The sequence below is a fragment of the Lissotriton helveticus genome, chromosome 2_1 (genome assembly GCF_964261635.1).
Source record: "Lissotriton helveticus chromosome 2_1, aLisHel1.1, whole genome shotgun sequence".
NCBI lineage: Eukaryota > Metazoa > Chordata > Amphibia > Caudata > Salamandridae > Lissotriton > Lissotriton helveticus.
In genome coordinates, this window is record NC_136059.1 from 1,371,367,754 (window position 1) to 1,371,944,469 (window position 576,716).

General features: G+C 46.4%; 1 protein-coding gene across 1 annotated transcript; it reads right to left on the reverse strand.

Annotated features, from left to right (window-relative positions):
• Positions 1-25,467: 25,467 nt before the first annotated feature.
• On the reverse strand, positions 25,468-316,395 carry DCAF10 (DDB1 and CUL4 associated factor 10). Its single transcript, XM_078676309.1, has 7 exons — positions 315,763-316,395; positions 238,912-239,025; positions 187,776-187,973; positions 124,152-124,354; positions 97,287-97,397; positions 63,834-63,979; positions 25,468-26,042 (listed from the first exon to the last, which is right to left on the reverse strand). The coding sequence occupies exons 1-7, from the start codon at positions 316,182-316,184 to the stop codon at positions 25,674-25,676; spliced, it is 1,563 nt and encodes a 520-aa protein (XP_078532435.1). The 5' UTR covers positions 316,185-316,395; the 3' UTR covers positions 25,468-25,673.
• Between the last annotated feature and the right edge of the window lie 260,321 nt (positions 316,396-576,716).

Sequence of the window (576,716 nt, forward strand, 5' to 3'; positions counted from 1 at the left end):
ATCACTGAGGACACATGGGTAGATTTTCTCTTTAAACACTTCAATGACGAAGGCCAATGCAAAAACCAACAAAGCCCAAAATTCTGTCAAGCAAACCTGATGGCTCCAAAGCCTCTAGTCGAAGAGTCTAACTTCCCAGGCTCAATCGCCCAGTTAAAGGGTCGAATTGCGAAAGGTCGGAAGGAGGGAGCTCCAGGTCCAAATGGAATTCCTCCCATCCTCTATAAGCAAGATCCAACTTACTGGGCTGAACAATTGCTCCCCCTTTTTGTGGAAACCTGGAGGACCGAACAACTCCCATCCTCCTGGAGGGGTTCAATAATTGCCCCAATCTACAAAAAGGGCAACAAGAACGAGGCAAAGAATTATAGGCTCATAGCCCTTATAGATATAGACGCTAAATACTTCTCGGGGCTTCTCTTGGAAGAACTAACAGCATGGGCGTCACGCAAAAACCTGATCCCCATCAATCAGACTGGCTTTCAAAAAAATCTGGGCACTACGACAAATATCTTAGCCCTTTCCTTGTTGACAGATGCTACTATCAAACAGAAAAAGCCACTATATGTGTGTTACATCGACTTTTCAGCTGCATTTGACAGCGTTGACAGAGGAAAACTATGGGCAAAACTCTCAAGGTGGGGAGTGGACTACAAATTGCTGAAACTACTGATGTTGCTACATACAGATACATGGATCCAAGTAAAACTGGGGGCCGGCAACTGTCTGTCCAAAGAAATTCCAACTACTAAAGGGCTGAAACAGGGGTGCGTTCTCGCACCGACCCTGTTCAACCTTTTTATGTCCGACCTCTCCAAAGATCTGGATAACTGCAACCACCATGCCCCAAAGCTAGGGAGTTTTACGCTGTCCAACCTGCTATATGCAGACGAACTGATACTAATCAGTCAAACACCAGTAGGCTTGCAACACCTCATCAACACCACAAGCAAATTTGCCGGAAAGAACGGGCTATGTGTAAACACGGAAAGGTGATGGTACTAAAGCAAAAATCAAAAAAGCAAGTATTCCAATGGTCTCTTCAGGACAACAAAATGGAAATAGTTCAAGAATACAAGTATTTGGGCATAATTTTTGATTCAAATGGCTCCTTCAAGCGACAAGAAACAGCAATAAGGAACAGAGGGATTTCACTGGCCATTGCATTAAAAAGCATCAAAAACAAAATAACGGGCCCAAACTTAACCCCCTTGCTAGACTTATTTTGTGTCAAATTGCTGCCGTCAATAACATATGGTAGTGAATGTATGAGAGGGAAGGACGAGATTATCTTAGACAATGTGGTCAGCAAAACATTGCGAATACTATTCACGCTCCCTCCATACACCTCCCCAGCACAGTTAAGGCTCGAGTTTGGCCTACAGAAGCAGCAAATTGCACGTAAAGGCACTTACGTAAAATGCTGGTACAAAGTAAAGAACGCTGAGATAGACTCCCTGAATGCTCATCTCTGGAAAGAGATGGAAACAAACAAGGACTCCCCCGCAATGGTGTACCTCCAAGCAGCCATTAACTCCCTTGTGCTAAAAGATCTTTGGGTCTCGAGTTGCACACACAATTGCTTCAAGCGCCTTGTCAACAAATCTGTTAAAACAATCTCGTTGGAAGAGGACAAAGCAGCACTAACCAAGAGGTCCCATGGGTGGTTTGTAATTCAAGGCTACATTAGCGCCTCACCACAGCCATATCTCAGCACCGGCTTTTCAAGGAAAGCGAAGGAAGACTGTTTACGGTTGAGGATGGGGGTAATACCATCCAAAGTACATCTCCCCCCTTGGAAGCGATTGGACTGTAACCCCAAGTGTAGGCTCTGTGATAACGCAAAGGAGGACTTCCTGCACCTGCTGTGTAGCTGTAAAGCTCTAGATAGTGCCCGAAAAAACCTACTAACACAGCTTTGGAATCAAAGACGTGTGCGCACTTGCAGACAAGCTCTGCTGATGAGCTTCAAGGGAGAAGATATTCAATTAGCCAGCAGGCTAGTGCGCTTTATGAAAATAGCCAACATGGCCCTAAATCCAGAGGCCACTAACTAAACTTGAACTATTGTGACTTGTTTTCGCATTCTAAGACCATTTTCTTCAGATAACTAAAGTCACTACTGATTGCAAAGGACCTTTTCTATTAATGGACAGCATTGTATTAGCTGCATGGCTTCTTTTCTTTTCTTTTGCTTTTCTCTTTTCTTATTTTTTTTTAATTTTTCCAAAAGTGTTTTTAATTGCTTGCAAAATCATTATATTTATACTACTGCTTCCTTCTTGTTTTACTGAGAAATTGCAAAGATTTTAATTAATCATGCAATAAAGATTATTATTACAACAGCAATGTCCACCTGCAATTATTAATATCAGCAATTTCTGAGAGCAGGTGAATGTTTGGTGTGCTGCAGTGCGGTAAATTTGAAGCACTAGCTGCCTTATTCAAAATGACACACTCATGCATTGGAGATGCCCTTGCAAGAAATGTAGCTGATACAGAAAATCGTTTGTATTGCTTAATGCTGGTATCAGAAATGTTGTTACGATATGGTGTTATGTATTGAGTATAGAATGAGTATATGTGTCTGGGATATAAGATGTAAAGAGCCACTGTGTTTAATATGCGGTAAAGAAATAGATCGAACCAAGGCTCCCCCCACTGCTGAAAGAGACCTTGTGCCACGTCAGAGTTTAGACGCCATTGGTGATCCATCATGCACCGGCGGCTGAGTTCGTCCGCCCTGGCGTTCAGAGAACCTGCCAGGTGTTGAACCACCATGGAAATGCCCTGATGTTTCAGCCATGTCCAGAAGCGCAGAGCCTCCTGACATAGGGTCCACGACCCCACCCCACCCTGCTTGTTGCAGTACAACAAGGCGGTGGACAGAGGGAAGAAATGCCTTCAGTGCAAGCCGGATCGCCCGAAGCTCCAGAATGTTGATGTGGCCGCCCCATCCCAGAAGGGACGCGTCCGTCACAACTGCCATTGACCCAAACGCGGTTCGTGATCCACCACTCGAATTGTCCTGCAGCGCCCTCTGAGACCTGGACGTGATCGAACAGATTGCCGTGATGCTGTGCCCACTGGAACTTCAGGTCCCACTGCAAAGCCATCTGGCATGATCCACTAGCAGGATGCAAGAGGCAATCAGGCCTAGGAGCTAGAGGGTCATCCTGACCGAAACTTGGGATAGAGGGTGAAAGATCAGAGTCATAGCCTGAATATACCGGACTCACTGCTCGGGAGGATAAACCCGAAACTGCGCCGAGTCTAGAACTGCTCCGATGAAGAGGAGTTTTTGAGAGGGAATCCGGTGCGACTTCGGCACGTTGATGGAGAACCCCAGCAAATGCAGGTCAGCTGTAGTCTGGAGGTGGGAGATGACCGCCTGGGGAAGACTGGAACCCCTGATCTGCGCAGATGAGCTGCAACCGCCGCCATCACTTTTGTGAACACCCAAAGGGGCACTGGTAAGGCCGAAAAGCTGCTCAGTAAACTGAAAGTGCTCGTGGCCTACCATGAACCGCAGGTAACGCCGGTGGGCCGGTAGGACTGGGATGTGGACATATGCATCCTGCAAGTCCAACGCTACCATCCAGTCTCCAGGGTCGAGTTCAGACAAGACCTGAGCTAGCGTCAACATCTTGAACTTCAACTTCCGGAGGAAGCGGTTGACGTTCCTGAGGCCCAAGATAGGATGCAGGCCCTTGTCCTTTTTGGGGACCAGAAAGTAGTGGGAACAACCACGGCCTACTTCTGGCCCAGGAACGCGCTCGATGGCCCCCTTGGCCAAGAGGGCCGACACTTTCTGCTGCAGAAGCGCAAGATGGTGCCCCGACATGCGGTGGTACGGAGGTGTCATGGCTGGAGGGATAGTCTCGAAGGGGAGGGAGTAGCCCCTTCGGACTATTTGCAGCACCCACCTGTCCGAGGTGATGTTGCGCCAGTGGGGGAGATGATGGCAAATTCTGCCGCCCACTGGTGTTTGATGGGCCTGAAATTTCAGACTAGGAAGGCTATGAAGTGGATGCTGCGGGGGTGGAGGTGGACTGACCCACCCGCTGGTCTCCAGAATCGCCTTGGCTGTTCCCACATCCGCGCTGAGGTTGTTGCTGCACAATGAATGAAATGAATGAAAATGCATTTATACAGCGCGATTGCTGCCCTGGGGCGTCCAAGCGCTAGGGAACCAGAGGAGGGTATAGTGAGGCTGACAGAGACTAGGAGGAGGGGAAGGGGGCTGAAAGATTACGGGGATATGAACAGATGGGTTTTAAGTTGCTTGCGGAAGGAGGCAAGGTTGGGGTTAGATCTTAGGGGAAGGGAGTTCCAGATTTTTGAGGCGTTGAAGGTGAACATTCTTCCGCCTGCTCTAGACCTTTTAATTCTGGGGACTGTTGCCATAAAAGCCTGACTAGAGCGTAGTTCTCTGCCTGGGTGGTATTGGCTAACTAGGCTGCGCATGATTTTTGGGCCCGCGTCCCAAAAGGCCTGATGAGCAATACACATTGCTTTGAAGATGACTCTTTTACGTACTGGTAACCAGTGGAGGCTAGTCAGTGCCTCGCTAACTGGGGTTCTTCGTGGAATTTGCAGTAGGGTACGGGCCGCACAGTTCTGCACCAGTTGCAATCTATTCAATGTGTACTCTGGGGCTCCCAGATAAAGGACGTTATTAGAGTCCAGGCGTGATTGTATTATGCCCTGAATAGCTGTTTGTTTAGCCTCCATTGGCAGCAAGGGGAGAGCCTGTAGCTCTGAAAGGAACGTGGTGGGGCACCCCTTCCGTGGCCACGAAAGGAGCGAAAAGCAGAAGGCGGAGGAGGCAGAGTGGCCGATAGGCCTAAGGACTTGACCGTAGCCAGTGAGTCCTTAGAGTGCTCCAACACACTATCTGCTTTATTGCCAAAAAGGAAAATGCCATCAAAGGGCATGTCCATCGGAGTGTTCTGGACATCCCCCAAGAAGCCAGTCGTTCTCAACTAGGCATGGGGCCGAAGCGCCACCGTTGTGGAAATCTCCCTGCCCTGCGAGTCGGCGTATCAAGCCCACAACGGATGGTGAACTTCGCTCTGTCGCTATGTCTCTCCCAGCTGCTATAGCTTGGGAGAGAATTGTCCAGGCATCCTCCGGACAGATGGGGAGCACCTGCGTAACCATGTCCCACACAGAGTGGGAATAACGGCCCAAGAGGCATGCTGTGTTCACCAACCGCAGCCCTAAGCTGTAGCGGAAGAGAATGCGCTCTAGGAAGCAGAGGCTTGGACAACCAAGCTCTCAGGAATGGGGTGTTGGGAGAGAAAGAGGGGGTCACCCGGAGCCAGGCAATGGCGTCGGGCCACGTTCCTGTCCACAGGAGCCCCTGTGTTGTGCCTGGGCCAAGTGCCCAAAAGAACGTCCGAAAGTGCATCATTGAAAGGCAGCGAGGGCTCCGAAGAGGTTGCCGCCGGCTGAAGCACTTCTGTCAGGTGGTTAGTCCTGACGGCCACTGTAGGGAGTTCGAGGTGGAGGGCCTCAGCCGTCCTATGCAACCCCACTGCATAACTTGCTCCCTCCTCCGTAGCCACGGAAGGAGACCGCATGCCAAGGTCATGTGAGTTGTCTAGGCCACTGGCATCCCCCAAATCCTCTGCCCAGTCCGGATCATAATCACACTGTTGTGTGAGAGGGTCCTCAGACCCCTCCCAGTCCTCCCCTTCCTCTGAAGTCTGTGAAACAGGCTGAAAATAAGGAGGACAGACATGGGGGTAAAATAACCCCATCGCAGTCGGAATCTGCATCGAGGGACGCCGTTCCAGCGCCGTGTCCGGTTCGGGGCTGAAACCGGGGTCGACGTCAGAGTTAGCACCGGACGACGTCGGAGGTGGTCCTGGGTGTGGGATCGACACCGGTGGAGGTGTTATGAGGTCAACAGGCGTCCCCTGGATCCGAGCCCGGATTCAAGGGAGTCCTGCGGTGCCGGGGCCAAAGCCGGCGGCGAAGGACAGGCTGGACCACCATTAGGGCCCGCGGGGCCAGACAACCCAAAGAGTCGGGCCATGGCAGCAAGAAACTCTTGCACCTGAGCAGGTGTCACCGACGGACCCGGGAAAGATGGTTAGGCCAACGGCGATGTCACAGGCTCCGCCGGAGCCGCGGGGTTGGCACCACCCTCAGCCACATGGCGAAGTCGAAGAGCGATGACGCTTCTTCGACTTCTTCTTGGAATGCTTCGACTTACCTGACCCAGAGTGCGAAGACTTGAATCCAGACGAACGATGGTGACGGCTCAGCGACCGGTCCCTCGACTTGAGGGGAGAATGACTCAACAACCTATATGAAAGCCTTCATGACATGAATTTTAAAGAGAGAATAATTAGGTGAATGATTGATAGAGGTGAATGCTAGTCCGCAAACCTGTAAGTGAAGCAGGTAGCAGACAATGTCCTGCACTTTGACTGTTAAAGGGTTAATTTGTTTTAAATGACAGTAGAACACAAACCTCTTCCACTTGGCCACATAGCGGGCACAGGTAGGTCTGTGTGCTTCCTTAAGAATGCTTATGCATTCAGGTAGAAGATGGCCGACTGGTAGGAGCTCAAGGGAAGAGCTCCAAGCGCTGGGGATCACCTTTGGGTCTTTATCCCCGTTTAGCGACGGTACCCACCTGAACGGAACATCCACAACAGAGTAACTGGAGTAACTACATGATTCAATATACGGACTGCATCACCTACGATCCGCGGATTATAGCCTTCTGTTCGGAGCTAGCCCTCTCTGCACGCAAACCTCCCCCATGGCTCCCTCCACAAGCTGGTGCTGTGTTGCCCCCACCGATTACCACCAGAAGCCTGAACGGGATGTCGTGCCCACGGACTATGCCAGAGTGAAGAAGAATCCCTGGAGTCACTGGAGCAACGATCGCCCGCTTCACCTACCTATCTGGATGGTCGCCTCTACTCAGAACAAGCTTTGCCTTCACGCAAACCTCCCCCACAGCTCTCTGCACAAGCTAGGGATGTGCTGACTCCACCGATCGTCGCCAGCATTGGAATGGGACGTTCACGAACTGTGCCCGAGTGTTAAGGGCAAGGCTCAGCACATAGATACTCTCACCTCGCTTCTCCAACCTGCCCCAGTGGTTAGGGGCGCGCTGCGAGACCGAGGAGTGTACTGCGACGGCTGTTCGATGCAGCGTGCTGTGCGGGTTTATTAATGCTCCGGGCCTGGCTCTACTGACGTCGCAGGGCAGCGTTTGGCGCACAGACCGCCCCACCCTGCCCTCAATGGACAGGTCCGCTCCGCATCGTCCCCCCGGGGAGGACAGGAAGCTGCAACCCTGAGGTCTCCCCTGAAGGGACTGTCACGGAAGAAAGGCAGCATACTCGGCGAGAAAGAGCGCACTCGCACGTCCCCCTCGTCAGGCTCGCCACCGATGAGGTTCCTCGGGGAGCGGATACCGTGCTCGACTCAATATTGTGCCTGGCAACAATGAGAGCTTGGCTGCGGATGCAACGGACCCCCGCTGGGCTGCACATGGAGGTCATCAACTATACAAGTAAGCCTCAGAGCGCAGATTAACCGCATCGCTGCTAGAGCGATTCTGCTGCTGTGCTGGACAGCAATAAAAACGGGTGTGGTCATGACGAGCTCAGCTCGTCATGAGCAGAGGAGCACTGTACTGCATGACAAGCTGAGCTCGTCATGAGCATGGAAGGGGATAGAGCCACTTTCCCAATTGCCCCACAAAAAATCCACCAGTGCCTCCTGCTGTACCGCATAACTCCGCACTGGTTAATCCGGCTTAGCATCGCCCCACCAGCAACTACAGTCTTCATTGGCATCAGCAACAGCAGTATTAAGATCACTATTACCGGATTCAGTGGCACACTAGTAAGTTCACTTTCGATCACTCTAGTTTTTTTTTTATAAATGGAAATGACTGATTTCTTCCTTCTGACCTCTGCCCAAAATGGCCGAGCCATAAAATATTCAAACAACAGCTCACCCCTAGCCTCTGGTCAATTCCAGCTCCCTCTTGGTCTCCCAAAACATAACAACAGAACTTGGACCCATCATTGAAAAAGACATAGGACTACACTGCCACTACTTCTCCCTTATCATAACAACAGAAATAGGACCGGTCATTGAAACAGTCATAGGACAGCTCGGTCACTACCTCCTCCTCTCTAAGCTGTCGGCCATCTTGGACTAGTCTCCGACTATTCTTAGACTGACCTCTCGGCAGGCAATCTCAGAACAATCTCTTCAACTCTTACTTCCCCACTTAGCCTCGCTCTTCCCTCCCTATAGCATCGGCCCTCTCTAACCAGCACTGACTAGCCCTAGGACAGCCCCTCCGCAGACATCCCATTCACACTCTCTCCAGCTCAAATGTCTCTCAAATCACAACAACAGAATTAGGACTTATCATTAAAACAGACATAGGACCACACTGCCACTACCTTTTTCCTACCTAAGCTGTCGGCCATCCAGGACTAGTCTCCGACTATTCTTAGACTCACCTCTCGGCAGGCAAGCTCGGAACACTCTCTTCAACTGATATTCCCCCCTCTTAGCCCCCCTCCTCCCTCCCTGTAGTATCGGCCCTCTCCAACCAGTATTGACTAGTCGTAGGATAACCACTCCTAACATCCCAGTCACACTCCCCTCCAGCTGCTCCCTCACCTCCACAGCTCTACACACACAGCACTTTCACCTACGCCACGCCTCCCACCATGGAACTCTCAGGAACCCACACATACACAATCAGCTACATCCCCAAGCTCTAAAAAAAAAATCTGCCAAAACCTTCAAACACAACTTTCTGAAATCCCACCCAGAAACCCCTTTTGCAGATCCCTATTTTTCACCCCGTATTGGACACATGACCACTGACATCATCTTCTACACTAAACGCAGAGCACAATGGAGGAAAGCCTTCCTTGCCTTACTCTCGGTCTCCTCTACGAGGAAGTCCGCACATGGGCTTATGATGTCTATTACCCCATCACAATTCTTCCAAGCGACAGCAACCATCACTATTTACAATAATGGCACTATTCTCACCCAGTCCACAGATCGTAACCTTAATCTATTTGATACTTTATTTCCCACCATTAAAGATAAGGTTGCCAATTAACTGACCCCTCCCAACCTACCCCCACTCCCAACACCCAATACATTGCTTCTCCCACTCCTAGTCCCCCTCCTCTTCGCACACATCCCCCTACTCAGCTCCCTACCCGCCCACCCCCAACACCCCTAACTCCTGGTTTCAGAGTCATGCGTACCCCTCAAGGCCTCTACCCCACCCTACAACATACATCTCCGCTCCCCACATAGCCCCCCTCTATCATCGCCCCCCTCCTCTCACATCCAGCCCCTTCTCCTCTATCACCACCCCCACGCCTCCTACAACTATCACACCTTCATCCTGCCACATCCCCAACCCACTACCTCCCACACCCAGCTCACCTCCTCTCACACCACCAACGCACCCCCTCTCTTACCTGGCACTCCCTCCCGCTTCACCACCCCTCCGCCTCTCTCACCTAAGCCCCCCTCCTCTGCTCACATCAACAAACTCCCTCCTTCCACACCTTGCCCCCCTTCACCACCACCCCACCCTCCCATCCCACCCCAAGCTCCCCCTCCTCCTATACCACCCCAAGTCCCCCTTCCTCCTTTACCACCCTCACCTACCGCTTCACTCCCCCCTCTCCCCATCACGACAGTCACCCGTGTACCCACCAGGGAAACCCCCACCCCAACGTCCTCCACACCTAACTACACGTCCTCAACGTCTAATTCCTACCCAACATGCTATCCACCCCCACCCATACCCTTTCCACGCACCCGTCGTGCCGATTCAACTCTCCTCAACCTACCCCTGGCTCTCCGACTACCCCCACCACTACTGTTCCCAACTTCACTCTCGACAAGATCATGTCCACCCTTCACCAAATCAAAGACGAGCTTCAAACTTTCAAGGCACTGTTCTTAAGTCAACTTAGGCTACCCTCCCCACCTAGTACAGTGCTATCCTGCAAGCACCCCACCCATCCCACACTCTTACTCAAACTCAACCCTCCCTATTGGACCTCTAGCCCTGCTCCTAATTCTTCCAACCACCCTCTCCGTTGCACCAATCCACTGACACGATATGACATACGGGCCCTACTACATTACTTCAAACCTGCGCCCACTACCCACATTGCCACCCCCCATCTTCCCATCCCCACTATCCATTCCAACCCTCACAGCCCCCCCTCAAAATAGTTCACCACTCACCTTCCCATCCCTACCATCCTTTCCAACCCTCACAGGCCCCCCACTCAAAATATCAGAGGCACCGTTTCTAACAATTTGAAATCAGTCACCCTCACTCTGGACCCCCTCAGCCCACGGCTCAAATGCACACTACTTAACTGCAGATCGTCCCCCAGACACGCATCTAACATAGCCGACCTCATTATTGCACACGACCTAGACCTTACCATACTCACCGAAACCTGGTTAACAGTATCCTCATCCCCTCTCATCGACATTCTAGTTCCCCCTAACTATCACATCATCAGACTACACAGGACCGGCAAGATAGGAGGTGGAATAGCATGTATTTATCGCAGTAGCCTCTCAGTAACCAGAGCCATCTCCCCTACATTCTCCTCCTGTGAACACATCTGCCTCGACGTCAATAGCGAGGGCAATCCAGTATGCTCTCTACACATTATCTACCACCCACCAGGTGACAACCTCGCCTTCACCGAACACCTCATGGACATGATCACAACTAACTCGGGTCGACAAAACACACAAATATTCCTTGGTGACTTCAACCTTCATTGGAATGATCACAACAACTCGGTGGTTAACAGTCTCAAAAACGTCCTCAACACCTTAGACCTCACCCAAATCTGCAACAGCCCCACTCACGACAAAGGCTCTATCCTTGACCTCATTATTTCCAAAGGTGACACCACCCAACTAGACTCAATTCAACCATGTGACTGGTTTGACTACCACATTATCACATTCTTCATCAATGAACTGGTGAAACTTCACCCAGCCCAAGGTTTGGAAAAGAGACTTGAGGAATCTCAATCCCACCTCCTCACCATCCCCCAGCTACAACCTACTCATACCCCCCATTGGCAATGACGACGTACAGGTGCTTACCGATCACTACCTCAACTCAATGACTACGATAATCAACGAAGTTGCCCCCTTCAGCTAAAAAGAGTCTCCTCCAAAAGCTCAAAGCCATGGTATGACGGTATGCTTAACAAGGATAGACGAGACATGACTCGCAGAACGCAACTGGAGATTCACCCCATCAGCTATGCACCTCAATACTCTAAAGAAAAAAAGAAATGCTTACTTCAGGAAAATCAAACGAACGAAAGCGGACTTCTTTAGCTATCAACTAGACCAAGCAAAAAAACGACCAAAAAAGCTATTTGAACGAATCAAAACCCAATCCAAAGATGAACCACAGCGGGTGCATACCACAACTAGCACGCTACCATCCTGTGAAGAATTCTCTACCTTCTTCAACCTAAAAACAGCCAACATTAAGAAGCCCTCCAACCACCTCTCGGATCCTCTACCTGCAAACGCCGTAAAGGACTTTAACCCGTGGCTTCTCCCGCTCTGGACCAAAATCATTAATAGTTCTCTTCAACAAGGATCTATCCCAGACTCCCTCAAAGTGGGACAAGTATCACCCATACTAGAGAAACCCACAGCAGACCCTAGTGACCTCAATAACTATCGCCCCCATCTCTAATATCCCTACCTTAGATAAATTGCTAGAAAAATGTGTTCACCTCCAACTGACAAAACACATCAATCACTTTGATCTCCTTAACCAACATCAATCCGGCTTCCGTGCAGGCCACAGCACAGAATCAGCCATGACCCACATAATTGATGACGCACTCCAAATTCTAGACCAAAACGGCATCTGCCTCCTCATCCTACTTGACCTCTCATCCGCATTCGATACGGTCAAACACGAGAACCTACTCGACCTGTTGAATACCAGAATCGGCATCTCTGGGACAGAATTTAAATGGTTCACCTCCTTCCTTCATAACCGGACACAGAAATTCAAAACTAATAACACCATGTCTACACTTGTTCCAGTTACACTTGGCGTCCCGCAAGGTTCCTCCCTATCACCGACCCTGTTCAACCTAGTCATGGAGCCACTCACCGCACTCCTTCATGCCTCCAATGAGCAATTCCACATGAATGTGGATGATACCCAACTCTACCTCAAACTACAATCCCTGAATACCTCAAACTTCTCAACTCAACACTAAAGGACACACAAACATGGCTGGCAGAGAACCATCTCAAACCTAATGCTCTAAAAACAGAATTCCTCCTAATAGCACCCCCCTCCAAAATCCCCATCGCCCAGGATTGGCTGAAACACCTCACTGCATTCAACGTCCAACCTATCATTGTAGACTCAGCGAAATCCTTAGGTATCACCCTCGACTCCAATCTTAAAATGCAACGACATATCAGCAATGTAACCAAGGGAGCTAATTTCCAAATCAATACCTTGAGAAAGCTGAAACCCTTAATTCCCAGCCAACGACTTTAGAACTGCAGTTCAAGCGCTGGTTATCTCTCGGTTTGACTATGGAAGTACCGCCCTCTGCGGCCTCCCGCTATCAAAACCGCACCTTTAAGAGCCTCCATCAATGCTGCAGCAAGGCTCATAACTGGATCAAAAAAAACCTCACACATTTCTCCAGATTTAAAATCTCTGAATTGGCTACTGCCCGAAGCCAGAATACACTTGAAAATCGCATGTATTACTCACAAGGCCTTACATCACAGCTCACCCAGCTACATTGCTCAGAAACTGACAATCTCAGGGGGCTCAAGAGCCACAAGAAGCACAGAAACTCTCCTTTTGAAACCACAAAGATTCCACAAGAAAAAAAACTTACAAGCGTTCTTTCTCAGGGATGGCCCCCAGGATCTGGAATGCCCTCCCACCAGAAACGAGACTCATCTCATCCACTGCATCCTTCAAAAAAGAAGTCAAATCTATCCTCATGGCTCAATTCACTTGATCATAAACTTTGCAATTACTGCTTGCCTGTTTGATTCCCCTTTGTGTTACAGTGCCTCAATCGACCACACAATCACACTCTACTACCTTGCATTGTGCGCTCCTTTGCACAAATGACCTTCTTGCGTTCTCCATTCATATGTATGTACAATTTGCCTATTAAGTTTTTCTTTACTGTGTCTCCTCTCATATGTATGTAAAGCGCTCTGATATCTGTAAGGATCTTGTTCGCGCTATACATTTAATTTTTCGATCTTTATTTCGATCAACTTTAGATCATAAAAGATATACAAAACATATTCATTTTAAAATAACAAGAACATCCAAACATGATAATTACGATTATGCCGACTCTTGCTCCAATTTTAAAAAGCGATTACGGATGTACCACATTGCAGTTAAAAATGTTGCCACCCCAAATACAATAATAGGTGAAAGGTCCGTTTTTAATATCCTGTAAGCTGGGAGGTAACGAGTAAAACCCAGTTGTTTAAGAAGGGGGACGAGCCAGTTTTTCCTCGGTCTTCGATAGGCCTTACAGAAAAATATAATGTGAAGATCGTTCTCCAGATGGTACTTACATGACGGGCAGTGCTCTCTCGATGCGGACTGGGCCCAATGTTTTGTAAAAGCCCTAGTAGGGAGTGTGCCATAGCGCCATTGTAAAAAGATTTTCCTTGTAAGGACTGGGAAGATGTCATCTAATACACGCTCGAGTGAGTACACTTCTTTAAACTTAAAAAACAATTCTGACAGAGACCCCTCCCTCAATTTTCCCATTGTAGCGAGAAGATTCATCTCACGAAAGTCTCTCACTAAGAGTTTACGTGGGATCCTAGTACATGAATTAACAGGGTCTAGCCATAGTTCTGGTCTACCTAATTTCTCACATGTTGATTTAATGTACTTTAACCATGGAATTTGTTTTGATTTAGGTAGACAAATAATCTCTTGGAGCTCGCTCCTATAGCTCATAAGTTCTGGCGTGCTCCAGATACGGCACCATAAGGTGATTGGTCTTAGTCCCAGTTCCTCATCAATGGGCCTCAAGACTAAATCAAGTCTCAACGGGATGAGGGGAGTGCTGACAGGTAAAGCCGCCATCTGCCTAATAAAATTGTTTTCAATAATTTGTAGTTTGTGATTAGGACAATGACCCCACAGTTCACCTCCATATAAAACTGCCCCCCTGGCCTGCATTTTATAAATTTCAAGGGCGGCGCTAAAAGGTTTGTAGGTCGATCTTTTTATCCTGGAAATACCTCCAGTTAATTGGACCAATTTCATATGGGCCTTTGCCCGATGCGAGTCCCACGTCATGTCCTGATTAATTGTTACCCCCAGGTATTCAAATGTAAAAACCCTCTCTAATCTTGTTGAGCCAATAGTGGGATTGGGACGTGTTAAAGGGGGGGGGGGGGGGGACGGGGGGGGTGGGGGGTGTTGAGAATCATAAATTTGGTTTTTAACGCGTTGATCTCAAGCCCCCGCTCCACACAGAACGCTGAAAACCCGTCCAGGACTCTTTGTATTCCCATTGGGGATTTGGACAGGAGCAGGGTGTCGTCCGCAAACATAATAGCAGGCACCCTGCTGCCGTTCAACTTGGGAGCATCGATGTCATTGATCCTGGTCAAGTGATCTATTACCCCGTTGACAAAGAGGCAGAACAGGGTCGGTGCGAGCACACAGCCCTGTCTCACCCCCCTGTCAACGGAGAACCTGTCGGAAAGTGCCCCTTTTCTACCACACCTGACTCGTGCAAAGGTTTCCTGGTGCAATCTTATCAGGATGGACAAAATATCCCCGGGAATACCCAACTCGGACAGTACAATCCAGAGTCTGTCTCTGGGTACTAGATCGAAGGCGGCACGCAAGTCCACAAATACTGTGTACATGCTGCCGCTCTCGAGTACCGCTATCTTCCAATAAAGGAGATTCTGACGGAATATCTGATCCATAGTGGAGACTCCTTTTCTAAATCCCGCCTGGTAAGGACTGAGAATGGAATTTTCTTCCATCCAGTTTTCGAGGCGATCCAGAACCAGCCTGCCAAATAGCTTCTGGGAGACATCTATGAGGCTAATAGGCCTGTAGTTGGCTGGGAGCAGAGGGTATCCCTTCTTAAATATGGGAACAATCTCTGCGCCCAGCCAAGTACTAGGAACCTCCATGCCCGCCATGACAGCATTAAATATCACGGCCAAGTATGGTGCCCATACATCGGGCTCATGCTTGAATAGGTCGCCCGGCATACCATCCAGACCGGGCGCTTTGCCTGTTGCCAGGCCAATGATGGCTGCTCGGACTTCGGTCTCTGTAAAGGGTTCGCCCTTAATTACTGCGTCAATGGTAGGTAAGGTGTCGTCAATAGCGTCATCGAGGGCCTTGTATAATGAGTGAAAGTGATCCTGCCATGTCTTAGCCGAGATGTTGGGCTCAATTGCCGAAGCCAACTCCTCGGACCCCGTATTAACACACCAAAATTTACGGGAATCCCTAATGGATAGTGTTCTTACAAGTTTTTCCCACTTTTCGTGCTCCCATTCACTTTTGGCATTAGTAGTCAGATACTTATAATCCCTTCTAAGTGCCTGAACAACCTGCCTATCTGAACCATCCTTAATGGATGTCAGAAGGTCCCGTTTTGCCTTCCGGCAAGCCTGGTTGTACCAGTTAGGACGAACATAATGCCGGCTCTTTGCTGTGGTAAAGAGAACCTCTGCCACAGACTCAATGAGGCTCTCATGTGCCCTCCCTAACTCCTTATTTGTTTCCCGGGGTACGGGGGATTCCATTATCATGGACACTTTTTCAAGGGTCGGTATGAGCCGGGAGTAAAGTTCCCCAATCTTCTCTGAATTGGAGGCCAGCTTCTCCCACCTCACTCGCCGTCTGTTGTTGGTCAGTGTCAGCCCTAGGGCAGCCTCGTCTACTTTACCCCCTCTGTCCTCCAAGTCACGGACCGCATATACTAGTTCAAGGGCGTTGTGATCACTATCTTCCCGTAATATTACATGGAAGCCCATGATATTCGGCCACATGGAGAGGTGAACCATAATGTAGTCCAGTCTGGACTCCCTACCCTCTCTATGATAGGTGCATTTTGAAGGTATATCTGAGCCTACGCGTCCGTTGCATGCCCGAATGCCCCACCTCAAGGTAAAGGCCATAATTTGAAGTGCTAATGGTGTCCAAGCTCTAGGAGGAGGGGCTACCGAAGGAGGAATCAGCCAAATCGCATCCTCCTCCTGGGATAGTCCATCCAGTAGGCCTGGAAGGGGCTCAAATTGACTATTGAAGTCCCCACCCACCAAAAATGGTATACCCTGTGGGATGTTATTTAGAAAAACCGAGAGTTGGTCAATGGTATCAGACTCAGTTGCAATGTTCACTGGTCTAGAGTAAATGTTTATCACAATCAGCCTACTCTCATTTGGCCACTCCAACATAACCCCAAGGATGTCACTGGAAACTGAGGGAATAAGAGATGCCCTGCATCCCAGGTCAACCGCCACCCAGGTCGCAAGGCCTCCCGAGGGACGACCCTTCCCTCCCCATTTAGCTGGAGTCGAGAAAACAGCGAAGCCTGTTCGAGGTACTACTTCTCTGGACCACGTTTCCTGGAATAGGCATATATCCTTTGCCTCAACGAATAAACTCCAGTCAGGGCAGTTCAATTTATTCCCTAAACCAGCGACATTCCAGGACAGTAAGTTAAGAGAGGATGGTCTAGAGTGCGAAGTAGTTGTGTTGGATGCCAGCATAGCCCTACTGATCACCTGTGAAGACACACTAGAGAATTCATCCCAAGCCTCAGTTCTAGAATCTTCTAGGTTTGGAGGAAGGCCTGCACTATTTAAGAAGATTCCCGTGATCTTATTATCTCCCTCGTCCCTGGCATTTGTCTCCAGTGAAGTAACAGAGCTTGGAGTCGGAAGGTAGCTGTACCCTTCGGTGTGAACACCCTTACAGTCACCCATCTCCCCTCTCTTGCCCTGGTTGAGTCAGTCCACCATATCCAGGCTGCTATATCTGTTAGCTGACAAAAAATGGTCAGGTTGATCCTGCCAGAGTTTTCTGGGATAGTAAAAATCAGTTCTAGCTTTATCAACCCAACCTCTCCCCCTCCTCTGGACGGTAAGCCAACCCTCTTCCTCACATTGGTTGTGCACTGGTGGATAGAAGAAGGAAAGGGGTAGTGATTGAATTACTGTTCCCTGATCACAGGATCGCCAACCACAAATATAAGCGACTGTCCTGGGGTCTCTAAAGTTGACTATGACACAATCACCTTCAATCGATTTATTTGTGCGGCCCAACCATGAAATTCTCCTAGCCGTGAGGACCGCACTAGTGGTGCCGTCGGGTAGGGGTCTATTCATGGAGAGCCAACTGATGACCTTGTTCCTGAGAGCCACTGCCGACTCATTTGAATCCGGCCTTAGCTCAGGGACACCGGCCAAGATGACTGTGTAAGGGCAGGACTCTGGCGGCAGGTTCACGGGTCTATTTATTTTTGGAGCAGCGCAAGCGTCCTGTTTAGCCGCAGACCCCATCGTCGAGCAATTAGGCCTTGGTTTACCGTCATGCCCTTGAGCAGGGGCAGTTTGTGCTGGCAACGATAGAGTATGCGGAACATGATCGGCCGCTGAAGTAATGGCAATGTTTACTAAAGAGGTTGGTGTTGGTGTTTTATCTGTTGCTGTTACTAAGTCCTTAGCAGGGGGCTTAGATATAGCCTTCTTACCTCTGGGCTCGGCCCCACCTTTCGCTATAGTGGTGATTAACTTGAGTGGAGAAGTGTGGCTCACTGGTTAGAGGAGGCAGACCTGGAAGCAGAGGTCAGCCCGGGACCAGGGTTCAATTCCCGGCTCGGCTGGGTCTTGAGTCCTAAAAATGTCCGTGGACTCGACCATTCTCGCTCCGGTGCCTACTCAATTCACGGATTCACACTCTGCGACTCTGGGCAATAGCTTGCTTAATCTCCACAACGGCCCCTCGCGGCGGGATGCCTGGCTTTCACCTTGCGGATACCCTGCCGGGGTTATCTCACAGGGGAATACCAGGACGGGTTCCCTAAGCAAGCGCTTAGAAACCGCTTGGTGATTTGCGCTATATAAATTCCTGTACATTTACATTTACATTAACTTATTAGCCTCTGCAAGATGTAAGGATGTTTGTTCTATGGAGGCTAACCTGCATTCAATCCTTGTTAGACGTGTGACTAAAGGGCTTATATGTGTTTTAAGAAGTGCTTCCATCCTCGCTAGAAGCAAATCCTGGGCTCCTAGATTTTCTAACAGGGGCGGGATTGCCACAGTTTGTGTCAATGGTAATGGTGAAACAGTGATAGGAGACAGAAGTGTATCTGTGGGAGTGAGCCCCTTTTTGCTTTGGCCTGATTTGCGTCTCTCTGCAACTTCATTGGGTTTGGGGATTTTCGCTTTACGTCCTCTGCTATTCTGTGCCCCTCTTTTCCTTTTCTGTATTGCACCTTCACTTTCCCCCTGTGTGAGGCAGTCTGTGGTATCAGTAATAACATCTGTATTCGCTGTGATGTTAATGGGAGAGGGAGAGGGCGAGGGCAGTGGTAATTGGGTATGTGGTAACGGTAGGGTTAAGAGGCTAAGGTCATCCGTTATACTTGTATCGTTGTCGGTATTAAGCGTAATTGAATTACTTAAATTGGGTAGGGCTGACATCCCACTCATCACATTTTCCCCAGTCTCTGAAACGGCATGATTCAACCTATTCTCCGGGGTCCTTGCGAGCGCTAAGGGTCCTATAGAAGATCTCCGAATCCAGTCGATTTCCTGTGAAATACGTCTTTCTAGAAGAGTAATTTCATCAATCAAAAGGGATCCTGCTTTGACAAAATAATTGTCTATAGTACCTTTTGCTGCTCCTGCAGCTAGCGTGCTCTTGCTCTGGGTTTCTCTGGTCGCCATGATTCGCTATCCCAACGGGGCAAAGGAACCAGGAACGTTATCCAAATGGAAATGGTGTGGCCCAGTCCCGGTCTCAACCGTTCTCGAACGGCCTCAAACGGCCCGGGCTTAGCACGGGCGCGACGCGCGAGGCGCGTAGGTAGTTGTTTATACAGTGGGAAGAGTGGAGGGGAGGCGGGAAGAGTCCCAGGTGCGCTGGATCTCCTTCGCGCACTAGCACCTGGGACTCGCAGTCCCGCTCCCTCGGTTCACAACAGGCAGCAGCCCAGCCTCCGCAGAATAATGTCACCAGGGCAGGGTCTCTCAGGTACTGAAATCGCCCAACAGTCCACAGAACTCCCAGCAACGGCTACGAGCGGCGCCCGCGGAGCAGGGGCCGCGAGCCGTGAAGTACTGCCGGGGAGGAGGGGGGCGGGAAGAGTCCCAGGTGCGCTGGATCTCCTTCGCGCACTAGCACCTGGGACTCGCAGTCCCGCTCCCTCGGTTCACAACAGGCAGCAGCCCAGCCTCCTCAGAATAATGTCACCAGGGCAGGGTCTCTCAGGTACTGAAATCGCCCAACAGTCCACAGAACTCCCAGCAACGGCTACGAGCGGCGCCCCAAAGCTATACAAAACTCTGAAAATAAATAAATAAATGTGTCCATGGTTATTCATGAGAAGGTCCGACCTCTAGGGAAGCCTCTCATATGGAACCAGTAAGAGTTCGAGCAGACTCATGAACCAAAGCTGGCTGGCCCATGTGGGAGCCACCAGGATAAGAGAGAGACGTCTGCCGAAGCCTCGGGTGGGAGTGATGGAAAAGTATAGGCAAAGATCCCTGGCCAACTCATCCATAATGTATTGCGGGCATGGGAACCTGGGGTGAAGTTTGGGGATTTGGAGTTTTCTGCTGTGGGACAGAGGTCTATTTCTGGGAAGCCCATCGCCAGAAGTACTGGAAGACTTGCGGCTGGAGTTCCCACTTGTGGACTTGTTGCCGCACTCTGCTGTGGAGGTCAGCAAAGTTGTTCTTCATTCCCAGAAAGTACTACACAAGCAGTTGGATTTTGTGGTAGAAAGCCCAGCACAAAATGCTCTGGGCTAGCTGCAAGAGCTGGGGTCATGCCCCGTTTTTTAAGGTAATACATGGCTGTCATATTGTTCATCTGGACAAGATCAACATTGCTCGTCGGGTGAGGTACAAAGCCCTTCAAAGCTAAGTGAATGGCTAGGAACTCCAGGTAGTTGATATGGCGGCCCTAGTGTTGTTCTCCTATTGGTCTTGGACAGTCAGCTCCTGTAAGTGCATGCCCCATGCCATAAGGGAGGGGTGTGTTTGAACGGTCCTCATGGGAACTGGGTCGAGCAAAGGCCACCTCTGCAACAGGTTATTGGTGTTCCCTCACTGCAGAGAGAGAGAGAAGTGCAGCACCCTATCAACACTAGATCGTCCAAATGACCCTCCGCTTAAGATCATTGTTCGCTAGGCATTCCTGCAACAGATGCATGTGTACTCTGGCATAGGGTATCATAGCAATGCAGGAGGCCACCATGCCAGGGAGGCGCATGATATCCTGACTTACCTGGCAATCTGGTTGGAATAGGGATCTGCGCTTGAAAGGACTAGTTCCTGGCTAGGTTTGGATATGCCATCTCAACCTCAGAGTTGAAGACTACCCCTGGGTAGGTTTGGATCTGGAGGGTTGGAGGTGGGATTTAGTGGTGTTGATAGTAAACCCTAACTCGTGTACATTTATCATAATTTGTGTGTTTGCGGCATTGCTGGTGGGTGGCCATCTTGATCAACTCGTCGCCCAGGTATGGTGTACGCACTGTCTACGCAGATAAGCGGCCACCACCGCAAGGCACCTGGTGAACACCAGGAGTGCAGTGGTGACCCCAAAAGGGAGCAGTTTGACCTAGTTATGCTTTTCACTGACCACAAACCTGCAATATCAGCGCTGCACCGGGTGCACTGGTATGTGGGTGTAGGCGTCCTTCAAGTTGAAACGGTCATGATGTCAACTTGTTGCAGAAGCGGGATGACATCTTGAAAATTAACCATATGGAAGTGCTCTGAGAGTATCTATTTCTTGAGGGGCCTGAGGTTCTGAATGGGTCTGAGGGAACTGTCCTTTTTGTAAATTAGAAAGTACAGAGAGTATACTCCTGTGCCCTGGTGATGATGGGAGGGCAGGTTCAATAGAACCTTTGAGAAGGAGAGTTTGGACATCTTCCCTGAGAAGCCTTTGGTGTACCAGGGAGAGTCTTTGCCTGCCAGGAGGAATGGTAAGAAGCATTGAGGTGAGCGCCAGGCAATAACCATGCTGGATAATGTCCAACACTCACTAGTCTGGGGGGACATTCCGCCATGTGGCAAAAAAACATTGAAGTAACCCCCTGTCAGGTGTTGTGTAATTGGGGGAAGGAGATGCAAGTCAGGGTTTGGTGGTGGTGGGAGCTTCTCTGGGGGAAGCCATCTTTACCTCTGCCTTTTGAAGTTTTGCCGCTGTAGGATCCCCTGAAGTATCCTCTAGGAGAAGGCTGCCTTGCCTGTTGAGGCTGACAGGGCGTGGCGGCGTCGGGGAAGGTGGTCTTTGGGCCTCCACAGTGGGGCGCGCGATGGAAGGATCGGCGAGACTCAGGTGTTTAAAGTGCACCCATAGCCTTTGCTGTGTACGTGTCTTTAAAAAAAATAAAAAATCTGGTGTCTGGCCCACCTGAGGACCGAATAGATGTTGACCATCAAACATGTTAAGCAGGTTCTCATGGACCTCATGCTTGAAGCTGGAGATTCAGAGCCAGGCGTGCCTGTGCAGAAGGATACTGGAGTTAACCCCTCTGGAGGCAGTGTCGGCAGCAACTAATGCGCAGCAGAGAATGGTGTGAATAGTATGCTTTACCTCAGAGATAATCTCATAACCCCTTTTCCTGTGGTCCTCTGGGGGATGTTGGAGGAGCTCCACCAGCTCATTCCAGTGGGGGCACTCGTATATGGAGAGAAGACCAATGGAATTAGCAATACGCCAATGGTTGGTCGATTGCATGGCCACCGTTTTTCCTGCAGCATCTATGTGTGCTCTCTTTATCTGGTGGCGAGGCATCACTAGTAGCCTGAGAGTTGGCCCTCTTCTGGGTGGTAGTGACAACCAAGGAGTCGGGTGGGAGCTGGCCAAGATTGTAAATGGGATCAGTAGGAGAGGCCTTGTATTTTTTGTCCACTTAGGTGTAATGACCCTTGCGTGGATGGGGAATTAAAAAATGTTGGGGGTAAGACGCAGCATGCCCTTGAGCGCGGGGAGGTATTGATGCGGTGGGTGGAGCAGAGCGTTTCATAGAGAAAATCCTCTTCTAGAGGTTCCGTTTGGAAATCTATCTTCTGGAAGGCAGCCCTACCAATAAGTTTGTGGTAGGACACAGAGTTGTCCAGAACGGGTAGCAGGGTACTAGTTGGGATCTGTGTCCCCTTATAGGTGTGCATCAAAGGACTCCCAGGGGTCGCTTGCAGAGGAGTGTCAAAGGGGTTGGCCTCATTGCCTCACTGTGATAGAATGAGGTAATCTTTGAGGTGGAAATGAAAGAAGGTCCCCTGGGAAGCAGGTCAAGAAGGTGAGCACTGTGGAGCTGGCTGAGGTGGTGGGTGTGTGCAAGGAAACAGGCTACTCGCCGTGTCTGCTTTCTTGCACTGCTTGGGTGATCCTGACATATCTGTCTGGGACTTCATTGAAGGGCAGCTGGAGTTTGGATGGTTGAGCAGCAGGCCCCAGGGGGAAGGCCAGGATCTGGCCAGTGTGGGGATGAAGGACCAAGTGTCCCTGTTGAGCATCGATCTTCTCTTGGAGTTTATGGAGAATTGGTTCAATGCCGCCCGAGCAAAAGTCTGGTCGATGCCATGGGTTTCGGCTCAGAGGGCAGTTTCAATTTAGGTACCAAAGCTGTCGACCCCAATGGACGGGAAGGTGCCGAGGCAAGAGCGGTCAGTGGCAAAGCAGGCGTCCTCGATGGTTTCTGCAGTCCTGAGCTTTGAGCTGAGCATTACATCCGAAGCTGGTGTTTGGTGCCTACCATAGCCTGAAGGCTGTGGGGGACCGGCAACCTGTCTCTGGTGCACCAGAGTGGCCAGATGACCTTTAGAATGGGGCCACTGAACTTGTGAGTGGTGTAACGGGGGAGCGGGGTACTGTATTCACAGCTTGCTGAGCTGGTGCAAGATCCTGGATCTAGAGATCGGAGTAGTTGGGGAAGAAAGCTTCCTCGTCTGCAGCCAATGGCTGTGCATGGTGCTCTCCTTCAAAGTCCTCAATGTCATATAGGCATCAGGTGGCGGTTATGCTCCTACAGGACATTTCAGGATGACAGGCTCGTCGGTCGCAGTGGGTCTTCTTGGAGCAGAAGGAACAACAGGGTTCAATACTCAGGAGAGACACAAATTACAAACCTGATGAAGGTCAGTCCGAGGGTAAATTTGCATGGCCGAAAGGATAGTAGTGGAATGGCGTCCGTTCCATCACGGTTGAGGAATGGTGGAGAGCCGTGATCGGGAGACAGGTAGTAGGCCCAATGGGCATGGCCCACAAGGAGGCGCAGTCAACCCAAACACCACTCGCGTGAAGCTGTGAACATCAACCCGAGATGGACAAGGAAGACGTTATCGATAATAATAGGGACAGAGGGAAGGAACCAGTGTAGACTGAAAAGAGCACAGCAACTGTATTGAACTGCAGCACATGTCCGACCCAGATAGCATAAAGAAAATCTAACAATGGTGTCTACTACCATTTGCATTACCAGCAAGAGGTGGAGTCACGGTAACTCGTGACTCGAAAGACTTCTTCAAAGAAAAACTATTCGCACACATCTGGGCCCAACACTGAATGACAAGAGTATGCACATCATGTGTGTCTACAGCCACACATGCCTTGAACATACTGTTTATAGGTCTGTCTTGCCAGCAAAGCTCTCTACAAGCCTTTTTTACCAATTATTTAAAACCTACATAGAATGCATTTTGCTTCCACCCTATATTATCGTTCATCTCATGTACTGGCTATTTTTGTAACCTTCAAACTTCCAGGAAGCGCTGCCTTTGAATTTATCGGGACTATTTTACAAAGTAAACTCAATCATGATGCTGTTTGTAACATTCAGGGCTTTATCTCTTATATGCATTCTATACACACTTCAATTCCTATAAGGTTCTTTTTTCACACTTCTATTAAAATCGGTAGTGCTGGCTTTAATGTGAAACATATGAAAACAGCATTCGAAATGTTATGTGTTTAATTGTGTTGCCATGTTACTGCCAGGCTTTGCTATTGCTCCTTACAACCGCAGTTGACAGTGAAATGTTTTTAAGAAAGCACAAAAGGGCTTCAAAGGTTGCTGCACTGTGTGGTTACTGAACATTCTGCAGGTCTATGCCCTGCTTTAGAGCACTCACTCATCCAAAAATTAACAAGTCACCAATCGGGCAGGAGATTCCTGTCCTAACATAGGTTTATACACCACTGGTGCCTCACGTTTTCCTGGCTGGAACTCCAATCACCACAACCAAAAACCGGCTATATGAATCTCCTTGAACACTGATGGACGACACCCAAATGATAACTGTGCAAATGCCTTCAGCCTTACACAACTTATGTTGTTCATTTCCTGTCAATTTAGCTTTACAAAGTTGGAATTTTGTATTATCCCAATTCGGTGCCACTCCATTTGCACAGCGTCACAAGGTGAGAAAAAAGTTAAAGCATATGTGCCCTATAAGCCAGAAGAGTATGAAATATACAGGATGTTGCAGCATTCCACTAACAGTTCTGAATGAAACAGGCTATCATCCACCAACAACCAGAGAAAAAAGGGCCATCGAGAAATTATTTCTATAAGGTTAGGAGTACAAAAATACTTACTCTCAACACGATATAGCCATGACAAATATAGTTTCTATTTATTTTATGAATAATAAATAATTTAAACTGAATGGAAAACCACTCAATTAAAGTACATGGACAGCATGTACAAAGAGATCCAAGAACAGACCATACAACCATTCTTCCCACTGAAACAAAACAGAGGGCATTGGTATAGTTTTATGTTTGTCATTTCAGAAGACTAACAGCTTCTTAAGTGTATGAACATGTCCAGGTTGAATTCCTCCTTTTCAAAAAAGCAAGCTGAATTACCTGTAAAATATCCCAAACAATAGCAAGAATATGCAGAGTTCCTATCTGGTATTGAGTGCTTCGATTGCAGCATCTGAATCCAAGTTGCCTGCTATATAATTGGCCACCACGAAGGTGGTCTTAAGTAAATAAAAGACAAAAACAAGACCTTGTGCATTTTTTCTCTTGAGGGAATGATAGCGAGTAGAACAGATTTACAGGATACAAAGGATTGTACGTCCGGAAACAAAATTCAATAAAACCCAATCTGTATTATTTAAGAGTCCATAGTGCCGGACTGAGTTTATAAGTTCATATTTATTTTATGAAAGACTGGAATACGAAGACTGGCATTTTCATGAATGACAGGTAAAAGCATATTGTCCAACCGTTTTAGTTCTTAAAGTCTGAACACTTTTTTTCCTTTCAAAGAATGAACTCCAAAACCAACTGAAGGATTCATAAACAATTTGCCTGGACAAAAAAATCCTTTTTAGCAGTGTGCCTAAAATTTTGGTTGGTATAAAGAAACACGTCCACTAAGGCACCCCGAGGCGATCTGACAGTGTGTGGGCGAAAACTTGGTTGTGAGAACCACATCACTGTGTGAATAGAGGGAGCGGATCTCTTTCAACGGGCTGGATTCTTTTGGCAAACAGTCAACCAGTTCACAACATTTCGAGTCAAAACCCAACAAGCGGATCCCATAGCCATGTGGAGATGAAATCATGCGTCCGTCAGGGCTGAAACAAAGTTCTTTAATGTAGCCCCGTCCCACGTTGGCTTCCTCAATATAGTGAGTCAGTCGTAATGAACAGCGAGGTGAAACTGGACGGACGGGCGCACCTTCCTGGAATTCATACACACAGGTCCACTGGAAAGGGAAACAAATGGAACAGAGTTAGAGTAATGGGCTACAAAGCAAACAATGTAATACACCTACGGTAAAGGCTGTTATACTCTTTATATAAAATGTTTTGAGGTCGAAAGAGAACCCCCCCTCACCCCCATTCTAGGTACGTATTTTAGAGACTATACTTTTATAAATAGGCTAGAAAGTGGCATGTCCAAAAGAGTAAAAACCATGGAATTGAATATGCGGTCCTATAATAAGATACATTTTCCACTTAAGAAATGATTGAAAAAGAAAGAATAAATTGAGAGAGGGGTTGAGAGCAATATATCATATCACGCATTAAAACACATTACAAAGAGGTTTTTCGCAACAAGTTCTAGAACTTTTATTCAGACCAAGATTCACAAACGACACATAGGTGCCAGCAGTTTCTGTTGAGCATGTTTCTTGATTGGATGAGGTGTTTGAAATACAAAAGCAATGCCCTGTGGAAAGAATGGCCATGAACCGGATATAGCTTGCGTGAAAACACTGAAGCAGTGCAAAGTACAGGTATTTGAAGACTGCTTTTTACCCAAGGCTATGGTAATAGTTATCACATTACTAACACTAAAAGGCCTTGAAAAGAACACTGCAAAACTTATATTCACATTCAGATATAATAAAATAGTACCAAAAACGTACAAGAACGGAGGTTGTTGCCAGGTACTAAAAGAAAACCTTATATCCTTCCTCATCACTTTTTGGGGAATATAAAGACCAAAGAGGTTTTAATAAAGGATGTAGATGGTATCTATGTTTCCTCATGAGAAGAAGTCAACAATAACTTCAAAGTATGGGAACTTCACTGTGAACTGAGTGAGTACTATATAGTGCTGTGGACAAACCATCTACTGAGGCACTCCTGAACCTTCCATAATCAGTTAAAATACTTTGTTTGGCTGCACTTGACCCCTATTGCTAATCGGAGCAAAAAAGGTTACCAATGGCTTGGAGCTAGACAGAAGGCATACATGGAGTCGAGTGTAAATTCACTGCAAGGCTTTTTGAGCCTTGGGTGAGATATGCAGAGAAAAATGAAGCAGCAGAGCGGTTTATGCGCAGTGGAGACAGCTTTTCAACCTCGTACGTTCTGTGCAATGCCAGATCCCATCAACATGCCATGGTGGCCACTAATTAGGGACTGGTGACAAGGCAAAAGAGAAGTAAGCAGCATAGTGGCACGAGAGGGGACCGGATCATGACTGTGGAAGAAAGTTACTCAATGAAGGTGCACCTCTGGAAAAGGTAGGACAAGAGCTCCTACCACAGTGGCTGCTACACCCATTTTCCATCCCCCAAAAAAGAAGTCAATACTGTGCAGCACCCCACAGCAGTGCTTCCCCAGGGTAGCTGAACATGCAGCATGATGCTTGCAGCATCATGTAGTTTGCCAGAGGACCCATAGCTTTTATCTTAGTGCTTCATGCAGATGATTTTGGTTTTAACTGAGAGCATATGGAGCCTTTTCGGATTCTGTACTTCCAGCACCTATGCTCTCAATACTTATTCCCTAGGCGTATGGCCAGGCAGAAAAAAATGAAGGCAACTGGATCCAATGCTCGCACCAGGGACCTCTGCTGCAGTGGAATAAAATCCCTTAAAGGAAACCACAAACTTCCAGCTTTAGTCACAACGGAATTAACAGCAAGCTATATCCGGTAGGTCAAGTGTCCGGTAACAAGACAAGACTAATGTCTTAATTTCTCCTGTGTTGCTTCTCCCCACAATCAACTTGTCCTAAACATTGGTGACTGCTGCTTTCTTCTGAGCAGGCTGAACGTCTATGCAAAGTCAGACAGACTCCCTTAAATATTACAGGAATCCAGTTCCTAATCCTTTGCCTAGTTAGGAATCCAAGGCTCAGCCACCCACAGCCAAGAAGAAATAAAACAGTGTAATACACAATGTGGGCCTACTTGCAACCTTAAAGAAAATTAGGTGCGCTGGGTGGAGCAATGTAAAATCTGAAAAGTGAGCTAACTGGGCCTGAGGGAGTTTGCCAAACATATAGAGCTGACATTCTAAAAGTTTCCAAACAGTGCTACTTCAATAATTATGGAATATTTCAAAAAGCTATCACAGTATTATTAAAACAAACGTGAGATTTTGTTGGTTGGAAAATTATTTAAACATACAACATGTGCAATATAGTAACTAGTAAAGAGTTAAGTCTAGTAAAGCGTTAAGTCAAGCACCAGTGACTGTACAACTAGGTGCGTTATGGAAGCATGCAGATTTGGTCAAAAAATATACTAACATTTTTAAAGTCACTGCATGGGACAGTAGTAGGTTTTGAGAACGTTGGGAAGTGTGCTTTTATCCAAGTCTAAATCTATGGCTAACATAAGGGATTTATTTGGGCTAGGCTTTGTAAAGAAAATGGTGCTTTATGTTGCACACCCATTTTAATATACACAAACTGAAAACTGTTTAGGTAGGGTCTAGTTTGTCCCTCATGAATGAAGAGATGCTATAGTCAGTGGATAAAGGGGTCCTAAACTTTATTTCATAAGTTCCATACTGCTTCCTAAAAAAAACTGAACAAATACTCCTGGCCTCAATTTTTGGACACAGAAGGAGGAGGAGGAGGTATGCCCACTTTGTAATGTGATTGGAGATGTAACTAGGCAACGTAAGGGGCGGGTGAGGGGGGGGGGGGGAGGCGGGTATGGGATCAAGGAAATCGCCTATCTGAAAGAATGTATCAAGGTGATCAATTTGACGGTGAGCCACGCTAGTGTCTCGCCCCATTCCTTGGGGAGAGCCGTGGTTGTCCCCGTTGCCAGGGAAGACATGCAAGGAAGGGGTATTGGCTTCGCTGGTGAAACAACTACTAGAAGAAAGGAGAGGTGCATACTCGCTTCATCACACACCTGCTCCTTCTAACTCACGTGGCCATGACGAAGTCAGGGAAGGAAGCACAGTGCTGCAAAGTGCTAGAATTATGCTTCCCCAGTGTGTCCAAACATTCTCAATGTGTGTCAACAGAGAGCACACTGTCCTGGTTAGGAGCGTTATGCCACCAGGAGCAGGCCGCAGCACAGGGTGTGCACTGAAGCACTGGGTTGTTACTGTGTCAAGGTCACTCACACTGGAGAGGAATGCAAATACAAGGGAAGGTGTGGGTGGAGCTAGCCTAATAGACCCCATGCAGCAGTAAAAGTACTACCACCAGTGTGGGCTGCGACCCATGCAACACATGCTGACTCTAGGATACACTTACATTGGTGGTTGAAAAAGAGCACCAATGGCTAGTCAAGGCCTACTGCCAACTGTTCAATATCTTTGAGGTACTAAGGCACCAGAATTTTTAGAGGGTGGGGCAGGTAACCTTGGGGATAACAGAGATGGTCTGCCTGTGATAAAAAAGGCGGAGAAGTGGTAGGTGCCAGGGAGAAGCTGCAGGCAGCTAGAAGCTGGGTGTTGGATGGCCTGGCATTTGCCACAATGATGCCAAAGATACGGAGTTGGAAAATAGCAGGATTAAGAAATAAAATGGATTACCCCTTATGGAATGATTTAATTTACCAAGGGATTATAATGTTATTGGGCTTCAAGAAACATGGGAAGTTGACAATATTTTCTGGCCGGATGGTTATGTAACATATGTTGAGTCCGCTAGGCCCTCTATAGCGGGCAGATCCAAAGGTGGTCTTTTCACCAGGATATCATTAAAGGTTGCAGGAAGCTATCGTAAATTGGATCTCGGTTTATCGAACTGTCTAGCAGTTGAAATTGTTCCCACCAGTGCAACTAGGATTTTAATTGTGAACTTTTATAACTCATTTGATAGATCCAATGCTATAGAGCATCTATCTAGTCTTAAATTGTTTCTCGAATCATACTAGGAGAAACAGGTCACACTTTACTCAATAGTAATTTTAGGTGATTATAATATTGATTTATGTAAAAAAAAATTGCCAGGTTACAGATAGTTTAGGTCCGGGGGAATATATGGATACCCATTTTGAACATGCGCAACAAGGTGAATTTCTTGATGACATTCTGGCAGAGTTTGGTCTCCTTTAACCAATTGAAGGGAGTGGCGAGGATGTTGTACCCTCTTTTAAAAGGTAGGGGAATTAACTCAACTATTGACAATATTTTTATTGGTTCCTCCTTGGAAACTTACGTTAAAGATTTTACTGCTATATGGTCACAGTTCAGTGACCACAATCCGTTGCATTTGATTTTGGTTGGAGGCATTGGGCTTAATTTTGAGTCTGACAGATGTGTCCCTAATCTACCTATCAAATCCAAAGATCAAGGTAGTAGACTTAAATGGTGCAAGGTGATCCTGGATGAGTTTTGTAATGAGCTAGAAGTTAAAGTGGGATTGGAGTTAGAGCTCTGCCGCGATCCTAGGTTTCTGGATAGCAAGATTCTCGTGGCCTATGCCAAAATATGTAATCAAGTGGCTGGAGCTTTAATGTCCACCTGTAAGGAATACCCTAATAGAGGTGAGAGATGGTTTGACCACGTGTGCTCTACTGCTTACCAAGAGTTGATGGTTGCTCTGAAACAAACACCACATGATAAACTCCTTATAGCCAACCTTAAAACTATAAACTAGCAGAATATACACGTAAAAAAGAAATTAAAGAGAAAGCATGGATTGACTTACTTTCCACAGACGGAATTAAAAATAGTGGTAAGTTCTGGCATGTTGTCAAGCTGTTCTTTTCAAATAATAATAGTGGCTTGTTGGGCTGCAACATCCCAGAAGTGGAGTGGCTTAACCACTTTAAACATATTTATGGGGACCAAGGGGATAAGGTGCCCCAAAGCACAACTTATGTCGTGGAGAACTACACCCTACTGTTTTTTTGTTGTTGGTTTTTTTTGCAGAGTTTTATATAGCGCGAACTAGACCAGAACTGAATCAGGTATCAGAGCGCTTTACATAGCACCAGTTACGTTACATGAGGACACGCATTCATTTTAGGCACGGGGAGATTAAGTGATTTGCCCAGAATCACAGGAGGTTTTTGGCGTCGTTACCGGGACTCGAACCCAGATCCGAGGTCGAGCGCCCTAGTCGTTAGGCCAACCCCTCTCCCCTCTGTTTACTGCTAGGGAAGTAGCTGCGGCTATTGACCAGATGTCAAGTAATAAAGCACCTGGTCTGGATGGTGTCCCGGTGGATATTTTTAAAACTAATGTTCTTGTATGGTCTTATATCCTTGCAAATGTTTTTTCCGCGGCATGTAAGTTTGGCCTACCACAATCTTGGTCTCGGTCAATTATAGTCCAGATTTTTAAAAAGGGAAATAGAGGAGACCCTCGATGTTATAGGCCTATCTCATTGATAAGACTCTGCTGTGAAAGTTTTAGGTAGAGTTGTCCTTGGGAAACTCACGGATTGGTTAAATGATTGTAATATCCTCTCTAACCTACAGTATGGGTTCAGGAAAGGGAGAGGAACCATAGACCAGTGTTTAAATTTATCTTTACTGGCCGGGAAATATATGATCGCAAAGAAAAAGGTTCACTTTATCTAGCCTTTATGGACCTTTCTTCTGCTTTCGATAGAGTAAATAGATCAAAACTCTGGAAGTTGTTAAACTCGGTTTAGATAAGAATATTTTACATTTTCTGGCTGATTTACATAAAGACCTATCCGCCACAGTTAGATTCGATCAAAAAGGTCATCTTACTAGCAGCACCCGTAATGTTAAAGGTGTGAGACAGGGATGCATTCTATCACCACTCCTATTCACTTTATATATCAATAATTTGTAGACTGTGCTATTAGGAGCAAGCAAGGACAGACCTCGTGTGGGAGAGCGGTTAATCCCGGTTCTCCTATACGCGGATGATGCTGCCTTGATAGCTAGAACTGCAACTGGCCTCCAGCATCTTTTAAGTTCCTTTGCCGATTTTATGAAATCACTAGACCTGGATGTTAATTTTTCTAAGTCGCACACAATGATTTTAGGGCGTAAACCAAGGAAATTAAAGACTCTTATTTGTGAAAACAATATATCACATCATAGGTTAATTCGTTCACTTATTTAGGGGTTTTATTTGATGAAAAGGGGATTGTGGATTCCACAAATGAAAGCTTAAAGAAATGTTATGGCCAGATCCACCTTAGCTGTTCTTGACTTTGCCCGCAGATTGGGGGCAAAGACTATGCAAGCAATGTTAAACATCCATAGGGCCAAATGTATCACCATAGCTTGTTCTGGGATCGGACATTTGGGGATACAGGGATTCGAGGGACATTCAAATAGTTGAAAATAAATTTCTTAGAAACGTATCTGTCCCACAGTCTCCATCCTCTTTTATAATCCATCAAGAAACTGGGTTAGGCTTTGAATCTGACCTAATCAGCATGGCACCCTTATTAAAGTGGATAGGCATCTGGACGAATTCAGAACTAGGGATGAATAGGGAAATTATTTGTGATTGTTTAGCACTTGATTACGCAAGTAGTATTCCTTGGCTGAGCCACGTAAAAAAGCTCAGAACTAATTTAGGAAGGCCAGAAATGTTTAATTTCCCAGAAAACTTTATTAAAGTAGATTTGTTCTGGGCTAAAAATATGTTTTTGCAGGTTGCACAGATGGATAGGGAGGCCAGTGAGATTAAAAAACTGTTGGTGCGGATACATAAATTATTTTCCACCTCAAGTACCATGGAACCCTATTTAAATCTAGTTACAAACCACCATCACTGCTTACTTTTAGTACGATTTAGACTCAATCAATTACATTTACTGCTGGCCGAACCGAAGGGATGGAAAAAGATTGAGGATCTGGGTGTTTGTTCATGTGATAGTTTTTCGACCCAGGACTTAATGCATTTTACCTTATTTTGTAAACACTTTATCCATATTCGGAGGCGGTTTATTTTACCTATTTTAAGGGGCAAAGGTTTTTTGCAGGCTAGACCCGCTTTTATGTATTTGCAGATGCTGAAGAATATGGTGGACATTTTTAACATTGCTAGTTTTTTAACTGCAGCGGTCAGAATAAAGAAAAAAAGGATTACTATGAATTAGATCATTTTTAACCTGGAGATATTTTTAACTTTTTTACCATGATGTGTTTTGTATATGATCACACCCTTTTTTTTCCTCTGTATCTTGTTGATGTTGTGTAATTGTAACATTTTATGTATTTTTGTAGTATGATTTTATGGTTTTAATTAACCGAATGAACTGAATTTGACTGACTGACTGACAAAGCCACCCGGAAGGAGGCGAGAGACGAAGACCAAGCCATAGGTCCTCGCAGAACAGGGAGGAAGGGCGGGCCGTGAAGGAATCTGCGGCTAGAATCGTCTCTACCATATTCACCGTTACCGAAGATAAGTAACTTGTACATCTGATAGAGACTACTAGCCGCAGATTCCTAAACTTAGAATAGATAACCTAGCCATACACAGAGAGGAGGATGGTCTGCGAGAGAACCACACTAGCTTGGAAAAAACACAGGGCCCCAACAGGGGATGTGTCATGGGGACAGGAAGGACGGCCCATCCCCCGCCAAACAGAAGTAAGCAAGAACAAGAAGAAGGGAAAGCCAGGCTACCATAAGCCTACCCGAGTTACAAAGGACATCCCCCAGAAAACCCGGAGGGACAGATGGCACCCAAAGAGTACCAAAGGCAGAAAGAACCACTTCAAATTCCAATAAGGAGAGGTGGAAATGGAGGCACAGCCCGCCTCAGGAGAACATACACACAGTGAAGGGGACAGCTGAACATGCATCAGCCCCAAGGCAGGGGACAAGGCAGGAACAGCCCCACAGCCGAGAAGCGCATACGTGAAAAGAAAGACACAGTTGCGCAAAGCTCCTTGGGAGCAAGGGACAGAAGCACACGGGTACACACCAAGGCCCACGGAGGTGGACCATAACGACCAGGCTTGCGCAGCAGGCAGCTAGTAATCCCTATGTAGTAGTGTGCCCAGAACAGCAACCCCCGGGAAGCGAGAAATCTGCAGAACAGACCCAAAGTTGTCAACCAGAACACAGGAGAACACCAGGAATATCCTAGCCCCCCGGAACACAAGGCAGAGGACCAGGCCGAAACGTCGGATAATAAGGTGGAAACACCACGACACAACGCCGTAGACGGCATGACAAAAGTCGGTCGGCGATCCAGAGGCGGAAGAGGAAAGGCAAGACGCACAGAAGCTAACATCCCCCAGGATCAAAGGACAAAATGCACAACAGGCAAGTCCTGTAGAAGAAGGATAAAAACACCATCAGGAACTGAGCAGGACAGAACCTGAAGGAGCGCAAACTGCACTAAGGCGGAAGAAAAAGTATGCACCAAACGGTATACAGTGACACCAGGAAACGCGAGGAACCCGAGAAGGAATCCACACCCACCCAGTGTAGGACAGGGCTATACAAAGCCAACAAGTACCCCACCTAGGGTATGACATCCCAAAACAAAACAAGGGAACACATCTTAAGGAAACTTGCAGCAGAGGACTAGATCATAAAAGACCTGTGGGTATCACCACAGGCAGCTTACCAATCAGCCAAAAAAGACACAGATGGTCCAACCTGAGGACCTATACGGCTGCACTAACAGACAAAAAACACACCACAAAAGCTGAAGGGCTGTACCAGCAGCCAAAACTACAGAGGGGCCAACTGAAGGACCCTGAAGGCATTCCAAGCCACACAGACGGGCCAACCAAACTACTAGGCCCAAAAAGAAAGGTGGGATAAACGCCTCCCATAAGACACCTGAGTACTGACAAGCCGAAGCTTACGGAGGGGGAGGAGGACGGAGCCCCGCAAGGAGTCGTTGAATAGCTGAGTCCGCGTGGGTGTTAAATAAAAGAATCCCATCAAAAGGCAGGTCAACAAGACGCTCCCGAATATTCTCCTGAAAGACGCTATCCCGCAACCAAGCATGGCGGCGGAGGGCCACAGAACTCGCCATAGTGCGGTCGAGAGAATCAGAGACATCCAAGGCCGAACGGAAAATAAATGCAGCCAACTCCCGACCATCCGGCACATGGTGCCGCAATCAGCGCGTACTCCTTCCTGGGAGGGGAGAAACAGAAGGGACTCCGCGGAATCCCATAGGGCGGAAAGTAGCTCTGACCAACACACACGTGTGTTGAGCACGCGCAGAGCAGCGTTAGTGGAAGCGAAAATGTTACACCCCAAGGAGTCTAACCACTGGGCCTCCCGTGACGGAGGGAGCAACACTGAAGGTAAGGAAGGAAAAGCAGTCTGCAGGACAGTGCCCTGGGCAGATGGGTGGGAAAAAAGACAGACTGGACCGTGTGGAGCAGGACGGTGGAGAAGCGGCTGAGGCACCGGATCCCCCGTAGCAGGATGCCCCAGGCCCCCAAAAGAGTTGTGGAGCGAAGCTTCAAATGGAAGCGGCTCCCCTCCACCAGAGCCCTGGTGGAGAACCTCCAACAAGTGGTCCGTTGGGAGTGGAGCACCCGGGTTGCCCATTTGCAAAATGCCGGTGGCCGTGGAAATAGCCCAGACAAAGGCTACACTCGCCTCCGTAGGGTGTCGTGGGGGAGAGAGCAACTCTTCTGTGGGCAAAGGCTGCAAACTAAGCCCGCCCATCCCCGTGCCCTGCTGGTCAGCCACTGAAGGATGGAAGACCCATGGACGAGTGAGGGGTTTCCGGAGAAGGCGGAGAAGCCTGTGGGTCAACCAACTGCAAGGTGCGGAAGAGCGAGTCTGGGGGCTGTGGACGCAGAGACTGCATAGAACCCGCCCTGGAAGCCACCGGGGAAAAGGCAACGATGCGGTGTCCAGTCTCCGGTGAAGAGGAGACAAGGAGACTACAATCCTCCAGAGAGGAAGGGACATCGGGAGAAGAGTCGACGATCTAACGTCGGCACAGCGCCGAGGAGTCTAGCACGGGCACTGGTGTGTCCTTGATCGGCACCGAAACGTCCACCAGCGGTGCTGAGCCGACCTCCGCCACCACGTGCCTCATAGGAGAAAGGGGCATGGTCGGAGCCGAAGCTGCCAATGAACGGCGCCAGCTCGACCTCCGACGAGGCAGCCGCCCGCACAGAGGACCAAGAGGGACTCGGGGAGGTGCCCCGGGTCCCGGCCTCCACCCGCGGCACCGCCAGGGTGGGGGAGGAAAGCCTTTGGCGCCAGAAAGGCGTTGGCGCAGCCTCCGGTAAGACAGCCGCCTGCCCAGAAGACCGAGGGGGACCCAGGGACGAGCCGCGAGTCCCGGCAACCTCCTGCGACACCACAGGGAACCCCGCGTGGTTTTGAGGCAAGGGCGATGTGGGTCGAAGGGGGGGAACCCCGTAGGGACGCACCTCGACGACACCACCTCTCCAAAACCTGAATTTGAACTCGTCTGGGGCAAATTCGCTGGCGAGTCCGCGGAATGCCCAGCGCATGGCGAGGGATCCTCGGACATCTCAGGAAGAGGAGGGGGCCCAAAGAAGCCTGCAGAGCCGTAGCATAGGCCTTTATTTGGGACCTTGTCACCCCAATGCCAGGTAATGGCGGATAGGGTGGCGATGGGAGAGGGCACACGTCCAGAGAGGAATCGGCGTCCGCCACAGAACGAGGACAAGGCCTCTGTGACAAGCTGCAAGACTTACCGGCGGGCGAGCGACGCCCGTGGCGCCTCGGTGAAGGACGATGCCGCAGCCGGAATCGGCGGCTTCTGGACCCTTCCGAGGTAGGGGATGGACGCGGTGACGAGAGCGATCTGGAAAAGCGGTCAGAAAGCAATTTCATCCGGCTCCCGACCCCCCCCCCCCCACGACTTCGGCTTAAGACGCTGACAAGCTGCGCAGTCCGTAGAATCATGGTGCTCGCCCAAACACCACATACAGATAGGGTGAGGGTCCGTTGCCGAAATCTGACGTGTACAAGAAGCACATGTCTTGAAACCTGAAGGCCCTGCACACTGTTCCCAATGCAAAGGCGGTAAAAGATGCTGAAAACAGTTCAAGGGAACTCATTCCGCATTGTACGCGGAAAAGAAGGAAACGGACATCAGCACGCCGGGTGGGACTTGTGACCTCGCTGACGATATGTCAGCGGAAGTCAGGGAGGAGTCGCGTGGTGCCGCCCCGCCGCGCAGAGATGCTGTGGCAAAAAAAAATCCGGATCTAGTCTCACGCCTGGGGATAATTCTACGTTAAGGAATCTGTGGCTAGTAGTCTCTATCAGATGTGGTTGTTAATGGTAGGAAAGCAGTACCTCAAGACTGCAATACATTTACAGAACTGTAATCAATTCTTTACCGGACTAACATTCTTTAAAGTGTGTACTACGATTATTTTTATTGCACTATTGGAAATTCTGCTTCACTTAAACTATTTGCATGACAGCAATGTTGAAATTAGACAGCATTATTATGTCTCTGTGGGACTGCAGTGCCTTCCGTGGGACAGTAACACTAATCTGCAGGACTGAGTTTGTGAAGGCATGGAGATATGAGTGGTCAACTCCTGTGATCGGTTTTACCACAAGCTTTAATTACTGCAGTTTGCGCCCTCACTGCTTCCTTAGGTATAAAAAAAACAACAAGGCTATTAGCCTTCCGAGTACAACTTCTAAATAATTATGTATTTTAGACACATATTTTTCTTTATTTCAATACTTGCATAATATTATGTGGACCTACCGACATAAGCAACGGTGTACTTTACATGTAAAAGGATACATCGGTATTGGCGTAAACATTATAACCGGAAAGAGAAAGAAATTGTTAGAAAGTGCCATCTTTCTTGCATGGGTATGCCCCCACTTTTTTTCTGATTGCTGAGTTGCTTTGACTGAGTGTTCCCTGGGTTCCTGCCAACCACTTACCCAGGGCCTGTGTTCCTTCCCTAAAACTGCGTTGAAACTAAAACCCAATTGGCATCTCTGGCCACCTGTCAGCCCCTAGTAAATGGTACCCTAGGTACCCAGGGCATGGTGACCAGGGAAGACCCCTGAGGGCTGCAGCAGTTATTGTGCCACCCTCAGGGGCCCTGTACCTTGACACCCGCCCACTGCCTTTGCAGGCTGAGTGTCTAAGTACAGACCCAAACAAAGAGTCGACATGGCACACATCCCTGTGTGCCATACCCACAGAACCCACTGCCCTGGCATACTTCGGTCACCCCTCTAAGCTGGGTGCCCTATGCAAGAGGTGTGGGCACCGGTGCATGAGCCCTGTGCCCCTACAGCACCGAGGGCCATTCCTGGGCACTGTAAGTGCAGTGATGCCATTAAGAGTATATGGTGCTGGGAGGTCGTCATCACTAACTCCTCAGCACCATAATGGCTACACTGAAGACTGACAAGTTTGGTACCGAACTTCTCAGCACATTAAACCCGCACTGATGCCAGTGTGGTATTTAATGTAAAACGCACCAGAGGGCATCTTAGAGATGCCCCCTGAAAACCTACCCTATAATCCACATCTAGGCTAAATGGTTGCCGAGGCTGCCACACAGCAGACATGTTGCTGGACCCCCTGGGTAGGAGAGCCCCATCCCTCCTGGGCCTGCAACAATGCACATCCTGGGCGAGGTGCTAGGTCTCCTCCCCCAGGATGGGCAGGGGGAAGCTTCCCCAGACCGTTTGCTGTACCCAGCAACCAGCCCCCCACCAGTCCTGACCCCCACTCTGGCGGGAAGACTGGCGGGAAAAACTGTGTCAGGAAGGGGGGGGGGGGTGCCAGCCTGTGCCAACCCCACCCCTCAGGTGGAGGAGGCGAGGTGAAGCACGACCCCAGGCCCCAGCCATCTTGAAAATGGGGAGCCCTGCCCAATCAAAGCTAGGTTCCTGCCCCCCTCCCACAGGAGAGGAGCAGGTTAGGGGGTGTACCCACCCCAGGACAGGAACCTAATGGTCCCTGTCCTTGCCCTACATGTAACGCCCCTAAATTCAGTATTTAGGAGCTCCCTGAACCTTCCTTCCTCGGATCCCCAAAGAAAACAGAATAAAGAAGATCAAGAGGAAGAAGACCCGCTGTGCAGCTGCTAACAGGATGACAACAACTGACTTGGCCCCAGCCCTACCGGCCTGTCGATCCTGGAATCTGCTCCTGCCTAACCTCCCGGCGATTCCTGCGGACAGCAACCTTGGGACACCCAGAGGACCTGCCTGCCTGGACCCTCCTAAAGACTGGGACTCCCATTAGCAGAGGCTCTGCTGCAACAAACCACCTGGTGCCAGCCAGGAAGCTCCAGAACAGCCCACTCTGCACCCATCGAGCCCGGGCCGTGCCGAACCAAACGAAGACCACAAGGGCATCCCCCCGGCGACTGGTACCCGAAGTCCAGTGCCCAAAGACCCTCCTCGACGAACCAGAGTACGCCTGTAGACTCAGAACCAGGGGCCACCCCAACCGCGACCAGCCGAGGGTAAGCTTTTCCAACACCCAAAGACACCTCTGCACCCCGCTCCCGACAGCCCCCCTGTGCCTCCCAAGTGCTGGTCGCCCCTGGAGAGTCTCCGTCCCCGAGCCTGCAGCCTTTGTCCCCTTTTGACCTTTCCCATTCGATAACATTGAGCGCCCGACGGCTCAAAAGCACCCTGCACCCAGTCGCCCGAGTACCGCTGGCTGTGCCACCTTTGTCCTATCCTACTTCCCCCTTTGCCCTGTGCAAGTGACCAGGAGCCCAGTTCCTACAGCCGCGTGGCCTGCTAGTCAGCAGCCACCAACCAGAGGCCCCCTTTGCCTCATTAGATACCATTGGGCCTAACTACCTCTGCACCCGGCCGCCCCTGTGCCGCTGGGGATGAACTAACTGTACTTACCTGACACTGGGGGACCCCCGAGTCTATGCCCAGAACCCTGACTTCACCAGCCAAGTACTCACCTGGAAGCCGATAACTCACGTACCTGTTATTGGATAACATTGACTGGTTTGACTCGAAAAATCTTCTAAGTGTGAAGTTTTAGAAACTAAAAATATTCATATAAAATCACCCGAATTCCGAAGTACGCACCTGTGATCAGGGGAGAAGCCAGTACTGTACCTTGTAGTCCAGTACTGAACCGCAAAAGTAATCCTTACAGGGGTTACTAGTAATCTACATTTTCTCCATGGGAATCCATTGTCTGCTTTTCTATGAAATTTCTTCTGTCTACTTTTGAAAACTCGAAATATTCTTTAAAAATCATTCGAAATACTGAAACGCAATTACTTACCTGTTTTAAGTTGAGACCCCAGTACTGGACACAGGAGCCTGGTACTGGATTACACAAGTAACGAGATCATACTTTACAAGCAACCTGAATTTCCTCCCATTGGATAACATTACCAGATTTTCATTGAAAAGTTTCTAAGTGTGAACTTTTAAAACAGCTTTATATTACTGAAAAATCACTACTGTACCTAAAACGATTTTACTAGATTGGTTTCAGCTTAGACCCCAGGACTGAATTAGGATCCAGTCCTTGAACTACCAAAGTAATCTACTGTACTTATATGATGAAAACCCATTGAGCTCAATGCTATAGTGTGTTTAGAATTGTGTTGCCTACTGCAACCCCTGCACCTATTGTGTTCACAAAGTTTATTGCCCCCTTGTTAAGTAATTACATGAGTACTCATTTCGAGAAAAGTATATTTTTAAGCCTGTTGGTTCTAAAAATATAACAACTACATCTTTTGATATAAAAACAATTGGCCTGGAGTTCAGTCCTTGAGTGTGTGAAATCCTTTGCTGACTGAATGTGTACAACAAATGCTTTACACTGCCCTCTGGTACTGCCTTACTGCTCGACCAAGCTACCACTTAGGAGAGTAAGGTCAGCCCTGACTTTAACTTCTGTTATACCTCTGGGGCTTGTGGACTCTATACCCACTGTACCTTATTCTGGTCCAGTATATATAGAGCCACTTTCTCACAGAAATATTCTAGGATCTTCAGGAGGAGTTTTCAGGTGAAACTTTAAAGCTTTACAAAACGCTAGAAAATTCCAATTGAGAAACTTTTGTGGGAGAAGATTCCACCTACAAGACACTTGGCAAGACAATGCCTCGCAGTGAGTTTTGATTGTTATGCCTGGCGTTAACCAAAACCTTTTTATTTTACAAAATTAGGTCTACAGAATATAGTTACAAAGGCTTTCAGCCAGCCCCTTCATCTTCTGGTCGCTTGTTGTGTCGTTCACATTTTTAGGTTTCGCCTAGCGCAGCGCGCATGCGCTCCTCTAGGAGAGGGACACTTGGTATCACTTCAGACTTTCAAGAAACTTCTCTGTGTGGGTCTGCCTCCTCCCACACATCCCATTGGCCTTTGTGTGTGCCTTTCAATAATGAAAGCAAGCAAATGGCCAAAGACGGGTGCATGTCCCGCCTTTCTTCAAAACTTGGCCTAGGGGTCTCGGGAGCGAGCAGCTGCACTTTGTGCCAGCTGCATTCCTCTCTGATCCTTATCTTGTCTTGGCTCATGTTACAAAGCACGGTCGCTTTCACTGTTGCGCTTGTTTTTTTAATAATTGCTGTTCTGTTCAGTAATGCTTGCGTCGTGGAGGGTCAGCATGGACAGACAGCTGTGTAGGAACATGGTCAAAACCACAGGCAAGACAACTGACCCAGTTAATGCACCTGTCGAGTGGTTCAGAGTGCATCCGGGACACCATACATTTGAATTCTATCGGGTGCAGTCAGTCATTCACCCTTCCAATGTCTTTTGTTTGAAAGTGTATTCAATGTCCACTGTAGTAACACGTGGGGGCTCATTTTAGTATTGACCCTAGTGGCGAGCACTGGTAATTATACACGAGACACAAATACACAACAGCTCGGACTCACACCTATAGCTTTAGAAAGATCAGAAAATAACACGCAGCAGGACTCAGCACCATTCCAGCGCTCAGGTTCAGGATTGTTTAGTAATAAGGGTGGCCTCACGAGACCTGTGAGGGTGAAGACTGGTTAAATTTGGTTTATTTCGGGTACTGTAGAAAAACACGCACACAAGGCAAAGGCAAGGTTCTGAAATATGTGACCTGCTCAAGATCACATGTGCTGGCTGTCAATTCACAGGTGGGAAAAACACGAGTATGCACGTTTCTGTCCACAACCTGCAGCCAGTTTATTGCCTCATATACACTAGGACAATTTTCTAACTTTTTTTGTGGAATCAGGCTGTAATGTGTCCCGATTCATTTTGCAGAGCCACACCCCTAAAAATAACTATTCATTCATCTATTCATGCAGGTGCTCCATCTGCACAGGACGAGGGCTCCGTGCAGACTTATTTTACGGTGACCAGAGCAAAATAAATAAAATACAAATTACAGCCGGGAAACTGGCACCTCTAAAGATACCACCCTCAGGGGACACTGATGAAAGTCTACAAAACTGCAAGGGCTTCTGGGAAGAGTGCTAAGCCAGAAATCTGCTCCATTAGGCTGGCTGCAGTCTAGCTGAAACTGACTCATGTCAGGCGCGAGGGACCTATCCAGCCACATTGCACTGTGGTACTTGAAGTCCCGCATTTACACATGAATTGTGGGTAACCTATATAAATACCACTTACGTTGCTGCATGAATCACAGATGCAACACAGCGTCCTAGGTAAGCCATTTCACAGCAGGAAACCATCTTTATTTTTCCACAGCCTAGTTCCCGGCATGACACAGTGATTTGTTTGGGAAGCATGCAATGAAATTATTTTGCAACACTAATTAGGTTATCGATTTTTTGCTTCCCACAGGCTTTCTTATATTGATGACGGGAACATCTAAACTATAAAAACCAGAATGGAAAGTCCAAGCAGGATTTATGAGGGAGTCTCAGACACAGGAAGCTTTGACGGCCAGATTTGTCGGTCCTGCGGCATGTTTTATCTATATTTTCTTCTACAGCGACATTCACACAACTTGGTATTAAGTAAATATGATGCAAGTTTAGTTTACAACTATTTCTGCCACAAATTCAAGAAAAAATAGCATGTTTCGGAGCTGTGAAAAATGAGTGCAAAACAGCCTGTTTTTGTTTTCTTTTTGCCCGATCTATGGCATTTTTCAGAAGACCCACACTCCTTATTAATGTTATGTTAGGTAAGGTGGGCTTCTGCAGAGGTGTGTTGCTAGTCCACCCCCAACTTTGTCTTTAGTCCTTTCAGGGTGAGGTCTGGTGGCTTTGTGGGCCAATCCACTGTAGGGGACCTCATGGTCACAGGTTCAAATCCCGGCGGGTCTACTCAGGCTTACATCCTTCTGCGGTAGATAAAACGAATACCATTGAGTTCGGTAACAATAAACATCTATTATTGTGTTATCCCTCTGGCTCTCAACTTCTAGCAGCGCTGCAAAGCCAGTTTCTCACACTGTCACTGGAATGCTAAATAGGACTTTAAATGTCTCCAGCATATGTCCTGCCCTCCTTTTATCTACTTTGTAGATGTTGAAATTGGTGTGCTTGTCTTTGTGCTGCCAGTGGTTACATCCCTAGTGCAAAATTGGCACCTGCAGACCCCAGTGATGCGTTCTTGTGAAGATATCTCCCCCCCCCTCCCCCTAAGAAAGCTCACAGCTTAAACACATTAGCAAAGCCAATAGCTCTGGCTAAAAACGTATAAGGTCCCAAAGGCGTGACATATTGGCTATGCCAATGCTTGTTCTTCTGGCCACTACAGCACAGGGCAGCAGACTAGACCACTTCTGCCACTGGCTAACATCACTGTGAGAAACAGCATTCTGTTCTTTCACACAATGCTCAGTCGAACACAAAGTAGTTACCTTTAGTGCCAGGGGTTCCTAAGGCAAGGTGTGCTTTTTGAAACAAAGTATTTCTCCAATTCTTTTTACATTGGAGATGGCTTGGTAGTTCCCCCAACAAAGTTTTACAAAAACCATGACAAAACGAGCATTGAAAAAGCCTAAAGTTAACGCTGGACCTACTGGCTATCCCAAAGCTGGCTTTCTTTGGTCACTGTGAATACCAGTAAAGGGGCTGGACGGGCCTCTAGTGTCTCTGGGGAGTTTTGTTTCTCAAGTGTGTGGGTAGTGCCACCTGCTGTATAATTTGCACATTTCAACCAAACCTGTTTCTAGCTGAAATATATTGCTAAAATTGCATATAAAAGGAAAACGATTGCTCCGACAACTTTGAAGAAGTTCATGGTTTTCCTTTCTTCACCGTTTAGAAGATGAGCCATGCGTTAAAAAGAAAAGGGTTTTGTATGGGTAGTGTTTGTATCCCAGAATGTTGGACTGGGTTTAGGGATTTTGTCTGCAGCAGGAAACTAAAACCATACATGTTTAAATGCAATATTAACTAGGTGGAAATAATAAATCTTTGGTCATGAAAATGTTTAGGCTCGCTAGACAAGCAAATTTAGGTCTACAATAGGCTACTCCAACGAGCACTGGGGACTCTCCAGATATGTTTGAGTAGCTCTCCGGTGTATGGCGCAGACAACTAAATTAGGTTTTGCTTGACATAATTAATATATTTATTCCAAAAATAAAAGGTATGTATTCAAGATGAAAATGTGTTTATTTTCAGAGCTCCCAGGATGTTTCAAGAAAAATTTGCGAATTTACAAAATATTTGAAAGCTGATATTGGAGTGATAAATCACGATATGTTATGTTAAATGAATTTATAAAGCATGTCGTGGGGCTAGCTCAAACAGCAATTAACAGAACAAGGGATAAGACAATGCTGGGTCTAGTTGTTGAATAGCCATGTTTTAGAGCCTTCCAAAATGTGATCAGGTCAGGGGAGGAACGGATGTGGAAGGGAAACTGATTCCTAGCATTGGCAAGGCTGGTGGTGAAGCTTCTACCACCCCAATTGGTTGGCTTATATTTGGGAACTACCAGTCTTGGTTCATGTGATGTGGTGTTGGGGAGATTTTATTTACAAGAATTACTTTGGTTCGCGAGCATTGCCGCTATGGCTGTTAAGTATTTCCTATTAAGGGGCGTGGCTAAGCGCGCTGCTAAGATGGCTTATTGTGACTGAATATCCGCAACTGGTCAGCGCAGAATGCTGCTCGCAGACACATTTAAGGAAGTCAAATACTTTTTCAGGCAGCGGAACATTGAGAGGATCCGTTGGTGTGCCTGGTAACTGGGTTGTCTGTGCATGCACCACGTTTTCCGACGCTTGTCTGCAGTCTCTGCGAGCTGCAAAATGGCAGTGATGGCAGGTCCACACTAATACTGAAGCGGAACAACTTGATACAGCCACGTTACTGTAACAGGGTACCTCTACTGCTGCAGTGGAGCTGTGACGAGTTTCGCCTGGGGAATCATGATCGACATTCCACAATGAGTGCCCTTATTTCAGCTTTGTGCTTCTTGGTACCTGCGTGCCCCTAGCTTCCTGACCTTGGCAGTGCGGCATCACTATCAACAAAATGGCGGCCATGTGATTCTGTCTTTGTTCCTGCCCCCCCTGCAACCGCCCTGGTGCCTTCACTTTGGCTCATACTCCTCCTTTAGATACTGCGACCTGCTGGTGTTCTTCCTGTGTGGTGCAATTTCTAAGCTCATTTGCTGCTCTGCTGTAGAGGCCAGAAATCTTTCATATATCTGCTCCTGTCAGATGCCTAATACAACACCAGCATGATCGCCGAGGCCTAGGTTGGGCCTAGAGAAGCTGAGCTACACAAGGGGCATACAAGGGATATTGAGTGGAAATCATCTTAATTTAGACACTCCAAGACTTGCGTTGTCTCTTGCTACACTTTCTACTTGTGACACAAGGAGGCTGTTTCTGTTTCAAGCAGTCTGAATTTGAAGTATATGGTCTCTGTGGTTCCTTTTTTTCCCTACCTGAGACACAAGCTGTATAAGTATGTCGTTATCTTTACCAGTCTACAGTTAGGGCATGTGGCTCCAATGAACTCAAGGTGGTACTAGTGTAGTATCATTGAAGTTCAGTGAAGCAGGGGAGCTCTAGTGGCTTACGATTTACACTTTATACTTCGTCATACAGCTGTTTCACTTTCTACTTGTGACACAAGGAGGCTGTATGGGGTGCATTCAAAGCAGCTGCCCGGGGTCAGATCATTGCATTTTCCAGCAATAAGGCAAATGACCGCAAGCTAAAAATATCCGCCCTCCAGAGTGCTGCCGAGAGGGAATATGCTCTAAAACTTAATCAACAGCCGAATCAATGGGAACAGGCAAAAGCACGATTAAGGGATTTTTTCACTCTAGAGGAGATATATAGCTCAAAGGCCTTCCAGCAAAGGGTCTACGAAGATAGTCAACTAATGGGGAAGCTTTTGGCTAATTCCATCAGAAAGAAACAAGAATCATCCATTATTTTAAAAATTCGTGATCCTCGAGGTGGAGTAGAAACACAGAGTGAAAGAGTCGCCAAAACATTCCTGGATCATTATGAGAGAATCTACTCCACGGAATATCAGGTGGAGGAATCTATGATTCAGGAATATTTTGATAACCTAGAAATTCCCAAAATCTCAGATTATCGAAGTAATCAAATTGGGTGTGAAATAAGCTCCATCGAAATTCAAGACAGCATAAAGGTAACATCGGGAGCAAAGGCTTCGGACAGGATGGGTTCCCGATCGAATTTTACAAGGTTTTTATTAAGGCACTTGAAGAACCTCTGAAAAATGTATTTAATCACATTAGATTAGGTGGAAAGGTTCCTCTAGAATTCAAAGAATCCACAATTATTAGTTTTGCCAAAAAGGATAAAAATACAGAGGACGTGAATTCTTATAGACCGATCAGCTTATTCAACTCTGACTATAAGATACTTATGAAAATCTGGGTGCAAAGATTTGTGTTTGCGGCTCAGGAGGTAATCCATCAAGATCAGACGGGTTTTATTGCGGGTCGGTATATGGCAGCTAATACAGAATTTCTGATACAGGCTTTTGGTTATTTTAATATTAATTCGATTTCTGCATGTATTTTAATGATTGATGCAGAAAAGGCATTCGATCTAGTTAATTGGTCAGCGCTTTTTTTTTTCTCTGGGCCATTTTGGATTCCCTGCTTCAATTATTCGAATGTTACATAATATCTATGATGGGGCATCAGCCCAGGTAATTATTAATGCTAAGCAAGCTGGGAAGATTAAAATAAATCGGCGAACTAGGCAAGGTTGCCCTTTGTCCCCCTTGCTTTTTACTTTCTTTATCGAACCCTTAGTTACAAGAATAAGGAACAATGTTGCTATTGTACCCCCCATCGTCGGGATGTCTAAGTTAAAATTGGTCGCTGACGATATTATCCTCTATCTGGCTCCCGAAAAAGAAAATATCACATGTCTAATGAGGGAGCTCAAGGACTATGAAAAGATCGGGGGTATAAGAATAACGAAAAAAAATCGGAAGTTCTTGTATTACACTCTAGTATAGATTTTCTTCCGATTTATCTTCAGCCTCAAGCAGTAAAAAGGGATCCGATTAGATACTTAGGTATAATATTTGTGACCAGAGAATATGAAGAACTTTTTGCCTTGAATTATATTAAACGAAGAACAAAATAAGGAATCTGCTAGATCAATGGTGTTTACTTCCTTTGTCATTGATTGGTAGAGTGTCATTAGTTAAAATGACGGTATTGCCTTTGCTTATATTTCTGTTTAGCAATATCCCAATTAAAGTCAATATTGTTTTTTTTAATGAACTTGAATCCATGTTGAGAGGATTTATCTGGAACAAAAAGGCTTCAAGAGTCAAGCTTCCGGTGGTCCAACTTTCTGTTGATCAAGGTGGCCTGACTCTTCCTCATTTCAAGTCATATTATGGAGCAGCCTTTTTTGAAATTGTGGCAGGATTATGAAGGACAAGACAGACAAGAGATAATTTCTTTCTTGAAATAATGCTACAGGAAGCAGGTTCTCAAATCCCAATCTTCTTAAAAACTGCAAAACTCCCTAAGAAATCAAGATATAAGACGTTGAAAGTATACACAGCAAGATTACAGCTCCTTTTTAAAAAACATGGCTCTGATGGCTCTATTTATTTGAGCTTGTCAGAATGTGCCAAAATGGGCCTCAAGATAGCCTTGAATCATCTGAAAAATTGGGAACTTTCCGGGTTTTGTGAATTAAGACATCTATTTGTACAAAATAAGGTAATTAGCTGGCATGAGGTGTTAGATCGAACGAATTCCAGGCGGCTTATGTTTTTTGAGTATTTGCAGATGGTCTATTTTATTAGAAAAGAGATAGGTGGCCTGTTTGTTTCTCCCACTGCCGCAATATCAGCTCTGTACGGAGATAAAAATAAAGGCATATGATTTTGGTATAAAAAGCTGTAGCTTTCTAGATCATCTCCGGTAATTGATAGACACCTAGAGAAAATAACAGTCTTGACACAGTGTGTTTTTACAGACAAGGATTGGGAGGTATTGTGCAATCACGCTGGCTGGCGTATTATACCCCAGAGGCCCTGGAGAGAATGTTCCCTGAAGCTGAGAATAAGTGTTTTAGATGTAAAGCTATGGGGCAGGGAGGATGGTGTCATATTCTTTTCTTGCCCAAAGCTGGAATCTTTTTGGAAGGGGATATTCGCAGATTTGGAGCTGGCAACTGGGAAAGTATTTTTACCGGAAGCAGAGGTGGCCCTGTTCGGCATATGTAAAGAAAGGTGCAGGTTTAACAAAACTGAAGAAGTATTTATTTTTATTTCTTGTGTAGTTGCACGGTCTTTGATTCTGCAAAACTGGAAATCCGTGGTGGTTCCATCGCAGTTAAAATGGCTTAATAAAATGAGAAGAACATGCAATTTTGAAAGAGCTTATGCAGGCAGGGTGGGGGCCATTGCAAGATTTGAAAGAAACTGGAAATATTTTGAGATTCTGGAATTGTTGAAGGGAGGATGATGAGGAAGGAGAAGAGAATGTGAATATTTGCACTTTTTTTGTAATATTGCTGCTTCATGATAGCTGGTTTTGCACTATATTGCACTAGCACTTTAAAATTGCACTTTATTGGATCATAAGTCTTCTTGCAGTTGCACTTTATTGCAGATTTTGCACTTTTGCAGTGGTATTGTGTACCTAAAATTGCGGTTTTTGCACAAGGACCATTGTATGTTTATACAATGGTTTCTTTCCTTTTTTAATCCTCTTTTTTCTCCAGTTTGTCTCTTGTAAATTGTCTGAAAAATTGTCTAACTTAAAAATTTGATGTGAACAATGTCTTTTTATTTTTATTTCTGTACCAATGTCTTCCTACTGCCTAGTTCAATAAAAAAATTATATAAAAAAAAAAAAAAGAGGCTGTTGCTGTTTCAAGCAGTCTGAATTTCAAGTATATGGTCTCTGTGGTTCCTTTTTTTCCCCTACCTGAGACACAAGCTGTATAAGGAATATGCTACTTACCAGTATGCATCTGTTCTTGGCATAGAGGGCTGCAGAGTGGTACATTTATGAATAGATCGCCATCTGGTGTTGGGCTCGGATGATTGCACTTGTTTTTCTTCTGGAGAAGTCTTTGTCGTCATAGATGACTCCTCCTGTAGGTGTTAGTGCGCATGGGCATCGGCTCCATCCTTAGATTGTTTTGCCATAGTAGGGTTAGATGGAGTAGTGTAGCAGAATACATAAAGATATGCCCATGTAAGTGTATCTAAATAAGAATGTTGGGACAGACACAGGTTTCCGGGGAGGCAGGGAGGGCATGTACCACCCTGCAGCCCTCTATGCCAAGAACAGATGCATACTAGAAAGTAGCATATTCTGTTCGAGGCATATGGGCTGCAGATGGTACATTTATGAATAGATTATACAGCAGTTACCTCCCTAGCGGTGGTCACCCGTGTCTGTCGCAACTGTTTGAAATAGAGTTTTTAATACAGCTTGGCCCACTCTGGCTTGTTGTGTTGCCTGCACATCAACACAGTAGTGCTTTGTAAAGGTATGTGGTGTAGACCAAGTTGCTGCTCTACATATGTCATCTAGGGGAATGTTTCCTAAGAATGCCATAGATGCTCCTAGCTTACGTGTAGAATGAGCTCTAGGAGGAACAGTTAATGTTCTCTTTGCTTTTATGTAACATATTTGTATACATCTTACAATCCATCTAGCGATGCCTGCTTTAGAGATAGGATTGCCCTTATGTGTTGGGGAAAATGCTACAAATAGTCGTTTAGTTTTTCTGAAATTTTGTGTCCTTTCTATGTAGTACAAAATGGCCCTTTTGACATCTAGTGTATGTAGGGCCCTTTCTGCTACCGTCTGTGGCTTTGGGAAAAAGACTGGTAGTTCCACCGGTTGATTGATGTGAAATGCTGAAATTACTTTAGGCAAGAACTTTGGGTTTGTTCTAAGAACCACTTTATTCTGATGTAATTGTAGGAATGGTTCTTGTATTGTCAGTGCCTGTAATTCACTTACTCTCCTGAGTGAGGTAATGGCTATAAGAAAGGCCACCTTCCATGTAAGGAATTGTATTTCACACCTATGCATAGGTTCGAAAGGTGGTCCCATTAGTCTGGTGAGTACTACGTTGAGGTTCCAGACCGGGGAAGGTGGTAATCTTGGTGGAATGACTCTTTTAAGGCCTTCCATGAAGGTTTTTATCGCTGGCACTCTAAACAGGGATATGTGCTGCCTGTTTTGTAGGTACGCTGCTATAGCTGCTAGATGTACTCTGATAGATGTATACGCGAGATTACATTGCTGTAAGTGTAGTAAGTAGCAAATAATCTCCTTTGTTGATACGTCCAGAGGGTTGATATTATTAGTGGTACAGTATATAGCAAACCTCTTCCACTTAGATGCGTAGCATGCTTTGGTGGTGGGACGTCGCGCTTGCTTAATTATCTCCATGCAATTTGGGGGTAGATCGAAGTACCCAAATTCTAGGATTTCAGGAACCAGATCGCTAGGTTCAGTTGTGTGGGATCTGGGTGCATTATTTCTCCATGGTTCTGTGTAAGGTGCATGGGTAGAATTCTTAGCTTTTGGTGTGGCACTTGTGAGAGTTGCAAGAGCGTGGTGAACCACGGTTGTCGTGCCCACGTGGGTGCTACTAGTATCATGGTCATTGAGTGTTGTTGCAGCTTTCTGACCACTAATGGGATTAGTGGGAGAGGGGGAAAAGCGTATGCAAATTTGTTGGACCAATTTATCCAAAACGCATTGCCCTGCGACAGGTGGGGTGGGTACCTGGACGCGAAGCTTTGGCATTTTGCGTTCTGATGAGTGGCAAAGAGGTCTATCTCTGGTTGTCCCCATCTTTGGAAGAATGGTTGCAGTATTTGTTGGTGCAGTTCCCATTCGTGTATTTGTTCCGACTGTCTGCTTAAGATGTCTGCTATCTGGTTTTGAACTCCTGGTAGGTGTTCTGCTAACAGATAGATGTTTTGAGGAATGGCCCATCTCCAAATTTCCTGCGCTAGTCTGGAGAGTTGGAGAGAGTGCGTCCCCCCCCGTTTTTGAATATAATACATTGCTGTCATGTTGTCTGTTCTGATCAGGACTGCTTTGTTGGTAACATGCATTTGAAAGGCTTTCAATGCTAGAAACACAGCTAGTAGTTCTAGATGAATAATGTGCAGCCTTCTTTCCTGCACACTCCATCTTCCTTGTACTGTATATTTTTCCATATGCGCTCCCCATCCCGTGAGCGATGCGTCCGCTGTTATTGTCACCTGTGGAATTGGTTCTAGGAACGATCGCCCCTTGGCAATGTTTGTTGTGTTCCACCACTTCAGAGAGCGGTGTGTGCGGTCGTCTACCAACACCAGATCTGTAATCTGTCCTTGAGCCTGATTCCACTGTGTCGCTAAACATTCTTGTAGCGGACGCATTTGTAGTTTGGCATATGGTATTAGCAGTATGCAGGATGACATCATCCCTAATAGCTGCATGAACACTCTTGCTGTTAGTGAGTGTTGTGGCTGAAATTTTTGAATGATTGTAAGCATTGTCTGGATCCTGACTGGATTGGGGTATACTTTGGCTTTTTCTGTGCCTATAGTAGCCCCTAAATATTGTTGAACCTTGCTTGGTTGCAGGTGTGACTTTGTGTAGTTCACAGTGAACCCTAGTTGGTGCAGCATGTGAATTGTCTTCTGTGTGTTCTGAAGACATTCTTCTTGTGACTTGGCCTTTATTAGCCAGTCGTCCAAGTATGGGAAGACATGTATTTGTTGTCTTCTTAGGTGGGCTGCAACCACTGCTAGGCATTTTGTGAACACCCTTGGTGCCGTCGTGACACCAAACGGAAGGACTTTGAACTGATAATGTTGTCCTTCTACCACAAACCGTAGATATTTCCTGTGGGCTTTGTGAATCGGGATATGAAAGTAAGCGTCTTTTAGATCTAGTGTAGAAAGAAAGTCCCCTTTCTTCAGTAAAGGAAGTACTTGTTGGAGCGTGACCATGTGGAAATGTTCTGAATTTATGTATGCGTTGAGAGGTCTTAGGTCTAGTGTTGGCCTTAGAGACCCATCCTTTTTGGGAATTAGGAAGTATAGGGAGTATACTCCTGTTCCTTGTTGTTGCTTTGGAACCTTCTCTATGGCATGCTTTTGTAGCAGAGACAGTACTTCTTGTTTTAACAGTGTTAAGTGATCTTGTTTCATTGGACGCTGTTTGGGGGGGATGTTTGGTGGGGTAGATGTGAGTACCAGGCAATAACCATGTTGGATAATTTGTCTCACCCACCTGTCTGATGTGATGTTTTCCCAGACAGGTAGGAACTGTGATAGGCGTCCCCCGACCGGTGTTATATGGTCTGGGGGAAGCTGTATGAAGTCACTGCTTTGGGGTTGGAGAGTTGCGGTTGTTGTTGTTTCCACGACCTCTACCCTTGCTGTTGTTACCTCTGTAACTATCTCTAGAATTACCTCTGGGTGATGTCGGTGTAAAAGAGGTTTGTTGCTGGCTTGTACCTGTATTTTTGGATCCTCCTCTATAGGTGGACCTACGAAAGGAACCTCTTTGGGTCGGCTGTTGCAATGCTCCCATTGATTTAGCCGTTTCCGTATCCTTTTTCATCTTTTCTAAGGCCTCATCTGTCCCAGTGCCGAAAAGTGTTTTCTCATCAAAAGGTTGGTTCAGTAATGAAGTTTGCACCTCTTGTTTGAACCCTGAAACCCTGAGCCATGCATGTCTCCTTAGCATGATGCTTGTGTTTATGGATCTTGCTGCAGTGTCTGCCGCGTCTAGGGCGCACTTGATTGAAGTGTTAGTAATTAACTTCCCTTCCTGTATGAGTTGATCTGCCCTCTTTTAATGTTCTTTAGGGAGATGTGTGATGAGTTTTTCTAACTCGTCATAATGCGCTCTGTCATACCTTGCAAGTAGTGCCTGTGTATTAGCTATGCGCCAGCTGTTTGCCGCTTGAGATGCTACTCTCTTGCCAGAGGCATCTATTAGCTTAGACTCTTTGCCATGAGGTGGAGCTTCTCCTGTAGATAAAGAGTTTGCTCTCTTACGAGCGTTTGTGACCACTAGTGAGTCTAGAGGAATTTGTCCCTTGATGAATATTGGGTCTTTTGGAGATGCCCTATATTTCTTATCAATTCTTGGGTTCAATACCCTAGCCCTCACCGGGTCTTTGAATATCTCTGATGTGTGATTGAGAAGGCCCTTAAGCATTGGTAGTGTTCCTGATGTTCTTTGTGCAGCAGGTAGTGTTTCTAATAGGAAATCCTCTATTTGAGGTTCTGCATGTAGTTCTACCTTGTGGTATTTTGCTGCTATATTAATGAGTTGCGCAAAACCAGTATTATCACCAGGAGGTGAGGGTTTTGACGGATACAATTCAGGGCCGTTATCGTTATCTGACCCTACATTGTACTGTTCCCATGGGTCTGCCTCCTCTGGGATTGTGTCTTCATCATCCCCTGGATATTCTCCCTCCCCTGTGTCACTTTCTACATCTGTTGTAGGTGTAGATGGTCGTGTGGTAGGAATAGTTGGCCTATTGTGAGGAATAGGAGAAGAGGGTGTGTCTCTAGGATGTGGAGAAGGGGGAGGAGTTGTATTTGTCCCCATTGTTCTCTTCTTCGGAGGAGTTTTGTCGTCCGATTGTTCACTTTTCTCTTTTTGGGTAGTTCTGTGACTACCTTGCCAGTTTGTGGATCAATAAACAGTCTTTTGTTTAGGATCGGTTTTATATTCCTGTGTCGGTACCGCAGTTTTCGGGTCCGAAAGGTGTTTTTTCTTTTGACTGTCCATTTGTATTTTCGGCACCGAGATTTTATTCGGATCCGATGTCTTCGGTGTCGAGGGTATCTTCGGTGTCGAGGTTGTTTTCGACGTCGAAGCGTGTTTCGGTGTCGACATGGACTGTTTCGACTTCGAGCTTTCCTTGATATGGAGCTTCGGTGTCGATGTCGGGGTGGGTCGTTTATCGGAACCACCATGATGGGAGACCAAGTGTTTCGGTTTCGGTTTCGTTGCCGGGCCCGAAGGCGGGGCGTCGGAAACTTTTTTCGGTTGTCTGACCGGGCTCGAGGGCGGGGTCGACACCGTGCGGGGTCTGTTGTTTGGTAAAGGGACGTCGTCACTCACGGTTTGTTGGACGTCGATTTCCTCGACGTCGGACTCGTCCGCTTCTGACCCCGCCTCGTCGCCCTCTTCTTCCTCTTCTGGGTGCTGGTCCTCGAACAGCTCCGGGATTGCTTGTGACTGCATTCTCGATACCTCGTGTCTTCGGGCTCGACTGTTTCTAATCGTCGATTTTGAGGAAAATGCTGCACAGGCCTCACAGTCCCTGGATTCGTGTTCAGGGGACAAGCAGAGGTTGCACACCTCGTGTAGGTCCTTGTGTGGGACCTTAGCACCACACGTTGGACATTTTTTGAATGGAGTCCTTTCCATGGACTCCGGGCTGGACTACGTCGAGCTGGTCTTCTCGTAGTCGTCGTTCTTCGAAACGCGTCGAGATGGAAGTGTAGTCGCGTTCGATAACAATACCGTCGAATTGGAAAGGTTTACGCGCCAAATTTAACTTTCTTTATCGAAGTCGATCCGGAGCGCTTCGATCCTCATCCGAACCCGATGGCGGAAAAAAACAATCTAAGGATGGAGCCGATGCCCATGCGCACTAACACCTACAGGAGGAGTCATCTATGACGACAAAGACTTCTCCAGAAGAAAAACAAGTGCAATCATCCGAGCCCAACACCAGATGGCGATCTATTCATAAATGTACCATCTGCAGCCCATATGCCTCGAACGTATGTCGTTATCGTTACCAGTCTACAGTTAAGGCATGTGGCTCCAATGAACTCAAGGTGGTACTAGTGTAGTATCATTGAAGTTCAGTAAAGCAGGGGAGGTCTAGTGGCTTACGATTTACACTTTATACTTCGTCATACAGCTGCTTCTTAATTTGTTCCCTCGCTACTTACCTACAACCCTTACCAAACACATGGCAGAAGGCGTGACTGGAAGCATGTCTGGAAGCATGAAGGACAAGGACTCTAAATCGTCCCTGAAACGCTCAAAACAACTCCACTGATCCCAGAGTCCCCGATCAAAGGTTGCCCAAATTCTGCGTCCACCATAGAAGCCATGCTGCCTAAACTCAACACCGTACATGACATTGCCCAGAGTACCAAAACAAATACTGATCTTCTCCAACTGGAGGTAGCGAGCATCCGCAAGGACTTCAAAGTCATGTCAATAAGATGGTCCAATGCTGAGAACAGAATAAGCTCAGTGAAAGATTTTACAAACTCCCACGCTAAGCAGATCCAAGATTTTGAATAATCCATCTCATCTTTACAGGGAGATCTCACAGAACAGGAGGTTCATAATCGGAGAAGTAATCACTGTATTTTTGGTTTACCGAAAGGTATTGAATCTTCTGCGCCATCTGTTGCTGATTTTTTTATTTCTTGGATTCCCGATGCCCTTCAGTTGTCTTTTAAAAAGGACTTTGAAAGAACCCATAAGGTTCCAACGTTCAAGCCTAAAAACATGACAAACCACAGACCTTTTATTTCACCCCCTGCGCCATCAACACATGGAGCAAATCTTAGCTCACATGAGGAAGATAAGGTCGTTACAGTGTCGTGATCACAAAATCTCAATTTCGCAGGACTATGCCAGAGATCTTGTTATTTGTCACAAAGGTTTCTTAAATCTTCAGAAGAGACTGTTGGACTTCGGTATTCCTTTGTCTTTTTTAGGACTCTCGAATTTTCGGATAACCTTCAGAGGCCAGTAAAAAAATCTTTGTAGAGCCTATGAACTTGGCAAGTTTCCTGGACAACCAATCCGATTCGCACATGGACTCTGATGCTCTACCTGGTACTTCTTCACCTCATTATATAGCCTGATATCCTGCACACACTTTTGCTTTGGTTCCTGTCCTACAGAGTATATCCTTTTTAATTATTCTTGGTGTTGTTCCTTGTGTTATCCCCCCTAAGGTATTGGGGTATATGCGCAATTCTCCTCAGTTGTGTATTTTTGTGTCTATTCTTGCCTTAGGTGTGTTCTCTTTTAAGCTCCCACCCTCAGTTACCCTTACATATGTATACACACATTTTTGATGTGCTCATTCTCGTGGCTGGGTAATTAACTGCTATCTTCCTCTGTTCGTGGGTACCAGTCTCTTAGTGGCCACTTCTCTTGTGGTTGTTTTTACAACTTCATTTAGGAGACATCTTGTTTATTAGTATTACTATTATTTATTTAGACAGTACTCACTGATGCTATACATTGACATTAGATACTGTCATCTGCATAATTTAGTTCCTTTCACCCGTACAATTACTTCTGTTTCACTTTGTATCAGGTCATGGTTCATATTTGTCTAGACCTGCTAGGATTCAGATATTGCTCTAAACATTTCATTTGATAACTAACATGTTTTTACGCTCGTTTTTGCCTGCTGCCGCTTTCGCACCCGTTGGTGTCACATGCTAATGTAACGTGTGGTTTCCTTCTAAATATCTGTTTTTCTTTATGCATTTGCTGCTCTTTATTTCCCGCAGCCTGTGTAACTCTTCCCGGCATTTTTTTCTGCACTGACTGTCAGCCATTGCGGTTTGCTGTTCATGTCTTTTTTTCCCTTGCACTTACAGACATTCGCTGGTGGAAGGGGGTCACATCACATCTCTGACTTGGTTCAGTGAAGGCGGGACTTCTTTTGTTTGCTCTTTCCTTGCACCCCCTTCCCTTTTCCCTTTCCCACTGGGATACCTGCTTCACCTCTGCTGTACTTCTTTGCTCAGTTCCAGGCTGAGCCCCTCACAAACCATTTTATATCTGTCATTCAGATATTGCCCAACGGCCCCCCTAGAACTTATCACCTTAAACACCAAAGGGCTAAATCACCCTGTGAAAAGGGCCAAAATCTTGGACTATTGTAAATATCTGAAAGGGGATGTAGTTCTTCAGGAGCCTAAAGATTGGTTTCAAAGAGGCACTGCTCATGAGGAAGGGATGGGTTGTGGATGTTACATGCTCTGAAACTACGGCTCCTCACTCTTATTTCTAAACAGTCAGGTCTGTCTATAGTCGCAGCTGAATGTGACACCAATGGGAGATGGCTTCTTACTAGACGGACCAGTGGTTCCCAAGACCTATATGATATGAATATTTATGTACGCAACACAGATGACCCTGAGTTTTGGCGTACAATAAATAAAAAACTGACATCCCTCAACGGTCTAAAATAATGGTAGGAGAGGATTTTAATCTTCCCCTCGATCATATCTTAAACCGACACTCTGCTTTCAAATGCAAAGTTCCCAGGGCACACAAGCAATTACTTAACCTTTGTACTTCCCATCAGTTACTAGATGCTTGGAGATTACACAATCTGCAGGACAGCGATTTTACGTTCTTCTCCTCATTCTAGTTTTCCCCGTATTGACTACCTTCTTGTGGATGCCTCTCATTAGGGATATGTCTGAAACACCGATTCACCCAATAGTTGTCTCCCACCATGCTGCTATCTTATTATCGATTCTTAGCCTAACCGACAAATAATCCACATTTGTAAAGCGCACAATCACCCGTAAGGGTCTCTAGGCGCTGGGGGCCGTCGGGAAGATTAAGCAAGCTATTGCCCAGAGTCGCATGGTGCTGGGCTAACCTGCCGCCGGAGCCGGGGATCGAACCCTGATCCCCAGATTCCAGCGTCAGTCGCCCTGGCCGCGGCGCCACACCTCTCCCACGACAAAGGTGGGGGGTCGCATTTGGCGCTGGAATAGCGAGATATTGGACAACGAGTCCAAAAGAAACAGCAATATTACAAGCACACTTCAATCCCTTGGGGATGAAATCCAACGGAAGGAGGATCTATACAGACATTCCAATGAGAAGACCCTCCTGCATGATATTAAACTAAAATACTCTTTAATTCCATTGTTAGTAAGAGAGCCTACCTTTGCGTTCTTGCTCAAAAATACTGACATCTTTTACTTTGTAATAGAGCTGGTAAACTATTAGTAGCTACGCTTAAATCTACCAATCTCAACACCCAAATTTCCCATATTACAGACAAGAACGGCTCAAAAAAACTCCTCAATCATGATATGATTGTTATTCGAGACTTCTACGAGACATTGTACACCCTCCCCAATTATCGTGTGATAAATTAACATGTTTTGAGTTTCTTCGCCCTCTTTCCTTGTCTGATGCTGAAAAGTTACACTTGAATAAACCAATAGAATCTTAAGAAATTGTTAAAGCCATTAAGGCCATGCAGTCGGGCAAAGCTCCGGGTCCGAATGGCTTTCCAATAATCTTCTATAAGTGTTGTACACATTTTTTATCAGCCACCTTAAAAACGTCTTTGATCAATATGTCCTATTGGGCATTGTCTCGGGTTCAGCCGCCGAGGCAACCATAGTGGTCATTCCGAAGGAGGGCAAGGATCACTCTGATCCCCAAAAAATCCATCAGATTTCTTTTTTAAACCTGGAAGCCAAAATCGATGTGAAAATCTTAGCCACTAGATTGGAAACTTACATCTCTACACTTATTCATAACTCACAAACTGATTTTGTCAAAGGCCGTTTTGCTAGGGACAATATCTGTACTTTGTCATATTTTAGCAAAAGCTCGATCATCAGCACTTCCTTCGGCTGCAATTGCTTTTGACATGGAAAAGGTATTTGATAACGATTATTGGCCTTTTCTGCAAGCAGTATTGTAATCTCAAACTTTGGGCTCTTCCTTTACTAACATGGTCTTGGCTTTGTCTGCGAATCCCAAACCAAATATTAGAATCCATGGCTCTACTTCCTCTTACCTCCTTCAAGGTAAAAGACAAGTGCCCCTTGTCCCCCCTGCTTTTCTCACTCACTATCGAGTCTTTACTTAGATTACTTAACTCAGACTGCAAAATCAAGGGTTTTCGATTTGGACAACATGTATTTAAAACCTCTGCAGAGGATATCTTTATTTTCTCCGAGGATGTAGAATTGGCAATCCCCTCGATATTTAACATTATCCAAGACTTTTCAGCAGTTTCTGGGTATACTCTGAATACGGACAAAACCATAGTATTCCCTTTAAATCCTTGGTGCCTATCTTCTCATCTGGTTATCTCAGGCCTGAAGTGGCAGTCTTATCGCCTTAAAAATGTGGGTATTTGGTTTTGTAGCGATCTTGAGGATACAGTTTCTTTCAATGATTCGCTTACACAATTGCCAAGGTTAAAGATCTTCTTAACAATTGGTCTCCAATATATATCTCTTGGTGGGGTATCCTTCAATCACTTAAAATGATGATTACTCTGATAGTCCATTTTTATTCTTCTATGCTGCCCATAAAGCTTTTCGCCAGCTTCTTCCAAGAACTTGACAAACTCACCTCAAAGTTACTTTGAAATGACAAACAAGCAAGTATCTCAAATTTCTTAGGAAACCTGCTGCATTAGGTGGAAGTAACCTCCGAAATTGGAACCTTTATCAAACGGCCTTCCTAGCATCTCAAGGGGCTGTTTGGTTTTCTCCAGACTCACTCAACTCTCCCCCATGGTTACGTATTGAACGCAATCTTTGTTACCCCTATAGCTTGTCGTCTCATCTCGATGTCACAAATTGTTGAGTCACACTCCCATTGTATTGTTTCTGATACTGCAAGGGATAAGTGGGAGAGATGGAAAAGCTTAGGAAAATAGCCTTGACCATTGTCCATGAACTGTGGGTGTGGGTATCTAGAAGCAGAGTTTTCTATGGTGATGAAGAGATTCACTAATTTGGTTCCCCACTGCTGGAGGTATTGGAAAAGAACTGGTGGTGGAGTTCCCACTTGTGGACTACTTGATGTGTCCTGCTTAGCAGATCTGCAAAGTCATTGTCCAGCTCTGGTAGGTGTTCGCTAGAAAATGGATCTTGTTGCAGACTGCCCAGTGCCTAATCTCTTGTAGTACAGATTACTGGGGAGATGTAATACCCCCGTTTCTGTATGTAATACATGGCTGTTATGGGTCTATCTTCATGAGGACCATATTGCTGTAAACAAGCTTGTAGATAGCCTCGAGGGTGAGGCTGATGTGCAGACGCTGGTGGTTTGAGGTCCAAGTACCTTGCACAGTCATGTTGCCGAAATGTGTGCCCCAAACTGTGAGCAATATGACCATGGTAATATTCAACTGCATGAGAGGGTTTAAGAATGATCTGCAGAACAACAGGTTTTCACTGCTCCACTACTACAGAGGGTGCCGAGTGCTGGCCTTTATCAACACTAGATACAGCTTGCGACCACTGCCTTGTGAGGCACTGTTGGAGCAGGCGCATGTGCAATCTGGTATTCGGCACAATTTGTATACAGGAAACTATCACTATCATCACCAAGAGGATCATTACAGTTCTCACAGTTAGCAAACGTGTGAAGTGAAAAAGAGACAGCAGTTGGAATGCCTTCACTATGCTGGTTGGGTTATGCCTTCCTTATAACACATTTACCATTGAGCCCAGGAAGAGCTGGGTATGCTGTGGGTAGGATGCGGGCATTTCTTTACATTTACTGTGAACCCAATTTTATTGTGAAGTATTGGAGCAGTCTGATTATGTATAAGGCAATGCTGTCATCTGCTGCTCTTTATCAGCCGTGTAACTGCAACAAATGATGGACGGAATGCTGAATGAATGAAACATCTCCCCCAATCAAGAGATCTGGGTTAAATCCATTGTTCTTTTGCCCACTACACCACTCCAGTTTGGACCCAGCCATATGCAAATCAGTCTTGACCCTGTGCCTCAGGGGAACACTCCAGACCGAACTGACAAGACAGGTCCTCCCTGGACTGGAAACAAGCATCCTGGGACTGGTTTCGGGGTACATCACCCTTCATCAGCCAGGCTAGCTTGAATCCAGTGGCAGGTGTCACAGTGCATTGAAGGTGAGCTCCTCCTCAAAACTGAGCCGCTGCTTCTTTGAAATCATGGGCAGTGAGATCAATGGAATCCCTGGGTAAGGTTTAGCAGAAATCTTCCCCGTTTCTGGATTAATGAAATGCCGGTTTTGTCTGGCATCAAATTCTTCTGCTAGTCTCTGCAGGATGGGACTGTTGGATTCCTTCCATCTCAGTGTCAACTTAGTGTTTGGTCTCTGATGATTTTGGATCCATGGGGGAGGTTAGGTGCCCTTTGGAAGTTAGGGGTTTCAAAGGCAAAGTTGAGATGGTGGCGGAGGCCTTCTTTCTGACCTTTTAGCAGCCTGACGCAAAACTCCTGCAAGAAAGGTGCTCTGGCTTGGCACTTGAGCAAGTGGGGTTTTGTACTCTGGCTCTGTGCTGCCATGGTACTCATGTCGCCATGTCTTCTTGGTGCAGTTCTCTGCTAGTTTGATGCCGAAGGTGTCCTATCCTGATCATCTTCCTTGGAGGCGCTCGAGGGCGACGCCTCTTGGCGGAGCGTTGGTTGGGCTGCTAGGATCTCAGAGGGACCGGTCTCTTCCTTCTCAATGTCAAGAGGGACCTTCTCCCCCAAAAATGTAGGGTATCACAGAGTAGGACGGCTGCATTTTCAAGTACACCCAAAACCTCTTCCTTCGATATCAGAGACTCTTTTTACACCGAAAGGTGAGGCAGAACACACAGGTAATCTTGTTATGACTGTGGAGAGGTAGCAAATGCTTTACAGGTCACCCAGGAATAGTTTGTGTTGCAGTCTGGACAAAATTGGAAAGGTGTACATTCCATTAACCCCTTCCTGTCTGTAATCTCTGAGGCGAGGAGGACTTGACTGAGTAACAGACTAGGGTATCGAAACTGTCGGCCAAAGTAAAGAGGAGCTCTTGTTGGGAGGAACATCAAATATAGGTCAAGTGTTAAGTAACTATTAGTCAAGTTGTTTGTCTCGAGAAGTGGAACAGTTAGGCCCGAAAAGACAGAAGGAACATATTGATCTCGGAGACACTGATGAGCACAAACGAACTAGATGGTGGAAAAAACACTCTGAGGTGTAGTCGGCACCCATGAGTAATGTGGACTATGGGGGGGAAATCGCAGCACATCTTGTGATCCGAAACTTCTTTGAAAATAAACACAAGTTGTAATATCTGAGCCAAACACTAGAAGGCAGGAGTATGCAGAGCATGTGTATCTACAGTCTCCCACATTTTTTTCTTTTCACGAATACCAAGTGCCAAACTATAAAACATGAAAAACATTTAAAAAAAGACTGAAGGTATGGGGGTAATGGAGGAACATGGGAGAGGAAAGCCCAGAGAGGGCAGGGGAAGAAACACAAGGGGGAGAGAAAGCAACACTGAGTATGGGGTGAGGAGGGGAAAAATACAAGGAAGACTGCTGGAGAAGAAATGTACTTGCGGAGTACTGAAGTAAAAAACTGTGTGTCATCTGTCACAAGAGATGGCTGAAAAACACATGTAGCTGTGAAGTGCCTAAACAAAAAGAAAAAACAATACATACATGAAAGAGTGGCTGAAGGACATGTAAAGGGAGTTCAGGGAGGGCTTGGCAATTAGGGCTGGACTGCTCCTATTAAAACAGGGTCAAGAATGGTTTGCATATAACTGGGTCACAACTAAGGTGACGTGTGCAAAATAACATTGGATTGTGATGAGGCACAGAGTGATTACAAGTGGTTGAGATTATTTCAAGCATTCCATCCATTACCGTTTTGGATACTTTCCATCTCACCCTAAGTGGGACAGGTATGCCTAGACGTTGGTACCATGCACACTGTCACTCGAACCAAGTTGTACCTGGCTGATGAGCCCTTAACTAGGACGAAACCAGTCCTACATTGCTTGTGTTTCGGTTTAGGCAGACCCTGTCTTGGCAGTTCAGGCTGGACTTTTCTATCGGAGCAGTGTCAAGACTGATTTGCATATAGTTGAGTCCAAACTGAGGTGGCATGGTGTGCACAAAAAAAGATGGACTGGGATGTGGCACGAGTGATTACCAGTGGCTGAGATTAATTCAAGCATTCCATCATCATTGTTTTATATACTTATTTTGGAAACAAGTAAGAAGATATACTTCAGGAGAGCGACAAACCAGATGAACAAGGCACACAATCGAAAAAGAAGCAAGTGAATGAGTAACAAAAAAGGCAACCAATGGGTAGGATTTAAGCCTCAAGTGAGATTTTCGTACACTGACAACAGGTCTATTGCAACGAGACCGCTAGCGCTGTCTGGTAAAGATCACATTAAAAAGTAATAGGATGGCTGAGGTAGATGTTAGGTGAACTGTACGTTTCTGGATAGAGCGGAAAGGGTTTGCGAAAGGAAAAAAAAATCTATCCTAATACAGTAAACAGAGGATGTCCTAGAGTTAACAAGGCAAGAATCTCCCAGAAGCAGAAATGGTAAAGATGTACAGCTACTTAATCAGATTACAGATATATTAATAAAACATGCATTTACGAATTTGCATACATACTTTTTAAGCACATTATTTTAGCCTACAAGAGGTATTTTTAACTTTCAAAACTGCCTTCTTTAGTGTTACCTCTTGGTCATCTGTGTTACTTGAACATCGAAGAAGCGTGGCCCATCCTTTAGGATGAAGTTGTAATGAAGTGATGCAATTCCCACGATCCCTCTCGCCAGGAACCTCAGGTGTCAAAACCTCAAGACTATTGCGTGGTGATGCGCCTAAGGGGAGGAGTGGATTTATTTGGATGCAATATTTTCAGAGCTAATTCCCTATATTTCAAATGACTTAGACTAGAAAATGTGATGTAGTCTCAAATTACTTAAGCAGATGAATCAAGCATCTATACATACAAGAGCATGAAACTATTTTAATAGAGATGACATTTGTAACTGGTACAGGGTAAGGTACAAGTAAATACAGCTTCCTCGTTTCACAACTTTTATATATTGAAATGTTTTATTGAACAAGATCAAAAGTGCGATTCTCATACTCCAGTTAAAGGAATATGTTACTTACCTTGTAAGCATCTGTTCATGGCATGTAGTGCTGTAGATTAACATGCTTTGCATACTCCTGGCATCTAGTATTGGGTATGGATGTGTTCAAGTTGTGTTTCATCGAAGAAGTGTTTCAAATCACGAGGTAGCGTGACTCCTCCTCTTGGTGATTATGCGTATGAGCATCGACTCCCCTGTTAGATTGTTTTCCCACAGGCGGGTGAGAATGGAGTGTGAAGTAAGTGTCAGTAAAGAGCTGTCCATACGTAGTAAAATGCAGCAGCCACAGATGTCCAGGAAGGATGGTGGGCTCATGCGAATCTATAGCACTACCTGCCACGAACAGATGCTTACAGGCTAAGTAACATTCTGTTCAAGGCATGTGTGGCTGTAATACACCTGCTTTGCCTAGACTGTAAAGCGGTCCTCATCAGAAGCGATGGCTAACCTGTGGGTGTTGCAATTTGGAAAAGTATACGTAGCACTGCTTGTCAGCGTGCAAAAAACAGCCACAGAATAATGTTTTGTTTACGTGTGTGGTGTAGACCATGTAGCTGCTTCGCATATGTCAGCTATTGGAATGTTACCTAGGAAAACCATGGATGCTCCTTCCTTGAGAGTCCAGTGTGCTCTAAAAGGTGTAGGTAGAGTTCTTTTGATTTTAGCATAACATGTTTGAATTCACTTAAGTATACATCTGGAAATACTAGATTTGAATATAGACTTTCTTTTATGAGGTAGTGAAAAAGCAAAATATAGTTTAGTTCAATGTAGAACATAAATGCTTTTTTGACATCTAATTTGTGGAGAGACCTCTCCGCAACTAAGTCTGGTTGAAGGATATAAAACAGCAACTCGATTGATTGAAGTGAAAGTGAGAGACAACTTTTGGGAGGAATTTAGGGCTGCTACGGAGAACCATCCTGCCTGTGTGGAGCTGGAAGAAAGGTTCTTCCAAGGTTAATGCTTGAAGCTCCTGACACGTCTACGTGAAGCATTAGCAGTTACAAATTACACACTCAAGAGAGAAACAGAAGGGGGCAGGTATGCGAAGGCTCAATTGAAAGTCCGATGATTCGTGTAAGAACAATGTTAAGATACCATGAGAGTGCAGGTGGAACCTGCGGTGGAATTACTCTCTTAAGCCCCTCCATGAAGGCTTTAATGACTGGTATGTTGAATCAAGACATGTGTTGACTATTTTGTAAATAGACAGCTAACGTGAGATTTAACCTTATGGAGGTGAATGTTAGCCCAGAGTTGTTAATGAAGCAGGTAAACAATGTTCTGTGTAGTGGAATTGAAGGAATCAATTAGTTTTGAATGACAATAACAAACAAGCCTCTTCCACTCAGTCACGTAGCATGCTCGGGTGGTAGGCCTATGGGTTTCCCTAAGCTTGGTCATACATTTATGGGTAGATTCAGGTAACTGAATTCTATGATATCCGGAGCCAGATCGCCAGGTTGAGAACCTTGGGATCTCGGTGCCTGATTTCTCCATGGTTCCGAGTGAGAAGGTCCGGCCTATTAAGGAGCATCTCATGGGGAAACTACAAAGAGGTCTGGTAATGTTATGAACTAGGGCTGACGGAACCATGTGGGAGCCACTAGTATTAGTGTGAGAGATGTTTGCTTGAGATTCCGAAACAGAAATGGAAGAAGAGGGAGAGGAGGAAAAGTGTAGGCAAAAATACCTGACCAACTCATCCATAGTGTGTCGCCCTTCGATAGTGGGTGTTGGAACTTGGATGCGCAGTTTGGGTATTTGGAGCTGTCACTCATTGTGAACAGAACTATTTGAGAGAACCCCCATTCGTGAAAGTTTGGGAGGAGGAATTGGGTGTGGGGTTCCCACTTGTGGAGTTGCTGCTGCATCCTGCAGAGAGGTCTGCAAAATTGGTGTCTCTGTTCCCGGAAGGTTTTCCGCTAACACAGTGATCCTCGAAGTACGGCCTGGGGGCCGCATGCGGCCCTCCTGACCTTTACATGTGACCCCTGTTCAAGAGCAGCACTGGGTTGCTGTTTTCTCGACTCAGCAGAGGCATAGAGAAAAAAGTTAAATAAACCGACAAGCCTTTATTTAGAGGTTAATTGAAGTTAAATAAAGCAAGTAACTAGGTTATTCTGCACTGCCTAACTTTAGAAACACTTATTTAATATTACAGCAAAAGTGTAAAAATGTAATAAAGTCTCTACAAAATTCAAAAAGTGTTTTTCATTAACATGAAGAACCGTTTCAACTGTACATCACATTATATCAGTACATTGAGAAGTATTTTTTTAAAGCAACAGTTTTCAAAAATGAATCTAACAAACAGTCATTCTTCCCCCAACGCTGACAATGTCAATATTGAACTAAGATGCAAGTCAGTTAAGTGCACTCTTTGGGCTGGGGTCCCATATACACGGAAAAAAAATGTGTTTAATAAATCAAACACAGGAGAAGGTTTTGTACAATGTACATCCAGAAGGCATGTATTTCGATGTCCTTTTTTTTATGATAAAAAAGAAAATGGTGGGAAAGTGAAATTAAAAAATTGCCTAGGATCATAGTTTGGTGAAGTGGGGAAGCCAGGATTAATACCAGGCGTTCTCGTTTCACATTGTACAATTGTGCGGCTGGATGTATATGAATAGGACACTGCACCCCGCACACTTTTACTCCGCGTGGCATTACCCCGCAAAATCTTTTACAACGCAATCCATTACAACACATTTCCCATTACAACGCATTTTAATATTCTAACTCCACAGGGGAGTTACTTTGGAGAATGCGTTGTAATAGTTTGCAGTGTAAAGCCCTGCGCTGTAAAAAGTGCGGGAGTAATGGTATGCAGAGTAATGCATGCAGGGTAAGGAAAATGCTACTTACCAGTATGCATCTGTTCTTGGCATGTAGAGCTGCAGAGTTACACACTATGCATAGATGGCCACCTAGTGTTGGGCCCGGATGTTTGCAGTTTGTTTGGTTGTAGAAAAGTCTTTGGAAGTCACGGGATAGGAGACTCCTCCTTTGGATGATACTGCGCATAGGCATCGGCTCCATCCCCAGATTGTTTTTCGCCATTAGGGAAGTGATGGAGCTGTACAAGAAGTAGTGATGTCCATGTGATTTGTATCTAATTAAGATAATACTGGAACAGATAAAGGTAGCCGGGGAGGAGGGTAGGCGTGTGTAACTCTGCAGCTCTACATGCCAAGAACAGATGCATACATTTTCCGTTTGAGGCATATAAGCTGCAGATTACAGACTATACATTGATTGTATAGCAGTACCCACACCTAGCAGCGACCACCCGTATCTGTTGCAGTTTGAAACAGTGTTTTTAGTACAGCCTGGCCCACAGTGGCTTGTTGTTTAGTTTGCACATCTACACAGTAATGCTTTGTGAATGTGTGCGGTGTAAGCCATGTAGCAGCTCTGCATGTATCATCTAAGGGAATGTTCCCTAATAATGCCATTGAAGCCCCTATCTTTCTTGTTGAGTGGGCTTTTGGAGGAATTGTTAAAGTACGTTTGGCTTTTTGGTAACATATTTGTATGCATTTAACAATCGATCTGGCGATCCCCGATTTTGATATGGGGTTGCCTTTATGTGGCGGTGAAAAAGACAAAAAAAGTTGTTTCGTTTTACGAAAAGTTTGTGTCCTTTCGATATAGTACAGTAGTGCTCTTTTGACATCTAAGGTGTATAGAGCTCTTTCTGCGACTGTTTGAGGCTGCAAGAAAAATACAGGCAGCTCAACCGATTGATTTAGATGGAATGGTGAAATTACTTTAGGAAGGAATTTACGTTTTACTCAAGTGTATTAATTCGGAACGATGCAATGTAATGGATATATTTGTTTCTTTTCTCTTTCTGTACATTATGTATATTGCTTTCTGTTTCTGTGTTCACTTCTAGTTGACAAAATAAAAAATAAGTTAAAAAAAAAAGGGAAGGAAGGAATTTAGAATTAGTACGAAGAACTACTTTGTTATGATGCATTTGCAAAAAAGATTCTTGAATGGTAAATGCCTGTAGTTCCCTAACCCTTCTGAGAGAAGTAATTGCTACTAGGAAAGCTACTTTCCAGGTTAGAAATTGCAATTCACATTTACGTAATGGACCGAGGGAGGACCCTTTAGCCTTGTAAGAACAATGTTCAAGTTCCCCACTGGTGCCGGTGGCGTTCTGGGAGGAATTATTCCTTTGAGTCCTTCGATGAAAGCTTTTATAGCTGGTACTCTAAAAAGATATAGATATTGTCTATTTTGTAAGAATGCTGCAATGGCAGCAAGGTGTAGTCTGATAGACGTACAGGCTAATTAACACTTTTGAAGGTGTAATAGATATCCTATGATGTGTTGAATAGACACATCTAAGGGATTGATTTGATTGTTTTGGCAGTATATGACAAAGCGTTTCCACTTAGCAGCATAACATGCTCTAGTAGTGGGATGTCTAGCTTCTTTAATGATGTTCATGCATTCTGGAGGAAGGTTGAGGTAACCAAACTCTAAGACCTCAGGAGCCAGATCGCTAGGTTGAGCTGAGCTGGTCCAGGGTGTCTGATCTCTCCATTGTTCTGTGTTAATAGTTGAGGAGATAGGTTTAGTTTTTGGTGTGGTACTACAGACATCTGCAACAGTGTGGTGTACCACAGTTGTCTGGCCCAAGTTGGAGCCACTAGAATGAGCGTCAGGGAATGTTGTTGTAGTTTGCGTACCACTAACGGAAGTAGTGGGAGAGGAATAAAAGCGTATGCAAATAGTTTTGAACAGTTCATCCATATCGCTTTGCCTTTGGACAATGGGTGTGGTTATCTGGCGGCAAAGCTTGGGCATTTTGCGTTTTCGTGGGTGGCAAAGAGGCCTATCTGAGGTTGTCCCCAAGAACTTGGGGATGAAGTTCCCACTCGTGGATCTGCTGTGTTTGTCGACTTAGCAGATCTGCAATAGTGTTTTGTACTCCTGGGACGTGTTGAGCTAAGAGGAAGATCTTTAGCGGTATAGCCCATCTCCATATCTGCTGTGCTAACAGAGGGCTGCAGAGAGTGTGTCCCTCCTTGTTTATTTATGTAGTACTTAGCGGTCATATTGTCCGTGCGGACTAAGACAGCTTTGCCTGACACTTGCGTTTGAAATGCTTTTGGAGCTAGAAACACAGCTAGAAACTTCCAGTGGTTGATGTGGAGTAGCTTTTGTTGCGGTGTCCACCTGCCTTGCATGGTGTGATGCAGTAGATTCGCTCCCCAGCCGGAGAGCGATGCGTCCGCTAGAAACGGTCGCCCTTTGGAAAGGTGTTTGGTGATCCACAATTGCAGAGAACAATGAGTCAGACCGTCTACCAACACTAGGTCTGTCAGTTGACCTTGAGCCTGGTTCTATTGGCGTGCTAGGCACTCTTGAAGTGGACGCATTTGCTGTCTTGCGTGAGGTACTACAAATATGCAAGATGCCATCATCCCTATGAGCTGCATGAACCCTCGAGCTGGTAGCGAGTGTTGCAGTTTGAATTTTGTTAGGAGAGTTTGTACACTTGTTATCCTGGCTGGAGAGGGATAAGCTAGTGTTAGTTGGGTGTTTATCGTAGCGCCGAGATACTGTTGTATGTACGAGGGTTGCAGATGCGATTCGGTGTGATTTAAGTCGTGGAGCAGTTTAATAGTAGCGTGAGTGTGTTGCACACACTGGCTGTATGAGCTGTCTTATGAGCCAGTCGTCCAAGTATGGGAAGACATGAATGTGTTGTCTTCTTAAGTGTGCTGCTACTACTGCTAGGCATTTGGTTAACAGCTTTGGTGCTGTTGTGACTCCGAATGGTAGCACTTTGAACTGGTAGTGCTGCCCGTCTAGCACAAATCTGAGATATTTTCTGTGCGCTGTGTGGATGGGAATATGGAAGTAGGCATCCTTGAGATCTAGAGTGACAAAGAAGTCGTCTAGTACCAGCAATGGAAGGACTTGTTGGAGTGTGACCATATGAAAATTATCCGACTGTATGTAAATGTTTAGAGGTCTGAGGTCTAGGATGGGAGATCCGTCCTTCTTTGGTATTAGGAAATATAGGGAGTATACTCCTTTGTTTTTCTGATGCTCTGAAACTATTTCTATTGCATTTTTCTGCAGGAGGGATATTACCTCCTGTCTGAGCAATGTTAAATGTTCCTGTGACATTGGACGCTGCTTGGGTGGTATGTTTGGGTGGGTAGATGTTAGTTCCAGACAATAACCTGATTGAATTATTTGGAGCACCTCTGCCTTTGTTATTGTTACCCCTGTAACCACCCCTTTGGTAACCTTTACTGTAAGTGGACTGTGTAGGGGCTTTGTACGAGGTAGAAGCTGTGTCTGAAGTATATCCCCTGGTGGCACCTCGATAGGATGAGCGACGAAATGAACGTCTGGGAGTCTGCGACTGCAGGGCTCCCATAGTTTTGGCAGTGTCTGTATCCTTTTTCATTTTCTCTAGTGATACATCTACGTTGGGTCCAAATAGGTGTTGCTCATCAAAGGGTTGATTAAGAATGGCACTTTGTACCTCTGGTTTGAACCCTGATATACGTAGCCAGGCGTGTCTGCGTAGTAAAACGCTGGTGTTAACTGCCCTAGAGGCAGTATCTGCTGCATCGAGGGCACACCGAATAGAGGTGTCTGTGATGTTTTCCCCTCTTGGATAAGCTTGTTTGCTCTATCCTTGTACCTGTCAGGGAGGTGCCTCATTAATGACGCTCATCATAATGTGCCCTGTCATATCTGAATAATAATGCCTGTGTATTGGCGATACCCCACGTTTGCTGCTTGAGACGCTGTTCTTTTTCCTGATGCGTCAAGTAGCTTAGACTCCTTATCTGGTGGTGCAGCCTCACCTGATGTTTGTGAGTTTGCTCTCTTGCGTGCATTGGAAACTACAAGTGAGTCTAGTGGTACTGGACCTTTAATATATGCTGGGTCTGAGGGGGCAGCTTTATATTTTTTTCTCTATACGAGGGTTAATGACTCTAGTTCTGACTGGGTCCTTGAAGACTTCAGGAGCATGCTTGATCACTCCTTTAAGCATCGGTAAAATGGATGAGGACCTTTGTGCGTTATCAAACGTATCCATTAGGAAGTCTTCCTCAACAGGGTCTGTATGTAGGTCTACCCCATGATATTGTGCAGCCCTGTGAATTAATTCATTAAACCCTGTAGTGGCTTCTGGTGGGGAAGGCCTTGAGGGGTATATGTCATCCTGAGGGACATTTGGGACGGTATAATCATCCCACGGGTCGGGGGATCCTGTAGGCGTGGCTGGATCAGGTATGTTACCCCCATATCGTCAGAGCTATCATCCCTGCCTGGTATGAAAGAGGATGCTGGGGAACGCTGTGGTATGGGAGGCTGTGGTAATGGTACAGGTGAAAGAGAAGGGGAAGGCAGTCTTAAGGGAGCTTCTTCTTTGAATGCGGAGCTGGAGTGTTCAGTGGTCGCTTTTTTGAAGCCAAAATGAAGTGTCCAGTAATTGGATCCTTAGCTAGAGTCATTTGAGCAGGGTCTGGATAAGGTAAATCCTCCACAGGAGGTCGATCTTTTGGTGCGGAGGAAGGTTTCGGCACCGAAGAGGCTTGTTTTGGTTTCTTGACAATGTCTTTTACCGGGGAAGCAGGGGTCTTTTTCGGCTCAGAGGATTTTTTCGGTTCCGGTATGGTTTTTGGATCCGACGGTTTCTTCGGATCCGATGGCTCTTTCGGTGCCAATTGTTTTTTGGAATCCGAAGCGGGTTTGCTTGGTTCCGACCTGGGTTTCGGTGCCGAAGGAGTATGTTTCGGTGCCGATGGTTTGGATGTAGGCGTAGTCGGTGCCGTTGTTTTTTTCGGTGCCGGTAGATGTGCGCCGGCACCGTATGAAGGCGTACTCGAGTCAGAGTCGCCTGAAGGCTTAATTGGCTTTTTAGCCGGGCCCGAAGGTGGGGCAGTAGAAGCAGAGTGTCGGTGTGCACCCGAGGGCGAGGGTGTGATCGGGGCCTTCTTTGGGTGTGTCGAGGAAGGGTCGGGGTCGACGGTCTTACTTAAGACCCGCTACGCTGGAGTGATGTCCTCGACATCGGAATCTTCTGCCTCGGAGTTGCTGTCAACATCATGTTGTTCTAGAACGTTGACGCCTTCCTCGAAGATGTCGTCCGGAATCAGAGTTGAAGATCTTTGAGCCATTGTTCTCCTAGCTCTTCGGTCCCGGATAGTCTTTTAGGAGCAGAAAGAGGCACAAGCTGAACAGTCCTTCGCCTCATGCTCCGGAGAGAGGCAGAGGTTGCACACTTCATGAAGGTCGGTGTGGGGAAACTTTGACCCACATTGAGGACACTTTTTAAATGGCGTCCTTTCCATGAGCTGGAGTCAAGGCCTAGCTAGGCCCGAAGGCAGTGGACGACGACCGGAATCCAGATCCTCGATGTTGAAGAGTAGCATCGACTGGAAAGCATTCGGAACTAAGTTTTGTAAGTTGGTGAGGATTGCGCGCCAAAGGAAATCGGTTTCAACACGGAGCGCTGGAAACACATCCGAGCCCGGTGGCGGAAAAAAACAATCTGGGGATGGAACTGATGCCCATGCGCAGTATCATCCAAAGGAGGAGTCACCTATCCGTGACTTCCAAAGACTCTTTTACAACAAAACTAACTGCAAACATCCAGGCCCAACACTAGGTGGCCATCTATGCATAGCGTGTAATCTGCAGCTCATATGCCTCGAGCAGGATGTTTCCCGATGTTCCCGACACTTCCCCAGCACCCCCCATACAGGCACCACCTGCCCCGACGCTACTGGCATCAATGAGGCCCTCAGTCACATCACAGACAATCCTTTTGGCCCCTTATAAAATATTAGTGAGTACCCGTGCGCTAATATAGGAATATTGTGATGTACAGCCCATCTCCAAATGGTCTGAAATAGGTGAGCTACTTGTGGAGAACATCTCCCCCCACTGTTTTTGTAGATAATACATGGCTGTCATATTGTCCGGCTGAACTAGGACAACCTCGCCAATCAAGTGAGGTAGAAATGCCTTCAATGCTAGGTGAACAGCTTGAAGCTCTAGGTTGTTGATATGAAAACCCAAGTGTTCAGTGTCCCGGAGACCCTGTACTGTGCAACTCATTCTGTGAGTGAGGCATCCATTGTGACAGTGATGTGAGGAACAGGGTGGAAGAATGGCCACCCTTGTAATTGGTTGTTGGTGTTCCATCACTGAAGTGTGATGAGTGCAATGGTCTATCATCACTAGGTCTTCTAAAAGACCGTATGATTGAGACCATTGTTGAGAGCTAGGAATTCCTGTAACGGACGCATGCAAAGTTGTGTATGAGGTACTATGGCAAAGTAGGAGGCCGCCTTACCTCAGAGATGCAAACACTTTCTCACTGCGAGTTGGAATTGAGGTATTAACGCTTGAAAATTCTGGATTCTTGCAGTATTGGGATAGATCGTCTAATCCTACTTATGTGTTTAGAATAGCATAGCCCCTAAATATAGCTGAACATCCAGGTTTAAGGTGAGAATTGGTGATATTGATGGTGAACCGTAAGCGATGGAGCAGATCTATTGTAATCCAAGTGTGTTGTTGACATTGCTGATGAGTGTTGGCTTTAATAAGCCAACTGTCCAGGTACGGAAATACCTGGCGTTTTTGTCAGCGTAGATGGGCTGCTACTACCACTAGGTATTTGGTGAATACCTGAGGTGCAGTAGTCACCCCAAAAGGGAGGACTTTGAACTGATAATATTTGCCGCCCACCACAAACAGGAGATATTTGTGAAGTGCTGGTTGTGTGGTATGTGAAAATAGGCAGGTCTATTGTAGCCATAGAGTTGCCTTGTTGGAGAAGTGGGATCACGTCTTGTAAGGTGACCATATGGAAGTTCTCTAACAAACAAGTTACTTACCTTCAGTAACAATGTATCCGTAAGAGACATATGTAGTTATAGAATCGTTACCTTAGAATTACCCCCAGACATCAGACTAGATAAGGAGAATTTTTTACTTAGCAGTACCCCTGTGCGTTGGTAGGTGGCGTAGGTCGACTCCGCGTCCGTTGTCGGCATCATGGCCGCTGGGATGACATTGCGGTGTGTACCTAGACACCGCCCCTGCGCGCAGACGTCAGTTCTGACACGACTTTCCAAGCCAGAAGCGCAGAGCCATGCAAGACACTGACCACTGGTGCACAAAACTAGGGCCCTAGAAAGGAGTCCCGACCCCTAGAAGTCAGTTCGCAGAACGGGTAGGAAGGGTGGGACGGTAAGTAATCTATAACTACAGATGTCTCTTACAGATATAACGTTACGAAAGGTAAGTAACTTGTTCATCTGAAAAAGACTGTAGTTATAGATTCCTTACCTTAGAATAGATACCCCAGCAATGCCAACCCCAGAGGTGGGTCTGCAAACTAAGTTCAGACCAGGAAGTCCTGGAGAACAAAACGGCCAAAAAAGCCGTCTCTCCGGACTTAGCTATACAGGCAGTAATACTTGGTGAAAGTGTGCAAGGATGCCCACGTGGCTACCTGACAGATGTCAAGTAAGGGAACTCGACATCCCAAAGCAGTACTAGCTGCCGTCGCTCTGGTAGGGTGGGCGCACAGTCCTACTGCAGGTTCCTTTTTAGCCACAGAATATAGCACAGGGCTCGACAAATCTTAAAAATCGTACTTGCCCTGCAAGTCTAGTGACTAGAATTTTCTGCTCGACCCAACATCAATGCACTCGACCCTCAAATTGGTTGATTACAAATTTTCTTCAAAACATTTGCAGCACAGTTGATCTATGACCAGTAAGACATGATCTAATTTTTTAGCCTCATTAATATTCTCACTGCAATGTTTTGAAAGTTACTAGCACGGCCTTGGATGAACATTCTCAGCAGTACTCGGGTACACCACTGAACCTTAAACATATTAGAGCGCTGCCTCAGATAAACACTCTTAGCAGTACTCGGGTACACTACTGTACATTACACATACTAGAGCGTGGCCCTGGATGTATACTCTAGGCAGAACTCAGGTTCACCGCTGTACCTTAAACATACTAGAGTACGGCTCCGGTGGCTCAGCATCCTGTGATTCTCTGCAAATCACTTAATCGCCCTGTGCCTAACAAAAATAAGTGTGTCCTTTTGTAACGTAACTGGTGCTTATGTAAAGCACTCCAATACCTTCAGGTCGAGTAAGCACTATATAAATCTGCAAAAAAACAAACAAACCTCTTAGCAGTACTCTGGTACTCCGCTGTACCTTAAACATATTACAGTACAGCCCCGGATAAACACTCTTCCCAGTACTCAGTACACTGCTGTACCTTAAACATACTAGAGCACAGCCTAGGAAAGGGCAGATCGCACCATGGCTTGGGACAGAAGTAACTGTATGACTGGAACGTTTTCACGGGGTCTTGCATTTATATTTTATGTCCCAGCTATCAGACCAGGCATGCTGTGTAAGCACAAGTAGGGCCACATAAACAATACTGCCCTGCTTGCTCGTTGACATGATATCGTCATTTTCAATCACTCTCCTTTCCAGGTCGCTGACGTGGGGACCTGTCTGTCAAGCGACGGTGAAGCCTTTCAGTGCGATTTCACACCATAGATTGTGATTATAACCTGACCATACATCTGTTTCACTTCCTGGTGGGCTCCACGGCCTGGCCTTTCAACTTAAAGAAGTTGGCGCCAGACAGGTCCTCCTTGTGAACGGCTGTACTTCATATAAAGTTAATTGCAAATCATACAGGGAAATAAAAAGATACGCGTTTAACGTGATTGGTTGTACAATTTGGAGTGGACATATATTTTCGTTCTTGTCCACTTTTCTCCAGCCTCCTTATATTTATACCACTTATCTTTGCCAACCCACCCATTCACTCCTTCCTTACTATAGATCGTATTATGCAGCTAAATATTTTTGTACTTAAAATAACAAAGGTAATCGTGGGGCGCTGTTTACCCTCAGCATCCCGACGGTGCAGCCCGACTGCACCCCCCTTGTAGAGCTGGGTAATCCAACTTCTAAGCTGTGAGAAAACACAACATTTCCTGCCCTGACATCTGGCGCCTTGATGGGCACCGCAGGCAGCTTGTTGGCACTTCGCGAGCTACCATTGGACGAGGCACGAGCAGTGAGTGCCCTCTGGCCGCCCTCTATTAGATTTCATGAATGCTTTGCAGTTTTGAAATCTCAAACCTTTCTCATGCGCCTCATCTAGCTGTGGTTCTCTGAGCACTATAAATCGCACACGTCAATTATAATTATGTCAAATGCCTAATTTCCAGTCAACTAGGTTTATTTACGTTACTGGTAAATTTGTGCTTTTCCAGGATAGAAGACTTGAAGTCTGAAACAATAACAAGCATGACAATAGCCCCCGCTGTGCGTCAATCCCCTTCAAAGCCAATCTCCCCAACAATCGGAACAAGAGCGCCTGGTGTTCCCATCCAAGCGCACTTACCGTAGGGTCCCCACAGAGAGATCGAGCCGTCCTCGGCAGGTGCAGGCTTACATCACAGGCAGAGCTCCACTCGCAGGGCTCCCAGGATCATGGTTAAACACCCAAGGTGCAGGAGGAGAACTTCTGCTTCGCTAGGGCACCAGTGTCGTTCATGGCGTGCCTCCGGTCAAGTGAATTGGGTACAGGGGTTGGCAAAGGCAGTTTACACGCTTCTCAGGCAGTATATCCTGCTGCGGCTTATTGTAATCAGCCACTGAGAAGCGTGTAAACTTTACTGTGTGGAGATTAGCTACCATCTGATTGGCTGATTGCAACTAGGCCTCAGCAGACCGAGCCCGCGTTGCAATCAGCCAATCAACACCTTTGCTTTTCCCGCATATTGTCACATCAGTTCCTGAATATTTCACCCAGCTGCCCTCAGCCTTCTACCGGCACTGCGCTTTAGCACAGCGACAAAGCTCACTCGCCAGGGCGGTCAAGTAGGCCTGAAAACTGTCTGGCCCTGAAAGAAATTGACTCATTTGCGTGCGAGTGAGTAAATTTTTCGAGCCCTGAAGCAGATCTTAATGAATAGGACAGCCCATCGAGAGATGGTAGATTAGTGCACAGCCCGACCTTTCTTAGCTCCCACAAAACCCACCAAGAGTTGATCGTCCATCAGGAAATCTTTTGTATGGTCAAGGTAGAAAGACTGTGCACGAAAGGCTGAAATCTTTCCCTTAGATATGGGGCCCGATCCCATGGAAAGCCTTGAAAACCAGGACTAAGGCTTTGAAATAAATAATTTTTTGCACTGGAAGCCAGTGACGTGAGGACAAAAGACAAGGTATGTGTTCTGGGCCTAGTTAAGAAGATGGCCCTGGCTGCCATATTCTTAATGATATGCAGACAACCCAGTAGATACTCAGGAAGTCCTAGATACAAAGAATTGACGTAATCCAGTCTCGATATCACTAAGGCCTGGACAACTGTTTTACGGTGAGAGACTGGTAAAAGTGGGAGGAAGTTTTACAGCATTTTCAATGTCCCAAAACATGTACCTGCCACTGATTGGACTTGCACCTTCATGGAGAGTTCAGAATCCAATTTGACCCCCAGATTTTTCACAGTAGTGACCTCAGACAATGGTGGGGGACATGTCTTGTGGCCACCAAGAGTGCCAGGCTTCATGTGATCTCGGATCTATCAGAGTTGCATTTTAATTGATTACAGTTAAACCACAAAAAGATCTCAAAGCGGCAGTTCTTTATACAGGTCCCATCAAAATCAGAGCCCTTCTCACACGTGAACAATTGAGTGTCATCTGCTTATGACACTATTATAGCGCCATGCTTCTCGCCGAGAAGGGCAAGAGGGGCCATGTACAAATTAAACAGCGTGGGACTGAGAATCGATCCATGTGGGACCCCCGCATTCAAGGACGGGATTTCTGCCGAAAAAGGTGGTGCCCAGACTGTTTAGGAGCGGTTACTGAGAAAGGATGTCAACCATTTCAATACCGAGCCTCCAAACCCGCCCTTCTCAAGTCGTTGCAAAAGTGCGGGGTGTATCGAAGGCCGCGGAAAGGTCAAGTAGCACCAGAACCGCGCTCCCACCTCTAACGTGGCTTTAATCGTCTCAGCAACCTCTAGCAAGGCAGTTTCAGTGCTGAAGTTGGCTCTAAAGCCCGATTGACTGGGGTGAAGGAGATTATTGGTCTCTACAAAGTTTGTGATGACTTTGTTCACATATTTCTCCAGTACTTTTGGAGAAAAAGGGCAGTAGGGAGATAGGCCTATAATTACTGATCACCTCAGGGTCTGCCATAGATTTTTTTTAAAAGAGGGAGGATTTTGGCGCTTTTCCAAATTTGAGGCAGAAGGCCCGCCCGCAATATGGTGTTTAAAATTGAATTGACAGCGGATTAATCACTTCTGCTATGGGTGACAAAACTTTAGCCGGACAAGGGTCTGAGGGTGAACCAGACTTGAGATTTTCATAAAAGAAAGATTGATTGAGACTGATATTCAGAATATGCAGAAGACGGGCCTCCCTACTATGGATGGCCAACTACCTCCACCTCTGAGGGTTGGGCCTTAAAGGAGTCCTGAATACCTAGAATTTTTTCGTGGAAGAGGCTGGCCACCCGCTTGGTCCAGTCGCTAGTGGGGATGAAAGGGCGGCTAATAGATGAAGGAGACGAGAAGCTTTTTCCAATAGTGAAAAGTTCTTGATTTTTGTTAGCTGCCTGTACTATTTGGGAGGCAAGGAAACGCTTTTTTCTCCTCTCGAACTTTTTTATAATGTTCCTTTAGAGCTCGATTATGAATGGCTTTAACTGAAGGACTATAATGCCTTCGCCATACTTGTTCCAGATGTTTACACACACTTTTGCTCGTTTTTAGAGTAGGCGTAAACCAGGGAGCTGAGACTCTGGTCAACTTTGCTTCTTTCATAGTAGAGGGGGCAAGTTCCTGCGCCTGCTGATTTAGCCAATCCTCTTGGGAAAGTACATCCTGCTCGTGCTGGCCACTGAGGTCGATAGGGCATTGGTGCAGAGCACTTTGATTTGCCTCCAGTGAAATCAGGTGAAAAGGTCTAAAACTACTACTGGAAAGAGATTTTCCAGTAGGGCACAATTTATCCAGTTTGTTCCTTATATTGAAGTTTATTAAATAATGGTCCGACCATGTTAAGGCAAGGGGAGCCTCAGTTTCAATCTTCATGGAGAAGAAGACCTGGTCTAAGGTGTGCCCTTTATCGTGCGTGGGTAAATTAAGATACATGGCTAGGTTAAAATTTTTATAGTATCTGGATCTCGAACATTATCAATGTGGATATTAAAATTGCCCAGAACCAGGCATTGGCAATGATTGGCAGCAATAAAAGCAGACACCTGGCCAATAGACTCTAGGAACGGTCCTGCCGGGCGGTAAATCAGGGCCCCCGCAATTGACTGATGTGCCGAGACAGTTAAAAGGAAACCCAAACTCTCCGCACCTTCATCTTTGGAAGGGTGCGGAGGCGGGAAGAAGGTGGGAAATGTGATGGTCTGGCCTATGTGGAAGGAAGTAACCACCATGGGCCGAAAAGAAGGCCTAGTACGGGGACTACTTTGTCTGATGGATAGCAAGAAAGGGAGATTTGGAAGAAAAAGCCTGAAGCTCGCTCACCCTGAGAGCAAAGGTGATGGCAAGCAAGAAAGCAGTCTTCAAAGTAAGGAGATGAAGAGGACAATTATGTAGTGCTCAAAGGGAGCACACATAAGATAAGTGAGCACAAGGTTCAAGTACCACTGGGGCTTTGGAGAAGGAGGAAATAGAGGAGTAATGCCCTCCAGAAATCTGTTAACTTTTGGGAACTTGAAAGGATAAGTCTGGTCAGGAAGGCGAAGAAAGGCAGAAAGATAGCCCTTAAGAGTGCCCAGAGCAGAGCCCTGCTGGGCCAAAGAAAGAATGAAGAGGAGAACCTCTGAAAGAGGGGCGGAAAGGGGATCCACAGCCTTTGCTATGCACCATGCCACAAATTTGTTCCATTTACAGGCGTATACCGTTTTGGTGGAGGGAAACCTGGCTGCCAAGATAACGTTACAGACTTCGAGAGGAAAGTCGAAAGCTGTCAACTGTCGCCACTCAAACTCCACGCAGGGGTGGAGGACCGTCCGCTGTTGCTGCAACAGAAGATCCTCATGAAGAGGTAGTGTGATCAGAGGAGCGATGGCCATGCTCAAAAGCTCAGGGTACGAGACTCTTCGCCCCTGGTCCGGAGCCACAATAATTACCTGGGCCCGGTCGTGCATGATTTTCTTCAGCCCTCTGGGTAGAAGTGGTACAGGCGGAAAGGCGTACTGGAGGCTGAAATTCCACTCGTGATGAAAGGCGTCGACGAGCGAGTGCTGCCTTGGAAACTCCAACATGCAGAACTGCTGACATTGCGCATTCTCTTCAGTGGGGAATAGATCTAACCAAGGATCTCCCCACTGCTGAAAGAGACCTTGCACCACCTCCGAGTGAAGATGCCATTCGCGATCCTTCATGCACCAGCGGCTGAGTTCGTCCGCCCTGGTGTTCAGGAAACCTGCCAGGTGTTGAACCACCAGGGATATACTCTGATGCTTCAGCTATGTCCAGAGGCGAAGGGCCTCTTGACATAGGGTCCACGACCCCACCCCGCCCTGTTTGTTGCAGTACCACATGGCGGTGGTCTTGTCTGTGAACACCTGCACTACTATTCCTTCGACAGAAGAAGGGGATGCCTTCAGTGGTAGACAAAACACCCGGAGCTCCAGAAGATTGATGTGGAGCCCGGACTCTGCCAGAGACCAGAGCCATCTGATCACCGCCTCTCCCATATGGCCGCCCCATTCCAGGAGTGACGCATCTGTCACCACTGTAACTCTGGTTGGGGAAGGGAGAGTGATCTGCCGTTGACCCAATCCTGGTTCATGAGCCACCACTGCAACTGATTTGAAGTCCCCTCTGAGATCTGGACATCATCGGAAAGATTCCCCTGATGCTGCGCTCACTGGAACTTCAGGTCCCACTGTAGAGCCCGCATATGCCATCTGGCGTGATCCACTAGCAGGATGCAGGAGGCCATGAGGCCCAGCAGCCTCAGGGTCATTCTCACCGAAATCCACTGCTCTCGAGGATAGACCAGAAACTGTGCAGTGTTCAGAACCGCTCCGATGAAAAGGAGCTTCTGAGAGGGGTTCAGGTGTGACTTCGGCACATTGACTGTGAACCCCAGCGGATGCAAGAGGTCCGCCGTAGTCTGGAGGTGGGAGACGAAAGCCTGGGGCGAACTCAGCTTCAACAGCCAGTCGTCGAGATAGGGGAAGACTGGAACCCCTGATCTGCGCAGATGAGCTGCGAACACCGCCATCACTTTCGTGAACACCCAAGGGTCGTTGGTATGGCCAAAGGGGAGCACGGTAAACTGGAGGAAATGCTCATGGCCTACCGTGAACCGTAAGTAACGCCAGTCGGCAGGCAAGACGGGGATGTGAAAGTGAGCATCCTGCAAGTCCAACGCCACCATCCAGTCTCCAGAGTCGAGGGCAGACAAGACCCGAGCCAAGGTTAGCATTTTGAACTTCTCCTTCTGGAGGAAGCGGTTGATGTCACTGAGGTCTAAGATAGGACGCAGGCCTTTGTCCTTCTTGGGTACCAGGAAGTAGTGGGAGTAGCAACCACAACCTACTTCTGGCACTGGGACGTGTTCCAAGAGGGCGTAACTTCCTGGTTCGAGAAGGGCCAAATGATCGGAGAAGTGTGGCTCAGGGGATAGAGGCAGCAGACCCGGAAGCGGAGATCGGTCCTGGACCAGGGTTCAATTCCCGCCTCGGCGGGTCTTGGGCTAAAAATTCCACGGACTCGATAATTCTCGCCCCGGTGCCTCCTCGACTCACGGGTTCACACTCTGCGACTCTGGGCAATAGCTTGCTTAATCTCCACAACGGCCCCTCGCGGCGGGATGCCTGACTTTCACCTTGTGGATACCCTGCTATCTCACAGGGGAATACCAGGAAGGGTTCCCTAAGCAAGCGCCGGGAAACCCACTGCGGGTAGCTGTGCGCTATATAAGCTCAACTACATTTACATTTACATTTACATCCTCCGACATGCAATGGAATGGAGGGACGAGAAGTCTCGAAGGGGAGGGAGTAGCCCCTTCGGACTATCTTCAAAACCAACCTGTCTGGCGTGGTTATGTGCCAGTGGGGGAGGTGATGGCGAATCCTGCCGCCCACTGGCAACTGGTGGTCCTGAAAGGTCGGACTAGGAGGGTTTGGAGGCTGCTGCATGGGGAGGGTGGGGGGATTGGGCATTGATAGACTGGCACCCAGACCCACAACACTGGGTTCTACATCCCTGGCTGGGCCGCTCGCGTAGGCCTCTGGGTGGAACGTGGTGGGGCACCCATTCCGTAGCCACGAAAGGCAGACTGCATTGGGCGAGAAGATACTGTGAGGCCCAAGGATCTGGCCTTAGCCCTAGAGTCCTTGAAAAGCTTGAGCACGTTGTCCGCCTTGTCACCAAACAGGCGACGGCCATCAAAGGGCATGTCCAAAAGGGTAGATTGGCTCAGGGCTACCGATGTGGAAACCGTTCTACCCCTCAGCAACAGCTCAGGTGAGCACGGCCGGGGCCTCCTCCGGGCACTGTGGCAGCACTTGGGCAACTGTGTCCCACACCGTGTGTGCGTAAAGGCCCAAGAGACATTCAATGTTCACCGACCGCAGTCCTAAGCTGGCAGAAGAAAACATCTTCCCAAGATGGTCCAGCTTCTTGGATTCCCTATCTTGGGGAGCTGCAGGGCATGCGCTACCTTTTGAGGATGAGGCCTGGACCACCATAAACTCGGGGCAGGGTGTTGAGAGGAAAAGTGGATCGCCCAGTGCGGGCAGTGGTGTCGGGCAATCATCCTGTCAACAGGAGCCCCTGTGCTGGGCTTGGACCAAGTGCCGAGGAGGATGTCAGTGAAGGCCTCATTGAAAGGCAGCAGGGGCTCAGAAGAGGCTGCTGCCAGCTGAAGCACCTCAGTCAAAAGGTTAGTCCTGACTGCCACCATAGGAAGCTCATGGTCCAAGGCCTCAGCTGCCCTACGCAACACCACAGCGCAGGAGGCTCCCTCCTCCATAGCCACGGTAGGGGGAGAAAGTAGACCAAGGTCTGGAGAGGTATTCAGACCAAAGGCTTCACCCAACTCCTCTCTCCAGTCCAGCTGGTCTGCTAGAGGGTCAACAGACCCCTCACAGTCCTCCTAACCTTCCTCTGGCTGCCAGTCAGGGAAGAAAGGAACCCCAGGAATGAACAGTGATACAAAAGTACCAGTCAGCGCTAGTACCGGTGTCAATCGGCACAGGTCCAGCTCCATGTCCAAGTCAGGGGTGAGGCTGGGGTCGACGCCGGCCGGGGGCACAGCCGGTGTCGGGGGAATAGTCACTGGAGTCACTGGAAGGTACCGTGAGGTCGAACGGCACCGCTCCAGATCCGGGCCTGGATCCTCTGGACCCTCCGGTGCCAGAGTTGAAGCAGCTATCCTCGAAGGACCAGGGCTCCAGGCTGAGTCCGTGGGTCCCGAAGGCGCACCAGCGGAGTCAGGCTTCCCAAAGATGCCTTGAAGCTCTTCATATAAAGCTCAAAGCTGGGCAGGGGAAGCTCAGGCTCCCAGAAAAGGAGGGAAGCACGGATTCATTTCAGAAACGGGCTCCGAAGGTGGAGCCGGAGCGACGACGCTCCGGGTCCCTCGTCGCGCCGGCCGACGGACAGGGAGAAGGCATAGAGCGACGCAGCTTTGACTTACCCAATGACGAAAACTTGGATGACGAGTGGTGATGGCTCCACGACCGGTCAAGAGACTTTCCTCTCGACCGGGACCTCGAGTGGCAGAAAGCCGACTGCCGGGCCTCCAGAAGCTTTCGGGACCGCTCCTGCAAAGACTCGGAGCACGACTTTGGGTCGTGGTTGCGCTCCAGGCACCAGAGGCACACTAGGTGCAGATCCGTGACAGACATCAGCTTGTGAAAGGAGTCAAGGCTTGAAGCCGGACCAACAGGACATCCCTCATGCACCAGGAGTCAAAAGTCTCCAAAAAGATGTTGACAAAAGTCGAAAATGGGCTACTCAAAAAGTGACTTAGGGCAGGCTCTCTCCTGATCTGCGCTGGCTGGCGCGGAAAAATAAAGAACTGACATCAGCACACAGGGGCTGAGTCCAAGTACACACTGTGACATCATCCCGGTGACCACTACACGATTGACGCAGAGTCGTCCGACACCACCTACTGGCGCGCAGGGGTACTGCTAAGAAAAAATGTCTCCGGATCCAGTCTGAAGCCTGGGTGTAATTCTAAGGTGAGGAATCTATAACTACAGTCTCTTTCAGATAGGTTGTACACGTTTAGAGGCCAGAGGGCTAGAATGCTAGAATTAGTCAAAAAGACCCACCCTTTTTGGGTATTAGAAAGTATAGACAGTATACCCCTGAACCCTGATGTAGAGGGATGTGCTCCAAAGCTCCTTTGAAAAGAACAGCTTGGGTTGGGCTTCCTGTTTTAGCAATGTTCGGTGTTCCAGTGACAGCCTGTGAGTGCAAGTTGGAATATTGAGAGGTGTGGTACTGAACTCCAGACAATAGCCTTGTTGGATAATGTCCAATACCCAAGGTCTGATATAAAAGTTTGCTATATGGGTAGGAAATCTTGTAAGCAACCTCCGCCAGGTGGTATATGGTCGGTGGGGTAGGAAAGGAAGTCACTGCTTGGCGGTAGGTGTGCTCCACCTGGGGAAGCACCCTTACCTCGGCTTTCGGCATTTTTACCCCTTTAGGAGCTTCAGAAATAACCTTTCAGGGAGGTATGTTGACCTTGATTACGGTGGTAGGAGGTGGAGGTATCGGAAGAGGCTGCCTTGGAACCTCCACAATATCTGGTGCAGTGAAAGGAGCCACAGGGAGTAGATGGTTGGAGGGCCCTCGTTGCTATTGCTGTCTTTTTCTATGAATCTATTTTCTAGTGTTTGGGGACCAAAAAATTGTTCCTTAGCAAATGGCATAGGAGCCACAGGGAGTAGGTGTAACTAGGAAGGGCTCAACCATGTTCCAGGGAACACTTCAAAATATGTTTTTTTTTTAACCCGGTGTCTATTGCAATTTAAAAATTCCTAATAAACATCCACGTATCCCTTTAATAGTGTGCGTCCACGGTATAAATAAAAACAGATGTTTGATATCTGTGGGGTACATTGATCCTACACCCTTTCTTGTATATATGCGTTTCAGCCTCTACTCTTCAGCCACAAAGGGTCTAAAGGGTCTCATGCTTTCGTCAGAACTAGAAAAAAGAGCCCTGGAAATAAAGTGTTGGTGTACAATTCACCCTCCATCATCCCTTCCCTATTGACTCTGGACACACAACATACAATGTAAAACATGCAATGGGTTTACTCACCCTTAATTTTTCGCACAACTAAATTTTCCTTATTATGGGAACCCCTGGGCAACATGAGAAGAGGGGGACATGCTCCTGTAGTCACACCAGGGGGACATGCTCCTGTAGTCACACCGTCATGGGCAGACAAGAAGAGACCAGGGTGCAATTGGGTGCCTAAAGGTGACATGGCACCCATAATGACTGTGTAGCTATAGAGTATGGAGATTTAATTCTGCCTAACCCAAACAGCCAATTATAAATGAAGTTGTAAATGTGCGGTCCCCAATTGATAAGACACCACTAAAGTTCAGGAATCAATAAAGGAATAAGACAATCTATCCAAAAGAAACAAGTTACGCAAAATGTATAATTGAGAATGGCAAAGATCGCATTAAAGAGACCTGTGGAAGTCTTTGCGAAACACGCATTACCTCCAATTTTGTTTTTGTAAAGTGAAAAACCAAATGAACTGTAACATCTCTTCGATCCTACTTGCCCTCTCAGCAGGGTTCAACACCATATCCCACCACACCCTTATCAAGAGGCTTCATCACATTAGAATCCAAGGAGACGCCCTCAAATGGATTGCCTCCTTCCTTACTGGAAGAACCCAGAGAACCTGCTTACCACCGTTCACCACGGAACCCAAGATCATCATCTGAGGCGTCCCTCAATCCCACTCTGTTCAACATCTACAAGACCCCCTTGGCCATCGTCGTCAGAACCCATGGACTAAGAATCAGATCCTATGCGGACGACACAAGGGTCTTCCTCTCAATCAGAAGACCCCTCAATCACAAGGGCTAACGTATAGTTTTTTGCCGGTCTGTGTAGTTTTGCAGCTTGAAGACTTTCTGGAGTCACTATGCTGTGCATTATTCTGCCATCTCGTGGTTGGGTCCGGAATTTTAGTCTTTTTTCTCTCTTTTTTTTTTTCCGGGGCCCAGATGGGCGTCGACATACCACCATTTGGTGTCCTTCGTGACGTAGACGTGCTTTCTCCGGAAGCTCCCACCCTTGGTCGCCATCTTCGGATTCTTTTTATTGTCTTATGTTAATCTTGTTTTCCTCTTATTTTCTAAAGTCCTGTTCATCCTTAATCCCTTTCCTCCTGTTTAATCTTTTTGGCGGAAGAGGGTGGGGTTCGCTATTGAATCCAGAAAGACTTCAAGCTGCAAAAACTACACCGACAGGTAAGAAACTAAACGTTTTGCAGCCTGAATCTTTGTGGTTTCACTATGCTGTGCATAAACTTTGTATCGGTTTGTCCTTATTGTGGTGGCTGGGTGCAAGATGAGCACTGGTTACTGAATATATGTAATAAATAAAATAAAGATTATTTTTAGCCAATGTCCAAATAGAAGAGGATGTTGCATTCTTCCATCTTGCAGAGATGTTCCCTTTAGAGCTAAATATACGTTCAATTGACATAACTAACGTTTTCCAGATTCCTAAAGTTATACATGACCAGGACTCAGCTAATGTTAGTCATTAAAATGGTAGCAGTCTCAGTATTAAGTACACAACATAACTCCCCTATTCTCCATTAAGGGCGAATAATGCAAATGATAAACGCCCAAACCAAGCAGGGCAAAGAGTGCTCATTTTCTGAATGAATATCTTTGCTATTTTACAGATATATTTGACATTTATGGCTAAGAGGATCCTTCGGTAATGAAATCACATCTCTGAACAAGCTAACAGAGTCTAGAGACAGTTTTATACAGTGGGCAAGGCGGAGTGAGGAACTCTCACTAATCCAACAGGAATTAAGTGTTTTTAAAAAGATGCGAGTTAGTTCACACCTCTGTGCCATAAAGAACCACAACAGTAATAACCCTCCTCGCAGAGACAGTGGAACAACATTTATCAGCCAGACCGATGTATCGCAGTAATGCTGAAGATTACAGGCAAGTAAGGGAGGGGCAGGAGGGACTGAAAAAATCAGTAGGGGCCTTAAAGTAGTTCGGGTGAAATGCTTAGACCACAGTCAGAGACAAAGCAGTCCAATCCTCCATCACAATACAAGTTATTTTTAATGTGATTAATTTCGACAGAGTGATGCTGATTTTTATAAATGAAAATGTACCGAAGCCAAAGTTCCTTTCTGGCTTTACAGGGAAGGCCTTCCACAGGAGCAGGCTAGAGCACCTTCGGGGCTTCTCTGCGCAGGTTTTGTGAGGGGATGCAGCGAGTACAAGGGACGCACTCGCCAGAGAGCCCTTTTCTCCCGCTCTGCTTTTCATACTCTGGGTCTATCAAGATGAAAGTCTGACGGTGGAAGCCCGGAGCAGTTTTAGCTCGGCGTTTGGTGCGTGCTGAATGTTTCCCGAGTCCGCCTCCATTTACCTTCCTCTGACATGGATAACACAGCGAGTTAAACACTAACGTGCCAGACGTCCTGGCTGCTTAAGCATCAGGGCTCCAACCCCCAGGGACAGAAGTGGCAGAGACCCCGATGACTGAGTCTTTCAGCCGCTTGTTTCGTCTCCCGCTATACATCCGGGATCTCTTGATATCTCAGAAACACAACTCTACAAAGTGAATTTGACAAATAACTGCAGGTTGTTCAATAAAATAAAAATGCATTTAAAACACCAATCTTGCATCTCAAAAGGTGGACTGAGTCTGAAAGGCTGAGGAAGGTGTCTGAGACTGTCTTTTTTGTGGGTTTAATTCCTGCCTAATGAAACTTGAGCGTGCAGCCTTTTTCCCTGCCACCCACTTCTTTATTAACAACCAAGCCTCGTTAAGTAAATGGTCGTTTGAAAGACCTGTGAATTACTTAGGTGGGGCCGCAGTAAGACGGACGACAGACCACAGCAGCTCCTCTCCCACCACGTGAGCCAGGCAGGGGGCCTGGTGTTGCTCTGGCCCTTGGGCCATTCACACCTCGGCTCCCCATGTGCAGACGCAGTGTTTTCTCCTGCCAACTCAGCGCCAGGCCACTAGAGGCCAATGGTTTATAATACTTTGGCTAAATCAAGTGGACAAGTGGCGCAACAACTTTGAAAATCAGTGACACTCGGTTTAAACCGAGTCAGCTAATTTTCAACTCGGTAGTGTATTGTCGTGTACAATCTGTTTTAACCAAATTCCGGACAGCCTATATATAACTAAGCAGCCATTGGGGGCGCTAGGTGGCGCACGACCAAGATGGCCGCATGCCTGTCAGGCTCAGGACACTTGGCTCATTAATCTGAATTTTATCCTGGATTAAAAGGACTCAGCACGATCACACAGTATGGGAATGGCCTCCTGAAAATGACCGCTACCTGATGCTACAAAATCAGCCGCCCGGCACAGCTCCACGCTGAAGAAACCCGCTGCGGTCGGAGGCGGCACTCTACAGTGACCCGCGGGCAGCTGTGCTGCCTGGAGGGGGACCGGGAATTCAGACGTGGCGCCTAGATCGCGTGGCCTGCGATGCTGCCTTATCCCTTCCCCCTTCTATGATCAGAAGCCTCTTGCCGCGGATGACTGCCGTCAACACCAGAGAATCCAGCTGCCATCGCGGAACCCACATCTTTGACCCACACCATTCATCACGGTGAGGCAGCCCACACTTGCTCCCCAGAGCGGCAGCCCTCTCCATCACCTCGGCGCTCATCCCAGCCACCCCCCAGATCCTCCGCGGGGTACTGCGGCTCCCCCAGCACACCTACTGTGGCCTCCCCGAGAACACGGATCCCGGCTATTAAATCGGCGGAGGTGGGTCCTGTGATCGTGCTGCAGAGCGCTCCACCTCTGCCAATCACCCAAAATGAACCGCTGGAGCTATTGTCTGCAAGGAGACACCGGCACTCTTGCACTGCTCCACGGGAGGAACCCACGATTCTGCCATGCAGCTACCATCAAGGTGAGGCGGCCCGCATTTGCTTCTCTGCGCTACACCTTCCCCCCACCGCTTATCACAGTGGTCTCCCCGGCATCTCCGTGACTTCTCCGTGGTCACGGATCCAGGCCATTGGCCGGTGGGGGTGAGCCTTTTGTTCGTGCTGCAGAGTGCTCCACCGGCAGCCAATACTATAGGACGAGCCGCCTGGCGCCGTAGTCTGCGGGGAAACACGGACGCTCCTGCGCTGCTCTGCGGGGGGGCTGCCTTCTTCTCACTGACGCGGCCACGTGAAACAGGCCTGCACCACCACCCTCCCCCAATAACAGGCCTGCGCCGCCACCAGGGACACAATATTCTGCGCCCTGCTCCTGGGGCCCCGGAGGAAGGGGTGCGGACCAAGCCCTACACAGGAGACTGCCTCTGCATAGCTACTGAGACACTGACCCCTCCAAACTGTACCTCCACTAGCCCGTTACGCTCGAGGCCCACTGCCCTCCTCGCCTGCTGGTAGTCACTACCTCCGGACACACAAGATTGATACCCGAGCTCTACCTGTGAGAGACCGGCGGGCCTCCTCTCCTGCATCGTCATACCCTGGCAGACCCTGCGGCGGGGGTGCACGGCTATCTTCCTCTGGACCGACTCACATCTTCCGAGACATCCTCATCATGGGGAAACCCGAGGGCCGCCAAACCAAACCTCCCTTTGACGCCAAGAGAGCTGTCACCCGCTCTACTACTGAAGAGGCGGACCCCCTGGCAACCACACCTTCCTCTATCTCCACACCGGCTCTGGACGATGAAGTCAAATGCCTCCTGCTGGTAATGCAACGTAGTTTGACTGACCTCTCCACCAAAAGAGACTCTGTAAGCACTTGCATGGACTACATAGTCCTGAAAGAGGAGAAACATGATGAGCGGCTTAAGGAGGCAGAAAGGCGTATTTTAGACACAGAGGATACCACCTCGCAGGTAACCCAACAGATGGCCCAAATGGAAAAGATCCTGAAAGTAATCTCCGCAAAAAACGGGGATTTGGAAGCTAGTAGCCGGCGTAACATCCGCGTTACCGGAATCCCTGAGAGCGCGAATACTGGCAGGATGGAGGACTTTCTTTAACGACTCTTACGTACCACCTTTGGAGCAGACCGCTTCTCCTCTCAATTCATTGTGGAACGGGCACATCGATCCCTCTGCCCTCGTCCGGTCCCCGGGGCCGCCCCACGGCCGATAATTGCATGCCTCTTAAATTACAGGGACTGGGATGCAGCTAGAGAACATCCAAACCTGCAGTATGAGGGCGCCCATTTTTCAATCTACCCTGATTTCACAATGGCGGTGCAGGAGGCCCGGCGCAAACTTCTCCCGGATAAGCAGAAACTCCGCAAGTTCCATATCGAATACGCTCTCCTATACCCCACTCGTCTGACAGTCACCTACCGAGATAAACATCACTTCTTCACAAATGAACAGGTGGACGACTTCCTTTAACTGTTAAAAAGAGCACTCCGACGCGGGACTCCCCAGACCGTCTCTCCCAATCACCATCATTGAGCGCTGACTGAGCTCACTCCACCCTAGTCACAGAAGTTCCATCTAGCGTGAGTAAATTGACTTTGTTGGAGTTTCGCCCTCACTCCCCCCTGTTTGCTACAGTCCCAACTTCCTGGATGGAAGCTCTGAGTGCGCTGCACAACTGTATGCATTGTCACCATGGACTGCTCATGCTGAGCTGGAACACTTTCTGCCTTACGCTCAGTCCACAGATAAGAGATGATGCTGCATGCATGTTAGTTGAATAGTTTTTTTAGTTATATACTATTGCCTTCCCATATTTTCATTTTGGTATGATTAATCTCAGCTGATGTTGTCCTTACATATGTACTGTCCCTTTGTTGCTAGAGGTTGTTTGATCTAAGCAATGTGTGTGCCAAGTACCCTCCCCCCATGTCTAACTACAACGGGGAAGGCTTTCGTCGCCCACTGGCACACCCCCATATGGGATATCCCCCTATCTCACTCTCTTGGATACGGACTCTTCCCTTTTTGCGCTGTTGCAATGTGTTTTCTGTTTTAGGTGCAGGTATTACTGCCGGCACATTTGGGGTTCCGCTGTGGGTGGGGGGAGGAGGGGGGGTTTATGCTATTTGTTTATATTGTTTTTCAACTCGCTGGAATGGCGCAGACATTGTACCACGAAACACAAGGCGCTATGTATTGTACAGACCACTCCCTATCCTTCATAACGTAGTTTACCACGCCATAGCACGCTGAACCCTTACATCTTAATCTAAACTCCTGGAACGTTAGAGGCCTTCATGACCCTACGAAATGCAGGCAAATCCTTTCATATTTGGACAGACATCATGTACATATAGCGGTGCTACAGGAAACCCAGCTTGACCCTTCCCGCTCCCCTACATTTGCTAGTCATTGGGCTATGACACGTTCTTCTCCTCTTACTCCACATACTCCAGGTGGGTGGAAATCCTGGTTAAAAGGAACTCACCCTTCTTCCTTGAAGGCATACAGCAGGATCACACGGGGCGCAGCTGTATACTGTCAGGCAAACTAGGAACTCAGTCGGTAGTGATCGTGTGTAGCTACGGCCCCAACACGGATGATCCAGATTTTTACACTACATTATGGGGGAGCATTCTGCAAATAGGAGCAACACATCCTCTGAGGTGGGGATTTTAACACTGCTTTTGACCCACCGATGGACAGAACTAACCCCCTCCACATACACTACACCAAGAGGCAAACAACCATACAGGGCATACTTAAGACCCATGAGCTCACTGATGACTGGCACCATGTACATCCCAGTGACAGGGAGGGTACCCATTACACTGCTCTACATGCCTCCTGGGCTCAGCTGGATTATTGGGTGGTCTCCCGGGGTGCTGTTTCCTGGGTCAAACAGGCCACTCATCTCGCCAGAACCTATTCTGATCACTCACCAGTGCTCATAACAATCGCCACTCCAGACCTGTGATCCTCCCCCTGTCTATTGAGGCTTGCTCCGGAGACCCTGCTAGACGCGGTGTTCAGAGCGGAGATCGGGGACGAAATCTCCGCCATTTTCCAGACCAATATAGACTCCGAGGCACACTTTAGCTGAAAATATTATGTTGCACGTAAATATGGCGAAGGTGAACACCCAGGCAGCTAGTGCAATCAATCCGACGCCCTAGATTCACCAATTATGTCCTCGAGATTACAGACTCGGACAGAGTACGGCACAGAGATAGCTAAGACATACTGTGCACCTTTACTGATTTCTATGCAGCCCTTTACAACACCTACAGAGACGAATCCCCTGACTTTGCCCCCTTCTTGCAGTATATTACTCTTGGCTGGCTAGATGATACACAACGAGAGTTCCTCGCGGCTCCTTCTGAAAATGATTAAATACATGAAGCAATAATGCAAATGCAGTCCGTCAAGGCCCCAGGCTCCCTGTGGATTTTTATTAAGCATATAATTGCCCAATTACTCCCTGTTCTTAAACTGGTCTTTAACAAAGCTCAGGAGTTCAGCTGCCTACCCCCCTCTATGAGGTTGGCACTGATATCGTCCCTCCTTAAACCGGGTAAAGCCTCAGATCTTTGCGACTCATACAGACCTCTAGCCTTAATTAATGCCGCCACAAACATTCTCGCGAAAATACTAGCTTACCGCCTCAGTCTCCTAATGGATTAACTGGTGCTCCCCGATCAGGCTGGATTCATCCCAGGTCGGGCGACTACACATAAGCTTTGCACGCTCTTCTCCACTCTGCACGGTAGACTCAAAGATACCCCTGGCCGCTATATTCCTCGATGCTACAAAAGCGTTAAACTTGGTGGAATGGGACTACTTTTTGTCATCTTGCAAAACATGGGCTTTCAACGGGGATTTATATCTTGGATCCCCCTGCTTTACACTGACCCCATAGCCAAAGTCCTCATTAATGGCCACTCCTCCTCCCCCATCCCGATTTCCCGCAGAACCCAGCAGGGATGCCGGCTGTCGCCGCTGCTGTTTGCCTTGGCGGTTGAACCTCTTGCCGCTAAGGTCAGACAGTATCACCAAGACAAGGCGCTCCGCTGCCCTCCGGCATATTTTGATTTCTCTGTATGCAGACAAAATCACGCTCTATGTCAGAGAGCCCCAAATAAACCGTAATCCGCTGCTTTGGGAATTTGTGAGATTCGGGGGCCTATCTGGGATCCATATAAACTGGTCCAAATCTCAACTCTTTCCCCTTACTTCCTCAGCCACGATATTCGTCCCGGACTTCCCCGATTGAGTGGTGCCCTGATGAGGTTAAATACCTTGGCATCTGGATCTCCACGAACCACGACGAATTGGCGCAACTTAATTGTGGCCACGCCCTGGATGGGATAAAGGACAGCATCACGCGCTGGATCGCCCTCCCGCTGTCCATTGCAGGTCGCATTTCGTTCATAAAAATGGTCATTCTACCTAAACTTCTTTACTTTTTCATGAACATACCCTATAACCCAGACAGGACCTTTTTCACGATGCTCCGGACAGAACTCATCCGACTCATTTGGGGCGGCTAACAGCCCAGAGTTCAGTGGGACGTTCTCACCCATCCCTACTCACAAGGGGGATTTGACATACCGAATTTCGAACTTTTTACACCTGTGCGCAGGCTGATTATGCACACGTCTGGTTCCCCCCCGATATATATGCCTCCAGTGGCTACAAAGCATTGGCTCTCGGACCCCATACCTTTTAAACGGCGCTATATTCACTGCCATCACTGCACGTGAGGAGGCTCCGTCCCCGATCACCAGTACAGTTAGGGCATGGCAACATATTGCTACAAGAACCCAGGCTCCCATGTTGTACTCACATTTGCTCCCACTATCATATCACCCGAAAATGCCAGTCCTTCAGGAGAGAGTTTTTCAGAAAACTCTAGCCAAACATGGAATTAAGAATTGGGGAGACCTCTACCTCCAAGCGAAATTCCGTACCTCACAGCAACTCTTCTCCGCAAAGCCCCCCTCCCCTATGTACATCTTTTTATACATCCGGTTGCGTCAGGGACTTAAGAAACATCCCCTTCCTTTTCCCCGGGAACCTCCGGGGAGGTTGCAGCGTTTCGCCTGGTATTGGCCAGGGCGCAGCACCCCATCTAGTCTCTTCCCTTTACCATTTGCTGTCTACCACCCTGCGCCCCTTACAGAACACTTCCAGGGATAAATGGTCTGCTGAGCTGGAACTAGCTATTACTGAGGAGCAGTGGACCTATTGCTGCAAGCAAACGGAGCAGAGCACGTCCAGTGTCCGCCTCCGGATTCTTCATTACAAGTACTTACACCGCACATATTACACGCCAGCAAAACCTCATCGCTTTAAGCTACGGGATGATGATAGATGTTGGGCTAAGGGGGCTGACTTCCTTCATTTGGCTTGGGGCTGCACTCCGGTGCAGGAATATTGGCTCCTAGTACTTGAAGCCTTGGAACAGATGACATTGCTACACCTCCCACACACTCCCCTCTTCGCTCTTCTTGGATACACCGAAACTATAGCAGTGACACACAGAAAATTTGTTTCATTCAGCCTCCTCCTCGCCAAACGGCGTGTTGCATACCGTGGGGTCGGGGACGGGCAGCTACATTTAAGGAATGGATCCGGGACATGGTGTTTTGGCAGGAACAAATGTACGCCCTTGCTGAACTGATCCCCCTAACCTCCCGTCCTCGGGACAACTGGGGTCCCCCTCACAACATATCTGCTTACGCATCCTATTGCCAATCCAGATAATACACAGACTGATACCGTGCCACCCACTTGAGACCCTCATACCCATAATAAGATGTTCCAAGACCCAATTATCTTTCCCTCGCCCCCTTTTCTCATGAACTCGCCTTACAACTGAATCCTGCTATTATGTATATTACATGACCTCCATTGTTATTATTGCCTCTAATGTTTATATGCATAGATTATTTGCCCACTGTGCTTTATTGGCCTTCAGACCTATTTCGCCAATTCATTATACTTGTTCCATCTGTACATTTGTAACTGTGCCCTGTCTGTATTCATGTCTGCCGACTTTGTATTTTTTGAACATGTATAAATAAATTATAATTTTTAAAAAAATTAAAAACGAAGCAGCCGTCACTTTCTGGTTAAAACTCTGAATCCCAAAACCGGGCTTGCTATGTGCTTCTCTCCTGAGCTGCCAGCAATATATTCCTTGTACTCATTGTTAACACATCCATTTTCCTGCAACTGTTTGAACCTTGTCTTATTTGCTGCTTTGCCTGAAGGCCTATTTGTTACTGTACACGTTGCACATTCACGAGTCATTGATTCTCATGCCCTGCCTTACAGCTTCTCTGGTCATGTTCCTTGCTCTTTGATGGTGCAAATCCTCTGCCCCCATACTGTTCTCTGATGTGTAGCTACCTTTGATAGAGCATTAATGTGCAGGTTTCTTGTCCATGCTCTTTTGCTCCTGCACATATTGCAGATTCCTTATCCTGTGTTTGTGTTCCAGTCCAATCTGCATATGCCAGCCCTATTTTGTTTTTATTGCCGATTCCTTTCAATGTATTCTAAATTTACTTGTTCCATTTGCTCTCAATCCTGGCTCCATTTATTTATCTGCCTTTTCAGTGTCTACCTTGCTTTTGCAGTTAAGTTGGTCTGTCCACTCTTGCTACATTTTGTAAGGCTTTCCTTATCCCATGGTTGTTTGAATCCAGCCCTACCTTCCCTGAAACTATTTCTAAATTATTACTTTTTTACTGCATTCAGTTCTGCCTTTACTGAGCCCGGTTTCTGTATTCTTGTTGGTTGCTCTACTGTCCTCTCATGCTTGTATTCAAATTCTTAGTCTATACTAACAGAGGTTGACTGTGCATGAGGCACCAAGCGCCTTAACTTACTGAGACTCACTTAGTAGTCTTCTTCCATAATGGGTGCTGGGTGTATCCCAATAGAGTTCATTGCCTTATTGTGATCTTTTTATTTACAGACAGCTAATTTCCCACAGAACTTATAAACATTAGTTTATTGTAGTTTGTCTATTTTTCTTTAACTTTGTACTCTACTATTGTTGATGCTCTGGTTCTTTTCATAAGGCACTGTAACGTACACATGTTTCCTAGAGCATTTTCTTTCAGATCAGTCTGGTGGCTGAGGGGGCTAATGCATCCACTTCAGGGATCTGTGATATAAAAAGTGTTATTTGTTAAGGGAGCTTTCACCCTTGGGTTTCTTGGCACTGAAACAATAGATGTTTAACGTTGCTCAACTCAATGGTATTCATTTTATGAACCTTAGAAAAATAAAAGGGCGAGTGGACCTGCTGAGAATCGAACCTGAAACCATCAGGTCAAACACAGATTCCTGGAGTGGATGTATTAATCCACTTAGCCACCAGACTCTGCTAAACATATTGTTACAGGACTGACTTCTGGCAGGTTCACTCAGGCTTTGATTCATAAGAGGTTGGTAAAAGGAGTACCACTGAGTTGGGTATCATCTGTTATGTCAATAGTGTTAAAAGACAGCCTTCTAGGTGAATGAGTGTGTGACACATACACAAGCTGTTATATTGGTTATTTCTTTGAGTTCAGTTATAAAGCTCTGCAAACTCGTAATGTTCGAGTTGTTTACCACCATTAAATGTTCCGAGTACGTTGTTCATAATACATTTGGTACTAACATTGGTGATAATTTTCTGGCATAATTTAATTGATTGTTTCAATTGTACTAAAAATTTGGAGAGTCACAGCTTTAAACCTTGTTTCACTCTTCTCCTCACTTTCCACCCAAACACATACCTTCACGTATGGAGGAACGAGATCCACTTTTCTCAGAAAATGGACCTGGATCAGCTTGATTACAAGGAGAGGCAGAAGACCGCGACCCAGAGGATCCAGAAGATGTCATGTCTGTAGTAGAAGAAAAATAAATGTTGAATTCTGGCAAATTCAAGCAGAGAGAAGAGTGAAAGACAGATTTAACCCAAAAAAATGGTCTGCCTGAGCAGTCAGTAAAGGGGTGTTTCGAGTGCATGATGAATTACAGCTATCGTTCATGAAGCCGGACACCTGATCTTTAAACTCAACTACCATTTTGGAGCAATCAGTAATTGCATTTAAGCCCCTATTCTATATGGATTAGTTACTTACCTGTAATCCTAGTTCTCTTCCAGGGGTATCCTCATCAAAGTCATAAGCATTAGAATATTCCCGCCCATGCGCGGGACCACGGAAACACTATATTATTATTGCAGCCTAATAAACACTAGAGCTAAAGCATGCTGTAAAAAATTTCCACCATACATGAAAAATATGCATTAGAAACAGGAGAAACAACAAAATTTGTTTAGAAACTGTTTTAATGCTCAGAAAACAGTAGAAATTCTCAGAAATAACTGAAAGCATGGGAAGCTCCCAGGCTGCATTGCAAACACAGTCTAAAAAGACTGAAAAGCTAACCTGTAGCTGCATAGCAATAAACTGACACCGTGCCTTTAAGGCACTCCTGACCCCCAGCTACCCATCATGCCTCAGGGGTGACAGTTAGGTCAGTTGTTCTTTGCGGAGACTGAAACAACCATGGAGACAAAGAAGTTAACAATATCTCCAAATTAAAATAGTCCTTTGTCCGGGGAGGCGGGAGGGTTGCTTATGACTTTGATGAGGATACCCCTGGATTACAGCTAAGTAACTATTCCTTCTCTTCCAGGGGATACTCATCAATAGTCAATAGTCATAAGCATTAGAATAGCGAGCCTCACCTCATCCCCCTGCGGGCAAAGGAGAATACAGAAAAACATGATAAGTAAGCTCAGTAAAAAACAAGATAGGATAGAGCAAAAAACTATCCAGATTCCTCAAGGAGGCTTGGCCTACTTGAGCATCAGCTCTGGAATCAGATTCTAGGCAGTAGTGCCTCGTAAAGGTATGAACTGATTTCCAGGTCGCAGCCTTGCAAACAATCAGGAGGCAGATTCAAATGCCCGTATTGTAGGACCTCAGGAGCCATGCGGTCAAGTTCAGGGAGGGAAGGTTGGGATGGAGAATCCTCCCGCCCATCTTGGTCAGCAGGTCCGGCCTGCAGAGTAACCTCCTGTGTGGAAGTACCGACAGATGAAGAAGGTCCGGGTACCACCACTGCCGTGGCCAGTCTGGAGCTATCAGGATCATGGTCATGCTGGATCGGATTAGCGTGGTCACCACCTTCGGGATCAGGGGCAGAGGAGGAAAGGCGTAGGCAAATGTCCCTGACCAGTCCATCAAAAGCGCATGCCCTCTTGTCCCTGGACGATGGAATCTGGACGCGTAGGTGTGGCATTTTGTGTTTTCGTCGTCTGCGAATAAGTCTATTTCCGGACGACCCCAACGATGGAAAAGGTTTGCCACCACCTCGTCGTGTAGCACCCAGTCTGGCTGATCTTCGAAGTGCCTGCTGAGTGCGTCTGCCTCGACATTTAGCTCTCCTGGAAGGTGCACTGCCACCACCGAGAGTTTCCGGGCGAGAAGCCAGTGCCAGATCGCCTGTGACTCCAGGGAGAGGGGACCTGACAGAGTTCCACCCTGTTTGTTCGGGTAGAACATGGTCGTCGTGTTGTCGGTCTGGACCAGGACTGAATCGGACTCGATTGCAGGCAGGAAAGCTTTCAGAGCCAGATGGACCGCTCGTAGCTCCAGCATATTGATGTGGTAGGACTGCTCCTTTGCCGACCACCTTCCTTGTATCTGAAGGCACCCCATGTGTGCCCCCCAGCCTTGCAGACACGTCCGTCACCACCGGCTGCACAGGAAGTGGCTGGTGAAAAGGAACTGAATATTGTGGAGAAGCACACCTTATATACAGTTTTTCTATTCTAATTTAAGCTTAGAGGCGGTCTAGTTGTTGTGCACAGTGAACCCATGAACTCTAGGATCTGATTGGTTAAAAGCCTTAGTTCACGCAACGTAAAGATGGCGGCATTGTTTGAGGCCACAAACTTTCTGCAGTTGCACGAGTGGAGACGGTAGAGGAGTTCAAACTTATTGAAATTAAGGTACGTGCCGAGCTTAACGGTTTCGGTGATCTGCATAACGGGAGAATAGGCGCACTCAGTTTAGTTATGTTTTTCTTCGTTTCTTATAGAACTGATTAAGCACCACAGCATTCGTCAAGGGTGAGTCCTGTGGCCGTTCATTATCTTGTAAGCATCTTTTTGGTTTGATTGTTTATATTTGCAGTAGGTTCACAGAAACCCTTTGCATTTTAGCATAACGGACAGTGTCACGCTACGTGGAGGGTAAGCGTTGTTGACATTCACTATAATCACGTGGGAAGAGGTGAAGGTTTTAATTTTCATGCACGAAACAGCTGGTCCTCGATCTGCCGGTTCTAAAACTTATGTTTTATTTGTTTAGATCTCAGGCCCCGGAGGAAGAGCCGTGTCTGGCTCGAAATGCATCGGGCATCCACATATAAATGTGACCAACAATGTGTTATGTTTGCTTATCATTTTTATTCTGCTGTAAAGTAAAGTCCACATTTGTAAAGCGCACAATCACCCGTAAGGGTCTCTAGGCGCTGGGGGGCCGTCGGGAAGATTAAGCGAGCTATTGCCCAGAGTCACATGGTGCTGGGCTAACCTGCCTCCGGAGCCGGGGATCGAACCGTGGTCCCCAGATTCCAGCGTCAGTCGCCCTGGCCGCGGCGCCACACCTCTCCCACTGCTGTCAGATGTGTAAATATTTGAATTGATTTGGAACATTGTTTTCGAATGTTTTTGAATTGAACTAAATGTTTTGTAATTTTGCTTAACTAAGTGAAACACCAAGTGAAAATTAAAAACTAAAAAAGTTTGCAACAGTGCACAGTGGTCGGGTGTGATTTCACTCGAGATAGGTATGGTGAAAAGGAACTCCCACCATCAGATTCCGCTGCTGACTCCACCATGAGAGGGAGGATCTCGCCGCCTGGGAGAGAGATATTCGATCTTCCCAGCGACCTGCTGATTGATCCCACTGGTCCTCCAGATTTTGTTGCAAAGGAGGCATCCTCAGCCTGGCGTTGGGAATGAGAAAAATGCAGGACGCCATGGATCCCAGCAGGGAAGCTACCTGCCGGACTGTCGGAATCCGCACTTGGAGCAGAAGCCTGCATCTCTGTCGCATTGAGGACAGTCTCTCCTCCAAAGGATACGCTCTTCCCACACTTGTGTCCAGAACGGAGCCGAGGTAGTGGATGCTCTGAGTGGGATGCTGCACTGACTTCTCCCTGTTGACGTGAAGGCAGAGGCCGTGCAGCTGTTGCAGACAGGCCTGAAAGTCGTGTCTCACCTGCCTCGGGGATGGACCTTTCAGCAGCCCGTCGTCTAGGTATGGATAGACGAAGATACCTTTTTTGTGAAGAAAAGCTGCCACCACCGCCATGCATTTGGTGAAGACTCTCGGTGCTGACTTGAGCCCAAAGGGCAGGACCTTGTATTGATAATGCTTGTGGCCGACCACAAACCGTAGGTACTTGCGATGACGTCTTGCAATGGAAATGTGGACGTACGCATCTTGGAGGTCCACCGAACACATCCAATCTCCTACTTGTAGATGTGGACATATTTGGTGTAGGGCCAACATGCAAAACTACTCCTTGACTATGCACTTGTTCAGAAGTCGAAGGTCCAGGATTGGTCGAAACTTGTCCTCCTGATCTTTTTTGGGGACAAGAAAATATCGGACGTAAACTCCTCTTCCTCTTCTATCGCTTGCTTTTGAAGAAGAGTTTTCACCTCTTTTCGAAGCAGCTGTAACTGATGAGGTCGAGACTTCTTCGGCGGAATGTCCTTTGGACGCGCACGGAAAGGTAGCGCGTATCCATTGTGTAGTATACTCAGCACCCAGCGATCTCGTGATGCTGACCCACTCTGCCAGATGTTGTGAAGCACTTCCTCCCACTAGAGTGGGCAATGGTGGCAGAGGAAGACACTGTTCATGACTTTCCTCCTCCCACCGTGGTAGAGGCTTGTTGTTGGTGACCACCTCTACCTCTGTTGGACTTTCCTCCTCGAAACTGGGTTTTCCCCTGGTTCTTGTTCTGGGCCCATTGAGGGGTTTGAACCCTCTGTTGAGGCCCCTTGCGATGGTTGGATTTGTAGCAGCGATTAAATTCCTTCTTTTTCTCCAACCCGACCGCCTTGACAGGGTCCAACTCGGTTTTCATCCTCGTCATCTCTTCATCTGTGTGTGTGCCGAAGAGAGAAGAGCCAGAGAACGGAAGGTTCAAGATCCTCTGCTGAGCATCTGGTTTAAGACCTGTCAATCTTAACCAGGATGACCTCCTGGCGCATACTCCATGCGCGTAAGAGTGCGCTGATAGCACCGCACCATCCGCCGCTGTGCTTATCGTTTGGTTAGCCACCAAAGAACCCTCCGCAACTATTTTGTCAAAATCCTTTTGGTCTTCCTTTGGGAGCTTGGTTTTAAAACGCTCCAAAGAGTCCCAGAGAGCTCTGTCATAACGGCCAAGCAACGCAGCCCGCTAGAGAGCTTAAGGGATGCAGCAGCAGAAGTGCGGGACCTGCAACCCCACGAGTCCTGAGATCTGCTCTCTTTGTCCGGTGGAACAGACGAAGTAGCTGACACAGCATGTGTCATTTTTGCTGCTGCCACTATGACTAAGTCTGCAGGAGGGTCTGTCCTGACAAAGACCGGATCCGAGGTAGCCGGCTTATACTTCAAGAGGCGAGCCGGCACTGCTTTAATAGATGCTGGAGTTAAGAAAGTGTCCATGACCGGATCAAGGATCCCCGGAACCAAAGGAAGCAATGGCCGAGATGCAGTCTTCTGATGGAGACTCTCGAAAATTACTGTTGTCGTGACTTGTGGGACAGACATCTCTATATTGAGCTTCTGCGCTCCCCTCTGCAGAACCTCATGGTATGTGTTAATGTCATCAATGGGCGAGACCCTGGAAATCGGGCTGTCCGATAGAGTGGGAGAGTAATCTCTCTTAGAGGATCGGGTACAGGAAGTCGAGGAAGTAGATGGTGCTCTCCTACTCCGCCGATGTGCACTGCGTCTTCTTTCCCGCGATCTGACTGCGCGAACTTCACGTCTTGGAGAACGCGATCTAACGTGCCTTCTCTCAGGAGATCTCTCGTGCCTGCGCCTGGGAGAACTCCCTCTGTCCGCTTCGTCCACCAGTCTCTGGAGAGGTGATCCATAAACCGAACTGGCATACTCCTGCATGCGCCTCGTTGCTCCAGTGTCCTGCCAGTGACTTAAGGTCAGCCGCCATCTTGGGGACAACTGAACAGCAGTCGGGCCTCCTTTAGCCTTGAAGGAGACTCGCGGACATGGGCAGCAGCTTCCTGAGAGGCAGACTTTGAAGAAGCCCTCCTGGAAGAATGAGAGGACGAATGGTGCGAGGCTGACTCCGTCACCAGGACCACCGATCCATCCCTAGACCTCATCGAGGCTTGTCTCGACGTCGAGCGTGCTCACGACGTCGAACCTGTACGCACTCCAGACATCGTTCTAGGTTCGTGTCGTCTGCTCGACGGCGAACGCCGCCTCGACAGCGACCGGCGTCGATGAGAAACCGGTGAGTGCTGTCTCAACGTCGAACGGCGATGATAAGCTGACGACGGAGGCGGTCTCTCGACGTCGAGCGCCGCCTGGACGACGGCGGTGCTGCGTCCAATCTCGACGTCGAAGGTCTGCGAGACGGCAGCGGAGGGTTCTTCTCTCCCTCGACACCGAACGTCGTCGAGACAACGCCGGGGACCCTTGTCTCAACGCCGATCGTCGCCGAGTTGACGGCAGCGGAGGGGTTCTCGCTCTCAACGTCGATCGCTGATGGGACTGTAATGATAGAAGTGAGCCTGCCCTCGACGCCGAACGTCCTGCCGACGTCGGGTCTTCGCTCCTCGTCATCGAGATGACGATGGCGGAGGGGTTTTAGTCCACGACGCTGATCGTCGCCGGGTTGACGTCGGCGGAGGGTCCCTGGTCCTAGACGCCGATCGTCGCCGGGTTGACGACGGCGGAGGGCCTCTGGTCCTAGACGCCGATCGTCGCCGGGTTGACGACGGCGGAGGGTCTCTGGTCCTAGACGCCGATCGTCGCCAGGTTGACGACGGCGGAGGGGTCTTGTCCGTCAACGCCGATCGTCGCAGAGTTGACGACTGTGGAAGATCCAGAATCTTCAACGTCCACGACGTACCTTTTCTCAACGGCGAGCCCGCTGTCGAGGGTCTTTTCTTCGATAAATGTCCCACCTCAAGATCTTTTTTCAGCACCGAGCCCGACACGGAGGTAGAAGGGCGCGAGGACTTATCCGTAAGGCGTTCTAGGCCTCTTGGAGCCCTTCTTTACCGGAGAACTTCCTCTAGATGGTTTACCTGCCAGGCCATACAAGCAAATTCTCGCCCTGTCCTTTGAAGTTCTACTGGACAGGGTCTGGCAGAGAGAGCAGGTCTTGGGATCATGATCCTCAGGTAAACAAAGAATACAGACGTCATGTGAGTCTGTTTTGGCCTTTTTACCACAAGAAGGGCAAGAGTCAAAAAGAGATGGCATTTTAGGTGTAAAAAATGCCTAAACCTGTCAAAAATAGACAGCTTCTTACTTCTACGGATGAAAAACGTCGAAGTAAGGAATAAAAGTTGTGAAAAATGAAGAGATTTTCTGACAGAAATCAGAAAAGAGTGGAGCTGTGTTGCCAAGATCCTTCCAGAAGGAGCCGGAAAGAACAACTGACCCAACTGTCACCCCTGAGGCATGATGGGTAGCTGGGGGTCAGGAGTGCCTTAAAGGCACGGTGTCAGTTTATTACTATGCAGCTACAGGTTAGCTTTTCAGTCTTTTTAGACTGTGTGTTTGCAATCCATCCTGGGAGCTTCCCATGCTTTCAGTGATTTTTGAGAATTTCTACTGTTTTCTGAGCATTAAAACAGTTTCTAAACACATTTTGTTGTTGTTTCTCCTGCTTCTAATGCATATTTTTCAAGTATGGTGGAAATTCTTTACAGAATGCTTCAGCTCTAGTGTTTATTAGGCTGCAATTGCTTAAGATATATATATATATATATATTCCAACAAACCCCTTTCTCACGTAGAAAAGAAAGAAATCCGGGCCACTTCGAGTTTGCAAAGCGTACTTTTAATTTACAAACGGCTTGTCTCGACGCGTTTCGCAGGTAAACCTGCTTTCTCACGAGAGCGAGCAAACTGACTGACATGCATTATATAGTCACATGGTATTACCGTCATACCAAAGGTAATAGACAACAGACTTCATGGTTTACATTCGGGCTATGGTAAAAAAATATAGAAATGTCATTCTTGCGTGCACATACATAAAGGCCACACTGAAAATGTAAAGTAACATCAAGTGAAGTTCATCTCATGGAACAAGTGCTCTAAATTCGAGATTGCGCTGCCTGCGCGTAGTCAATAGTCTAAAGTTAAGGTAAACAAGAGACACTATGCATTGAGTGGCCTATTGCGCTAAGGAGTTTGGCATCACTCTCCCCCCACGTGGGGGTACAATACACAACAAACTGTTCAAATAAACGCGGTGATCCCGCTGTACTTCGAGACGACATCGAAGGTCGTGTAACGCCCATGTGGGCTAGTGTTCAACTATTCTCTGCAGTACAGCCCCAGTGGGCAAAGCAGAATGTATAAAAGGCCACATGTCTAATAAGCAATAGGTTCAGGTAATCACGGACATTGTAGTTTCATGTCTTGCCATTCATTCAATCGTGCAGTAACTCATAAGTTCCGACCAAATTCCCATATTGTATTACCACCACGTTCTGTAAAAGTGAAAACAGAAAAATAAGTTTGTGACTGAAGTACGTGCATATAACACTACGTTTGTAAAAACAGAGTTAAAAAACGACATTAGTGCAGTATATCAACATTCTGGTTTCATGGCTAGCCCAAATGCACGGATAATTCCTCGTGTAAGTTGTGGCCCCCTGGCTGCATGGTCCTGTATTTTATTATGAATCTGGATTCCAGGCTTCTCATCTCTTTGATTCTATCCCCTCCTCTTTCCCTATTGGGAACAGTTTACAAGACACAGAATGCGAGTAAATTAGCATTCCCCTTGTGGTGCGTAGCAAAATGCCTGGCAATGGGATATTGTTTATCCCCATGATTGATTGCCCGCATGTGCTCAAGGACTCTTTTTTTGGCAGGATGTTTAGTGCTACCTATATAATATAGGTGGCACGGACATTTCAAAGCATATATCACCTGGTCGGTTTAGCAGGTGACATGTTTAGTGATCTTGAATTTATCTGTATCTTTGGACAGCTGAACTTCCTTAAGGTTTTTACTGTTGCGACAGGCTTTACATCTGCCACAAATGTAAAATCCTTGCACTGGGTTTCTCGGACTGCTTTTATCTGGTAGTAATGTAGGACACAGAAGATCTTTAAGAGATTTAGGTTTCCTAAATGTTATCTGTGGAAATTCATCCAATTCTGGTGCTAAATCCTTGTCTAGTTTCAGCACATTCCAGAATTTATTTAAGGCTTTCCTTACTTCTCTGGTTTGAGGATGGTAGTCTGTAAGGAATCTACTTGTCATGTTAGATTCCAGTTTGCTCTCTGTTTCTCTGGGTTTCAATAGGCTCTCCCTTTCTCTGGTATTTACTTTCTCTAAGGCCTTATTTATACACCTGGAACTGTAACCTCTCTGTTTGAACCGTTCTGTCATAACTAGGGTCTCTCTTGTGTAATCAGCCATACTAGAGCAGTTCCGTTTTTCTCTCAAGAATTCACCCAAAGGAATAGAGTTAATCAGGTTGGCTGGGTGACAACTCTGGGCATGTAGTAGGCGGTTACCTGCCATGTCCTTTCTAAATAGGATTGTTGTCAAAATGTTATTCTTGATTTCCACTTTAAGGTCTAAAAAGTCGATGGTAGAGGGGCTAATGTGACTAGTAAAGGAGAGATTATAGTCATTGCTATTCAGACTCGCAACAAAGTCAGTCGCTTCTTCCTGACTACCGCTCCATATGACAAAAATATCGTCAATATAGCGGAGCCAACGGACCACCTTGCTGCGATATGTTTCAGATTGGTAAACTACTAGCTCCTCCCACCTACCTAGGTAGAGACCGGCAAAGCTTGGGGCAAAACAAGTAACCATCGCAGTCCCCAACAGTTGGTGGTATATACTGCCATCGAAGAGAAAGTAATTATTGGTGAGACATGTTGGCCATCTCCACGATCATTTCAGTGTGGAGTAAGTAAGAAACAGAGCGTGATGGTAGAAAGTAGCTACATGCATCCAGCCCCAATTGGTGCGGGATGCATGTGTACAGACCACAGACATCCAGGGTCATGAGCTGCCAGGTAGGGTCCCAGGTGATGTCGCTGACTTTTTGCAAAAAATCACTCGAGTCCCTGAGGTACGCAGGCAGTTGTTGTACCAGGGGCTGCAGGAAGAAATCCACATATCTAGAGGAGTTCTCCCAGCAGCTACCTCTGGAAGAGACAATAGGTCTCCCAGGGGGTTTGGTCAAGCTTTTGTGCACCTTGGGCAAAAGGTAGAGGGCAGGTATTTTAGGGTATCTGTTGAATAGAAAGGTAAATTCTTCCCGACTAATAAGGCCTCTTTCTTTCCAATCGTTCAATTGTTCTGTATATGTAGTAAGGCTCTTGTTGTAACTCCCTCTATTGCTTATCTCATACTTAGTCTCATCTCTAAGCTGGGACAATCCTTCGTTAATGTACATACTCCGAGGCAACACTACCATATTCCCCCCTTTGTCAGACTTTTTTATCACAATACTCCTATCATTGCTAAGTGTCTTAATGGCTTCAGACTGTATGTTGTTAAGGTTATATTTCACAGCCCTGCTTTGTTTGGACAGTTTATCAAATTCTTTAACCATTGCTCTTTCGAAAATATCAATCGATTCGTTGACAATCTGTGGAAGGAATACAGAAAGCCGTATTCCTTCCAAAGATTGTCAACGAATCGATTGATATTTTCGAAAGAGCAATGGTTAAAGAGTTTGATAAACTGTCCAAACAAAGCAGGGCTGTGAAATATAACCTTAACAACATACAGTCTGAAGCCATTAAGACACTTAGCAATGATAGGAGTATTGTGATAAAAAAGGCTGACAAAGGGGGGAATATGGTAGTGTTGCCTCGGAGTATGTACATTAACGAAGGATTGTCCCAGCTTAGAGATGAGACTAAGTATGAGATAAGCAATAGAGGGAGTTACAACAAGAGCATTACTACATATACAGAACAATTGAACGATTGGAAAGAAAGAGGCCTTATTAGTCGGGAAGAATTTACCTTTCTATTCAACAGATACCCTAAAATACCTGCCCTCTACCTTTTGCCCAAGGTGCACAAAAGCTTGACCAAACCCCCTGGGAGACCTATTGTCTCTTCCAGAGGTAGCTGCTGGGAGAACTTCTCTAGATATGTGGATTTCTTCCTGCAGCCCCTGGTACAACAACTGCCTGCGTACCTCAGGGACTCGAGTGATTTTTTGCAAAAAGTCAGCGACATCACCTGGGACCCTACCCGGCAGCTCATGACCCTGGATGTCTGTGGTCTGTACACATGCATCCCGCACCAATTGGGGATGGATGCATGTAGCTACTTTCTACAATCACGCTCTGTTTCTTACTTACTCCACACTGAAATGATTGTGGAGATGGCCAACATGTGTCTCACCAATAATTACTTTCTCTTCGATGGCAGTATATACCACCAACTGTTGGGGACCGCGATGGGTACTTGTTTTGCCCCAAGCTTTGCCGGCCTCTACCTAGGTAGGTGGGAGGAGCTAGTAGTTTACCAATCTGAAACATATCGCAGCAAGGTGGTCCGTTGGCTCCGCTATATTGACGATATTTTTGTCATATGGAGCGGTAGTCAGGAAGAAGCGACTGACTTTGTTGCGAGTCTGAATAGCAATGACTATAATCTCTCCTTTACTAGTCACATTAGCCCCTCTACCATCGACTTTTTAGACCTTAAAGTGGAAATCAAGAATAACATTTTGACAACCATCCTATTTAGAAAGGACACGGCAGGCAACAGCCTACTACATGCCCAGAGTTGTCACCCAGCCAACCTGATTAACTCTATTCCTTTGGGTGAATTCTTGAGAGCAAAACGGAACTGCTCTAGTATGGCTGATTACACAAGAGAGACCCTAGTTATGACGGAACGGTTCAAACAGAGAGGTTACAGTTCCAGGTGTATAAGTAAGGCCTTAGAGAAAGTAAATACCAGAGAAAGGGAGAGCCTATTGAAACCCAGAGAAACAGAAAGCAAACTGGAATCTAACATGACAAGTAGATTCATTACAGACTACCATCCTCAAACCAGAGAAGTAAGGAAAGCCTTAAATACATTCTGGAATGTGCTGAAACTAGACAAGGATTTAGCACCAGAATTGGCTGAATTTCCACAGATAACATTTAGGAGACCTAAATCTCTTAAAGATCTTCTGTGTCCTACATTACTACCAGATAAAAGCAGTCAGAGAAACCCAGTGCAAGGATTTTACATTTGTGGCAGATGTAAAGCCTGTCGCAACAGTAAAAACCTTAAGGAAGTTCAGCTGTCCAAAGATACAGATAAATTCAAGATCACTAAACATGTCACCTGCTAAACCGACCAGGTGATATATGCTTTGAAATGTCCGTGCCACCTATATTATATAGGTAGCACTAAACATCCTGCCAAAAAAAGAGTCCTTGAGCACATGCGGGCAATCAATCATGGGGATAAACAATATCCCATTGCCAGGCATTTTGCTACGCACCACAAGGGGAATGCTAATTTACTCGCATTCTGTGTCTTGTAAACTGTTCCCAATAGGGAAAGAGGAGGGGATAGAATCAAAGAGATGAGAAGACTGGAATCCAGATTCATAATAAAATACAGGACCATGCAGCCAGGGGGCCACAACTTACACGAGGAATTATCCGTGCATTTGGGCTAGCCATGAAACCAGAATGTTGATATACTGCACTAATGTCGTTTTTTAACTCTGTTTTTACAAACGTAGTGTTATATGCACGTACTTCAGTCACAAACTTATTTTTCTGTTTTCACTTTTACAGAACGTGGTGGTAATACAATATGGGAATTTGGTCGGAACTTATGAGTTACTGCACGATTGAATGAATGGCAAGACATGAAACTACAATGTCCGTGATTACCTGAACCTATTGCTTATTAGACATGTGGCCTTTTATACATTCTGCTTTGCCCACTGGGGCTGTACTGCAGAGAATAGTTGAACACTAGCCCACATGGGCGTTACACGACCTTCGATGTCGTCTCGAAGTACAGCGGGATCACCGCGTTTATTTGAACAGTTTGTTGTGTATTGTACCCCCACGTGGGGGGAGAGTGATGCCAAACTCCTTAGCGCAATAGGCCACTCAATGCATAGTGTCTCTTGTTTACCTTAACTTTAGACTATTGACTACGCGCAGGCAGCGCAATCTCGAATTTAGAGCACTTGTTCCATGAGATGAACTTCACGTGATGTTACTTTACATTTTCAGTGTGGCCTTTATGTATGTGCACGCAAGAATGACATTTCTATATTTTTTGGACCATAGCCCGAATCTAAACCATGAAGTCTGTTGTTTATTACCTTTGGTATGACGCTAATACCATGTGACTATATAATGCATGTCAGTCAGTTTGCTCGCTCTCGTGAGAAAGCAGGTTTACCTGCGAAACGCGTCGAGACAAGCCATTTGTAAATTAAAAGTATGCTTTGCAAACTCGAAGTGGCCCGGATTTCTTTCTTTTCTAAGTGAGAAAGTGGTTTGTTGGAACATTTGGGAGTCGCTACCCCGTCCGAGGCCCGCCACTGAAAGCGGCAGGGATCCGAAGCGAACTTGTTTCTTGGATGGATATATATATATATATATGTATATATGTGGGGCACATATAATATAGTGTTTCCGGGGTTCCGCGCATGGGCAGGAATATTCTAATGCTTATGACTATTGATGAGGATCCCCTGGAAGAGAACCAATGACGCCACCCATATTAGCAATACGCCATACGTTTTCTATTGGGTGCTGTTGGCTCTCATCAATAACCTAAGTATATTCAAAGTCCTCTTCAATGACACTAGAATGGAGGCTCCGAGACATTACCCTTCTTAAAAGGAGATATGAATGTCAGCAGCCCTACATGCCAAGAACAGATGCATACTGGTAAGTAGCATATTCCGTTCGAGGCATGTGGGCTGCTGAATTCATATCTGTGCATAGAATGTACAGCAGTCTCTCCCTTAGCGGTGGCTACCTGTGCCAGCTGCAGCAGTCTGAAAAGAGTTTTTAGAACAGCCTGTCCTACAGCTGCTTGCTGTTTGGAATGTACATCTACACAATAGTGTTTTGTGAAAGTATGTATGGTAGACCATGTGGCTGCTCTACATATTTCCTCTAGAGGAATGTTTCCTAGGAAAGCCATGGATGCCCCCAGTTTGCGTGTAGAATGCGCTCTTGGGGGAACTGTTAAAGTGCGTTTTGCTTTTAGATAACATATTTGGATGCACTTAACTATCCATCTGGCTAACCCAGATTTTGAAATGGGGTTGCCTTTGTGTTGTGGTGAGAAGGAAACAAACAACTGTTTAGTCTTTCGAAAATCCTCAGTTCTATCAATGTAGTATAGAAGTGCTCTCTTGACATCTAGTGTGTGTAGAGCCCTTTCAGGTACTGACTGTGGATTTGTAAAGAACACTGGCAGTTCTATTGTTTGATTGATATGAAAATGGGATACCACTGTGGGCATGAACTTAGGGTTTGTTCTAAGAACTACCCTATTTGCATGTATTTGGATGAATGGCTCTTGAATAGTTAGGGCTTGTAGCTCACTAACTCTTCTAAGTGAAGTAATTGCTACTAGAAATGCCACCTTCCATGTTAAACATTGTAATTCACATGAAAGCAATGGTTCAAATGGTGGTCCCATTAGTCTGTTTAAAACAATGTTTAGTTTCCAGACAGGTGAAGGTGGGTGTTTGGGGGGATTATTCTCTTGAGTCCCTCCATGAATGCCTTAATAGCAGGTACTCTGAATAGCGAAAGATGCTGTCTGTTCTGAAGATAAGCTGCAATGGCAGCTAAGTGTATTCTTATAGATGAGTAAGCTAGATTGCAACGATGTAGGTGCAAAAGATAGCAAATTATATTTTGCGTTGAAGCATCTAGTGGGTTTATGTCATTGTTATTGCAGTAAATGACAAAACGCTTCCACTTTGCAGCGTAACAAGCTATGGTTGTAGGTTTTCTTGCCTCCTTGATAATGTTCATACAGTCAGGAGGTAAGTTTAGGTACTCAAACTCTAAGACTTCAGGAGCCAGATTGCAAGGTTCAGTTGCTGCGGATCTGGGTGCTGTATGTCTTCATGGCTCTGAGTGAGTAGAGTGGGTGTTAGCCGCAGTCTTTGATGAGGCACCACGGAAAGTTCTAGGAACGTTGTGTACCAGGGTTGCCTCGCCCATGTTGGAGCAACCAGGATTAGTGTCAGTGAATGCTGCCGTAGTTTGCGTGCCACTAGCGGTATTAACGGTGCTGGGGGAAAAGCGTACGCAAATCTGCCTGACCAGTTCATCCATATCGCATTGCCCTGCGACTGCGGATGTGGAAACCTGGCGGCAAAGTACTGGAATTTTGCGTTTTCCCTTGTGGCGAACATGTCTATCTCTGGTTGTCCCCACTGTTGGAAGTATGGTTGGAGCACTGTGGGATGAATCTCCCACTCGTGCAGCTGTTGGCTGTGTCTGCTGAGCAGATCCGCTACTTGGTTGTCCTTGCCTGGGAGGTGTTTCGCCATGAGAAAAATGTTTCTTTGGATGGCCCACTTCCACATGCTTTGTGCTAGATGTGATATCTGTGGAGAGTGTGTTCCTCCCTGTTTCTGTATGTAGTACATTGCTGTCATGTTGTCCGTCCGGATCAACACAGCTTTGTTGCATAAATGTACTTTGAACGCTTTCATTGACAGAAAAATTTCCATAATTTCTAGCAAGTTGATGTGCATTTTCTTTTGTTGTGCTGTCCACAGGCCCTGCACTGTGTACTGAAGGACATGGGCTCCCCATCCTATCAGAGATGCGTCCGTCGTCAACACTATTTGTGGTACAGGCTCTTGGAACGGTCGTCTCTTGCAAAGGTTTTGTGGATTCCACCAATGCAGAGAGTTGTATGCACGACTGGTCACCAACACTAGGTCTTTCAATTGTCCTTGAGCCTGGTTCCACTGCCGTGCTAAGCACTCTTGTAGCGGACGCATGTGTAGTCTGGCATGAGGGACTATGAAGATGCACGAAGCCATCATGCCTAATAGTTGCATAAACACTCGGGCAGAGAGCGAGTGTTGGGGCTTGAACTTTTGGATTAGTAGCTGCATACTGTTTATTCTTGCAGCGTTTGGGTATGCTTTTGCTGTCAGAGTATTTATTGTTGCTCCCAGGTACTGCTGTACATGGGATGGCTGAAGGTGAGATTTTTGGTAGTTCAACGTGAAGCCTAGGCTGTGCAGTAGGTGAATCGTTTTTGACATGTGGCTGGCACACTGCTGGGCTGACTTTGCTTGTATTAGCCAGTCGTCCAGGTACGGATAGACGTGAATATGTTGTCTTCTCAGATGTGCAGCCACTGTCGCTAGGCATTTTGTGAACACTCTTGGAGCTGTTACACCAAATGGAAGGACTTTGAATTGGTAATGTTGATTTAGTAGCGTGAACCTGAGATACTTCCTGTGAGCAGGATGTATCGGAATGTGGAAATATGTCTCTTTGAGGTCCAAGGTTGCGAGGAAGTCTCCTTGCTGCAACAGTGGTAACACTTGTTGTAGAGTGAGCATATGAAAATGCTCCGATAAGATGTAATGATTTAGGGGCCTGAGGTCCAATATTGGTCTGAGAGACCCGTCCTTTTTGGGGATGAGGAAGTATAGTGAATATACCCCTGTACCTTGATGTTCTAATGGTACTAGTTCTACGGCCCCTTTTTGCAGCATGCTGATGACTTCTTGCTGCAATAAGTTGAGGTGTTCTACAGACATAGGACGGTGTTTTGGAGGTATGTTGGGTGGTGTGGAGGTTAGTTCTAGGCAATAGCCATCTCGGATAATTTGCCTTACCCACTTGTCTGTAGTGATGTTTTGCCAGACTGGTAGGAATTGTTGTAATCGTCCCCCGACCGGTGTTATATGGTCTGGGGGTAGCACTAAGGAGTCACTGTTTTGTATTGGTAGAGGATCTGGTGGTGGTGTTCCCTCGTCCTCTGCCTTTGATGTTATTGCAGCGGTATCCACCTCTATTGTTTTTATTATAGGTGGTTTGTGTGTTTCCCTTGTAGTTTGTGGTCTGCTGTGATGAGTTGCCTCTTGCAGCCCCCCGGTAATTTGAGCGACAAAAGGAGCCTCTATGTTGTTGTGACTGAAGGGCTCCCATAGAGGGGCGCTAGAGGGCGCACAAGCGGAATGGCTGCTTAGACAAGCGGCTCCCGCTCCTCGGACGTTTATCCTTCATCTATCCTCTACCACAGGCTGCCCACATACACCATTTTTAGATCTGCTGCGGGTACCTGGGAGGAACACTCGAACCAAGACTGGAGTCGCTGCGCCGTCCAGAGCCGGAGTTATCATCATTTTTCTGCCCGCCGGAGATTGCTCTGGTCGCGGCGGACGAGGAAGACCGGCTGCGGTGGAGTACGTGACGCCGGGGATCGCCACGAGGGGGTGGGCCGCAAACTTGGACGGCCGCCCGGAGATGAAGCGGCTGTTGCGCGACTGCCTGAGACGGAGGTGAGAGACCGCTGTGCCCTTCGGTAATTGGGTCCCCCCCCTGCTGCTGCTGACCCACTCGTCAGGCGAGCCGGCTCCAGGACCCGGAGGCGCGCTGGGTCACAGGTCGGCCTTCTGCACGCCCAGAGAGACCCGACGGTGAGAGACTGTGGTGAGAGGAGCCCGGGCCGGAGGGCGATTGCGGCGCTGTGAACCCCCCGCCGTGGGAGAGCTCGCTCTGCACGGCTGGCTCTGCCTCTGGGACACCTGGATCTTGTACCGGGTGCTGGGTAACACTCTACCTTTCCCATTACGGACATACTGAGGTCCATTGGGCACGCGGTGGTGTCCCTCAGACTGCCAGCTCTTGAGTTTCCCCTGCGGGTGTGCTGGGGGGCCGGCATCACCAAGAGTGCCTAACTTGTGCTGAACTTTGCCTCCCTCTGGGGCCCGATACTCGAGATCCTCCGGCTCGCTGCTGGATTGCGGGGCTGCCCCTACGACCTACCATCCCCAGAGAGAGACGCTGGAGCGCCACTGCTGGCTGCGCATTGCCACCTTTCATCGCCGAAGCACCTGGGGGGAGCATGAACGGGGCTGAGCGCCTGCACCTCTCCCACTAGACAACTGCAGACTCACCGCGGGGCCCCCCTGCCTGAAGACGGCTACATTACGCCTCACCTGTGCTGCCATTACATACGCACCGCCTTTGCCCCCGCTCGCTGGACTACTGGACCTAGAGTGCTGACACGACACGCGGTAAGCTGGTGCTACGACCCGCTGCCACCATGGTGCGGCCAGAAAATCGCCAAACGAAGCTCAGTTTTGATGGCGCCAAAAAGGGCGCAAAATCACTCCCAACGGATCCTGGGCCCAGCGCCGCGGCCCCGAAGGCCATCGAGTCCCCTGCTAAGGACATTGACATGCACAGCCTGTTTCAAGAGATGCGGCAGGGGTTTGCCACTGTTGTCGAGAAGGTCGACGGCGTCACTGCTCGATTGGACGCCCTGGTTCATAAGGTAGACCGCCATGAGGAGAGGCTGACGGCTGCGGAGCAACGCATTTCTGACAACTCGGACGCCGCCTCGACTCATACAACGCAACTGGCTAGGATGGACAACCTGCTCCGGGTAATAGCGGCTAAAAACGAGGACTTGGAAGCACGCAGCCGCCGGAACATACGCGTCGTCAATGTACCAGAGTCCACGGATACGGGTAGGATGGAGCTGTATATCGAGAAACTGCTCAAAGGCTCGATCGGAGAGAACGCCTTCTCTCCCCAATTCATCGTGGAAAGAGCACACCGTTCCTTAGCGCCGGTACCCAAGCCCGGATTGCCACCGAGGCCGATTATTGCCAAACTATTGAACTATCGAGACCGTGACACTGCGCAGAGGGCAGCTCGAACCCAACGGACTTTACAATATAATGGCGTCACTTTCTCCATTTACCCGGATTTCACGCCACTGGTGCAGGAGGAAAGGCGTAAATTTCTCCCGGTGAAGAAAAAGCTTCGGGACGCCCAAATCGATTATGCACTCCTCTACCCGGCAAAACTGCGGATAACACACCAAGGCACGCAACGTTTTTTCACCAATCCACAGAAAGCAGAGGATTTTTTTAAATCACTCCGAAGAGCGCGCAGGGAAGATCGCGACGCCGCAGAGGAACGAGAGGACGGACGCATTTCTCCTGCGCCGAGCGGTCACTGACTGCTAACGTCAACTGCATAGACTGCATCTCCTGCATCGTTTGAATTCTCGCTGCCACTCAGAGTGCGGACGCTGGGCTGACTGCACGTCATGGACCTACGCAGACTCAACGCTCCTGTGGTAACGTACCCGAGGACCACTCTCCTCGCCATAGTCTCCATCGAGGGCGGTACAGAACTGGAGCTATGGGCGGAGAAGTGGCTGTGCGAACTCTATGTTATACCCCTACAGGGCATTCCCCTTAAGACTGCTTATGTTTTTGTTGTTGTTACGGAAGTTGGGGAGGGGGGAGGGATGCTGGGTGGGGTACAATGGCTTCTGGCATGATTGGGATGCTGGGGTGGGAGGGGGGGGTTGTTCTATGAAGAGGCAAAGACTACCAATATTGTTGCAATTATTGCTGGGGGTGTTGGCGGGTGGGCGAGAGGAGGGATGTTGGGAGAGGGACAATGGCTATTGGCGTGGTTGGGATGCCGGAATGGGAAGGGGGTTGGGATGCTGGATGAAGAGGCAGTTATCGCTCGGACTACATTTGCAGAATATACACTGGAGCGTGCGCCTGTGTGAATGGGATGGGTCAGGCCTGGACTCGCTGCCCAAGTTGACATTGCTGCTGGTATTGTTGATTTGTCTATGGCTCCTCTAAATGCAAACGCAAAATTAACATGTCTATCATGGAATATCCGGGGCTTGAATAATGCTCAAAAATGTCGTAATGTCATTGCCTACCTGGATAGACATCATGTTCAGGTTGCCATGCTGCAGGAAACCCATCTGCCGCCACGAGATAGGACCACCTTTGCAAGCAGATGGGCTGGGGACCGCATTTTTTCCTCATACTCAAATTATGCGAGGGGAGTTGCTATCCTCATAGCACGTACTGTACCGTTTCAGAAATTTGGGGAGCTGGTTGATGGTGAGGGGCGCTATGCCTTACTGTGGGGTAGAATTGGCCGAGACACATACACGTTTGTGGTGGGGTACGCACCGAATGTGGACACACCTGCTTTTTTCACCACACTGTGGGGCAAGATACTAGCTGCAGGCTCGCGTCATATTATTTGGGGTGGTGATTTCAACCTGGCATTGTTTCCTCCATTGGACAGGGCAGACGAGGTTTGCTCCTATAAACCCAGAGCGCGTGAGGCGGTGGAGGGTATGATCGAGGAGGGGGAGTTGATGGATGCCTGGAGACATTTACATCCATGTAGGAAGGAGGGCACACACTTTACCTCGCACACGGGAACGTGGGCGCGACTGGACTATTTCCTGATCACCAAGGGGTTAGCCACTGAATTGGAAGGGGTGGAACATCTGCCGAGGACATACTCTGATCACAGTCCCATTTTGCTTAGATTTCACACCCCTGGGTGGAATGGCCAGCGGCCCCATTGGAGATTATGCCCTGACATATTGCTGGATACTCTGTTTCGCGCTGAGCTGGGGGAGGAGATAGCCGCCTTTTTCCCCCAGAAATAAGGACTCTGTAGACTCGGTGGAACACATCTGGGAGGCCTTCAAAGTAACCGTCAGGGGTTATTGCATCTCCAAAAGCTATGGGGTTTTGCGCGACATCCTCCGTACCCTTACCAAACTTGAAAAGGAGCTGAAAGCTCTGGAGGTCCGCATGGTAGAAGACACTAGTCTCGACTTATATGCGGCTTTCAGGGAAACATTATCAAAGTATGAGGAGGAGGCTGCCAGGGAATCTAAGTTCCGTGGGAAACATTGGATAGCCCGTAGATATTGTGAGGGAGATCGTCCTGGGAGGGTCCTTGCCACACTTACACGAACTCCACGAGATCGCAATGCCATCTTCGAACTTGCGGACGCCAACGGCGATGTAATCAGAAATGCGGACGAGGTTCTCAGTGCATTCACAACACACTACCGCTCGCTTTACACTACCAGCGCAGGGTTGGACACTTCCTATTCTGACTATTTAGCAGACGTCGCGTTGTGTTGGCTCAGTGATGGGGATAGGGCATTCCTGGGGGCACCTTTCGAACTCTATGAGATCCGAGATGCCATCATGTCCCTCCAGAATGGTAAAGCACCGGGCCTCGAAGGCATTCCCGCCGAGTTCTACAAGACTTACGTCGATATAATGGCGCCTGTCCTTCGCGAGGTTTATATAGAATCATTCAGCGATGGCGTCCTTCCGTGCTCCATGCGGGAGGTGGTAATCACGTCTCTCCTGAAGCCTGGCAAGGACCCATCATCCTGCAATTCTTACCGACCACTTTCTCTCCTCAACTGTGATGTTAAAATACTGGCTAAGGTTCTGGCTACTAGACTATCAACTACTGATGACTCGCATCTTACTACCCGACCAATCGGGATTTGTCGCAGGCCGTTCCACTTCGCATAACCTCCGTACCCTTTTTTCTCTCCTCCGCACTGTTCATCTAGACATACCGATCGCGGCCGTCTTTCTAGATGCTACCAAAGCTTTCGATTCCGTCGAATGGCCATACTTATTTGCCGTTCTGACTGCTATGGGATTCCCGCCCCTGTATATATCATGGGTCCGTCTACTTTATACTGGTCAACTCTCGACTCTCACAACCAATTGATATTACTAGAGGCACGCGTCAGGGCTGTCCACTCTCACCCTTATTGTTGGCTATAGCTGTGGAGCCTCTCGCCTGTCGCATACGTCAGTTACACCGCGACGGGGCGATTCAGTGCCTACAGAGGCAAATAGACGTGTCCCTTTATGCGGACGATATCACATTATATGTTAAACACCCCGAAACACACCTCAATCCCTTACTCAGGGAGTTTCTAGTGTTTGGTGGCCAATCGGGAGTGCATATTAATTGGTCTAAATCGCAAATTTTTCCCTTAACGGATGCGATGGATGACGTCCCCCTTGACTATCCGTTGGAGTGGTGCCGGGCGGATCTCCGATACTTGGGGGTTCGCGTCTCCCGTGATAGGGAGGAGACTCTACGATCCAATTATGGGGTTGCAGTTACCAAACTGACTGCATCTGTGGACAGATGGCTCACCTTACCGCTTTCCATGGCTGGGAGAGCATCCCTCATCAAAATGGTTATCCTCCCCAAATTTCTTTATTTCTTTCTTAACATTCCTTACTTCCCAGGCACTTTTTTCTTTCGGACCCTGAAAGGTGAGCTACGCAGACTGTTTTGGGGCAGCAAGAACCCGCGGCTCAGGTGGTCTACGCTCACCCTCCCCTATGACAAAGGCGGTTTTGATGTCACCGACTTCGAGGAGTACTATTTATGCGCACAGGCGCAATTCGCCTACCACTGGATGGCTCCCACGCCATTCATGCCCCATATAGCGGTGGAAGACTGGATCGTACACCCCATACCGTTGAATGGTCTGCTCCACTGTCCAGAAGCATCCATCACCACTCCAAATACCTCGGTATCATGCACTATGGATGCATGGCGCCGTATCGCTAAGAGATTGGCCTGCCTCCTGCCATATTCACCGAAGCTGCCACTTGCCTATCACCCTGACCTCACCTTACTGAGGGAACAGGGATTCCGCAACCTATGTGTGAAGGTTCATGTCTCGAACTGGGTTGATTTGTTCTCAAATGGCAAGTTCAAATCAGCTGAACTTTTCTTTGCGGCGCACAATTATACCCCTCTAGAGCTTTTCTACTACATCCGTTTACGTGCGGGGATGAGAGATGTTCTTTCTAATTTCCCCGATGAACCGGAAACACTACCCCCACTACATTTCCTGTTATGCTCTCAGGACGGGACTCACCTGGTCTCTGGACTTTACCGTCAACTCAGGACCACGGCCTTGAGGCTGGAATCCAATGCTCGGGCACGCTGGGCCTCTGAACTTGCAATAGACATCACTGATGACCAATGGCTCTATTGCTGTGCGCTCACCTCCCGTATATCTGCCAGTAGCAGATTGAAAATTATACATTACAAATACCTACAGCGACTGTACTATACGCCGGTGCGAAAACATAGATTTGGCTTAGCAGATAACGATCGATGTCTGCGATGCCGAGCAGAACACGCGGACTTTTTACACTTGGCGTGGGAGTGCCCCCAAGTAGCACAATATTGGCAACAGGTGACGGCTGCTCTTGCGGAAATGACGAATGCAGCTGTACCCGTTGACCCCTTGGTGACGCTCCTTGGATATACTCAACTGATTCCTAGCTCTTCCCGGAGATTTGTAGACACTGCGCTCCTATTGGCTAAGAGATGCGTGGCTTGTCGATGGGGTCGGGGTAGGGCACCTAAATTCAAGAACTGGTTAGAGGACTTGACCTACTGTCAGGACCAACATACTACATTTGCAGAATTGCTACCCATCTCCAGTCGACCCAGGGACATATGGGGCCCGCTAGTGTCCTATCTGCTAGCACACACTGATGATGCGGACACGTCGGAGGGCGGCCCGGATGTTCTCTAAGGATCTTCCTTGCGTACCTGACAGGGGCAATTAGTTCTGATCCTATCCCCACATACAGATGTGTCCTGCACCCATCACAACATATTGTTTCAGAGGCGCAGGGCTAGTGTCCTTACATCCTTCTTCCGCACGATGCCTGCTGTTGGGGTCCCCCCCATTCGGAGATTGCTATTTCCCTCACCTGGATGGACCTAACTACTGTCCTTCGCACCTGCCGCATACACATTCCTTATCCTTACCTCGCCACAATGCACAACACCACACATGCAGAGGTCAGTGAACATGCGGGCTCCCTAATGGTTAAACGGGGCTGCGAATGCGGCGACTTGCATGACCATCCCTACCTCAGCTGCCTTACCGACCAGACACCTCTTTTTTTCTTTTCTTTTTTTCTGAAGAAGAATGAATTGCCTCTTGGTTTTTGAAGTTGGGGAGTTCTGTTTGATGTTATGATACTATATGTAAATCTCGAAAACACTGTTCTGCTGCTGCTCTTCCTTCAGGTGCTCCACAACACCAAAGGTGTACAATCTGCCACCGGGCCTCCGGGATGCCGGTTAAAAGGCTGTGTTATGATGGTTGCGCCATGCTGCCGGCCTCCGGGTTGTGGACACGCAAAGCTGTGTACTTCTTTTCAAATGATGCAATAAAGCAGTGTTGAACTAAAAAAAAAAAAAAAGGGCTCCCATAGACTTAGCCGTCTCAGTGTCTTTTTTCATTTTGTCCAGTATTGTATCTACTCCTGGGCCAAATTAGTAGTCAGGATTAACTGGCTGGTTTAACAAAGTGGACTGGACTTCGTTTTTATAACCAGAAATGTGTAGCCACGCATGTCTCCTGATCATAACACTGGTGTTAATAGACCTGGCAGCTGTATCTGCTACATCTAAGGCACATTTAATGGAGGCGTTGGTGATTAGCTTTCCCTCTTGTACTAATTGTTCAGCCTGTTCTTTGTAAGCGTCAGGTAAATGCTGTAGGAGTGTTTCTAAGGTATCATAGTGTGCCCTGTCATACCTAGCTAACAGGGCTTGCGTGTTAGATATTCTCCATATGTTAGCCGCCTGTGCGGCTACCCTTTTCCCTGATGCCTCAAAGATCTTGGATTCTTTGTCGGGAGGTGAAGCTTCCCCAGTTGTTTGAGAGTTTGCACGTTTACGTGCATTCACCACCACTAAAGAATCTAAAGGAAGTTGTCCCTTAATATATGTAGGGTCTAGTGGCACTGGCCTGTATTACCTTTCAATTCTTGGGTTAATGACCCTTGCCCTAGTGGTATCCTTAAATATGTCTCCTGCATGTTTAAGTACCCCTTTTAACATAGGTAGTGTCTTAACAGTTCTTTCTGATGTGGCAACAGTGTCAAAGAGGAAATCCTCCTCCACAGGGTATGCATGCATGTCCACATTGTGATGGCTTGCTGCTCTTTCAATGAATGAATTAAAAGCAGCTATGTCCTCTGTAGGAGAAGGCCTAGCAGGGTATGCAGGTGTATCAGGAATGGGTTGAGAGTCACCGGGATGTACTGGGTCAGCCCATGGTTGAGTGTGACTGTCCTGGTCAGTGTCTACTGGGTAGCTGTATTCCTGATCATATTCCTCATCCACCTCTTCATCTGAGTGTGTGGGTGTATATGAGTATGGGTTAGGCCTAGTTGGCTGAATAGGCTCAAACAGAATAGGTGATGTAGAACAGTCCCTTTTCCTTTTGAGTGGTATAGTGTAAGTCTCTTTCTCAGTCTCTGGTCTGATCTTCCTTTTATAGAGAGTGAGTTTCCCAGAGTTCGGGTCAATGTAAAGTTTTGATTGTTCAACTGATTCAGGGTCTGGATGTAAGACTTCCTGTTCAGCAGTTTTGTGTGTTTTTGCCAATGTCCTTTGCTTGGTTTGTTTCGGTTCGATGCCGCTTTTTGGGTCGACCGCTTTTGTTTTCGAAGAAGGTGGGAGGCCAAACTTAATCGGTCCGATGTTTTTGTGTGGTACTACAGTTTGTTTCGGTAGTGCCTGTTTTTTCGAAGCCGAAGTTTTTTCGACAGTCTTTTTCGTTTCGATTATGGCCTTGTGTCCTTGTGTCGATTTCGGAACCGGTGGCTTCGGATCGACGCCCTTTGATGTTTGTTCGATGCTCTTTTTCGGCTCGATTTTCTTCGCCTCAATCGTTTTCTTTTGCAGAACAATTGATTTGTCGCCTTTTTGTTTAGGGGTAGACAACCTTCTTTGGATCGAGTCCCTTTTTTGTGTTGTCGGCCGTCGACGCCGATGTTTTTGGTTCGATGCCCTTTTGTTTTGGAGTAGATGTAGGGGCGTTGGTTTTCGGCTCGACGACCCTTGTGTTCGACGCCGATGGTTCGACATAGTTTCGCCCGAAGACCGTATTGTCGACGAGTTTCTTCGGTCTCGACTCCGATGGATCGACGTAGTGTGGTCCGAAGACCGTGTAGTCGATCAGTTTCGGTTTCGTTTTGTGTTCCACCACTTTTGGTTTCGATATCACCAATTTCGGAGTTCGTTGATCCGATTGCTCTTTAGCAATATTCTTAGCCGGGCTGTATTGAGGGGCTATAGAATGTCTTTCGAGGTCTTGGCTAAGGCCTTGACCTGACCTGAGCCCGTGGAACCATGGAGGTAAACGTATCGGCCGCTGTAGTCACGGTTGGGCCCGTTTTATCACTGGAGTCGTCCTCTACGGCTCCAATCCCTTGTTCGTCGTCCCCTACCTCGACGATGTCTTCTTCCTCGTCAATGTAGTAGTCAGAGTAATGCTCCGATTCTTGATCCAACTGTTGTTCGTATTCTTCGGCCTCGATAAGATCTTCTTCGTCGCCGAAGATATTTTCTGGCTCTGGCGCTTGTCTCTGCATGGTTAGTCTAGCGGCCCGTCGAGTTCGAAGTGTCTTTTTTTAACGAAATTGGGCACAGGCTAGGCAGTCGGCCTCATTATGTTCTGGAGATAAACACTTGTTACATACAGAGTGTTTATCGATATGTGGGTATTTGGAGTTACAAAGAGGGCATCTTTTGAATGGGCTCCGTTCCATCGACGACTGGTGCGTGGCGCCGAGAAGGCCCGCTGCCCGATTCGACGTCCCAAGTTGGATAAAGTTTGTAAAGAAGCTGTTGGCACCGATTCAAGACAATACCGACGATACCGAAGGCCTTTTGGCCTCTAGAAAGTGTAGTTTCGATTCCGAACTTCGAGTAAAGGAAAGTACATCCGAACCCAATGGCGGAAAAAAAACAATCTGAGGATGGAGAGGATGCCCATGCGCACTGTAGTCCAGGTAAGGAGCCACCTATCTCGTGATACTTCGAAGGCTCTTCCAGGACAACAACGTGCAATCATCCGGACCCAACACTAGGCGGCGATCTATGCACAGATATGAATTCAGCAGCCCACATGCCTCGAGCATAAGCATACTCTTGATATCAGACTATGGCACTGCAGTAAATCCTTCCAAGGAAAGGCAGACTAGCTCGAACACAATTCAAAGAGAAATGTTTCTACATTTCTACATCCAACTTAAAAAGAAAGGTAATCACTGTTAGGTTATCGTCTCCTTACTTACAGTGCTCTAAAATGAGTCTTTTTACACTTCACAAATGCAAGTTTGTGATGCACTTTACAAACGACAAAAGTTTTTTTACCAAAAATGAAAAAATACATATCCATTTAAAGACTTTACTCAGAATAGTTTTCAGAGCTCTAACTACACATAGCAATGCTGATATTAGTTTTCAGCAGGGATGCATACCTGCACTGAAGATCGTTCTCCTTGCACGCAGAATGGGGTAGCTGCCCACCTCCAGCGACTTGGTAAGATCGAGATCATGTAAAATCAGGAGATACCCAGACGAGGTGGAGATCAGCATTTTTGAGCAGTCAGGTGTTAGTCTCATCCGCATGAGGAACCGCGTGTGAAAGAATTTCTTGTGCGGGCATCCATCTTCAGTGCATCTGCAGAAAATTAAATTAAACAGAAGATCATTCTATTAGATCAGCCACTTTGTCACATTAAAAAATTCAGTATCAAATAGACACGAGTTGAAGGAAGGTCCGCTACTCTGTTCTTGTTTAATGTTTGTACTTTGAAGTATGCTTTTAATACCAAACAGGCTAATAATTTACATGCAATTCTCAAGAAGAATCCATACGAAAATACTACTCAGACTGACACGGGATCGAAGTACTAATCAGAGTGCAAGAACAAAGACAGTGCTGGAGACTAAACAGAACCAACAGTATTGCAAAAAGTAGCATAATGTGCAGATGTGGAGTCTCGCAGCCCTACCAAATGGTAGAGAAGGTTTTTTATGCAGTGTTCATGTTTCCGTTCCTAAGTAATGGGACCTAATTCAGTGAGTTCTGAATGCTGAGAGAGCTCCACTGGGATACAGGCTTGTGAGGTGAAGGTCAAATCAGACAACTGCAACAGATAAAGAAGGGAAAATAGGCAGGGAGTAAGGAAGCAGGAAACATGCAGAAAGGTAGAAGACTAGCACAAACGATTGGCAGATGAGGAAGAATTTTATGAGACTTTACTGCCTTCAGAAGATGGTTTTAAAGGAGGGAATAAAAAGGGATGAGCTTAGACAGCAAAATGACCTTCCAACAACATAGCCCCATGCTGGCTTTAGGACAGAGAGGGGGGCTGGGTGGCGCTAGAGAGCCCGGCAGCAAAATGGCCACCATCTGGCAAGGCTCTGCAGGCGGGACAAGAAATCCGTCATTAATGTGACATCTACGGGGCGTGGATAGCACGGGTAGCATGGCGGACCTGCTGTGAGACTGCCCGCCACTAATCCCCATTTATCAGGCATATTTCTCCTTCTTCCATGCATCCGTCACGGTATGCACTTGCGTGGGGCAGGGTGAGCCCCCCTGCATTTGGAAAAGCGATTATTTAGCTGTTTGTTCTGCCATACGAGAACTGGGAGCGGGTGGCGAGTGGTGAACTTCAGCGAGGTGCAGCCCTAGCTCCACGGAGTCGCTGCGCTGCAGCTCGTCTGCCACAAATGTGTGTAGGAGTGGAGGATCTCACCGATTATCCGTCTCCGAGGTGGATTGCAGCTGATGTCGACGTAGCAGTGCTGACCTGCGGGGACTGGAACTTGTGACGTAGTTGCTGGAGGCCCGACTGGAGCTCCGGAAGCGGTTGGTGCCTGGGCCTGCTGCAGTTGTAGGGGACGGGTAGCCTGCTCCGAAAGGGCTACTGAAGAAGAGATGCCCTCGCCTGCCCTGCCTGTCTCCCGGGGGTGCCGGAGTGGCTGTGCTTGCTGAGCCACTTGGTATGGGCCCTGCTGGTTTGCGCCCCGTGGTCTGCTCTTGCTCCGGGCAGGCTGCGGCTGCTATCACAGTAATTGCGGCTGTGCAGGGACCGGTGCTTGGAGTGGAATCCCAGCTGAGCTTGGCCCTGGGACTGTGGGGCTGCCGGGCTGTACTCGGCTACCCTGCACCTGAGTTTGGTGGAGTCCTCCCTCCCTGGGAGAGTGGAGGGGCTGTTAAGTTGCACTGTGATGGGCGGTTGAAGGGGAAAATCACAGCGAGCGACACCATTTATGGCAAAGTGGTGGTGGCGCCATAAGAGGGGCCTGCTCCGGGCGTGGTGTAGACTGGAGTCAGCTAGATCCTGCATTGCCAGCTCACTGGGAGTACATGCAGAACTGCACAATCTGGGAGACAGGGGCGGAGACCTCCATTGTTAGATGGTGCTACGGGCTGGTGGTGTGGCCACACTGGTCCAGTAGTAGCTCCTTAAGGAATCTTTGAAAGGGTTGCTCAGGTGGTGTGGGGGATCTGGCAGCGTCACAGGCAGAGCAACTGGTGCTGGCTTGTCTCGCACTGGGCTGCGAATGTAGTGGCTCAAACCATAAAGAGAACACATACACAGGCCTGCGGACCCCGGGGTCCCGCGGATGGATAAACAGAGCTGTGTTTCGAGACTAAAAGGGTGTACACAGAAACCCCTATGAGGAGTACATCCAGATGAGCCAGGGAGGCAGGTAACCAGCCAGAGCAGCGGTAGGAGAAGAGGGTCTCTACTAGTAACAATTTGCAGGTTCCAGTCTGTTAGAACCCGGGGTCTCTGGTTGGCAGAGGTAAGTACCTTAGACCAAGTAGGGACCCTAGCTTCCAGTCAGGGCGACGGAGTAACCCTCTGAGATAACCCCTGCTCACCCTCTAGGTAGCATGGCGCGAGCAGTCTAGGCTAAACAGAGGCAATGTGGATAACATTTGCACTTAACACAACAATAATCCCCAATCCACCACAAACTGAGACCACACAGGTAAGTATATTTTATAAAAATATATAACTATCTATTTCAGCAAGTAAATCAAGCATGTGCACGATAATCACTTTGTTATAAAAAGGTTGCACTTCTTTCTTAACGGTTGCACTTAATCTTTAGGATGGTTCTCGTAAATAGGAAGTTCTTAGTATCAAAACCAGTCTCAAGTCTCTCGAATCAGGGGTCCAAAAATATTGCCCCGGATTTCTATTCCTTCTGCTCTAAAAACGAGCAAGGTAACCAATGCCAGCGTTGAAATCTTACTTGTGGCTTTTAAGCGCTGCACGCGCGCTGCCTCGCGAGGCCCGGGGGCTCTTCTCTTTCCCCCCGGTTCCCCCTCGCTCCTCCGTGTGCCCCTTGGCGCCCTGCGACTACCAGCACTCACTCTCCTCCGGGCCCGGCCGGTCCCTCCTGCTCCCCCGCCGGCTCTCGATCATTCAACGAGCGGCAGGGAGCGGGCCAGGCCCTCCAGGCTGGGACTGCAGGCCGGGGCGGAAGACACTCGGGGAAATCCCTCGGCGAGGGCAGGTCTCTTCTTCCCGGGTCCGGCGGTGATCGCGCATCGCTTCCCTGGGTCCCTAGGACGGGGACCAATCCGGTCGCGGCGTCTGGGCGAGCCTCTGGTGCACCCGGGAGTCAGCCAATGACAGAGCGGCTCCCGGGACAGTCAGGCAATGACGCTCCGCTCCTTCGGCCAATCACGGCCCACCACAACGGATGACGCTGCGCCGCACGGGCCAATCCCGTCGCGGCGTTAGTGAGGGGGCTCGGCTCCCTCCACCAATGGGAGCGCGGCTCCTTCGTTTCTTTGGCGCTTCAGCTCCTGGACCTCGGAGCAAGTTACGGGGGGGGGTTTCCTGGCCCCGGGCTGCGGTGGTGATTTGGCGGCAAAGGGTTTTCAAGGGCGCTGGTCACGACTAGACCCCCCTCTCGACCTCGCCACCACCTCGGAGCGGATTCCACGAGGGGAGGCTCCCCAAGCCTCCGACCCTCACGGGTAATGTGCCGATGAGCACACCGATCCCCTCCTCACGCTCCGCAGTCAGGCACCACGCGTCCCGGGTCACAACAGCACGATTTTGCAGCTGTTGTCTGGGACAGTTGTAGGAACCATTAGCCCTGGGTTCCCAACAGGAGGCCAGCTCTTCTCAGGCCCTTGGAGATTCAGTTGTAGACACAGCACACAGCAGAGTCTTGGCAGTTTCAAGTAGGCAGGGTCAAAGCACAAGTCCCTTTCTCCTCCTTAGCTTCCAGTTGGACAGTAGAACAGGTCAGCCCTTAGAGCACACAGCAAGGCAGTCTTCCTTTAGTTCTCTAGCTGTCCTCCTTCCAGCAAAGGTTCCTTCTTGCTTGCAGAATTTCAGAATCTAATCTTCTGTAGTCAGGGGTCCTTTCCTTATACCCCTCAATGTCTTTGAAGTCCTTTGAAGTCTTTGTGCATGGAGGCCCTGGGTCCAGTCTAAACCAGTTCTGGGGGTTGCGGAGCACTGAGATGTCTCTGGTTTTCTTCTTCCTGTCAGCTTCAGGGCCAGAGGTGTCAGTTGACCACCAGGAGGGAGCTAGCATGGGGGAGGTGGCCGGCACAGCCCAGTACTTATCAGGCATTCATCCTCCCACCTCCCAGGCAGGCAGATGTGCCCTTTCATCCCCGGGCTGGCTCCGACCCTCTCCTCTGGGGCTGTGCAGCCCCCCCTGTCACATCCAGACCAGGCAGGCATTCCACAAACCCAGGCACACAGAAAGGTTTAGACAAGAGAACAGCCACTTTCTAAAAGTGCTATTCTTCAACACAGGATTTAAAAACACCCTTCACTAAAAGATGTGTCATTAAATTCTGAGTTCAGGGATATCTTTCACTTATGTCCCATCTTGTTCCTATGGAAAGATAGGCTGGTATCACATGGGCCCAGCCTCCTCCATGTTACTCTATGGAGCAAGATAGCCTTACAGCAGTGAGCACACAAAATGGCTGCAGCCCACTACCAGAGCATATCACCTGCACTAGTACATGCTCTACCTTATCCATACACTGCACCCTGCCCAGGGGGGTACCTAGGGCCTTCCATAGGGGTGGCTGATGTGCACAGACAGGGAAGGGTTAGGCCCAGCCAGTGGAGACACTGGCCAGGGGGACAGGGCAGTCCACTGATTGCACACAGGCCCTGCGCTGGCAGGCCCGAGTCCATTTTAAAGCTATTCATGTGGGTGGCGCAATCTGCGCTGCAGGCCCACTAGTAGCATCTGTCATCACCAGCCCTGGCACACACAGTGCACTTTACTAGGGACTTCGTGGTGATACAAATATGCCAATCAGGTATATTCAATCAATATCACAATTTACAGAGGGAGCACTTACACTCTGGCACTGATCAGCAGTGGCAGAGTGTCCAAAGCATCTAAATCAGCAAAAACGAAATCCAGCACAGCATCAAAACACATGAGTCAGAGGCAAAAAGATGGGGGAAGAACCACGCCAAAAGGTGTCAGGTCTAACACAGTCCATCAAGGAGGGGGTATGTCAAAGAGCCAGTTTTGATGTTTCTTGCGAAGATGGAGATCGATGTTATCTGTCTGAAGTGTACAGCCGTTTGAGCTAACTAAACGGTGCAAGGCGCTTGGGTGCGGGGATGGGACTTGGTTGATGTCTGGAGACATCAAAACCCTGTGGGGAGAATATATTCTTTTTTCAGCGCCCCATGCTTTACATGTGCGCCTGGACAGTTTTCTATGTTCACCCTCTTTACTCCCATATGGGAAGGGCTCGGACTACTGGGATCGTACGCATTCCAACCATAATCCGCAATTTGTCACACTGGATTGGGAGGGTGGATCACCTGCCATCCCTACATGGGGATTGCAACTAGCAATGTTATAAGATCCCTTCTTTCTGGAATATATCGGTGAGGCCATTGATGATTATTTTACTCTAAATGCGGGGTCTGCCTGTCCACCATGATTGAGTGGGATGCCATGAAGTCTACTATGCGTGGAACTGGGGGCGGCCTTATTAAGCAGATAGACTCAGAGCTTTTAACACTTGAAAAGCAGTGAATGACATTAGAATTCCAGGTAGTGACAGACACACCGGATCCGGCCCGGCTCTTGGAAATGCGTAGGAAGCATGTGGAGCTTCTTGAACGCCAACGGTGTCTCAATTTCGCTGCACATTCGTCGTTCGTGCATGCCAAGGCCGACAGATCTGGGCCTTTACTGGCTTGGCTGATCAAACAGGATAAAGCCACAGGGCACATCACTGCACTTTGGAAGCCGGAAGGCAACATTAAATACACACAGCACGAAATACATGGTGTACTATACTAGTCGGTCTCTGCCGCATCTGAAGCGACAAGCTCCTTTCTGGATGGTCTTCCATTTCCTACCCTCACTGCTGAACAACGCACGGAGCTGGAGACCCCAATTTCATTAGAGGAAGTGTAGGTTAAAATGCGTGCTCTTCCGACTGGTAGGGTTCCTGGACCAGATGGCTTCCCCCACGTGTTTTATAAAGCATTTGCAGACTTGTTGGGTCCTCACCTCTTAAATGTATATACCGAAGCTTTGGAGGGCGCCCCTCTCCCTGACAGAAGCAACATTGATCACACTCCCGAAACCGGACAGGGACTCCACACTGACAAGCACATACTGACCTTTGGCACTTCTGAATGGGGACTATAAGATTTTGGCAGGGGTCTTGGCAGGCCGGTTGGCGCTCCTCACCCCACATCTGGTTCATCCAGATCAAAATGGTTTTGTTCCAACCTGTAATACCACCATAAACATTTGCAGGCTTTTCAGAGTGATGCGTAGTATGACAGCGAAGTGGCCTGCAGCGGGCTGTAAGGTTTTGGACCTGGAGAAAGCCTTTGACACTGTGGAGTGGCCTTACATGTTTGAGGTATTGCGACGCAGCGGGCTGTAAGGTTTTGGACCTGGAGAAAGCCTTTGACACTGTGGAGTGGCCTTACATGTTTGAGGTATTGCGACGCTTCGGATTTGGGCCATATTTCCTTAGTCTTGTCTAATTATTGTACAGAGCTCCTTCAGTACGCGTCCGTCTTGGAACTTTGTTCCAAGAACACATACTGATAGGATGAGGGACCAGACAGGGGTGCCCCCTTTCTCAATTGATTTTTTCCCTGGTCATGGAGCCTTTAGCTATGGCGTTATTCAGTACAGCTGCACAATGGGGTGTACCGCTGGGCGAAGAGATACATGCTGTGTGTTTATGCAGACGATATCCTGCATATCGTGCATATCAGTATGACTGGGATCCCCCAGTCATACTGAATATACTCAGGCAATTTGTTGTGGTTTCGGGATTGGGTGTGAATTCGGGAAAATCCTGCTTGTTCCCCTTCTCATGCGGATGACCCTTAATTGGTTGTAGATGGCGCACTGCTGGCCTGGCAGCCAATCATGTTCCAATACTTGGGAATTCGGATTTAGCACACCGCCCGGGACCTTCTGGAACGGAACCTTACTAGGACAAGGACAGCTCTACACTCTCAGATAGACTTTAGGAAGACACTCCACCTTTCGGTTGCAGGTCGGGTGACACTGATTAAAATGGTAATGCTGCTCAGACTATTGTACTACTTTATCAACCTCCAGTTATATCTGCCAGCGTCTTTTTTTTTTAAAAACAGATTTTATTTATCTGAACGCACATATGCTGCATAGCTCCGACAACCGGAGGCTGCTGCAAACATCAGAGGAGCAACAATATCATCCGCAGACTTTTACTAGGAACACAAACCCCCCCTCCTCCAGCCCCTCCCCCGTTGCGCTGCCGCCAGTACCTATATACAATAAAATACCTGTAACAAAAACATGCCGAGTCCATCTAGACACTCCACGGAAGTGCCAAAGATCCAGTCGTCAAGGTGACGGGAGGGTCCAAGTCCAGTCCTCGGTAATCTGCCCACCTCTTCCAGATTTTGAAATGTTTACGAGGGCACCCCCTGGCCATAAATATCGGCTGCTCCAGTCCCATACAATAGGCGCACCGGAGACAGTCGGGGGAACCAACCATGCCCGCCCTCCACAAACGCTGATGGGTAAAGTAGATGCGCAAACCCCCCCCCCCCCCTTTCGAGGACCGGTTTCTGGAATTACAGCCGTCTTCAGCCCGGCTTGCTTGAATCCAGTGGTTCAGATGCTCCGTCCATTACCACCCCCTTTTGTACCACCATCTTAAAGATGGCTGACCTGCCATAGATAGACAAGGGCATGCGGGACCAAACCCTCATATCCTCACGCGTGCGATCCCAGACCGGGGTGAGGTTACGATCTCGGGAGACAACCGCCTCCTCCGATAGGTACACCGCCAAATATTTCACCCCGTCTGATGCTAACTGAAGGCCCGACGCCCACGCTCCCACCTGCCGCTGTCCACCGAGTATCCACAACGTTGATTTACCCGGGTTCATATAAAGGCCTGAGGTTTCGCCAAAGATCTGCAAAATGCACAACAAACGCGGCCAGAGCGATCCAAATCAGTGAGGAAAAATAACACATCATCCGCGTATAACGCTATTTTGACCCACAGACCACCAAAAGCCCTGAAGTTGGGCATCTATGCGCACCCACGCCGCGAGGGGCTCCATGGCAAGCGCGAATAAGTAAGGGGAGAGGGGACAGCCCTGACGCGTCCCTCGCCGAACCGAGAAAGAGCGGGAGACCACGCGCCCCACACGCACCGAAGCCGTAAGATCAGTGTATAGCACCTGTATGTAAGCCAGGAAGCGCAGGCCAAGATTGAGGCGTTGCAATAAGGCGAACAGATATGTCCAGCTCAGGGAGTCAAACGCGCGGTCCATGTCTGCCAAAAAAAGGGCTGCCTGTTCCCCCAAACTCCTCCAGGCCGAGATCGCGACATGGGTGCGCCGAATATTACGGCGAGTAGCCCTCTGAGGCATAAAGCCTGCCTGGTCTGGGTGGACCAGATCCGCAATGTGGGGCTTGAGCCTGTTGGCCAAAGCCTTAGCCTGAACCTTGGCCTCCGTATTAAGCAGCCAGATCGGGCGGTAGGAAGCGTGACTCCCCGGAGGTCTACCGGGTTTCGAGAAGACCACCACCTCCGTGTGTCGCCAATCCGGAGGGAGCACACCCAATTCACACGCCTCCTCCACAACCGGGCAGAGGCGCGGACCCAGCTGCACGTAGAACCGCCGGGAAAAACTCACAGGGAAAGCCGTTGGGACCTGGCGCCTTATCGGGATTCAGCTCACCCAAGGCCGTGCCTAATGCGTTGTAGGACGGAGGCCTATCAAGGAGTTCCCGCACCTCGTCCGAGACCACGCGCGGGGGTAAATCATCAATAAATTGCTGAACCATATCAGCCGCCAAGCACTCCTGAGGCACATATAGCGCCTCGTAATACGCGGCAAAGCTCTCAGCTATTGCAGGGTGCTCAAGTAGGAGCATTCCCCCGGGATCTAGGATTTGAGGCAGTGGCTGGGCATGGAAAGTGCCCTGGCAAAGGCGGTGTAGCATCTTGCACGATTTATTCCCCCGCTGGTACACTCGACTACGGGTGGCCAGCCAGGCCTGCCGCGCCTCTTCCATAAAAACTGCGGTATACTGTTGTTGGGCTAAGACTAACTATCGCCTGACGGGCCCACCTCCCAACTCCCGACTCCTACGCTCCAAGGCCTCCAACGTCGCCTCACGCTGCACTAAGTCTCGCCGCCACTCCTTGCGGGCCGCTGCACACCAGGAGATAGACACCCCGCAGGGTGGGTTTTAACGCCTCCCATAGAGTAGTCGGAGAGTCGTTGGAGCCCACATTGGAGGTCAAATAATGATCTAATTCCTTGGTCATGTGCTCCCTGTAATCGTCTTTCAGTAGGTGCCACCCCAACATGCGCCATCGGAACGGCTGTCTAGCCAGGCCTACGCTAAAGGGGTGAGCTACCGGTGAATGGTCAGACAGGGCCCTCTGCAGAATTTCCACCAAAAGAAATCTATGGGCCAACCCCCTTGGAACGAATATGTAGTCCAGTCTGGAAAAGGAGTCATGTACCATGGAGAAGTAGGTGTAGTCCCTACGTAAACCATGTTTGTACCTCCAGACATCCGTCCAGTCCAGGCCTGTAACCAACGTACGCAGTTTGGTAGTGGGTCCTCCCCACCCCCCCTCCCTCACCAGTCACCCTACTCCGCCACCTATCCCTACCCAAATCCATGACATCGTTCCAGTCCCCCCCTATGATAGAGAAAGTGTTGGGCATGGCACCCCAAAGGGACATGAGCTTCTCAACCAACGGCCACTGTAGCGGCAGTGGGGCATACACACAGCCAAGGGTCACTATCACCCCCTATCCTGCCCTGTACAAAAACATACCTGCCCTGTGTGTCTATCCAAAGTTTATCATGTACATAGGATACCCTACGGTGTAGGAGAATGGCAACCCACCTAGATCCCTTGTGAAACCCGAGTGATAGACTTGGGTAAACCCAAACCGTTGGAGACAAAGTGCCTTCGTGCCAAGTAAATGAGTCTCCTGAAGGAGCAGGGCATCCACCCCAGCCCTCTTAGCATATTGGAAGACAGCCCCTCGTTTCACCTTGGCCAGCACCCCGCACATTCCAGCTCAGTATACGCAGAGATCCCAGGCCTACCCGCCCTCCCCATTCAGCCGTGGACATAGGACAATATTACAGTGTAGGCTACCGGTGTCGCGGCGGCTCAGCATGCATAGACCATGGCAAACAAATAGCAGCGAAACATGCGCAAACATTCCCCCATCCCCGAACCCAAACACCAAACCACCCCACCACCCCCCACCCCGTACCTTCTAAACATGGAAGCACCTGTCGCGGCCGAATCGCAGTCTAGTCCCCAACGGGGGAACCAGAACCACCCCCTCCAATGGATCCCCAAGTGACCACCCAGAACAACGGAACTCACTCCCCCCCTCCCACACCCGCCGGGGCAGGCTCCCAGCCCCAGAAAACTGTGCACCTGAGCGTCTATGAGCACCATACATACAGTTCTAGACGAAAGTCCCAGACTTCATGCAACTTCAGATTGCTGCTCCAGTGCCGGGTCCCCACGCAGTGGTTCCGAGCCAGAGCGCGAGCCGCGTCCAGATTTCGACCTCCTGCGATGGCGCTACTGACTCCTGAGACCCCCACGGGCCACACCGCTCGAGGAGGAATCGGATTCTCCACCGTGGGCCACGTTGACTCGAATTTTCACCGTCTCATCCGTCCATTGAAATACCTCCTCCAGGAAGTCAAAGAACAGCGTGCGGAACTTATAGAAAACTCGCAGCCGCGCCGGGTAGAGCAAGGCATACTGGAGCTTGAGGCCACGGAGGCGGGCCTTGGCTGCGAGGAAAGACTGACGCTGCTGCTGCACCAACCGCGTATAGTCCGGGAAGACAAGGATGGTCGCATTGTCATTGGTGAGGGAGGCCGCCAATCTCGCCTGCCGCAGAATGGTGTCTGTCAGAGTAGTTCAGGAATTTGGCGATGATCGGCCGCGGGCGTGTCCCTGTCGGGGGCTTCTGCATAAGAGCCCGATGGGCCCGCTCCACCACAAAGCAGCGAGACAGCGTGTCCGAGGGAAGCCAGCCCTACAGCGTCGTGTTTTTTTTGGCCACTAGAGTGCATGATGGGAGACCTCAAATGGAATAATACGCGTTGCAGAGTGGCTTTATTTAAGCTGTACCTGCTGGTCGCATGCGGAGCATTGGCCTTGCTCATCTTTGAAGACTATTACCTGGCATCCCAGATTCAGTGGATTGCGCAATGGGTATGCAAACAAATGATGGATGGAATGCTCAATAAATCATACATTCACCCCCAGTCAAGAGATCTGGGTAAAATTCATCGTTCTTTTTCTCACCATACCACCCTAGTTTAGACCCAGCGAAATCTGTAGCAGAATTACATCTCACGGATACGGCGGAAGGCACCCTTCCATATACATTGGAGAAGATTTTCCATTTTTCACCCATGCACCAAATCGCATATTCCCCCCCACCCCCCTGGTGCAAGTAGCCCAGAAATATTTCCACTGAGCCCAACGTCTTACGAAGCATGTCATACCCGATGCGCCTAAGCTTCCATTACTAGGGATGCTGAGAAGGGGGGTAGGGTTTGTGTAGTGGATCTTACGGGTTGGTGGGATGCAGACATATGCACATTAGGAGAACTCTATGGGGGGGGGGCATTGCAGCCCTTTTCTTTCCCCGATTGATGAAGAGGGTATTCAGCCTGGGCAGTTCCTTAGACACGCCGCTTGGATGGCGACACTGAGGTAATATTGTGCAAGAACTCCTGACGCATCTTCTAATACAATACGTACACGTGATGGGCACAGGGCGACATCTTACAAAATGGTTTGTAGAACCAATCTGTGAACACACCTTGACTGACAATACCACTGTGCGGTAAATGGGAGGCAGACTTGGCAAGACCGCACACACCTAAGGAATGGAACATGCTGTTGGAGGGCCCAAAAAATACCCAGAATGCAAGGTTTAAATTAATTAAATTCTATATATAGGGCGTACTTAACCCCAGACAAGCTTAACAGATACTTTAATAGAATGGACGCTTGAGGCCCACGTTGTACATTAGTAAATGCCGACCTCCTGCGTATGCTCTTGTGTCCCCGACTGAGAGAATATTGGCAGGATGTGATTCCGCTACTACACATAAGCACTGACAGGGAGCTACTGCATACTTGGGAGGCTTGTACTGTGGGGATATTTCCCAGAGATAAGAAAAACCGAGTTCTCCTGTAGTTTTGCAGCTTGTAGAATTTTCTGGATTCACTATGCTGTGCATTATTCCGCCATCAAGTGGTTGGGTCCGGAATCGTAGTATTTCTTCTCTTTTTTTTGTTGTTGTTGGTGGGCACCAACATATTACCATTTGGTGCCTTTCTATGACATCGACGGGCTTCCACCGAAAGCTCCCACCTTTGGTAGCCGTCTTCGGATTCTTTCTTTTTTTTCCTCTCTCTCTCTCCTCCTTATAGTTCTCTTCCTTGGTGGAGGAGTGTGGGTTCGCTAATGAATCCAGAAAGTTCTTCAAGCTGCAAAACTACACCAACAGGTAAGAAACTATTCGTTTTGCATCGTGAATCTTTTTTAGATTCATTATGCTGTGCATAGACTTTGTAGCGGTTTGCTAATCTTGTGGTGGCTGGGTGGAAGATTAACTTTGGTTTGTAAATAGATGCTGTAAGACCTTTAGTCCTACTTGTGCTTCTTTGTTCATTTGAATGTCCACACAGTAATGTTTGGTGAATGTGTGTACTGAAGACCATGTTGCAGCCATGCAGGTGTCTTGAATTGGAGTGTTAGCAAGAAAAGCAATAGTTGCTCCTTTCTTTGTTGTTGAGTGTGCCTGTGGTGCCCCTTGTAAAGTTTGTCCCGCTTGCTTGTGGCACAATTGTATGGCTTGTGCTAGCCATCTTGCGATTGTGCTTTTGGTTACTGCTCTTCCAAGAAATCCTTTTGCAAAGGATACAAATAACTGTTTTGTTTTTCTGTATTCTTTAGATCTTTCAACAGAATACACGACTGCTCTTCTTGCGTAAAGTGTGTGCAAAGCCCTTTTTCGCTTTATTCTTTGGAGTTTGAAAGAAACTTGGTATCCGTATGCTTTGATTTATGTGGAATCTTGATACCACCTCAGGGATGAATTGCGGATCTAGCCTCATGACAATGCTGTTACCATGTATCTGGAAGTAGGGTTCCTGTAGTGTTAGTGCCTGTAGTTCGCTAACTCTACTTAGGGATGTTATCGCTACTAAAAATGCCGTTTTTATTGTGAGTATTTTTTTTTTTGCAATGGTTCTGCAGTTTTTATTTTTTTTAAACAATTTTTATTCTTTTCTTTGTTGGTAGCCATGCACGTTGACAAACAACACTACAAACCTTCAGCCATAATTCCAACACACCATTATACATAGTCAGGTTTAATAATGACATTAATATGAGAAGCAATTCGTCTTGTGACTCGTTATAGTTCGCAATATCAATAACCCAGTCCCTTTATCACTCCTCTTCGTCATCTGAGACGGCGTCTTCTTCTTCAGGCAGCATGTCACACAGTTCTCCCCTATATACATTCCACTTAGACCATACTTAATTCCACTTTCGAGGGCAGGCCCTTGCTACATACACTGCCCTTTCGGTTAACATTAGTAAGTCCATATTTCTGCTCCATTGCGCCAGCTTAGGTAGGTCCGCTGCGCCCCATTTTTGCGCAATGTCCCGCTTCGCCACCACAAGGGCCAGTGTAGTCCAGATCAACCCATACCTTGATAAGTCATGTGGATCCCAGATATTTAAAAGACACTTACGCGGTTCCGGTGTTAACGAAACCCCTAGTGCTTGCGAAATTGTGCGTAGTACCTGGTGCCAGTAGGCCGCTACGAATGGGTATTCCCACAGGGTATGAAAAAAGGTACCTTCTGCACCGCAGTTTCTGAGACAATATGGATGTGGTGCTCTCTAAAGTTTATGTAAGGTGGTCCTCGTGTAATATATCCTATGTAGGATTTTTAATTTTATTTTTTGTATAAATCTAGCGGAGATGCCCACTTCCCTTGGGGACGCTAGTGCTTCATTCCATTCCGAGTCGTCTATGGCACCCATCTCTCGCGCAATTTCAGCGTGGGGTCTGTGAGGTTGTTTATTAGCTTTTATAAGTGAGGGAGGTTGCGCTATGTTGCATATAGTCAGTGAGTAGTCTGTCCTCTAATGGGGAGGACTCCGGAATGTCAGTCTCTGCTGTACGTACTTGCAGCAGGGCGTGCCTGATCTGAATGTATCGGTATGTTTCTGTCGGACCCAGTGCATATTGGTGTTGGAGTGGAGTGAAGGGGATTACCGCCCCTTTCTCCCATAAATCTCCCACCGTCGATATCCCTATGTTGTCCCATTGAGTAAACCCTTTACTCTTTCTTAGTTGTCCTAGTGCTTTGGTGTTCCAGAGTGGGGTAAGTTTAGTGATTATGTCCTTCCAACCCAACCTTGCTTGCGCGCTGTGCCATATCCTTATCGTGTGCTTCGCTGGGTTTAATAGTCCTGTCACTTGGCTTCTATTGTATAGCGTTAAAAGCATGCTGTCGGTGCGCAGTTGGGCCCAGTCAGCCCTATAAGCTGGGTCATCCCGGGGTGCGTCGATCCACTGGTTAATTATTTTGAGTTGGGCAGCCCAGTAATATAATTGCAGGTTTGGCAGTGCAATTCCTCCTTCGTACCAGCTTCTATTCAGCTTGGCATGGGCAATACGTGCAGGTCGGCCACACCATAGCAGGTTAGTCACTAACGCCGTTACTTGTTGAAAGTATCGCGGTGTGACCGGGTAGGGTGAGTTTTCTAGGGCATAGAGGAATCTTGGAAGGGCCATCATTTTGTAAAGTGCCGCTCTGCCAAGAAGCGTGAGTGGCAATTGCGCCCAGTGTTTTACATCGGTTCGAAGCCGGTCTAGTGGTGGTTTTAGGTTCCTGTCATAGAAGTCCATCTGATTGTCAGCAGGGGAGGGGAATTCATATCGCCCGACGCCCGAGACATGTTGATTTCTGTCAGGGGCAAGAAGATTTAATGTCTATTTTGTCCGACGGGCAACTAGACATTAAATCAAAGTAAACTGCGATTTCCCTGCTCGGCCCCGCCCCCACAGCTATCATCTCTAGGAGGGGCCGGTAGTGTTCTGTCAGACGCAGCTTTTCTTCCACTACTGGTTGTAGCTTCTGTACGCACGCATCTCTTGTGTATTAGGAGTGCGCACAAGAACAATGGTCTGCCTATGGTTGCTCCACAAGTCTCTGTCATATGATTTACTAATGCCATAGCATGCGTGATGGCACGGGATGCCGAATACAGAACGTAAAATGTATTTGCCTTGTTGGTAGGATTCTAAAAACACGTTTTTGTGTTTTCCTAGCTGCTAATGTCTGCGTGGCTAGTGCTGAAACGTGGACACTTTTGCTATGCAAGCACACGAAGTAGGGGAAAGAGGCGGTAGGAGAATGAAACCGGGATGAGCAAGGAGAGGGGTCTTTAAGAGCGTGGTGTCTGCATTTTTTTGTTTGTTTAGTAATTGCCCAATTATACAAGAATGAACTCCATATCAAAGTTATTTTAACTTGTTTTAGGTTAAAATAAGAACGCAATATAAAATGGGCTGAGGCACGGTAAATACTTTCTTCCATCTGTTTGGTTGTCCGTTTTCTCTCTTTCCTTTGGTGCAGTTGTCCAAACAAATCAAAAGTGTGGTGAATATTGCTCGTGCAGGAGAGTAAGTTTGTATTCAAAATATTTAACTACTGGTGCGCCCTGAAGCAGTCCTGCGTGGGTAGCGCTGGAGAGGCCTATTTCATCTGGCATGCGGGGTCCCGTTTGGCTCAGATTCTCTCCTGTTCTGGCCATGGCGGCACTGCAAGGGTTGGAACAGTCTGTTGAGGCTGTGCTAAAGAGGGCAGTGGAGTTGGATGGTGCTTTAAGATCCAAGAGACCCTGATTGGCCGCCATGACGGGATAGATCTTGTCATTTAGGTGCTGAAAGGTGATCTTGTGTTTGGGAGAGACGCTGCCACATTTTCAGTGTGCTTAGGCATTACAATTTCATATTTTCAGGGTATTTAAATTTGACTTTGTGTTATTTTATGTGTGAAATTTAAGAATTATCCTGCCCCGACCCTTAACATGGCAAAGTATTTTTTTAAGATTTAAGAGTTATGCTTTTGGCTCTTTTAGCGACACACTTAGCCCAGCATTTTGAAGGCCTTTTATTTGAGGTTGTGCTCTTAGCTGACGATTTTTTATTGCGTATGTGTGACAGTTCCGTGGATTCAGTGTACATTCTACTGTCAAATGTTGGACACCTCGAGTGACATTTTATTGTGAGTACCGAATAATGAAGATGTGAAGAAATGCATATCAGAAACTACCCCTTTTGAGCAATGAGAACTGCCTCATAACCCCTGAATTGGACAATCAACATATTTCCGAGTCATGTAGCTTTCCCAACAGTAATACTGTCTCCATTTTTCCCAATGCTCTGTGGACAATGAACCACAAAGCAAGCAGTGAGACCTTTCCCTAAAATCCTACCAAATTAGGTGGAATTTTCTTCCTACGTTTACCCTGGACCCAGATTTTGTTTGATCTTTGATATAAATAAATATTTGGCGCCATGTCCATGATGAGAATGGGCTGTGGAAAGAGTTGTGAATACTCCCAAATGCATTATTTCGTGGGTGTGCATAAACTTCCCAGGGCATACCGACCCTGAAATACCCTCCTGAAACACCCTCTTATCTCACCTCAGAAAACATTTATTCACAAGAAAAGGTAGGTGTAAGTGAATCTTTTTACAAGTGCACATTTACACTTTGAGCCTAACAACCTGAAAAGCTGTTCTATTTGCTAACCAAAGTTGAAATACGCAATGGCAAACTATAGATCCTAAACAGCCAGAGACTAGGGGTGTCCAACATGTTCCAAGGAGGGCCAAACCCATACTAGATTTTCAGATTACATAAAATAAACATATACCAATTTAATCTCATTGGAACTAATTTGAATAGCCAGTTGTCATTTTGTAAGTCTGGCCATGGATTCGGACCTGCCCTCGTGGACCTATGCTGGACATCATTGCCACCTAATCCAAAACTTCCTTGGAACCCTTCCCCTTCTGCAACATACATTTGTATTTCTCATACATTTGTAGAATGTCCTTCATTAGAACAGAAAACGAGTGGCTTCTTTCAGCCTTTTCTGGAAATCCATGGATATGTTTGCGGGCAGTATCTCTGCTCCAGTCAGGGCTAAGTTAAGCACGTGTTATGCAAACCTTTCCTGTTAGGCACTGCCTATCAATAGGAAGTGTTTGGGTTTATCTATAAGAGGTGTGCTTACGTCTGCACTGGGGTATGTCTCTAGGGGTGTGGTCCTGCATGGGGTTGTGTGTCTGTCCATTAAGTGATATAAGTATGAGTGTATGCATCTGCAGTGTAGCTATGTGTCTGCGCAATGGCGTTGTTTGAGTGTGCAGTGGGTGTCTGTCTGTCCCAGGTGTGCGTGTCATTGCAGTTGGGTTGTGTGTATGTGCAGTGAGTATGTCAGTATGGCAAGATGAAAGGGGGAGAACTAATTAGGCTGGAAGGAGGCCAGACGTTTTGTGACAGACAGCACCTCCCCAACTGCACAGCATTTCTCATCCATTTATTTTTTACTGCAACACTGAGGTACTCCACCTTAATTATGAATAAGTATATCGTGCTACCAGAATATTATATATAAAATTTTGAGCGTCAAAACTTGGAGAAGGTAATTGGTAAGCAAAGATTTACTATTCCTAACTCCAGACTCTATATTTTGGTTCTCAATATTTTAACAGCATGATGTTTCTGCAGTAGATATTTCCACATACAACCAACATGGGTGGATGTGCAAATATGCTGCAGCTTGTGATTTGGACCAGTATATCGAAGCTTCCATACCTGAAGTCAGTTATTCAAGATCCTTCCAAGATAATATTGAGGAAGCTTTTCACAACTTCAAAGAATGTCTTGGAGCAGTCACAACTTGGATGGATGCAAATTGTTTAAAACACAATTCTGACAAATCAAAAGATTTGGTTTTGACCAAAATGGCCCCTGCCACCTTCTATCTGGTGGTGGCCTGCCAACCACCTGTCCTAATCATACCACGTCTGCTAGAAATGTGTGCATCATCCTTGACTCCACCCTCTCTTTTATGTCTCAAATTAAACCTATTTCGTCTGCCTGCCTTATGAAGATGAAAATTATAAAGAAGTTTCTTGATCTGGTTTCTGAAGAGACAAGGAAAACAGTTAGTTCACTCTTTAATTTTGTTCCATCTGGACTACTTTAACAGTCTCAACCTTGGTCTTCCTGCATATTTGATACACCAACTTCAGCTAATTCAAAATGCAGTGGCACGACTAATCAGGAGAGTGCTGAGGTGCCATAACAACTCTCCATATTTGAGACATCTGCACTGTCTTCCAGTGGTATAGCGTATCAACTTCAAAACTCTTACATTGGCTTCCAGCACTTATCATGGTGAGGCCCCATGTTCTCTCCTGAATAGACTGTCTTTGTATACTCAAAAGAGGGCACTTAGATCCAACAATAGTCAACTCCTGCGGATTCCAAAATTTCTGAAGTCTCATTGTGGAGGTAACCCCTTTACTGTACGCACTGCAAAAGTGTTGACATTCTTCCTTTTCAGTTACGGTTAATTGACTGTCAGCCTTCAAAAGGCAACTTAAAACTTGGCTATTTGACTCAGTTAAATTTTTTATTACTTTGGCCTTCCTTTACTGTCTGCTAGATCGCTGGGACACTACCTTCATACCAGCTGTGGGTTTTAACAAATGTCATTTGATTGGTTTATTGAAAATCATTTATTGTTTTGTTTCAGTACTTAAGGAGAATATCGCTTTTCTCAGCAATAAAGTCAAGTTTTCCATCAACATTTTTGCAAATCATTGATATCACTGGTCAGTTTTATTAAAACAAAAATCCATTAATGGCTCTTTGTCATCCCACATTATTGATTTGGGAACAGATGGGACAAGTAGATTGTCTTACAGGACATGTAGATTTAAGTTGCATTTTGTCCCATGGACAAGTAGATTATTAAAAAATTTCCACACCCCTGTTGTCAGTGATATATATGCCAAGGTATTTGAAGGAGGTAGTGACTATCTCGAGCGAGTAGTCCCTGTCGAGTGTGGGCGCCGGTCTCTTGAGAACATATAGGACTGATTTCGACCAGTTTAGTGTGTATCCCGACGTCACCCCATATTCGTCGCATAGCGACAGCAGTGCCGGCACACTTCTTTCTGGGTCCGTCAGATATACCAACATATCGTCGGCATATAGCGACACACTGTCTTCCCATCCGTCCTTCCAGCTAATACCTTTCAGAACTGCTGTACTTCTAATCAGTGCCGCCAGCGGCTCCAGCACCAGGGCGAATAGCAGGGGTGAAAGGGGGCATCCCTGTCGGGTTTCCCGCGCCAGTTGGATTGTGCGTGAAATATGACCATTCGCCACCACGTGGGCGACTGGGTTGGCATATAGGAAGCGTACCCAGGCTATGAATTTGGGGCCAAAGCCCATGCGGGTCACGACTGCGAATAGGTGTCCCCATTCCACCATATCGAAAGCCATTCTCCCGTCAAGTGAGAGGATGACGGCCCGCTCAGGTAGTAACGGAGCTCGTGCTAGCACTCCGTGTAAGCGTCGGAGGTTATGGGCAGTACTCTTATATGGCATAAAACCTGATTTGTCAGTGTGGATCAGTAGTGGGAGATGGGTCATTAATCTAGTGGCTAGCAGTTTTGCAAGAATCTTCGCCTCTGCATTGATCAGCGAGATGGGGCGGTATGATGTGCAATCGGTCGGTAGTTCATTAGGCTTAGGTATTGCCACTATCGTCGCCGTTCGCTGATCTTGTGGTAGCTCCGCTTTCGTGAGGCTCTCTGTGTACATAGCCAGCAGCAGTGGGCTACGTGTATCGGACATAAGTTTATACCATTCGATGGGGATCCCATTGGGGCCCATGGCCTTTGCAGATTGTATTGCCCTTATGGCTAGTTGCATTTCATCTACAGTGAGGTCTGCTTCTAATTCTTGGACTGCCTCTTGTGGAAGCGTCCTGGTTTCAATCTGATTAAGGGAGTCTAAAGCTGCGGCCTCTGTGACGACGCGGTTAGGTGTGTCTACCCTTTCAAAGTGGTCTGCCAGTACATTGACTATCTCTTCAGGGTGTGTCTGAGGGTGTCCCTCAGCCGTGTGTAATTGTTGTATGGCTCTATTGCTTCCCCCTCGCCTCTCCAGCCAGGCCAACATATTGCTGGCTTTATCCCCAACATCATATATTTTGTGGGCCGTGGCTGAGATATTATCAAGTACTTGTAAACGGATATGATCTTTATGCCGCTGTTGGTGTATTTGCAGGATATGTGCCGAGTCCGTCGTGGGGTCTGCCATGTGGGCTATATTTGCTGGGTGTAATGCTAATTCTAGCTCTGAGAGTTCCTGCCGCTGCGCCCTTTTGTGCCCTGTGATGGAAGTTATTGCTTGTCCTCGAAGGACGGTGTTATACGCCTCCCAGATTATCGAGGGAGAAGACACTGACCTGTCATTTTCAGCAAAGTAGAGTTTGGTCGCCTTCTTAAGAGCTGTTCTGATTTTGGGAATTTTCAGGAAATTAGGGTAAATAGGGTATATTCTCCTCCTGGTCTTCTCCTGGCTGGAGAGAGTCAGCACTAGTGGCGAGTGGTCTGAGATGCCCCTAGGGAGTATATCTACGATGTCAACTGCGTGCATTCCATTTCCCAACAACAGAAAGTAATCTATACGGGACAGACTGTAGTGCACCGTCAAATGATAGGTATATTGTGTCTCTGTGGGGTGTTTGTGTTGCCATATATCTGTCAGACCCAGTGCCGTTAAGAAACCCTGAAAGCCTGTGGGGTTTGAGGCATGCGTACAGAGTCAGCTATTGAGTTAAAGTCTCCTCCAATAATAATGTCTCCCTCCGGAAGGTCCAGTAGGAACTCTCCCAAAGCCGGTAAGGCCACTGTTTGAAGTGCTGGCGGGATATAGACTGATACCACAGTTAAGGGTCGGCCCTCCCATTGCCGACGGACTGCCGCGAAGAGTCCCTGATCATCTATTTTATGCTGTGAGAGGATGAATGTGGAGTTTTTTTTTTTTTTTTTAATAGGACACCTGTTCCCCTGGAGCCCGATGTGAATTCTGAATGTGCCACCATTTTGTAGCCCCAGCGGTCTTGCCCTCCCTGTGAGATGCGTTTCTTGTAGTAAGACTAGTGCCGGGCTTTGTCGCTTGACAGCCTGCATGACCAGTCCCCTTTTGATTTTCTCTCCTAATCCCTGGACATTCCATGTCAGTATTTTGAGGGGCGGAACCGTGGAACCGTGGATCGCTGCATCAAGCCATCATTGGCTGAGACGTGCGAGGTCTGTGACATAATGGTATGGGTTCGAGTGCGACCAGTTCTTTCTTCCCCAATAGTACAGTATTTGTGTTGTCTCGTAGTGTGACGTGTGGCGCCGTGTTGCCATGTCGTGCTACAGCGTGTGAATTACAAACAATAACAATTAAACTCCCCCCCTCCACCCCCCTCCCTGCTCAACGGACTTACAACCGCCCGCCTCCCCAACTTCGCAGAGTGCATATCCCAACCCCGAACCATGTATTTGCTTGTGGGGGGTAAGGAGTCTCCTGATGGTGGGTGCCCCATCAGCCCTCCTTAGCCTCACCCAGGCGGAGTCCTAGGTCAACGCGCCCTAAATAGCAGATGTCATGTTTCCCAGCCCTGTGAGGTAGTCTATTATGATTCCGGTTGATGGTCGTCCTGGTCTAGCCCCGTCGCCGACAGGTCTGTCACACTATTGCTTCTTGACATTTGCGTTTCCTGTAGGTGTTCATGCCGTTGGTGTATTTGACTCTTGTTGTTGCAGCGGGGTGCTCTCCCCGGCCGCCAGCCCTCCAGCCAGTCCTGTGCAGTTTCAGGTGTGTCGAAGAACCATGTTTTATTATTGTCGACTACTCAATCTTGCCGGGAACAGCATCGAGTAGGGCAGTTCTTTCAGTCTCAGCGCCTTTTTGACTTCTGTAAAAGTCTTACGACGGCAGGCCACTTCCGCCGTGTAGTCCGGGAAAAAAGCTAGTATTGAGTTTTTGATTTTAATCGGCGCAGAGGTCCTTGCTGCTTGCAGTATGGCATCTCTATCTCTGAAGTTGAATAGTCTAGCCACCACTGGTCGGGGTGCTGCACCCGGTTTAGGCACTCCGCCAGGCACTCTATGCGCTCTTTCCACAGAGAAAAAGTTGGACAGGCCTTTGGGTTGCAGCTTAGTTTTGATCAAGTCTTCAACATATAGGTCCATTGCTCGCTTACCTTCGGATTCCGGCACCCCTAAAATTCGTACGTTATTGCGCCTTGAGCGCCCTTACTGATCGTCCAGTTTGTCTTGCAGTTGTTTAATGATTGTTTGCATTCGTTCCATTGCTACTTGCAAATCTGAGGTATCCTGAACCAGAGACTTCGTGACCACTTCCACCTGTGCTACCCGTTCTGTCATCTTGTGAAAGTCTGCCCGTAGTAGACCCACCTCAGCGGATATGGAGCCCACCGTTGTTTGCACACTGGACAAGGTCTTCATGATATCTTCTAGTGTCACTTTTTTGGTTCCGTCTCACTCTGCGCCTTTGCCTGTGGAGTTGCGCCCCTCTTGGTGCGGCGGGTTGTTCTTATCGTAAGCGTACTTATCCAGTTTGACCTGCGCCGCAGTGTTTCTAGGACCTCTGTTCGACAAGACAGGCGGCGCAGTGAGGCCTCCGGGCGCGGACGATGTCGCAATTGTGCATGTATAGTAATATCCGCTATCTGTCACAGCCGCTGTGCTGAGATGGGTTCCGATATGGCTCTGAGTGTGGCGTGGGATCGTAGCTGTGTCGTCGCTGAAAGGATATCTGTGTCAGCGGTTACAAGTATTGTTGTGATGGCAGGAGTTACTCATGCACCATCTCTCCCGTCGCTGGATCTGTGCGGCCCAGTGCAGTGGAGGTGGTTGGTAGGGCCACGTGTAGTGGGTAATCACACAGTCGCTCTGCGTGTGTGCAGTCAGATGCTCTCAGGCCTCGTTCCCCCAACTGCCTTTCGTGCAGTCCCCACCAACTGCAGCTGTAACCGGTGTGTCCCTCGCGCCGTGGCGGCGGGGGGGGGGGCGCAGATGTGGAGCAGCAAAGGTGGTGCCGGGAATGGACCCGCTCCCGATCAAGGTCGGTGATCAACGCCTTCCGGTTGTCGTCACCGCTCTGCCCTCACTTCCGCCCAGGCATGCGACAACTGTAGACCGGTGCTGCCGATGCATGGCCAGGCCGCGCCGGACTCTGTACTGCTCCGACCGTTCAGGGCGTCGGAAACGTTCCGGGATTGCACCGGACGGTGCTGCTCAGGTTCCACTCCTGGATTCAGCCTACAGAGGCTGTTCTGTGATGGATATGTGGCACGGATCAGTGGATGGGGCCGCTTTCACCACGGAGCTCCTCTCTCACACAGCCACCATGTTTGGCTGCTAGCCACGCCCCCCCCTATTGTGAGCATTTTGAGTGTTGCTTTGTGTAGTGGTTTGAAAGGTGCTTTCATCTTTTGTGCTAGAACTATGTTCAGATTCCATGTTGGTGCTGGAACCATGTTTGGTGGTGGAATTCTTATTGCTCCTTCTAGGAACCGTTTGACCACATCTGAGGTGAAGAAACTCTTCCCTATTTCCCTGGTTGTATATGCTACAATTTCTGCTAAGTGTACTTTTGGTGATATAAAACATAATGTACTGTGTAGTAAATGTGTCAGGTATTTTAGCACTGTTCTTTCTTTAGTAATCTTCCTTGAAAGATGCCTTTTAAGACACCACTGTGTATATCTTTTCCATTTTGCTGCATAACATTTTCTTGTTGTTGTTTTCCTAGCTTCTCTTTGGACTGCCATTGTAGTTTCTGGTACTTTGAGATGTGCAAATTCTTAGTCTTCAGGAGCCATGCCGATAGGCCTAAGCTTTCTAGTTCTGGATGAAGCACTTTCCTGTTTTGCATCGTTAGCAAATCTTTTCTCTTTGGTAGTTTGTGCATTGTTCCTTTTGAAATTTCCATTAGTTCCGAGAACCAAGTATGTCTGGCCCACTGTGGTGCGATCAGAATCATTGTCATTTTCCTGATTCTGCATTTGCTGATCACTTTTTTCAGTAATGGTATTGGGGAAAAGCATACGCAAATATCCGTGACCAGTCTACCAGTCTATCCATAGCGCATTCCCTAGGGCAGTGGTTCCCAAACTGTGTGCCTTGGCTCCCTGGGGAGCCTCAAACCTAGCCAGGGGAGCCGCGCACCAAGCACTTTAATGCATTTAATGTTGAAGGGTCTGTTGGCTTCAGTTAAACTAATTAGACTTAAACACAAGATGCAGATGACGTGTAAGTGACATGCCTAAAGCTGTAAAGGTAGTCCTTAATTGATGGCATGTCGAGAGAGATGACCTCCATATTTCACTGGATCCTAACGTTCCAACACTCCCAAAGTAAGCGGATGATGCCCGATTTATTTTGTTAGAATCATTAATAGTTTGGGTTTTTTCCAAATGCATTTTTCACCAATGCAAGTTATCAGGAAAGTACAGTTGTCCTGTCTATTAAACACACTAAGTATTATTTAGTATTGACATTTGTACTTGAACCATAGGTACTTACAGTACACATTTCTTTCAGTACACACACACACACACACACATTTCCGGACAGGCCTGCTCTCTCCTTGAGCACAGGGAAGTAAAACACCATATGCGGCATAATGCCAACATTTGGAAGCAAGAAAGAGGGATGTTTAAAAAAAAAAATCATAATCAGAGGAATTTATTTGGCTTGCATTGCTTTGGAGGCAATTTTAGAGAGGAGACAGTAAAAATAAAGCTGAATGTGGTTTAAAAAATCATGATTCACCCTGCTGAGGCAGAAACACTTTGGCAATGGGACCTACATACATAGGGGTGCTATCTAGCACTGTAAGTGGGATAAAAAAGTGTGAGTGTACTCTAAAAAAGGCATGGGCAAAGAAGTGCAACTAGGAATATTTTATTAGTAATACGAAACACCCTGCGTATGATTATAATAGCTTCCTCAGCTTCATCCCAATTATTGTCAGGGAGAAAAATGCAAGCACTCCCGAGGCCGGGCTTACAACCCCCCCCAACCCTAAAAAAAAGTAACAGTGGGGAGCCACGGGCAATCACCAATCGGTCAAGGGAGCCACAGGTCAAAAAAGTTTGGGAACCACCGCCCTAGTTGCAAGGTCGCCTAGATGCTACTTTTTTTTTTTGCATTGTGGGGTGTTGCAAATAGGTCTATTTGTGGTGTCGCCCATTTTTTGAAAATGCTTTGCACTTATTCAGTTCCCACAGCATCCTGTGGTGCCCACAATCCCCTTGCTTTGAGATTGTTCATGTGTGCTCCCCATCCTATTAGGAATGCATCTGTTGTTATGGTTACTGTTGGAGTTGGTGGTGTGAAAAGTCTCCCTTGTGCTATGTTGGTCTTGTTTCACCATGCCATCTCTTGATAAAGTCTGTTTGTAACAACCACTAGATCCTCCAAACTCCCAGTAGCCTGTGACCATTGTGTTTGGAGCCATTCTTGAAATGGTCTCATGTACAGACGAATGTTGGGAACTAAATGAATGCATGAGGCCATCATTACTAGTAATTTCCCCACTGTCCTCACTGTCAGAGGATGCCCCCTCTGGTATAGAGGAGTCTCCTTTATTAGGGTTGATCTCCTTTTCTCGCTCGGGAAAGCTTTCCCTAACACACTGTTTATCTCTGCGCCTAAGAACACCTTTATGAGTTCTGGTTCTATTGATAACTTTTCCGAATGTATTAAGAAACCCAGCTGATCTAGTGTCTCTATCACTTGTATATGCTGTTTGCATAGGCTGTAAGAGTTAGCTCTTACCAACCAGCCTTCTAAGTCGGGGTAAACATGAATTCCTCGCCTTCTGAGATGTGCCGCTACTGCTGCCAGGCACTTTGTCAACACTCTTGGAGCAGATTTTAGACCGAAAGCAAGTACTTTGCATTGGCAGAGTGGTTTGTTCACGACAAATCTTAACATTCCTTTGTGTTTTTTGTTCATTGGGATGTGCAGATACGCATCCTTCAAGTCTATTGCCGACATGTAATCTCCATTTTGCAATTGAGGTAACACCTCTTGCACTGTATTTATTTTGAATATTTAGGTCTTTATAAACTTGTTTAGAAACCTTGGGTCTAATATTGGTCGTAATGTTCTGTGCACTTTTGGAATTAGGAAGTATGTTGAATATACACCGTTGCTTTTTTCTCTGTGTGGTACGTGCTGTATTGCATGTTTTCCCTGAAGTTCCCGCACCTCTTTGACTAGGTGAGATAATTCTTCTTTCGAATGTGTCCTTTGCTTTGGCCTCCTGTTTGGAGTCTGTTTTGTTAGCTCTATACAGTAACTGTACTGTATTATGTATAAAATCCATTTGTCTGCGGTTATTTCTCTCCATTTTTGCTGGAAAAATCTTAGTTTGCCTCCTACTGGGGTGATATTTTGGAAGAACTGTAACCTGGTTTGCTCTTGTTTTTGTACATGCCTCTTTTTTGTGTGTACTCCCACTGTTGTTGTTTGTGAGTACTTCTTTGTGAGCACAGTCACTTCGTAGAGGTCTGTTGTCCACCTCTTTGTGGCTGACCTCTGCCACGGGGACACATTGACAAACCTGCCTTGCTGTTTGGTTCGCCCGTGGATTCTTGCATCTCCACCAACGACTCGCGGAACCCGCTGCGCGGGTCCCGCTTCGTAGAGGGGCGCTCTCCTTCGTGGGCTGTTAGCTGCTGCTGGGGTAAGACAGGGGCTGAGGGCTGCGAGCAAGAGGGCTGGGACTACATTTCCCAGGAGTCCCAGTAACCCCGCCCGTTCCACCTGGGCTGCTCTCCCTCCCCGCCCCCAACGACCGGGTGATTTAATACCGGCTTGGACTGCACTTCGTGGGACACATTGACAAACCTGCCTTGCTGTTTGGTTCGTCCGTGGATTCTTGCATCTCCACCAACGACTCGCGGAACCCGCTGCGCGGGTCCCGCTTCGTAGAGGGGCGCTCTCCTTCGTGGGCTGTTAGCTGCTGCTGGGGTAAGACAGGGGCTGAGGGCTGCGAGCAAGAGGGCTGGGACTACATTTCCCAGGAGTCCCAGTAACCCCGCCCGTTCCACCTGGGCTGCTCTCCCTCCCCGCCCCCAACGACCGGGTGATTTAATACCGGCTTGGACTGCACTTCGTGGGACACATTGACAAACCTGCCTTGCTGTTTGGTTCGCCCGTGGATTCTTGCATCTCCACCAACGACTCGCGGAACCCGCTGCGCGGGTCCCGCTTCGTAGAGGGGCGATCTCCTTCGTGGGCTGTTAGCTGCTGCTGGGGTAAGACAGGGGCTGAGGGCTGCGAGCAAGAGGGCTGGGACTACATTTCCCAGGAGTCCCAGTAACCCCGCCCGTTCCACCTGGGCTGCTCTCCCTCCCCGCCCCCAACGACCGGGTGATCATCGTAATAGCTATATTTTAACGTGTGAATACCGCTGCGCGGGAGCGCGCGGGAGTTCGCCGGGAGAAGCCCGGGACAAGGGCGGGACCGTCTGTGGCCGTCCGGGGCCAGCAGGGGCCGGGACGGGCCACTTCCCTAACATCGCATTCCAAAGGTGAGCTCCTTATCCGTTTACCAGATCGGGTGTTTGTGCGGCTGTCGGCATGAATATTGACGTTGTAACCCAGGGTGTCGATACCTCCGCCTCCCTTATCACATCCTTTGAGACTTTGATCGACTCAGCCTTTAATGAGATAGTGGAGACCGAGAGGAGGTTCTCCATGGGTCCCTCCACCATTAACACTAAATCGAGTGCCACAAACAGCATAAATGGGAATACACATGTAACCCCTGCAGTTACTGTGGTTAAGCCATCCTATCCCTCTGTAAATGTGCCTATCGTCTCGGATGACGAAAATACTGTCACTTATATTGCTTCAGACTCTCCCTCTTTAACTTCAGTTGTGGCTATCTCAAACACGGTATTGATATCAACACCTCCTGCTATTTCAATGTCTGATGTCATACCTATTACCACCATCGCTTCCCAGGTTGACGTTATCACCCTGGATAGCCCGGAACATAGCAACAAACAGGGAGGGGGGAAACGTAAAAGAGGTACTGTTAAGCAAGGTGCAAATAAAAGGAAACAACCTTTAACTTATAAGAATCAGCCCACCCCACAAAGTCTGTGGAATAAACAAAAAACTACGGGGGCTTCAACTGTTGTTATCACGGAGGATAAAGATTTATCAGATATGGATGGATTTGCTGCAGCTTCCATCGTTCGCTCAAGTGGGAATTTTAACACTGTATGGACCCAAACCACATTAATGGGGGATAATTGTAACCTCTCAAAGTAAAGTAAAGTAAAGTCCACATTTGTAAAGCGCACAATCACCCGTAAGGGTCTCTAGGCGCTGGGGGGCCGTCGGGAAGATTAAGCGAGCTATTGCCCAGAGTCACATGGTGCTGGGCTGACCTGCCGCCGGAGCCGGGGATCGAACCGTGGTCCCCAGATTCCAGCGTCAGTCGCCCTGGCCGCGGCGCCACACCTCTTCCACCGCAAGACAAAATGTGAATCTCATTGAAACTATAGTGGACACTGTTTTTAATCGGTTAGAAAAACAAATGATCGGCCAGTTTAATAATGTTTTTAAAAGACTTGACAGATTGGACAACCTGGTCAAAAACGGAGAAACAAAAAGGAAGGGGTCTGTCATCTTGGATCAAATTAGAGCCGACCGTCTCTTAAAAGAATTGGAATCTGTAAATAACACACTGTCACTGAAAAAGCAGGAAATTACCGCCATTTTGGGTGGGGCTATGAGTGATCCTGGGACTTCAATTCCACCTATTGTCCTACCTCCTACTCAACCACAACCAATTAATGGAGGGTCACAACGGAGTAAGTCTAATCTACCCACTGTATCAACTAAACCTACCCCCACACCTGCTCCAAGAAAAAATATTACTTCTACTACCAGTAACAATAATAATGGTCCAATTCAAACTACAATAGCATCTATACCTGCGGTTGCTAATAATAATGAGGGTAAAAGCCGACAAGGACTAAGCAAATCGTTTAAACACCAAGGGCCGGCTTTACATCTGCCTCCGGATGCATGCCCTTTTGTTCTGGTCCTTGCAGGTATACCGCCATTGAGGGAAGATCAGGGGGAATCATGGGTGCAATTGCGTAACAAATGCATAGACTGGCTGACCAAGCATAAGGGCGTAGGATATGACATATCCAGAGAGATTCTATCGGTACGCAGGGTGTCGTGGGTCGGGCCCTTGACCAAAGACAAGGAAGGCGACTGCATAGTCCTTAATTTTCAAAACCCAGGGACTGTGAGAAACCTCCTTAATAGGCATAGTAACTGTTCTGCCATTTCTACTGTTGTTACTATGCTACCTTTGAGTCACTTTTACAGACAAATGATAATACAACCGCGGCCCCCCCCCATGCAACCTCAATTTTATCCAAGACAGTTTCAAGCACCGCCTATGTTTTGCCAGCAACCGCCCATGCAATTCCAAACTGCTCCATTTCAATTTAAGATGTTTAACAGATATGCACCCTTGTCGGACCTGGATATGCAAGATTGACCCTCTTCGACTAATCTTGCTGTATTACCTTCGACACCTCACTTAGAACCCCAGGCTGCTCCCCAAGTCTTGACGCTAGCTATGTCACGAACTGTTCCAAGTAAAAAACCTCAGACTCAGGAACAATCGTCCACGGTCCCTGAATTATCTCTTGTCAGTTGGAACATAGCTGGCTTGAAATCCAAGCTGAAAATTGGGGAATGGTTAAATTGGGTTGATTGCAACTGTGATATACTGATGTTACAAGAAACTTGGTGTTTAACGGACCCAATAAAGGAGGGATTTCGCTGTTATAACTTAAAGGCTTCACCTTCTCATATGGGTCGGCCTAGTGGGGGCTTATCCATTTGGTCCAAAATAAAATCCGGGGTGCAAACTAAACTGATCCCCACACCGGCCAATTGTTTTATGGCTATGATGTACACTAACAGAGTGAAATTGTGTATTATTAATTTTTATAATAACCATTTTTTTACTCGTTCCAATGTTAATTTTATTTTGTTGTTTGCATTTATCGATGATATTATGGAAGGTCATAAGTATGGGCCCTTTGATGGCATTTGTATCGGAGGGGACTTCAATGCCCATATGTATCGCGGGAGGCCGCCCTGTAAAAACGGGGAAGAGCTGAAAAACTTCTTAGCATCCCGCGACCTAGTAAACTCAATAGAAATAGCAGGTTCTATTGAAAATAGCCCAACAACACCTACCTTCATAGGTCATGGTTGTGCTTCCACGATAGACTACATTTTTACTTGCCCCAAATTAAGTGATATAACTTTAAAAGCGGAAGTTATCTGTTCCACTTATAGCGACCATTATCCGCTTAGAATATATTTACATATTCCACAAAATTTGAAGGTTGCAGGGAAGCTAGAGTCTGGTCCACATAATTTGGTATTGTCCACTGACAGATTAAGATTAATTTGGAAAGGGGTGGACAATAAAGATATTCTCGCAAGAGTAATCAAAAAACACCCTGAGATTGTAGAGATATGTCTGTCACATACGAGTTCTGGTAGAAATGTGGTTGATGCCTTTGGCAACCTATGTGGGGCCATTAAAAAAGAATCCTCCAAACCATTTAGGCAGAACACAGCACATGGTCCCCGTTGGTTTGATCTGTCATGCTCTAAGGCCAATAGGGACCTGAGGGCTGCTTTGAAAACTAACCCTAGGGACATGGTAACTGTGAGAGAACTAAGATCAAAATACAAAACTGCCCTATACATTAGATCTGAGGCTTTAGTGATCAATTATTGGGAATCTCTCACGCGCACTGCCAAATTAAAGGATACCACAGGTTTCTGGAGAGAGGTCAAGTCCTTAAGATCTTTTGGCTCCAACATTAACCCAATAAATTGTAACATAACTGGTGAGGCGTGGGTAGAACATTTTTCCCAAATTTACGCTACATCTGTAACTCCATCGGATATTGTCTCACTACCCAATAATACCGAACCTCTGACCTTCACATTAATGGAGGTCGAGGATGCTATAATAGATAGCGCTAGCAATAAAGCCCCTGGCCCTGACGGTCTTTCTATTGACCAAATTAAATCAGAAATTAATTTCTGGGCCCCCCTGTTATGTAACTTATTTAATAATTTGTGTGATAGATCAATCCCCGAATCCTGGGCGAACAGTGTCATCGTTCCGATATTTAAAAAAGGTGACAGGTCGGATCCCGCCTGTTACCGCCCGATCTCACTGATTGACAATACGCTAAAGGTTCTGGGAAGGGTGATTTTTAAACGGATAAGGAACTGGGCAGAGGAAAATAATGTTCTCCATTGTAGTCAATTGGGCTTTAGAAGCCAATTAGGCACTGTCGAACAATGCCTACATTTAAACTTAATTATGGCCAAATATATCATTGTTAAAAAATCCCCTCTTTATTTAGGCTTTATGGATTTGAGTTCCGCGTTTGATTTTGTTAATCGTTCTAGGTTGTGGTCACTTTTGCTCGATTATGGTTTGGATGACTCACTGGTGTATTTTCTTTCTGACCTGCATCGGGACTTAAAAGCCAGAGTACGAATTAATAATGATGGTGATCTGTCCAATGATGTTTTTATTAGCAGAGGAGTTAGACAGGGCTGCGTACTCGCCCCACTGCTTTTTATTTTATACATTAATGGATTGAGTAGCACTTTATGTAGGATTTGTAAGGATGTCCCAATTATAAATGGCTCCCCCATTACTACCTTACTTTATGCGGACGACGCAGTACTAATGGGGCGTACCCCGAATGCTTTACGCATTTTGATCTCTGGGTTTGTAACCTTTATGTCAGATCTTGGTTTAAATACCAATATTAAAAAATCTTTCATCATGAATTGCGGTCCAAAAAAGTACAATATTACTTCAATTAAATCTGGTAATAATATTCTACAATGTACAAATAGTTTCCCTTATTTAGGGCTGTTGTTCTCCAATTCAGGCTCATGGCAGCCACATGCTGCGCATGCTAGGAATAAAATTAGCAAGTCAATTAATTCAATTTTGTCTCTCCGACAACCCAAATTGGCTGATGTCGTTACACCCCTGCTTAACATTTACCGCACTCAATGCCAGCCAACGGGGACTTACGGTGCAGAAGTGTGGGGTTACTGTAACAGTAAGGCTCTCCAGTTGGAGGAAAACAGATTCTGTAGAAGGGTGTTGGGGGGAGTCCTCAGCGCCCCTACATTTATTTGTCATAATGAACTGGGGCTGCCTTATATTGCTGATTTTATTAGATCTAGGCCTGCTCTTTTTTGGATTAAATTATGGTTAAATCCAGCAGCATCCCTAACGCGCAGTATAATATCCGACTGCTTGTTAAGTGATAGATCACAGTATATTCCCTGGTTAACTGCAGTTAAGAATAGTTTGGAAAGTGTGGGGCATGGTTCTTTATTTAGCTCCCCTAGTTCTATTGTACCTGCCCACAAGAATAACATTAAACAGGCATTGCTTGTCCTCTATAAAGAGGAACGCATGAGTTCAGAATCTATCAAACCTGCTGTTATCAGATATCTGAGCATTATAGACCCAGGCGGTGATAGCCTGGTTAATTTTTACAGATACTTATCACTACCTTTGGGAAAGTGGAACCGGAGTCTCCTGTTTAGGTTTCGGGATGGAAGCATAGTTAATTTGCTTAGCTTCCCCCTTGGCTATAACATTGGACTCGAAGAGCGGGATTGCCCATGTCCTCATGGTGGAAAACAAAGTCTGTTGCATTATCTTTTTTTCTGTGGCTATTACAAACTGTATACTTGCAAATATTTAATTCCGATTCTTCGCAAATATAACATCAGAGATCATAATCTGGCATTAAAATTTTTTCAAATGTTACATTTTGATGATGTTATACATACTTTAAGCTGTTTTATAAAAGCTTGTGTGAGATCGAGGGCAAGTATGGAACATGGATAATGGACAATAGTTTTATGTAATCTGGCGCATTTTTTGCATTTTATTCTATGCATTTTATTAATTCACTGGAAATTGAACATAGACTTAATTGCATATGTGTTTTGCTATAAATGATTGTTTTTAGAAGTTTGTGATTAAGTACCCCAGTGACTAATGTTTTCCCTATTATGTACTTGCACTTTATATTGGTACTTCGCACTTTATGACATATATGCTGCTTAAAATCTGTATTTTATAACAATTTTTTAAATATATGTCTTAACTTGTTTTAATCGTATTCATTCTGTATTTACTTTTATGGATGTATTCAAAATCCGAATAAAGATCATTTGAATTGGATGCTCTTCCTTGGTATTGCCAACTTTGTTGCTGTCCCTGTTGAGTTCCCTGGTTTCCTACTTGTTATGTTTGTTGGTAACCTTGATGTGAGGTAGCAGGTTGGTGTGTACCTCTGCCCGCTGGCCTCCTAGATGGTGTCCCTCCTATGCATGCCTCTGAACTGTAGAGCCCCCATGGATCTTGCAGTATTGTCCTTTTTTAGTTGATTTAGCTTTTCATCAACACACATTTCCAAACAATTGTTCCCCATTGAATGGTGAGTTAATGATGTTGATTCTAAGCCAAGCGTTCCTTCTTTCTGTGATGCCAATCATCATTTGCCTGCTAGATGTCTCAGCAGCATCGAGGGCTGACTTTAAACATGTATTTGCAATGTTTTTATCCTCTTCTACCAGGTGGCTAGCTTTTTTGGGAATTGTTCAGGTAGATTTTGTAACAGTTCTCCTACCGCCTCCCAATGTTGGTAAGCATGTCTGCTCAACAATGCATTTGAATTAGCTATGCGCCATTGATTAGCTGCGCTTCTTTCCACCTTTCTTCCTACTAGGTCCATCATTTTGCTTTCCTTGTCTGGAGGTGGTCCCGCTGTAGTTAGTACATTTGCTCTTTTCCTTGCTGTTGAGGCAATGAGTCAGCTGGCACTGATCCCCTGATGTATATAGGGTCTTTAGAGGAGTGTTTATACTTCTTTTCTGCCCTTGGTGTTATAGCCTTGCATGTAGCAGGCTCTTTGAATGCCTCTTTCTCCATGTCCAATACACTTGGCAGCATTGGTAGAATTTAATTTCTAGATTGTGTAGGCATAAATGTCTCTAATAAAAATCATTGTGGTTATTCTTCCTCTAGCCAAACCCCATACAGCTTTTCCAACCACTTGAATGTACATGCCAATGTCATCTGGTGGCGATGGCCTCGAAGGATATGATTCTACAGCCTCCTCAGGTGATTCGGCATCGAGATCTTGCCATTGGAGGACTTGATTCTCCAAGATAGCCGATTCTGCATACGTTTGTTCGTCTTCCTCTACGTCTTCCCTGGAGAATTATGAATCCTCCTCTTCTTCTTCGATCGGTTTGGAGGTTTTCGGTGGAACTTGTTCTTCGAAAACCTGTTCGCCTTCTGTATACTTTGTTTTCGGCTGTATCTTGAATTGCTTCAAGCTTTCATCACAGTCTTTCTTCCGTTGAAGGATATTAGCCATTTCTGCTTCCAGCCTCTTTCTCTTTTTCTCAATCTCAGCCGCGTGCGTTTCGGCGTTGAGATTTTCGGCTTTCCGCTTTTTAGCTGTCTATGCCGATCAGATTGTCGATGCTTGTTTGGGCCTCTCTTTTTTCGACGCCAAGGAGTCCTTTTCTAGACTGTCTTTCGGCGTCTTTGTTCTTTCAAGGACTTTTGCCGTTCCGGAGTCCTTTTCCAAGGATCCTACGGTCTGTTTTTGTTTGGATGTAGCTGCGGTCGCCAAATGCTTCGACGAGGATTCCTTTGGAGGTCTAGAGTCTGTTGTTCGAGACTCTTCTGTTTTTTTAAAGGTCGACGACTCTCTTACCTCCTTCGAAGTCTTCTTCTCGACTTCCACGACCTAAACATCTGTCCTAGTCGCCTTCTGGTCCTTCGGGATGTTATCTTCCTCCTTACTGGAGAAACCCAGGTCTTGCAGCGATGGTGGTGGTCCTTGGCCCTGCATGTTGTAGTGGCTTGTCGCTGCCTTTCTCTCTCTCAACGTCTTTGAGGTGAAGACAGAGCAGGTGTTAGTAGGCGCTCTGATGGTCCAGTGGCAGGCACAGGTTGCAGACCGGGTGCTGATCCTTTTGAGCGTATTTGTGGTGGAAGTTCTTACAAACCTTGAACGGAGTCTTGTCCATTACTGCACACAGGGAGCCCCCCTCCGATCGCCACATTCTCCGATCGACGCCGAAAACGTATTTTTCCTCCTTTCGTTGAACTTTGGTCGTCTTTGATTGAAAGTTGAAAGTGTAAGACACCGTCCTACCGATTTTCTTTTGTTTTTCTTTGATTCTTCTCTCTAATCTCGGGAGCTCCTCTGTATCAATCCAGAACCAATGGCGGAAAAAATTAATCTGAAGATGGCTACCAAAGGCGGGAGCTTCCGGAGGAAGCCTGTTGACGTCACAGAAAGGCAACAAATGGTACTACGTCGACACCCACCAACAACAAAAAAAGAAATACTACAATTCCGGACCCACGGAATAATGCACAGCATAGTAATTCCAGAAAAGATTCACGCTGCTAAACTTCCCACTTCCTAGATCTGGGGCTGTCTGTGGCCAAGAGGCTTGTCACACAGCGATGGAAGGCTGTAGACCCCCACACCACCAATTAAAGCTTGGACACACAATCAGTGTTGAATTGGGCCAAAGCAGAAGCGGTTTCCCTATTAAAAGAGGATACATTTGGGTTGCGTAAAAATCCCATTTCGTCCGCTTGGAGTACAATTTTGACGGCACTCCACGTGGCAATAGCTCCGGAGGCCCTCTCGGACAATCCGGATGATGTGTGAATGCAGGATGCGTACATACTGTAATATGCCGGTCTATTGGAATACTCAGAAATATTTGCCACTAAGTATTGATTACTGGTCTATAGAGCTGTAGTTTACAACTCATATGGGTCCATTGTGATCTGCCATGTAGACATACTTATGGTAGTTTCGAATGTTTATTATATTGATGTGTAGCTCTCGCCCTCCCTCCCTCCTTTTATTTTCCTTCTCTTTCTTTGTATTGGTGTATTGTTCTTCAACTGACGGTTATTTTATACAATAGTATGATCGACAACCCTGGCCACCCATAGTCATTGAGAGAAATGTAAGTGGAATGCAATTGTTTACAGCACAGGATATGTAATTCTGTTATTTCCTCAATATGTGAAAGGCATTAATGAAGATGATCTAGCCTCCCTATATTGGGCTTAATTTATTGCATGTTACTTTTATGGCCATTTTGGCCGATGTATGTTTATTTTTAAATTTATTGGCTGTATATGACCTAATTTGTTGTAAATGCACACTGGTTACGGCCATGTGGCAAGCGATTGATATATTTACATTACAAATAAGATCGAACAAAAAAAATGTATCAGACATCTACTGCCGACATCAACACCAGAAATGCAGCAAGGAAGGAGTGGGGGTAGATCCAAGACACATGGAGACCCGAACGGCGACTGCTGAGCCACTTTCTGGCGGGGAGCGGCCTGGAGGTACAGAGGAGTTAGAGCGGCCCGCCCAAAGCCGGGGCTGCAACGGCACTAATAACCAGCCTTGGAGTCAGCAGAGTGCTCATGCTGTGGGGGAGCCTCGACGTGAGCCTCATGGAAGAACTGAGCGCTGGGACCTCAGCACTGTGCTGAGGCCTGGGGAGAGGCAGTGCCGGGAAGAGAAGGAGTGTGAGCGGCTGGGCCCTGCTGTGGGCAGTGAGATATGGGACAGCCAGCCAGGTCGACCGCTGACCGCCACGGACAGCAGAGTGAGGTAAAAAAGCTGCAGGAGACTGCTGCATGAAGGGCGCCGCAGCCCCCGGGCGGTACAGAATGACCAAGAGAATTGAGGGCCCGTGAAGGCACTCGGCCGCCCAGAGACGACACAGCTGATGTGAGCAGAGGCGCACGGTGAGGAGAACTGGCTGCCGCATGGGAAACGGCCATTACAACGAAGCCTTTACAACAAAATCGTTAACCACGCATGCAGTACAACGCATGCGTGGTTAACACGAAAGCCTTTACCACGCATACCTTTACTACGAGGTTTGTAGTAAAGGTATATGTGGTAAAGGTAAAAAGAAAAAAAAGGGGGGCTTGGGGGGGCCTCCCCCCCAAAAAAGAAACTCACCAGAAGTCACGTTGGGTATCAGCGTCGTTTAAGAGAAAACGAAAAATAAACTTCCGCTTTCTCTTAACGACGTATGACGTCACCACGCTAGTAATTGTGGTAAATGTAATGCGTGGTAAACGAATTCCGTTGTAACGCATGCGTGGTAAAGGCATGCGTTGCAACGGAATTCGTTGTAACGTCATATATTCCTGCCTCATATGGGGGCTGGCGGGACCGCCGTGATTGAAGAGGGAAGCTCGTCCCGGCTGCTGGCGCTTTGGGGACGGGGTACCGAGACCGCCGCTGGCAGCGGTGAAGTTCTGCCCTATTAGTTACTTACACCCATAAATTAAACGAGACCCCCCCCCCAAAAAAAACGCAAAGTGGCAACCGGGGAGCAAATCGGTTCCAAGAACAGTGCACGCACTAGGGTCCGAGTAGGCCCACAATAGAGAACCTGTGAGGACTGACCCCTGCTAAGTTGGGTGACGGTTGGCCCCCCCGCCGTGGATACGTGAGGAGGCCTTGCGAACTGTACCAATTGTACTACACCAGAAGCCGAGAAGGACCCAAACTTGGTAACTGGACAGCTTCCTGGGCCGAGACTACCGGGAGGCTGTTTGGCGGACTCACCAGCGCTCTACACCCATTGGCGGGGCTGACATCACCTGTTCCCATGGGGGTTGGTAACCACTGCATGGGGAAAGCTGACACCAGATGGGCGAAACTAATTTTCAAGCAATGCAATATCATCCTATCCCGATTTCACCCTAGCGGTGCAGGCAGCCAGAAGGGAATTCTTGCCAGTCAAACACTCTTTACAGACACTGACTGTTAAATATTCCCTACTATACCTGGCAAAAATTGCACATATTCCACGCTGGGAAAAAGGCATACTTCACAGACACGAAGAGTGCAGCCCAAGTAGGTAAGAGACCTTTGTCTTTCGAAGCAGATGCCAAGGCCTTGACAGAGATGCCGAGGAAGGGGGCCGTGTCAGTGACAATGACAGACTAAGAATAGTATCACAGGCCCTGGGGGCGCAGCTGCTACCAGCCTCTCTACTATAACAGGAGGCAACTTGCAGAATAGAGACCTCCCCCCCTCATCTTCTCTACTCATTAGGTAAACATGTCAATGCCGCTCTACTGGCAAAGAGGTGCTCTCACGTCTTTGCAGGAACTAGTCCAGCCACCCGGCTACCACCGGCTGAGACACGCCGGGCACTCTGCGACCCTCCTCGGTGATGATTCCCAATTTCCACCAGACTATTATCTTGGTGGGTATGGAGGGGCATTGGGAGATACTATTCAGCCCGATTGGGGGGCTGGAGTGGGAGGACGTTATTGAGGTTGTATTTTGCACGCGTTATCTATCTTTTTCTTCCCTTGCTTCATTCCCCGCCGGATGACGCTCCACCCGCTACTCTGCATGAATGAATGTCCAGATGCATGTACGAATGGGATGACGAGATTAACATGTATCACATGGATTGTCCGGGGTTTGAACAATAAGCTTAAGGCGAAAATAGTTGCTGCATACTTAGACCGTCACGGGACAGACAAATGCTTCCTGCAGGAAAGTCACCTCATAGAACACACGTGCAAACGCCTGCTGACGGGTTGGATAGGGGAAAGGCATGTTGCATGTTATTCAAACTATGCACGAGGGTTGCCCATACTTATAAGGTAGGGGCTACACTGGCGAACGCAGAAGGCAATTTGCGATCTGCAAGGAAGATACAGAATGATTGCGGGCTTACTAGGGGGGCACCCAACCAAACTGATCTCAATATACGGCCCAATACCGATGACCCAGATTACTTCGCCGAGGTTTGGAGACTGGCAGACTCCATTGGTCCGGGCGCGATAATATGGGGGGGAAGACTACAATGTAGTGCTTAACCCGGACAAGGACAGATCGGCAGATTCCCGCTGGCTCCACCCTAGAGCGGCAGCACAACTGCAGTCCATCATGGCCGATAACAGTCTAGAGGACACCTGGTGATGCAGGAACCCAGGCGGGGAGCCCTCAGCAGACCCTCTTGGTTGCGGATTGATTATGGTTGACCTCCAGAGATGCTACAGCCTCGGTTGTTGAAGTGTCTCATCAGCCCCGGACTCTTATCACTCCTCAAGCTGATCACCCGATGAGGGCATTCGGCTGGTGTCTCCAGCCCGGAGCCCTGCGCGACCAGATGTTAAGGGAAATCATCAGACGGGCAATAACAGAGTATTTTGCACTTAACAAGGGCATCGTCAACTCACCTTCGAACCTATGGGAAGCGTTCAAAACCATCATACGAGGAGACTGCATCGCCAAGCAGGCTGGCGTACTGCGCTCGATTCGGGGGAGAACTCAAGCAAGTGGAAAGTGAAAAACAAGCTTTGGAACTCTACTTTTTTTTATACCAAAAGGGTGGTCTCACGGAGTCAAATCAGGGGAAAATAAGCAAGTGTGAGGAGGCAGCCACCCTTAAACCCACTTCCTCAGACGGGAGACTAGAGCCTGAAAGTATGGCGAGGGAGACTGGGCGGGTAGGACTCTGTCAGGACTCCTCAGAAAGCTGTGGGCTAGCGACTACATCAGAGTTACGTACCTCCGGAGACGCACTTGGTGGTGGGACGCCCTCCCCTGAAGTAGGGGAATTTTTTGATTCTATACAATTGCTACGGCTGGAGGGCGGACATAGAGCCTACCTGGATGAGCCGTTCACGGAGTAGGAAGTGGTCAGAATCATTCAGGCTCTGCCAGGCAACAAGACTCTGGTCCTCCACAGTCTATCAGCTGCCTTCTACAAGGAATATGCAACGCTGTTAGCCCTACACCTCATAAATATGTATGAGGAATCTCTGGAAGGTAGGTCGCTCCTCCAGTCGCTGCGGGAGGCCCTCAATCACAATCTTGAAACTAGATAAAGACCATTAGATATGTGACTCATACAGGCCGCTATCCATGATCATCCTTGACAATAAGAAACTTGCCAAGTTCATAGGAGCTCGGCTTCTTCCACTGCTGTCTCCGGTACTGCGGCCAGAACAATGCGGCTTCATTCCGGGCAGGTCTACCATGCACAGGACTACCGCACACAATTTGGCACGCTCTTCCCCACAATGCAGGAGGTGGACCCACATTGCAACCTGCTGCTCCCCCTTCCACTTAACGCCAACATCAGGTAAAGATTACGTTACAACATGATCTCACGGGCAACAGCCCAGAGCCTCCAGGGAAACCCTCACACTACCCTTTGAGCAGGGTGGCTTTGCCGCGCCAGACTTTGACCTATGCTACTGATGCGCACATGTGCAATTTGGATTCCACTGGGTGTACCCAAAACAGTTCATGGCACACACTGCACCTGAACATGATCAGGAAACACCATACCCGTTACACACGGTCCTAAACAGGGGCACAATCTAAGCCTTGCACAGAGATAGACACAGTGGGATGTGTGGTGTGGGCATGGCAAGAGCTGCCCCGCAGAACGTAGCTGGAGGCACTGTTCGCACCCTCTGTCCCTCTGCCCAGACATCCAGCGCTGCCCTTCCTAATGGAAGCGGGCTCCTGTGCACAGTTACTGAAGCTTAATGCAATGAGTGACGCGTTCCTGGTAGGGACCTTCATAGAACTCCCTCAGGTGCGGAGGGTGAAGAGCCGACGTTCCTAGAAAAAATGACCCACTACCAACAGCGAGTGGCACTGCACACGTACTTGGCTCCCATCCCAGCTGCGCCACCCACCTTCCATGTGCTTGAGCGTTTTTTAAAAGACCATTTCCCAAGCAAGATGATTACAAGATTATACACGACATGCAGCCCACAGCGCCCGTCTGCACTCCTAGGGCCAATAGGGAGTGAGAATCCTCGTTAGGTACATCAATCACGCCGGAACATAGGACCTTCTGCTGCACACAGGCAAGAGCCCGGTCCTCAAATTACTGGCTCCGCCTCATACACTTTAAATTCTTATATACTGTATAGATCACTTGAATGGCTCTACAGAATCGGTCTGATCGATGAGGTGTGCACCAGATCACCAGACGCAACCTTCCTGCACCTTGTCTGGGAACGTCCTAGCCTCCACCGATATTAGGCAACTGTTTGAGGCTATTGATGCAATATGTGAACTAAGAATAGATCGCTCCCCTTGACCACGCCACTCTGATACATGCAACCCCTGCCGGCGGGCTGTAGAAAATTGGCAGCCATGTTCCTGTTGCTTGCTAAAAGACGCCGGGCCCCGCATCGAGAGGAGTTGCCGAGCGTTCTGCCAGGAACAGCGGTCAGCTTATTGCGACCTTATGCCCACCAATACCCGACCTAAACCATATGGGAACCATTACTCGCATATTTGCGATTACGTGCAGTGGATGCGGTACCCTCGTATCCCTATTCCCGTGGGTGACAAAGCATAGGATGGAGCGTATAGCCCAGACATGTCTTTGACCGCGCATTCACGCTCATCTAACACCTCCCGAGAAGGCCAGTCCCCCCCTCTCCTAATAGCGCTCTCCTTCTCCCCCTCCCACCCTGTTCCTCCCTATTCGTTCTCCAGGTTGTAGTCTGTTTATGGTTGTCTAGGACACATCTGATATTTTGCACACTGCCATATACTTGTACTGTGATCTCTTAACAAAAGACAGACTAATCAACACTGCCTATCTTTAAATGTAATCCTGGGCCGCCACTTTTAGGTGCCTAGCAAAATCTCAGTGAGCAGGTTTGCTTGTTCATCCAGATGCATTCATGGAAACGTTTAATTAACAGAATTAAAAATAAAACAGTGTACAGGAAAGGGAGCTTTGAACATCACCCTCCGCTCCAAATAATAGTAATCATGGGGACTATAAAGCACATATAATGTGACCTGACCTTATATTGTAAAAATCGCCTAGCACTTGCGCAGAGATTGGACAGTGAAGTCAGTGAAAATAGTGTCACAAACGTCAATACACAATCCAACAAGCTTTGGCAAAGCCAATAGGTCTCATCTATCTGAGAGCTATTGGCTTTGCCAAGGTCTTGTAGCCATTTTGTACAACAGCGTGGCTAAAAGGTGGTGGAGAGTGGCGTAGAGTAAAGAGACGTAGAGCAGCATCGTTTGGTGTGTTGTAGAGTGGCATAGTGTAGTACAGTTGAGGGTGTAAGTAACTAAAGTGTCAGAGACAGCAGACAGGGTAAAAGAAGCATAAATAAGACACCATCTGCAGGTGTTAACAGTAGGAAAGGACGTAGCACATCCAGAAATAATACTGAAACGCTTATAAAAAAAGCAATAGTGTGTTGCAAAAAGATAAGGAATAACATAGATGAGGTAGAACACATACTTGGTCCATGCTCCAAGGAGGAGCTAGCACAAGAAAGAAAGGGAAGCCTACAGGTGCTAAGCAATGGAAAGATTGCAAACAGTGACAATAAAAACTAATGGCATGCTGTTGGCAGGTTTTAAGCCCACTGAATAGTAAACAATATGTCTCGCAGCACAGAGCAAGCGCTGTGTAGGTGAGACCTGAAAACTAGATCCCATGTAAAGGGAGAAGGCAAAAGACACATATTCTGGCCACAATGTAGACATGTGTGATTAACTGAGATGCTAGACTGGTCAGTTTTATGTGTAAGACAAGTTAAATGGCAAACTGATTGTTTAAATTGAGGTTCTTTCGGTGCCACAGCCTGGCTGGCTCCTGTAAAACATTCACTGTCCCCCCATCTTTAAACTACTCTTGCCAGCCGACATCAAAGGCTCTGTATATTTGGGAGAATTTCACAACTTATTCAAGCTACTTAAGTAAATTCTAGGAGGCTTTTCCAATGATTAATGGATTCTAAATTCCTATTCTGCTCACTAATTAGCCAAGTCGAAGTGAACTTTTGAGGAAGCAAACCATAACAGAGTAATGTTATTCAATTGAGAACCCTAGTATGAGCCTTTCCCTGGCAAACAAATAAAACAAGCATTGGCAAAGCCAATAGGTCTCACCTATGGGAGATCTATTGCCTATGCAAAGGTTGTTTTAGACATTTATACGGCAGCGTGACCTCTGCAGGTCCTCACACAGAAGATAATGGGTTAAAATGGGGTTGGGGAACTGTTTACATTCTATAGCAGCAGACACGAGGGAAGCAGGCTTTTCAAAAATGCATCAAAACAGCTTCTCATGATGTATGTAATTATACTTGTATAAAAATACGAGGGCTGAATTGGTGACATTGAAGTTGTGATCTCTCTTGTGTTCCACTGTTCTTTGTGTTTGATGCTAGTCCTTCTATTCAGTTTTAATTAATCTTCTGTGAAACACTAAGGAGGATTTCCTGCAAGGAGCACTCAAAGTCGATGGCATTGGTTAGGGAACGAATGCTTTGAATGCAGGGATGACTGCGTGAAATGAAGGTCTCAGGTTCAAGTCGAAGGAGCTGCCTAAGCATCTCGTCCTATCAGTGGGTTACGTAACAAGTTTTAAATCAAGGTGGCGTACTGTACTCCAAAAAGAATCCCCTTTCAACTGTCCTCCACAGTAAGCAGCAGGTGATGGGTCCTTGTTTAGTTTCAATACTACACTTGCAGCCCACATTTGCAAGTAGCACATAGAAAGGCAGAGTACATCCCACCAGTTTTAATAGTTACTGTTAGACGGACCGGGAGGGTCGGCCGAGGATAAGGGGAGAGGTCTCCGGGGAGAACCGTCTCCCGTGAATCGTACAGACAAGTAACTTCCCCCCCACAGACGGACACCACACAAGGATAAAGTTCAACGATACTTTATAGGCAATTCTTCAAGTACGGTAGAATGGTACAAGGAGGTCTGGACTCAGGGGTCCCCTCTATTCTGGTCTCTGTTTGGGAAAAGGGTAGCGGGACAGTCTTGTTACCAAAAAGATGGAAATAGCTCTCAATCCTCGAGCTCGGTGGTGTAGATGAACGGGCCGCGGCGGAGCCAGCAGGTCCCGAGAGGGATGAAGGAAGACGACGGTCCGCGGCAGAGCCAGCAGGTCCCGATGAAGGTGGTGGTTACAAACGGTCCGCGGCCACGCCAGCAGGTCCCGACGACGATGAAGGATAGGGTGGTTCCCAAAGCCGCGGCAGCGCCAGCAGGCAAGACGAGGGTGCACAAGACAGAGCTACGGCAGCGCCAGTAGTCCGTCAAGGATGAGTTCTTCTTTGCGTCTCTCGACTCCAAGATACAACTCCCGTCCTGCTCTGGAGCTGCCCCAGTTATAGGGCTGGAGTGCTTTGATGTCCGGACCCTCGCACTTGGAGGTCGGGAGGTCCGGGATGTGGGGGTCCAGACACCCAGCAGGGGGGTGGAGCCAGCGCCCGGGGAGGCGATGGGCGAGCGGCACTTGGCGGGGGAGAGCCATCGACACCTCTTGCTCCCATTGACTGACCAAGTAGCCCGCTCACCTCCTGGGTGGATGTTGGTGCCGGAATGTCTGAGGCCTGGCCAGGCCCAGGGTTGAGGTCGATCGGGGGGCCAGGCGGCCTCGTGGTGGAGTGTCCAAGATGGCGCCCAGGATGGGCGCGCAGGCCGGTAGTGGGTCGGCCTACGCGGTCAACAGGTTCGAGTGTAGGGGTCCCTGCGGGGACGGTGGACGTGCAATGGTGGTGTGTGGTACTTGCGTGGCTGGGCTCGGGCCTGGTTGGGCCGGGGGAGAGCGGCCCTTCATGTGGCCTGTCCAACATGCGTCCCCCCCAGCTGAAGGCGGGGAGAGTTACCCATCCTCTTGGGGACTCTTCTCGTCGAGGCGGAAGAACCGGGACAGGCCATCTGCGTTGGCGTGATCTGGCCCAGGCCGGTGTTCAACTGTGAAGTCCATCCCTTGTAGGGAGATGGACCAGCGTAGTAACTTCGGGTTTTCCCCCCGCATCTGCATCAGCCACTGCAGGGGTCGGTGGTCGGTCTGTACCCGAAAGTGTGTGCCAAAGAGGTAGGGCCGGAGCTTCTTGAGGGCCCATACCACCGCGAAGGCCTCCCTCTCTATGGTGCTCCAGCGTTGTTCCCGTGGTAGGAGTCGCCGGCTGATGAAGGCCACCGGTTGATCACGGCCTTCGGTGTTCACTTGAGACAGGACTGCCCCAATGCCATGGTCGGAGGCATCCGTCTGGACGATGAACTCCCGGCTGTAGTCGGGGGCCTGGAGCACAGGGGCGGAGCACATGGCGGCTTTCAATTGTTCAAATGCAGCTTGACACTCTGGGGTCCAGTTGACTTTCTGGGGCTGATTTTTTGACGTGAGTTCTGTGAGGGGCCTCACGATAGTACCATAGTCTTTCACGAACCTTCGGTAATAGCCCGTGAGGCCCAGGAAGGCTCGTACCTCGGTCTGGGTGATGGGGGGCTGCCAGGACTGGATGGCGGCAATTTTTAGCTGCAGAGGGGCCACCAGGCCGCTTCCCACCTGGTGCCCGAGGTAGGTTACAGACCCTTGCCCAATTTGACACTTGCTGGCCTTGATCGTGAGGCCAGCTCGCTGAAGGGCTTGCAGCACTGCTCGGAGGTGGTGGAGGTGCTCGGACCAATGGTTGCTGTATACAGCGATGTCGTCTAGGTAGGCGGCGCTGAATCCTTCGAGCCCCGCCAGGACCTGATTGACGAGCCGTTGGAATGTTGCTGGGGCATTCTTCATGCCGAAGGGCATGACTGTGAAATGGTAATGGCCATCCGGAGTGGAAAAGGCAGAACGTTCTTGTGCCCGGGGGGTGAGGCCGATTTGCCAGTAGCCTGCCGTCAGGTCGAAGATACTGAGGTAGCGGGCAGCTCCCATGCGGTCGATTAGTTCATCTGCCCGGGGGATGGGATGTGCGTCTGTCCTGGTGACCGCATTCAAGCCCCGGTAGTCGACGCAGAACCGGAGTTCTGGTGTGGTGCCGGGGGCAGCTGCTTTGGGGACCAGTACTACAGGGCTGGCCCAGGGGCTGTCTGAGGGCTCGATGACCCCGAGCGTGAGCATTTTGGCTACTTCTTCCTGGATGCAGGCCCGTACCCGATCTGGCACGCGGTAGGCCCGGTGGCGGATAGGGGGGCTGTCCCCCGTGTCCACATCGTGCGTACACCAGGAAGTGACACCTGGGGTGAGGGAGAACAGGCTGGCGAATTGTGACAGGAGAACTCGGCACTCCTGGCGTTGCTCTCGGGTGAGGGCCTCTGAGAGTCGGACCCCATCTACGGAGCCGTCTTTCTCCCGAGTTCGTAGAAGGTCAGGGAGGGGCTCGGAGTCCTCTTCAGCCCCATTGTCTGTGGCCATCAGGAGGCTGAGTTCTGTCCGTACAAAGTGCGGTTTCAGTCTGTTAGCGTGGAGGACCCGGAGGGGGTTCCGGGAAGATTCCAAGTCGATGAGATAGGTAGCCGGACCCTTGCGCTCGACCACTTTGAAGGGCCCTGTCCACTTGTCTTGTAGGGCGCAGGGTTCGGTGGGGGACATCACCCATACCTGTTGCCCAGGTTCAAATTCGATGGAGGAGGCATTCCGGTCATACCACCTTTTCATGTCCTCTTGACTGGCCTCTAGGTTGGCTTTTGCTAGTTCTCGGAATCGCCGGGTCTGGTTGCGGAGGGTTAGGAGGTAGCGGAAAACATCTGGTGGGTTCTTTAGAGGGGGCATCTCCCAGCCTTCCTTGACTAGGCTGAGCGGTCCCCGCACGGGGTGTCCATATAGCAGTTCAAATGGGCTGAAGCCCAGGGACTTCTGGGGAACCTCTCGATAGGCGAAGAGGAGGCACGGCAGCAGCACATCCCACTGGCGACGGAGGGGCTCTTCCAACCCCCCGATCATCCCTTTGAGCGTGCGGTTGAACCGCTCAACGAGTCCGTTTCCTTGAGGGTGATAGGGGGTCGTGAACCGGTAGGTAACCCCGCACTGTTGCCAGAGAGACTTCATATATTTCGAAATAAAGTTCGTGCCTCTGTCACTGACGACCTCCCGGGGGAAGCCCACCCGGGAGAAGATCCCCATCAGAGCCCGGCCGACTACCGGGGCTGTCACAGTCCGCAGGGGAACAGCCTCCGGGTAGCGGGTGGCGTGGTCCACTAGCACCAGGATGAATCGATGGCCTTGTTTTGTGCGCGGGTCCAGGGGCCCTACGATATCGATTCCGACCCTCTCGAACGGGGTGGTGACCACGGGAAAAGGTTGCAGGGGGGCTTTCAGTTTGCGGCCGCTCTTTCCACTGGCTTGGCACGTGGGGCAAGATCGGCAATGCTGGTGTACATTGTCCCTCATTTTGGGCCAGAAGAAGTGGGTCACCAGGCGGCTATAGGTTTTGTCTTGACCCAGGTGTCCTGCCAGGGGGACATCGTGGGCCAGGTTTAGCAGAAAGTCTCTAAAACGGAGGGGTACCACTAGGACTCGGCTGGCCCCCAGCTCCGCGATTCTTTGCTCACTGTACAGCAGATCATTGTCCCAGTAGACCCAGTGAGTTCCGGAGGTATCCCCTGCGCTTTGGGCTAGCGCTTGCTGGCGGAGTCCCTCGAGGGAGGGACAGGTCTTTTGTTCTTGGCGAAATTGTTCTTGCGTGGGCCCCCCCTCTTGAGGCCACTGGTCGGGGTTAGCGAGGTCTGGAGGTTGAGCTGGTTCGGGGGGGACGTCACGGTCGGTGGTTTCGGCGGGGGCGACCGGAGGCGGTGGCGCCGGCCATTCGGGTTCCTCTGGGCGGGGGTTGGCACGGGCGGTCATGGACCGGGTGGTGACGCACGCCCAGTCCGGGACGCCCAACATCCCCAGGTGCTCTTTTCGTTCGACTGCTGCCCATGGAGAGCTTTCCAGGTCATTACCCAGGAGGCAGTCTACGGGGGCATCATCTCGGACCGTCACCTTCAACATGCCGGAGACCCCTCCCCATTCGAAGGGGACGCAGGCCATCCGACACAGACTTTCTGAGTTATCGGCTGAACGTACCGGGCAGAGAATGTTTGGTAAGTATTGTTCGGGGGTCACCAGGTGACAGCGGACGGCTGTTACACTGGCCCCAGTGTCACGAAGGGCTTCAGCCCGGCGTCCATTGATGCCCACCCATTGGCTGTACTTCTGGGTATTAGCGGGTAGGGGACCCGCGGGACCATGTCTCTCCCCCCTAGGCAGGCGAGAGCCATGGCGGCTGGCTCCCATTCTTGGTGTTCCTGTTCATATTCTTCTTGTTCCTCTGAGATCTGTTCCTCCCCCAGAGCAGCAGCGGCTACTTGGCGGGGTCTTGGGCTCTGGTACTGGGGGCAGTTTGGGTCGTTTGCATAGTGTCCGACTCGTTGGCATCGATGGCAGGTACCATTGGCTCGATATCCCGGTCGCGCTGGGGTGCTGCCCCGGTTGGCCGGGGGGGTGGTGCTGGTAGTGGGGGTGACCGGAGCGTTGCTTCTTCCGCGTCCTTGGCCTCCTCCTCCTCGGGGACGGTGCTGACCATTGTTGTTCCGGTTCTGTTCGTAGGACCCATTTCGACCCACTCTGGTGATCTCCCACCGGTCAGCTTCGGCTGCGAGCTGCCGGGGATCCGTTAACTTGCTGTCGAGGAGGTGCTGGCGAAGTTCAATGAAGCAATTGTTCGACAGATGCTCCCATACCATAAGATTGAACAGTTGTTCGTAGGTTGTGACCTTGCTTCCTTTGATCCAGCCCTCGAAGGCTCGGCTAAAGTAATTGACATAGTCCACCCAAGTTGTACCCGGGATGCGGGTGCAGTCTCGGAACCTCTGACGGTACATCTCGGGTGTGAGGCCATAGCGGGTGAGGAGTGCAGCTTTCATATGGTCATAGGAGGTCATCTGGTGGTCCGGGAGTTGCAGCAGGGCGTCGCGGCCCTCATTGAGGAATCTCCCCCACAGACCGGCCCCCCAATCGCTTCTATCGATCCGGTGTGCAGTCATAGCGATTTCATAGGCCTTAAACCATTGCTGGATGTCGTCCTCTCGGAAGTATTCTCGAACGACATCCTTGGGGATGTGTACCTTCTTCTCTGTTGCCCCTGGAGTGTGGGGTTGCTCGGACACCCCTGCTTCTTTATTCTGTTTGCGTAGGTCGATTTCAGCTAGTTTCCGCTCATGTTCATATGCCAGTTTCTTTTCCTCGAGCTCCCTTTGTCTCTGTTTCTCCTCTCTTTCTTCTCGGAGACGCAGGTGCTCTAAGTTGATTTTCTGTTCGGCCAACTTCAGTTCAACGTCCATTTTGAGCCGGGCCATTTCCAGCTCGTGTAGTCGGGTTCTTTCTCGTTCCTGGATCTCGTCTGGCGAGAGACCCGTTCTTCGCTCTTCAGGGGCCATGGGGGTTTGTGCTGCGATGTTTTGATCGGGGGTTCCGGCAGCCCCGGTTTCTGCCCAAGATTCTAGGGCCTGCTTAAAGTCATCTTTGGTATTTAGTCCGGTGGTAGCGATACCTAATTCGATACAGAACTGTTTAAGTTCACGATGGCTGTACTCATCCAATTTCTCCATCTGGAATTTCTCCGTTGATCCGCTGTCTTTAGTTGACATCGTGATTCGCCGTGGGGTGAGCTACTCTCTGTACGGTTTATGCGGTGATTCGGATCGCGCCGCTGGCCACCAATGTTAGACGGACCGGGAGGGTCGGCCGAGGATAAGGGGAGAGGTCTCCGGGGAGAACCGTCTCCCGTGAATCGTACAGACAAGTAACTTCCCCCCCACAGACGGACACCACACAAGGATAAAGTTCAACGATACTTTATAGGCAATTCTTCAAGTACGGTAGAATGGTACAAGGAGGTCTGGACTCAGGGGTCCCCTCTATTCTGGTCTCTGTTTGGGAAAAGGGTAGCGGGACAGTCTTGTTACCAAAAAGATGGAAATAGCTCTCAATCCTCGAGCTCGGTGGTGTAGATGAACGGGCCGCGGCGGAGCCAGCAGGTCCCGAGAGGGATGAAGGAAGACGACGGTCCGCGGCAGAGCCAGCAGGTCCCGATGAAGGTGGTGGTTACAAACGGTCCGCGGCCACGCCAGCAGGTCCCGACGACGATGAAGGATAGGGTGGTTCCCAAAGCCGCGGCAGCGCCAGCAGGCAAGACGAGGGTGCACAAGACAGAGCTACGGCAGCGCCAGTAGTCCGTCAAGGATGAGTTCTTCTTTGCGTCTCTCGACTCCAAGATACAACTCCCGTCCTGCTCTGGAGCTGCCCCAGTTATAGGGCTGGAGTGCTTTGATGTCCGGACCCTCGCACTTGGAGGTCGGGAGGTCCGGGATGTGGGGGTCCAGACACCCAGCAGGGGGGTGGAGCCAGCGCCCGGGGAGGCGATGGGCGAGCGGCACTTGGCGGGGGAGAGCCATCGACACCTCTTGCTCCCATTGACTGACCAAGTAGCCCGCTCACCTCCTGGGTGGATGTTGGTGCCGGAATGTCTGAGGCCTGGCCAGGCCCAGGGTTGAGGTCGATCGGGGGGCCAGGCGGCCTCGTGGTGGAGTGTCCAAGATGGCGCCCAGGATGGGCGCGCAGGCCGGTAGTGGGTCGGCCTACGCGGTCAACAGGTTCGAGTGTAGGGGTCCCTGCGGGGACGGTGGACGTGCAATGGTGGTGTGTGGTACTTGCGTGGCTGGGCTCGGGCCTGGTTGGGCCGGGGGAGAGCGGCCCTTCATGTGGCCTGTCCAACAGTTACAATGTTCAGAAGGCAAGGGTATAAATATACCACCGGTGTATGGAATTATTGAGGTCCGTTATTATACGGAACACATTCCGCAGTATTGATTTTTCGGCGTATTGTTTTTTCGACGCCATGCCAGAAGGGCATCCCCGACCTCGCCCCCCTGACCTGGTCTCTACAGCTATTTTGTGAACATCTCTCCTCTACATGCTCTGCTTCACCTCCCACCCCCAGCTAAAAACTCCTGTCTTCAAAAAGAGAACACTAAGACCTCCGTCTTTCATAACAAATAGACCCTTCATTATGTTTTTTTAAACATAATATTGCATGGAATCAATAAAAAAAAAACAGTTGCGTGTGCAGCGCACTGAGTGGATCTGCACCAGTCCGAGGTGTAGCACCCATAGAGCATGAACTACAAGGTGGTGTAGAGAAGCATGACTCTGGAACTAAGGATCTGTTCCACGTGTACCTTCCCCTCCTCGTTAAAGTGAGGTTAACACTATGAAAGACAATTCATAATCCCTGGGTTTGCACGATTCAAATAATTAAACATAGATCCATGAATAAACAAGTCCTAAATATAATGTGCTGAAGGGTTTCTATTCTTTAGCATCAACTTTAACCAAATCAAACCTGCCTTTTTTTATCTGCAGCTTTTGCACAGCGATAGTGTTTTACAGGTTAAAGAATTTCTAAAATTAACCGTCAAATTAAGGAATTGCTTAGATCACTTATGTTGTACTTACCTTCTGCACTTTACCATGTATCTGGATCAATTAATTGGCAATGGGCTATGTGTAATATGATTTTTTTTTGTGTGCGACTATGAATTATTGTAATAGTATGAATAATGTTTTTAATGATATTGCATATGTGTGTGCTTTTATGGTGTGAAATATAACCGAATAAAGTCTCTATTGAATATTGAATTGAAACATAGATCCATAAATAAACAAGTCCTAAACATAATGTGCTGAAGGGTTTCTATTCTTTAGCATCAACTGAAGCTTTTTGCCTCCTGTCTCGTGCCTACCAAAATGGCACTTTTGCCAACCAGTGGGATATCAATCGCTTGCCACTTAACTGCATGGCAGAGAACTGCAAAAACAACTGCCCAGAAATATTTAAAAAAAAAAAAAAAAAAAAAAAGAATCGATCTTGGGTGGCATAACATGCTCTATTCACTCAAATTCAAATTTGAAATGTGAAAATTACAGAAATTGCAATTACAAATGTTAAGTTTTGAGCTGAATTTTGCAAAACTCTTAATTCATGTTTTGCCGGAGGGATTTTAGGTGAACTCCAGACTCTGGAGACTAGGACAAGATAAGAGGAGACGGAATTAACGTTAATAGAATATACATAGTTTAATCATTGACTTCAGCAGCGGTGCGTCCATTGGGGCGTGGGGCGTAGCCCCACCAGCCACCATGGACCCGCATCGCGGCCGCCGGCCAATCTTCTAGCATTGCAACAGATCAGCCGCCGCCGGGAATTGCACAGGGGGGGTGGCCTGCTGCAGCTTGAGTGACAGTCCACACTCAGGCTGCAGCAGACCGTCCGCTGGGGAACTTACAGTGCGCATGCTTGGGAAAGTTGGCAACTTTCTCAAGCATGCGCACTGTAAGTTCCCCAGCGGGACCCAGGGGTGCTTGTTTGCTGCCACAGCCCGGGTTTCCAAAGGGCGACAGGGCGAGCAGCAAATGTGCCTCCCTAGCCAATCCTGGCGCTGCTCCAGCGCCAGGACTGGCTGAGGACAGAGGGCGGGGTTTCCGCTCCAGTGAAGGCGCCAAGGTCCCAGAACTTAGAAGATGCAGGCGGCGCTGATCGGCGGTCAGGTAAGTTTTCCCTTCTTTATTCTAATTCCCCGGTCCCCCCTCCCACCCTCCGCAATTGGAGGAGAGGCAAAGACAAGAGCTGCGGTGCCAGGGACCGACCATGATTCCACGCGGGCTCATGTTTGCAGGAGGCTGGGAGGGAGGCGCATTGCTGGAGCTCGCAGTATGGCTTGATTTGATGAAGAAAGAGCTGTGGCTTCCCATCTTTAAACCTCGGGCTGTCTCTTCTCCGGGTTTAAAGGCGGGGAACTCCAGTCACGTCGGCCGGTGCAAGAGGCGCCTTATTTTATTTAAGAGCGATGATGCAAGATGTAGGCTGCTTCCAGCATCCCTCGCTCAAGTGAAACGCAGAGGGGGCACTTGTCTGTTGAAGTCAGACTCCAGAGATCAGGGCAGTGAAATGAACTACCCTGGCTTTCTTTGCACGCTCTCGGTGTCACTGCGGCGGGCGCAGGAGAATATCAGGGGTGCGGGAAGGACATGTCTGGGCTGTGAATGGAGGGCACACGGGAGACCGAGCCTCTTCTGCCATTTAAAGCATACAAGGCCCAGGGAAGGGGCGACCTCGGTCCTGAATTTCTACACTCACCGTCCTGAATTTGCACCTATGCCAGTTAGTCACCCTAGTTACAGGGGCAATCCAACTCCAGCAAACAAAGCGCATATAAACTATTGCAAGAATGGCAATCTATTTAAAATACCAGTTTGTGTACACTGCAGACAATGATATGTCATCCAAACAGCAAGGAGTACACTGCTATCGTGCTTTTAAAGCAGCCTGCATCGCTGGCTTTTCACTGCAATATTGCGGTAAACTTTATCGCAGGACCCCTTTCGGTGCAATCAACACACCATATTACAGTAGATTCTCGTCTCGTAAATACAATTTTAAAAAACACAACTACAAAAAAAATCCCACGTGTTCCCTGCCGACCACATACTACAATATTCTCTCTAAAACCTTGGTGAAGTAGCCCGAGTCCTTTCCTTTATCCACCGACTCAGTTTACATATGCTACGCTGACAACTATTTACTTGCAAAGCTTAAAGGTCTCTCGCCAAATACCAAAATACTGCCTTTTCTGCGTTGTTGGTAAAGGGAGCGGTGGAGTGTATTGCCTCACATCTGTCTTGCAGACACCATGTCATTGGACAATGTACTTTGTGACAAAAGGCAGAAGCCAGGGTTTCGCGTTGTATTATGCTGTTTAATCTTCAGACTCCGACAAAAACAACAGCATAAAGCTCGAGCCCATGTTTCCCAAACTCAGTTTAGCAGTTTGCAATCTGCGCCTACAGGATGATTCCAAACAATTCTACATCTTTCTTACGTGTAAAGTAACGCACAAGCACTAGAAAAAGATCGATGTGCTTGTCTCCATGCAAACTAGGATGAACTTATGGCGGACTCATATACCTGCATTTATGTTTGTCTGTTGTATAATTCCATCATTTCATAACAGATGTTAATTTGTAAATGTTGCTGAAATAGTCTGCATGCAAGGCTCATTTTATAAAATATTGTGGACGGGCAATTAACTGTTGTAAAATATTGCAGAGGCTGCGTGCTCTAAGTTGCTCAAGCCTCTAGCATTAAGTTACAATGAAGAATAACTACTTTGCAAGGGCAAAGGAGGCATCAATGTCCAGTTAGCCACGTGTGCTACTACATGTATACATATTTTCACTGTATGGAGCTATAGTCTGTACATAAATATGTATACATGTAGCACACGACACAATGTGAAACGGAGACTCAAGAAAAAGCACTAAGTGTTGTTCGAGTCTTAGCCTCGCTCTCTGTTGATTAAGATAATTTAAAGGCTTACTGACAAAATGTGTTTGAGCTGGCAGCATCTTTATTTCACATTTTTCATAACAATTTGGAAGGAATGTAGACGTCACTGGAATTCAATTGTAATCTCTCGAAGCTCGAACAATGTTTCTTCAGTGCCTGGACTGTGTGTATGTGACAGGACTGCACCATCTTCTGCGCATGATAAAAGAGCTCTGCATATGGCACGCGAACAGCATAAATATTGAAGGCTGCAGTCTGGGAAAGCTAGATTTCATTGTATGAAAGCTTGTGAAGGTGTTTGGCATTTGTCCAAACCGGTGAACCCTTGATTGTCACGACCCAATACTCTGTAAATTGCTGGTTTTATTGTTGGGAAGTCAAATTCTGAGCTGGATGTGTTCCTCCCTGGTGATTGCAGCCTGCTGAAGTGTATAGAGTGAAAATAAAGGGAAAGGCGAAAGCTGGTCTGAAGTGACGTTCACATTCGGAGTAATTAAGTTGCTTTTTATGAGCTTTTAAGCCTTTTAATTGCTAATTGGTGATCTGACAGTCAAAGTGTTTATTTACAGCTGCCAAGACTTCAGATTGCTTACTTGTGACAGTTCCAGAGTTTCGGTGTACTTATGTCCACTTGTACAAGTGGCTCACTCCAGAAACTGTTGAATGTTTTTAATGCAGTAAGGTATGGGGCAGGTCTGATCTACCAAGTCAGACCCAGACCAGTCCCCACAGTTGCTCCGGATTAAGGGACATTGTTATGTCATCTCAGGCGCGATGTAAAGACTCCCAGTGAGCTGAGGACTCTTTTGGCTCAAGAACCAACTAGCTGGAGACCCTTGTGGTTGTTTAAAGATTTAAAATCAGCCTGTAACTTAGTCTTGAGCTGGGTGGGTGACCTCGATTACAAAGTGGCTGTGCCAGATGTCCCATTATGACTCCTTTTGCCTGTCTCCCCTTCAGGCGCACAGGGCATAAAACTGGGGGGTGCTCAACCCTGCCAAAAGACTGAGAGGTGACCCTAAGAGCACAGCTGCCATCCTATCAGGGGTGGGATGCTTTGGTGTGCTGGTCTGGTTTTCTGGGTGCATTGGCTCAAGTTTTTTCCCATGTAATTGATTGGGTGTCTTGGTAAGTTGCTTTTATGTGAATGTCTGACTTATGACTGCACATTCCTTTCAGTTTACTTTTTGAGTCACTGTCTAGTTTGCTGGAAGTATTGCTTTCATTTTTCTTTCATTAAACTGTTTGACTTGCTTGGTGCTTTTATGTTGGTGCCTGCATGCTGAGGTGTACTCTTCTTCAGTTTAAATGTATGTGACTGGCCTGTTGACTAGCACCCTGCTTTCAAAGTGAAGGTTCACAGGTTCACACTTGCTTTAGTTTACTTTTGTATGGTTGACTGCATGCACTGTTTTGCTGGATGCATTGCTTTAAGTTACTACTTGATGCTTTGCTTTCAGTTTGCTTTCAAGTAATTGCCTCTCATTTTCCCAATGCTTTGTGAAGGCTGTTTCCCAACTGCTGTGCAACTTCTTCTACTCTTAGAGCTGAGATTTTCATGAAAGTCCTATAGTCTGAATTCAGCACCTGAGCGTAATAGGACGTAATGTATGAAGCTCTGTGGTTATACTGAATAAGCTGCTACCTATGTTATGCCATCTATTAATGTAATAACTGCACTTTCACAATTGCTTTATTAACCTTCCTGCTTTCTCAAATTTGCTTGAAAATGCACGATTTTTCTTCTTTTTTTCCAAACTTTTCTTGGGGGGGGGGGTAATCCCCCCAAGCCCCCCTTTTGGGGTTCGGGCTCGCTCGCTCGCTATGGTGCTGTATGCACATCACTTTGCCCCCCACCACTTTGAAATGTCACCCACCGCCCCTGATTGACTTGTGCATCATTCGTACAGTACTTCACCATGATTTGATCATCTGCCTGTACATCCAGCACTGCAGCGGGTGCATTAAACCACTGAGATGTTTTTTTACAGATTGACCACTGCACTAACAAGTGCTCTCGTCAGAAAGCGCTTACACCAGCCCATTTCTCCTGCTAGCGCTGCCTAAAACAGAACCAACTACTACCCATGAAAGTGGGGAGAGCATGTGGCATAATGGTCAGAGCTGCAGACTTCAGGGCAGGATAACCAGGTTTGAGTCTCAGTGTGGGCTCAATATCCTGTGATTCAGGACAAATCACTTAATATCCCCGTAAATGAATGTGTCCTTAACTGGAGTCCTACCCGCCCAGGCTCATGAAATGCGAGTGTCAATGTTGATGTGCCAATGCTGAGCACCGAAAACCACAGGCTCAAATAAAGCACTGTGTTAGTGGGTTTCAGTCCTGCACCGACCGGATACACGCACTAAACCACTGTACTAGTTTCCCAGCTAGAAACAATGAACAGTGCTGTAAAGAGAATGAGCTTTGAGTTTTTAAACATGCATTGATAAAGCCAATAGGTATCAGTTACACGAGAGCTATTGGCTTTGCCAATGCCTTTTAGCCATGTTGTAGAGCAGCATGGCTAAAATTCAAGTTATCAAAAAACTGCTATGATGCAGTCAGCACTGACGCTGCGTTATAGCATTTTTTATTTCCCGGTGTTAGGGCGGGGGAGGCGAAATCTATGGGCAAGCAGGAGTGGAGGAGTGGGGGGGTCTAGGTGTGTTGGCCATCAACATGGAGAAGTGATGGGTGAAAGGGGAAAACAGCAACATGTACAAAAAAATAGTCAACATGGAGAAGTGATGGGTGAAAGGGGAAAACAGCAACATGTACAAAAAAATAGTATGTCATTCAAATAATACTTCAATCAAAGCGCAATCAGTGAACCAACAGCAATTAAATGTAATTAGGGTCTCTGGTTTTAAGTTTAAACCTATAATAACTGCTAAAACCCCACCGAAAGGAAACTAGCCATCACCAGTGTAAACATATAAACACTGAAAAAACACCTTTGCAACAACAATGTAAGTGTCATTCAAAAAAAGGAAAAGATGAGCGAAAGAGTGATTTTTATTTCTGCCTGAAGGGGCCAATGCAATGTAACTTTGTAATACAAGGTAGCATCAAGAATGACTGATAACATTGTTCTGATTGAGTTTTGTTGTTTAAGGATGTCTTTATTGAACATACCAAAACTTTTTCCTACCTGGGGGTGCTTCTTGATGGCTCGGGCTCGTGGAGACCTGCAATTAAGGGCAGGACCCTACTGTTTAAACGCTCAATTGTGGCCCTAATGAACTTTGCCAAAAAATTAGGAAAAAGACCACCAGAGATTCTCTTAAAAATATATATAGCCAAACGCAGAAGTATAGCACTTTACGGGGCGGGTATCTGGGGCTTTCAAAATGTAGCGTCTATTCAAATTGCAGAAAATTGTTTTTTAAGATATCTTTTAGAGCTCCCTCAGGGCACTTCAGTTTTTAATTGTCATGCAGAATTAGGTATGGAGTTCATTTCAGATCTAATAAAATTACAACCAATCTTACTCTGGCAGAGAGTATGGTCTGCAGACGCGTTGGTCCTTAACCGGGAAATCATCAAGGACGCAATGGCTTTGGACAAATCAAGACATATTCCATGGTTAGAGTATGTCAGAAAAACGTTAACTGATCTGCATAGACCTGAACTCTACAATAACCCTGAACTAACCTGCATGATATCAAGAAAGGAATTACATTTTTTTATGTATGAACCACTTTGAACTGCTTAGATCATCGGGCGAAATAACTAAAATATCAGTGATACAACACCAAATGACCATGGCCTGTTATGCGATCCAACCCTATTTACGTCACTGCATAAAGGGTTTTGATCGATTTATTCTGACCAGGTTCAGATTCGAAATATTCCATCGCCTGGTAACATTTCCAGCTAAAAATGACTGGTCGAGGAATCTAGAGCTTTGCCCGTGTGATAACCTATCATTACAATCCACATTCCACGTGGTTTTATTTTGTAACTACTATGAGCATGAACGTAGAAGGTAGATCAAGCAGTATCTAAAGCAGGGTTTCTGGCGGCTATGCCGGCCAGCATACTTATTTTTACAGCAAATGGAAAATGAAAATTGTATTACGATTATGTCGGGTTTTTTAAAAAGTATCCTGAGGAAACGGAATTTTATAACTTGTTAGGTGCACTAAGGAAAGGTTTCAGCCTGTAAATTGTAAGAATTTAATCCTATTTTAATGTCTTTTGTGATACCTGTATGAAATGATTTATTCGTAATTGTTGCTTTTATGATTTTATGTTTCTGCTAAAATTCTGATTCGGATTCTGGTTTAAGGATGTCACTAAAACATGGTCTCTTCTTCCTTCTGCTTTTTGCAGTTTGTGGTCTTTGGTCTAAAGATGCAGTGTTTAGAATCATGGGTCTTATTTAGTTATTTTATAACTATAGAGAATCGGGAAATAAAATCCTATTTGATATTTTGGCTACATTTGATTTCACTGATAGGTAAAAGGGCTGGTTTCATAAGAATCTTTCCTAATATGTGCCATCACATTTACCCACAGACAAAGAAGGGGTGAAATCCCTTGATACATCAGCTCCTTTTCTAGTGAGTCAGTATTGATTGTAAGTGAATTGCCAAACGCCCCAGGCTTTAAACATTCATCTGAGATAGTGATGAAAACATGACACCAGACGTTTGGTAAACATGAAACGCAGGGTCACTTGGAATGAAGCTGAAAAAAAAAAAGTTCCTACCACGCTCAATAAAGATTGATGTGACATTGTTTGTATTTGCAGTAATTCAGCTACGTAGATGAAAAAGATGTATGATGGGCTGTCAAAATCGATACCCGAGAAGAAGTACTTGCCTGTAAGAGATCCTCGTCACTTGCTAGATGATATGCTGAAAGCATCTTTACAATCTTCAGAGTTAATGAAGAATGCTATTGACTTTGTATTCCATTCTGATGCAGTAAAATATATTTGGACCTCGTATACCCTGTGTACACGCATATCTAGACACATGCACTATCAGTGCAGAAAGCAAACCATAATTAAAATTAAATAAAAAAATTCCTTAAACACCGGAAAAACACTTTCTGTTTTTAATGGCGCGAAAATGTGTAACCAGTTTTTTTTAAGGTATCGAAAAAACTGAAAAAAACCCACCAGAATTTACCAAAAATAGAAACTGAAAACAGGACAGCCTAAATGTATGCTTGGTTCCTGCACGACAGAAAGGAAAGGAACTGATGCATGGCCTCTGCAGGCCCTTTAGAATGCAGTAAAGCAGAGTGAGAGACTCCAGCAAATGGGTAAGTAAAGGATGGGTTGCCAGCCCTATATTGTATACAACAGAGTCTCGCTAGAGAGAACGCATATTCATGCACTGTTAGAGGCTTGGCCCTAAAAAGAAACAATGCTAAACTATTTCCAACAACTGTTGAAGTTGCTAGTTTTGAACACTCCATTCATGTGGAGGCCAGACATCGACCAGCCCTAAACCACGTCAAGTAGGTTGTACGGCATAAACAATTAAATTTCCGCTCTGCTGGTTTAAAATTGATTTGCACAGAAACTATGATTGGACTTTCTCTATCGGACAAGGAACTTAACATCCAAGGAATTGCAAAATTAAAGTACTCATGAAGAGAAAACAAGCAATATGAAAGATGGAAATAAAAAGTAACTCATTCTTTTCAGAGTGAAGAATAGGAAAACGTGGCAGAATTCAAAGACATAAGTGCCCCAAATTCGCTGGCACAAAACACGTCACAAGGACAGCAGTGAAAAAGAGCCAACAAAAAAAAGCAGTGACATGCCTCTGAAAACAAACATCTTTGCCCTCACCTGGCTCATCTGAATCCCCCATAGCTTAGCTCCAGCAGGCTACTGCCAAGTTGTTTGTAGGGATGAGGAGGGTGTATTGATTGATGTGTGGTGGCAGGGGGTGAGAGGTATGTGGGAGAATAAGAAAGGGAGCTGATAGGGTGTTTAAAACACCAATCATGGTACTTTAAAAACGATTAGGAGCGCTTTAAACTCAATCACTGGAGCCAATATAGAGGTCATTGCTGTTTACAGGACCCCAATGCAGAGTGGTTCATGAAGACTGGCACCCTGTGCTCAGCTCGCCCATTCCAAACTCTGGCCCTTTGGACAGGTTTCAAGGTGGTTCCTTGTATTTTAAGGAAGAAAGCACCGGGCCCCCAAGAAGAGGAGGGGCGCAGCAGAAACATACTTATTATCCAAGCTCCACATTTTAAGGGTCCTATGCTCCATGCTGCAACAATTATTTACAAATTTTATAACAACTACCATATTTATTATTGACGAGGCTGCTATTGACGAGGCTGGTGCCTTTGGTGCTAATAGCACCAAAGGCACCAGATTCCGGATCTGCTATGTACTCACTTTCCTTGCAGAGTGCATGTAAAAATTAGAAACAGGACCTTATTTTATGATGGGCATGCTTCAGTTTGTTGACTTCGACCACTCAAAAACTTCTGACATGTCTATCAGACCTAAAAATGGTATTGCAATATGATGTAGAGATGCCGGACTTTGCCAAGGTTTTGCATCCTAGTGTAGCAGTTCTCTTCTGCTCTACAACTTCTCTGTGGATTGAAATATAATTTTCAAGTCAGATTATTAATTTGATTCAAAGTAGAATAAGGCCTCGAATTCCAGAGGCCTGCTATGTACACAGGCCCAGGCTTTGGCATGGGTGAATGGGCGACTAGCAAGGGCACCCTGCACAATGTGGTGTCACCGTCTTGTCAAGTAAATGTGCAAAGTTTTGGCAGTGGTGTCTCTATCCTGTCAGAAATCAATGTATAAACCAGATACTTTGTGCAAAAGTGCCCCTATGCATAGGACCACCCCTTCCTCAGACAGTGACCCAGCGAAACTAAATTTGGCATCCCTTCTGATCCTCCTCTCCCATCCATTACCCACTGGATCCCCCCCATTGGTGTTGAGGATGGTGGGAGGGGGAGGGGGGAGGGTTGGGCTCACAGATCTTGTCCAGCAAAATATCTTGGAGCAGTGACCGGCTTGTGAAGACACATTTGGCCCTTGATCTCGGACCTGAATCCCCTATTCAGTTGCTAAACTGGAACAGAGTCCATGGGAGGGGACAAGGGTGAAGGAAAGGGGAGTGGAGATAAAAGGCATCAGAGGGAGGGTAAGGGATGTAAAGAAAACACTATTTTATAGACAGCCAGGCACAGGTAATGAACAGAACCGGCATCCTGAAAGAAAGCATTATACAATGAAGCTTGCAAGGTCAGCTATGGGTGCGCCCCTCTAAATCTAGGCGCCCTGGGCAAAGGCCCAGCTTGTTGTTGCCATAGGCCCTGCTAGTGACAAAGCACATCTTAAAATTTGTCTCCGGACATCTACACCTGCTCATTCAAAAACACTTACCATCCTAATTTGCTAGGGAGGGTAACATCTGCTCAGACCTGTGAATGTAGCCCAGTCACTTAAGGAGTCTGTTGCATATCTCTCTTACTGTTTACAGAGCCAGCCAGTGCTACGCCATTTGCTCTGCATTTCCGGAAAGTGATGAGATCCGCTCAGCTGATATGAAGCTGAAGCAGTGACACATCCACAGCACCATAAAGAAGGCACTCTAGGAAATGCCTCAGTCTTGTTAGTTGTGGAAGAGAAGCTGCCTGCATTTTCTTTATAGCAAATTTGATTGAGCTTATATAATTGCCATAATATGGCAGCAAATGCAGTGAAAAGGGAGTGAAACAAAAAAGGAAAAAAAAAGCGAGCAGTGAAATTAAGACAATGTACGAGTATCACAGTGTTTATATGGACAGTCTCTGGTGCATTCTCTAAGGCACAAGTATATAATAATATTCCCACCACCTCCCTTAGATCTTGTGGGGACATCCCCTCGCGGTGTGTGTGGGTTCCTCCAACTACGCACACCTGTCCATCACCTTTCTCCATTCAGCCTGTGAGGGGACATAGACCGCTCATTAGTTTTATGCATGGTGCGTTCACCCACGGGGCCCACCCACGTCCTCAATGATCCCTGTAGAGCGAAAAAGGGGGAGCAGTCGACTGGCCAGTCAATGATTTGGAAAAGTGTCAAAAAGATCCTATCCGAATGCTGGGAAATACCAGGGAACTTCCAGACAATGTTAAGGAGTCCACAGTCTTTAATGGTGCACCTGGGACATGTATTAAAAAGCGCACCCAGATGTGACTACAGACCAGGTAATGCCCCCCTAGTCTCAGGAGAGCAGCTGCCTTTTTTACATACTTTGGCATGTGGGAGCCCCGTCTCCACATCAGAGACAGTTCAGGAAAGGGAGAGCGAGAGAGGAGAAAAGACAGACTGGGACAGAAAATTCTTCTTGCGTTCAACGTCGGGTTGAACAAAAGCAGCCTGCAGACACTGGCTGTTCTGCTGGAAGGATGACAGCCTGGCATTTAACGAACAGCGCGGGGACTGGCACAGAGATACACAGCCGTACACCCTTTTAATCTCTTATTTAAATCTACCCGCGGTCAGTGGGGACTCGAATAGCCAGTGAAAGTACGATAAGGTTGAATAGTTTACACAGCATAAAATAAAAATCCAGATTTCTGGGTAGAAAGTCATATTTTGTATGAAAGTGTTTGCCTTCATAGGCAAGGAGGGAGACATGGTGAGGGGTGAACAAGCTGGCTCCGTGGAGCCGACGTGGGGGGGAGGGGGGACTGAAAGCACGTGCTGCTAGCCTCCGGGGAAAGGAGATGTGCACGTCCGTACGCGTGCACATCTGTCCGCGCGTGCCACCTCCTGTCTCCTTTGCAGCACCAAAGCGGCAGCAATAGAGTCACGCTAGCAAAGCAGTGCATGCGCTGCGTTCGTGAGCGAGACCTAAAAACAGCAATAAAAGAAAAAAACTTGCTTTATAATCAATGAATGCACATTACGGATCATGTTTGTTGCATGTTCCAATGATAAATACATAAAAAGGAAAAGGATTCTTCATGAACAAACACAAACTCCTTCCTACCTGTTAGTATCCCAGATAATTACGTTTCCATCAAATCCTGATGTTACCAACAGCCTTGTATTTGTATCATATTCAATATTTTTCACCCAGCTTGTGTGGCCATGCAAAGTACACACTTTTGTGTTTAATTTCCGCAGATCCCAAAGTGCAATCGTAGTGTCATCAGAACAGGTTGCAAACAGTCTGTTGTCAAGAAACCTAAAAAATTTACAATTTCAAAATTAATGTACAGGCAAAATAGAGCATACATAAACATGAAGAACACATTCTCTGATCAGAATTCCTCCTAAAGTTAGAAGATCAACTACTGTGACACTGCAAGCTGATTCAAATTATCAAACATTTGGCTTGGAATATTACTAGAAAGTATTTTTTTTTTCAGAATTCAGATAAAAGTTACTTTTTTTATACTCTAAAACCAAGTATCCAACAGTGACAGCTGCAATAAAAAATCAAGATACAACCAAAGATCGTACTAAAAGAATATGCTAACGTCAGCACTGGTCGGCAGGTGGAAGTGGGACAACTTTACTCCCTTTATGTTGTTATCAGCTGGGTTATAGATCTAGGTCATTGTAGCTAAACCTGTACATATTTAACTTAAGGATCACAGGCACAAGATGAGATTTTAATTTTAAGTTTCTCAGTAAACCTTCAAAGAAGTGTCCATGCCAAATATTCATTTTAAAATACAATATACATACCCCACATAATATTAGAGTGTGTAGGCTTTTGAACAATCCCTAAAGCCACTGGTTGGTGGCATTTTTAGGTCTGGGTTTTAGCAGTGCAAATCGCAAATAAGGAGGCTGTAGGAATCGCAATTTATTTTGCAATTTCTACATGAATCCCGATTTGCAAGTCCTTAATAGCGATTCCTTAATAATCACTATTGAGGACTCGCAAATCAGGACATTGATGAATCTGGGGGTTAGAGAGGTACACATATGCACGGGATCACTACCAGGTGGGGACGCATGAGACTTGCCACGACTAGTTGAGCACCAAGTACCGGGAACACTGCTACTGCTGCAAACATCCCACACTGAGTCACCATCTTTATTATAAAATAATTCATTAGGCCCCTTCAAAAGAATAAAGTGCCACACCATGCTAGATAACACAATAAAAAAAGCCTTTTTATCCTAGCATTGTTGCCCAGCGAACGGCACATTGATAACACTGGGTCGTCCAGCAACTAGCCCTGACCAGGGAACGCTACCGGTTTTGCAGGCCACCATGCTTGCTGTCAAAAGTGCAGACTTATTGATATCTATTCTGCACTCCCTTAAGTGTCGCCAAAGGGCTCTGCATATCCGATCTACATTTTCTCACCCAATAGTTCCCTTCTGATCATTATTGAGAGTCCCGTGGCAGAGATGTTTTAAGGCATGGGCAAACTAGGCTCTGGCCTAGGGCACCCACCTTTCTAGGGGCCCCATCATTAAGCTTTGAGGACATCGGCATAACGTAACAAGCAATTGCAATGCAATAGGTTTCGGATTTGCAAGAGTTTAAGCTATTAGCATTGTAAAGGACAATGCCTTTTATTTATGTTTTAAAACAAAAAAAATAAACAATGCCAATTTCTCAAACTCATGTAAATGCAAGACCTATTGCTTTGCAAAAGCTTGTTATTACAGCTAGCACTCATATTTGGAATTCCACCTTATTTATCATGTTATCATATGCAAATTTTCTGTTAACACCCATGTTTTCCGAATAGCCCGCGGACCAAGAAGCCTTGCAAAAGGCATGCAGCACTGTACAAATAGGAGATTTACTTGAATATATTTAAGATAAAAGGCAAAGATCAAGGAAGGACTTGCCCATGTAGAGATCTCAGCATTTCGATGTGTTCCAGTGGCTTCAACAAAGAGGGGAACTGGTCTAACTTTACGTCACATTGGAAAGTAGTATTGTGCAGCAGTCCTCTCACGACATTTAGAATGGGCAATAGGTCTCGCCTATGCAAGAGCTATTGGCTTTGCCAATTTGTTTTAGCCATATTGTACACCAGTGTGGCTGCTGTTCAGCACGGCTAAATGTTAGTGGCATTGAGGAGGGTGGCGTGCAGAGGCATAGAATGGAACGATAAAGAGTGGAGTAGAGTGACATGGAGTGCCATGTATAGGAGTGGCAGAATGGAGTCACATACAGTGGTGTAGCATAGAGTGGACTGGTGTAGAGTGCATGGGCGTAGAGTCTTGTATAGTGGCATAGAGTAAATCAGCATAGAATTGCATAGGCAGAGTGCAGTTGTGAAGAGTGCAGCAGGCAGTAAAGTGCCTCAGAGTGCATTGGCATAGAATGCAGTAGTGTTAAGTAGGGTGATGTTGAGTAGTGCAGAGTAGAGTGCAGTGGCATCGAGTAGAGTGGTGCAGAGTGCAGTAGAGTAGATGGTTTCAGAGTGGAGTAGTGCAGTGACAGAGTGCAATGGCGTAAATAGGTGTAGAGTGCAGTGGTGCAGAGCAGATTAGAGTGGTGTATAGTGTATTGGCATTGAGTGCAAAGGCGTAAAGTGGAGTTCTGCAGAGTAGAGTGCATTGGCATAGTGTATTGGCATTAAGTGCAGTGTTGCTGAGTGGAGTTGTGCCGAGTAGAGTGCAGTGGCCTAGATTGGAGTAGTGTAGAGTGCAGTGGCGAAGAATGCAGTGGTGTAGGGTAGAGTGCATTGGCATAGAGTAGAGTGGTGCAGAGTAGAGACACTTGGACTGGAGCGGTGCGGAGTAGAGTGCAATAGCGTGGACTGGTGTGGAGTAGAGAGATGCAGCATGGTGTTGCGTAGAGTCGAGTATGCATGGTATTGTAGCACACTGTCATTACAGACAACACATTTTAAACTGAAATGGCGATTACATTTGCACAGACATACAGTTTTACTAATAAAACTGTACAGCACAGACAATAATGTGTAGAAATGGCATCACAGTATATTGATTTGTTTTGATCATATTAAAGTATGTTTCTAACACACTGCAGAATTAACAAAAAATGTGCTTCATTTGTGCTTTCCATAGTCTGATATATTCTGAAATATTTAAATATTTGCAGTTAATTTAAATGTTGTTGTATGGTAGAAAGAACCATTCCTACCCCCAGTATCCAGCAAGATTGTCACAAAAATGCTCTTACTTCAGAGAAAGAAAAGTAAACACCAAACTCCCTCAGAAGACAGAGCCTGGAATTTGACCTCTGTCTTTCAATGCACTGCAAATTTGACCAGATCAGAACAAGATTTACAGGCCCGTTTACAGAAGGGAGCACTTGTGGAAGAATACAAGGAGAGGTAGTATGAAAAGGCCTTACTCCTTGGTAGAGACCACCTCACAGCCTAAAACAAATACAGCTAGCAACAGAAACCAGAAAATGTGAGTTACAAACCACAAAGCCAATGGTAAGCAATGTGTGGAATGCATTCCCAGGGAAGCTTTCCCCAAGATATCTTTAACAAACCAGATTGACCATAAAAAAGAATGGGAGTGCAGGGAATGATTTATGCCATTGGCTTACATGTGCAAAACAACATATATTTGTTTGCAACTCACAAAAATAAATTGTGTACAGTTAAATATACTGAAGAATTTGCCCAATAATATATATCTTTGTGCACAACCCAGGGTGCATTTATTTTTGCACTATGCATTAGGGGGTGTTTACTAATGTGAAACTGTATAAATACATATAAACAATCACAAACAGACAAAAAGATTATTTAGAAACAAATTAACATATAATCACAAAAAAACATACATATTATGAGGTCATTACTTGCCTGTCCCAACCACAATTTTTGAAAATATAAGTGGTGTTTATGAATGCACTTCAAAAGTCCATAATCCACCTGTAGGTAGCAAGGGAAAGGAAAAAGTAGAGTCTCTTTGCAACAAATTACACACTTCCCCCAACGTGAACATTTCTGAAAGTTCATCCTTTGCTGGCTCCTACAAAGAAATAGGTTGTTGCATTTCAGCCTCTATAGAATTGCAGGCCTCATCGGGACTGGCGGTTGACAAGTGACCAAATGCTAAAAAACCAAATATACTGCATCAAACAATTACTATCATCCTCTCTCACACTCCAACTTAACCGCATGCGCGCTGCGGCTATTTTCGCGCTGCACGGCTTTTTGCAAAAAGCTGCGTTACATGACGAGCTTAGCTCGTCATCAGCGTGCGAGCGGCGCAACTGATGCGCCGAAGTGGTTAAAAGAAGACAAACGTAAGAAGCGTGAAGCTATTAGTTTCTTAAAGGAATCGGTGCCATCTTCAAGCACTAAAGTAGCACCTTACACCATGCGCCAACAAGTTTAATACACATTCATAGTGCTGCACACTGCATTATTGTACTGTTTAGTGCACATCTGTGTTTTCTGATCAATTACAACTGGTCCTCGCAAGGATATATATTCCTTGTCACATGCTACACAGGTAATAAGTACCATCTTTATGCACTCCAGAAACACCTTGCATCTTGTCAACAGATCTCGCATAAAGCCATAGGTTTGCACATTACAATATACTGTTTTAGTGCACACCCGTGTCTCCGGTAAATGACAACTGTCCCACAAAGGGTTACATGCCACATAAAAACAAGTACATTTAATAAATTGGGAGTATAAAAAGGGCAGAAGTCTTCTCTTCCTACCATTTTTGTTACTCATTTAACATTTCAAATAGGTGCAATCAATCTCCTTCTGTATGTGGTGCTTGCCCAGTAACCTACAACAAGCATTGGCATAGCCAATAGGTCTCGCCTTTGGGACCTTATGTGTTTAGCCAGAACTTTTGGCTATGTTTTTTTAAAAAACATTTTTATTGGCATTTCTAGTTTACAATAACAAAATGTGTTAGGATACATTCACTTGGATTGCATGTTTCGCATCTCACATCGTGGTACAGTGCTATCCATAAATTAGCTTGTTCGATAGATATCTTGTCGACATTAGGATCTGAGGCTAAGTGGTTGCCATTTAGAACCAGGGTACAAAAACTGGGGAAACGTTCATGGAATTTCTGGGTACAAACATCAGATGAGGTGTCAGGGCGTTATGTATCTCACTAATCGGTACATCTGTGTGCTATTAGAGATGAGCGGGGAAAAACGGTCGGTCCAGCTCCAACATCTGGCTGTCTAGTGTGGCCTGATGCGTGGTGTCACTAACAATCAACATTACGAGTGCGCTGCTGGGAGAGTTCTGGTATGTGCATTTGCGATCTGAACTTGTGATTGTGGGTCCTTCGGTGTATGCTTGCCGCCATCTGGGTCATCAACGGGTGGTGACTGCTTGAAGCGGTGCAGTAATAGGGCCCACTCCATTGAGATGGGGTGCTTGCGTATCCCTTTCACCTCCTCCTCTCGTAATGTTTCTTCCTCTGCCACAGCCCACTTGTGTATTGCTCCCACCCATGCCGCGAGCAGAGGGCCTGTGGGGGATCGCCAGTGCAAGCCTATACTCCGTTTAGCTAGTAAAACGGCCAGTGAGACAAATCTAATGTGCACTTTGTGTTGTTTCTGTTTCCGGAAAATACCTAGTGCCCTGGCTTCCCATGTGTTCAAGTGTGTGAGCCCTGTGAGAACGCCAAGTGAGTCGTGAACATTTTGCCAATATGATCGTATTGTGGGGCAGCTCCAGAGAAAGAAAAGTAAACACCAAGCTCCCTCAGAAGACGGAGCCTGGAATTTGACCTCTGTCTTTGAATGCACTGCAAATATGACAAGATCAGAACAAGATTTACAGGCCCGTTTACAGAAAAGGAGCACTTCTGGAAGAATACAAGGAGAGGTAGTATGAAAAGGCCTTACTCCTTGGTAGAGACCACCTCACAGCCTAAAACAAATACAGCTAGCAACAGAAACCAGAAAATGTGAGTTACAAACCACAAAGCCAATGGTAAGCAATGGGTGGAATGCATTCCCAGGGAAGCTTTCCCCAAGATATCTTTAACAAACCAGATTGACCATAAAAAAGAATGGGAGTGCAGGGAATGATTTATGCCATTGGCTTACATGTGCAAAACAACATATATTTGTTTGCAACTCACAAAAATAAATTGTGTAAAGTTAAATATACTGAAGTATTTGCCCAATAATATATATCTTTGTGCACAACCCAGGGTGCATATATTTTTGCATTATGCATTAGGGGGTGTTTACTAATGTGAAACTGTAAAAATACAAATAATCAATCACAAACAGACAAAAAGAATGTGGTGTGTAATTTTGTGGCACTGAGTGGTACTTGGAGTGTATGTTGCATTGAGTGCAGTGTAATTATGTAGCATATAAGTATGTAGCACTGTGGTATTATGTGGAGTGTATTAATGTTGCATTGAGTAGATTGTAATTATGTAGCATGTAATTGTGTGGCACGGAGTGGTATTGTGTGGAGCGTATGTTGCATTCAGTAGAGTAATTATGTGGCGTGTAATTATGTAATACTAAGTGCTATTATTTGGAGTGTATATTGCATTGAGTGCAGTGTAATTATGTAGCATATAATTAGGTGGCACTGAGGGGTATTGTGTGGAGTGAATGTTGCGGTCAGTAGAGTGTAATTATGTGGTGTGTAATTATGTGGCACTGAGTTGTATTTGGAGTGATTGTTGCATTGAGTTATGTGCAAATTCTTTACACACTGCCTCTAAGACAAGCCTCACGGCTCGTACCAAGCTACCAGGGGTGAGTAGGGGTTATTTTAGGAGTGTAACTCTCTTATCCTGACTAGAGTGGTGGTTTCTGCCCGACTTTGGCACATGCCCTAGCCGACCCCAAAAATCCCATTTCTAACAAAAAAAATATTTGCCCCATTTCTAACAAAAAAATATTTGCATGCATTAAGTGCTGTACATCATTGATTTTGCTTGTGATACGGGTGCCGCTCGTAGCTGTTTGAAGAACTCGTGACTTTGCTTCTCTTTCCCTGCTTGCCGTGCCCTGAAGCAAAAGGGTGAAATTATCTTCCTGGAAGTGAGTGAGGCTGTTTCAACAGGGGCCGGGACTGCGAGACCCAGGGTTCCGCGCAGGATCACCGAAGCGCACCTGGAGTCTCTTCCCGTCCCCTGCTCCTCCTATAAAGACACACCCCTGACGCTAAGCGGGACGCGTGCGGGACGCCGGACGAAGTCCGGACAAAGGGCGGACAGTCTTAGACAGTCCGAGACAGGCTGAGACTGGACTGGGCACGTTATACTGTCCATATCGATAACGAGTCACCTGGCTGCAGTAAGACATTGTGTTTTTGGATATACATAAATTGTAACTCACTACTATAGCACTTTTGATATATATTGTTAAACCTACTTGCACGATAAAACCCAAGCGTTGCTACTAATATTACTGAGGATGCCAAAAAAGACTCCAGTCGTTGCGGCAAATACCATGGATAATTATATGGTACATGTAGTATCTAAGATTAACAATGAAAGGAGACAGTCACTAGGTTTAAGTCAATCCCCCAATCTTTCCCCCCCCCGAGCCCACCTCCAAACTCTCCATGGGTAGATATACCATCTCAGGATGTGGGAAATGAAGTCCCAGATATAGAGACATATGATAGTGGGACTCTTAACCACAGTGTACTTAGAGAATCCGACCAAGATTCAACCCACGAGAATGATACTGAGTCCCAGATAGAACATACACCTGCACAGGAGGGTACACAGATGAACACTGTAGATGAAGACCCTCCTGTTCACGTACCGGTTACACGTGCGTTTAGAAAATGTAGAAAACCACAAATACATCGCGGTGGGTCTCATCCAGGGAGAAAGAGGGTTGCATCGCCACCGAAAATCAGGGATAAAAATAGGGGGCAAGGAGATGAAACAGGGAAACAATATATGGACGAAGAGTTTTTAACTAAGATAGCTGACATGATCGACTATAAGTTTAAGGCACTCATTAAACCAATAGTGGCTAAATTAGACAAGCTCTCTGCTGATGTAAAGAAACTAGGTGCGGTCCAGTTAAAGACAGCGGAAGAGGTGACAAACATATCAACTTCAGTCACAAATTTAACTAATGGCACTAAAGAGTTTATTGCAAGAGGAATAGAGGGAGGTGCAAATGAATCACATACCAACCCCATCGGACAGGCACCAGCAATAGAGTATAATCAATCAATGATAAGAGAAGATCAGTCTCCAAAACCATCTGTATCGACCACAATAAGTACAGAAAAAGATTCACTACAATTCTTAGAAGATGCGTCACCTCTTGTGTTGGTACTGGCAAATGTCCCCCCTTTGGCTAATGACCAATTAGAATCCCCCACAGCATTGACAAGTAAGGCCCTGCATTGGCTGTCTGGTAATATGCAGATGGCACCTTCGGGGAAACAACAGCTAGCAGGAGACCTTAAGTCATCCAGAAGGGTACCTTGGATAGGGAAAAATCCAAAAAAGTTTAAAGGTGACTGTATAGTTCTAAACTTTGCAAACTCAGCTGTATTACCAAATATTCTATCAAACATTCTCCCTCCTCAGCGCAGGAGAGGTACCATTGTTCCACTCACCCTAGAATTTTTTGGTAAAAAACAGCGAAGTATGATTTACCCAAAGATAACCCATAACTATACCAGGCCAGTGTGGACTGGAAGAATAAATGGCTGGGGCTCAGGTACACCAGATAATAATTGGGGGCAAACTTTAGATAGATGGGAAGGACCTCAACAGATACACCGACAAGAACATCAATACCCTATCCATTTCAACAACCAGTATAACATCCCCATTTCCAACAGGTTTGATGCCCTCTATGGTCAGGGAGGGTTGGAAGGGGTGGAATGACTATTCGATATACCCTTTTTTCCTAGCCATAGTGATCGTATACAACAAGATGTAGGACTAGGTAATGAGGACCATATATCTGCGTCGTATGGATCAAATACTGAGATGATAGTTCCATCGGCCCAGATAAGTGGACCCAAAAGCTTATTAAATGTACAAAACCTAATTCCTATCCAAGCTGACATAATACATAATTCTGTGGAAGCACAGGCAGGCAGTTGTATAGGCACAATGTTCCCTATTCCAGCTGTAGAGGAAATTGTAGATAAAACTCTGTGTTCTTCATTAACATGTAATGAAAGTTTAATATCTTGGAATATAGCCAGACTCTTTAATAAATCAAGTGATATTGGTTGGCTGTCTCTTGTCAAGGAACATGCAATAATATGTCTCCAAGAAACATGGTTGCTGGATAAAAATGTACATATTGAGGGCTATCAAAGCTTCTTCACTCCTGCAGAACCCTCAGTTAGTGGAAGAGCAAAAGGGAGGCTGGCAATATACGTCAACCTGGCTCTTAAATGTCTTAAAGTTGAACATCACACAGGAAACAGAAATATTCAGGTTTTAGAGTTAAAGAGGGGAAAAACTAAGCTCACACTGATTAACTTTTATAATGCAGTGAATCAGACTGGCGATTGTAATATACAGACTATGTGAATTCTTAAGGGATAATGCTGGACATTTGCCCCGCCAAATACTAATTGCAGGCGATTTTAATACACATCCATGTGGGAATCCTGGAGAGACCGCTATTGGCCAACTGGGTTGTAATAGTCTGGAAGGTTTCCACTTTGATCATTCGCGGCGTGGAACAGAACTTAACACGCTAATGAATGAAAACAACTTAATCACAGCAATGTCTACAGTGGCGGATCAAACTCTTTTTCCTACTCCCACATTTAAAGGCCATGCAACAGGATCATACATAGACCACATTCTACTGTCTGTTGACCTCGCTAATGTTGTTCTGGACTTCTGCATTCAAATGAGCATTTATAGCGATCATAACCCTATATGTATTAAAATGGGTGGGAACATCTTTGAACAACGAAAAACATGTGTGGATCGTGGATCCATAAAATGTATAAATGGAAAGCGTCGCTAAAAATGGTCACTGGTGAACTGTGAAAACCTGTATGCTTCTATTAATAACGTATGTAGTCCTGAACTCTCAGTATGTATATCATCTGCATCAGTACCGCAACAAATCCTAGAATCCTTTGAGGATATTGCCTTAAAAGTAGGGTCATTGTTAACGGTGTCAGTCAAAGGGAATGCAAATAGTAACCCAAAGTGGTTTGATAAAGTTTGCTCCAAGGCTAGTCGTGAGCTTAAGATAGCATTGAAAACAAAACCTAGAGATCCGGCGCTTATCAAGGTCCTGCGTGCTAGGTATAAAAAGACCCTCGATAATCGCAGGAGAGAGGTTAAGAAAAGTGTCTGGGAGTCTTTGCTAGATCCTGAAACATTGAGAAATAGCTCTAAGTTTTGGGATATTATAAATAAACCTTTATTTGATCACCCAAGAAATCCTACTGTGGGTACAAATATCCCAGAGGAAGAGTGGGTTAATCATTTTAGCTCTATTTTTAAAAATAATGAGCTGCAGGCTGAAAACATTCCGGTTAAATTTAAAGAAAACCTGTTGCTCTTCTCAATAAACGAGGTTGTAAAGGGAATTAAAGGGCTGACAAGCAACAAGGCCCCAGGACCGGATGGTCTTCCACCGGACCTTTTTAAATCCTGTACATCACTATGGGCACCAGTTCTTACAGCCGTAATTAATGCGACTGTGGCTTGTGGTTGCCCTAAGTCATGGGGGGTATCTACCATCGTGCCCGTGTTCAAAAAAGGAGACCGTAATAGCACCCTCTGCTATAGACCAATATCTTTAATCAACTCTGTTGCTAAAGTAGTGGGGGGAGTAATTTTAAATAGACTGGTCACATGGTCAGACGAAAATAATGTAATATCCCCAATCCAATACGGATTTAGACCCGGCCATTCTACGATTACCCAATGCTTAAATTTATACCTAATTATAGGGAAGTACACCAAGGCCCGACAAGGAACAATTCACATGGCGTTCATGGATCTTTCTTCGGCTTTCGACTGTGTGAGCCGTAGAAAGCTCTGGGACGCCATGGCGAAAATGGGCGTGGAGCAGAATTTAATTAACCTGTTAGAAGATTTGCACTCTGATACGAGAGCAAACGTTAGGTATACACAAGATTTGAAAGTGACAAAAGACTTTGGAGTGTACCGGGGAGTCCGACAAGGATGCATTCTGGCTCCATTCCTTTTTAATCTATATATAAACGAATTGGAGGAGCACCTTTTAAGTACAAATGCAGACTATCCTTATATTGGACGAAAGGGACTGCCGGTTCTGCTATATGCGGATGACGCAGTCCTTTTATCCAGAACTGCTAATGGTCTTCAAATTTTACTAAACTCTTTTTTCACCTTTATGAACTCCAGAGATTGGAGTATAAACAACTCTAAATCCTTCGTAATGAAGGTTGGCCAGGGCAATAAAAAGCCAAATCGTTTAAACGTTAATGGAGTACCAATTCCTGTAACAAGTACATTTTCCTATCTAGGAGTCCTGTTTGATCATCAATTAAACTGGGGACCTGTAATACAAAAAAAAAGGGAGAGGTAATCAGGACAAATGCGGCAATACTGGATTTCTCAAGAAAAATGGGCAATAGCCCAGTTGCTGCATTACTCCAACTTTACCAGGCCAAGAGTGTTACTATCGCATGTTATGGCAGTGAGATATGGGGATACGCCCCACTAGGAGCCCTAGAGATAGTTGAAAACAATTTCCTCAAGCAGCTACTAAGAGTTCCTAGGGGAACAGCAAATTTTCCTGTACATGAAGAGCTGGGCATCTAATTTCTATGCGATAAATTGGCAGTAAACCCTCTAGTATGCTGGCTAAACTGCTGGTTAAATGATGACATACCTCTCACTCAGCTCATACTGAGAGAAGCGTTAACATGGGAAAATAGGCTGAAGGTTCCCTGGATAAAGTATCTGAGTAACTGCTTTAATGTTATAGGGCGACCCGAACTCTTCTTAACACCAAACTCCATTACGAAACTGGATGTTATTTATGTGAAGAAGGCTTTTATTTCTTCCAGACTCATAGCCAGGGAGTCTGGTGAAATGAGGAAAAGTAGTGTACGAAATTATGCGCTAATAAAAACAACTTTGCTTACGGAACCGTACCTATTATGGCCAATGTCAAGTTATGACCGTTTTTTGTTGACAAGGTTCCGGCTGGATTTATTTCATCTACTTTTGGCTGTGCCCAAGGGATCTCACCGTGGACAAGTGTTGCCGGATTGCGGCTGCAACGAAAAGTCTCCGCAAGACCTGGCACACTTTTTATTTTTTTGTCCCTTTTATAATATACCAAGGAGGCTATATTTAAAACCTTGCCTTAAAAAACTGAATTTTTTGCAATTCAGACCGGCACTTTATTATCTCCAGCTGCTAAGTTGTGACTGTACCCTGTTTGTATGTAGTTTTTTTAAACTGGCAATTACATTTAGGAAAAGTATGGAAGGATAGTAGTACCGATAATCGAAAGGATAGTCTTTTTATGCTCTTAGAATATTTCTACTTAAGAAACCGAACGTTTTAACATGCCTGTAACTTTCTTTGTTATGTCATTTTAACTACTTCATATGTAATTATGTGCTAATATGTGTATTGTGTGTAATGCTTTTATGGTTGTTATTTTAAACAACCGAATAAAGTTCCCTTGACTTGACTTGACTTGTGATAACTTAATAAAAAATCCTTTCTGGAGAAGAAAAACAAAGTTTTGCTGTAGCAGGTTCTTTAAGCCAGCAATTTGAACCTGAGCTATTTAACAACAATTTCAACATGTAGCACGCACTTTTTTGCAGTACAAGGTGCATTAACGACAGCGGATTATATACAGATCTTTGCAGTAAATGTGTTAACACACTGTGCTATCCTACATGGACTGTAGCTACTGGAGTACCCTGTTTGGCTACGTTGCTGGGTTGGGGGGGGGGGGACACTGAGCTATCACATGGGTTCTGTCCATCACATCCTCCTCCGCTCTTGGTACCCAAGGAGGACTGCCACATAGCACACGTAATCTTGCTCAGTACTGGCAAAAAGATGTAAAGCCATAACTTGGATGTCACATGTGGCCCGACAAAATGTTAACTGATTCAAGAACTCGGAATGGGAGTATGGCGGATTAAGACCTCAGAAAGCCGAAAGAAAGGATGAGGGGGTCTGAATATCTGGGACAAGGCCCTGAACTCACTATACTAGCCTACAGACTACAGACAGGTTCCCACCATGATTATGCATATTGGCCACAACAATGCTATTAATGTATGAAGGACGGAAGGATAGGATAGTAGAATACCCAGCGCTAAAGGCCACTATGGATGACGTATACATGATTCACTATTCATGATGATTCATATGAAAGGTTTAGTCGATGCTATTAAAAGAGGATAACGTCTCTGTATCAAGTTCTTGCGGGTTTGTTACCATTACTGTTTGCTCTTTGTTAAAGAGGAAACAGCTACCTCAATTTTTATCTATCTCCGTCACTGCTATGAAGGAAGTGTTGAAATACAGAGCTCCTCGGGTTCGTTTCAGAGACTCAAAGCTTTTTATCGTTTTGGCGCAAAATAGTTTTTAGACTGAATTATAGTGCATTCATTGGTAACGTTGATTTGGATATCTAATTAGCCACCCCCCCTGATAACATGTGTCAAAAAATACATTTGACATTTGGCTTTGGCCACAAAAAGTAATACAGGGAGGAATTATGAGTAATCTAATCGTTTTTTAGGTCCTACCTATGCAGCGTGCATGCGCTGCTTAGGAGGAGACCTTTAGTAATCGCTTCAGTTTTTGGCCCAAAAACGTTAAAGTGTTGCATTGATTTCAATGGCAACGCATGCACGTTTGGCGATTCCCTTGCGGGAGCGAGCTTTGAAACCATCTGTTTGTAATTAACAGAGGGTTCCTGCTCGCTCCGGTAAGGGAAACAGGCGCAGGCCCCCTCCTCTCTCCCCCCCCCTGCTGCCTCCTCCTCTTTCAGCGCGAGGCGCGCACGCTTGTTCTGCCTGGTTCTCTACTTCTTTTCTACCTGCCCCCACCTCTCTCCTTTCAGCTCCCTACCGTAGTGCCTACTCCTCTATATTTATCATTAACATATATCCACCTCTGCTGTTTCTTCCCCTGCTCCCTTAGCTATATGCCTCCTGCCCCACCCGCTCATCCAGCCTTTTTTCCTGGCTCTCCGTTGCCTGTTTACCTTCCCTATGCTGGCTGCTTCCCTATATAGCTGCTTGCATCTCTTTTCCTTGTCTGCTGCTGTAGCCCTGAGTTGTCTGCCCCTCCAGCTCCGCGTTAGGTGTTACGCCACCTCCGTGCAGCCTGCGTTACCCCAGCTCTCAGCTGCCTGCTCCCCGTTCTTCCAGCTTCTATTGTTGCTGGGCTGCCTTCCTCCCCTGCTCTACCCTTCTCCTGCTCCTGGCTCGCAGAGGGGGATGGAATGACACTGGATGGGGCTGGGCCAGCCAGGCGAAGCTCCACCCGCTGCTTCTCACCTCCCAGCCGCCCAGCTCCAGTGTCCCATCCCAGCGTGCATTGCGGAGAAAAGAGTGCGCGCCGCCTTTCCCTTATTCTTGCTGCTCCTCTTCCTCCTACCGTGGGGCGCTCTGGGCTCCAGCTCCCGTCTCGCCGTCTCTTCCCTAAATTCCCGAGCTACGCGTAGGGATGTCGCCTCATTGTTTTTCGTAGGCCGTGAATTTTTGTGTTGTGCCACCTCACACTGGGCCCTTGTATCCCAGTCACTGCGAATAACGGGAGGGGGCGAGTTCCAGCCAGTGCCACCCCCCATCCGAGCTGACCTCTGTAATAGCTGTAAGCGTTATGCCACCCCTACAGTCGTCCCAGATTTTTTAGCCATTACTCGCTGCATGCTGGAACTTGTAGTCCAAACTGGTTGATGGGTAACGCATGAAGACAACTTGAGGCAAGCTGTGTATGTTATATAGTTAATGCTTTTAGTTTTGGAGCAGAGTTAATGGATAGGGGGAAAAAAAAAATCACTGGAGCTCGAGTTAAGTTCTAAATAGTTATTTAAGTTTCACAGCAACAATCCATATGCACAAAAGTCTCATCCGCAACCGTTAACCGCCCACAGGCTCAAGTTAGAACGTTCTAACGTGTGTGGCACCTCCAGGGAAATGAGAAGGGAAAGACAGATACAACTCATCTCCCTCCATCCAACAAATAAGCATTGTCATAGCCAATAGGTCTCGCCTTTGGGACCTTATAAGTGTTTAGTTATCCAGCACAATATCCTTGGTGCAACAACATCAAGTGTTGCATGGCTAAACACTTATAAGGTCCCGAAGGCGAGACCTATTGGCTATGCCAATGCTTGTTGTTTACGTACTCTGCTCTGCTACATGTGTCATTTGCATTAAAGCTGTGCTGTTAACTTATGCGCAAATATTTCTTGTGTTTCTTTTTTTTGTTGCTATAAATGTTCTATTTATCTAAAATACGAAAGAAGTGTAAACAAGAAATGAATGAAAATGTGGGTTTCATATCAATACAGGAAGGCTTGGAAAAGTGGGCCATTAATCCAATCAATCAAGATGTTTTAATACACCGATGTTATGCTACACCCATATGTACACAGCAAATGCCCTTGTACTATAGCGTCCCACAACTGTGGACAACGAGGGTCGAGTCAACCTACGAGGATATTTTGAAGGGACTGTGTTCAATTTGGTTTAGAAACTGGACAGCGAGCTATTGGTGTACAATTTTGGAGTCAGATTGATGGGTGTATTTGGAGAGCTTTACCAGTTGATTAAGAATGTTTTAGGTTGGCAGCATGCTTACAGGAAAGAGATGACGTGTGTAGGCACCTACCACACTCACTCTACAATCCGTTTATTAATGAATGTGACACTAACATACCCAATGTATTTGCCGTACCAGTAGCAGCAGTGAGTCTTTTCAAGTGAATGTACAGAGCAAAAGTACTTTTATGACTCACACCGAGATAATGTTACTGGGATTCCTGCACTTCCCTGTTGTGCTCTTCGTCACCTTGCTGCTGTGCTGCCCGGAGATCCCGGGGTAAACCTCGCGCCTCAGCCAATCCTTTGCCATCCTCGCGGACTGCCGGGGCACTACATCCCCCCAGAAGGCAGTGCGGTCTCGCGAGAAGAGCCGCGAGAGGACCAGCGCCACCACTTAAAAACAGCAGGGAGCCCCCACGGCACAGGACGCGCGCGGGCTTGCCCGGGCCAAGGACGGGCCCGTCCTGCACCCATCAGAAGCCGGAAGAGGCTGGGCCAGGCTCACCCTTTTGGTTTCGTTCCGGAGAATACTGCGATACGGCCAAGAGCAGTTAGTAAGACTTTTTATTGTTCGTGCTATTCGCCCTGTCGTATTGAGAACTATACACCCTTGAGATTGACTTTGAATCTGGACTGTGTGTTATTTAGTTGCATACATTTATACACCCTTTTGTGGATCTGGTTGCTAGCTTAAGGGTGGGCGGGCCAATAATAACTTTAAGCCGAGATAGTGTGTTTTTTTTGGAAATGGGTAAAAGAAAAATGATTAGCCCCAATCGAAGTGCAGGGAAAAAAACTCCAGCAGATTCTCAACAATCTCTATTGAGTTTCCTCACCGGAGCCATGGGGGCACTAAATAAGCAGATTTTAACAGTAAAAGAATCCCTTGAGGCAAGTACCTCACAGTCTATTACAGAATTAGATCAACTAGACAATGGGGGTCTATTGAAACAACCCACAGTTCCAAAAAGTGTAACTAAAGGCTGTATCCAATACGGCTTAGAGGAGATCTCAATAAGCGACTCCGACTCACTAACGCAACCACCCCAGAAAAAACATAAGAACCCTGCACCAGTAGAGAGTGTAGATGCAGGTAAAATGACTTCTAAGAGGGGGAAAAACACTGTAGAAGCCATTGCTCAAATAACTCCGAAGCAGCGCAACCAAGTAAATAAAAGGACCAGGCTGCGGAGGGGTCCATGTCAGAATATAATCGAGACTCGCAGTAAACCTGAACCGCTTAGTGGAGATATTAAGAATCTAACTACTTTAGTGGAAAGGCTGGACCTCTATCTCGGAGTCAACCTAGACCAAATAAAGGGCAGACTGACCCTATTGAAGATTTTATTTCTAGTAATAGGACTCAGGGAACAAGGGTAATACTATACAGATCAGACAACCAAGAACCTCGGAAAGGGGATGCCTCAAAACTAAGGACAAGGACCCCTCTGTGATGCCTGTGTCATCTTTAAAAGCTATTGTAAACCACCCAGCAAGGACTCTTTCTCCTCAGACTAAGACACACAACCTACCAGATAATAGTGCTACTGGTGACAGGAATAATGATGGAGATAGGGAAATAGGTCATTTTTCTCGTCCACCTCCTCGCCAGAATTCCCACTATCCAATATCAACCCCTATAGACCAAAACTGGGATAATCCCGGAACAGATCCACTTCTACACCTTCCACCAGATGCAATACCATAGGTAAATGTCCTGGCAAACGCACCAAAAAAGGGCCTCTCAGAAGTCGAATTCTGGGAATCGCTCAGAAACAAATCACTCCACTGGCTTGGCCAGAGGACTGGTCTAACTGAACATCTGTTTCATGAGTTTAAGATGGTGAGAAGGGTTCAGGGGGTAGGAAATTCTGGGAAATCACTACCGGGAGACTGTATAGTTCTTACATTCAGATCTCCCATGCTGGTCAAGAAAATTCTCTGGGGGAGGGGAAGAAATGTTATGATACCGGGTGGAATCAACATACTCACGCTTGGTTTCTTCTATACCCCAACTAGTAGGTATCAAACTAGAAACGTTCTCCCAATTCAAGCACCTTTTTGTGAATTTCCAACTTCTAATAGATTCAACCCGCTTTTGGGCCAGGAAGCAATAGATTGACTGAATAATTCTAATCCCAGTTGCTCAGGGCCATGGGTAGTTTTATCCCGTCCATACAAACATCATAATGACTGCCCATCTACCATTAGTCCATCCTCGTGTGCAGAGAATCCCATTAGTAAATCCCACACTTATAGTTTAACTCACCAGCTCATACGAACAAATATAGGTTTAGCATCACAGGGGGACAATTTCTCAAAAGGAAAGGGGGCCAATAAAACGTCCTCAAGGTAAGGGCCCGTCAAGCGAAGCCACGTGAGCTCAAAACATTCTGGGCAACTCACATTTAAGATAGTTTTTTGGAACATTGCGGGTTTGCACTCTAAAATGGTCAATGACATCTGGCTTGGATTTGTTGGAAATTTTAACGTTCTTTGCCCGCAAGAGACATGAGCTAAATCAGTTATACATATTTAAGGCTACAAAACTTACTTCTCCCAAGCAATTCACTCAAACTCTGGGAGAGCTAGGGGGGGCCTGACAATATTCATCTCAAATCTCCATTCAAGCTGGAATCAAACTACCAAATAGTAATTCTAGATCTTAAACGTGATATCTACGTATTGGTGAATTTGTACAATAATCTAGGTCAGGCTGAATTAATATCAACTCTAAAGGACATCTCGAGTTCATTGCAGCAACTAAAAAACAAATATACTAAAAATGTCCTAATAACATGGGGGGGGCGATTTTAACCTTACCCTACGTAAGCATAACAACAACTTAACCCCTTGGACGCTCAAGACGAGCTCAGCTCGTCATGGAGTGCCCATTGACTTCAATGGAAATTACATTGAAAGTCTAGGCACAGGCTTAGCATCCAAGTGGTTAAATTGCGGCCTTCAGGACGAGATTAACTCCTTAATTCACTTTCCCCACACTCCAACAGGGGATTGTTTAAATGAAATGCTATTTGTCCTAGAGTTAGGTTTGGCCAATGAATTAGTGGTCCCTCCAGTTCCACTTACTTATACCTTTAATGCAAGGGGAGCACACAGTATTATAGATTTTATCTTTATTGCCAGAAATGTCGCGTCCCGCATTCTGGATTTTATAACTCACAAAAATGCCACTAGCGACCATTATCCAAATAGCATAACAGTATCCTTCCCGCATAAGCCAGACAAGCGAAACCTGGAGAGATTATACGGGCAAAGAACACTAATCCTGGATAGCCAAAATGGGTACTCCCTCAAGTGGGATAAAATTGAGCCCGCTGTGATTACTACAGAGGTTGTGAATAATTTATTAAGATCAATTAACAAGTGTCTAGAAATTGCCACTCCTTATATGGAGATTTTAGATAGTTTCTTGGTCATAACTAGTGCAGTAAAAGCAGCGCTGTCCAGGAACGTAAAGGATAGAAAGGGAAAAACTAAAGGATGGTTTAATAAAACTTGCACAAAAGCCTATTCAAACTTAAAAGCTGCCCTTCATAAGACAGAACGAGATAAGCAAGAAGTTGCCCATTTCAGAAGGGAATACAACCAGGCTATTAAAGCAAGAAAAAGTGAATTAAAAAACAAACTATGGGAACAACTACATAAAAGTTGTATCACGAGGGACAACATTGCCTTCTGGAAAACCATCAAGTCTCCCTTTCTTACAGAAGCTAGAGATAACTCCAAAATAGACATAGCAATTGATGAGGCTGCATAGGTTCAACACTTTGCACAGATATTTGGCTCGTCGCCACAGGATCAAGTTGCTCATAACGATAAGTATAAGATAAGCTCAAATCCTGGGAATTCTGTTTTCCCCATAGCACTTGAAATTACCCATTTAAGAAGTTGAGCTAGCTCTGTTAGCGAGTAAAGGGGGAAAGGCGCCCGGTCCCGACGGGGTCCCAGTTGATTTATTTAAATATAACTTGGAACTGTGGACCCCAATACTGACCAGAGTCCTTGAAGCCTCTTGTGCTGTGGGGCTTATAGAATCCTGGTCGGATTCAATTACAGTCCCGATTTTTAAAAAGGGAGATCGTCAGTGCTCATCCTGCTACCGGCCAATATCCTTGCTAGATTCGTTGGGCAAAGTAGCAGGCTGTATTATTCTTGAGCGTCAGTGGGCAGAAGATAACAAGAAGCTTTCAGACCTCCAATTCGGGTTTAGAGAAGGACTAGGCACCACGGAGCAAGCTCTCAATTTGACACTAATGATGGGTAAATATGCCAACACAAAGGGTGAGAACCTGTACTTGGTTTACGTCGACCTAACAGCAGCCTTTGACTGCGTGAGTCACTCTAATTTGTGGTCCATATTACTGGACATGCGGGTAGACATCATCTTGGTCAATTTTCTACGGGAATTGTATTCCAACGCAACGGCCAGGGTGAGTTACGGGCTATCGGTAGAATTAACGGCGTCATTCGGGGTGGAGAGGGGGGTAAGGCAGGGCTGTGTCCTGGCGCCCTTTCTGTTCACGCTCTACACAAATGGTTTGGAGCATGCAATGTTGGAGGGATGCCAGGACCTACCCCTCATAGAAAAACATCCAATACCGGCCCTACTCTACGCCGATGACGCTGTGATCATTGCCCGAATCCCCTCTAGGACTCCAGTGTGCTATCAAGAGGTACCATAGTTTTATGGGCAACTTAAACCTTAGAACTAATATAAAAAAGACCTTCGTAATGTCCATTGGCCCTGGAAACAAGAAAACCATGGGCATTTTTATTGAAAATAAGAAACTTGAGACCACAAAGACATACCCCGTTCTAGGTATTTTAATGGATAATAAATGCTCGTGGAGGCAAGCAATCGAGGTGAGGAAATAGCTTTTTATGAGGGCAACAAGTGCACAAGCGAATTTTGCACAAAGGTTAGGGAAAAGACCACCCACTGAACTGATTAAAATTTATCAGGCAAAATGTAGAAGTGTTGCAATCTATGGTGCAGGGGTGTGGGGATACGGTAAAGTGGATGTACTTCAAAAAGTAGAGAACAGGGGGCGTGGCTAGCGGCCAACATGGCGACAGCTTAGAGTGAGAGCTCCTGAAGGCACTGCGGCCTAATTACTAATCCGACGCACTTATCCGCTACACCACCCACCCGAAGCGGCAGTGATCGGGTCCGGGATCGGAGCGGCACCACCGGGTCAAATTCTGGCTGAAACCGGGGACCGGAACCCGCCGAACCACGCACTGGCGCGTTGGGGCCTGTAACTAAGAAGGAAGCAACGGCCTCGAATGCTCCGCCAGCCCCGGCGGAAGTGAGACCGGGCCGGCCTGAAGAGGGAGGCACTTCCCGGCGCTCCACTGGGAGCGCTCAACCGCCCAAAACGTACACCGGAGCAGCGAAGGCGCCCTATGAGAAGCGGCCGACGACGATATTCCCCACTACGCCTGCCGGTGTCTGTGTGCGGCGGCGAGTAAGGAAGAAGCGGACTCGGAGACGGAGGAGAGGCGGAGCGGCCACGGAGTACTGAGAGACGGTGAGCCCCCCCCCCCCCCCCCCCTGAGAGTACGCGATCAACCCGAGCCATCCGGGGCTCAAGTCTGGCAGCCACGACAGGAGAAACACACCCCACTTACCCCCCGGGACAGCGCGTCTGAGCGCACCAGCGAGAGGCCGACTGCGAGGAAGGAGAGTGCCCCCGGGGGACAGAGGAAAACAGCATCACAACGCATACAAACGCGGAAGTAACCGGTAGCACCCGACAACATGGAACAATAGTGGCTGTCCTGACCCACTCATAGTAACACGATCACAACAGCCAAAGTACGAGACACCCTGCCAAGACCTCGACCACACCATTAATAACACCACCATAAGGGGCACGTTGAGGGACCTGATTGCAACCGATAAGGTACTATACCTGGCAACGTGGCGACCGACTGGACCCTAACCGAGAGACCTAACGTGAGTCCATCCTGCCTAAGATGCAACCAACGACTGACAGCGACATAGTGCCTTGACCACTAGAAGTAGAGGATTGAAGCGCCGCAGTCATTACGACCGCTACAGCAGCCTTCCAGACGGCGACAGCGCACGGGTACGCAAGTACTAGCCGGAGGCATCCTGCGCTAGGGTCGGTGAGACGATAGTGTGGGGGTGAGAGGGACATCTGCCCAGGCAAGCATAATATCAGGGTGTACACCCACCAACAGTCCCCTGACCTACGCGCCGGGGACAGAAATAATCGTCCACCGCAGTCCACGGTACAGCGAGGGACAGCCCCAGTCTCCACAAGTCGCGACGCCATGGCGGGCAAAGGTGCCAGGAGTGGGGCCACACAGGCCAAACTGGATAAATTTGAATACAGCCAACACGGACAATCACAAAACAATGGACGCAACTCCACGGGTGCTACCCCGGCAACGGAAGGGACCACAAAAATAACGCTTGAGGACATTATGAAAACCCTTACTGAAGTCAAAACAACAGTGGGCTCCATCTTCTCTGAAGTCACGCTACTACGTGCGGACTTCCAAAAAATGACTGAAAGAATATCCCAAGTGGAGGTGGTCACAAAATCTCTGGTGGAAGACACGTCCGAACTACAAATAGCCATGGAACGCATGGAAAAAGTCACCAAACTCCTGCAGGATAAGTTGGACGACCAAGAAGGGTGTTCTCGAAGGAATAATGTGCGCATCCTTGGCCTTCCGGAAACGGAGGGGAAGGGGGCTATGGACCTCTATGTCGAAGACCTCATCAAGACCAAACTGCAACCCAAAGGACTATCCCACTTCTTTTCAGTGGAAAGAGCACACAGGGTTCCGGGCGGAGTGCCTAAGCAAGGAGCAACACCGAGGCCTGTGCTGGCAAGACTCTTCAATTTTAGAGACAGGGATGCAATCCTACAAGCAGCGAGGGTCTCCCCACCTGTTAAGATTCAGAACGCAACCTTATCCTTCTTCCCGGATTACACGGCAGAGGTGGCCAGACGCCGCAAATCATTCGCGGAGGTAAAAAAAACACTACGTGACAGGGAGTTGCCATACTCCATGCTATTTCCCGCCAAACTGCGGATAGTAGCTGACGGAAAGGCGTGGTTCTTCGACACACCAGAAGCGGCCAACGACTGGCTAGAGGGTTGGAGGCAGGTGGGGCAACGTCACCATCCACGCAAGGATCGGACTAATCACCGCAACGGCACGCAAATGGACAGCCAGGCCAACCATCCGTCTCGTCAAGATGGCACGGCGGCAACGGAGTCCGTCTCGACACAAGATCCGCTGGACTCTGGACGAACAGCACAGATCTGAAGATTGACTACATATGAGAAGACCTGAGGGTGCCGCAATGGACCTTGGACTTGGGGCAGCTGAGTAAGGTGGGCGCAGTTAGTGCCTGCAGGGGACTCACCAACCCCACAATCAAGTAAGATAGTTGGGGAAGGACTAAAGCACTCTGCGATGTTGGGGAAACGGGCGGGATTTTGTCCGTGGAGCAGGGGAGCAGGGAGGGGGGATGGGGATACAGTTTTATTGTTCACGTTTTTGTTTAGGGTCATCACTCACTTCACACGTAAAAAAAAATTAAAAAATAAAAATAAAAAAGTAAAGAACAGTTTTCTGAGATTTCTCCTTGCTGTTCCACGAAGTTCCTCAACTTATGGTTGCCATCTGGAACTTGGTTTGCCGTGCGTCATTGATACAGTTAAGTTACAACCAATCCTTTTATGACACAGTCTTTGGTCATCCACTAAAACTACTTTTAATCAAGAACTTATCCAGGATTGTCTTTCTCTTGAAAATGGCAAGAAGATCAGATGGCTCAATTATATCAAAAATGTTTTGACCAACCTGGGACTTGCTCGATACTACCATTCCCCCACAACAATCTCAGAGATATCTCAAAAAGGCCTTAAAAACTCCATTTAATTCATCTGGAACAACTGCGGTTGGCCACCGAGGTACATAAATCTTCAGTTCAACACATGTTAACCATCCAAACTACACTGACTATCCAGCCATATCTTACATTTAATTTAAGTAGCTATGAAAGGTTTCTCCTAACACGATTTAGGTTGGACATATTTCATCGCCTATTGACCTTTCCAAAAGTAAATGATTGGTCAAAACAATTACTACCTTGTCCATGCGATTAAGTTTCTACGCAAACAATTCATTTGGTCCTATTTTGCAAATCTTACAAAAGAGCCTAGGAAGCGATGGCTGATTACGATTTTAAAAATAAGGGGCCTTTGTAGATGTCGTCCAGCCTATCTCGTCCTGCAATTTTTGGAAGAACCAAGTGTTGCGAAAACCATTATACAATTCTTGAAGTTTTGTGTAAGGCATAGGTCTAACTTAGAGTAGACTATGAATTGCATAGATCAAATAAGAACAAGGCCATCTCTTACTAGTAGGCATCCACAGGTAACCTTAGATTGTCTATTTATATTCGATTTTGCACTCTAGCACTTTAATCGCCGGTTTGTTTGCCAACGTTTTAATATTTGAATTTTAAATGATGGATTTTAATTACTAATTTTATCTAATGTGTTTGAATGTACTTTTATGGTTCTTCTAAATCATGAAAACCGAATAAAGGACTTTTTGATTTGATTTTAATTTGACTCACACCGAATGCTCTTTCTGCTGCAAGATGACCCTTATATTGCATCCTTTTTAAATGTTACATATTTGTAAAACTATAGAGCAAAACGCTCTGTTACAATGAACATAGGTGCTGTAGTCTGATCGGATCCCAGCCATGGAGCATAAGTGAGCGTTTGCCCAAGGATATAGCAAAAGAAAATTGTTTTATCTAAATTAATAGTACTTCATACATTGTCTCCCAAGAACAGTCAAAGATTGAACTATAAACACAAAAACACCTAGCCATTGGCGCTGTGATGTATTCAGATTACCATACTGAAATGACAATATAAAAGCTCTGCATTTTATTCAGATACAAATATCCTTAATTAACTATTTAAATCAAAAGATGCACCAAATCACGATATGAATTAATTACAATATATGGTACATAAAGCAAAGATTACCTATTGTTTGCAGGTCTGCAGCGAAAGTGAAAGCGCCGTGTTTGCAGCAAAAGTGCACGAGGGCCAGCACGAGCGCCATCTGTTTCCAATTAACGAGAACAGGAGACGCGGGCGCGATATTTGGAAACAGATGACACTGATGCTCGCTCCCGAGCAACCTAGGCCAGGGAACAAACAAGGCGGGACATGCACCCGCCTTGGACCAATTGCGTGCTATCTTTTTTAAAAAGACGCATGCACAGGCCACTTACGGGTTAATTAAAAAAAAGCACAATCGTGTGTTCAAAGTTCAAAAGCCCTTACTAAATGCCTTGCAGAGCAGCATAAGCACGCTAGCACCGGCGAGACCAAAAAACAAAAGTACAATTTGAAGCCTAAAATATTTTATATGCTCACCTTTCACCCATGCCTGTGTCTCTATGTGTCCTGTTCTTACCCGTAACGTTTCTCATGTCGCCAGGGCACACTGGATCAAAACACCTGGTTTTGGGGGTGTGGCTTGGGAGGATATGCTTTTCCTGCTCTCGGACTCAGAGGCCCATTTGAACCGCCATCGACTGCTCAAGGACATCGAGCTGACATCCTATAGCCCTTGCAACTCCTGGTAGCCTTGTCTCCTTAATAACCATAAGCTCAACAAGAGGGCATAGCCTGGGGGGGACGCAGCCTTGCTGATCGCAGTCGGGGATTGATATGATGTGCTAGAGGCAGCCTCCTTAGACGAAGCAACTGTTGGCTGAGCGAGGCAGACTTCTTCACGCTCAACATTTCTGTGTAGCTGGCACATTGCATGGGACTATTGCCACACTTTAAGGGGTGTGGGTTTGCTCTGGACTCCACCTTGGTTGATTCGGTAAGGGGCCCTCTTGTGAACCGGAGTGGCGCCTTGAACTGGGGTGGACCATGTCTTGAACAGATCTGACACGCCGCAGACCTCTCTGAGGGGGAGTGCAAGAAGCGGCCTCTTCTGCCTATCAATCACTGGCCTTGGGACAGCGGGAACTGCATTGGAGGTCACTAGTGGAGCCATGTACGCTGCACAACACTCTTCAGCGCAGACATTGATAGTAACGGTCCTCTCAGCTGAAGCCTGAACCGGGGTACTTGGTTGCACACGTCACCCCACTATGCCACGATCTAAAGCAGCAAAAGACAATGCGTGATGTCTATCTGGAGTAAGACCTCACAAGTAGACAAGGCGGTACCGGAGAGATGTCTCCGAAATAGGAGAAAGAGTAGACTATCTCAAGTGGACAGTCAATACTAGGTCGGAAGATCAGGAGAATCTATGGCGGCGGGTAACAACCTTGGAAGAGCAGAATATCGACTTACAAACCAAGCAGGAAGATTTAGAAAATAGAAGCTGCCGCAACAACATCTGCATTCAGGGGGTGCCTAAGGTTGTGAAGGGCAGCGATATCATGTCCTTCACAGTGGAACTTCTGCAGGCGATCTGTGGGGATGATAATGCTTGTCTGCCGGCTCTCAATAGGGCCCATCAGGTGAACACCGCCAATGGTTCCTGATATCCTGACCAGGGTACACTTTTTCACAGAGAAAGAAGTGATTATGAGTGCACCTATTTGCTCTTCTCTTCCAATGGGAAGGCAAGCGCCACTAACTACGGTCCCTAATGGAGGTGAAAAACCTGCTAGGACTCCCAGATTACTCTCAGAAAGGGGGTACCTCTCCGTCTCGGTACCCCCCATGGCAGGATTTCAAGCCCAAATGGACCACGGTTCCACCGCGACGGCCTGCCAAACAGCAAGCAGAGACATCCTCACAAGAAACCAAGTGCGACATTATTCAACAACTCCATAGCCTTAGCGGGGGTACCTCCCCTGCTTGCTCAACTGCAGGTTCCCTTTAAACACAAATACCACCCAGCACGGACCTGCGGTCAACGTGAATTAACTGATATTGCCTGCCTCTTTTCCTCTCCTACTACAAGCGGGGATGGGCCTCAGGCCCAGGAGGGCCCTAGCATTTCCTGAACTCCTGCATTTCAGTGCTTCCTTGATGACCGCCCCCCATCGACTTTCTCTTCGGGAGGGTGACTTCTCTAGCGGGTTTGGAGCACTTAGGTGCCAACCTCCGCAAGATGAAGAAGTTACTGTTGGATCCTGTTGTCCTACTTTGACATTTTTTTCTTACAGGGTGCATCTGCTTGGCAGCGGGACTGGTGGAGGGTGGGGCCCTGCTTCCTGACTGCTAGCCATCTCACCCCAAGCGATCCTGTTGCGCCCTTGGTTGTACCTCAGTTACTGCCATCTCTGGGGGGAAGCCGGGTGGAGTGGTGTCCCCCCTCAGTGTGCATGTGGTGCCGCTATACTCCTCTGCTACCTTACACATTGAATATTTTATGCACACACCCCAACTCTACACCTACTCTGGCAAACTTTAAGCTGATATCTCTGAATGTGCTGGGATTGAACTCCCCCAAACAAACGTAAACCAATCTGGCGCTATGTACTGCAACATGATCCGGATGTCCTCCAGCTCCAGGAGTCCCACTTGACAGAGGCTGACCGCCATCGTTTTATACATTCGAAATACCCTACACAACACTGGGCCTACAAGACTACCAAAATGCTGGAAGTGGATATCATTTGCAAGGGAAGTTTTTATACCGCTTTGGTTAGAGATGTCCGCGATAAGGAGGGTCATTATTTGCTGCTGCACATTCTCTGGGGACAGCGCAAACTAAACAATACTTAATCTATACGCCTCAAATACTTTGCAGAATGCCTATATTAGGCGTATGCAGCAAGAGAGTTTATAGGTGGTGGATGGTGACATCATAGTATGAGGGGACTTTAACTTAGTGTGGTACCCCACCCTAGACCAGGGCGGAACTACCTTCCAGAAAACAGAGGCCTTTCATGCCTATTATTAACAGTTGTATTTCCAGGAAGATCACTTCCCCATGCTGCTTCACCCCTAATTAGCATAGAGTGAGTATGATCCCTTACACCTGCGACATGCTGCCCCTTAGATGTACCGATTACTGCGGTCTGGGTCCTTCCTTTGGGTAAAACGCCCGGGCCTGACAGACTCCCTGTCCTCTTCTATCGGCTCTTTCTGCCCCACTTTCAGGACCATCTACTGTGACTCTTCAATGCCTTAACACATGACATAGCACTTATACCTACAACGGCAGCTGCCGAAATACCTCTCACACTCAAAGTGGGTAAGGACCCAGCCCTGTGCTCCTCTTATCGCCCCATAGCCCTACTCAATCCGGATTCTAAACTCTTTACCAAAATATTAGCTGCTCGATTGGAACCATACCTACTTAGCCTCATTAGCCTGGATCACGTGGGCTCCATTCGCCATCGGCAGGGGGTGGACAATGTTTGCAGCACTGCGCACTTGGTGGAAAATTCGCATTGATTCCATATCCCGGCATGCCTTCTATAAATTGATGGGGAGAAGGCCTTTGACAGGGTAAACTGGACTTACCTCCAGGTAGTGCTGAATAAAAAGGGGTTGGAACAGGGCTTAATCTCCAAGATAATGGCCTCTTACGTGTCGCCAGTAGCCTGCGTTAACAGGCAAACCACGAGACCTACACTTCTTCATCGGGGTATGCGACAGGGGTGCCCGCTATCACCTCTACTTTTCACCCTGTCGGTTAAACCTCCTGCTATCAAAATTCACGATACGAACACTGTAGAAGGTATACCTTTTGATGGCCAAACACATAAAAAGCTTGTTTGCGGATGATCTCCTCCTCACACAACTGGAGATATCTCTGCCCAGTGTTGTGGAGTGCTTGCAGGCCTTCGAAGCGGTCTCTGTCTTTAACGATTAATATGACCAAGTCATCCGTGCTTAATCTAACTATACCGGACTGACATGTAATTACCTTTCCCCTTCCAATGGTCTTTAGATCCCATCAACTACTTAGGCCTTAATATCACCCTCACACTTACCTCCAGGCCTCGAGCCAAGTGGCTGACCCTACGTTGCTCCATCCTGGCAAATTTTTAGAGGTGGAAACCACTTCATATCTCCTGGCTGGGGCGTATAAACGTCATAAAAATGAATGTAACTCCATGGATCCTTTACTTATTTCAGACATTGGCAACGTCGATCCCAAAGGGCGATATCCTACGTCTACAAAGGGACATTAGCACCTTTATATGGAATGGGAAACAACCCTGAGTAGTCCATTCATTGCTGATTTTGCCGTGAGATAGGGGTGGCCTAGCATACCCCAATCTTCTAGTGTATTAGGCGGCCTACCTGCCGTATGTTTCTGAAAGTGTCATGCAGGAAAGCGAGAAGAACTGGTTCCACATGAACTGAGCAGTAGCGTGTAGGTGTCTGGGGAACTTTCTTGGCTGCCCAAGCATGTCCGACCGTGCAGTGCATATGTTGCCACACGTACCAGGATGGTATTGGATTTGTGACAGGGCAGCCCTGAAGAGACTGACTACTTTCCCTTCCCCTCATACCCCCAGTGCCTGCAACCCAGCCTTTCCCCCAGGACTATCGCCTCATTCCTTTTACAGCTGGAACGAGGGGATTGACGGATGCTCAAGGACCTCTTTACTGGAGGTGTCTTGAAGTCATTTGAAAAATGTAGGGCAGAATTCAAACTCCCAGCCACCACGCGACTCCAGTATCATCATTGAGCGCTACACCCCTCGGTCTGCCCGGCGACTACCCCGCCCCCAAACCTTATTTGAGGAGCTATTATGAACCCGTGATGGTACGTGAGGACTAATATCCAACATGTACCAGGTGCTGCAACATTTCATCCCAATTCGCACCCATACATATCAATCCACTTGGCATACAGGAGGAAATAACACCTAAACAGTGGAAGGCACCATAGCGGGACATACTCAGAACCTATCGCACTCTCTCTTCCTGAGACCGCATTTAAATTGATGTGCCAATGATATACACCAGCCCGCCTGTCTACCATTTATTTTGATGTTTCCCCCCTATGTTGGCACTGCGGAGAGGGTGAGGGAAACTTTTGTCACATTTGGTGGTCCAGTAGAGCGATTGCTACATACTGGAAGGAGATACTAGGCCATATTAAAGACATCGAAGGCTATCCTCTGCCCCTCTCATATCCTGTAATTATCCTGGGTATTCGAACCTCCACCCTAGCCGCAATGGAGCATGCAGACTTGACGCTCATCAGTTACCTACTCTTGGCAGCGCGACAACTCATAGGACTTGTGTGGAGGCAGGCAGCCCCTCCCTTCGTTACACAATGGTTCACAGGAGTGTGGCATCTCTTGGAAATGGAGCGGATATCTCATAACACTGAAAAAAAGTTCTGTGGAAGCCTCAAATCCCCTATCTTATGCGCATTGAGTTTACCTGCTGTAGCCCCCAAAACTTTGGACACTTCAGCTCTTTGATTGAGGGTAACTTTAATGCCTTCCCCCCACTGTAGGGAACTCCGCAAGATCAATGGTGCCCTCTTCCTCCACCTGCTGAAGGGTACTGGTGCCCTCGCATTATCCCACCCTTTAACAGCTCAAGACCTGTACTTGTTATGTCAGTTTTTTGTTTTTAAGTTCTTTTACAGTTCTATTTTGAACTTAACGTACCATACCACAAGAGGTCACCAGAAGATTCCTATGTATTTGCTATAGCAATACTACTATGTGTCTTTCATTTAGACCATAAACATTGCTGTTTCAAGGTTTACCCAAACCTCCCTCTTGTCTGCAAATCCTCTTGTTGACAAGGTCATGTACAGGTCTTAAAACCACCTAGTTTGCCCTGCAAGTGTGGCACATAAAGTTAGCGCATTAGAGTAAATAGAGCTATAAATAGTCCATTTAGGAAGCAAGCGTACTTTACAATATGTACTCACTCGCACATTGGGGCTCAGTGCATGCATCTTGCTCCGTGTTGCTAAACAGGCACAAATGGCTCACGACAACTAAACCACACTTCCGTCGGCCTAACAGGTGCCACCATTGCATCTGCCTTTTAAAAGCCAACTGCAGGTCTGTAGGATCTGATACAAGTAATAGCAATGAGGCAGGCAAGCGGCAGCCATCTTAAAATGAATGTTGATGCGTGGCTTATGTGGTGCATTCAAATAATGCTCTTTTGAGCAAGAACTTATAGGTTATACCTGAGACGCAGTGTACTTAAGAATTAAAAATCAAAGGATCATTAAATAATAGAAAACAATGGTGTATTGAAAGCCCGACTTGATAGGCTTGAGCCCTTTTGCATCATGGGAGCAAGTTCTTCATATGCCTGCCATCTTTTAATGCTCCAATTTGGTTTGTGCTGTTTTTGTAGTGTATGAAATCCCTTTTCAAAGTATTATTAGCAGCAACAATCTACACCTAAATGCTAATATGTGGCTTTTGTTATAAAAACACACCGTACTATTTTATTCAGAAGCTTGTCCCGAATCTTCTGTAACCCAGTGTAACCACTATTACGCGTTTTTCATGATGTAGTAGCAAAAAGAATTGTGACTGGAATTTGAAACAAGAAATTTATGTACCGATATGTATAGATCTATATGTAGACTCGCAGGTGTATAAATGACAAAACCGAACCCGATATACCATGGCATGGCGGTCTATAGAAATGTTTGCACTCGACTACAAGATGGCTGGGAATGACACAAAGGTACAAGATTGCAGAATGTCATTCAAGAGCAGCTTAGTGCTTTTATGGCTATAAAATAACCACCCATATTTCATCAGCATCATTTAAATATATTGATGCAGTTTTAAAATTCTCTATTAATCGTGCTTCCTTTATATTCGGAACAGTAGGGGTGTGTTCTTGTCTTTTGCCTTGTTGTGCTACAAATATCACTGACCATTCCAACTCATTTTCTGTATGATTCAATGATGTGTAATGTTGCACCAATAGAGCCCTGGCGGGAAGGGCATCTGATTCTGCAACTGTGTTGAAAAATGCGAGATTTCACCAGTTGGATGGTTTGCCCAATGTGAGCTTTTTTTGCATGGGATAGTTAGACAATATACAACGTTTTTGGAATTGCAATTAGAGAATGTAGATTGTGTAACTTTTATGCCATTCAGTGTTAAACTTTTTGAGTGAACTTGCAAGGCATATAACGTTGACATCTAAAATGTCAGGTAATGGGAGGGAGCCCTAACAACTGAGGCAGATCATCGGGTATTGCTCTGACTAACCAATCTTTCAGGTTTTTCCCCCTTTTAAATTAAACTAAGGGTTTAGAGATCCCAAATTGTAACAATATTCTCCAAATACTAAGGATGATGTTCTTCACCTTATTGGCCTTGGGGTTAAATGTCAGGACGCACGTTAGAGGACGTGTCATTCATTTATCTTGGTATTAACAGGCTCACTCACGGAGTAAACCATGCCCTTTTCATGGCAGTTTTGACAAGAGCCTTAGGATAACCTCTGTCAATCAAATTCTTACTCAGAATGTCTGCATTTGTGAAGTAGGGTCTTTCAGGGTGCAATTTCTCTGAACACGGAGAAATTGTCTATTGGCCAATTTTCCTTACGTGATCTGGGGTGGCCACTTGTAAACTGTAGCAATGTGTTGTGGTTTGTTGGTTTGGTGCACAGATTAACAATTAATTTTCCTTTACTGTTTAACACTTTGACATCCCAAAAAATGTATTGTTATCTTGCCTTGCATAATTGTGAATTTGAGGTCTTCTGCACAATTATTTAACCATTCATGCAAATCCTGTAAAGATTCTAATTTGCCATCCCCCATCATGAACACATCATCGATGCGGCCATACCAGCAAGAAATTGTCTTTCTTTGAGGATATATGGATCTTTGGGAAATCAATCCCTTCACTCAAGCAAACAGGTGCACCACCTCTGGGGCAAAGCTGCACCCCATGGCAACGCCTTTTACTAGCAGAAACAGTTCATCTTTGAAGGTGAATACATTATTCTTCAAACATTTAGTTGCCATTTCTGTCAAAAATTCTGTGAGTACTTGTTGTGTCCTAGAATTAAGGACCTCTGTTATGACTGCCAATGCATAATCACGTGAGACGTCCGTATAAAGAGAATCAATGTCAAATGTGGTAAGAATTTGTGTGTTGCTATTAAATTCTTAAACTTCGATTTTATTAATGAAGCTCATCAAGTCTCTTATATAAGCCAGAGTCAAAACTACTAAAGGTTTGAGAAACAAAATCCACATATTGGGCTAGAGGTTTTAACAACATCAGACTTTTGTTTTCTTTTGTGAATATATATACATTACAGGTATGCAGGGATCTTTCTGATCATTCTTTGGTGCATATCCACCTTTCCTGAAGGGCTTGTTGAGTTATTTGGCTTATTTTGTGACTAAGACCTTTAATATGGGCAGTAGCAAGCTTGCAACAGTGTCTTATGTCCTCTAATTGTCCAACTACTTCTTTGTCATATTTTTCTGTGTTCAGAATTACCATTTCTCCTCCCTTGTCTGATTTAATTATACATTTTGGATACGTTGACTGTTGTTTCAAACATTCTCTTCCCTTGACTTTATTAGAACACACTGATCATTCAACGCTCCCATCTGATTTAAAATGACATTTTCAAAAGCAATAACTTGAGAAGGCATATCTGCAGTAGACGGACAGAATGTTGATTAGCTTCTAAATCCTGTCAGATTGTGTTCAGTTTGTCTTTCAGGATCCCCAAAATGTATTTTCAGGCGGACCTTGCGCAAGAATCCAAGTACTTTTTTTGGTATCTATTGGGACATGTACAGCTAAAGGTACAAATGATAACCCCTTACTCAGTACTTGTGTTTCAAGGAACGATAGTTGGCGATCAGACAAGTTATACATGGACACTTCCATTTGAGTACTACTGTTATCTGATGTTATACCATTAGTACACTCCTTCTGGTTCTTGTTTCTTCATTCCCATGTGCTCGACTTCTTCCTCCTCCCCTGCCTTGCGTGTTGTCTCTCGCCAAAAAAGACTGATTATTTGGATGAGGAAAATTCGAACCTGGAGCATCTACTGAACTATGACTAGAATCAGACTGTCGGAGAGGGTAATAAAGCTTGTACTGGATCTGCCTGGGTATTGCTGGTTGGTCTGATCGTTATTCTTATAGTAATCCTTTTTGAGGTAAGGGTACTTTTTTTCGTTACTGACATTTTGTATGTCTCTACCCACTTTTGTGGTTTTCTGGTTTCTGATAAAAGTTGTAAACTCTCAAATAACTTATTCCACCTCGTCCAGTATCGTTTACTGTCTGCTATAGTTGAATCCTCAACGATTTTTTTTTCCCCAAGAGCCTCAATTTTCTTAAGCTCCTCTTCGCTAACCTTAAACCTGTTTCAATAGATAAAGCTAGCCAATCATGTGAACATTTTATTTCTACACCGCTGAATAGGAATAGGTCATGTTTATCTTGCTATAAATCACAGGAACATTTTTGATAGGAAGCCCTAATGGGATTAAAAAAAAATTCAGGTGCTCCAAAAGTACCTGTGCATTTAGTTGTGTACGTATATGCTTTTTTTAAAGTTGTTTGAGCCTCTCAATTTTGTGTAGGTTAGAAGAGGGTACTGCTGCCCTATCTCAACAAAGTAAAGAATGGTGCTCTAGTAATTTGCTTATTTGATCAAGAGTATAACTGGCCATATACAGTTCTGACAACTTCCTAAAGACCACACAAAGGTTGAACAAAGATATATGGTTATTATTTGCGGACCTAAGCAATACCAAACCAAATCCAAAAACAAGATAACCCACACACCTGACGATGTGCAAGGAAACTGTTCAAAAACAAGGGGGTGCCCTTCTATCTACTGCTGCTCCTGGGCTGCGCTGTCTGATAAGCTTCGACCTAAAAATGCACAAAAGTGTTACGATACATCCAGAAAGGTGTACGTTACAACTGTATAGCAATCATCTAAAGACATTGTTTTAGCAAAGTAGTCCTAGATATCGTTTTTTGTTTTGAACCAATTTGTATTGACTTTTGTTTCAACACCACATAAGCAAGTTACAAGCATACGGATCTGTGCAACATATCCACATTTAGTAATCCAACCATGATCTCTACTCATATATGACAATATATCTAGTCCGACAGGATTAACTGGTCCAATATACAAACAAGTAAGCAACAGTAACTTTAGGTCATAGCATGTGCATTTTCAAACATTTAAAAGCAATACATTGAGTAATCCACCTGCCTGTACTAATACTCCTGCACATTGGGATAGTGCTATGTACGTGCTGGATGACGTCACCCGATGCTGTACTCTCAGAATCGGTTAGTTCAGGTGCAAGACGCTTGCGAGTTCTACACCCGAACACTAGGGAATTCTCCTACTAAACAGAGTTATATGCATTACACACCAGAACGGATCTGGTTTCCTCCACGCGAGAGGCACTTACTAGGGTGTCACATGCAGGGTACCTCTAAAGCACCCTCTTAGATCACTGTCGCTTACAGTTACAACTGACCTGGGAGAGAAAAAAAAACAAGATCCCAAAGGGTCATATGCCCTTGGAGGCGTTCCGTGATTCTACGCTCTGTTCCGCTCTCTCAAAGAACATCACTTCCTGTTTGCGAGATAATACCAGGGTTAAATAGGTCGCAACCATATGATTAAAGTGGTCTACAGCTCTAAGTCAGTCCTTTGTAAAGAACTTAACATCTTCGAGACAGATATTCGCCGATATGAAAAAGTGTCCCCACAGACCAATCGGTTGCAGCCCCACTGGCTCAGGCCAGCTTAACGTACAAAAGCCACACTAGAAAAGTTGAAGCCCTTGATCATAGAGAACACCTGGCTAGGCGGCATGCCATGGGCGACAAGGCTGGTAAATTGCTATTGTGGGTCCTACGCTCAGATTCACCTAGGAACCCAATCACGGTTATTCTGGATTGGACAGGGCATATTATTAACACGCAGGATGGGATTAATACTGCTTTTTATTATTATTATGCATACTTGTATAAAGCGCCACAGAGAGAGGATCTAACTGCAACACTGTCCTTCATAGAGGGTGTTGCCCTCCCCCATATTCAACCTTCGCAACGGGAGCTGGAATCTCCCATGACTGAATCAGAGATAGCAGACGCCATTAGGCAGATGGCGCGGGGCAAGAATCCTGGTACGGATGGTTACAGCTCACATTTGGTCCCCTGATTGGATACAGGGGCTACAGGCGTTTCGTGATGTTCTCAGATTCCTCAGGCTCCAACAGCGCTGGGAGCGAGGATAAGCAACCAGGAACCAGCTCTGGTTACAAACATCAGGACAACTGGTACCAGCCACCTCAAGGGCCAGTCTTTTTAGAAGACGCCCAATGGAGACCACTCAGAGGGAGAGGGTACATTTGGAACCAAGGGTCACAGATGGGCCAGCAACAACGAGGGCAGAATTGGGAAGGAGGCAGACCCAGGGTCAGAAACAGGTTTGATTCCCCCCCGGAGAACCATAGGGAAATTCCGACCAGACGGCATGTGTACCGATGGTGAACAGATTACAGGGCCCAATCATCAACATGTCTACCTATGAGCTTACAGAGGATGAACAAAAGGTTCTAAGCAAAGGACTGTCCTTTGTACCAACCTCCCACCTGAATCAGTTCAACATAAAGACTGAACTACATAGTTTTTTCCGGAAAGTCAGACTGAGATACTAGTTCAAACACTCCCAGCCATCACCACCAACATCCCACACAAGCCATCAACATTCATGCCACCTACAGACTTGATGTCCCATAAAATACTCACCTATGAGAGCGTTGTCCTCAGGGATGTACTGAAGATATGTTCTAAGAAACAGTATGTCAAACTTAACATCACTAAAGAGGAGTGGGAGGCATTGAGTTCCCTAAAGCGAAATAAGTTGATTGTGATTGAGCCAGCTGACAAAGGCGGAGCCAATGTAGTCCAGAGCACAACAAGACGGAATTCTATACACAATTGAGGGATGGTGTGAGCTACACATGCTTGAACACGGATCCTACTAAGGTAAAAAGCAAACTGATTTTGAAGATCACGGAGGAAGGAACAAACTGGGTTTCTTGTCTGACCTAGAGTTAAATTATTTGAACCAGAAGTAACCACGCTTACCCACAATTTATACCCTGCCTAAGGCTCATAAAAACATGGAACACCCACCGGGACGCCCCATATTCTCAGGGTGTGGTTCATTGCTGGAGCCACTATGTAAGTTTGTGGATTTTTTCCTAAAACCATTGGCAGAGTCGACCAGATCATATCCACTGGACATGGTCATTAATTTGGTTTACAATATGCCTTTTAACCCCACAGGTCAATTATTGGTCACTGTGGACATTGTCTCTCTATACACCAGCATTCCACAACTGCCAGCCCTTAAAGTAATAGGCAGTGCACTGGACAAGAAATCTTTACCTGCCCTGATCCCGATGGAATTCATCATTAGGTTTCGCCTCGCCGAAAGCTGCGCAAGCAGACTTTCACGCAAGGCGAAAACTTTTGAGAAGAGTATGTGGCTTGGTCACCGCCTCTCACTTCCATTGGCTAGCTCCATAAATGGAGGCTAGCCATTGGAAGTGAGATCTGTCCGTCACGGTCCGAGGCGATTCGTGGCCGTTCCGGCGATCTTTTTCTCATCCTGCCCCTTTTCGCACGTCATGCGGCTGTGGACGTGTGTATTTTTTTTTTTTCAGCATGTTTTGGCCATTTTGGACGTGTCTTTGGAAGGGGTGGGCTGCGCACGGAGGCTGCTGGCCGATGTGAAACCCTAGGACATTGTGATGTGCGAGCCCGAATCTCATGGTGAACCGTAAAAGAATATTTTTTCTAAGAAATAGAGTGGGGTTCTGACTGTGTTATGAGTGTGTGTGTGTTGGGGGGAGGAGGGTTGATTTATATTCGTGGTGGCGCGGGGGAGTCGGAGACGAGTCCCGCACGGGCGGCTCCCGCTGCCTCCCGCAGACTCGTCCATCAGCTGCGCGAGGAGAGAGGCTGCCAGCCCCGCTCCCTCCCGGTGCCGTCCGCCCTCCGCCCTGCCCAGCCGGACTACGGTGACCGCAGCACAACTCCAGGCGCCCCCCCATGTCTGCCCCGAAGCAGCCCAGCCGAGCCATGGACCTGAAGGAGGGCGACATGGTGGAGAGGGGCAACTCTGCCAGTGGGGAGGTGGTGCAGGTGCGCGAGAAGAAGGGGCCCTGCGGGCGGCCATCCCCTACATGCCGTTCCCCGTGGCGGTCGTCTGCCTCTTCCTCAACACCTTTGTGCCGGGACTGGGGACGTTTGTGTCTGCATTCACCATACTCTGTGGCGCCCGGACGGATCTCCCGGACAGACATGTGCTGTGTGTTCTGGTTGAACATCGCCGCCGCCCTCATCCAGTGCCTAACGGCCATCGTCATGGTGGGCTGGATCATGAGTATATTTTGGGGAATGGACATGGTCATCCTTGCCATTTCGCAAGGATACAAGGAGCAAGGGATCTCCCAGCAATTATAATAATGGTGTCTTCGAGGAGGGAGACACACAGCAGCTCATTGCGCAGTGGCCATATTGGATGAGGGAATTTTTTGTGCATCTCTTTTTTACAAGTGGACAGAATATAGAGGGGGGAGGAGCAGATGGCGAGCTGTGTCATCCACGATAGAGACGTTCTACATTTCCAGATGAAAGAGAATGTATCAGGATCGAAGGGCCAAAGAAGTCTCGCTCTTCTACAGTGACTGAAGATGACACGATGCACGCCTGGCAGTGCCACCTTGTCCTTGATTTATTCGTATCCCCCCTGTTTCGTCGCAGCTGAGATTTAAGGCTTGTTTAATTCAGGAGGGGCCTGTCCTTTGCTGGCCCGCGTGTGTTTGAAGCGCACGGCATTAGCATTTAAAGACGGCAGTGCACTCGGCAGCGTTTCCCTCAATTAACCCTTCCCTGAAGCCTGGGGCTAATCGCTTTACAATGACAAATATAAATCAACACGGTCTTTTATCAGAGAAGTGCGTAGGGAGCACGGCTACGTCACAGATCCCATCCCAAAAAAGGCAATCCGAGATTACCATGGTTCCACCGCAGTGTCCTTCCCCACGAGGTGAATGAGAGTAGGTGTGCGCCTCAGAGCTGTGTGTGTGTGAGTGTGTATGCTCGATGCGTGTACGCGGTATCTCCTACCTGTAAGGTGGCGTCTGCGGGTGAGAGAAAATTAAGAGTAATAAAAGTGCTCCTCCGTGGGTATATTTAAGTGCGCGCGAATGCACATCTGTGTGTGAGCGGTAGCTCCTTCCCCGTAAGGTGTGCGTATTTGCACGTGTAAGGAAGTTGCCAACAATGGATGCCTTTTCTCGTGAGGGTAGTGAGGGTAATGAGGGTAGGCATGCATGAGTAGTTGAGCAGTCTGTAACATTTCTTACATGATGTGCTTTTTATTCACAATTTTTGGAAAAGCCAAAAAACGTATGTATTCTATAACGAACGCATGCTTCATATTTGTATATTTTTTAGTATCACAGTCTAATTAGAGACATAGGAGTGGCATATGTAGGGCTGGTCCCTACATGGTCCTGAAGAAATGCTAGGGGTAGCATGAAATATGTCGACCATTCACTGAACCAATCCCCATTATAGGTTGGTTATTAGTGATATCACCCCATTTTTAATATACCTGACTAGGAGCAAAATAAAATATATTGAGGCCCACTAATCACAGTATTCTTAATTCACCCACACCCACTCCACCACCCTTGCACAACACATAGTCTCTCACATTAAAGTGCTCCTGCGTAGTCCGTGAGTCGTAGCACGTCCCTTTTCGTAGAGAACTGGGAGGGCCCCAATGATGAAGCATGTCACTGTGGGGAAACCCCGGTGAGTGAGGGGACACTAGAAAGAATTTTTTCTTTCTTGGTAGGTACCACTGACCACACAGGTCAGTTACCACAACATGAGCTAGGTCTATGAACCCAGTAACTTGGATTCTTGGTTGTATACATTTCTTACATCTACATGAGAATGTGTTTGGGTGTATATGAGAGCAGTTAGAGCCCTTCAGTGTGAGGTGTGTGCGTGCGTGTGTGTGAGCAGTGTATGTACTTCCTAATGAGAGTTGTGTGTCATTGTGAGAGTGAAATGTGAGCATCTGGTTTTAGTACTTGAAGTTTTGTGCATGTTTGAGTGAAAGAGAGACCACCTTGTATTCATTCTAGTGAGATGTGTGTGTGGTGTGTGCGTGCAGTTTGTGTACTTCCTAATCAGAGTTGTGTGTCTTCGTATATGAGAGTGAAATGTGAGCAGTTGGTAGTACTTAAAGTGGTATGTGTGCCTGTGTGAAAGAGAGACCAGCCTGTATTCTTTCTAGCAACATGTGATTTTCGGACTGTGTGGGCGTGTGCATGAGCAGTTTGTTTACTTCCTAATGAGGGCTGTGTGCCTGTGTCTGTATCTGTGTGGGAGTGACATGTGAGCAGTTCTGTTAGTACTTGTGAGGTGTATGTGTTCTTGTACATTTGTGTATCGTCAGTCTTCGCCCTTCACAGTGAGCTTTGCTTGCGTGTTTGTGTGCAAGATTGAGGATTTACGCATAACACAACACTGCACCTGCAAGGCGCCCTGTGAGTGAAGGGGTGGGGGCCATGGCGCGGGGGTGGGGGCGTTCTGGGGAGGGAAGCAGACAGATTGTCTCAGTCGCAGATATTTCGCTCAGACCAGTGTATTTCTCTCTGCAGAAGTGACATGGATTTAATTTCACGGTTGGACAAGTACGAAGGGGCTGCGTGGGAGGACGATCGAGATGGGGGGGGCAGTGTGCGTGGGTGGATCGGCCTCTCCTCAGGAGAGCTGTGTAGGGGAATCGCGCAGTGCGGCGGGCGAGACAACGCCAACTTCCAGAACTCACTCCACCACACTTTCCTCTCAACTTTTTGCTTGCGTTGGGGCTCTGTGCGCGTTGGGGCTCTGTGCGCGTTGGGGCTCTGTGCGCGTTGGGGCTCTGTCTGTGTGGCTAGCTTTTTTTTGTAGGTGGCTCTATGTGTGGGTGGCTTTGTGTGTGTGTGGGTGGCTGTGTGTGTGTGTGTGTGTGTGTGTGTGTGTGTGTGTGTGTGTGTGGCTCTCTGTGTATGCGTGTGGGTGCAAATGCAATAGGTCTCGCATTTGCGAGAGATTAATCTATTGGCATTGTAAATGACAATGCCATTTATTTATCAGTTTTTAAAACCAACACATAAAAAAATTGTCATTTACAATGCCGATAGCTCTAACTTTTACAAAGGCGAAACCATTGCATTGTAAATGCTTGTTAAACTTTTATAAGTAGCTATGATGAGGAACTTCTTCTACTTCCAGGGCGAATACTACCTACAAACTAAGGGTGTCGCCATGGGTGCCAAGCTTCACTGCGGACCTAGTGATCATGTATATGGACAATTTTGAGGATACATTAGTTTACAATCGAAATAATCCCTACATGGACCACATAACCCTGTGGAAACGTTACATAGATGACGTTTTGCTCATCTGGACTGGGAGTCGTACAGATTTGCAGACATTCCTTCAGTGGCTCAATGAAAGATCAAGTGACATCAAGTTCACAATACACTGGGACTCCAAGACCATTGATTTTCTGGACATCACAATCAAGTCTGAGAATAATTCACTGTACACCACTCTTTTCAGAAAACCAACAGAGAGGAACACCCGACTTCAATATAGCAGCTATCACCCCAGAGGTCTGCAAGACAACCTGCCTTTTAGCCAATTCCTCAGAATCTGTCGAAATTGTTCACACAAAGAAGACTACTTTACAGAATCAGATGGCCTTCTGAAACGACTTGTGGAGCGGGGATACCCAAGAAGATTGTTGAAACGAGCCAGAAAAAGAGCATGGTTCAACCCAAGGAAGACACTCCCGACACCCAAGCCACGTGCTATTGATCCCATGAACAGGTTAATATGTGTCACCACATACTGCATCCGCAACAATGAAATCAAATGGATTATAAACAACCATTGGAAGTTAGTCTCTGATGACTTAGAATTAACAGATCCTCCGACACATTCGTTCAAGAAGGGCAAGAGCATACGGAATCATGTGGTCCGTTTGCTCCTGAAAACTCCGCCACAGCTTCTGTGGCATTTACCTGAAATTGTGGGCCACCTTAAATTCGGCCACTGCAAGGCATGTAGGTCACTATTGAGACCAGGCAGATTAACTATAAGCAGCGCACAGTGGATTTTAAAAAAAAACACCAATTGCAACACTGCTGACTTAATTTATGTCATCATTCGCCCATGCAATCAGATGTACATAGGGCAGGCATGCCAAAAAGTGAAGGCTTGCATCCTACAACATTGTAGTAGGGTCAGATGTGGGACTGTGGGGGCATCACTTGTGGAACATTTATAAACACTAGGCCACAAACCAGAAAGCATTAAATGGGTGGTCCTTGAGAAAGTTACACTTGGCATCAGGGGTGGTGATATTAACTCAGGCTTTAACATTCGCAAATGTAAATTGATGCATTCCATGAACACTGTTCGTGATGGTTTAAATGAATTGGATGCCACCAATTCACAGTTATCTTGTTTAAACAATGAATGAACGGTTTTATTATAATATATGTATATGGTTATATGTATCTGAATTTCCAACTTTTTTACAAACTTGCTGCATATGTTAATATACGTCTGACAGGACACGGGTTCTCACTTACTACCAACCTGTCACTACCATTCATAGGAATCTTCAATGTTATACCCTACACGGTCCTTCTGCTTAATTATAAAAATTATGTTTAACTTTGACTTAATTACTGAGACATTGTTGTACCATTAGTCACCTAGTTGATTTATGTACCCATCGAGAATTGTATATCTGTTTTCAAAATGGTGATTTACAACTTCTGATTAAGCACGCACTTTGCAGTGTTTCAATATGCATTGCCTTTTCCCAAGAAGGCACTGACCCGGACAGGTCTGGCACGTTGCGCCCTTACCTTTATTAACTCCAACAACACATGCCGAACCAGCAGTTAAATGGCCCTTATTTTATCGTGTTGTTCCATCAAGAATAGTAGCATTGAATTCATTGTCTGGGCATACCCTGCCAACTTAGGGCGAACAAAGCAAACACAAGGAGATGATGGACGGAGTGCTGAAACTTTTCAAACACTCACCTCCAGTCACAGATCTGGGTTTAATTCATCATCATTCTTTAGCTCACTTTGCCACCCCAGTTCAGACACAGCTATATGCTAATCAGTCTGACCCTGTGCCTCATGGGAACAGTCTAGCCCAAACTGCCAAGCCACATCTTCCCTGGACCGGAAACAAGCATCCTGGAACCAGTTTCGGGCTAACAGCCCTCTTCAGTCAGGCTAGCTTGAGTCCAGTGGCAAAGTGAGCAAGGGACCCACATCTGGGCATACCCTGCCAACTTAGGGCGAACGAAGCAAACACAAGGAGATGATGAAGGGAGTGCTGAAACTTTTCAAACATTTGTCACCACGAGTGGGACAGGTATGCCCAGACGTGGGTCCAGTGCTCTCCATGCCACTGGAGTCAAGCTATCCTGGCTGATGAGGGCTGAAAGCCTGAAACCGGTCCTAAGATGCTTGTTTCCAGTCCAGGGAGGACCTGGCCTGGCTGTTCGGGCTGGACTGATCCCATTGGGCTCAGGGTCAAGACTGATTTGCGTATGGCTGGGTCCAAACTGGAATGGCATGGTGAGCAAAAAAACGATGGATTTAGGCCCAGATCTCTGTACTGGGGTGAATGTATGACATTGTTCTGCATTCTGTCCATCAATTGTTCTTTTTGCATTCGTCACCCCGAGTGGGAAGGATATACCCAGACGTGGGTCCTGTGCTCTCCATGCCACTGGAGTCAAGCTATCCTGGCTGATCAGGGCTGAAAGCCTGAAACCGGTCCTAGGATGCTTGTTTCCAGTCCATGGAGAACCTGACCTGGCAGTTCGGGCTGGAATGTTCCCATTGGGCGCAGGGTCAAGACTGATTTGCATATGGCTGGATCCACACTGGAATTGCATGGTGAGCAATAAAACTATGGATTTAGGTCTAGATCTTTGTCCTGGGGTGAATGTATGACATTGTTCTGCATTCTGTCCATCAATTGTTCTTAACCCCTTCCATGCTCATGACGAGCTCAGCTCGTCATGCAGTGCACTGCTCGTGTGCTGATGACGAGCTGAGCTTGTCATGAACAATGGGAAATCTGGAGTAACAGCGCTCAGGGGGAATTGCCTTAGCTCCAATGTGGTTAAAATAACCCATACCCAACAAGGGGGTTGAAACATCGGCGGTCTTTCTTGTTTTGTCACGTACAGACAACAGAAACTGATTTCCTGTGTCACGAGGATACTATGTTTCTTGCATAATTTGTCTTCATGTGGCTGGATAGGTCTATCAGTCTGTGATGTACATATTGGACATCACCTTTCCTTTTCTACAATCTTCACAAGCTCACGCGCTTTTTGAGCACCTTCTTTCCATTCTTGGAAAACCTTTTGTTTTATAGAAATGTACAGATAATTGTGCTGTCATCTAAATATGAATACAAGCATATTTTGAATATATATAAATCGTATTGATTTATCAAGGTGATAATTTGATTTAATGGTAAAACAAATTTCCAGTGTGACCATTATTTTTGTACTGTATCTTACACGGGTCCGGTGGATGTTCGGGTTCCCCCATTGTTCTGTAACCCCCCCACGTACTAGCACGGAGTCATATGCTATGGGAGAGCTGCCCCCTTCCCTTCAGGAAGCAGTGCTGGTGGTTTTGTCCAAACAGGACAGGGACCCATTACTTTTGGGGGATCGCCCACTATCACTTCTAAATTCAGACTATAAAATACTCAGAAGGGTGCTGGCCAATAGATTGACCTCAGTAGTGCAAAGCGTTGTGCATCACGATCAGAACAGGTTCGAACCTGGTAGGAACACTTTGCTAAATCTGCGTGGATTACTTATGTTAATGGATTGGGCGCGCAAGACTGGTAACCATCCTTGGGTCGCCTCTCTTGACCTAGAAAAGGCTTTTGATACCCTGGGATGTTGCTATCTGAGGTTGGTGCTCACTAAGTCTGGGATCGTGCCCAAATTCCTCAAATGGATTTCAATACAGTATAGCTCACTGGTGGCACAGGTGAAAACAGATTCCACCATTTCTGACCCCTACACCACAGAACGAGGAACCTGACAAGGCAGCCCTCTTTCCCAAATTTTCTTTGCACTGGCGATGGCTCCACTTGCATGCACGCTCAGGCAGCAGGCTGAGAGTTTGGGGATAAGAGCAAATATCCACTGGTACATAATATTCATGTATGCAGATGATGCACTGGTACATCTGTGGAACGATACTCCCAGATCTTATGGCATTACTAAACCGATTTGGTCTCGCATCAGGCTTAAAGGTAAACTGGGACAAGTCCCATTTATTTCCGATTACACTGCAATCTTCCGACCAAAGTATGACACTCCCAGTTACATCGTTTACATGGTCCTGTGACTTCTTTAAGTATCTGGGAGTCCCAGTAGATCACTCCCCAAAAGACTTATTAGATGGCAATTTGGGCAGGGCAGTGGCCAGGGCCAGGTCCTCTATCATTCTGGACCCAGCTAGCGCTTTCCCATATGGGCCGCATAGCCATTTAGAAGATGCTGGTGTTACCCAGATTGCTCTATTTTTTTTGCTCTACCCATTCGAATCCCCCAAACGTTTTTTCAAGACCTTAGGATGTTCCTGGCTACCCTAATATGGGGTACCGGTAGAAAGTGGGTCTCTCTCACAATGTTATACGCTACCATAGCAGAGGGAGCCCTGGAGCCCCGCACTACGATTACTATGCGGCCGCGCAATTGCAATGACCAATGCACTGGTTGGCTGGACATAACGTAACTGAATAGGGATACTGGCCAGTTAGTGCAACAGTAGGGAAAGTGTTGGATAGTGTAGGGGGTAAAAATGACTATTCCAACTCCAGTGAGTGCAACAGTAGGGAAAATGTTGAATAGTGTGGGGGAAAAATTACTATTCCCACTCCAGCGAGTGCAAAAGTAGGAAAAGTGTTGAATAATGTAGGGGTAAAAATTACTATTCCCATCCACCCCAAAACCCATACCCACTCTAAAACTTAATCTCCATTACTTACCTTACAATGCGTTGTAGTGGCATGCGTTGTAGTGGCATGCGGTGTAAAGGAAGTTGCGATGTAACAGCTGCGTTGTGAAAGCAGTGCGATGTAATAACTGCGTTGTAATGGATGTTTCCCTCCTTAAGGTTGCTGCATCCACCCATCATCTCCACCCCCATACATAAATACTGACAGCATTTAACATCCTGTAGGGGGCACCGTTTAACTCTTATTATGGTGTATGTTGTAAGCAATGTTTTTTATTTATTTAAATTTGGGCTCAAACGGAGAATTCTTGCTTTAATGTCTTTACGCAGCTACACAGCTTGTGTGGCACCACATAAGGTATAAGTTTCGCACACCAAGAAAGTCCTGTTACAGGTTACGTAAAGATGGCACTGAGAAATGCGTATTATGTTGGTAATGTACATTGCCACATTGTATATGTCCATCATTTATTGTATGGTTGTTCAATCAATAATAAATAAATATTAAAGCATAAATAAAAGGTCAGGCAGTCTGTTTGCACACAAATGGGTCATGGGTGCTCGATCAGGAAAGGAGAATGGGCAAAAAATGGAAGTCACACAAGGATTGGTATTAAAGGGAAGAACAAGTTTGTGACAGGAGCGCATAAGTCCCATGTGATGCTTGAAGAGCACATTCAGAACAATAGGTTTTCTTTTCCTTCTGGGAGAAGATGTGGCTTTAAGTTTCAGGTCTCTGCGCACAGTCAACGCCCTGCGATTCTGGGCGAACTCACCAAAGCTCCCTGTGCCTAACAAAACAAGTAACATGGCGGGAGGGTGAGGGACAGGAGCAGCAGGCACAAGGTCGAGTGGAAGGGTCATGCTACGACATGGGAGAAGGTGGGAGGGATAAATGCTGCATTAAAATGCAAGCAGCTAAGGGCGTCTAAGCTGAACACAAAAACAGTAACCCGAGTAGGAAACCAAGAAAAAAAAATGGTCTTTCAAACGAACAGATAAACAACCAAAGAGTAAAGATACAGTACTTGGTCCCTGCTACATGGGAGGAAATGAAAGACAAAAAGGAGGATGAAAAGGAAGGATTCACCACTAGCAAGCAATCATTTTGTAAGGACAATCCAAGTAAAGAATTCAAAAGCAATGTATGGGATGTAAGCCCACAAATTGTATACCACAGGTCTCAGATGCTCGATCTAAAAAAAAGGGCAAAAAAGAAGAAGAAAAAAAGGAACATCAAAAAACCATTACAACTGAACTCTCTCAAAGCTTTCTATCACCAGATGCGCTCAAAGCTACCATGTTTCCCATACAACTACACCAAGGCAATGCCCTCTGGTTGACACTGCCGTTCTCTACCATTGGTAACGTAATAGGAAGCTAAACATTAACACTCAGAAGGATTCATTAACATCGGAGAGCTGTTTCCCTGCAAGCAGTTGTTCGAGCCAGAGAGAGAGAGGCAGTGCTAACAGCCTGGCCAAGGCTTCAGCATGTTGTAAAGATGCCCTCACTGCAATAATTTGCAGATGGCATCTAAGGGAGGAAGCTAATCGCTCAAAAAACTGCTGTGTTTACAGTTGGATGCCGGGGGGGGGCAGGGGGGGGGGTGCTTCAACTAAAAGAAATAAGTACCTCTGAAAATGCAAACGATGGAAGAGCACAAGTACTTCAGCCATGCTTCAGGGGAGGGGGACAATGGGGAAGCGAAGCCAGCACTAGTGGACTAAAGAGAAGCAAGGATATAAGAGTGATGAAGCCAACCAACGGCAAGCAATGGGCAGGCTCGAAGTCCACTGTGAGAACAACATGTCTTGCAAGTGATGCCTAAAATGGCCCACTCCCTTCGTTAGGACCTAAATCCGAAGATGCAATGGCATTGCCAATGCTTACTTACAGTATTGTACAACATACCGTGTATGGGTAGACTCTCCTTCAAGCTGTGGCATTTTTGTGGAAGGTTACTTTGCTCTAACATTATTTTTCCTCAGTGTTGTACTAACTTCTCCCCTGCCCCAATCAAAGCTCACGTACCAAAATTAATTTTTAAAAAAAGATTCAGTTTGCTGTATGTATTCATGTAGTAACTAAAGAGAAGAACTTTACCAGTTTCAAAAACATTTGTGATACACTAAAATGCTAAAATTATAAAATAATGTGAATAATAAGCTAAAAAATAACATAATCATTAACTTTATGTAAGTTGTCATCTTGTCTCATCTAGAAATAATGTAATTTCAATCAAACCAAACCATGCAACAATTTTCTCCTTTGCCATACTTACGATTGCCAGCCAGTGTGCTTTTTTATTTTTTTAGAAAATTAGGTTATAATTAACACCATTCAGAATAGTTTTATGTTTTTATTCCAACATCCCACAACAGTTCCTGTACTACTGTGCCTACTTCCAATACTTTCAAGTTTCGCCCCTTTAATATGTGCGACCCCAAGCAATACGTTTTGGTATTTGATCACCCCTTTTCCAAACCGTCTTTGTTTGGGACATTTCCAAATAGTGTTGAGGGAATTTCATGCCTGTCCACAAACTAATGTACAGTTCAGTATTAAGTTTACCCATTTTCTTAAAGTCTTGTAAAAGTGTGGTACACCCCATGCAAAGTTTTAACCAGCACCGATCTCAAGGCCACTCTGATAGCCACTTCCCATTGGTACAGCAGGACATCACTTCAATCTGTCTCATCTGTTCTTTCAGGACCGCCCAGAGAGATTTCAGAACCGTCACAGTGTTTTAGTACATTACTTATCAGGATTTTTTTTCTTTCCTGAGGAGTGCCGCCAATAAGACCAAGTTAAGGAGGGTACCATCCTCAATCGGAAAATTCTTAGGAATACAAGCTTGCAATAAATGTCTAAATAGCAAATATCGAAAAATCCCGACAGCAAATAGTCCTCCTGCATTTATCTGAAGGACTGCAGTTGTCTGAACCCTGTACACTTTTCAAGGGGAAGAGTCCCATTGTGCAATACAATTTAAACCTTTTTAGCTTCTCTAAAGAGGGGTAAATTCAACCGAAGTACCCTACTAATTAAATTTCTTTGCAGCTAGCCTTCATGCCCTCATCGTTGATGCAGACTGATTTGGTAAACTTCTATGCCTTGAACTATCATACAGGGCCACTTTGTAACCTTAGATTCCCACAGCGTATCTATCAACTCCAACTGATGGAATGCTCTCATCATTGTTCCTGTTGCAAAATCGACTATGATGAACCTGCTCTAATGGGCTGGACATATCGTTTATGGAGAGAAAGCACATGAGGGACAGTTTGGCACACGTCTTTCTGTCACAAACTTCAACCATTCAAGGATTCAATGGAAGAAACATTTGAAGTCAGCCAGCTAGAAGAGTAAACGTTTCCTCGCCCTGCTGTCCAGTCTTTAGCCTATTACAGAGAATAATGAAGAAAGACTAGCTATTCAATCATCGCTGCATTTAGTACAATATGACCTTACAAAAATCCAGAGTCCTATTTTCTGGCCTGCCTTGAAAGTGAAGAAGTGGATTAGGTGTAGCAACTAACAAAACCAGGTCTTTAGATCAGTCCATGCCACACAAAAGAAAGAAAAAAGTAAGGTATGGAAACCTCAATAAGCTCTTTAGTTTGCCTCCCTGATGCCTTATATCAACGGTTCTGTGAAAACTCAGCCGTATAATATTAGCCACTTTTAATTCCGTACTTCCAAGAGGGAATTCTAGCAAAATTTGTTTCAGTATTATTACAAACAAAACTGCAATGCAAAAAGTAAGTTGGGCCTTGCAAATGGTGCTGCTGGCACGTTAATAAGGAAAGGTAACTTCTCTACAATCCAGCTCATTAGGTTTCAAATGGATCAAAGGTGTTTTTAGTGCCATATTTGCCAACGACATTCTTTGCGAACCCTAATACCACCCTGCCAGCATTGATGGAAGAATTAAACACTTTCTCTCAGGCGTCAGGCTTTAAAATCAACTTCAACAAGTCTTGGGCATGGAGGTTGCCTATCCTCAAAACCGTCTAGAGGACCCTGTTGGGGGCGGCAGCTTCCAATGGAAACTGAAGGCCATTACGTACTTGGGGAATCATTTGCCTTCTAAGTCAAAAGATATATTCTCCTCTAACATACCCCCTCTTCTTACAACCCTCTTCAAGGATTTATATTGGTGAGGGAAACAAGAGATTTCACGGTTTGGGAGACTCAATAGCCTGAGAGTGAACTTTATGCCTCTCTTGTTCTATGTTTCTCAGACTCTTCCACTGACCCGTTCCCCGCCTCCATGTAGACAAATTCGTGCAAAGATGTTGGATTTTGGATCTTTTTGGATCTTCAAAATGTGAGCGGTAAAGGCATATCGTGGCTCCAACGATCCCTCTTACAGTTGACTCTCCCCTAAAACAAAATATGCCATTATATCACAATGGGAAAGGGAATTAGCTACAGAGATCCCAGACTATACTTGGGGGCTATCTGACAATACACTGCCAAATCGATATGTATCTGCTACAAAGAAAACACATACAAACTATTGACTCAATGGTATCTTACACCAGTTTGATTGGCCAAGATGGTTGGGGGTTCGGCCCTGTGTTGGAAGTGGTGTACGGAGAGAAGCAAAAATGTAATACTCTTGATGATCTTGCCCGGTGAGTGAGGCACTCTGGGTTGAGATTCAGAGTACATTGCAAACCATCACTAACATTCACCTTCCATTGAAACCACTCACAATTCTATTGGGAGACCCGGGGTTGATAGGATCTTTCCCACGACAACCCCGCAGGGCCGTCTCATTTCTAATCTGCTTCTCGTAGCCCACCTGTGCATGGCACAGATGTTTGGGCAGCCACTACCTCCTTCACTAAACTTACGGTGGGGGAAGGCTTGGTCCATATATGCTATGGAGGAATTGACCACTATTCTTTGAGATCGAGTGACCATGTTCAATGCTACTTGGTGTTCTTTCACAACCCACGTGATGCATCTACATAGGACAGGGGATCTACTTGTGACAATATCCAAGACATTGCATGCATCTGATTCATATTATGTCCTCATCCACATCTGAGGAAGATTTCGTTGAAATGTAATTTTCAAGTAATGTCTGGGGGGGCGATCTGTGGTTTTGGTTCTTTTTTCCCCCTTGAATATGGATTTATGATATTGGCAAATCTGTCGTTTCTGCACGTGATCCTTTACTCATCATGAAATCGTACGGTGTGTCACGTTTGTTTCTTTAAAACAGCAAAATATCATTTTTACAAAACGTTTTTCCACAGTGTAGAGGAACATAGTTGAATTAAACTACTCTTACCTGATGTTGTTTACACAGTCTTCATGGGCTTCAGAAAGAGTTTTAATGTGCTTTGAAGATAAGGGATCAAAAAGCAGTACTTCGGTCTGTTCACAGGCAACTGTCAGCACAGATCTAATAGATGCACAAGAGACGAGAAAGAAACATGTAACATTTCTACTGAAAAAAATCAATGCACATAAGAGACTCTCATATTGGCCTGTTTATATTCATAACTAAATGAATCCCCACAATTCATGCCACACAATTCACATAATTTCAAGATATGGTAATTCACCCCTTATTTTGTAAATACTTCAAAACAATATTTTCTGAAAATGATAATTCTACATCTTATTTGGAAAGCTCACGAGTCACGTTAGTGTTTGAAGGTGAAATACATTTTTTATATTAATGCAATTTCAAGTCAATGCAATTTAGTTTTAACAAATTTCGCAAAAATGTGTTGTTTTTTTTGTTGGGCCTAGTCTTCTTCATTCAAGCAATGTCATTTACCGATCGAGATTAGTTTGAACGTTTCTTTAAATAAGTTTCATTCATACTCTCGCTCATGTAACAATATGTTCACATAATCCTAAAATTATGTTAACTTGCACTGCAATCAAACAGGTAAAACAAATCAACATTTTTGGAAACAAAACAGACTCCTACATAGTCAGCTGATGCCTTGTGTGCCTCTGAAATGCTGGCCGGAATGTGCAGTTCATGAATTACCTTTCCTCTGAAAAAATAGATACCATTGTATAGTTTGATCTCCAAGAGATCGGACCTAAAACCTCTCGGCTCACGATTCCGAATCGAACGCAAGACTCGTATCTGTAGGGTATTCAGCTAGATTCTCATTGATAAAGGACCTTCTCGTATACCTTCACACCGAAGGAGCTTCGATGAGCCATACAACTGAGGAACACTAGTAAACACCCAAACATAATAAAAATGATTATACCAGCACTTGTAAAGTGCACAGCTTCCTCAGGCGAGGTGTACCAGCGCGGAGGGCCGTCGGTAAGAATAAGCAAGCGATTGCCCAGAGGTAGAAGGTGCTGGGTTAACCTGCTGCCGGCGATCGAACCATGAGCCCCAGTGTTCCGGAGTCAGCCGCCCTGGCCGCTGCACCACACCTCTTCCACATCTGAGAGGCTAGGAAAAAGACCATGTCAAACGACACATGGCAGACATTTCCATATATGAAGGAACACTTGATAAGAGCAGCACATACCAGTGTGATAATTAAAGGTACAGCCATTTTGTTTTACCCATTCAGGCAAAATCTATTAAGTCCCTGTGTGGAAAATGGACACTACTCTCTTGTCTATTCAGCACCTTTCCTGCCTCGAAGGGGGGCATTTGCAAGCCTGCATTGCATTCTGCTAAGAAACCTGAGAATAACTTATGCTTTCCACGCAGTTTCATGCTGAAGTATACAAAAAAGCGGCAGCTGGAATTCTTGAAATAATCTCAGCCACCGGTAATTATTTGGGACCAGATCACAGTCCATTGTTATTTTGCAAAAAATATACCCCAGTTTGGACCAGGGCATATGCAACGCAATCTTGACCCATCTCCAACAAATCAAGGTGTATCCCACCCATTCGGACCACCATCACAAAGCCAAATTATAATGGAAACCTATAGTGCCAGGAGTCAACAATATCACAATTATGGCTCCTCGGGTGCGAGGGTCTTTTTTAAAGCTACTCAGGTGAGAGTACCCCATGCAGGGCACTTCCTCAGTGAGTTGCACTGTGTACTGCCTCTTAGACACACTGGTAATTGTCCATTAGCTGCAAGCAATGTTCCCTCTAATTTTTTTCTTCTGTGTAGGGACGTGTAAGGTCTTTCTGCAATGCAGCCAAGGCTATGTACTCCAAAAAAATCAACCATGCATGCAATAGTTACCTAGGGTTCCAGTTTAGGCAAAAAAGGAAGGAGCTCACATGTTTGAATGCGCCAGATACAATCCTTTAGAAGATCCAACATGAAAGGATAGAGCAACAGGTGCAGTGACACCAGGGCCTAGAGACCCGAGGAGCCACTGACGGCTGATTATTTCTGCATTTCACCATTGAAACAGCGACCAAGAGACCTAGTCTCTTCCTTGCACCAGCGTCCATGCCATACTGGCTACGTCACTGGAATTGTGAATCAGTGCAAATTCCTCAGGCAGCGACAAAATTAACAATAATGCTAACAATCTGAGAAATTTAACTGTTGCCTCAATGTAAGTTTGAAAAAAAAGAGCTGGTTTGAAAAAAGCAAATTGCATGCCCAGTCTCTCCTGTGCTTCTTAAGGAATGTGGAAATTATGCAGATCGAATAGATATCCATTTAGTGGCTCTTAGGAAAAAGTGAAACCAGAAAACTTGGGACTAATACCGGCTTTCTCTCTCAACTAAACTGTGTGACCTTAGGCGAATATTTTATTTCAGCAATCTTCTATCTTTTTCCATTATTGCATATGAAAGTACCTTTGAATGTGTGAGTTTAGAATATGAGGCATACAAACTTATTGGGTTTCACTTATTAGACTATAATGTTGCTTTATCTATCAGAACGTTGGCCACATACAGTGTGCTCATTACAATGTAATTGCCTCTTAGTTCAAACATTTTTGCCTTGGCCAGTGCAGGAATGGTTCTAAATTCATATTTTAAAAAAATCTCACTTTTAATATGTACCTCTAGGTGTAGCAATTACATCCACAAAGGTTTTGCATGTTAGTTAAAAGAGCTTTTTTGAATTTTACCAGACTCTCATAAGTAGGTAATGTTTGTTGCATGATTTACATGATGTGCATTCCAACACTCAGCTTAGAAAACATGCCACGACAACCGAGCCTATGCACGGATGCAGACACAGTAAGCAGGTTGATCTATCTTTTTTTATTATCACCCCCAGGAGTGGAACGGGTGGCCCAAGAACAGCGGGCACCATCCCTGCAGGAGCACCAACCGGCCAATGCCCAGATAACCGACTTTAAACAAAACATCGCCAACCCTTAGGAAGAGACGTAGAACATTCTCTGAGGCGATGACGAGCGTCATGCCCTTGAATGTTGAACAACGAAAATTAGTGCAGGGCCATAAAAAATACATTCTTCAAAGGTGTACCACTACCTCCAAAACAAATGCAGCAAGTGATATGTGCGGGAACTCTCTGCATCCCGACACACTGCCCTTGAACGAAAAGTTAACTTCTACTCCTCCACATCTCTTGCTGTAAGTGACATTTTTTCTGCGTCGCTTGCTTTTAAAAGCAGCAGTTGCAAATAGTTCCTCTTGTGATGTGTGTGGTTTCTCTCACAATGTGTGAAGTGTGCAGGCTTTCGAATAGTTACTGCATGCTCAGTGAAGTTGGGCTGCAAGTGTGTAACCTAGGGTTCCCACCCTACCTAGCCCGCTATCTCACATATCTATATAAGCATCCTCTCGTGTCAAAATACAGTTGCATCTTCAATAAAAACAGACCAACACCTTTTCTTGTGGGAAAACTGTTGCAGGTTAATTCGCATTCTGTTATGCATATATACACAGGTAGGGTTAGCTTACGGGTGTTCATTGGAGTGCAGCGCCGTTAAGGACTAACTGCTGATACCCCTCCTGAAACAATCTCCACCGGGCATTAAGCTGCCATCTCATTATTTCCGGTGCTGTATATTACATATTGGGGCTGCGGCCCAATGCTTTATGTGTTTGCTGCACCTGTGCCACCACAGAGCGATGTAAGACCAACCCCAGCTGTCACGATACCAATTGTCCCTTCCTGGATGAAGAGGTCGCAGTTGTGTTCTTCTCATGGCCCCTTGTGGCCTGAGGACCTCATTTTTTTGTGGCCTCATCGCCCTCTGATAGGGTATTAATTTCCTTTTTACGCAGGCTCTAGTTCTACCCACACGTGAGGTACCATTTTTATCAGAAGATGTGTGGGAGCATAGAATAGTAGATAATTTGTTATTACTAACTGGATTTCGCTGCATTTGCACCTTCCAAATGTAAGCCAAAGTGTAAGAAAGAAGGAATTTGAAAAATACCCTCACAATTATATGCTGGGTCAGGTACCCACAAATTCAGAGATGTACAAAAAAACACTTCCCAAACTCCATTTCTTGTGCCCATTTGAAAAATATTTAGGTTTCCTCAATACACATTTTTCACTCTACATATTTCACCATATGAACTGGTCTATACTCGGTACACAATGAAATACCATTTACGGCGCAGCTCAGTTGTTGTCTCTGGGTACCTTGGGTTCTTAGAGAACCTACAAACCTCACATTTCCCCACATCCAGAAGGATCTAGCGGATGAAATGGTATATTGCTTTTGTAACACAAAGTAACAGATGAAAATGCTGTCACAAATGGTCCTTTTTTTCCTACTTATTTTCGATATTTCTTTGTATCAACAATTTGTTTCTTTGGGAAAACCTTATAGGATCTACACATATGACCCTATGCTGAATTCGTCATTTTGTCTATTTATCAGAAATCTATGCTGGGAAGATAGAGACTTTAGCACAGCAAACTGATCATCGATTCAATTTTCAGGGGGAGTTGGGACAGACTTCTCTCTGGAGCACTTAATCATTATTTTTTTCCCAAAGTGTAGCTATATTTTACCTATTTTCTAGGTTCCCTACAGGACAATAGAGAAACCCTGGGTACCATTAGAATCCCCAGGCTGGTTTAACAAAAGGACACAAATTGGGTGTGGATAACTTATGTGGACAAAAAGTTATAAAAGGTTATGGCCAAACTACCCCAGTTAGCCAAAAAAAGGGCTCAGCCCTGAGGCGGAAAGGCCCAACAGTTAATGTGCTAAAGACATATAGACTTTGCTAACGCTAACAACGCATGCATTTACAAAATGGCGCAGCCACGTAAACCTGCCTATTTGTTTCTTCAATTTACCTATCCGGGATGAATCCGCAGATTGAAACAAGCATTTGCAATTCAATAGGTCTCGCAATAACGAGAGTTTGAGCTATAGGCACTGTAAATGACAACGCCTTTTTTTATGATTTGGTTTTTAAAACATAAATAAAAGGCATTGCCATTTACAATGCCAATAGCTTAAACTCGCGTAAATGCAAGACCTATTGCATGATGAAGTGCCTGTGTGTGTGTGTGAACAGTGCTTGTGTGTGCACAGTGTCTGTGTGCAGTGCTGGTGTGTATATGCATTGCTTCCTTGTGTTTACTGGCAGTGTGTGTGCCCAGTGCCTGTGTGTGCGCGCAGTGCCGGTGTGTGCGCGCAGTGCCGGTGTGTGCGCGCAGTGCCGGTGTGTGCGCGCAGTGCCGGTGTGTGCGCGCAGTGCCGGTGTGTGCGCGCAGTGCCGGTGTGTGCGCGCAGTGCCGGTGTGTGCGCGCAGTGCCGGTGTGTGCGCGCAGTGCCGGTGTGTGCGCGCAGTGCCGGTGTGTGCGCGCAGTGCCGGTGTGTGCGTGCAGTGCCGGTGTGTGCGCGCAGTGACGGTGTGTGCGCGCAGTGACGGTGTGTGTGCGCAGTGCCGGTGTGTGTGCGCAGTGCCGGTGTGTGTGCGCAGTGCCGGTGTGTGCGCACAGTGGCTGTGTGTGTGCGCACAGTGGCTGTGTGTGTGCGCACAGTGGCTGTGTGTGTGCGCACAGTGGCTGTGTGTGTGCGCACAGTGGCTGTGTGTGTGCGCACAGTGGCTGTGTGTGTGCGAACAGTGGCTGTGTGTGCGAACAGTGGCTGTGTGTGCGAACAGTTGCTGTGTGTGCGAACAGTTGCTGTGTGTGCGAACAGTTGCTGTGTGTGCGAACAGTTGCTGTGTGTGCGAACAGTGGCTGTGTGTGCGAACAGTGGCTGTGTGTGTGTGTGTGTGGGAACATTGCTTGTGTGTGTGCAGTGCCGGTGTGTGTGCGCAGTGCCTGTGTCTGTGAACAATGCCTGTGTGCGCGCAGTGCCGTTGTGTGCGCGCAGTGCCGTTGTGTGCGCGCAGTGCCGTTGTGTGCGCGCAGTGCCGTTGTGTGCGCGCAGTGCCGTTGTGTGTGCGCAGTGCCGTTGTGTGTATGCAGTGCCTGTGTGTGCGCAGTGCACTGTGTGCACTGCACTGTGTGCACTGTGAGTGAGGGCTGTGTGCAAGTGTTTCCCCGCAAGAATGTAACTCGCTGCAAACTCTTAGAAAATAACGTTCCCTTGCATGTCAAAACACAGAAATATCATCGCGCAATAGAACATGTTGCTGGAGGCTGGTCATTCACTGTTACCCAACTTTCACTGGGGGAAGCAGCTGGAATGGTAAAACTAGGGTGACCAACCGTCCGTAAATTTCACGGACAGTCCGTAATTTCGGCCGTCTGTCCGTTGTCCGTGAAGACTTCTTTAACGGACGCCGTTGGTCCGTAATTTTAACAGCTGTTACGTGACAGCGAATCGTGTGCCTTTCTAATGCCAGCCGTTTGTTGTGGAGGCCAAACAAAGCTATTTAGGATTGGCTTAAAGCCATCAGCCAATCCTAGAGCTCGCAGGTACATTGCAGGAGTGCTCTCATTAGCCCTGATTCAGGGCCAATGACAACAGCTTTAGGGTACCTAGCCCCCGTACTTCTGAAACGAGCAGAGCAGGTTTTAAGCCTTTCCCTTTTTTAAATTTTTCGTGACCCTTACTCGACCCCTGACCTGTAGACGCAGTAAATCGTGTTCAGGCCTCAAGGCGCATTTATCTAGATTGGAAGCTGGGGAACTGAATTGTTAATGTCAGAATCCGAGCCGAATGCATTTTTGGAGGTTTCCTGCAGTTCTGGCTATTCTTCAAGAGATCCTCATGGCACGAGGCTTTAAACAGATTAAACAACACATAAAATATGGTCTCTATGCGGTGGTGTAACATGAGAGCACTGGGCCCCAGTGCAAGCAATGATAATGTCACCCCGCGGTCTGTCTGCACTGTAAAAGGCATCAGTAATTGATGTGCAATGGACCCGGTATCGATGCTCTTTCTCCACCATCGATAGCTACTGCCCTGTATCATTGTCATCTTAATATTTTTCGGTGCCCTGTGCATGACATGTTTAGGGGCCACCTGTTCGGAACATTTGTGAATTTTATTAACCATTTTCTGAAAACTGAAGATTACCCAAAGCACAAAAATATTAAACTATGTTAAAGTTTGAAAAACTGAATCATGCAGAAACAGCTGATAATCCTTAAAACTACACAGGAGAGGGGGGTACGTTGAGATAAATAGACATAAATAATATATAAATAGATCTTCCTGGGGGAGGGGCAAGGGGGGGCTTTATAGCTTTGGTCCATGTAAGTTGCACACTTTGCCCTTGCCTTAAAACGTCTCTTTTCTGCATTTGTTTGCAAATGCAAACTTATTTTAAACAATGGGGCGTAGATTTCGTGTAACCGTGTACTACAAAAACAGGACAAAAACGTTATACGTGGTTGCTGCAAAGACTCTCTAATAACTGTCAAACCCTAAACTATGTGTATTAGTGGCGCCCAGGAGGACAATCTTTGTTGGTGCCCCTTCAATGACCTTCTTTATGTATTCCCTGACTACCACCCACCATGGTGCCCCTCATCTCTCCTTAGCCCCTCTCTCACATGTATTTAATTTATAGCTAGTCGTCATGTATATACACTATACAACGAATGGCCAACAGAAGGCCGAGCCGCGCTTAGGCACCAAGGCTTGGGATATTTCCCTGCTTTACAAGGTCTTCGGAAGCACTACTATGGCGGTTGCGTTGCTACTACCTCACTGCATACATAGAGAAGTCTGCTGTGCAACTGGCACCCATACCTTTGCCTCAGGACTCCTTATGGCTCCCCACCTCGACTTAAACCGGTCAAGAACGAGGTAAGCATCTGCGGCGGACCTCGGCGTGTACTGAGGGTGGCCAGCAGCCTGTGCCTAGTTGCAACTTTAGGAGTCCCTCAGTCCATTGTGACCGATTAAGGGGTCGTGTTTATTGCCCGCAAGTTACTGAACTCAACCTGCCTGCTCAATTTCTGCGTTCATTGATATCCGTAGAAGAAATTCTCCATTTTAGATTGAGGGTGAGGGGTATGTCCGTCCCATGGCCTATCCTAGAACTTGCCTTAGGAACTACAACAAGGGTGAAATTCTTGATCGGCCTCTTCCGTATGCAACTATGCAGATAAAGACTCGGCTCATAATTAATATGAAAAGGTGGACGAGTGAGTGAGGGAAGGGATAGGTGGATGGCTGGATGGATTAGTGAAAGGGTGAATGGATGAATGAAAGGGTGAATGGATGGATAATGAGCGAAAGGATGGATGGATGAGTGAAAGGGTGGATGATGGGCGAGTGAATGGGTGGATAGATGAGTGAAAAGATGGATGAGTGATAGAGTCAATGGATGGATTCATGAGTGGATGAGTAGAAGGATGGATGGATGGAAGGAAGGATGGCTAAGTGAAAGGGTCAATGGAGAGAAAAAGGGAGGATGGATGACTGAAAAGGGGAATGAGTGGAAGGATAAGTGATTGGGTGGATAGATGAGTAAGTGACATGATGGCTGGAGGGTTTGAAAGGGTTAATGGATGAGTGTACGGATGGATAGGGTGAAAGGATGGATGGATGAGTGAAAGTGTGGATGGAGGTTTGGATGGAAGGAAGGATACATGATGGATAGGTTTACAAATGGATGAATATGTTTGGATATAGATGGGATTACTTATATACTATAGTGCGACCTCCTTTGATGTGTCTGTAAAATGTACCTTTTGTTCCGAAGTTTTGTCCTGAATTTTGACCTCCTGTCCTGAATTTTGTCCTGAATTTTGACGCTTTGTCCTGAATTTTTACACTCACCGTCCTGAATTTTCACCCATGCCAGTTGGTCACCCTAGGTAAAACCCATAATCTGCGTTTTTTTTAAGCAAAGAAAGGCTGTTTGTGGAGTTGTCCTGTGGTGTCTCTCGGTGGTTAAACCTTTCTGGCCCTGTGTACAGTACGTGTGCATTGGGTAAAAACAATGAAAGAGGTGATTAGAAGCAGCGCTGCATGATGAGGAAAGGCAGGCTTTCATTAGCGCTCGCAGCAAAATCGTGCTGCTGCTGAAAGCTAATGTACCAAAATGGTTGAATTGCATTTTGAAAAGAGGGGGAGAAGAGGTGAGCTGAGGCAATGGAGGGGTCAATGTGAGAGGAGGGTCTCATGAGTGGCAGTACTACCTCTCGGAGAGGATGGAGGAGCAAAAAATATTTTTTAGCAGGCAGCTCTGCAGAGAGCCTGCTGCTCTTCTCTCGATTTTCCTTGTTTTTTTCTGCTGAAAGAAACCCTATTTAGCAAACGCCTGGTGTCAAAACAGCAGGGAGCGCACTATTGGGGGGGAGCGCGGGGGGGGGGGTTAATGACGGATTTTGCAAGCGACAGTGCGGCAGTAACCCCAGCACTTGTGTGGAGTGCTCTCAGACAAAGAGAAGCACTCCTAAACAAACGTATTTAATGTGTGCTTACATTTAAAGCGGGCCGAGGAATATGACTGCAGTTTTGTATTTGAAGCATTGTTGTAACATTTACGTATTGTTACATCAATCCCGATGCATTTCTATCATAGTGTGACGGGGTGGGTTCCCGTGGGCCCCGTGGAGGGGGTCAGACCACCGAATGGTGGTCCGGCCCCGTGTTTTCACCTACCTCCATTTCTTCTCCCCTGCCTCAGGAACCGGAAGCAGAAACGGACTGGCAAGCCGGAGACCCTGAATACTGGTGGCCGACCGCAGACGCGGAAGACGCCTGTACCTTTAAGGAACAGGACTCGAGAAGCGAAGCCCCGCCCCCTGAGAATGACGAGTCGAGGTCAAAAGGGACCCGGAACCAGGAAGCGTCGGACGGCGTTTCCCGAGCAGCGAGCCCAGGAGAGGAGAAGCGAGCGAGCTGTCGTCGCCAGGAAGAAGAGGACCCCAGCCCGAGGAGAACAGAAGTGCCGGAGAAGCCAGGAGGCCCACGGTTCTGCGACCCGCCCCGCCACGGGAGGAACGTGGCTACAGCAGGTACGGGGGCGTATGGCAGGGTGGATGGGAAGTCAAGTCCCTTCATTTAAAGAGTGAAGCACTTCATAGTAAACCAGAACCTCCAACCCCTTCCCTAGCACGAGCACTACCCTACACCCACGAGTGTGCTAGAATCACCTACCACTGGTTTCCCTCACTCCCGGTCCCTGCTAGTAGGGTGATATATCCGGTACTGATACACGTCTGTCTTCTTTCCTTCCATACGGAGCCCGAGTGGGAAGACGCGGGGAACCGAAGCGAGAGCCACCCTGGACCCTCCTCGCCATCCTGCTTATGACCCTGCAGCGTTCGCCAGAGAACGGATCACCAGTAGAAGCAGAAAAACCTATACGCAAATAAAACCTTCTTTAAGAACCTTATTCAGAGTTTCTGCCTCTCCTTCCGTTAAAGAGCAGGCTAACACCGAGGAGAGCGTGCTACCCCTCGTGTCCCCGGACACCCCGGGACAACTGGTGTCAGAAGTGGGATTGGAAGAACAGTCCGTCTGTACCCCCGAGATGGATGCCCTAATACAGCACATGATCAAAGGACAGGAGAAACTGGAGTGGGCGGTGGAACGGCAATTATCTTCGGCTCAGGCCGACCGGGAGCTGTTTAAGGCCACTTTCACCGCCCAAATAGAAAGCCTGAAGAATGTGCCAGCTCCAATTGCTACCCCCCTAGGGGACATACGTGGGCATAACCCTCACCCATCAGGCATAGCGCTACAGAAGTACCTACCTGGAGAAGATCCCGACGCCTTCTTGATGAATTTCGAGAGAGCCGCCCGAGCCTTAGGCTGGCCCAAAGAAAAGTGGCCCTTCTTCCTGGCCCCTTTACTAACAGGAGAGGCGCAATCCGCCTACCAAGCAGCCAACCCCTTGGGCAACACTCCCTATGCCACCATCAAGGGGGTAATCCTGGAACATTTAGGCCTGGACCAAGAAGCCTATAGAGTCCGGTTCAGGAAGGAGAGAGGCACCCCTGGCGAGAATCCTAAAACCTTGTTCTTCAGACTCAAAATGATGGCCGACAAGTGGCTGACCCCTGACTCTTGCTCCAAAGAAGAGGTACTCCAGAAAGTCTATTTAGAACAGTTCATGGACGCCCTCCCCTACGCCTCTCAAAGATGGCTAAGAGAACATTCCGGGCTAGGAATAGAGCAGGCCATTGAGATGGCGGCAAACTTTGCGAGAGCCCAACCGAAGGCCCTCCCCTGGGACAACGAGAAGACCGCTAAACATCCCCTACCCGTTAAACCGGACAGAAAGCCCAAACCCCTCATGGAACAGCCACGCCTCAGACCCCCTGGAATGGTTTCCCCCATGGGGCGAGGACCACAATGCTACGAGTGTGGGGATTGGGGACACATCGCCCAGGTGTGTCCTCGAAAACGACCCACAGAGGAACCCATGGAGGTTGGGTATCTGCCCCGGACGGTCCTGTACTCCGCCGAAATGGGTGCATCCTTTTATGTAAGTATGGGGATGAATGGCTATCAGGTTAGGGTACTCCTCGACTCAGGCTGTCGGCAGTCAGTAGTACAGGAACGCTATGTTCTCCCTACCCAGTACGTACCATCGTCCCTAGTTCACAAGATGCGTCCATGGGGACGTGAAGGCATACCGCTGGCCTCTATCACTCTGAAGCACAAGACTAGAGGGCCCTGTACCGTTCGAGTGGGGGTAGTGAAAACCCTGCCTGAAGACGTCATTTTGGGGATCGATAATCCCGAATTCCTTTCCCTGTTTAGGGATGTACTTATGAAGCCCCCTCCGAACCACCACAGCCCCCATCCAGCCTATATCACACCGGAACCCTGGGTGACGGACCAGAGCTTCAGGTTCGCACAAACCGAGGACCGAACCCTGTTCAACGCCTGGGAAACTGCCCACGCCCAACAGGGAGACCAAACCCGGGTTTACCCGGGGTTTCAAATCAAGAACGGGCTCCTCTACCGGGTGGCACAGGAGAACCACCCGCCCCAACTGGTGGTACCAAAGACCTTTAGAGAACAGGTTCTTTTTTACGCGCATACACATCTCACTGCAGGTCACGCAGGTAAGGAGAAAACCACGGATGTCATATTGATAAGTTTCTTCTTGCCGGGCATCTACAAAGAGGTCCAGGAGTACTGTGCCCGGTGTGAAGTCTGCCAACGAAGGAACACGCACCGACCGAGTGCGGCCCCCTTGCATCCCTTGCCTATCGTCGGTGTCCCGTTTGAACGCGTGGGGATGGATTTGATAGGCCCCTTGCCGAGAACAGCCAAAGGACACGTGTATGCGTTGGTGTTGGTGGACTACGCCACCCGGTTTATCGAGGCGTTTCCTTTGAGGGCCCCCCACCACCGCTGCCATCTCAGATCGTTTCGTGGAGCTGTTCGCAAGAGTGGGTTTCCCTAAAGAGGTGTTGACGGATCAAGGAACACCGTTTACGTCCAGACTGATGAAGGAAATCTGCAAGACCTTGAACATCAAACACCTGAGGACCTCTGTCTACCATCCCCAGACCGACGGTTTGGTCGAGAGGTACAACCAGTCCCTGAAGGCGGTGCTCAAGAAGATGCTGACGTCCGAAGGACCCGAATGGGACCGACTGTTGCCCTTGGCCCTATACGTCTTGAGGGCGCAAAAACAAAGTAGCCTGGGGTGCTCTTCCTTTGAGCTTTTATACGGACGCTTACCCCTTTCTCTGTTAGACATCACAAAAGACCTGTGGGAAAACGAGGAGATAAATGACCAGAAAACCGTATTGGACTATACGAAACAGTTGAAAGGGAAACTCGGTAAATTGCGGAACCTGGCCTCCTCCAGTCTGGAAGGGAAACAGGCTGCCCAGAAGAAAAGGTATGACCAAGGGAAGCGACTGAGGCGCCTCTCCGTAGGGAAGTGGGCCCTGGTGCTACTCCCTTCCGTGGGAGGGAAAAACAAGAATGAATGGCAGGGGCCATATCAAGTTGTGGATACCATCGGGGACACCACCTACAGGCTGCGCTTGTCGGCGCAAGACCCAAAGTTACCACATCAACCTCTTGAAGGAATGGTTGGGCCCCCCCCCCCCCTCGAAGCGTAAACAGCGCCTCTCCTCGAACAGGAGCCCCTTCCACTGTAGGAAAACTCGTGGTGAATCCCGACCTGACCCCTACGGAGGAGGCGGCCCTGTACGGACTCCTACAACCGTATGCCCACATTTTCTCCGATCTACCCGGACACACCAGTATCGTGGAACACCACATCAACACCCCGAGGTTAAGGTGATAAAACAGAGGCCCTACCGGATCCCAGCGGCTCGGCGAGCAGCAGTAAAAAAAGGAGGTCAGGGAGATGTTAGATCTGGGGGTAATCAGGCCCTCGAACAGCGAATGGTCGTCCCCGATTGTTATGATCCCGAAACCGGACGGGTCCAAGAGGTTTTGTATGGACTTCCGTGCTCTGAATGCGATTTCCTCCTTTGATACGTACCAGATTCCCCGGGTGGACGAACTGATAGAAAAGATCGGCGATGCCAGGTACATCACAACCCTCGACCTCACGAAGGAATATTGGCAGGTGCCCCTTCGTGAGGAAGACAGAAAGAAAACCGCCTTCGTGACAGACGAAGGCCTCTACGAGTTCACCGTCCTCCCCTTCGGTCTCCATGGGGCGCCGGCCACCTTCCAGCGCCTCATGAACCACGTACTACAGCCTTTTCTCTCCTTTAGTTCGGCCTATCTGGACGACATCGTCGTGTTCAGCAGGAGTTGGGACGAACACCTACGACACATACAAACCATTCTGAACGCGCTACGCAAGGCAGGCCTGCATATCAACGCCAAAAAGTCACGGGCAGCGTTTTCAAAAGTGAACTACCTGGGGTACGTACTGGGGGAGGGACACATAGCCCCCCAGACAGAGAAGGTGAAGGCCATTACCGCAGTTCCCTTTCCCTCCACCAAAAAGGAACTAAGGGCCTTTTTAGGCCTCATCGGTTACTTTAGGCGGTTTATACCCTGCTTTGCTGAAGTAGCCTCTCCCTTGACGGACCTGTTGAGGAAAGACGTGAAGCTGAGGGAACTACAACAGCCCTCCCGGGGTGCCCTCGCGGCCTTCTCCCACCTGAAGGCCCCTGTTTTGGCGTCCCCCGACTTCTCCAAACCTTTTGTACTAGCCACGGACGCTTCCAATGTAGGGGTGGGGGCGGTCCTCTCCCAAACCGACCGGGATGGCGTGGAACACCCCCTATTATTCATCAGTCGGAAATCGTTTCCAAGGGAGGCGAGGTATTCCACCATAGAACGGGAGGGGTTGGCCATCAAGTGGGCAGTGGAGAAACTAAGATATTACTTGGAGGGACAGCCATTCATACTCCATACCGATCATGCCCCATTGAGGTGGATGCACCAGAACAGCGGGCACAATCCCCGAGTGCTCCGGTGGTTCCTTTCCCTTCAACCCTATTCCTTTACAGTGGTGCATAAAAAAGGGATGGACAATGGGAATGCGGACTTCCTGTCCCAGGTGTTTCCTCTCCCCGATCGGGAGAGTCCAGGGGTGGAGGAGTGTGACGGGGTGGGTTCCCGTGGGCCCCGTGGAGGGGGTCAGACCACCGAATGGTGGTCCGGCCCCGTGTTTTCACCTACCTCCGTTTCTTCTCCCCTGCCTCAGGAACCGGAAGCAGAAGCGGACTGGCAAGCCGGAGACCCTGAATACTGGTGGCCGACCGCGGACGCGGAAGACGCCTGTACCTTTAAGGAACAGGACTCGAGAAGCAAAGCCCCACCCCCTGAGAATGACGAGTCGAGGTCAAAAGGGACCCGGAACCAGGAAGCGTCGGACGGCGTTTCCCGAGCAGCGAGCCCAGGAGAGGAGAAGCGAGCGAGCTGTCGTCGCCAGGAAGAAGAGGACCCCAGCCCGAGGAGAACAGAAGTGCCGGAGAAGCCAGGAGGCCCACGGTTCTGCGACCCGCCCCGCCACGGTCCCACGGGAGGAACGTGGCTACAGCAGGTACGGGGGCGTATGGCAGGGTGGATGGGAAGTCAAGTCCCTTCATTTAAAGAGTGAAGCACTTCATAGTAAACCAGAACCTCCAACCCCTTCCCTAGCACGAGCACTACCCTACACCCACGAGTGTGCTAGAATCACCTACCACTGGTTTCCCTCACTCCCGATCCCTGCTAGTAGGGTGATATATCCGGTACTGATACATGTCTGTCTTCTTTCCTTTCATACGGAGCCCGAGTGGGAAGACGCGGGGAACCGAAGCGAGAGCCACCCTGGACCCTCCTCGCCATCCTGCTTATGACCCTGCAGCGTTCGCCAGAGAACGGATCACCAGTTGAAGCAGAAAAACCTATACGCAAATAAAACCTTCTTTAAGAACCTTATTCAGGGTTTCTGCCTCTCCTTCCATTAAAGAGCAGGCTAACACCGAGGAGGGCGTGCTACCCCTCGTGTCCCCGGACACCCCGGGACACATAGCAAGTTATCTTGGAGACACCAAGGGTAGGAAAACAAGAGCGGCCGGGAAACTGAAAGTACGGCCGGACAGCCATGAATAATTAGGGGAGGAGAAGCCGCAGAGCGCACGCTGGGAGAAGCCCTTTGATGTGGTGTCACGGCCTGGCGGCAGTGAAAAAATGCAATTAGGAGGGAGGGAGGGAGGCTGATGCCCTTGATGCGCGTGCTTGTTTGGTCACGTGATTCACGTGAACTCGAAGAAAACCGCACCGAAAAAGCCATAGTTTGACGAGTATTTTGACCACTAGAATTCTCTCCTTTTCCATTCCTGCGGAATAGGAAAAGGCAAGACCTAAAAAGGTTGATTTTCTTTTTAACTGGAAAGCAAGTTGGCGGGCGGAGCTTGCCACAGCACAAGATGGCCGTGTGAGAGAAGAGCTCTGCGTGCCCACGAATTATCCTTACTTTCTGTACTCCTACCTGCCTAAGAAGCCGAGATTCCTACCGAGCTTGGTCGGGGCTTCCCTCCGATGCCACTTGAGCTGCCGCAGCTACTACATGAAGGGGTGCACTCGTCGGGGCCCTCTGGCGCTCCAAACTACTACAGCCCGAGGCCGTGTGGGCATGCGGGCACGCCCGAGAGCCTAATTATCAGTCTGCAGCCGGGCACGTGTCCCCTTTTTCCCCCAGAGCTGTGACATTCGGTGCATGCCCCACGGGCATTGCCTGCTGAGCTGCAGGGGTCTCTCCGGAGGCTGGTCCGCTACCCAGGCGGCACCACCCCCTCCCTTGCGGCCTGCGCTTTGGAGGAGTCCACCCTGGGTTAAGTGACGATCGCACTGAAGTGATGCTGGTGGCAGTGCACGGCGTCCGCTTGAGATCGCGGTCCCCCTCCCGGATCCAAGGAAGAGGGGCAGAGTCGACGGTCCCTGGGAATTGCACCTGTGCTGCATGGCGAGCCGGCCCGTCACTTGTGCTGACCTGCGGCGCAGACCGCACTAACTGCTCCTTCCTGGTGGTGTGGCATCCCTTCGCCCTCCCTCTGAGACGGGCCGGCCAGCTTACAACACCAGCGGGGGCCTTTTCCTGACAGCAGCGAGCACGGAGCCAGCCTCTGAGTCTGGCCTGGAGCTGCGGTCCTGGAAATTGCTGCAGGCCCCACTTAAGGTGTATGTCGACCTGGGGCCCTGCGACCTCCCTCTGGCCTTGATTCTTGTGAAGTTGCTACCCCTGCTGGGGTGTGGCACTCTTCTACCCAGTGGCAGGTGAGATGGGGACCCTGGTGGACTAAGGGACTTACGCGCAGAGGCACATCGCCCGTATAAACCACGTGGGACCCCGGTGGTGCTTCGAAGGGGAAGTCCCCGGGCCTGCGCGCCTGTCTGGGCATATATCGCTGCGCTGGGAGTTGTCCTACACCCTTATTCAATGCTGCCAAATTGCACACCTTCCTGACTCCTGCAGGTCCAGAATATCCTCCACGCTAGTCACAGCACTCCGTTGGCGCTTCCTGCATTACACGCTCAGCCTGTGCAGGCCCCTGGCTAGAGGTCGCTCTCATTGTCTGAAGGCACCTTCTCTGTGATACGTGGCCGGGAGATAGGCTCGCCCCTCTTCAACTCCTACCTGCAGGGCCAAGATAACTACGCGGCGATGGGGCCCTTGGGCTGGTGTGTTGGCGTGGTGCGGCCTGCACTGGCATAACCCTGGTGTTCTGCTATCATTAAAGAACAATACGCGGCACTGTGACTGGCAGGTCCCCCGGCATCCTTGGTAGTCCTCCGGATTAGACTGGGACGCCCAGAGAGCCAGTATCATGGGGAAAGTAGACTAGACCCAAACGAAATTGCTTTCCAACTCCAAAAGAACTAGGACCAGAGACACAGGGGAAGCCCGCTCTGCAGACGATCGTGCGGACGCGCCAGAGGAAGACGCTGGGGAGGTAAAACAGATGTTTGCAGTTGTCCAGAAGAGTTTGTTAATGATAGATGGAAAGATCGATTTGTTGGTCTTCCGTATGGACATGTCAGAGCGCCTCGATAAACACTTGGAGCGGATAGACATGACAGAGCGCAGGGTCACAGAGGTGGAGAAGTCTCAGTCAGAAACAGACTCGACCCAGAAACAAATGGCCAAGGCACTCACGGCACTACTGGACAAAGCGGAGGACCTAGAAGACCGATCTTGGAGGAGCAACATTTGCATCACTGGCCTTCCGGAGTACACACCGATTGGTAACGCAGAACTCTTCATAGAAAAACGCCATGTTACTCTACTGGGCCGCTACACCTTTGTGGAAAAGTAAATTTTGTCATGTTCTGTGTCCCTACGTGTCATCCATCATATGTTATGTGTGCATGACCAATATGCATATGTTATTCCCCATGTCCGATTAATGACGCAATTACAGTTGTGTCCACCTCTAGTATGCCAGTTTCCAGTCCTCGTGGATACTACGAATATCAGGCCTATGTAAAGCTACGTTGCCACGTTTCTCAGTGTGCACGTTATTCTATTACAAAGTCCCCGTTTCCAGGCCTCAACAGGGCCCGGACATCAGATTCAGCTCCTGTCTCCTGAAGCCTCGCTGAGGAGCGATGCAGCCCCCACCTGTATCCTCGACCTTTCACTTACTTCCTGCCTCGCAGTGCCCGGTGCAGCTTGGCTCTGCCTCCGAGTCTGCCAAAAGTATGTTATAGTTCCAGTTATCAGTTCAGTCCTCCTTCTCTGCATTCCTAAGCTACTGAACTGCATCAATAGTTTCCGTCATTGTCTAGCCTATTCGGCTCCATGTTAGAGAATACTGTATTTTAATGGTCATTTAATACTCTTCATCACGCACTACATGTAGAATAAATGCATGCTCTAGTCTTAGAGTCAATTAGCTTTTCCCCTCATGACTTCTAGTTTATATCAACATGTTCCCTAAACATTAGATACCAGATAGGGTTTAGGTACATGTCGCTCCGACCCTCCAGACTTTAGTCTCTGCTCCTAGCACAGAGTTCATAGCCCCCAGCTTCTCCTCGTAACACGTCATTGCCAGTTTGCGCGCACCACCAGGTTAGAGGTCCCGGCTCCTTAGGTAGCCCCTCCAATGTTTCCGCCCATTTCATGGCATATTCTGTTACGTCTGCACCACATGTCTATGTATACGCCCAGTTACACCTACTTTTACCCTTATCTTTCGCGACTGCTACGCGTCACGCCTTCTGCTCCACCCACTGCTACGCCTACTGCAATGTAATGCTATGTGTTTGCGCTATGTATATATGCTCGTGTATTGTTATCAAAAGTTAGCGCGCTCATCCCAGACCCAGCCCCAGCAGCTGCTGGGCCCTGTCATCCTATTCCTATGCAGGTTGTCCTGTTCCTGTCCTTATGCTGTATTAAACCTGCAAAACTCCTACTACCTCGAATCTTGACTCTTATTTATTGAGCTATCTGTTATGATATATGTCTAGTCAAAAATAGGGTATTATTTATTTATTTACCACATAATGGCGCCCGAATAGGGACTTGCCCTTTCCCCACGCGTCGGTGAAGCCACGCCGACCCCCTGACCCTCTGCAGCCGTGACGGAACCATACCGGCCACGTGCAGATATTTCTGCTTCAAGTATCCCTCAGGCCCACGGAGGAGACGGAGGAGGCGGTCCAGCATCCAAACGAGACGGTGGAGGAACGCGGCGAGTCCCGACCAGAGCCCAAGCCAAGAGTCCAAGGTCCGAGGTATCCGGAGGCCCACCCGTAACCGAAGTCCGGTATGTTCCGTACTGTTTCAGCAGTGCATCCAGTAACTCTAGTCTGTTCCGTTCTCGAGAAATTCTTGTGTTTCTGTTCTCAGTATTCCAGGTAATATTTCTGTCCGAACTGTAATGTTATGATGTTGTTCAATGTATTACCAATGTCGTGGTATGCCTGAATTGTTTTCCCAATTGTTATTGTTCCTCGTCTATTGTATTGTGTTCCGATTCAAGTTTACAATGTCTCTCTTTTCGAGATTACGTCAGTTAAAAACTAGAAAGGGTTTGTTAGAAGAAGCAGTTCCTGTTCCGCCTAGGGACAGTCCAGGTCACTTTATGTATCAGAAACATGGCATAAGCGCCATATTGTATCTAGATTTATGGGTAGATTATACCAAACAGTTAGAAGAAAAGTATAGATGGCCCGTATCGGGTACATGGGATGCCGAATGCATCATGCGAGTAGAAGAAGCATTATGGAAAAAGAAAGCCAGACAGTCACAGAAAGATGCCATCGAGTTATGGCGCAAAGAAGCTCATAAAAGAACCGAAAAAGAAATCAGAAAGTCAGAACTAAGTAGAGAATCCCAAGAACGAGCCCAAGAAAGAGAATTAATCGAGATAGGTGAACGAGTTAGAACTGAGCAATCAGACAGACAGAGGCATGCCCTTAATAAGGGTATGTATCCTCTTCTTGCTGAGGGCTTGCCAAAAGCGACCCCAGAGGCATCCAGTAATTTCCCGCCACCATTAGTTCCGACCAAGCTACGTCACAAACCGACCGCAGCTGATATTTTTATTTCGTCCTATCTGGACGACACAGTCCCCGAATATGCAAATCCTGTTCACGCTCCGCCAGTCCCTGTAAATCAGGTAATTCCTGCTCCTCCAGACACCGGGGTGCCCTTAACAGCCCCCCCGGGTCAGCCCGCTATACAAGTCCAGCCCACGTTACAATTACCGACCCTGCCAGGACGAAAAGCATCAGTTGATGATTCTAGTTTAGGGGCCGCAGGGGGAGGTCTTCCTCAAACCCCGCCGCCATACAAGCGTCTATCAGCACTCGAATTACATGCTCAAGCATCACAGCGTACTCCTAAAAGTAATAAGTCTGTTGCAGAAATCAGGCAAACCCTTGGCGAATGTGTCTATGACCCAGTTCCAGGCGAATTTAATATGGTTTTATATTCCGTACGCATAAGGAGGGTGACCGAGTATCTAGTCACCTTGCCGAATATGAAAGAAGATCTAGACAGAATATATCGTTTCATCCGTACAGGGGATGATCCAGAAAGTATTAGTAATGCCATGTCTCAAAGGAAAGCCGAGATTCAGCGCATGATATTAAAGTTCCTAATTAACTGTCTAATAAGAGAACAAGATTACCCGTCTAAAGATCCGGAAGAAATGAAAACTCTAACAAAGTGGAGTGATAATATAGCCGAAGGAAAGCACAATACCATTGGTGCCATGGAAAGTATGTACAAGAAAATCCGTAGAGAGATAATAAAGATACACGAACAGCGTAAAGCAGCACAAGTAAGCGAGAAAGAAAGTATCTCTGATACTGAAGAGGTAGAGGACGAGAATACCGCCAGAATAGCGTATGTAGGAAAATCTAGATTTCCAGATCGCCATTTACGCCTAGAACACAAGTCTACTTTCCATCATCCAGCACCAGAACAAGGTTCCCTAGAACAAGTATTTCAAGCTACCGATCACATTCTGAAATCACGAATCGGTTACAGTGAGTTAAGTACTATGCATGAACAGGAATTAGTGCGATCAGCAGTCCGATGGATTACTGATTCTACCACTTTTCCAGACGAAATAGTGGCACAAATGTTTCTGAAATTGCCCCCAGCCGAGCAGCGACTGGTGGGTATGTATATGATTCAGCACCTCATTACTCTGTATGAGGGTCAACACTCTGATCCAGGTCCGTTACATGATATCCTGAACGAGTTACTCCAGTATAGATGGAGAGGTCTAGGTACCGATTTAATTAGTGTCATTCTAGAACAGCGTCATAAATATAGAACATTCTTGAACCCGCATTTTGCTCATGTCTCACCCCCAGAAAGTAAATCATTCTACATAGACAGACAGAATCCGTTACGAGAAGTCCACCCAGTTAAAGGAACGGGTGGCGAAATGCAACGAGTGTTTGTTTACACCCCGATCACAAAGATGGAACTCCTCGAGATGAAGAAATTAATTCCCTGTCATGACAAAGACCCAGCAGGGTTCCATAGAGAATTAAAAGACATGCTCCGTATGGGAGAATACACTTACCCAGATATCATTAAAATGTTAAAGGTCCTGTTGCCCGCAGGGGTGTATGAAAAGCTAAAGGAAAAAGAATGGGAGGTGGGAGAGAAAAAGATCGATTGGGCAGTTCTAGAAGCTGAAGACAAGGCACGAGTACCAGGTACTGGTCTTGGAGAGAAATGTAAAGAATTACCAGAATTATTAATTCAAGTTTTACCCAGATTATTAACAACGAGAAAAGAAGACTGGGATGCAATCTCAGCCTGTAAACAGAAACAAGATGAAGATATTAGTGATTTTTATTCTAGATTTGAAAAATGTTTCAGTATCAACAGTGGTCTCAAGACAAGTAGTGAGTCATATCCTCACCTTTTTGTTACCAAATTAGTCGAGAATTCAAGTCCACCAATTAAAAACCGAGTTCTGAAAGTCGAAAGCACCTGGCAAGCTAATACTCCGTCCCAGATGCTCCAGATGCTCCAGTATCACCAGAATAGAATCAGGGAAGAGCAAGAACACGAAAGAAAACGTATGAAAGACACGAAAATGAAAGTACTAGTTGCACAATCTGTTCCTCAAGACAGTCAGAAGAGGGGTCCGAATCAAGCCAGTCATCCGGCAGCTCCCGTTAAAGGGAACTGCAATTATTGTAAACAGCCAGGTCATTTTATAAATGAGTGTGCAGTTCTGAAACACAACATAGCTACTGGTAAGACTAAAGAAAGACCACGTCCGCCTAGACAAGAACAAGTTTCACAGACTCCTCAGTCACAGAATACATCACAGACAGTTACAGCACCGCAGCCTATTGCTGCAACACAGCACGTTACATCGCAGATGTACCAGTATGCACAGTCTGAGTATCCAGAGTACCAGCCATATTCATGAAACAGCCTAGAGAGGGAGGTAGGCTTGCCTCTCATCGAGATACCTGTAGATCAAGAAGGTCCCTATGTTCACAGTCAAGTGTTAGGGAAAGACAGAAAGTTTTTGATTGATACAGGGGCAAGTAGGACCACAATTAGTCATGCCGAAGTTCCAGGGGCTCCGCTCTCAGGCTCAAGAAATGTTTCCCTTGGATTTTCAGGAAAGCCGATCGTTAATGAGATTTCAAAGCCAGTCACTCTAGAAGTAGGTCCATTGTCCCGCACTACTGATCTGTTACTTACTAAGTCATGTCCAGAAAACCTATTAGGCATTAAAACACTGAAAGAGTTAGGTGCAGTTATATGTTGTTCCCCAGAGGGAATACGTCTGTTCCTACGTGACTTTAAGGGTCACTATGTATTACGAGATTTTGATTCCAGACTGTCCAATGTTCCGCAGCATTTATGGGCGCAAGGTCCAACTGATGTAGGTTATATGCAAATCACACCCCATCGTGTGACTCTCAAACCAGGTGTAGTGTTACCACGAATCAGACAGTACAGATTGCCACCTGAGGCTGTAGCAGCCTTATCCAAAATTATAGACGAGCTCATGGCTCAAGGAGTAGTTGTAGAAACTGACTCCAATGTATGCAACTCTCCGATCATTCCAGTCATGAAACGTACTGATCCAAATGCACCCCCAGTATATCGATTAGTGATTGACCTACGAGAACTTAACAAATGTATTATTCCTCAGTACCCAGTTGTCCCAGACATCTCTTCCCTATTAACAGCCATTGATTCCGAAGCCACGTTCTTCACTGTCATAGACCTCAAGAACGCATTTTTTAGTGTTCCTATTCATCCAGACAGCCAGTTTCTTTTCGGATTCTGTTTAAATGGAAGGAGCTATATGTTCACACGCGCTCCTCAAGGTTTCACAGAAAGTCCTAGTATTTACAGTCAAGCACTCAAGAGACAACTAGACAATATTCACATGCCAACTGACACTGCCCTGCTCCAGTATGTCGATGATCTACTGATCACAGCCCGTTCTGAACGTGACTGCGAGCGAGCGTCACTGACGGTTCTGTATTTCCTAGCCGAGATGGGGCACAAGGTGTCACCTTCGAAGCTTCAATTCTGTGTCCAGCAAGTGGTATACTTAGGACACTTGCTGTCCAAGAGGGGTAGGCAGTTGACACCAGACCGTATCCAGTTGATAGCGAGTCTTCCCCAGCCCAGAACCCAGAAGGAGGTGCGTGCCTTTATCGGCCTCACTTCTTACTGCAGACAATGGATTCCTCAGTATGCATTTCTAGCCAAGCCACTGATACAGTTAACGACACAGGAGGCAGCCGCATCGACTGTTCTCCCTTGGACATCTGAACATACACTTAGTTTCAACGAGTTAAAGAAAGCCCTATGCCAAGCTCCAGTTCTAGCTACACCGAACTACAGTAAGCCTTTTACACTTTTCGTTACTGAACGCGAAGGTACAGCATTATCTGTTCTTACACAAGATCAAGCAGGACAACACAAGCCCTGTGCTTATTTTTCGAGCACACTAGATCAAGTCGCCCAGGCTTTGCCTGCGTGCCTCAAGTCAGTTGCAGCCACAGCCCTAGCTATCAGACAAAGTGATTCCATAGTTTTAGGACACTCTTTGACAGTACAAGTCCCACACTCCGTGGAGGTTCTTTTAAACCGAACACAAACTCAGCACTTGACAATTGCACGTTTAACAGGTTATGAATTGACACTGTTCCAGCCCCACATAGAAATTAGACGCTGCAACATCCTGAATCCTGCTACACTGTTACCATCAGCTAGTTCAAATTCTGCCACACACGACTGTGTGGAAGCAGTCAACATTACGACAAAGCCAAGACAGGACCTGACAGACATTCCGTTACCAGATCCTGACCTGACACTTTATGTGGATGGTTCATGTATGAGAACTAGTACAGGAGAACTAGTCGCCGCGTATGCAGTAACTACTGACACCGAAGTTATTGAAACACACCGTATTGACACTCTGTCCGCTCAAGCAGCAGAGCTAGTTGCTCTGACACAAGCCTGCATACACGCCAAGAACCTGAAAGTTAATGTTTACACAGATTCACGTTACGCATTTGGAGTTGTACACGACTTCGGAGTGCTCTGGCAGGAGAGAGGTTTCATGACTTCTCATGGAACCAAGATTCAGCATGGTCTCCTTATTCAAGCCCTGTTAGATGCCATACATTTACCGACATCCATCGCTATCATGAAGTGCAAAGCACATACGAAAGTTACTGACATTATTTCTCAAGGTAACGATCTAGCAGATCGCACAGCCAAGCTTACAGCACAGACTCTAGACATTCCAGTTAACCTGACACACACCCCAGATCCGATTACATATATGACAGTTAAGGACCCTACTGAAGATGTCATAGATATCCAGTTACATGCTACTCCTGAAGAAATCAAGAAATGGTCCGAACAAGGAGGGGTCCAGACAGATCAAGGATGGTTAACGAAGGGTAGAGCCACATGGTTTCTCCCCGACTCTATGGTTCAAGTCATTATTAATACCGCACATAGTCCAGCACATTTAGGAGAAAAAGCTATGTTAGACAGTATCCAGAACATTTGGTTCAACAAGCATTTACGAGCTGCAGCCAAGCAGAAAGTCCGTACCTGTATGATATGTTGTCAGTTTAATCCAGGTAAAAGTGTCCCGGTGGAACAAGGTGGTTTCCAGCCTCCTGACCACCCTTTTGAAGTCCTCCAGATGGATTATATTCAGATGGAGCGATGTCGAGGTTTCAAGTATGTCCTTGTAGTTGTATGCGCTTTGTCCAGGTGGACAGAAGCATATCCAGTCCCAGATTACACAGCCGCGACCACTGCCAAGCAGTTGGTTCGTGAGTTTTTCCCTCGATATGGACTCCCTAGAGTCGTATATTCTGATAACGGTCAGCCATTCTCATCTGAGTTGATGAAGCACGTTTCCCTGTTGTTAGGGTACCAGTGGAAGTTCCATTGTGTACGCCATCCTGAAGCAGCCGGTCTAGTCGAGAGACATAATCAGACTCTGAAAATTCGAATTGCCAAAGTATGCAAAGATAAGGGTGTGGACTGGCTAGTAGCTCTGCCAGTCGCTTTGTTTTATATGCGCATGGTCGCACATTCCAGATCAGGTCTGTCCCCGTATGAGGTCGTATTCGGCCGCCCCCCTAACATGTGGGGTACTCCTAGACCCCGAAGTATTACTGATGTTTCATGTAATATGCTGACAGATTACCTAGCTTCCTTGATGTCTGCCCTCAACTCATGTCGTTCACAGGTTGCCGCCGCATTTCCAGACAATACCGAGGTGGCACCGCACGAAATCGTTCCAGGTTCGATGGTGCTCGTCCGGAACTTCGACAGATCAAGTCCGCTGGAGCCTCGTTGGAAAGAGCCCCGACAGGTCCTCCTCACCACCCGTACAGCCGTGAAATTGGAAGGACGCCGCGGCTGGGTACACCTTTCGCACGTCAAGAAATTCTACGGATTAAAACCGGTCTCTAAAAACATTTTCCAGGATATCAAGACTTGTCAAAACATTGTTCCTAAGGACTGTCCCGCAAAAGACATTGATACAACCCCTCCCTTGGTAGAGAAAACTCCGCAGCAGGAGTATAAGCAAAAACTCCGGTCTAGTAAAATAAGTCAGTCAGTTTGATTGTATAAGTCCTCCCCTAGGTGAAACGGTTAGACTGTTTCTGACATGTATAAAATAGACCCCCATAGTGAGAGAGTCAGTCAAAACTCAATTCAATGTATCGTTTTTCTGAGTTTTATATTATTCATCAGCATAATGATTTCCTGCACCAGTTACGCATTTTTCCTGTATTTTCCAGTTTCTCATGTAAATAAGTCTGCTAATGCTACAGTAGAGCACACGTTTAGTGATCTGCCTCCTCACGAATATTCATACCGCCTCGCTATGCGTAATAACTCATTTATCCGCATGTTACATTACTCACACCAGACCAGCAATGCCACTAATTGTTGGGTGTGTGGTCGACTCCCCCCTTTCCAGACACCGAAGGGAGTTCTGCCACTTTTTCCTTATCCATTCTCACATAATGGTTCGTGTGGAGCATGGTCCACGTTAACGTCATCCTTAACAGATATGTCTTTTCTTAACAGTACATGTTTCCCAGACAAGCAAGGTTTCCCCCACCGAACAGGTTTAGATCTAGAAAATGAAGTGTATAATTTAGGTAACTATTCGTCGAATTTTATGGTCCTGAATGTTCAGTCTGATACTACTCCAGACTCACCTGCTATTTCAGTACTACCAGTCAAAGGCGAATTATGTGTCCGAAATAAGGGTTCCGTACACGTAGGACATAGTGATTGTACTACTATTGTCAAGTATAGTGACAGCGGGAAATCTATTTTTAAAGCTTCACGTCATTCTTATTTTGTTTGTGGTCAAACTGCATATGTTCGTCTGCCCCTCGATTGGGAGGGAACCTGTTACATTGCCTTCCTACTGCCACCTGTTTTCCTAGCCCCACCCGACTACCATAGGAATTCCTTCCTAGTACATACTAGACACAAGAGAAACCTCCCGATTGTCGACTATACTGAAACTGCTGCAGAGCAATTCATTGATATTGATAAAGGTGTGTTCCCTTATTTAGGTACAGTTGTAAACAGTAAGCTAATCCGTAGGTTAACAAGAACCCTTGAAGCAGTAGTAGATGAGACTGCCTCCGCTCTAGGTAACTTAACCGAAGAGCAATCCTTTATGAGAATTGTTGTGCTCCAGAATCGTCTCGTCCTTGACGTCATACTGGCCGATAGGGGCGGGGCCTGTAGAGTCCTCGGATCTAGTTGCTGCATTTTCATTCCAAATAACGCGCCGTCTGTTTATTCAGCTATAACCAGACTTCATAAAATTGCCCATCTATTACACCAAAATCCAGGCACCTGGACATGGTCCGGTTGGTTCTGGAATATAATTTCCGCCTGGGGATGGAAAGTCCTGTCCTTTCTAGGTATTGCAGTAGCGATCATATTCAGCTGCTGCCTCTGTATACAATGTGGCCCTGCGATTTGCGGCATGTGTGCTACCTCTTGTGTTCCTAGTCCCAAGCCTCGTTCTAAATCCCGTTCCAAGACAATTCGAGATGAACAAATGGTACTGTATGAAATGATAGATGGTATCATGAATATTGATGTTTCCTGATGGAAACGTAGTGACAAGGAGGGAATGTGGAAAAGTAAATTTTGTCATGTTCTGTGTCCCTACGTGTCATCCATCATATGTTATGTGTGCATGACCAATATGCATATGTTATTCCCCATGTCCGATTAATGACGCAATTACAGTTGTGTCCACCTCTAGTATGCCAGTTTCCAGTCCTCGTGGATACTACGAATATCAGGCCTATGTAAAGCTACGTTGCCACGTTTCTCAGTGTGCACGTTATTCTATTACAAAGTCCCCGTTTCCAGGCCTCAACAGGGCCCGGACATCAGATTCAGCTCCTGTCTCCTGAAGCCTCGCTGAGGAGCGATGCAGCCCCCACCTGTATCCTCGACCTTTCACTTACTTCCTGCCTCGCAGTGTCCGGTGCAGCTTGGCTCTGCCTCTGAGTCTGCCAAAAGTATGTTATAGTTCCAGTTATCAGTTCAGTCCTCCTTCTCTGCATTCCTAAGCTACTGAACTGCATCAATAGTTTCCGTCATTGTCTAGCCTATTCGGCTCCATGTTAGAGAATACTGTATTTTAATGGTCATTTAATAATCTTCATCACGCACTACATGTAGAATAAATGCATGCTCTAGTCTTAGAGTCAATTAGCTTTTCCCCTCATGACTTCTAGTTTATATCAACATGTTCCCTAAACATTAGATACCAGATAGGGTTTAGGTACATGTCGCTCCGACCCTCCAGACTTTAGTCTCTGCTCCTAGCACAGAGTTCATAGCCCCCAGCTTCTCCTCGTAACACGTCATTGCCAGTTTGCGCGCACCACCAGGTTAGAGGTCCCGGCTCCTTAGGTAGCCCCTCCAATGTTTCCGCCCATTTCATGGCATATTCTGTTACGTCTGCACCACATGTCTATGTATACGCCCAGTTACACCTACTTTTACCCTTATCTTTCGCGACTGCTACGCGTCACGCCTTCTGCTCCACCCACTGCTACGCCTACTGCAATGTAATGCTATGTGTTTGCGCTATGTATATATGCTCGTGTATTGTTATCAAAAGTTAGCGCGCTCATCCCAGCCCCAGCCCCAGCAGCTGCTGGGCCCTGTCATCCTATTCCTATGCAGGTTGTCCTGTTCCTGTCCTTATGCTGTATTAAACCTGCAAAACTCCTACTACCTCGAATCTTGACTCTTATTTATTGAGCTATCTGTTATGATATATGTCTAGTCAAAAATAGGGTATTATTTATTTATTTACCACACCTTCTCCGACATCTTTGTGGTGGAGCGAGCCCACCGGTCACTTGGGCCGCGTCCTCCCCCTGGCGTCCCGCCGCGTCCGATGATAGCTAAATTGCTCAACTACCGCGCCAGAGACTCTGCCCTTCGACGCGCCAGAGAACTGGGAAAACTCCAATACGAGGGCTCCTCCAGCTCCTTTTACCCAGACTTTACAATGAAAGTCCAGGAAGACAAGCGTCAATTTACCTCTCTCAAGCGGCGACTCCGTGACCAAAACATTGGGTACGCAATGCTCTAACCGCTCAGTCACATTCGACTAATCGACCCGCATCTTTTCGGACCCTAAAAAACGCAGCAAAAGACACTAAAGAACTTCTCAAAAAAGCACCGCGAGATAATGCAACGTAAGAGCTCGACGAGGCATCTGGGAGAACAGCTGATGGCGATCCGGACGAGTAGGAGCAACATGCCTGTGAACTTTTTGAAGGCCTGACATTATCCGTACTACTTGTCTTGGCTGCTGGGACCCAGGACTGACTGAGTCCAGAGACAAAAAATAACAGCGTCCCATGCTCCTCCGGCCTCCTCACAGGCCTCAGCATAAAGAAGACTCAAAATCAGGACTCTCGCAAGTATTGTAATTGTTTATTCTCACTGATTTACAGGGAGTGCTCTCTTGGTTTCATAAAGTTTTCACTATTCTTGACTGCATGCCTATACGAACTGCCTGTTTGGTTGCAGTTGGTCCGATGCCATACACTTGTAGTTCCGAGGTGACAATGGCAATCTGGTTTGTTCCAAATCTACATATTGATTTATAGTTGCATAGATTAAGGCCAATGGCTACTAGAGGTGCTCTGGTAACATCTGTCCCGTGTGTTACACACTGTATGACTCGTTCCCTTTTTTGGTTTCTAAGGGGAAGGGGTGGGGGGTTATTAACTGTGCTCAGTTTGGGATTGCATGGTGTTGGAGGTGGGGAGGGATGTTGATCTGGGGTTTATTTTCATAGGTTTGTTTTACTTTGGTGGCAATGAACGGACAGTACGCAGAACACGTGTTAGTGGACATGCACGGAGGTACAGTGGCTACATACTAATCAGTGGAAGGGTGCCCTAATATCCCTGCTGCACACCAGACTCTCCACACCCGGAAACTGTAGAGGATAAGGTAGGGTCATTGACTTGGAATCTTAGAGGCCTCATTGAGCAACGCAAAATCTGGAAGGTAATGGCATATTTAGCGAGACACAACATCGACATAGCGTTGCTGCAGGAAAAGCATCTCCCTACAGCTAACTTACCATTTACTTGTGGACGGATTCGTGGCATATTCCACGCTGCAGGATTCCCTTCATACGCCCTTGGGGTGCTTACCTGGGTTAATCCTAGAGCTCGCTTTCCCTAGTAGAGTTACACACAGACCTGGATATCAGATACACTATATCTAAATGCACAGGGAAAGGCATAGAATGTATTTTAATAAATGTCTAAGGCCCCAACTACGATTTCCCCCAATTTTATCAAGACTTGCTGGCTAGGGCGCACCATTTACCTGATCTGCCCCAGATATGGGGGGGGCACTTTAACTGCGTGTTAAATCCTGATATAGACTGTTCGGGGGGGCCCCTTACGACGCCTATCACAGGCGGCCAAAAATGATTACAGATATGTTAACTGAGCTGGAGCTGTTGGATGTCTAGCGCTCTCGTTCAAACGGGACGGGAGGGTTTACAAATTATTCTGCCCCTCACAACCTGCACACCAGGATAGACTATTGGTTCCTGGCTAATTCACTTGGGCACACGGTTCGAGGCTACGAGGTGCTCCCACACTCATACTCTGATCATTCACCAATACTTCTCACCCTGGCATCTCCTGCTAAACACCCTCCACTTGGAGATTCCCCCCATACACTCTAGTAGATGAAGTTTTTAAAGCAGACCTCCTGGAGGCCATAGACCCCTTCTTCACCACTAATATTGGCTCAGTCCCGCAATTCACTTCTATTTGGGAGACCTTCAAGGTCTATATCCGTGGCATAGCCATCTCTAAACACTCTAGGGTATTGAAATCTATTTGGGGGCATTAGCCCTAATGGAGCAGAAATTTGCAGAGTTGGAGTGTGCAGTGCTGGTCACCCACAATGCACAATCTCTAGAGACACTTAAAGACTACTCTCGAAAATATCACTTAGAAGCAGTCAGAGAGGTAAAGTTAATGGGCAAATATGCAATAGCCAGAAGATCTGGAGAGAGAGTGCCCTGGCGCTTCGTTGACAGCCCTCATGAGAGGGCGACGGACGAATACTGTCTTCATTGAGCTTACTCTGGACACCGGTGAAAAGTCTAAAGATCCTGACATTATTGCGGAACAATTTAGGATGTATTATGCCAACCTATACCGCTCTCGGTCCCATAACTTACAGCCAACATTTTATCCTTCCTAGAATACATAAAGTTACCCTGATTGTCTAATGATCATAGAGAGTAACTAATGAGACCGCTAGAGGCATGGGAGATCCACGAGGCGCTAGGTTCAATGCACTCCAATAGCACCCAGGCCAAGACAGGCACACTGTAGCGTTCTATAAGGAGTTTAAGGAAAAGCTTTCCCCTCACCTGTCACTATTCGAGGAGATGGGTGAAAGTTGCTCTATGCCCCCCACGATGTGCGCAGCCCTCCTGGTGGCCATTCTGAAATCTAGAAAATCCCCTCAAGACTGTGCCTCGTTATCGGCCCTAGTCTCTTAAATGTAGACACTAAAATTTTCTCTAAAATACCTGCAAATCGTCTAGCTCCACTCCTACCAACCCTAGTGGGCCCGGTGCAGGCGGGATTCATCCCAGGACACACATTAACACACAATCTACGTACCGTATTTGGGGCCATCCAACATACCAAACCAGACACCAAAGTAGCCGCAGTCTTCCTAGACGCGGAAAAAGCTTTTGATTCCATTGAATGGAATTTCATGTTACTGGTGCTCGAACGTATGGGGCTGGGTAACATTCTTACAATTAGTGAAAACCCTACAGCCTGGGTCAGTGTGGGCAATATAGTCACTGCTCCCCTGGAGATTTCTAGAGGTACTCGCCAGGGGTGCCAACTATCCCCACTCATCTATGCCCAAGTGGCAGAGCCGCTGGCCTGTGCTCTTAGAGAACACCATGGACATAGAGGTATTTGCATCCCTGCATAAAATCCTATCATTTCCTCCTACACTGACGATAGGCTTCTATATATTCGAGATCCTGTCACCAACCTTTCCCCAGTACTATGTGAGGTGGTAAAATTCGGGGAATTTCGGGCCTAAAAATTTACTCCATCATTTGTCCATTACTCCGGCAATGCTCCCAGTGGATCTGGATTTCCCATTGACTTGGAAGATGGTGGTGCTACCCAGATTTATTTTCCTATTTATTAATATTCGATTGTCCTACCTGCACACTTCTTCAAACACCTCAAGAGCTGCTGAGTAAACTGGCTTCAGCTGGAAAACAGCCACGTACCAGATGGGAGGTACTCACTCTCCCATATTTGAAGGGTGGGTTGGGGGCTCCAGACCTGGACCTCTATTAAAGAGCTGCCCAATTAGTGGCTACACCAGCAGGTCCCCCTCCCTCACCTCCATATAGAAATGGTAGCATTGGCACCCGCCCACCTATTGACTGCAAAGATTCACCCCCGCGAGACGCCACACGGGGACACCAGACTCAATTAACGCAACTACACACGACTGGCAGAACCTTATGAACCGCCAAGCATTTCTATCCTGTATTCCCCCCTTATGCCTATAGCATGGTGTGCATGGCTCCCTGCCCTTACTACAGCTGAAATAGTCAGAGCTATGCAAACCTTAGACATATAACACAATCAGAAAATTTAAATAAAAATAAAAAAAAGAGAATTCTTTAAAGACGGGACAGGGTGCGACTGGGAGGAGCTGACAGTGAACAATCCCGTAGTAACCCCCTTAACACTATTCCACTACTTTAGGGCTAGCAGTGCGTTGCGCGAACTGCTAGGAGAAGAATTGTTGGAACCACCAGAGGTTATACCTCTCACCACAATGTTACGCACTGCATCCCCAAGTAAAATGGTTTCACACATTTACACTAAAACACAAGATCTGCGCTGTAACCAATATGTAAAGGCCAGATTGGAATGGCAACGGGACTTGGAGCTCACACTAGACGACGACACATGGAAATGTTGTTGTGAAGCTACGAAACGTATTTCACTCAATGGCAGACACCGCCTCATACAATTTAAGTTTCTTAACAGAATTTACCACACTCCTGTCCGGTTATACAGATTTGGACTGCGCGACACTGATTGGTGTAAGAGGTGTGGGGAGGGGGGGGGGGCTTTCTACACTTGGCATGGTTACGCCCTTCCGTTGCCAACTTCTGGACACAGATATTTTCTAAACTAAGTGAGATTGTTGGAGAAACAGATTCCGGACCCACTTCTGGCCATATTGGGTTACTCCAAAAGTCTCAGGAAAGATATCAGGCGTCTGATTGATATGGGCCCCTTGATAGCCAAGCGAGTGGTGTAATGCATTGGGCGCGTGGCACTCCTCTCTCCCTAACAAAATGGTCCAGGGATATGCTTTTCTGCAACACGCAAACAGAATTGTATAGCGCACTACATCCACCTAGAAGTCACCCTAAAAACCTCTGGAGTCTATAGAACACCTACATAGAATGCCAAAAATGAGACCATTGCGTACTGTTCCACCTAAATGCACACAATTGTATAGAGGCCAAATGTATCATTCCCTTCCATAGGCTAATGTCCTCCAATAAAGCTGTCAGTAAAATTATGATCTGTCCTTCCATGTATATTCTCACTGCTTCTTTTCGGTTAGTTAAATTTTATTTAGTATCCTTTTATATTGAATTATTTGTTTTGTAATTTTTTTTATTATGTCTTATTATTGATTGATTGTAATTTGCTCCTTTGTCACTGATTTTCTTTCTGGTTTGATTATAAAAGTTAATAAAGAGAACAATAAAAAATAAAAAAAATACTGGAAAGCGAGTTGAGGGAGTTGAAGCAATTCGGATTGCAAGGAGAAGCACTCGAGTGGGACAGGGGAAAACAGAGCAGTGGAGTGCAAAGAAGCAGAGGGGTGAAAGAGCAATATGGCCAAAGCAGCATACAGGCAAGAAAGTAATGGGGAGCACGGAGGTGACACCAATGGGTGCACAGAAGTATCCTGTGCTTGAGCACAACATAGTCAGGAGGTGAGACAAGCCTACAGGGGAGACAGCTGGAAAACACAAGCACCCTCATAGAGTGCTTCACAATTTTTCATTCAAAAGTTACAGAAAAGCAGACACTTGAAGAATAGAAGGAGCCAATCAGAAAGGTGGTTAACAGGCTACGCTGAAAGGTAGGGACAACTACATACTGGATGGGGAAAAACAAATAAACGCAATGAATAGAGAGCATGCAAACGTGAGTGAGAAAACATAAGGCCAATGATGAGCAATAAGGCTGAATGCAATTCTAGGTAAGCTTTCAGGATGTCCCAAAATATTTTGACAACCTGCACTGTTTGGTAGGCTTAGACCTAAAAAGGCTGACATGGTTGTCTACTGAAGTTAAACAGCTGCAGATGTGCACATCTGTATATAATTCTCATATTTACATGTGACTGTATTAATATCTAGAAAACAATTTACTTACCTTTGTTAATGCTTTTTCTGATAGAGACTCTAGATTCCTTACCTTCAAATAAACACCAAAGCAATATCTTACAAGAGGTGGGTCTGCGAACCTGCTTAAACCAAAATAATTCTGGTGGACCGAACGGGCAAAATGTCCGTCTCGACCGACCGCGCTGTCCAGGAAGTAGTATTTCGTGAACGTTTGGAACACGTAGCAGCCCAACAGGCGTCCAGGACAGGCACTCTGTGTACTAACATCAGTAGCAGTGGCCTTAGCTCATGTTGAATGAGCCTGTAAGCCTTTGGGGGACTGCTTCTCAGCTAGTGCATAGCAGATTTTAATGCAGAGCATAAACTATTGTGAGATGGTCCGTTTCTGCACACACTTGCCTTTTATCATTCCAGTGAACCCAATGAACAGCTGATCGCGCACCTGGTGTTCTTTGGTGCAAACGATGTAAAAAGATTAGACTCTACGAGTCCAAACTATGGAGACTCTCCTCTTTGGAAGTATGAGGGGGAGCAAAAAATTTCAGCAGTGTGATGTTTCAGCCAACATGGAAAGAGGTCACCACCTTTGGCAGAAAGGAGGCACAACTCAGAAGAAACAGTTAGTCTGCGTAGAAGCTGGTGTAAAGGCGGGTAACAGAAAGAGCTTGAAGCTCGCTCACCCTCCAGGCTGATATAATTGCTACTTAGTAGACAGAGCATCAGAAGTCTCCAAGGACAGTGGTACACACAGTGTTGACGGCTTAGCTTGTCTGCCTGGCATTCAAAGATACCACCAGTAGTTGCACAATCAAGAAAATATCTGGTGTTCCAGCCATGTCCAGAGGTGCATGGCCTCCTGCCTCAGGGTCCACAACTAGACTCTGCCCTGCTTGTTGCTGTACCACTTTGTGGTGAGGTTGTCTGCAAAGAGCTGGTTCGGCCTTCCTTTGATGGATAATTAAAAGGCTTAAAAACGCCAAATGGATGGCCCTCAGCTCCAGAAGGCCGATGTGGAGCCATGCATCTCCTGGAGACCAGACCCCCTAGATCACAACCTCTCCCAGATGGCCATAACATCCCAGAAGTGATGCATCGGTCACCGGCGTCAACTCTGGGTGTCTAAGAGAGCGAGAGGGTCTGGCCCAATCAGTGACCACTGCTGGACCAAGTCGGAGAGATTACCCTGATGCTATGCCCACTGGGACTTCTGATCTCACAGAAGAACTTGCATGTGCTACCTGGCATACTGAACTATCAGGATGCACGAGGCCATCAGAACGGCAGCTTCGGAATCAGTCTCACTGAGACCCAGGACTGAGGCTAAAACATTGGTATCATAGCCTGAAGATCATGGAATCTGTTCTGGAGAGTACACAAAGAACTGCACCATGTTCAGATGACGGGGAGCATCTGAAAAGGAATCAGGTGTGACTTCAGCACATTGACAGCGAACCCAACAAATAAAGGTTTGCTGTAGTCGGGTCAAAACTGCCAATGGCAAGCCCACATTCAACAGCCAGTCTTTGAGGTGGGGAGACTGACTGCAGGCTCTCGGGGGTTGGTACCGAGTGAGTAAAGCTAGGCCTCCAGGTGTGGAGCAGTGGAAACAGGCAATCATCCTGTGCAGGGCTTGGCCCAGGCTCCCAGGAGGATGTTTGTGAGGGCTTAACGTAAGGATATTATGGGCTCCACAGAGGATTGCCTCGGTTGAAGCACCTCTGTCAAGACGTTGGTCTTGACTGTCGCGGAGGGAAGCTGCAGGTCAAGGACTTCCACCACACTCCTCACCGCCATGTCAAAGAATGTGACTTCCTCCATAGCAGGCTCCCGAAGCAAGACCAGGCCAGTGTATGGAGATGTGTCGAGTATGCTGGCATCTCACAGCTCTTCATACCAGTTGTCCACATGGTAGCACTGGCCAGATCATCGGTTGCGTCAGGGAACTAACAGGGAAGTAAGTTAACAGAAGAACACCAGCTGAAGGGATTTAAAGTCAACGTCTGATCTCACAAAAGTAATGAAACGTGACCTTTAAGTGACAGACAGGACTAATCCAAAGCACATTGCATCATAAGTACTACAGGCACTTCTAAAGACACCTCATTTGCAAACTAATAAAATTACAAGGACCTCATAGAATAGGGGGTGGTGCTAAGAGTGGGTCAAAAGTGTGTGCTAGGCCGGGGCGTGGCTAGCAGCCAACGATGGCGGCAGCTTAGAAGGCGAGCTCCGCGGTTGAAGCGGCCTCCTTGACAATCCGACTATTAATCCGGCACACAACCATCACCTGCGGGAAGGCACTGACGCCCAGGACCGGGCAGCACAAACGGAGACCGGCGGAACGTGAATCCGACGGCGGGAAGTGCAGTTCGGAGCGCAGCCCACTCAGGCCACTAAGACAGACTGGAGCCGGGGAACGGCTTGGGGCGGTGAGCGGACAGGAAGTGCTGCAAGCAGGGCGAGACACCACCGGAAGCGCCCGCTCGTAGACGAGCTTCGGACAACAGAGGGGTCGGCGAGACGGAGTCACCACCGGACTAGAGATACCCGAGAGCAGAGGGCCGGTAGTCGCAGGCTGGGACTCGGCACACATCGGGAGCTCGCCCGAACAGCAAACAGAGGCGGATAACCCTGCAAACTCCAGGGCCAGGGCCGCCATCTTGGGCGCCGAGCACGGAGAGACCCGGGGACTTGGAAAGTATAGAGGCCGTGTCAGCCTGCGCGAGACCCAGCCACCGAAAAAGGACAAAGAGAGCCTTCCCGCAGACCGCGAACTACCCGGTAGAGAAGGGTGCTGAGCACGGGACACCTGTCGGGCGGCGGTGGCGCGACTACAGACGGTGGCGCGCCGGCGCTTCCCCCGACCCAGCCACTAACTTGAGGGCGCCGTCTCCCGGACCCGGACCCGACATCCCGGAGCCCCGCATTCCGTTGGGTGCAGAGGTGTGCAGAGGTGTACAGCGGTGCTGCAGACTCCGGCGCGAGAGTGCACACACCCCTACTCTTCGGCTCCTCATAGGACGAGGTGTGTTACCGAGGCGCTGCACACAAAATTGCAGAGGCGGACTTGTGGATGCCTCACTGCTGTGACCGAGGGGACACCAGCTTAGATATTGTGAGTACCGCCCGCCATTGATGGTCAGCAGGGAAAGCGACGGGGCCGACACCCAGGGGCTGCCTCCCCCCAGACAACACCGTCTCGGACTACGTACACCGGGGAACCGTAACTGGAGGGACACAGCAGAACACCAGGCGACACGACTTCACTTTGCAGATCGTACCTAATCTATAAACTGAATGCGACGAGAAGCAAGGGTCACACCCACCACGGGCTAAACAGCGTGGCGATCGTGGTCGATCGACCCACATAACTCCGAAGGGGTCTACACAGGGGTGACTTCCCCATAGCCTCAACACCACTAGAGACTCTACCCGGAACAGACATACCTCTGAGGACCGCGACGGGGGTGACCTCCGGGATGGCCGGTAAAGGGACGAAGGGTGGAGCCGCGCAAGCCCGACTTGAAAAATACGCCTATGATAGGGCTCCCTCCTCCTCACCAGACGCAAAAACTCTAACGGGCAAATCCGTGGATGCGGCGGGAGGCAAGAAAGCGACCTTGGATGATGTGATGCGGGCCCTCGCTCAGGTGCAGGCGACAGTGGGTTCGATCTCAACCGAGATAACTCTAATACGAGCGGACTTCCATAAAATGTCCGAGAAAGTAAATACAATGGAAGTAGTAACCAAATCCTTGGTGGAAGATGTCTCAGAACTGCAGATAAGCATGGAACGAATCGCAAAGGAGAACAAAGACCTGCGTGACAAGCTGGATGATCAGGAGGGGCGCTCGAGACGAAATAACATACGCATAATAGGGGTTCCAGAATCGGAAGACACAAGAGCTATGGACCTCTATGTAGAGGAGCTGATCAAACAAAACCTGCGACCAAAGGGTCTCTCCGACTTTTTCACAGTGGAAAGGGCGCACCGGGTTCCCGGGGGTCGCCCGAAACAAGGCGCTAACCCAAGGCCGATCATTGCTCGCCTCTTTAATTTTAGAGACAGGGACGCGATCCTACAAGCTGCAAGGAACTCACCCCCCGTTAGAATCCAAAACTCCACATTGGCATTCTTTCCGGATTATACGGCGGAAGTCGCACGGAGGAGGAGAACCTTTTTCGAAGTGAAGAAAGAACTTAGGACCAGAGAGATTCCTTACTCAATGCTCTTTCCAGCTAAGCTCAGGATAGTAGCGGATAATAAAACGTGGTTTTTCGACAATCCGGAGGCAGCACAGGATTGGCTGGAGGGTTGGAGACCAGCGACCCAACCTCGCCGTTCTAACAGGCCGAACATGCACCGCAACAACGAATCCCGTCCCAGCTTCCAGGCATCCGGAGGAGAAGCAGACCGGCGCTCGCCTCTGAACGGCATTCCAGAAACGGAAGATAACGAAGAACAATGACTTCCCAATGTTGCCTTTTTAGGCCGAATGTAACGCTGACCGGGCGTGCCGCCATGGACACTGGGCTGAGGACCTCCGTGGACAAGGAGGGGGGCCGCCGACTCCGGAGAGTCCTTCACCCCAGCGTGCAAGTACTATGTTTTGGGATGGGATCAGGCACTCTGCTGAGTTGGGGGGGCGGGCAGTTCCAAGTCCGTTAAGCAGGAGGGCAGGGAGGGGGGGAGTTGGGGGTTGGGAGGTTTTGCACTTCTGGAATGTTACACTGGTCGAGATTGGAATTATATGGCACACACGCATAATATAGCAGGGATCTGGCAAATCAGTCGAACTCAGTCGGGACGGCACACTGGTACATTCAACCACAGCAGCTATGACACGCACCACACGAGTTGAGACAGAGAGGGGGGATTCGGGGCTGGGGCAGGTGACACCGTTGTGCCTCATGTCGTGGAATGTAAGGGGATTGGGAGACAAGGTCAACCGGGGATTGGTACTGCAGGGTATACGAAGATGGAGTCCAGCCCTGGTCCTATTGCAAGAAACACACTTAACGGGCACAGCTACTTGGGCCCTAGATAGGAAAGGATACCGTATGATTGTCCACTCAGAATTCACTAAGGGGTCCCGTGGTACAGGAATCCTAATGCACCATTCCTCAAGGTTCATAGTCCAGTCTACAAAAATAGACTCACAGGGACGTTTTGCAGCTACACATGGTCAGTGGGAAGGGAGGCCGCTGAATGTAGTCTCGGTATATATTCCGCCGGCACTGCACGCAGTCGCTCTCCCAGAATTGGGGAAGTTTCTGTTGGAACTGCCGGAGGGAGATCTCGTCTTGGGGGGGGGGGGGGGGACTTTAACGCAGTGGCACACAACACACGTGACAGATTCCCGGTGCGAACTCAGTCACCCGGGCCCTCCCGGCTGCATGACTTCCTGGAGGCGCAGGGCTTGGTGGACCTTTGGAGGCAACTCCATCCGGATGAACAGCAATACACGTACCACTCGGCGGTCCATGATAGCCTGTCGTGGATTGACTATTTCCTAACACTGGGGCACGGCCTCCTCACTATCGATGACGTACAAATTAGGCCGAGGGGCATTTCGGATCACTCCCCATTGACACTGGCTCTCACCAACCCTGAGCAGACCCGCAAACGCATTTTCCCGATCTACCCAGGGTACCTTAAAGTGCCACAGGTAGCTAAAACACTGAAAAAGGGGACGAGGTCATACTTTGAGGAAAACGAGGGGACGGTAGAGTCTCCCACTATCTTATGGGAGGCCTACAAAACGGTTCTTCGAGGGCAGGCCATCTCCGCGATCACGAGACATAAGCGCACACAAACACAAGAACTTTTAGACTTAGAAGACAGACTGGCCAAGGCCAATAGAGAACATGAGGTTGACCCGACGAGGGACACGCTGCACACGCTCCAGCTGTGCCAGCGGCGTCACACCGACCATGTACGCAGCAGGGTGATGGACAGTATAGCGACCGCAACACACAGGATATACGATGTGGGCGATAAAGCCGGTAGACTCCTTGCCTGGCTGGACAGGAAACGGGGTGGACAAAGGGCCATACTACACTTAAGGGATCGAGCGGGTAGGTTACAGACCCACCCATCACTGATAGTCGAACTCATGGCAGACCATTTTCAAACAGTATACACCCCCGAAGTGGATGTTACCCGGGAGATGGCGGAAGCGTCTCTCGTGGGGGTACCCACTCGCACATTGTCACAGGACAATATAGACGAGCTAGAAGCAGACCTGACCGCTGAGGAGATTCAGATAGCTATAGCAGCACTACACTCGGGGAAAGCGTTAGGTCCCAATGGGATACCGATTGAGTGGTACAAGACCATGTCGGAGACGCTCTCCACACCCCTACTTAACATGTTTAAGGACAGTCTAGAGCGGGGACAATTACCGCCCGACCAACGTGCGGCGACTATAGTAACGATACCGAAACCCGGCAAACCCCCTGAGGATTGCGGGTCATACCGCCCAATATCCCTCCTTAACGCCGAGAACAAAATCTTGGCAAAATTACTGGCCAACGGACTGCTGCCTCATCTGGTGCACCTAATACATCCTGACCAGTCAGGATTTATGCCGCACAGAAGCACGGCGATGAATCTCAGACGATTGCATGGGGTGATGGCACGGGCTGCGCTGTCGGAGCCGGCGGCGATCCTCTCACTGGACGCCAAAATGGCGTTTGATCTGGTAGAATGGCGCTACCTTTTTGCGGTTCTAGAACATATGGGCTTCGGCCCGAAATTCATGGCATGGATTAAGCTGCTATACCAAAACCCAGTGGCGCGAGTGACGGCAAATGGCCGTACCTCGAGAGAAATATCATTAGCGAGGGGTACGAGACAAGGATGCCCTCTCTCGCCGCTATTGTTCGCCCTAGTGCTGGAACCTTTAGCCACTATCATTAGGACTACCCGGTTGCTGCGGGGCATACAGTGGGGCGACGACTGTGAAGACAGGGTGTCATTATATGCCGACGACATGTTAATTTACCTAACGGACTTAACGGTGGGCATACCGGCACTACTGGCGTTGTGTGAGAGACATGGGAGGGCCTCAGGATATAAAATCAACAGGACAAAATCGGTGCTCTACGTGCTACACGGCACGCCGCCGGTTCTGAGTGCGGACTGCCCGTTAATAGTGGAGAGCGTCTCCTTCAGATATTTAGGGATCCATATTACACGTGATCATGCGACCTTTCAGGACCTGAATCTACGGCCACTGCTCGAGAGGCTGAAAACAGACGTGCGACACTGGAAAACCCTCCCAATAACTTTATTAGGCAGAGCAGCACTTTTCAAGATGATGGCACTACCCCGGTTCCTCTATGTCTTGGAAAACACACCAGCGACGGTCCCATCATCGTTCTTCAGACAGATATCGACTCAACTGTCGGGCCTATTATGGGGAAGCAGACCAGCAAGAGTAGCACATTTGAAACTGATTAGGGACTGGTACAGTGGGGGGATAGCCCTCCCAAATTTGGAACTGTACTACTGGGCAGCTCACCTTAAGGTGATCAACCAATGGTTACATGGACCGCATGATGACCCGGCGTTCCTGGCGGACAGACAGCAGCTAGGCACGGCCACCCTTTTGGCCCCACTCTACAACAAAGGACTGATTAAACAAGCATTGGAAATGCAATAGGTCTCGCAGCATTAGAGTTAGTGCATTTAGAATTGTTTATGGGTTTTTTGTTGTAAATCTTTTGCATTTTTATTTTTTTTTGCCAATGCTAAAGAATTACAAATCAAAAAAGCAATAAACAATTGTAAAAGCTGTAACTAAAAATCCTACGAGACCTATTGCACTGTGTGAGGGTGAGGTGTTGAGGGTGAGTGAGGGTGGGGATGAGTGAGGAGTTGAGTGTGAGTGAGGTGTTGAGGGTGAGTGAGGTGTTGAGGGTGAGTGAGAGTGAGAGTGAGTGAGGGTGAGGGTGAGGGAGGGTTATTGCGAGTTAGGATGAGGGGTTGAGGGTGGGTGATGGTGAGGGTGAGGTGTTGAGGGTGAGTGAGGATGAGTGAGGGTGAGTGAGGAGTTGAGGGTGAGTGAGGGTGAGTGAGGGTGAGTGAGGGTGAGTGAGGGTGAGTGAGGGTGAGTGAGGGTGAGTGAGGGTGAGTGAGTGTAAGTGAGTGTGAGTGAGGGTGAGTGAGGGTGAGTGAGAGTGAGTGAGGGTGAGGTGTTGAGGGTGAGTTGTTGAGGTTGAGGTTTTGAAGGTGAGGTGTTGAGGGTGAGGTGTTGAGGGTGAGGTGTTGAGGGTGAGGTGTTGAGGGTGAGGTGTTGAGGGTGATTGAGTGTGAGTTAGTGAGGGTGAGGTGTTGAGTGTTAGTGATGGTGAGGTGTTGAGGGTGAGTGAGGGTGAGGGTGAGTGAGGGGGAGGGGGAGGCGTTGAGGATGAGTGACGTGTTTAGGGTGAAGTGTTGAGGGTGTGGGTGAGGAATTGAGGGTGAGGGAGGGTGAGTGTGGGTGAATTGTTGAGGGTGAGTGATTGAGGGTGAGGTGTTGAGGCTGATGTTTTGTGGGTGAGTGAGGGTGAGATGTTGATGGTGAGTGAAGGTGAGGTGTTGGGTGAGGCGTTGAGGGTCATTGAAGTTGAGGGTGGTTGAGTGAGGATGAGTGAGAATGAGGGTGAGTGAGGAGTTGAGGGTGAGTGAGGGTGAGGTGTTGAGGGTGAGGTGTTGAGGGTGAGTGAGTGTGTGATGTTGAGGGTGATTGAGGGTGAGGGTGAGTGAGGATTTGAGGGTGAGGCGTTGAGGGTGAGGTGTTGCTGGTGAGTGAGGGTGAGAGTGATTGAGTGTGAGTGAGTGTCAGTGAGGGTGAGGTAGCGTCTTACTGATTGCCCGTGAAAAGCCCAATTATCTTCTTATATGTGAAAAAGAATGAAATGCGATAGGTACATTTTACAAAAAAAATTGTGAGCTTATGTGTTGTATTTATTGTTATAAAATAGCACTCGCTCGGTAGGGAGGCTACTTCAGAGCTGATAAAAACAGAATTATACATTTAATAAACTGTCATTTTTTGTCCTGTGTGTTTAAGCGTAGTTGAGACATTGACAGCACGAGTCTGAAATATAAATGAAAACAACGCAGCAGGACCCGGCGCCTTTTCATCCCTAAAAGTATTTACCATTTGAGGAAGGACAAGGCGCGAACCCGAAATGCATCGAGGGGTGTGATGTACAAGTTGCCTATCTAGAATGTGAACGATTGTCCGATAAAGTATTTCAATCAATCATGCAATAGAAGTATAGAAAATTATTTTCAGCAAAGAAAAGACAAATGCACCAGTTTACGTTGGGATGACTGAATGCCAGCCACGGATACAAGAAAATTTATCAGGGATTCCAGGCTGCAATCGCGTAGAGTGTTAGGGGGTGTGAGGGGGGGAGGATGAGTGAAGTTATTTGCGTAAGAGAGTGTGTGAGTGTGTTAGTGTGAGGGTGAGTAAGTGTGTGTGAGGCTGAAGGTGTGTGATGGTGTATGAGGGAGATGTTGTTTTAGCGTTACTGAGCGTGTGTGAAAGAGTGTGATAGTTTTGTTGTGTGAGGGTGATGTTAAGAGTGTGTGTATATGTTAATAATAATTAAGTAATGTGTTGTTTGTAACTAAAGGTGTCCCCTTTGTATTACTTCAGTCTTATGTGTATATTAGTATGTAATTTTAAATGTGTATGTATTGTACTAACTATGTGTATGTTTTGTAACATGTTTGTGTAGTCTCGTTTTTATTTTTTTTTTAAAATGGCCGACGTATAGCGTCACGTCGACGTCTGCTATGTTTAGCGGTCTAGTTTATTTTTGAGTTGTGTGTGTTTTTTGTTTACGTATTTTTCTAGCCAATCGGAGCGCGACGTTTTTGACGTAGCGTTCCGATTTGCATACGTCAACCGTTGAATTCCCCATTGATCGAGAATGTTGGTGTGCGGAAGGCGTGTTCTTGTCCCGGTGGTGTTGCTGCGTCGTTTGACAGGTAAGAATGTATTCCTAAGTTTATTTTAATGTAATGTAATGTAGTATATATACTATGTAAAATTTAAATACTTGCAAAATTTATTTAATTCACTCGTAATATTTGTAAATGTTTGTAATGTAACATAAAGTAGTGTTTTTTATTGGCGATGTGTAATGCATATGTTTTGTTAAACTGTAATGTAATGTATTAATGTCCTTTTTTTGGTAATTTGACATACAAAAGGGGTTTGTTTCATTTCGAAGTGGTAAATGTGTTGTAATATATTGATGTAAGTTGTTTTTTTATTATTTTTTTGTGTGATGCTGAAGTAGTCGGATAATTTGTTATTGACGTACTTGAAGTATGAAATGAAACTTTGTGTCTTTGCTGACTGTAGTATTTTTAGCAATGTATGAACGACATGTACAGTGAACTAATGTATTTTTCGTTAGATTTTTGTGACTGACTCTATGTTCGTAATATGTTTTATTGTATTTGAACTAATTCCGTCTGGATAAATGCTATTGTGTTAAGCGTTTCTTTTTTTGTGTAAATCTCGACTATTGTATTCAATGCGTCCCATTTTCCGGATGAATCGTTCTTGTTTATTTCCCTCTGAAAAATTTGATTGTTTCTGAATTTTTGTTTATTTCGTCATATTTGCTTTATATTAGACGGAATTCCGTGAGAAGAAGTGCTATTGTTGTATGCGTCCGGTTTTTTGTGTAACTGTTGACTACTGTCTTTAAACCGTCCCATTCTCCGGATGAATAGTGCTTGTTTATTGCCCGGCGAAAAAGTTGCCTGTTTCACTTGTGTCTTTGTATCTCCTCGTCCTCGCTTCCTGCCACATATTTGTATTTGTTTCCTTTGTGTAATATTGTTGTAATATCGTACGAATTAAATTTACTTTTTGGCCCGAAGACTGATTAACATCCTTGCATCCTTTTAGGTCAATGATGTTAAGTTTTTTTTGTGTCTAACGTATCTGATGCTATACTCCGTCGACCCCCTTGTTTTTCGTCCTGAAATTTCTTTATGTGTAAGAAAATGGCCTAACATTCCTCAAATTGCAGAGTGGGTGAATGCTGCAGAGTGGGTGAATGCTGCAGAGTGGGTGAATGCTGCAGAGTGGGTGAATGCTGCAGAGTGGGTGTATGCTGCAGAGTGGGTGAATGCTGCAGAGTGGGTGAATGCTGCAGAGTGGGTGAATGCTGCAGAGTGGGTGAATGCTGCAGAGTGGGTGAATGCTGCAGAGTGGGTGAATGCTGCAGAGTGGGTGAATGCTGCAGAGTGGGTGAATGCTGCAGAGTGGGTGAATGCTGCAGAGTGGGTGAATGCTGCAGAGTGGGTGAATGCTGCAGAGTGGGTGAATGCTGCAGAGTGGGTGAATGCTGCAGATTGGGTGAATGCTGCAGATTGGGTGAATGCTGCAGATTGGGTGAATGCTGCAGATTGGGTGAATGCTGCAGATTGGGTGAATGCTGCAGATTGGGTGAATGCTGCAGATTGGGTGAATGCTGCAGATTGGGTGAATGCTGCAGATTGGGTGAATGCTGTCTATTGGGTGAATGCTGTCTATTGGGTGAATGCTGTAGATTGGGTGAATGCTGTAGATTGGGTGAATGATGGAGATTGGGTGAATGATGGAGATTGGGTGAATGATGGTGAGTGGGTGAATGATGCAGAGTTTCTGAAAGATGGATAGTGTGTGAATGATGGATAGAGTGTGAATGATGGAGAGGCAGAGTGCTGTTGCGTTTTTGAGTGTTAGTGTGTGTAACTGAGGGTGAGTCGTTGAGGGTGAGTGAGGGTGATGTTGAGTGAAGGTGAGGGTGAGGTGTTGAATGGTATTGAGGGTGAGGGTGAGGTGTTAAGGGTGAGTGAGTGTGACTTGTTGAGGATGAGTGAGGGTGAGTGAGGTGTTAAGAGTGAGGTGTTAAGGATGAGATGTTGAGGGTGAGTGATGGTGATGTTGAGTGTAGATGAGGGTGATGTGTTGAGTGTGAGTGAGGGTGAGTGATGGTGAGGGTGAGTGAGGGTGTGGAATTGTGGGTGAGGTGATAAGGGTGAAGTTAGTGAGGGTGAGGTGTTGAGGGTGAGGGTCTGAGGGTATGCTGTGCTGTACCTGCTCCGTGTGTGAGGGAAGCTTGCACTGTTGCCGCCTGTGCTGTACCTGATGTATGTGTGATGAAAGCTTGCACTGCTGCTGTCGGTGCTGTACCTGTTCCATGTGTAAGGGAAGCTTGCACTGCTGTTGGCTGTGCTGTACCTGCTCCGTGTTTGAGTGAAGCTTGCATTGCCGTTGCCTGTGCAGTACCTGCTCCGTGTGTGATGGAAGCTTGCACTGCAGCTGCCTGTGCTGTACCTGATGTATGTGTGAGGGAAGCTTGCACTGCTGCTGTCGGTGCTGTACCTGTTCCATGTGTAAGGGAAGCTTGCACTGCTGTTGCCTGTGCTGTACCTGCTCCGTGTTTGAGTGAAGCTTGCATTGCCGTTGCCTGTGCTATACCTGCTCCGTGTGTGATGGAAGCTTGCACTGCAGCTGCCTGTGCTGTACCTGATGTATGTGTGAGGGAAGCTTGCACTGCTGCTGTCGGTGCTGTACCTGTTCCATGTGTAAGGGAAGCTTGCACTGCTGTTGCCTGTGCTGTACCTGCTCCGTGTTTGAGTGAAGCTTGCATTGCCGTTGCCTGTGCTATACCTGCTCCGTGTGTGATGGAAGCTTGCACTGCTGCTGTCGGTGCTGTACCTGTTGCATGTGTAAGGGAAGCTTGCACTGCTGCCGCCTGTGCTGTACCTGATCTATGTGTGAGGGAAGCTTGCACTGCTGCTGCCTGTGCTGTACCTGCTCTGTGTGTGAGGGAAGCTTGTACTGCTGCCGCCTGTGCTGTACCTGATCTATGTGTGAGGGAAGCTTGCACTGCTGCTGTCGGTGCTGTACCTGTTCCATGTGTAAGGGAAGTTTGCACTGCTGTTGCCTGTGCTGTACCTGCTCCTTGTTTTCGAGTGAAGCTTGCACTGCTGCCGCCTGTGCTGTACCTGATCTATGTGTGAGGGAAGCTTGCACTGCTGCTGTCGGTGCTGTACCTGTTCCATGTGTAAGGGAAGCTTGCACTGCTGTTGGCTGTGCTGTACCTGCTCCGTGTTTGAGTGAAGCTTGCATTGCCGTTGCCTGTGCTATACCTGCTCCGTGTGTGATGGAAGCTTGCACTGCTGCTGTCAGTGCTGTACCTGTTGCATGTGTAAGAGAAGCTTGCACTGCTGCCGCCTGTGCTGTACCTGATCTATGTGTGAGGGAAGCTTGCACTGCTGCTGCCTGTGCTGTACCTGCTCTGTGTGTGAGGGAAGCTTGCACTGCTGCCGGCTGTGCTGTACCTGATGTATGTGTGAGGGAAGATTGCACTGCAGCTCTCGGTGCTGTACCTGTTCCATGTGTAAGGGAATGCTGTTGCCTGTGCTGTACCTGCTCCGTGTTTGAGTGAAGCTTGCATTGCCGTTGCCTGTGCTGGAGCAGCTCCGTGTGTGATGGAAGATTGTGAGATCTGGCATAACGGAAGGATTGGTAGTGCGTGCACAGTTTTTTTTTTGTTTGTTTATTGTTGTAGTGAAAAGTTTTATGTATGCACTGTGTATGTTCTCTTTGTGTGTTTTCTTTTTTATATTTTCTTTATTTCAGGGAATGAGCTGCTACGATGGACAGGTAATGACAAATTAATTTGCATAATATTAAAGCGTGTCTTTGTGACTTTTATACTTTTGTTTATTGATTTGCTTATTGTAAAGCTAATGTAATTATTTTATTAGGTCTCTCTGCTCGCATGTACTTTCTGCCTGGCTTCTTGCATTTGATTTTTATTTTATCAATGGCTGCTATTTCGGTGTATTTGTTGCCATGGATTGTGTTCCGTTTTGCCGTACGTGTTTTTTGGTCGCACTTGGCTTGTGTATACGTTTCTAAAATTATGTAGTGTATGTAATTAAAAGTTTTTGTTTTTCTGTTCTAGTAAAGGGTATTACGCAATGTATTCCCTTTACGTTTGTTACGTAAGGGATGTTAGCGTTCTATTTTTTAATTGATGGTGATGTAATTATGAGCGTTACGTAATTTTTAGCCAATCGCAGCTCTACGTTGTGTGACGTAGCGTTGCATTTGACATGCGTCAACGGGGCTTTTTCCAAATTGATGTGAATGTTCGTGCGGTAAAGGTGTGTTATTCCTCCGTGTTTGTTGCTGCGTCGTCTGACTGGTAAGATGTACATTTATTAAAAGTGAGTACATGAATTTGAATGTATTAATACGTGTGTGTATATACGTATTATTAATAATGTTTTATTAGGATGTATGAGTGTTTTATTTGTATTGCGCCATGTGTATTATCGAGTTTTGAGTTACAATATTCCTTAGTACTGTTCTAAAAGATATATGTTTGAAAAATATAGTTTTTTCGAAATGTTACATAAAGCAATGTTTATGTTTGTATGTGTTATGTCTTTGAAATTGCGTCCCTTGTTATTTCTCGCTCACTTTCCTTGTGTTTTGAATTTTTCTTGATCTTTATGCGAATGTTGGCTCGTGTTTAAGTAGATTCTTTGGGATGCATTGAGTAATCTTTGCTAGTGTCTTCCTGGTATGTAGTTTCAGTAGTTCCGTTTCGCCTGAGGTGGCACTGTGATGTTTATTTTCCCTCTGACTTAGCTTTTGCTTGTGTCATTTGTACCGGTATGTGACTTGTTTCGCCGCTATTCATTTTTTTTGTTAGTTGCTTGTTGTAGTTAAAAGTATAATGTATGCACTGTGTATGTTCTCTTTGTTGTGTTTTTTTTTATATTTTCTACATTTCAGGGAATGAGCTGCTACGATCGACAGGTAATGACAATTTTATTTGCATATTATGAAAAAGTGCCTTTGTGAGTTCTTATACTTTTGTTTATGCCTTTCCTTTTATTGATGTTAATGTAATTATTGTATTTGGTTTTGCTTTGCTCGTACGTATTTTCTGTCTGGCTCCTCTCATTAGAGTGTGTTTAGTATTTTATCAATGGCTGCTATTTAGTTTTATTCTTTGGCATGGATTGAGTTTCGTTTTGGCGTACGTGTTTTTCGGTCGCACTTTCCTTGTGTGTAGTAATTTTCTCTTGCACGGCATCCCTTATGTCCATTTCTGCAGCAATAGCACATTATTAACATTCTGCAACCCCACACTACAATTGAGCGACATGAGATCATCACTCATTGCCAGTAGAGCCGTATTTAGAACTCCCCCAGTCTCATTTAGACATAGAACTGCAGTACTGTACAGCACCAAAGCATGCTTGTATAGCTGTAATTCTGTGTGCAACGTACAAAAAGTTGTTCTAAAGCGTGCACTTCAGGCTGGTGGTGTGTGTGACTGTTGAAAGCGTGGATTGATGGCTGTTTGTGTGGGTGTATGCATGGTGAAAGGATGCACTGATGACTGTTGTGTGTGTACGCCTTGTGAATGTGTCCATTGCTAGCTATTAGTGTGTGTGCCTGTTAAAAGCGCACATGTTTGGATTGTATGTCGTTTGTCTGCTGAGTAATGCTGTAGTGGTAATGATTGGTGCTGTGGTGGTAAGTGTTTGTGTGTGGTTGTAGTGTGATAGTGTGTTGATGGTGAGTGAGGGTGAGGTGTTGAGGGTGAGTGGATGATGGTGTGAGGGTGACGGTGTGAGGGTGAGAGTGAGTGATTGTTGGCGAGCGTGAGGCTATGAGGCTTATTGAGAATGTGAGTGGGTGTGCGAGGATGTGTGAGAGTGTGTGAGTGTGGATGTGTGTGAGGGTGGGGGTGTGTGAGCGTGTGGGCATGTGAGTGTGTGGTGCTTAGTAATGCTGTAGTTGGGATGTGTTGTTCTGTGCTAGTGATGAGTGGTGTTGTGATGGTGTTTAATAATTACCACCACAGCATAACTCAGCACCACAACAGTTGCAGTTCTCCCAACAATGGCATCACTGATGTCCACGAATGCAACATGCAGCAATACCACTTTATCTTTCTGCAGCCCCACAGTACCATTGAGCAACAACACTGCTTCACTCTGCACTTCCACATCCGTATTTTGCAAACACACAGTCTCATTTTGACATAATACTGCAGTACTGATGACTGTTGTGTGTGTATGCCTGGTGAAAGTGGCCATTGATAGCTGTTGTTGTGTGTGTGTGACTGTTAAAAGCGTACATGTTGTTATTGTATGACCTTTGATTGCTGCAGTGGTGATGAGTGGTGCTGTGGTGGTAATTGTTTTTTTGTGTGGTTGTAGTGTGATAGTGTGTTGAGGGTGAGTGAGGGTGAGGTGTTGAGGGTGAGTGAGGGTGAGGTGTTGAGGGTGAGTGAGGGTGAGGCGTTGAGTGTGAGTGAGATTGAGGGTGAGTCAGTGTGAGGCGTTGAGGGTGGGTGAGGCTATGAGGGTGAGTGAGGCGTTGAGGGTGAGTGAGGGTGAGGTGTTGAGGGTGATTGAGGATGAGTGAGAGTGAGGGTAAGTAAGGGGTTGAGGGGGAGATGTTGATCGTGATTGAAGTGTTGTTGTGGTGGTAAGTGTTTGTGTGTTGTTGTAGTGTGATAGTGTGTTGAGGGTGGGTGAGAGGGTGAGAGTGAGTGAGAATGAGGGGGAGGTGTTGAGGGTGAGTGAGGATGAGTGAGGGTGAGGAGTTGAGGGTGGGTGAGGGTGAGGGGCTGAGGGTGAGTGAGGTGTTGAGGGTGAGGTGTTGAGTGTGATTGAGGATGAGTGAGAGTGAGGGTGAGTGATGTGTTGAGGTTGACTGAGGCTGAGGCGTTGTGGGTGAGTGAGGGTGAGGTGTTGAGGCTGTGTGTGTGAGTGGCGTTGCGTGGCTGAGTGGCGTTGCGTGGCTGAGTGGCGTTGCGTGGCTGAGTGGCGTTGCGTGGCTGAGTGGCGTTGCGTGGCTGAGTGGCGTTGCGTGGGTGAGTGGCGTTGCGTGGGGGAGTGGCGTTGCGTGGGGGAGTGGCGTTGCGTGGGGGAGTGGCGTTGCGTGGGGGAGTGGCGTTGCGTGGGGGAGTGGCGTTGCGTGGGGGAGTGGCGTTGCGTGGGGGAGTGGCGTTGCGTGCCAGAGTGGCGTTGCGTGCCAGAGTGGCGTTGCGTGCCAGAGTGGCGTTGCGTGCCAGAGTGGCGTTGCGTGCCAGAGTGGCGTTGCGTGCCAGAGTGGCGTTGCGTGCCAGAGTGGCGTTGCGTGCCAGAGTGGCGTTGCGTGCCAGAGTGGCGTTGCGTGCCAGAGTGGCGTTGCGTGCCAGAGTGGCGTTGCGTGCCAGAGTGGCGTTGCGTGCCAGAGTGGCGTTGCGTGGGTGAGTGGCGTTGCGTGGGTGAGTGGCGTTGCGTGGGTGAGTGGCGTTGCGTGGGTGAGTGGCGTTGCGTGGGTGAGTGGCGTTGCGTGGGTGAGTGGCGTTGCGTGGGTGAGTGGCGTTGCGTGGGTGAGTGGCGTTGCGTGGGTGAGTGGCGTTGCGTGGGTGAGTGGCGTTGCGTGGGTGAGTGGCGTTGCGTGGGTGAGTGGCGTTGCGTGGGTGAGTGGCGTTGCGTGGGTGAGTGGCGTTGCGTGGGTGAGTGGCGTTGCGTGGGTGAGTGGCGTTGCGTGGGTGAGTGGCGTTGCGTGGGTGAGTGGCGTTGCATGGGTGAGTGGCGTTGCGTGGCTGAGTGGCGTTGCGTGGCTGAGTGGCGTTGCGTGGCTGAGTGGCGTTGGGTGAGTGGCGTTGCGTGGGTGAGTGGCGTTGCGTGGGTGAGTGGCGTTGCGTGGGTGAGTGGCGTTGCGTGGGTGAGTGGCATTGCGTGGGTGAGTGGCATTGCGTGGGTGAGTGGCGTTGCGTGGGTGAGTGGCGTTGCGTGGGTGAGTGGCGTTGCGTGGCTGAGTGGCGTTGCGTGGGTGAGTGGCGTTGCGTGGGTGAGTGGCGTTGCGTGGGTGAGTGGCGTTGCGTGGGTGAGTGGCGTTGCGTGGCTGAGTGGCGTTGCGTGGCTGAGTGGCGTTGCGTGGCAGAGTGGCAGTGAGTGGCTGAGTGGCGTTGCATGTGTGCGTGGCGTTGCGTGTGTGAGTGGCGTGCATGAGTGGCGTTGCGTGGGTGAGTGGCGTTGCGTGGCTGAGTGGCGTTGCGTGGCTGAGTGGCGTTGCGTGGCTGAGTGGCGTTGCGTGGCTGAGTGGCGTTGCGTGCGTGAGTGGCGTTGCGTGCGTGAGTGGCGTTGCGTGCGTGAGTGGCGTTGCGTGCCTGAGTGGCGTTGCGTGGCTGAGTGAAACAGGCAGAAACGTAAATGGAGAGGGGGGTGAGAGTTAAAAGAGAGAGTGAAACAGGCAGAAACGTGGAGAGTTAAAAAAAAAAGCAAATGAATCTAAGCTGCGAGATGTGGCATAACAGAAGGATTGGTACTGCGTGCACCGCTGCTTGGGGTATCTGCGAGATTTGTGTAAGTAAATGGAGAGGGGGGTGAGAGTTGGAAGAGAGAGTGAAACAGGCAGAAACGTGGGGAGTTAAAAGAAAGAGGGAATGAATCTAAGCTGCGAGATGTGGCATAACAGAAGGATTGGTACTGCGTGCACCGCTGCTTGGGGTATCTGCGAGATATGTGTAAGTAAATGGAGAGGGGGGTGAGAGTTAAAAGAGAGAGTGAAACAGGAAGAAACGTGAATCTAAGCTGCGAGACGGAGAGGGAGGGAGAGAGGAGGAAAAAGAGAGGGGGAGTGAGACAGAGGGAGGAACACAGTTAGAGTGAGACAGAGGAAGACAGGAGAGAGGGAGGGGGAGCTATAGATGTAGGGAGAGCGCGAGAGAAAGAGAGCGATAAAATTATGTGTATGCCGGGAGGGCTCAGTGCACGAAGCCTTCGGCTGCAGGGTCCTGTGATTAACTTCATGGTCAGTTTTATGTTGTTGCTGTCCCTCCAAGCGCAATGCCGCTGCCAGCAATACCAGCATCAAAGAAAACAAGACGGAGGGAAGAGAGGGGAGAGGGGAGAGGGGAGGGGGGAGGAGAAATGCGACACGGCGGGAAGGGGCAGGCAGGATGACTCAGGGGAGGGGGCGGAGCGGGGCAGAGCGGCATGTGGGTGTGAACAAGCCGGGCCTTTGAAGTGAAGCTAAGTTTCACTTCAAAGGTGTCGGAGGAATGCGGGCGGCTGTGCACGCGCTTTTAAGCTCAATGCACATGCGCATTGAGCTTAAAAGTCACGGGCACTGCAAGGAATCGCCACGATTCCTTGAAAGTTAGATAAAGTCTGGATGAGCCCCTATAGTCTCGCTTGCTCGATGCGCATGCGCATCGACAGGCGAGACCTAAAAACTGAGAGGCCCAACCAAGCACACTGTAACACTATGGCATAAAGCCCAGACACGATTAAAATGGGAAGGTGTGATTACACGTATGACGCCCTTATGGGACTCCAAGGTCCTGGGTAATCTAAGGCACAGCAAGGGCTTTGATCAATGGGACACCATCGGGATCTCCACGGTGGGTGATATGTGGACGATGGACGGGGTGGTGTCATTTGAGACCCTCAGGGAACAATACGAATTGGGAGTGACTGAAACATATAGATACATACAGATCCGACACGCATTAATGACGGCAATAGAGCCTGGTACTAATGTCCCGGAGTCGGCTCCTCTGGAAGACCGACTGCTTGCAGAATACATGGAGGCCAAAGCTACTTCTCTCACTTACCGTAAATTAATAAACAACCTGCCCGACCCGTTGCAAAAATTAAAAGAGGCCTGGGAGGATGAGATAGGGGAGTTGGATGAGACAAATTGGAATGCTGCACTGGCGTCACCCAGAGAAGCCGGTATATCGGCGAGATTCAGACTAGTGCAATTTAAAATATTACACCGAGTCTACTATACACGCACTATGCTGCATAAAATCCACAGAGCTGACCACCCATACTGCCTGAGACAATGCGGAGCACAAGGTACATTGTTCCATACTCTTTGGTCGTGCCCCAGCATAGTGGATTACTGGCGGAGAATAACACGCACTGTAGCCCAGATTTTACACCTCCCCATCACACCTGACCCCAGAGTTTGTCTACTAAATGTGTGGGGCCCGAACAACCTGACATCACATGGGAGGCAATGGGTGGTTATCGGAATGATGTTGGCTAAGCGCGACATAGCGCAGAAATGGGGGGCATCGGAAACACCTACCCTAGCTCAATGGTGTAGGAACATGGACATGCTGATGATGATGGAGAGGGCGGTGTATCAGCAGAGATCCAACCCACGTAAATGGAACAAAATATGGTCACCTTGGAACACATATAGGGGGGGATCTGTGCGAGCCTCTGCCAGAGGAGGAAGACATAGATAGTTCAGAGGACGACGATGACATGGCATAGGGGGTGGATGGGAAGTGGGACAGCGCGAAGACAGGGAGGACTCCATGATTCTCCATGCTCTCCTGGCTGAGATACAGAGCGCGCGTGCCGCAGAATGTAAAGCCTTTATTGCTATATTGCTTCTAACTAATATGATAATGTATAGAATACTAAGTGCCAACTATCCAATCAGTGACCTTTTAAGTTAATAGTTATAACAATAAATATAAAAGTTGCAATATCGGTTGGTTGTGGCTGAATGTTGACGCTACACCGACAAGTAAATACATCTGCAAATGTGATTATGCCATGCAACAATAAAAACAGTTTAAAAAAAAAAAAAAAAAAAGTACAGTCCGCCCGAAAACCAAATAAACATATGAATATTAAAAACAAGCATTGCAAATGCAATAGGTCTCGCATTAGAAAAGTTGGAGTTATTGGTCTTGTAAATGACATATTTTATTTATTTGTTGGTTTTTAAAATTGCTAAATTGATGGCTTTGTCATTTACAATGCCAATAGTTATAACTTACGCGAATGTGACACCTATAGCATTTGGAATGCAACATGTTTTGTATTTACGTGACTTAGATGGCAGCTCTGGTCGTTAGGCCACATCTCTAGAGAGCAGGAGAGTGCAGCAGGGGAGAGAAGCACAGCAATGCAATAGGTCTCGCATTAGGAAAGTTTGAGCTATTGGTATTGTAAAGGACACATTTTTTATTTATGTGCTTGTTTTGAAAATCGCGAAATTAATAGCTTTGTTATTTACAATGCCAATAGTTTTATCTTTCGCAAATGTGACACCTATTGTAACACAATATGTGTTGTGAGGGTGAGGGGTTGAGGGTGAGGGGTTGAGGGTGAGTGAGGGTGAGGGGTTGGGGGTGAGTGAGGGTGAGTGAGGGTGAGGGGTTGGGGGTGAGTGAGGGTGAGGGGTTGAGGGTGAGTGAGGGTGAGGGTGAGTGAGGGTGAGGGTGAGTGAGGGTGAGGGGTTGAGGGTGAGGGGTTGAGGGTGAGGGGTTGAGGGTGAGGGGTTGAGGGTGAGGGGTTGAGGGTGAGGGGTTGAGGGTGAGGGGTTGAGGGTGAGGGGTTGAGGGTGAGGGGTTGAGGGTGAGGGGTTGAGGGTGAGGGGTTGAGGGTGAGGGGTTGAGGGTGAGGGGTTGAGGGTGAGGGGTTGAGGGTGAGGGGTTGAGGGTGAGGGGTTGAGGGTGAGGGGTTGAGGGTGAGGGGTTGAGGGTGAGGGGTTGAGGGTGAGTGAGGGTGAGTGAGGGGTTGAGGGTGAGGGGTTGAGGGTGAGTGAGGGTGAGTGAGGGTGAGTGAGGGGTTGAGGGTGAGTGAGGGTGAGTGGTTGAGGGTGAGTGAGGGTGAGGGGTTGAGGGTGAGTGAGGGTGAGTGGTTGAGGGTGAGTGAGGGTGAGGGGTTGAGAGTGAGTGAGGGTGAGGGTGAGTGAGGGTGAGGGTGAGGGTGAGTGAGGGTGAGTGAGGGTGAGGGTGAGTGAGGGTGAGGGTGAGGGTGAGTGAGGGTGAGTGAGGGTGAGGGTGAGTGAGGGTGAGAGTGAGGGTGAGGGTGAGTGAGGGTGAGTGAGGGTGAGGGGTTGAGGGTGAGTGAGGGTGAGGGTGAGGGGTTGAGGGTGAGTGAGGGTGAGGGGTTGAGGGTGAGTGAGGGTGAGGGTGAGGGGTTGAGGGTGAGTGAGAGTGAGGGTGAGGGGTTGAGGGTGAGTGAGGGTGAGGGTGAGGGGTTGAGGGTGAGTGAGGGTGAGGGGTTGAGGGTGAGTGAGGGTGAGGGGTTGAGGGTGAGTGAGGGTGAGTGAGGGTGAGTGAGGGTGAGTGAGGGTGAGTGAGTGAGGGTGAGTGAGGGTGAGTGAGGGTGAGTGAGGGTGAGTGAGGGTGAGTGAGGGTGAGTGAGGGTGAGTGAGGGTGAGTGAGGGTGAGTGAGGGTGAGTGAGGGTGAGTGAGGGTGAGTGAGGGTGAGTGAGGGTGAGTGAGGGTGAGTGAGGGTGAGTGAGGGTGAGTGAGGGTGAGTGAGGGTGAGTGAGGGTGAGTGAGGGTGAGTGAGGGTGAGTGAGGGTGAGTGAGGGGTTGAGGGTGAGTGAGGGTGAGGGTGAGGGGTTGAGGGGTTGAGGGTGAGGGGTTGAGGGTGAGTGAGGGTGAGTGAGGGTGAGTGAGGGTGAGTGAGGGTGAGTGAGGGTGGGTGAGGGCAAGGGGTTGAGGGTGAGTGAGGGTGAGTGAGAGTGAGGGTGAGTGAGAGTGAGGGTGAGTGAGGGGTTGAGGGTGAGTGAGGGTGGATGTGGTGGTGGATGTGGTGGTGGATGCGGTGGTGGTGGATGTGGAGGTGGTGGATGTGGAGGTGGTGGTGGATGTGGTGGTGGATGTGGGGTGATTGCGGCTTGCAAGCTTATTCCGCTCACGTTATGCAGTTTCAAACATGATTGCCACTATTACTCTCAAATTCACTTGGCAGCAAACTGGTGAACTAATTAAAAGAAAGTCGTATTCAGCGTTATGGCCGGTACTTTATTCCAGCAAAGTGGCAAGCCAGTACACACCAATGAGCTAGTAAAGCTAAAAACACACCACATGGCACAATTGCTGGCTGAGAGAGCAGAAGTAAGCCAAACAGCTTTCCCGTAGCTAAGGAGAGCTGAGCTCTTTTTGTAGCAGCACGCATAAGAAAAGTCCCGTATTTTCACCAAAACACTCTCTGATAATGATCAGCCGAATTCAGAAGGCTTCCTGCCCTCATATATTCCCAAGAGAGCAGTAATCTTATAAGGAAATGCTGTCATCACACCTAAAGCTACGGATGAGGAGAGCTTGCTGGAAGACATTCAATTAATGGAAAAAAAAAAAAAAAAAAAAAAAAGAAAAGGAGACACGGCCGGCCGGCCGGCCGTGAACTGAAAGCACGGCCGGCCGGCCGTGAACTGAAAGCACGGCCGGCCGGCCGGCCGTGAAAAAGCCTTTGATGCCGCAGGGGGTAATTAGGGGAGGAGAATGGCTGGGCTGAGGCACAGCGCCAAGCCTTTGATGCAGCAGGGGGCGGAGCGGGAAGAGCTGCTGGCGGCACTAAGCTGACGATTTGATGCTGTGCACGCGCATTTTAACTAATTGCGCTTGCGCATTGAGTTAAAAGTGCACATGCACTTCATCAAATCGCCAGTGAATCGCCAGTGTAGGTAAGCTTTGTTTAAGCCCCCATAGTCTCGCTCTGCTCAATGCGCATGCGCATTGACAGGCGAGACCTAAAAAACTGATAACAAAAGTGTGTGCTAGGGTGCTACGGATTGGTTAAAGAAAATAAGTGTTCCTCGTCAAGGGCAAGCACAGAACAGCCCAGGAAAGAATTCCATATTGACACTTAGCAGCTTAAGATTTAAAGTCAGTGTCTATAAACATCACAGTGCATCATTTTTCTCATACATTTTCAAGCTTTTGCACTATTGGGATCTGCTCAATCTACAAGGCATTGTTCACAATATGAGAAAGCATTTTTACTTCTGGAGTAAAGTGATGCTGCTAAATGAGCTGAAATAACTGGTGAATGTAGTTAAGGAGAAGAGATAGGATTCACCACGCATATGTTTCTAAGTGTCCTCATCCCTCTTCTCGATCTTTCCCAGTGAAGTACCGGAGGAGGGTATGTCTGCAGGGGGCACGACAAATCTGCCTTTTCTTCACATGAAAGGACAGATTCTGTACATTTCACTTATACAATATTATAATCTTAAGCCTAAGTAAACGACTTGTGTGATGTGTGTCTGTTACTATAAAGCTAACATTGCCTCCTGTTGTTTCAAGCACACCTAGCATCCAATCTGAAACCAAACAGACCTTAATAAGTAAACATCTGTACCACCCCAACAGTACTCCTTAGACAATCCTGGCACCAACACGTACACAACATAGCTCAAGGCCATGGAGTGGGTTCAGAATTAACCACCTTGACGGTCATGAAGCCATAATCCGATTTAAATCATATTTGTATACTTACATGAATCTATTGCGATTGAAAAGATAATGCTGCGATATGCAGAACTATGTTTCTCTGAACTATGCTAAACTAGACTGCTACATAATATTAATCATGGGTTTATATTTCTCAACATTGCATGCAGCAAAATGTGCACCATTTGTTTTGAAATACATTCTCAAAGAAATCCAGAGGAAACCTTTAGATACTTTCCAAGGCTCTACATACTCACTCACTGTATTTCCATTGTTAAAGTAATCAGGTTTGTTACATCTTTGAAAGACATTAAGTAAGAAGGGGTTCTTAATTATTAATTTAGGGGGGGATAGGGCTATGAAGGCGGTATTACGCGATGTTTTATAATGCTGTTTTTTTATTTGTTTTTGTATCGTTGCATTTGCTCACTCCATACTGACTGTGGGATTTCCACTGCTTCCTATGGTGAAAATTCTAAAAAGGCCCTCAATCTAGGGTCAGGCTGAGACACTTTTCTGAGCTACTAGGTATGCTGTCCGTTTGATTTGCTCCACATTCTAGACTTAGTCTAATTTTCTGATTTTGCTCATTGTTGCATCTATTTTGAAATCCCTAGAGCATTTATGGAGAGTGAATAAGACTGATCTATTGAACCGGACTATATTTTTCCTTTCAGTATTGCACTTTAATATTTTAATAAACCTTCGCGATTTTCCTAAATTTACTGATCTTAAACCGTTCTGATTCAACCTGATTTATTGACTGAATTTTGAAATGCGATTTGAATCTTGTCTTTAGGGACACATTCCCTCATCCATTCTTGAGGACAGCTCTGGCTCCGAGATGGGTCTTTCTTCTCAATCATGATGATTATTTAAGAGAGAGTACCAACAACAGCACATCAACATCAAGTTATAATCATACTTCGCACCAAGAAGAATTGGACCAAGCTAAAAATACACATTAGGCAAATTTTGACTATCCTGTGCACAATACTGCTCTAAGCAAAGAGAGTAATGAAGTGTGGTCACCCCTACCAGTGCTTCCAGGTCAAGAGATATTTATACTCCCTTCTACATCAGTAATACACCTGAGACATGACCAATGGTCCATTATAAACCCCACACACCCATATCCTCTCGACAATCTATCAATCAGACAAAAGGTAACTTAATTGTATTCAATTTTTATCCAAGTATCTCAGGCAGTAAAGATTGACTGTTCCATCAGCAAGTGTGAAATGAGTATAATTTCGAACAGCTCTATGGGTGGCTTTGATTTTTTTCACTTGTTGTTTTTGCTATATTATGTATGATATTTGAAATTACATATGCCTATTTCTTACAAAAATCCATAAATTCATGTTATACTGTTCTTTGGTTACATTTGCAATTTATTTCCAGTACTTATAGGAGAATAAGCTTTTTAGGAGCACACTGGAGTCTTCTGTGGCAGGGAAAGGGCACCAATAAGAATCAGCTGAGATTAGACTTGTAGACCAAACAGCTGTAGGAGCATTTGTAAAAAATACATCTGGCCTCTGTATAGCGCTGTAGCAACTGTGGCAGTCTGTAAGTGCCTTTTTGTCCAGTTCTATTTTTTGTTGTTGACCATAGTATTGTAGTGAGGAGTCGTCGTGTCTGGTTTGTGTAACAAAATATCTTTGATGTGTTCAGAGACAAGATTTAGAAGAAATAACCACTTGTAGGTGAAGTTAGGAGTTGCATGGATCAGAGCAAGTGAGCCTCACGAAGGAAGAAAGAAAAAAACTTTAACGTTTAACTACTCCTCACAGTGCACTGAGAATTGTCAGCAAAATCAAAGAAACAGGACCACACTGCATATCTCAAATACCCAACTTCGCACAGCACCAAAACCTGGATCCAAGCTTTACACCCTGCTGTAGATTTCCAGGCACAAATCAGGGGTGGACATGAATATCCAGAGTCATCCCACCATTTTCAGAAAGGGGACTCTGTTCCCCTTAAGCCGAGAGGTGTCACCTTGTGCCCATGCACTGCATCTGCTTGCAAATACTCATCGTGTGTAACATGGCCTCTGGTTGTTTGCAAATTCCATCCCACCAGAAGCTCCCATTTATCTGCGAGAAAGCCCCCAGGAGAGAGTTTTCTTTGCATCTCTTATCTGAGCAACTAGAAAACTTCATGCCATGAACCCTTCTATTGCTTAATGAACTGCAAAATGTGCAGTACGTTTGTCCTTAGGAGCTATATAAAGATGACCAGCAGGAACTAATTACGCATTAAAATGAGTAATATTTACCAAGCCTTGCAAAAGCTAATAAGTCTCGCCTTTTGGATGCCAACGCAGACCTACTAATTTGTAATTGCTTCTTACGGATATTGTTCAGCATCAGCGGAAAAAGTAACAAGCATTTGCAATGCAATAGGTCTCGCAACATTAAAGTTTGAGTTATTGGCATTGTATATGACAATGTGTTGCATTAAATTTTTAGCATAATAAAAACAGTTACATTTGCGAAGTAGCCTCTTCGTCGCTGCCTGATGCTACGGGTGTTTAACGAGTTTAAGCTATTGGCATTGTAATTAACAATGCCTTTTATTTATGTTTTAAAAAACAAAAATAATAGGCATTGTCAATTACAGTGCCAATAGCTTAAAATGTACAAAAGACTTCGCAAACACTATGCAGTCGAAACATGAAAACCAAAATCTCATAAAAACACTGCATTTGTCAGACCCTCCAGGATATTGAGGCACAGATTAGCAAATATAGCTGCACACAAATGAGAATTTAGTGGCATAGAACTCAAAATGTAGCAGCACTTTAACAGCAATATATTTTTCTACAGTTCTTCTTTTGCCATGGTTACTGGTGTGCCCTGGCTGGACCACAATTAAGGGGCAGCAGAAATATTTGCAGGACAGATAACTCATCAATAACAAGAATAACATCCTACTTTGTAAATAATTAACTTGAAATGTATTGTATGCTCATTTGTCCCATGTCAATATTCTGGACCCTGGGGTGACTCGAGCCACAGTGCACAGACGGTGCACGCTATACATTAGGCTGGTGATTTGGACTGGCGACGTATGGATAAGAGGGGGACTTCATTCTGTGGCAGAGCGTGTATTGATTATCGATCCCCCCCGTCAATAGTTCTTTAAACGGGCTGATGTCAGGTACAGAGAACTTGCACTTCTTTCATTTTAATGAAGGAGTACTCGCACTTCTCAGCAGAAGTGCAATGCTTATAATGGGAGAGTGCTGGCACTTGTCGGAAGCACACCGGGATTCTAGGACAGTGACCACGGCAGATGCTCTCTAGTCTCTTACAAAAAAAAGCCCTGTACGTAATCTAGAAAGAGCCAACTCAAATGCCGCGACCTATGTGCTTACGTTGCCTGTCCGCAGCCCCCCTCCCCCCATCCCTCCAGCATCAGCTGTGGTTTTATTTACCTGCTGGTGACATCACTGTCTGCGAGTGGCGCGTGCAATAGAAAGTGACACAACCCACTAAGGGCAGATTTGGATAGCTTCGAAGGGGGCTCGCTGATGCGAGCCAGTTGCAAAACATTTAATCCATCATGCCACAGCCTGTTCTTTCCATTACATACAAGGACCTTATTCATGAAGGATTTTTCATTCATGATTTTTTGTTATTGCTTGAGGTATGAAGATTGGGGCCGTAAATCGCAGCTCACCCGCCGTCACGGTGTAAGATCTTGCTGCAGTACACTTTGATCCAAGAACACAGATTAAGTCGAAGGCACCCCGTTTCAATCTGACCTCCGATTAGCCAGCGCAACATCACTAATGCCCTTTTGTCATATCTGTGTAATCTGCTTGGCTTAATGTGTAATCGCGTGCCAGTGTTACACCAGTGTTGTCAAGTGATCCTTTGACCCTCCTGGTTCCTCAGCTGATAACTCTAGCACGCTGGACGGGACTTGTAAAATTTACCTTTCCTGTTACAAACATTAGCCTACAACTCCCATCATGCTTAGTGCTACTGATGGAAATACCAGAACGGGCTGAAAGTTACATCTGTGACATGGAGCCAGTTGGTAGCTATGGTGGGGGCACCATGCCAGTCCACGGTTTATATTTTCAATGGCTGTCAATCTAAAGTCCCAGAGGCCTGGCCAGGGTTTCAGGCGTGTGTAATCAATGGATCTCTGACGCAGATACCCTGAGAACACGCGAAACAGCCCAGACATCTCTGTTGTCACTTCAAATGATCCGTCAGACTCAAGTACCAGATTACAGCGCACAAATCCCGGAGTGGCTCATTAACGCGTCCCCTGTGCCCTCCCCGCCCCTCCACCCCACTCCGTGACATGGAGGCATCCAACAGCTTGAACTGCAAGCACTGCTGACTTTAGCGCTACATTCCTACGAGCCACTAAACGTATGCAGACGATATAATTAACAAACCACTAAGTGAGCCTTTCAAAAATTCTCGCTATTAAACTCTTAATTGCGATTGGCTACAAAGCCTTGAGGCACCGGTGAATGCTTCCAAGACAGGAAGTTTGGGCTCCCAAGTCCCCGGTCAGCCGCTGGTAGATTGTGTTATCATGGGGCACACACCACTTTTCCCTTCTCCTACCTCCTACTTGGCATCAGTCGCTCGTCTGTGAATCGGGAGCGCCTGAAAACGGTTAAATCGGGGCGTGTACCAGGTAAATCATTTCTCGCACGCCCGCAGGCGCCGTGATCCAGCTCACTGAAGACAATGCAACATTGAGACGGGGTGAGGGGGCGAGAGGTAGGCACACCGACGGGGGCTCACGAGAGGGTGGCGGCCAGGCTCCAGCCGAGATTATCGATCGCATGTGACCAATTATTCATTGTTGCGTTCCGGGAAGTGTCTTTTGATCATTGAAATGCAGTCACAATTCGCCATCACCCTGCCTGCCTGAGTGCGCTCAAGCCCTGGCCTGCCCTGCCACTCCCGGCCCCAGGGCCGCTACCCCGCTCGCTGTAACTCGCTGCAGAAGCAAAAAAGCCTACCTTTCTTCCTCCGCGGCATGGGGGAGGTAAATCCTAGCGTACAAATCACGAAATCCCCGCGCCACAAAAACAGAACCAGTAGGAAAAAAAGCATTTAGATGAGATGATCTGCGAGATGCGATCTGCGCGCGCATTCCAAAACGAAACGAAACCTAGCGTGGGGGCGGGACTTCCGTCTTGTGCGCGAAGCCCGCGCCCACGGAGTTCCTGGTCAAGAGCAGTGCGTGATGCGGGGCTCCCATGCCGGAGAGCCCCGCGGAGGCGACAGAACACACTGGCTGTAAGTGGGCCTTGGGGGGCGCTCGTGTGTGTGAGTGTGTGTGCGCGTGTGTGCGTGTATGTTCGCTCCTGTGTGTGTGTCTCTGTGTGCGACGGCAGGGGGAGGGGGGAGTGTTTCTGTCTGTGTGTCTGTCTCCGCTCGTGTGTGTGTGTGGGCGCATGCGTGCAGGGGGAGGTGTGCCTGGGTATGTTTGTGCTTCCCAGGAGACAGCCAGGCCGAGCGCGGCGCGTGCCTGTCAGCGCGTGCCACTTTCAAATCGCCTCCAAGGCGATGCGCGCGGCCAGGACTGTCTCCTGGGAAGCTCACATGCCGACAATAGGGGCTTCGCGCGGCTAGCCGAGACCTAAAAATGCTTTGATGTGCATGCGTGCACATGTAATTATGAGCTGGGGAGGCGTAAGAGAGCAACTTTCTAGGATCAGTGGGGCATTTCTGAACGAATGCAGCACACGAGTGAGAAAGCAGGGAAAGGTGTACTCCCCGTTGAGTGGTGATGTCACAATATCGAACAGAGTGATGACAACTCATGAAGCATCTAAGAGCGAGTGATGATGTCACTAATGAACTACCAGCAGTAATGTGAGGGAACTGACAGATGTGATGTAACATGGGCGATTTAACATCAGTGATATCACACAAGGAAATAGGCAGCAGAGATACATAATATATATGGGAATGTTGAGGTCACCCAAGAAAACCAGCTGTCAATGGTGAGGGCATCAGAGGCAATAAAAAAATTGGCGATATCAGGCAATATTAGCGAAAGCTGACACCAGGACATATTTGGATTAATGTTAAAAATGAAAATTGAAAGAGCTGAAACCACTTGGCGAGATTGACTTCGGTGGTATACATGAGGCAACTGATAGCGTGATGTCACATGAGGCAACTGGCAGCGACGCAGTAGACTCCAAACAAAACTCCATGAGCTCAATTAACAGTTGTGATACTAGTGAAGTTTTCTACATCGAGGTCACACATAAAAACAAACAACAGCAATGCAACATGTTAAATGGCACGTAAATGTGGACAAAGAAATCAAGATCAATTATGTAATGAGTTAACTGCCAGCAGTGCTGTCGCACTGGAGAACTGACAAGAGTGAACCGAAGTCACTCAGTAAAGTGATATCAATGCTAGCTTTCTAGGGACAGTACTGCATGACATGTAGAAAATACTCTGAGAAGGAATGTTACAGCTCTGATATTGCATGACCAGAATGGGACACTTCTGAGTGGCGAAGTTTTTTTGCAGAAATCAGACGTCTTGTTTTTCAATGACCAGGTTTGTAAGAAAGATAATTTGATAGCAATTAACACACAACAATCAATACATTGTACTGCATTATATGCTGAGACCTGCCATGCACCACTCACAGAAAGAACAATAGTAAAACACAGCTGCAAATATACCATAAATACTAATTGTGTCTTGGGTCAGGTGGGATGCTCAGCGCCAAAAATGGTCCTGTGCGTTTCCCCAGCGTGCTTTCAGATAAAGGCTTTTAAATTCCTTTCCCAACCAGCCAAGATACGTGCGTTTCCCCAGCGTGCTTTCAGATAAAGGCTTTTAAATTCCTTTCCCAACCAGCCAAGATACCTGCATAAGCTAGACAGGAAGAGGCAGCAACAGACCAACTGTGGTCATTCAGGGCATACAGGACTACAATTCGTTGATTTCAAGTACTATTTATTGTATTGAACCAAAATACGTCAGGTCAGGACTATAGGTAATAAAGTAGGAGGTAGGGAAGGGAGTCAACGTTTTAGCGGGTCAGTTCCTTCACTGTGTCCCAGATTAACTCCTTTCAATCTCTGATGTCTGGTTCTTCGGTACTGGTTCCTGGTCATTCCAGCAGAAGAGGAGAAATGGTCTACTTCCCCCAAAATAAACAGATAGGACAACAAGTCAGGCGTCTGTACAGTCAGTCTTAATATAAAGGTGAACCCTTCACCGTCACCCAGGGTGCTCTGAACTTTCTTCAGGGTTGCCCGCTCTATACCTTAAGCTGCAACCACTTTTGTTAGCGTCTCATACCACCACCACCACCACCACCTTCTAGTGCCTTTAAATAAGCATTCACATGCAGTGGAGTACCAAAAACCCTAAGGGTGTCCTTTTTTCCACCTGTTTAATGAAAAGAGGCTCAAAAACGGTACTTGCCTTAAGCCACGACCCTCCTGGGTCGTGGCTGAGGGAGTTCCACCGCCATGCTCTCATTCTGGCCGGTTTGACTCTGGCGCAGTGCCTCCTGGCGCTATCCTGCCGCTTCCTGTCAACCGCTCCTCCGTTTTGTGGCTCTCGCTCTGGTCCTCGGTGTCTCGCTTCTCCCACAGCGTCGACTGTGCTGCTCCTTTCTCCCTCGACTCTGCTCCGGCGTCTTCATGCTTCACCTGTTCCTCCTTCCTCTTCAGCCCTTCAACCGACGTCCCGCCCTTCATTTCCGCCTTCCTCGTCACGTCCGCCTGCAGTGCTGTAACGCCGACTCCCTCCACCGAGTGTCCCGATCCTGCTGCCATATTGAAAATCCCATCAGAGGGCGTCACGGGTTTACACCAACATTTGGTTAAATACAGGTCCAGTGCATTTCTGTCCCCACCGCACAGCTGCCGTCAGTTAACAATAGACCGCAGCGCCAAGGAACTTCAGTGTACAGTCACACCGTCTCTGCTGTTTAGTACTCTACCTCTTACTTGTATTTATTTACCCCAAGCACACTGTGGGCTCTTTGCTGAACTGTCCTTCTGAGAAGTGCATGCTGCCCAAGCGCAGACAAGCCAGAGATTTAAGTAAATCAGCATTGTTAAAGACAATCTGGTGGGATGGCTAAGGCAGCGATTTTAACAAACGCTGTAAAGCAGTCACTGCTGGCCGCTTTACAGCACTTTTAGGTGGAAGAGGCAATGTAGCTGGTGCTAATGTAAAGTGCTTCAATTCATTCATATTGAATTGGCGATATATGAAGCTGCAAAAAAAAAAATTAACAGCATTTACAAAGGTTTGCAATGTGTTTTTTCTGGCGAGATGGGAGAGGACGGTCAGAGGCCTGAAAGCAGTGATGGGAGGGGTTTGGAGAATTAAAAGCGACAGCAGAAAGGTGGGGGTAAATTGAAATCGAAGGCGGGAGAGAATTGAAAATAGTGACAGGATGGGGGGTTGTAAACCACGATAGGAGGGTGGTGGTGACAGGGAAAACAACCAAGGAAGGGGTTTTGAAAGCAACTCCACCAAAATAAAATTAGTCTCGCTGTAGAAAGCTTCAGGTATGTGTATGTCTGTTTGCACACGTGATCATGCAACTGATGTCTGCACATGACTAGCATGATCACATGTGCTGCTTACTTATAAATTGTAATGGTTTGCCATGAGCCTCATATCCACGTTCTTACTCCATGGTTTCCACAGCCGTATCTCCAGATGCTGCTGTGGTTTCATGGAGGACAGACCTGCAGCTGGAAGGCTCCTGCTAATTTATGAATAAATACTTCTAAATGTACCCCGCGTTTCCTCATTCATCTCTACTGGACACTCGCAACAAGTGGCAGGTGAGCCGATCCGTGTGCAATGTAACTGGTGCTCATGTAGTGCAATCCAATACCTTTGGATCAAATGAATACTGTATATATTAAAAACAAAGGGAGGGTGGTAAGGGTTGAAAGTAGCAGCACTAAAAAAATGAATGTATCTGTTTTTGTGTAACGTATTCCAGTGATCATGAAAAGCACTTCAATGCCCTCAGCAGATTGCAGTGTTAACCCGTTGCGTGCTCATGAAGGCTCTACACCGTCATGCGGGCGGAGGCGTGGAGCAGCTAAAACGTAGTACACTCAGCAGATTTTGATTACCCGCCAAAAATCTGTTTATAAAGGCAATTCATGTCTGTTTAAAAATGTCACTTTCAGCCATTTCCAAGCTCAGTTACAAATTGATATGTGGAAAAAACATACATGCGATTTAAAAAGAAAAAAAGAAAAAACTTTTCACATTCCTTAGTGATGGCAATTTGTTGGCTTTGTTAAAATAGGCTTCTGAACTTTTAAGTGAGGGTTATAAGGAAAAGACATCACTCAGGCCTAAAAAAATAAAAATATCTACTCTCCCAATCGCTATGGCAAGTCTGATTTAGTCAGGTTGAGCTATTGAAAAGGAACAGGAAAGCTGTTCATTTAGAAAGTATATGACCAATAAAGATTCCATTAAAGCTTGTTTTTATCTGGTCACATTTGAGGTGCTTTTAAAGACAGAGGTTGACCCTGGCAGGGCTACCCAAAGCTAAACTGGCCCCTTTAAGGGCCACTCTGAACTCTGCTGCAAGACTCATCACAGGCTCAAGAAAGTGTGATCATCAAGGGAGGAGCTTCGCGGGCATCCAAGATGGTCGCGTGAGCACAGAGCTCCCCGGACCCGCGCTGCCCTTCACGGATATCCCGACTACATCCTGATTTCGAAGACGGGCCTTTGATCGTACATCCTTGCTGATCTGCGTACCCTTTGAAAAATTGAATTTGGACGCTGTGGTCCACTCTTGCATCGTCTTTGCTTTCTGTGGCCCACCCCGAGGCGGACCGGGGGCTCGGTTGCCTGGAAGGCCGTGGAGTAGTTGATCAACAACGACGGTAGGGGTCCCCTCTGGTCGGCCCCTCCTGACTTTCGGTTTCGTTTTCTGCTCACGGCTCTTGTTGGCGGAGGCTCAGCCTTGATCCACCTTCGGCCTGTTGTCCCCTTGCCGTTCGGTACTGGCCTGACAGATTGCCCGCAGCCTGGCCTTTTTTGTGCCTACAATCATCTGCTTAGGTCTTGTTGACTGTCTGGACACTTCACGACCGGCCATTTTCACCAGGTCGCGAGGACCCCTTCGGGGTCCCTTTTCCAATATGGCCTCCGGACCGCCGCTTGAGAAGCGCAAGACCAAGACACCTCTCCGTGGTGGCCAAACCCAGACGAACATCATGGATCACTACTCGCAGGCCAAGGGGTCGCCTGGCGCTGCGGGCCGTGCCTTGGATCCTTCTGGGGCTGTTTCCTCGGCGTCTACGGAACCATCCTTGCAGGACGTTATGACTGCCATTGCCAACATGCAGGCCTCTATGGGACAGCAGTACGATGCCCTGGTCTCTAAGATCGACACGGTGGCCGTTGACATTACGCTGATTATAGCGGACCTGGCGAAGACCAATGAGAGGGTCGAATCCCTGGGCTTGAAGACTTCTAGTCTCACCGCGGATGTAGCGGAGGCCCAGACTGAGATCGGCAATCTGCGTTCTTCCCATGACCTGATGGCTCGTCGTCTCGAGGACTATGAGAACAGGGCCCGCCGCAACAACGTGCGCCTTATTGGTGTCCCGGAAAATCCCGAGATCCTGGGGGTTGACCTCTTGGTGGAGGACTTGATCACCAACTATCTTTCTCCCACTGGGCTCAGCAAGTTCTTTGCGGTTGAGCGCGCCCATCGTGTCCCAGGTGGAAAGGCCAAGCCGGGTGTTCCTCCAAGGCCCATTATCGCCAGGTTGTTCCATTTCCGAGACCGGGATGTGGTTCTTCAGGCCTCACGGGACAAGGGCCCAATTAACTTTGAGAATGCTTCCGTTTCTTTTTATCCCGACTTTTCACCGCTTGTCCAAAAACAAAGACTTGGCTTTCAGGGAGTGAAGAAACGTTTGCGGGACTTGGGTCTCAAGTACGCCTTGTTGTTCCCTACTAGACTCCGGATTGAGTATCAGGACCGTGCTTTCTTTTTCGACCGACCTGAAAATGTCAGCGACTGCCTTGATTCTCTACCCCGAAGAGATGAGCGTACTGGGCACCCCGGAGGCCTGGCGGAGTGAGGACTGTTACACAGCTCCCCCCACTGGAAGGAGACTCCCGGTGCACAGCTCCAAAAAGACAATACTGTCTTATATGTAACTGATCAATTTCAATCCAAAGTGTAATCACAACGAATACTTGATAAAGTTCATCAATGATTTATTCCATAAATCCAATTTTTTGATAAATCATAAATCTCTCCAAATGCCTGGAATCGACATCATTCCAAAATCATGTTGTTAACATAACTCCCAGCATAACTCCCAATGCATTTCGGGCTGAAATTACGCCCTTCCTCAGGGGAAAGCTCTAAGAACATAAAGGAAAGCAAAATGGTATCACTATCATGTAATACAATGATGTGTCCATCACCATAGCCTCACGTGTAAACAAATAATTCGACATTTGTAATGAATAGAGTCATTCTGCGTGCTCAAGGACATGTGAGTCAGTCAAAAAATCATGCAAATGTGTCGAAAACGCAAAAGTAATGAAAATCACAACACGATGATGCCGAAGGTAAAGGCATGTGCGCAACTGAATTTAATAAACACCGCATGTGACGGGAAAGGTAAAAAACCATTTAGAAAGCGGGCGGCGTGAGGACTGTACCTGTGGACCCTGGCGTCTGAACTTTTCTGCTGTTTCAGCTGAGTCTGGACTTGGGTCTTTGTTAGGCCTATATTAGCCTGGGGGCGGCGGGGGGGGGGGGGGGGTGTGAACGGGGACTCTTCCTGGGTTCTTAGTGTAGCTTAGATTAGTAATGGGGCGACAGGCACACTGCAAGTTGGGGTGGCTTACTAGTCGTACGCAGGGTGGGGGGGGTAACAAGTTCAAGTTGGGGAGGGGGGGGGTGGTGTGTGTGTGTGTGTGTGTGTGTGTGTGTGTGTGTGTGTGTGTGTGTGTGTTTTCTCGCGAGGCAGTGTACTGTTTGCTTTATTTGCACTGATCGTGGGGTTCTATGTGGGTCCTGCTCCGCCTGCTTCTCGGGGGTGGCGAGTTGAGACTTATCCTGGAATGTCAATGGGTTGGGGGACAGAATTAAGCGAAGTATTGTGTTGCGATTCCTTAGGCGTCATTCTCCCGATATTGTACTCCTACAGGAGACACACTTAATTGGCAATGCATGTCAGGCTATGAACAGGCGTGGTTATCGGTTGGTGGCTCACGCAGGGTTTACTTCTGGGTCCAGGGGGGCTGGTATACTCATTCGGTCCGCTCTCCCTTTTGCAATTGACGAGGTGAAACTTGATGACAGGGGGCGCTATGCGGTGCTCACTGGTAGGTGGGAAGGTAGGACGCTATCCATACTTTCAGTCTATGTCCCCCCGGGTCTGCAAGCTTTAACCTACGCTGACCTCTGTAGAGTCCTGTTGGACCTTCCTGAAGGCCTCCTGATTCTGTGTGGGGATCTGAATTTGGTTGTTTCTGGCGCTTCTGATCGCCATCCTCCTAGAGATCTACCCAGGTCACACATGTGGTTGAGTGACTTGCTAGAGACCTTTGGGCTAGTGGATGCCTGGAGACTGCTGCACCCCACACAGTTGCAGTATACCTTCCACTCTGGGGCACACTGCAGTCTTTCTAGATTGGACTATTTCTTAATGCCAGCAGTCCAATCCTCCTCCATTAGAGAAATCCGTCACCTCCCTAGGGGTATTTCTGATCACTCCCCGCTGTGGCTCCGGTATGAGGTCGGGGCAGGCGATGAGGGAAGAGTTGCTCCTATTAATCCATGGTACTTTCGCAACCCCAAGACCCGCTCGGAACTTGTGAAAGCTATTGAGCATTATTTTGTTGAAAATGTGGGGTCTGTTTCTTCTGCTATTTCGCTATGGGAAGCATTTAAAACTGTTATACGTGGTCAGTCCCTATCCTTGATTGTTGCTGCCAAGAAGGCTGCAAACGTGGAGGTTGTGCGATTGGAATCTGAGATACCTGCTTTGGAAGATGATCTTCTGTCGGGCGTCTCTGGTGAGAAGTTGCACTCCCTTGCTCTGAAACAAGCTGACTACAAGGCTCTGGTGACTGATGCTGCGAAAGTGATGTATAGGGAGCAGCAGGGACGACTGTATGATGTGGGTGACAAAGCTGGTAAATTGCTTGCGTGGTTGGACAAGAAAGAGGGTCAAGAAAGAGGGTCAATCGTGTGGTCCCTGTGATTGAGCGGCCTGATGGTGAGTGTGTCACGGACCCAGTTGGGATCGTTCAGTGTTTTGCGGACCACTTTGGGACGGTGTACACCTCTATCTGTGATAGGGATGAGGAGGACTCCCGGCTGTTGTTGAGGGATATTGCTTTGCCTCGTCTTTCTGATGCGGACAGAGATCTCATGGATGCTCCGCTCACTGTGGATGAAGTTGCGGTGGCTATTCGTTCCCTCCGATCGGGTAAGGCGATGGGCCCCAATGGTTTGCCCATTGAATTGTATAAGCTGCGACCCGACAAAATGGCGCCCTATCTCAGGGACATGTTCCTTGAGGCTTTGGAGTCTGGCTCCCTCCCCTTGGACCAACGACTTGCCACTATTGTTGTCATTCCTAAAGAGGGTAAGCCACGGGATCGTTGTACCTCGTATAGACCTATTTCTTTACTTAACGCCGAACCCAAAATTTTGGCCAAACTACTGGCTAATCGCTTGGTAACTGTGATTGGGGACTTGAGCCACCCGGATCAATCCGGTTTTATCCCACACCGCAACACCGCTTTGAATCTGCGTAGACTCCATGGAGTTCTCGCGAGAGCTGGGACGCTTACTGAGCCTGCCATTTTGGCCTCTCTTGACGCTACCATGGCCTTCGACACTATCGAATGGCCCTACCTTTGGGCGGCCCTCTCGAAGTTCGGGTTTGGGCCGGGCTTCATAGCCTGGGTGAAATTCCTTTATGAGACTCCCCTGGCTCGTTAATCGAAGAGTGTCTTGCGTTTTTACGCTCGGACGGGGTACCCGGCAGGGCTGTCCGCTGTCTCCCTTGCTTTTTGCTCTCGCTCTGGAGCCCTTGGCGGAGTGGCTCCGTTGGGAGCCTTCTATGCGGGGCATCCGATGGTCTCCCGATTTCGAGGATCGAGTTTCGCTATACGCGGACGACATCCTTCTCTATCTCACTTCCCCTAAAAAGTCCCTTAATGTACTTTTTGACGTTCTGACCTCCTTCGGAAAGAATTCCGGTCTTGTCATTAATTGGGCTAAATCCTGCGTCTACGTTCTGGCTGGAGAGCTCCCTCCAATGCCGCGTAGATTTCTGATTCATGTGGCGGAGACCGGTTTTAAGTACTTGTGGATTTATGTTTCCTTGGACCCCTCTAGGCGCTACCAGCTTAAACTTACTACCCCCTCTTCAGCGGCTCACGCTCGATGTAGCTCGCTGGCGTAAGTTGCCTCGGTCGCCCCTCGGTAGAGCGGCGCTTTTCAAAATAATGTCTCTACCTCGTTTTTTGTACGCGCTTCAGAACTCCTTCGACCAGATCGCCTCGGGCTACTTTCGTGCAGTGGAGAGCCTACAGAGACAGCTGGTCTGGGATGGGCGTGCCCGTATTGCTCTTTCCAAACTCACGCCTCCGTGGTATGATGGCGGTATAGCCCTCCCGGACATCAGACGTTACTACTGGGCGTCCCAGTTGAGTGCCATTAATCATGCGACCTACGGACCAGGCCCTGCCCCGGCGTTTTCTATGGATAAATTTATTCTGCCAGGCAGGTCCTTCAACAGAGCGTTGTACGCTGGGAGACTCCCTGAAACACTGACCGGTCCCACTAAGATTGCAGTGCGAGTGTGGCATGGCAGGTTCACTCGGGCCACCCCCTTGTATGACTCGGAGTGTTTGGGCTCCCTGTGGAGATCGAAAGGATTTGATAAATGGGATATGATTGGTATCAGCAGAGTGGGCGATTTGTGGTCAGAGGGTACTGTCAAGCCCTTTGACGCGCTACGAGTGGAATATGAGCTTGGTGACAGTGAATTCTTTCGGTACGCCCAGGTCCGTCATGCTCAGTTGTCTGTATTTACTGCGGGTGATGATATTCCTGAGTCTTCCCCACTGGAGGGCCGTATTTTGGATGGACACGTGCCCGACAGTACTATCTCATTGATTTATAAAAAACTCATCAATAACAGGACTGACTTGTTGGTTCGCTTCAGGGCCTCGTGGTGGGCTGACAGCCTGGAATTGGATGATGAGGACTGGCAGGCTGCTCTGTCCTCGCCTAAAGAGGTCGCCATTCCTGCTCGTTTGAGGTTCGTTCAGCTTAAAATACTTCACCGAGTGTATGTCACTGGGCCTTGTCTGGTTCGAATGGGGTTTTCTTTGGACGGGCTATGCAAGCGTGGTTGTGGTATGTTTGGTACCTTTCTCCACATTTTGTGGGAATGCCCGGAGGTGGTTGCTTTCTGGTCCCGAGTACATGCTGTAATGGAAGGTGTCACAGGTGTGTCACTGCTGCCCGAGGCCAGGCGTTGTTTGTTGAATGTGTGGGAGCCCAATGACTACAGCTCAGCGCAGATTGTATGGGCGACCCTTGGAAATATGGTCGCGAAGAGGGACATTGCCCAGCTCTGGGGTTCACATAGGTCGCCCACCCTTTCTAAGTGGAAGGAAAACATGGACTGGTGCATGTTCCGGGAGAAGACTGTGTACCCCTTTCCCGGGGTCGGCCCAAGAAGTGGGGTAGGATCTGGTCCCAATGGAATGCCTATCGTGGTAACATATGTACCCCTCCACAAGATATCACCATAGATGCGTCCTCGTCCCCCTAATTGACATTCACCCTTCATTTACTGTTGATGATTCTGTTTGTTTCCTTGTCCACCCTTATCCCCGTATTGGTTGATAGCAATGTATTTCTGTACTTTTGGAGCTCTGCCCGCATGACCTCACGATGATGTACTACTGTGTTTTTGCCTCGTGAAGTTTGGATTGTTTTTTCTGTACGTCTGTTTAATTTTAATAAAATGTATAAAAATTTAAAAAAAGAAAGTGTGATCACATCTCACCAGACCAAATACAACTCAACGATAAACTGCTTGAAGCATAAAGCACTCCATCATATGTAAATGTCGGAATTTGTAAAGCGCACAGCTACCTCCACCGGAGGTGTCCCGGCGCTGTCCGTATACCGCTTAGGAACCCTTCCTGGCTTTCCTGGGAAATGTCCACTCCTGGGCACCCCCCAGGTGCAGCCAGGCATCCCAGCGCTTTTGGGGCCGTTGTGGAGACTAAGCAAGCTATTGCCCAGAGTTGCAGCGTGGGACCCATGATCAGAACAGGCACTGAGGCGAGAATATCGGCATCCCAGCGCTTTTGGGGCCGTTGTGGAGACTAAGCAAGCTATTGCCCAGAGTTGCAGCGTGGGACCCATGATCAGAACAGGCACTGAGGCGAGAATATCCAGTCTGGGGAATTAATGAGCCCGAGACCCGCCGAGGCGGGAATCGAACCCTGGTCCCTGGCCAGAGCTCTGCATCAAGGTCTGCCTGCTCTAACCATTGAGCCACACTTCTCCACCATCATAACACACCCACGTATTTGGCAAATAAAAGTAAACTTTCGGGTGGGAATCACACACTAAGAAGTTAACACACTTCTGCTGCAACCACAAAAGTTCAAAAAGAAGAGACCCTACAGCCGTGCCTTCTCAGGTCTTGCACCGAGAATTTGGAACACTCTCCCGCCATAAATCAGAAGTAACCCCTCTACTTATGAATTTAATAAAAGAAGTCTAACCTTTGCTCCTGAATAGCTATAAGTGACATTAGGACTGTTGCCTTCGAAACCAATAGTAATGACCTTACAACTCTGTCTTCCCTTGTCTACTATGCAATCTTCATCTTGTTAAGTGTTAGCATGTCGACTCCGTCTCCACTGTGCTTCTTCTGCATAACCTTAGTTATCTGTTATTTTCTCCTTTGTCAGTCTAATCAGCTAGCTTTGATTATACAACGCTCTGATACAATGCCGGGTCTTGTTCGTGCTCTATAAAAACTTTTCAAATAAATATAAATTCAAAAAAACATCAGCTTCCGTCTATCTACAAATTGCTGCTTATTATTTCCTGGAGATTAGGGTTTACTTTTCTTTCCCGGACCACAAGGTTAAAGGATTTTGTAAGGTGAACTGTCGGACAATCGTTATGAAGGGAACAGCTATAAGATGCCCTGCTTTTTTCCTAATACACAAAGTATTTAAATAGATTATAAACGATCAGTTCAAAAATGTAAAATATATCAGCGATTAGGAACGCACCTTTGTCTACTTCAGAAGTGTGACGGAAGCAACGTTTTTAATTGGATCAAAACAAATCAGAACACTTTAATTGGTGATGTGCAAATGATAAATATTGCAGAAACCTAATTTCCAAACATTATTGTCTGTATGATGTATACTTTTATCCGTAAAACTGCATGTTGGTGGGAAATTGTGTGAGTGAGTTTTTAAACAAGCTGAGAAAACATTCCTGCCCCTGCAGTAATTACAATGCTGTTAGTGAAATAACAGGCAAGTCAAGTGACATGGTACACGCTATGTGGGCTAGATTTGCTTTATACGTGTAGGAAAAGAGTAGTCAATTAAACAGACGTGTTTCTGTACAACAGACATGCTGAAATTACACTTTTGAAGGTGCTCCCATATGTGATAGGGAAGAAAAAGGCAGCTCGGTGAAATAGAATGTTTGCCCATGATCACACAATTAGAGACAGTTTAGGGGTCAAGGCCATTACAGTTAGGAATAATATATTATTTAAGTCACTAGACGTCCAGATCTGATAACATGATTTTTTTAGGCAAAATCACTCTTATTGGGACAACATTGAGAATTGCATTCGACAATTAATGCGGCTCCCCACCATTTTTATTTGGACTTTAGCAAAGTCTTCGTTACTCTTTGCCTGAAGTTAATTTTAGCAACACATTTAACTAAAAGAAGAACAAGTACATCATGAAACGGTCATTACACAGACATTTAAATAGTTGGCAAGTTACGCTGCGGGTTGGTGCTCCGATGGAACCACGAGATTTGCAGCTAATGACAAGTATGAAGCGGTTTCTTACCCAATACTTCCCAAAGTGTGTCCCTACTACTCACCCGTCCGGGGAGTACTCCAGGTTGAAGACGGCGCCATGGGTGCGGGTGCTCAGGTTCACAGAGTCTGCAGGGCTGATGGAGCTGTAGAGCTGGGTCATGCAGCGGTAGTTGTCCCGCGCGGGGTCTACATACAGTCCCCGCCGCACGCATCGCTCCCGTAGCCACCACATCAACTTGCCGCCCGGCTGCGGGGAAGAGAAGGGGGGTACAGGGGTGTCCTCCTTCTCCCCATCTTTCTCCTCCTCCTGGAGCACCTCGGGGCTGTCCGCGCGGGGGCTGGAGCCGCGCGTAGCCCCCGCCTCGCGCACCCGCGCGTCTGGCACGTCCCGGCGTGTGGCTCTGGAGGTGCGGGAGGTCTCATCTCCGTTCAGCGGAGTCTCCGCCTCCCCGGAGCCGACCCGAGGAGGACGCAGCAAGCTCATGCTGGAGGGAGCGGCTCCTGGTGTTGGCGAATGGTGGCAATCAGCCGGTGGCGCCGCTGCTGTTGAACGCGGACGTCGGGGGGCTCATCGCGCAGATTGGCCGCTCGTGACACGAGTCGCGGCGATAGGGACACAGCGGGGCCCAGGATGCGAACCGCTTCCGGTATGAGCCACTGGTGTAGCCTCAAAACAAGTCCGGGTGGAAAGGACTGTCCCACTACCCGTATCTGTGCGCAGACGCTAGACCGCGATCTAACTACGAGCGTAACGTGTCTCAGCAGCGGCCATGTTGGGTATTTATTTATTTTATTTTTATTTATGCATTTTTATATAGCGCGGACTTTACCCGAAGGCGTCAGAGCGCTTCACATTAGGAACAGAAATGAAACATAATGAGAAACATTACAAAAGAACAGATTGCAAAAACATACGTTACTTACATAAGGTAATAGTGACAATTGTGAGCAAACAAAATACATGAGGTAGTAAAAACTGTGAGCAACCAAAAATACATGAGGTGGTAAAGGTAATAGTGACAATCGTGAGCAAACAAAATACTTGAGTAAAAATTGTGAGCAACCAAAATGCATGAGGTAGTAAAGGTAATAGTGACAATCGTGAGCAAACAAAATACTTGAGTAAAAATTGTGAGCAACCAAAATACATGAGGTAGTCAAAAGTGCACAAGAGGAAATAAAAGTGACAAGTGTGCAGTTATAAGAGAAAACAGAGTATAATTAGAGGTATAGTCCTGCAATAAGTGCTAGCCACTCAGGCTCAGGAACAAGCGTTACGCGGGCAAGGTGGCACTTGTGCAAGTATCAAAGGTAAAGACATGTGAGAGGCAGCAGCCGTGTGTTGCAAGGGCAGAGTGGTGTGTGCATGTTACAAAAGGGCACCGAACACCAGTACATGGAAAATACTGCAAAAAGGCAGACCCTCCAATCACAGGCATACACTGGGAAGGCACTTCCATGGTCATGGAAAGTAGAAATTATCAGTAGTGGGAAGTCTTCCTCACAAATAGCAAGAGGACGTGGATTACTTTTGGAGGTGTCTCTGGAGGAGGAGAACTTTGAGGTCCCTTTTGAAGGCCTGGGAGGAGGCGGTGGTCCGGAGCTGAGGTGGAAAGGAGTTCCAGATTCTCACTGCGTTGCCTGAAAAGGATTGGGCCATTGTTCTTTCCTTCTTGAAAGTGGGAGGTTCAAGCAGTAGATTCTCCGCATTGCGTGACCGTCTAGAGCCACCAGAGAGTTTCAGTTTATTCGCCAGGTAGCTGGGAGATGAGGAGTGCAAGGCTTTGTGGGTAATGCAGGCAGTCTTGTAGATAGCTCTAGCCTCGAAGGGAAGCCAGCGGAGGGTGGATAACATCGGTGTGATGTGATCGCTTCTTTTGGCCCCATATATGAAATGAGCTGCTGAATGGAAGACAAACTTAAGTGGGGACAGGTGAGATTTGGGGAGGCCAGTAAGTAGAGAATTGCAGTAGTCTAGTCTAGAGAGGACCAGTGATTGCACCAGGGTTATAAGGTCCTGCTCCGGGAAGAAGCGACGGATTCCCCAAAGAAGGCGCAGTTGGAAGTGAGCAGATTTTGCAATAGAATTGATGTGGGGAGTTAGATTGAGTTTTTTGTCTAGAATGACACCAAGGGATTTTGCACTGTCGACAATGATGGGTTTATTGTTTAGTAGATTCATCTGATCCATCCATGATTGAACCGGGGGAGGAGAGAGTGAGGAGGAGAAGAGGAGGAATTCAGTTTTGGAGGGATTCAGAATCAATTGATGAGTTGACATCCAGTTTTGAATGGAGTCAAGAGTAGATCTTAGGATGGAGAGATCATGAGTGGAGGCAACCTTGAGGTAGAGTTGAGTGTCGTCTGCATAGAGATGATAGTGAATCCCCGATTTGCTTAGGAGGTTTCCCAGTGGTTCTAAGTAGAGATTGAACAATGTTGGTGCTAGTATCGAGCCTTGGGGAACACCTTGACCCACCGCCACAGGAGAAGAGAGACTGTTCGCTATTTTGATCATTTGAGATCTGTCAGAGAGGAAGGATGCAAACCACTTAAGCACAGTGCCCTCCATGCCCATTCTCTGTTGAAGAATATTGAGGAGGGTGTTGTGATTAACAGTGTCGAAGGCTGCGGAAAGGTCAAGGAGAATTAGCAGACAGGACCCCCCTGAGTCGAGTATCCTCAGCGCATCATCAACCACTTGCAGAAGGGCTGTTTCAGTGCTGCAGTTTTGGATGAAGCCGGACTGACAATTGTCAAGAAGATCATTGTCCTTGATGTGACGAGAGATTTGTTTTGCTACACATCTTTCTGTGATCTTCGCAAGAAAGGGAATGTTAGTGATGGGGCGGAAGTTGTTGAGGTCATTCGCATCAGCAGTGGGCTTTTTAAGCAGAGGGGTGACCTGCCCAGTTTTGAAGGAGACAGGAAGGGAGCCTTGCCAGAGGGAGAGGTTGATCAGGGTAGTCCAATAGGAAAGGGAATGGGTATAGAAGTCAAGGGCAATGGCACTGGGGATAGGGTCAAGAGAATGGTTGGAGGGCTTTGTTTCCCGTATGCACTTGAGAAGGGCATCTTCAGATATGGGGTCAAAGCTCTGCCAGATGGCTAAGGATTTGCGCTCCTCTGATCCACAAGTGCTTTCACTTTTCCATCGAAGAAAACAGCGAAATCCGCTGCTCTCTTTGAAGAATCCTCCACCTTGGAGGTTGGGGGAGAGCAGCTCGGAGTCTTGATGAGATCGAATAGTTTTTTGGGTCTATTTTTGGCGGAGTCAAGGAGGGTTTTGAAGTGCGTCGCTTTCTCAAGGAAGATGTGTTTGTGGTACTTGCATCTTGCTGTGCGAAGCATGGCTAAATTGTCATTGGAGGGCAATTGTCTCCATTGCTTCTCCAGGAATCTTAGCTGCTTCCTTTCATCATAAAGGGATTTGTTGAACCAAGGTGCTGAGGGAGTGGGCCTTATCCTTTTGCTTTTGAGTGGAGCGACGTTATTAATTTCAGCTGCAAGAACTGTGAGGCATTGGGAGGTGAGATCGTCAACAGCTATGTTCGGGTCTAGCCTTGGAAGGGATAGCAAAGCTGATTCACAGAGGGGACCGATATCAATGTTTTTGGCATCACGGAACCAGGAGATGGCCCTCTTGGGTTGGCCAAGAGTTATAGAGTGAGAAAGTTGAAGGGAGAATGGGATGAGGTGGTGGTCAGACCAGTCTACATGAATTGGGGTAGTAGTAGAAAGCATGCCTGCTTTAGAAATAACACGGTCCAGGATTGCGCCTTTGGAGTGGGTTGACTCGGTGCAGTGTTGGATAAGATCATTTGCAGAGAGGAAGGTGGCCAGTGAGTTCGCAGAGGAGTCATGCGGTGCGCCCCAGTGGAGATTGAAGTCACCCACGATGGTCTGATTGTCACTTTGAGAGTATTGGTCGCTGATGAAGTCTTTGAGATCTTCTATAAATGAAGAGCCACTACGAGGCGGGTGGTAGATGATATGGAATCTGAGCGGTGAATGGTGTTGCATTTGAAGTTCAAGAGAAAGGCATTCAAAGGTGTGGGGGGAGCTGATAGGAGACGCCTTAAGTTGGAGGGCGTTTCTGAAGATGACTGCAACACCTCCCCCCATGTTTTCAGTTCTGTCATTCCTAAACATGGAGTAACCTGTGGGAATTAGGAGATCAAAAATAGCGTGAGAGGTATCCTTGAACCAGGTCTCTGTCAGGAAGAGCATGTCAAGATTGTGAAGGGTGATGGTGTCGTAGATTTCAAGTTTGTGTTTTACTGCAGATCTGCAGTTGTGAAGCATACAGCGCAGCTCTGTCAAGACTGTTTTGGTGACGGGGGCACTTGGGCTCTGAAGAGTGATCGGGATATTGTACATTTGCGGGGGTGCTCGGGAGGGTTTAGGTGGACGCTTTGTTCTGACAGAGGTGATGGTCGGAATAGTGTAGACAGTGTAGGGTATTAGCAGAGCACTGCTGTAAAGGGTTATTCTTATTACCAAATATGAAGTTGTTCATTGTTTTGCTTATATGTTTCCTCCATTTCAATTTCCCTTTATTGTGTTCTGCATTCCATGTCACTCCCTCAGCATGCGCAGCTTCATAAGTGTTTTCTTTTAAAGTTGCATTGCTAAAGTTCTTTTCCATGCTGAAGCTCCAACTGTTGAAGTGCCATTCAACAGGTGCGCTTCCCCGTGGACAGCTGTACTCCCGTGGATTCATGCTGACAACTTGGATTTAAACTTACTAAAATCTTCCTGAAACGTCTTCCTCATCATTCCGGCCCATAGCTGCCAAGGTTTCAGATTGCTTATGCATAGCTGCCAAGGTTTCAGAATGCTATGTGTGACATTTTCATATTTTTAGTGTAATTCTGAGTGACATTTCAACCATTATGAGTGACACTTTCACACGAGCAAAATCAAGCAATGAAAACGAGGGAATCATATAAATATAAGACGCTACACCCATTTGAGCAACAAGAAAGTCTGATTAATATATTAAAAATGCTACAAAGTACCAAAAACATACAGGCTGTAACCAGACACAGACTGTGACTGCAGTCCTCAGTAACAGAGGGCAGCCACTTCAGCTGTTCAGGACTGCAAAGCCTTTTGTGTGTCAAATAAAATGGATGCCACTTTGGTTTGAGCCATATAACATACTTCTGTGCTGAGCTCTCCCACATCTGCTTGTGGTATGTCTGCTGGAAGCCTTATAAAATCACCATGTGGCCCAAGACACTGTGTCTGCAGAGGTGCCTCCACTAACTCAAATGCAGAGAGGCCAGAATTACGGAAGGATTAGCTTGGGATCTACAGCTGTTTTACCATAGCAAGGGGCTAGAGACAAAGTGAGATGCGGATAGCTTTGGATCTACAGCTGTTTTACCATAGCAAGGGGCTAGAGACAAAGTGAGATGCGGAGGATTAGCATTGCGGGCATGGGAACCATGAGCCTGCAGTGGACTCTTCGTTTCAGGTTTAGGGCGTGTGCCCACCGCAGCACCCGCCTCCTTAGTCCAGGGCTGTCTTCGGTGAGTCTGCTGCTGCTGAGTGTTCTGCCTGACTCACCCTCATGCAGGACACCACGAACCCGCCAAATAAGACACGGTCATTTGACAGGCCACAATCCTCTGCATATTTCGTGCAACCCCAAAACCGTCCCTCTGCCTGTCGCTTCATACCCTCTCTCCACAGGATGTTTTTGATGTGCAGAGCCGTCATTGTGGCATCCGTTCCTGACGCACTCAGAAATTCAGAAGAATCTGCCAGATGAGCCCCATAGTAGAGCAGCGCGAACAAAGGCAGCAGTTAGGCCTTTCAGAAGCAACAACGTTAAAGTTAGGGGCACAGTTCGTAATAAATTCATAGGTGACAGACTATAAAACAACCTCAACTCTTTGTTTCATTCTGTTCATCGGCGGCCACTGCACTCTCCGGTAACTGCCTCAGTGACGTGAGGCTCAGCTATTAAAATAACTGAACTCGGCACGGGTCACATAGCATACTTGACTGCACGGGTCGTCCCGGGTCGGTGCGCAGCAGGCGGAGGGAGCACTGCAAGGTGCGTGCCATGATTTGAAGCTCCACCCGCTTGACTTGTAACCGCCTGTCTTCTCCTGTAAAAAACTCCCCGCCTTCTGCACCAGGACGTGATGCCACCCCTGCGGCGCCAAACTTTTAATCTCTATCAATTTACTCTCACTGTGACGGTAAGAGCCACTGCCAGCTGGGCAGGTTTGTAACATTGTATACGCTCTCAGCCACTCCAGAGCTGCGAGCAGATCATGGATCTTTAACTATTTACGAACTCAGAGCCCAGCAAGCAGCTGCTGGCAGCACGTCTCTCGGAGCAGCAGAGCTGTCGCACTGGTGCACAGGCGCCGCCGGTGACGTGCGCTGGCAGTGGCAATATGCGTGACATTGCATTTCAGTGCGGTGAAGCGGAACACCACACTGAAATGCGTGAGTGTCACACCTATTGCGTGATACTTGGCAGTACTGCTTATGTGTGACATTTTCATAATCTCAGTGTAATTATGAGTGACATTCAACGACTATGAGTGACACTTTCTCGCACGCAAAATCCAGCAATTAAAACGAGGGAAACAAATAAATGTCGGACATTGCGCCCTCTTAAGCAATGAAAAACTCTAAAATAATCTTAAAACTACTGCAAAGCACCAGCAATAGAAGGGCACTGGGACCCGACTATACCAAACAGGACGTGAGAGGCTATAATGCGTGCAAATGAGTCTTATGTTCCATAACGCCCCTCAACCCCCTAAACAGGATAGATCTTCCATGGTTGGACTTAAACAGAATCACGTTCCTCCCTCAGCATGAACTTATCATACTGTGCTGAGAAGCCCCTGCACGAACCGAGGCGAACCACAATAACAAATGCTGGGCTTGAGCTCTGCTGTCTGATGCATGCCTCAAGCCCACCATGCATTGCTTTTCACAAGCAGGTGCAATCTGATTACTTCCTCAATAAAGTTTTTGAGGTGGGGTGCGGGTGGGAGGCGAAGATTTGAACACAACTTATTCCACAATAAGAAAGACTGCTCACACATCATGCAAACCTCTTCCATGTAAAGCATATCTTAGACAGATCAATTTGTTAACGTAAATGAAATGTGCAACATAAATTGTCTTAACAGTCTTTCTAGCAGAAATACCAACGTGGAAATGTTTGCAATTCTTCCGAAGACGTAATGTTTTCAAGAGCCCTACGCAAAGGCTCCGAAAAATTATAATTTCGCCCAAACCTGCTTGGAACATTAGTATCACGCATCACTGCCTGGAAGCTGGATAACTTACCTTGCCACACGAGGTGCGACCATTGCCACTGAAGCCTGCAACTTTATTCTCCTGAACTGCAGCCCCAGGCGGCAGCAGCAGGATGGTCCCGCCTTGACTATTGAAGTGTGAGTCATCTCCTCATGGATGTATCAAAGACGGCGCAGTGCTGTCGGGTACATTTTTGATATATTGTGTCAGAGTACCAGCTAGAGCTGCAGACTCTGATGCCAGCTCCCAAGCTTCCCGGGAGCTCCAGCTTAGAATGATTCTAACTATGATGTGTGAATACTAGCGCTCTAGCTTGACAGCTAAGGGGGCGCTAATATGCGTGACTTTGCATTTCAGTGTGGTGATGCCGATCACCACACTGAAATGCGTTAGTATCACGATTGATGCGTGATTCTTGGCAGGGCTGCCGGCCCGCACTTTACATTTGGCGACGAGCGGGGCAGCATCTTCACTAATTTTGTACGGATTTTCAGTTTCCATTTCACAACAAGAGTTGATGTACTGCTAAAGCGGGTGCCTTTCTTCGGATCAACAACTTTCGCAGTCACGCTGTCAATTTCTCCGAAAGGATTTGATCTTCTGATCACCTCTTACTCAATTTGGAAGTTTTTGGTGATTTTCGAGGGATCCAACATCGACCACAGTGACGTCCTCTTCAACACGTCACACACCCTAGCGAACGTGATGATGTAATCACGCAACCTGCCGCCATCTTGGATTCACTTTCAATGTGAGTTTATTGTTGTTTCTCCAGCCTCCTTTTGACGTTTTCACGTTTCAACGCTGTCACATCTTTACTTCAAAAAGTCAACGCTCCATCAATCCCTAAATATTGGAGGCATCAGCTGTTTCCCTTGTAGCACGATCGTTTTCATCACGATCAGTGAGTGGATTTATATGTGATTGCCTCACATGAACACTTTCATTAACTTCAAAACGGGAAACACAAGGTATTTAAATGATGTATTAACAATTTTGTGTTAACTTTTCATTCACTTTGGTAGATTTATGCTTTCCTAACTGGCCTCACTAATAATATTTTAACAACATTGACTTTACCTTCATTCAACTGGTCTTACAAATAATTCTTCAGCTCCATAATTAAACATGGCATCAAACCAACAAGTTGTACAACTAAACCACTCTCTTACGGGCCAAAGAATCATGGAAAACGTGGTTTCACAGTTTTGAAAGTTATTTAGTTGCAATTGATGCTGAAGAATACTCACCAAAGCGCAAAGTGGCCATTTATAAAATCATTTGGGAAGTGCTGGTCGACAAATATTTGACAATCATCCATTCCCCTCCAGGAAACGGTGATGGTTGGAATGTCTACACATACGCAGTTCAGAGCCTTAATATAAAGTTTTTGGAACAACATAATGTAATGCTGGAAAGCTTTAACTTTATGAAACGCAAACAAGACCCAAACGAGACAGTTGAAGAATTTATATCAGTACTTAGAAATTTGGCTGCAGACTTTAATTTTGGTGCATCCCTTGACATGTACATTAGAGACCAGTTTGTTTATAGTTGTTATCATAAAAAAATACAGTTTCAAGTTTCAAGTTTTATTTATTTGTTTTGGTACTCTACTGAGGACCACAAATTTTGTTCAGTAAGATCAGTTACAAATACTATTAAATTTCATATTAATACAAAGCTAAAAAGGATTTTAAAAATTTATAAAAATTATAACAAATCAGTTCATTGGGTGGAGATTTACATACTATGATCAAGTCCTTTACAGTGGTGATACGACAGTTAATATATATAGGATACAGATATTTTGTCCTGGCTGCCACTACTTTTGGATTAGGGCATATGAAAAGTAGATGTTCCACATCCTGCTCCCCTCCGTGGCAAAGATTACATAAAGAAGAACCATTTGAGTGCCATGTTGATGTTATAGTTAGCACTGGTAAAATGCCAAGCTGTAGCAGGATGATTGTTCTCCTAGCGCCATGCGAAAGATTAAAGTCTATGTATTGTTGCACTTGCTTAGGTGCAATTGTTTCCGCAAAGCTTTTATACAGGATCAATTTGGAGCAATGTGAGAGATCAAGATCATAACTGAGCCTAGGGGTAAAACATTTTAAAAAGAGTTTCAGTTGTGATGGAGTCCATGTGAGCAACAGATTAACATTAATCTCAGCTAATTTAAATGCGGTGGTCATATTGCTATAGAATACTTGTTTCAAAGCATCGCAGTCGAAGGTCTCGGTTTTAAGTAATGAACGGAGAGTGCCATCCTTTGCATGCAGCAGGTTATATGCCCATCTCATGACATTTGCGATAGCTCTTGAAAAGGAACTCGTGATAGAAAGTTCGAGGCGAAGAGCTTGCACCGGAATAGATTGTGATACCCTCAACATTTTCCTCAATATCTTCCCTTCTTTTCGGTCTAGGAATGACCACTGTTTTATTGGAATATATTCCAAGGCAAACGATAAAACTTGAGGTATCTTTGAGCTATATACTTTAAGGAGAGATGAGAAATGTCTGTTACCTGAAGCTACATATAGTCTTTGAAGGGCTCCGGCATGCACCTCGGATTTCCTAATCAGGTTATTAACCTGTGAATTGTTTTTTTAATGTCTTAGTAAAAATCCTGCCCAGGTAGGTGTATTCCTCAATCTCCTCTATGATTCCAACGCCGAGTCTCCAACAAAATTTAGTGCTTCTTTTTCTCCCTGAAAAGGAAACTATTTTTGTTTTGGTGAGATTCGGTATTAAAAAGTTTTCTTGAGTATATTTGTTCAAAGTGTCTAGAGTTCTTTGTAGGCCGAAGGGGGTAAGGTCTAGGACTACAATATCGTCTGCATATAAGAGGACGTGAATGTTTTGGGAAGCGATCTTTGGAGGCAGACTTGGTGCTTGTTGCAGGTGTTGAGGCAAATCACTAAGATATAGTGAGAATAACAAAGGGGCTAGAAGACACCCCTGCTTGAGTCCGTTTGCTGTCGGAATTTTTTTGGTCAGGCCTTTTTCACTCCCCATTTGCACTTGACACCACGTGCGCGAATGCAATGTAATTATGATTTGTAATAATTGTTCAGGGATTCTTAGCTTCCTCAGTTTTTTCCAAAGAGTTGGTCTATCAACTCGATCAAATGCGGTAGAAAAGTCGATGAATGCTGCGTATACCAATTGAGATTTTCCCACAACGTATTTGTCGAGGATTGTTTGTAATATTGCGATGTTATCAGTAACCGAGTGCTTTGGCCTGAAGCCAGCCTGATATATGGGAATTAGGTCCTGAGAAAATGCCCAATTTCGAAGGTGGTCTAATACTTCAGCTGCGAATATTTTCCCAGTGGCATCTTGTAATGCTATTTGACGATAGTTGCCGGGCTGATGTCTTGATCCTTTTTTAAAGATCGGTATTATGATGCTCCCCTTCCAGGATTTTGGCACTACTCCTGTTTTAAAGATGAAATTAAAGAGGGGTGAGAGCATCTTACTCCAACCCTTAGGATCTGCTTGTAGGACCTTGATGGGTATTTGGTCTGGGCCGGAGGCTCCCGCCTTTCGAATGTGCATTTCTATCGAAAACGGGGAGGTGGTTCCAATCGGTACGTTGTTTCGTTTACTATTATTCCCAGCATTTTTGGCCTCTTCATTACTCATGTTTGCTCTGTATAGGGCTGTCAGGTAAATTTCCCATTCTTGAGGCGGGACTGGGATGGAATGCAGGGCTTTTTTTGTTCCAGTTTCCTTTGCAATTAGTGACCAGTATGATCGTTGGTTGCGCTGTTTTGCCGCAATTTGTAGGTCGACCCAATTTTTGTCCTGCGTTATTCTTTTTAAGCGAAGCTTTTCTCGCTTTAGTTGATTTTTTAGTTTGTTAATTTCTGCCTGTCTCAAGATTGTACGGTCCACATATTGTGCTCTAATAAGTTTGTTTAGTCTTTTTGCAGTTGCTGAATTCAAGATTTTATTTTTGTTTTTGTTTTTATTCATTACCGGAGAAACTTGTTGCAATTTATTTTGGAAGACTTGTTTTAGTTTCTCAATAATGGATTCAAAATTTGTTAGCAGGTCAGCGGAATATTCTTTAGATAAAAGGTGATTTGTGTCGATTAAGGTAGTTATTTTGTCTAACATATTTGAATTCCAATAGATCCGCCTTTGATTTGTTTGTGCCTCGACTGTACTTTGTTTATACATGATATGACTAGGTGAGCAGGTGCTTATTTTCCATTGCATATGTAATAGCAGGATTGCATGGTCACTCTCTTCAGTGAAATAGGTGCGAAGATTTGAAACGGACTCAAACGACTCCATACTACAGATTATATAATCCAGGATTGAGAGGGTTTTATTTCCTCGTCTGGTGTAGGATGCAGGGATATCACCTTCCACGTTCCCATTCAGTATAATTCCGTTTAGTGTTGGAAGTGACGCTAATAGCATTTTCCCCCTTTTATCAGCCCTACTTCTAGTCGGGAACGTCGGCACCGGTATTTCTAGAACTTCATCTTTGTACCAGTTTGCCCAGTTGGAGATTTCGGTATTTGATATTTTACCGTTGAAGTCACCCATAATTAGGTATGGCGGATAAGATTGTGCTTCGGTTATTTGCTGAATGGCATCGAAGGTTTCCACAAATTGGACGTCGTTCTTTGGTCCTGGAGGGACATATACATTGAAGAGTAATAGACTTTTTTGAGGGTCTGAGGAGTGAGTCTCCAACCTGATCTTTATACACTGGAATTGCTTAGACTTGGTATCAACAATCTTTTGAGTCCAGCGATATTCTTCCCTTAATAGGATAGCTATCCCTCCTCTAGCGTGTCCCCGTTTAGTCTCCTGTGCGGGGGTATCATAAACAAAATATCCGTCCTGATTAAAAGTTTTTATTGACCAGGTTTCCTGCAATGCCAATATGTCCGGTCCATTTTTTATAGCTTCCATCATTTTGTCTTTGGTTTTCCCTGCCATGTTCCAAGATGTTATCGAAAGGCCATTGCTAAACGGAATGTATCGGATTCTTTGCATTTTTTCTACCGTTCAGTGACTCTGAGATCCATGCCCATGTCTGGAACGTTTTTGCTGCTTCCTTTGCTTCTGCAACATGGCTCCAAACTTCCCTTTCTCCGTTCTTTACTAAAATTCTTAAATTTTGATTTGATTTTAAATTTGTTACTGAGTCTTCTGTGCTGTAGATAGTTTTATTTCGAATTTGGGGGTTCTCCCATAGAGATCCTATAAACTATTTATTCGGATAGTTGAGTATGGTTTCCTGTGTTGGGACCAAATCGTAGCCACATTTGTGCAAGATCTCCTGTTCTCTTAGAACAGTCCCTGGTATCACTGGTGACCAAAATTTTACCACCGCTGTTTTGATGTTTTCTTTATCAGGGAATATTACTAAATCGATCTCTTTACTTGTTAAGGTTTGTAGCGAAGTTATACCTTGAAGAAGATTGACTATCCTACCTCGATTTAGTGGGATACTATCCGTGGGAAAAAGCTCTGTTATTTGTAAATATTTTGACGATGTTTCTTCCCCGAATGGGGTTATTTTATCATAATCTTCTGGTTCTATAACACGCTCCCGTGACCCTATAGTTAATGGATTGAGGTAAAATTCTTCGGCTCTTGGGTTTAAATTGGTGTTTTCTCGAGAAATTTTATTGTCTACATTTACTCCCACGTTTTGATTTTTTCCCTTTGTGGGAATCGGTGTTTTCGTAGTTTCTTCATACTTTTGCTGGAGTGTAGAAGGGATTATTGCTTTATGGAATTTGAGTCTCCGTGCTTTCTTTTTTGTGATTCTTCGCTGCGGTTTTCCTCTTTTTCTTCCAGTTCCTTCTTGGTTCTTCTTGATTTTTTGTGTGTCCCCCGCTTGTTCACCATCGAGGATGATATTAGTCTTCTTTCCTTGATCAATCACTGAATTGATCGTTATTGTTTTGTTTTTGGTGTTAGTAAAAATAGGATATTGGTTAATGGTATTAATTGAATCTTCTCTGAAGAGTTTCTTTAGAGAGTATATAGTAGGTTCCTGACGGTTATTCTGAGTTCCCTTATTTGATCTTCCTTTCGTTTGAGTACCAATGTCACTTTTTCCCTGAACTTGCGGCGTGTTGATAATGTTGTTACTTGTTGCCTCTTGAGAGTTTACTGGTGTTTCTTGTATTTTTATTGACTCAGGGTGATCTTTTTTTCTTTTTTCTTCTACTAGAAATTTTAGTATTCCTATTTGGACATCAAGAGTTTGATCTGAGTTCTCTAGTATATGGCCTAAAAAAGAAAGGACAGATTCTAATATTCTTTGCAAGGTAAAAAGAGATTTGGACACAGGAGTGTTGTAATTATTTAAGCTGGAGGATTTAAACATGTAAAGGTCTGGTGAATATTCAAGGTCATCTTCTTGATCTGGGGACTTTTGTAGTGTGCTAGTAAGTATCTCCTCTACCCTTATTTTCGGTTCAAGATTCTTTTCGTCCTCCTTGTCGATTGTTTCTAGACATAAGTTGTTACAATCAGCACTACGTTGGATATTTGATAGACTCTGGGTTATTAGACCGGATAAGTCTGATTCCAAGGGGGACTCCTCTATAAATGATGCACTGGTAGTTTGTTTCGGGTCAAATAAAGGGTTAGTTAATTTTCGTTCACATGATTGATCCTGTAAAGCACCCGATATGTCTTTTCCACCCTCCTTCAGCTCAGGTTTTGTTCCTTCGTTTTGCGGTTTATTTTCTATTTGGTCTTTGATGGTAGATGTGGAAAAATAATTAGTTATTGCAGGAGTCCTTAATATCCGTCCACTTTTCACCGCTTTATTGGAGGACTTCCTAATTGCCTCTTCCGTTCCCATTCGTTTAATAAAAACGGTTCGTGACCTCAGCTTCTTAAAGGCCATATCCTTACTCTGGGGCTATAGTTTATTCCACCTTCCCGAGGTGGTAAATATTTTGGCTACCCCACGTATTTAGGCTACCCCGCGTGTTACCTAACGTAGTATGGGCTGTTAGGAGGCGCCAAGGTCCCTCTAGGCACAAGACAAGTGGCTGTTTAGACTCTCTTTTGGAGGCGCAGGGCACTTAGGGGGGTCTCTGGGGGCGGGGAATGGCAGCACTGACCGCTCAAATCACCACCACCCACTTCCCCGAACCCGGGCTCCCCTCTCACCGTCCCACTGCCGGATGCCTCCACTCAAGCTGGCCGTCTCGTTCCTCAGAGTCTACCAGTTCCCGGGGCTCCTCACCGACTCCTCAAGCCACTCAAGCCACTCCACCCGTTGGGCCGGCGGGCGGGCGGGTGGGAGATCCTTCGATTGTATCGCCAAGGCTTAAACCTCCCGCTCCTGCTCCTACTCCATTCGCGCTCTGCTCCACTCCACTCAGGTCAGCAACCCGTCTCTCTGATTCTGCTCTCTGGCTCCCCCTCCGCGGGGGGGGGGGGGGGTCACGTTAATCCCCCGCGGTTGTCGCAGCACCTCAGCTCTCCCAGCCCAGCCTCTCCCGGGGCTTCCCACTCTCCTCTGTGCCGGGAGCCCGGAGCCACGGACCCCTCCTGAGGGGGCGCGGTAGGAGGTCGAGCAGAAAAGCGGGAAAGGTCGGCTGCGGTCAGCCGCGGGTAATGAAGTTGCCGGGGTCGCCGGGGTCGCACGCCAGTTCGCTGTACCGGCTTGTTCGGCTCGCTCTCACACTTGCTGCTCCGCGCCGTGGAGAACCGGCGTCTGGCGATCCGGAGTCTGCACTCCGCTCTCTGCAGCCCTCTGCTGCACTCTAGTGGTCAGGGACTCACCCAATCTCGTGTCAGGTCCACTGTCCTTGCCTGCGCCAGGCCGCCGAGCCAGGTGTCCTCCGCTACCTCTGGGTGCTCTGTGCAGGCTCTCTTCCAAACTCTCACCCGCCCTGCAATCAGTGAGTCCCGGCAGTGGGGAGGGGGCGTGAATCTGGAGCCGGGAGCCTCGCACAGCCTCGCAGCAGCCTGAGACCGGGGGCCGGCAACTTGCGTCTCTCACACTGCCCTGTAATCAGCAAGCTGACCCCACCAGGGAGGGCCGCTGGGGGGGAGGGTGTGAATCGGGGGCCGGGAGCCTCGAGAGCCTCACACAGCCAGCAGCAGTTTCACAGCTTCACAGCCAGGCCCACCGGGAGGGGCCGTGAATGAGGAGTCGGGAACCAGGAGCCTCGGAAGCCTCGGAAGCCTCGCACGGCCAGCAGCAGCCTCACACACAGCTTCACAGCGACCTCTCACACTTCCGGTCGCAAACACCGGGGAGCTCGGAAAATACAGGAACATATCCTAAGTTGTAGAGAACCAACCCTATCAAAGGTTATAGACATGGCTAAAAGTATTGGGAGGGCCATCATAGCTTCAAAATGTATCTCTGTCAATTTGGTACAAAATGAGTCAGTGATTAACACTATGGATGTTAAAAACTAATTTGCTAAACCTTTTCAAAAGAAAAATAATATTATTTGTTACAGGTGCGGCTCCAAGACACATTTGGGCAATAGTCCCATTTGTCCAGCACTCGGTAAGAAGTGTACCAATTGTCACAAAATGAGGCATTTTTACACTGTTTGCAGGAGCAAACAAATGGTTTGTGTTAGTTCAAACTCTTCAATTGAACATCCCAATCTTAATGTCTCTTCTCTTGATTCGCCCTTACAGAGTCTTGACATTAATACTGTGGATTTAATTTCTCAGAAGCTTGAACAAAAAATTATTTTATCTGTTGATACCACTAAAGATTTGGCTAACTCAGGACACATTAGAGATCCCACTTGTGAAGTCACTATTGACAATAAGTCTATCAACATGATGGCAGACTCTGGTGCACCTGTGACTATCATCTTTGACTCTCTTTTTGATCTTCACTGGTCTTCGAATGTTCATTTACAACCTTTAGACATTATTCCTTAGGCCTATGGTGATAAAGACATAGATATGCTGGGTTTCTTTCTTGCTGACCTAACTTGTTTGGGTAAACACATTAACACAAAAATGTATGTTGCTATTAAAGGCAGGAATATTATTGGTTGGAGAGATCTCAGTAAAATGGGTCTGAAGTTGGTGCCTGGGTCAGACAACCCGGTCCAACTCAATAATGTGTCTATTTCTCTAATTTCTGAAAATTTGAAGCTACTCATTGATGGTATAATTTCCGAATTTCCAGACGTTTTCAACACTTCTATAGGTAAAATCAAACATTTTGAGCACCTGATTAAACTCAAGTCTGGTGCAATACCAATTACACTGTAACGGGGTACGCTTGGCGCCCTCCCGTGACTGTTCTGGGGCTATGGATTGGGTCTCGGGGACCCGGCGAGAACTCACACTTCAAACTCCCCCCTCTTATCATCCACAGCAAATGGACGACGGCGGAGCCGATTACACACTCGGAGACGATGAGGAAGGTGACTGGCCCTTTAATCCCCAGGCAGTGGGAGACTGGACGGGAGTTACCAATGATGGGCTGCCTTCAAATACGGAAGTAGCCGACGACCAGGTGTGCTTGTTCACCGGGAGAGGAGAGAGAGCGGAGGCGCGGTGAGAGAAGGAGCAGAGCGATCGGAGGAGTGCGGGACCGGAGAGGAAACGAACGGAGGAGAGAGGAAGCGAAGAGGTCCCAGAGACAGAGAAGAAGCCAGGAGGCCAACGACCCTACGAGCCGCCCAGCCATACACCCGGGGGAGGTGTGTGGCTAGCCCAGGTGCGTGATAAAGTCAGGGGCTGGGTAGTACGGAGGGGCGGTCCCTTTGTTTAGCAGCGGTATCCCATCTCCCGGGTCCCTTTTCCCGAGCACTACCCCTCCTTGCACTGTTACCTAGACGTTGCACACGGATTATGCTCGATTTCTCACTCCCTTCCCCTTTTCAGTCATAATCCAGAGAGCAAGATACTAACGAGGTGCTCTCTTTTGATTGTGGGTTCGGCGAGCGGAGAGCCAAGACGGACTCAGACGATCGGACGTCCCGACGAAGCCCGGACGGCTATCGGAGGACAGAGAACACCAAGCCCCGGAGCAGGAAAACCACAAGAAGCCGGTCCCCGTGACAGAGCCTGTTTAAAAGAAAGACTTGTACGGACTATCTATATGCAGCAATAAAACCATCTTTAACCAAAACACGTCTGCTGCCCCTTCCTACAGCCGCCCGTGCGCCCGAGCCCGCTACATACACACAAACTTAGATCCATTCCCCTAACTGTGAGAGAGGATCTGAAGAAACTACTAGAAAAAAATGGTTTTAGAAGGTATTATTGAACCAACTAATTCATCCCAATGCGTCAGTCCCATTGTTATTGTGAGTAAAAAAAAATCTAGTATCCGCCTGTGTGCTGATCTCCGCTCCCTTAATCAAAATATAATACTTGATTGTCATCCCCTTCCCAAAATTCAAGATTTATTAACTGGCATCAGTGGTTCAACTTACTTCACTTTGCTTGATCTCTGCAGTGCATATCACAAAATTCCTTTATCTTCTCAATCTTCAGACTTAACCACTTTCATTACTCCCTTCGGAGCATTTAAATATTTGAGGTTACCATTTGGCCTGGCCTCTGCGGCTAGTGTTTTAAAAAAAATATGGATTGTTTATTGAAAGACATTGACTTTGTGCAAGCATACCAAGACGATGTTCTCATTTTCTCAAAGAATAAGGAAGAATACATTCGTACTTTAAAAGAGGTTTTGTCTCACTTCAAAGATGCTGGTGTTACCTTGGGCAAAGATAAATGCAATTTTTTTTAAACAGAGGTTGATTTTAGTACACTCTCTTTCTGCCAACGGGATCAAACCAAAATGTTCCCTCACACAAGCAATTTCTAGTGTTGCAGTTCCCAAAACCAAAGATTCATTGAAATCTTTCCTGGGAATGACTGAATATTACTCGAGATGTATACAGGTCTACTCTAAAATTGTTCAACCTTTACGTGTCCCCTTAAATAAAAAGTCACATTTATTTGGTCTCCAGAAGTTGATAATAATTTCAATCTTATCATAAGGTTATCATTGAAGCACTTGCATTGTCTTCTTTCACTCCTGGTATTAAATGTTCCATCTCTGTTGATACTTGTAGAAAACAAGGGTTCCCTGTAATAAAGATAGTAATCACCCCTAGGTCAGGGAAAGGCACTTTGTAGGTATCAACCTAGGCAGTTACAAACAAACTTTGCCCACATAATAGTAATAGGACACCACAACCCACTTCCGTAGTAAAGACAGTTTATTTTAATTAAGCAAAATTCATAAAACGGTTTCAATGGCAATTATTCTTATTTTTTAAAAAAAGTTTAAGAGCATGTACAGACATGCGAACATATGAACAAAAAAATCAAGTACAATGGAGACAATAATGTACAACAATCACAATTTCATAAAAACATAATTCCAGTTCCTGAGTGGATTAAAAAATATATTGTCGACGCGCGTTTCGGCGACCAGCGCCTTCATCAAGACAACCAAACTCTCAGGTTCCTAAATATAAAAACATAGTTACTGATCCAAAATTACATTCATTTTAACTCATATTCATATTGTCAACAAGTACAATAATCAACACAAACACCATAATATAACATCCTATATTGACTAACAAAAGCAATACTGACGGTAGTGGGTTAGCAATATATGTGGCCCTAAAGTAAAAGGCAAGTAATACCCAAAATGGGAAAGAAATACAAAATATATATAGACTTCGGTGCTCATTTGAACGAGATAGCACATAGTTTAAGTGTTGAGAATAAGACATTCATGGTAAGCTGGAAATAGACATTTGATAGTGATCAGGTTAGAATAAAAAAGTGCACATACATATATTATGATGCCAGTCAACATGTATTAGGCGCGGTACTTTGCCAGTGGTTTGGTGCTAAAGAGCATACCATAGGTTTTACCATAGGTTTTACCTCCAGAGCTCTCTCTACTGCTGAAATGAATTACAGCACTATCGAGAGAGAAGCGCATGCTTGCTCTTGGGCTGTCGAAAAATGTAAAACTTTTATTTGGTGTTCCCATTTTATTCTGTTGACTGACCTTAAACCACTGCTAAACGTACTCAATGGCAACGGCACTGGCAAAGCATCCACAAGACTGGTTTGTATTTGTTCAAGATTAAATGAATATAATTTTATCATTCAGCATATTTCTGGTGGACACAATGTCAGGGCAGATTGCCTTTCTAGATTACCATTACTGGAGAATTCCTCTGACTCAAAATACGATAATGTAGAATGTGTTGTTGCCTCCATTGAAGATTTCTCTATCACACTCTCACATTCAGATTGGATTCAGGCATTTTCAATGACCCCACACTTCAAGCAGTCAAGAATATGATAATTTCTGGTTGGCCCAAAGAGCGTTCTCTTCCAGCTCCCCTAAAATCATACGCTCAGGTTTCTGATGAACTTTCTTTTGTCAACAATGTCATTATGCTCGGCGATCAATGTGTTCCTCCCATCTTCCTTCGCTCCAAGCTTGTTCAAAAGGCACATGAAGGACATTTGGGTATAGGTGCCACCTCAAGGAAATTAAAAGAGCATTATTGGTTGCCTGCTCTACATAAGGATGTCATTCAATGGATTGATAACTGTGATACGTGTTTACTTTCAGATAAACACTGGAAGACCACTAAAATTCCTTTACATTCTGTACCAATTCCCGAAGAAGCTTCGTTTAAACTTGCAATTGACTTTGCAGGTCCCTTCTAGTTGTTAACACATGATAAACGTTACATTAGTGCCCTCATCGATTATCATTGAAAGTGGGTAGATTTTGACTTTTGCGAGACACCTAATACCCGTTCAGTCATCAATTTCCTAAGCAGAGTGTTTCTTTCAGAAGGATCACCCAGAGAAACTGTTTCTGATAATGCTTCTCATTTTTGTTCTACATCAATGCAGGAATTTTTAGCCATTCATGACATTAAACACCTCAAGGTTGCTCTATATTCACCTTCTTCAAATGGCCTTATCGAAAGAATGAACAGATTTATCAAGGAAGGCATACAATCCGCCATGGCCTGCAATGTTGATGTTGAAATTTTCCTTAGAAAAAAATCTGGTCCCACCTAGTCACTCCACATTCCACTACAGGGATTTCTCCATTCAGATTACTTTAAAAAAAAAAAAGGGATCCCAATAGAAACTTATGTCCCAATTGGATCAAGCTCCTTACGAAGAATGATGATGATTCCTGTTTAGACTGCCAGGACAAACTACTTTTAAAAAGAAATGTTTTGAGACGACAGAATATACAGAAAAAACATTTTGATTCTTCTTACTCTTCTGCTTTGCATGATTTTCAAATTGGAGATTGGGTTTTGATTAAAAATCCCAACAAAGTAAAAAAAAGGGGACTCTAAATTTCCTGCTCCCACTCCGGTCCTAAAATCATCCAAAGGGTCACTCTTTTTAGATAAAAAGAGGTGGTGGAACAAGCGAGCTGTAGTCAAATTGTTACCAGAACAAGCTAATAGAATTCTCTCTTATAAGTAGTCGTCTGCAGATGTTTATGATTGTTCACATTTTCCTGTAGGTACTTCATCTGACAACTTCTGTCACTCTGATCAACCTACCTCAACATCTCAAATCACCACTTTGATTTTTTTACCTTCTCCTCCAGGGTCAATTAAGACAATTCGCATTTGTTCCATCCCTGTTAGGTTTAAGGATTATTATATGTCTTAATTTCATTTTCTTTTACAGGTCATTTCTCATTGTTTATAAAAGAGTAGATGATGTAAAGGGTTAAACTTATTACCAAATGTGACGTTGTTCATTGTTTTGGTTATGTCTTTCCTCCACTTCCATTTCCCTTTATTGTGTTCTGCATTCCATGTCATTCCCTCAGCCTGCGCATCTTTGTTCATGTTTTCTTTTAAAGTTGCATTGTTAAAGTTCTTTTCCACGCTGAAGCTCCAACTGTTGAATTGACATTCAACAGTTGCGCTTCTATGTGGACAGCTGTACTCCCGTGGGTTGATCTTGACAACTTGGAATTAAACTTACTAAAATCCACTATGACCATTGTGCCATCGATCTTGACTACCTCCCACACCTCAGGCTCATAGGGGTCCTGAAATTCCACTCGGGTGTCTATCCTTCATTACGACTCTTGCTCCAACCTGAAGGGTGGGTTCTTTTGCTCGCTGATATCGGCTGGTTTTGTCGTTCATTGTCTGCCTTCTCCTCTGGGTCGTTTCAACATCTAGCGCCGCTGGTTGCCATCCTGGGTCAGTCGGCATGCTGTCATGAGGGTGGCCTCTTGAATAGTAATGCCACTGAGGCACAGTTGGTCATGCTTTGGGAAGTTTGCTTGTAGACTCTCAGGCACTTGTGTAAGCAACATTCCGCATCTTCTCTCTAGTTAACCCTGATTCAAAGGGTCCTGTTTAGAGTCCGCATAAACCTCTCCACCTCGCCATTGGCTTGGGGCTACTGAGGGGTGATTCTTCAGTGACGGACAGCAAGCACCGCGATGTGTTCTTGAAACTCTCGGCCTTGGAATGGGGGTCTGTTGTTCAACCTCACCTCTTCGGGCAGCCCCAGCAGTGCAAAAGTCTTATCCAAAACTGGCCTGACATGGGAGAATGCCGTAGAAGGCACCAGCTTCACCATGGGGAAGTTTGAGTAAGAGTCAATCATCACCAGCATGGTTGGGTCCATCAGGAAAGCTCCCAAAGGCTATGCTTATTTCTGAATATGGTATGAGGCTGGGTTCCCCCATCAGCACTGCTGCAGGGAGTTCGTCTCCACTCATTATCACACAAGGATGGCATTGCTGTATTTTCTCGTCCACCATGGCATCCATCCCCAGGAACCTGACCTTGCTTCGCAACCAAGCTTTAGTCTTGGCAGTTCCTTGATGCCCCATGTGCGCAAGGTCAATCTTCTGTATCCACAGTCTCCTGGGCACAACAGTTTGTTGGTCTCTCAGCAGTAATCTGTCGCGGCTCTCACTCAGCTCATTCCTCACTCGCCACAGTTGTTGTCAAGTGATTCACTCTTCATGCATCAGCAACTTGGTCCCATCTAGAAAGCACTGCCACTATTCCTGACCTAGTGACTCCTTTGCTCTTTTTATACTCTGTCTTCATTGGACGCTTCGCAGACCTATTCCAGTGTTATTGCCTTGGTGCATGCCCCAGGAATGTGTCCAGGGACCACGCCTTCCCTAGGTCCTGTTTGCACCCGTAGCGCGAGGTGGAGGAGACGCCCCGAGGAACTTTGCTGCCTGTTTCGCTTCGTTGTTTCACGGAGCCGCGCTGCCGAGTCTTGGTTCCTCCATGCCTGGGGCGCTTTAATATGTTCTTTACACCCGTAGCGCGAGGCAGAGGAGACGCCCGCGAGGAACTCTGCTGCCCGGTCTCCCTCGTTGCGAGTGAACCGCACTGACGAGTCTGACTACCTCTGCGCCTGGGGCGCTTTCATTATTTTTAAGCGTTTGTAGATACAAACGCGCGGAGCGTTTGTAAGCTCCCATATTAATTACGCCTGGGGCGCATAGTGCATCGGAGGCCTGATCATTTTCTGAAGTTTAAGAAGCGAGGCCATAACAGTTTATACTGTAGGAGAGAATCTAATTAGTTATAAGAGTGGTTGACAGCACTTGAAGCCTTATATTTTAGCGCAGGAGCGCTTTCATTATTTTGGTACTGATCGTCTTCAAGCTTGACTTCTACAACTTTATTTGCACTGTCCTTCTAGCCCCCATGAGCTGTTGAGGGCTCGGATTAGTTCATTTTCTCTTGTGAAGATCCTACACATAGGATACAAGTATTACCAGAGTTCGGCCTAGTAACAAATGAGCCCTGCCTTGATACCTGGGAGCATATTTTGGTGAATGCCCTTTTTCAGAGCGAGCCTGCCTGCACGGCGGACGCTGCGGGACACTTCTTCGCCATTGGGTCCGACGCCGCCGAGGGACTACAATCCCCAGAGACATACGCGGCACGCACGCCACCAACGCGTCTTGGAAGCGCCAGGAGGCGGTCTTAAGGCGAGCAGGGCTCCCGCGTCGCTCGGGCCAACGGGCCGTTTGAGCCCGTTTGAGAACAGAAGAGGACGGGCCGGGCCCCCCCTCTAACCTGTTACATTCGATAAGGTTAGTGTTTGCTCCTTGCTGTAATTTATATTATTGGGTAACAGTGGTCTGCTTAATTCAGACACTCTGTTCATCACCACCCCCTTTTCTGAATCGTTTTTGGCCACTATAGGTGTGGCAGGGTATACTCAGACATGAGTCCCTTGCTCACTGCTCCATCAGGATTCAAGCAAGCCTGGCCGACGAGGCTGAAATGCCAGAAACCGGTCCCCGGTAGCTTGTATCCTTTCTGGTGAAGAATTGGCTTGGTAGTTTGGTCTGGCCTGTTCCCATGATGCACTGGGCCAGGGACAGACTAATTTGCATATAGCCAGGTTCTGAGCTGGGATGGGGCAGTGAGCTAAATAACGGTGATGGATCAAGCCCTGATCTTTGGACTGGGTAAGAGTGGTCTGCTTAATTCAGACACTCTGTTCATCACCAGCCCCTTTTCTGAATCGTTTTTGGCCACTATAGGTGTGGCAGGGTATACTCAGACATGAGTCCCTTGCTCACTGCTCCATCAGGATTCAAGCAAGCCGGGCCGACGAGGCTGAAATGCCAGAAACCGGTCCCCGGTAGCTTGTATCCTTTCTGGTGAAGAATTGGCTTGGTAGTTTGGTCTGCCCTGTTCCCATGATGCACTGGGCCAGGGACAGACTAATTTGCATATAGCCAGGTTCTGAGCTGGGATGGGGCAGTGAGCTAAATAACGGTGATGGATCAAGCCCTGATCTTTGGACTGGGTAAGAGTGGTCTGCTTAATTCAGACACTCTGTTCATCACCACCCCCTTTTCTGAATCGTAATTTATATTAGGCACTAGCCCAGCGTTCACCTCTAATATATTCTTCGACCAATTACAGTGGCTGTGAGGCTATAAAGATAAAGATAAAGATGGCTCTTGGCGGCGGGGGAAAGGGGAAGAACTCATTAATGAGTGGCTCTGTCGCAGGCACCCTGAACCAGTTCATAATTAGGGCAACCTCTGTATTGGCTCATGAAATCGCAATGACTGAGCGGAGGCTTTCCCTGGAATCAGTACAACCTAAATGCTCATCCCTGGGAGGGCTGATGTGTGCAAGGTCCCCGGAGAGTCTCGTGGACGGGATTCCTGAAACTCCGGTACGGGGGAGAATCACCGATCAGTCCGTACATGCAACAATAACCACACCGGGATCACTCTCACCGAGGAGCACTCGGCCAATGCTAATCTTGGGGTCCCAGAAAAAATAGTCCCCGACTCCTCCACTCGTTTGGGAGTATCGACAAGATCATTAGGCAGTGCTAATTTAAAAATCATGACTCGTGTGTCTGAACCTGCAGCAAAGAGAAAACGGGTTGGGGGTACACAAAGAAAGAAGAATGCGAAAACCCACAAACCCAACCCGATTGTTCCCCCCCAGACCTCCACTTTGTTGGCCTCCCCCGAGAGAACGTCTTTTCACACTTCCGCAAGTTTACCACTGATAAATCGAGATTGGGTCAAAATACCCAAAGGCGATGAGGATTTTTGGAACAAACTGGGTGCGCTAATTATTTCCTCATTGACTCCCATTACCGAGAGATTACAGCTTATCGAAGACAAACTGTTGCACCATGATTCACTTTTCTTACAAGTCCATCGAATAAGGGGCAAACCTCTGGGGACACAAGAGGGGGCCCCTGATTTAACTGAAAGCGCTTCTTGTAATGCCCGGATTATCATTCAGCAAACAAACGCGGGCTCGGGTCCGAGTTTGCCTTCTACTTTTGTCACCCGGTCTGCTGTGTGCTGTGGATGGTACTACTGTAAATATTGAAAACACACAAAATGGGGGGGGGTTCACTGACTATGCCTTTGGGTACAGAGCTTCGCTCCCAAGGGGGAGCGCATGCACTTAATCCATCGCACAATGTTAAGGGTCCTGATGACCGTTCATCCCATCTTACCCCTGTGCAGTGACCTCTTCTTTACCATGCATTAATCTACCCCCCGCATCGACCCCATATGTGGTTGTCCTGGTTAAAGTACCGATGTTGGAACAGGGAGTTGTCGAGACATATACTGAGCTAAAAAAACAAATGCACCCACTGGTTAAATATGAATACGCCTTTACCACCACAGGTGTACAGTGAAATACTATTTGCCCCGAAGAGTAAGCTGGGTGGGACAAGGCAGGAAATGTTTTGAGGGTGATTGAATTGTAATCAATTTCAGGGATAGGAGGGTGGTGGACCATATATGCAACTGTTATACTGGGAGAGAGGGTAATGGTATTCAGTCATTACCTTTAGCCTTCTTTTATCCTCACCAACAAACCCACCCGCAACAAGTGAGAAGAGCTAGATCATGGGAAAGATGGTCCACCCCAACCCAGAAGGTCGGTTTAAATTCTGGGCATAACACCTTCAACACCTTCAATAGCTTAATACCAGCCCCTCTCCCTGTTAGTAACAGGTTTAGTGTTCTAGACCAGTTGGATTGACTTAACAATGGACATAACCCCGACCAGAGGGCCTGTTTATCAGGAATTCAGACCGACTATGAGATTTTTCACCTTTGTGGTGGTAGAGTGGGTTTTCATAAAGAGGAGGGGTGTGGTTAACCCCTCGGGGTGATTGTTGGGGAAGTGCAGAATGATTGCTCTATCATGTCCGGTCAGGAGGGGGCTAGTACCTTTATTCCCATCCAGGGATCTATTGCTGGTCCTCAACGAGATAATGAGTTGCAGAGCCCACAGGGTGGTGAAGTTTGTGACCTACAACCAATGATGTGTATCGCCCCCCCAGATTCAGTAAGGGCTGTAGGGAATGTAGAGGAAACAGGTTTGTTTGGCGTAGTTGGGCCTACTACTATGAATTGCAATATCTTAAGCTGGAATATAGCAGGTTTACGAGCTAAAAAGGAGGATCCTAGATGGCTAGAGCTGATTAAAACCTACAGCATATTGGGTTTTTAAGAAACTTGGGACACGGAGGGCGACTTCTGGGTTGATGGGTTTAAATTTTATTGCACGCCTGCCCAGCATTCTCCCTCTGGTAGAGCCAAAGGTGGTCTTTTATTGTTGTTTTCCCTCACTCTCATGGGAACTCATAAAGAGGTTATTGTAGGAACCCCTAACTGCTTAGCAATCAAATATGTGGCCCATAATTCATTCAAACTGCTGGTGGTTAATTTTTATAATTCAGCAGATTGTTGTATGGAAAATGAACACTTGTTTAATTTGAGAGTGTTTTTAGAACATTATCGTGAGAGTCAAACCACTTATCACCCGATTATTATCATGGGAGATTTTAATATTCATCTTTGCAACTAGAACTGCCAGGGGGGTAATGATCCCATTGGTTTAGCAAGGTATGCCCTGTTACATTTTGAGCATACACGTTCTGGGGGTTGTCTGGAAGAGCTCCTGGCAGAAATGGACCTCCATGAACCAAGTGATACTGTTTTATCAGAAAGGACTCCTACTTTTACAGCCAGAGAGTGTAACACTGTTATCGATTTTATGTTCATGTCTTTATCCCTTTTATCGAAGGTTGTTTCTTATAACACTAGATGGTCTTACCATAGTGACCACAATCCAGTTATCCTCGAACTAGACATAAGCTGTGGTTTGAAAAGGAACACAGGTATACAGAGAGAGGAACTTAGTTTGAAACCCACAGACCAAGGCAGGTGGGTAAAATGGGCAAAAGTATTACCTGATTATTTTTTTCAAGAACTAGCCACAAAGGTAGAAGACAAGATGGAAATATGCCTGTAGCGACCACGACAATTACGAGGCTTTTGCGGGGTGTAAATGCCAGAAGAGGCAAAGCAAACTACATTACCCAGAAGCCTCGAGGCCTGACCCGGAAGCGCCTAGATCGGCATCCCCTACAAAGCTCTTCCACGTCGGAAAGACAGGGCTTGCCAATCCAGAACCTGCCGAGTATCCAGCTCGCTTCGTGTCCTAGGAGAAGAGGATTTCCGTGCTTCGGGAGGCTTCCGACGTATAAGACCTTGAATTGCAAGTATAAAACCCCCTGGCTGGAGTGACACGCAGTCTGTGTAGTCTGCTCCGGCTTGACTGTTTCTTTGTGCGTTTTTGATTAACTCACGGCTGGAACAGAGCCGCTACTGAGGTGTTCTGCCTCTGCTTGTCTAAACTTTAAAAAACACACCATGACCTGGAGAACTGCGCAGGAGCGCCTTTCCGTTCTCAGTCACTCGAGTTTGTGGGACGGGCTATTTTCTCAATCCTTTGCCCACACAAAGACCCATGCTGTGACGACTGAGCTTCTTTGAGTGAATCGAAGCTCAGTCCCCTGTTTGCCTGCATTGTATTTTCCTTCCTGATGATTTTGCTTCACCACGTATTTTCCTCCTTGATGATTTTGCTTCACCACGTATTTTCCTCCTTGCTGATTTTGCTTCACGTTTTGTTTTCCGTTTTGATGATTTTGCTTTAAACCGTTTGGAGATCATCCTTTATGAGAGCACAGGAGTGCTTCATAGGTGCTTACGAATCCCCAAGCAGATTATTGGGAGGATACTGTATTATTACTTCACAAAGCTGTGTATGCTATTGGGATCTAAGTGACTCTGCCAGTTAGAGGGATTCTCTGCACTCTGAATACTGCTGTACCCTTCGTAAGTGTGCATGACTTCTTGTAGTAAGAATCTATTGGGGTGTTATCTGATAAATTCTGATCTATGGTTTATTTCTCATCCTAAAACCTGCAGTTACCTAGTGGTAGAAGACTCCCAGTGCATCCTCGAGGGTCCGTATTAGATGACATCAATCTCTACCAGCAGAGGGGATTATTATCGGCAACCGTTTATTATTTTATCCACTTCCCTTTTCCCTGTAGAGCTTGTGTGCATAGCAGTTTGTGAACATAACTCTATGGGTACTTGCTTCCTAGGGAAGAAGGGGATATAGCTACGTGCCATCGTTCCTGCTGATTTCTCTCCGAGGTTAGTGGTTGTATATATATATAGTACCATTGACGTTGTGACAATGCCTGAATGGGGCGAATGAGGGTTCAGCAGTTTTGGGGGCCTTTGAAAGTATTTACGCTCAGGTAGCTACGGACCTGACCTACTCTGTTAGACCAGGCCAATTCATGGGAGAGAGGTGGTTCGATAGTAATTGCTCCAGCACACATCGCAACTTGATGATTGCATTAAAAAGGTCCCCCCAAGACAAAAACCGAATAGGAGCACTTAGAAAGGTGTATAAGTCAGCACTTTATACCAGGAAAATTGAAATTAAAAAAGAGGCCTGGGAAGCTTTAACCTCGGTGGAAGTTCTCAAAGATAGCAGTAGATTCTGGGCCATTGTAAACAAGCCATTCTTCTCGGGTATAGATAACACTCCAATCGCATGTAATATCACAGAGGGACAATGGCTTGCCCATTTTGAGGCCATTTATGAGACACCTGAATGCGTGGAACAGGAGATTGTACATGCTACTAGAGGGGCTGCCACTGTCTTGACATTTTGTGAGGAGAATGTAGAACTGGCCATAAGAAATATGACGAGTAATAAGGCTCCAGGCCCTGATGGAGTTCCGGCAGACTTGTATAAGTTGTATCCCTCATTCTGGGCCAAAATTCAGACCAATGTTTTTAATGTTTGTGCCAGACAAGGTTTCCCTTCTACGTGGTTTTCGTCTATTATTGTCCCCATTTTTTAAAAAGGCCAGAGAGGGGACCCTAAATGCTATAGACCCATCTCCCTAATTGATTCGGTAGTTAAAGTTTTAGGGAGAGTGATTTTGGGTAAATTAACGGATTTGCTAGACGAAAACCATGTTGTGGCCAACATCCAGTATGGTTTTAGAAGTGGCAAGGTGACTCAAGATCAGTGTCCTAACCTATTCTTATTAGCAGGGAAATATACTCTAGCTAAAGAAGGGTTATTACAGCTGGCATTTATGGATCTATCGTCAGCTTTTGACCTGGTCAATAGGTCAAAATTGTGGCAAATTTTAATGGAGATGGGGATAGAATCCAGCTTGGTCTCCTTCCTAGCAGATTTGCATCAGGATCTTACTGCTAGGATAAGGATTGATCAAGAAGGCAATTGCACTAGGCACTTTAAGTCAGGCCGGGGAGTAAGGCAAGGCTGTATTTGAGCCCCACTGCTTTTTATCCTTTATATTAATAATTTAGGCAAAGTTTTAGATTTGGCTAGTCTGGATGTTCCACTAATAGGTCATGATCGTTGCCCAGTACTTCTGTTGCCAACAAAGCTGTTTTACTAGCACGCACTTTGGTCGGCTTACAGAAGCTTTTAGATGCTTTTGGGCTTTTCATGAATTCTTTGGACCTTGGGGTAAACACTGCTAAATCCCATGTAATGACCTTAGGCAGGAAAAAAAAGGACAACCTTAGAACCTCTTACTGTGAAGGTATAGAATTAACCAGGGTGCCCGTGTTTACATATCATGGGGTTTTGTTTGATGAAAGAGGGACCTGGGCCGCACAACATAAGGTTAAGATCAATGCGATGACTAGAGCAATTGCGGCAGTAAATGGCTTTGCACAGCGGCAACCGGTAGAGGCTATTTTAAATATATACAAATCCAAGTGTATAGCAATAGCTATGTATGGTTCATCCATTTGGGGTTATAGGCCGATGGAGGGGTTACAGAGAGTGGAGAACAAGTTTCTCCGCACTCTAGTGTCGGTCCACCAATCCACTCCAACTTTTGCTGTACATCAAGAATTAGGGATGATCTATATAATGGATAAACTGAAGTTAGCCCCAGTAATTTGCTGGTTAAAAACGTGGCTTAATTTACAACTTGACCTAAACCATAGAATTATAGGGGATTGTATCTCTCTGGATGGAGCAAACAGAGTCACTTGGCTGTATTATATTAAGAATCTATTAGCCGATGTGGGCTGCCAAGATCTTTTTAACCACCCGGATAAGATTGTGAGTGTGGATCTGGTGCGGGTAAGAACACAGCTCCTGAATGTGTGGTCAAGTGAGCGAGAAGAGTTGGAGTTAAGAAAACCGTCCGTTAGAGCACATTACATTTTAAAGACTGTACCTATGATGGAACCATATCTGGAAATTGTAAATAGGTCATTCCATCGTTTGCTTTTATCTAGGTTTCGGTTTAATCTTATACACTTCTTTCTAGGTACTTCACAAGGGTGGTGTAAACAAAATGAGCTAGGGCCTTGCACCTGTGACAGTTTTTCAGCTCAAGATACCATGCATTTCACCATGTTCTGTGAACACTATAATGAAATCAGAAAGAAGTTTTTATTTCCTGTTTTAAAGAGAAAGGGATTTACTCAGGTTAAAGCGGTCTAATGTACCTCCAACTCTTAAATGAGCCTTGCAAATTTTTCTATATAGCAAGTTTTTTTGTAGCAGCTGTGAGAATTAGGAACCAACGCAATTGATTGTTTTTTATCAGATCTTTTTTATATATACATTATGTGTTTAATCCAGTAGTGTATATTTATGTATTATAATATGAATTTTATGAAATACGCGGGCTAAATGTATTTTGTAGGGGTCTATATTTGTATGTTCTGTACTTTTATGGCTTTACTTAACCGAATAAAGTGATTTGACTGACTGGCATACCCCATCCACAATCATCCTCATGAACCCTTCTGTGCTTTCTTTGTCCACCTCCTGTCTCCTCCATATGTGGCAGGGGGCCTGGACTGATAGTCAGCGGGGTTGTTAGCTCCAGGCCGACAGACAATATGGAAGGCATATGCTTGTAGCTGTACCACCCACCTCTTGAACCTCAGAGGGGCAAGGCGGGAAGAGCCTGTGAAAAGTGGGCTGAGCGGCTTATGGTCTTCACCATTCTGAATTTGTGGCTGCATAGGTAGAGGTGGAAGTGATGACAGGCCCACCTTATCACAAGGGCCTCTTGCTCAATTTGAGCATAAAGAGTTTTGGTGGGCAACAGCGCTTGGTTTGCATATGCTATTGGTACCCACTCTCGCTCTCCATTTTCTTGCAGGAGCACCGCCCCATGGCCCACGGGGATGGCGTCGACCACCAGTTCAGTCCTTCGCCGATGGTGGAAGTAAGCCATGGTGGCCTTGTCCAGGAGAGCTCCCTTTCTGGTCGGAATGCCATCTTCGCTACCGGGCTCCAGGTTCACGGCACACCCGTCTTTGTGAGGCTCCCTAGAGGTTTCGCCATTGTGGCTAGGTTCGGGATAAACCTCCTGCAGTATGTCACCATCCCCAGGAAGTTACGCACTTCTGTTGGGTTTTGGGGTATGTGCACAAAGCTTATTGCTTCACCTTCTTTGGGTCCACCTTAAGTCCTTCCCTGGAGAACACATATCTAAAGAAATCGATTGAGTTCTGATAAAAGGAGCATTTGCTCTTGTGCAGTGTGAGCCCACAATCTGCCAGCCCTTGGAGGGTGTCCTGTAGTGGAGCGTGATGTTCTTCTAGGCTCTCCAAGTATATTAGAATGTTGTTGCTTAGACTGATCATTCCCATCAGTCTGAAAAGGGCTTCCTACATCACATTCTGAAAAACTTCTGCCACGATATAGATTCCAAAACTCAGCCTCTTGTAGCGCCGGAGACCCAGGTGTATTGAAAAGGTTGTGATGTTTTGACTCTCTGAGGCAGGTTCAAGATGGGGGTATCCGGAATTAAGGTCCAACTTGGAAAGCCACTTGGCCCCATTAAGATTCGCCACTATGTCATTCATCTTTGGAGTTATATGCTTTTCTCTGCGAGAAGGGCGCCCAAACAGGAACACTGAGGCAGTTAACAGCTCCAGCGCAGGATTGCAGAGACAACAGGTGCGCCCGCTTTTCTCTATCCCCAGGGCAACGGCTGCCATACAGCTCCCAGTGGATCTGCACTGGCAAGGGGTGTTCTTGCACCCACATTAAAGTCAGGCTGCCAGAGGTGTATGCGCACACAAGCACAGAGACTCACACACGTCAGTTCACTTCTTGCACCCCTGCGCAATACACCTCACTGGCAGTATTCCTCGGAAACTACTGGGCCAATGTCTGTAGCCTCAGGCAGGGTGGGCAGAGTCAGGAGCGGGCCTCATTGGTAGGCGGGAGCCCAGGGCCTCGCGTGCCACAGCTCGTCAGGAGGAGCCACTGCACAGGAACAGGGCCGTGCAGCGAAGCATACGACCCGCTGGGGAAGCATCCACTGGTTCTGCAGAGGACAACGGGAGTTGTCAGGAATCAGCTTTGCCCGTAGCAAACCACCGGCAACAGGGCACAGGTGAGGGCGGCATCTTGGCACCAGCAGGAAAACACACACCAGCACCACAGGACACCGCAGGGTGCTACGGCCCAGTTACAAGTTGTTGGCCTGATCGGGTACCTCATGGGCAGGTGGATGAGGCAGCAGGCGCCACTGCCCGATGATCCTTCCATCCCGCAGCACAGGATCAGGGGGTCAGATGCTTGCACAGTGTTGTGCCGTCCTTCATCACCAATGTAAGCCTGTGGCAATAGGCATGGCCTACTGTGGCAGAACAGATGTCGACACGCACACTGTACAACAGTGTCGGCTAAGGCCACAAGCAACCTTAAGCCCACTTAGTTATATAATCAGGACACGCAGGCCCTCAGATTGCAAAGTGGCTACAAAGTATTGTAAAGACTGGGTGGCTCTTTACAGAGCGGATATCAGAAATGAAAACATAAATGTTTTCATTACCTGTCAGGAGCACAGAGAAATCGTTATGTCAGACAGAGAGAGCATGACAAAAGTGTTGTGCACTTACCTGCAGGAGCAGGTTACTGGCAGTGCAAAATCCTAGTCCCCCAAGACCAGTCCCTGCAGTCTGAAGCCCACTGAGGAATCAGGTTTTTGCATGCAGGAATCGGGAGGCGGGAGACTAGCCTTGAAATCGGTAGTCTCCTGCCTGAATCGGGGGGGGGGGGGGGGGGGGGGGGTTGGCATGTACAATATACGAAGTTGATAATTCACTATACAAAGATTATTTCTGTCTTTAATTTTCTCGTTCATTCAGTGATTTCTTCAAGTTTCACTGTGTTTGTCATAGCAAAGTCAGTATGTCGTTCAGACTTGGTTCCAGGAATTTTTATCTAGATGGGCCATCTGAGCCTTCAGATGGGCCAATGTGGGCAGAATTTACATCATATCTATTTCCAGATTTACATCATATCTATTTCCAAATTCACATACAGAGCATGATGATAGTTATTTGAAAGTAAAAGCTGATGTCTATACTTATCAGCACCCTCATCATTTCCAGCAGGCCAGGCTTCAGCACAAGCAGCAGGATACCGTGCAGATCGTAAAAGCAGTTCAAGTTTGAGGAAGTCCCTGTTACCACTCCCACACCTTGACATCTTCCCACTAGGAATACCAACTATTTGCTCCTTGTAATTTGCCCATTACTTATTTCTTTGCACACTGTGAATATTGTAACTTTTAATTTCTATGTCATTCTTTTGTGGTATACTCCATTGACAAAACAGGTTTAAAAAACAGCAAAACATTTGAGAAAAATAATGCATTATTCTTGACAACTGAAACTTGATACCTGACAATTGTAAAACATGTAATTGCAGTTAAGGGCTAACCTTCCAGAGCCATATGTGACAGAGTGCCCCAGGAGCACGATAGGTGTGTGCTCCCGCTTTGTGCACCCCTCGGGCACTGTTGTATTCCAGAAGGGAGTGCAGACACTTTTGCAGCCCCTACTTTAATACTGATAATGCCGGTGCACATGCAGAGCCAGGGCTACCTTCAGAGGCCATTCCCTCGTTTGCATGGTGTATGGACTAATGCAAATGAGGGATTCACTTAAACTCTGTGTGCCCCCTCTATTATAGATGTGAAACAGAGGAAAACAGACCCCTAGGATGTGCACTAAAAGTGTGGAACAAAATGTTAGCACACTGTTAGTGCACCTCCTTATAAGCCAGCCCTCTGAAGGGGGAAACAGAGGTGCCATGAACTCCCAGACATCCCCCTGCAGGCAGGTGCAGTCACTCATTGCACATGTCTCTCTCCCCACTTTAAAGTGCAGGGAGTATGCTTGCTGCGTTGTGAAACACATGGGGCCATATGTATCAACATTCCGTTTTGCGATTCCTAAATAGCGTTTTTTAAGGAATCGCTATTTAGGAATCGCAAAATGGTATGTATGTAGAAATGCGCTTTTTTTAGCGATTTCTTAAAATTCCTTAATTGCGATTAGCAAATTGCTAATCGCAATTAAGGAATAATTTCCCATTCATTTCTATGGGCCAGGAGGCCCATAGGAATGAAGGGGAAATGTGCGATTCGCAATTTGCTAATCGCAAATTGAGAATATTTTCAAGGGTGCAGGGGTGTCCAAAGGATACCCTGTTGCACCCCTGAAATATGCATGGGTGAACATGTGGCGCACATACATGCCCTAAGGGCCTGTATGTGCGTCACATGGCACTTAGAAAAATGAAACAATATGCATTTTGAAAGGAATTCGCAACTTACCACCAACTAGAAGTTGGTGGTAATTTTCGATTCCTTAAGGCCAATTTGCAAATTTTTTTAGCTTCTTACATTGCATTTAAGGAATCGCAAAATTTGAGATTCCTTAAATGCAATCGCAAGATAAGGAATCGCATATTTTGTGATTCCTTATTTTTAAAGCAGATTTCCTTGATGCATACCATTTGTCCAAATTGCATTCGCAAACGCCGAACTTCTGCGAATTTCGGCGTTTGCGAACTCAATTTGGCTTGATACATATGGCCCATGATGTCTAAACTTGTAAACAGCTGCTCCATATTTCACTGAATGTGCTGCCCACAGGGCAGGTGCGGGTTCCCGGCTGCACTGAGGACAGCTCATTGCAATAGGGCGCACTCTCCTTGGTTTGTGCCCTGTTGTCCTTTGAAAACTCCCTTGCAAAGTCATCCATGCATAGATTTGCTGTGAGCTGTTTCTCGTGAGCTAAAATAATCAAATTCTGTTTCCACTCATGAATTATTGTGTGGCGGAAAGTTGTGAGAGCACCGGATTGTGCTGAAAAAGAGCTCTCCTAGGCTGCAGTTGCAATCCCTATAACCAGTGCAGATACTTACATTTCATGAAGCGCTGTGAAAGCTTCAGCATCATCCTGCATCAGTTCACAAAGGGTGGCAACATCTGCATCGTCTGTGACTGTTTTTAAGTAGCAATGGTTTTGCCACTGTTAGTTCTGCTGCAAGAGTAGCTTTGCTTACAATCTTTACTTATGGAAGGGTGCACATCTGTTGACATCAAAGGCGATGAGGGCACCAAGTAGAAATGGCTATGATAATTTCTATGGGTTTCTGGGATAATCTGGTTCCCTTTCAGCTCTTGCTCTGTCCAGAATGTTCATGAGGAATTTCCCGAGCACTTGCTAGTGAGAAAAGGAAGTGTCGTATGCACTGTAGAAAGTATCACTGAATCTGAAGGTTTGCAGTTGAGAGTCCTCCTCCTTTTTGGTATTGGATTAACATGTGTGACTTCATTTGACACATTATAAACAGAAAAGCTATACTTTGTAGAAAATATTGGATCTGCACTTTCTGTACTACAGAGGGAGAAAACGAGACAGCCTCTTCCTCCAACCCCCACGCTACTTCAATGCACCAGAGGCCCTAGGAACCTGACCTGCATGAGAGCAGCACCACGATTGGCTCGGGCATGCAATCTCATGCGCAGTACTGAGACCTGGGACTCTGGCTTAGATTCACCCCAGCTCACTAAGCACAGGTGGTGAGACTCTCAGAGAGGCCTCTTGTGCGTATGACTGGCTGGCCAGAGAAAGGCTACAGTCCAACCCTGACATGCACACTTGGGCCCAGGCTGGCAACTGACAACGAGTATTACTACAGTGTCAATATTGTTCAGCTCCACCCCCTCAGGCCCGCAAATGATGCACAGGACCCAACTCAGCCTCAGGTGCTCGTGCTCAATGAAGACTGATTGCCGGAGGAGAAAATAAATACATAATACTTTGAAGCATATAGTTTGCTCACATTTAATTTAAGGGCCAGGAGGGCCAAAATATAAGTGGGGCAATGCCACAACGCCCGATGGAAGGCACCACCCCATACGTCATGACTTAGGCCTGTCTCACAGATTGTGGTATTTTTGGAATGGGCGGCGCTCCAATAGTGCTACCCTCATAGCGATGGAAGGCTACTACCTTTAACAGTAGCTAAGCAGTATGAGCTCAGTGGTGGCAGCATGTAGTGTAGTGATTAGTAGGAGTGAGCAGGGCCGTTTTACCTGTGTCACTGGAGTGAGGCCTACAGGCTCACTTATTTAAAATTCCTCTGCTTTGTACTTAACTCACCTTTGATCTACATCAGTTTGGTGTATAGCGCTGCACAGTGCATGTGTTGTATGCATGTGCTGAGTGTATGTGTGCATGTGATGGCACAATACAAAAAAGGGAAAGTGCTGTGCAGTACATTATATACATGTGTGCCTGTGGATGGTATAGTACCTGAGGGATGTAGTGCTGTGCAGTGTGTGTATGCTACATGTATGTACTGGGTGTATGTGTGCCTCTGAATTGTACAATACCTGGAAGACTCTGGGTTCCGTTTTGGAAAGCCCAGGGCTGACTGGAGGGACATGAGGAGAGGAAGTAGAGGAATCTGCTCAGACAGATTTGTGTATTGATGCTTTTCTGTAAGATGGGCAGAACACAAGGAGGAAGGGCGAGCCAGACCTTTCAGTACATTTCAAATGGTGCTCTTTGATTCAGAGAGGTTACTGGGAAGGGGCCTGGGCACATCTCAGGAAGAAAATGGGGCTGATAAGAGAATCATAAAGAGTAGGGCTGAGGCCCTAGGATAACGTTTTGATACACAGATGTGATAAGGAGGCCACAAGACTTACCGCTGGGTCATCTTGGATCGGACATTCCGTCATCCGGAGTCAGCCTAATGCACCCTGGGACTTGGAGGCCTAAGCGTGTTAGCGCCAATTACCATTCCCGTGTACTGTTTCCCCAAAGCAAGATCCTGGGAGTACACCGGAAGTGGGAGGAGATGAACCAGGAAGCGGTTATTGCCCTCCAATGAAAGACGGGAGAGACAGGAAGGAGTTGTCAATGACCAGTGGCAAAGAAGAAGGACGAGTGAAGGCGGAGGACGGCGGAGAATGGAGCGCCCCCGACGAAAACGACGCGGGAAGCTAGGAGAACGCGGAGACTGCAGACGGTTGGGAAGAAGACGAAGATCTTGACGAGCGGTGGTCCGAGGATTGGTTGTGCCCACCGGAGGAGGCTGGAGAGCGGCTCTGGAGAGTTGCGGCGGAGCCGGTGAGTTGTACCATCTCAGAGGACACGGGAACGGAGAGAGGGCGGCGGGAGGAAGGTCTAGGGTAGGGGAGGGTTAAGGTACCTTTTGTTTGCCTGACACTAAAGTGATTGTGTGCGATACTAAAGTAGATTTTGCAACTATATTGTCCTTCGTTTGAAACGGGGTAGTTTGATAACCTCGACAAAGTGAGCACTTTTACCCAATTCTTCCTATCTCCCCCCTTCCCCTTTTTCGGGTTGTAATTTTGGCCGGTATCCACACGCCACATCCTACACTTTGGCCCGTGGTTTATTTTACTGATCTTTCCTTTACAAGTATATTCTTTGACCCTCTAGGAAACCCATCCTGGGCACAACCCCCACAAGTTCGTTCCCCTCACTCCCAGGTGTGGTGACTGGTGGTGTTACAAACACTTTCACGTAAGACAGAGTATCTGACGGCTCCATTTTCTTTCCTCTTCTATGAGCCTCCGGGGAGTCCCCACCAAGACCGAAGAGAAGCCCGGAACATCTTCCAGGGAAAACCCATCCAACTCCCCACCAAGTGTATCTGGAGAAGACCAAGAGGAGATACACTCAACACCCATTGATAACTCACTTGTTGGCAATAAACAACGCTCTTTTGGAAAATACATTCAGCCTCCTCGCCTGTTTATCAAACCCGTCCTCCCACATCATATCAATGTGGCTGATGTCCAGGTGTGAATCTCTAGTCATTCCCATGCCCTGGGTTGTGGGTCGACCTTGCTGTGACAAGCAGCTTTCTAGAGCAACGGCCAAGGAGAGGGCACTTCAAAAGGAAGCAGACAACCAAAATAAACTTCAAAGACCCTAAATCACATTTGGTATCTGGAAATGGTCTATGACAAGGGTAGCTTGAGGGTTCTAAAATAGTCAACTGTCAAACAGGTAGTCGTGCTGAATGTCCTTGAGGAGAAGCTCTGCAAGACTTTGGCCTGCTAGTCTCCCAGCTGGGTGAGAGGATATCATTCAGGGAAATCCAAGACCAACTGCACCTGGAGCACCAGAGCCTGCCCCAAGACAAGTGTGCCCTGTGAGGACGAGGTGAGTGTTTGGAGGGAGTGAGTTCCAATGGAATGTCTTGGTGGGTGGATTCCTGTAGCAAAGTGTGGGGAGACGGCTGCTGCACCAATCAGCTTGGCACCCATGTGTAGAGTAAGGTCAGTGACCCTGTATACCAGACGGGGCCACAGTGAAGATTACATAACTGCTGTGCTGATCGGGCCATCACCTGTGTTCAGAGTAAGATCCCAGGTGGGGTCACAGTGAAGAATGAAAAACGTCGCCTGGTTCTGCAGGCATCGAGAGAAAAGGATGCTGCGGTGACTTGTGCTTGCCCAAACCACCTGAGCGATTGCACCTCCCCCCCATGAGAAGCATCAGACAAATTTACTGAATCACCAAGGAAAAATACGACGGTCACCTAGCCACTGTAGCCCTCCACAACTTCTGAGAGTGAAACGCTCCAGCGGACTCCGGTAGAGCAACCCCTGCACGAACAGGTAAGACTAAATGCCGGGCCAGAAGGGCCTGGTGGAATTTGTTCTATTGCATAATGTTCCGGGCACTAGTGAAGCCTAAACTAAATGTTGCCTATAACCACTACCGTTAGTGAGAGGGAAGTGGGCGTTATGGGATTGCCTAATACACGCTAGAGCCCTGACCTTAGGCGACTGCATGTATTGTTTGTGTATGCTGAAATGCGCTTTGTTTTTGTATATAAATACCCTTTTTTCATAAAAACAAGTATTTGACTGGACAATTATTTATTGCTGCTATTGAATATATTTTGAGCTCTGAGCCTGCATCTTTCTTCCTCCATCGCCACTGAGAGGTCTTGGACTGGTCGACCTACGCTGCTAGTGAGAGTCAAGTGCTGAAGGGGTACTTGGCGCAGTAGCCCAGGATCAATAGTAAGTCAGGCCCCAGAACATCAGGAGTAAAGGGCCTCAACCTCCAGGATTGGGCCCAGTAGCTCTTGTTTGCCTTGTTCTGACATGAGGCATATCCCTTGTGAATGTTCTGCAGGAAGGACCTGTCTGAAGTTATGGCTTACCCTGTAAGAATCATTGGATCCTGCCTCCCACCAGATGGCTGTGCCCAACTAAGAGCATGCTATAGGCATTTCACAAGTGAAGTTGCAGGGGGGACTTCAGTGCTTGGCCACGGAGATGGTGGATTCTTTGTTGAGGCTGGACATGGTGGCCGAAAGTGACACCTCTACCAAGGCACACAAGGAGGGGTAGGGTCAGTGCATCAGGCAGGCAAACAGACCCAGAGAGCCTGCAGTGGCCCTGATCTCCTAGTATCACTCTAAATTAGCCTTGTCCTCAAACAGGCGAGTCCAGTCCAAGAACGTGGCCATAAGGGAGAACTGGACATCACCTGAGAACACAATGGCAACACTGGTACTCATGGCTCGCCCAATGGAATCAGTTGTGTCCAAGCCACAATGAATTGTAAACATGGCACCATAACAACCATCTTGATCAGCCTGGAGAAGGGCATGCCAGAGATCTTCGGGACACCAGGAAGGACTTAAGCCACTGAGTCCCAAAGGGCATGGGAATAGCATCCCAGGAAGCAGCTGGCATTTACTGAACAGAGAGCCAGGTTGGTGGGAGAAACAGCTTGCTTCCCAAACGTTTCTACACGTTTTGGCTCCCTTTTGGGTGGAGAAGTTGAAAAAGTGTTGGGATTAGATCTGCTTGTGGACACCTGCACCACTAAACGTTTGAGGGAGGGTGCCGAGAATGGAACGCAGGGTCACCCAGGGCAGGGTCTCACTATTTGTTAACTCAGAGGTCAGAGCAAGGTTTGTCCCAGGCTCCCAACAAGGTACCTGTTAATGCTTCATTGAATGAGGCTCAGAAGAATTTTGCAAAAGGAGGGTTTTTTTTCTAAGAAATTGCAAAACCTTTATAAATGGCTAAAGTATCCAATGTTCTTGATGGACCTCAAAAGTGGGACATACCCCTTTTCCGCTAGAACATATGAATAACAGAGAAATACAGGCCATGATTGAGTTATTTTTCCTCTTGTTCATATGTCAAATAAAAATGTATAGATCCAAATAATGACTGAGGAGTACTATTTTATTTATAAACATTGAAACAGGAAAAACTGACAGACAACACTTGTTTCACTCCTTCGCGGTGAGTAGGCCTGGGGCTTTCTCAAGGCAATTTATGAATAAATATATTGTACATAGGCAATAAAATTAAATTAAAAATACCAAAAGTACATTAAATATGTTCCCAAGACATATTGATTAATTATCAAAATTAGTTCATAGTACACCCATCGATATTGCATGTAGGACAAAGTAAATGGAGTTAGCATTGAAAGTAATAGTACCAGAAAAATGATTAATCCAATCATATATTAAATAATGTACATTGATTCATAATTCTAAAAGGTAAACATCAGTCAGTTATGTAAACAATGGTAGTGCATATCAATATTTAGAAAGAAAAAGCACATACAGAATCAAGTGTCAGGAACTGCAGTAGTTGTACCCATACCACACTCTATTCAGAGCAGAATGGGACCCAATGATGCGGAAAAACCAATATGGCAGGGGGGCATAAATGGTGGAAATGCAGTCTTCACTGGCATACTAGAATACCGTGCACAATGTTTGAAGATGGCTGCCATGTTTACAGGCTCCTCAGGAACTCAGCAATTGATGTAGGCAGACTGCCAGTACAAAAGAGTTGTTGAGATACTGAGGGGCATATTCACAAGGATATATCGCCGAGTTAACGACACTTTATCGCAGCCTAAGTGGCAATAAATGTATTGCCCAATTCACATGCTAGTGCTAACAGCCCATATAACCAGTTTACCTGAGATAGCAGCAGCAAAAAACATCATCACAGATGACCCCAGCAACTATCGCTAATGAGTTGCAGAGTAGGCGTTCCCGTGCAAAAAGCAGCGACAACACTACTCCGCAACATTCACAACGACCAGCCAAATCGGAGATAAGAACCCAAAACAGGCGATAAGGCCCGTTTGCAGCAGAAAATTACCACCTGTTCTGACCTGGTGTAAAGTCGGACGACAGCCTGCACCAGAAAAGGGAGCCCAGCCCAGAGCCACACCGAAAGAACAACAGACGCCATGGAGCTACTGATCATGCAGCTCGGAGCCCCAACAGGGCCACAACACCCAACGCCACCGACCACCACGGAGGCAGCGCAGACAAAGACAACGGACCTTCAGGAAACACACCAACCTCACAGACTTAACACCAGAGAATGTCATTGCCGACAACAGGCTCAAAAGGACAACCACAGGCTGACGGTACCAACACAGCAGACAACCAACATCCCACCTCAGACAAAGCTGCTGTCTGTGCTGCAACTGTTGGCCTCTGGAGTCTCACAGTAAGCCTTATCCAAGTTCCTCACACCTGTCCTGGATGCCATCATCAGCTTGGTACCCCAGTACCTATACTTCCCCCACACTGCGCAGGAACAGCTGGAGACCAAGCAAGGCTTCTACGCCATAGCTGACTTTCTGCACGTGTTGGGGGCAATTGACTGCACACATGTCCTACTTGTGCCCCCTGCCAACACTGCACACAATTACCGCAACAGAAAGCACACACATTCCATCAATGTGCAGGCAATAGTGGACCACTGGGGACTCTTCACCAATGTCATCGCCAACTACCCAGGCAGTGTGCATGATTCCTACATCTTCCGACAGTCCATCATCAACCAGCACTTTCAGGATGGCACCTACGGAAATGCACTGCTCGTTGGTAAGTACAAAATGAACACACCACACACCTCAACTCCACAATCATGCAACTCACAGCTCTGAGGATGCACATGTTACAAACTCACATACAACATGTCAAACAACATGCCCACCCACCAGACATGACAGCACAACTTACTGTGGGAACACGGGCCAGCCATGTACATAAGCCATCAACGGCATGGCACCTCAGCCACGTAATAGCAAATTGTGGGGAGAGGTGGGGACCAGGCATGTGCGAAGGAGGCAAGAGACCCATGAATGAGAATGTACACAATGCCAAGTGTGGTGCGGATGTGATGGCCAGACTGCAGCATGCAGACCACACACATATCCATGTCGACATACACTGCTGTTGTATGGAGTGTAGTGGACAGTGGACGCAACCATGTCACCCCAGACAGTGGGGAAGATCTAGGAAATGTAGCTTGTTACGTCCTCCCCTGTAAGCGTGAGCGGAGTGGGCTGCCCGGCGTATGCCAGGCCAGCGTAGGGGTGTGAATAAAAAGCATGTTACTCTGGGTGTGGTTCTCTTCCGGAATACCCAACGTCTCTGCTAGGGCGGTGCCCCTCACCCCGTCACAAGGCCGATGCCGTCGCAGTGAGAGGAGTTGCCTGCGATCCTGTGTGCTTGCTGCACTCCAGGCCCCTGGTCCCTGAACCCGACTTGTCCACCCCAGCGCACCCAGGCCTCACTGCTCACCTGCCGACACCGGCGTGTGTCAAAAAGGGCCCACCACGTCCTGGTGCAAGCTCCAAGCCCAAGGCCTGTGACCTTGGCAGCCTGCTCAGACCATCACGGCTTCCGCGACACAGGCCCGCAGTACTCCTTTCTCTTTGACGTACTCCATCGGCATACACAGCGGACTAGTAGGTCACACTTTTGGACCTGAGTCTTGATAGCTCTATGGTAGAGTACATTTTTTATGGCTGAGTTTATATCACTATACTCCTTTCAATGTGGTGCCACCAAGTCTGTGTATAGCATTCCAACTACACGTTTTTGTGGTCCCCTGCGGACTACTGCCCTCGAGTAGGTCACACATTTGGAACTGAGTCTTGATTTAGCAATGGCAGAGTTCATATCATTGTACCGGCCTCATCACAGACTGCATCCCCTCTCTGCCCCGGTGCCACTAAGTCTGTTTTCCGACATTCATGGACACTCTCTGGTTGAACTTTGGTGGCGCCTGAGTCTATGGACTGGGGGTTGTCTTCATCCTTATGTAGCTTATACCAACTTGGTGTTAAAAACGAGGCTGTAGCATTCCACTCCTCAATTTGCCGCTTCCAGATGGCTTCTGCCCTCTGCATCATGCCCTGGAGGACACCTTCCAGTGTCCCCTGCAACCCTCCGCCACATTCACCTTTGACATCGACCCGCTCAGTCCGCGTGGCCCTACCTCAGTACACTGTAACCCACCGCCCCGTGGCGGCGTGCCCTTGCCGGCCACAGTGCATCCAGGGCCACTAACTCTGTGCAGCTCAAGTCAGGGACCCTGTCTGATGAGATATTGGATGGCCTCTGAGTCGAGGGCCTTGGGGTCAACAATGCCATGTGTCTGTGGCCCTGCGCTGTCCGCTATCTCCGGCCTCAACTGCGGTCTGCCAAGCCTTGCATATCAAATCGAGTCCTGACCGGCCCAGACGTCGCATCACCGCAGGAGGCACATGCCACCACTGCCAGGACCACCTCCAAACGACAACTGCCAGAGTCGAAACAGTCGTACTGGCTGACTAACGGAGTTGCTCACACCTGTCGTGGATGCCATCATCTGCCTGATCCCCTGCTCAGCACTCCAGGTGCCACTAACTCAGTGCACCACAACTCATGGACCATTTCTGATTGAGTTTTGTGCTGTGGAAAACTCACGCAGCAATGTCACCTCAGGCAGTCTGGGAGACCTGGGAAGATGATGCAGGTGCAACACACCCCACTGCACCTCCATCAGGAATATCCCGAAGGGACACAATCCTACACAATTTGTTCACATGAGCACACTCAGCTCTAGTGCCCCAACCTCAGTGCACTGCAACTCACGGACACTTCTGTGTGCATATTGGGTGACCTCTGTACTTAATCCAGCTACCACCTTGATACTCCACAGTTGTCTCTGTGATTCTTGTGTTTTCTGTTTCCGTTTTAATAGTGTTCACTGTTCAAGTTGTTGCCAGCACCAACCACTCCGTGAGGGCTGGCTTACACTCACCCCACACAAATCCAGCACAGGCATCACTGTACATGTATCCCTGCCAATAAAGGGGCAGGGCGCACATGCCCGCAGCCAGTTCCACAAACTATCTCCGTGTGTCCGTGTTGTCATAATGTATGCAGGAGGGCCCCGGGCCCTACAACATTACATTGTGCTGTGTACAGCAGACGCAAACATGTCATCGCAGGCAGCGGGTGAGACCTTGGACAGGTAGCTTTGTCGTCACCCACTCAATACGTAAGAGGAGTGGACTGGGCCGGCGTACGCAGGTCCAGCGTGAGTGTGTGTTTGCTAATTGTGGGACTCTGGGCATGGTTTAGTACAGGAAATGTGCAAATGCGAATGCATGTGTCTCTGTCGCAGTGTGGGTCTCCTTTGTGGGGAGTAGGTGATCCCTGATGGGACCGCACCTGTTCGGGCACCTCCTTTTGGCTTTCTAACACCTGGCATTGGAATGTGATGTGTGCCTCAGTGAAGTATTGGGAGCCAGCCGTGGTGGCGGGTTCTTCCTGCTGTGTAGTCTGTGCAGGGGGTCGGGTCTCCTCTATGTAGATTGGCTGACCTGCTCCTGGAGGTGGATTGCCTTAGATGTCCATGAGCTGTTGTAGGGTGTCGGTGTAGAAGGTGTGGTGGTCCTCTCCAGTATCACTGATGGGTTGTCTGGTCTGCTCTGCTGGAGCTGTTTTTTGTCCCTCTGCAGTGTGAAGGGGAGATACATGTTGACATTGTGTTGACATGTATGTTGGCGCATTGTTCTTGTTTAGATGACAATGTACATTGTGATTGTTTGCGAGGTGCTGAATATTTGATGCAGGACAGTGTACATTTGGACTACATGACGGATGTGAGGTTGTACACATACATTTCCATCTCACAGTTTCATGCTATGTTATATATGATTGCGCATGAGCGGACCCAGTTGTGTCCTCTGTTCTGCAGTGTCGGTGGTGCGCTTTGTACCACATTTTCGTTGGATGTGCTGTTATTGCTATGGGTGTGCTGCAGTGTGCCATGGGGATCAGGTAAATGATCCTGGGTCATTGTGGGTGTGCAGTGGACTACACATCGTTGTGCATGTGTGCCATTGTGCCCATCTACACCGTCCCCCCAGTCCCTGGTCGTTACTCACCCTGTTGATGTTGTGTCAGGTCCTATTGAGCTGTGTCCATACTCCAAACTCCTTGCACCTTCTTCACACTGATGACTGTGGCCTCCATTTCCTCCTGCTCCTCCTGTGGCGCAGGACTCCCACCTCCTGTTGGCGTTGCTGCTTTCCTGTTGGCAGCAGGTTTGTGCTTCGTTTGGCTTTTTACATCATGCCAGGCCTCTTGGCCTGCTCCGTTGACCTCCTCGACACTCCGACTGCATTCACGTTTGTCAAATTGACGTTCAGTTGATGGTAGTGTTCTGTCACCTCCGTGATGCTGATCTGGTTTTCCTGCTGATCTGGTTTTCCTGTGGACTGCACCCCGTCTGCCTCTTCCTCTTCTCCTTGGCCTTCCCCGACCCCGAGGTTCCTTGCTGGTGGTCTGTGGGGCTTGTGGGTTTCGCGTTGGCCTCTGCACTCAGTCCAGGTGCATCCATGGTGCTACGCAGTTTATTTTGTTCTATCTTTTTTTTTTTTTTATAGTGCATTTTCCCGCATGACGCTTGGGAATTGCAGGCCTGTCGCTGGTTTTTGCTGATTTTTGTATTGCGATTGGCCTCATCGCAACTTTTTTTACGTTCGTGTTTCGCATTTTTGAGGCGTTATGTTGACTTTATCGCGGACATTTGATGTGTTATCGTGAGCCTATCACATGGTACCGCAGTGTTGTGAATACAATGTTAACACAGCGTTATTTTCCCGCAATAGACTGTGATGTGAAGAGTTGCGTTAAGCTAATTTTGTGGTAATTATCACACGTTCTTGAGAATACCCCCCTGAGTATTTCCTGAGCTGTGTTGTGGACTGCAAGGTTAAGGCTGCGCATCTGGACGTGGAGAGGGCCGCTTGTTGTTTCATGTTCCCCGCGGAGACGAGTATTCGTATAAGTAACTGTTGGGTGTTTTGACATGCACAGGGAGGCTGATTGTGTGCACATAATTTTTTGGCCCACATTATTCCCTGCTCGGAACGTGGGTCAAGTTCAATACGCGTGCTACAAGTAACCCAGTACTGGCCGCGAACTGTGAATATATCGGACTCTCCATTTAAATCGCTTTGGTGTGTTGGTGCTGCACGGACATTTGTAAAGCAAGAACTTTTTTTGGCGGGCTTATTACTCAGGTCTCTTTCATATCTTGCCTGTGAGCTGAGCATTCACTTTGAAATTCATTTGCATGTGTATGAGTCTGCATATGTTGAGCACTAAAAGAAGCATGAGCGTGTAACTACCAAAAGGCTATGGCAGATGTAATTCCATTATTAGGAGGCAATAAATAAGGATGCTATGAGTATATGATTATTCTATTCTGATAATAGAATGTGTTTAGCCACATGTTGATTTATAGGCACTTACATTTTAGATGTTGACTAATATGTTGCCTTGTGTATTTCAAGCTTGCTCCCACACAAGCTCTGTTGCCTGTTTTTCCTTTGTCTTACAGGTCTTCCTCCAAGGCATATCTTCCCTAATTCCCTTCCTCCCATCTAGCCACTCTGATCCCCTGTTCTCGATTTATCCGAGTCGGAGCTGCTGGAATGTGGGCCACTAGGTGTTCCTGTTCTTGAGGATCTGTGAGAGCCGATTCGGCACTACGAGGAAGCCAGCTACATTTCAGGAACAATGTGGCTACAGCAGGTACATGCTCGCATCAGAGTGGTGTATTCTAAGGACCCCCAGGGCAGGAAGCCAGCTAGAAGGGCCGAGGGAGGCACGTAAACGCCCCGCTAGTGCTTAGAAACCATTCCTGCTGTTGTGCCTCGTTGCACTATTGTACACGGGTGACGGATGGTGGTGCACTCTCTTTCCACCTCACCTCACCTCCCTTCCCATTTCTCCTTTTTGTCCGGACGGACTAAGGAACTGACGGTAGTTTTCTTTTCGCTTGTTGCATTCCCTCCCCCTGCTCTTTCACGGTGAAGACCCACAGCCGGAACGCCTCTCCACGAAAACCCACTGACTTAAGTGGCAACTCCCTCGTTTGTTGGAACTATCCTTTGTGACATTGCCTTTTATTTGAATAAATCTAACTCTGAAGCACCTACTCTCTCATCTCTGTTCCTTGACTGGCCCACACACGGTGGAGAATTCGGGCAATCTAGCTCCATAGTCAATATGGAAAACCTATTGCAACAGTTAATCACTGGACAGCAGAAGCTATAATGAGCCGTAGAGAAGCAGATGACGTCGGCCCAGGCCGACCGCAAACTGTGTAAAGACTCTATGAGTCAACAGGTGGAATGTATCCAAAAAGTTGCAGTCGACCTGCTCCAGCTGACTACACAGATGCAAAATCGTGCCAGGCGACAACCAAACAACCCCTACATTGCCTTACAGAAGTACCTCCCAGGAGAGGATCCCGTTGTGTTCTTGACCAACTTTAGGCGGGCTGCACGTGCATGTGGGTGGCCTGATGCTAAGTGGCCCTTCTTCCTGTCCCCTTTACTGAGCGGCGAAGCGCAGGCTGCCTACCAAGTGGCCAATATTACCAGGGGCGTAACACAGGCCCCCGCAGCCCCTGCGTTGCGGGGGGCCCTCGTGCTCCAGGGGCCCAGGTCCCCTCACTAGTGCAGGAGCAAGCATTAGCAAGCCTCCTGGTTCTAGAATTAAATGGTGCGCATGGCCTGCTGTTCCTTAATTAAACTGCGCGCAACCCCCGGGCTGTGTTGTGGGTGGTGCGTGCTCCAGGAAGGGGCCCCCTCACTCAGCCAGCAAGCCTCTGACTTCACGAATTAAATGGTGTGCATTGCGCACGCCCGACCTCTTAATTAATTCAGTGGTGCGCATGTCCGCCAGGCCCCGGGCGGGCCTCTGAGACTCTTAAATAAATATTGTACGGGGCGCGCAAATGTCTCCGCCCTCCTGCCCTCTTCTGCTTCCCGCTCACGCCTGCCACTGAAGGAGTTGAATGCCGGGCCTCTCAGGTGAGTCGATGGCAGGATTGGTTCGAGGGTTTGTGAAATAAAAGCTCCACTTGAAGCATTTTGCGTCAAATCTTCATTCGTCTTGAAAAGCAAGTGAAATCCGGAGCTACACAGAACGGGTCACGTGATTGGTCTGTTTTCACAAGGTTCCCTATTTGGTGCTCGTTAAACCCTGTCCATACCTTGTCATATTGAGAGTTTCAGTCTGTGAAAGTCAAAACCGAAGTTGCCTTGTTACTGCACTGAAAAAATAAAGTAATTGACCTTGTGCAACGCGGAGATTTGCTTTTTGTTTATTTTGTGCCTTTATTTCGTACACTAACTCTGTTAAATATTAATGTGTGGTGGGCTTGGTCATGAACACTTGGCAACACTTCGGATGCAGCTGAGAGTGATAGGAGTGCAAATTTGGTAAAAATATCGAAGAGTGACACTTGCTAGAGTTACAAGACTTTGTTTACAGTGATAATAAAGCTGCATTTTCGGCTCTTTTTGCTATCAATAAGACCGTAAGCCTCCTTTTCGCATGTTCCTCCACTGACAATGGCAAGGACAACATAATGTAACAATGATACATTGCCAGATTTCATCAGAAGCAGTCTGCCTACATTATGATTGCCCAGCCCTGCCTCAATGGTGTAATGGACCCTAATGCAAGCAAGGGACATGGGCCCGCCCACCATTTGGGTGGTAATATTAAGCCATAATGGCAGCAGAGAGGCCTGCCTTTCTGCACCCTGTGGCCTGGTACCATTGTAGTAGCTCAGACGAACTACGTCTATGGTCAGTGCTACCCAGTATTCATTTTATGGAGCGGAGTGATTTTGTGAAGCAGGAACTACTGGAAATATTCACTTCCATCGTTCAATGACTTGTAGGGAGAAGGTGAGTCCTTAGCATGTATTGCCTTGATGTTGAACTTTCTACGTTAGTGCATAGTTTGTTGCCAGGGAGTTGGACTTTTTGAGAAATGTAGTAGCATTGCCTGTTTGACCCCCAAGTGCAATGATCTTTATTTTGAAGCCCTTGAGCAGGAGTATACTCTCCCCCATATAGTGATGCGAGTAATGAAGGCATTTAGCTGTGTCTCTTGGCTATCCCTCCTGCTTTGATTTGTCACTTAATCACAGTTGGCATTCTCCTTGGGGGTCATTTTAGTGAAGCGTGGGAAGCAGCAATTTGGACATTGTGAGTGCACTACGGATATCCCATCTCCTTTGATTTGTCACTTATCTGCAACACAAGATTGGCCTATATGGCAATCTGGCAATGCCAGAAGGGCTGATCTGCCAGGTCAGTGTTGAGTCGTTTCTATGGTCTGGTTTGACAGCACAGCTGTCGCCAGGCAATTGTGAGTATCACTAGAAAGGGGCGTAGACTATTCCCACATCTTGGGAGTCAGGAGTACATTATTTGATTGAGCAGAAGTTGTGTGCTTCCACAAAAAAGTGCTTGCCCTCCACGCAGCTATGATCATTATGTTCATTTATCCAGCTGCCTGAGCTTGAACTTTTACGGGCACACATGTGACATTGTAATGCTATTAAAGTGTCTTTGATAGCTAGATAATATATGTCGTTTTTCTCTGGCAGCAGCAAAGATGTGAGGAGGGAACTCATTAACCTACACATGTTTTTAGATCTGGTTTCACATTGCAACTGTCACTTGATGTTTTAACCTACACCGATATTATTCCACGTTTTTTTATTCCACACAATTATATCACTATTCCAGTAGCGTAACAAAGGCCTCCGCAGTGCAGTACCATGGCCTGTGAACTTCCGAGTAAGTGCGGAAGTGGGGCCCTCCATGCACTTTTCAGGGGAAGGCCTCAAGTTTCGTTCTGCTACTGGCTCTGTACTGTTTACACATCGTGCGTTTTTACCATATTTCTTGTTTTAGGTATTATGAAAACCAACATCGTTTTTAATATCAGGAGACTGCATGTCCTATGTTTACACATTAACAATCAGCCCCAGACAGCTCAGTGGAGGAACACACACAAAGCATGGTTTACCAGTGTGGGGAGCTTGTGTTCAGGTTTCTACCTTGTGACCTGTTGTGTTACTTTGAAGTGGGCGTCTTCACATCAATGTAATATTTAAGTGTTTACATAGCCTGCAATAGTTTAATTCTCTCGTGTGTAATATTTGTAAGTCATTGCTTCATCAGCCTCTTGTGAGGGAAGAAAGAGCCCTTTAGGAGACCCTATTTCCTGCAAATTTCACAGCGATATTTGCAGTGGGCGTTCAACCAGCTCAGTTATCCTACTAACATGGGTTTGAATATTTTTCTCACGGGCTTTATAAGGGACCTTCTTCTTACATCTTGGTGTGTTGGTGGGCATAAAATAAGGTCTTCAGTGAATGGACCACGAAATCCGAAAAGGCAAGCACTGGCATTATCGGCTAGGTAGATGCCACCAGAGGAAACGGAATGAAAGCAAAACTGATAGAGCCCTTCTACAGGGGAGGATTGCGATGCTAATATGTACAGGTGCACATTTATTTAAAAAGTTCTTTCACGGGGGATGTCTGGAACCTAGACCCATTGGGCAGTGTAGCACTTGAGGCAGAACACAGGATTCTGGTCATCACATGTTTATTACAGATGCAGGGCGGACATTCACCGTGCTTGAACACCAGAGCCTAAAGCCTCCGCACTACAGCGCTGTATAACTGTCTGTGCCATCAGCAGAGTAGCCCTACAGTTCTAACCAGGGCCGGACTGGCTACCGGGCAGTTGTGTGCGCTGCCGAGCTAGGGGCTAATTTCACTGTGGTGGGGGCTTATTTCATTGATGGGGACCTGCGTGCTATTTGAAATAAAAAAAGCAAAACGAATTTCGTTTTGCACACGCAGGTCCCCATCAACTAAATTAGCCCCCAGCACGGCAGCACACACAACTGCCCGGTAGCCAGTCCGGCCCTGGTTCTAACAATTGTGAAGAACGGTTATAGGAGATGTGTGGAGGGGTTGATGAACAATTGACCTGTTTTGTCTGGATATTTGGCTTGCAACAGAGAGAATGTGTTGTGTTGCGGTTCAAGACCCTTTCCCCTCGTGACAAGTCACTCGCCAAATGCACCACCAGTAAAGGCGTAGAGCACTTCAAAACAGTGGGGTATCAATAACACCCACAGCCCCCTCGGTGCAGGGGACCTGGGATCCTGGATGCCCCCTCTCACACTGTGCACAGGTCGCCCTGAGAGTTCCTGACTAGGCCCGAAGCGTGGGGGCCCCTTCCATGCACTTTGCAGGGGGGCACCCTCAAGTTTCGTTACGCCACTGAATATTACGGGGAACACTCCATATGCTGAAGTGAAAAACATAATTCGTTATCACCTAGGTGTGGATCCCGAGACTTATCGGGTACACTTCCGGAAGAAGAGGGGAATGCCTGGAGACAACCCTAAGACACTATACTTTAAGCTCAAAGCTGCCGCTGACAAATGGCTTAAACCCCAGGAACAGTCCAAGGAGGAGATCATGGAACTGATCTACCTGGGGCAGTTCTTGGAGTCCCTCCCATACCCCACACAACGTTGGCTGAAACAACATCCAAATCTAATGGCCACACAAGCGGTAGATATGGCCACCACTTTCGCCTGGGGATTGCCCCATTCACTACCCATGGACACAAACAAACAAGATCTGGCCACTCCTTCTCAAAGAATCAAGAGAAGGACCCCAAGACCTATACAAGAACCACCTCGTCCTCGCTTCCACCCAGAGATCCCACCATCCAAGGGACTGCAGTGTTTTGACTGTGGGGAGTGGGGCCATATCGCCTGGTTCTGGCACCTAAAAAAAACAGACAGAGGAACCCATGGACATTAGCTGTATCCCCTGCACGGTCCTGTATACAGAAGAAATGGGGGCCTGTTTTTATGTGAGTGTGCAAGTGAACGGAAAGCCAGTAAATGCTCTACTTGACTCGGGGTGCCATCAGTCTGTTGTCCGAGAATCCCTGGTGTCCTCTTCTGTTCTTAGTACCACTGAATACGTACCCATATGGTGTATTCATGGGGACATTCATACCTACCCAGTAATACCCCTCCCTATCCTCGTTTCAGGTGGGAAGACCCTTCAGGCTAGACTCGGGGTGTTACCATACCTCCCAGAGGACTTAATACTGGGGCTAGATAGCACACTTTTTGTACAACTGCTTAGAAAGAATGTGCAGGACCCCAACCCATCTCCCCCAGAATAGGTCACTCTCCTCACTCAAGCTTCTTGGCTCTCTGACCGGAGTTTCCAGTATTGTCAGGAACACGACCCCACCCTATAACATGCCTGAACACAAGCCAAACAAGCTCCTACAGCACAAACCCAGGTCTATCCTCTATTCCACATCAGGAATGGTCTCCTATATAGTGTCAGGTTCCACCTTCGGTCTCCTCGGGACTGTACTGATGCTCAAAAGGTTCTACCTCTCGACCGTCCCAAGTCCGGAATATCAAATACATGCGGACTAGTAAGACACTCAAGCTGGGGAAGGAAACAGTCGGAACAGCAAGGAGGGAGATCTGTGGATGACACAACAAGGACACCGTAACTAACTTGCTCTTAGAAACAACACACAGACACCTGAAATACCCCTATCACCATATATGTATTTATAAGTATAGATATACCTGCAAAGTAAACGAAGGATGCATCAAATACCAGAAGAGAGAAGAGGGTGGTTTGCAATCTTCCTGCCCGAACTACCAGAGAGAAGATAAACAATTTTAGAAATGAATACCTGATAAAGCCTACCAGTTTTAAGCACCCGGTTCCCCGTGTGTTAGCTTATTTCCCTCAACCTACCCTATGGTTCAAGCAGAATGGCTGGGTATGCAAAAACAGGGATGACCTGATTCCCCCCTCCGCCAATCTCTCTCTCCTAGGAAAAGAAACAAGGCGTACAACCAAATGTGAAACTTGAAGATGGTGTTACGGTAATCCTTTCAATGTACAGGGTCTTAGTAGAGCGACCATAGTTCCATAGAAATATTCACATCAGTTAATGACTGGCTTAGTATTCTGACACAAAACCAACACTGAATATCCCAATCTTCAGTTGAAGCAACCAATAGTATACTCAGGTCACTGAGGTAGGGTTATTGTTGTGGAGCCACTCAGGTTTGTACTCCACTCCAAAGCAAAAGGTTTTAACAAAGAAAAAACGTACTCCTGAGCAACGGTTGTAGCTCATAAAAGTCAACCCCAAATACTCCCCGCAAGAGACCACAGGGAGAGTAATCTAGCCAACACGGAGTATACGCTCAGCGAGGATGGGAGAAAGTGAAGTGGGCTACTTAACACTCCTCTGCACGAGACCATGGAAAACAAGTCTCTTTCAACAGAGGAGTGTCTTTCCAGTAAAGCCACTTCCAAAAGCTCAATGCTCCTCCCCATGAGACGCCAAACACGGCAATCTCCGCCAACGGAGGAACCAAGCTCAAAAACGCTGGGGAAGCCGACCAAGGAAGACAGAAACAATGCGTGCTGAGAAGTAAGAATCTGGAACGTGCACAAGGCACTCTTACCCCACCATACTCCTTCTAGAACGGGACTGCAGCCTGCAGCAAATCCACCAGGATAATCGGCGGCTTCCTCTTCTCCATACTGCCACTATATCCGTGTCCGACGAGCGTAAAAGTCACGCGTTATGTGACTCCCGCTTTGCATGTCGGGAACTGTAGTCTTACCGCTACTCGCCGGCAGCCAGCGTTTACCGGCATCGTAATACCTGACATATAGAACAGAAAATGATATGGTATCCCCCCAATTACTGGTTCCACAGACCTTTCAAGACAAGTTGTTGTGTTTTGCACATACACACCTGCTGGGCGGACACCGGGGAACACAAAAGATTACACAGATGATTTTACAGAACTTTTATTGGCCTGGGGTGTACTCACAAGTCTCCAAATATTGTCAAGATTGCAAGGTCTGTCAGCGCAAAAACCCCTACCGACCTACAGCTGTTCCCCTGCAACCACTCCCTATCATAGGGAATCCCTTCAAGCGCGTCAGAATGGACCTGATAGGCCCCCTCCCTCGTACAAAAAAAGGCACCCTGTACGTGCTAGTCATTGTAGACTACGCCACCCGCTACCCAGAAGCTTTCCCCTGGAGAGCACCCACAACCACCAACATTAGTGATCTCCTTGTTGAATTGTTCTCACGTGTGGGGTGATACTTACCGACCAGGGGACCTCCTTCATCTCGAGGTTAATGTCTCAAGTCTACAACTCTCTCGATATCTCACACATAAAGACCTCGGTGTACCACCCACAAAACCGATGGTATTTGCGAGAGATATAATGCCACCTTAAAGTTCACCCTAAAAAAGATGCTAGCCTCAGAAGGTAGAGACTGAAATATGCTCCTCCCTTTAGCCCTCTTTGTAATCCGTAGTCAACCACAGAGCAGTCTGGGATGTTCACCCTTCGAGCTTCTTTTTGGGAGGCGTCCGCGTGATCTGGTGGAGATCACCAGGGAAGCTTGGGAACAGGAGAAACAGGAAGAAACCCGTTCTTTCCTTGATTACACCTCTGCATTACGCACCCACATACTCAAGCTATGCGATTTCGCGGATGCCAACCTCGAGAAAGCCCAAACCAAACAACAGCTCTTTTATGATAAGGGGAAGAGATGGAGACATTTGAAAGTAAACGATTGGGTTTTGAAACTCCTGCCCTCGAGATTATCAAATGTCCGCTCAGAATGGAAGGGACCCTTTCGTGTCATTAAGAAAATAGGACTCACCATCTTTCTGGTACAGTTGTCACCCAAATCAATCCAAATGTACCGTATAAATCTTCTTAAGAAAGTGGCTCGGCCCAGTGCCCCTAAACGTACACATAGCACACTCTCAGAAGGAGCAAGAGAGCACTATGGAACACTTGGATGTAAATGAGGCCCTGTCAGACTCCCACAAAAGGACCCGACAGTATGCCCTTCTGCCTTACTCTTCTCTCTTTTTGAATTATCCCGGAAAAACAAACCTGATAGAACATTCCGTAGCTACCCCACCGGGTAAATCCATCAAACAAAGACCTTATCGCATACCTGCTGCCAGATGGGAGGCCATCAATAGCGAGATAGCAAACATGTTAGAAATGGGGGTGATACAACCCTCCCAAAGTGAGTGGTCGTCCCCCATAGTCCTCGTGCCAAAACCTGATGGGTCCGTATGTTTTTGTATAGATATCAGATCCGTCAATGCTATATCTAAATTCAACGCACATCTGTTACCGAGGGTGGACGAACTCATTGAACAACTCGGGTTGCAGAATACATAACCACTTTGGACCTGCCACCTTCCAATGGCTCATGAAAAAAGTCCTCTCAGAACATCAGGGATACTCAGCTGCATATCTTGACGACATCATCATTTACAGTCCTAACTGGGAAATGCATTTACGACACTGTCAGGCGGTTCTACAGGCCATTCAACAGGCAGGTCTGCATGTGAACGCAAAGAAGTCCCATGTGGGTTATCAGCCGGTCAAGTATCTGGGGTATCTACTGGGAAATGGGGTCATTGAGCTTCAGAGAGAAAAGATCAGGGCAATAGTCAACACCGCCTTCCCTTCTACCAAAAGAGAAGTCCGGGGCTTTCTTGGTCTTTTAGGCTATTACAGAAGATTCATTCCCCGCTTCTCAGATATAGCCGGTCCCTTAACCAACCTTCTCAAACAGCAGGTGAAGGCCAAATACCTCACAGCCCTATGAGCATTCCAAAAACAAAATGAAGCCATCACCACTGTCCCCATATTCAGGTCCCCTCACTTCACAAAGCCCTTCCTCCTCCAAACCGACGCCTCTAATCAGGGGATTGGGGCTGTCCTCTCCCACACCTCCCCAGAGGGTATGGACCACCCGGTGCTTTTTATCAGCCGTAAGCTTTTTCCCCGAGGACAAAGGTATTCCATCATAGGGAAGGAATGTTTGGCAATCAAGTGGGCCGTGGACAAGCTTAGATATTACCTGGAGGGCTCCCAATTCATCCTGTTCATGGACCATGTCCCCTTGCTCTGGGTGAGTCATAATAAGGGGCAGAACCCTCGGATCCTCCGGTGGTTTCTCTCCTTGCAATCCTTCACGTTTGAATATTTGCCACCTGAGGGAGCTGGGGAATGGTAAAGCTGACTTTCTGTCCCATGTTCCTCTGTTCCCCGACCGGGAACACTCTGAGGTGGGAATGTGTCACAATGTCCCAGCTGTTGACCTGCCGAGGGAGGAGGACCCCGACATGTTCCTACGTTACCTCTCGCCCCTCCTTTCTTTCTTTTCAGTCCTCTTCGGCTTTGAAGGTGCTGTGGGCCTTTAAGGACCTGGACATTCGGGACTCTAACCCTACCCACAAACCCAGAACTTGAAATCCTATTGGAGGGGGCAGACACACCTCCAGAGCCATAACGAGGCCAGAGGAGAAACTCAGCACGCAAACCGACTGGACAAGCAAGAACCCGGATCAGCTGACCAGTCTTCCCATCTGGGTACCGGATGCCGGATCTCAGCCGAGGGGACCAGGCAAGAGTGCAGAGAGAGAGAGGCGGATCTCTCACCAGTCAAGGGGGCGCCGGACCTGATTCGGCACCTCGAGGAAGCCAGCCACGTGGCTACAGCAGGTACGTGCTCGCAATAGAGCGGTGTATTCTTAGGACCCCCCAGGGCGGGAAGCCAGCTAGAAGGGTGAAGGGAGGCATGCAAATGCACCGCTAGCGCTTAGAAACCATTCCTGCTGTTGTGCCTCGTCACGCTATCGTACATGGGTGACGGATGGTGGTGCACTCTCTATCCCCCTCACCTCCCTTCCCATTTCTCTTTTTTGTCCGGACGGACTAAGGAACTGACTGTAGTTTTCTTTTCTCTTGTTGCATTCCCTCCCCCTGCTGCTTCACGGTGGTATCGAGTGGTGTGAAGACTCACAGCCGGAATGCCTCTCCACGAAGACCCACTGACGGAAGTGGCAACTCCCTCGTTTGTTGGAACTATCCTTTGTGACATTGCCCTTTATTTGAATAAATCTACCTCTGAAGCACCTACCCTCTTGTATCTGTTCCTTGACTGGCCCACATGGTGTCAGTTACTATTCCTGCAGTGGTTCCTTTGGCCCCTCCTGAGAGGTTTTATGGTGATTCTAATAAGGTACAGGTGTTCCATACACAGGCGCAGTTGCATTACATGGTTAAACCTCAATACTTTCCAGACGCTCAGTCCCGAGTGACTTTCTTTTTTTAAATATTTCTTTTTATTAACACAAGGCATTTCAATAAGTGTACAGTACAGAGATTAAACTTTCCCACATATCACAACAACATATCAATAATGTTCCGGAAAATATGAGAAGAGAGGAGGGGGGGTCACAATATTTTACATTCAAGGGTCACGGAGACGCAAGTATATCTGGCAGTGAGTCAATTGGATGTTTAAGAAAGACAAGGGAACCCAAAAGGTATGCCATAGGGACTTTGGGCAGTATCATGTTACAAAAAACAGTGGTCCCTACTCGTGGACACAATGGTATACTGAGCTAATAATCACACACCTGATAAGTGTTATGTTTTTTGTCCAGCCGGACAAGAAATTTATTTAACAATTTTCTTAATAAAAACTGAATGAACACATTAATAACAAGTGGGCACAGCCGTGACCCACAACATTCAGACAAAATAACGAACAGAATGGTAAAAGGAGCAAAGCAAAAATATGTCTGTGTACTTGTAGTCAGTGTTACAGACAGAGATTGTTATAACCACACCATTGCATTTCACAATATTTTAAATGTCATATTGCATAAGGGTTTTTTTTGGTCGACGACGTTTCAATGCCTGAGTTAAATGAGGGGCATCATCATCAGGACAAAAATATAGTCATTGTTGTCTTTAAATATTACACTGCCTTTTAGCGCAATTGCGTATCACATCAGGCAATTCAACGGATAAGCAGATACCATGAACAATGGAGGAATCTGTACTGCCGTTTCCAGCGTGGAAATGTCGTCTGGATTGGGAGCGTAATAGCTCGATATGCAGAAGTCGGCGGCGCTGTGGCGGACGGTGGGGGGCGCCGTCCTCCTCCACAGGTACCGCCGAGTGTGGTACTGAAATTCCGGACCTGTGTCATAAACATCATCGTATCATGACGATTTTGGTATCAGCAGACCGAGAATGACGAGTATACTATATACGAGTATTTTCGTCTCATTCGAGTGACGACATCAATATGAAACCAGAGATTTCGTTCTGAACCCTCGGGTTCCATTTCGTATGCGGCAGCCATTTTGTGGTTGCCCTCACATAGGCCAATGACTAAGGCTGAATGAGTCTTTTGGGACACGTACACCTTTAGCTGACTTCTGTGTGACCTGGGCAAGCTGACTCCATTGCACAAAGCCAAACCTGTTCGGTCAGTTCCTTCCCCAGTGGCCGATCGAGATTAGGATCAAGGCACAGCATACCATAAACCCTTCATTGCACACAACTATGCCTAATCTTACACACACCTGTCTCTGTTTCTTTCTTTATGACCTGCTTTACGATGAGGAGGTGCCCGATTTTATTAGGGGTCCGTCCGATATCTGATGAAAAGTGTGGGCCTTGCCGGGTAATTGATTGTGGGCTGGACAAACTGAAATATGGGCTTGTCATCATGACTCTGCTTTTTCTTTGTCGTAGAAATATGTGAATGGTCAACTGTAAAATAAGGAGGGGGGCGTGGCTTGGGCGCCGACTCGGATGGCGGCGTGATCCCAGAGCTCCGTCTCGGGTCCCGAAATTATCCTGCTGATCCTCGTCGAAACGCCGGCGGAGAGCCCGGGACCCTTGCCATAAGAGCGGGTCTTACCGAGGCATACCTTGCGACGACGACGGTTGCTCCAGAGCGGGGTAGAGAGCCAGGACGGTCCCTGTCGGGGATCGCGACCGAGACCCCAAGATGGCGGCGCCTCCGGCTGGAGGAGGAGGTACGATGGCCCACGGCGCTTCCCGGCAGAGGTGAAGGGTGCGCTGCTGTCCGGGAGAGGCGGAGAGACAGTGGCCCGTTGCTGCAGTGGCGGCTGGGGTGACCCGCGGAGAGGAGTGAGCACGGCTACTCGGTGGTGGGCGGCCGGGAGGCCCCTCCCCCAGCCGCTGTCCTCGGCTGCTTCAGGAGGTGGGCCGCCCTGTGCGGAGAGACGGAGGCGGCGGGACCAGCGCTGATCGGCGGTCCGAGAAGGCAGGAACGGGGGCCCTTGGAGAAGGGGAACAAATGCACTGAGGGACAGACCCCCCGATGCCCCCCCAGGTCCCCGAACTGGCGGCTGGTCGTCTGATCGACGAGGGGGCCCTGTGAGATACCCGGCAGCTAGGAAGAGCTGGCAGTGGTGGCGGGCGGCTGGATGCCGGCCCCTGGAGGGTTTAAAGAGAGGTTCTGGTGCTGATGTGGAGCTGAATTGCGATTGCGCTGCCAATCATAATTGGAGTGGCCAGGCGCGCGAGACGATGGCGAACATCGTGCTGAACAGCAGGGGCTCCTGCGGGACCAGTAGTGAAGACCTGGGCTGGAAGCATCACGGAGGTGGAGGGACGGTGAGCCCCTTCCCCCCTCAGGCTTGACGCCCGCGCGTGCTACAGAGCGCTGAGTAGCAGGGGTCATGCTGCGGGCACCGGAACGAAGGGAGCTTGGTCGAGGGGTTGGACTGCGGCGAGGACTATTGACTGCCAAGGGGAGGTTGGCCCCCGAGAGGAGCAAGTGGAAGCCGGCCAATTTTGATTGCTTGAGGGACCATCCATACACCGGGCGGTCTCTGGCCCACAGGAGACAGTTCATACCCGGGGCACTCACAGTGCTGAAATATAAGGGGGCCCATTCCCGGGGAGTTGGTACTGGGACTGCGCAGGCGGCATCTGCGTGCTGTCGCGACGATCAGAGTGGTATCCAAGATGGCTGAGGTCGGTGGTGCGGCGGCGGCGGGGATGACTCAGGACCACGCGGAAAAGCCGAACATGGTTAGCACGCTCCAGGAATGCCCGGATGCTACGGCGCAGGAACGCAGACTGAACGCACGCCTCGACAACATATTGGAAGCGATTACAGCGACCAAGGAGGCGCTGCATCACGATATTGCGCAGGTGGCCACGGGATTGGGCCTACTGAGGGCGGATCACGCCAAACTCTCGGATAGAGTAAAGGACAACGAACTGCTCCTCCAGGAGCTCAAACCGGCGGTGGTCACTGCGGAGCATAAACTGTCGGACGTCTTGACCCGACTGGCGACGCTGGAGAGAAGAGCGGAGGATTCCGAAAGTCGCAACCGGAGGAACAACGTGCGGGTGGTGGGCCTGCCGGAAAAAAGTGAAGGGGACGATGCAGTGACGTATTTGGAGAACTGGTTCAGATCCACCGTTGCTCCTGAAGGCTTATCTCCGTTCTTTTCAATAGAAAGGGCGCTGTGAGGGGGCAGGATCAGGGGGTGCAGTGAATGGCGAGTAAGAGACAGGGGGAACAGGATCAAGAGAGACAGAGTCAGGAAATAGCGCTCTAAGTGAAGGTTTTATTTTAAGATAAGCTTTCCTTCGTTTGGTAGTCACTCTCAGTCTTGCAAATTCAGAGGGTTCCGTCCTGACGCCTCTTGTGAATCCTGAGCTAGCCAGAATGAAGCAGGTACGTGAAACAGCCGATCCGCTCTCTTCTGTCTTGAGGGGGGGGCTTGTAGCTCGCCGGGGCACAGGCTTGAATCTCCGTCCGGAGATATCCAAAAATGGAAAGGAAAGAAAAGGAAACAGTCACTGGGACGTCCGTGACGGATTTACAGGGGCCCGGGGAGTGAGGGAAACCAAGTGCTCAATTATTTACAAACGTCCGTAGTGCTCGTGTGGGGAAGGGCTCACAGACTATACAATTTCACACTGGGTCTCGGGTGTTCGACTGGCCGCTCCGTCCCACCCAGCCCGCAACAGTACCCCGTACCTTGTCCAGCCACGCTCCTCCCGTGGGACCGTGGCAGGGCGAAGCGCCAAATCGGTGGCCTCCTGGCTTGACGTACTCTGCTGGGCTCTCCTCGTAACCTTCTCCTCCGACACTCGACTGTACCGCTCTCCGTCTCCACTCCAATACTCCTTCCGCCTCCAGGGAAACGCCGTCCGTCGTCTCTCTCGTTCTTCCGGCTTTTGGCTCTCCGTCGCTCTCAGGGGGCGGGGCCTCGTCGTCCTGCTGTCCTGGGTTAAAGGGACCCTGTTCATTTACCGGAGGGTAGTTCCACCCACTGTTCGTCGTGAACCAGTCCCCTTGTTCGGTTGCCTCAGTCTGTGCAGGGATGATAGAAAGGGGGGTCAGCGGCACAGCGGACCACCAGTCCACGGAAACATCAGTGTCCACATCCCCATGGCCCGCCACCCCGTCACAGGCGCATAGGGTTCCGTCTCGTCCGCCCCTGCAGGGTCGTCCCCCCAGACCGATGGTGGCCAGGCTCTTGCATTTCAAGGACCGTGACTTGTTGATACAGAGGGCAAGATCGGCGGGACCCTTCCAGGTGGATAATAGCCAAGTCACAATCTTCCCGGACTATACCCAGGAAGTTCAGAGGAACAGGGCAACGTTCCTTGCGGTCAAGAAAGAGCTCAGGGAAGAGGGTATTCAATACTCATTACTCTTCCCAGCCCGGCTGAGAGTGATCCTGGACGGAACAACCCACTTTTTCCAGTCCCCTGACGAGGCCTGGTTGTGGCTAGAATCGTACAGGGCGGGGACTGACCGGCAGCACAAAGGTGGGAAGGAGAAGAAGAGACCGGTCCAGATCCGAAAGTCTCAACGGATCCGTAAGCGCGACAGGATCAAGCAGGCGATGAGAGAGGACCTGTTGGCGGCAGAACGGAGGGAAGCACTGGCTGCCACGGCAACTATCACGGGCTCGCAGCAAGGAGAGTTGGAGGAGGACTCGGAATCGGAAGGTGGAGGGCGCAAATCAGGTGGAGAACTTTCGGAAGCTGACAGCTCTGCAGGACCGACGGTCACGCCTCAAACGGCGGATGGCCTGTTTAATGAATAATACGGGGGTATGATGATGGTTCTTCACTGCTGTACGTTTATCCTGTTGGTCGGCATTTAGCAGGTACTCTGTTGTGATTTTCTCATGGGATCATGGGCTTGGGGTGAGGGTTGGCCCGTCGCGGGTTGGTGCTAGAGTACCCCCCTATTGCCCTTAAGGCTCCCTGTGGGGACTACCACAGGTTAGTAGAATGTGTGTGATGTTATGCGTTTGGATGGGGGCTAGAGCAGTGCTGTTAGGTCCTGTCCTGGGGAGTGGGGTTGGGGAAGTTTGTTGGGGTGTTTGGGGGGGAGGGTATGGCTGCTATGATGTGGTGGGTTGGTTGACACTGGTGGGGTGGAGGAGAGACGGCAGCGATGGGGTCATTACCTGATGTAAAGTGTCTCACATGGAATGTTCGGGGTCTTAGAACAATGTCGAAGAGGTACAAAGTGCATGCCTATCTGGTGAGAAGGGGGGTTCAAATTGCCATGTTGCAGGAAACTCACTTGACCAAACTAGAGTGTGATGCATTGCAGAAAAGGTGGCGTGGCCAAGTGTTTGGAACCTCTTATTCGGCGTTTGCGAGGGGGGTGCTCATATGGGTCAGGGCGGGGGTTCCTTTCCAAGTTACGGAGCAGGTGGTGGACCCTGGAGGCAGATTTGTGGTGGTGGGGGGGAGGCTGCATGGTTCTGAGGTGGTCTTATGTAGTGTTTATGCCCCCAATGTAGACCAGGCCCGTTATTTTGATGTTCTCTCGGGCTCATTGGCCCACTTTTTGGCGGGCCCCATTATCCTAGGGGGAGACTTTAATTCCATCACAGATATAGTGTGGGATAGATCCCATCCACCGTTAGCTGACTCCCCGGTGCGTAAGCTGTCGGAATGTAGGAGAGACTGGCAGGAAAGGTGGGGTCTGCTGGATGTGTGGAGGACACAACACCCGACCGATAGGGATTACTCCTTCCACTCGACACTGCACGCTCTACATGTCAGAATAGATTCCATACTGTGTAGCGCCCCCATAGCTGCCATGGTAACACACACTGAATACCTTGCTAGGACCATCTCAGACCATAATCCCTTGTGGATGGCGGTCAGATGGCAGAGAGCGAGATCTGCGATCCCGACCTGGAGGCTGCGGCCAGACACTCTAGAGGACTTGGTGTTTGGGGACAGGGTTAGCCAGGGTATAACGCTTTATTTTGAAGAGAATGAGGGATCGACTGCCACTAGATCGATGGAGTGGGACGCGATGAAGGTGGTGGTGCGGGGGGTATGCATGGGTAACTTCTCGAATGTCCGGACGACTGTCCTGGCGGATTTAGAGAAAGCGGAAGGTGTGCTGAGAGAGATTGAGCGGAGTAGGCCTGAATGCCCGGATTTGCAGGGACGACTGGTGGAAGCGAAGGAAGTGGTGGCGAGAGAGACGGAGAGACTGAGATGTTATGATTATAAACTGTACCTCTTGAAAGTCCATGCGGAGAGGGATAAGGTGGGCACCCTGCTGGCGAGGCTTGCTGACCGGGTACCGAAGAGTGGCCCGATTATGTGCATTAGAACCGACACAGGGGAGGTGGTCCATTCTCAAACGGCCATTTTGGAGCGTTTTCAGTCGTACTATACGGACCTTTATGATACTCAGCTGGAGGCGGGGCCTTCGACCATAAGTGATTACTTACGCGCGGTGCAACTCCCGGTACTAGGCGAGGAGCCAGCAAAGGATTTGGGCGGCCCGATCTCACTAATGGAGATCCGAGGGGCTATTAAGCGGATGGCCAGGAATAAGACGCCGGGGGTGGATGGCCTGCCTATCGAGTTTTATGCGAAATATGTGGATGTACTGGCACCCAGATTGCTGGCAGTGTACTCGGAGGCGATGACGCTGGGGAGCCTTCCCGTTTCCATGAGGGAGGCGCTGGTGGTCCCGCTTCTGAAGCCAGGTAGGGATGCGCTGGAGTTGACGTCGTACAGACCCCTCTCTATGCTAACGGTGGACTACAAGATCTTGAGCCGCATTTTGGCCACCAGACTGCTCCCTCATATGACCAGGTTGGTGCACGATGACCAAGCAGGGTTCATCCCTACTAGGAACACGGCCATTAACACACGCAGGCTGATCGGTATACTGCAGGGTGCCTTGGGTTCGGACGGTGCATCGGCTGTTTTGTCGGTGGATATTGAAAAGGCTTTTGACAGCCTTGAATGGTGTTACCTAGATGGGGTACTGGAGAGGTTCGGACTAGGTGAGGGGTTTGCGCGCTGGACGAAGGTCCTATATTCATTGGCCACAGCTAGAGTGCGAGTGGGGTCACTCATATCATCCGCTTCTCCGGTACGCAGAGGGACTAGGCAGGGTTGCTCGCTCTCTCCCCTTCTGTTCGCTCTCGCGATGGAACCGCTGGCGGCACTGGCCAGGGCAGGGGACTCCTTTATGGGAGTCCGCTGCGGAGAGAGTATTCACTACATCTCATTGTATGCCGACGACCTGTTGCTCTATTTGGAGGATACGGAGGAGGCCTTAAGCGGGGACGTGGGGCTGCTCTCCTCCTTCGGCGAATTGTCGGGACTTAGGGTGAATTGGGATAAGACCTGTGTCTTCCCGCTGCGAGCGGATGCCCAGCACCCTCCTCTTACGGTAGATGTGCTCTGGGCGGACAGGTGCTTTAGGTACCTGGGAGTCCGGATCTACCATGATGCGGCGAGCCTCCTGGAGGGAAATATCGGGCGGTGTATCAGGGGGTTACGTGGCTGCATGTCCTTTTGGGCATCTCTCCCTTTGTCGGTGCAAGGGCGAGTGGCGTTGTTGAAAATGGTGGCACTCCCTCGACTGCTGTATTATTTCAGAACTCTGCCTATTTGGATCCCGCAGCGGATCTTTCAGGACCTGTGGTTGATGGTTATTGAGTTCATCTGGGGGCATGGCAGGCGTAGGGTGGCGTTGCACACCATGATTCGACCCAAACTTGAGGGGGGGATGGCGGTGCCGGATTTTGAACTCTACTACCTGGCAGCCCAGCTTCAGATTCTGACACAGAACGTGGCCAGGGAGTTTAGAGGTCCTGATCGGCTCCGAGGGATGGGTATCCAGAGACACGTCCTTTCCTATATTGTTATGCAGCAGAGGTTGGCGTTGAGGGAGCTCACCCTAGAGGAAAAAACCCTCCGGCTATGCTGGAACAGGAGCCTGAGGCGGGCGCGGGCAGTGAGACCATATGCCCCGGAGATCCCTATAGGGATGCTGACGGCGCTGCCACATGGGGGAGATTGGTCTCCGCTGGCGGAATGGGAGGAGTTGGGATTGCATGTTGTGGGTGATCTGTTTATGGAAGGAGTGTTGGCCCCGTTTGCGGTGCTTCGGGAGCAATTTGGCCTCCCAGATGGGGATTATCTCCTGCATGCGGCGATATCTGCTGCAATGCAGAAACACTGGAAGGTGGGATTGGCGGAGCCGGACACGACCATGGCCTGTCAGTATGTGATGATGGCCGCGGGTACGATCAAGGCGGTGACATGTCTTCAATCGCGGATGTTGCACGACGGGCTGGAACCGCTCGCGGCGTTGAAAGCCAGATGGGAGGACAGTATAGGCAAGCCTATTCCGGATGCAGAATGGGGCCACATCCTGAAACGGACGTGGAAGGGTAGCAGGAATGCTAGGTTCCAACAAATACATTTCTTCCTTTTACATAGAGCATATCTGACCCCGGGGAGGCTCCGCCGGCACTTCCAAGAGCAGGACGCGGCATGCCCGAGGTGCTCGGCACCGGAGGTTGAACTGGACCACATGATGTGGGGTTGCCCGAAGCTGGATACGTATTGGCCCGAGGTGGGCGCCCTTCTGACCGCAGTCACGGATAGGGAGGTGGAATTTGACATGGCGGCGTGCCTCTTACTATGGTTTCCCCACACAGCGAAAACGAAAATCACGAGCAAGTTCATTGATTTGGGGCTTATGTTAGCACAGAGGGAGATCACGTGGCGCTGGAAAACCAAGGAAGGACCTGTGATGGGGAGATGGACGAATGAGCTGTTGAAGTGGTCGAGATGCGAGAGTGTACTGAGGATGCGGCAGGCCACCAGATTGGGGAATGAGAGGGGCATAGAGGCAGCTAGGGCCTGGGAGACGATTGTGCAGGCCTTGTGTGATTATTTGACGGACGATACAGAGGAGGGATCTTCGGAAACTGAGTTCCAGGAGACTAGAAACACGAACATTTAATCATTGTTGCTGACGCGCCCATCTGTCCAACACACATCACCGCCACCCACATCAGCAGCAACTAGAGGGGGGAGGGAGTAGAGGAGTTCGTGGATTACCCCGTTAGAGCTGGGATGCAGGCACCCAGAGTATGAACCGGGTGAGTCGTCACGCTGATACATCGGCGGGACTATGCTCTGTAAACTCAGTTAGCTTCAGTGTGACTTGTACGGTAAGCACGACCCCTCCGGGGGATGTCTAGGGGGGGGGAAGTTGTTGTTGTGGGGACATAAAATGCGGAAACAGGATTATATTTGTGACCAGTCATCCCTACGTAACATACTAGGAACCTTGTTGGACATTGAACTTGCGCCGCCCGACCTCCGGGATGTGGGCTGATGGGCTGTGTACATTCCAGGAAACATGTGGTACCTTGTATGGAGGGGGTGCTAATGGTTGCTTTTCTCGATGTTTTGTTCGTAATTCTGCAATAAAAATATACTTTCAAAAAAAAAAAACTGTAAAATAAGGAATGTTTGCCTAAAGCATAATATTTTGTATAAAAAGGGATGGCTGGCTTTGTAAGATTGAGCAGTCTCCTGAGAACATACACCGTGTTGTACTTCTAGGATACCTGTTACTGGCTGCAGCCAATAAATCTGATCTTTGATGTCACCAAGAAGTCTCTGCGTTTCTGTAGTCTGAGACAGGAGAATCCGGAGTCTTCGGGTGTGTCCCCTGGCACCGCTGGGTTCTAAATAACCCGGTACTTCATTTGGCGCCCAACGTGGGGCGATTTCAGCGGTACCGGTCCAAGCCAGAGGTTCGTGAGGAGCTTCGTGTGAAAATTCTGGAGGAAGGCCAACCACTTCATCAACCCCTGCATGTCGTTCGTGGTCCGAAAGTCTTTGCTGCGAGGTTCCCCGCTTTCCGACGGCAATGAAGGACTGCTGCCCTGACTATCGCCCTGTCTTGGACCCGTTGATGATTTGTATAGCGAGACGATAGACGAGTCTTCTGGTGACGTCATCGATACCTCAGTTAAGTATGAGTGGAGCATCTCCCAGTCCTTAGTTTGGTTATTAGTCTTTGGGTATCCCCTTGGGATCTTTGATTTGGAACTTGCAAGTACCAAAGCCGAGGGACTCGTGTATTCACGAGACTATCGTATTCGATAATTCTTTGAAGTTTGAAGCTAGACTAGTGAGCGAAGATGCCTGGTCTTAGCAGACTTGGAAATTTGTTTTGTTGTGGTCGAAATAGGGATTCCCGATTGGAGGACTCGTGTCCAGTTCCTCCGATTGGAACTCCAACCTATGAACTCTATGTGAAACACGGCGTGGGCCCTATGACGTATAATGAAGTATGGATCCGCTACACTAGGAAGGATGGTGTTTTAAAGTGGCCCCAATATGGTAGCTACGACACCGAGATTTTAGATAATCTAGAAGTTAGACTTTTCAAGAAGAAAGCCCGGCTGGCGATGTTTGACTCTTTCCGCCTATGGCGAAAGGAAGCCAAACAGAAAGAAATTAAATTAGCAAAGAAAAATAAAAGGGAAAAGGGTGTCTCAATAATGCAAGCTTCTATGCAGTATAAAGATAACGAAGAAAAACAAGCAAGTGAGCAGTTGCAAAGGCAACGTAAAATGGCAATTGATAAATGCTACCCAGTTCTGTCGCCTCTCCAGCAAGAGGTAACAAAAGAACTTGAAAAGGATCCTTTAATGTCTCATTTATTGAGTTCGCCACCTCCCTATGCGCAGAGTGCTACAGCACCTCCGCAACATTTAGTTGTGCAACCTCCAGTTGTTGTGCCTCAAATTCTTCCACAGCCAGCACTTCCACAGCCACCAGCTGCTCTTCAGTTGGCTCTTACTGCTATGGCACAGCCTCCTCAAGGGCCGCCAACTTTGATACCTGCTCCGACTTTCTCGCCTGTTCTCGCTGGTTCTTCTGTTCCTGCTCCTACATTAACCTTTTCTCAATCTGCTTTATCTCCTGTTCTGTCGACTTCTCCTTCTGTTCGACAGAGAATGACGGATAGTGTTACTAGTCTTCTGTCTCCTTTCTTTGGGTCATTAAGTATGACCCCTGTTTCAGAGCGCAAACAGTTGCGTAGTCAACTGCCTGATTCTAGAGAGCGGGAGGTATTGGGTCATATGGCGCATAAATGGGTTACGCGCCCTCTAAAATATGACGTAGATTCTGTCATGCACGTCTTCCATCAATGGGAAGCACCGAAGCAAAGATATGTTTTTGATAAGATGTGTACTTTCCTTCGTGAGGAATGGGAAGATGGTGATTTGGGACAGACTCCGTCTGAGTTGCCCCATGTACAGTCCGAGTTTGCGAAGGGAACTATATTGGGTTCCGATGTTGAGAAAGCGGTTGCGACATTGTTGTCGTTTAGAAGAGAGGACCCTTCTCAGTCGTTGTTTGAGCCTGACCCCTCTGTTAGGAGAAAGGTGCGACAATATCCAATGAGAGAGGTTCCTCCGGTATGGAAGGAAGCAGTTCAGGCTGATGCAGGTCGTAATATTGATGCCTTACCGGCACACTTTCAGCGTGTTTGGGTACATGTTCCATGGAAGCGAGCTGAAGTTTTGGCCCTTAAGCAGACCTTACCTGACCCCCGTAAAAACCCTGCAGGGTACTATAAGGAATTATCACAGACTGCAGACTCATGTATTATGAATTTAGCTTTCATAGACATGTTGTTTGGAAATGTGGTTCCACAGCCTTTATGGGATTTGATTCGTCACACGGATCATGCGCAAGAGTTAGGCGACACATGGGCTAATATTAACGCTGCAAACGACAGACAAGTTGGTGGTGCTAAACCTGAGCCTTTAGTAGCAGAACTCCCTGGTAAGATCGTTACTTACATGAAGACTTTAATGCCTGCGATGCGTGTGAATTGGGATAAATTGTCTGCGTGTAAGCAGAAGAAAGATGAAACAGTATCTGATTTCTTCACTAGGTTTGAAGAGACGTTTATCGACCATAGTGGTCAAGAAATGAGCACCGAAGGTGGCAAACGGTTGTTCGCTGACAAATTTGTGTACAATTTACATCCAGAGTTGTGTAAGAAATTGAAAGATTATGAGAGTTCGTGGGCCGTTTCCTCTTCAGCACAGATACTGGCTACTGCACAGTATTATGAAAATAGGGATAAGGATGAGAAGGATAGAGCAGACAAGAAAACGAAAGAATTAAAGACGAAGGTTCTTTTACAACAGGCGTATCCGCCTCGTAATAGTCAGCGTGATTATCAGCAACCCCAGCAGTTTCAGAGGAACTCGCAAAGGTTCGAGTTTTCTCAACAACGTTTTCCCGTAGGCCCTAATCAATGTGCATATTGCAAAGAAGAGAGTCATTTTAAGAGTAGCTGCCCTGTGTTGTTACAGCGTATGAATGGTGTTTCTAGCGCAAGAGGTCGGGGTGTTTCACAAGCACCTAGAGGTAGAGGACGTCGAAATTTCCCCCAGAATGCACGTCCCTTCCCGCCTCAAAATTCAATTAATAGTTTTGATCAGCAAAATAGCGCGTCTGGTAGCACGACTCAGTACTATGCTGATGACTACTATGTCGAAGGTGAGAATATGGAAGGTGATTATTGCTAGGACAGCCATGGACAAAGAGAGGGAGTTGTTTCAGTTCCAGTAGATCAGAGTGGACCTTATGTTGAGGTGATTACATCAGGTGTGTCAGAGCCTTTTCTGTTGGATACTGGTGCTACGAAGAGTTCTATTATGCACTCTAAACTCCCTGGCGCACCTTTGTCTGGCGAAACAAATGTTTCAGTAGGTTTTTCTGGCACCCCGGTTAGAAACCCGATTTCTAGTCCTATGTCTCTTTCTGTTGGACCTTATGAATTCGAAGCACCCCTTATTCTGACGACAGGTTGTGGTGAGAACTTGTTAGGATTGGATCTGTTGAAAAGATTATATGCGACGTATTGTTCTCCTTCAGGAGTACAACTTACACTAGGTAAGAAAGTGGTCTCCCCAATGTATTTGTCGAAGGATAAACTTCCGGCAGAATTGTCATCTCTTCCTGATTCTATTTGGGCTACTGGTCCTAATGATGTGGGTCTTTTGGAAATACCGCCATATGTCGTGACATTGAAAGCAAACGTTAAAATGCCACGAATTCCCCAGTATAAGATCTCTCACGAAGGTGAAAAGGCGTTGTTAGCGATCATTTATGATTTGATTGAAAAAGATGTGATTGAAGAAACAAGAGGTAATGTTTGCAATAGTCCTGTTTTGCCTGTCCTAAAACGCACTGACTCTTCTCAGCCACCCGTTTACAGATTTGTGATCGATCTTAGAGAGGTGAATAAAATAGTTGTGCCACAATTTCCAATTGTTCCTGATATCACTGCCTTATTAACTATGATTCCGGCTTCAGCCACGTGGTTTTCGGTGATTGATTTGAAGAATGCTTTCTTCAGCATCCCGATTGCTGAGGAGAGTAGGGATATTTCGGCTTCTGTTTAGGAGGTCGAAGCTTCCGGTTCAAGCGCGCTCCTCAAGGCTATTGTGAGAGTCTGTCAATCTATAGTCAGGCTTTGAAAACACAGCTTGATACGATTGTTTTACCTGATGGTGCTACGCTTATTCAGTACGTTGACGATTTGTTAATAGCTACAGATACTGAAGAGATTTGTAAAGAAGCTACCTTATCGTTGTTGCGTCATTTGTCTGCTTTGCATCACTAAGTGTCTCTTTCAAAATTACAGTATTGTCGACAAGAAGTGACCTACTTAGGTCATCTCTTATCGAAGGAGAGAAGAAGATTGACCCCAGAAAGAATTCAGGCGATTGCGAAAATGAGTGTGCCAGTTACACAGAGAGAAGTGCGTGCTTTCTTGGGTATTACGTCATATTGCAGACAATGGATACCGAATTTTTCCCTGCTGGCCAAACCTTTGGTGGCATTGACCTGTAAAGACACGCCAAGTCCCCTTCCGTGGTCTGAAGATTGCCAGAAAAGTTTTTCAGAATTGCGCGATGCGTTGTGTTCGGCTCCTGTGTTGGGTACCCCCGACTACAGTAAGCCCTTTACACTGTATGTCCATGAGAAAGAAGGTTGTGCGTTGTCAGTGCTGACACAGTTTTTTGGGGACAAGCAGCATCCATGTGCGTATTTCTCGTTGACTTTGGATCCGGTAGCTAGAGCGTTGCCGAGTTGTTTGAGAGCTACTGCGGCAGCAGCTGTTTCTATTCGACAGTCTGCTGGTTTGGTAATGAACAATACGTTGATTGTAATGGTTCCACATGCAGTGGATACTTTGCTAAACAGGACCAATACACAGCACTTAACTAGTGCTCGATTGTCAGGTTATGAGTTGACACTTTTAGCGAGTCATGTGCACATAAAAAGATGCAACACGTTGAATCCAGCTATGTTGTTGCTGATTGTAGCAGAGACAGATGTTTCTGAACAGCATGATTGCTTTCTTAAGACAGAAGAAGAAACGAAAGGGAGAGTAGATCTTAGGGACACTCCTCTTGTGAAGTGTGATGGTACCTTATGGGTGGATGGTTAGTGCTTCAAACTTCCGAATGATGATACGACTGCGGCATATGCTGTTACGACTTTGCATACGATTGTTGAAGCTGCACGTATCCCACACAATTCAGCTCAAGCAGCAGAATTGATTGCACTTACGAGAGCGTGTGTGTTATCGAAAGGAATAAAAGTGACCATATATACTGACAGCCAGTATGCGTTTGGTGTGGCCCATAGTTTTGGACGATAGTGGAAAGAACGTGGGTTTCTGACTTCGCATGGAGCTAAGATACAGCATGGTCAGTTGGTGAACGAGCTTCTTGAGTCACTTACTTTGCCGTTGCAAGTCGCGATTGTGAAATTCAGTGCACATAAGAAGGTTACCGATGATGTTGGTTGTGGCAATGCGTTTGCTGATGAAGTCGCAAAAGAGACAGCAAACGATGTGATGAGTCGAATGTATGTTACGGGCCCTGCAAGATGGATTGGTGACATTGGAATGTGTGAAGATACGATAGAAAGTGTGAAGTCCATTCAAGCTGAAGCTACCGAGAAAGAGTTGAGTGTGTGGAGAGAGAGTACGGGTAAATTGGATGCAAATGGTTGTTGGATTGAGTTGTCGGAGCATCAGCGATGGTTGTTACCCGATGCGTACGTGCTTGCAGTGGTTACGATGGCGCATGGGATGGCTCACATCAGTGTGAAAGGGATCTGTAAGTTGTTGGCTCCAGTATGGCAAAATGCTGGAATTCCCAAGTGTGCAGAGAATGTGGTCAAGAATTGCATGGTTTGTCTGAAATACAATCCTGGTAGGGGAACTCCAACTCCAGCTAGTCATTTTGCACCTCCAACGTATCCGTTCGAGGTTTTGCAGCTAGATTTCATCCACATGGGAGGTGCAACAACTTGAAATACGTACTCATTGTTGTTTGTGCCTTTTCGAGATGGATAGAAGCATATCCCCTGAAAGACAACACTGCCTTATCCACAGCTAAAGCCCTTGTCAAAGAGTTTTTCCCTAGGTTCGGCTTGCCGAGAATGGTCTGGAGTGATAATGGGAGTGAATTTGTGGGTCGAGTGATGAAGAGAGTATGTGAAGGGCTAGGTATACGCCAAAAGTTCCATGCTGCAAATCACCCCCAATCAGCTGGTCTAGTGGAGTGTTATAATGGCACCCTCAAACTTAAATTGGCCAAAATACAAGCGAGCTCTGGTCTTAAATGGCCCGATGCTCTACCATTAGCACTTCTATCGACAAGAATGACTGTGCATTCACAAGTGGGACTTAGTCCTTACGAAATTGTGTTTGGCCGCCCGGCCAACATATGGGGGGTGCCTAGGCCGACAAAATTCAGTGAGATTGAACACCCTGTACTGCTTGATTACTTATATGATTTGACGGCTAAATGGCGTGTTTTACACCAACAGGTTCACGATACTCTGCCTCAGGTCTCTGAAGATCCAGGTCATATCATCGACCCTGGTTCATGGGTCTTAGTTAAAAATTTCCAGCGGACAAGGAATGATCAGCCCCGTTGGACCGGCCCCCACCTAGTCCTTTTTTGTCAACGAGATCAGCCGTGCGAGTGGAAGGAAAAAGGAACTGGATCCACGGCGTACACTGTAAGAGGGTCCCTTTGCCTCTGCCGTACGACCGGTGGGTCCAGGAGGGTATTGCTGACTCTGAGACTGAGACTGTGCCTTGTTTTCTGCCTTTCAGCGATGCACGTGTAAAAGGAACAAGTTCTGAACGTGAAAGTGACAATATTTTGCAAGAAGCTGTGCCACCGTCAATTCGATTGGACACTACCGAGCCTGAACTTTTGTTCCAAGACCAGACATTATCTGGAAAAAGCCGTTATAATCGGAGGCCGAGAACTATGGACAAATAAACTCTTTTTCTTTGAAAGTGCAGCTCTCTCATCTGAGAAACTTTTTTATTTTTGTTTTTCGAACCACCATCCGGGTTCAGCTGTAGGGTCGCGGGCGACAAGTCTTTGGAGTGCAAGCCGAAGACACAAGGTCGACGGTTCTGGTTGGTTCTTGGGCGTTTCCCTTGGACTGACAGGCGCATTCCTTAGCACGGAACACCCTACCTCCGCGAGCAGCAACGTTAGAGGATGGAGTTTTTCGAGATGGAGAGACCTGCCAAAGAGATGAACTTTAAAGCCAAAATGTGTATAATGATGACCAGAAAACGTTTTTTGATATTATGCATTTTCATGTTGTTTAGTGTAATGATGTTTTTAATAGGATATGTTTTATTTTATTTTCGAGTGATGTTTACACCCACTACACAGCCCATACCTTCTTCTACTGTTTTCTCACATTCTTTTCACCCCCTACCTGAACATGAGACCGTTAGGAGAATAGAGTTTATCAATAACTCCTTCGTTCAGCTATTGCACCAACACCAATTGGTAGTGAACACGACTAACTGTTGGGTGTGTGGTCTAATGCCTCATACGACTGATAAAGGTATCCCTTACCTGGTCCTGCCTTTCAGCCATAATGGTTCTGTGTGGGCATACAGAACAATGTTCATCTATGCTCGTGAAGTCCACCCCCTACGTTCTATAAAAGATGATCCAAAGAATAGTGCTCTAGTTAAGGGTATAGTAGACATGATTGGAGAAGCTACTTCCTATGAGACTATCCCGAGTGATGAGACACTAGCATATATTGGATGGAACGTAACCGGATATGGAGTTACTCTGAGTGAGAACCAGCAAGTAAAAAGATCCTCCCCAATTTGGATTGTACCCCATCAGGGCCACCAATGTCTGCAAGGTAATGGCAAGAATCCAAGAGCTCAGTTAGGAAAGAGTATCTGCACGGAGACATATGTTTTTGCATCTCAGAATTCCCCTTCGTTCCTAGCAGCTAAGGGTACCTATTTCATCTGCCATGATAGAGCCTACACATGGTTGCCCCCTGACTTCTCGGGCACATGTTTTGTTTCGTTCCTGTTGCCTCTCACCTACACAGCTGCGGCAGATTACCACAAGACAAGGGTAGTTAGAGGTGTTTTCAGTAAAGAAGACACTGCAGGACAAGAATCGGGAGACTTCTTTAAGGGTTTTCTGCCGTTCTGGGGACCAATGGTTAACAGCAGGAACATAAGGCAATTGACGAGGGTGGTTGAGTCCACCGTAGTTGAAACTGCCGGTGCCCTTAGTAACTTGACCGCTGAGCTCCAGTCGGATCGTCTTATGACTCTTCAGAACAGAGTTGCGTTAGATGTCATACTTGCAGACCGAGGTGGGGTATGTAAAGTGATCCAATCAAGTTGCTGTGTTTTCATTCCAGATAACGCTCCGACAGTGTACCAGGCCATTTCCAAACTACATAAGATCTCGGAATCTATTCACGTGGATAAAGGAGATTGGTCGTTGATGGGATGGTTCTGGGAACTAATATCCGCCTGGCGATGGAAGATTCCGATGGTCATTGGGATGATCTTAGCCATTCTTTTCCTGTTCTGTCTGTGCGTACAGTGTGCTCCTGCTATATGTGGCATCTGTGCTACATTATGTGTAAGGAAACCTGTATCGAGAGATAAGCTAAGTAATAGGATGATGCTACAGCAACATCTCAATGATTTTATGAATATAGACCTGGACTCAGATTAGCGTGAGTGTAGGTTAATTGCCTATGTAAGGGCAAAAGGAGGGTCTGTGGTACTGAAATTCCGGACCCGTGTCATAAACATCGTCGTATCATGACGATTTTGGTATCAGCAGACCGAGAATGACGAGTATACTATATACGAGTATTTTCGTCGCATTCGAGTGACGACATCAATATGAAACCAGAGATTTCGTTCTGAACCCTCGGGTTCCATTTTGTATGCGGCAGCCATTTTGTGGTTGCCCTCACATAGGCCAATGACTAAGGCCGAATGAGTCTTTTGGGACACGTACACCTTTAGCTGACTTCTGTGTGACCTGGGCAAGCTGACTCCATTGCCCGAAGCCAAACCTGTTCGGTCAGTTCCTTTCCCAGTGGCCGATCGAGATTAGGATCAAGGCACAGCATACCATAAACCCTTCATTGCACACAGCTAAGCCTAATCTTACACACACCTGTCTCTGTTTCTTTCTTTATGACCTGCTTTACGATGAGGAGGTGCCCGATTTTATTAAGGGTCCGTCCGATATCTGATGAAAAGTGTGGGCCTTGCCGGGTAATTGATTGTGGGCTGGCCAAACTGAAATATGGGCTTGTCACCATGACTCTGCTTTTTCTTTGTCGTAGAAATATGTGAATGGTCAACTGTAAAATAAGGAATGTTTGCCTAAAGCATAATATTTTGTGTAAAAAGGGATGGCTGGCTTTGTAAGATTGAGCAGTCTCCTGAGAACATACACCGTGTTGTACTTCTAGGATACCTGTTACTGGCTGCAGCCAATAAGTCTGATCTTTGACGTCACCAAGAAGTCTCTGCGTTTCTCTAGTCTGAGACAGGAGAATCCGGAGTCTTCGGGTGTGTCCCCTGGCACCGCTGGGTTCTAAATAACCCAGTACTTCACGAGCACAACGCATGTCTGACCTGCGCATAGCGGAGATACTCCGCATTATTTAACTCAAACTCTGCCTGTAATTCGGCCTGTAATTCAGCAAATGTTTTGATCCTGCCCTTGACCCAGATATCACCAATCCTAACAATCTCTATCAAATCCCACTTATCGAAACCTTTCGTGTTCCAAAGCTTGCCAAGTTTCTCCGAGTCAAACAACGGAGTGGCCAGCGTAAGGCGGCCTCGCCATCCCAAAGAATTAGTGGCATTGTGCCATACCCTGACTGCCACACTAGTGGGTCCTGTCAAACTTCTCCCTGCCGACTTGGTGTAGGAGAGTGGGGTCTTCAATCCTATGGTCACCCCAGATTTTTGCTTTTTGCTTCACTGGTTTACGAATTTCCCTGGCTGTGGGCCTGCTAATCAGACCCATAGCCTAGCTGTTCTCTCTCTAAATTGACAACCATTTACTTTAGGTGCATTTACCAATTGGTACTGGGCCACCTTATCAGTCCCTGTACAGTATACCTTAGGCATCCAAGGCATAGGTGTACCCAGGGCCTACCAGGGGCTGAAGCATGTATTATGCCACCCCTGGCTGGCCATCTAAAACTGACACAACTGGCTGCATGACAGCTGGGGCAAGGTGGTGTAATCACCCTTTGCTATAGATATAGTATACCTATATCTAACCCTAAAATGGACACATATATTCCTATCAGTCACTCCTATGGCAGGCCTTATCAATCCTGAAGGCAGAGTGCTTGGAATTATGTGAGATGGTGCTCTGGCATGAGCTGAGCCCGTCTGCAGCTTGCGGAACCAAGTCCTAATAGCTGTTCCATGATAACGCTATACCATATACTCTTAAGTGCATTATATTCCTCGCGGTTCAATGCTAACTCTGGTATAACATTATCAAAACATGTCGAGTAAGGTGTCATACGAATTGGAATACTACCCCCTCGCCAATTCTGGCGACGGGGGTAGCATTCCACCCTTCTAGAGGGACACGACATGTATGTAACTGTGAACCCCGGTTAAAGTTAACTCGAGCCTCAGCATCACAAAATGGATGCTGCCACCACAGACACAAGTCTGACCTCCTGCTGCTGGGAGTCCTTCCAGCGAGGGAGGCTTGGACAAAGGGTTTCCTGCCTTGGGAGGTGCTAGTGATAGAGCGCGCGAGGCCACCCGACCAACAGTTTTCGCCGTTTCCGGCTTCAGGGCCCATATACTTTTCAAATCACCATATACATCGATCAGGTGACTTCACGAGCTCTATCAAGTTGGTGTGTGTGTTCCCTGCTACCAATTTCAGTGCACCTGACTTACCATCCACCGACGCGGGTGCCTAATGACCACAATGAATCAGGGAGCTAGCTGTAAAAAGAAAGGCAGCAAATACAAACCCAACCAATACCATTCAAATACTGTTTAAATGACCACGGACAACTGGAAGTTTTAAAATGTTTATCTAAATTCAATATTTTCTTGCATGAGGTACAGTAAAATAAGGCAATCAATAACCAAGATAACGTAAATCACATAGGCAGAAAGAAATAATGTCAGAGTAATCATGAAAGTACTAATAAATTGTAACAAGAAATACTATGTAAAGTCAGTATTATCTAGACAGGGGTAGACTAAGTGTGTGTGACTATAGAAGAGCTTATAATGAATAACACGCTTCACTTAAGGTGAAAGGGCCTTTGAACAACCTAGGCAACGAAGTTCTAGACCATATCAGAAAATGACACACTGCTATGCAAAATATGATTTCTAACAAATGAGAAGACATAGGAATAACTTTTCAAAATTATAAATGACTGTTCAATAGTTGCGGAAAGGCATGGAAATATAACATATGCAATGTTGATCTTTATTTAAGCAAAAGTTAGAAATTCAGAAGGTGCAAGAATTTCAAGAGGTTCAGAGCAATATTTACCTAGAAAAGGTGTGGAAACCAAACCCTGGCCACGGGTCAGTTAAGGACAGGAAAACCCTCAAGGAAGGATACCCCTCAAAGGACAGCAGGTGCAGAATGGACACCCAGGATAGGACAGGATACCCTCGGAATAGGAATCAGGACAGCAAACCCTCAGGACAGGACCCTCTTCAGGACAGGACCGGAACCCACAGTTCGGAAGCAACGCCTGCGCTCCACCCGCTCTGCAGTTATCGATCAAAACCCCGATTGGGTCAGCGAACTCCCAGCTAAGTGCCTTGCCAGCACTTTAAGGTTCAGTAAAACCTTAGTCTATGGTCAAATTCGGACAGAGTGCTCCGCAGCGCCCTGTATCTTCAGTCACCTATTGAGTGCGTTGGGTCAGTGACAGGTCAGCTAAACCAGACAAGTCGGACGGTTCACTAGGTGAACCCAGGGTAGATATACAGTTTGGGGACAGTGTACCACCCCCCAATGTTGCAAAGTGTCAGAATCCCTCAATTTCGATTGGTCCTAAGGTAGGGTTTGGGTAACACACCAATCACAATACGCGAATTGAAGCCTTCATTAACATATTTGGGTACCGCCTAGCAGATTTGGGGTTCCCATGAGCTAACAGTAGCGCAACAATACATTGTATCACATAAGGAGCCACATTCGCTGTTCTCGCAGGGCAGAGGTGACTTTCTCAGGAGCATCTCGCCCATCACTGCCAGCTGGCTATGTTCCATCAGCCAAGGTCCCTCGTGCTGCCGAATGTCGCACAGGCGCAGAAGGGACCTCCAATATGGCTCTCCTCTCACTCAGACCCCCATTTCCCGCGGTACATGAAAAGTAAGCGAAAACAAATTAATACATAATAATGTCATTAGGAAAACACATCACAGGGTTTGTACTTTTAACTCATCATCAAGAAATAAACTTAATTGCATTAAATGTTAGCTACATTGACATAGACACAAGAGCAGTGGCACGAGCAGTACCACATGATAAGCACAGCTATGAATTACGCATGCGCATAACTTTCCCTCCACTTCTGCAGACGCGTCAGGACACGTGAGTGTGGCTGACGCATGCGCAGTAACTAAAATACAAGCGGCGGCCATTTTAGGGGACACGAGTAATTATTTTAGTAAAACACATGTGCAAGCTTCACGGTCTTTCTCCAAACTAAATAAAAATGTTAGTAAAACATACACGGGTTACCTTGTTACACATAAACGAGGTTCTTGATTTCGGCAAGCCGCAAAATATGCGAAGCTTTGCTTCATCAATCCCCTCTTTGATGATATTTACTATCATCACAAATTATAATGGAACCAGATGCCAACTTTCTTTCACACTTTATAAAGTTCTATTTCTTCCAGCAACCGCTCTAACTTTTCTCTTTCAGTTTTAGCAGGGTGAGAAGTTTTCACCTTTTTGTATATCTGATCATTCACTTCCTCTAATTCAATCTCATCCACACTTCGTTTCACTCCTCTTGCATTTACCTCGTGCTTTTTGGTGCGCTTGCGGTATTTACAGCATAAGAAAATGGAAAGTATAATAAGACCTATAATACCAATTGGCATCAGAATTTTGAATAATAAGCTTTTACCTATGCTAGCAAGCCAATGACCTACATTTGAGAGACCATCTACCAGTCTCTTCCAGGCACTATCAACCTCGAGTGGTTTGAGTTCCTTTGCCAAATTAGTAATGTTTTTCACGTATCTTTTGATCTGTACACTTTTGTCCGGAATATAAGTGCAACAATGTTGCGCCTTCAACATCCGGCAGACTCCGCCCTCTTTCGCTAATAAGGTGTCAAGAGCAAGTCGATTTTGTAAAACCATTGATCTGATCGCAACCATTTCAGTATTGACCAGCAGAAATCCATGAGCTGTTTCAGTAGACAGCACATCTACTATAGTAGACAATTTGCAAATTCTGTGAGTGTTCAGAACCACTCCCACTCCAGGTATCAGTGCACTGAAAATACTACCCATAATTTCACCTATACTTTCTCTTTTACTACGCACTAAGCCGTTAGTATCTTCATTGCTTCCAGTTTTTCCATTCACATGGTATATTTTCGGGAAAACAATGCCAAAGTAGCAGCTTCCATACCAGTGATCCGGCAATTTGAAATAAGCCTTGTCCCCACAAATATAATAAATTCCAGGAAACACAGGCTCTGACCCATTTTTGAAACCCCAACCTCCAATTACCTTGTAATTATGTTCGCATTCACTGGAACCAATGAAAACATTATTATAATAGCTAGTCTTCTCGCGGTGAAGACATAGCTTGCCTTTCTTTTCAAAATCCAGCAACAGAGCAGGACCCGCTCCACCAGATGAGGTGCCTTCCATGTTTTCTGCCCACTTTGGCTTTTTCTGACTTTCGTCATTAGCCTTCTTCTGAATTTTAATTCTCCTTTTCTCTGCCATGTTCAGGAACATCTTTTCCTGTTCACGCAAAGAACAAGTCAAGTTATCTCTGTGTGCGTCTGCTATGTCAATGTTCCCTATAGTCAGAAAGTAGTCTCCCATGTATCTTATGGTGTCAGTTTTGGTATGTACAGGATTCAAGTTCCCACGTATAGGAAGTTCAGAAAAGATCACGTCATTGTTAGAGTAATAATACTGTAACGGTCCCCTTTTGTAAAATAAACTAGCTAAAATGCTACAGGAAATTCCATATGTTAATGGCAGATGATGGTATGTCACGCCTTCAGCCACCGAAGTAGGTAGCTTCATGCAGACATAGCAATCTTCAATTTCCATAGTTTCTACATAGTGTATTAACAAGTTTGCGAAAACATTCAAATGTGTCCTGTTTTTCATTCCATGATAATGTAGTCCTTTCTCATCTGATGCTTCTAAGTCTCGTTTAATTTGTCTCAATGCTCTCTCATGTCTTTCTACACTCTGTGTTGTCAGCTCCTCATTGTCAGTATTTACAACTTCAGTAGGGACAATGTTAGTATCTTTACTTACAGCAAAGGGAATGAAAATTGTTAATCCTATCCAGATAACTATTAGTACTACTACACTACATATACACACCTTGCAACACGTCTTAAAACGGCTGCAACTAGGACTACCATTCACTGTTGAATCAGACATTTTAGCTCAGTAGGAGTGTTCTCACCCCTCTTTTTTACTTTTTACACAACTAGCTTACTTTGTGCAAATTCACGGTGGCTCGTCTTCCTCTTCAGCTGAGTACTCTGGGACAGGTTCTCCGTCGCTCACGTCAGTTATATCAAGATCTTCAAGTTCTTCCAAAACCAGTGTCCATTCAGGAGACTTGTACTTTTTGTTTTGTCTTTTTATTCGCTCACTCCTTCTTTTGGAAGAGTCTTCTTCTTGCTCTGCTATTCGAGCACTTCTTCTTGCTTCTGCACGTTTTTCTTCCACTGTCTTTATCCTTAGTCTCAGTCTTTTTACAAACCTGGGCTCAAGGTTGTTTCTTTTCTTTAGTCTCTTAGTCGGTACTTTGACTTCACTTTCTTTTCTTATTCTTTTGTTTTCTTTATCTTGTGGTAATTCTTCTCCACTTTCTTCTTCTTCTTCCCTTATCTTACTAGTTCCAGGACTAGCATCAAATTCTTCTGCCTGGTTGCTAATCTGGCCTTGTTCAGGAATATTTTGTTTTTGGCTTTCAATTGTCTCTGTTTCTGTTTCTGTTTCTGTTTCCTGAACCCGTTTTTCTAACCCTATCTGATCCTGTTCAAGCACTTCGATCTCTTGATTTTCTTCTGCTCGAACTATTACTCTATGTCTAGTCTGTCCCTTATCCACATCAGGAGTTAATGGAGGAGTATCAAACACTTGTTCTGTATCTTGCACGTGTTCAGTATCGGGCACTTGTTCAGTCTTATTCACTTGTTCTGTATCAATCACGTGCTCTGTCCCTGTCTGACCTTCTCCTTCCTCAGTTTTGATGTGAATCTCAAGATTCTGAGGTTCTTCGCCTGTGCCTTGCTGTTCCTGACTAGTCCACTCTCTACCTTCACTAAGTCGTTCTCTTGTTCTGATAGGATCTTCGGTCAGATCAATCATCGGTATCCATTCTTCTGGCCATATGCTTGGCAGCTCGTCTTCAGCTACTCCTGGCTCAGTTTCCTGGACCTCTTCAGCAGGCTGGATTCTTGGCAGTTCGTAGTCAACTACTCCTGGGCCAACGTCTGCTGTTCCGGCAACCTGACTGGTGCTGGGCTGCTCGTTGTCAGTTGCTACTGGTCTGGCTCCTTCAGGGTCCTCTGCTGGTTGCCCTGGTTCTTCAAATCCTTTGTCTGGCAATACCTTCTGAGTGTGTCCGGCGTGGATCCACTGGGGAACACCTGCGACTTTCACTGCAGTGGTTGTCACCAGGATTACTTGGCGCTTCTTTCCCCACCTTGGTGCCAGACAGCTTGATCGAGTGTGCTTCTTTATTTTGACCCAGTCTCCTGGAACCAAGTTGTGGAGAGGAGTCGTTGGATTGAGGATGCCGTCGTCTCCAATCTGGCGAGAGATAGAACGCACTTGGTCACCCAGTCTTCTGCAGTATTCAAGCACCAAATCATCAGTAATACTCAACAGTTTGCTTCCTGGCACCCATGCTTGTCTCATCACTCTTCCCATAATGATTTCATGGGGACTTAGGCCTGTCTTGCGGTCTGGAACACTTCTCAGTCCCATCAGGACCAGGGGCAGGGCCTTCACCCAGTTCATGCCAGTAGCATCTGTCAGCTTTGCTAGTCTGTTTTTGATAGTTCCATTTACTTGTTCCACTATTCCAGAAGCCTCTGGGTGGTATGCACAATGGAGTTTCTGCCTTATTCCAAAGGCCTTACAGAGTTCAGCCAGTATGTCATTCTGGAAATGTCCACCCTTATCTGATTCAATAATGCATGGTATTCCGAACCTAGGTATCAGTTCTTTTAGTAAACACTTCGCTACTGTCAGTGCGTCACTTTGAGGAGTAGGGTAAGCTTCTACCCATTTTGAAAATACGCAAACAATGACAAGGACATATCGTTTCCCTTCACAACGGGGCATGGTGATGAAATCAATCTGTATCTTTATAAAGGGACCCCCTGACCTCCCAATCTTGCTCAGTTCAACCATTGTCCTCTTGCCTGGGTTCATCTGTTGACATGACAGGCACCTCTGGCAGAGGGACTCTGCTACCTTCCTGAACTTTTTACTGTACCAAGTCTGTTGAAATACCAGAATCATGGCGTCCCTACCAATGTGTGATCCTTCATGTATTAATCTTGCCATTGTGCCAAGCAAGTGTCGGGGTAACACAGGCATACCAGTTGGGCCCAAAATCACACCATCCACACGTCTCGGTCTACACCCATCCTCCTTCCATTTCTCTCTTTCTTGCCAAGGAGCCGACTCCTGCCACTCTCTCACCTCATCCCATGTAGGCACTTCCTCAAACACCTGAAGCTGGCAGCTGGTTCCTGGCCCCCCTCGTTTTGGATTTACAATATACCGATCTTTGGCACACCATTGAGCCACTCGATCAGCATAATCGTTTCCCAGTGATACTCTGTCCATGCTCCTTTGATGAGCAGTACATTTTACCACTGCCAGTTCTTTGGGTAACTGGATGGCCTCTAAAAGGTCATGAACAACTTTTGCATTCCGAATGGGAGTACCTGAGGAAGTCATGAATTCCCTCTGCAGCCATAATTGGCCAAAGTCATGCACAACGCCATAACAGTACTGACTGTCAGTATACACTGTTATGCGTAAGTCCTTCCCAATTTTGCAAGCCATTATCATGGCTATCAATTCGGCTACTTGTGCAGACTTGATGTTATATAGGTAACCTGCTTGTTCAATTTTTGTGAAAGACACTACTGCATAAGCAGCACTCAAGCCTCCTAATTCATGTCTTAGGCAGGAACCATCCACAAATAGTTCTTTATCATGCTCAGGCAATGGTACTTCTTTTATGTCTGGGCGTGGCTTGGTACTGAACTCTGTCAGATCAATACAATCATGTTCATCATCATCCCCACCTTCCATTTCCAAGGGGTCGGGGAGTAAGGTGGCAGGGTTCAGAATACCGCACCTAACAATGCTTACATTTGCTGCACCCACAAGAATCCTCTCGTATTTAGTCAGCCGACTAGGGGTGAGATACTGTGTTTTAGTTCTGGTCAATAGAATTACCACCCCATGTGAAACATACACAGTCACAGGATGTCCCATGACAATGGACTCACTCTGTTCCAAACTTGCACAGGTAGCAGCTACTGCTTTTAGACAGCCTGGTAACCCAGCAGCTACTGGGTCCAGTGTGGCAGAGAAATAAGCCACAGGCCTTCTGGTCGTGCCATGTTCTTGAGTCAGGACAGACAATGCGCAATTATCGCGAGTGTCACAGAAAAGGGCAAACTCTTTGGAATAATCTGGCATTCCCAACGCAGGGGCTGTACACAGACAGTTTTTCAATCTTGTGAAAGCCATTAGACTTTCATCGTCCCACTGTACAACATCTGGCATTCCTCTCGTGGTCATTTTTATCAAGGGCCTGGCTAAGGCTGCAAATCCCAGAATCCACTGCCTGCAGTACCCTAATACACCCAGGAACATTCTGACTTCTTTTTGAGTACGGGGCAACTGCATTTTTTGAATTATTCTCACTCTTTCTGAAGTGACTTTTCTGACACCTTTTTCTATCTGGTGTCCTAGATATTTCACTGATTTTGCACAGAACTGTAGTTTGTCAGGGGCCACTTTATGCCCTTTCTCACACAGGTGGTTTAGGAGGGCAATGGTGTCAACTACACAGTCCCGGTGACTTGTAGACGCCAGTAGAAGGTCGTCTATGTACTGGACTAACACAGAGTTCCCAGGTAAGATCAAAGTCTCTAGACATTTTTTCAAGATCTGATTAAAGATAGAGGGGCTCTCTGTATACCCTTGAGGGACCCGGTTCCAACAATACACGTGACCCTCGAAGGCAAATGAGAAAAGAAATTTGCTGTCGGGGTGCAGGGGTATCGAAAAGAATGCATGACACAAATCAATCACAGTGAACCACTCAGCATCCCAAGGAATCTGGTACAGAATTACTGCCGGGTTTGGGACAATAGGGCAGCAAGGAACTACAATTTTGTTAACCTTTCTCAGGTCCTGCACTACCCTATACTTGCCACTAGGCTTTTTGATCCCCATAATCGGTGAGTTGCATGGGCTGCTCATCACTTCCTGTATGATGTTTCCTTCCAATAATTTCTGTATTTCCAGAGTGACACCTGCTTTCACTTCAGCATTCATTCGGTAGGGCCTAGTGTTAGGATATACTGCATTGTCCTTGATGGCTATTTGTATGGGGTCCACATCTTTCATCAACCCCACATCCTTTCCAGTGAAATCCCACACCTCTGGCTTTACGGCTTCCTGTAGTTCTTGGGGCAAGTCCTGCAGGGTCAATCCTTTAATTTCTGAGTCAGGTCTAAGCAACAATAATTTATAAATGCCGTCTTCATCTGGGGTCTGTATTTCAACACCTTTTGGTGTGCAAAAGATGGTACAGTTCATTTTGCACAGCAAATCACGTCCCAGTAGATTCACTGGACTGGTGTCACAGACGACAAATCTATGCATCTGTTTAAAATTTCCAATTGAAATCTCCATTGGTTCGGTAACAGGAGTACTACTCAATTGATTAGATACACCTACTACTTGGATATTTTCTCCCGAGAGGGGTAGGTTTGGAACGTCCACTGTTCTTACAGTAGAACGGGTAGCGCCAGTGTCCAACAGAAAGGTGACATCATTTCCGTCAACCTTTCCTTCAATATATGGTCCAGACTGGTCTACCGGCAAGGAAGCGCCAAGTACGCACTCCTCGTCCTCCCCTCTCAGGCCCCGTCAGTCCTGATCATTACAAAGGAAGGTATCATTCAGCAGATACTGCGAAGTTGCTGCATTTCTGTTCTCCCCGCTTTCCCAAACCTCTATCTCTTCATTTTCTGCCTGTCTTCCCCTGTATACCTGTTTGGGTGCTCGAGGCACCTGAACTGTTTTTACCTGAGGTTGAGTCTTTCTTGGTCTTTCTTTCTGCGTCTGTGGAATTAAATCAGGAGTTTTCTCATTAACATCGACTAATTGGGGACACTCGTTTCGCCAGTGCCCAATTTCGCCGCACTGATGGCAGGGAAATTTTTTCATAGCCTCTTCCCTGCTAAATTTGGGCCGGGGCTTTCCTCCACCCCCTCCCCCAGGACTTTTGTTCTCAGCATTTTTAACCATGTTACTCAATTGTTTTTCCTGTTGTTCTGCGAGCTTCACCTGAGCCCACATAACCTTCTCCTTAAGGGCCTTTTTCTTTTCTGCCATCTCGTCCTCGCAGTACTTAGCGTACCGCAGGACCTCATCCATTTTCTTAGTATGCCAACAGATTTTATTGTCTTTTATCCACTGACAAATTTCAGGTCTTAAACCATTTACAAACCTGTAAATAAAGTGCGTCATATCCTTCAGGTCGATGTTGTCAATACCACTGTATGTTTTAAATACCTGTAATAACCTCTCATAGAAGGAGTGCACTGTCTCGTCCCTTTCCTGTGTTGTTCTATCTATTTTTGTCCAATCAGTTTCCTTTGCGGGCACCTTTTCTTTCAAGTGCTGTATTACCTGCTCATATTTTCGCATGACATCCTTTGATGGCTCCCCTGTTTCCTTATTTCTGGGATACTCTTCACTGGGCCAATCTATGGCTATTTTACACTGGGTCCATAAATCTACCGGAACCACAATGTCGAAAAACCCATCCAGGTCTTTCCACAGACATTTCTGTACCTTCACGAACCTCTCCACCTGCCTGTACCAGTCAACTGGTTTCTCTCGTAATTTTGGAAAATCGTTCGTGAAGGACACAATATCCTGCCTAGACCAGGGGACATGCACATATTTCCCTCCTGGAACTTCGCGCATGGGGCATAACTGCTCAGGTTTTTCTACCTCTCTTAAAGCAAACTCGGGAGTCACTTGTCGGGAGCGAACCTCTTCCCTCTTTTTCGCCCACCTGCTTCTCCATTTTTCCACATCTCCCCATTTCTGCAGTACCCCCATTAATTCTTTAATCTGCAACTTCTTCCCTGCCACATTCAGGTGTTCTATATCTTTGTCTGAGAAGTCTGCTCTGTACGGTTTCTGTAAGGGCTTGGATTTTGAGATATCTACCCCCATACTAACTGCTGTTTCGGTCAGCTTTTCGTGGAGCACTCTGGTGTTTCTTGTAAAGCTTTTACATATGAACGACAATTCTTCCTCAGAGTAGGTATTTAATCGATCCAACCCCACATTTCCTGCCATTAATTCTTCTATTTCGACCCTCAGCTTGTAGAGGTCTAAAGGCTTTGTTTGCGGAGTCTGTTTTTCTAATTCACGACTCCAACTCTCAATTTCATCCGGAGTTACCAGAGAGACATTCCTAGTACCTGTTGCTGTCTCTAATTTAATTTCTTTTGTATTAAAAGGGTTATACCTCTGCTGTATTCCCTTTCCAGTCTGTTTGTTGGGCAATTCCAAGAATGCAACTTCAGACTCGCACTCACTGGACTGATCATCTATGACGATTGGTTCCTGTCTCGGGGTTGCCATGACTGGGGTCATAACTGGAGTAATCGGATTTCCCTTACCATTTCCGTATAACGGGACCACCGGTCCAATAGTTACTGGAATAGTCAATGCCTCAGGACTGGTATTTATCTGAGAAATTTTCTGAATTATTTCTGTTCTTTGTCTAGCTAGAGCCTCTTGCTCCTTTTCCACTAGTACCCTTCTTAGAGTTGTGTCATGTAATATCTGTGGGGTCAATGGAGGAGTAAAACTCGGGGCAGTAGGATGCGTTTCACTTGGTCCTCCCCCATAATTTGGTTTCGGGAATAAAGTTCCAGTATTAAAGGACCTGCGCTCTTCCCCATATGGAGGTTGAACAAAAGGCAGTCCCGAATTCGAAGGTTTCTCTTCGCTTTCATACAAGGGTCTGGGGAAAAAAGTTTTCGTACGTGGATATTTTTCTTCCTGACTTGCGGGCACTTTGGGATATATATCCCTTGTTTCCGCCAGTTCGGGTTTCTCAGGATAGGGTAATACTTGACCACCCCCTCCCAGTCCCAGGGACCTGTCTTCTTCCTTTAGGAAGTGGCGTCGGGGAACATCTCCTACACTGGAAGGTCGGGTTCCCTCATTGTAAGGTGGCGGACTTCTGGTACAGATGTCATCTATTAGTTCATCATCTGAATCCCCCAGGGCCCCCCAATGCTTACATTTTTCAGTACTTTTCTCACCCGCTCCAATGTTATGACATGCCGGCATCATGGGAAACAGACCCTCAACAATCATGCTCTGCCTCCACTGTTTCATCCTTTTATCCCTGGATTCCTGTTTCTGCCTGGGGTACCACTTGGTCAAACCCTTGTCCATTCGGGGTCTTTCTCTTTCAAAAGCCTCAATCTCCCATTCCTCTAATGCCTCATACTGCGTTAGTCTTGGTCTGGGATGCAGCTCATTCATTCGGGTTCTTAAATTAAATAAGATCCTACCATTGAAAGTACCATCTAACGGAAAAGCCAATACTCCGTCATCTTTTGTGTACTTCACCCAATTCTCCAGCCACACACAGGTATTGTACCCTCGGTCAAACATCATGAATGAGGCGGGAGTATTGGGTGCTGGGACAAGAACACCTTCCCTAGATTTAATCGGTTTGTCCGTTTTAAAATAATTTTTCACCTTACTTACAAGGGACATTTTTCTCTTGGTTCCGTACATAATATCGTATCTGTTAGCCTTCCACTGATCCCTTTCAAACCCTAGATGCCTTGGATCAGGTCGCGTCTCTGTAGTCCGCGAGTGCCACATACGACTTCTGCGCTAACTTTGTTTACAAACTACCTCCAATCAGAACGCGCTTCAGAAAATTCGTGCAACCAATGGGTGCGCGACACAAAATAAGCTCCGCCAATGGGTGCGCGGCCCCTTCGTGAGACAGTTCCCACGCTCCGGCGCTCACCCCTCCTTTACAATTTCAGCTCCGCTACCCGCCCGCTGCGTCCACCAATCCCAGCGCGGCACAGAGTGACGTCAGAGGCGCTTCGCGACTGACTCCCTCCCTTCACAAGGTAACGGAAACTTTCTTTCTTTTAAAGTGCTCAGTGCTTGGTTATTTTACAACAAATACACATTCGCCACAGTGCTCAAGTGTCTAGACAGAGAAAGAATTCTTTTACAGCAAGTAAACTACTTCCATTTACTTTTCACTCGCTGCGGGCAGATCTCTTCCGCCTACCCTTCACTCTAGCATCGGTGAACCTGTTATTCCCCTAAACTCATCCACTTCTTTCCGGGATATATTCCGAGTTTAAGGTTTCTCAGCGGACCCCTCTGCTTTCACGCTAGCTCCGAGGAACCTGCTACTCTTCCGATGTGACCCTTACTAGGTTACGCCACTATGGGAATTTTGCCAATGAACCCCGTTACTGTCATTTATTCACACATGTATTCAGAAAACCCTAGTTAGTGCTTCCCGGTTATCCTAACCTGCACCTAACTTTCCTCGAACCTGTGACCTCAGGACAATGGATTCTATTCACCACTTGCCCTTTCAATTCCCCGGGGAGTTCGGACAACAAGAAACAAGACGGTTGACAATTGCATGGATTAGTACATATAACAATATAAGAACAAGAATAATGGTAATACAGTAATTCATGAATTATTTTTTTACCAGATATTATTCGTGCGTATTCACAAGAGATTGATCAGGTCTCTTAGAACAGCCACTCTTATAGCAGCATTAATATAATAGCAGCTTCCGACTTAACTAGTCCAACTAATCCTGCCTAACCTTTAGCTATTCCCTAACCATCCTCTGATCTACCAGAAAACTGATAGAGCGCGCGAGGCCACCCGACCAACAGTTTTCGCCGTTTCCGGCTTCAGGGCCCATATACTTTTCAAATCACCATATACATCGATCAGGTGACTTCACGAGCTCTATCAAGTTGGTGTGTGTGTTCCCTGCTACCAATTTCAGTGCACCTGACTTACCATCCACCGACGCGGGTGCCTAATGACCACAATGAATCAGGGAGCTAGCTGTAAAAAGAAAGGCAGCAAATACAAACCCAACCAATACCATTCAAATACTGTTTAAATGACCACGGACAACTGGAAGTTTTAAAATGTTTATCTAAATTCAATATTTTCTTGCATGAGGTACAGTAAAATAAGGCAATCAATAACCAAGATAACGTAAATCACATAGGCAGAAAGAAATAATGTCAGAGTAATCATCAAAGTACTAATAAATTGTAACAAGAAATACTATGTAAAGTCAGTATTATCTAGACAGGGGTAGACTAAGTGTGTGTGACTATAGAAGAGCTTATAATGAATAACACGCTTCACTTAAGGTGAAAGGGCCTTTGAACAACCTAGGCAACGAAGTTCTAGACCATATCAGAAAATGACACACTGCTATGCAAAATATGATTTCTAACAAATGAGAAGACATAGGAATAACTTTTCAAAATTATAAATGACTGTTCAATAGTTGCGGAAAGGCATGGAAATATAACATATGCAATGTTGATCTTTATTTAAGCAAAAGTTAGAAATTCAGAAGGTGCAAGAATTTCAAGAGGTTCAGAGCAATATTTACCTAGAAAAGGTGTGGAAACCAAACCCTGGCCACGGGTCAGTTAAGGACAGGAAAACCCTCAAGGAAGGATACCCCTCAAAGGACAGCAGGTGCAGAATGGACACCCAGGATAGGACAGGATACCCTCGGAATAGGAATCAGGACAGCAAACCCTCAGGACAGGACCCTCTTCAGGACAGGACCGGAACCCACAGTTCGGAAGCAACGCCTGCGCTCCACCCGCTCTGCAGTTATCGATCAAAACCCCGATTGGGTCAGCGAACTCCCAGCTAAGTGCCTTGCCAGCACTTTAAGGTTCAGTAAAACCTTAGTCTATGGTCAAATTCGGACAGAGTGCTCCGCAGCGCCCTGTATCTTCAGTCACCTATTGAGTGCGTTGGGTCAGTGACAGGTCAGCTAAACCAGACAAGTCGGACGGTTCACTAGGTGAACCCAGGGTAGATATACAGTTTGGGGACAGTGTACCACCCCCCAATGTTGCAAAGTGTCAGAATCCCTCAATTTCGATTGGTCCTAAGGTAGGGTTTGGGTAACACACCAATCACAATACGCGAATTGAAGCCTTCATTAACATATTTGGGTACCGCCTAGCAGATTTGGGGTTCCCATGAGCTAACAGTAGCGCAACAATACATTGTATCACATAAGGAGCCACATTCGCTGTTCTCGCAGGGCAGAGGTGACTTTCTCAGGAGCATCTCGCCCATCACTGCCAGCTGGCTATGTTCCATCAGCCAAGGTCCCTCGTGCTGCCGAATGTCGCACAGGCGCAGAAGGGACCTCCAATATGGCTCTCCTCTCACTCAGACCCCCATTTCCCGCGGTACATGAAAAGTAAGCGAAAACAAATTAATACATAATAATGTCATTAGGAAAACACATCACAGGGTTTGTACTTTTAACTCATCATCAAGAAATAAACTTAATTGCATTAAATGTTAGCTACATTGACATAGACACAAGAGCAGTGGCACGAGCAGTACCACATGATAAGCACAGCTATGAATTACGCATGCGCATAACTTTCCCTCCACTTCTGCAGACGCGTCAGGACACGTGAGTGTGGCTGACGCATGCGCAGTAACTAAAATACAAGCGGCGGCCATTTTAGGGGACACGAGTAATTATTTTAGTAAAACACATGTGCAAGCTTCACGGTCTTTCTCCAAACTAAATAAAAATGTTAGTAAAACATACACGGGTTACCTTGTTACACATAAACGAGGTTCTTGATTTCGGCAAGCCGCAAAATATGCGAAGCTTTGCTTCATCACTAGCACCACCCCAGACAGGATTTTGTGTATTGAGGTAGGGAGGCCTGAAAGGAATGAGACATGCCTGGGGCACACAAGGTGCCCTGTGCATACACCGGTTCAAACCAGTTGCTGGGGCACTCCAGCCCCAGCTCTGGCAGGAAACCGGACAAAGGATAGGGGGTGTAGCCACCCCCCTTCCTGGTCCCACCCAGGGGAGGGACCAAGTCAGTAGTGCAGCCCCCTTTAGGAGAATAAAGGTAGGAGCTGGTCCCATTCCAAATTAGATTATCCTGAACTATTCAACTAGAAGAAACTCTGGCCTTCGACGTTCTGCTCCACAGAAGACTGAAGAATCTCCCTTGTGGGCAAGGAGTGTCCACCCTGCAACTGCAGACACCATCAAGCGTCCAGCGGCTTCACTTTGTCGTCTTCCCTGGAGCATCCAGACTTCAGAGCCCGACGAGACACGGATTCCCAGACCTCTCCGACCTCAACCTACATCTGCAGCAAAGCTGAGACCCGTGGGTGCGACGAGACACGTGGGACCGGCCATCTTGAACGAACCTGCACTTCACTTCCAGCACAACTCCCGAGGTAAACTCGACCAAGTGCTTTGGGGACTGAGAAGCCCCAGCCCCGAGCAGCTCCTGCACCGAAGATCAGCCCTCCAGCTTCCACGAGATCTGCGTGGGGCCCTTCTGCTTGTTTGCTGCTCGACGCGTTGTCTGGTCACTTGCCGGCTGGCTAGTGGCCTCCTAGACGACGAACCTGTGAATCTTCACTGCTGGTGTGGTTGCTCCAGATTGGCCCTTGCTCCCTTCCAAAAGAGGGGCACTCCGGACTCTCCTAGTCCGCACCAGACGTCTTTTCCACTCACCGCGTGGGTTGCCTTTGCCAAGGCCTGTTGACTCCGATTCCGGATCCGACACCGCCGACAGCGAGAGCCTGCGTGGGACAGCTCGTGCCTCCATCCTGGTCATCGAAGACACCTCCTGGTCCACGTGGCTGCAGAGTCAAGCGTCCATTCTTCACCTGATCGCGACGACAGCACCTGGTTCCTTCCTGGTTCCACACCGGTCACTGGCTAGTGACTTTGAACACTGTCCCCTCTGCTTTCAGGTCCTCTTCTTCACCGATCCACCCTTGGATCGCACCGGACATCTTCCTCCTGGTCGCCTGCAGCATCTTTTCTTCCAGGCTCCATAGACTTCAACGCGAGAACCGGACACACTTTGACACCTATGCACCCGCAGCCCGTGGGTGAGGTAACGAGAGCATTTCGGTGCTCAAGGGTAGTTTAACTGTCCTAGTGTCCCGTTCCACAGTCGTTTTAGTCCTACCTAGTCAGGATTGTCCGTACTCACCTTTTTCTTGAACTGTACTGTCCATAGACGTTGTTACGCATCTCGTGTGTGAGTTCACACTCTGCACACGCGTTCCGTGGGCCTCCTATTACTTACCTAGTGTTGGTGTAGCGTGGTCCCATCGATCCTACAGCCTCTGGACAGCTCCATCCTTTTATCGACTTTCACATTCCACTTACTTAGTATATGGTTTGTCGTGCCCCTAGGGCACCATTGTAATTTTGTGCAACTTGTCGTATTTTTCGCAAGAGATTGTCATGTGCTTAGCCCTCTGACCTCATAAAGAGTTCAGAGGTGGTGTTATAAATAAATATAGTGTTTATTTTCATAACAACCTGTGTGGTGTCCTTTCATCTGGTATTCAAGGGGTTATATTGTGGTAAAACAGCTGGCTTCACATGCCAAAAGAGTTTAGCCTAAGACTGCTTTGTCCATGCTACCATTAGGATAGCTGGTCTATAAGGTTGACTTACAACCAATCACCATAAGGGTTGTTTGGACTGATACAAGGTGATCACTAGAACTAGTGAGCATCATATATCAGGCCAACTTCTCACATTGGTGTGCAGCGGTTGGGATTTGAGCTTGCTGTTGTTTTTACCAAATATAATCTTGAAATATCATTTGAAAGATCACATAAGGTACTCTAGGTACATATAACAAGCTTAGAAATACTCTGAGTTCTACTGAACCAGCTGTTGTAGTAGAAAGGGCCTAGCACACCCTGACTACAACTCTTAGCAAGGGATCAATAGGAAAACCCATAGTGTAGGTAGGTGCATCACTTACACCTCACTAGAAAGCATGTCTACCCATGGAGAGTCTTCAGAGACTCCCTTAGTGGTTAGTGACCCTCCACAGGTCCTTTCCAGATAAGCAGCTCTCAGTTTCCAGGAGATGAGACAATTGTGTACCTCCAGGAAATTGAAACAGGGTTGTAACCCTACCACTCCTTTTCTGTTAGGTCTCTTAGAGACATATGATGCCTGAAGGGCTGTAACACAGACCCCTCTAATCCAGATAGGAGCATGCCCCCCTTAGAAGGTACTCGTGGTGATCCAGATCTCCCTGAAACAGAAGATGGAGAGGAGGAGGAGGAAGATGAGGAACCATCTGGGGATGAGGCAGACAAAGGTACTGTGGTAGTCAGCAGACTCACAAGGGCCAACTTAGACCTACATAGGGATGGAACTGGGGGACCCCCAGTACTGACCCTAAGCAGGCCTAACTTTGGGGTTAGAAGAGATAGATCTCATTCTAGGGACTCCAATAGATCTGTGCACTCTCGTGCCTCTCATGCATCTGCTCAGAGGAGGATGACTTCCCCTCAGAGAAGAGAGCATGAGGCAAAGATGAAGGAGGCTAATCTGAGGATCCAAAGGGAAGAACTTGCCCTGGCCCAAGAGAAGCTTGCCTTTGCTAGAGAGCAACAGTTGAGTGGGGTAGTCCCCACTGGTGGCAGCAATATCCCTAGGGATAGAGACAGGAGTTTTGATAACAAAACCTGAGCAAAATAGTGCCCTCCTATAAGACAGGAGATGATATCCACAAGTGGATAACTGCTTTGGAGAGAGCCTGCAAAGTACATCAGGTACCCCAGAGTCAGTGGGCAGCTATATTGTGGCTCTCCTTTGAAGGTAAAGGTAGAGATAAGCTCCTCACTGTTAGAGATGAGGATGCTAATGATTACCAAGTCTTGAAAAATGCACTGATTGATGGGTTTGGCTTAACCACTGAACAGTACGGGTTAATGTTCAGAGACACCCAGCAAACTCAGGCTCAAGATTGGACTGACTTTGTTGATTGTGCCACTAAGGCTTTGGAAGGCTGGTTACTGGGAAGTAAAGTTACTGATTACACAGGATTGTATAATCTAATTATGAGAGAACAAATCTTAAATAATTATCAGAACCAGTTGTTGCATCAGCACTTGATTGACTCAGATCTGACCTCTCCCCAAGAATTGGGAAAGAAGGCAGACAGATGGGTCAGGACAAGGGTCAAGCAGCAGAACCAGAACCAGGGTGGTGGCCAGAAGAAAGCAGACCAGAAGGGTAATGAGAATAAGCAAAATGACCAGAAGTCTTCAACAGGGCCCCAACATGTAGTGTAGTTCCTATTATCCCAATAGGCTCTGCGCATTGGAATAATACCTCCAATAGTATAGACCTAGACCAGACGTTAACTAGGTCTTCTACTGTCGATATTAGACTTAAAGTTTTGGGTTTGCCAGCTAGCTCAGAGTTCACTAGAAACTTTCTCGAATAGACAAGGAGGAGTTGAACCTCCCTGGATAGACAAGAAGGGATTTAGTTTCTGACAACCATAGAACATGACAACTTTGCTCTCCCCTAATCAAGAGTGTATCTCTAGAGTCGTGTGAAAACAAAAGACAACTTATTTTACTCAGTCAGTACGTGCATTCTTAGTTTCACCAGATTGTAGAGAAAAGGAAGAGACGGGCGTGTTAAAAAAAAGATGTTATTTATTGATCAGTCTCTTTTCTCGTACAAGAGAAATGAATCGATATTATTGCAATACTTATGGTTAAGTAAAGTGCATACAATAAAAGCAGAAGTATAAAATAATACTGTAAAAACATTTATATGGTTTCTAAGCCATATGGTGGTTTAAAATGGATAAAATAGATACATACATATAAACATTTGACTAATCGTACTCAACTGGTGCTTCTAACCACGCCTACCCCAGTGTACCTGACCTAAGCCTAATACGTGGGCGGGGATAGAAAGTAGCAGTCTAAGTTAAGTTTGTTTTGCCAAGTGACTGATTCAAGAATTCTCTGCAAGGGGTTATTCAGTTCCGTACCTTGAATCTAGGATGATTGAGGGATGGTATCTCTCATCTTTGGTCTCGATATTCCAGGCTGCCTGCAAGGGCTGCTCGGAAGCGCCGGAGCTGGATTTCTCGGCAGGAGAAAGGCAGCGTCTCGTTCTCAGCGCGTCAGGAAGGCGGGGCAGCTAGTGGGCTTCGCTCTCTGCTGGGCTTCGGGAAGTCTCGCTGCTCCGATCTCGTCACCACCGCGTGTGTTTGCTTAAGGCAATATCGGTAATATTTATACCTGTAAGGTGCCGAGATTGACGTAAGGATGGACATAGATACGTCAATAAGGATGTCATACGAGCTGGTCGTTAGCGCATTCTTTTACTGAAGTTCTGGGTGAAATCAAAACAATGGCCGCAGGGTTTTTCCCAGGTTGTCATAGGTTTGATTTGTTTTGAGAACTCCGTATGCCTTATCAGGGGCTGGAGGAATATTGCTTGCCTAATTAGATGGCAAGCGTTATGACCTAATCAGATAACGCGCTCCTGTGCCGTGGTCTGGCGTAATCAGATAACGGTTTCTGCATCATGGGATGGCTGCTAGTTAACTCGTTAACCAGAATAGGGTCAGGAATAGGGGGATCGATACAGAACCTATAGGAATACATCACACCCACTCCACGCTAACTATGGCCATATTTACGAATCTAGGCATAGTAAAACATACTGTAGAGTATCGTGTATACCTTACCACCCCAAAATACACATAATGCATTTTGAAATTATGTAACATACGGGGAAAAAAATAGTCATATGTACTATATGCACTCAAGCAGTGGAATAATGCTAAAATAATCACGCATATGTATACATTATTAGTAATTGAATATTAGAATTACACATGAAATGGCTCTTAATACAGAAGAAAAGTTCGAGACCACTTCATCACAGTTCAAAAATATTTATAAACATACCAGCGGGCAGCTAATGTCTATGAAGTTTTTAAAAATAGAAATTAGTTCTCTAAGAATAGTTCTTACTTTAAGCAGAAGAAAAGTGTCCCGTAAAATTTAACAAAAATATTTTGGGGCTGCTAAAAAAATTGCTGTCCGTGGACTGGAGGAAAAGTCGATCTTGCTACTTTATTATTAAAGTTGAAGGCCAAATTCAAGGTGTCGGGAACGCCGTGTGCTAGCTTGTTCAAGAGTCATTATTTCTGCTCTGCTGAGAACATCATATCGTTGAGACTGCTGAAAAAGCTGTCAACAGCTTCCTGTGAGAGTTCCACTAACTCGGAAAAGGATGTAACCATGCATTCATGTGCATGATTGTCTCCATTGACGTTTTGATTAGTATTGCTGACAGAAGGTTGTACCTGATCGATGCTGCTTTCATCTTGATCTTCACTACCCCTTAATCGTAGTGGTGAAGTTTCCACGAATGCCGTCATCAGGATTGGCAGCCGTTGAGGGCAGCACAATGCATGAGCCTTTACCGGACCCAACAATGTTTCTGCATCCATTGGCGCATCCGATTGTAGCGTCAGACAGGTGTCCAACACGCATTCTTCTCCGCACAGCATGCACCTTAATACAGGTAAAACACATCTTTGCCATATCGGCCGAAATGAAAGAAACCAAGTCATGTTCAGGTCTCTAAGCCGGGTTAGTCCCAGGATTTTTGATATCCGGTCCCGGTATCCAATGACTCGGATTGTTTCTTCCCTTGTCGCAGGTGTTTTGTCTGTGACATGGTTTGCCATAACGAAATATAAGGACTAAGAATAGGATTCCTGCAATTAGTCCCAAAATGAGGGGAACTCCTCCAAAAATCGAATGGACGAAGTCTGGAAAAATACCCAGTATGGCTTTGAATGGTGTTAATGCCATCGAAAATACTGTCTTAAATACATTTGAGACTCCACTGGTATCAGAAATATTTAAGATTTCATTCAGGATTTCTGCGAAATGTATGGGGGAATTAGTTGATAACAATGAGTGAATCTCTGCAGTCGTCCTTGCGACTAGGAGATCATATGTTTCTTTTGATGACGTGAGCCTGGTCGGCGTCTGAAGAAGCACTGTTTTCATTCTGCTTAAAGTATCAACTCGAATAGAAGTAATTTTCAAGTGAGGCCATGCCCTTGCCTCCCTGTCTGGAAAGGAGCTGGGGAACAATAAGCGTCCACAGCACATGACCTTCGCAGTCGTACTAACGAGATAAGGAACCCCGGGCAGTAGACTACAACATCTGCGATCCACAATTAGAATGTAACTCCTGTTATAGAGTCTTTTAAAGAATGGTTCTATCTCTGTTGCAGGTGTGCCTAGCTGGTGACATGAAAGGTTATTTGAGTTCCCTTCACAGGCTCCATGCAAACTAATTCCATTACACAGAAGTGTACCGCTTAGTGACATCGCACAACTATTGCCACTAAGAAACACTTTCTGTCCTTTATTACTGACACATGCATGTGAATAGGGCAAGTTCCATGTTGTCTTAATGTACCCTTTTCCCAATTTTTCGTACATGCCAGCCTGTATATATTTTTGGCAGTATTGAAACCTGAAAGTAGATATCGGAATATTAATTATCCCATGTATTATCCATTCAATGACAGGTCGTTCTGACATTGTCAATGGTAATCTCTCGAGTTTCTCAATGCTCAGGATTGTATAATCAGCACCCTTTTGTGCCATACTGATCTGTTTATCAGTAAGGTTAAAGATAGTGAATAGTGACGTTGTGTTGATTAAACGCCAAGGCACATAGCCTGAACGCAGGTTTTGTAACGTCCAGCCAAGCTGTACAATAGAACGCAATTGAGACTGACCGTGTTGTAACAACAGTAAGTCTTGCGATATTATGTCGATTGCTGATGACACAATGCTGTCCAATGAAAAGATTCTGGAGGACAGAGTCATTAACCCATTGTCCACTACAGAAAGCGATTTTTCCAAATTAATACGGTCAATTTCCCGTATACTTTCTGCTGTCTCAATTTGAGTTATCTTCCAGGCCTCGTTGTAAGCTGCATATATAGAGGCTGCTATGAAGCGTTTTTGACGCTGTTTGCGTGGTCCCATAATGAAATCACGCAAGTCAGCACCATCAGTAAGTAAAGTTAGGTGTTGCTTAATTTCTGTCAGTGTGGAAGTTTTTAGCCAATGAAGGCATAGTTTGCCCACACTGTAGGTGGTGATTATCCCTGGGTGTTGTCTTTGGGAATATCTAGGGTCTGGCCTGGTCAATGTGAACCCCTGTGTTGTGTTCAGGAATCTGTCTTGACAGTTATTAGTATCTGTGGGCCAGATTAACCATTGTTTCCGATCAGGATTTGTTCGGTTTTGGTTTAATACATAGTTTACGTCTATCTCTTCATCTGCAGAGTTATTGCTGTTCATTGTTGGTTTTGGAATAGACAGTTTATTTAAGTCTTTGATTTTGGCTAATCCAAGACAGGTAGTTTGTTGAATAGTTTCATTCAAGAATATAATTTGTTCTGGGATCATGCAGGCTCTAAACAATGATTCTATACCTTGTACTTGCCATTCTTTTGTACCCCAAACACTTTTTACTTCAACATTTTTGTCCCAATAATCAAAACCAAATGTATTCATTTGTTCAAAAAATGAGTCCGAATATATAAATTTTGTGTTTGTAAGCATGGTTTTTGTTCCTGTCTTATTTGACAATTTGAAATAAAATGTTTCAGCATTACTTGTGTTGAACCCTGAAAAGTATGAATATTTGTCATAAAAGGTTCTTGAGCTTCCTTTTGGAGGGGTTGCACAATGTTCCCATTGATTATAATGTAAAACATTTCTAGGTTGTGCTGATTTATGTAAAAAATGGTTACCATAGTGGTTGTAGCAGTACATACTATCATAATTAGACGAACCCTGCAAATAATCATGTTTGGTAAATTTAGCAGACATCACTAGATCAGACATCATGTTATTAATCCTTTCAAAGTCCCAATCATCAGCAAATGAGTTTGGTTTTACAAAGTCACTCAACGAGATCTTGATTTGGTGTGGATATTTGAGGATCTCTACCGGACCATAAATTTCATAGTCAGTATTGTCCCATGCTACCCCACCCGGTATAGGATTGGCTGTGAAATTGACTGAAGAAAGTTCTCTTTTCTTGACGTGTGAAGACGTGTGTGGCTTGAGGATCAAGTTGATTTTCTGGCTTGCTGTGTCCATTTTAGCATATTTTCCCTCAATGAAGCGTCCCAAACATAGTATCATGATGAGCCAAAGTATCAGGATAAATACACCAAATGACACCCAAAATTCAATCCACGGAGAAATCAGATAGGTTTCTTTCAGCTGTTTCAAAAGTTCCTTAGCTTTATCTTTAAAAGTTTTTGTTGATGGCTGTGTCTTTGATTCACTTAGATCTTCAGAAGAATCTTCAAAGTTGATGAAGTAGCCGGATGCCGCTCTGTCTATTGTTCCAATTGCTTCAGGATTACTGTTTCTTGCAGCTTCAGCATATTCATTTGTTACTTCATTGTAGGTTGGTGTGTCTCTACTAAATGTTTTTATTTGGGTTTTCAGAGGTGTGAGTTCCATTGCATTGTTGCATAGTCCTTGTTGTTGTTCTGTAGGCGTTTCGAATGTGATTAGCCTTTTAGTTAGCACCTCTGTACTTGTAGCAAACCTTGGTGTTCTACTACTTATCGGGAGTCCACTTGGCCTACTGTTTGTTATCGGCCACATGATTGTGGTTTTACCAGGTCGATGGATACAACTCGGTTCTCCTTTTTACCAGCAAGCGGCGGTAGTACAACTGATCTTGTCCCGTTGATGGACAAGACAGGAACTGCTTTTCTGTAAGAAGGCCCAAATTCCTTCTTTACCGCGATCTTTTCTCTGACTAGATCCCCGACTTTTGGAATCCAGACAGGTCTTGCTGGGACAGGTGGTGGTTCTTCAGTGGTTGTTGGCTGCTGTTTCAACTTTATGTTGCTCAGGTCTTTTCTTGTTTCGTTTAAGTCCTGTAAAATAGCCAAACGATCTTTGATATCAAAGCTTTTTTCTTTTACCACTGAAGTCTGACTGTCAAGATCTAAGACTAGCATCCTAGTTCCAAACAGTAATTCGTACGGACTGAATCCCCTCAGAGAATTTCTTGGCAAGTTGTTTAGACTACGTTGGACACTTATTAGATGTTTGACCCACCCAGCTCCCGAACCTAATACCTTTGCTGTTATAGATTGCTTTATGTCTTGGTTTTTTCTTTACACCGTCCCGTATCCCTCAGGAAGGAAGTGAGAAGAATCCCGCTTCGCTATGCTCATTTGGCCGTGCTTTCCCACAAGCTTGAGGGCTAATGTGAAAATATTGCTCAAACGTAGCATGCTCCTAGCGTATATGCCATTTAGACTCGCAAATCTTGTATAACAGTCCCGACGTCAGCCGAGTGCTGGGGTCTACATTTATAAGTGGAAACTAGTCTTTATTTGTTAATGGGACGCATTATTTACACTTGTTTCACTGATTATTGTTTAGCCCTTATTGAGTGAAACGCCATGGTATTACCCCGTTCCTCTCGCCGCTGCGATCTCTGTTGCAGCCCGGGCATTTTTTTACAAAGATGTGATGATGCAGGCTCATGCCTGGCCACCAGTACACTGATTGTAGTTCTTCCAGAGAATCTTTTAGTTTGAGGTGTCTGAGACCCTCGCCCATATGTGCGTCTGCTATTAACAAAGTTCTCCTGTCCTTGTTTGGAATTACTCTATCCCCCACTCCAGGGATTCGAGCAAAAGGAACGGAGTTTGCATCGATTATGTATGTATATTTGAGTGGGTAACTGATCGGTAACGCTGAGCAGTCGCCTTTTGATGACGTTTTCACCGCCAGCATTGTTTCACCGTCAATGTATTTTACTGCACGCTTTTTTCTAGCTACGGAAGCCGATTCAGTTGCTACCGCTGTGGCTTTCTCAGCCAATGAATTCCCTGCAACGTGAACGCCATCACGCTGATGACTCAGTGAGTGTATCACGTGAGTCTTTGGTAGTTCTTTTTTTAACAGAACTATTTGTTCCCAAAGCAGTTTTTGTTTTATTGTTGCACCTGTGTCATCTTTGTAACCGTTTTGAATCCATTTCTGCAAATCGCTGTTATATGATTTGACGCAGTAATACGAATCGGACACTATGAGTGTCGGGAATTCGCGATCTGCATTATCTAGCGCCATTTTCAATGCTATTATTTCAGTCTGTTGTTCTGAATTAGTTTCTACTGAGTGTGTTTTTGTTAATAGAGGTCTTAGTATACCTCCGCGCCACACTTCTTTTGTAATCTCACATGTGGGGTTGTATGCTTGTTCCCCCCAAACGGATGGTTGAGCATGTCCGTCTGTATAGATTACACAAGCGTACTGTCGTAATGGCAGAATGTCGATTGGCAGAGGGAATATTCTTTCATATTCTAGATATTTTAGTTCCTCTAGTTCTGGATCAAAGTAGTATTTTACTTTGTCCATTGTAATGGAATTCACCAATTGTATCCATTCCGGATTCAATGCTGTTGTTGGTAAATTACACGGTGTTGTTAATGCCTCAAAGGCTGATTCTGCTGTTCTGACTGTGATGTGTCTACCGTCAGCTTTATCTTTTTCTCTAGCTATTGCGGTTTGAACTGCATGAACTATGTTTTCTTTAATGCTGAATTTCTTTTCAGCTTCTGTGTATAAGTGTGATTTGAATGCAATTGGTACCTTTTCTCCCTCGTTAGAGGTCAGGTATGTGAATCGGCATCTTCCTGGGATGACTCGAATCACAAGGTTGCGTGTGTTATCACGTGTTTCTAATTTTGTTTTAATTAACATATCTGTTTGTAAGGATCTCAGAATTTCTGTGTGTTTTTGAGTCCAATTGTTTTTTTTTAAATCTGGTTTTATTAGATCATAAAGGGGTTTGACCCTTTCTGCGTAATTTGCAATGTATGTTCTTCCGAAATTTAGGAAGCCTAGAATTGACTGTAGGTTTTTTAGTGTTCTAGGTGCTTGGAGTACGGCACATTTCTCTAGGAAATTGTCAGCCAGGCTTTTGCCTTCACTTGATAATTCATATCCTAAGAACAGGACTGTTAGATGGGCAATTCTAGATTTTTTAAAGTTGAATTTGTAACCCTCTGCTGCGAACCCAAGTATTATGGTGTTCACTCTCTTCAAGTGAGTATCCAAGTCATCATCTGTTAGGTATATGTCATCGACATAAGATAATGCTTCGTCATCATATGTTTGTAGTAACTCTGTTACCCTCGCTGAGAATACTCCTGGGCTGTTCTTGTACCCCTGGGGTAACCGACAGAATTCTTTTTGAGCGCCATTTATTGAGAACGCTGATAAGTATCTGCTCTCTGGTGCTATATTTTGACAAAAGAATCCATTAGAGATGTCTAATGTTGTTTTATATTTTTTGCGCACTATGTTATTCATTAGTGCAGCACTATGCGAGTTTTGTACTGCAAAAGTTTTGCAACACGAGTTAAGGTGTCTGTAATACAAAACTAGACGATATGAATTGTCTGGTTTGGAGACAGGAAACAAAGGGTTGTTCATTTGTGAGGTGCAAGTTTCAATCACCCCCTGGTATTCTAGTTGATCTAGAATTTCTTTTACCTGTTTTTTAGCTTCTTGCTTGATTGGATACTGCCTTTGTGCAGTAGGTTGCGATTTTAACTGGATTTTGTGAGGAAGAGAGTCCTCATCCCATCCTACATGATTTTTATATAAAGCAGGAGCTTGAGCTACTGCCCACTTTCTTGCAAGTGTATATTTTTTATGAATTGGAATATGATTTGAGAAGGCAGGCATAATTATTTCTTCGCCATGTGGGCACTCCCTGACGAACTCTGGTGGCCAATCTTTTTCAGCTAGAAGGATGTCATAGCCCTTGGAGAGATTATCCCAAAAAAGGCCCCTTATTTTCCTAGTCTTATCCCCTTCTATACGTAAAGTTATTTCATATATTTTGTGAGGTTTGCTAACTCTGGTGTCTGCAGTTTCCACCTGAATGTATTCATTCGTGTCCACTGTCTCCAGATGATTCATAAGGACTTTGCGTGCTATGCTCACTTCTGCTGCGCTGTCTAGCCTTGTCTGAGCCCACTCTCCGTTTTTCAGCTGTGTCCTCAGTATTCTCGGCATTGTTGAATACTTTAATACTGGCTACCTTCTTTTTTGGAAACTGTAATTTTTTATTTGGATGAGCAGGTTCCTTGTCTTTGGACTTGACGTGCCCTTCCCTGGGTTCCGATCGTCCTCTTCTTTCCGATTTCTGCGAGGAAGTCTGAAAAGATTGAGAGGGACGTGTATCAAAGTCTTGATATCTATCAGGTTTCTTTATGTTATCCCTATTTCTAAGGTTGTATTTTTTCACAGAGGGCTCCCTTTGGGGAGACTTGGGTCCTTGGTCCGGAGATCTTTCTCTCCGCCGAGGAGATCTTCCTCTGGACTGGAATCTCTTTTCTTTTGGATTGGATTGTTTGTTTCCATCCCAGTTCTTCTTTTGACTGTTTAGATTATTTTTAATAAATATTTTTTCAGGACTTTCAATTAGTTGGGGCTTTACTGGTATTCCACCCAAACTATCTCTACCTAGTTCTTCATAGGATTTTTCTATAATTCTGGCAATTTCAGCTGGTTGGTCTGCTATATCTGTCTCTTTTAACCTCTGGCGGATCGCCACATTCGCTGCTTCTCCTTTTATGTTGGCTAGTAATATTGCCGAGACCTGCTTGAAGTCTTTTAGTAATTTCATACCAAGAGTTAAAGCGGGTTCTGGACCGTATTCGTCTTGAATTTGTTTGAGCACATCTGGTATTACTGACATGGATGGAACTCCATGTGTTTTTGTGTAAATGGAAGCAAAGACTGTACCCCAAGTGTCACAGTCCTCCACGTGTGGTGCGATTCCCATTGGAAGACAGATAGTCAGAATCCTGTGTTTATCCACAGGGGTGGTATCTGGAAACACCGCCTCTATTTGGGTGATTTTTTGTGCTAACCAGAATGGTATTTGTTCCCGTTTAGCTGGTACTTTACCTAGGCAGGACTGTATGTTCTGTGGTGTAATTTTATTTGTGTTCCCCTGATGAGGGGTCAGCTGTGGGATTTTAACTACAGGTTGGATGGTTGAAGTCCGCATTACATATTGGACTAGTTGTCTATATATTTTAATTAATTGTTTTAGTTGTACTAAAACATCTGCTGCAGACATTCTTTCGATGTCTGGATGTGGTGTGTATCCGGCTAGGACCGGCCACGTTGCTCCTGGTCTACCTAGTGGACCGAGCCTAGTGATGTGATTATTATGTTTTAGGGCGCCATTAAACAAGAGCAGATGCTCTTGGAATTTGAGTGGTACTTCCACTTCCTCGAAAGGAGTGTAGGTATCCGGAGGTTCCTCTGTTTTATAACAGTGGAACTCCTTTGTTACAGCATTTGCTGCTGGAAAGTTTATCCATGAATAGAATACCTCTGTCTGCCGATATTCGTGTGCCTCAATTACGAATATGACTGTACCACCTCTTGGTGTCAGTCCATTTTCTATAAGTTTTAACGTTATAGATCTTCTTATGTTGACCGGGATGAGTATTATATCCGGGTCTGCTTCTTGCATAGTATTATCAGCTGCTATTACTTCAGCTGCTACTCTAGCTCTCTCTCTTTCATCATCACTGTCTGGCATTTTACTGTCAGGATGGTTATTCTGTTTGTTTGCAGATCAGGTTTCTTATGGAAACAAAGATGAGATGCACAATATTTTGGAACAGTGTATCCTTCAACGTTGATTGAACCAAGAACCATACATAGGAGTTCCCTCCTGCGAGGTTTGGCGGATTTTACCTCTCACCCACTCCAGACGTCTTTGGAGTATTATGGGAAAAAGGGGTCTGAGTGAAAAAGCACGACTGAGTTACTCTAAAGTCTTGCGTTAGTTTTATCGCCTATCCAAACACGTTGGGCGCCATGTAGTGTAGTTCCTATTATCCCAATAGGCTCTGCGCATTGGAATAATACCTCCAATAGTATAGACCTAGACCAGACGTTAACTAGGTCTTCTACTGTCGATATTAGACTTAAAGTTTTGGGTTTGCCAGCTAGCTCAGAGTTCACTAGAAACTTTCTCGAATAGACAAGGAGGAGTTGAACCTCCCTGGATAGACAAGAAGGGATTTAGTTTCTGACAACCATAGAACATGACAACTTTGCTCTCCCCTAATCAAGAGTGTATCTCTAGAGTCGTGTGAAAACAAAAGACAACTTATTTTACTCAGTCAGTACGTGCATTCTTAGTTTCACCAGATTGTAGAGAAAAGGAAGAGACGGGCGTGTTCAAAAAAAGATGTTATTTATTGATCAGTCTCTTTTCTCGTACAAGAGAAATGAATCGATATTATTGCAATACTTATGGTTAAGTAAAGTGCATACAATAAAAGCAGAAGTATAAAATAATACTGTAAAAACATTTATATGGTTTCTAAGCCATATGGTGGTTTAAAATGGATAAAATAGATACATACATATAAACATTTGACTAATCGTACTCAACTGGTGCTTCTAACCACGCCTACCCCAGTGTACCTGACCTAAGCCTAATACGTGGGCGGGGATAGAAAGTAGCAGTCTAAGTTAAGTTTGTTTTGCCAAGTGACTGATTCAAGAATTCTCTGCAAGGGGTTATTCAGTTCCGTACCTTGAATCTAGGATGATTGAGGGATGGTATCTCTCATCTTTGGTCTCGATATTCCAGGCTGCCTGCAAGGGCTGCTCGGAAGTACCGGAGCTGGATTTCTCGGCAGGAGAAAGGCAGCGTCTCGTTCTCAGCGCGTCAGGAAGGCGGGGCAGCTAGTGGGCTTCGCTCTCTGCTGGGCTTCGGGAAGTCTCACTGCTCCGATCTCGTCACCACCGCGTGTGTTTGCTTAAGGCAATATCGGTAATATTTATACCTGTAAGGTGCCGAGATTGACGTAAGGATGGACATAGATACGTCAATAAGGATGTCATACGAGCTGGTCGTTAGCGCATTCTTTTACTGAAGTTCTCGGTGAAATCAAAACAATGGCCGCAGGGTTTTTCCCAGGTTGTCATAGGTTTGATTTGTTTTGAGAACTCCGTATGCCTTATCAGGGGCTGGAGGAATATTGCTTGCCTAATTAGATGGCAAGCGTTATGACCTAATCAGATAACGCGCTCCTGTGCCGTGGTCTGGCGTAATCAGATAACGGTTTCTGCATCATGGGATGGCTGCTAGTTAACTCGTTAACCAGAATAGGGTCAGGAATAGGGGGATCGATACAGAACCTATAGGAATACATCACAAACAATCTAAGGAGGGTGGGTCCCAGAATTCCCAAAAGAAGAAGAATGATGGTCCTAAGAAACCATGGTGCCAATACTGTAAAAGTAAGACTCACTGGTTTAGTGAGTGCACCAAGAAAGGCCAAACTCCTACCACTACTGTCCCTAAGACACCTGCACCCCCTAGTACAGTTAGTAGTGGTAGTGTACCTCCCAAGGCTATGGTTGGGGTAACCCTGGGAACTGAGGTGGATTCTGACTTAGTGAGAATACCTACTCAGGCAGTTCTTGTTTGTACTGGGGACATGGATATGACCCCTACTATAAGTCCTAGTACTCTGGGCACATACAGACAAACGCCTTTAATAAATGGAAAGATGGCTCAGGCCTACAGGGACACATGTGCCAGTGTCACTATGGTGACACCAACATTTGTGGACCCTGACCAGATCATGCTAGGTTCAGATTACCTAGTGACCAATGCTAGCAATGTCACTACCAATCACAGTATGGCAGTTGTTAATTTCTCCTGGGGAGGGGTAACTGGCCTCAAAAGGGTTGTAGTTAGTTCAGACCTCCCAGTGGATTATCTTTTGGGCAATGATTTGGAATCCTCACTGTGGTCAGATGTGGAGTACAGGACTCATGTAGAAATGCTAGGTCTCTCCTCACATGTCCTTGCTGTGACCAGGTGAACTAGTGCTGGATCCTGGAAGAATGGACCAGACACTACCCAAGAGGAAGAGCAGTAGGGGTAAGGCTGAGCCTTCCCCCCTGTCTCAGGTTGAGGATCAGCCCTCACAGGAGGCTGACCCCAAGACCCCAGAAGGAACTGTCCTAGAAGAGCTTGAACCTGAACAGGTTGAGTTTCTTGGGACAGGGGGACCTTCCAGGGCAGACTTGAGACAGGCCCAGTTAGACTGTTCCTCCCTTGAACCCCTCAGACAGCAGGCTGCTGCTGAGGCTGCAGGGAATGCTACAGGTGCCCATAAAGTATATTGGGACGATGGACTCCTATACTCTGAGGCAAGAGACCCCAAGCCTGGTGCTACCAGGAGGCTGGTCATCCCCTTGTCTCTTAGAGGTTTCCTTCTCACCTTAGCCCATGAGATTCCCCTTGCAGCTCACTTAGGCCAGAACAAGACTTGGGACAGGCTTTCCCCACACTTTCACTGGCCTCATATGTCTGAGGACACTAAAGAGTTTTGTCGCTCATGTGTCACCTGCCAAGCCAGTGGCAAATCAGGTGGCACAACAAAGGCCCCCCTAATACCACTACCTGTGGTGGGGGTACCCTTTGAGAGAGTGGGGATAGACATTGTTGGACCAATGGACCCCCCAACAGCATCTGGGCACAGATTTATACTGGTGGGAGTGGATCATGCCACCAGGTATCCAGAAGCTATTCTCCTTAGGACCACTACAGCTCCTGTTGTGGCCAGGGCCCTACTTGGAGTTTTCTCCAGAGTGGGATTTCCTAGGGAGGTTGTCTCTGACAGAGGTGCAAACTTCATGTCAGGATACTTGACTGCAATGTGGAAGGAGTGTGGTGTAAATTACAAATTTACCACACCCTATCACCCACAGTGCAATGGGCTTGTTGAAAGATTCAACAAGACCCTCAAAGAGATGATAAAAGGGTTACCTGAAAAGCTTAGGCGAAGATGGGACATCCTTTTACCCTGCCTCCTGTTTGCTTACAGAGAGGTCCCACAGAAGGGGATTGGTTACAGTCCTTTTGAGCTTCTGTTTGGACATCCTGTAAGAGGACCCCTATGTCTTGTGAAGGAAGGATGGGAGTTACCTCCCAAAAAGCCTAAACTTGACATAGTGGACTATGTACTTGGTCTCCGCTCCAGGATGGCATAGTACATGGAGAAGGCATCTAAAAACCTTGAGGCCAGCCAAGAACTTCAAAAAGCTTGGCATGACCAAAAGGCTGTCCTAACTGTTTACCATGCAGGACAGAAGGTGTGGGTGTTGGAGCCAGTGGCCCCAGCAGCTCTCCAAGACAAATGGTCTGGACCCCATACCATCATTGAGCAAAAGGGAGAAGTCACCTACTTGGTGGACATGGGAACTCCCAGGAGCCCTCACAGAGTACTTCATGTGAATAGGCTCAAAGCATTTGTCAACAGGGAGGACATGGGCTTGCTCATGGCCACAGATGAGGGGCAGGAGGAAGAGAGTGACCATCTCCCAGACCTGCTCACTCAGAACCCTGATGATGGGTCAGTAGATGGTGTAGTCTTTTCTGACAGCCTCTCTGAACATCAACAAGAGGATTGTAAACAGGTTCTTCAATCCTTCAGGCAAATGTTTTCTCTGACCCCCAGTCAGACAAACTGGTGCACACATGAGGTGGACACTGGAGACAGTCTGCCTATAAAGAGTAAAATCTACAGGCAACCTGACCACGTCAGGGACTGCATAAAGAAGGAAGTACAAAAGATGTTGGAATTGGGAGTCATTGAACCCTCAGAGAGCCCTTGGGCTAGTCCTGTAGTTCTAGTGCCAAAACCTCACACCCAGGATGGTAAGAGAGAGATGAGGTTTTGTGTAGACTACAGGGGTCTCAATGCTGTCACTAAGACAGATGCCCATCCAATACCTAGGGCAGATGAACTGATAGATAAGTTGGCTTCTGCAACTTTCTTAAGTACATTTGACCTAACAGCTGGTTATTGGCAGATCAGGTCAGCTGAGGATGCCAAGGCCAAGACAGCATTTTCTACCCCAGGAGGTCATTACCAATTTGTGGTGATGCCCTTTGGTTTGAAAAATGCACCTGCCACTTTTCAAAGGTTGGTGAACCAAGTTCTCACTGTGTTGGATGACTTCTGTGCAGCATATCTAGATGATATTGCTGTCTTTAGCTCCACATGGGAGGATCACCTGATCCACCTGAGGAAAGTTTTGGAGGCCCTGCAAAAGGCAGGCCTCACTATCAAGGCCACCAAGTGCCAGATAGGGCAGAGTCAGGTTGTGTTCCTGGGCCACCTTGTGGGTGGAGGCCAGGTTCAACCATTGGAGAGCAAGATATAGGCCATAAAGGACTGGGCTCCTCCAACCACCCAGACACAGGTCAGAGCTTTCTTGGGCCTGTCTGGTTACTATAGGAAGTTTGTCAAGAATTAAGGGTCCATTATGACACCACTCAATGACCTGACAAGCAAGAAAATGCCAAAGAAAGTTCAGTGGACAGTTAGCTGTCAGAAGGCATTTGATGACCTAAAGCAGTCCATGTGTACTGCACCTATTCTCAAGAGTCCTGACTACTCCAAACCCTTCATTCTCCAAACAGATGCATCTGAGTTGGGTGTGGGAGCTGTTTATCTCAACTGAATATTGATGGTCATGACCAGCCCATTGCTTTTATAAGCAGAAGGCTGACCCCTAGAGAGAAACGTTGGTCAGCTATTGAGAGGGAGGCCTTTGCTGTGGTTTGGGCCCTGAAGAAGTTGAGGCCATACTTGTTTGGAACTCACTTCAAGATTCAGACCAACCATAAGCCCCTCTTATGGCTAAATCAGATGAAGGGTGAAAACCCCAAACTTCTTAGGTGGTCCATTTCCCTACAGGGGATGGACTTTACAGTGGAGCACAGACCAGGGACTGACCATGGCAATGCAGATGGTCTCTCCAGGTATTTCCACTTAGAACAGGAAGACTCACCTGGTCAAGGTTAGTTTAATGTCCCTAAGTTTGGGGGGGGGGTTATGTAGGAGAGTGGGATCTGCAATCCTATGGTCACCCCAGATTTTTGCTTTTTGCTTCACTGGTTTACGACTTTCCCTGGCTGTGGGCCTGCTAATCAGACCCGCAGCCTAGCTGTTCTCTCTCTAAATTGACAACCATGTACTTTAGGTGCATTTACCAATTGGTACTGGGCCACCTTATCAGTCCCTGTACAGTATACCTTAGGTATCCAGGGCATAGGTGTACCCAGGGCCTACCAGGGGCTGAAGCATGTATTATGCCACCCCTGGCTGGCCATCTAAAACGGACACAACTGGCTGCATGACAGCTGGGGCAAGGTGGTGTAATCACCCTTTGCTATAGATATAGTATACCTATATCTAACCCTAAAATGGACACATATATTCCTATCAGTCACTCCTATGGCAGGCCTTATCAATCCTGAAGGCAGAGTGCTTGGAATTATGTGAGATGGTGCTCTGGCATGAGCTGAGCCCGTCTGCAGCTTGCGGAACCAAGTCCTAATAGCTGTTCCATGATAACGCTATACCATATACTCTTAAGTGCATTATATTCCTCGCGGTTAAATGCTAACTCTGGTATAACATTATCAAAACATGTCGAGTAAGGTGTCATACGAATTGGAATACTACCCCCTCGCCAATTCTGGCAACGGGGGTAGCATTCCACCCTTCTAGAGGGACACGACATGTATGTAACTGTGAACCCCGGTTAAAGTTAACTCGAGCCTCAGCATCACAAAATGGATGCTGCCACCACAGACACAAGTCTGACCTCCTGCTGCTGGGAGTCCTTCCATCGAGGGAGGCTTGGACAAAGGGTTTCCTGCCTTGGGAGGTGCTAGCACCACCCCAGACAGGATTTTGTGTATTGAGGTAGGGAGGCCTGAAAGGAATGAGACATGCCTGGGGCACAAAAGGTGCCCTGTGCATACACCGGTTCAAACCAGTTGCTGGGGCACTCCAGCCCCAGCTCTGGCGGGAAACCGGACAAAGGATAGGGGGTGTAGCCAGCCCCCTTCCTGGTCCCACCCAGGGGAGGAACCTAGTCAGTAGTGCAGCCCCCTTTAGGAGAATAAAGGTAGGAGCTGGTCCCATTCCAAATTAGATTATCCTGAACTATTCAACAAGAAGAAACTCTGGCCTTCGACGTTCTGCTCCACAGAAGACTGAAGAATTTACCTTGTGGGCAAGGAGTGTCCACCCTGCAACTGCAGGCACCATCAAGCATCCAGCGGCTTCACTTTGTCATCTTCCCTCAAGGATCCAGACGTCAGAGCCCAACGAGACCCAGATTCCCAGACCTCTCCAACCTCAACCTACATCTGCAGCAAAGCTGAGACCCGTGGGTGCGACGAGACACGTGGGACCGGCCATCTTGAACGAACCTGCACTTCGCTTCCAGCACGACTCCCGAGGTAAACTCAACCAAGTGCTTTGGGGACTGAGAAGCCCCAGCCCCACGCAGCTCCTGCACCGAAGATCAGCCCTCCAGCTTCCACGAGATCTGCGTGGGGCCCTTCTGCTTGTTTGCTGCTCGACGCGTTGTCTGGTCACTTGCCGGCTGGCTAGTGGCCTCCTAGACGACGAACCTTTGAATCTTCACTGCTGGTCTGGTTGCTCCAGATTGGCCCTTGCTCCCTTCCATAAGAGGGGCACCCAGGACTCTCCTAGTCCGCACCAGACGTCTTTTCCACTCACCGCGTGGGTTGCCTTTGCCAAGGCCTGTTGACTCCGATACCGGATCCGACACCGCCGACAGTGAGAGCCTGCGTGGCACAGCTCGTGCCTCCATCCTGGTTGTTGAAGACACCTCCTGGTCCACGTGGCTGCAGAGTCAAGCGTCCACTCTTCACCTGATCGCGACGACAGCACCTGGTTCCTTCCTGGTTCCACACCGGTCATTGGCAATTGACTTTGAACACTGTCCCCTCTGCTTTCAGGTCCTCTTCTTCACCGATCCACCCTTGGATCGCACCCGACATCTTCCTCCTGGTCGCCTGCAGCATCTTTTCTTCCAGGCTCCATAGACTTCAACGCGAGAACCCGACACACTTTGACACCTATACACCCGCAGTCCGTGGGTGAGGTAACGAGAGCATTTCGGTGCTCAAGGGTAGTTTAACTGTCCTAGTGTCCCGTTCCACAGTCGTTTTAGTCCTACCTAGTCAGGATTGTCCGTACTCACCTTTTTCTTAAACTGTACTGTCCATAGACGTTGTTACGCATCTCACGTGTGAGTTCACACTCTGCACACGCGTTCCGTGGGCCTCCTATTACTTACCTAGTGTTGGTATAGCGTGGTCCCATCGATCCTACAGCCTCTGGACAGCTCCATTCCTTTTATTGACTTTCACATTCCACTTACTTAGTATATGGTTTGTCGTGCCCCTAGGGCACCATTGTAATTTTGTGCAACTTGTCGTTTTTCTCGCAAGAGATTGTCATGTGCTTAGCCATCTGACCTCATAAAGAGTTCAGAGGTGTTGTTATAAATAAATATAGTGGTTATTGTCATAACAACCTGTGTGGTGTCCTTTCATCTGGTATTCAAGGGGTTATATTGTGGTAAAACAGCTGGCTTCACATGCCAAAAGAGTTTAGCCTAAGACTGCTTTGTCCATGCTACCATTAGGATAGCTGGTCTATAAGGTTGACTTACAACCAATCACCATAAGGGTTGTTTTGACTGATACAAGGTGATCACTAGAACTAGTTAGCATCATATATCAGGCCAACTTCTCACACTTGGCATATAAAGCTCTATTGTAGTTACCACCCGGGAGTAACCCTCTATCCATTGCGTATCCAGGATCTAAGCCAGGCCCATACATACCTTGGTTTATGGCCGCCAATTGAGAGGCCCAGTAATATCTCCTGATGTCTGGGAGGGCAATACCATCGTCATACCATGGTAACGTCAATTTAGCCAGAGCGATTTGTGGTCTGCCTTCCCATAATAATCTAAGTTGCACCCCTTCCACCTCTCGGAAATAACTGGCTGGGACTATATCTAATGTGTTCTGGAGGGCGTAAAGAAAGCGAGGTAGGGACATCATCTTTAAGAGTGCTGCCCTTCACAACAGGGAAAGAGGCAGCTTCCTCCAGCTGTCCACGTCGCTCTTCAATCTGACCAATGGGGGAAGCAGGTTCCTATTGTATCGAAGTTTGGGATCCAGTGAACTAAAAATCCCCAGATACTTAAATCCATCAGTAGCGACTTGAATCGGGCAATTACGCGGGGGAATCGGGGTGTCGCCACTCAGAACATATAAATAGGACTTCCCCCAATTTATAGTAAGCCCCGAATTCCTACCATACGAGGCCAGAACATCCCAGACGACATTTAAGGACTTTCTGGGTGATGTTAAATAGAGTAAAATGCCGTCCGCATACAGAGAAATCCGGTCCTCTATCTGGGGAGACCACCGAATACCCCGAATGGAAGGCTCCCAGCGGATCCAGGCTGCCAAAGGTTCGAGTGCTAGCGAGAACAGAAGGGGCGAAAGAGGACATCCCTGTTGGGTGCCCTTTCCCAGACCAAACGCTGCAGAAACTCGGTTATTAACTACCACTTGCGCAAGAGGTTCAGTATATAACAGTTTTACCCAACTAATATACTCCGGTCCGAATCCAAACTTAATCAAGACCGCCCACAAATAAGGCCATTCTATCGTTTCAAAGGCCATTGTCGCGTCTAGTGACGCTATTATAGCTTGTTCCCCCAGGGTATGGGCCCTGGCTAACACTCCGTGCAACCTACGAAGTTTCAATGCCGTATTCCTATGGGGAATAAAACCAGACTGATCAGTATGTATTAGTCCACTAATAACCTTGACAAGTCTATTTGACAATAATTTAGCAAGAATCTTGGGTTCCGCGTTTAATAACGAAATAGGCCTATATGAGGCACATTCAGTTTTCGGTTTACCGTTCTTATGTATAACCACTATAGATGGCACTCTCTGATCATATGGTAATATCCCCTGTTCTCGTGCTGCCACAAACATATTTCTGAGATAGGAAGCAATCCTATCGGGTCTGAGCTTATATAACTCAATCGGGAGTCCGTTAGGTCCCAGCGCCTTACCTGAGTGTAAGGAGCGCACTGCCAGGGCGACCTCATCGGCAGTGAGGGCACCGTCCATAAAAACGTGGTCTTCCTTAGTCAGGCCTGGGAGTTGGATATCCCGCAACAGCAAGTGGGAGTCCTCCTCCGGCCGCCCTGCAACCGAGGAGTACACTGTACGAGAGAAGACCGCAAAAGCGTCCACTATACCCCGGGGGTCTGTTATTCTCGCTCCCTCTGCCGTCTCCAGTTCTGGAACCACCCGGTCCACCCTATCTCTTTTATCCAGCCAGGCAATAAGCTCCCCAGCCTTATCTCCGACATCATACAGTCGGCCCTGCTGCTCTCAACTTAAGGCCTTGGCACTATCAGTGACTAACGCTTTATAATCAAGTTGCTTTAGATGCAGAGCATGCAGTTTGGCCCGGGATACCTCCTGCTCAAAGTCCGCCTCAATCTTAGTAATTTCAGATTCTATGTTCGCCACTTCTGCATTCCGATCCTTCTTTTCTTCTGCGATTAGCGACAAGGCCTGGCCTCTTATTACCACCTTAAAGGCCTCCCACAGTGAAAGTGGAGATGATACTGATCCCACATTCTCCTGAAAATAATGTTCTAACGCCTTCAACAAGTCCCTACGGACCTTAGGATTGCGCATGTACCATGGATTAATGGGAGCTATCCTGCCGCCCGAGTCCGGTCTGATGTCAAACCTGAGCCAGAGCGGCAAATGATCCGATATTCCTCTAGCCAGGTGTGCAGCCTCGGTGATGCCATACGCCTGAGCCGCCGGCACAAAACAGTGATCTATACGGGAAAGACTACCATGTGTGCCAGAGTGGAAGGTGAACTGTCGCTGGCCCGGATAAAGCATTCTCCAACTATCGATCAAACCCAACGCTTCCATGAACTCAGGAAGCCATCTTTTCGTCCGCCCCGTATCTCGGGGAATCCAGAAGGGTTTTCCCTAAATCTACAAATGTGGTTGCCTGCATACCCGGGGGAACGTATACCGACATCACGGACAGGATATGCCCCTCCTAACGGCCCGATATTCCTACATATCTGCCCCTATCATCCACAGTAACCGAATCAATCACCATCGGGAGCGTTTTCTTAATCAGAATCCCCACCCCCCTTGACCCAGAAGTGAAACCCGCATGCGCCACCATTCGGAACCCCATTCTATGCATTGCCCTGCATGAGTTACCCACTAAATACGTCTCCTGAAGCAGGACCACATCCGGGGCGTGACGTCTAAGAAACTGAAGAACCACACCACGCTTAATTTTGTCCCCCAACCCATTAACATTCCAGTTAACACCTTCAGCCCCCTACCCCATCATTAAACATGAAATGAGTCATTCTCCTCTCCAGTTCCTGTACCTTAAACATGCTACAATTCTGAGTGAAGCCTTGTAATGTAATGCCTACAGCAAACTACACCAAAAGAAAACAAAAAAGTCCATCCCAAAACAAACCACCTTTACCACCCCCCACCCTGCACCCCCGCTCACGGTATCCATCCGCCCCCAACTCGCAGTGTGCCTGTCGCCCCATAATCTATCTACTAAACTATCGAAGAGTAACTCTGAGGAGGAGTACGGCCCCCATTTACGCGCACAGCCCCAGCAATACTATCAGGTCCATCTAAGCAATGCAGACAATCAGCTAATTTCTATAGTCACCAGCCCGCACCCTGCCCCAACCCAACCCGACCACACCCGCAGCAATAGAAGTTTTTATTCTTTTTCTTGGGTGACCTCGTCTTCATCACCGCTCCATCGCTGTCGCTCATCCTGAGGATAAACCGCGTCCAGCCAGTCCGCTGCAACCTCGGGAATGTCAAAGAAAAAAACTCTCCCCTCATGCTCCACTCTCAACTTGGCAGGATACAGCATGGCGTACTTTAGTCCTTTGTCCTGGAGTCTCCTCTTGATGCCCATGAAGGTTTGTCACTGTTTCTGAACTGCTTGTGTAAAGTCCGGGAAAAAACTGAGAGCAGAGTTTTCATACTGAAGAGGACCTCCATTCCTGGATGCTTGCAGGATAGCGTCTCTATCCCTAAAGTTAAGCATCCTCGCAATCATAGGCAGGGGTGGGGCCCCAGGACGCGGTCTCCCACCTGGAAATCTGTGCGCTCTTTTCACCGTAAAGAAATTCCCAAGGCCTCGGGGCTTTAAATGGTTGAGAATGATGTCTTCAACAAAAAGGTCGGCGGCCTGTCCCTCAGCCTTTTCAGGCACACCAATAATACGCACGTTGTTTCTATGGGCCCTCCCTTCGTATTCGTCCAACTTGCGGCCCGCGACATCACTGGCGGTTTTGAGATCACAAACTTCTTGCTGCAGCGAGGCCACATCATCCGTGAGACTAGTCGTTTTAATGTCCAGGGATTTCACATTTTCGCTGGTTTTAGTGAGGTCTGCACGGATTAAGTTAACCTCTATTGTCACCGTGTCCAGTTTATGATCCAGGGACTCCATCTTTTTACCTAGGGAGGCTCGTACCCCCTCAATCGCCGCCATCACATCCTTCAGCGTGGGCTCACCTGTGGTAGTCGACGTCTCCCCACCTACATCTTGGGACATCCCGTGCCAGATGGCGATCCCCTAGGTTGTGTGTAACGGTCCAGCTTGTTGGTTTGGGTATACTTGGGTCCCCTGGGTGCCTTTGATTGTTGCTTTTCGGTCTCGGGCTTCGTCGCCATTTTGTCAACCGTGTAAAGCAATCCAAGCCTCCGCAGCGCTCCCACCACGGAAGACGCAATCCAGGAACGAAGTGCAAGATGGGCACACCTTTGAGATCAATGCAACGAGGCAATCCGTGCCTGACTTAACAACTAGGAGCGGCAATGGTCATTCAGGCCCCATCGAACCCCACTCCTGCGGGCGGTCTATCATGCTCCGAGTTCAATTTGATGCATGATGCCATCAGGTCTTCGCTAGTGCCTGCACCACCAACCCTTATCCAAGGTCTGTTACGTGCTCAATCGCTGCTCCCCTCCAGGATGCTCCGCAGCAATTAAAACAGGCACCTCTGAGCTCCAGGCGCCCAATAAACCTGCCACCTTAATGTTCGTCCATGGGTAGGGGAGGGTCAAAATGCCTTGTCCAGCAAGGGGAGCAGCACAGCAGCAGCACCCAGCCTTATAGGAGAGGCAAGTAATTACACAGGCCGGCTGCTGCAGAGTCCTCCAGGCCCCAGCACGCTAAGGGCAAAGCCTGCCTGAGTCTCGGTGAGCTCAGCCCCCCCAGCTGCTGTCCGGAAACATGCACTGGAGAAGGAAAGGGGGGCCCCAGCCCAACCGATGCGCGCTATTGCGCTAGCCCAACCACGGCTCCGCACCCGCAAACAGCTCCGGGGGGGCATCGGGAGTGAGGCAGGAACTTTCACGGGACCGAGCCGGTGACTTCCGGTTTCGGTTCTGCTATTGATCAATTGCAGCAGGGGCTCAACTCTCACTCGAGTCCCCGGCTTACAAATGTCTAGGCCGCAATCTTCAGGGGCCTCTCTCTCCCGCACCACACTGCCGATCAGAGCGCCGCTTCACTGCCCGCATCGATGCCTGCAGCCAGAACTCAGGATGATCAACAGGATAATCCCCGGGGCGGCGGGGGTCTCGGGAGCCTAGGACTCACGCGGCCATCTTGGTCGCGATCGTAGCTCCTCCTCCCCGAGTGACTTTCTTAATATCTTATCTAGGAGGGGAATGCTGCGGCATGGGCTACAACTTTAGTTAATGAGGATAACTCCTTGATATATTATTGGTCTCGTTTTTAAGGCTGATTTTTAAAAGGTGTTTGAGTTTTGTATGGTGACTCAGTCAGCTGAACGAGAAGTATTCGATTTGAGACAGGGCAATGAAGACTTGGGGCCAGATGTACAACCCACCAATTTGCGACTCGCAGATTGCATCGTATTTGCGACGTGCATATTGAGATGTATAACAGTGTCTCAGACACTGTTTGCGATTCCTAATGGGGTCACAAATTGCATGCCTCATTTAAATTAATGAGGAAGGCGCAATGTGCGACCTCATTAGGAATGGCTAGTACTCACAGGGAAGGTGACCTGTTGGGGCCAGCAGACCACCATGTCTGTGACTGCTTTAAAATAAAGCAGCTTTTTTTTTTAATGCAGCCCGTTTTCCTTAAAGGAAAACAGGATGCATTTAAAAAAAGAAAAATGAAACTTTTCATTTGAATTTTTTAAGGGCTGGCAATTAACCCTGGGACCACTGCCTTCCCTTAAAACATTTTTAACCCATTCACAAAGGGGAATGGGGTCCCCTGGGGGCCCCTTCTCGTTTGCAAATGGTTTAGCGCCTATTTGAAGTGGGTGGTAAATTGTGAGTGTTTTGGTTGCAAAACATTCATAGATACAAATGCGAGTAGCTATTAGGAAGGGATGCCCCTTCCTAATAGCCCGTCGCGAACCCTATTTGCGAATTGGTAAAATTTACCGATTCACAAAATGAGGGGTGTACATGGCCATGCTATAAATTGCGGTCGCAAACGGGCCGATTGCCCGTTTGCGACCCCTATTTAGTGCCGTACATCTGGCTCTTGGTGATGTATCTGACAACCTTCAATCGGTTGGTGGCTTTAACAGGATGGGCTGAAGAGCAAAGAGCAGCTCTTTATTCTAGAGGTTTGAAGGAAGAGATGAAAGACCTCCTGGCACAAGTGGAATCCCAGTCTCATACTTGGGCAGATTTAATTAATCTAACAGTACATTTAGACCATAGACTGACAGAGGCAAGGGGGATAAGAAGAAGGCTGAAACCAAAACCTTTGATAGAACCAAATCTAGTCCTGTGGTAGAGAGCCCTGAGCCAATGGAGATGAGTTTGCGGGGACCTATATCCAAGGAAGAATGAGAAAACCTTTGAAAAAATGATTTATGTTGATATTGTGGAAGGAAAAGCCATTTCATAGCAGAATGCCCCACCAGACCTAAATCTACCAAATGTTAGGGTTTGCAAAAGTTGCTGTCACATAGCAGAAACAGGAGCATGTTGTGGGATTAGAAGAAGGGTCTCCTGAAAAGTATTGCAAACACTTTCCAAAGTGCTGTGCCTCATTTGATCCTCAAAGCTAAAATTGCAACGAAGGAGGTAGGAACGTAAGAGGTAAAGGCTATGATAGATTCTGACGCTAGAGGTAATTTTACAGACTCAAAATACCTGTTCTTATTATAATTATCCACACATGACAAGGACAAACCTGAGATGGGCAGGACGGTCAATAATACCATGTTGTCTTCAGGACGTATTACTGAATTGGTATCATTCTCTTTTACAGATTCCCAAGTTCATCATCACAAAACTATGCAATTTGATGTTAATTAGAAAAACAAGATTGCCACAGCGGACCACACGGAAAAAGCACCTACACCTTCAAGAGTCCCAAGTAATATTAGATTTGCTGTGCTGAACACCTCCGAGACCTGCTGTGGTTGGGTCCCATTGGATTCCCAGAAGAGAGTTTGAAAACACGTGGAGGCAGCACCAAAGTCAAAGTAATATGCAAGGCGATAAATAGTATATGAAAATATTGTTATTTTTATTAGTTTTTTTCTTTCTTTTGCAAAGTGCACAAAAACAGCCAACGCGTTTCGCTCCCCAGCCTTGGGAGCTTCGTCAGGGCACGATCAAATATACTTGGACCTATATTGGTATTAAGGTCAAATGGAAGTAACCACATTCAAGGTGGCATAGCTTAGACAGCGTAGAACTTGGAGATATAGTCTGTCCGAAATCCAATGGAACTAGGATAGTGCTCACAAAGGAAAAACGTTGTATGAGTCAATTAATCCACAAGTATGTTTAGGGACTTCACGGGGGTCATAAGTCGCTATAATCAAGAAGCAAAATTATGCAAAGAATCTGTAATAATCTGTAAAACAGCGTTTTTCCCGGGGGACTGTGTGTCGGATATCCGTACGTGAGACTGAATACAATTTGCAGCTTATCAAGGACTGCACATCAATTTCACAATTATCCTTGGATGAAAAGAATATTTGACCAATGTAACTATTACAGATTCTTTGCATAATTTTGCTTCTTGATTATAGCGACTTATGACCCCCGTGACGTCCCTAAACATACTTGTGGATTAATTGACTCATACAACGTTTTTCCTTTGTGAGCACTATCATAGTTCCATTGGATTTTGGACAGACTATATCTCCAAGTTCTACGCTGTCTAAGCTGTGCCACCTTGAATGTGGTTACTTCCATTTGACCTTAATACCGATATAGGTCCAAGTATATTTGATCGTGCCCTGACGAAGCTCCCAAGGCTGGGGAGCGAAACGCGTTGGCTGTTTTTGTGCACTTTGCAAAAGAAAGAAAAAAACTAATAAAAAGAACAATATTTTCATATACTATTTATCGCCTCTGCATATTACTTTGACTTTGGTGCTGCCTCCACGTGTTTTCAATTTGATGTTAATGATGCTCCTCAATTCAAACCAATATTGGGCATGTCCTGGTTAACACTGCATAATCCCTCTATTGATTGGAATCATCGCAGTAGAACATTAATTTTGACCTTTTGTACTCGATCTCTCAATCACAACAGACTATGCCGGTGAGTACTCACCTATCTCATGTAATAGCCACTGCAGCTGAAAAGGAGCTTGTCCTGCCCCCTCACTATGCGGATTATGCCGATGTGTTTAGTCAAAGTAGTGTAGAAACCTTACCACATCATAGGTCATACAACTGTCAAATCGAACTTGTTCCTGGGGCACAAATTCCCTGCAGTCATATATATATGCTCTTACTGAAAAAGAAAACCAGCGTCTAAAGGAGTGTATTGACAAGTATGTGGAAAACGGATTTATACGCCCATCCATATCTCCAGCAGCCTCTCCTTTGTTTTTCATTCTGAAGGCAAATGGGAAGCTATGTGCATGCGTAGACTATCGTGCTTTGAATGCAATAACCATTAAAAAATGGCATACGCTACTGCTCATCTCGGTCCTGTTGCATCAAGTCAGATCAGCCTCTATCTATACCCGACGGAATCTTAGAGGGACATATCATTTGGTATGCATATACAAAGGCGATGAGTGGAAACTAGCATCTTGCACCAGATTCGGTCTATACGAATATTGTATGGTGCTGTTCGGTCTATGCAATGCCCCAGTGGCTTTTCAGCATTAAAGAAATTAGGTTTTATGAAAATTTTGGGACCAATTTGTTATTGTGTATATTGACGATTCCTGATATACTGACCTACTGAACAAACCATGTCCACCATGTTAAAACCATTTTAGGGACTCTGAGATAACATGATCTGTTTTGTAAACTGTCAAAGAGTGAGTTTCATGTCACTAGTATGGAATTGTTTTATTTAATCTTAACCATTCAAGGGTTACTAATGTCAGAGTGAAAGGTACAAGCAGTGCAGGACTTGCCGATCCCACAAAATGTCAAAGACATACAAAAATTCTTGGAATTCACACTTTTTTATTGTTTAGTCCAAAGTTTTCTGCCCTGATTGTCCCAGTCAAAAAGCTGACGAGAAATAATGCAGTATTTCATTGGTCCTTTAAGTGCGAGAAGGTCTTCACTATGCTTAAGGAAGCCTTCACGTCCGCTCCTGTCCTCGCTCATCCAAATGTGGCTGAACCCTTTAATGTAAAGGCTGATGCATCCAAAGAGGCCATGGGAGCTACTTTGTCCCAGTGACACACCACCACGAGAGAAATGCACAGAGTGGCTTATCTGTCTAAAAGATTTAACCCAGCAGAAATCAATTATATCATAGGAGAGAAAGAACTACTGGCTATCTGTATAGCTTTCAAAGAATAGCAACACTATTTGTTGGAGGTCGGGCATCATGTAATGGTGGACACTGATCACCAAAACCTCCAGTTTTTTAAGTCAGCCAGAACTTTCACCCCATGCTATCTAAGATGGGCTCTATTCTTCTCAGAGTATGAGTTCATAGTGACCTTCTGTGGCGGTACTGACAATAGGAGGGCGTACTCTCTATCCAGATACTATGAGGAAACTAGCATTGATAAAACAGAAACAGTGTGTCCCATCATTCCAGCACAACATTTTGTAGGTGGAAGCACAATCCATCAATTCTTGGATGAAATCCAATGAGCCATACAATTGGTAGAACTTGCTAAGTGGGAAGCACAAGATATGCGTAGAAGTATTCATGAGGGGGTTACCTTTTCATGGGGCATTGTTGTATGGTCCCACCCAGGCTCTTCCGGTGCAAGCCATACATTGGTGTCATGATACCAATATGCTCGGGCATCCAGGTATAGCAAAGACACAAGAGATTGTAACAAGACATTTCTGGTGGACAGAAGTTAAAAAAGATGTTAAATAGCATGTTGGTAAATGTGACATATGCGCCCAAGGCAAGGCAGACTACTCCCACCCGAAAGGGTTGTTACTCCCATTAAAAACCCCAGAAAGAATGGGGGAGGATATCTCAATGGATTTCATGGTAAGCTTACTTCAGTGCAAGAAGTAGGACACCATTATGGTGGAAGTGGACAGGCTATCAAAGATGGCCCTTTTTAAGGCATAGGTAGGTGTTCCCCAAGCCTCCAAATTAGCCCAATTGATGATGGAACATGTAATGTGGTTATATGGCCTTCCGCAAACGATTTCTTTTGATCGGGGAACGCAATTCACCTCGCTGGTCTGGAAGGCATGGTGTGCTACTTTGGGCATTAAATCCTGTTTGTCTACTACTTTTCACCCTCAAAGCGATGGAAAAATGGAGAAGGTCAATCAGTGTACTAAGCAATACTCTTGGTGTTTTATAAAAGACAACGGTAAGATTTGGAGGGAAACGCTCTGGCTTGCAGAATTTGCATACAATATAGTACCTCATTCATCTACTGGGTTTCCACCATTTTTGCTGCGAGTGGGTGTCATCCGAAATATTTGCCATTGTTAATACCTTGCAAAAAAACAAGAGAAGGTCAGTCTATTGTTATGACAAGAAAACCTAGTCAGCTCCAAGAGGACCGACCACCAGATGCAAATAACCTGCCCAATACTTGGCTAGAGAGAAGTCTCCATCAGCCCACCCATTTGGCGGAACTTCGTCATGTGGAAGACTATGAGAGAAAGGTCAAGTATAACCCGATGCTGCACTAAGGCTAACGTAAGTAAGTACCCGGCCAAATACTCTCACTGTTCTCAGCCAAAGTAGTTGTTCAAGGTAAGAGACAACTGATGGAGTGCAGGGCTCGTGAAATACAGGTGCAATTAAAAATGACTATGGGGACAAAAAATAAAATTTATTAGGTATTGTCCGCATGCCATGGGATAAAAATAGATCGCCTGATAGTGTATAGCAAATTTACTATCTCCCGGCGAGTAGTGAGGTCGACATGTTTCAGCCGTGTGGCAACCTTGCCCGGCTTTCTTCAGGACCTAATGATTGTTAAAAATGCTACTGCAAGGAAAGCAATCAATGTAGAAATATATACACAGTGATTTGCACAAGAAAAAGAAAATAAATCAGTGGTTTGTTACCACCCTACCCGACATGATTCTCATGTATATGTAGGTGAGACCATTTTCTTCATTCCTGAAACACAAAGCCTTTGTGAGTGCAAGAGTCAAGCTAACTCTGGTGGAAAGAAAAACTAGGAGCTTAAAGGTTCAAAAGTCAAGACAAGTCGATTTTAAATTATAATCGACCGTGCCAGTTCATTATTGTAACTTTATTAAGGCAATTGTATATTTTAACAATATGTTGGTACTCACCCAGATTTCTGTGGGAGTGTGCCTCACCTCAACCGGTGACTGCTCGGTGATAGAGGCCCGCTCTATTCGTGGGCAAAACAAGGAAAAAAGAGGTGAGTGTATCATCCTCCTTATATCCAAATGTTTTATCCTCATAAAATCGAAAATCAAAAGAAACCTTAATCAAAAAGACTAAAAACATGGCGCTCTACACCATGAGTGATAATTGGCTGGCAACTGACAAGGATGGTTGAATCACATTCAATTGTGTCTCAATCTAAATTTAGATAGGTACTGTACGTCTATAATTATCAGTTTTGTCTATGTGTTTCACTGATGTGGCTGTGTTCATAGTCTGTCCCTTTCCTGTCACAAAGATTGAGACCAAAAAGGAAGCAAGCAAACATAACACACCCATCCTATGTATGTATGTTGATGGTAATACATTGTGCATAAGGTTTACACAGGATTTACCTAAGTGTTGTATGTGCCTATAAGTATTAGCCCAACGCTGGGACAAACGATAGAGAAGACTCAATTTGACATAAATTATCCTCCAGCAGGCAGTTCAAATACTAAGCTACGAGCCTCTTACCTGTCCGTCGGTACCTCGTTCCGATCTTCGAGCAGTGGGGGAGGTACCGACGGCAGGTCGAGCTCCTCTTCTTATACTTGTGTTAATTGGCTAATTGGTCCATGCTGGAATTTCGACCAATCTTTTTAAAACGTATTAAGTAACGCGCTAAACAGTTGGTTGTTCCCGGGTAGCCGCGGGCACCTATTGACTTTCTTGATTGCCCTCTCTACACATGCGCCGGACAGAAACACTGTCACCATAGTGGAGCCGCCAACGAGACAATCATCCGCCGAGCATGCGTGCGAATGGGTCATCATTGTTCCGCGCATGCGCGCATGGTACAATGCGGGTAGAGTCAGCACTAATCAGGCCTGGTGTCATAAGTCGGGAATACATTCCCTGGTAGGTGTCATATCCTAGTAATTTATAAACATGCTAAGCAGACAGGTTGCGACGTATTGTGCTCTTATGTTCGCTAATGCGCATTAGCGAACATAAGAGCACAATACGTCGCAACAAACAATCAACGTGCCTAACAAATCATTTCCTACTCCTAAAACATCATGCAGATGAAATGAGGTGGTTGGTTTTGGAACGTCCACAGATTCCCAAGCATGTGACCGATGTATCTAGGTTTTTGTTCATCAAGGAACAGAAATGGATTTTTAAGCTCAAAACAGATACAGCAGGCCTGAATGACAACATTCCGTGGGTTTCCATATAGTCGGGATCTGCACCATTTAGTTGTTGCACCAACCTGTCTGCTTAGCATGTTTATAAATTACTAGGATATGACACCTACCAGGGAATGTATCCCCGACTTATGACACCAGGCCTGATTAATCCGTAGCACACATAACAGGTATGATGTGAGGTTGAAGACAGTAACAATATGCGATTGATATCAATATCTGTAGTTTCAAATTCTGCTTTCATATTAGCCTCAGTGTCAGCGTCAAGCCACTCCTCTGTTTTCGTGTGATGCCAAAAGGGTTCCACCTCCAGACTTCCCCAACTCTGGAAAGAAGCAACTCAGAGTAGTGAGGTAGTCAGGTGAGGGAAAATGTGGACGAGGGAAGGACCAGTGGGAAGCGGGAGACCTGCAACAAAAGAATACAGATTTAATACATATTCTATCAAAGCTTACTACTCTCATATGGTCTCACTAGAACTCACTAGTACCTTTCCACTGGCTGTAAACTCTTGTAGTAGTACTTCTAATACGTTGGGACATCAGCTTCTGACTTAAGCCTTCCTACAACGATAAACCACAATGATAAATACACCACTCCACTTGCATGCTCTTACTCAGACAAGGAAAGTATTTTCACATACATACCCAGCAACCACTCATCCAGATATAACTTAAACACAGCTCCCAGAAAAGGGCTTCCTTCCCAGCAAGAATGAGATTTGAACGACCCCAAGGAAAGGTGCTCCGCAAGTTCGGAGTACGAGTTAGAAATGAGGTACAAAACAATAAACTCAGGGTCCATAGGAAGGAGTGGTTTCTCCTCGATTGCAGAAGCAACACAACAGCAAGCGCTTCCTTCAGCACGAAATAAGGAAGAACACAGATTCCACTTGAGCAATTAGTCAAAACAGTCTTTTCCCCAACGAGTAAAAAGAAATGTTCAGCTTACTTTAGGATAAGGGCAAACTCCAGAAAACGAAGCGCTTCCAAGAGCGCGAGGAAAAGTAAACCAAATGTCAATCCAAATAAAGATCCGATAAGATTTCCACCCACAGATCCAAGGCTGGAGGCTACACGTTGTGTTGATTAGCGCTTCCCTCAGCGCGAAGAAATCAACACCAACAGGGATAAATCAAACACGGGGGTGGGAAAGGACCACGAACACCCCTTCCATTCCGTGAGAGAAAGTCTTTGAATGGCGCTTCAGTAGCGCCCGAAAAGAAGCACCTCCAGAGGCGGAGAAAACAGCGCTTCCTCAGCGCACAGGGGAAGTCCGGCGAAGGCACGCCGCTCAGCTAGATACAGGAAAGGAGAGAGAGCCTCCACGCAACCAGCGTGAGACTCGATGCTGAGGAATCCAATGCAAACGGCAGATTACGCGCGCCTCAGCCCACGCCTTACTGGGTGATATAATGACAATGCTCCTCCCCACCAGGCTTTCTCGGTGATGTAGTCCAGGGCATACTTGACGGTGTAATAGTAGGTGCTTCGAACACTGCTGGCTCCAGTCAGCGCCTGACACTCAGCTTGGTAATACCTGTCTGTAGGTGGAGAGTGGTTAAATAGCGTCAAAATAATCAACAACCCCATATGAAATTACTTACATCACCATTGGTCATGTAGAGCTTACACTGTTCCTTCAAGCATGTGACTTTTTGTACCAATTCTGATGACTACTGACAGCAGGCAGATTATCTCACTACCCCCTATTTTTTGATTTTTTGATTTCCAGAATCACCAAAATATATATAGGCTTAATACCGAGCAGAAATCTTGACAGTTTTTGACACCTAATATGGCACAGCCTTAATATATTGATCAAGTCATCATTATACTTCTTAATTACTTTCTAGTCTGATTTGACTAGTGAAACTTGGCAATCCATTTACTGTAGATACACGCAGCGTGATGAGATCACCGTTATCAATGCGATCTTGCATTTGGTGCCTTCGCGCATTTCTGCTAGTGCTGACTCTACCCGCATTGTACCATGCGCGCATGCGCGGAACAATGATGGCCCATTCGCACGCATGCATGGCGGATGATTGTCTCGTTGGCGGCTCCACTATGGTGACAGTGTTTCTGTCCGGCGCATGCGTAGAGAGGGCAGTCAAGAAAGTCAATAGGTGCCCGCGGCTACGCGGGAACAACCAATTGTTTAGCGCGTTACTTAATACTTTTCAAAAAGATTGGTCGAATTTCCAGCATGGACCAATTAGCCAATTAACACAAGTATAAGAAGAGGAGCTCGACCTGCCGTCGGTACCTCCCCCACTGCTCGAAGATCGGAACGAGGTACCGATCGGACAGGTAAGAGGCTCGTAGCTTAGTATTTGAACTGCCTGCTTGAGGATAATTTATGTCAAATGGGGTCTTCTCTACCATTTGTCCCAGCTTTGGGCTAATACTTATAGGCACAAACAACACTTAGGTAAATCCTGTGTAAACCTTATGCACAATGTATTACCATCAACATACATACTTAGGATGGGTGTGTTATGTTTGCTTGCTTCCTTTTTGGTCTCAATCTTTGTGACAGGAAAGGGACAGACTATGAACACAGCCACGTCAGTGAAACACATAGACAAAACTGATAATTATAGATGTACAGTACCTATCTAAATTTAGATTGAGACACAATTGAATGTGATTCAACCATCCTTGTCAGTTGCCAGCCAATTATCACTTATGGTGTAGAGCGCCATGTTTTTAGTCTTTTTGATTAAGGTTTCTTTTGATTTTCGATTTTATGAGGTTAAAACATTTGGATATAAGGAGGATGATACACTCACCTCTTTTTTCCTTGTTTTGCCCACGAATAGAGCAGGCCTCTATCATCGAGCAGTCGCCGGTTGAGGTGAGGCACGCTCCCACAGAAAGCTGGGTGAGTACCAACATATTGTTAAAATATACAAATGCCTTAATAAAGTTACAATAATGAACTGGCCCGGTCGATTATAATTTAAAATTGACTTGTCTTGACTTTTGAACCTTTAAGCTCCTAGTTTTTCTTTCCACCAGAGTTAGCTTGACCCTTGCTCTCACAAAGGTATTGTGTTTCAGGAATGAAGAAAATGGTCTCACCTACATATACATGAGAATCATGTTGGGTAGGGTGGTAACAAACCACTGATTTATTTTCCTTTTCTTGTGCAAATCACTGTGTATATATTTCTACATTGATTGCTTTCCTTGCAGTAGCATTTTTAACAATCATTAGGTCCTGAAGAAAGCCGGGCAAGGTTGCCACACGGCTGAAACATGTCGACCTCACTACTCGCCGGGAGATAGTAAATTTGCTATACACTATCAGGCGATCTATTTTTATCCCATGGCATGCGGACAATACCTAATAAACTTAATTTTTTATCCCCATAGTCATTTTTAATTGCACCTGTATTTCACAAGCACTGCACTCCATCAGTTGTCTCTTACCTTGAACAACTACTTTGGCTGAGAACAGTGAGAGTATTTGGCCGGGTACTTACCTATGTTAGCCTTAGTGCAGCATCGGGTTATACTTGACCTTTCTCTCATAGTCTTCCACATGACGAAGTTCCGCCAAATGGGTGGGCTGATGGAGACTTCTCTCTAGCCAAGTATTGGGCCGGTTATTTGCATCTGGTGGTCGGTCCTCTTGGAGCTGACTAAGTTTTCTTGTCATAACAATAGACTGACCTTCTCTTGTTTTTTTGCAAGTTCTGTATTGGGAATATTGAGTAAAGTTGGTCTATAAATACTATCCCCTAGACCCTCCCATACACGTTTTTTTTCCGATTGTTAATACCTTACCAGCAAGATACAGTGCCTCATGTAGCAGAGCACATACGTAAATTGGCAGCCATTGCAAAGACAAATACACATTTATTTGCAGCCAAAGAACAATATTGAAATTTGCCGATCAAAAAAGATGGATAGGGCCTCAGCATGCAGAAGGAAACAGAGTGTGGCTACCTACAAAATACCTAACATTCAAAGTGCAATATAAGTTCCAACCAAATTTGTGGGATCCTTCATTGTTCAGAAACAAATCAATCCGGTCAGTTATCAATTACAATTGGCACCATCTATGAAGATACACCCAGTATTTCACACTTTACTTCGCAAACCAGCCTCAGATAAAGCATGACCTCGTCCTCCCCCTATTTTTAGGTCTCACCTAGCGTTGCTGCGCACATGTGCAGTGCGCTTGGTGAGATTTAATGCAGATGAGGACTTTGAGAAAAGGGCTTGAAGCCCTGCCCCTTATTCCCATTGGCTTGCGTCACTGTTTGCGCTGCCATTGGAAATAAGGATTCCGGGGTGCTTCCTTTTGACTTTTTTGGCCGGCGCACCTGAACTGTCTCGCCTGCATTACGGCTGTCCTGATGAAGTTTCTTATCAGCGGCTCCGTCAAGCTGCCTTCATGCCTGGAGCACACGCCAGTCTGGCTCTCTCATTGGGCGTGTAGTAACAGATCACGCTGCCTTCACGCCGGAAGTAAACCACGGGCAGTCGGCAAACAAATCACTCGCAGAGCGGCAGCCCCTTATCAGATGGTAGGGCGGCGTGGGGATTTGAAAGCAATGGCTCTGTTTGTACAATGGTTATTTACGTTTGTTTGGAACACTGTGCTTCCTGCATCGTGCTCGGATGTTGTGATGCTCTGTCTTCTTGGACACGTGAGTCATAATCCGTTTGGCTTGCAGCCTGTGCCACGGAAGAGCTCCACCCGCCATCTCATCGGCTCCCTCGGGCAGTCCCCTCCCATGCTCCCGCCACTGCGTGTGCCTGGCATTGGATGGCCGCAGCAATTGTGCTCAAGAGTTAAGTAGGAACCGTTATGTTATTTTCAATGGGTTGGGTTCATGTTCCACTCGAAGTTTTCATACCCATTTTGCAGGAACCACTTGTCTGCCTTTGCATTCAAGAGCTATAGATTGTGATCCCTGCTGCCACATGCCATTTGATCTTGGCCAAATCAAGCTATTTCCACGTGCTTACGTTCCTGTGTCAACATAAACAGCGTACAAAAAACCCCTAAGCTTTTTTTATATATATAATTTCGCGGCCCGCTTGCGTTGTTTGTTTTCACCCGACGTGTTCTCTAACATATATGCTCTTTCCTACTTCCCGAATTTATTCCCCTGCCTTTATTAATTATTGCCTTTATTATTTATTTCGGCTTCAACGATGTCCGTAGTTGACTTAAGTAGAAGCTGTGATGAAAGTATACTTTGGTTTGTTTTGCACAAGAGAAATATATATATATATATATATATATATATATTAGCTTGTCTTTTGATTTTGCCATTTGGCACGTGAAGTTTCACGTTTAAATATGCTCGGTACAGCTATGAATTCACTTCATGCAAAGTTGTAATGTTGACAAAAACAGCCAGGGCTTGCTGCTGCCTGAGATTGTTGCACGCGACGGGGCGGTTCTCGCTTGTTTTTTTTGTTATTGCATTTAAACAATCATATACATAGTACGAGCTGGGAAGCGACAGATACGCTGTGCGAAGGCTGCTGTGACTCATCGCAAAGTTTTCTTTCTGGTATGCTGCCATCTGGGCGGCGGTTTCTCGCTGTTCCCTTCTTTCACTTGGCACATCACGGTTTTAGCTTGGCGCCTTCCCCGCGTGCCGCGGTATGCAACATGGAATAACAGCATTACAGGGCTCCGCGCCACACAATTCTGATGGAGTTTGGGTCAACCATTTCGAAAGGCCGCACAACAGAATCGTAAATCTCAATTCCAGCACTCAGTAGTCAATACTACACATCATATTCACACAAGAACTATAAGCTTAACTTAATAAGGGTTGGACTGGCTATTGGGCACTCAAATCCATGCGGCCTTCCGTAATCTGCCAAACACTTATGTAGCATGTCTTTACAAATACAAATCCAATTTTCAAACATGGGCCATAATTTTTAGCTATCTAATGGTGACCACTACTATTTTGGTGCCTTGATCAAGGCTGTCATTATTAGAAAAAACAGAAGCAATAAAATGACCAATATGAGGGACCAAAACATCCCTTTTGCCCATATTTCTTTGGGGAAGTATAGCGTTATTAGCGCTCTTATATTAATTAGGCATTATACGTATCCCTAACCCCATTCACTCTTTTGAGGATAATTCACAAATTATGAGGATTAAAGAAGAGAAGGGGCAGGAAAATCGAGTGTTTCAAAAATGTGCTGCCTGTAGTGCTTAGTTTGAGAATGCCGGTACAAAAGAGTTGTTAAGACACAGGCGAGCGTCTACTATACTGAGAATTTCTGGAGCCATGTTGTGTACTGCAAGATTAAGGTTGCATGCTGTGGACATGCATTTGGACACGGGCAGGGCTATTTGTTGTTTCATGTTCCCATGAGGGCCACACATGTGGAGGTGTAATGATTTGGTGTTTTGGCACATACAGGGGGACTGGTTGTGTGCACGTAATTATTCGGGCCCTAATATTCCCTGCTCCGAATGCGGGTCGGGTTCAATACATGTGAAACAAGTAACCCAGTACAGGTCACGAACTATGAATGTATCGAATTCTCCATTTAAATCGCATTGGTGTGTTTAGTGCTGCACAGATATTGGTACAGTCAGCACTTTCTTGTGGGCTCATTTTGTTTTTTAACGCAGCCTATGTGCGACTGAAACACAAGTCTCCTACATATCTTACCTGGGAGCTGAGCATCCCTTTTGAAATTCTTTTGCATTTGTATGAGACTGCCTGTGTTAAGCGCTAAAATAAACATGAGTGTGTAACTGCCAAAAGGCTACGGCAGATATTATTCCATTATTAGATGTTATTCCGTTATAATATGGCAATGAATAAGAATGCCATGAGTGTATGATTATTTTGTACTGATTTAAGCTAAAGCAGACAAAAGGCAGGGGTGCACAAGAAGATGGGGATCAGTTGGGCACATAAGGTGACACCAGACCTTGGATGTATGAAAGAGCGAGTCTGTGTCTGGCTCGAAACATATAGCATAAGGCCTTGAATTTAATGACCTTGTCGACCTTAAGCCAGTGACGTTTGTGAAGCAGGGGAGAGACAGAAACGTATCTAGGCAGCCGAAAGAGAAGGCAGCAGCCGCGTTCTGAATGATTTGCAGGCGGTGGATCAGGGATTTATCAGCGCCCAGATACAGTACATTCCCATAGTCCAATCTGGACATTACCAGACCCTGCAGCACTGTTCTCTTGGCATTCAAAGGAATCAGCCAGAGAATTTTCTTGAGCCATTTAAGAGTGGAAAAGCAGGAGGGTGTGAGCTTAGAGACCTGCGTCTTAAGGGAAAGATTCTTATCAATAATGAAGCAGAGATTCTTAACTTTATTAACCAGTGTGGGTAAGGGTCCCAGTGAGACAGGCCAGTGGTTAACTCCCCGAGTTCAGGATTATTTCCCAGAATCAGGACTTCAATTTTATTGCTATTAAGCTTTAGGGCATTTCTGTTCATCCAAAGTGCGACATTAGTCAAGCCTTGCCTGAGTGGGAAAGGATCTTGGTTATGAGCATCAGAAAGTGAGAAAATAATCTGGGAATCATCAGCATAATAGAAAACGGTGAGACCAGACTTCTCAATCACATCCATCAGAGGGCGAAGGTAAATGTTAAAAAGCAGCGGGCTCAAATTGGATCCCAGCAGAACTCACGAGGTAAGTGTTAGGGTCTTGGATGTGTTTTTTGCTGATGAGACCTGAAACTTTGTTCTTTTAGAAAAGAAGACCACCCCATCAGGGCCATGTCAACAATGCCTAGCACCTTCAATCTGTCCAGAAGGATGGAGTGTGAGACCTTGTTGAAAGCCACGCTTAAATCCAACAGGATAAGGGAGGCAGTCCCACCAGAGTTGAGTTCTTGCCTAAGGAGTTCTGTGACTCCTAGTAAGGTGGATTTGATACTATGGCCTGCCCTAAACCCAGACTGACAATAGAATGTGTTTAGCCACATGTTAATTTACAGGCACTTACATTTCAGATATTAACTAACGTTCTGCCGTGATTATTTCAAGCTTGCTCCCACACAAACTCTGCAGCCTGTTCTCTTGACTTACATATTTCCCTCCCAGGCATACCTTCGCTAATTCCCTTCTCCCCTTCTAACCACTCTGAGCCTCTGTTCTTGATTTATCAGAGTCAGAGCTGCTGGTAGGTGGGCCACTGGGTGGTACTTTTCCCGAGGATCTCTGAGATCCTGACATCACATTTTTATGAGAGTCCCCAATATAAGTGATTGTGTTATATATGGAAAATCATTAAGCCAAAAGGAAGAATAGAAAGAAAATGCTTTGTCAGAACACAAAATGATAATCAGGTATTTTGTGATTATCCCCAACCCTGACAAGCGTGTGCAGTCTAAAACAGAGACAAGTGAACATGAGGATTTCCCAAAGGTGAGAAGGAGAACAATTGAAAGTAAAATCAGAGAAGTCCAAAAGGTATGTCGAAGGGAGTCCAAAGACAAATCTTATCCAAGACAAGCTCGAGTTCACAGGTCCAACTGCGAACTAGAGCATGTCTTGGATTAGATTTCTGTCTATTGGGTCTTGGCTTTGGACTTCCTTCGGCATACCTTTTGGACCGCTCTGATTTTACTGAAAACTTTCCAAATCCATTATGATGCCTGGGGAAATATTTAAAAGGTAAGGAATCTTAGGCTAGAAGTCTCTAACAGCAGAAGAAACGTTCATGGTGTTTCTACAGATTACACAGTTGACAACAACCCTCAAGAAGACCCTTGATCTAGAAACCACGACCAAAGAGGTATCTGAAGCAACAAAATCTATGCCCTCAGAGAAGGAACCTGAGGAGGACAGCTTTCCAGTTGGCTTTTATAAAATCACCTCTAAAACGTCTGCTCTTTTAACAAAAGTCTTCAGAGAGGCTACAAAAAAAAGGACACAAGGTCCTGAATTCAATAAATCATATCATATCATATCATTAATCCTGACACTGGGAAAAGACCCACTACAATACACTAATTACAGACCCATCTTGCTTCTGATCTGTGATATCAAAATATTGGCAAAGATACTTGCCAACAGGTTGAAGATGTAATTTTGCTTCTTATCCAGGTGGGCTTTGTACCAGGAAGGTGTCTATGGAATCACGTTTGAAGCCTATTCCATCTTCTGTGGCAGTTATGAAAATAAACTTTTGAAAGAGTGGCCTATCTCTCATTTTGGAGAAAGCTTTTGATCGGGTGGAGTAGTGCTACTTATTTTTTTGGGGGGGAGAGGGGGGGTTAATGTAGCACAAACTCAGCCCGAAGGTGTTAGAGTGCTTTATATGCGCACCAGTTGTGTTACAGGCAGACACATTCATATTGTTAGACATGTGGAGATAAAGTGATTTGCCCAGAATCGCAGGATGTTGAGCTCCCTCCCGAGACTCAAACCCGGTTCCCCTGCTTCGATGTTGACCACTCTAGCCATTAGGGCACATCGGGTCATGTCTTGAATTGGATTTGATTTGGCATCAGGTACCTCAAAATGATACAAACTTTATGAGCAGATACAACAGCACAGGTCAACTGCATTGGCTTCCTCTAAAAAAGGATACAAATTTGTGGAGGAATTAGGCAGGGATGCCCCCTGTCTCAGGTACGAATTTGTAGTGGAAATAGACAGGGATGCCAGCTGTCTCTGTTCGTTTCTGATCCTGATCATTTTGGAACCACTGGTGATCTCAATCCAAAATAACCCTACTATTAAAGGAATACCATTGTAGTGGGGAACTAAAAGTCATGCTGTACACGGACGATGTCTTGCTGACTCTGTCCATGTGGGACTAATCCCCCTGTGCACTCATGTCTACCATCACAAAATTCTCATCCTTCTCAGGCAAAAAAATTAAATTGTCATAAAGTGAGGCCATGCCAATGACCAAAGCCACCACAATTGACTCGTTATGAGGGTTCCCTTTCCAGTGGATATTGCATATGTTAACATATTTAGAGATACTGGTCAGTAACGATTTCCGACGCATGGTGCATGATAATAGCATAGCATTTAGTGATCAGATACAACATGAATTTAATGGCATTAAAATGACTGGAGCTCTGCAATCCACTTGCGTGTTTGGTATAGTACCACTATTAATTCCGTCCACTACTTGGAAATCCATTGATTATCAAATCAAGAAAGTCCTCTAGAAGGACAACAATGCCCACACTAGCCAAGACCAATTTATATACAGATGCTACGCCTGGAGGCCTTTGACTCACCAAAAGTAAACATTATTATGTTGCCCACTAACTGTCACAAATTAGTTATCCCTTCTAGGACAACTTGGAAAACCCTGATTGGGTCATCATAGAGAGATCTCTTCAGAAAGCGGGTGAGAGCCACAAGTATATACAAACAATTGAAACTATCTAAATATCCCACCAACCAGCTATTACAAAACTCAATCCAGCTTTGGAGATTGCAACAAACAGTATTCATACACAATGGTTTTCTCCTAAAAGGCGTGCCAATCTGGCATTATGAACTACTGATAGTTTCATTTTAGAATGGAATGCTTGGGCCTCTAAAGGTATCCTCCCAGTCCACAACTTCTTTTTTGATGAAATAGTGAAAGACTTCCCCACACTACAACCAGAATGTTTCTTTTTCAGAAACAAATCTTGGAAATATTTACAACTGAAAAGCTGCATCCTTAAGAAATTGACATGGTTGTTACTACTGCCTCCAGTCTCTATTCTTCATTACTATTTAAGTAAAATGGTGAGCATACAAAAAACTGATCTCTGGCATATGTTCTGTGATCATTGATGAATTAAACTCACAACTGGCCAAGTTGTTCCTACGATGTTGTTCCAGGAAATGCCAAAAAGACCTTGATCGCAAAGCATGGACATACCTACTTCCAACACACAACAAAAACCTGTAAGAAGTATGCCTGAAGTTTGGCTACTTTATAATCCTCGCATTGGTCCGCTTCTAAACTCAACCAAGCGATCCTCGCCCCACTTAAAAATGCTGGTGCTGCGGTCAAGCAAGGGGTGATATCAAATGTTCTCTGGTCCTGCCCTAACATTGCGGTGTACTGGAATGAGGTATGGTGTAGTATGCAATTGGTCCATACTAAACATTTCCAGCAGTGTTACACAAATTGGACAATATAGTGGGCATAAGTTCACATAAGAGGGGATTGTTCGCTTCCTCCCTGGCAATAACTAAGATAAGCATTTTGGGTAAAAATGGAAATTCCTCCCTCCGCAAACACTCTCAGATTTGTCCAAAGTTATGATCACAGTGGCAGATAAATGTCCAACTATCAGAATATGAAAACATATGGCACCCCTTCCTTACATACCTGTTCAATTAACTATGGTACACTCTCAGATGACTGATACCTTTTGAGCAATGTACTACATCAATATAAGCCAGTCTGCTAGTCTGTCTGCTAGACAGTCTGCTAGACTGGCTGACTTGAACAGATATTCAAACTAACAGAAATGTATGACTGGACATAGCAAACCGAGAGAAATGGGTGGAGATTGGGGTAAGGAGTAATCTCGCGCATATGACACCTATATGGGAGTACTTTTCCTTGTCAGATAGAATGTTGAGGCTTCTATTTTGATTTTTTGTGCTGAAGATGCAAATTAATCACACTACAAATTGTTTAAAAGTTATTTCTGTAATACAGTTCTGCTATACTGTAAAATTCAATAAAAATATATCAACCAAATCGTCCTTAAGACCAGCTCTGCTAAATAATGGGTACAACATTTAGCGCTCTACTATTAATGGGGATCTCTGATATAGAATGGGGCCCTAATTTGTGAATATAATCTGATTTACTTGTATTACACAAAATAGCGGCCTAGGCACTGTTTTCCTGGACATAATATAAAATCTGGCATAAGGGTTCCATGCACAATTTCAATAGATCGGTTTTACTCTATTTTCACTTAGGCAGGGGCGTAGCTTAGTCGATAATGGTAGGGGGGGCAGGAGTCTGAAATTCCCCAACTTGCAATGTGGTGTTCCCAACAGAAAAGGATGGGAACGGCTGGAATATAGCCAGGACTATGCAGTCCACTGTCAATACCCTTCAAAGAGGCTGCTTGGGACTTGCAGGGTTATGTGCCCACCCATAGTTGTAGCAGTGAGTCTCAGGTCTTCCTGGATCCCAATCCATCAATGTAGGACTTCTGCTGGGACTCTGGTTTTTCTTTCAGGGAGACCGCAGGTTGTGATCAAGATTCTTCTGTGACTTGATACTTCTTGGCGCTCAACTTTGCCAACAAAGTAGGGTAAAGTTAAGTTCCAAGGCCCCTTCAAGTGTGGGATACACAATTCAGTCCATGCCGCAGTGGCACTTTGGGACTCCCTGGGCTCAACTTAACAGAGCGGGGTAGGTCCTTCCCTTGTGCGATCGAAATCTTTGCCTTGTTCTGCATAGGCTCCTTCACAGTCCCTTCCTTCTAAGCATCTTTTTCCATCTGCAAGTGCACTTCCAAAGCCCTGTCTGAGTAGTTGGCCAGCTGTAGGAGGAAGAGGTGTGGCGCCACGGCCAGGGCGACTGACGCTGGAATCTGGGGACCACGGTTCGATTCCCGGCTCCGGCGGCAGGTCAGCCCAGCACCATGTGACTCTGGGCAATAGCTCGCTTAATCTTCCCGACGGCCCCCCAGCGCCTAGAGACCCTTACGGGTGATTGTGCGCTTTACAAATGTGGACTTTACTTTACTTTACTCTGCAGCAGAGGTTCTCAGTCACCACTGGGTGTTGAGACCTCAAAATCTGTAGATACATGTTGATACAGTGGCTGAAAGTGGCTGTCCCAAAAACAATAGTTGTGTATGCCAGGTTTGATATGGGTTCTGAGTAGTAGTGGCCCTTTTCTTTTTCGTCTTAGATGGGTTCAGTCAAATCCATTGTTGCAAGGTGCTAGCTGGAATATGTGGACGAGCTGGGAGTTTCCTGTCTAGAAAAACCCAAAGCAAAGGTACAGAAGATAAGGAGACTGTTCCACTTAACCATGTGTTACCTGTGTGGTGTATCTCTTCCAGTAAATATTGTGCCAGGAAAAGGCAGGGTAAACTCCCTAAGCACAAATTCGGTCAAAGTCTGACTCAATAAAAATGATATCTTGAATGTCATGGAGGAGCCCCACAATTCAAATCTGCTATTTTGGGCTCTCTTCAACCCCCCATCTTAAGTACTACTTGGATGTAAGAAACACAAAATGGATTCCAGTTTGTTTCTCACATGCTCTACACACATCCTTTAACATTCAGGTCTTCAAAAGAGACAGGGACACCTACTGGATGCTCAGAGTAAACACCACCTACTGTGCACCCAAACCTAGAAGCACCTCTTCGGCACTAATGAACAAGTACAGCACAATGTGTGTGATTAATGCTTCTGAGACATGAGAGGGATAGCTCCAGCACATTCTTCCTTTGGTCACAGAACAGGTACAGCACACCATATACAGTGCAAGAACCCTTCACACAATAGGTAAAGTCCACATTTGTAAAGCGCACAATCACCCGTAAGGGTCTCTAGGCGCTGGGGGGCCGTCGGGAAGATTAAGCGAGCTATTGCCCAGAGTCACATGGTGCTGGGCTGACCTGCCGCCGGAGCCGGGGATCGAACCGTGGTCCCCAGATTCCAGCGTCAGTCGCCCTGGCCGCGGCGCCACCAGGTACATTTCTGTTCAATAAATGTGTCAGGGCTCAATGATGTAACTAAAAGGGGCAAATTGGGAAGCTGGTAAAATTAAATGCATTTGACGTTATCTGTCTTCAAGACCCATCTTCCTTGGGACAAAAGGCATTTGATGGGGATTCAGGGCTATAATCTAATGGCAACTACATCACAAACATCGAATATCCGAGGGGTAGCCATTTTGGCCAAAATATCACTGGGTCCAGTCAAATGTAAGGCAGTAGATAAACATGGGAGGTGGACCATAGTTGAGCTAGGATTGGGTTTTACTATTTGTTCGATTTATGGTGCAAATTATGATGATCCCCAAATTCTTGAAGATCTTGAGGTAGAATTAGCAGCATGGGCTACACCCCTTATCCTATGTGGGGACTTGAATGTTGCTCTAGATCCCTTACCGAGTGCTAATAACCAAGGGAGTTACCAAGTGCGAAAACCAAAGGTATATAGGGAACTTACATCATTTATAAAGAGCCACGGATTAGTGGACATGTGGCAGGCTAAAAATACACCTCAGAGATTGGGTAGCGCGTATTACTCGTTCCCACATAGGAAATATGTTAGGATAGACTACTTCTTCTGTACAATAGACCTCCTTAATAAGACTAACATAACAATCCTACCTAAGGTCATATCGGATCACAATCCATTCGTTCTGGGGGTGGATGTTTTAGATGGTATCAAGAGTAGGGGACATTGGACTTTCGATAAGAAGCTACTAGTTAACAGGGAATATATCGAGCATATAAGAAAATGGGTAATTGACTATTTTGATATTAATAGGTATAGTGCCTTGAGAATAGCAGTTTGGGATGCGTTTAAGGCAGGTGTGAGGGTAGAAACTATTAGTTATGTGGCCAGAACACGAGCAATACGCATGGTAAAAAGTCAGGAACTAATGCGAAGGTTGAAGGTAGCAGAGGATGAGCACGCACTTTTAATAAGGCAGGAAAGAGAGACAATGCAGAGTCAGGTGCGGATTTAGACTCTTAGGGCAGAGATTAATGGGTGACTCGCACAAAAATCAGCTGAAGAGTTTCAGTCCTGCAGCAATAACTCATATGAAAGGGGAGAGTTAGTTGGGAAGAGACTAGCTCTTCGCACTAGGCAAAAGTCAGTGCAGAATCAAATCTTAGCTATTAATGGGGGGGGTGGAATTTACTGACCCTGATGACATAGTTAAAACCTTTCAAGATTACTATCAAGTATTATACTCTGAAGAAGGTGGTAGGGAGGAAAGTATTACACTAGATGATATTAGACAGCTGGTGACAAAGGAGGACTTGGGGGAGGTTTTAAATGAAGATTTAAAAGACAAACTGGAATCAAAGATCTCACAAGAGGAGAGTGCAATAGCACTGCAGAGCATTGGATTGGATTGGATTGGATATGGTTTTTGTATAGCGCGGTAGCTACCCGCAGGCATCCTAGCACTTAGCCAAATACAGGTGTGTGGGGCAGGTTAATTTTATCTGCTGAAGAGAAAGGTTTTTAATTTTTTCCGAAAGTGCAGAAGGTTGGGTTCTGAGCGAATAGAGATTGGGAGGGAGTTCCAGAGCCTTGCCGCGTTTGTTGAGAACATTCTTCCTCCACTCCTTTCTCTTTTGATCCTAGGTCTGAGGACTTGAAAGGTATGAGTCGACCTAAGCTGTCTGTTGGGGTGGAAGGGGGTAATCAAGGTATGGTTGAGGATTGCTCCTTTCCTCCAGTAGTCACGGTGGGCAATACACATGCTTTTAAAATTGATCCTGTCTTTTACTGGCAGCCAGTGGAGGGCTTTTAGTTCGGAATTCACTGATAGGCGGCGGGGAATGCGCAGAAGTGTACGGGCAGCGCAGTTTTCTATCACCTGGAGTTTTTTCAAGGTAGATTCAGGGGCGCCTAGATAAAGGGCGTTTCCGAAATCCAGCCGGGAGAGGATTAGGCCCTGGACCATGATCTGTCTGGCCTTGTAGGGGAGAAGCGGTAGGATTTTTTGGATAAGTCTTATAATGCCCATGCAGGTGGCAGATAATTTGGTTGCCTGGTGTCCGAAGGATAGTGTGCTGTCTAGCCATATTCCTAAGCTCTTGATGGTGTTCCTGGCTAGGGGTGCTGGGCCTAGATCTGGTGGCCACAGAGACTCAATGGATTTTTGAGGGGAGTTATCCAGTACCATTAGCTCTGTTTTGTCGCCGTTTAGTTTTAGGTAAGACTGACTCATCCAGGTACAACCTCTGAGATCATTAGAACATGAGGAGGGATGATTTAGGGTAACCACCAGTTGCGTGTCATCCGCGTAGGACACGACCTGGACGCTGAAAGGGCAGATTATTTCTGCGAGGGGGTGCATGTATATGTTAAACAGTGTGGGGTTCAGGGACGAACCCTGGGGTACCCCACAACTGAGTGGTTTACTGGGCGAGGTGGTGTTGCCTTCGCAGACTCGGAATGAGCGCTCTGAAAGAAATGATCGTAGCCAGGCCGCCGCTGTAGATGTTATCCCTAGTTCTGCGATTCTGTGAAGCAAGATGTCATGATTCACAGTGTCGAAGGCGGCACTGAGGTCCAATAAGATAATGGCCGCAGTGCCGCCCTGATCCATTATCATTCTTGCTCCTTCTGTTACAGCTAGTAAAGCGGTTTCTGTTCCATGCATGGGCGGAACCCAGTTTGAGATGAGTCAGTAATTTATTTGCTTCCAGGAATTCTGTAAGGGAATGGTTGACATGCTTTTCCGCGATTTTGGATATCTATGGTAGCAGGGAGATTGGGCGGTAATTTCCCGGGTTCATCTGATCTAAATTGGGTTTTTTCAGGAGGGCCTTGACTGTTGCCTGCTTCCATTTTGGGGGGGACGAGTCCTGAGGAAAGTGAATTGTTAATTAAGTTCAGAATGGTGGGCAGGATGGTAGGGGTGATTGTTCTGAGAAACTGAGCTGGGGCTGGGTCGCTGGGAGAGCCGGACTTTACCTGGAGTATTATGGTTTCCAAGCTGGTGGGCTCCAGTGGTGGAAAGTTTTCTAGGGTGGTAAGTGGAGATGAGCTGATATCCCTTTGTTCTATTTTGGGGTGAGGGGATAGGGAGAAGGATGAATAGATTGTGGCTATTTTATTGAGGAAGTAGTCTGCCTGTTCATTGCAGCGAATTTGAGCAGTAAGAGGATCTGATGGTTTATCGGGAAGTTTGAGCAGGCTTTTCGCGATTTGATATATTTCCTTGTGTTTAGATGCTGCTTCGTTAATTTTGTTTTCGTAGAAGGTAGCTTGAGCTTTTTTTATGTCATATTTAGAGATTTTTATGGCGGCCCGATATTCATTTTTGCTGGTTTGTGAATAATGGATGCGCCATTTCCGTTCCAATCTTTTGCATTCTTTTTTAAGAATGCGCAGGTCCTGTGAGTACCAAGGAGCGTTTTTTGGCCTCTGTTTGGGTTTAATGTCCTTAAATGGGATAGTAAGATCTAAGGAGGTGGTGATCCAGTTGTTGAAGTTGTCATTATTGATAATCGGATCGAGGTTGTTTACTGGGACAGAGGCTTCCAGAGCTGTTGTCCACAGGTTGGTGTTAAGTTGTGACCATTTGTGGTCCCTGCAGGAGGCGGTGGAAGGTTTACGACGTGATCCGAATGGCGCCCAGGTAAAAGGGATTAAAAAATGGTCCGTCCATGGGAGGGGAATGGGTGGACTAACTGTGAAATGGGTACAGTTAGTAAATATTGGGTCCAAGAGGTGACCTTTATCGTGGGTGGGTTGCAGCACTCGCTGGGAGAGTTCTAGTGCCTCCAGATTGTTGCATAGTTTGGTGGCAGCCAAATCTAGGGGGTCATCTAGGTGCACATTCAGGTCGCCTAATAAGGTGAAATTAGGTGAGGAGCAGACACAGTTGGCTGCCTCCGGTGCGAGTTGGTTTATAAAGTTAGTCGAAGTGCCTGGTGGCCGATAGATAAGAGTCCCTGAGAATGTGCATGTGGGGGAGAAGTTCAGCGAGAAAGTAAGGTGTTCGCAGCTGGATAGGGTAATTGGAGAGGAGCGGCATGTGTAGCAATTCTTGTAAATGATGGCTATGCCGCCGCCTTTTCCAGATGAGCGGTCGGCCCGAAGTATTTGATATCCTGCGGGGAGAGCTTGAATGACATAGGGGTCAGATTCTGATTGTAACCATGTTTCTGTGAGAAAAATGGCGTCGGGTTCTTTGTCGGAGATTAACAGAGATATTTCTGTAGCATGTTTAGGGAGAGACCTGCAGTTCAGCAGGAACATAAGGTATGAGGGGGGGGTGATTTTGTGCAACTTTGATAGGTGCACTGTGGGCAGCAGAAGAGTTTTGAGGTGGGATTCCAGGACGCAAGGCATTAGTCAATGATGGGGCCTCGTAGTTGATGTAAAGTGCTGGAAGGGTAATGGATGGATGTATTTTTGCCAGCGGTGGTGGCCCCTGGTCCCGGTCGGTCGCGGACGGGCTTAGACGGGCTTGCCTTTGGCGCGCCTTCGGCGCCCCGCCGGTGCCGCCGCTGCGCCTCCTGGATAGGGTAATCATTTTATAGTGGCGAGGGCGTAAGGGTGGGAGGGGCCTAGCCCTGGTCAATTATCTCGTATTCCTCACCCAAGATGGCGGGCTCGGAAATGCTAGTTCGGCAGCTGAATGTAAGTGGCGATTTGATTTTAATATTAAAAAATGCAGTTTCCCCAAATAAACGATCTTTGGAGCGAGTTTTAAAACGATAGTAAACTTTTTGAATCAAGCGGCAAAGTTTAAAACAATGTCCCGGCTTCCGCCTCAGGACCAAAACAACACACCACACTCACTCGTAGTCAGTGAAGATGTGGTGAATTCAGGTGTTTTTTATATTGGCGAGGGCGTGAGGGTGGGAGGGGCTTAGCCCTGGTCAATTATCTCGTATTCCTCACCCAAGATGGCGGGCCCGGAAATGCTAGTTCGGCAGGTGAGCCGAGGCTCAATCAAGTTCTCGAGGGGGACAGGATCCGCTCTCACTTCAGCGGCAACTGAATGTAAGTGGCGATTTGATTTTAATATTAAAAAATGCAGTTTCCCCAAATAAACGATCTTTGGAGCGAGTTTTAAAACGATAGTAAACTTTTTGAATCAAGCGGCAAAGTTTAAAACAATGCCCCGGCTTCCGCCTAAGGACCAAAACAACACACCACAATCACTCGTAGTCAGTGAAGATGTGGTGAATGCAGGTGTTTTTTATATTGGCGAGGACGTGAGGGTGGGAGGGGCTTAGCCCTGGTCAATTATCTCGTATTCCTCACCCAAGATGGCGGGCCCGGAAATGCTAGTTCGGCAGGTGAGCCGAGGCTCAATCAAGTTCTCGAGGGGGACAGGATCCGCTCTCACTTCAGCGGCAACTGAATGTAAGTGGCGATTTGATTTTAATATTAAAAAATGCAGTTTCCCCAAATAAACGATCTTTGGAGCGAGTTTTAAAACGATAGTAAACTTTTTGAATCAAGCGGCAAAGTTTAAAACAATGTCCCGGCTTCTGCCTCAGGACCAAAACAACACACCACACTCACTCGTAGTCAGTGAAGATGTGGTGAATTCAGGTGTTTTTTATAGTGGCGAGGGCGTGAGGGTGGGAGGGGCCTAGCTCTGGTCAATTATCTCGTATTCCTCACCCAAGATGGCGGGCCCAGAAATGCTAGTTCGGCAGGTGAGCCGAGGCTCAATCAAGTTCTCGAGGGGGGCAGGATACGCTCTCACTTCAGCGGCAACTGAATGTAAGTGGTGATTTGATTTTAATATTAAAAAATGTAGTTTCTCCAAATAAACGATCTTTGGAGCGAGCATTGCTGCAGGAAAGGCAACAGGCCCTGACCAACTACCCCTTGAGCTATACAAAGTATTGGGTACGACAATAATACCCCTGTAGTTAGATTTGTTTAAGGGGATTCAGTATAATGGAAACACTCCGGAGTTATGGAAAGAAACCAGAATTGTCATCTTTCCAAAAAAGGGAAACCTTCAGACAACCCAGGGTCATATAGACCAATCTCTCTAATCAATATAGATATAAAAATATACTCTACGATCTTTGCGACTCGGTTAGGAAGGGTCATTGGTCGTCTGGTCTCCCCATGGCAATATGGTTTCATACCAGGGAGACAAACAACTGACCATATCGGAAGAGCAATTTAATTGTTTGATATTATGTCAGAAACGGGGGGCCAGATGGCCATGATCCTTCTGGATGCCGAGAAGGCGTTTGATCGTGTAACATGGGAATTTTTGTGGGGGATTCTGGAGCTAAAGGGGTGTAGTCAGGGATTTATAAGAGCGATTAGAGCAATGTATCGAGATCCAAAAGCTCGGATACACGTAATGGGCAAGGAGTCAGGGGAGGTCTCAATATGCTGGGGAACCCGACAGGGGTGCCCCTGCTCACCCATTTTATTCGCTTTATATATTAATCCGCTCTTGGAGAAGCTGCTCCAGCCAGTTAAAATTAAACCTATTTGCACTAGGGGGTATCAGACAAAAATTCTGGCTTATGCTGATGACGTGGCAATTGTAACATGAGATCCCGAGGAGGCTCTAGAGGAGATTACTCAAATAACAGGAAGGTTTGGCAGGGTATCAGGGTATAGCCTGAATAGGGAAAAACGATTGTAGTCTGCACGCAGAACGTGGAATTCGAGGACGCAAGGCGAGCAGAATCAGCAGTCTATCTAGGGGTGCGGGTCACGGCAAAAGTGGATAAAATAATTCAAGCTAATTTTGACCCACTAATTGAAACCACAGCTTTGGAATTAAAGAGGATAGATGGGCTTCATTTGTCAATCATAGGGAGGGGAAATGTTTTGAAAATGAGCATTTTGACGAAATTGTTATTCCTGTTCAGGTCAATTCCATTAGCTCTGGACGATATCATACTTAAAATATCAATTCTATGGTCTCTAATTTTGGGTGGCAGTACAGGGAAGATAAGGAAGTCTATGAAATTGTTGACATTGACACAAGATCGATGGGGGTTGGCAATTCCAAATATTACATTATAATGTTGGGCAGCTTTGCTACACCAAATATCTTTTTCATTGAAGTTGGATAGAACAGATTGTTTGACCGCAAGGGAAAAAATTCCTACAATATTCGAATTAGCGATAGAAAAAGAGGCCGCGGGGCTCCTTTTAAAACAAGTGTAGCACAGCTATTATAACAACGTCCGGTTTAAAATTATAAAGAGTGCATGGCGTATCTGGAAACAGATATTGAAATTTTTGGGAATCTCTAGAGTCACACAATATACCACTTTATGGCACGGGTCAGTCTTTTCGAAGGACACCTACGATCTTATGGGACAGGAGTGGAAGAATAAGGGTATAATTACCATTGGAGACTTCTTTGGTGGAAAACAACAGCCGCAATTTTTGGAACTACAACAGGAGTTTGGGATACACCCTAATCCGTTTTTTAAATTCGCACAGGTTAAAAGTATCCTAATGGCATACAGGCCCAGGGTGATGATTGAGAAGATTCCCTTGATGGATTTAATTGGAACTAAGTCCTGTAGAATAGGGAGTTTATACAATCTTTTATTGGCAGCGATACCAGATGATCAAGAAAACAACGAGGCATCATGGGTAGTAAAACTGAATAATCCGGATGTAGACATCTACAGGAATCTCGAGCTATCTGCGGAATTTCTTTTAGCTTCCAATTTAAAAGCACAGCTATATAAGACCATATTCAACCTGTATTTTACACCGGCGAAGCTTTTTTCATGGGGAAAAGGGAGGATGGTCGTTGTCCTAGGTGCGGGGAGGGCCCGGCTACACTGAAACATATGTTTTTTGATTGTGATGAACTGACCCTCTTAAAATCTGGGCTCCTTGGCTTTTGGAGATCCTTATTTGGTAGTAGTCTCGAGTTAACGGCTACACTGTCAATCTTGGGGTACGACAGCTCTCTCAGTTGTAATAAGGAACAAGAATATTGTCTGTTTCTAGGTACAGCTATATATCGAATAATGTTGGCAGCACGATGGAAAGATAAGGAACTACCCACCTTCCAGATGTGGTTAGCCAGACTTTTGGGAGTTTGGAAGCTGGAGGCAGCCCTATATGCATGTAGAGGCAGGAAAGCTAGAAGTCGGGGGATAAAAATCTGGGCCTGCATTGCAAGGTGGAGCGGGGATGCTGTGGGGTGCAATAATGGTAAAACCTATAACAAGGAGCAAAACAAGTCTTTTGTCTGAATTGGGTATTTAGCTGTCTGCTCCTAAGCTATACATCTGAATGAAATTTTCATTTTCCATTTTCCTTTTTATGAAAATATTTTGTATTTTTGACATGACCAATATAAGCATTGTCTATTTTTTTCGGGTTCTATCTGAATACCGTTCAACATATGTAGTAGATTATGTGTATACTTGCTTTTTTCTCGTTTTTTCTTTCTTTTTGCTAAGCCTCGTATTACGAAATCGTATACTGTTCATCTGCACTGATAATCCTTATACTGTGAAATACTGTGAAATCATGTATTATATCAGTTTCTGTGTGACGATATCTTCTCTGGTGGGAATAATAAAAAATAAAAAAATAAATACAGGAAACATCTCCTGCTAACAGAACAAGGCAGCACAACCGCTGCAGGGCAAGCTAACCTCTCTCACAGAGCACATGCAACACACCAACACCAGCGAAAGCAACACTCATAGAAGATGGCTGGCCATCAGAAATGCAAATTTCCCTTCCCCACATAACAGAGCCAACATGTTCAGTAGCAGCAGTGTAAAGTTTCGTCCCTCACAGAAGAGGTGCAGCCGGGCATCTGTAGGTCAGGCTTCCATGCTTCACATGAGAGGTACAACAGGGGCAGTTAAGCCTCCTTTCCTTAAGGGATAGGGACAGCATTGTAACAGCAGTAAACCTTTCTTCGAGCGAAAACCTATAGCACTGCAGTAGCAGTACAAGCTTCCTGCCACAGGTAAAGCTAAGGAGACATTCATTGGAGCTTCCTCCGTCACATAACAGGTAAAGCACAGTTTGCAGTAGCAGTGCAAACGCACTTGCCTACTTGATGCACATGTTTCTGTAAGGTTGTGTGGATTGGTAAGTGCATGGACTTTTGAGCATGTGAACAGTTGTATATGGAGGGGCAAGTGGAGGGGTGAAAGACAGGAAAGGTATGGGAGTGAGTGGATGGAGGAGAGGGTTAAATGTCTATTTCCCCCCTTTATAGTGGCGGAACTTCTCATGGAGCGATAAATCAAGACAGAAATCTACCACCCACAAACACAAGTGTCTCTGCAACTGTTGAGCCAGCAAACTCTGGACCTGATAATTCCACACCTGGAGATCCCAGACCTGTCTTTAATGCTGCAGAGGTACAAGCTGTGGGCAGCAGTTGACCTTGGCCCCTGGCCCATTATGTAGCAGCATGTGGGGATCAGATGACGCTTCCCCCAACATGCTGAAGTCTGCCCTAATGAACAACCCCGTTCACTCCTCCAACTGACCGTCCTACTGACACAGTGTGTCTGATATGACCAACTGGAAAATGTCGGCAGTTTCTCCTTAGAATGTGGAAAAATTCATGTCAATGGAACCAGTTTTTCCCATATTCCTGCACTAAATTCCGGCAATTTTTTCATGAAAGCCTACTTCTACAGTGGCAGCTCCTCCGCTAAGGCAGAGGAGTGTCACCCCACTGCTCTCCGGGCAATTCCAAAAGTAAAAATAAAATGATAACTCAACGTTATTATCTTTTTTTTTCCTACTGCACTGGCTCCGTTCGTTTTGAGCAAGTGGGGCTGGGCTCCGTGACCCCAGAGCACTGCAGGGGGAACAGAGGTGCCACTCTCCAATTACGCAAGACAGGTTGGCCGGCTGTCTTGGGCCAGCCAAAGTCATTCGCACTTCGCATGTCCTCCACCGGCTGTATTGTACCGTATGTGTGGAGAACATGCTCACAGGTTCACTCCAAACTGTGGTTTTTGTTGGGACAACTTGGGATTGATGACAATATTATTTATTTTCTTAAACGTTTTTACAGTGACGCTTCAGCCCGCGTTCGCTATGGCCTGAAGGGGGAATGCACAGACAAAATCCCAATTAGGAGTGGGGTCAGACAGGGCTGTGTTCTGGCTCCATTCCTTTATAACTTATACATAAATGGTCTAGAGGGAGCTCTGTGTAGTAATAGTCTAGATCCCCCTTATGTAGCCGGCCACCCAATCCCGGCACTTTTCTATGCAGACGATGCTGTGTTACTGTCTCGTACTTAAGTGGGTCTCCAGCGCGCGGTGGATAGTTTTGCCCTTTATATGAAGGATTTGGGACTAAGGGTAAATACCTCCAAAACATTCATCATGCGCTGTGGCAGGGATTGTAAAACCAAGAGGGCCATTTTTATGGCAGGTCAGAAGCTGGAGGTTACCTAGCAATTCTCTTACCTAGGTATTTTATTCAACCAGAAGGATACCTGGGGTCAGGCAGTACTAGCTAAAAAACTTGCGATGGTTCGCTCGACTGCTGCCTTGAAAACCTTCGCTAAAAAACTAGGTACTAGACCGCCTGTTGAGCTAATAAAGATCTATAAAGCCAAATGTGTTTCTGGTGCCACCTATGGGAGTGGGGTGTGGGGTTTTTCTGACCCTGCCCCTATCCAGGTAATTGAAAATTATTTTCAGAAATTTATCCTAGCACTACCTAAGAGTACTTCCAATTATAATTGCCATGTAGAACTAGGACTTCCTTTTATATCTGATTTAATCAAGCTTGAGCCTGTGCTTTTGTGGCACAGGCTGTGGACCAAAGGTGAAACCAAGCTGAACAGAGATATTTTGTCAGATATCTTGAAATTGGAAGGAGCAATGAGGATACCATGGCTGAGCTATGTGTGTAAGTTTTTTACGAATATTGGAAAGCTTGAATACTTTCTAAATCCTTGCACCATGTCAGCCATATCACGAAAAGACCTGAGGAAGGAGGGTTTGTCCCTTTTGGATTCCCTAAGAATGACATCGGAGGTCTTAAAACCTACTGTCCTGCAACACCAATTGCTTTTAGCGACTTTTAATATTCAACCCTATTTGGTACATGTTCCTGACAACTACGATAGATTTTTATTATCCCGTTTCAGATTTGGAATTTTCCATAGGTTGGTTAGCTTTCTATCTGTAAATGACTGGTCGCAAGATTTACAGCCCTATCCCTGTGATAATTCCTCCCTTCAAACCACCATGCATGTCTTTTTATTTTGTAAATTTTATGTATCTCTCAGATCTAGAATCTTACTACCTCTGTTGAGAGAGATGGGTTTGCGTCAATGTCGTGTGGCTATGTTAAGTTCTCAATATCTGGACAATCATCGATCTGTTGCTATAATCACAGTATTTCTTAAAAAAGTGATCTTCTGTAGAAAATCAATGATTACATAGTGTATGTCTTTTAAGAGAACGGATTTTTAAATGAAATGTTGTTATTAATGAATTACTGCGAAAAGTATCTTTTTATCTTTTTCTCAAGACTCTATATCATAATGACATTGTAAATGTATTGAAGCGTATCGAAATGTATTAGTCATGTTAATTATGTACCCTGTCCAACCTGATGAAAAAATCTATCAATAAGAACTGGAAAATTATCACCAGCACGAAGAAGTCCTGGCAGAAACCACTCTTCTCGTTCAGGAAGGGACGGAGCTTGAAAGATTCCTTGGTGCATACCAGGCCCAAGGAACTCATTGCCATGCCCATACGCAGTATCACTGACGCATGGAATCTACCTAGGGTCACTGGACAATTCCCATGCTCCAATTGCTCTGTGTGTCACCTAACCACGGCAACGAAATCCCTCTCTCTGGAACCTGGGAAAACATGGTGGCAGAAATCAAACACGAATTGCAACTCTGCCAACGTCATCTATCTGATCACGTGCCCCTGCTTGCATCGATACGTGGGTATGACTACAAGGAAAATCAAGCAGATGGTGTGTGAACATAGGAGCAACATCAGGTGTCGTAAAGCCACAACCAAAATGAGCGACCACTTTTTACAAGTCAACCACACTACCAATGACTTGAGGTGGACAATCATAGAGCAACTCAATGAGGGCTCTAACATTGCGGAGAGACTGTTTGAGAAGGAGCAGAGGTGGGTGTACCGCCTTGGTACCCACCTCAACGGCCTTAACGATGATCTACCTTGGGCCTCAATCCTCAAATAACTACATGATATTCATCCCCTGACCCATAATGAGTTCGTTTATTGACATATAACTTGGCAGACTCTATTAGGGTTTCTAACTTCGAACTCACTACTACGAAGACTAGCCCAGACTCTGGCATCCCCTGTGTATCTTTCACCTTTTCTTTTGTTGTGGATCCATACACACACCTCTGCTGCCCTCTGGCATCACGTGGTGCTTTTTGATGCCACCGGGCTACGTCTAAAATCTGCAAAGTGAGCCTCATTGACTGGACATCCACTGAGGTTTGTCCTGCATACCCGATCCTCCATTTGAGGCCATTCCGGTCGATGTTCTGGCCCGTGATTCCCTGTTTTCAGTCACCACTGTGACATATAACTCCTCCACTTTGTCATGACAGTGATAAATAACTAGGTCTCTGCTTCCAGACTTGGCCCAATCCTGTATACTTTGACGCGGCTGGATTAGTATTAGATCCCTTGAGTGTGTGCACTTCTTTATCACCGCACGGCCACGCTCCCCTGTGTCTAAACAATATGATTAAAGTTTTGTTTGTTCTGTAGCCAAGCGAGCGTCCTTAGCGCTCTAGTCTCTTACCAGTGACGTGGCACTGTTTACCTCAGTGCCACCGCCCATTGGTGCACTCCGCGCACGCGCGACGTAGCCACGTCCACCCCGGAAATGCGAGCGCTGCTCGCCCTGTTCACGCAACTTATTCCACTCTGATGCACCGGGAGCCCATCTTCGAGACCCGGTTCAGAGGGATCGTGCAGGTTCACAAACGGGTGCCTGGCGTCATGGGCGTGAGTGTTCCCGAGTCCGTATAACCTATACCAGCTAAGTACTTCTAATGGCTTCTTTTACAGTTTGTCCTGTTGTTCGTTCCTTTGCAGGGTGTGCCAAATACGCCATCACCCCCCTCCCTTGGTCTATGTGGTGATATTTTTTCACCTCCCAAGTGAGAACCTTCGCATTATTGTTTTGTCATTGCGGGGGATAGTGGTCACTGGCCTTTGGCCCATTGATCCGCCTGTGGCACATATACAACGCGTTCCGCGTTGTCTAAGGGCTTACTACTAGAGCTTTCATTTTCCCATAGTGTCACTTATTCCTCTTGCCCCCCACCCTGGCGCATCGTATCACACACGCGCCCCGGTGGGCGACTTCCACTGCCCACCGGCACGGGCATTGTTTTTGATCGGCATCACTTCAAACTGCTGTCTTTGACGCAGCTCAGCATACACCTGCAGGCGGCGTCACCTAACTCTACAGTTAGTTTAGTGATGTGTGGATTTGCCGGTCTACATGAGCACGAGTCACAATTTGATACTCCCAAACTCGAGAGTTAAAACTAATTGTTTGTTTGTCTCTTCATGTTTGTGCGTGTCATTTGTCTCCACAGGTGCATTTTAATTTTTGGAGCCTCTAATCCAGAGATCAGGAAGGGTTCTCACCACCGATATTTTATGTGTGGTCCCCTTACCATTTGCACTTTTTGAAGACGACTTTTAACTTTCACGTCCCTTGGTAGGGTGGGCCTTAGCGTGTCCATACCGCCGGGGTTTAATTCACCATAGGTCCTGACGAATGCCAGGTTAATTACACCAACATTGGCAGAAACATGTTGACCATCACCTAAGAGTATTGGAAAAAGACCATTCAACTTAGTTGGTCTAGTTTGCCAACATATTTTTAGTATGTCTTTATTGATCAGCCATTAAATCAATTTTTGATACAATATAGGCATTTTTAAACCCACCACGTCACTATTTTCACATAGTCTATCACTTAGCTCTCACATCTTCACATTACCCGCTCCGCAGTAAATCTGGCGTTGAAGCACACTGGGGTGACACTCGGTCACTCCCAGTGGGGCCCGATGATGAAGCATGTCACCGACCAGGTCGGTGAGTGAGGGCTTTTTAAACACACCAAATAGGTGTTGTTTTTCCTTTTGTGCTCTAATACTTATGTGTTTTTCAAACAAGTAACACTCTTTCATTGTTGTTCTTATTAGTTTATTTGTTAGTCAATTAAAACCATAAACAAAATCACACGGTTAACAAGTACATAACGAATAAAAAGTAAAATGGATATAAAACAGATATGTCATACAGCTAGTACAACCTCGACTCTTCACACTACATGCCATTTGCTTTCTTCAACTTTCCTTTCTAGAAATTTTAGTCAGGATACCAACGCTAATCTATGTTAGAAAAAAGTGACTTAACAGAAATCATTTGTTAACCTAATGTATAAAAAGTAAAGCTTTTTGCACAGATAACCAAAATGTCTCTCAAGTACAATAACATATATAATTAAAATGCCTATAAGCAGTATTAAGAAAGGTATGAATATGGTGCCAGATGGACTATGAAACCCACTATAAAAAACAATTATACAAATATTCACATCATTAATAATACAAAAATAGATAAAGTAATTATCTGAGTCCAATGGGATAGGGAACTACAAGTTTTAGTCCCTAGCAGCCTGTCCTTCACAGTTACTGTGCCTGCTCGGTTAACATTAAGGGTTTCCAAGTTATCACAATTTAGGATTACATTCAGGGACCACCTACAGATTACACATTACATATCCTGTAAGCTGATCATTTTCTTAAAACAGATCAATAACTGAGTCAGTCTAATGTTCAGCATGATGTTGATTGGGTCCATGGACTCCACCAGTGCATGCCTGCAGGACCTAATTCCCCATTCAAGGAACTCCCGTCTTAATAGAACTCTTCGTTGAACCATCAAAGAGGGACAAACACAGACGATGTGAAGCAGAGATTCAGGGCCCTGGTGGCATAGACGGCAAGACTGGTCTTAACTTTGACCGGACATCCTCCATTTTGGCTTGAGGTCTAGTGTGGGTATTTCTCCAATCTTAGGGCCAAAAATGACTGTTTGATCTTCCGGTGGTAAGGCGCAGCTAGCAAGGCTGATTCCCTTAATGTGGAATATGATTTCAACACCAGACACGCGTGGCGACGTTTTGACAGGGTATCTTTGTCTGCCATCCAACTTTGCAATTTTGTAGATTTATTTACGAGCTTCCTGAAGATTTGCCTAGAGATATTAGAGTTCCAAAGGTCACCCAGATCAAGCGTCTTAATGCTGTTTTCTAAAAATGTCTTGTAAGCACAGTTGCCCCTTTGCAAGTTAATTTCAGTCCAGACTAGATTTGCCAGAGGGTTTTCTGCTGCTGCTCGCAAGTTATAACACCGCTTTACGAACGCCACCGGCATAGCAAGTGTCTGTTTTGTAAGCAGAAATTCTAGCCGGATTTGCGCCGGAGAAGCCGACTTGGGGAGCCTAAACATTTGTTTATATGCTCTTATCATCAGTTTTTCTAACAAAAGAGCATCCTCGCCCAACATAACATATGCAAGGGTTGGCAACAGTTTGGCTTTTAGAACTGATCCCATGGACTTTAGATCGAGACCTTTAATAGATCTGGCCAGTGACGAGAAGCCGTAATTAAGGGCCTGCGCTTTCGCCCTACTCGCCTTCTTCTGGGAAACAAAGGAGGAATTTGCATCTATTGTCATTCCTAGGTACACGTAGAGTTTGACCTCCTCAATTTTGTTTCCGTTAATAACCCATTATCAATTTGTCTTGACGGGACGATTGCACACCATCACACTTGTTTTTGAAAAATTTATTTCCCAGCCATTCTTTTCAGTGTGAGCTCCCAGAGTGTTGAGCAGTCTTTGGAGTCCTATTCGTGTGTTGCTGAACAACACCAGGTCATCTGCATAGAGGATATGTGACAATTGTTTACCTCCTACAGTCGGAGCATGAGCAATCTGTTCGTCAAGCTCAGTGGAAAGATCTGCCAAAAATAGGTTAAAAAGAAAGGGTGCTAGGACACAGCCCTGTTTAATGCCTAAAGTTGTTTGGACCTTCCTTGATTCGCAAGAGCCGTCTCCGAATTTGATTTTGACCCAGGTGTTGGAATATACAAGTCTAATTGCTTGTAGGATGCTCGATGGGATTCCCCATTGCTGAAGCTTAGCCCATAATTTATCCCGAGGGACACCATCAAAAGCTGCTTTAGAATCAACAAAGCACAAGTAAAGAGGTGTCCTGGTTGCTTTCGCTCTGTTCCTGATTAGACTCAGGGCCATAAGATTGGTTAAAGTACCCTGGCCCCTTTGGAAGCCAGTTTGATTTAGGGGAATTCTTCCATTGCCAAGTTCCCAGAATTCCAGATCGTGGAATATTAACGTTGAAAAATATTTTAACTCAACATCCATCAGCGCTATTAGCCTATAGTTGTTAGGCGAACAGGCCAGGCCTTTTTTGAAAATGGGATGAAGGATGGAGCCCCTCCAGCTATCGGGAATAATGTTGTTTTCCTAAATGAAATTGAACATTGATGCTAGAAAAACTGCCCATTTTTTTGGAAAGATGTTTAAATAAAGCCTGTGGTAACCCATTTGGACCTGGGGCACAGTCGGCCCGGGACTTTTGATGACCATCTCTACTTCAGCTGCTGGGATTTTCTGCTGTACCACAGTGGTTTTATTTGGGAAGAATGTACTAGCGTGATGAATCAAATCACTCTTGAAATGTGACTTTAAATAATTTACACAGTCTGTCTCACTGATATTGGCATTATTTGCAGCTGCAGAGCCTTTCTCGTTCCGATTTATTATATACCTGTGATCCGGTCCCGCTTTCACCCCCGCCAGGATTGAAACCCCCTAGAAACTCACCGGTATCTGGGGTGCCAAACACAAGCCCTTTCTGTCGACCACCTATGACTCGCAACATCGCCGGAGCGGTATCCATGACGCGAAGCACCCCGCCCCTCTCTCTGTTGCAGGAGCCAACCAGCGGCCGCCGCCAACAGGAAGCACTCTGTTCCGACCCCGGAAGTCCCACCCCCGAGGCAGCGACAGCACCAGTGAAAAACGAACCCATCGACCAGAACACCGTCGGAGCATCGTGGCAGGACGCTCGGACTAGCGGAGAAGACGGAGGAGAGGAAAAACCCGAGGAAGAAGACGTATGGTCGGAGGATTGGTGGAGTCCCTGAGGAGGTGGCTGAAGAGCGGCCGTGGCTCACTGGAGAGCTACGGCGGACCGCGTGAGTACTTAGAAACTCACCGCTGTGCACGTTTGGCGCTCAGTGTAAATAGTGTATAGTTCTCTCCCTTTTATAGTCACAGGGCACGTAGATATCTCACTGTGTAATTTGTAAAGCACCATCACAGTATTGCCTCTGTTTCCCCTCACTCACCCTTTGGACACCCTTGCTGTTCCCCCCCCTTCTTCGCCCTTCCTCCCTTCCTTTTTCCTCACGACTCCCTCCTCTATCCTTTCTCCACAACCCGGTGTCGGTGACTGGCTAGAAGCCGACTCCATGTCCGGAACTAACGGTCCCTTTATTTCTCTTGTTGCCCTCCGAGGTGTCTCCCAGAGGACAGACCCGACCCGAAGAACTCCCGGACCGGACCCAGACCCGGCCGGAAGCAAGAACAGGACCTTCCCACTGACTCTTTCGTTCTCTTATTTCTTGACTTTGTGCTTAAATAAATACCGGCATAGCCCACTACATCCGGCCTCCTTGCCTGATATTTCAGCCCGCGACACACCCACCATCACATCTGGTGTCAGAAGTGGGATTAGCTGGAAGCATGGAGGCCGTCATGAAACGAATGGCCGAGTCCCAGGAGCAACTGGGGAAGCTTATGGAACAGTTCTTGAAGACCGCGGAAGATGACAGGGGTCAGTTGCATGACGTTCTCAAGGGCCAAGGGACAGTGCATGAACAGGCCATGGGCAAGTTGACCGACGCCATAGGACAGCCACGACCCATGGCCTCCCTCCCGTCCGTGGTTCTACAGAAGTACGTCCCGGGGGAAGACCCGGACTACTTCCTCACTAACTTCGAGAGGCTGGCACAGGCCGCGAACTGGCCTGTGGAGCGATGGGGCCAATACCTAGGCCCCCTTTTGACCGGGCACTTACAGGCAGCATACCAACAGGCCAATATAGCGACCGCTGAGCCTTCTCCAAGGCGAGGTCGCCCCCACTCCGCTGCTCCTGCCGGCCGCCACCTGAGCCTTGTTCCGAGGCCTCGTTGCTGCCTGCCTGAGCCTAGCTCCGCCCAGCCCAGCTGCCTGCTGCTTTCTCCCCCCTCCTGCTGCCCCCGCTCCTGCCTACTTCGTTTTTCTTTCTGTCCCCTCTGCTGTTGTCCGTCCTCTGTCTCCTTCTCCCTTCCTGCTGCCCTGTGCACCCCTTCCCCCCTCTGCTACCCTCCCCCTTCCGTGGGTCTCCTCCACCGACCCAGACGCCGCAGAGCCGCCCTGAGAGCCCCTTCCCGCCACTGACCCCCGCCGACTCCGCCCCCCCCTGCCCATTGGCCGCCCCGCTCCCGCCACCCAGCTGACCCGCCCTCCCGGCTCCTCTCTTATGACGCCCCCAGAGCGACCACGCAGCGGAAGCGCGCAGCGGGAGCACCGATTGAGCGCCGAAGGTGCGCCAAAGGTAAGCCCGTCTGCGCCCGTCCGCGTCTGGATCGCGCCCAGCACCAGGACCCCTGGCCCCCGCTGACCCCAGCCCACCCGCCGGACGTACGACGCCGCCACCCTCAACGCACTCAACGCCGGCCAAATCCCGGGATGCTACCGAGCCACCCCAAGACGCACCCACGGACCCTTCTGCTGCAACTCCTGCAAGTTCACCTGCATCCGGACCTGCACCACTCCAGCAGGGCCCAAGACCTCGACGAGCAACAGCAGCAGCCACCTGAAGTGCATCCTGCTCAACACCCGCTCCATCCACAGACACACCGTCGAGCTCTGGAACCTGCTCGACACCACAGCCCCAGACGTCGCCTTCCTCACGGAAACCTGGATGAACGCCTCCTCAGCGCCCGACATCGCCATCGCCATCCCAGACGGCCGCCGAGCACCTGCACTTCCAGATCCACATCGACCCCAAGACCACCCTCAGAGGCACCCTCATCTACAGACCCCCGGGACCACGCACACAATTCAGCGAGGACATCGCCGACTTCATCAGCCCGCACACCCTCCCCTCCGCTGACTACATCCTCCTCGGGGACCTCAACTTCCACCTGGAGAACAACAACGACCACAGCACCACCACCCTACTGGACAACCTCGCCAACCTCGGACTCAAGCAACTGGTGACCACCCCCACCCATGACGCCGGACACACACTCGACCCCGTCTTCTCATCCAGCAAGGACATCGCCTTCAGCCACGCCACCGGACTCCACTGGACGGACCACAGCTGCGTCCACTTCAGCTTCAAAAGGACCACGATCCACCACCGACAGCAACAGGTTGCACGCAGAAGCTGGAACAAGATCACTGCCGACCAGCTCGCGACCTCCCTGAGCAAGAACCCACCCACCAGCGCAACGAACCCCAGCCAAGCGGCCATCAACCTCACGAAGTGGATCAGCGACTGCGCAGACGACCTCGCCCCTCTGAGGACCCCGCCTAGCAGACCCGGCAGCAATAAAGCCCCATGGTTCACCGACGAACTCAAGAGCTCCAAGAGGAACTGCAGAGCCCTTGAGAAAGCCTGGCGCAGAGACCCAACTCCGGACAACATGACTGCCCTCAAGCTCGCCACCCGAAAACACCACCAACTGATCCACACCACCAAGAAAACTGCATTCAAGGAACGACTGGACAACAACGCACACAACAGCAAGGAACTCTTCAACATCGTTAAAGAGCTCTCCAACCCCAACGCCGGAAACAACGACATCACCCCTTCGCAAGACCTCTGCAACTCCCTCGCCTCCTACTTCCACAACAAGATCGCGGACATACACAACAGCTTCAGCACCCAACCGACGCACGCCACGACCGAACCACCGCCCCCCACCACCACCCTCCGCGCCTGGACCCCGATCAGCATCGAAGACACCGTCCACACAATGAACTCCATCCACTCCGGATCTCCGACCGACCCTTGCCCTCACCACGTCTTCAACAAGGCCGACGCTGTCATCGCACCCCACCTGCGGGACATCATCAACACCTCCTTCGACACCGCTACCTTCCCGGAAAGTTGGAAGCACGCCGAACTCAGCGCTCTATTAAAGAAGCCATCAGCCGACCCCACCGACCTCAAGAACTACCGACCCATCTCGCTGCTCCCGTTCCCCGCAAAAGTCATCGAGAAGACCGTCAACAAGCAGCTGGCCGCCTTCCTCGAGACGAACGGATCCCTCGACCTCTCGCAGTCTGGCTTCCGGGCCAACCACAGCACCGAGACCGCCCTGATCGCAGCAACCGATGACATCAGAGCCCTGCTAGACAACGGAGAAACAGTGGCCCTCATCCTCCTAGACCTCTCCGCGGCCTTCGACACTGTCTGCCACCGTACCCTAGTACAGCGCCTCAGCAACGTCGGAGTCCAGGAGAAGGCACTGGAGTGGATCTTCTCCTTCCTCGCCGGAAGGACACAGAGAGTCCGCCTTCCCCCATTCAGATCAGAAGCTACCGAAGTCATCTGCGGCGTTCCTCAAGGCTCCTCGCTCAGCCCAACCCTCTTCAACGTCTACATGAGTCCCCTCGCAGCCATCGCACGCCAGCACAACCTCAGCATCATCTCCTACGCCGACGACACCCAGCTGATCCTCTCCCTCACCAACGACCCCACCACCGCCAGAGCCAACCTACACGAAGGGATGAAAGAGGTAGCCGAATGGATGAAGGACAGCCGCCTGAAACTGAACGCGGACAAGACGGAAGTCCTCATCCTGGGATCCTCACCCTCCGCCTGGGACAACTCCTGGTGGCCCCCCGCCCTAGGCAGCGCACCCAAACCAACAGACCACGCACGCAACCTGGGCTTCATCCTGGACTCCTCCCTCTCCATGACCAGACAAGTCAACGCCGTCTCCTTGTCGTGCTTCAACATCCTACGCATGCTACGCAAGATCTTCCGATGGATCCCCACCGAGACCAGGAAGACGGTCACCCAGGCCCTCGTCACCAGCCGACTGGACTACGGCAACTCCCTCTACGCCGGAACCACCGCCAAACTCCAGAAGAGACTCCAGCGGATCCAGAACGCCTCAGCACGACTCATCCTGGACATCCCCCGCCACAACCACATCTCCGGACACCTGAGAGACCTGCACAGGCTCCCGGTCAACAAGAGAATCACCTTCCGTCTCCTCACCCACGCACACAAAGCCCTGCACAACCAAGGCCCAGGATACCTCAACAGCCGCCTCAACTTCTACGCTCCCAAACGCCAGCTTCGATCGACCGGCCACGCCCTCGCCGCCGTCCCCCGCATCCGAAGAGCCACCACAGGGGGAAGATCCTTCTCCTACCTCGCCGCCAAGACTTGGAACTCCCTCCCGACCCACCTCCGCCTGACCCAGGACCATCTCGCCTTCAGGAAGCAGCTCAAGACCTGGCTGTTCGAACAGTAGCGGACCCCCCCTCCCCTAGCGCCTTGAGACCCTCCGGGTGAGTAGTGCGCTATACAAATGCTTTGATTGATTGATTGATTGATTGAATATACAGGGCAATAACCCCTATGCTGACATAAAGAAGTGTATCCTGGAACGTCTTGGAGTGGATGACGACATGTACAGAATAAAGCTAAGACAGGCAAAAGAAGGGCCCCAAGAAAACCCTCGGGCTCTCTCCTTTCGGATCAAGGATCTCACCAACAGGTGGCTCAGACCAGACACCTCCACCAAAGAAGACATCCTTGAGAAGATCTATCTGGAGCAATTCCTGAACTCCCTACATCCAGCTACCCAGAGATGGGTACGCCAACACACCAGGCTCAACCTGGAGACGGCCGTAGAAATAGCTTGTGCTTATGGCCGTGCCCAAGACCTGCAACGCAACAAGGACGAACCCGTCCACAGGCCTCATCATATGACCGCCAATCATCCTCCCCGCCCTCTGCTAACCCGGAGACCGGAACCTGCTTCCCTCCTACCCTCTCCGATCCTGTACCGGCCTCCCAACCCTGGACTTCAATGCTACAACTGCGGTAACTTTGGACATATAGCCCGCGTATGCCCCCAGAAGGAGGTGCCGATGGAAATAGGCCTGGTTCGTAACTACGCCTGTCACACGCCGGGGGATGCACCCCCTCCATTTCATTGTCCCGTGTCCATCGACGGACAGGAGGTCCTCGCCCTTGCTGATACCGGTTGCCGCCAAAGTGTCCTCCGTCCTCAAGACCTGGCTCTCCCTCTGAGTACCCCTACAGGAGTGGTAGCCATCCAGTGCGTCCACGGGGACACTAAACGGTACCCCACCACTCAGGTATGGGTACAACACCCCGGAGATCCAGGTACCAACCTCACGGTCGGTCTTGTGCCGGCCTTACGTGAACAAGCCATTCTGGGGAGTGATTACTCCGGACTCCCTAAACTCCTTCAGGACACTACTGACTCTCTAGCCCAGTGGTGGAAAGAGGCCCCCTATTCCCAGGGTCTGTCTTCCACACATACTGAACCCAAACCACACAAAACCAAAAGCCAGAAGAGAAAGGAGAAGAACAACCATACATATGCCTACCCCACGAACATTGATGAACATCCCTGGCAAACTGACCAAGAATTCAGAGCAGCACAACAGGAGGATCCGCTCCTACAAGAAGCATGGGGAAGGGCCCTAGACCAAGAGGACCCCACACAAGTAGGTCCCTACTTCTTCAAGAAAAGGGGGTTGTTGTATCGAAAGGGAGGGCCACTCCAGAACCCACAACTACTGATCCCGGGCCCCTTCCAAGATAAGGTCCTTTTCTTAGCACACAGCCATCTGTTAGGGGGTCATTTTGGGGATGAAAAGACCAGCCAGGCGGTCCTAGACAAATTCTATTGGCCCGGCGTCCACCAGCGCATTAAAACCTACTGCCGCGAATGCGCCGTCTGCCAAAAACACAGTCGGTATCGACCACCTACGGTTCCACTACAACCACTCCCTCTCATAGACATCCCGTTCAGTAGGATAGGGATGGACATTATAGGACCCCTACTACCCTCCCGGAGCGGGTGTTGCTACGCATTGGTCATTGTGGATTATGCCACTCGTTTCCCTGAAGCCGTGTCCTTACGCCAACCCACAGCACAGAACATAGCCAGAGCCCTAATAACCCTGCTTTCCCGGGTCGGGTTTCCCCGAGAGATCCTTACTGACCAGGGCATGCCTTTCGTCTCATCTCTTCTGAAACAGGTCTGTGCCCAGTTAGGCATAAAACAAATCAGGACGTCCGCGTACCATCCGCAAACCGACGGCTTGGTCGAGCGTTACAACGCCACACTAAAACAGACCTTAAAAAAGTTACTAGGGTTGGAAGCCCGACGGTGGGAAGAAATGTTACCGCTGGCCCTTTTTGCCATACGCTGTAAGACCCAGAGCAGTACAGGCTACTCCCCCTATGAGTTGTTGTATGGGCGGCCCCCTCGTACCCTATTGGACATGGCACAAGAAGCCTGGGAAGCCGAACCTGATCGCACCCGTCCTTTGCCCGAGTACGTGGATAACCTGAAGACCCATCTCGCAGAGATACGTGAAATAGTCAAACAGAACCTAGAAAAAGCACAAGCCGCACAAAAAAGACAGTATGATAAAGGTACAAGAGCCCGTGTCTTTGCCATCGGGGACCTAGTCCTTTTGATGATGCCCTCCTCCGACCAAAAACTTCTGGGACAGTGGCAAGGTCCCTATGTCATCCGGCGCCAGGTGACACCAGTCACCTATGAGGTTGAACTAGACCCCACAAGGGGCACGTCCCAAATATACCACGTGAACCTCCTGAAAAGGTGGGAGGGACCCCGTCCTGTCCTAACCGGGTCCAGGCTTCCGACTTCCTTCCCTTTTGACCCCAGCCTTGATCCTGCTTTGACCACGGTCCAAACCCAGGAACTCCGGAAAGCCCTGTTGCCCGTAAAGGAGATCTTCTCCTCCTATCCGGGATGGACCACTGTCACCGCACATACCATCGACACAGAACCAGGGAAAGTGGTTTGATTGAGACCCTATCGAGTCCCTGAGGCTCGCAGAGCAGTCATACGAAGGGAGATCGAGGACATGCTTAAGATGGGGATCATTGAGCCTTCGGTCAGCGAGTGGAATTCCCCTATTGTCCTTGTGCCAAAACCTGACGGGTCTGTCAGGTTTTGCATAGATTTTCGAGAGGTCAACAAGGTATCCACATTCGACACCTATCCCTTACCTAGGGTTGATGAAATGGTCGAGAAAATAGGGAAGGCCAAATACATATCCACCCTCGACCTCTGCAAGGGCTACTGGCAGATACCCCTCAGAGACCAAGATAAAAAGAAAACCGCCTTCTCTACCCCTGAGGGGCTATTTCAGTTCATCGTCATGCCTTTTGGGCTTCACGGTGCCCCCGCTACCTTTCAGCGTGCCATGAACCAGGTCCTGCGTCCACACTCTCTGTATGCCGGGGCCTATCTGGACGACATTGTCATCTTCAGCGATAGCTGGGAACAACACCTACGGCATTTACACGATGTTGTTTCTTCCCTAGGTTCGTTTGGTTTTTCCATCAACCCCGCCAAAACCACCCTTGCTGCACAAACCGTCCAGTACCTCGGCTTTCTTCTGGGTGAAGGCCTGATCCGACCCCAGAAAACCAAAACCGAGGCTATCCAGACCCTTCCCTTTCCACAGACAAAAAAAGACCTCCGAGCTTTTCTCGGACTCCTGGGTTATTATAGGAGATTCGTTCCCAACTTCTCCCAGAGAGCAGCCCCTCTTACGGATCTCCTGAAGAAAGCCACTCACACCGACCTCGCCCTGAAAGAACCCACACCCCTCTTATGGCAGGCATTCACCGACCTGATGGGACCCCTGACCTCCAGTCCTGTCCTGGTAAGCCCTGACTATACCCTGCCGTTTATACTGCAGACGGATGCCTCTGACCAGGGATTAGGGGCGGTCCTATCCCAAAAAGACGAACTAGGGAACGAAAGGCCCATCCTATTCCTCAGCCGGAAATTGTTCCCCAGAGAAAAGAACTATGCCGTTGTAGAGAAAGAAGCCCTCGCAATTAAATGGGCCATTGAGAGCCTCAGATACTATCTGGAGGGTCGGGACTTTACCATCTATACCGACCACGCCCCCTTGGAGTGGATGGCCCGGAATAAAGGATATAACGACCGGGTCCTCCGCTGGTTCCTGTCTCTCCAGCCCTACCACTTCAGCACTCGACACCGGAAAGGAACAGAACAGGGCAATGCAGACTTCTTATCCCGATACCCCTCCTCACCAACCCGTACAGGAAGGACAGCTAGGGGAAGGGGATGTGATCCGGTCCCGCTTTCGCCCCCGCCAGGATTGAAACCCCCTAGAAACTCACCGGTATCTGGGGTGCCAAACACAAGCCCTTTCTGTCGACCACCTATGACTCGCAACATTGCCGGAGCGGTATCCATGACGCGAAGCACCCCGCCCCTCTCTCTGTTGCAGGAGCCAACCAGTGGCCGCCGCCAATAGGAAGCACTCTGTTCCGACACCGGAAGTCCCACCCCCGAGGCAGCGACAGCACCAGTGAAAAACGAACCCATCGACCAGAACGTCGTCGGAGCATCGTGGCAGTACACTCGGACTAGCGGAGAAGACGGAGGAGAGGAAAAACCAGAGGAAGAAGACGTATGGTCGGAGGATTGGTGGAGTCCCTGAGGAGGTGGCTGAAGAGCGGCCGTGGCTCACTGGAGAGCTACGGCGGACCGCGTGAGTACTTAGAAACCCACCTCTGTGCACGTTTGGCGCTCAGTGTAAATAGTGTATAGTTCTCTCCCTTTTATAGTCACAGGGCACGTAGATATCTCACTGTGTAATTTGTAAAGCACCATCACAGTATTGCCTCTGTTTCCCCTCACTCACCCTTCGGACACCCTTGCTGTTCCCCCCCCTTCTTCGCCCTTCCTCCCTTCCTTTTTCCTCACGACTCCCTCCTCTATCCTTCCTCCACAACCCGGTGTCGGTGACTGGCTAGAAGCCGACTCCACGTCCGGAACTAACGGTCCCTTTATTTCTCTTGTTGCCCTCCGAGGTGTCTCCCTGAGGACAGACCCGACCCGAAGAACTCCCGGACCGGACCCAGACCCGACCGGAAGCAAGAACAGGACCTTCCCACGGACTATTTCGTTCTCTTGTTTCTTGACTTTGTGCTTAAATAAATACCGGCATAGCCCACTACATCCGGCCTCCTTGCCTGATATTTCAGCCCGCGACACACCCACCATCACATCTTGTGTCAGAAGTGGGATTAGCTGGAAGCATGGAGGCCGTCATGAAACGAATGGCCGAGTCCCAGGAGCAACTGGGGAAGCTTATGGAACAGTTCTTGAAGACCGCGGAAGATGACAGGGGTCAGTTGCATGACGTTCTCAAGGGCCAAGGGACAGTGCATGAACAGGCCATGGGCAAGTTGACCGATGCCATAGGACAGCCACGACCCATGGCCTCCCTCCCGTCCGTGGTTCTACAGAAGTACGTCCCGGGGGAATACCCGGACTACTTCTTCACTAACTTCGAGAGGCTGGCACAGGCCGCGAACTGGCCTGTGGAGCGATGGGGCCAATACCTAGGCCCCCTTTTGACCGGGGACTTACAGGCAGCATACCAACAGGCCAATATCCAGGGCAATAACCCCTATGCTGACATAAAGAAGTGTATCCTGGAACGTCTTGGAGTGGATGACGACACGTACAGAATAAAGCTAAGACAGGCAAAAGAAGGGCCCCAAGAAAACCCTCGGGCTCTCTCCTTTCGGATCAAGGATCTCACCAACAGGTGGCTCAGACCAGACACCTCCACCAAAGAAGACATCCTTGAGAAGATCTATCTGGAGCAATTCCTGAACTCCCTACATCCAGCTACCCAGAGATGGGTACGCCAACACACCAGGCTCAACCTGGAGACGGCCGTAGAAATAGCTTGTGCTTATGGCCGTGCCCACGACCTGCAACGCAACAAGGACAAACCCGTCCACAGGCCTCATCATATGACCGCCAATCGTCCTCCCCGCCCTCTGCTAACCCGGAGACCGGAACCTGCTCCCCTCCTACCCTCTCCGATCCTGTACCGGCCTCCCAACCCTGGACCTCAGTGCTACAACTGCGGTAACTTTGGACATATAGTCCGCGTATGCCCCCAGAAGGAGGTGCCGATGGAAATAGGCCTGGTTCGTAACTACGTCTGTCACACGCCGGGGGCTGCACCCCCTCCGTTTCATTGTCCCGTGTCCATCGACGGACAGGAGGTCCTCGCCCTTGCTGATACCGGTTGCCGCCAAAGTGTCCTCCGTCCTCAAGACCTGGCTCTCCCTCTGAGTACCCCTACAGAAGTGGTAGCCATCCAGTGCGTCCACGGGGACACTAAACGGTACCCCACCACTCAGGTATGGGTACAACATCCCGGAGATCCAGGAACCAACCTCACGGTCGGTCTTGTGCCGGCCTTACCCGAACAAGCCATTCTGGGGAGTGATTACTCCGGACTCCCTAAACTCCTTCAGGACACTACGGACTCTAGCCCAGTGGTGGAAAGAGGCCCCCTATTCCCAGGGTCTGTCTTCCACACATACTGAACCCAAACCACACAAAACCAAAAGCCAGAAGAGAAAGGAGAAGAACAACCATACATATGCCTACCCCACGAACATTGATGAACATCCCTGGCAAACCGACCAAGAATTCAGAGCAGCACAACAGGAGGATCCGCTCCTACAAGAAGCATGGGGAAGGGCCCTAGACCAAGAGGACCCCACACAAGTTGGTCCCTACTTCTTCAAGAAAAGGGGGTTGTTGTATCGAAAGGGAGGGCCACTCCAGAACCCACAACTACTGATCCCGGGCCCCTTCCAAGATAAGGTCCTTTTCTTAGCACACAGCCATCTGTTAGGGGGTCATTTTGGGGATGAAAAGACCAGCCAGGCGGTCCTGGACAAATTCTATTGGCCCGGCGTCCACCAGCGCATTAAAACCTACTGCCGCGACTGCGCCGTCTGCCAAAAACACAGTCGGTATCGACCACCTAGGGTTCCACTACAACCACTCCCTCTCATAGACATCCCGTTCAGTAGGATAGGGATGGACATTATCGGACACCTACTACCCTCCCGGAGCGGGTGTCGCTACGCATTGGTCATTGTGGATTATGCCACTCGTTTCCCTGAAGCCGTTCCCTTACGCCAACCCACAGCACAGAACATAGCCAGAGCCCTAATAACCCTGTTTTCCCGGGTCGGGTTTCCCCGAGAGATCCTTACTGACCAGGGCACGCCTTTCGTCTCATCTCTTCTGAAACAGGTCTGTGCCCAGTTAGGCATAAAACAAATCAGGACGTCCGCGTACCATCCGCAAACCGACGGCTTGGTCGAGCGTTACAACGCCACACTAAAACAGACCTTAAAAAAGTTACTAGGGTTGGAAGCCCGACGGTGGGAAGAAATGTTACCGGTGGCCCTTTTTGCCATACGCTGTAAGACCCAGAGCAGTACAGGCTACTCCCCCTATGAGTTGTTGTATGGGCGGCCCCCTCGTACCCTATTGGACATGGCACAAGAAGCCTGGGAAGCCGAACCTGATCGCACCCGTCCTTTGCCCGAGTACGTGGATAACCTGAAGACCCATCTCGCAGAGATACGTGAAATAGTCAAACAGAACCTAGAAAAAGCACAAGCCGCACAAAAAAGACAGTATGATAAAGGTACAAGAGCCCGTGTCTTTGCCATCGGGGACCTAGTCCTTTTGATGATGCCCTCCTCCGACCAAAAACTTCTGGGACAGTGGCAAGGTCCCTATGTCATCCGGCGCCAGGTGACACCAGTCACCTATGAGGTTGAACTAGACCCCACAAGGGGCACGTCTCAGCGAGTGGAATTCCCCTATTGTCCTTGTGCCAAAACCTGACGGGTCTGTCAGGTTTTGCATAGATTTTCGAGAGGTCAACAAGGTATCCACATTCGACACCTATCCCTTACCTAGGGTTGATGAAATGGTCGAGAAAGTAGGGAAGGCCAAATACATATCCACCCTCGACCTCTGCAAGGGCTACTGGCTGATACCCCTCAGAGACCAAGATAAAAAGAAAACCGCCTTCTCTACCCCTGAGGGGCTATTTCAGTTCATCGTCATGCCTTTTGGGCTTCACGGTGCCCCCGCTACCTTTCAGCGTGCCATGAACCAGGTCCTGCGTCCACACTCTCTGTATGCCGGGGCCTATCTGGACGACATTGTCATCTTCAGCGATAGCTGGGAACAACACCTACGGCATTTACACGATGTTGTTTCTTCCCTAGGTTCATTTGGTTTTTCCATCAACCCCGCCAAAACCACCCTTGCTGCACAAACCGTCCTGTACCTCGGCTTTCTTCTGGGTGAAGGCCTGATCCGACCCCAGAAAACCAAAACCGAGGCTATCCAGACCCTTCCCTTTCCACAGACAAAAAAAGACCTCTGAGCTTTTCTCGGACTCCTGGGTTATTATAGGAGATTCGTTCCCAACTTCTCCCAGAGAGCAGCCCCTCTTACGGATCTCCTGAAGAAAGCCACTCACACAGACCTCGCCCTGAAAGAACCCACACCCCTCTTATGGCAGGCATTCACCGACCTGAAGGGAGCCCTGACCTCCAGTCCTGTCCTGGTATGCCCTGATTATACCCTGCCGTTTATACTGCAGACGGATGCCTCTGACCAGGGATTAGGGGCGGTCCTATCCCAAAAAGACGAACTAGGGAACGAAAGGCCCATCCTATTCCTCAGCCGGAAATTGTTCCCCAGAGAAAAGAACTATGCCGTTGTAGAGAAAGAAGCCCTCGCAATTAAATGGGCCATTGAGAGCCTCAGATACTATCTGGAGGGTCGGGACTTTACCATCTATACCGACCACGCCCTCTTGAAGTGGATGGCCCGGAATAAAGGACATAACGACCGGGTCCTCCGCTGGTTCCTGTCTCTCCAGCCCTACCACTTCAGCACTCGATACCGAAAAGGAACAGAACAGGGCAATGCAGACTTCTTATCCCGATACCCCTCCTCACCAACCCGTACAGGAAGGACAGCTAGGGGAAGGGGATGTGATCCGGTCCCGCTTTCACCCCCGCCAGGATTGAAACCCCCTAAAAACTCACCGGTATCTGGGGTGCCAAACACAAGCCCTTTCTGTCGACCACCTATGACTCGCAACATCGCCGGAGCGGTATTCATGACGCGAAGCACCCCGCCCCTCTCTCTGTTGCAGGAGCCAACCAGCGGCCGCCGCCAACAGGAAGCACTCTGTTCCGACCCCGGAAGTCCCACCCCCGAGGCAGCGACAGCACCAGTGAAAAACGAACCCATCGACCAGAACGCCGTCGGAGCATCGTGGCAGGACACTCGGACTAGCGGAGAAGACGGAGGAGAGGAAAAACCCGAGGAAGAAGACGTATGGTCGGAGGATTGGTGGAGTCCCTGAGGAGGTGGCTGAAGAGCGGCCGTGGCTCACTGGAGAGCTACGGCGGACCGCGTGAGTACTTAGAAACCCACCTCTGTGCACATTTGGCGCTCAGTGTAAATAGTGTATATTTCTCTCCCTTTTATAGTCACAGGGCACGTAGATATCTCACTGTGTAATTTGTAAAGCACCATCACAGTATTGCCTCTGTTTCCCCTCACTCACCCTTCGGACACCCTTGCTGTTCCCCCCCCTTCTTCGCCCTTCCTCCCTTCCTTTTTCCTCACGACTCCCTCCTCTATCCTTCCTCCACAACCCGGTGTCGGTGACTGGCTAGAAGCCAACTCCACGTCCGGAACTAACGGTCCCTTTATTTCTCTTGTTGCCCTCCGAGGTGTCTCCCTGAGGACAGACCCGACCCGAAGAACTCCCGGACCGGACCCAGACCCGACCGGAAGCAAGAACAGGACCTTCCCACGGACTCTTTCATTCTCTTGTTTCTTGACTTTGTGCTTAAATAAATACCGGCATAGCCCACTACATCCAGCCTCCTTGCCTGATATTTCAGCCCGCGACACACCCACCATCACAATACCAAAATCTCTTCGAGTCATGCGTTTTGGAGGCATGTTGTAACTGGGCCCATAGTGTTTCCTGTTTTGCTTGTTTGTACTTCCAGATCTCTTTTTTTAGCTGCCGTCTTTCATTACGGAACTGTTGTAGTAGGTAAGGGTCTCCTGGATGTTGGAATACTTGCCGAAAGAGTCTGCCTGTTTCCTTTATCATGTTCCGAATTTGAACAGGCAGAATTAACGATTTGCCATGATCAAGTCGAATTCCCTTCTTGTGACTCCTCTCATTTTGGGTTTTAGTCATATTATTAGCGCGGGTCTCCCAAGTCGCTATTGGATTGAGCTCACATTGGGCTAAGTTCTGTAGACTTGTGACCCCGTCCTGCGCTAATGACTTGATGGAGCCAGGGCTCCACTTCAGGCGTTTCAGATTTTCTGAGTATGTTTCTCCCAACAATGTAGGAAAAGCCTCAAGTTTGCCCAGGGATGTGTTCACCTTGATTACTTAAGGGTTGTGGTCCCTTTCCACACAATGACATATCCTATAATCAGAGACCTGATGGTAAAGGGGCATTGAAACAAGAGTATAGTCTATGATTGAGACCGTGTCGCCACAAACCCTTGACCAGCCAGGTGGAATATCAGATGGTTTTCGGCCATTTAATACCAGCAGGCCCAATAGTTCATAGGCTTTTATGAGTTCCTCACCTGAGTTGTCCCTTCGTAAGATTGATGGCATTGCTTGTTCTGGGAGGGGGCCCACTGCGTCGCTATGTTCTTCAGAAGGAAAACGAAAAAGGTTGAGGTTAAAGTCACCGGAAACTAGCCATTGTGCCTTGTTGTGGCTATCTTTTAACTGGGATAGATGAGCTGCTATTCTCCTGGAAGATGTGGCTTTCTGCTGTGGATTGATGTACAGATTTACGATGATAATTGATTCTTTGTGGTAACTGTCCCGACCTTCCAGATTTATTACCAGCATATTTGGGTCGTCCACATACACTTCCACTGTTTCAAGAATTATGTTTGTATTTATATAAATTGCCAGACCCCCTTTTGCCCTCCCATATGCACTCTTTCTTTCAGCTAATTTTCTGTATTCCTTGTAACCAATGAAAGGGATAGACGACTGCGCCCAAGTTTCTGGAACATTAAGATATCAAAGGTTCGCAGACAACCTGTGATACCTGGGTCTGAAAGTTTTGTCTGTAAGCCGTTAATGTTCCATGAGCACACTTCCAGGCCCCTCTGAATTATTTTTGGTGGACTTCCCTCGCATCAGTCTTGGGCATTCCGGGCTCGAGACAACGCCTGCGGTAACCAACTCCAAGAAGATTTCTGCTCCTTAAGTGTAACCAATGTTTGTGGCCACTCAGCAGTTGTGTCATTAGTTACTCTGACAAACATTTTGGTGAGATCTGAGTCTGATTTGTAATAATCTGTAGGGGAGGCACTTCCGCCAGCTCCTCTTAATACAGAGGCAGAGGGCTCTGGCTGCTCACTTGATAATGGCCCTGCGAGCAATATGTGAGGATATCTATCTCCATGATAGGTTGTTACTTCGATGCTCCAGGCCTTTAGGTGCCTTTTTCTTTTCCAGAATCACAGGCGGAAGCACAGAGGATGAGAAGGTGACTAAAGTCGGATCCGTAAGCTGACGTCTTCTTGAAGGCAGAAACATAATAGAAAAAATTTCATCAGACTTTGCATGGGCCAGGCCCGGCACGGCTTTGAGCAGTTTTAAGATGTTTGAACGGTTTAATATATCTTTAGAACCCCTCGATTTAAATTCTGGGAACCACAGCAACATCTGACCCGAGTTGTTTAAACCAAGAAGTTCATCAGGACCAACACCACTTTTTACGGTTTGTTGACTACCAATAGTTGCTACCTGCAACTGAGGTTCCAAGAGAAGCTGTTCACTTTGGGGAGGTATATTGAATTCTTCTACCAAGCGTTCTTTCGCTTGCAGCTTCCCAGTGGGTTATATTGTGTCCTCTCGGCCGACTTGGTGAGCTCTAAGTGTTCCCTCTGATTGGAGGCTGTTTAACAGTGAGGGTCTGTTAGATGAGGAATGAGATGCCCTTCGATTTGTAAGGGAAGCTGCCTTATTGTGAACAACATCTTGAGATGGGGCCACAATGGCACCCGGAGACTTCGGGCTCATTTGGGTCATCCCTAGACAATCCTGATCATCCTGTTCCGGAGTTTGGGGGGGAAACAAGCTCTCTAAATTGCCTGAACAGATTTTATTCCTTCTTTTTCTTGCACGTTTCCTTTCCCTTTTGGTTTGTCATGGTAGGTTTGAAGCAATAGTTTTTGTGCTGCCGTCCCCAGATGTTTCATGTGGTATACACCTGTTACAACGCATTTTTTACTCCGCACTACCATTACAACGCGACTTTTACTCCGCATACCGTTACAACGCATTGCGCTGGGGGGCGCTGTAGGATAGGGAATAAGTTTAATTTTCTATCCAACACCTTCCCTAGTGTCCACGGGGACTGGTGTTGGAATAGAAAATTATACTTACCACTATCCAGCGCCCCAAGGCGCTATGCGTTGTAACGGTATGCGGAGTAAAAGTCGCGTTGTAATGGTCTGCGGAGTAATAGTATGCGTTATAACGTCATACATCCGTTTCATGTACTACCACGGACAGAGTTTCAGAGTTAATCTCCACTATATCCACAGCTTCTTCCACTAGTGGCCGTTCACAGGAAACCAATCCGCTCGAATCAGTTACGTCCTTAGGACTGAGTATTACCTCATTCAATATAGTGCCGTGCCGAAACTTGGGGACGAGGTTGTTTTTAACTTTGCCCAGTATGGCTTGCATTATACCTGGAAGTTGCATAAGTTTCTCAACTACCTCCTTACAGGAACAGACTTGAAAGTCATTTAAATGATTTGATTGGGCCCTTGTAACTAGTGCGTTTAGTTTTTCGAGTTTCTTGTCTATTCCGGAAATAAATACAGCCATCATGTTCAGCAAATCCACCTGAATATCCATTTTGTTAGAGTGGTGAGTTAGAGCCACTACTGTTGCTTGCATAGAGTTCAGCATAGCGGGCCACAGATTTGAAGAATTTTCTCCCGGAGTCACTCTCCCTGCCCTTTTATTTCTCTCATCTTCTATAGTTACTTCCTGCAAGATTATATTAGGCACCTCATCGGATACTAACAGGGGTGAAGAATCCTCTTCGCAGTGTCATTTGAACTCCGGGAAAACAAAGAATTTAGGTACCCATTCATCAATACCTTCCAAAGCTGGGCCTATATCAACCACTTCTTCTGGGGCATACGTAGGTGATCTACTTGATGGATATTAATTTGGTAGAGACATTGAGTTGGGTGGTGGAGAGGTCTGGGCAAGGCAAATAGGGACCATCCCTTCTTGTTGACAATTGACATTCTTATTTAATTGTTGTGATTTGTTATGCTTATTTACCGGTCAAAAGTAATCTGTCATTTTTAATGAATTGTGATGATCCGTCAACTTTTTATCTTCTTTGCAACTATCTTTGTCACCAACCTGGCCTGATTGCAAGCTCATAGGGCGAACTGAATAAGTTTGAACCTTTGGGCTACTTTCTGACTGAAGCTCCATACTGGCATCCGAGTCTGGGTCCGGGCCATAAGAAGCACTTTGATTCCTCTGGGGGAGGGGATCGATGATAACAACTGAACTGCCTGGTTGTATTTTGGGCTTCCTTTTTGCAGAAAGATTTCCCGGAACAGTCTCTCTTTCGCGCTTTCTTTTAATAGGGGCTTGAGCCTTACACCGCACCTTACCAGATCTGATCCTTGATATGAAAAATCTTAATTAGTAGACTCTTGTAGACTCTAGTAGACTCTAGTAGGGACCTGAAAAGTGACCTAAATGCTAGATCGTAGCTGCTGTATTGCTGACTTGCTGTCTTGCTATTAGCAAAAGGTAAATCACAAATGGTAAGAAAATTCTCAGAAAAGTACCAAGAGGTAATACTGAGAAAGTACAAGCACAGATAACCCCATGAGAGAATACTGCAACACAAAGGCCTGTTCGTCCCTTCCAAAATTCACTATTTATAATTGTGAATATTCGAGTCACATCATGATTCCTGGATACAGTCACAACTCTCAGGCTGAAGGTTGGCTGAAGGATGGCTGAAAGTTGGTTGGGCTATGCAAGGGTTAAGCGAGCGAGCAAGCAAATTAACTGTATCAGAGAGTCAAGAGTCACAAGTCAGTTCAAGATATAAAAGTATATAAGTATAAAAGTAATTTAAATTGGATTAGAAATCAGGACCATGCTCTAAGCTCCAAGCACTTATCTGACTCCTTTTTGAAGATGTTCAGGATCGGGCACTAACAGAGAAGTAGAGAAGTCCAGACCGCAATGGAGCTTAATGGAAATCACATGCGTCAATCCGGCAGCTGGAGTACAATCGGCTGCAGACAAACGATGCAGATAGGCAGGGGGGCTGGGTGGCTCCCGCTGTGACCCAAGGCAGCCTGCCCTGTCCCCCAGCCTCAGAAGCGGGAGAGGTCGAGACGCTGTAAACTGGCCGCCGCACAACCGTGGAGGAGCCACAGGGAAATACACTGCAAGTGTGCCACGGGGGAGACACGGAGTAAATGTAAATGTCATGGTACTTATAGAGCGCACTGTCACCAGACGGTCACCTTGCGGTGTCGCCTATTCGGCTTCCTGGCGCTGATACTCATACCGCTGTGGAACCCCTCCTGGCTTTCCCTGTGAAGTGTCCACTCCTGGACACCCCTAGGGTGAAGCCAGGCATCCTTAGCGCTGTTGGGGCCGGTGTGGAGGTTAAGCAAGCTATTGCCCAGAGATGCAGCGTGGGGCCCGTGATTAGAATAGGCACCGAGGCGAGAATTAACAGGTCCAAGGAAATTGAGCCCGAGACCCCGCCGAGGCGGGAATCGAACCCTGGTCCCTGGCCAGAACTCTGCATCAGGGTCTGCCGCTCTAACCATTGAGCCACACTCTTCCAGTCCAGTGATACGGCTGCTCAGCAGGTCCGGTGAATCAGGAGTTCTTTGGCAGGAGGGAATTTCAGCGCGATTGCTGCACACTGCTCAGGGGACGCCGTTCGGGACGTCAAGGCCCACCCCCTGGAAATTAAAGATTGAGATGCCCGGCGTTTTCCAGAACAGCTCAAACCGCTTTTGGCTCCTGCTGCTGCACACACCTCACTGCTGCGGCAGCTCTCTGGAGCTCTGCTGCTCTCTGCTGGCCACATGGAGGTTCAGCAAACTCGAATCGAAGTGATTTGATGCCGTTTGCAAGTGAAATAGACCCGCCTAGCCTGCATCCAGACGTATGGCCAAGCCCCGCACAGCATTCTCTTTGAGCACCATCAGCAGGGTGCTTACAGGTACTTGTATGCACAGCAGCAGAGGGGTGCTTGCAGCCCTGTGTAATCCCCATCGACAGGTACGTCATTGGAAAATCATCAGCAACTACTTTATTTAGACAATAAAGTCTGTCAAAGTGCCTAAAATTACAAATACAATTAGAGTTAATCGCTCTACTAATACGTGGTGTGCAGTCGGCAACCCGTCCATGTTCAAAATTCCTTAAGGATCTCTTCTGTCCCTGACCAAATGAAGAAAATATCATCTATAAATCTCACCCAGGTACGGATGTTCTCGTAAAAGGGGCTAACATCATTATAGATGTGTTTTTCTTCAAATACACTGACATGAATACAGGCTAAACTAGGGGCGCAAGTAGCGCTCATACTAGTCCCCTTTCGCTGAATGTACAGGTCTTTTTTGAAGAGAAAAATATTGTTTAGGAGCACCATAGATACACATTGGACTATGAATTCCTTATTAGCACCCATGATTTCAGTATCTTCTAAAAGTCTCCTTATTACCTCTATAGTGTCTTGTTGTGGTATATTGGTGTAAAGTGACTCTACATCGAGAGTCACCATATACTCCATCTCACCCTCAAATCGCAGTCCCTCTACCTTGGTGATCATATCCGAGGTGTCCTTAATATAGGACTTTTGTTGCTGTACCAGGGGCTTAAGAAACCTATCAGCATATTCGCTGAGAGGCTCTAATAGTGAATCTATGGAGGCCACTATCGGTCTAAGAGGGGGGTCCTCCAAACTCTTGTGGACTTTAGGTAGCCCATAGAATGCCGGTGTTGGGACTACCATTGTAAAGAAACTTATACTCTTCTTCAAAAACCTGGGTGAGATTTATAGATGATATTTTCTTCATTTGGTCAGGGACAGAAGAGATCCTTAAGGAATTTTTAACATGGATAAACTTAGGAGACAACAATCTTAAATTCACGGCCTCTTATAATAATAAAAAAGTTGACTTTTTAGACATCAGTATAAAAAATGAAAATAACCAACTTGCGGTTGAATTATTTAAAAAAGAAACTGACCGCAATACGGTACTGCACTACAAAAGCTACCACCCTAAAAGTCAACGTGACAATATACCTTTCGGAGAATTTCTCCGATTAAGAAGGAATTGCACGTCAATAGATGACTCCTACAAACATGCACAAGAGACAAAGCAGAAGTTCAAAGAAAGAGGTTATCCTAAAAAATTAATTAATCACTCTCTCAAGCGGGCTCGCTACTATGATAGAGACAGCCTTCTGGAGAAGAAGGAAAGGAACTCAACCATGGATAAAATTGTCATGGTGAGCCAATTCTCAGGTATTGCTAACCAGATAAAAAATGTGATCAACCATAATTGGAAGATCCTCAATGAGGGAGCTGATATCACACTGCCCCGGCCTCTATATGCTTATAGAAAGAATAAAAATGTACGTTCTACCCTAGTACACACGTATAGGGATGATGTTATAGAGGCCCAATGTACCCTTACAGGAGAAAGAGCGGTAGGAAACCACAAGTGTGGAACCTGCAGCGTCTGTGATCAGTGTCTGGTTACCAAAGAAATTTGTGTAAACTCTGTAAAACATAAGATCAGTACATTAAACAATTGTAGGAGTAAACATTTGGTGTATTTGATCTTGTGCCCCTGTGATCAAGGGTACATAGGAGAAACAGGCACGGAATTGAGAGTAAGAATAGGGGAGCACAAATCGGCGATTAGATTAAACAAAGAAAATGCCCCATTGGTGAGTCACTGGAAAGAGAAAAACCACAGTGACAAGGATATAAGATGGGTAATAGTTGAAAAAATCAGAGAACAGACTAGGATGGGAGATAACAGAAAGAGAAGGAAGCAACAAGAGCAGTGGTGTATGATTAAGTTCAATACCATCAAATGCGGGTTAAACACTAGGGAGGACTGGGACACCCTGACATGATGAATAAGGTATAGGGCCATCTACTTAAAACCACGATAAGGGGGTAGTTACCCACTGGATAATATTTCTAATGGACGGTGAAAATTTCTTTTCAAATAACATAGATTTGCCGGCAGGTCGAAGAGAAAGAGGCAGTTGGTGGCATAAGTACTGGGAGACACATAGAGAAACTATTTCTTAAAAATAATAGCCAGCAGGGGAGTTCGTGTTTTGTAGATAATATAGATCAATTCATTCATTCTTTCAGATAATATAGATTCAGAAAGCAATTGAAATACTGGAACCCTAATGCATTGAAGCCAGCATAGTACCATACTGCTTTAAGATGGCCGCGCCGGTACAAACTATACAGGAGACATGTACGCATGCGTGTTAAGGGTCCTCCCCTGTTGAGGAGGATGGAAGTCCACAGGAGCAAAGATGAATGTCCCCCACACTTCCAAACAGCAACGACCCAAGTGAGAAGAGATAACTCACTCAAAGTCAGTTGCTCCCAAAAAGTGTGGGGGGAATTTCCCAGGGAGTATACCAACTCTCCCCCAGCAGGGACGTTGCAGCTGCAGTCTCGATGGCAGGAGATGGCTGTAACCAAACATACAATAGTACTAAACTATCTAGTAATTTGCAGGACTAGTACACAAGTGTTCAATATAGAATTCCACTTACCTCACCAGGTGAGCGTCAGAGCATGAGCGAGTAGTCAAAAGTCACAAACCAGGAGGTAGTGAAGGGAACCTGGATGACTACTCAGCAAGGGATACCTCCAAGCAAGAAGGTAAACAATTCCAGTCCTGCTCATATACTGAAGACTGAGCAAGACTGGGCTACAAGAGCAGCAGGTGACAGACTCGTACCACTTATGGAGCTAAAGACAAAGTGGCACGGCAACAACACCCACTTCCTACTCATAACCTAAAGACAGAGCGGAGTGGGTAAACACAGAACACACAACAAGCACGAATACACACACCACGTCCGACTCTTGGAACTTATGACGGAGTGGAGCGGGTGTACACTCAACAAGACAACACACGGAGTACGCACAATGTGTCCAACTCGTAAACTAAAGACAGAGTGGAGCACGTGGACATGTACAAACACAAAAAACGCTAATGCCCAGAGAAAGCCTCCGTCCACTCATGAACAGAAGACCGAGTGGAACGGAGCGGAAAGAATGGCCCGAAGACGAACCAATCACCTGTAAAAGGGGCATAGGGACAGAACAAGTCGCTAAGGCGGAAAGTCGTGCAAGGCACCGGGGATAACTGAGAAGCGGGAAGGGAGACAGGGAGACTAAGTATCGGGAACAGATTAGGCAGCGAAGTACGGGGGTAAAGGGTCGGGAAGAAATATCGGGAATCCAACAAGGACACAAAGAAAATACCAAGGGCTCAGGAACCAGGGAACAAACTTGAACAGGAAGGCAGACAGGAACCAAGAACGCTACGGGAACCTCACAAAGCAGAACGCTGAGTAAAGGGGGCGTGGTCACTAACCAAGCAGTGAGCCAAGCAATGATTCGCGGGTGAGACTCCCTTTTCACTTAGTTAGGGAGCGTCTCGAAGTTTGCCAACACAACCCAGCACACTGTTTAGGGAATGTCACAAAAGGACTCACATAGTTCTCATGGAGTTCAATAGGAAATGCTGGAAGGAGAACTCCGATTTAGCCCTGTGGAATCTACGTTGAACACTCGTTTATGAGGTCAAATCCGACCACCCCTAACAATGCGCGGTAGTATAGCGTGTGTTGCAAGTTAAGGAAACAACACCTGATACGAATTAGCCTTCAGCGTTAAAAAGGGAGCGCTGGGTCCGTACTCAAATTGTTAGAGATCGAGAAAGACCCGAGGTTACGACGAAAGCGGATACTCACCAGGTATGTCCCAGGGAATATAGATAAGATGCGGGATAGCTGGCCGTATGTAGGGAAAGGGAGATAGTAGTACACTGGGTGACCCTTAAGAGTAAGTGAGAGCTTTAAATAACCTGTTGGCCATAACTCGGCTCCCCGTGGGAAGTAGAGTAAGCAGAGTAAGCACGCAGCTTAACAGGGCGATATGTAAATAAGGAGAGTGCAAATAAAGGAGGCCATGGGGGTGACCAGAGGCAATGAGCAAAACTCAAAAGAAGGAATAGTGGTATACATCATTGACCGCACTGCAAGTATGGATAGGAAGTGCGTCATAGGTGATCTCGCAGAACGATAGAGAAGGGGATCGAAGCATGACAGGCAGAGGGACAGTAATCTACTGAGAGACGGAAATTAGACAATGTGAAGGGTGATACATAATGCACGAGTGCAAGTGCAATAAGATTAATTAAAAATAATCCCGTAGAGGAGGAGGGTGACAATTAAGTAGAAATACTGGGAAACTCTAATGCATAGCTAAATAGGTGTGACTACAGCCCCGGTAAAAATATGATTAAGTAAAGGTATGTTATTTCCTTCATAGAACATATCCAGTTCTAGAAGCCCGCTGAATAACACCATTCAGTCAACACGACTACTGAAAATCTCGGTGATAGAAATACTGTGCACGATAGAAGGTAAGGAAACCCTAATAGAATTATTAGGAGACAGGGCCATGACGAAATGTGTATAGCCAAACAACGAGAAACATCCCATGTGTATCTCTCTAAAACAGATATTCGCACAACAAAGAAAAGATAACGGGCACCCAAGAATAGAGGGACCTACAAAAACAGATAGAACGACCAAGATAGAGGATTTCAATATACAGACCTTGTAGAAGGTAAGAAGCAATATGGTTATGAGCCCGAAAGAGTAGTAAGAATAATAGGGATTAGAGAAGTGGAAACTAATTAGTTGTTGCTGAAATTTTTCTCAGATTCGAGACACTAAACCACGAACCTCGCACGAGTGTGTGATGGTGCCATTGATGATACCTGGCGAGATCAGCTATATGTGACATCCACTCGCTGAGCTCACTGCAATATCGACACGAACAATTAAGGTTGGTAGTGGAATAGAAATAGGAATATGCAGAAGCCTGATTGATGTTTATTCCTATTTGGCCAACAACTAAAATGTAATGGAGGGCCTATGTAACGACGATGGGATACCAAACCCACAATGTAATCTATAATGAACTAATATAGACGTGTAAATTCGTATTTCTCGATTGCATTTATCGTTTTGAATGTATGATGCCCTAAGTTACACATATGATAAGCCCACTGTTATATCAAGTGACTGTATACCTAAACCACGGTTAATGAGCTAGAGCCAGGGGTTTAAGTTAATAAACCAGGAGTAAAATTCCAATGATGCTATGAAATGTTATGCGTTGCTTGTTATATATAGATATAATCTTGTACTGATGGATATCTTTCTAATATACAGAAGGATACCAGTTACAGGAAATTGATGACCCCGCTTAAATTTGTCCTGAGGAAGGTGTGACCATATCCACGGCATAAACACCGAAACGCGTCGACGCACTGTGAAATAGAAAGTCCAAGTAAAGCCTAGGGGGTACCAGATACACGTCAATTCAGGAACTCTGGTGGCAACATATTAATTGTTTAAAGGCTATTGGATCCAAATAATCTGTAAAAACATCATTCAAGTTATTGAATACAGGGGGTTTATGTTGTTCTTTTTGTATTATTGAAAATGAATTTTGTCACAAAATGTGCTCATTAGACTAGGGTGTTCTTTTATGTATTGTACTAATTAGTTTTTTTTATATATTTTATTGAAATGTATGAGATGTCTTTACATTGAATGTTTTCAGAATACTTGGTTTTTCTGAAATTTTAACAAAGGGTGACCAGATTGTATTTTAATAAAAGAGTGTAAACGTTATGTTTTTGGCCTGTTTCCAATGAGTATATGTATGGATGAGGTGTGATCAAAGTGATAGTACCATAAAAACTGTTGTCCAAAAGTCAGTCCAGGGATATTCCTTTGACTTACATTGTCGTTTAGCACCCTGTTCCCTGGAACACGTGGGGTCTTCTCTCTTACCTTGACCTGCCCACAGTGGGAGCCTGCTATCCTAGACACCCAGGCAAAAAGGAGAGCCAACAATGAAAGAGCTAACAGCAAACGGAGAACGGGGGAGCCGAACATTAAAGCGGGTGACTTTGTTGTCATCAAGTACCGCCACTCGAGGTGTACATTTAAAACTCCCTTTGAGAAAGAAATAGGGCAGGTGGTTCAAGTACGAGGGATTGTGATCACAGTAAAGAGAGGAGGAGTGGAAGTATCATGAAATGTGTTGTTGTTCAAGCGAGTCCCTCAGAAGATGCTGTCAGCCATAGAAGAAGACCTGACATACGAGTTGGTGACAGGGCCATCGAAGAGTCAGGGAGGAGAGCCCTGTAGTTGCAACAGAAGTGTAGTAGGAAAAGGATCGCAAATGGCTAATGAAAGTCCTATGCCCAGAGGCAGTGAATCCTCCAACCAGGGCCACCCGTATCACCTGAGGGCCAATCCTCGGCCCAGTCAGAGGCTGAAAGACTGTGTTGAGCTCTTGGATAAGCTGATATTTCTCTCTTTATTGCTTTCTTGCTCTCTTGGTTACCCTTTATTTTCCTTGTGATTTTCTACTAAAGGTTGTAAAGGATGTAGTGAACCACCTGGACACTACCCTACACTACTTGCCGCTCGAGGCAAAAGCATATACCCAACCCACGTTTGTGCAGTGTTATCTGTGTCAGCTCAGTTGGGGGGTACCACTTGAGGCCTACCATAGCCAGCATCCCCACTGCTACAGATGGCAGCCGTGAGGGTCCTGATGCTGGAGGAGATCATCCTGACTGCATAGAAAGGAAGATTAGAAAGCAAGTGATGTTGGCTGACACAGAGAGGGCGGAAGATGGCTGAGAAGTTTCAATCGCCATGCCGACAGTGCAGAGGAGTAAGCTAGAGGAAGCTAGATTGGGCCTGTGAGAACCACCGGCCAGGAGCCTGATTGGCCTCACATGGTGAGGTCTTTGGTTGAGCGGATGCCCCATTGGGGCCATGAAGTTAGTCTCTGATGAGAGGTGCTCACAAGGGGGATAAGAGGAGACACCTACTGCTCCAGTGTTCCACTATAAGGGAAGCTCTATTATAATGTGGACTTTTAATGTTACCCTGCACTGGCCATTGACCTACGCCACAATAGAAATGCCACAAATCAGCCTCAGGACACCTCATCAAATGTAAACGTTCATCACTCCTGATGCTTGTTACAGGGATACCCTGCTGAGTCAAAAATACCAATAACATACAAATATAGCTCTCGCCTACCCTCCTTCCATGGGAGTGCAGGTCATCCATATGGCTATTACCAGGGTTCATGTCCCCCCAAAAAAGTGGAGAACTCACAAAGTTAGGCAGAATGGGCATGACATCACTGTGTGTGACATAACAGGAAATGACATCACCGCGTGTGACATCACTGTAAATGACATCATGGCAGTGTGACATCACATGTGGCATCAAAGGAAGTGACATCAGATCTTAAGACCTCACATATGTTTAGCAGGTCTATCATGAGTACATTTGAGTGCAATACAACATGTAACAAATTAGATTTCGCATTGGAGTTGTGCCAAAATGTTGACGCAACACCGAAAAAATCTGGGCCTCACCTCATACATTTATTTTTTTTAATTCCCGACACAAAGAAATTGTCAACACAGAGAAACGTGGCAGTAAATTTGTTCTGCTTAATTGGTTGCAATGTCTGTATTTTAAAATATGTTATGAGGTTAAGATACCTGATGCAGAGATCTTTGTGTGCCAGCTAAATCTACGAGAACAATATTAATGTTGAGATAACTCTGGAGTTTAACATATTTGCTGGAGAGATCTGTTTTGCCTAGTCCTAGTTTTGAATCAAAGTACATAGAGGGTTAAAATGTCTCCTGTAAAGCACATTATGTAACACGCATATGGCAGATTTTTATTTTATGTAAGTGGGTAAGTGGGTTACTGCTTTTAAGACAGATATCCTTTTGTTACTTGCAGTTCATAAATTGTAATCCTTCCAATATAGCACAGTGAGGTATGAAGGACATGTGGCCCACCCCCCTCAGTAGAAGAGAAATTACAAAGGTTCTTCAGAGTATCAACCCATCTATTCACTTCAGTGACCGTTGCCATCGTCCATCTTCAAAGAAATCAAGGATGCCGTCTCTCCCATCTGGAAAAAGATTGTCAATGTTTCTCTGTCACAAGGTATGATCCCAGAGTGCCTAAAAGCAGCTAAGGTAACACCTATATTAAAAAAAAACTACAGCAGACAGAGCTGACCTTAACAACTTCCGCCTTATCTCTAACATCCCCACACTGGCCAAACTCCTCGAAAAATGCGTCCAATCGCAAATCTGTGCTCACATCAAAAATTAACATCTACTGGACCAACATCAATCTGCCTTTTTTTAAATTCCAAGCCTGGAGGAGCCTTCATCTTCACATCATAAGTAGGTACAGTCTCCTCCAAAGGTAAACCGGAAACTAGTGCAACAAAAATAAACTGCCTCATGCAGAGAGTAGACAACTTTGGCATCAACACAAGCGAGATACTCATCATCCATAGTCAAACGGTGACTGTGGGAAAAGTCTTCCCCATATCACTGTGATCAAACAATGCTTCCTAGAACTACTCTCCTTCCATACAGACTTACTCAGCTGGAATGTGATGTTGTTCAGAACTTAATTGTGTAGACGGGGTCCTGCAATCCTTTTGCAAAGCTAACCCCCTCCCTTCATTTTCTTTTTGTGGTAATCCCTGCAGTGTATGACTTCTGAGACAATGTGGCATAAATATTACAAATTCACCAGTTACATTTCTTTTGGTTATGTTATATGTATTTGTAAAGCATACTATCACTCACAAGGGTATCCTGGCACTGAGCAGGGGTGTGTGCTTAGCCCTTCGTATGGTAGGGTGGTTAATTGAAAAGCAATGTCTTCAGATTTTCTGGAATTGAAGAAGAGAGGATGTCCTTTTATCGAGTGGGAGGCAGTTCCACGCTTTGGGAGTGATGTAAGAGAATGCCCATCCTCCTGATCTGATTCTGTGCATGCATGGGATGTGTGCGAGTAGGAGTCCTGCAGAGCGGAGGTGTCTGGACGGTTGGTGGAAGAATATGTCTAGGTGGTTGTTGGAAGGATAGGCAACTGTTCAGGTAGCTGGGGCCAAAGTTGTTTAGGGCCTTGAATGTGTGTATGACGGACTTGAAATGAGCACTATTGTATATTGGGAGCCAGTGGAGCTCCATGAGGTGTGCTGTGATCTGAGTTGTGTGGGACATTGAGGTTGAGTCTGACTGCAGAGGTCTGGTTTGTAGTATTCTAATGAGTCGCTTGTTTATCGCGGCATAGAAGGTCTTACCGTAGCTCAACTTGCTAGTGACTAGGGAGTGAGTGACAGTTTTTCTAGTGTTGCTTGGGAGCCATTTGAAGATCTTCCTCTGCATCTTCAGGGTGTGCAAGCAGAAAGCAGTGATGGCGTTGACTTGTGCAGTCATGTCCAGATTGCTGTCTATGATTATTTTGTGGTTCCTGGTATGGGAGATAGGGTTGGATCAGAGTTGAGTCAGTCACCAGTTGGAGTCCCATGGTGCGGTATTCTTCCTGAAGATCATTACTTCTGACTTGTCGGTGTTGAGCTTGAGACAGTTGGCTTTCATCCAGTTAGAGACTTCAGTCATGCAGGCGGTGAACTTATTTCTTGTGCTGGAGTCTTGCCCGAGAGGGAGAGTATGAGTTGCGTCTCGTCAGCATAGGAGAGGATATTGATGTTGTATGCATGGATGAAGTTGCTCAGAGGGATCATGTATGTGTTGTAGAGGGTGGGGCTGAGTGATGAACCTTGAGGCATTCCGCAGATGGTGTTGCGGGCCTCCAAGGAGTATGGTGCTAGGCTGGCCACTCGTGCTCTATCTGTTAAGGAGCAGATTCAACAGAGAGCAGGCTCTTGGATGCCAGGTTGATAGTTGCTGAGGTGGTCAGTGAGCCGTTGGTTGATTAGTTTCTCTAAGATCTTTGCCGGATTTGGTAGGAGGGAGATGGATCTGTAGTTGGAAAGCGTTGCTGGATCAGCAGATGGTTGCTTGAGCAGGGCCATGACGGTGGCATGTTTCCAGGTGTCAAGGCATGTGTCTAAGATGATAGAGGTGTTAAGAATGGATGTTAGTCCTTCACTGGTTGGTAGGAGTCCTTTGATGAAGGCATGGTGTGAGCAAGGGTCAAATGGAGCCCCAATTAGATGGTCTTCATGATTACAGCGATATCGGTGGTGGTGATGGCGGGCCATGAGGCTAGGGTTCGTTCTTTAGCCGTAATGGGAAGTTTGGTTGCGATGGTGACGGGGTTGCGGTTGAAGGTCAAAGTTGCTGTATATGGAGGTGATTTTGTTTCAGATTAATAATGAGAGCTTGTTGCAAAGGTCTTGTGAGAGAATGATGTTGCTGGAGTAGGCAGGAGGCACAGTGAAATATTTGATGATGGCAAAGATTTATTTGCTGCGTGTTGGAAAATGGCCCTCTCTGAAGGGTCACCCCAATCTCTTGGCCTTTCTTCTCCTTTTTTTCGGACCTTCTGTTTCTTGGCTTTAGGTCTCTAAGCACTTTAGCACTGCTGACTAGTGCTAAGGGGGCCGTGGTCTCTGCTCTAAACATGAGTTTAATTGGTGTACTGACTTCAAAATGTAGGTAAGTGAGGTCAAGGGACCTACCGAACCGTGAAGGGTGGGGAGAGCCTTTCGTGTTTCAAAGAATGAGGGGATACATACTCCTTATAAATAACACATTAAATATAATGGTATCCCTCTGCTAGAAGAGACACATTTCAGGAGGGTGGTTGGTACGTTTCACGCCTATACACCACCTCAATAGGAGGCGGAGAAAACGGAAATAAATCTGTTTTTATAAGTAACCCTTACCCACTCTAATAGTGGCATGCTTCATCATCGGGTTCATCCTGACCCCTAAAAGTCAGGGTGGGCTCGACCGTGTCCCCGGGAACTCTTTGTATATTACCATCTATGGGTACGTAGCATATAAATAACAAATTCTTCCGCCACTCCCAAGGTATTCCTTTATTAGCAGAGTGGATGGGAAAGATGAAAAATAACTATGAAAGGGGCACAGACGATACTATGGTCCTATGATCCTCGCCATTATAGCGCCAACATGTTTCTGCACTACACTACCGGCCTTAAGGTCTTGGGCATTCATCAGGGTGGGATTGTTTTTCTGGTACTCCCCTGGTGACGTATATTATGTCCTCAGAAAGTTTTATATGGCATGTCTTCTACGTTTAGGCATGCAAAAGCTGTATTTTTCTTGCCTATCCAAAGGTACCTGCAAAACAGGAAATATCAGGCATAAAGCATTAATGCCAAAGTGTTACATATACCTGACGTGCGCAACACCCTCATGTGCATATCTCCTCACATACTATATTTTGGTGCCGCACTCATTGCAACATAGAATACAATCTTGCACATGCAATGCTTCACATCCGTGTTGCGATCAACAGTATGGTGCATCTTTTGTTTCATACATATATTCCTCAGTTTTGCAACCAAACTTGAATCAAACATACTCATGGTTTAGCAGATGTGTTCAAGAGCACATGCAAACAAACATGTGTGGACCAAGAGGGTCATGGGATGCATACATAGATAGCAGCATGCTGTGGATTTATTTCACACTTACCCTAGTATTAGGTAAATGTTATGCCTCTGGGGCGGCGGAGAGGTTTGGCCCTGTAGTCAAACACTGGGTACCTCATAGAGGACAAATTGGGGGGGGGAGGGAGGGGGTGAAACAAAAAAAATGCTGAAGTGTCAGCATTCCAAATAAAACACAGATATCCATAACAAGACTATCAGTATTATTTCTGTAGCAAGTCAAAATTAACTGGATAAATGTAAGGCAAATTACTCAAACAGCCCAGGACGCAGCCATCAAAGCCTGGGTTTACTTCCATTGTAAAGGTGTTCCTACCATCCGTGACTCCTACTGTGCTTCTGCTCTCCCTTGCTTGTGATCACAAAATGCTGAGGTTGAGGGATTATATCCTGTGGCTGGGCCAGCTGGACCTCATTGAAAACAGAAAAAGAGCAATGTGGCCGCTGGATCAATTGTCCCCCAGGGCTGGCACAGCAGTTCCTTGTTAAAATAGCTATTTGTCCCTAGTGATGCAAGTTCCTTAGTTAATGGACATTGACATCTGTGCGTGTGCTTGCGCTCGGGTGGAACAGATTGTAAACACCGGTGTGAGAGTGCACATGTTTGCAGAAGCCCAGGAGGGCCGTAGCATGGCTTCTTCTTGTTGTACATGCCCGTGACCTGGCCATACCATTATGGAGAATGCACTATGCGAAAGGATTAGAGCTACAGACACCGGCACGTAAATCTACTCTCTAAAGCCTGTTGGATGTATCAGGATCCGACACAAGGGTAATAAACAAGCATGACGCTGTAAGCAGTCTTTAAATTGCATGACTGAAAATTACCGGCAGCTTTCTAAATGGAGCGTAAAGGGGACTCATGCACCTAATTGGGAAATATAGAGAGTGAACACGTCGTTTTTATTGAAGCCCATTCACATTTGGGCTGAGATTCTCGAAGGATTCAAATCCTATCAGTTTGACCTCAAAAACGTTTGATTCAGCATATCACCTCTAGCCTTGAAAAAGCCCTGTGGGCGAAATGCGCGTCGGCTGCTGCTGTATCAACAGATCTTTTTGATTGGAAAATAATAAACACACAGATCTGATTGAGGAGTGAGACTGGATTATTTCCCCTAACTGGAAACTGTGGGAAATTGGATTACATTGTGCAAGGACCAAAATGTATTGTTGCTGTTTCTGCATTGTACATTAAGACTGGATTATAGATATAATGATTGGGTGTGCTCAGGTGTAGTGTTAAAATGATTTAGCCAAGATTTTCGAACCTGCGGATTAATTAACACCCTAGTGGGTGGGTGTATGACATCTTAGAGAGCACCCCGCACTCAGTGTATTGAGACTTAATGTTTTTTTCCTCATACTGTGACAGTAAATAGATGTGCGGATTGATCTAGGCGAACCCACGTTCTGTGTTTCACATTATGGAGAATGTAGTCCCAAGTTGGCCCTGTGTCTATTTATACGGATATTGTGCTGTCAAAAAGATTTTTCACAAAAGGAGCAGGGTAAATGCTCTACACATCTGCCCTACTGTAATGAATGGAAATAAAAATTCTTGTTTGGGAAAATGAACTCATAATGTGATTTTAAAAAAAGTGAGTGACCACGAACTCCCATTGTAATTAAACGATGTGTTGTATTTGCTGGAGCCATGATGTAATTCCTTTTCATATTTAATTTGGCCAGTGAGGCCCTGTGTCTAAATATATTTTATTTATTTTTATTTATAAAGTTTTATATCGTGCGAACAAGATCCCGAAGGATATCAGATCGCTTTACAAAAAGATGGAAGGAAGGACATAAATGCAATATCGACATCATGTAAGAATAAGGAAACAGGAATAATCGCATAATTACAAGACAATGGAGTCAAGGAGAGTAATACAATAAACAGGTATATAGTGGGTTACGAAGAGGGGCACACCGTGCGGTAAAGAAGAGCAGCATCAAAATGATGGTACAATGCTTGTAGGAACAATGGCTTCGAGCAGGTGTGCCTAGCCCAATTAAGGTAAGAATTTATTCATTAGGAATCTTTTAGCTTCCAGTTTGCAGTAATTGAGGAGATTCTACGTACTGCCGGTGGAAGAGAGTTCCATATCCTTGGGGCAGAGCCGGAGAAGGCTTAGTGACAAGTTCTCTTTTTGCTAAGGATGATTGGTTTCAAGAGGAAAGTGTTAGCGCTTCTTGAGGCTCTACCGCCACAGGATGATTCAATCTTTTGTGCAAGGTACCTGGGAGTTTTTAGATGCAGGGCTTTGTGCGTCTGAACGGCAATCTTTAACTGAATTCTAGCTTCGCAGGGCAACCATTTAAGAGATTTTAGGACTGGGGAAATGTGCTTATTTCATTTGATCCCTGTAACCAGACTAGCTGCAGCGTTCAGTGGTGCCCTTAGTGGAGCCAGGGTGTATTTGGGAAGGCCACAGAGCATAGAGCTGCCGTAGTCTAGCCTCGCCAAGACAAGCGCTTGGACCACCTGCTTGAAATCAGATTGTGGAAGGAATGGTTTGATATTTCTAAGAGTCCTCATCAAGTGATTAGCTCCCTTACACACATTGCTGGTGTGATTTTCCATATTCAGGTGCTTGTCCAGGGTGATTCTGAGAGATTTGGCTGAGTCTATGATGATAGGGGTGCAGTTGAAAGTAGTGAGGTGATTCAGGCAAAGGTCAGGATTGGGGATGTGGTTCGGAGGAGAGATGAGAAGGAATTCAGTTTTAGAGGTGTTGAGCAGGAGATGGTTCTCAGTTTACCAATTCTGAGTAGACGTTAGGGTAGTGTTGAGTGAGATGATGTTATCCGGGGATGAGATTTTCAAGTAAAGTTGCGTATTGTGACTTTGAGGGAGGTAGGGGGGGGGCGGTCTCGACCTGATTTGGAGGTTGGAGTGGGAGGTGGGGAGGGGAGGTGGGGTGTTGTGAAGTTGTTGTATGTTTTTTTGTTGTATCGTAATCAGTCAATCGTGTGAGCTGCAGTGTGATGTCACAGAAGTGCTGGTATTGTGTGGCAGCTGCTTTTGTCGTGCCCCTCTTGGCCCTGTGCTACAACCATTGGCCAGTACAATCTTTGCCGTTTGATGACGGATAAATGTAAGATGTTAACCTGGAATGTCCGGGGCCTTAATTCCCCTAAGAAGGTGAGGCAAGTGCTCGCATATCTGAATAGACATGAGATACAACTAGCGCTGTTGCAAGAAACGCATCTGACCCTGTCGACAGCGCGCGGAGTTATGAGTAGGTGGGCTGGCTTCCTTTTGGCTGCCTCGTACTCATCATATGCGAGAGGTGTAATGATATTGTTTAAGAAATGTGTGGATTTCCAGGCATTACACTCATACACGGATGTTGACGGGAGGTGCGCAATGGTGTGTGGGAAATTGATAGCCGCGCTGGTCACTATTATAAATATGTATGGGCCAATAGCGGATGACCCGGTATGTGTTGATCGCATTTGCGGAAAGTTGAGAGAGTGGCCGACTGCCCCGGTTATCTGGGGGGGACTTGAACACCTACTTAAATGAACAACTAGACAAGTCGAGCCCTGTGTCGCACCGCACCCCTAGAGTGGCCGAGAGAGTGTTGCGTGCTATGGAAGAATTTGGGCTGTGTGATGTCTGGAGAGTTTGGAACCCGCAGATACGAGAGGGCACGCATACGACTCCTATGCATGGTAGTTGGCCCAGGCTTGATTATTGGTTGATTGGTGACGAGCTGATGGAATGGATTGAAGAGGTGGCCCCGCTTGCTCGCACGCTGTCTGACCACAACCCGGTGAGACTGGTTCTTAGGCATCCGAAGGGGGTGCACCATCCGTTCACATGGAGGTTCCGCTCGGAGGCGCTCCTCGACCCTGTATATGAAAAGGCAATACATGAGGCCGCGGTCCAATACTTCGCATTGAATAAGGGAACGGTTGACCAGGTGGCGACACTCTGGGAGGCCTTCAAGGTCACTATTAGAGGTGTGTGCATCGGAACGGCGGCGGTCATTCTCCGAAATATCCGGACACAGCTCCAGACAATCGAAACCGAACTGCGAGGCTTGGAACGTGATTATGAGAGAAATCCTGACAGGGTCAAGTTGGCTCGGATACAGGAATTGTTAGGGGAATATGATTCATTTGCTGACACTGAGATTAAGTATTTATCCCGTAGACATACAGCTAGACGTACGGTGAGGCGGGTAGGCCGGGCCGCACGCTGGCATTCAAGATTAAGGACCGTCTTGAGCAGCAACGTGTGGACAGGATAGTCGATGATCGGGTATCGAGCATTACACCCCGGAGGCAATCACGGAACAGTTCCGTGACTTCTACGCGGACTTGTACAGCACGAGGGGCACGCCACCGGCTGCAGATTTTGATACATACTTGGAGGGTATAGCCTGTGCCTGGCTCTCTGACGTGCAGCGTAAATACCTCTGTTTGCCCATTGATGAACAGGACATCAAGATTCCAATAGCGGACTGCCTAATGGTAAGGCGCCTGGCCCGGATGGGCTAACAGCAGAGTTTTATAAGAAATATGCAGACCTGCTAGCACCGCATCTCCTGGAGGTATATGCGGAAGCGTACGATGTCGGCAGACTTCCCCCATCGCTGTGTGAGGCACTGATCGTCACCCTGCTTAAGCGAGATAAACCGGCGGACCGCTGCGAATCATATCTCCCGCTATCACTGATCAATATAGATGCCAAGATCTTAGCGAAGATCCTTGCCACCAAATTACAGCCTCTGTTACAAGGCCTGATATTGCCTGATCAGTCGGGGTTTGTGCCGGAGCGATCCACCTCACATAACCTCCGTACACTCTTCTCTATGTTCCATGTCTTAAAACCTACACTGGAGGCAGCGGCGGTGTTACTAGACGCTGCTAAGGCATTTGACTCTGTCGAATGGCCTTATATGTATCAGGTGCTGCAGCATATGGGGTTTCCGCCAATGTTTATCCAATGAATAACGGTACTCTACACGGCTCCGGCGGCAAGAATACGAGTGGGGGCTGACATCAGATTAGTTTTGTATCCAAAGGGGCACTGGGCAGGGCTGTCCTCCCTCGCCAATGCTGTTCGCGATTCTTTTGGAGCCTTTTGCCTGTGTCATTCGTCAACGTTACAGGGAAACTGCACTGAATTTCAACTACAGGCCAGTGTCGATATCGCTGTACGCTGACGACATGTTGCTTTTCGTGCGTGAGCCGTCCAGGTATCTGTCCCACCTATTGCGGGAGTACGTTAGATTTGGTCTCCTCTCAGGCCTCCACATCAACTGGGAGAAGTCATACATTATCCCGCTAACGGCTGGAACCATGCAGCCGGGTTTGGAATTCCCGCTGGTGTGGACTGCGGACCCAGTTAAATATCTTGGAGTCTGGGTGCATTGCGATCCCTCAGTGGTGATGAAGGAAAACTATGGCACGGCCTACGTGAAGCTAGAGACTATGGTTGACACCTGGCTTTTCCTACCACTATCATTAGCAACCGCATCGCCCTTATCAAAATGGTTGTCCTTCCCAGATTTCTTTATCTGTTTGTCAATGTGCCGATTGTACTCAATATGGAGTTTTTTAAGACTCTCCGTGGTCAACTGATTAAATTGGTGTGGGGGGTAAAACCGCGCGGGTGCAATGGTCGGTCCTCACCAAAGGATATGAGAAAGGAGGGTTTGCGGCGTCGGATTTTTATGCATATTATCTCAGTGCGCAGGCTCAATATTTATATTAGTGGTATAGACAGCATGCCTTCACACCGCATGTTGCAGTGGAGGAAGGGGATGCGGCGCCCATTCCCTTGCACAGCGTGGTTACTCACCATGCGCGGGGCACGCCGAAATCAGAGATAAATGCGGTAGATGCCACGGTCTCGGCCTGGCGGAGGATTGGGCAACTGGCATGGAAATTGCCGTTGTACGCGCCCGATATGCGCCTCGAGTACCATGCATGTTTGTCGGTTACTCAGGAGGCTCCATCTATGAGGGTGCTGAGGGAGGCCGGTATCTCTCATATGCGTGATGTTTTCCCAAACGGCACGTATGCCATGCAAGAGGACTTCCAACATGTCACTAACCAGACGCTTCTCTTCCGATTTGCGATGCACAGGTTGAGGCATGCTACCCGGGCACATTACGACACATTTCCGGCTGAGCCTCCTGCCCTGATGTCACTTCAATTCGCTCTGACTACACCCACTAAAAAAAGGCTGATCTCTAAATTATATAAGCTCATACAGGACGAGACGGCGGATGCGGTTGACAAGAGCTGGATCAAATGGAATGAATGCCTGCCTGAAGCAATCTCAGAAGATGATTGGAAGCATGTGTGTGGCCTAACCGGGAAACTATGTATGAACGGTAATCTTGAGATTATCTATTTCAAATGTTTACACCAAGTATATCACACCCCGGCTCGTCTGTATAGATATGGGTTGCGCGAGTCTGCATGTTGTGACAGGTGCGGTCAGGATGATGCAGATTTTCTCCATCTGGCGTGGCATTATCAGAAAGTGGCAGAAATTTGGACTGCGGTGATGGATTGCTTGAGAGAGATGCTGGCTGTGGACCTCCCGTTTACTCCTTTTGTGTGCCTCCTGGGCTGTGTGCCGCATGTGAGAGGGGCGACGGGCACTTTCGCACGTCTGGTATTGTTGATGGCAGCGCGTAGGGTGGCTATCACGTGGGGGAAGAAGCGCCGGCCGGAAGTCAAGACGTGGCTGACGGATCTGGTGTTTTGCCGAGACAACCTCACCACTTATGCAGAGGAACTGCCCATGAGCTCCAGGCCTAGGGACATCTGGGAGCCATTACGAGTATACCTGATCAACAAGGCTGACTGAGAAACAGAACAGCATAGGGCATGGGGGGGGCGCGATGTGTGTTGACAGTGGCTGCGGGAATTCTATAACTGGAAGGGAAAGAATGACAGCATTGTCGGATCACGAGATGACTGTGCTCTGCAGTTGGCATTGAATAATGATGGTCAATGTATTTTCTTTTTCTTGATTTCATTTAGTATTCTTTCTTTTTGGTCCTTGATTGTAGAATTATTTGGTTGATTTCTTTATTGTTCGAAAGAATTTGGTCGTGGATTATGCTGATGCTGTACAACCTATACGAAGGAAGTAGATGATGTTATTCTCATTGTTGCATTATGTACGTGCATCAGCAATAATGTGGATGATGACGTATTTTTGTTTTTCTGTGAAATTGAATAAATAAGAGGATAGGAGATAGGGCTGACTCTTGGGGGACACCCTTAAGTAGAGGATAGGGCTGGGAGAGGGAGTGGTTAGCCTTGACTCTTTGTGTCCTGTGTTGGAGGAAGGACGAGAACCATTGTAGCACCCAACCCGAGAAACCCATCCTGTTCTTCAGAATGGATAGGAGGTTGTCATGATTAACCGTGTTGAATGAGGAGGAAAGGTCAAGAAGGATTAGGAGCAGGAATCATTTTGGTCAAGCATTTTTAAAATGTCATCCATAACGTGAGTGAGAGCCGAGAAACCCATCCTGTTCTTCAGAATGGATAGAAGGTTGTCATGATTAACCGTGTCGAATGAGGAGGAAAGGTCAATGAGGATTAGGAGGCAGGAATCATTTTGGTCAAGCATTTTTTAAAATGTCATCCATAACGTGAGTGAGAGCCAATACAGTACTGTGCCCCTTCCGAAAGCCGGATTGATGCTGGTCTAGTAGTTCTCTATGTGAGCACAAAGTTGGGATTGTACACATTTTTCAAGGAGTTTGGCTAGGGTGGGGATGTTGGATATAGGGCGGAAGTTATTGAGGTCAGCTTTATCTGCGTTTTTTTTTTTTTTTTAATAGGTGACACCTGAGCTGCTTTTCGGCAGTCAGGGATCATGCCTTGTGATAGAGCAGCATTTACGATCCTTGTCCAGGTGGGGATGAGTACATTCTTGATTTCTTTGAAGATGACCGGGGCAACGGGTCACTGAAGGGGTTAGGAAGGTTGATATTCTGAAGAATCTTGTTGATGTCTTTTTCACTGAATGGGGTAAAGGTGCCCCATGACGGATTGTTTTCAGTTTTCAGATGGATAGGTTTGCACTTTTCTAAGCGGTCAAGGGGTGGTACAGACACAGAGGATGGCAGGAGAGCCTTCTTAGAGGCAAGATCAATGGTGATGAGTCTTGCTTTCTCAGTGAAGAAAGCAGTAAGTTTGTCGCATGAGGGTGGGCTGCCTCCAGAGTCAGAGTGGTTTGGACCTACCACTGATTGCTGTTTGACCAATTCGAAAAGTTTCTTGGGGCGGTTAGAAGCTTGATCAAGTTGGTGTCTGAAGTAATCAGCTTTAGCACTCTTGATGTGTTTGTTGTAGAGGCTTCTACCATCTCTAAGGAGTTTTGGTTGGTCCAAGGAGGGTTTGGATTTCCAGGAATGTTCAGCTGCCCTGAGGTTGCGGCGTTCCGTGTTTAAATTGTCATTGTACCACGGTTTGGATATTTTTGTTGAGGCATTTTTTTGTTGGAGTGGTGCAATGTCATCCATGATGTTGGAGATGGTCAAGTTGTAGGAGTAGGTGAGTAACGGAACCTCAACCAAGTCAGCTTGGGAGGTATATGGGTATTGTGCTGTGCCACAATACTTCATCCATGGTACAAAAAAATACTGGCCACTTTCATTCCTTTTTCAGAAGGGGGTGTTTCACAAAACAAAATTTGGTTTGTTGACCAAGAGAGAGAGCTGGAAGAAGAATGGGTATAAGTTTGAGTCCCGGGCAAATGTTTTAGCATGCAGCCGTCAGCCTTCGGACAGGAAAGTGCTGGTGTCTCACAGTAACCAACAACAGCTACAACACCAGCAACAGAAGAATCAGACCCAACCACTGTAATGGCTTGCTTTCAAGTGGCAGGGCTTAAGTCAAGTGCAGAGGCGAAGGTAACAGAGGTCGAGCAAGTGGCAGCACCAATGACCATTCAGGGAATGGTCCAAGACTATCTAGATTACCCAAAAGAGGTCTACCTGGATCAAAACCCATTGGTCTATTGGTATGGGAAGATGTGCCAATGGCCAGAGCTCAGCAGGCTGGCAATAAAGTATCTGGCTTGTCTTGTAGCCGGTATCTCTTCTGAGCGTGTGTTCAATGCAGCTGGCACAGTAGTCGCAGTCAGAAGGATCAGTCGCTTGCTTCAAAACATGGATTTACCATGATTAAAATGAACCAACACTTCATACCACATGATTACACTGAAACAGCACAGGAGAATGAGGGCAATTGGTCAGACACCAGTGTGATAGCTGATGAACGTTTGGGCGCGCCCCCTGCGTCTGAAGACAAGCTATACTTCCCTGACTGAGTAGGCCACAATAAAACTTCCATCGTCAAACTGCTTTGCAAAACAAAATAAAAAATGGATATAGGAGAAAATGTATATTTTTGGTATCTGATTTATGCAGCCTGCATTTATTCACATATATGGACTGGAGTGAATTTGGACCAATGTACACAGAAGAAACCTTCTTATTCGCTTAAAGGACCACAAGACAATGCCTCCCATCCCTATTCTTCTTTTTTTCATTCCCTAGTTGGGCTACCAGTAAAGATCATTTGTTTACAAGACTGCCATTTTTTGTTGCTTCCATGGGAAAAGAAGAGATTTAATACAATAAACAAATGTGAATCATCATGCTTGTTGGAACAGGTAACTAACTATTGCACATCAATGAGTGATATATATTGAGTGAGTGATTATTTGTGTGGTTGCAGGGAGGTTGTCATTCAACTAATTTGTAAGTTTGAAGTGCAATGTTTGTGGCCAGATGGGTCATTCGATCTACTTGAATGATGGCCCCTTTCACTAGGATGACTTACATGGCCCACTCCTTGCTGAATTTATTTTATTTCAGGTTCTTCTGAGACCAGACCAGTCACTTTGATTAACAAAACTACCCAAAAATGCTTAAATACTATATTTGCTCTTCTTGTTTATCAACAGCACTACAGGTCTATCTCTTGCAATCTCATTCAGGAGTATGTCACTGGACTACCTCAACAGCCAGACGAAGGAAGTTATGAACAGTGCCTACTCACTTCAATGGGAAACAACATGACTATAAGACATCTACTCAGCCCTGTGTACTGGAAAGATATGCGTTAACTTGGAAAATGCAGAGTAATGTGCTGACTCAAATGTTAAACTCCACTAATTAAGTGGTTGTGATCTGTGGGGGGTACTGTAACTGTAGATATGTCACATGATGGAAGCACTCAGCTGTTATGACAGTTGTAAAATTGCTCAGCCAGATACATGCAGCTACTTGTCTGGGATTTGCTTTGTGTAAAATTGTGCTCAGTTAATCATACATGACTGCACCAGCCTATGGTCCTCCTCTGCCCTCTTGGTCCTCACCCATGATGAATCTTACCTTCTGCTTGATTCTACAATATTGACAACATTCATTTACTTTTTTTGCAATCCATAGGCCTTCTCATCTCCTGCACAAAAGCACTAAAACACTCCTGCTTAATTACCATACTGGTTTAGTCCTGCACCGAAGACAGACATTTGGAGAAAAAAATGCAGATGCTCTGTCCATTTAGCCATTTATATACAGTAACATTTTTCTTTTCTTAATCACAATTTTTAGAACTGCCTGGATCCTCTCTAATTTGTATATTTCAAACCTAGATGACAGAATAATTAGATAACTTGGGACTCTGGGGACTACTCGCAATGCATTTATTTACCGAACTGAGTCATTCCTTCATTTCATCCCAGAACAGATTTTAGGATGTTCTGCTTATCGACCTGATGAATGTTGTGTTTGTGTTTGTTTACATACATTAAAAAAAAAACAACGTTACCAATGTATTTCAGAGAGGTTCACTTCTTTGATATAGTGCTCAGTGATTAGGGGGATAACGTAGAATTGGGGCTTGTATTAACAACCTAAGTGATGGCATTGGTTTTGAACTGACACATAGGGTTGTACATTGGTAACGGTGTTTATTTTAAAGTATTTGAAGCGAATCCCTGATGAAGGGGAGATAAAATGCCTGAAATGCATTGAATGAAGGATGTTTAAATGTACCGATCGTGTTGCAGGAAGAAAAGGCCTTTGGCAAACTGCAACATTTGAAAAAATTGGTTTTACATTGAACTGCCGTAAATGTGATTGTAAACTTGGATTTTCAGTGTTGACGACATTGGATGAATTTTGAAAGAAATAAAGAGTAAAAACTGGATAAATGAAGTTACCTTTTGTTCAAAGGAATGAAACTGTGCGTCCGTCAAGGAGCGCAATGATGCTCCACTTTTGTTTGTGTTTGTCTTTGTCACACCTTTCCCCAAATCCATTCATCAAAACTCCAGCCTTTGTGATGTAATGAGGGTTGACTTATGAATATACACCATAAATAGATCATACACTTGGCGAGGAGGATGTGGTGAAAGCAACATCAACTCACTGCAGGATTTTCTTGCCTGAATAGTCAACTCCAACTCAACCTACCCACTCAAACATGAAAATGATAACATCATTAAAGTGCAGAGTCAGCACAATGTGTGTCCCATGATAGGCAGCACTAATGTGCACGATCTGTCCTGATTCACAAAGGTAAAGTTACACTTTTGGTGTAAGTTCACTCTTGCAGTTGAACTGAACTACCAGAAACTTTACGATTACAAGTAGTAATCTTACAAGAACTAACCAAGTAATAGTAACTCCTTTTAAAGCGATAGGGGTTACTTACTACTCGCAAAGTTACTGTTCATAAAGTTACTGATTGAAAAGTTAATTGTTGTACTTGTAAACTTACACTGCAAGTGTAAAGTAACACCAAAAGCATAACTTTACCTCTGTGAATCAGGGCCTGTGCTGCTTACAAAATATATGCGACATGGGGGTAACCAAACCTTCTCATAAGTCCTGGGAGTTTAGTTTTATTTTTTTAGTTACTAGCTCACTGGAATGCTTAGAAGTTACTACTGCTAGTTTTTGTAATATGAGTTTATTAGTCATTGTGGTCTGGTCTCAGTTTTTGATAACCCACTGACTCTATGTCTTTCAGTTTAGGTCCCTGTGATGGATAATCTTTCTGAACAATCCTACAGTAGGAGTTCATCTCATTTGGAATAGGTGGGAGTGGGACATTGCTTTGTGATATCATCCCTGTTAGCACAAGAACACTAATACCACCACCATTAAGAGGGCCTTTTTGGGAAACACTCCAGTTAGGTTTGGGAACATTGCGAGAGGTAGCTACCATCTCTTAATGTATTCAAGAAAGAAGCTGAAGAACTAGTTAACTTGATAATTTAGTACTGAAGTTATGCTTTGGAAGGAGAGATAATATTATATTTTTTTTGTATATGTTAGTGGCAGACCCCATTAGTGGTCAATTAATAGTTACAAAAGTTAGGACAAGGGCAGTAACTGCACAAACTTGTACACAGTATAATTGATATGAGGAAAAGGGTGCTGCAAAACTTCATCAAGCAATAAAATGAAACAGAATTAACCAGTTTTCTGTTCCCAGACAGTGCCACTCTGGTGGCGGGGTATAATTAATTACTGGACTATAGGAAGATGCAAGTCACCTACGGAAGAATACATAGACAGCAAGGGACTTCAGGTAGGGAAAGTCTAAGTGGAAAAGTCAGTGTATATTATGTGACAATAATTATAATGTGTGACAAGCAAACAAACATGTATGGGCCAAGAGGGTCATGGGATGCATGCATAGTGCATGCTGTACATTATTTCACACTTACCCTAGTATTAGGTAAATGTTACGCCTCGGGGGCGGCGGAGAGGGTTGGCCCTGTAGTCAAACACTGGGTTCCCCTTAAAGGACAAATTGGGGGGGGGGGGCAAAACCCAAGAAATGCTGAAGTGTCAGCATTCCAAATAAAACACAGATAGCCATAACAAGACTATGAAGATTATTTCTGTAGCAAGTGAAAATTAACTGGATAAATGTAAGGCATATTACTCAAACAGCCCAGGACGCAGCCACCAAAGCCTGGGTTTGCTTACATTGTAAAGGTTCCCTAATATCCGTGACACCTACTGTGCTTCTGCTCTCCCTTGCTTGTGATGACAAAATGCTGAGGTTTAGGGATTATATCCTGTGGCTTTGCCAGCAGGACCTCATTGGAAACAGAAAAAGGCAATGTGGCCACTGGACCAATTGTCCCTCAGGGCTGGCACAGCAGTTCCTCGTTAAAAAAGCTATTTGTCCCTAGTGATGCAAGTTCCTTAGTTAATGGACATTGACGTCCGTGCATGTGCTTGCGCTCTGGTGGAACAGATTGTAAACACCGGTGTGAGAGTGCACATATTTGCAGAAGCCCAGGAGGGCCGTAGCATGGCTTCTTCTTGGTGTACATGCCTGTTACCTGGACATAGCATTAGGGAGAATGTAGACCCAAGTCGGCCCTGTGTCTATTTACATGGATATTGTGCTGTCAAAAAGATTTTTCACAAAAGGAGCAGGGTAAATCCTCTCTTAAGCAGTATAAAGTACACCTACACTCTGCACGACTGCAATGAATGGAAATAAAAATTATTCTTTGGGAAAATGAACTCATAATGTGATTTCTTTTTTAAACTGAGTGACCACAAACTCCCATTGTAATCAAACGATGTGTTGTATTTGCTGGAGCCATGACATGATATCCTTTTCATATTTAATTTGGCCAGTGAGGCCCTGTGTCTACCTATATTCTATTTATTTTTATTTATAAAGTTTTATATAGCGCGAACAAGATCACAAAGGATATCAGAGCACTTTACAAAAGGATGGAAGGAAGGGCATTAATGCAATATCGACTTCTAGTAAGAATAAGAAAACAGGAATAATCTCATAATTACAAGACAAAGGAGTCAAGGAGAGTAATACAATAAACAGGTATATAGCGGGTTACAAAGCGGGGCACACTATGCGGTAAAGAAGAGCAACATCAAAATGATGGTACACTGCTTGTAGGAACAATGGCTTTGAGCAGGTGTGCCTAGCCCAATTAAGGTAAGAATGTATTAATTAGGAATCTTTTAGCTTCCAGTTTGAAAGCAGTCGTTGAGGAGATTCTGCGTACTTCCGGTGGAAGAGAGTTCCATATCCTTGGGGCAGAGCCAGAGAAGGCTCGGTAACAAGTTCTCTTTTTGCTAAGGATGAGTGGTTTCAAGAGAAAAGTGTTAGCGCTTCTTGAGGCTCTACCACCACAGGATAATTCAAGCTTTTGTGCAAGATATCTGTGAGTTTTGAGATGCTTCTGGGTCGGAGAGGGTTTGGGTGGCAGCCTAGGAACTGGAGGCCCATGCCTCCTCTTCCTCCAAGGCCACCAGCAGGCGATATTCTGGAGTGACAGCCTTCAACTTTTGTTGCCACAGCTTGGCAGCTACCTCTTGCTGTGATGGTGGATGCTGCTTGCCACCTCCTGCAGCAGAAGTAGCTATATCAAGAAAGTAAGAACAATTGCTGAGAGCTAACATTTCTTTTAACTGTAAAGTAATTTGGATGTGATGATTAATTAATCATAGACTGGGACACGTTTTTACAGCCCATGCAGCACATCATAGCACTGACTGCAGGAATTAGACCACAACACCAACATAATCAAAACATGATTTTTTGTTTAAAATATTTCAGTGTGGAGGGTGGGAAGTGAAGTCTCGTTTCCTCCGGATAAGATGATACACAAACTTTCTCAATGGAGGGACTTGCTGCCGCACCCACATCTTAATGCTATTTTAATTGTTGACAAGTGAGATATGCTGCCATTGTGTACTTTGCATGCTACTTTGAAAAATTAAATAAACAAAATTTGAAAAAAAAGTATTTCATAGTGAAACTGAACAGATACTTTATGTGGACTATTAAATTAATTAAACACAAAGGTGTATGCTTTGTTTTCCCTAAGTTGGCAGGGTATGCCCAGACCTGGGTCCCTTGCTCACTTTGCCACTGGATTCAAGCTAGCCTGGCTGATGAAGGGTGTTACCCCGAAACTGGTCCCTGGATGCTTGTTTCTTGTTCAGGGAAGACCTGGCTTGGCAGTTCGGGCTGGACTGTTCACATGAGGCACAGTGTCAAGACTGATTTGCAAATAGCTGAATCTGAACTGAGGTGGAGAAGTGAGCTAAAGAATGATGATGGCCTCAACCCAGATCTGTGACTGGGGGTGAGTGTCTGAAAAGTTTCAGTGCTCCATCCATCGTCTACTTGTGTTTGCTTTGTTCGCCCTAAGTTGGCAGGGTAATCCCAGACATTGGTCCCTTGCTCACTTTGCCACTGGATTCAAGCTAGCCAGGCTGATGAAGGGTGTTACCTAGAAACTGGTCCCAGGATGCTTGTTTCTGGTTCAGGGAAGACCTGGCTTGACACTTCAGGCTGGACTGTTCCCATGAGGCACAGGGTCAAGACTGATTTGCATATAGCTGAGTCTGAACTGATGTGGCAAAGTGAGCTAAAGAATAATGATGGATTCAACCCAGATCTGTGACTGGGGGTGAGTGTCTGAAAAGTTTCAGTGCTCCGTCCATCATCTACTTGTGTTTGCTTTATTAAATTAATTACCTGCCATTACTGAGCAAAAATGAATGCTCCACTTCCAAGCTTTCCTTCACCAGTTCAGCAAAAGATATGCCGCACTAAATGAGTTGCTTAAAGTGGTTTTACTCAGCATACACAGGGAAAACAAAATGCGTTTCGACTGCACTCGGTCTTGATCACGTGACATGTAGTTGCAATCACACTTTTTTAAAGGAAGACTGCTGTCAATATATACATAGAAGAAATACTCTTCCTTAAACATGAATGTGAAAAGACGTAAAAAACAGAGTGAAAAAGAAAGGATAATTTTTAAGCCCCCTTGTTTTAAAACAAAAGCATATAATTATGGAATAGCAATATAAAGTATACATTTCCTCAATGGGGAAACACTACTTGCTTTCTTGAAACCGTTAATATTGGTCATCAAAATGGGCATAAAGAGTAAACATTAAATCTTATTTTCAACACATTCAATACAGTGTTGTTACGCTAAATAATTCATGCAATTTTATGCCATCTTACATTTTATATTCTAGCTGCAGAAGCCTTTTGCAACGCAGTTTAAACAAAAAATATATATATATATATATAAATAAATATATATATATATACACACATCACATTATTTAGAAAACCAACACCATTTCATAGTGTATGATCACATTATTCCCTTGTATCATGAGACTGGCAGTTTATTCAAGATGTATAAATGTATTCCAAAATTAAATCACAAAAATCACTGGCTATGGTGGCCTATGTTATAATTCTATCTTCTACAAATCGAAGGTCCTTCATTACCAATCCATGCTGTGATTGAAGGATTGTGAGCACCCTAAAAGTAGTTTAATAAATATATAATCAACAAGGAAAAACCCTCAAATCACCTCTATTTACACTTATTAAAACCAACTACAGTTGCTAAAAACCCTACTGAGTTCATTAGGGTGGCGGGCCTCATAGAGTTAACATTTTTCAAAGGTGTACAGACAATTCCTGTTAAAACACCAAAAAGTCCCTAGTTGTCAGGAAATACCCTCTGTCACAGCCCCTTGTTCCCAAAGGACCTAGCGTGGCTTCAACACAATTGTTGTGTCACACCTAGTCCTGTTATTCAACCTGGACCCTAATAACCTTGTGAGAAACAATTTTAACTACTCGAGGTCAGCTAAACATCATAAACTAAAACAAAACAGATATAATTCCTGTGGCATTCAAAAAAAGGATCTAACTGTATTTGGGTAAATTAAAAACAATGATTTATTAAAATTTCATCACATTACAGTACATCACAAGTTGCATCATTATACAAAAACATTACAATAAAAACCAAAGAGTCGACGCAGCGTTTCGGTGTCTTGACCAGTGTGTCACACCTTCTTCAGGACGGGTTTTTAAAATCACTAAAAAGAGAATGCCACAATTATACACAGTTTATAACAAGACCTCGAGCTTTGACCTATACATATTGTTCTCATTATTTAAAAAACATTGCACATTTATTGAAGAAACTAATCATAACAGCAACAACTTTCCTATACTCGTTCATTACAGTTTTTCATCCACGTAATTCTAGACTTTCACATACAGGAAGTTTTTCTCTAATAGATTACCTTCTTCCCATTTAAGATTTTCACATACAGGCAATATTCTCTTTACAATTATGCTATTCCCTTTTGGGTTTGAACTGGTGGCCATGAATCATCTATTTTCATGTTTACATGGCTAATTTAAACATATATCTCATTTGCATTTGGATTGCTCTTATTTGAGAGATGTTTACAATATTTTCTCAACTTGTTATGATGAACAAATATATGCTCTGCATAAATCCTAGGGTTATTTGTGCATGCTCCAAAGTTATACATACCTTGGAAATCAAATGAGACAGATTCGTAATATACTGTCTAGGTTTACCCTCTATTTCTCAATCTCATAGGGGTATGTTCTCCATATCATAAAAAGATATGTTACCTACAAAAATACAGATGGCATCATCTATCAGGTTACTTCCCTTTCTTGCGCAAAAAATACTTTTATTTCTGTGAATAAAATTGCTTGTTGTAATACCTTAATCCAGGAATACATATGTTGAATAGGTTTGCTGCACCAGGAATGACCACCGTTCTGATAGGTTATATAAACTTCTACTGCAAATAGACAGAAATACACACAATTGCCAAATTGTAAGAAGGCTATGGTCTTCTGGTAATGGTTAAAAAACGACAATTAATAGGTTTTGAAAGTTTTTTTACCTTTCGTTATGTAGTTTGAGGTCCCCTCATGGGGTCTGGAGGAGTTTAAATCACTTCCTTCTATTTCCGATTTTGATAATCGCTTTTGAACTTCTTTTTTTTCTTTCTTTTAGGTTCAAGTTGTCTAGTTGGAAAAAGCAGAACCCGGGATGTGGTTGTAATCAGACCTGCTGTTAGGGTTTTTATTTTCATTTTACCTATTGATGTTATTATAGAAACTCCTTAAGTTTTTTAGTGAGTTCTAAGTTGTAATATGGCTTGCAGGCTCTTTCTTTCTATGTTGCGCGTTGTTTTTAGCGTTTTACCCACTAGGTTCAAAATGGCTTTTATCGCCATTTTTGAGGGGTATTGTAATACGAGCCCTGGGTTTGTTATCATGATTACACCCACTAGTGGCCCCGTTCTCATGCAGATTTTTAACCATTACCAGAAGACCATAGCCTTCTTACAATTTGGCAATTGTGTGTATTTCTGTCTATTTGCAGTAGAAGTTTATATAACCTATCAGAACGGTGGTCATTCCTGGTGCAGCAAACCTATTCAACATATGTATTCCTGGATTGAGGTATTACAACAAGCAATTTTATTCACAGAAATAAAAGTATTTTTTGCGCAAGAAAGGGAAGTAACCTGATAGATGATGCCATCTGTATTTTTGTAGGTAACATATCTTTTTATGATATGGAGAACATACCCCTATGAGATTGAGAAATAGAGGGTAAACCTAGACAGTATATTACGAATCTGTCTCATTTGATTTCCAAGGTATGTATAACTTTGGAGCATGCACAAATAACCCTAGGATTTATGCAGAGCATATATTTGTTCATCATAACAAGTTGAGAAAATATTGTAAACATCTCTCAAATAAGAGCAATCCAAATGCAAATGAGATATATGTTTAAATTAGCCATGTAAACATGAAAATAGATGATTCATGGCCACCAGTTCAAACCCAAAAGGGAATAGCATAATTGTAAAGAGAATATTGCCTGTATGTGAAAATCTTAAATGGGAAGAAGGTAATCTATTAGAGAAAAACTTCCTGTATGTGAAAGTCTAGAATTACGTGGATGAAAAACTGTAATGAACGAGTATAGGAAAGTTGTTGCTGTTATGATTAGTTTCTTCAATAAATGTGCAATGTTTTTTAAATAATGAGAACAATATGTATAGGTCAAAGCTCGAGGTCTTGTTATAAACTGTGTATAATTGTGGCATTCTCTTTTTAGTGATTTTAAAAACCCGTCCTGAAGAAGGTGTGACACACTGGTCAAGACACCGAAACGCTGCGTCGACTCTTTGGTTTTTATTGTAATGTTTTTGTATAATGATGCAACTTGTGATGTACTGTAATGTGATGAAATTTTAATAAATCATTGTTTTTAATTTACCCAAATACAGTTAGATCCTTTTTTTGAATGCCACAGGAATTATATCTGTTTTGTTTTAGTTTATGATGTTTAGCTGACCTCGAGTAGTTAAAATTGTTTCTCACAAGGTTATTAGGGTCCAGGTTGAATAACAGGACTAGGTGTGACACAACAATTGTGTTGAAGCCACGCTAGGTCCTTTGGGAACAAGGGGCTGTGACAGAGGGTATTTCCTGACAACTAGGGACTTTTTGGTGTTTTAACATTAATCTACCCTGTCCCATATTGGCATATAGGGGATCTCCCTCTTTTTTCTTGTGTACAGACAATTCCTCCTCCATGTTCATACCTACAGGAATCATGCTACCTGCTTCTAAGATCATGCAGGATTCCAGCCTTCTCAGAGTGACCAGTCTGTTCCCCCTTGTTGGGTGTTTTTGGTACGGTGTTCAAGTCAAAGAATGTTCCCTGCCTTCAATCACCTGCATGACATTCATTGAAATCTTTTTTGTGCTGTTTGTTGTGTCATTGTTTGTAATCACTCGCCAATATCGGTTTCTTTACTGGAAAAATGGCAGATCCTATATCAAATTTTCCACATGGGCATACTATGACAATCAAAGCTGTTTAGGAAAACCAACGCAGGTAACTCTATCATGCATGGCCGAAGTATCCATGCCCCGAATTTCAGATTGAGTATCCCATACAGACAATTCCACCAAGCAAAGCATAACTGTAGCTCAGATGTGGACTATGTCCAGTGATTTTTGTGACCTAATTTTGGAATATATTTATATAATGTGAATAACCTGCCAGAGTGTCATGATATAAGGGAATAAAAACTGCTCACTTACACCCCATACAAGATCTCATATACCCACTACCACACAACCACTGACATACCCATTCACAGACCCATAAAAACACTCACACACCTACTCACTGATCCACAGAGCCACTCACACATCAACTCACCCATACAGCCACTAGCGCAACCACTCACATATACAGTCACTCAGGCACCTACTTACTGACCAATACAGCCATTTACACATCCAGTCCTACAGACATACAGATACTTACATACCCACTCTTACAGCCATACAGCCACTCACAGATGGAATCAGTCACCCATACAGCTACTCACACACCTACTCACTCACCCATAGTCACTCACACAGCCACATAGTAACCCATACAGTTACCCACACACACACACACACTCATACATATGTTAACACATAAATTCACTCACCTATACAGTCACTGAGACAAACACATACTCTCCCATACTTCTCTCCCTCTCACTTACCCCTATAGCCACTCATATCCCCCTTCACTCACCCAGCCAGTCACACACCTACTCACTCACTCATACACCCACTTACACATCCATTCATGCACCCACATAACCATTCATGTACACAGTCACTCACCCATACAGACACGTATGCATCTGCTCAGGCACCCAATCAGCCACTCATGTACCCTCTCCTTCACCATTCACAGCCACTGACATACCCACACACTCACTCATACCACCACTCATTCACGTCTTATTTAGCATTACAGCCAATTACACACCCACTCAATCACCCATACAGATACTCACATAGCCACTCACTCATACACCTGACACACCCACTCGCTCATGTATACAGTCTCTCACATACCCACTCACTCTTCTATATGCCACTTACATGTTAAAGCCAGTATTTAATGAACGACTCTTTGGCCCTATACAGTGTTGCAAAGGTTTTTAACAAATGACGCAATAAAGTTATATATAAAGTAAGGATATATATATGTAAACTACTTACACACCCACTCACTCAACTCAGCCATACAGGAACTCCCACAGCCACGCACCTTAGAATATATGTTTAAGACTCAGTAACATTTAGAAAACACCATAATCACTGGATGATGTCATCAGTAATGTCATTTGGGATGTCGTCCATGATGCAAATGACCATGTAATAAGTGATGTAATAGGTGAGATCATAAACAGTGCATTGCGGGCCATAAGTTATAGTTAGCTCAACTAAGTATAACTGCTGAGTTTCTCTGGTTATGTATAAGTGAAATGTGAGCCTAACTAGAACGTTCCTGTAACCTTTGTTTTTTCAGTGAATTTCTAAGTTTTTTTTAACTCCATTTCCTAACTATAATGCCCCTGTCACCTTTGTTTTTTCAGTGAATTTCTAATGTTTTTAAATTCTATTTCCTAACTATAACGTGTCTGTAGATTTTGTTTTGTCAGTAAAGTTCTAAAAAAAATGTAAGACTATTTCCTAACTTTAACGTCCCTGCAACCTTTCTTTTTATCAGTGAATTTCAATGGTTTTTTAAAATGTTATTTCCAATCTGTAACTTGGTGAGGTTTAATTTCTGTGAAATGAGCATTGTGCCAGAATGAATCCTGCCCTGCGTATTTATATAGAGAGACCACCATTTTTTGCAACACCTCTACCCAACTCAAGTCATTTCTAGTAAGTGCTACCCCGTTGGGTAAATGTATAGTACATCTTCTATACTACAGCTATGAAAAAGAACACCAAGGAAATGCCTCCAGTGACACTGTGAGTCTGTAACTATGCCAATGTGACTGTTGCTCAAGTGTCTTCAACAGATAACTTTACAAGGAGGCACTGCAGAGAAAACACACTTGGATGATTTGTACTTTTCAGAAGTAAGTACTTCTTTGTTTGGTATAGATGTGATCGTACTCCTAGGCATCAAGACCTAGTCACCAAAATCGGTGGGAAACGTGCTCGGTGGGCCTTTTAGTAAGCTATCCTTCATCCTGGGAAAAGGGCGGAAAGATGTTTCAGTTCAAGAAGTCTTTATTCGATTAGTTCATCATAAAAGACATAAAATACATTTAAACATATAAAACAGTTAAAACAAGTATTAAAGCATTAACGTACTAATCAGCTTCTTACATATATATACAATAATTACAGAGACGCATAAATGCAACAAAATACAGGACTCCATTTCAGGAGACACAGCCTTAAGACCCCATTAGATTACTTTTAATGAGCCTACTTCTTATCAGCCAAGCCCACCTCAAAAATTTGGCCACACCCACGACTATCAGAGGGTCCAAATTGGTCATTAACAATCTATTTGCTTCCCCAGCCGATCTTGTGCCCAAATTTCTGCATACCGGCCTAAGCCATTTGGCTCTGGGGGCGGAATAAAGTGGGCAGACATATAAAAAATGACTCAGGTTTTCCCCAGTACCATGACACTTGGGACAGAACCCCGACCTTTCTGTACCCCACTTTTTGGTAAAATCCCCAAGTGGCAGCGAGCCGCATCTAAATTGGAAGAATAATTTGCGATCCGCGGGTTTTGTTATTAGATCCCAGTACCCTTCCAACTTGGGCTTATCCTTAAATACCAAGAACAGACCTGTGAGGCTACTTAAACTCGTTTTAGAGTACCTGTTATGTAGCACCCATTCCCAGTAACTATGTTTGAGAACCTTTTTTGGAGGGAATTTAGCTGTTTCCGGTGTAGACCACAGGTCACCATGCCCCAAAGCTGTTAGGGTAGCCTTAAGGTCTCTGAACCAGCTAATATTTGTGGCACCGGGGCTGTTTCTTACCTCCAGGCAAGCTTTAGCATAGTGATGGAGTTCCGGCGTTGTCCAGAGACGACGCCAGAATGTTAGGGGGCGAAGTCTTGCTAGGTCCTCTACCGGTTGGCACCCCAAATCGTAAAAAAGGGGAATTAATGGAGTTGACTGGGGCAGACCCGTTGTCATTCTTATGAATTTATTTTGAGCATGTCTTAGTGGGTCCAAGTTACTACCACCCCACAGTTCCGCTCCATATAAAACTGCTGATAGAATCTTGCCACCGTAGATCTTAAGGAGAGGGGACATTGGCCTTGTAAATGACCCTTTGTGTTCCTTAATCAAAGCCCCACCCAGCTGCTGGTGCTTCAAGGTCATGAGCTCGATCTGATGTGTCCAGCTCAAAGTCTCACTAAAGGTGACTCCCAGGTAAGTGAAATGTTTTGTCTGCTCCAGGGGGATATCCCCCATGGAGACCCTGGCATTTATTTGTCTGTGCCCTCTTAAAACCATAAATTTGGTTTTGGAGACGTTCACCTCCAGCTCATGTTCGCTGCAGAAATCCTCGAATCTTAACAGAGCTTTCTGCAAACCCTGCCTTGTTCGTGAAATCAGGAGAGTATCATCAGCGAACATGAGCAGGGGGATTTTCGCTCCAGCCAAGCTTGGGGCATCCGTGGAAAAGTTGTCGTAGTATTTAGTAACCCCGTTGATATATAGGGAAAACAAGGTGGGTGCCAAGACACAGCCTTGCCTGACACCTTTGGCCACTGGAAAGTTCTCCGTCACCTCACCCGGTTTTCCCCATCGCACATATGCAAAGGTCTGGGCATAAAGGTTCACGATGAGTCGTACCAAGATGGGGGGCATACCCATATCCAATAGAGATTTCCATAAGCCTGCCCTCGGGACCAGGTCAAACGCTGACCTTAGGTCCATGAAGGCCGCGTATAGGTTGCCTTTACTCAGGGTGACCGTCTTCCAATGCAGAAGCATGAATCGGAATGCCTGATCCAAGGTGCTCACGTGGGGTCTAAACCCGGCTTGAAGAGGGGTGGGGATATCATACTCCTCTATCCATGCCTGTATCCTAGTGAGCACAAGACGGGTTATGATCTTCTGTACCGCGTCTATTAGACTGATCGGCCGGTAGTTGGATGGAACCGACCGATCGCCCTTCTTAAAGATTGGCAGTATTTCAGCGCCGGCCCAGGAATCGGATACTCTGGCGTCCATTGCCAATGCGTTTACCAAACGCACCAGGTATGGTACCCAGAGATCATGATCCTGCTGGAAAATATCCGCTGGGATACAGTCTGGACCAGGCACTTTTCCCCTAGGGATGGCTTTCAGGACTGCTTCGACTTCATTGGCTGAAAACACAGGATGTTGACTGGTAGTGGTGTTTATATTACCTGCCGTGTGTATGGTACTTTGTGGATTGGTGGATGGGCCCTTGCCCTTTACTGAGGTAGAGGGTTGTGTTAACTCCGAGGACACCAGTAGGCGATCCAATTTGTCACTCATAATCCTAACACGCTCCAGCAAAGGTAACATATATGATTTAATGAGCTTCTCTATAATGGTACAAGTCACCTCATTAGACCCTTCAATAGCTAAATCAGGAGTAGCCAAGTTTTGTAATTCTGGCGTCGGTAACTCTACATGAGGAGGGATAAGTTGGTCAGGGATAACAATGGGTGGGGGTGATAATAATATCTGGTGATTTTGGCCTTTCATTTTTACCCCACCCTTTCTCCTTCTTTTTCTGGGTGGAGATCGCACCACCCTCTTTACATCATCAGACTTAGTAGCAACATCACACACATTCCTCGAGGGTAAGTTCTCACCGGGTTCAATGCAAACCAGTGACGAGTTGGGCAACGTGGGACATGGATCAGGGTCCTTGGATTGGCTATCGGGGATGTTTGTATCAACAAAGCTCGAATGATCAATGGGAATGCAGACCAACTGGTCTCCACTAGTTGCACTAACACATGGCGGCGAGATAATGGGAAACCTAAATATACTAGGAATTTGGTTAATGTCAGTACCATCATCCTCAATAGAACTCAACCCTCGGGCATCCGTAACCTGAGTGAGGTTTGAGTCTGAGGAGGTGGGCAGTTGGATTTTCTTCAGGTGCTCAATTGAGCGTCGTCGCTCAGCTCTTCTCTCTGCAAGGAGGAGATCCCTATCTACTTCCTTGGTGGTTTTTAAAAAAAATTTATCGAGTGGGCCGTGTGCAAAGATGCCCACACCTGGGGGGGCTGAGTGACTCATAACAAAAGAAGAAAAACAAAATATGTTATCTAACCCGTTATTAATACCTTAACACCCTGCTAGCAGCAGCAAAACAGTGGACAGCCAACAAGAAAATAAATAATTAAAAAACATCAGCATAAAAAGAGGAAATGTCAATACCCTGGCCCAGCCCGGCCTCCTACGGCCCCGGACGGCCACAGACGGTCCCGCCCTTGTCCCGGGCTTCTCCCGGCGCCCTCCCGCGAAGCGGGAAGTATGTTCAATTATATTCACTGTCAGTGCCTGTCATCGGTTAGTGGACAGGGGGGTGTGGCCAGCGGGGAGAGCAGCCCAGGTGTGTGAAATGGGCGCGCAGGGGCTCCTGGAGACTGGAGTCCCTGCCTGTGCTCGCAGCCCCGCCGGCTTTTCAACCTGCCCGCTCCTCGATACTGGCTCCCACTAAAGATGCTGCCTCAAAGACACTAGGCGCTGCGGGACCCGCGAAGCGGGTCCGGCGAGGTCGGCAAAGTCCTTGGTAGTCCTTGGTAGTTAGAGCTTCACAATTCCCTCTGGGGGGGTCGCTTCCATCCAGCGAGCACTTGGCGGCAAGGAAACAATTTAAAAGTGATCCGAGGGTTCCGTGCAAACAGCCGGCTTTACAGCAAGGAAGCGGGGGCGTGGCCAGCGGGGAGAGCAGCCCAGGTGTGTGAAATGGGCGCGCAGGGGCTCCTGGAGACTGGAGTCCCTGCCTGTGCTCGCAGCCCCGCCGGCTTTTCAACCTGCCCGCTCCTCGATACTGGCTCCCACTAAAGATGCTGCCTCAAAGACACGAGGCGCTGCGGGACCCGCGAAGCGGGTCCGGCGAGGTCGGCAAAGTCCTTGGTAGTCCTTGGTAGTTAGAGCTTCACAATTCCCTCTGGGGGGGTCGCTTCCATCCAGCGAGCACTTGGCGGCAAGGAAACAATTTAAAAGTGATCCGAGGGTTCCGTGCAAACAGCCGGCTTTACAGCAAGGAAGCGGGGGGCGTGGCCAGCGGGGAGAGCAGCCCAGGTGTGTGAAATGGGCGCGCAGGGGTTCCTGGAGACTGGAGTCCCTGCCTGTGCTCGCAGCCCCGCCGGCTTTTCAACCTGCCCGCTCCTCGATACTGGCTCCCACTAAAGATGCTGCCTCAAAGACACGAGGCGCTGCGGGACCCGCGAAGCGGGTCCGGCGAGGTCGGCAAAGTCCTTGGTAGTCCTTGGTAGTTAGAGCTTCACAATTCCCTCTGGGGGGGTCGCTTCCATCCAGCGAGCACTTGGCGGCAAGGAAACAATTTAAAAGTGATCCGAGGGTTCCGTGCAAACAGCCGGCTTTACAGCAAGGAAGCGGGGGGCGTGGCCAGCGGGGAGAGCAGCCCAGGTGTGTGAAATGGGCGCGCAGGGGCTCCTGGAGACTGGAGTCCCTGCCTGTGCTCGCAGCCCCGCCGGCTTTTCAACCTGCCCGCTCCTCGATACTGGCTCCCACTAAAGATGCTGCCTCAAAGACACGAGGCGCTGCGGGACCCGCGAAGCGGGTCCGGCGAGGTCGGCAAAGTCCTTGGTAGTCCTTGGTAGTTAGAGCTTCACAATTCCCTCTGGGGGGGTCGCTTCCATCCAGCGAGCATTTGGCGGCAAGGAAACAATTTAAAAGTGATCCGAGGGTTCCGTGCAAACAGCCGGCTTTACAGCAAGGAAGCGGGGGCGTGGCCAGCGGGGAGAGCAGCCCAGGTGTGTGAAATGGGCGCGCAGGGGCTCCTGGAGACTGGAGTCCCTGCCTGTGCTCGCAGCCCCGCCGGCTTTTCAACCTGCCCGCTCCTCGATACTGGCTCCCACTAAAGATGCTGCCTCAAAGACACGAGGCGCTGCGGGACCCGCGAAGCGGGTCCGGCGAGGTCGGCAAAGTCCTTGGTAGTCCTTGGTAGTTAGAGCTTCACAATTCCCTCTGGGGGGGTCGCTTCCATCCAGCGAGCACTTGGCGGCAAGGAAACAATTTAAAAGTGATCCGAGGGTTCCGTGCAAACAGCCGGCTTTACAGCAAGGAAGCGGGGGGCGTGGCCAGCGGGGAGAGCAGCCCAGGTGTGTGAAATGGGCGCGCAGGGGCTCCTGGAGACTGGAGTCCCTGCCTGTGCTCGCAGCCCCGCCGGCTTTTCAACCTGCCCGCTCCTCGATACTGGCTCCCACTAAAGATGCTGCCTCAAAGACACGAGGCGCTGCGGGACCCGCGAAGCGGGTCCGGCGAGGTCGGCAAAGTCCTTGGTAGTCCTTGGTAGTTAGAGCTTCACAATTCCCTCTGGGGGGGTCGCTTCCATCCAGCGAGCATTTGGCGGCAAGGAAACAATTTAAAAGTGATCCAAAGGTTCCGTGCAAACAGCCGGCTTTACAGCAAGGAAGCGGGGGCGTGGCCAGCGGGGAGAGCAGCCCAGGTGTGTGAAATGGGCGCGCAGGGGCTCCTGGAGACTGGAGTCCCTGCCTGTGCTCGCAGCCCCGCCGGCTTTTCAACCTGCCCGCTCCTCGATACTGGCTCCCACTAAAGATGCTGCCTCAAAGACACGAGGCGCTGCGGGACCCGCGAAGCGGGTCCGGCGAGGTCGGCAAAGTCCTTGGTAGTCCTTGTAGTTAGAGCTTCACAATTCCCTCTGGGGGGGTCGCTTCCATCCAGCGAGCACTTGGCGGCAAGGAAACAATTTAAAAGTGATCCGAGGGTTCCGTGCAAACAGCCGGCTTTACAGCAAGGAAGCGGGGGCGTGGCCAGCGGGGAGAGCAGCCCAGGTGTGTGAAATGGGCGCGCAGGGGCTCCTGGAGACTGGAGTCCCTGCCTGTGCTCGCAGCCCCGCCGGCTTTTCAACCTGCCCGCTCCTCGATACTGGCTCCCACTAAAGATGCTGCCTCAAAGACACGAGGCGCTGCGGGACCCGCGAAGCGGGTCCGGCGAGGTCGGCAAAGTCCTTGGTAGTCCTTGGTAGTTAGAGCTTCACAATTCCCTCTGGGGGGGTCGCTTCCATCCAGCGAGCATTTGGCGGCAAGGAAACAATTTAAAAGTGATCCGAGGGTTCCGTGCAAACAGCCGGCTTTACAGCAAGGAAGCGGGGGCGTGGCCAGCGGGGAGAGCAGCCCAGGTGTGTGAAATGGGCACGCAGGGGCTCCTGGAGACTGGAGTCCCTGCCTGTGCTCGCAGCCCGCCGGCTTTTCAACCTGCCCGCTCCTCGATACTGGCTCCCACTAAAGATGCTGCCTCAAAGACACGAGGCGCTGCGGGACCCGCGAAGCGGGTCCGGCGAGGTCGGCAAAGTCCTTGGTAGTCCTTGTAGTTAGAGCTTCACAATTCCCTCTGGGGGGGTCGCTTCCATCCAGCGAGCACTTGGCGGCAAGGAAACAATTTAAAAGTGATCCGAGGGTTCCGTGCAAACAGCCGGCTTTACAGCAAGGAAGCGGGGGGCGTGGCCAGCGGGGAGAGCAGCCCAGGTGTGTGAAATGGGCGCGCAGGGGCTCCTGGAGACTGGAGTCCCTGCCTGTGCTCGCAGCCCCGCCGGCTTTTCAACCTGCCCGCTCCTCGATACTGGCTCCCACTAAAGATGCTGCCTCAAAGACACGAGGCGCTGCGGGACCCGCGAAGCGGGTCCGGCGAGGTCGGCAAAGTCCTTGGTAGTCCTTGGTAGTTAGAGCTTCACAATTCCCTCTGGGGGGGTCGCTTCCATCCAGCGAGCACTTGGCGGCAAGGAAACAATTTAAAAGTGATCCGAGGGTTCCGTGCAAACAGCCGGCTTTACAGCAAGGAAGCGGGGGGCGTGGCCAGCGGGGAGAGCAGCCCAGGTGTGTGAAATGGGCGCGCAGGGGCTCCTGGAGACTGGAGTCCCTGCCTGTGCTCGCAGCCCCGCCGGCTTTTCAACCTGCCCGCTCCTCGATACTGGCTCCCACTAAAGATGCTGCCTCAAAGACACGAGGCGCTGCGGGACCCGCGAAGCGGTTCCGGCAAGGTCGGCAAAGTCCTTGGTAGTCCTTGGTAGTTAGAGCTTCACAATTCCCTCTGGGGGGGTCGCTTCCATCCAGCGAGCACTTGGCGGCAAGGAAACAATTTAAAAGATGTTTCATATCGCTAATGAATGTGGGGAAGGACCAAACGGGCAGGGCTTCTAGGCACGTTTACATACTTCTAGTTTTTAAAAGTTTAGAACATGATCTCTGGTCTCAGCATCAGATGACAATAGAGAACGCCCTTGTCCCAGACACTACGTGAGATATTGCACTTGAGAAAAGCAAGGATGCAAACATCTCCATCATGAATTACAGATAACATTTCACAGTGGAAATGCATAGAAAACATACTTGGATGATTTGTACTTTACAGAAGTAAGTGCTTCTTTGTGTGGTGAAGATGCAATTGTATTCCTAGGCATCAAGACTCGGCCTCCAAGATTGGCAGGAAACGTGTGCCGGGGGCCTATTTTCTTTTACTATGGAAGGGAAGCCCCTTACCCAGGCTGATTTTGGTCCCTGGGGACCCCATCCCCCGGGGCCCTGCCATTATACTATGGCGATAGGGGCCACGTGGCCCACCTCCCTGGGCCAATTTCAGGGCTCAGCCATGTTACCTGGGTGTCCCAGCCAGCTCCCTGCCTTCTGCAGGACCCAGTATTGCTCTTGCACACAGGGAGCGGCTGGAAATGCAGCTTCCTACATGCAAGAGCAATGTTTTCATCAGCATATTTGCGGGCAGGGAAACAGATGAAAACTTTGCTTTCTGAAAGCCAGAGCTGTTTGCAGAAAGCACATTTATGTTTGATTTTGCTTGGTAGGAGCTGTCAGCTCCCACCAAGCAAAAGCAGATAGCTACCTCCCAAGGGTAGGCATCTCAGGAGGTAGCAGGAGCCGGCCCTGGGGGTGTGGTGTCCCCAGGGACATCAAGGGCTTCACAAGGGGGGCCGCGCTTCCCCCTCCATTGTAGTAGTTAGCCCCGGGGATGTGGTGGTCCTTGGGCTCACAGGGGAGAAACGTACGCCCCTTATTTTGTATTAATTGCACCTCGAAGGTTGCCGTTTTCAGGACTGCAAGGGTCCTGCTCGGTCCTGCCACATTCATTTTAGGTTTAGCCCCGAGGAGGTGGCGGTCAGTGGACTGGCCCAGTGGGCCCGCTCGCCTACATGTTTATAGGTGCCCCAGAGAGGTGGAGATCCCTGGGGGGGCACAGTCCCGCCTTGCATTTATTTATATAGATTTGCCCTGGGAGATGGGGGTCCCCGTGGCGCGAGTGAACCCTCTGAATGCATTAAAAGCAGTGCCATGGGGAGGTGGCGGTCCCCGTGGCTTTTAGAAGCCTGATGAGGGGGGGCCCTGTGCATCCACCTCCTTGTTATCATTTCTCATGCCTCCGGGACCTGGCCCACCTGGGGGCTAAACATTACAGAAGAGCGGGAGCCCGTGCTTCTTTTTTTAATTTATTTTTGCCATAGGCAAATCTGTGTTTTTTTCAGTGAATTTCAAAGGTTTTTTAAATGCTAATTCCTAACTATACCATATGCAAAACCTATGTTTTTTTTGTGAATTTCAAAGGTTTTTTAAATTATAATTTTAAAATATATTTATTGTTAGCTTTTTAAATATTTTTTAACTACATCTTTTTAATCTTTTTATTTTTAGCTATGTTATTTTTTAAATTACATAACACATTTTTTTAAATATTTTGTTTTACATAAAAATATCTTTTTTAAATTATTTTATATTGTTTATAATATACTTAAATTATTGTTATTATTTTTTTCATTTTATTTGGAGTCGTGCACCCAAAGCGCACCCTGCTCGTTTACTGAACGAAACATGTCCACCATTTTAGGGTTGCTGTCTAGGATCTGCGTAGGGTGTGCGACGGGTGTGACTTTTCCAACGCAATTTGCATACGCGAGATGTACGTATTACGCGACATGACGGACGCGCGGTGGTGCGCGACGTCATATGCATATCGGATGCTGAGGGTGCGTGACTCCCGCGATTTTTTTAATGTTGAAAAACGTATATATATATATATTTAAAATAAATATTAAGACAAGACATTATCTGAGGTTATTATAAAAATAATATTCTTTAACTTTCTTAAAAAGTAGATCACTTTTTAATGCAATTTCGCGAAGTCGCACTGGGTGCGAGCACGGTGCAAGCACCCCATGTGACCTCAAAAAAAGAGATTTGATTGGTTCATTACACTTCCTATTGAAACAATTGAAGGACCTCACCCATTTCAATCACTCTTCTTAGAATTTCTTAGAACTTTTCTTAGAAAAAGACCTCCTGAGAAGATCTGCTACTCCTTCATTATTGGAGAAGAGATTCACCTGATTAAACTATGGCTGCAAATCCACCACCTTCCTCTGATTCAGACAATTAATCAGAACAGGAATTTGTTCCAGAACCTCCCCCTAAAGAAAGGTATACCAGTATTGTCTGGAAATTTTTCCTCTCCTCACAGTTTTTATTTCTCTTTTCCCAGTTCACATTTTTTCCCCTCTTAAAAAAAAAGAAAAATACAAAATTGTTAAAAAAAAAATATATACAAAACAACAAAAAGAAAAAAAGTTATTTTCAGAACTAACTACTCTAGTTAAAGAAAGATCTAAACTAGTATGCTAGTGTGTGAACGTTTAGATGAATGTATGTGTAGTGCATAATTGACTGTAAAAATAAATTTGTGATGTGTGGTGAATGCATTAGTGCAGAATTATACGGAAGTGCTGCAGCATGACACTGTAAACTGTTTAACTACAACATGCTGGGGTACTTCCGAAGCACAGGGATGCAACATATGTATATAAATATGTTGCAGGTCTGTGTTTCACTCTGCACAGCTGCTTAAACTGCAGCCATATGGTGACACAGGCACCCATGCGCCATGGTGCAAGGATGTCCGTGTGATGTGGAGATTGTTTTTGTGCAAGAAGGGACACCTTCTTGCACAAAAACAAGCAGTAAAGGCATTTTTCTCCTTCAATATATGCTGTGCATTGTAGCATATATTGAAAATGAAAAATTGAGAAGTGAAAACAATTTTCCTCGTTGTGCTTTGCTACACCAATAGGAGGATGGTGCAGCATTCACAAACATGTCCAGGTTCATGATTTCTGATTAATCTGGAGATGTGTCTTGTTCTATGAGTGTTCTGTGCAAACACGCTCAGCAAAACCTATAGAACACCTTTTCAACGCAAAGTGCTGTGTATGTTGAGATTATATTTACGTGGAAAAGAAAAGATGTACAAGATGTCTTTTCCTCACCTTGTAAATAAGAAAGAGAGTTGATGGCTAGGCCAATTGTTATTATAGGAGTAAATATCTGTACTGATAATAGAGAACAAGATACATTTACAACTACTTAGGTTTAAGGGAACTGATAGGACATGTTTATATATTACTGAAGGGAAGGGATGCGGCCTAATATGACATGTGCAAAAACACTAAGGTATGTGGTTTAAGTTAAAGAGATTCATTTATTTTAATTCTGAAATTACAAAGACCTGCAAAACAACCATATCAGTCTATTCTGTACTATACCATGTATCTTGCAGACAGGTGTTCTGAAACTGTCCCCTAATTCATACCTGTTTGCATTGGAATTTTCTGACACAAATCGAGTCCATCCATCTTCCTTTTCTTCAACTGTGTGGAAACACAGTCCATTGTGCATTTTAAGACTTACTAAAACTTACCTCAACAGTAATATACCTAAAAAACACTACGCATTTTATTCACTTGTTTTTTTATAATCTAAATTGTGGTAAATTCCATATCTTAAAATTAAGATCTGTAAAAAAAAGAAAAAATAGTTATAACATGTAATAATACATTTTTAATAGCACAGCATAATTTTAACATTTTAAAAAGTCATTTCTTTGCCTTTTTTGCTGTTCTCAGAATATATTGAATTTCACTAGAAATAGTGATTTCAATCGTACTCATCATATAACAGCAGGCAAAAAAAAAATATCAATTAGATTGTTTAAAAAAAACAGCAATCTATCTATAGTAAAAAACCAGATAATACAAATCACACATATATAAAATGATTACTGCTTATAAACACTATAAATGATGCCAGTTAAAATTATACACCGAAACAATGTGCAACAAAAAGTCCATAATTCAAAGAAATACCTTTCCTTGAAGCCAAATTGTATTTTTGCAGTCCTTTTTATGTAAATTGTCTAATGGTAATCCTATTAAATGATAATAATAAATTCCTTAGAGGCTGAATTATCTTCCTAAAACTTTGGCTTTAAAAATATTAGGTAGGAATTTGGCAATTCGAAAGGCAACCGTTGTTTGAAAACCAACTCAGCAGCATTACAAAGACTCCAGTCTTTCTCACTTTTTAGATAGGCAGTGTAATGTCTAGATGTTGTTGAAGGACCATCTTGGAAAATTATTGCTACTGCTACAAAAGTCCTTCCTGATATTGATAGTTGTGTAGCTACAAAATGTTTTATTAAAGTGTCCAATTTTCTTCGGTCAGCTGTACAACGTTGCATCATTAAAATGATATATTTTCCATATCTTTATATAAATAATGTTGATAACATTTCTGATTTGCATTGGCTACACTCCATGAGTTGATTTGCAGCTTTAACTAATTTACTGAAAGACACTGATTTACAGTCCGGTTATGTCAAATATAGAAATCTTTCAGTATCTACATTTGTGCTACTCGTATACATACAATTTTCACATTGATGTTCCCATTTATAACAATGGCCAAAAATATTCTCTATGTCTACACCTTCATTTTTCAATACAGTAAGCATATACATTAGAAATTCCTGAACATCTTGTTGGATATTTTGTGTAAATTGTGTAGAACCAGAACATATATCCAAAAGATTACGAACATCATAAACGCTTTGTATTTTACTTTTATCTGTTCTCAATTTTTCATGAACAGAATGCAACAAGGAACAAAATCTTTTTTTACGATTCTCCATAATTTGCTGTTGCAAACCTTCAAGAAAAACAACAACATTAACCACTACATTAGCATAGCAGTTGACACAGAACTATTTTCATACTGATAACCAACAATCTCTTCAACGGTGTCATTTTTCTTTTTGCTTGCAATCACATTATCTTTTTTTCCCTTCTTTACACCTTCAATACAGATATTCTCATACCTTCTTTTTTGACCAACCACACGCTTTTCAAATACAGGATATTAACCTAAATTAGGAGCATATGTTCTTCTTATCCTATTGTACTCTTTGACACAGTTGGCATCTGCAGTAATCTTAGTATCATCAAAATCAATCAAAAACAAACCAGATAATGTTCTGACTCGCGACAAAGCAACACATGCCATACCCTCTTTAACCCCTCCCATGCTCATGACGAGCTCAGCTCGTCATAAGTCACGATGGCTGTGTGCTCATGACGATCTGAGCTCGTCATAACGGCCGCAACGCTCGCACGCGGGGCTAATTCTCCCGCTGTGCTCAGCGTTCTAAAGAAACGGGTGTGGCTGTGACGAGCTCAGCACTTAAACCTTGAGATTTATGAATAGTCACTGCATATGCCAGAGAAAGTGGAAACTCTTTTCTACTGACATATAAATATTTAACAAGCAAAAAACGAACAGAACAACAACCAATTTGTTTCACTTCTTCAATCTGGTCAAATTTAATCTTTAAGAATTCAATACCATCTTTATTTTGATAATTAACGAAATCCACAACTTTGCCCATTGCTCCATTAACTAAACCTTTTTCTCCATTCAAATTACGCCTTATACTTATGTGACAGTTTCTACATGCAAATAGATTCTTTTCTAAACAAGCAGTTTTAGATATTGATTTTTCTAAAGCATCCAATTTTGTCTTCAATTTTTCGGGCAAAATAATAGTAATTCCTTCATGCTCTATTTTAGCGATGGCTTCCATTTTTATTATTTCTTCATTTTCCAGTTTCAAAAGTTGTTGGTTGAATATAGAACGCTCATGCAGTGTTGGCATTAAGCAGATTACAGATTTGTTTTCTGCAATTTTCATGTATATTTTCTCAGGAACTACATTTTAATTTGGAAACAAATTGGAAGGAAGCAAGTCTGCAAAGCTTGTTTACCATGTTCAATCAGTAGTCCAATTCTTATATCTTGGAGAATAGTTCCATAATCAACATCATTTGCCTGTCGCATATTTGTAATGTGTTCTTTGCATTCAAAATATGACCAAATGTTCACGTTTCCAACACTACCCAGAGACTTTCTGGTGTCTTCATGCGCAAGTGTTTTAAATACTGGTTGTGCTTTTACAGGAGTCAGTTACAGTAGATCTCCAAAAACGATGACATGTTTTCCTCCAAATAACACGTCGTACTCTGTTTTAAGAATTTGCTGCATTCTTAAATGCACGAACGCAAGCATTAAGTTTGATACCATGCTTACCTCATCAATAATGAGAAGTTTAATTTTCTTCAAGACTCTCGAAACTTTACAACAAGCTTCTCCAGATAGCTTGTGGTATTCCAATTTGTTTTCATGCTCTACAGGTAGCATTAGTAAACGATGTAAAGTAATTTCTTTAATGTTGTGTGCTGCCAACCCAGTTGAAGCAGTGCCAACACAAAACAAATGTGACTCAGTTGTTTTCTGTAGATAACTGGTGATTACTTTAATTAAGAAACTTTTTCCTGTACCAGCTTGTCCACTCACGTACATTCGGATAGGTTGAAATGACGTGCATGAGCACTCTTTCTTTTCATGAAGTAATCCATGGTCAATCTGTTGTCTCACTTGCTCATGTATTTGTTTTTGCCCAACATTTAGTTGTTCTTCCAAGTTTGCTAAGTTAGTTACATCTTCTTGAGCTTGATGCATTGCTGTTTCCACCTCATTCATGGCGATTGCTGCTTCATTTTCAACAATTGGTTGTCCTAGTGGATCTTGACTCAGCGCAGCAGAACTTTGACTGTCTTGAGAACTGTCTCTAGAAATCTCAGATGCAATTGTAGCTTCTTGATCAATTTCATCGTTCAACATTCTCACATAATTTGCAAAAGCACTGCATTGTATGCTATCTTTACAAGCATTAAAGGAATCTTCATAGCTCTGGAAATCTCCAAGTAATTCCAGTTCTGAACGCCATGGTTTGAATAGCTGTAAAAGGGCTAAATAGTAAAATTCCCTTTCATCTGCAGTGTCGCACTCAGCTTCCTGTGATTAATCAAATTTCCTTTCATTTGTTTCACCAAACATCCTTCGGAACCAATGACTCCATATTGATGTTCTCTGTAGTAGTCCGTTTGAAAGTGTAGTTTTGCAGCACTTCATAGAGACACATGTTCTCAAGATGATGACTTCTGTTTGGGTAATATGTGTCCAACATATTCATTTTCAAAATATCTGTACTTTCGCGATCTTTTGCTGCTAAATATTAAATTTCTTGTACAGATTTCAGTACTCGATTTCGAATTGCTGCAAGACCAAGGGCCAGATGTAGGAGCCCTAATACCGGTCGGAAACGGCCGATTTTGGCCGTTTCCGACCGGTATTAGGGTTTTCAGATGTAGGGTATGCATTTACAGAATAGGTATTTTACAGATTCTGTATTTACCGATTAGGTAAAATTACCGATTCGGTAAATACAGACTCGGTAAAATACCGATTCTGTAAATGCAGATGTAGCTGGCACATGTCAGAGTGCCACAGGGCTTTAAGAATCGGTATTTTACCACCCAATCCAATTGGGTGGTAAAATACTGAATCCAGGTGTGCATGCACATGTGTGCATGCACACCTGTGCCATGTGACACACAGACATGCCCTTAGGGCATGTATGTGTGCCACATGGCACACATGCCCGTCTTTGGGGTGCTAGACGGTGTCAAAGTGACACCCACTGCACCCTTGCTGAAATGGGTATTTACCGGTTCGGTATTTCCCATTGACTCCTATGGGCTTCACAGCCCATAGGAATCAAGAGGAAATACCGATTTGGTATTTACCGAATCGGTAAATACCGAATTTTAAAGAATCGGTAATTCAATTACCGATTCTCCCTACATCTCCCTCCTTCAAATTTACCGATTCATAAATACCGAATCGGTAAAATTCGGTATTTATGAATCGGTAAATTCAGTTTACCTACATCTAGCCCCTAGACTCAGATAAAGGATTCTTCTAGATTTGGAGTATAGACTTGCAGATGATAACTGATCTGAGCATTCGTATGCTCCAATTTCTCGATGGGATAACATCTTCAAACTGAAACTGCATCATTTCTTACTGAGAGTCTTCTCGTGAGAAATCTCTTCCCACATTTTGGTGTAGAACTTGTCCTTAGATTTGCACTTTCGTCGACAGTATTTTCCACATCGGTGGCTTTGGAATCGTAACACTTGTGCTCTTAAGTTGTATTCTTCTGTGCTTTTGGGTACATCACATGCTGTATATTGTTCAATAAAACTCAAAACAGTATCATCTGCATCTGTTCCAAATTTGGGAGCGTCCTTAATCCATAACAGCATATGTATATGAGGAGCACCTCTTGCTTGATACTCCTTTCTCCCAAAAAAATACATAACTTCTCCAAGAGGAGGATTTTTTTTATTGCAGACAAAAGACATCATAGCCTCAAATCTATGATTGAAATACCTACATACATTAACAGGATCCAAAGAGCACAATTCTCCAGGTGTCTTGAAATAAATATTTTCTATATTGGAATTTGCCTCTCGAAGAAATTCTAGCAAATTATCCCAAGCGTACTCAGCACAGCTTAGGGTAAGGAACCATGTTGGAGTTCCTAAATTCCGTAGCATACATTTCAGTTCTCCATGACGACGGTACCAATATTCATTAGTCCCACGCTGACATGCCATCAGATTAATGAGCTGAGATTCTAGATGATCATCTCTCTGGTGCACTTTATCCATAACATCTTTTGCAGATACATTTTTTCAGATATATTCCAATTTTTAGAATATAATTGACTGCATATGAAAGTCCAGACAAGTCACTTTCAAACAAAAGATTAAATATATAAGGGATACATTGTCGAAATCTTGGATCTTCTGCATATAATCTTGTTGTCCGATATTCAGATGCAGGAATCTGCACAGGACGTTCATCATATCGTCCTACTTTTTCTGTTGGAAACAACTCTGGAAAACAAAGAGCTTCCAAGCTCTCTTTCCATACACTCATGGGAGTTTCTTTTGCTTTTATTATTTGGAACAAATCAATAGTGTTCCCCATCACTTCTTTTGAAGTGGATGCACACTGTAGTGTTCATAGATTTCTTCACATCTTAACATATCCACTTTTTCAATTTGTCCACGTGACGTTTCAGTATCTTCTTCTAACACTATTGCTTCTTCTCCCATATAAACATTCTTATAGTATGTATTGTTCTTTATCAAATACAATGTTGCCTTTTGCACTTTCCTAGCATCCACTAACTCCTGCCAGATTTTCATTTTCCTAGTCGGCACACCATTAGCAAGAATAACTAGTGGTTCACTTTCTACACTCTCTACACCAATAGTTTCAATATTTTTCTTTAAATCTAACGGTAAATACACAACTCTTCCTTTTAATCCTCTTTGTAAATCTGAAAGAGGCAATATACCTGTTTTAGGCTCCATACGAACAATAGCTTGAAACGGGTGCACACATTGAATGAGAATAGACTCATACGTGTTTAAATCTATCAGTTCTGGAGGAATAGCAACCAACTCTAGATTATTATGAACAGCTCTAGCGGGCATTTTATTCTCATCTAATTTGTTAGAACAATATTTACAAATACGCTGATCAGAACCCAAATCAAAACAATTCTCTACCAACAAATAAGTTGCAAATTCTTAACACGTATCATTATTTTCTTTTTCACTTTTTTAAATACAGATCAACACTCCTAGTCTAATTTTTGTAGTGAGTTTGGTGACAACAAATACAAGAAAAACTTGGCCTTTAACCTGAAATCACCTTAAACTTCATAATTTCACTTTCAAAAAAGTTTGTACAACTATGTTCAACATTCTCTACAACATTTTCTTCTATTAATGTCTGAGTTTCTTCACACTCTTCTTCAGGACCAAAGTAACAAAACTCAATATCATCACAAACCTTTTTCACATCTGATACTGACCCATGCAAAAAGAGCACTGTTTAACTCATTTAACTTTAGTGCTGGACTTTTTGCATAATACAATCTTCTCACTAACTTCTGCATTTGAGTATGATGTACTGCCAACATCCTGAAATGGTGAAAAACACTTTGACATACTTTCCTGGAAAGACAAGCCAGAGAATGACCTTGCAGACCAGTATGTTTTCTCACTCTGCAAGGGTCTAGTCCTTGCAACACCTTAATCTTTTGTTTAACACTTTTTTACAATATGCTTGTAAGAAATTGCGTAATTTATCAATAGATTTTTGTCGTACACTACAAATACTACTACAATCCCAAGTGTACACTGGACCTTTAGGACGTCTACCTAGAACTTCATCAACTATCCCTTCTTCTGCATTTCTAGGAACCATTTGCTCTTTCTCAATTGGACAACCATTTCTAACCTCATAAGCTCGACCACTGATGTCAAATGCATGCAACAAAATATTGCTTTGTAAATAACTCTCTTCATTAAAAAAAGGCTCAGAACTTGAACTGTGTTTCCATTGCCCTAAGAAAATATCACAAAAATTACTTTTGTTAATTACTCTTGTCCTCTTACTTTTGGCCTTCATTAAATGGATTGGTTTATCTAGTGATCAAATTCTCTTTAATACTTAAATGAATAATTTCCTCTTTACTTCAAAAGCCTTTTCAACAATGGATTCGATATGCTTCTACTTTTTATAAAATAGTGTTCTCTTTCTACATTTCTTTGTATGTTTCAGTAAATTATGGACTACTCTGTTGTAAAATATGTTTTTGCGTATTTCTTTATATTGATTTTCTCTTCTTTTACTATAATTTATATCCTTTGTATGTACATTGCCTTTAATTTTTCTCTTTTTAGACACATTATGTTTGTCTTCCAATACTTGTGGTAGACTATTTCTCAAGTAAATATCCTTCTTTTGAGCTTTTCTTCTTCTTCTTTTTTTTGATGATTATAAACAGTATCTGTCGAAAATATTCATAAAGAAATATTTATTAATAACTTTAAAATTATACCTTTTTATTACTATACAAACACATTCCATATATATTCTATATAAGAAATTTTAGGCGTGAAGCACAACTGTGAAGTTGGTAACAGCAGTACATAAATAGTACATAAATAGTGCATACCACTTTGAAGCACTCCACAAAACTAAAACCTGAAGCACTTTATGAGTACATGCATATTAAGAAAATTATCACAATACTATAAGAAGAGACATTGAGTGAATTCATAATTTGTTCACTTTTACTTTAGTAAATAGATTACTACATGGTACATAAACAGTCACTATCGTTTACCAACAGTACAGATTTGGAGTTTACAGTACTGCAGTGGTGTTTGTGTAGTGTAGGGGGTCATTGTGGAGTACCGTTCTAGGGTAGTACAGTGGTGTTTAATAGTGTAGGAGGTCATGCTGGGGTAGTGTTTTAGGGTTAAGGGTACTGCAGTACAGAATGGGAAGTGTAGGTGATCGTGCTGGAGGTAGATTAAGGGTTTAGGGTAGTGCACTGGCGTTTGTGTAGTATAGGGAATCATACTAGGGATAGTGTCACTGCAAGAGTACATGTCTTTATATGTCTGCAAACACATAAACCAACCAAATCATTGTCTCTCAATTTCCCCAAATGTACACTGACTCACAGTGTGATTCTAGACAAATAACAATATTTCTTATAAATGCAGCAGTAGGGTAGTATAGTGGTGTTTGAGTAGTGTAAGGGGTCCTGCTGTGATAGATTTAAGCTTTAGGGTAGTAAAATGGTGTTTAGGTAGTGTAGGTAGTCATGCTAGGGTAGTGTTCTAGCATAGTGCAGTCGTATTTATGTACTGTACGGGGTCATGCTAGGGATAGTGTTTAGGGTTTAAGGTAGTGCCGTGGTGTTTGTGGAGTATAGGGGGTAGTGCTGGGGTAGTGTTCTAGGGTAGTGCAGTGGTGTTTTGGTAGTGTAGGTGGTTGGCCTGGGGTAGATTTAAGGTTTAGGGTAGTGCAATGGTGTTTGAGTAGTGTAGGCAGTTGTGCTGCTGTAGTGTTTTAGGGTTTAGGGTACTGCAGTAGTAAATGGGTACTGTAGGTGATCGTGCTAGAGGTATATTTAGGGCTTAGGGTAGTGCACTGGTCTTTGTGTAGTATAGTGAATCGTGCTAGGGATAGTGTCACTGCAAGTGTACATGTATTTCTATGTCTGCAAACACATAAACCAACCAAATCATTGTCACTCAATTTCCCCAAATGGACACTGACTCACGGTGTGATTCTAGACAAATAACAATATTTCTTATAAATGCAGTAGTAGAGTAGTATAGTGGTGTTTGGGTACTGTAAGGAGTCCTGCTGCGATAGATTTAAGCGTTAGGGTAGTGAAATGGTGTGTAGGTAGTGTAGGGAATCATGCTGAGGTACTGTTCTAGCATACAGCAGTGGTGTGTATGTACTGTACAGGGTCATGAGAAGGAGAGTGTTTTAGGGTTTACGTTAGTACTGCAGTGGTGTTTGTATAGTGTAGGGGGTCATGGTAGGGTACTGTGCTAGGAAAGTACACTGGTGTTTGGGTAGTGTAGGAGGTTGTACTGGGGTACATTTAAGGTTTAGGGTAGTGCAATAGTGTTTGAGTGGTGTAGGCAGTTGTGCTGGAGTAGTGTTTTAGGGTTTAGGGTACTGCAGTAGTGGATGGGTAGTGTATGTGATCGTGCTGGAGTTAGAGTAAGGGTTTAGGGTGGTGCACTGCTCTTTGGGTAGTATAGGGAATCATGCTAGGGATGGTGTCACTGCAAAAAAAATATATTTATATGTTTGAAAACACATAAAGCAACCAAATCATTGTCTCTCATTTTCCCCAAATGGACCCTGAATCACAGTGTGATTCTAGACAAATATCAATATTTCTTATAAATACAGTAGTAGGATAGTATAGTGGTTGTGTGGGTAGTGTAAGGGGTCCTTCTGTGATAGATTTAAGCTTTAGGGTAGTGAAATGGTGTTTAGATAGTATAGGGAGTCATGCTGGGGTAGTGTTCTAGCATAGTGCAGTGGTATTTATGTACTGTAGGGGATCATGCTAGGGATAGCGTTTTAGGGTTTAAAGTAGTGCAGTGGTGTTTGTGTAGTGTAGGGGGTCGGGGTAGGGTAGTTTTCTAGGAAATAAAGTGGTGTTTGAGTAGTGTAGGAGGTTGTGCTGGGGTAGATTAAAATTTTAGGGTAGTAAAGTGGTGAATGGGTAGTGTGGGTGGTCGTGCTGGAGGCAGATTAAGAGTTTAACATACTGCAGTGGTGTTTGGGTAGTGTAAGAGGTTGTGCTGGGGTAGATTTAAGGTTTAGAGTAGTGCAATGGTGTTTCAGTAGTGTAGGCAGTTGTGCTAGAGTAGTGTTTTAGGGTTTAGGGTACTACAGTAGTATATGGGTAGTGTAGGTGATCGTGCTGGAGGTAGAATAAGGGTTTAGGGTAATGCACTGCTCTTTGTGTAGTGTAGGGAATTATGCTAGGGATAGTGTCACTGCAAGAGTACATATATTTATATGTTTGCAAACACATAAAGCAACCAAATCATTGTCTCTCAATTTCCCCAAATGGACCATGACTCACAGTGTGATTCTAGACAAATAACAATATTTCTTGTAAATACAGTAGTAGGATAGTATAGTGCTGTTTGGGTAGTGTAAGGAATCCTGCTGTGATAGATTTAAGCTTTAGGGTAGTAAAAAGGTGTTTAGATAGTATAGGGAGCCATGCTTGGGTAGTGTTCTAGCATAGTGCAGTGGTGTTATGTACTGCAGGGGATCATGCTAGGGACAGCGTTTTAAAGTTTCAGGTAGTGCAGTGGTGTTTGTGTAGTGTAGGAGGTTGAGGTAGGGTAGTGTACTAGGACATTAAGTGGTGTTTGGTTAGTGTAGGAGGTTGTGCTGGGATAGATTTAAGGTTTAAGGTAGTAAAGTGGTGAATGGGTAGTGTAGGTGGTCATGCTGGAGGTAGATTAAGGGTTTACAGTAGTGCAGTGGCGTTTGGGTAGTGTAGGAGGTTGTGCTGGGGTAGATTTAAGGTATAGGGTAGTGCAATGGTGTTTGAGTAATGTAGGCAATCGTGTCGGAGTAGTGTTTTAAGGTTTAGGGTACTGCAGTAGTGAATGGGTAGTGTAGGTGATCATGCTGGAGGTAGATTAAGCTTTTATGGTAATTCACTGGTCTTTGCGTAGTGTAAGGAATCATGCTAGGGATAGTTTTACTGAAAGAGTACATATATTTATATGTCTGCTAACACATAAATCGACCAAATCATTGTCTCTCAATTTTCTCATATGGACACTGACTCACAGTGTGATTCTAGGCAAATAACAATACTTCTTATAAATGCAGTAGTAGGGTAGTATAGTGGTGTTTGGGTAGTGTAAGGAGTCCTGCTGTGATAGATTTAAGCTTTAGGGTAGTGAAATGGTGTGTAAGTAGTGTAGGGAGTCATGCTGGGGTACTGATCTAGCATAGTGCAGTGGTGTGTATGTACTGTACGGGGTCATGCTAGGGATAGTGTTTTAGGGTTTAAGGTAGTGCAGTGGTGTTTGTGTAGTGTAGGGGCTCATGTTGGGGTACTGTTCTAGGAAAGTACACTTGTGTTTGGGTAGTGTAGGAGGTTGTATTGGGGTACATTTAAGGTTTAGGGTAGTGCAATGGTGTTTGAGTAGTGTAGGCAGTTGTGCTGGAGTAGTGTTTTAGGGTTACGGGTACTGCAGTAGTGAATGGGTAGTATAAGTGATCGTGCTGGAGGTAGATTAAGGGGTTAGGGTAGTGCACTGCTATTTGTGTAGTATAGGGAATCGTGCTAGGGATAGTGTCACTGCAAGAGTACATGTATTTATATGTTTGCAAGCACATAAAGCAACCAAATCATTGTCTCTCAATTTCCCCAAATAGACCCTGACTCACAGTGTGATTCTAGACAAATAACAATATTTCTTGTAAATACAGTAGTAGGATAGTATAGTGCTGTTTGGGTAGTGTAAGGGTTCCTGCTGTGATAGATTTAAGCGTTAGGGTAGTGAAAAGGTGTTTATATAGTATAGGGAGTCATGCTGGGGTAGTACTCTAGCATAGTACAGTGGTATTTATGTACTGTAGGGGATCATGCTAGGATAGCGTTTTAGAGTTTAAGGTAGTGCAGTGGTGTTTGTGTAGTGTAGGAGGTCGAGGTAGGGTAGTGTTCTCGGAAATAAAGTGGTGTTTGTTTAGTGTAGGAGGTTGTGCTGGGGTAGATTTAAGGTTTAGGGTTGTAAAGTGGTGAATGGGTAGTGTAGGTGGTAGTGCTGGAGGTAGATTAAGGGTTTACAGTAGTGCAGTGGTGTTTGGGTAGTGTAGGAAATCATACTGGGAGTAGTGTCACTGCACGACTACATGTATTTATTTGTCTGCAAAAACATCAAGCATTTATTCCATATATTTCAGAACTGCATTTTACTATTAATCCTAAACTCATTTTGGAAACACATAACCAATGGCTATTTTCTAATTCTACCAAAATGTGAGAACACAATCCGTTTTAAACCAATAACATGTCGGGAAACACATGAACTACCAAAATGCTTCTTTTAGAGTGATTCCTAAATGCACAGACTCACTGTGTGATTCTACTCAAGCAGCACTATCCCTTGCATTTTACCAAAACACATTTACCACTCAACAAGACTTTAGGTGACTCTGCACATTGCACAACATTTTCTACCACACATTAGTATAGAGTGTTTCTATCAGAATGATTCCTAAATGTACACAAAACTCATTGTGAGACTCTAGTCAACTAACACTATCCATTGCATTTTACCAAAACATATTTCATAGACTAGAATGAGTACTGCATTTTAATGTAGAAACTTGAGTCATTTTTGCAAATAAATAAAAAATAACTGGTTTCTAATTCTACCAAAACGTGAGAACAGCCTAGTTATCTGTCTGCAAGCACATAAAATACACAAATGCTTATCTCAGAATGCTTTTTAAATACACACACTCACAATAAAATTCTAGAGAAAAAAAGTATTCCCTGCACTTTAGCAGGACAAACACATAAGTCTGATTAAAATCAGAATGCACCACATACATTCCCTCACAAATTAATAACTCACCTTTCAAATTGTTTTGTAGAATAAGAAGTATATCAGTCACACAGCAGATTTTCTTATACAGAATCTCTGTTTTGAACACCTCTCACCAGAACCAAAGAATGGCACAGTTTCCCTCTCATTTTCAACACATATACATCTTCACATCAAATCACATTGCTTCCCTCATTAATTCAAAAGCAAACACACATTTATATTGGTTACACATTTCAATCCTTTCCAAATGACAAAAATGTCAACCCTACTCCCATTCCTCCTTCTGCCTGTTATCACAGAAACACTTCATGGAACATTTAACTGAGCACACAGGTCAAAAGTTCATCACACAATGTTGCTAATCAAAACAGCAAGTGTGCTTGACTTCTCAATATACCAGCTTATTCTATGTATTGTTCTTTTCAATCACTTTTTGTAAACCAATAACAATCATGCTTTTAAAAAAACAGAAACATGCACCATAGTTTTCAGTGTAGACTGTTGCCAAACAACCAATGATTTCTTTTCTTTTTTCAACACTGCAGGTTTTCCACCATTTTAGAAAAATCTTAGTTTTCAAACTGGCACTTCATTTACAGAGACCATCTGAGTGCATCCAGACTTTCCTTCAAGATGCTTAAAGTGTGGATTGTGGGACACAGCTATATTTTCTGGAGCCAAAGGTATGCAGAACACAAAGGAATTCACAAAGACCTAGGTTTACCAAATGTAGACATTAAATGGATTTGACAGAGAGGGTTAAAGTGGCACCAATTGATGCCATTGGTTAAATCCTCTTTACATCTCCAACACCCTGACCACATAATTGTACACTGTGGTGGCAATGACCTAGGTACTTTCGCTGGGGTAGGTGGAAATGCTTATGAAGGACACCTTTGGAGAACTGATGTCACTTTTCCCCCAAACTGCTTTTGTCTACTTCTAACATATGCTAAAGGCAGAAATGGAACTGGTCCAATCAATTTTGTCCATAGATTGAGAAAGCTAGGAAACATGTGAATAAATCTGTTTCTGCTTTTCTCCGAGACTATAGAATGGGGTCCATTTACCACAACAATCTGTGTTTCAATATGCATGGCATCCATAGGAGAGATGGTGTACGTTTTACAGATGAGGGGAACAGAGTCTTCCTCTTGAATTTTAGACTCTGCATCGGTACTTGTAGGTACTAAAATCTCTCATTAAACACAAGGGCTCTTTTTAGAGCCACCTAACAACTAAACACATAAGCTTTAAGTATATTTGAAAAATATTATTTGTTTTTTGACTAGGAGTCGCGCACCCAATGCATCAAAGTCGTGCAGCCAATGCGTGCAAGTCATGCGCATGCGCTGGAGTCACGCACCCTACGGGTAAGAAGCCATGCATCCAACACGTGCACACCAGGGGCTATACTGAGCACCGGGCTGGGTGCACGACTCCTAATTTTACCATAAAACAAATTAGCCCCTATCACCCATCCCCGGGGCTTATATAATACGTTGGCGACCGTGGAGGGAGCCCCAATGCCCCCACGGTCCCAGCCGGCTCCCCGCGTACTTTGGGAGCCGGCATTGCTTTTCCCCAGGAAGAGCAGCTAACATGCTGTTCCCCCTGAGGAAAAACAATCTACTTTCCTATTTGGAAGATTGAGCAGGTTTCCTCCTCCCTTTTCCAAATAGGAAAGCAGTTTGCAATGACCTGCCATTGCAAACAGCAGTGTCCCAGGGAGGGCACCCCGGGACACTGCAGGAGCCAGACCTGGGGGGTGGCGATCCCCAGGGCCATCTTGGGCTCCAGCAAGGAGGCCACGGGGCCCCCTCCCACTATTTCTAAAGGCCCCGGGGTGGCGGTCCCCGGGGCTGGGGTGGCCTCAGCGCCCACTCAATTAATGTTTTGAAGTTCAGGGGGGTGGCGATCCCCGAGGCTGGGGAGCCCTAAGAGCCCCCCCACCCTTTTTAAACAAGCCCTGGGGGGTGGCGGTCACCAGGGCTGCATTGGGGGCCCCGTGAGCCCCCGCATATATTAAGTATATTAAGTATATATTAATTAAGGGCGGCGGTCCCCAGGGCAGTGTGGAGGGGATTGGGACCCCCCCACACTATTTTTTTAAATGCCCCCGGGATTTGGCCCCCGGGGGCTAATAACCGTTAAAGCGCGGGCTTCATTTTTTTTTTCAGCAGCGAAATGCGCGGATCGGCGCGCATGCCGCAATTTAAAAAAATTACATTTTCTGGGGCCTTGGGGTCATTCTGGAAACCCCTGAGCAGGCCTGGGGGGTCACAGTGTATCTACCCTGCACCCTTTTCGCATTTTGCACACATATTTCACAGACTTCTTCAGCCTTGCTTCTACCGAGGCATAAAATGGTCGCCAACAGTTTCTAGTTTTCAATGTTGACAACCACTTGACAGCCAATTAGCATTCAGTGTGTGATTGGGAGGGTGCGCTTACGGTCCGATGACAATGCGCGCAGAATCCGCAGATCCACCGTGCCCATAGATATATAAATGGTTGTAACTGTAACTTTCTCAGGAACTACAGAACGGATTTACACCAAATAAGCAATAGGCACGAGTTTGAACCAAGGACTACGTCTTTGCCAAATTTGGTGTAATTCCGTTCAGAAGTTCGGGCTGTAGCTGCGGCTAAATGTGAGAAATTGCATGGGGAAAACGTGTTTTGGGACCCCCCTTTTTTCTTGGCCCCTGTTTGATGAATCACCCCCAAACTTTCAGGATAGGAGCGTACCAGAGCTGGCCAAAAGTTTGGAAAATTGTGCAGATTTGTCAATCGGCACCAAAGTTATTCGAAATAGAATGTAGCGAATTTCCTATATATATATTTTCCATATATGTATTTTGCACAGTTTTAACTAATTTAACTTGCTGTTCCATAGTTGGTCTCGGAAATCCAAACCTCGGACCCACTTTCCTTTCTAACATGGTGATGAAGTCTTCACGGCTGAGACTGCCATATATACATTTCCATTTTTGTCCTGAGGTGAAGCCACACTCCTCAGCAGGTTTCTAATATTGTGGCAGAACTGGCAAATGCATCTGCAATACTTCTTGCCCTATGCGTTTTGGATAGCTAATGTTCTTGAACACTGGCTGATTTTGACCACCCATTTTTCTCGGCCCCGACTTGGCGGATCACCCTGAAACTTTGTAAGATCAACAAGAATAATTGGTGAACATTTTGGGGAAGATTTTTTGAAGATTCATCAAACAGTGCTAAACATATAGGCAAGTTAGATGCTTTTCCTATGGAAACTAGATCCTAACAATAACTACCTACTGGCAACCACTAGTAGGATATATATATATATATATTTTTTTTTTCACCAAGGATGCGGCACTCAAGGTTTGAGTTTAACAATACAAATTTATTTAGACTTCTCCAGCTCGGACCAACGCGTTTCAGCCTTACACATGCGTTGTTCACGGTAAGTGAGCTTTTTTCTATGTCCACTATTTATCCTATATCACAGTTATGGTGCATTATGGGATTAGTGGTTTGTATTATACAAATGCAAATTATTCATCATTTAACATGCAGTATATCAGTGATATTAATTAACAATTCATATCAACATTTTTAGTGTTGTCGCGCTGTATTTTTACGCGCCAAGGTATATGATAATAACATTTTAATTTCGAGACAATTGCGGTGTAGTACCCAGCGTCTCTTTCGCAATTGCAAGTTCCATTTTGTTTGTTGTTATTATGGGTATAGTACCCATTGGTCTCCTTCAGTAATTTCAATTGTTTGTCAAGTCTCTTTAAACTATTCTAAATGTACATAAAGTTCTTCATCGAAGTTCATCCCACGGGGCGTTTTTGTTTTAAGTCTGATGATGAACTTCGATTCAGTCTGTCTTAATTTTCGATGTCTGTTGCCTCCCCGTTCGTCCGTATTAACCATGAATATTCCATAATAGGACATTGCTCTCCAATCGCTCTTTTGACACATGGCCATGTGTTTTGCTGTGGCATAAGACATGTCATTGTTTTTTACGGCTCTGATGTGTTCCAAAATTCTTTTTTTCAAGGCACAAGTTGTACTTCCAATGTATTTTGATCCACATTTTCTTTCTATGACATATACCACATGTGTTGATGATCAAGTGATTCTTCCTTTAATGGTAATACTTTTCCCATCTGGTTCTTCGAAGCTGCTTTTATTTTGGCCAATTTTGCACGCCTTACAGACATTACATTTTTTGAAACCATTTTGCTGGTCCGTTAACCAATTGGTTTTCTTTTTGGATGTAATCATTGTGAAGTGGCTATGGACAAGTTGGTCCTTCAAAGAGGAAGTTTTTTTGTAACTGATCATAGGTCCATCTCCTGCCATCGTGCCTATATCAGGGTCCCCTGATATAAGGTGCCAATACTTCTTTATTTTACTCTTTATGATGCCACTTTCTTTACTGTAGGTTGTTACCAGACGTGGCGGTCCCTGTGGTTCTTCTTTTTTCTTTGTTTCAGTCGCTAGTATCATAGATCTAGTTTTGAATTTCACTTTGTTTTTGCTTTTCTCCAGTGTTCTTTCACTGTATCCCCGAGATCTCAATCTTTCAATTGTTTCATCAATTTTCTTTTCTGCATCTGTTTCCACTGAACAATTCCTTTTCATGCTAATGAATTCGCCATATGGTATGCTCGCCAGCAGTGGTTGAGGATGGAAACTCGTTCCATGCAATATAATGTTTGTGGAAGTTTTTTTGCGGAAAAGTGACGTTTGTATGTGATTGTCCTCAACATATACCTTCAGATCTAAAAAATCAATTTCCTTTTTGTTGGTAACATAGGTAAACTGTAATCCCACGTCATTGTCACATAGTTTTGAGTAATATGAATCAAATTCTGTTTTAGTTCCATTCCAAATTAGGAACAAGTCGTCAATATATCGGACCCATAAAATTATTTTGACCAGGTCCGTTTGATTAGTTGGGTTCCATGCAATGGTCTTCTCCCACCATCCCATTGTAATGTTCGCGTAGTTCGGTGAGAATGAAATTCCCTTTGCCGTTCCGCACTCTTGTTTGTATAGTTGGTGGTCAAATAGGAACACATTATTTGCGATATGTTTTCGTAGAGACTTCCACATGATGAGACTATCGGTCTGCCAGGTGGATCAATTAATGTTTTGTGGATCTTTGGCAGAAAGTAGATCGTGGGGATCACTGGATATTCATTAGTTAGGAATTTTTTTTCATCTTCGTTTAGTAATCCTTTCATTTGCCAGTCATGTAACAGTCCATTTAATTGCAATGTCATTTGATTGATTGGGTTGGAATTTAATTTGCTGTAATTTGTGGGGTTACTCAGTTGTCGATCGGCTTCTTTCACATAGTCTAGCGTGTCCATTAAGACAATGCTTCCCCCCTTGTCCGCAGGTTTGATAATTAAGTTGATGTCTTCATTCAGTGACTTTATTGCCTTTCGTTCTCTCCTTGTTAAGTTTTCTCTGTTGTTTTCTTTTCTGATATTTGTTAACTTCTCTATTTCCTCTGTTATTGCTTCAGAAAACATGTCAATTCTATTGCCTGGTGACAGGGTTGGGCAGAATCTCGATTTTTTCTTTAGGTCGCTCTTAACCCTTTGGTCAGTTCTAATGTCTAGATCTTTTAGTAATTGAGTTCCTGATGTTTCCGGAGTTCCTTGGTCATATAGAAGTTCGAATATGTTTTGGAGATCCGGGATTTCTTCAATCTGCCAGTTGGGCCGATTGTCTGGTACCTCTCCACACGCTATTTCCGAAGTTTGTTTTGGTCGGCGTGCATGAATTTTCGCCAATTTCAATTTTCGTATGTACTTATAGAGATCAATTCTTGTTTCTGTTGGGTTGAAGTGTTTTTCAGGGCAAAAAGAAAGTCCTTTATTTAATACTGATCTTTCTTCTTCTGTTAACACATGTTTAGATAGATTTACTATCAGATTTTCTATTTCCGATTTCTTAGGGGATATTCTCTTCTTTCTTTTTGCTCTTCTGGTTTTCCTGGTTTTGCGGGTGCTGGATTTAATCCTTTTCCCCGGGTCTGGAATGTTCCTCTTGCGCGGCCTCTTCCTCGGGACAATGTTTTGTCCAGGTTCCAAAGCCGCACTTTCTCTAAAAAATCACGACCAGTGTTGCTTGATCCACTATCAGATCCTTCCATCTCATTTATTTCTGATCTACTGGTACTGAGGGATGCACCTGTTTTGTTTTTAGCTGGAAAGTTCCTTTTGAGATGATCGAATCGTTTGGCAAAGGTTGATATTCTGCCTAATGAATAGTCTTTCTCATCTCTTTTAAATTTTCTTTCTTTGCGTTCTTCTATCTCGGTTTCATATTTTTCCAGTCTATCATCCATTTCTTTTCTCATTTTTGATGCCTCCTCTTTAGTGATTTGTTGTTTAATGTTATCCTCTAATTCATTGATTTTGATCGTAATATCAGATATATCCATTTTAGAATGCTTGATTAAGATACGCATCATGTTTAGTAAACATTCAGTGTTGTTTTCTATCCATTCCTCAATTAGTTCCTTTTTGGTTTCTGGATGTGTTGGCATTGTAAATATCCAAAGCCCCCTTGGTATTCTCCTCACTTCGATATATTTTTGTAACGCTATTACTTCCCAACTTTTGTTAATTTCTTTTTTGTAAAGTTTTTCGACTTGATTAAACATTTGTTTACCACTACTTGGTTGTGGTGCACTTGTATTGCTAGCACTTGCCGTTTCTTTTCCTTTGTTATCCGTACTTGTAAACATTTTATTTGCTTTGTCTGCGCGTTTTGCTGCTTGCGCTTCCATTGCATCAATGATTTTGTCGACTTCAAGTTATTGGTTCACTTTTGCATGTCAGTTTCAATTCGCTCTCTAAACCGAGCTTTACAGAGTTAGTTTATGTGTTTTCTTGCCGCTCAAACCTTCCTTCACTCGCCACTCGAGAACCCCCGTATTGTTTATGGTTCGAGTCTCAATTGCGGGCTTTGCGGGAGCACATCACTCGATTGCTGCTTGCTTCCATATGGCTGACACTGCCACTCACCTTCGGGAGACTCCCAATTCGATGGCGTCCTCCGACTCCATGTCACGGCGCTCAACCTCCGGTGATTTCTGTTGCTTTATTGTCCTTCACGCAGCAAGGGGTGGGCGCACTGAGGTCACTTGTAATCCCTTCCAAAGTGATCCTTCGACCTCGCGCGCTCAGCTGTGGGTGCTCTGCACAGGGGTCGGATCCTGACCCAATTCGTACAATTTTTCACCAAGGATGCAGCACTCAAGGTTTGAGTTTAACAATACAAATTTATTTAGACTTCTCCAGCTCAGACCAACGCGTTTCAGCCTTACACAGGCTTTGTTCACAGTAAGTGAGCTTTTTTCTATGTCCACTATTTATCCTATATCGCAGTTATGGTGCATTATGGGATTAGTGGTTTGTATTATACAAATGCAAATTATTCATCATTTAACATGCAGTATATCAGTGATATTAATTAACAATTCATATCAACATTTTTAGTGATGTCGCGCTGCACTTTTACGCGCCAAGGCATATGAAAATAACATTTTAATTTCGAGACAATTGCGGTGTAGTACCCAGCGTCTCTTTCGCAATTGCAAGTTCCATTTTGTTTGTTGTTATTATGGGTATAGTACCCATTGGTCTCCTTCAGGAATTTCAATTGTTTGTCAAGTCTCTTTAAACTATTCTAAATGTACATAAAGATCTTCATCGAAGTTCATCCCACGGGGCGTTTTTGTTTTAAGTTTGATGATGAACTTCGATTCAGTCTGTCTTAATTTTCGATGTCTGTTGCCTCCCCGTTCGTCCGTATTAACCATGAATATTCCATAATAGGACATTGCTCTCCAATCGCTCTTTTGACACATGGCCATGTGTTTTGCTGTGGCATAAGACATGTCATTGTCCCCGGGATCTCAATCTTTCAATTGTTTCATCAATTTTCTTTTCTGCATCTGTTTCCACTGAACAATTCCTTTTCATGCGAATGAATTCGCCATATGGTATGCTCGCCAGCAGTGGTTGAGGATAGAAACTCGTTCCATGCAATATACTGTTTGTGGAAGTTTTTTTTCAGGATCTGATAGTGGATCAAGCAACACTGGTCGTGATTTTTTAGAGGAAGTGCGGCTTTGGAACCTGGACAAAACATTGTCCAGGGGAAGAGGCAGCGCAAGAGGAACATTCCAGACCCGGGGAAAAGGATCAAATCCAGCACCCGCAAAACCAGGAAAACCAGAAGAGCAAAAAGAAAGAAGAGAATATCCCCAAAGAAATCGGAAATAGAAAATCTGATAGTAAATCTATATAAACATGTGTTAACAGAAGAAGAAAGATCAGTATTAAATAAAGGACTTTCTTTTTGCCCTGAAAAACACTTCAACCCAACAGAAACAAGAATTGATCTCTATAAGTACATACGAAAATTGAAATTGGCGAAAATTCATGCACGCCGACCAAAACAAACTTCGGAAATAGCGTGTGGAGAGGTACCAGACAATCGGCCCAACTGGCAGATTGAAGAAATCCCGGATCTCCAAAACATATTTGGACTTCTATATGACCAAGGAACTCCGGAAACATCAGGAACTCAATTACTAAAAGATCTAGACATTAGAACTGACCAAAGGGTTAAGAGCGACCTAAAGAAAAAATCGAGATTCTGCCCAACCCTGTCACCAGGCAATAGAATTGACATGTTTTCTGAAGCAATAACAGAGGAAATAGAGAAGTTAACAAATATCAGAAAAGAAAACAACAGAGAAAACTTAACAAGGAGAGAACGAAAGGCAATAAAGTCACTGAATGAAGACATCAACTTAATTATCAAACTTGCGGACAAGGGGGGAAACATTGTCTTAATGGACACGCTAGACTATGTGAAAGAAGCCGATCGACAACTGAGTAACCCTACAAATTACAGCAAATTAAAATCCAACCCAATCAATCAAATGACATTACAATTAAATGGACTGTTACATGACTGGCAAATGAAAGGATTACTAAACAAAGATGAAAAAAAATTCCTAACTAATGAATATCCAGTGATCCCCACGATCTACTTTCTGCCAAAGATCCACAAAACATTAATTGATCCACCTGGCAGACCGATAGTCTCATCATGTGGAAGTCTCTACGAAAACATATCGCAATATGTGGATTTATTTTTGGCACCCATTGCAAAGAACATGAGTTCTTACATTAAAGACACTGGGGACTTCCTACGAATTCTAAAGGATATTGCTTGGAATGAGAACTATCTACTAATAACAATTGATGCAGTGGCATTATATACATCGATAAAACATGAGATTGGCTTGAATGCATGTCACTATTTTTTAGAACAATGAAACATCGGGGAGCTGAAACACACTGAAATGCTCATGACTATGATCAATTTATGCCTTACAAATAATGTGTTCCTATTTGACCACCAACTATACAAACAAGAGTGCGGAACGGCAATGGGAATTTCATTCTCACCGAACTACGCGAACATTACAATGGGATGGTGGGAGAAGACCATTGCATGGAACCCAACTAATCAAACGGACCTGGACAAAATAATTTTATGGGTCCGATATATTGACGACTTGTTCCTAATTTGGAATGGAACTAAAACAGAATTTGATTCATATTACTCAAAACTATGTGACAATGACGTGGGATTACAGTTTACCTATGTTACCAACAAAAAGGAAATAGATTTTTTAGATGGGAAGGTATATGTTGAGGACAATCACATACAAACGTCACTTTTCCGCAAAACAACTTCCACAAACAGTATATTGCATGGAACGAGTTTCCATCCTCAACCACTGCTGGCGAGCATACCATATGGCGAATTCATTCGCATGAAAAGGAATTGTTCAGTGGAAACAGATGCAGAAAAGAAAATTGATGAAACAATTGAAAGATTGAGATCCCGGGGATACAGTGAAAGAACACTGGAGAAAAGCAAAAACAAAGTGAAATTCAAAACTAGATCTATGATACTCGCGACTGAAACAAAGAAAAAAGAAGAACCACATGGACCGCCACGTCTGGTAACAACCTACAGTAAAGAAAGTGGCATCATAAAGAGTAAAATAAAGAAGTATTGGCACCTTATATCAGGGGACCCTGATATAGGCAAGATGGCAGGAGATGGACCTATGATCAGTTACAAAAAACTTCCTCTTTGAAGGACCAACTTGTCCATAGCCACTTCACATTGATTACATCCAAAAAGGAAACCAATTGGTGAACGGACCAGCAAAATGGTTTCAAAAAATGTAATGTCTGTAAGGCGTGCAAAATTGGCCAAAATAAAAGCAGCTTTGAAGAACCAGATGGGAAAAGTATTACCATTGAAGGAAGAATCATTTGCTCATCAACACATGTGGTATATGTCATAGAATGTGTTACAGGTGCGGGATGAATAGGCAACAAGTGGATTTTAGTCTTCTTATGTTTTATTTTGTGAAACAACAAATCTGAGCTTTTCTTTCCCCTTGTTATCGTCCCACGTGGAGACCGGCTTCTCGCGGTTCTTCTACGGCTGTATTCTGTGGCTTCCGTTCGACGGCCTCTTTCGGGTGTCCGTCGACGAAGAGTCTCGTCTGGTTCCGTCTTGTTGCTCGAAGCAAACAGAAGGAAAATACAGGGTGTGAGTCGAATGTCCAATTTCTATACCACGTTTTAAGGGAAAGGGTGTGAGGACCTAACAACCCGTGACACACATCTATGGAAAATCTCAACGTGAGGGGTAAGTGCTCAGGGTAGGGACACCATACCAGGGTTGTGGGAGTACGCGGGTTATCCGGACAACTTTCCCTTATAATTGACACAGCCCCTGATCTTGTCTCGTACCTGGGTGAGCCATACACCTCCCGCGGGTGTATGGCTGGGCGAATCACGGAGTCGTTGGCCTCCTGGCTTCTCCCGTCTCTCGTCCTCTTCTCGGCGTCTCGTCTCCGTCTTCTCGAACTCCACGCCGCTCTTCTCCAAGTCGCTTTCTTTTTCCTCTCCGCTCCGGTCTCCTACTCGCTCCCTCCGGGTGAATAAACACACTGTTGATTCGTCCTTCTCCGTATATGACGCCTCTACGTCCTGACGTGACTCCTCCGACTCTTCATTCCAGTCCAAATTAAAGGGCCATTGACCTGTCTCGTTCTCTTGTACTTCCAACTCGGTGTCGAAGTTCTGTGGAAAGTATAAGGCATGAGAGGTGGTACTTGACTTCTGTCTCTGTGATCTCTGTATGTATCCCTGCTTTTGCGACAGTCCTAGGGCGTTACATACCTCCCCCTCAGGACACTCACGATCGGTGAGTGGATGGCGAGACAGAAAGTCAGCGCCCACGTTATCAGTGCCCTTCCTATGATGAATCGAAAATACATAAGGCTGCAGGGACAGGAACCATCGTAAAACTCTAGCATTATTAGCATTGTTGCGAGCCATCCACAGTAGTGGAGCATGATCAGTAAAAAGGTCAAACCGACGTCCCTCGAGATAATATGCAAGTTTGTCAATAGCCCATTTTATCGCGAGGCATTCTTTCTCAATCGTAGCATATTTCAGCTCACGAGGGAATAACTTCCTGCTGACGTATAGTATTGGATGATCGTGACCGTCACTACCCACTTGAGACAGCACTGCCCCATACCATAATCAGAAGCATCAGTATGTAAGGAGAAAGGGCGAGAAAAGTCTGGGGAAGAAAGCACCGGTGTAGAGGTTATAACGGACTTCAATACTCGAAAGGCTTCCTGCATTAGTACGGAAGGTCGTACCGGTGTGGATGATTTCCCTGCATCTCTCAGTGCATCCGTAAGGGGGGCAGCTATGTCAGCAAATTTCGGAATGAACCGTCGGTAATAACCGACAAGGCCCAAGAAAGACCTCAGTTCCTTCCGAGTCGAGGGAAAAGGTGTGTCGGCAATAGCCCGAACTTTCTCAATTTGTGGTTCAATCAACCCGTGTCCCAGAACATAGCCAAGATATTTCACTTTTTGAAAGGCCATTTTACATTTTCTAGCGTTAACAGTGAGTCCCGCACTCTGGAGGGCCTTCAGCACTTTGCTCAGGTGGCCGAGATGAGTTAGCCAATCTGGACTATATATCACAATGTCGTCCAGATATGCCAACGTGAAATCGGACAATCCAGCCAGAACAGTGTTCATTAGGCGTTGAAATGTCGCCGGTGCCCCATGAAGTCCGAAGGGGAGCACCGTGAATTCAAAATGTCCTTCATGTGTGGAAAAGGCAGTTTTTTTTGCATCCTCAGGTCTTAGGGGAACTTGCCAATAGCCCTTTGTCAAATCCAGGGTAGTGATGAATTTTGAGCTGCCTAGTTTTTCAATTAACCCGTCCACTCTGGGTATAGGGAAGGCGTCAAAGGGGGAAACGTCATTCAATGCCCGAAAGTCCATACAAAACCTCCTGCTGCCGTCAGGTTTGGGCACCATGACAATGGGGCTAGACCAATCACTTTTAGAAGGTCGAATAACCCCAAGGCGAAGCATCTCGTCGACCTCCTTTTTAATAGCAGCCCTCCTAGCCTCTGGAACTCGGTATGGTCTAATCCTAATCTTCTTGTCAGGAGGGGTCACAATACAATGTTCGGCCAAGGACGTACGCCCCGGTAGATTGGAAAAGACACTCCCATACTGTTCCAGAGTATCTTTCAGTTCTGTGCGCTGGCTTGCCGTCAGTTCTTCATTATGTACAAGCAATTCACATGTAGACTCAGTGGGGCGGGATGCCTCAGTCAAATTGACATGGGAGGGTGGTGGACCCAACCATTTTTTTAAAAGGTTGATGTGGTAGGACTGTTGTTTGTCGCGATTAATTTGCAATTTATAACTAGTGCGACCAATCACCTCGACTACTTTATAAGGACCTGTCCACTCTGCTTTAAATTTATGAGAGGAGGAAGGCAATAGAACCAAGGCCCAGTCATTGATCTGTAGCTGTCTCCATTTTTTTCCCCTGTCATAAGCAACTTTTTGTCTATGCTGGCTAGTCTCAAGGTTGGAAAAGGCCAGATCCCTCAATTTGCCAAGTTTAGATTTTAGACCCTTAGCATAGTCGAGTGTCACAGATGTTTCGTCTGAGGATTCATTAACCCATGCGTCCCTAGTCATTTCCAAAAGGGAGCGGGGTTGACTCCCGTATAATAGCTCAAACGGCGACACCCCCATACTGGATTGTCGCTGAGCTCGTATGGCGTATAATGCTAGAGGTAACATCTTATCCCAGTCTGCCCCGCTAACTTCCATCATTTTACGGAGGGTGGCCTTCAGGGTGCGGTTGTAACGTTCCACCAGTCCGTCCGTCTGAGGGTGGTAAACAGAGGTACGGATCTGGTGGATGCCCAATGTGTTGCATATCTCCTTCATTAATTTGGAAACGAACGGAGTGCCCTGGTCCATCAAAATTTCCTTGGGAAATCCGACCCTACTAAACAATTCCACCATCTTATCCCCTACCTGTTTAGAATTTGCCGCTGACAAGGGAAACGCCTCAGGAAATCTCGTGGCATAGTCGACCACGACCAAAATATGTTGGAAGCCTTTCCGAGTTTTAGGTAATGGTCCAATAAGGTCCATTCCGACGCGTTCGAATGGCTTCCCAATGATTGGCAATGGCTGAAGAGGGACAGCCGGGGGTCTAGTCATATTCAACCATTGGCATATCTCGCACTTCCTACAATAGGAGTCGGTATCCTTATATATTCCAGGCCCCAAAAAAATTCTGAGGATATTTTGAGTGTTTTTTTCGGCACCGGCATGGCCTGCAACCAGATGGCTATGCCCAAAAAAAAGGACCTGCTCCCTAAAGGACGCGGGCACCAGGAGTTGAGGGGAGTCACCCCGTTTACCTATTCTATACAGTAGCCCGTCTTGAATTGAGAATCCGGGATAAGAATTTGAATCTTTGGGCCTCAGGTGGGCCTGTTCCCACGCATTGAAAAGAGTTGTGTCACTCACTTGTGCAAATTTAAAACTCTTATCGAGAACCCAGGGGTCCTGTGAAAGAACCGGATGGATCGATTCGCAGTGTATATCAGAGGACCCAAACCCGTTATTGCCACGACCTGTGTCGTCAAGTTTATTTACTTCCCGTAGTGTAGTGGAAGCTATCCTTTCACATATCAACTGTGCCACTCTGTCACCTTTACGGACAAGAAACGTTTCAGTCCCGAAGTTAAACAGGAGAATCATTATATTGCCCCTGTAATCTTCGTCAATAACACCAGCCCCCACGTCTATGAAGTACTTAGCGGCTAGCCCAGAACGGGGAGCGATCCTGCCATAGCAGCCCGTTGGTACTGCGATTTGTAAGTCTGTTTGGACTAAGGCTTTTTCTTTGGCTGGTATTTCATACTCATATGCGCTATACAAATCGTATCCGGCTGCTTTGGCCGAACCCTTGGTGGGGGACGTTGCGTGTCTAGATAACTTTACAAAGTTAAGACTGACCTCCCGTGGTTCTACACATGGTTCTTTGCCTTCCTCAACTTTAGAGTGTTTGTCGTCGAGCAGCTTCTCGGGATTAGTTTCTAGCATTTTTTTAAACATGTTCAAGAAGATGGGATTATCGGTCCCTATGATTATATCCTCAGGCAAGCCGGACATCACTCCCACCCTTACTGTGTGGGGAATCCCTACTGTAGGTTTTATCTCAATGTTAGCTATAGGATATAGTTTGACATCCCCGTGAACACACTTAATATTAACAGTACCCCGGGGAATGTATTGCTTTAAGGTCACATATTGAGATTGTATGACCGACTGACGACAGCCGGAGTCTAGTAAGGCTAGTAGTGAGCGCCCATTAACTTTCACACTTACTCGGAATGATCCGCCAAGTTCCGCCGAGTAGAGAACAGATTTGGGGAGGTACCCGACCTCCATAGGTTCCTCATCCAGTCTCTTTTTTGGACACAAACAAGCGATGTGTCCCCAATGTCCACAATCAAAACACTGTGGTCCGGATGTTCCAGTGTTGTCTGTTCGCCATGTACGAGGCCGAGCGGCTTCTTTTCCTTTCGAAAAATTTCTTTCTGGTCGTATAAGCATCTTTTTCTCTCTCTCCAAATCAAACGGGGTTTTTTTCGGTTGGGCTCTGGAAAATGAAGATGCCATCTCTACGGCTTGAGCGGTGGTTAGGCTATGATGTTGTCTAAGCCACTTTTGAGTAGCGTAAGGGAGTGCCTCAAGAAACTGCTCCAAATATATTCGGTCGAGTATTTCTTCTTTACTGCTAGTAGAGGGTGTAAGCCACTTATCCGCGGCCATTTTTAACCGTACGAACAAGGTTTTGGGGTTTTCTCCCACGGTGCCTCTCTCCTTGCGAAACCGGAGGCGGTAGGCTTCCGGATCTAGTCCTAAATGGTCTAATATGATTCTTTTTATTTCCGCATAGGTAGTATCTCCGTTGGGATTTGCCACCTCATAAGCGGCCTGGGCCTCCCCTCCCAGTAGTGGTGCTAAAAAGAAAGGCCATTTAGTTACTGGCCAGCCACAGGCCCTAGCTGCCCTTTCAAAATTTAACAAAAAAGCATCCGGATCTTCTCCAGACCTATATTTTTGTAGAGACACGGCGGGTGTTCCATGTGACATGGCTCTGTCGGCTGAACCTCCCCTAACAACGGGGTCACCCATGGTTGTTCAGCTTTTTCTTCAATTGCCTTCTTTATTACTTCCCTATCTGCCTGGGTGGATACCAAATGTTGTTCTATAACCCATTCGAGTCTTTCCTGCCCTTTTACCAGTTGTTCTACTACAGTTTCCATCTTTTCTCCAGAGATGGTGCCTATGCCCGCATTCTCCACCACTGTTACAGGTGCGGGATGAATAGGCAACAAGTGGATTTTAGTCTTCTTATATTTTATTTTGTGAAACAACAAATCTGAGCTTTTCTTTCCCCTTGTTATCGTCCCACGTGGAGACCGGCTTCTCGCGGTTCTTCTACGGCTGTATTCTGTGGCTTCGTTCGACGGCCTCTTTCGGGTGTCCGTCGACGAAGAGTCTCGTCTGGTTCCGTCTTGTTGCTCGAAGCAAACAGAAGGAGAATACAGGGTGTGAGTCGAATGTCCAATTTCTATACCACGTTTTAAGGGAAAGGGTGTGAGGACCTAACAACCCGTGCTACACATCTATGGAAAATCTCGACGTGAGGGGTAAGTGCTCAGGGTAGGGACACCATACCAGGGATGTGGGAGTACACGGGTTATCCGGACAACTTTCCCTTATAATTGACCCAGCCCCTGATCTTGTCTCGTACCTGGGTGAGCCATACACCTCCCGCGGGTATATGGCTGGGCGAATCACGGAGTCGTTGGCCTCCTGGCTTCTCCCGTCTCTCGTCCTCTTCTCGGCGTCTCATCTCCGTCTTCTCGAACTCCACGCCGCTCTTCTCCAAGTCGCTTTCTTTTTCCTCTCCGCTCCGGTCTCCTACTCGCTCCCTCCGGGTGAATAAACACACTGTTGATTCGTCCTTCTCCGTATATGACGCCTCTACGTCCTGACGTGACTCCTCCCACTCTTCATTCCGGTCCAAATTAAAGGGCCATTGACCTGTCTCGTTCTCTTGTACTTCCAACTCGGTGTCGAAGTTCTGTGGAAAGTATAAGGCATGAGAGGTGGTACTTGACTTCTGTCTCTGTGATCTCTGTATGTATCCCTGCTTTTGCGACAGTCCCAGGGCGTTACAGAATGCAAATGTGGATCAAAATACATTGGAAGTACAACTTGTGCCTTGAAAAAAAGAATTTTGGAACACATCAGAGCCGTAAAAAACAATGACATGTCTTATGCCACAGCAAAACACATGGCCATGTGTCAAAAGAGCAATTGGAGAGCAATGTCCTATTATGGAATATTCATGGTTAATACGGACGAACGGGGAGGCAACAGACATCGAAAATTAAGACAGACTGAATCGAAGTTCATCATCAGACTTAAAACAAAAAAGTCCCCGTGGGATGAACTTCGATGAAGAACTTTATGTACATTTAGAATAGTTTAAAGAGACTTGACAAACAATTGAAATTACTGAATGAGACCAATGGGTACTATACCCATAATAACAACAAACAAAATGGAACTTGCAATTGCGAAAGAGACGCTGGGTACTACACCGCAATTGTCTAGAAATTAAAATGTTATTTTCATATACCTTGGCGCGTAAAAATGCAGCGCGACATCACTAAAAATGTTGATATGAATTGTTAATTAATATCACTGATATACTGCATGTTAAATGATGAATAATTTGCATTTGTATAATACAAACCACTAATCCCATAATGCACCATAACTGCGATATAGGATAAATAGTGGACATAGAAAAAAGCTCACTTACCGTGAACAAAGCCTGTGTAAGGCTGAAACGCATTGGTCCGAGCTGGAGATGTCTAAATAAATTTGTATTGTTAAACTCAAACCTTGAGTGCTGCATCCTTGGTGAAATATTGTACGAATTGGGTCAGGATCCGACCCCTGTGCAGAGCACCCACAGCTGAGCGCGCGAGGTCGAAGGATCACTTTGGAAGGGATATATATATATATATATATATATATGTATATACATATTCACTGAAAAAAACATAGTGTTCACACATGTTATAGTTAGCTGGAGATTTCACCCATACAAAACCATTGAAATTCCACCGTTATAGTTAGTTCAGCTAACTAACTCGCGCGCCCGCAATGCACTGTTGATGACATCCCATATTACATCACTCATGACATGGTCAGTGACATCACTCATGACATCACTGATGACATCTCAAATGACATCACTGATGACATCTGACATCATCCAGTGAATGTGTGTTTTTCGTAAAATTAAATATGTTTTATATATGTACATCTCAAGGTCGATGGAAGAATAAATGGGTATATAAGTGTCTAAATGGATGATTTGTTTTGTAAAATTGATTGTATAACAGACTGATTAAGTGTATCTTAGTGAATACAAGTATTACCGAGTAATTTTTAAATATCTAGATATCATATCTGTATCAGTGCCTCACTTTGTGTATAGGTGGCTGCATGGGTTGGTGAGTAGCTACACGAGTGCCTATATGGGTTATTAGTTGTTTTTTAAACTATCAGTATGAATGTTTGTGTGGTTCGGTGAGGAATATTACTTAGCGCATAGATGCATGAATGAGTGACTCACTGTTTGTATGTGTTTTGAAGATAGCATGTGTGCAGGACTGTATGGGTGGATGAGTGTGTGTATGGGTGTGTTAGTGAATGACTGTCTCAATACTATCTTTATAAGTAAGTACATATGTTTTAAACTACTATATGTGAGTATTAATGTTTATAAGTGAGTATATATGAGAGTGAGAGATTGAAATAGTTCCTGTATAAATAAGTATGTGTTTCTATAAATGATTGTTTAAGAGAGTAACTATGTGTACGTTTCTGTAGAAGTAAGTGTAGTGGTGTGTGTATAGCTGTATATGCAACTAAATGGATGTTTTATAGTTTATTTCCATGTGTGAGTATGTGTGTAAGTAACTCTATGGATGAGTATCGGTGTGTAACAGGATGTATAGGTGTATGAGTACATATGATGAGTGAGTACATGTATGAGTGACTATATAGAACTGTTGGTGAATGAGTGGATGTGTATGTAGATGTTGGAATTACTGAATAGGTTGTTGTAACTGGTATTGGTATCTCCATTGTTTTGAAAAGTGTAGTTTCTATTTTTGAATGTGTCTATCTAAGGTTATATTAGGGTGAGAGGAGGTCTGCCATTCTTTCACAAGGATGATGTAATCAGTGATGTCATGAGTGATGTCACTGACCATGTCATGAGTGATGTAATATGTGACGTCTTCAACAGTGCATTGCGGGCGCGCGAGTTATAGTTAGCTGAACTAACTATAACGGGGGAATTTCAAAGGTTTTTGTATGAGTAAAATCTCCAGCTAACTATAACATGTGTGAAACCTATGTTTTTTTTAGTGAATTTGCAAGGTTTTTTAAATGCTAAGTCCTAATTATAAAGTGGCTGAAACCTATGGTTTCAAAGGTTTAGTAAATGGTCATTTTTAAATGTATAAATTATTACATTTCTTTCTTTTTATACTAATTTCTTACATTTTTATGAAAAATATTCATATTAATTTTATTTTTTAAATTATATTTTATTTTCTTAATGTAAAATAATAAAACTAAATCCCACATTTTTTTCCCCATTTTTTACAATTAGAATCTCTATAATTTCTTTTTCATTTTTTTTGGGTAATCGCACCGTACGCGTACAGTGATCGCACCACACTTTGTACGGCACATGGTCCTCTGCGCATAGCCATGCACTCGTTACAGATACACTTTGACCGTGCGAATCGCATCAACGCTTCTGCGTGACGTCATATACGGTGCCCCGTAAGCATACGGCGCAAACGTTTCTAATTGTTCAAAAACATATATTTATGTATTTAATGTACATCTAGGACAAGCACGAAAATACATTTTTTTTAACTTTTAATAATCAATTATTACTTTTAAAAGCAATTACACAAATCGCAAAGGTACGTCGTACATACTCGCATCTTAAGAGCACTGTAAGCGTACGCAAAGTCATCTGACCATAAAAGAAGAGTTTTGATTAGTTCATAATACTTCCTATTCCAACTGTTGAAAGACCCCTCTCATTTTGATAATCCTACTTCGACTTTCCCGGGAAAAACATCTATTCTGGGGCGCTGTAGTCTTTTACAACCAAACTCTACAATGGCTGCTCTTTTAGAGACTTCATCAGTACACTCCTCTAAGAAACATTTTGTTACTAAGCTACCTCAGAAAAAGAGAAAAGAAGCTTTAATTTGGAAGTATTCTTCATTTCCGAAGGGACAGAAAAAGGTGAATGTCCCGAAAGTAACATGCAAGATCTGTGAGGTTACACTTTCCAGGGCTGACCCCACTAAAAAGTACTCTTTCGGGACAGCCTCAATGGTTCACCATGTAAAAAATGTGCATCCAAATAATTATTGAAGGATGACAACACAAAGGTTCCAGGAAAACCCTCAACCTGCAGTTCCTTCTACCTCAAAAGCACCACCACCTCCGAACATTCCGCATCCTATTATTGTGCCTCAGTTTGCAAATCTTACAATTCATTGTAAATTTTGCAGAGAACTCCTTTGTTATGGTGAGCAGTCTATTCACCTCATTGTGAAGAGCAAAGAAGAGCACTGTTGCCCAAAACAATATTTTTTTTCTTTTTTCTTCATGTTCCACAGTTTTTTTGTTTCCAGTTTGTTTTTTTTGGTTTAAAAAAAACCCATCTAAAAACTTCCTGAAAAAAAACAAATAAATAGAAAACTAAAAAAAAAAAACACTTCTTTTCAGAACTACCTCCACTGGCTTAAAAAAGAACTATATTTCTATATTAGTGTGTAAAACTTTGTCAGAATGAATGTGTAGTGCATAAATGAACGAATGAATTAGTAGTGTATGGTGAATGTGAAAGTGCAAAAAGTATAAGAGAGTGCTACAGCATAAATGTATAAGGTGTTTACCTATACTATACTGTAGTACATCTAAAGCACTTCAATGTAACACATCCATATAAATATGTTAGAAGTCAATACTTCAATTTGCACTGCTAGTGAAACTGCCTGGGTGAATTTGTATATGTTAGGAGCGAATTTACAACCCCCTTGTACATCTTTTACACATCTTTTCCGTCACTTTTGTGATACAGCGGTGTTACAAAAGATGTACCATAGTACCTGATATTTACAATGTGATGCATATGGAAGGTGCATCATATTCTAAAGCCCTGCGCCAGAAAGAGACTTTCCTGCACAGAGAGGGGTGGGGGGGAGGGAGGGCAAGTGTTCTAGCATAGGAACACCTCCTAAAAGGCGTATCATCTCGTCACAGGGGGAAGGAGTCTTGGCCGCTGCCTCCATCGTGGTCCCCATCTAGTTTGGACCTACGGGTCATTTTCAGGCTCTCTGCCTCTTCATTTTTTAACGTTGCCCAAAACTTGTGCTCACCGATGCTGTCCTCGCATCTTTAATGGACATGACACGACCCCATCATTGAGGTCACTCGAATATTGATTCTTGATCCGTCTTAGAATATTTTCACCTACATGGAGAGGCTTTATTAGGCTCTGTTTGGAACCCTGTAAAAGACACATGGATGGTCTTATGATGCCCTCCGGAACTGCTTTGGTAACCCAGCTCTCTCCTTGAAATGTTGTTTGGACTCTCTACAGGCCCCTTAAAGTGTAATGCTCCGTATTTTGATCGTCTATTGAGTACACTCGCTGGATTCTTCTATTGGTAGCAAATCACCTATTAAACCTGTGAAATCTCCCAGTGGTCCCGCCTTTGAGGGCCCCTTGAATACCCACCTCCAGCCCTTGATGCTACTAGGACCGCTTTCCACGTACCTTGTGTCAGACGTCCTTCACTGCGTCTGCTTTGTTTTCCATTCCAAGTGCGCCTGATGAAGGAAGCCTGTAAAGGCACTTGTCCGAAACGCGCGTCGGCGCTTTTGTGTGTGATGATACGTATGTGAATGTTTGTGTATGAATCTGACTGTACATAAGGTGTGTTTGAGTGTATGAGTGAATGGATTTTGTGTCCTTTTCTTGAATTACTTTTGCGTGTCCTAGTTTTTATATTGTACTTTTGTATATGATCCAAAAACTTTACAGACATTATTTTACTGTCTAAATGAAACCAATTTTCTATGAAAACAATGTATATATAAAAAATCAAAAATAAAAAAAGTTTTCTTTGAATAAATATATTTTCTTTGTGGTCGTGTGGGTTAGCTGAATGTATGATTAGATTGCTCTTATATTTAGGGAACACCCTTCTCCATGTTTTTTCTCTAACACCTCCTAAAAGTGACTGAGTGAAATCTATAATATTTCATTCAGTCACTTTTAGTGCTATGCTACATCAAAACCCTGCTCCTGCTTGAAACAGGTGTAAGGATTGGCACAGCTTTGTCAGCATAGAATCCCAAAGGCATTGCTGGAGCTGAGTTGCACTTGGAACGCAAGTCAAACAATGCACCAGGTTCACAACACAAACACATCACATATCGGTACCGTTTTTGCTTCATAATACACTACATTGTAAATACGGTGCATCCATTGTGCTGATATCATAGTGCACAATAACTGCCATATCTCTGGGAATGTACCACTTATTGTACATCCCCTGATTACTGTTTCAATGTAGAGAATAGATTACTACACACTGATCAATGAGTCACTACAAAACTATAGGAGGAATGACAGAGTGTTTGCTGGAAGTGTAAGGATAGAGAATGGGGTATTCAAAATATAAAAAGTAAATTTGCAGGTGCATAGAACAGTACATGCATAGTAAATAGGAGTTTGAAGCAGTCCATATACTAAGGCCTACTTTGCTCCATAATTACTTGGGTACTGACTGCATGATTACAGTTCTGCAAAGAGAGTGCATGACTGAATTTATAAGAGCTTCAGTTTTACAACAGTACATATATAAGGAAATACTGCTGAATGGCTCACTACAATATTGAAACAGTAGAGTGAGAGTGATTGTGAAAGTCTAATGATACAGATTGGAAAATTGAATGTATATAAAACAAATGTACACCTACATAGAAGAGTGCAAGCATACTCTATACAGGTTTAAAGTAGTACATGGCCTAAGGCCTACTTTGCACCATGATTACTTGAGTACTGACTGGATAATTACAGTTCTGCAACGAGAGTGTCTGTCTGAATTTGGAAGAGCTTCATTTTTAGCACAGTGCATACATAAGGGCATTCTGCTGAATACTTCTCTACAATACTGAATCAGCAATCACAAAGAGTTTGCTGGAAGTGTAAGAACATAAACTGGATAATAAAAGCTATAAAAGACAAGTTTGCCCGTGCATAGAAGAGTGCATGCATAGTGTATAGGACTTTGAAGCAGTCCATGCCCTAAGACCCACTTTGCACCATGACTACTTGGGTACTGGTTGAATTATTACAATTCTGCAAGGAGAGTATCTGGCAAAATGTACAGCAGCTTCACTTTTAGAACAGTGTATACATAAACGCATACTGCTGAATGGCTCACTGCAATACTAAAATAGCAGTACCAAATGTTTGGAGGAAGTGTAAATGTACAGACTAGGTAATTGAAAGTTTAAAAGCCAAGTCTACAGGTGCATAGAAAAGGGCATTTATTATATAATAACCTTCCCAAAGCCCCAAGCGCCAGCACACCTTTCCGAGGGAAGGATTACGATCTACAAATGCTAGCATTTTTTAAATGAAGAACCATAAAAATAACAAATTTTAAACCTTTTTTTTCTTCTAATGATAACGATATTTTTTTATATGTCTTCTATTTAAATGCTTTTAATCATGAAAATGCAAAGTACACAGTTTACTGAGTAACACTTTTCAAACTCTCCAACGTATGTAGATAATAATACCTTATACGTGTTACTATCAAAATCGAAACCTTTACAGCTTCACAGTTTGAAACTTTTCCAAACACGTGCGGACGAAAACCAGTTACAACGTGAGCACGTGTAAACTCCAAAACGTGCCATCTACATAGGCGGAGCCACATCTTCCTTCCATAGACTACTAAACAACAAAAAACGATATAAACCACACCTACTGTGCAAATAGTTTTGTTTTCCCGAGTTATTTCTGAATCGCCAATCTCTGTTGCAGGTTCCGTTCTCCAGCATCGGATTCTCTTTTTGCGTCAACAAACATATTCCGGAGTTGTAAGTTGTTTCAAGATGGCATAGGCATAGTACTTAGTTATAAATTGTGACTATTTATCAATATTTAAACATTTATATGTAGTAAAAAATGTAATTGCATGTTTTTCCCTTTTTCTCTGTAACGTCAGCAGCTTGTTCTTAGAAACAGATATATTATAACAAATATTACTCCTTTTTTGGCTCCTTTTAACTTATATATAGTGACTTTTTATATTATAATATTGATACTGTACTTCGCTCGAGAGGTGTTGCTAACCTGTCGACGCAAACCCTAAACATTTACAATCAACGTGACAATGATACACAAGGTTATTATGTTTTCCCCTAGAGATCACATACTGTTAATATGTATATTATAACATTAACAGTCTTAGTGATCCTAGCAGAATTCACAATCCGTTGTCACAAACAGTAACGATAAGTAAGCAACATTACCGGCTTGCGGCTTTCAGTCTATTTTCCCCTTGTGATCATATGCTGTGAGAATATATACATATTATTATTCTCACCGTCATGATCTCAGAGGAGTTTATGACCCGTCGCCACGAAGATCTAATTTTTTCACCTCCCGGAGAAAAGAAGTTCAGTAAATAATTACCGCTCGAAACTATTTCATTAGGGATGTTCTGGTAAATCATAACTTTATTTTCCTTTTCTTTTTACTGTAACAATGGTATCAATCGTTATATTATAATAGATTGTCCTATTGCTACAGAAGAGGAATGGGAGATTTTTCAGCGCCATCTGTAATATAATTATCAAATATTTATAAAAACTTGATCAGATATTTTTATATATATTAAAATATAGCTATCATGCATACTTTGTTACTTTAAATATTTAATAAACCCTACATTTCTGAATGTTATTTTCTAATTTCTATTCTTATTTGTGATTCCTATTCACCTTCTCCCTAAAGAATATATAGGACCTGTACTATATATTATAAGAGTAACATTCTATATATTCTTTGGTGAGAATGTGATTTATTAGCGGAACAGTCTGCAACTTGTAAACACTACGGCAGCATGTTTCTGAATTGTACAGAATACAAATTTTAAAAATAATAATGCATGCATTTCTATGTAATATGAAACAATTTAGAATTTACTGTTTTACTTGTTCTCTTGATCTGAGATAATGTAGTGCGGGAGTGTTTGTTGTAGATTCTTCTATTCTACTTTATCTAAAAATAACTGATGCCCTTTTACATCAACAAGAATGTGGAGCAACACTTTTACAAACTGTAGCACAAAAATGAACTATATAGCCACGCTTAACTGATATTTTATGAAATTCCATTTTTAATTGTCACCCCTTTCATATATACTGCAACAGTTTCTGAAGAAAGTTTATTTGTATTTGCTTAATAAAAACTGTTTCAAAACTAGACTGAATTTTTTGCTGCACAACCACACCTCCTCATCATGAAAGTAAACACCACATTATAAGTAAATAGTTGTACTAAGAAGTATGTCACCTACAAACTTGATAAAAGAAAACAGCGCAAAACACTGTCATTTTTCCGCCGTGATTTATACACCACACAGCAATTATATAACTGACCCTTGAAACATATATAAAAAATAGTTTGCCTCATAATTCCTCTCCACCACCTTATGGGCACTGTACACAGTTAATAGTTTTCCTAAACTACCCTCTTGTAACGACCTGGCGTTCCCGGGATCGGGGACAGACACCCACAGAACACAATACCACGATGGAGGTGATTACAAGGATTTAATGTGAGGATACAGGGAATCAGGAGAACGAAGGGTAACCACACTGCGAGTCTTCGGTTGTCCCCAGATATATACCTTTCCCCTTACACAGCTCAGTATGATAGTATCGTCCTCCGCATGTACAACGGTCCCGTTGCACACCAACGGAGGGCAATGCGTTAAAGGCGGCCGACAATGCCGTCCGATAGCTGTGAGGGGTCTTTACTATCTGGCCAAAGGCTGTATGTGTGTGGAAGGTGGGAGTCACCCAGCCGGGGTCTCTACCACTCCTTCCTTAGGGAATACGGGGAGCAGCCGCTCTACCGGTATCCCTAACAGCAGTACTCGTTACACAGCCTCTAGGGGACTGGGATACTGCTACACCTCCCGGAGTGCGCATATAGTGCTCCAAAGTAATTGCAAAGAGAGGGGTGGTCGAGAGCAGCCGCTCGGTCCGACCTACCCCTTAGTTCCGGACTAGCGGAGACGCTGCAAACTCCTCCTGGAGTGCGTCTCTACGCTTGGCCCGATGTGTCTCACGAACGGGGGCTGGGAGCAGCGGCTCACACCAACCTCCGTTGCCTGGTTTGTGACCCTTGGTCCTGGCTGGGAGCAGCCGCTCCGACCAGCCGTATACGTGGTCTTGGGCTGAGTCTCGCTGACTCGTCTGAGTCAGAGTTGGGTGCGCGCAACCACACCGGCAGGGAAAACGAACAGAGGGTCAAGACCAAGAGCGGAGCTCTTCCTACCTCTGTTCCCGAAGATCCAACGGCGGTCCCACGGACTCGGAACACGGAGCGCTCAGCAACAGGGGACGTCGGCGTTGGTGTCTGAATATCCGACACGGCGTCCATTTCCTTTCCGCCTATATAGGCGGTCCTTCAGAGTTATGCAACCCGTGAATCGGGTGTTGCTTAATACCACAGCGCTAGGCATCCTGGGATTCGTAGTTCAGGTCGATACCGTCGCGCTAAACTCGGGTGGCATGACGAGGGGGAGGGAGTCATGACAGTACATCCCCCTCCCATTTCACCGCCCCACAGGGCCCGCGCGAGAAGGGTATCTGCGATGGTAGGCGGACACCAAGCGGGGGGCGTGCACACCCGCAGACGGCTCCCATGATTGCTCCTCCGGGCCGTACCCCTTCCAATCCACCAGGTACCACAACTTGCCCCGCCGCCACTTGGAATCCAGTATGCCCGCAACCTCATACTCCACCTCCGAAGCCACCATCACCGGTGCCGGCGACACCCTCCTCGGGGAGGATGAGGGTTTCAACAAAGAAACGTGGAACACCGGATGGATCCGCAAGGAGTGGGGCAAGCACACCCGAACTGCCACAGGGCCGAGGCACTTGCTGATTCGATAGGGGCCCATGAATTTGGGATGGAACATGCTGCTTTTCCGGAATCGGATGTT

Coding starts and splice junctions, on each gene's coding strand:
- DCAF10 (XM_078676309.1), bottom strand. CDS start 316,184: ATGAGCTTGCTGCGTCCTCCTCGGGTCGGCTCCGGGGAGGCGGAGACT. Junction 187,974..238,911: donor GACTGTGTAAACAACATCAG/GTAAGAGTAGTT, acceptor TAAATTTTTTAG/GTTTCTTGACAACAGACTGT. Junction 124,355..187,775: donor ATTATCTGGGATACTAACAG/GTAGGAAGGAGT, acceptor AATTTTCTGCAG/ATGCACTGAAGATGGATGCC.